Source organism: Zalophus californianus, chromosome 5 (assembly GCF_009762305.2).
Source record: "Zalophus californianus isolate mZalCal1 chromosome 5, mZalCal1.pri.v2, whole genome shotgun sequence".
NCBI lineage: Eukaryota > Metazoa > Chordata > Mammalia > Carnivora > Otariidae > Zalophus > Zalophus californianus.
In genome coordinates this window covers 36486123-37062838 of record NC_045599.1, presented here as the reverse complement: position 1 = coordinate 37062838, position 576716 = coordinate 36486123, and the positions used below count along the sequence as shown (strand labels likewise).

The 576716-nt window shown below is 39.3% G+C and overlaps 2 protein-coding genes across 8 annotated transcripts; one reads left to right on the top strand and one right to left on the bottom strand.

The window, feature by feature from the left end:
• Positions 1–176343: 176343 nt before the first annotated feature.
• KCTD16 (potassium channel tetramerization domain containing 16) lies at positions 176344–444516 on the bottom strand. Of its 5 annotated transcripts, none has more exons than XM_027606438.2 (3): positions 444392–444516; positions 442853–444010; positions 176344–188439 (listed from the first exon to the last, which is right to left on the bottom strand). In XM_027606438.2, exons 2-3 carry the CDS (start codon positions 443682–443684, stop codon positions 187985–187987), a joined length of 1287 nt encoding a protein of 428 aa, XP_027462239.1. In that variant the 5' UTR covers positions 443685–444010; positions 444392–444516; the 3' UTR covers positions 176344–187984. The 5 variants fall into 5 exon arrangements, 1 of the variants encoding a protein (XP_027462239.1); XR_003522218.1 differs by lacking the exons at positions 442853–444010; positions 444392–444516 and adding exons at positions 189392–189645; positions 191479–191552 and having other exon boundaries at positions 188306–188439; XR_003522217.1 differs by lacking the exons at positions 442853–444010; positions 444392–444516 and adding exons at positions 189392–189645; positions 191469–191489 and having other exon boundaries at positions 188306–188439.
• A 33930-nt stretch (positions 444517–478446) lies between these two features.
• On the top strand, positions 478447–491505 carry YIPF5 (Yip1 domain family member 5). 3 transcript variants are annotated; one of them, XM_027605833.2, is made up of 7 exons: positions 478483–478616; positions 478738–478863; positions 479150–479269; positions 485897–486069; positions 486769–486914; positions 488994–489175; positions 490530–491505. In XM_027605833.2, the coding sequence occupies exons 3-7, from the start codon at positions 479160–479162 to the stop codon at positions 490690–490692; spliced, it is 774 nt and encodes a 257-aa protein (XP_027461634.1). In that variant the 5' UTR covers positions 478483–478616; positions 478738–478863; positions 479150–479159; the 3' UTR covers positions 490693–491505. The 3 variants fall into 3 exon arrangements, with proteins under 3 accessions (XP_027461635.1, XP_027461634.1, XP_027461633.1); XM_027605834.2 differs by lacking the exon at positions 478738–478863 and having other exon boundaries at positions 478447–478533; XM_027605832.2 differs by lacking the exon at positions 478738–478863.
• Positions 491506–576716: the final 85211 nt, after the last annotated feature.

The window sequence follows — 576716 nt, the reverse complement described above, 5'->3', positions numbered from 1 at the left end:
TCAGACAACAAAAAAAATCAAAGGCATCCCAATCGGCAAAGAGGAAGTCAAACTCTCACTCTTTGCAGATGATATGATACTGTATGTGGAAAACCCAAAAGACTCCTCCCCAAAACTGCTAGAACTCATACAGGAATTCAGTCAAGTAGCAGGCTATAAAATCAATGCACAGAAATCAGTGGCATTCCTATACACCACCACCAAGACAGAAGAGAGACAAATCAAGGAGTCAATCCCATTTACAATTGCCCTCAAAACCAGAAGATACCTAGGAATAAATCTAACCAAAGAGGAAAAGATCTGTACTCAGAAAACTATAAAATACTCATGAAAGAAATTGAAGAAGACAGAAAGAAATGGAAAAACGTTCCATGCTCATGGATTGGAAGAACAAACATTGTGAAGATGTCAATGCTACCTAGAGCAATCTACACATTCACTGCAATCCCCATCAAAATACCTTCCACTTTTTTCAAAGAAATGGAACAAAGAATCCTAAAATTTGTATGGAACCAGAAGAGACCCCAAATAGCCAGAGGAATATTGAAAAAGAGAATCAAAGCTGGCAGCATCACAATTCCGGACTTCCAGCTCTATTACAAAGCTGTCATCATCAAGACAGTATGGTACTGGCCCAAAAACAGACACATAGATCAATGGAACAGAATCGAGAGCCCAGAAATGGACCCTCAACTCTATGGTCAACTCATCTTTGACAAAGCAGGAAAGAATGTCCAGTGGAAATAACACAGTCTCTTCAACAAATGGTGTTGGGAAAATTGGACAGCCACATGCAGAAGAATGAAACTGGACCATTTCCTTACACCACACACAAAAATAGACTCCAAATGGTTGAAAGACCTAAACGTGAGACAGGAGTCCATCAAAATCCTAAAGGGGAACACAGGTAGCAACCTCTTCGACCTCAGCCGCAGCAACTTCTTCCTAGAAACATCGCTGAAGGCAAGGAAAGCAAGGGCAAAAATGAACTATTGGGATTTCATCAAGATAAAAAGCTATTGCACAGCAAAAGAAACAGTCCACAAAACCAAAAGACAACCGACAGAATGGGAGAAGATATTTGCAAATGACATACTAGATAAAGGGCTAGTATCCCAAATCTATAAAGAACTTATCAAACTCAACACCCAAAGAACAAATAATCCAATCAAGAAATGGGCAGAAGACATGAACAGACATTTTTCCAAAGAAGACATCCGAGTGGCCAACAGACACATGAAAAAGTGCTCAACATCGCTCGGCATCAGGGAAATCCAAAGCAAAACCTCAATGGGATACCACCTCACACCAGTCAGAATGGCTAAAATTAACAAGTCAGGAAACGACAGATGTTGGCGGGGATGCGGAGAAAGGGGAACCCTCCTACACTGTTGGTGGGAATGCAAGCTGGTGCAACCACTCTGGAAAACAGTATGGACGTTCCTCAAACAGTTGAAAATAGAGCTAGCATAGGATCCAGCAATTGCACTACTGGGTATTTACCCCACAGATACAAATGTAGGCATCCAAAGCGGTACGTGCACCCCAGTGTTTAAAGCAGCAATGTCCACAGTAGCCAAACTGTGGAAAGAGCCAAGATGTCCATCAACAGATGAATGGATAAAGAAGAGGTGGTATATATACACAATGGAATATTATGCAGCCATCAAAAGGAATGAGATCTTGCCATTTGCAAGGACGTGGATAGAACTGGAGGGTGTTACGCTGATTGAAATAAGTCAATCAGAGAAAGACATGTATCATATGACCTCACTGATATGAGGAATTCTTAATCTCAGGAAACAAACTGAGGGTTGCTGGAGTGGTGCGGGGTGGGAGGGACGGGGTGGCTGGGTGATAGACATTGGGGAGGGTATGTGCTATGGTGAATGCTGTGAATTGTGCAAGACTGTTGAATCACAGATCTGTACTTCTGAACAAATAATGCAACATATGTTAGGAAAAAAGAAAAAGAGGAAGATAGCAGGAGGGGAAGAATGAAGGGGAGTAGTCGGAGGGGGAGACAAACCATGAGGGAGTATGGACTCTGAAAAACAAACTGAGGGTTCTAGAGGGGAGGAGGGTGGGGGGATGGGTTAGCCTGGTGATGGGAATTAAAGAGGGCACATTCTGCGTGGAGCACTGGGTGTTATGCACAAACAATGAATCATGGAACACTACATCAAAAGCTAATAATGTAATGTATGGTGATTAACATAACAAGAAAAAATTAAAAAAAAATTAAGGACCTTGAGAAAAAAAAGTGGAGCCTATATAGGTACCCTGACCCTGCTATCGGTAAACATGAGTTTAGACTAAAGTCTCTGAGTTATGGGCGCCTGGGTGGCTCAGATGGTTAAGCGTTTTCCTTTGGCTCAGGTCATGATCCCAGGGTCCTGTGATCAAGTCCCGCATTGGGCTCCCTGCTAGGCGGGGAGCCTGCTTCTCCCTCTGCCTCTGCCTCTCTCTGACTCTCATGAATAAATAAATAAAACATTTTTTAAAAAGTTTAAAAAAATAAAATAAAAAATAAAGTCTGAGTTATAATTTCCCTACTTGTATAAGGCATACGACAATTTTTATGAAGAGGAAGTATAATCATGTATATAAAGCATAAACACAGTTCCTGAGACATGGTAATCACTCAATAATTGAGAGGAATTATCACTACTATTTAGTACATGACTATTAACACCTTCTATAATCACTAATACGGCCTATTAGGATATAAGCATCACCAAAGATAACAATTTCTGCCTTGACGTCCTTCCCTTTTCTGTACCTCTTGTGTCAAGCAGACTCTAATGCCCTTTCCGATTTCAAAGTACAACAGGGGATATAGCCAAGGGACTGGAACAGCTGTGTGCCAAACCCCACATGGAAACCTAGTGAGTTAATGTCATTTTAAACATGGTTTTCTTATGAGTAAATTAGCTTACAGATTTGCGAGCTTCCTACCACTAATTACTAGATTAGCTAGAGTTGCCCTGCGGGGAAAGCAGCAATGAGGAAGACAAACACAGCATTCTTATGTGAATGCTCATTTGCATAGTTCATACAACTCTAGGCTTGCAGCAAGACAGCCCCCTGCCTCTCCCAGTTAAATCTAATATGACATTTACAGTTTTACACAAGAATACTAGGCAACAAATTAGCCCAAAGCTGCAATTAATCACAATCCAGAGTCAACCCAAGGGAACAGAGAACTAAACAAATGAATTTAACATTTAGTTCTCCTCTTGACCCGGGCATGTTGACCAAAATAATGCCCTAACTTAAGAAACGCTGGATGAAATTGCCACAGGAACTGTTGCTAACAAAGTTGTGACATGCACACTTTCACGTATATAATCACTTGAAATCAGCACCTGACTTCAAATGTCAATTCTCATTAACTAACTGCTTGGATGGAATAAATCTGTCCACCAAGACAATCTTGGATGCAAGAAAGGGAAGGAAGCCCAATTCAAACAGCTTAAGCAAATACATTGGCACGCTTAAAAGTTGGGAGATCAAAAAACTTCAGGCTTAACCGGATCAAAAGGCTCAACGCATGTTATCAGCAACTGGTCTCCTGCTTCCCTGTCCTAAGGTTCTGCTTTCCTCTCTGCACCTCATCTTCACTGTTAGCAGTCCCAGAAAAGAAAGAGATTCATTCTTTCTTAAGAGCTTGAAAGCATCTCTAGAAATGAGTCACATACCTACCCTAAACCAATCACAGTGACCCATAGTGTTGATTGGCCAGGTCTGGGTCACATGCCTAATACTGACCACAGGGTGGAAATATCTTCACTTAAACCACACCAACAGAAAACACAGGTGGTTTTGTTTCCCTAGAGAAAGTTGGAATGCTGTTACTACTCTAAGAGTGAGTTGAACCTAGGAGGGAAAATGTCACAGATGCTCACTGTTACAAATGATTCAACAGTTCATCGTTCAGTAAACATATTTACAAAAATATAAATAATAACTATAATTATAATAGTATCTGCCTCTTGAGATTATGAATGTTTGCATAAATTAAAGGCTAAAGAACTGTGTTTTATTATCATTGCTTTCTCAAAGTTATGCAGTCTCATTGCTATTGACCATAACCACTGATATCACTTTATCATTCCACTGCTATAAATACAAATACATTATGTGTTATAAGTTAATTGTATTATCCTGGTTAGCAAGTGGTTCTTGAAGCATAAGAATTGAAGTGATTCCCAAAGCCCACCCATCATTATAAGCATTTCTAAAGTTAGTCTTCCAGTCAGTCAAGTTCAGAGATAAGTATCCCCCCTTAGATTAGTAAAGAGAATTTTATTGGACTAAGGGAAGTTAAACACCAGGATCCATCACCTGTAAAACTTCTGATGATACATCCCATATAATGGTCAAGCATAGATACAGTTTATTTTTGAGATACCATCTGCAAACTGCACCTCAATCACCTTGAGAAAATTTGCCAATTCCTTACTATTTGAGTGTGCTTAAAACAATTTTATACTTTATTGTCTCCCGTAGAGGGAAAAAGCAGTAGTCCCACAAACTCTTCCTTCAAAATGATATACAAATTTCCAAAACGGTTAGTGTTGAAAAAATATCACAAGAGATTTTCATCCTCACTTTAAAAATATATACCCAGTAAGCTATAAAATTGTAGTTTATAAAAAGCCCATCAGACAGCTCAGGATGCAAAGTTATAAGTTCTTCATAGAGAAGAAACAGGTGGAAACTATTAAAAACAAAAAAATAAATGCTAGAAATTAAAATTTTGCTATGTGAAATGAATTCATTTGGTAGGCTTAGTACCAGACACAAAAGAAAAAAAGTGAAAACTTGGGAAAAAAAGAATGAAAGAAAAAAAGTGACAACTTGAAGACTGGTCAAAACAATATCCAAATGGAAACACCAAAAAAATGGGAAGGAGGAATTAAAAATCAGAATGTCTATGGGACAGAAGACTGGACATAACAGGAAAGGATCAAGAAGTTTGAAGATTATCCAAATGGAAGCATTGGGAGAAAAAAAAAAAGTGAACAAAATGAACCAGAACACTTAAGGCCAGGAGCAATATAGTATTTACATATATTATTTGGAATTCTTCTGTAAAGAAGACTTATCTCTTCTCCCTCATTTATTTATTCAACCATTTAGTTTTTACTAAATTGTGTTACAATCTAATATTACATTATTAATTTTGTTACTTAAATTTTTCCAGCCTTGGCCATTGTGAGCTCTTTCAAGTGTGCTCTTGTGTTATTTTGATAGCCCTCATCCTTTTGATTTTCGACCATTTTCTTATATTTAACCACTACAAGAAGCTCTTGGCTCATGTTACATTTTCCCTTCTCTAGCCCTGGAATCAACAATTTCTCCAAGAGACCCAGGTACCTTTTATTAGAGCACGGTATATAGAAACCAAGACCTGAGCCCCGGCTATTCTCATTTCTACTGGACTGTTACTGTTTCTAGGCTCTCTTGGTGGACAAAGCTAAGACATTTATGTATGGACATTAACCCATGTATACATCATATCTATAATTATTCCTGGGTCTCTTCATTTCTATCTATGGTAACTTAAACATATGTTAATATCTTCTACTCTAATCCAGTACCATATAATTAATTCTAGTCATCCCCCCTCCACTGCCTTGCTTTCTAACTTTCCTATCCAACAAGGAGAAGCCTATCTCTTATCACCATCCATATCCCTTTAATTGTTTGACCTCAGTATACATGGTATTTTTAAAATTGCTAACCTGTATCTCACTGATAAACAACCTTTCCAACTAGAGCACACAGTTAATGTTCAGTTCATTTTGTCTAGCTCTGTAATTTCCAGTTAAATATCTTTTCAAGAGTTACTTAAGTCAACTCCTGTTTCTCCATGTCCCTCAGTAAGAGTATGTCATACTTATGTAACATACATTCTTTTATCAGAGCCAACATTTCATTCCGGGATTTTCCCCAACCGCCTGGCAGATTTTTCATTTAATTTCCATACATTCAAGTTTACTTTACTCTCTGTACTGTAAATTTCAGTGGATCTTGAGAAATTCATATAGTCATACATTCATCACCACAATACCATACAGAATGCATCCATCACCCTAAAAATTATTTGTTTCCCTTCCGTAATCAACCACCCTCCCTCCAACCCTTGGCTACTACTGATCCACTTTTTATTCTTTCAGTTTCTCTTTTCCAGAGTATTATGTAAGTGATATCATATAATATGTAGCCTTTTGGATTTGGGCTTTTTCACTTAAAATGCATTTATGATTTATCCAGTTTGTTGTGTGATTTCATAGGTCGTTCCTTTTATTGCTAAATAGTATTTCATTGTATAGATATATACTCATTCACCAATTGAAAAACACTTTGGTTGCCTCAGTTTGGGGCAATTATGAATAAAATTTCTATGAACATACACACCTAGTTTTTGCATGAACCTGAGTTTACAGTTCAAGTGTATAAATAACTATGAATATGCTTTGGGGTCATATGGTAGAGTCTGGTTAGCTTTGTAAGAAACTTGCAAACTGTCTAAGTGGCTGTAGCCTTTTGCATTCCTACAAGCAGTAAATCAGAGTTCCTACCTCTTTATATCTTCACCAGCATTTGGAATAGTCAGTTTTTTTTAAACTTTCTTATTCAGTATAAGGATCTGCATACAGCAAATATGAATAAATGTAATCCCATGACTGCAGTCAAACTGTACTGACTAGGGTCAATTGTTAGAGGTATGCTTAGAGCAGTTACCTTAAGAAGGATTCTGAGGCTACACCTGGCTTCAATGAGAAAGCATGCTGGGAACAATTAGCAATGTCTATTACAAACAGAGGACAAGGCACTGGGGCACAAGAACATTTAGTTTCCAAGGTCTGGGCTAATTCAGTGGCATCTAATTAAGGTCCTCCAAAAGGACTTCCTGCGATAGGTAAAATTATGGCTTCTAAAAAATGTCCATGACCTTATCTATCCTCAGAACCTGTGACTATGTTATGTTACATGATAAGGGAGAGTTAAAGTTGAGGATGGAATTAAGTTTGCCAAAGAGTTGACCTTAAAATAGGGAGATTATTGTGGAGTATCCACTAGGCCCCACATAATCACAAGTGTCCTTAAATGTGGAAGAAGGAAGTAGAAGACTTAGTCTCAGACTGATGGGATATTGGAAGGACTTGACTGGACATTGCTGATTTTAGAGATGGAAGAGGCTGTGAGCTCAGAAATGCAGTAGCATCTAGGAGCTGGAGAAGTCAAGAAAACAGCTTCTCCCCTAGAGCCACCAGAAAGGAATGCACTGCCGTCAGTACCTTGATTTCTAGCTCAGTGAAACACACATCAGAATTCTCAAAGAACTTTAATAAATTTGTGTTATTTTAGGCACTAACTTTGCAGGATTTGTTACAGCAGCCATACAATACAAATACAACTCTTAATAATTAGAAAGCAAAAGTCAAAGATGAAAGTGTTAACATGAAAGCAATAAGTTTAGAGAGTTTACAGTCCTTAAAATTTTTAGGTGGGTTAGACAGTTTCTCAGCTATCAATTCATTTCCTAAAATGTAGCAAAAACATAGATTTCAGACTTATTCCTATCCATTTTGTTGATTTGGTATAAAATAATGAGCTTTTTCTGACACTACCAAAACAGCCATTCAGAGCAACTCAAAACTTCTAAAGGCATTCTATCAGAATGGTCTGCAAGCATATGGGCCAGATGTCATTGGAGGAACACTGGGAAGATGGGAGACATAATCACTGTTGCCATGGCTTAACTGCTCCTGGGTTGATGGAAGAAAGCCATGTGTCAGGACTCCGTCTCTGTCTATATACCCAGCTCCCAGGATAAGAGCAGAATGCAGTTCTGAGTCAGCCAACCCTGCCATTCTTTTGATAATCTCTCTGTCTTACTTACAACTCTGGGCTGTGCATCATAAATGCTGCTATTATCTTCCAGTGGGCCCCAGTGTGCTGGTGGGTTCTACTCACCTCATATTCATGACTAATTCTCCATCCTCCCTCACCTCTCATTCCACACCTCCCTGTGTTTCTCCTTCAGATGGTGATGGGAGGTATGGGATCATGCTGTGAGCACATACTTTTTTCATAGCTGTGAGCTGTATGCTTTTTATTAAATTCAAAATTGTACCTAGGGTAACAAATGCAGCATAACGGTGGGATGAAGCAAGTGCTGCTTTCTTCACACATAATAGAAAATAAAGTCCACAAACTATGTACACCAGTAAAAGAGCATCTTTATGGTAACATTTAAAAAAAAAAGAATAATAGCCTCAAAATTACAACTGGAGGCTATGCTCAAGTAAAGTAAGTTATTAAATAGATATCTAAAATGTAAAATAACAGGAGTGCATAGGGGAAAAAAGGGGGGGGATTTTTTTTTTTTTTTACCCCTCCAACATGGCTCAAAAAGTTTCTGGGTTTTTTTTGTTTGTTTGTTTTTTGATTTTTATGTTTTGTTTGTTTTTGCCTCCCACAGAGCCAATCAAGAATAGCAGGAGCATTAATGTAGCCCCAAACCAGGACTCCAGTGGCAGGGGGAAGCATCAGGGGAGCTGTACTCTCTTCTGGGGGGCAGGAAGAAGTAAGAGAGCCTCAGGCCAGAGGAGCATCCCACAGAGATGTTAAAAGCTTACTTCCAGGGGGGGGAAAAATTTCCTCTTTTGAATCTTATGGTTCATATCCAAAGGGATACAGTTCTAGCTACTGAAATTTTTGATTTTTTGTTTTTTGTTTGCCAAAAGTATTCATGGAAAATTTTTACCCTAATTACATGCTTGGGTTCCTCACTACTGTTTTATGTCCTTGACAAAGAAATGACTGGCGTTATCTCTTACCAAAGTCATGAAATCTAAAACGTTGCCTGAATATTGAGATACAGAGCTTGGTACACAGTAAAATGCTAAATATTGAGAAGCTCCAGGTGTATCTTTGTTACCTCTTCCAAAAAGCAGAACACCCTTAAGTATGCCCTAAATTATCATTGGGATATTCTAAAGGGCTTAAAAAGTATAGTCTTGCTAGTGTGTCATAAAAAGATGATGTAGGATAGGGCAGAAATGTTTAACTTACAAAAAAGAATTATCTGGTATTTAACAATATTTAAGTAAAAGAGTATCACTTCCTTATGTTTCTGATTCTGTCCATGTAATCAAGCCGCATGTGACAAGACAGAAGTACCGAAGGTAAAAATACAGACTCCGACTAGAATTACACCAATCATCACTAGCAGAATGAACTCTGACAAATGGCTTCAACTCCCTGTGCCTCTGTTTCTCATCTGTAATAGTCAGTGACCATTAATGAGAATGCCTGGCTCATAGCAGGTACTCAGTAACAAGTTACTGAATGACTGAATGAAAAATGAATGGATAAAATAAATAAACGAACTCATTTGGAGAATTCTGGATCTTCCTCCCCAAACTGCTCTACCCATAATATTCTCTGTTTCAGTAGAAAGCCATGCTGTTGTCACACTTTACATCAAATCTGTCAGGAAATGTTCATGTACATGGAACTTGACCTTTTTGCACCAACTCCACTGCTACCCCCATCCCCCCAGTCTGAGCCATGTCTGGGATTTCTAATAATCTAAGATTTCTCCACTTCTAACTTTGCCATCCTATAGTCCAACTTCAGGGTGTCTTTTTTAAAATAAGGAGAGGTTAAATCCCTCCTCTGTTTAAAATCCTACTTAATCAAAATAAAAACCCAAACTCTTACAATATCCTATGAACCCAGTGTGATCTGGCTCCCTGCTTTCCCTAACCTCATCTCCCTCTGGTCTCCCCCTTCATCATTTGGCTTTTGCCCCAACGGCTTCAGCTGATTTTAAAACTTGTTGGGCATGTTTCTGCCTCAGAGCCTTTACACTGGTTGTCCCTCTGCCTGGAACATTCTTCCCCCAGCTGTTATGTGTGCAACTCCCTCACTACAACCCTTCCATCTTTGTTTTTACCTCACTTTCTCAGGGATGCTTGCACTGACTTGTCCATTGAATAATGACACCAACCTCTGCCCCATATTTCCAGTTCTTACTGCTTTACTTTGCCCTTTTTTTTTTTTTAAGATTTTATTTATTTATATGAGACAGAAAGAGACAGAAAGCACAAGCAGGGGGCAGAGGTGGAGGGCGAAGCAGACTCCCCATCGAGTAGGGAGCCCAGCTGGGGGCTTGATCCCAGGACCCCAAGATCACGACCTGAGCCAAAGCAGACACTTAACCGACTGAGCCACTCAGGTGGCTGGCCCTGCCCCTGCTTTTTAATGTCTTAATCTCACTAAGAAACATAGTATTTTTGTCTATGTCTCCCCCTGCTAAAATGCAAGATCTCTGAGGGTTTATTGATATACTCTAAGAGCCTGGAAATACAGCATGTATTCAATAAATACTTGTTGAATACTTATTATTATTGATAATACTATCATATAGTAGTCACATATAACGGTCCTCTGTACTAACTTTCTATCTTCCTAAAGGACAATAGTGACAACAAGAAGTTGCTTGGGACACAAGACAATTTTTGACATCAGAAGTTCTGTTCCTAGGGGATAGAGACTCATTTTCTCTTCCCTGGCAGGTGAAAATCAAGCAGTTGTCTTTTGATGCATATCCCCAAGGTTTTAGACAGAGCACCAATCAACAAACCAGGTAGAATCCAGCTAATGAAATCAAATAACACATCAGTCATCTCCAGAAAGAGAAAAAAGGAGGAAAACATCAAACTTTTGGCATCAGGGGAAAATTTAATAAAGAAAAACTAGTGAAAACCTCAGGGCAAAATAAGAACCAGAACTAATTTTTTCCCCAAGTTAAAAATATTTTGTAGTATTTTTTCCCCACAGACCTGCTTATTTGCATGCTTAATGGGGTGAAACCAGTGTACAAAGATCTCCTTATGGGCAAAGATAAGTTAGTGCCCCAAAAATTCAATGGGATGGGAGTTATCCAAGAATTTTGTTTCTAATGATCCTATGACCCAAAGAGTGATGACCAGCACAGATTCTTCCATCAAACTTCTTGGATTCCCGGTGTGACTTTGGGAAATTAGATTTCATAGTTCCTTCATCGGTCATATGGGGATAGGATTCTTGTAAGGATAAAATTAGGTAATGTTCAGAAAGCTCTTAGCACAGCACTTATACGTAGGGGTTTTCAGTTCTAGCTTCTGCAATGCTCTCTCATGTTTTGTAAAGGCAAGACTCGGAGTCTTAAGCAACATGCTGTCAGTACAGTGCATTCTTTGGTCCCAAGGAGCCTTTCTGCAATGAAAGTGGCAAAGGGAATGTGCTTAGTAATCAGATACTACCGCCTTGGGCAAGCGATATAAACATAATGAGACACAGTCTCCTCACAAATTAAATGGGGATCATAATACCCACCTCATAGGAGTTTATAGTGGAGATAATACACACAAGGGCAGTGCCCGGCACATAGGAAAAGCTTAATAAGTGGTTATTTTTGGTATTATAATCACAGCCACTAAAAGAATATGTCTCTGACTGTCTTCCCACCTGTTTCTAAATATAGATTCCTTCTTCCCTCCTTTCACCCCTTGTGAGTTGTTGCTGGGCCTCTATGCTTTCCACTCACTGCCAGCGTTTCTCCCTATGTTGGCCAGATCTACAGTTTCAGCCAGAACTCTCTGCCTTTCTTCTTGGCTCTTCCACCAATACTAATGCTGCCGGCAAAACCCCAACTCTTGCCCTAACTCCAGTCTTTGCTTCCCTGTCCACTTAGAGGGCTTTCCTGCTCTTAACTCCAACTCTTCCTAATAAAGGAAATCCCAGGGGTCAAGAAGCATGAGAAGATCTCGGTCTACTTTACTTTTATGTCCCTATGAAGATCCATCATCAGTGTTCCCAGCAAACATTTGTTATGTTTGCCTGTCCAGCATCCACTTCCCTTTATTTTGTAAATAGGGTAGTAGTACATTAGTTTTCCTTCAAGGAGTCATCTTCCCTCCATTTCTATCCTTGTGATGTGGGTGGGAATTACCCTACCACCTATGCCAAAAGGGGATATGTAATTGCTTTGATATCCACGCAAGCAAAGCTTGATGAGAGCAAAGCAGAGACAGAGCAGAGAGATGGAGAGAGCAAGAGCCAGTCCTAATGACACTGTTGAGCCCCTAGATGAAGCCATGCCTGAAGCTGAACCACCCTTCAGCTTCTCATTCATATCAGCCAGTATGTTCCTGAAAACCTGAAAGTGGAACCTTGTCTTAGTAGGTATGAGAGAAAAATAGCATAATGCAGCTATCAAGAGTGAGATAATTATTTTGTAATTACTTGGTGTGGATGGGTTAGGGTAAGTTGGAGAGTGGGTGTGGTTAATCCCTTTTACAAAATCTATAAAAGCTATATACTTGAGTCCAAGACAGAAAATAGAGAGAGGGAAGCCTCTGAAGCTGCAATCTGCTCTGCAATGAGTCAGTTAAACTAGGTAAAAACTATCAGATGCATAGTTAAATCGCAGTTAATTTTTTTTAAATAGTGCTTTATTTTTTTCAATGATGTATAATTGAAATACAATATCATATGTTTCAGGTCTACATTAATTCTTCAATATTTTATACATTACAAAATGATCCTCACACAATAAGTCCAGCTACAATCCATCACCAAAGTTATTACAATATTATTGACTATACATCCCACGCTGTACATTAGACCCCCATGACTTATTTTGTAACTGGAATTTTGCACCTGTTAATTCGCTTCACCTATCTCTCTGCACTGCCCCCTCCCCAAGCCCCTCTCCTTTCTGCTAATCAACAGTTTGTTTTCTGTATCTATGAGTATGTTTTGTTTTTTATAGTCCACATGTAAGTGAAATCACACAGTATTTATTATTCTCTGATTTATTTCACTTAGCACAAAATACCCTCTAGGTCTACCCATGTTGTCACAGATGGGAAGATTTTATTCTTTTTTATGGCTAACTAATACTTTGCTGTGTGTGTGTGTGTGTGTGTACACACATATGTGCATTTTCTTTCATTTAACATTTATGGAAAATTTCTAACACACACACACAAAAAGTAAAAGTAGTATATGAATCCTAATTTGTCCATTATCAAATCATTGCCAATATTTTTTCACCTATATCATCACCTACCTCCTTTCTCCTGTTTTTTATTCTGTATTTTCTAATTGAGGCAAAATTCACAGAGTGTAAAATTAACCATTTTAAAGTGAACAGTTCAGTGGCATTTAGGACATTCACCATGTTGTGCAGCTACCACCTCTACCTAGTTTTAAAACATTTACAGCACCCTGAGAGCAATTCTGTTGTTCCCACTCCCCACCTTATCACATAAATTATTTTCAAATACTCCTTCCCATTTTGTAGGCTGCCTTTTTGTTTTTCCTGATAATGCTCTTTGTTGAAATAAGTTTTTAATTTTGATAAATCCCAATATAACTATCTTAATATATTTTATGTGATAGTTTATGCAATATTCTCCCATTTACAATGACCTGAATCCTAGTATCCTTGAAATTCTTTTGTTCCTTCTGCTTTTCATGATGTATGTAAGAATCTGTTGTCAAATTCAAGTGCATGAAGATTTATCCCTATGTTTTCTTCTTCTAGTGGACTTATTGTTAGTGCTTACATTTAGGTCATTGGTCCATTTTTCCCCTAATATTTTTGAACACTTATTAAATAGTAGGAACTTAACACAAATTATCTCTTCTCACAAGAATCCTGAAAAAAAATTAAAGAAAAAAAAAAAGAATCCTCCAAGTACCTTTGAGTTAAGTACTTTTATTATCTCCATCTCACAGATAAAGCAACAATACCTCAGAGAGTTTAAGAATTTGCCCAAGTGTATAAAACTGTTAAGTAGGAGCCAGCAGTTTAACAGAGAGCTGTGTAACTCCAGAGCCTGATTTCCTTACCACTTTCAAAAAAACAAACAAAAAACACAGAACAAAATGAAAATTGGGAAGCACTGAAGAGGAAAATAGGTTGTCAGTTGCTCCACACTCATCAATGTGTTTTGTGTCGCTCTCACATTTTACATCCGGAGTTAAGGGAAGGATATACAGACATCCTCAAGATCTTCCTTGTCTAAAGTAAAGATTAGGGAGGCAATCCAAACCAAGTAGTAGTCTAACATTCATGATGGAAAAATCCTGAAATTCTCCCCTAAACTTCTGGAGTCTCTCACTATAAGGTAACTCTCTCATTACACCCTTCAATCATTGTGCACCCTTTCCTCCTCTTCTCTGTGTACTGGGTGCTGACCTTTATGGATTGAATCACCTGGGATCCTTTGTTCTGGACCTCCCTGGAGTTTGACCAATTAGAGGAAATGAAAGAGTATCAAAGGATGCAACTGGGCTATTTCTTCTGTGTTTTTTGCTTTGAGCACTGTGTTATAACAGTGGGCACATCCCTTCGTGACCTCAACTCCTTTAAGTGGCTTGCCTTCTACACTCTAGTTCCCAGAGGGCACTAGTAATGTTATTTTCTCTTCCTGCTTCTTCAGACCTAGAGATGGTAATAGGAATGGGTAGTAAGGAATGCTAAACACAGTGTGATTTATTCTGTGATGCAGGTAAATCAAAGTTGGTGAGATGTAAAAGAACCTAACCATCGTGTTTGACAGTGTTTCTATGGGAATTGATGCTCTGGATCTCAAATATTACATGTGAGCTTCTGCTGGAAAGAAATCCATGTGTTGGATTGGGGTCCCTCTGTTATTTGTTTCTCTGCCTTTCTGTGTCTCTCTCTCAGCAGCCTGTAGGAAAGAGCACACTATACCTTCTCCAACAAGAAGTTGCCTTCAGAGAATGAGCTTGAAATATGTCAGCATTGTATGAAGTTAGAAGAAACTCTAATTAGCACAGCTGTTAATTTGGTGACATTAGATGGTTTAAAATTAATAGGACTAGAAGAAACATGATAAATACCTCCAAACTCTAGGAGTAAGGAAAAACTTTGTAACAACAACAAAAAATATCCAGGAGCCATAAAGGGAAAAAAAAATTAATTATAAAAATATCTTTAAACTTTTGCTTGGAAAATAAAACACTACAAGTAAAGGGGGAAAATATATGACAAACTTGGGAGGGGAAACAAATTTATAGTATAGATAAGCAACTAATCTCTTTAATATATAAAAAGCTTTTAGCTAAAAATCAAGAATGACAATCTGATAGAAAAAAATGGCCAAGAGACACAAAGAGACTTTTTACAGAAAAAAATATTCTATCCTCTCCCTTATAACAGAACTGCAAATTAAAATCCACTAAAATGCCATTTTTTTAAACCAAAGAGATGGGCAGAAATTTATAATCATAATATACTATGTTGGTAAGAATAGAGAGGAAACATGTATGCATATATACTATTAATGGGAAAAAGAATTTGAAAAGAATCAAAAACTAATAAAAATGGTTATTTATAGGAGGTGGTAGAATTGGTGTAATGGGAACAGAAAAGAAAATGAGAATTGTCTGAGAGTACCATTTCATATAGTTTTTAAACCTTGAACCATGTATTTTATTTATTTAAAGAAATAGTGAACAAAAATATCATAACAGAGGGAGAGAAGTAATCATTTTGAGTGCCTTTAGAATATAGTTCTTAAACTGAACATACAGAGTGAGACCTACACTAAGAACAAACAGAACTGCAAAAAATAAAATTCATTATTTTTAACTGTAACCTAAAAATGTTTTACAGACATGGTGGGAATATGTAAGTAAATGTTTATGTAATTAAAAATCATGGATTTTCAAAACAAGAGAAAAGGTGAGAGACACAAGTGTAAAATCCAAGTAGTTGACTAAAAACTTAAAACTGATGTAATTATTTTTAAACACATAAATACATATGCATATCTAAATGTATATATATTAAATATTTTAGTTTTGTCCACTAAAAGAGCATAAAAGCAATGCTATTCCAACACCAGAATTTGGTCTCTAAGCACCATCCTTATTCATAGAAATTTAGCTCCTTGGAGAAATAGTTGATTTCAGCTACGAAGAGAGTAAAAGGTCTTAGATGTAACAGAGACATCTTTTGCCTGAAAGCAGGCAAATTTTCAGAGACTAATTCAGTTGAACCAAAAGAATAGAGTTGATAAAAGGATAATCAAATGAAATAACTGAGTATTAAGGAAAAAATCGCTAGTTTATTAGAACATATTAATACATTAAAATCCTTTATATTCTATACTTATACTTAAAAAAAACCAAAATTGAAAGAAATGCACAAAAATCCTCATTTGTTACCATTACTCTAAAAAGTTATGTTTAAATGAAAATCACTGTTTATCTTGCCTTTATAACAGATACTAGAATTCAGGGTGACCAAACAGTCCTAGTGTTTGGAGGAAGAAATCATCACAGATGAATTATAGTTGATAAGTGTGGAAAGTGTTAAAAAATCAATGCCTAATAAGATAATCAATTCCAGAAAAGGATACTGATGAATGTAAACAATTAAATACGAAGTTATTGGAGAATTACACATTCACAAAATGCAAAGTATCAATCTATCATCTTTCCGATGTCAAAGTAGGAAATTTAAGTTTATAATAGGAGGACCTAGCCTTTACCACCTGAACCCAGGGCTCAATCTTATAACTACTATTAGTGGGAAAACCATGTGCTATATGCCTTCTCATGTGTTACATTATGAAATTAACAGAATTTCCTACAAACATTTCCAACAAAAATGTTTTACTTAAATTTAATACAACCTCTAGATCTAACTCACATTTACAGTAAAAGCAAAAATAAGATGAGGAAAGAAGGAGATAGTCAAGCAAGTACAGAAAGTGGGACATTTCTAAAAGATAATAGGACTAACCTTTTCAAGAAGTCTATTTTGTGGAGTGGGGGATGGAATAGGTGGGAGGGAATGTGCTAAATTGAAATTTTGAGAGGCATATTATTCAAATGCAGTGTGTCATCACTGACTACACACTAATTGGAATAATCAAGGTGAGGAAGTCATTTCAGAGATAATTATGAAAATATGATTTTGTTAAATATAAATGTACTAGGTTATACAGGAAAATGTCTTTGTCTTTAGAGATGCACAGTGATTAATTTAGAAGGCAGATGTTATCAATTTTTTATCTTAAAATACTTTAGTAAATATATATCTGTATACACACATACACATGTAATACATGTACACACAGATCCATATACATAAATGGAAAATTATTAAACCTAGGAGGTGAATATATGGGTGATAATTTTGTACTTCCATCTTCTCTATATTCAAAAATACTGATTATAGGTTAATGTAGAAGATGGGGACAGAGTAGGAGGATTCTATGCTCATTTTCTCCCATGAATACAGCTATAAGACTACCAAATAATCCTAAATACCCCAACAATTGACCTGAAAACTGGCAGAACAAACCCCACCATTAAAGGTAGAGAAGAGGCCACACCAAAGAAGGTAGAAGTATAGAGACCCACTTTGGCAGAGAAACGGATAGTGGCTGCCACAGTGGGGAGAGAGTAGCAGTTGTGGAGAAGGGTGAGAGACAGACTAGCACACAGGGAAGTTGAACCACCATAGCCATTGACTTGGAAACTGAGAGGAACCAATTTGAGTTCTTCAAACTGGCAGGGCTTAAAGACTGGAGTTTTAAAAGTAAATATGCACCCAACATGGGAGCATCCAAATACATAAAACAGTTAGCAAACATAGAGAAACTAATAGATAATAATACAATAATTTTAAGGGACTTTAATACCACACTTACATTAATGGACAGATCATTTAAGTGGAAAATCAACAAGGAAACAGTGGCTTGAGATGACACACTAAAGCAGTTGGATTTAACAGATATATTCAGAACATTCAATCCTAAAGCAGCAGAAAACATTCTTTTCAAGTGCACATGAAACATTTTCCAGAACAGATCACATATTAGGCCACAAAACAAGCCTCAACAAATTTTAAAAAGACTGAAATCATACCATGCATCTTTTCTGACCACCATGTTGTGAAACTAGAAGTCAACCACAGGTAAAACTCTGAAAAGACCACAAATACATGGAGGTTAAATAACATGCTACTAAATAATAAATGGGTCAACCAGAAAATAAAAGAAGAACTAAAAAAAAAAACAAAACATGGAAACAAATGAAAATGAAAACAACAGCTCAAAATCTCTGGATGCAGTACAAGCAGTTCGAAGAGGGAAATTTATAGCAGTACAGGCTTAAGTCAAGAAGCAATCTCAGATAAATAACCTAACCTAGCATGTAAAGAAACTAGAAAGAGAACACCAAACAAAACCCAGAACCAGAAGAAGGAAGGAAATAATAAAAATTAGAGCAGAAATAGATGATAGAAAAACTAAAAAACAAAACAAAAACAACAAAAAAAGAACAAATCAATGAAACCAAGAGCTGGTTCTTTGAAAAGATGAAAAAAATTGATAGACCTCTAGCAAGAATCATTTTTAAAAAAAGAGGATCTAAATAAACAAAATTACTAATGAAAGAAATAACTACCAACACCACAGAAATACAGTTGTAAGAGAATATTCTGAAAAACTATATGCCAACAAATTGAACAACCTAGAAGAAATGGATACATTCCTAGAAACATAAACTACCAAAACTGAAACAGGAAGAAAGAAAAAATCTGAACAGATTGATAATCAGCAAAGGAATTGAATTAGTAATCAAAAAAAGTCCAGGAGCAAATGGCTTCACAAGAAAACTCTACCGAACATATAAAGAAGAGTTAATACTTATTCTTCTCAAACTATTCCAAAAAATAGAAAACTTCCCAAATTCCTTCTATAAGGAGAGCATTACCTTGATACCATCATTACCAAAACCAGATAAAGACACCATTGTAAAACAGAACTACAAAGCCAATATCCCTGATGAACATAGATGCAAAAATCCTCAACAAAATACTAGCAAACCAAATCCAACAGTTCATTTAAAAAAAAAACATTCACCACAATCAAGTGAGATTTATTCCTGAATTGCAAGATTAGTTCAATATTTGCAAATCAATCAGGGAAATAAATCACATCAATAAGACAAAGGGTAAAAACCACATGATGTTTCCAATAGACAGAGAAAAAGTGTTTGACAAAGCACAAGACCTATTCATGATAAAAACCCTCAACCAAGTAGGTTTAGAGGGAACATACCTCAACAAAATAAAGGCTATCTATGAAAAACCCATGGCTAACATCATCCTTAATGGGGTAAAACTAAGAGATTTTCTTCTAAGGTCAGGAACAAGACAAGGATGTTCAATCTCACCGATTTTACTCAACATAGTACTGGAAGCCTTAACCACAGTCATCAGACAACAACAACTACAACAAAAATATAAAAGGCATCAAAACCAGAAAAGTGGAAATACAACTTTCACTATTTGGAGATGACATGATACTACATATAGAAAACCCAAAAGATTCCACCAAAAAACTGCTAGAACTGACACATGAATTCAATAAAGTTGTAGGATAAAAACCAATGTACAGATATCTGTTGCATTTCTATATCCCAATAATGAAGCAGAAGAGAAATTAAGAAAACAATCCCATTTACAACTGCACCAAAAATAGTGAGATACCTAGGAATTAACCTAACCAAAAAGATCAAAGACCTGTACTCTGAAAACTATAAAACACTCGTGAAAGAAATTAAGATGACATGAAGAAATGGAAAGACATTCCATGCTCAAGGATTGGAAGAAAAAATATTGTTAAAATGTCTATACAACCCAAAGCCATCTACAGAGTTAATGCAATCCCTGTCAAAATACCAACAGCATTCTTCACAGGGCTAGAACAAACAATCCTAAAATTTGTATGGAACCACAAAGACCCCAAATAATCAAAGCAATGTTGAAAAAGAAAAGCAAAACAGTAGGCATCACAATTTCAGACTTCAAGTTATATTACAAAGCTGTAGTAATGAAAACAAGATGGTACTGGCACAGAAACAGACACATAGATCAAGAGAACAGAATAGAAAACCCAGAAATGAACCCACAACTATAAGGTCAACTAATCTTTGACAAATCAGGAAAGAATATCCTATGGACAAAAGACAGTCTCTTCTACGAATGGGGATGGGCAAACTGGACAGCAACGTGTGAAAGAATGAAACTGGAGAGCTTTCCTACATCGTACACAAAAATAAACTCAAAATGGATTGAAGACCTAAGTGTGAGACCAAAAACCATAAAAATCCTAGAGGAGCACAGGCAGTAATTTGTCTGAATAAGCAATAGCAACTTCTTTCCAGGTAGGTCTTCTGAGGCAAGAGAAGCAAAAAGAAAAATAAACAAGCAGGACTACATCAAAATTAAAAGCCCCTGCATAGCAAAGGAAACAATGTACAAAATGGAAAGGCAATGTATGGAATGGGAGAGATATTTGCAAATGACACATCTGATAAAAGATTAGTATCCAAAATGCATGAAGAACTTACACAAATTAACACCCAGAAAATAATCCAATTAAAAATGAGAAGACATGAACACACATTTATCCAAAGATGACATACAGATGGCCAACAGACATATGAAAAAATGCTCATCATCATTTACCATCAGGGGGAATGCAAATCAAAGCCACAATGAGATATCACATCACACTTACCAGAATGGCTAAAATCAATAACACAAGAAATGACAAGTGTCTACGATGATGGGGAAAATCGTCACTGCTGTTGGGAATGCCAGGTGATGCAGACAGTGTGAAAAACTGTATGGAGTTTCCTCAGAAAGTTAAAAATACAACTACCCTGATATCCAGCAAGTGCACTACTAGGTATTTACCCAAAGAATGCAAAAACACTAATTCAAAGGGTTACATGCACCCTTATGTTTATAGAAGCATTATTTACAATAGCCAAATTGTAGATGGAACCCAAATGTCTATCAATTGATGGGATAAAGAATATGTGATAAATATATACAATGCAATAATATTCAGCCATAAAAAAGAATGAAGTCTTGCCATCTGCAGTGACATAGATGAAGATATAGAATATAAAACTAATAGAAATATGTCCATCAGAGAAAGACAAATACCATATGATTTCACTCATGTGGAATTTAAGAAACAAGCAAAAGGAGAAAAAGAGAGACAAATCAAGAAAGAGACTCATAACTACTGATAATAAACTGATGATTACACATCAGAAGGTGGGAGGGGGGATGAGTGAAATAGGTGATGGGATTAAGGAGTACAATTTTTGTGACTAGCATTGGGTGATGTATGGAATTGTTGAATTGCTATATTGTATACCTGAAACTAATATAACACTGTAAGTTAACTAACTGGAATTAACTTAAAATATATTGATTATAAATATGTATGACTGGGGGGGGGAGGAAGTAGGAGACTTGTCATCCAGCACAAATTCTACCATGCTAACTGTAAAGGTCCACTTCCGAGGAGGTCATATAATATAGTAACATGGGTATGACTTAGCTTAACCATACTTTATGGCCTTGGATGAGGAACTTAAATTTCCATTATACTTTCTCAATTTGCACCTCTTTTTATAGGATTCATTAAGAATAAATGAGATAGGGGGCGGAGCAAGATGGTGGAGGAGTAGGAGACCTGGATTTCGTCTGGTCTCAGGAATTCAGCTGAATAGGGATCAAACCATTCTGAACACCTACGAACTCAACAGGAGATCAAAAAAAAGAATAGCAACAACTCTCTGAACAGAAAAGCGACCACTTTCTGGAAGGTTGGACTCGCGTTCAGAGAAGTGAACCCGAGGAGAAATTCGGGAGGACAGACGGTGGGGGAGGGGGCCTCCATCAGCCACTTCTGGCAAGTGATAGAGCCATGGAGCACAAAATTGGAACTTTTAGAAGTTGGCTCCGCTGAAGGACGTTGCTCCAGTGGCTAAGCGGGGGGTGGAACACTTGTGGGACAGTGTGGTCTCAGGACACTTGGGGTCACAGAAAAACAGGGGGTGTCTGAGTGCAGCAGAGCTCCCAGGTATCGGAGCGGAGAAAGGTGGCTGCAGAGACGAAGCCGAGGAGAGGGCTATAAGCTCGGGGTTCCCATAAACCACTCCACGGCAGTCGGGCCACAACCCCTCCAGCAGGGACCCAGCAATTGGCAGAGCCGGAGACTCCCCTTCCTGCCCCAGGAGGAGTGGCACCGGAGTGCACCACAGGGTTCTACTGGGTTTGGAGACTCCACACCAAATCGGGTGCCAGAGATAGAAATGCTCGGACACAGGCCGGGTGAGCACGGAGTGCGGCTGGAGACTGGGGAGACGGGAGTGAATGACTACTTTTCTCGGGGAGTGCAATGGGGAGCGGGGCCCCAAGTTCTCGGCTCCTCCAGGGCAGAGACTGGGAGGCCGCCATTTTCACTCTCATCCTCCAAAGCCAAACGGAAAGCTTGCAGGGAACAACCCCCCCGAGAGCAAACCCGAGAAGATTATTTAGCCTGGAACGGCAAAGGCAGGGCAATTCCACCTCCCAAAGACATTTGGGAACCACAGCAACAGGCCCCTCCCCCAGAAGATCAACAAGAACAGCCAGCCAAGGCCAAGTTTACTGATCAGTGAGAGTGACAGAACTCCAGCAACAGGGGAATACTGCACATAGAATTCATGGCTTTCTTACCATGATTCTTCAGTCTTTCAGTGTTAATTATTTTCAACTTTTTTTTTTTACGTTTTCTTTTTCCCTTTTTCAACCAACATCTGATCATCCCTTTTTTAAAAAACATTTTTATTTTTCATTTTTAGAGTCATATTCTATCCCTTCAGGGTAGTTACCCTTATTTTTGGCATATATAAGTAAGTTGTTCTCATTAAAATTCTGAGATACAGTTTCTTCTAACAGATCAAAATATCCCTGAAATCTCTAGTGTATGGCTTTGTTCTAGTCTCCTGCCTGGTCATAGTCTCTCCTTTTTTTAAAAATCCTCTTCGTTCTTTTTTCAAACAACTTATCAATTACTTTATAAAAAATTTTTTATAATTTTCATCTTTACAGTCATATTCCATCCCTTCATATCAACCCTTATTTTTGTACATATATAAGTTTTTCTTTAAAATTTTGGGGGGCACTTTCTTCTAACAGACCAAAATACAACCAATATCTAGAGTGTGGCACTGATCTATGCACCAGCCTGATCATATCTGATCATATTCTGTCTTTATTGTTTTGTTCTGTTTTTGTTTGTTTTTATCTTTTTTTTATTTTTCTTTTTTTTTTCTTTCCCTTCATTTTCCCCTGGCTTCAGGGCTTTTCTGATTTGTTTAGAGTATATTATCTGGGGATATTGTTACCCTATTAGCATTTTGTTCTCTCATTCATCTATTCAACTCTGGACAAAATGACAAGACAGAAAAAATAACCTCAACAAAAAGAACAAGAGGTAGTACCAACTACCAGGGACCTACTCATTACGGACATTAGTACGATGTCGAACCTAGAGTTCAGAATCATGATTTTAAAGATGCTAGCTGGGCTTGAAAAAAGCATGGAAGTTATTAGAGAAAGCCTTTCTGGTGAAATAAAAGAACTAAAATCTAACCAAGTCAAAATCAAAAAGGCTATTAATGAGGTGCAATCAAAAATGGGGGCGCTAACTGCTAGGAGAGTGAGGAAGAGGAGGGAACAGTGATATAGAAGACAAATGATGGAAAATAAAGAAGCTGAGAAAAAGAGAAACAACGACTGGATCATGAGGGCAGAAATCGAGAGATAAGCGATAACATAAGATGAAACAACATTAGAATAATTGGGATCCCAGAAGAAGAAGAAAGAGAGAGGGGGGCAGAAGTTATATTGGAACAAATTATAGCAGAGAACTTCCCTAATTTGGGGAAGGAAACAGGCATCAAAATCCAGGAGGCACAGAGAACCCCTCTCAAAATCAATAAAAATAGGTCAACACCCCGACATCTAATAGTAAAACTTACGAGTCTCAGAGACAAAGAGAAAATCCTGAAAGCAGCTCAGGACAAGAAATCTGTAACCTACAATGGTAGAAACATTACAATGGCAACAGACCTATCCACAGAGACCTGGCAGGCCAGAAAGGACTGGCATGATATCTTTAGAGCACTAAACGAGAAAAATGTGCAGCCAAGAATACTATATCCAGCAAGGCTGTCATTGAAAATAGAAGGAGAGATAAAAAGCTTCCAGGACAAACAAAAACTAAAGGAATTTGCAAACACAAAACCAGCCCTAAAAGAAATATTGAAAGGGGTCCTCTAAACAAAGAGAGAGCCTAAAAGCAGCATAGATCAGAAAGGAACACAGACGGGGCACCTGGGTGGCTCAGTCGTTGAGCGGCTGCCTTCGGCTCAGGTCATGATCCCAGGGTCTTGGGATCGAGCCCCGCAACGGGCTCCCTGCTCCGTGGGAAGCCTGCTTCGCTTCTCCCTCTCCCACTCCCCCTGCTTGTGTTCCCTCTCTCACTGTGTCTCTCTCTGTCAAATAAATAAGTAAATAAATAAATAAATAAATAAATAAATAAAAGAAAAAGAAAGGAACACGGACAATATACAGTCACAGTCACCTTACAGGCAATACAATGGCACTAAATTCATATCTTTCAATAGTTACCCTGAATGTAAATGGGCTAAATGCCCCAATCAAAAGACACAGGCTATCAGATTGGATTAAAAAACAAGACCCATCCATATGCTGTCTGCAAGAGACTCATTTTAGACCCAAAGACACCCCCAGATTGTAAGAGAGGGGGTGGAAAACCATGTACCATGCTATTGGACACCAGAAGAAAGCTGGGGTGGCAATCCTTATATCAGACAAATGAGATTTTAAAACAAAGACTGTAATAAGAGATGAGGAAGGACACTATATCCTACTTAAAGGGTCTATCAACAAGAAGATCTAACAATTGTAAATATCTATGCCCCTAACATAGGAACAGCCAATTATATAAGGCAATTAATAACAAAAGCAAAGAAATACACTGACAACAATACAATAATAGTGGGGGACTTTAACACCCCCCTGACTGAAATGGACAGATCATCTAAGCAAAAGAACAACAAGGAAATAAAGACTTTAAATGACACACTGGACCAAATGGACTTCACAGATATATTCAGAACATTCCATCCCAAAGCAACGGAATGTACATTCTTCTCTAGTGCCCATGGAACATTCCCCAGAATAGATCACATCCTGGGTCACAAATCAGGTCTCACCAGAACCAAAAGATTGGGATCATTCCCGGCATATTTTCAGACCACAATGCTTTGAAACTAGAACTCAATCACAAGAGGAAAGTCGGAAAGAATTCAAATACATGGAAGCTAAAGAGCTTACTAAAGAATGAATGGGTCAACCAGGAAATTAAAGAAGAATTTAAAAAATTCATGGAAACCAATGCAAATGAAAACACAACTGTTCAAAATCTTTGGGATGCAGCAAAGGCAGTCCTGAGAGGAAAGTATATAGCAATACAAGCCTTTCTCAAGAAACAAGAAAGGTCTCAAATACACAACCTAAACCTACACATAAAGAAGCTGGAGAAAAAACAGCAAATAAAGCCTAAACCCAGCAGGAGAAGAGAAATAATAAAGAACAGAGCAGAAATCAAGGAACTAGAAACCAAAAGAACAGTAGAAGAGATCAATGAAACAGGGAGCTGGTTCTTTGAAAGAATTAACAAGATTGATAAACCCCTGGCCAGACTTATCAAAAAGAAAAATGACCCAAATCAACAAAATCATGAATCAAAGGGGAGAGATCACAACCAACACCAAAGAAATACAAACAATTTAAGAACATATTATGAGCAACTATATGGCAGCAAATTAGATAATCTGGAAGAAATGGATGCATTCCTAGAGATGTATAAACTACCAAAACTGAACCAAGAAGAAATAGAAAACTTGAGCAGACCTATAACCACTAAGGAAATTGAAGCAGTCATCCAAAAACTCCCAACAAACAAAAGGCCAGGGCCAGAGGGCTTCCCAGGGGAATTCTACCAAACATTTCAAGAAGAATTAATACCTATTCTTCTGAAACTGTTCCAAAAAATAAAAATGGAAGGAAATCTTCCAAACTCATGTTATGAGGCCACTATTACCTTGATCCCAAAACCAGACCAAAACCCCATCAAAAAGGAGAATTACAGACCAATATCCCTGATGAACATGGATGCAAAAAATCTCACCAAAATACTAGCCAATAGGATCCAACAGTACATTAAAAGGATTATTCACCACGACCAAGTGGGATTTAGCCCTGGGCTGCAAGGTTGGTTCAACATCTGCAAATCAATGTGATACAATACATTAACCAAAGAAAGAACAAGAATCATATGATCCTCTCAATAGATGCAGAAAAAGCATTTGACAAAGTACAGCATCCTTTCTTGATCAAAACTCTTCAGAGTATAGGGATAGAGGGTACATACCTCAATATCATAAAAGCCATCTATGAAAAACCTACAGCGAATATCATTCTCAATGGGGAAAAGCTGAGAGCTTTGCCCCTAAGGTCAGGAATGCGGCAGGGATGTCCACCATCACCACTGCTATTCAACATAGTATTAGAAGTCCTAGCCACACCAAAAAGACAACAAAAAGAAATAAAAGGCATCCGAATTGGCAAAAAAGAAGTCAAACTCTCACTGTTTACAGATGATATGATACTTTATGTGGAAAACCCAAAAGACTCTACCCCAAAACTGCTAGAACTCATACAGGAATTCAGTAAAGTGGCGGGATATAAAATCAATGCACAGAAATCAGTGACATTCCTATACACCACCACCAAGACAGAAGAGAGACAATTAAGGAGTCGATCCCATTTACAATTGCACTCAAAAGCAGAAGATACCTAGGTATAAATCTCACCAAAGAGGAAAAGGATCTGTACTCAGAAAACTATGAAATACTCATGAAAGAAATTGAGGAAGACACAAAGAAATGGAAAAACGTTCCATGCTCATGGATTGGAAGAACAAACATTGTGAAGATGTCAAAGCTACCTAGAGCAATCTACACATTCACTGCAATCCCCATCAAAATACCATCCACTTTCTTCAAAGAAATGGAACAAAAAAAATTCTAAAATTTGTATGGAACCAGAAAAGACCCTGAATAGCCAGTGGAATGTTGAAAAAGGAAAGCAAAGCTGGCGGCATCACAATTCCGGACTTCCAGCTCTATTACAAAGCTGTCATCATCAAGACAGTATGGTACTGGCACAAAAACAGACACATAGATCAATGCGACAGAATAGAGAGCCCAGAAATGGATCCTCAACTCTATGGTCAACTCACCTTTGACAAAGCAGGAAAGAATGTCCAATGGGAAAAAGACAGTCTCTTCAACAAATGGTGTTGGGAAAATTGGACAGCCACATGCAGAAGAATGAAACTGGACCACTTCCTTACACCACACACAAACAGATTCCAAATGGTTGAAAGACCTACATGTGGGACAGAAGTCCATCAACATCCTAAAGGACAACCCAGGCAGCAACCTCTTCGACCTCAGCCTCAGCAACTTCTTCCCAAGAACATCACCAAAAGCAAGGGGAGCAAGAGCAAAAATGAATTATTCGGACTTCATTAAGATAAAAAGCTTTTGCACAGCAAAAGAAACAGTCAACAAAACCAAAAGCCACCAACAGGATGGGAGAAGATATTTGCAAATGACATATCAGATAAAGGGCTAGTATCCCAAATCTATAAAGAACTTATCAAACTCAACACCCAAAGAACAAATAATCCAATCAAGAAATGGGCAGAAGACATGAACAGACATTTTTCCAAAGAAGACATCCAAATGGTCAATAGACACATGAAAAACTGCTCCACATTGCTCGGCCTCAGGGAAATCCAAATCAAAACCTCGATGAGATACCACCTCACACCAGTGAGAATGGCTAAAATTAATAAGTCAGGAAACGACAGGTGTTGGTGAGGACGCGGAGAAAGGGGAACTCCCCTACACTGTTGGTGGGAATGCAAGCTGGTGCAGCCACTCTGGAAAACAGTATGGAGGTTCCTCAAACAGTTGAAAATAGAGCTACCATACAATCCAGCAATTGCACTACGGGGTATTTATCCCAAAGATACAAATGTAGGGATCCGAAGGGATATGTGCAACCTGATGTTTATAGCAGCCATGTCCACAATAGCCAAGCTGTGGAAAGAGCCAAGATGTCCATCGGCAGATGAATGGATAAAGAAGAGGTGGTATATATATACAATGGAATATTATGCAGCCATCAAAAAGAATGAGATTTTTGCCATTTGCAATGACGTGGATGGAACTGGAGGGTGTTATGCTGAGCAAAATACATCAATCAGAGAAAGACATGTATCATGTGACCTCACTGATATGAAGAGTTCTTAATCTCAGGAAACAAACTGATAGTTGCTGGAGTGGGGGGGGTGGGAGGGGTGGGGTGGCTGGGTGATAGACATTGGGGAGAGTATGTGCTATGGTGAGCGCTGTGAATTGTGCAAGACTGTTGAATCATAGATCTGTACCTCTGAAACAAATAATGCAATATATGTTAAGAAAAAAAAAGAAGATAGCAGGAGGGGAAGATTGAAGGGGGGGGGATTCGGAGGGGGACACGAACCATGAGAGACGATGGACTCTGAGAAACAAACTGAGGGTTCTGGGGGGGGGTGGAGGGATGGGTTAGCCTAGTGATGGGTATTAAAGACGGCACATTCTGCATGGAGCACTGGGTGTTATGCACAAACAATGAATCATGGAACACTACATCAAAAACTAATGATGTAATGTATGGTGATTAACATAACAATAAAAAATTTAAAGAATAAATGAGAATACCATGTGCTTAGTTTATTGCAAACCTTCAATTAATTTTAATTGCCATCCTCCTCATCATCATGCTAAATGCATCTTCTTCCACTTGCTGTGCTACCCCACCTATCAAAGAGATAAATTAATCCTGCTGCCATTTGCAAAGGTGGATGAATTTTTCAAATGGCTAAATTTAGCTGTAATTCTCTAGGCCAGAGTTTCTCAGGGTTTATGTTCTACATGTATATAATTTTAGGAGATATCAGTTGATGAATCACAAATAAAAATTCTAAAACAAACATAACAAACTTCTATGTTTAAAGAGGTTTGGAGAAAGAGTATCTCATAAACGAGGGAATCTAAGAAATCTGCAAAAAAGACAATTGTACATTTGTGTTTATTTCGATTTAACTCAGTGTTTCCAAACTCAGAAAGCATGTAAGTCTGCATTGTTTCCTTATTAATATCATGGAGGAAAATGCTCCATGAATACCAGTTTGGAAAATGGATCAACATGAGGAACGTAGAATTAGCTGTGACAGGTTTTGATTTTCAGGGTGATCATTACCTGTAAAGCTCCAGTAGCTTAAGTTCCTACTGTCCGTGAAGCTGTTTTCCAAGACCAACTATGAGCATGGATTCATTCAAGTATCTATATTGTGCTCTCATTTGTTGTTGTTGTGGTTGTAGTGAGAATAACTGACACATAATCAACCTTAAATTTTTAAGTGCTCAATACTATTTGTTAACTGTAGGCACTGTGTTGCACAAGAGATCCCTAGAACTTATTCACCTTGTTTAACTGAAACTGACACCCATTAAAAAGTAACTTCCCATTTCCTCATTCTTCCAATCCCCAGCAACCTCCATCCTACTCTCTAATTCTATGAGTTTGGCCTGTTTAGATACCTCATGTAAGTGGAATCATACACTACTTGCCCTTCTGTAACTGGCTTATTTTACTTAGATAATGTCTTCCAGGTTCATCTATGTTGTTGTAAATGGCAGTATTTCCTTCTTTTTTGTGGCTCAATAATAGTCCATTGTATGCAGGTAACACTCTCCTGAGCTCTTATTTTAAGTCAATATTCAAAATAGCTCTGTTTCCTTTATTAATATGTTGCTTTTAGACATTCATGTATTTATTCATTCATTTACAACACACTATCTGAATATCCATCATGAGCAAGACACTTAGTACTAATGGTTCTGACAGAAGCTAAAAAGATGTATTACTTATTCTTTGCCCTGAAGAATTTTGTAATCTAGTTATTTTTACCTAATTGATACTCTATGTTTATTCCAAATGTCATTTTTTCTCTCCCAAAGTACATGAATGAATCAGCTTAACAATTAGTTCAAAATGCACACCAAGAGAAAAAAGAAAATCTAAACTCATTCCAAGACCAGAAATATTTTAATATTTAATTATAATCAAGAGTTGATTATCCTGGCAGAATATTCCATTTTAGTTTTTGTTTTCTTTCTTTTTTTTTTTTTTTTAATGAGCAAGGTAGTTTGTTTTATGTTTGTGTAAATTGGTCTGGGAATTTTTCCCAAAAATTTATGAGTATTTTCATAACATGTAACACATATTTTAAACGCACTATTGAGTACAACCAAAGGAAAATATAACTTCTAGCTGAGTTCCAAGATCAAAAATAGATCCTTGAACACATCTGCTTTCACCCAACAAGCCATACTACCTCACAGTGAAAAGAAAAAAAAAAAAAAGAGGGAAAGAGGGTTATTTTTAAGTCTTCCCTAACATTAAATACCATTCTTCCATTGACATAAGGCATAGGTTACGGGGAACACTGGGAACACAAAGTCTGGGATTCGACTAGGTGAACCTCGTATGTCACTTCAGAAAAGCCACTTGCTCTATTTCTCAGGTTAGAAAATTGGTAAAATCTAAAATTATACTGATAAAAATTGCAGTTCAATTGTATTTTCTGTGGAGACATTTGTTACAGTAGTCTAAATCTGCCATTGGTCTCACAATGATAACGATGGTAGGGTAATAGAGTTATTCTGCATTCAATCTTATTCTACCAGAGCAGTGTTCCACTTACAGTGGCTACTCAATGTATTCTCTCCAAGGGAAGCATTTCATTGGAGACATAAAATTCTTGATTATTAATTGAAATTTAAATGTTTCATCCTGGGCGCCTGGGTGGCTCAGTTGGTTAAGCGATTGCCTTCGGCTCAGGTCACGATCCTGGAGTCCTGGGATCGAGTCCTGCATCGGGCTCCCTGCTCAGCAGGGAGTCTGCTTCTCCCCCTGACCATCTTCCCTCTCGTGCTATCTCTCATTCTCTAATAAATAAATAAAATCTTAACAAAAAAATAAATAAATGCTTCATCCTTAGAGTTCAAAGATGATGGTAAAAGCTGGTTGTAAAGTAGAATAATTTGTTTTAACATAGATAGCCTCTCATCAGACAAATATTTCTTGCAATGTTGGAATATAGAAACATATCATCAAACAACTTAATTTTCATCATGTGCATATCAGGTAGTCATGCCCTAAATATTTGAAAAATATTCATCTAAACTGCATGAATTTTTATGACTATTACACCTTTAGAAAATAAGTTTTGAAATAAATTGGAATTTTTCCATTTTCCAATTAAGAGAGCAAGTGTTTGAGTTGTGAGATTTGGGATGAGGAAATATGAAAAAGCTCTTCATGAAGAAAAATAATACTTTTCAGTTTTCAGTGTCTAGGAATCCTTGTTTTCATGCCATAATTCTTGCACAGTGTAAAAACCAAAGTGAAACACATATTCCGTTGACTACAGCTTTGCATGCAACCTCAATTATAAGTGCTCTAAGCCTTCATCAGAAGAGTGCAGAAGAAAAAAAATATATAGACACCAACATTCTACTACATGCCACACAGGAGGCTGGGTTTTACCCCTGTCCCATTTAAAGAACACTTTTGTACACATTTTATATATGAAATTATAAAAGTAAGTAACATAGTATTTTCTTTTCTCTCTTGCAGGGTCTTAGCAATAAAATACACACATTGTTAAAATGTTGGTAATACTTATGAATCCTTTTGAAGTTGGTAGAATTTCCTGGATAGATTTCAATGGACTAATGAGATATTTTAGGATGTATGTTTGAGAAAAGGTAAAGTCCAATGTAATGCACTAAAAAAAATGAATTTAGAGTAAAAAATTTTAAAGATTCGCTATAGTTTAAGTATCTTTAGGATAAATAGTTATCCTATTCTATGAAAAATACATGTAAAGAAAGATTATTAACTGTTTTCTAGCTCTCATGAAGCAGACACAGATTGAGATAGCTGACTCTTTGACACCATTTCCCAGTCCTGTGCTGCCACCCCATTCCCTTTGGCTACTTCTGATAACACATTCAAACCCCAGGTTACAGGTATCTCCAAATGATGGGATCACAGTACATTCTTTCTTCCCTCATCACACTTACTGCTCCAATTATCTAAACCAAGTCCACCAAACTTTTTGCCCAGATTTTTTCAAAATCAAACCAGAATTGGGAAAATTGTCCTTAAACAGATAGAAAAATGAAGTCATGGCCCCTCCTGTGTAGAGAACATATACTCCGAGTAGAAGAGATTAAAAAGCTAATAGGCAGAGATCAGCAGAGCAAAGAGAGAGAGGGAATCATATCGACTGAGTCCTACTTAATACTTGATATCAGTTCCCTAAAGAAACCTACCTACATCAACCTCATTCGTGTTCAATTTCTGTCACTTGTAACGAATAGCATCCTCTCTCATACATTCAACATTTTAGAACTGGTTGTTAACACTGGCTAAATCAAGTATAAATTTTAAGCAATTACATAGATCTTTTATAAAAACCTGGGGTGTGATTCATTATCAGTAGTAATTAACAGGGAGATCACATTAAGTTAGCATTCCATTATAGCTATTTTAAAAAAAACTTAAACCTTAACTCCCATTCTTACACATACTTTTGGTTTTTTGTTATGTTTGCAATTATACTTATCTCAATCCTCCATATAGTCTAAGTCTTTTGGTTTTAGAGTCTTTTGTTCACTCTGATCTATATACTTAAGTCATTAGAAACTAATGTAAGAAACTATATATAGTACACTATTAATAGCAAGTAGTGTAATGAGTGCTAACCATGAGCCAAGTATTTGCCAAGTTCATTTTATACACTGTTGTGGTTGTCTCAAATTGTTGTAAACAACTGTAAACAAACTGAGGCACAAAAAGTAATGTCCTCAAAGTTATGTGGCTAGTGAATGTGAAAACTTAGACAATTTCACTCCAGACTTAAATAGGACATATTTAAGAAGTATTTGTAAGATGGGTTCTGAAGTGCAAAGTATAGAAAACCATATATATATATCTATACATGTATGTGTGTGTGTGTGTGTGTGTGTGTGTGTGTGTGTGTGTGTGTGTGTGGCAGGGAGAAGAATAAAGGTAGTTCACTACCATCATTCTCTAGCTCACTCCCATTCCCAAAGGGATTGTCAAAGTGATATTGTGGCAGTTGTTTAAAATCTCATCCCCTCTCATAGTTTCTTAGTTTTTACAGTATTCCTAGTGCACAGCACAGTATTTAGGACATAATATTTAATAAAAACAATGAATGAGAGAGTCATTAAATGAATTAAAGAATCTAGGGGGAAATGAGAGCAGAAAACAAGGAGAATATGCAGAAAGATGGGAGCTGTGAAGGGCACTGAAACAATTAAGTCCCTCCAAAAGAACTCAGATTCAGATTGCACTCCATCTTTCCACTAACCACAAGACCACACTACTGGGTCATTTTCTCTCCTCTTTGGAATGTTGAAGAGCTTCAGGGATATCATATTCCTAACTCCCCTTCTTTCTCCCAGCACTACTTTAGCGACGACTATGTAGATATAGGGTGCCTATTTTAAATACTGCTTTCTGGCTTCCCAGTTACAAGCTTCTATAGACCAGCTTGTTTCCTGCACTTTTAATGAAGCCCACAGGCAAGTAGAAAAGCAACACAGAAAGGAGGTCAGGCCAAGATCTGTTGTTTTTTGTTTGTTTGTTTGTTTCCCCTTTAGCAGTGTGGTTTAACTGTGAGAGCTAAGAGATAAGGAAAAACTTAAGGTACAGAGTCTTTCTCTATTTCCCCTTCTTAGTTTCTTTGCCAGTAGGACATGGGTGTTAAATTAAGGATCTGTTCATTGCTAGACTTATCTTCTTTACTTGTCATTACTGGGATCAGGGAAATAAAACTTGGAGATAGAAGGGAGGTGGGTCAAGAAAGAGAAACTCCATCTAGTTCATCACTAATTTCTCAAGTACTGTCTTATTCTGAATTTCATGAGAAGACAATTCAATTATGTGTAAGCTGAATTAACCATTGGCTCTCCTGCTTTCTGTTAACTAATTACAGCAAATGATTTTAATCTTCTAGGTCAGAACTCCCATTAGTACCCTATGCTCTCAAACTAGTGGGCAGAAGTATTTTGTTTTCCTGATATTGTCTTCTAAAATATTGAACCATCATTTTCAAATTGAGAGGTTTTCCCCACTAAGATAAGGTAACAAGGCCAAGATGTACCTTATCTCACACTACCCATTTTAAATAATTGCACTTTAAGTTCTAGCTAATGCAGTAAGATAAAAAAAAAGGTTATAAAAGCCATACAGATTGCAAAGAAAGGAATAAAACTCTTTGCTGGTAACAGAATCGTGTATTTAGAAAAATCTCAAAGAATTAACAAAAACCTCATGAAACGAGTTAGTGATTACAGCAGGGTTACAGGATACATGATTATATACAAGTTAATCACTCTCTAATATACCAGCAATGAACTATTGAATTTAAAATTAAAAACAATACCATTTACATTAGCTTGGAAACAAAATGAAATGCTTAGGTATAAACGTAACAAAATCTGTAGAAGATCTATATGAAGAACTGTAAAACTGATGAACAAAATTAATGAAGAACTAAATAAATGGAAAGAAATTCCATGTTCATGGAGAGGAAGACTCAGTATTGCCAAGATGTCAGTTCCTCCCAATTTGATCTATGGCTTCAACCAAATACTAATCAAAACTTCACAAAGTTGGGGCACCTGGGTGGCTCAGTCATTGAGCATCTGCCTTCAGCTCAGGTCATGATCCCAGGGTCCTGGGATCGAGCCCCACATCAGGCTCCCTGCTCAGCGGGAAGCCTGCTTCTCCCTCTCCCACTCCCCCTGCTTGTGTTCTCTCTCTCTCTCTCTTTCTCTCTCGCTGTGTCTCTGTCAAATAAATAAAATCTTTAACAACAACAAAATTCATGAAGTTATTTTGTGGATACTGACAAATTGATGCTAAAGTTTAAATGAAAGACAAAAGACCCTAAACAGCCAACAAATATTCAAAGAGAAAAACCAAATTGGACTAAAGAAAAGAACCCAGAAAGAGACCTACAAAAATATAGGCAACTGACATTTAGTGGAGAAACAAAGACAATAAAATGTAGTAAAGAAGTTCTTTTTATCAAATGATGCTAAAACTGGACATCTACATACAAAACAAAACAAAAAACACTCAATCTAGATACCGACCTTATGTCCTTCACAAAAATTAACTCAAAATGAATCCCAGACCTAAAACTATAAACCATAAAAAATCCTAGATGATAGAGTAAGAGAAAAACCTATCCATTGGCAATGAACTTTATATGACAATGACTTTTTAGATACAATAGCAAAGCTACAGTCCATGGAAGAAATAATTGAGAAACTGGACTTCATTAAAATTAAAAACTTTGCTCTGTGAAAGACAATGTCAAGAGAATGAGAAGACAAGTCAGACTGGGGGAAAAAATATTTGCAAAAGACATTTCTGATAAAGGACTGTTATCCAATATATACAAGGAACTCTTAAAACTCAACAACTTGATTTAAAAATGGGATAAATACCTGAACAAACACCTTACCAAAAAAGGTACACAGATGGCAAATGAGTATATGAAAGATGCTCCACATCATAGATCATCACGGAAATACAAACGAGATGTTGTCGAAGAGCTTCAAGGATATCATATTCTTTACTCCCCTTCTTTGTCCCCAGCACTACTTTAGCGAGGAGATACCACTACACACCTACTAGAATGGCCAAAAAACCCAGAACATTGACAAAACCAAATGCTAGTGAGGATGTGGAGCAACAGGAATGCTCATTCATTGCTGGTAGTAATGAGTGCAAAATGGTACAGCTAATTTAATAGACAGTTCTATGTCTTCTTACAAAACAATAGTCTTACCATATGACCCAGAATTGTACTCCTTGGTATTGACCCAAAGGATTTGAAAACTTAAGTCCCCACAAAAAATGGAATATGATGTTTATAGAAGCTTTATTTGTAATTGCCAAAATTTGGAAGCAATCAAGAGGTCCATCAGGAGGTGAATGGGTAAGAAACTGTAGTGCATCCAGACAATGGAATATTATTCAGTGCTAAAAAGCAATGAGCTATCAAGCCATGAAAAGACATGGAGGAACCTTGAATGTATAATACTAAGTGAAAGAAACCCATCTGAAAAGGCTACATACTGTATGGTTCCAATTATGTAACTTTCTGAGAAAGGCAAAACTATGCTGTTAGTAAAAAATATTAGTGACTGCCATTAGGGGTGAATGGAGGAATGAATAGAGAGCACAGAGTATACCTAGGGCAGTGAAAATACTCTGCAATATACCATGATGAGGGATAAATGTCATTATATATTTGTCTAAAACAATAGCCTGTGTGCAACATCAAGATTGAGCTATAAGGTCAACTACAGTCAACTACAGGTGATTAGGATTTGTAATCATGGGTTCATCAACTGTAACAAATAAACCACTCTGGGGGGTAACGTTGATAATGGGACAGCTATGTGGGGTAGCAGGAGGTATATGGGCAATGTCTCTCCCTCCCCTTCAATTCTGTGAAACTACAACTGCTCTTTAAAAAATTATCATAAGGAAAACTAAGAAGCTTCACAAACAACTCTAAAACTAGTGCTGCTAGTTTTAAAAAACTGCTAAAATCAAGCAGTTTTTCTCTTTAAAAAAGCTTAGCAGTATTTGGCCTATATTCCTATAAGGCAACAAGCAGCAGAAACTGTAAAGGGGCTGCCATACTCCCTAAGAAACTAACTCAGAGTCACCTGGACTTGTCACTAAGCTTACAAGGCTGTTTTTCTCAGAGTAGAGAAATATCTTTCTCTATCAAAAGTAGGACTGTAAAAAGGATTAAGAGGGCAAAATGGCTCCTTATGCCCACCCAAACTTACTCAAATCCCACAGAATTTTGAGTTTATGAGCCTTAGATATGGATGGTAAAATGATGCCTATTCATGGAGAAAATACCAGAGTAGTCACAATGAAACTCATAATAGATAGCATTTAATTGAGCACTTACTCTTTTAACTAAATTCTTTATATGCAATGCATAATGAATACTGTTATCACCTTTATTTTACTAATGAGGAAATAGGTTAGAAAAGTTATTTCTCAAGGGCATAGTGCTCATTAGAAGTTGATTGAGGAATCAAACCCAGGATATTGTGCTGAGGCCATACTTTAAACTAACATGTAGACTAGTTCCAAAAAATATAAAATGTTCAACAATTATCCAGAGACTAGTGTTCTTTATAATCTTACATGTATGATTCCCATGGCCCTAAGATTTCTACATGAACACAGAGAATAACATCATGTAAGCTCAGCATGCAGGAAAAATAAAGCCTAAGAAATGCATATTTAGTAAGTTTCCAATATTGACTCTTTTGCATGATTATTTACTATTTTTGTTAATCAGTTTTACTATGACGTGTTTCACTGGGTTACCAACAACTTCTACCTGGATTGAAATGGCTTCTCCCAGGCCTATCAGTTCAGAGATATTATCTGAAATGTGGTTAGATTTCTTGGGCCAGAATCCAAGGGTTGAATCTTTGAATGCTACAGCCTTAGACAACCAGCAAGAGTGTAAAAATATACGTCTCCACATCACTTGGAATCCTAGAAACAGATGGTGCACACAAATTGGGTAATCTAAGGAGAGTCATACATGTAGGCAGGGTATTGGGAAGCCACAAAGTATTAATTATCATTCCTAAAGTGTAAGTGAGCAGTTCCCAGAATCTGGAAATAAAGAGCTCTGTGGAAAGCACTATAGCTTTGGTTAAAGGAAGCAGTCAAGTCATGGTGATGTCTCAGGGATGAACCCAGAGAAATGAATACCTGCACCATATCCTTCAGGCCTCCAGTCTCTTACCAGCTCTTGGCATCAGCCAGAGGGGAAAGAGAACCCACTGATGTCATCTACATAGGTGAGTCTTTCCGAAGGACAGAGCACGGTAGATAAGGGCAGAGGGAATATCTAGAGTGGAAATGGAAGATATTCAGCACACCCACCCTGACTAAAATGACCAGACATATGCTGACATATTTTCAAATATGAATCATGGGCAACTGTTACGCATCCTGCATTTAGCTGAGTAATGAAAAAGGATCTCATAGAATTTTAATGGAGGAGGTAAGCTTAGAGGTCTAGTTTTATCGCCTATCTAAAGCATGAGTTACTGCTAACAATACTAACAAAGTGGTCTCAAACATCCTTAGGTGTGACCATCTAAAATGATCAAGAATTTGCTTATCACTAACTTAGACAGGATTCCTTAAGTTGCAAGTGACAGATATCCAGTTTCGACCACTGACCTAACTGGGACACTTCTTTGTGTGGCATTCATGCAAAGCTGAATCCAGGGGTTCAAACCACATCATCAGAAGCAGGGCTTTCTCTGTATTAGATTCACTCTCTGGCAGGATCTTTTGGCATGTTGGCAAGAGGGTTGGCAATAGTTCCAATCTTGCACTCTACCCACCTCAGATGCAAAGATTCAGCAAAATTCATCACTTGAATTTCACTGGACTGATCTGTGCCATGTTTCCATTCCTGTCCCACTGGCAGGGTTGAGCAGGATAAAGTAATTAGTTGGCCCTAGTCAAGTGCCCACCTTGAAGGTGGGTGAGGAGAGTTTATCCCATCCAAACCACCTGGATTTAGTTAGGAAGAACTAGTCTCAGAGATAACTCAGGGAGCTATTATTCTCAGAAGGAGGGGAAATGGGCACTGGGCAGGGGGGAAAAAAAAAGACGTCTACCATACTTTTATGACTAGAAAACTCTTGTGAAATCTTCTTGCTGGTTACATGTATTTGTCCTAGCTCTGTCTGGTGGAATCATGGAGAGATTATCTGCACCGGCTTCTGCATTAAGTTCCTCATGTATCTGACAATATCCCTCATACTTCTGTATTACTCTAAGTCCTCACCAGTCAAGACACCACCAGTAGCCTTTACTCCTCATGGAACATATTTTCTAAATTTCATGTCATCCTGGATACTCTCCTTTGTATTCTGTGCAGCTTATCAATGGTCCTCTTAAAGAGTAGCTCCGAGAAAGACACCAAATGGGTAACACACACAATAATTTACTGTTTATTGAATACTTTCCATTTTCTAAGCACTTTAGAAAATGCTCCAAGAATATTACATATTTTAACATATTTAATCTTCACATCAATCTTCTGGAATAGGTGCCATTATTACCACCATTTTATGAGGCATTAAGAATCTAAGTAACTTGCCCAAGGTTACTTGGCTAATAAATGAAATAATTTAAATTCAAACCCAAACAATTTTGCCTCCCATGTTCATATTATGATCCACTTCAAGAATCAAAAGGCAAAGCATTAGTATGTAAGGCTTTGAGGGAAAATTTTTCAATCACATTAGTGAGTCAAGAAATGGAAATTCTCTCAACTTAAGAGACCACTTTCAACTATCAAACTGGAATGTTGTAATAACAGCCAAAATTAGTCAGAAATGCAAATTATCTTATGTTGCTGGTATAAGCGGTAAAATATTTCTGTGAAACCATCCGGCATTATGTTACCTAGAGTCACAGAAACATATCCTTCAGAAATCTATAACCTATGGATGTATTCAAATCTGTAACTACCCATGATGTAAAATGTTATAAATAACAGCAAGCACCAGAAACAACTTAAACATTGAGCAATTAGAGATTGGTTAAACAAATTTTGAGACACCCTTCCAATGGAATATGAATCAATATTAAAAATGCTGGTATACGGGGCATCTGGGTGGCTCAGATGGTTAAGTGTCTGCCTTCGGCTCAGGTCGTGATCCCAGGGTCCTGGGATCGAGCCCCGCATAGGGCTCCCTGCTCCGCGGGGAGCCTGCCTCTCCCTCTCCCGCTCCCCCTGCTTGTGTTCTCTAGTTCTCTGTCAAATAAATAAACAAAATCTTTTTTAAAAAATGCCGGTATACAATGGTTAATAATACACAAATGTTTTTTTTTTTTCTATTTCACTGAATGAGTTCCCAAAAAAAAGTTTATTAAGAGAAATTGGAGTGGAAGAGGAGTTCATTATATTTTATAAGGATTCTGAACAGAATGAATTGACATAGTAGCTCCCTCAACGATTCAATTCATAGAAGTAGGACGTCTACCAATTTTTTTAAAAAAGATTTTATTTATTTATTTGATAGAGCAAGAGCACACAAGCAGGGGGATAGTAGAGGCAGAGGGATAAGCAGGCTTCCTGCCAAGCGGGGAGCCCAATGCGGGGCTTGTCCTGACCTGAGCCGAAGGCAGACGCTTAACCATCTGAGCCACCCAGGAGCCCCCCAATTTTTTTTTAACATTTATTTGAGAGCGCTCATGAGAGGGAGGGAGAGAGTGAGCGAGCAAGCGAGCGAGCACGAGCAGGGGGAGGGGCAGAGGGAGACAGAGAAGCAGACTCCCCACTGAGCAGGGAGCCCTACTTGGGGGACTCTATCCCAGGACCCTGGGACCATGACCTGAGCCAAAGGCAGATGCTTTACCAACTGAGCCACCCAGGCGCCCCCTGCCAATCATTCTAGATGCACATCTATTACAGAGGGTGAGTATATCTGAACTAAGTGAGAGTTAACTGTGTCTGTACCCCACATTGGCTACAACCACTTTTTATCAGATTGTGTTAACCTCTGGTGGATACCAGCATCTCAAGTAGAGGAACATTCATCTTCTACCTTCCTCCAGCAGTTGTACATGAGTGAAAATCTCTATTAGATCTTTTTATGCTACTTTTGGACAGGTTTCCCAGCTTATCTCTAATCCTTTTAGAAAAGGACATCTGGAGGCATAAAGAAAATTATTTCTGTCCTATATGAGATCTTCCTCATTTTCCCTCTGAATTTAGTTGAAAAATAAAGTCCCAACCATATGTAGAAGACTTTTCCCTCTGCTTGTACTAGCCAAGCCATGTTAACTTGAAGCACAATATTTTTGTCTATAAAATACCATGTTCGTTGTGGAAGATGTAAAAAATACGACCAACTTTTGAAAAATGAAAGAAGAGAAAATAATCCATAATCCTACCACTACAAGTACCACTTTTAACATTTTGTCTATTTCTGGAATTTTACCATAGGAACACATACGTATGCTTTAGACATAGGTGAAATCACACTCTGCATCCTGTGCTGTAACTCTTCCATAATTACTGAAATAACAAAAATATCTTTGCCTATCACTGCATATCCTAAAGCAGAAGGTTCACCATGTAGATTCCAATTTGTTGTTAAAAAAGAAAAGTTAAGGATTCCCAAATGAAGAAAGCAGGAGTCTTTTGATGCTTTCGGTACGTGCTAATACTACAGTTACCACTAAAAGCAACTACAGATGAGGAATGAAAAGGGAACAAAAGGGGACCTAATATTTATTATTAGTAAGATCTTTTACTAAGCACTTTACATTCATGAACTTATCACAATCTTAACCCCTTGAGGTAAGAATGTTTATTCTCCTTTTCCCATATGAAGAAATTGAGACTCTGAAGGTTATATACGTTGACCAGGGTTACGTTACTATACGATGGGAAGCCAGGACAGAACTTGCTTCTGTCTGATTCCAATCATGTTACTATATAATGGGAAAACCAAGATACAAACTTGGTTGTGTCTGACTACAAAATTTTCATGCTATTTATACTTCACCACTACTTCCTGGAAATTCTTTACACACGAATTCATTTAAATTTTTGGACAAGTATCTATTAAACGCTTACTAGTTTTCTAGGATCAGAAACTGTGCATGCTTACAGTTTCTGGATCAGAAACTGTGCATGCAAAACTAAATAAGCCTGACTAGGTACCTCTTTGATGAAATTTACATGCCAGAAGGGGAGACAGGAAATAGACAAACACCTGCACAACTAATATCAACCAATAGGCCCTCCCTCCCTCCCTAATAGTCCCATAGGAAATGAGGTCCAAACTTTGAGCTTTTCTAAAAGGGGTCTCTGAGTCAAATAGCTATGTCCTGGAACCATTAAGCATTAGGTCAGTTGAGACTCCAGGGCTCTCACCTGAGATTAACTATTTCAGCTTGTGTTCTCTTGGTACTGGCTGACAATATGCACCCTGCATAGAGTTCAGTCATGAGGGGTTTTCCTTCCAAATCAATAGTCATGAGACGTTGGGATCAAAAGACAGGAAAACACTATAGCCTATACTGTCACAGTATATAGCATAATGCTTTAAGAGCATGAATTCTGGATCCAGACACTCTGGGTTGAAAGCCCCCACCAGTAACACCAGATGAGAGGGCTTGGGCAAGCTATTCAACTACTCTTGGACGTGACCTTTTCAATTTACAAAATGAACATAATAACAAGGAGGAGGAGGAGGGGTGGCCTGGGTGGCTCAGTCATTAAGCGTCTGCCTTCAGCTCATGATCCCAGGGTCCTGGGATCGAGCCCTGCATCGGGCTCCCTGCTCAGTGGGAAGCCTGCTTCTCCTTTCTCCCATTCCCCCTGCTTGTGTTCCTTCTCTCGCTTTGTCTCTCTCTGTCAAATAAATAAAATCTTAAAAAAAAAAAAAAGAGGAGGAAAAGAAGAGGAAAAAGAAGAACTTACCTGATAGGTTATTGTGAGCAGTAAAGGAATTGAATATATGGAGAATCTGGAACAGATCCTGACATGTAATAAATGCTTTATTAAGTGCCATTAGTATAGCATTGTGATATGATGCCCTGGGATCTGCGGCACTGGAGGCATATCTCAACATTATAAGCCCTAGAGACAACAATGTAGGCATCATTTGGGCCCTACCACTCACTGCCTGAATGATACTGAACATTTCTCCAAATTTCATTTTACTCAACCTTAAAATGGGGACTGCAACAATACCTACTTTAAAATATTATTTTGAAAATAAAATGAGAATTTAAAAAGGTATGGAACCATATGCTTAACATATGGTCAGATTCTACAAAGTGTTAACTATGATTAAACTTACAGTCACAGAACATATTAGAAAGTCACGCTCTCACCCACCACTCCACCATGCACCAAGCTAACCCTCTTACGGGGACATCAGGGTCTTTGGTTGCTCATTCACTTAAGCCTCCCGTGGTGATAAGAAAAATATCTGATTCTATCAGGTGAGGTATTTTCTGTAAGTGAGCCACATCAGAAAGCTGAGCCATGAGAATTTTGAGAGAGAGAGAGAGAGAGACAGCCAGAGACAGAGAGCAGGAGTGAGCATATGTTAAGAAACAGATGACCCTTACGGTCTGAGAGTGCACCTCTAAGCTTGCAGTTTACTTACATGTTGCTCTCTCTCGTCATACCACTTTTTGTATTCCCCTGGCTATATTATAGTATCAGTATCCTGTTTTGATATTCTAGAACTATTATGTAAACTTAAAGAAATGAGTACTGACATGAAATTTCATGAAATTTCATATGGTGCTTTCCAGGTGTCCCCATTGAACTGTGTCATGCTAAACCTGGAGGCCAAGTTCCTACTGATTCCAAGTCAGGACTTTGCTTTCTTCACTATCCTATTAGGCCAGGAATGCATTTTGCCTTAGAGTGTCAGACAGCCTCTGATAACTGAGCAAAGTCTAGCTCTCATTTTTGCCTTTTTAATATTTCCCAGCTTCCGGCACAAATTCTCAAGTATAGATATAACTGATATGCCAGGAAACTAAATTTTATATGGAGGTGTCAGAAGCACCTGCTCCCATGGTATTTCTCCTCACTCCAGTATTCACTGGCACATTCAGTAAGTTTACCAAGTGCCTACTATGTGCACTGCCCTGGGGATTTGGCAGTGAACAAGATAGGTGAGTCTCGGCCTTACTGACTGTACATTCCAGTGGGGGAGAGAGATAAATTACAAAAATGCAAAAAAATGTGAAAAATACTATGCAGAAAATCCAAAATGAAAGTGAATGAACAGAGGTGAAAACTGCCAGAGAGGAGTATCAGGAAAGACCTCTCAGCAGAGATAATACCTGAACAATCCTAAGACTTGGATGTATGAAAGACATAGCAAGGTAAAATCCAAAAGAAAATGAGCCAGAAAAAAAGTACAAAGTGCAACATCCTTGAAGTGGGAATAAATTTGACGTATTAAGGCGCAAAAAGAAGGCCTGTGTGGCTGTTGCCTTGGGAGCAATGGGGAATGAAGGGAAAGACAGATCAGAGAGGCAGGCCAGTCACCCTCCTTGCTTATGACTTTAGAAAGAAGACTGGTTCGTGGTGTCTTGTTTTTCTCATTTATGAACAATCAAGTGGTTGGAGGTGAAGTGAGGACAAGTACAGTGCTGAAGGTACAGGTGCATTTAGACCATACAATACGATTTTCTACGGCTAATATGACATAATCATCCATCTAAATTGGAGTTCACACTATCTCACAGTATGATCTTCGAAGGCAGAACATAGAAAACTTACACTTGAATGGGCTTCTTCCAAGCCTGAAGTTTTTTTTTTTTTTTTTTGCAAAAGGGGACTAATAACAGCAGCCTATCATTGGAAGCACAGGATATCCACAGGACCAAGCTGCAATGGATAAAGACATTAGGACCAAAGAGTTATCTATACGCAGTGTTCCCTGCAGCACCATTCACAATAGCCAAGATATGGAGGCAAGTTGATTGTCCATCAATAGAATGAATAAAGAAAACATGGTATGTGTTTACAGCTGAATACTCCTTAGTCTTAAAAAGAAAATCCTGCCCTTATGTGACAACAGAGATGAACTTGAAGGACATTATGCTAAATGAAGTAAGCCAGTCACAGAAATCATGCTTGATTTGACTTAGAGTAAACTAAAGAGTCCCACTCATAGAAGCAGAGAATATAGGAGTGGCTTCAAGGGACTGGGAGGTGGAGAGTATACAGAGCTGTTATTCAATGGGTACAAAGTTTCACTTACGTTAAGAGAATTCTAGAGATATGCAATACAACAGAGCATCTAGAGGTAACAATATGGTATTTAGCACTTTGAAATTTGTTAAGAAGGTAGATCTCATGTTAAATGTTCTTACCGCATACATACACACAAAAAGGGACATAGGAAATTCTGAGAGATGATGGATAGGTCTATTACTGCCTTGATTGGGGTGATGACACCATGAGTGTTTACCCCTGTCGAAAGTCATCAAATTGTACACATTAAATATTTGCACCCTTTTGTATATCAATTATATCTCAATAAAGCTGTTTTTAGAAATGACAGCTAGACTGTTAAAGGAAAACAAACAAAAAACCTAAAGACACCTGACTGGCTTAGTCACTAGAGTGTCCAACTCTTGATCCAGGATTGTGAGTTCAAACCCCATGTTGAGTGTAGAGATTACTTTAAAATCTTAACAACCAAAAAAACCCCTGCATGTCTGAGATAACGACATGTTAATCTATATTTTGCTTTCTGCACTTACACAGCAGCTGAGAAAACGGCCTTCCTGGAAATACAGTCTTGTGCTTATGGGCATGAATGATTCCACAATACATTTTCAAGGCATAAATCAGTTTTTCTTTACCTTCTTTATGCTTCATAATGATGCTAATGGCTGAAAGGTCACCAATTTCCTGGCTGTTTATAGTCAGCAGGGTTAATTTTTTTCAACTGGTCAGAAAATGTCAAGCCCATCAGCTACATTATTCACTTCATTAGCTAATACAGTAGAATTTAATGTTTTGGGGATCAAAAAAAAAGACGTATTTGAAGAATACCTTGGAATAAGATCAAGAGTATTATTCAAAAGGGAAATTCTCTACTTAAATTATCATCATCCCTACAGCTGATTATCTTTTCTCAGAAAATGACCCCATACGTCTGCATGTCAAATGACTGTATATGTCATTTTCCAAATAGCCCTGAGCAATGCTTTAAAAAACCTTTAGAATCATTATATAATCATTCCAGTAGCAAATATTTATTAAGCCCTTAATACGTGCAAGTCTCTGAGATGAACATTTGAAATAAATTGCTTCACAGAATACTCATGACATTCTCATGAGTAAAGAACTACTGCTCTCATTCTGCAAATGAGGAAATGCATGCTTCGAGAAGTCTAACTGGGGGAAGGTTACCACGCCTCTGAGGCCTCACCTCTTGAGGTATTTGGGTGTGAATATAGTCACTGGCCTTGGCTGGCTCTGATTATAGCTTGAAGTCAAGGAAAGGGCTATTTCAAGATTGAGTGACAGTAGAAGAACACACTTCGTGCCCAGTTCTGCACTAGCTTCGCAACCAGCCTTGTTTCCCACACATCTGTTTTACTGGAACATTCACTATTGAGACAAGAAACTGGATTACCTAAAACCTTCCCTCTTTACACACCTTGCTCCAGCCACCCTAGCCTCTGTCTCCAGATCATGTTATAATGCTAGCGCATGGTAAATCCTCAATAAAAATGTGTTAAATGCTGGGCGCCTGGGTGGCTCAGTCATTAAGCATCTGCCTTCGGCTCAGGTCATGGTCCCAGGGTCCTGGGATCGAGTCCCACATCGGGCTCCCCGGTCAGCGGGAAGCCTGCTCCTCCCTCTCCCACTCCTTCTGCTTGTGTTCCCTCTCTCGCTGTGTCTCCCTCTATCAAATAAATAAATAAAATCTTAAAAAAATAAAACAAAAATAAGAAAAAAAATAAAAATGTGTTAAATGCATTATAAAATCGTACAGTTGAAAAAAAAAATGTAACCTGGCCAGTTACTTGATATCCCCTAATTAAACACAGTTTTCAGGACTTTATTGGTATCCTCATTTGAGCATCACATCCAGGGCATTGAAATTTAAAAAAGGCAAAGCAAGATGCACAACTTGCTCCGTTACTGAAGGAGAGGTTGTCCTCTGACACTCTAAATGAAAACTCATCCTTTACATAATGTGACAGGAAAGGAAGGGATAATAGTGACTTGAAATCAATAGGAAATAAACCTTCAAGTAAGACATCCTCAGTTCAACGTCATGGAAGCTGTCTCAAAAAAAGTCAACTAATTTTACATAGGATTGCCAGAATATCTTAACAGGGAAAAAATCATTGTGATATAATCCCCACGGGTAAAGTAACCAAAAATAAAATGTTAGAGAATAGTATCACTTTAATGATTCCTTAAATAGGTTAGGTAGATACTCCAGCAACATTTGTCCCATTTTTTCACTAATTATTTTTCCCCTGCTGATAAAAGGCTAAACCCTAAGCATTTGAAAAATTTTGTTGTTTTTTAATCAATGCTATTTATAACCCAGTAAATCTAATATTCCAGAGCTGATGCTAAAATGTTCGTCCCAACAAAGCAAAAGGCGAATGCTCTGCTTTCCTATTTCAATGATATAAGCAGGGGCAGATCAGACCTAAGTGCCTAGAGATGGCCAACCCCACAGGCTAGGAGGGCACCGAGGTAGCCATGAGTATCAAAGGAATGTGGGAAGAGAAACTACCTATTTTTATAATTTCCCCAGTAGTTAGCCCTTAGAAACCTGATGAAAAAAAAATGTGTTTATGGTTAGATCTACATTAAAAGTAAAAAGGGGCAAAGGGAGAAGTAGGAAGAGGAGGAAGAAAAAGACGATGACGAAGAGAATTAGGAGGAGGAGGAGGAGGAGGAAAAAGATGAGGGGGAAGAGGGGGACAACAATGACACCCTGGAATGTGGACGTGCTGCCTTGTACGCGGTACCGAGAGACCAGCAAGCCTACGGGCTCAGTACCCTCTCTGCTAATTACAAGGGTAAAGCTTAGGAACAGATTTGAAACTCTCCAGGACCCAGCTTTTATGTCTCTAAAATAAAATTATAACAATTCCCATATCAGAAGCATGTTTAGTGATAAACAAAACGAACTACTTAGGAAGAAAGTTCTCTGTAGAATAAAATGCCAAACAGTTGCTTTTTGCGGCAGTTTCCATAGCAGTTAGGAGTGACTAGAATTGGTTCATTTTTGCTGAAATCCCAGGCAGTGAGCTGAATGACTTGGGGCAGGTGACTCCCACCCTCAGAACCCTAGTTTTCTCATCTGTAAAATGGGAATAAGACAGTGTTTGTGCTAGCTGTTTTCCATTACCCCTCACAATTGCTCTCCGTGTTTGCCCGTCCTGCTCTCAGCTCAGGAGAGGACTCTGCGGAGCCGCTCAACAGGCTACCTTGAATCGAACTTCCAGTTGGATGTGTCCAGTGGCAAGCACAGATGAACAGCGGTGGGGTAAAGTGGGGAGCGGGTATTTATTCCTCTGGATCCCTCCCTAGTAGGGAGGGCTTCTCTGTTACTCACTGCCCAAGTCAAAGCTCCAGTTAAGTGCCCCTCTCCTATAACCACAAACACTCTCTGGGTTCTACTAACAACTCCCTCTCCTTACCCCTGCAGGTCCGGAGGAGGTTATGAATACTGCATTTGCCATAATTAGGGTGCTTCACCACCCCCTGTTTATCTTCTCTCAGTTGTGATCTCAGCCTAGTAAATAGTCACTTTATTAAAATGTCTTTAGTCCATAGGAATGTCTCGTTGGTTTCCTGCCAGGACCAAAACCATAGCTGGCACACTAGGAAGGGCCTGGGGAAATAAGCCCTCCTGATGGAATCCTGAGATTAGGTTGCTCATATTTAAGAAGAGCATAGAGACTTTCTTTGTAGGTGGTAAACAAAACACGGGTATTCCACGTGGCACAGTGGCATTGTCATTGTCTGAGGTCTATATAACTGAAGATGGCCTGGCATGAAGTGCAAATGAAGGCAAGAGACTGGGAGATTAAGTGGCTGTGGCACTCAGTTTCTATGGTGACAATATTGTTCAGAATGTTTTGGGGGTTGGTTAGCTGCTTCTGACAGTCCCGGAGAGCTAACAGATGCCCTGAGAAAGGAAAAATTGGGCTCTTTAACTGCCCAGCTCATAACTCAAGGGGAAAACCAGGAAGCCTTGGAGCGCCTGGGTCGCTCAGTTGGTTAAGCGACTGCCTTCGGCTCAGGCCATGATCCTGGAGTCCCGGGATCGAGTCCCACATCGGGCTCCCTGCTGAGCGGGGAGTCTGCTTCTCCCGCTGACCCTCCCCCCTCTCATGCTCTCTATCCCTCATTCTCTCTCTCTCAAATACATAAAATCTTTAAAAAAAAAGAAAGAAAACCAGGAAGCCATGATGATACCTGTGCTGTAGCATTCTCCAGTGGTCATAGGGCTGCTATGTCTGGGACTGATTGCAAGTAACACTGAGTTGGGATGCCAATTAAACACTTAACTGCACCAGATCTTGTACGTAATGGCTCTAATGGAGAAGCAGCAAGACCATGCTACATGAAAAGCGTACACTGAGGCAGAACAAAGATGAGGCTGAGAACCCAGTGTCCCTAAGTCTCCTGGACAGAAACAGGTATCCTGAATCAAATACATACATACATAGTAAAAAACAAAACAAAACAAACAAAAAGAAAAGATAACTCCTAGCTTAGCCAAGACAGGAATTCAAAGCCTGGTCTGGGAAGAAATAGCATATGTGCCAAAAAAAAAAAAAAAACCCCAAAACCAAACCAAACCAAACGCAGGACATTGCCAATTTATATAAAAGAGTAGTAAGTTGGGGTAGCATGTATGGGAGTGGACACTAATAGTGTTAGACCAAATATGTCAAAATATGAAACTTCATTTGGGGCAAATTTATTGATAAGAGTACACTCACCTCACCAGAAATAAAATTAGGACTGTGCTTGGTTGGCTAATTCAACTGGGATTCAAGAAGTGCCTAAAGCTAATGAAGTTGAGAGGTCAGATCTTCCCTGGCATATGTGTAGGTGAGGGAGTCAGAATACTCAGGGAGATGGCATTGGCAGAATAAACCTTGTATTTAAGCTCCTCGACCATGCCCTAACCACCATAACCCCAGGGGACATTCCCTTCACTAAAATATTTTAAAAATGCATTCATAAAGGGGCATTGGTCTCCTTTGAAAATGATATATTGGCTGTGCTCCTAGGCTAGAAATGACTAGAAGTGTTGAAAAGGAAGTTGCTTTCCTGACCTCAGGGGTAACAATGGGGTCCTGGAGGAGTAGAGGGAGGTTATAGGAAATAACTAGTATTATAATATATGGGGGAAACATAGCACTTGAGGGTTTTGATGTATAGGGAAAAAACGGCAATGGTTAATGGGCTATCACATCATTAGGCATTAAAAAAAATGGGCAGCTTTCTAAGTTCTACTTTACATATATGAGTAAGAAAATTCTAGATATTGGTGATGTGGTAAGAAATCTAACTCGCATCTTTAGGGCTAATCATGAACTTTAAAATAGGATTTAGACCTAAGCTAATTCAAAAATCTAGACTCTCTTGATCTTGGTGGAAGATACCTCCCTCTGAGGACAATCTCAAACAAGTGGCCATTGAGTTGTGCTATAAATATTCATACAAATCTTCCTTGAAAGGATTCTGTGGACATTTACCCAACTCAAGAGTTATTTGATATCAACTCTGTACTGAAACTGATTCCCAAGACCCTAAAACACAACTCTAATCTACCATTCTTAATGGAAGTCAGGTGATTAATTCTTGACCCAAAACTGTCTCACAGTAGGTTCAGTGGGAAACTGACTCACGTTTTTTCCTCTCATCCAAGAACTTACAGTGGAAAAAATGTAGAACTTCCAATTTTCTTCCTTGACCCACTGAGTAAGAGTTACCATGGAAAGAAGGACTTAGTGGAAGTCTCTGGAATTGTTCCCCACTCCAACCTTATTCTCCATGGGGTTACTGCAGAGATTAGGATAGAGGAAATAAGATTCACCAAAGACGTGCAGTGTGTTTAATAGGTATTACGAACTTACCGGTGTCTAACTCCAATGTTTGGCCTTAGCTAAACCTAGGATAATGATGTTTAATTTCACAAGCATGTGAAGTTATGACACCAAAAATATTACAGCAGCAATATTAATCATGTAAAACTGATGTGGCTTTTTTATTGATCACCTAAAAGCCCTAACTTGGGTCAGTGTAGAAAGATAACCAAATCATCCAGCTGAATAGAAGCTGATATTGTGGAGGGTGAGAAAGGAGACTTTAAAAATCTATTTTCCAGATGTGTTCAAAGAATATGGACTAATATTTGACTGGGGTCAATAAACCAATATTCCCCTTGCAATGCTAAGCTCAACAGCTACCAGAGGAGGACCTTCCATAAATGGATCATTCTTCCTACGATCTGATTTAGTTCCTAATAGTAAATATGAAACCTGAGGAGGAGAGCAATGACTTTAGATAGATTGACACGTAACTTAATTTTGCAAAAATTTTTTTTTAATTTCACCCAGTGAAAGACCTAGGAACTCAGATATTTGAAATCTACCAATATTATTACCCACCCAAATTTGTAGTTGAATTTCATCAGTAACCTAAAGCCTATCAATGTTTCTTCCTTTTTACCCTGGGATCTTTATTAGTACATTTTCTTTGCTACCAAGTAGAAATTAGATTCAGTTTTATCCTCGTCTTAGTTTACACATTTCCAAAGTGGATTAATGACTTTTTCAACCATTGCTTGGTATCACTGGAGAATTTTCCTTTCCGGACCTCCATCTTCCTGGAGAACTCTGCCTCAGGTACTGCTGCCTCATCTTCCCACATGAGTCAAAGGGGCTTAGAACAGTTGACCTACTTTCTGGTGATAGCTTGGTTTCTCTGGAAATGAAGTCCTTAATCATGTGGAAGTTCTCTGAAATCACATGTCCTGTTAGGTAATCCATGACATCTCAGGTGTACCGAGAGGACAAGAAAAAAAAAAAAGATGGCCTCTTCGCCAGAAAGAAAATACAAAATAAACAAAACACTCAGAGTCCGAAAGCTAAACCTTGCAAGGTTATAAATGAATGTAAGTTTCAGGTATCAGGGACTTCTTCACAGTTGCTAAAAAGCACGGGCTTTTAAAATCACAGGTGAGTGTTAAAAAGAGGTTTGGACCAAATCCTCAAGGTAAACATAATATTAAATGTTTCATTTCTATGTTTCTGTAGAATCCAAACAGTTTTTAAAAACCTATGACAAATTGGGAAGGGAAGGGAGAAGTCATTCATGCAAGGATAAAGGTGGGACCCCATTAAGTTGAGAAAATGCCGATCTCCTTAGACACTATTACCAGTGCCCATCCTGGCACTTGACGTACAGTAGGTTTTTAATGCATGTTGCTTGAATGAATGCACAGAGAGTCAAAAAGCCTGAAAGTTTTCCCAAGATAATCCTCACCTACATGATTCACCATGTCCCCATAAAATGGGGAAAAATATAGCTCTTCCACACACTTTTTTTTATTTTGCTTATAACTCAAAAGGAAACAAAGAACAGGCATGCAGGATCAATTACTATCTTTGATTATCTGTCTTAAAACAATTGTCCTCCATAGAATCCTCTCTAGGATTTCATCCAGGAAGTGGTTTATTTGTCTAATATATTAAACTGTCCAGAAAAAAAAACAAAAACAAAAACTTAGGGCAATACATTTTATTGAGTGTTCCAATTATATCCCTTTATGTTATATTAAAGTAAGTTTTTCCATCCTCTTTCCTAACTCCTTTCCCTTCCTCTTTTCTGTCTTTTTCCCCCAGTCCCAGGCTTTTCAGCTCATTTCCTTCCCATCTCTATTCCTTTATTTGTGGTAAAACATTTCCCATCTCTTCTGCTTCTTCGATTTAAATATCATCCATGTCTCCTTGATATAACAATTTAATTACCTTCTAGAAAAAAGCCATATCTAATCTTAATTTTCCCCCTTCTTCATAATTGGATAATTGCACATTTGGTAGCTTAATCAGTTAATTGTGCATGTGCAAAAAATGCTTTAATATGTAAAAAACACTGCTTTAGTTGTTAGCAAAAGGAATTAATGTTTGGGTTTAGAGAATTTGAATAGATTACTTTATAGCTTCCACATCCTGTTAATGGCACCTGGGGCCAATATGACTTATGTTCTTAATGAAGGAATGGCTTCTTACAGTTTGAATCCTAAAGAAAAACTGAATGAAGCATATTTCTCAGAACTAAAAAGTCTGTGCTTTCACTGGCATGGCATAACTGTGGTAGTTTCTGAGTGGACTGTCCAAAACGGCAAAATGGTAGAAAGTAAATGGAAGTGACATTTATGACAAAGGTCAAAGAACTTGCTCAAGACCTAATTTATAAGGGTTCCTTATTCAAGTTTTATGATTGAAGGCCCTGGGGTCTAGAAGTTAGTTTGTTAGTTTTTTTCTATCCACCATGGGTAAAACATTATCAGAAATTTTTAAATGGATCCTCCCAACACTAATCCTTCACTGAAGGAAAGATTTCTATAAGGAAATGGACTTGAGGGGAAACCAACAGCTACCAGAGGAGGACCTTCCATACTTCACCCCTCCTTGTGGTCAGCGTATGTAAAAGTGAATTCAGATCATGAGCATCAGGTGGCTTTGATGAAAAGCTGATGCCATACTGTGGCTATAAAAAATTTGTCCCCACTCTATTACACTCCCTGCTTCTGGAAGATGCTGAAGAGGGTAATGGGTTTGTTACCCAGACTCTGAAATTCCTCCACACAATAAGGGAAATTCTATTTTCTCTAAGGTTTAATAAACTGGACACCCTTGAGCATAATGCCTGTCTCTTATTTGTCTTGGTGTCTCTAACATTAAGGACACACAAACATGACCAATCATCAGTACATGACAAGACTGAAAAAAAGCAGGAAGAAAAAGGGTGACAAGTAAGCAGACAGGAAGAAAGGAAGATGGGAAGAAAAGATGGAAGGGTGAGATTAGAAAGAAAAAAGGGGAAAACAGAAGGACACATAAAAATTATGCAGTGTCAATGTAGTAATTAGAATTTAGCAATCAGATATACTTTATTGTAATTACTTCTTCATCTGGAAACTGGGGCTAATACTATCTAGTATGTGGAATTTTTGTGACCATGAGAAATAATTTATTTTAAGGGCCTTTTTATACATTGGCTCATTTCTACTCTGGACAGGGTGAAACTTCTCTTTTCCCATCTCTTATCTAGGTTACTCCTGAAAAAGTCTTAAATCCCAGCTGGGGTAGAGAAACATTTATGAATTTTCTGGGCTATTGGGAAGGAGGTTGTTCAAAGGGTATATGCCAGATAAGGGACTGCAAACCATTTAGGGGCAAAAAACAAGCACCTACTGGGTAATTAGTTTGTCAGTGGTTACAACTGGAACTAATTGGAAAGCCTCAAGAAGAACAATCTGGTGCAAACACACCTTCCTCCTAACTCCCCCCAAAGGGGCAGTCCTTGCTCCAGGGACACAGAGTCTCAGAATGTTACCTTCTCCTCACATGATTTTTCTTCCTCTTCCTCTCTTTGAATTTAAATCTTTGTCACTTGTTTAACTCATTCATTTTTGCTCATGCGTTTGATAACTGTACATTTGCAGTGTTAGTTCCTGCCTTGCTAGTGGGGTACTCAAGCTCATTTAACTGTTCACTGTGAGGGCAGAAAATATCTCAAGGTACAATGGATTCAGTGAGATGGGGAGAGGTGAGAAAAAAACAACACATTAACGCTTTAAAACTTTCGCATGTGTCATGTAAAACAAGCAAACACATGATAGATACTCAGTCAAAGGTAGCTATTATTTGCAAAGACAGAATGGACCAGGATAATATTGATACAATACTCAAACACCAAAATAAGTAACTGTTAGGGCTATCTGCAAAGACGTATATACCCTCACCCACAGACATGGTTCTGATATCAAGACATGGTCACACACACACACAAAGTAAGAAATGTTGCTGACATAATGAAAGTCGTTGGGAAAACAGGGAAGCCCTCTCAAGGCAGGTTTGAAATGGCTTAACAGAGCAAGGAAGAGAGACATCTCAGAGTGTGCCCCACTACCAAGTCAGAAGCTAATACTGCAAATACACAACCATAGAGCAAACTCAACATCCAAACAAAACTGTGGGTGGAATCTATCTGCCTCTGTAGATGACTATCATGACAACCACTGTGAAGTAATACAGGGGAGTGCCAAAGAAGAAATTAGAATTTGTGGTATGGTCAATAATTTTTGTAAGAATTGAAAGAAGCCAACATTACCCCATGAACTAGGATTGTTAGAAAATAATATGCATTGGATATATTCATTCCAAATCATCTGAGTCAAGCCCTATGCCAGGCAGCATGGACAGAAAATTAATATGTGACACAGATGTCCTTCTAAAGGAATCTCAAGTCCAGAAGTAGACTAAAAATTATACAACTATAGTAGAATGTTTATTATTCATAATTATATATAGCATATAGTCTATACATAGTGAGAGTAATTACCTATAAAATGAGCATCAGGATAGTATAAAGTTGGTGTATGAAAGACTCACTGAATTACTGATTCTAAAAGAGTATAACTGGGAAGATAATCTGGCTGAGCCTAAGTCCTTGACATGAGCAGGCTGTGGTAGGGGCAGAGCACCTCTACTGATCCTAGATCAGTATGTCAACTCAGGCCACCCCTCACCATAACCCCCTTCAGCTCCTGGGACAGAGTCAATGTCAAAGAATAGGCAAAAGGAAAATTTTAATATCCCACATCCCCCAACTGAGAAAGATGCAAGGGCACATTAGTACCCTGACAAGAGCCAAAGCCTCTGCTTATGAAATAAACATGACCTCCTTGAAAAAAAATCCTTGAATTTAACAGGTATTTTAAATGCTATGTCTTAAAACCTCTAAAATTAAAACCCTAGGGCGCCTGGGTGGCTCAGTTGGTTAAGCGACTGCCTTCGGCTCAGGTCATGATCCTGGAGTCCCGGGATTGAGTCCCGCATCGGGCTCCCTGCTCAGCGGGGAGTCTGCTTCTCCCTCTGACCCTCTTCCCTCTCGTGCTTTCTATCTCTCATTCTCTCTCTCTCTCAAATAAATAAATAAAATCTTTAAAAAATAATAAAATAAAATAAAACCCTAACATGTGTCTGTATGTTTGTCCCTATCCTCCTACTGACTCAACCAAGTGCTCTTTTTCTCTAGAGGTGGTCAAAAGAAACGCAGCTCTAAAATACTCTCCAAGTTCCCACGGATCCCAGTATTATCACCTCATCTCTTTGAGACACAGAAATGGTTTCAAATTACAATTTCAGGATTGTACTAGCTAGCCACTTTATAATCTTATAATATTGCCATGTATTACTAAAAATACCAAAAAGAAAGTCTAACAAAACCCCCAGCCATGCACACATCAAGAATCAGAGCCAAAGAGAACATGTGAATTAGGCAAACAAAATTTAGGCCACTTGTCCACTTCCATAAGCATATGGAATAAAACGATGAATAAAGATAGCTACAAAAAAATCAAATTCTGTGAATACTCTAGTCTAATATTATTAATCTGACAATAATGTCTGTCACATTGAGACAGAAAATACAGTGAGTGACCAGGGTTAAATCCCTTTGAACACCCCAGAAATTTATTAACAACAACAACAACAACAAAGATCAAGGGAAATAACTATTCACTGAGCTGAACACTAATTGTCTCAGTCAAGTTCTGCCTGAGGCAATGGAAGACTCTTTGCCAACTCTTTAAGATTTTATTTATTTATTTGACAGAGAGAGAACGCGAGATGATACATGCAAGCAGGGGGAGCAACAGAGGGAGAGGAAGAAGCAGGCTCCTCGCCAAGCAGGTGCCCCTCTTTGCCAACTCTTACTGAAGGTAAGGGGGCTGCGTTTTTCTCCAACTCTCTCCTTTCTGTTACCCCACAATACCCTCAGTTCAAACAAGAGAGGATCTATTTACAGACAAATGATCATCAGTTGGCCAGGATGTTTTGTTCCTTAGCTAATGCCTGAGAGGCCTGCAGTGGCAGGTGAAAAAATGGCACCAAAAGTAAATCAGCAAATTAGCAAAAGCAATTCCATGAAGGATGGGTAGCCTAATAAATGGTGCTAGATGAACTGGATATTCATAGGCAAAGAAAAAAGAGTTGACCTAAACAGCACACTTTATACAAAATCTAATGCAAAATAAATCATAAACTTCAATGTAAAACATGAAACTATAAAGCTGACACACACACACACACACACACACACACACAAGCATAGGAAATAATCTTCTGAATCTATGAATAGGACAAGAGTTTATACTTGATACCAAATGTGTAATCCATAAAAGAATAAAATTTAAACATTGGACCTCATCAAAACCTCTGGCTCTGTTAAAGATCTAATTTAGAAAATACAAAGACATATTACAGTCTGGGAGAAAATATGTGTAAATCAAATAACCAACAAAGTTCTTTTATCTAGGATATATAAAGAACTCTCAAACCTCAACACTGAAAAAAAAAAATTAGGAAAGAGGCAAAATCCAGGAAAAGACATTCCCCTGAGGAGGATATGCCTATGACAAACACATGAACATATGTTCAACATCATTAGTCATTAGAGAAATGCAAGTAAAAACAGTGATATATGAATGCATACCTATCCGAAAAACTAAAATTAAAAATAGTGATAATACCAAATACTATTAAGATGCAGAGAAACTGAATCACTCATACACTGCCAGTGTGAAACGATAAAGTCACTCTGGTAAGTAATCACAGAGTTCCCTTTAAAACTAAAAATGAGGGGAGGCGGAGCAAGATGGCAGAGAAGTAGGAGACCTGGATTTCATCTGGTCTCAGGAATTCAGACGATTATGTATCAAACCATTCTGAGCACCTACGAACTCAACAGGAGATAGAAGAAAAGAATAGCAACAACTCTCTGAACAGAAAAGCGACCACTTACTGGAAGGTAGGACGTGCGGAGAAGTGAATCCGAGGCGATATTCAGGAGGATAGACGGCGGGGGAGGGGGCCTCCGCCGGCCGCTTCTGGCAAGTGATAGAGCCGCGGAGCACAAAATCGGACCTTTTAGAAGTCGGCTCCGCGGAGGGACATCGCTGCAGTGGCTAAGCGGGGGGTGGAACCCTCGCGGGACAATGTGGTCTCAGGATCCTTGGGGTCACAGAAAGACTGGGGGTGCCTGAGGGCGGCAGAGCTCCCAGGTACCACAGTGGGGAAGCCGGCTGCAGAGACGGAGCTGAGGAGCAGGCTCTCAGCTCGGGGTTGCCATAAACCGGGATCGGTGACAGTCGGGCCACTTCTCCTCCAGCAGGGACCCAACAAGCGGCAGATCCAGGGAGACTCCCTTTCCAGGAGGAGTGGGGCGGGAGCGCACCGCAGGGATCTGCTGGGTTTGGAGACTCCACACCGGGTCATGAGCCAGAGACAGAAACGCTCGGGGCACAGGCTGGGTGAGCACGGAGTGCGGCCGGAGACGGGGAGATGGGAGTGATTGACTGCTTTTCTCTGGGGGCGCACTGAGGAGCGGGGCGCTGAGTTCTCGGCTCCTCCTGGGTGGAGATTGGGAGGTCACCATTTTCACTCTCATCCTCCAAAGCTGTACAGAAAGCTTGCAGGGAACAAAATCTCCCGAGAGCAAACCCAAGCAGATTGCTTAGCCCGGACCCGGCAAGGGTGGGGCAATTCCACCTCCGGGAAAGACATTTGGGAACCACGGCAACAGGCCCCTCCCCCAGAAGATCAGCAAGAACAGCCAGCCAGCCAAGACCAAGTCTACCGATCAAGGAGAACGGGAGAAATCCAGCACTAGGGGAATACTGCACTTAGAATTCATGGCTTTTTTACCATGATTCACTAGTCTTTCAAAGAGAATTTTTTTAACTGTTTTTTTTTCTTGAATTTGTCTTTTTCCCTTTTTCAACCAACATCAATCCCTTTTTAAAAAAAAATTATTTTTCATTTTTAGAGTCATATTCTATCCCTTCATGGTAGTTACCCTTATTTCTGGCATATATATATATATATATATGTTGTTCTCTTTAAAATTTTGAGATACAGTTTCTTCTAACATATCAAACTATACCCTAAATCTCTAGTGTAAGGCTTTGTTCCAATCTCCTGTCTGATCACATTCTCTCCCCTTTCATTATTCTTTTGTTCATTCCTTTTTTTTAATCCTCTTCTTTATTTTTTCAAACACCTTATCAATTCTTTTTAAAATTTTTTCTAATTTTCATCTTTACAGTCATATTTCATCCCTTCATCATATCAACCCTTATTTTGTACATATATAAGTCTTTCTTTCTTTAAAATTTGAGGAGGCACTTTCTTCTAACAGACCAAAACACACCCAAAATCGAGTGTGTGGCACTGATCTATACAGCAGCCTGATCACATGTGATCATATTGGTTTTTTTTGTTTGTTTTGTTCTGTTTTTACTTGTTTTTATCTTTATCTCTTTTTTTTTCCTCCTTTTTTCTTTCCCTTTCTTTTCCCCTGGTTTCAGGTCTTTTCTGATTGGTATAGAGTATATTTTCTGGGGACGTGGTTAACACGTTAGCATTTTGTTCTCTCATTCGTCTATTCTCCTCTGGACAAAACGACAAGACGAAAAATTCACCTCAACAAAAAGAACAGGAGGTAGTACCGTCTGCCAGGGACCTACTCAATACGGACATTAGTGCGATGTCGGACCTAGAGTTCAGAATCATGATTTTAAAGATACTAGCTGGGCTTGGAAAAAAGCATGGAAGTTATTAGAGAAACCCTTCCTGGAGAAATAAAAATCAAAATCTTTAACCAAGTCAAAATCAAAAAGGCTGTTAATGAGGTGAAATCAAAAATGGGGACACTAACTGCTAGGATAAATGAGGCAGAAGAGAGAATCAGTGATATAGAAGACCAAATGATGGAAAATAAAGAAGCTGAGAAAAAGAGATAAACAACTACTGGATCACGAGGGCGGAATTCAAGAGATAAGCAATACCATAAGACAAAACAACATTAGAATAACTGGGATCCCAGAAGAAGAAGACAGACAAAGAGGGGCAGAAGGTATATTGGAGCAAATTATAGCAGAGAACTTCCCTAATTTGGGGAAGGAAACAGGCATCAAAATCCAGGAGGCACAGAGAACCCCTCTCAAAATCAATAAAAATAGGTCAATACCCCAGCATCTAATAGTAAAACTTATGAGTCTCAGAGACAAAGAGAAAATCTTGAGAGCAGCTCGGGAGAAGAGATATGTAACCTATAATAGTAAAACATTAGATTGGCAAAGTACCGATCCACAGAGACATGGCAGGGCAGAAAGGACTGGCATGATATCTTCAGAGCACTAAGCAAGAAAAATACGCAGCCAAGAATAATAAATAAATCTAGGCTCTCATTGAAAATAGAAGGAGAGATTAAAGCTTCCAGGACAAACATAAGCTAAAGGAATTTGCAAACACGAAACCAGCCCTACAGAAATATTGAAAGGGGTCCTCTAAGCAAAGAGAGAGCCTAAAAGCAGCATAGACCAGAAAGGAACACAGACAATACACAGTAACAGTCACCTTACAGGCAATACAAGGGCACTAAATTCATATCTTTCAATAGTTAGCCTGAATGTAAATGGGCTAAATGCCCCGATCAAAAGACACAGGCTATCAGATTGGATTAAAAAACAAGACCCATCAATACGCTGTCTGCAAGAGACTCATTTTAGACCCAAAGATACCCCCACATTAAAGTGAGGGGGTGGAAAACCATTTACCATGCTAATGGGCACCAAAAGAAAGCTGAGGTGGCAATCCTTATATCACGCAAATTAGATTTTAAACCAAAGACTGTAATAAGAGATGAGGAAAGACACTATATCCTACTTAAAGGGTCTATACAACGAGAAGATCTAACAATTGTAAATATCTAATTGGGAGCAGCCAATTATATAAGGCAATTAATAACAAAAGCAAAGAAACACATTGACAAAAATACAATAATACTGGGGGACTTTCACCACCCCCCGACTGAAATGGACAGATTATCTAAGCAAAAGATCAACAAGGAAATAAAGACTTTAAATGAAACACTGGACCAAATGGACTTCACAGACATATTCAGAACATTCCATCCCAAAGCAACGGAATACACATTCTCTCTATAGTGCCCATGGAATATTCTCCAGAATAGATCACATCATAGGTCACAAATCAGGTCTCAACTGGTACCAAAAGATTGGGATTATTCCCTGCATATTTTCAGAGCACAATGCTTTGAAACTAGAACTCAATCACAAGAGGAGAATCAGAAAGAACTCAAATACATGGAGGCTAAAGAGCATCCTACTAAAGAATGAATGGGTCAAGCAGGAAATTAAAGAAGAATTTTAAAAATTAATGGAAACCAATGAAAATGAAAACACAGCTGGTCAAAATCTTTGGGATGCAGCAAAGGCAGTCCTGAGAGGAAAGTATATAGCAATACAAGCCTTTCTCAAGAAACAAGAAAGGTCTCAAATACACAACCTAAACCTACACCTAAAGGAGCTAGAAAAAAAAGAGCAAATAAAGCCTAAACCCAGCAGGAGAAGAGAAATAATAAAGATCAGAGCAGAAATCAATGAACTAGAAACTAAAAGAACAGTAGAACAGATCAACGAAAGTAGGAGCTGGTTCTTTGAAAGAATTAACAAGATTAATAAACCGCTGACCAGACTTATCAAAAAGAGAAAGGACCCAAATCAACAAAATCATGAAAGAAAGAGGAGAGATCACAACCAACACCAAAGAAATACAAACAATTATAAGAACATATTACGAGCAACTCTATGCCAGCAAATTAGATAACCTGGAAGAAATGGATGCCTTCCTAGAGATATATCAACTACCAAAATTGAACCAGGAAGAAACAGAAAACCTGAACAGACCTATAACCACTAAGGAAATTGAAGCAGTCATCCAAAATCTCCCAACAAACAAAAGCCCAGGGCCAGATGGCTTCCCAGGGGAATTCTACCAAACATTTCAAGAAGAATTAATACCTATTCTCCTGAAACTGTTCCAAAAATTAGAAATGGAAGGAAAACTTCCAAACTCATTTTATGAGGACACCATTACCTTGATCCCCAAACCAAAGACCCCATCAAAAAGGAGAACTACAGATCAATATCCTTGATGAACATGGATGCAAAAATTCTCACCATAATACTAGCCAAAAGGATCCAACAGTACATTAAAAGGATTATTCACCATGACCAAGTGGGATTTATCCCTGGGCTGCAAGGCTGGTTCAACATCCGCAAATCAATCAATGTGATACAATACATTAACAAAAGAAAGAACAAGAATCATATGATCCTCTCAATTGATGCAGAAAAAGCATTTGACAAAGTACAGCATCCTTTCTTGATGAAAACTCTTCAGAGTACAGGGATAGGGGTACATACCTCAATACCATAAAAGCCATCTATGAAAAACCTACAGTGAATATCATTCTCAAGGAGGAAAAACTGAGAGCTTTCCCCTTAAAGTCACGAACATGGCAGGGATGTCCACTATCACCACTGCTATTCCACATAGTATTAGAAGTCCTAGCCACACCAAAAAGACATCAAAAAGTAACCAAAGGCATCCAAATTGGCACAGAGGAAGTCAAACTCTCACTCTTTGCAGATGATAGGATACTGTATGTGGAAAACCCAAAAGACTCCACCCCAAAACTGCTAGAACTCATACAAGAATTCAGTAAAGTGGAAGGATATAAAATCAATGCACAGAAATCAGTGGCATTCCTATACACCACCACCAAGACAGAAGAGAGAGAAATTATGGAGCCGATCCCATTTACAATTGCACCCAAAACCAGAAGATACCTAGGAATAAATCTAACCAAAGAGGAAAAGATCTGTACTCAGAAAACTATAAAATACTCACGAAAGTAATTGAAGAAGACACAAAGAAATGGAAAAACGTTCCATGCTCATGGATTGGAAGAACAAACATTGTGAAGATGTCAATGCTACCTAGAGCAATCTACACATTCACCGCAATCCCCATCAAAATACCATCCACTTTTTTCAAAGAAATGGAACAAATAATCCTAAAATTTGTATGGAATCAGAAAAAAACCCTCAATAGCCAGAGGAATGTTGAAAAAGAAAAGCAAAGCTGGCAGCATCACCATTCTGGACTTCCAGCTCTATTACAAAGCTGTCATCATCAAGACAGTATGGTACTGGCACAAAAACAGACACATAGATCAATGGAATAGAATCGAGAGCCCAGAAATGGACCCTCAACTCTATGGTCAACTCATCTTTGACAAAGCAGCAAAGAACGTCCAATGGAAAAAAGACAGTCTCTTCAACAAATGGTGTTGGGAAAATTGGACAGCCACATGCAGAAGAATGAAACTGGACCATTTCCTTACACCACACACAAAAATAGACTCCAAATGGTTGAAAGACCTAAATGTGAGACAGGAGTCCATCAAAACCCTAAAGCAGAACATAGGCAGGAAACTCTTCGACCTCAGCCACAGCAACTTCTTCCTAGACACATCACCAAAGGCAAGGAAAGCAAGGGCAAAAATGAACTATTGGGATTTCATCAAGATAAAAAGCTTTTGCACAGCAAAAGAAAAGTCAACTAAACCAAAAGACAACCGACAGAATGGGAGAAAATATTTGCAAATGACATATCAGATAAGGGGCTACTATCTAAATTCTATAAAGAACTTATCAAATTCAACACCCAAAGAACAAATGATCCAATCAAGAAATGGGCAGAAGACATGAACTGACATTTTTCCAAAGACGACATCCAAATGGCCAACAGACCCATGAAAAAGTGCTCAACATCGCTCGGCATCAGGGAAATCCAAAGCAAAACCTCCATGAGATACCACCTCACACCAGTCAGAATGGCTAAAATTAACAAGTCAGGAAACGACAGATGTTGGCAGGGATGCAGAGAAAGGGGAACCCTCCTACACTGTTGGTGGGAATGCAGGCTGGTGCAACCACTCTGGATAACAGTATGGAGGTTCCTCAAACCATTGAAAATAGAGCTCCCATACGGTCCAGCCATTGCACTACTGGGTATTTACCCCAAAGATACAAATGTAGGGATCCGAAGGGGTACGTGCACCCCAATGTTTATAGCAGCAATGTCCCCAATAGCCAAACTGTGGAAAGAGCCAAGATGTCCATCGACAGATGAATGGATAAAGAAGAGGTGGTATATATACACAATGGAATATTATGCAGCCATCAAAAGGAATGAGATCTTGCCATTTGCAACGATGTGGGTGTAACTGGAGGGTGTTATGCTGAGTGAAATAAGTCAATCAGAGAAAGACATGTATCATATGACCTCACTGATATGAGGAATTCTTAATCTCAGGAAACAAACTGAGGGTTGCTGGAGTGGTGCGGGGTGGGAGGGAGGGGGTGGCTGGGTGATACACATTGGGGAGGGTATGTGCTATGGTGAACGCTGTGAATGTGCAAGACTGTTGAATCACAGATCTGTACCTCTGAAACAAATAATGCAATATATGTTAAGAAAAAAATAGAAGAAGATACCAGGAAGGGAAGAATGAAGAGGGGAAAATTGGAGGGGGAGACAAACCATGAGGGAGTATGGACTCTGAAAAACAAACTGAGGGTTCTAGAGGGGAGGGGTTGGGGGGATGGGTTAGCCTGGTGATGGGTATTAAAGAGAGCACATTCTGTGTGGAGCACTGGGTGGTAGGCACAAACAATGGATCATGGAACACTACATCAAAAACTAATGATGTAATGTATGGTGATTAACATAATAAAAAATTTAAAGAAAGGGCAAAAAAAAAACTAAAAATGAACTTACCATACTAGCAAGCAATTCCAATCTTGGATGTATATTCTAGGGAATTTAAAACTTATTTTCACACAGAAATTTGTACACAAATATGTCTATCAGCCCTTTTCATAACAGTCAAAACCTGGAAACTACGCAAGTGTCCTTCAATGGGTGAATGGTTAAACAATGCATATATTCATACCATGCAATACTACAGAGCAATAAAAAAGGACACACTCTTTCTGCACACTGTAAGTCAGATGAACCTCAAGGAACTTTTGCTGAGTTAAAGAAAAAAATTCCCACCTCAAAGGATAAACACTTCATGATTCTATTGATGAAACTTTTGTGAAACAACACAATTGTAGAGATGGAGAACACATCAGTGACTCCCACGAGTTAGGAATGAGCATGAAGGAGTAGATATGCCTATAAAAGGTACAGACTCTTCTGATGATGGCAACGTTAAGTGTTGACTATAGTGTGGATTACATGAAGCCACATGGGAGATATAACTACATAGAACTACATGTGCATGTGCACGTGCACGCGCACACACACACACAGACACACACACTACACTAACAAAGGAATGCATATATAAATGGTAAAATCTGAGTAAGGGCTAGGATGTACCAAGGTCAGATTTTCTGCTTTGATGTTGTAGTAGAGTTATACACAATATTACCATTGGAGGAGGCTGCGTCAAGGGTCACAGAATCTCCCTATACATTTCTTTGCAATTTCCTGTGAATCTTTAGTTACTTCAAAATGAAGAGTTCTTTTTTTAAGTAAATTGGAATCTTTGGTCCAGACACTATAGTATATAGACCATTTGTACCCCGCTACTCCTTACTAATGACAACTATACACCCTAAAAATGGTATAAGAGAAAAGAGAGGTAGTAGTCTGAGTAGAGCTGAGAAGGTGAGCTGGTTTGGGATAGCACAAGTAAAGGAGCAGCACTGTGGTAGGGGATGTTGATGCCCCATCCAACAGTAGACCACACAGACCTGGGGCTCCCCAACCCCTCACTCAGCAGAAGGCAGCCCATGTGGGCTCATTCCTCCCCCAGATGGAATGGAAGTCCCTTGATGACATCAGGCAAACCTGACACAAATAGCAAGGGGGATCCATTAGGAGTCTTACTAAAAATCAGCATCCTGGGAAAGTACCCTTCTTCTCATCCTGGTCTGAGATTCCCTCTTTTTGCCAAGTGGTACCCAGGTGGCAAATACTACTTAGCAAGAGAGATGAAGCAGCGCAGGCTGCAGAGCCACTTTGTCCCTTCAGGCCCCCAAACTCCCATCCTCCTCCCAGAGACAGTGGTTGGGGCAGGTGGGATGGGAAACAAGGACCAGTCTCAGCAAGCAGCCTGGAGGAGGAAGTTGCTTTGTTTTGTGGCCAAAGTTTTCATCCCCACCAAAGACAAGGAGGTGGTGGGCAGAACTGAAAGGAGGATCCAAATACATCAAGCCTCCTAATTCAGGAAACCTCAACACTAAACCAACCAACAAACCGAAAAACCCAAAAACCAAAAACACACACCCAAAGACAAAAATAACCGCAATAAAAACAGTATGATTAACAAGTGGAGAAAATAAATAAATGGGTATTTCACTGAAAAAGACATACAGATGGTAAATAAAAACCTGAAAAGATGCTCAACATTATTAGCCACCAGGGAAATGAAAATTAAAACCACAAAAAGAAATCACTGCACTCCTATCAGAATACCTGAAGTGGAAGAAAAAAAAAAAGGGACAACACTAAAAGCTTTCAAGGATGTAGTCAACCTGAATCACTCATATATTGCTGGTAGGAATGTAAGATGTTACAGTCACTCTGGAAAACAGTTTATTAGGTTCTTATTAAATGAAGCATGCAGCTACCGTAGGTTCCAGGAATTGTACCTTCGAACATTCATCCCAGGAAAGGAAAACTTATGTTTCCACAAAAACTAAACAAAAGTAGGTTTATTCCTAGCAGATCCAAGCTGGACCCAGCCCATATACCTTCAAAAGGTGAACAATTAGGGGTGCCTGGCTGGCTTAGTTGGCAGAGCATTCAACTCTTGATTTCAGGGCTGTGATTTTGAGCCCCACACTGCATGTAGAAATTACTTTAAAATAAAATCATTACCAAAAAAAAATAAAAGGTGAACAATTAATTCAACTATGGAAGACCCATAATATGGAATACTACTCAGCTCTGAAAAGGAATGGAATAATTATACATAGAACAACTGGCTGAATTTCCAGGTAATGATGCCAAATGGAAAAAGTAAAGGTCCTGGAAAAATGAAGGGAATATTAGTTACACAACAATTTATTAAACACCATTTTAGTAATCCCAAATCTGTGCCTGGCACTGTTGCAAGTCTTGGGAACCAGGAGGGAACAAAGTCCCTGACATCGGGGAGTATATATTCTAGTGCGGAGAGGCAGACAACCAACGTATGTACAAGGTGCCTGACATTGTCGATGTTGTGAAGGGAATTAAAAAAAAAAGCAGAATAATGTGACATAGTTTAGAATAAAATCATTAGGATGTATGTAGAATATGAGACTGGTGGGAGAGCTCTTGGGATTTTACTGTTAATCCTGTAACTTATAAAACTTTTGTGAAAACCTGTCTGAATAATCAGGGATGGCTTGGGTCCTCGTTTCATTTCTTTGCATGGTATGGAGGACATCAGGCTATGAATGAAGTTTATGAAAACTCTTGGCTTTTATATTAAAAGCTATAAATTTACAAACTGGTATTTTAATTTACATTACCCTCCACTCACGGTGCAACTGGAAGGCATGTCCTGACTGGTGGCTCCATCAGTAAAAAAGGAAGGTTTGAGCAACAATACTGTATACTGTTTGACAGTCGGTTTGGATTTTTCTCCTTTGGACTTAATCTCAAATAAGAAATGTTCTGTTTATAGACCTATAACCACTAAGGAAATTGAAGCAGTCATCAAAAATCTCCCAAGAAACAAAAGCCCAGGACCAGATGGCTTCCCAGGGGAACTCTATCAGACATTTAAAGAAGAATTAATACCTATTCTCCTGAAACTGTTCCAAAAAATAGAAATGGAAGGAAAACTTCCAAATTCATTTTATGAGGCCACCATTACCTTGATCCCAAAACCAGACAAAGATCCCATCAAAAAGGAGAATTACAGACCAATATCCTTGAGGAACATGGATGCAAAAATTCTCACCAAAATCCTAGCCAATAGGATCCAACAGTACATTAAAAGGATTATTCACCACGACCAAGTGGGATTTATCCCTGGGCTGCAAGGCTGGTTCAACATCCGCAAATCAATTAATGTGATACAATACATTAACAAAAGAAAGAACAAGAATCATATGATCCTCTCAATAGATGCAGAAAAAGCATTTGACAAAGTACAGCATCCTTTCTTGATCAAAACTCTTCAGAGTATAGGGATAGAGGGTACATACCTCAACATCATAAAAGCCATCTACGAAAAACCTACAGCGAATATCATTCTCAATGGGGAAAGGCTGAGAGCTTTTCCCCTAAGGTCAGGAACGCGGCAGGGATGTCCACTCTCACCACTGCTATTCAACATAGTATTAGAAGTCCTAGCCACAGCAATCAGACAACAAAAAGAAATCAAAGGCATCCAAATCGGCAAAGAGGAAGTCAAACTCTCACTCTTTGCAGATGATATGATACTGTATGTGGAAAACCCAAAAGACTCCACCCCAAAACTGCTAGAACTCATACAGGAATTCAGTCAAGTAGCAGGCTATAAAATCAATGCACAGAAATCAGTGGCATTCCTATACACAAACAACAAGACAGAAGAGAGACAAGTCAAGGAGTCGATCCCATTCACAATTGCACCCAAAACCATAAGATACCTAGGAATAAATTTAACCAAAGGGGCAAAGGATCTGTACTCAGAAAACTATAAAATACTCATGAAAGAAATTGAAGAAGACACAAAGAAATGGAAAAACGTTCCATGCTCATGGATTGGAAGAACCAACATTGTGAAGATGTCAATGCTACCTAGAGCAATCTACACATTCAATGCAATCCCCATCAAAATACCATCTACTTTTTTCAAAGAAATGGAATAAATAATCCTAAAATTTGTATGGAACCAGAAGAGACCCCGAATAGCCAGAGGAATATTGAAAAAGAAAAGCAAAGCTGGCGGCATCACAATTCCAGACTTCCAGCTCTATTACAAAGCTGTCATCAAGACAGTATGGTACTGGCACAAAAACAGACCCATAGATCAATGGAACAGAATCGAGAGCCCAGAAATGGACCCTCAACTCTATGGTCAACTTATCTTTGACAAAGCAGGAAAGAATGTCCAGTGGAAAAAAGACAGTCTCTTCAACAAATGGTGTTGGGAAAATTGGACAGCCACATGCAGAAGAATGAAACTGGACCATTTCCTTACACCACACACAAAAATAGACTCCAAATGGTTGAAAGACCTAAACGTGAGACAGGAGTCCATCCAAATCCTAAAGGAGAACACAGGTAGCAACCTCTTCGACCTCAGCCGCAGCAACTTCTTCCTAGAAACATCACCAAAGGCACAGGAAGCCAGGGCAAGAATGAACTATTGGGATTTCATCAAGATAAAAAGCTTTTGCACAGCAAGGGAAACAGTCCACAAAACCAAAAGACAACCGACAGAATGGGAGAAAATATTTGCAAATGACATATCAGATAAAGGGCTAGTATCCAAAATCTATAAAGAACTTATCAAACTCAACACCCAAAGAACAAATAATCCAATCAAGAAATGGGCAGAAGACATGAACAGACATTTTTCCAAAGAATACATCCAAATGGCCAACAGGCACATGAAAAAGTGCTCAACATCACTCGGCATCAGGGAAATCCAAATCAACACCTCAATGAGATACCACCTCACACCAGTCAGAATGGCTAAAATTAACAAGTCAGGGAACGACAGATGTTGGCGGGGATGTGGAGAAAAGGGAACCCTCCTACATTGTTGGTGGGAATGCAAGCTGGTGCAACCCCTCTGGAAAACAGTATGGAGCTTCCTCAAACAGTTGAAATTAGAGCTACCATTCGATCCAGCAATTGCACTACTGGGTATTTACCCCAAAGATACAAATGTAGGGACCCGAAGGGGTACGTGCACCCCAATGTTTATAGCAGCAATGTCCACAATAGCCAAACTGTGGAAAGAGCCAAGATGTCCATCGACAGATGAATGGATAAAGAAGAGGTGGTATATATACACAATGGAATATTATGCAGCCATCAAAAGGAATGAGATCTTGCCATTTGCAACGACGTGGGTGGAACTGGAGGGTGTTATGCTGAGTGAAATAAGTCAATCAGAGAAAGACATGTATCATATGACCTCACTGATATGAGGAATTCTTAATCTCAGGAACAAACTGAGGGTTGCTGGAGTGGTCGGGGGTGGGAGGGATGGGGTGGCTGGGTGATGGACATTGGGGAAGATATGTGCTACGGTGAGCGCTGTGAATTGTGTAAGACTGTTGAATCACAGATCTGTACTTCTGAAACAAATAACGCAACATATGTTAAGAAAAAAGAAAAAGAAGAAGATAGCAGGAGAGGAAGAATGAAGGGGAATAAGTCAGAGGGGGAGACGAACCAGGAGAGATGATGGACTCTGAAAAACAAACTGAGGTTTCTGGAGGGGAGGCGGGTGGGGGGATGGGTTAGCCTGGTGATGGGTATTGAGGAGGGCACATTCTGCATGGAGCACTGGGTGTTATGAACAAACAATGAATCATGGAACACTACACCAAAACAAATTATGTAATATATGGTGATTAACATAATAAAAAATAAAAAAAAAATAAATAAAACACCAAGTGTAAAAAAAAAAAATGTTCTGTTTATGATTCCTATGTCCTCGTTTCTCTTGTAATGATTCTACATCACCCTTTAGACTTTCAAATCATTTCCCACCCCTTTCTCTAGTTCTCTGTAAAACTAAAAAGAAAAAGGTAACTGCTTTCCCTGGCACCACTTGCCTTGAACTCACCACTTAACATTTCTTGTCCCCTTCTATTTCTGACCAACTGAGGAAAGATGCAGCTGCCACTGTCATGTTGGATTTCTTGTCTCTATTCCCCAACCTTTCGGAGACTCCAGCTTCCTCTTCCTGCTAAAGCTACTGCACTCTATTCTGTTTTTCTGCATGAAACGTCACTTGATCTTCTGCAGTCTCCTGCTCCAGGAGATTTTTATTAACGTTACTGAGATTATCAGATGCCAGTGATGTGAAAGGTGAAGACATTCTATTGATGTTCTCTTAACTAATATACATGCATCCCCTGGGGAAGATTTTTCTTATCCAATTGCTTCCCTGTGCCTTCACAGGCCAAATGGAATGAGCTGAAACAATTATTCAGGAGCTCCAGAATTTAAGAGCAAAAACTGCTACTAATAATAAAGTAGGATTTTGTTCTGAACTATGTCACCATTAATCACGTTTCCTAGATAAGTTCTTGACTCTCTTCTTGGCCTTAATGGAAAGAGACAGTGAACAGGACACCAGAGATGGGAACGAGTAAGAGACATAACTCGGTGATTTAACAAATCAATGGAAGTTACTTTTGGATTTCAGCCTCTGAATATAGCAATGATGATTGATACCATGAAACAATTCATTTTTCTGATAATTATGAAGCCAAACAAAAGCCATGTCTCTCGTCTGCCATATTTGGGGCATTTTCTTTTTTTTTCTTCTAAGATTTTATTTATTTGAGAGAGAGGATGAGAGAGAGCATGAGAGGGGAGAGGTCAGAGGGAGCAGCAGACTCTCCTCCAAGCATGGAGCCCAATATCGGACATGATCCTGAGAATCCAGGATCATGACCTGAGCCGAAGGCAGTTGCTTAACCAGCTGAACCATGCAGGCGCCCTTGGGGCATTTTCTTAAGCTCCATGTATACAAACTTTTTTTAAAAAGTAAAATGAGAAAAAAAATGTGAAGCAATTCTAACCCCGGTTAATTATTTAGCTGTTCCAGATAAAGTGTTTGGGCGACCTGGAATTGCTTGCTTTCTCCACTTCATGTGACTAGAAATAACCAGTGCTCAGAGCCAGAAATCAGTCAGCCAGCATTCCCTGGCACTGAAGAACAGACCTATTCAGATGATTATATATACTGCTTTTTTTTTTTTTTTTTAAAGATTTTATTTTTAAAAAGGTACTCTACTAGGTACTGGGCATGGAGCCAGACAGACAAGACAGACAAGATCTCTGCTTCATGGAGCTCATATTCTGGTGATGAGAAAAAAACTATGCCAATAAGTAACATGTAATTAAGAAGCTTTCAGATAAAGAGAAATATGGAGATAATAAAACAGGGTGTTACGACTGAGTGACTCTGCATGGAACGGAAACAATATATATAGTGTGTAAGGTCTCTAAGGGGAAGATACCTGAGATGTTATGTTACTGAACAGAAGGAGATACCCATGGACAACTGTTAGGAAAATTCCTGGTAAAGGGGACAGAATGTGTGAACACCTTGCAATGGGAAGAAGTTCTGTGTGTTCCAGGATCACAAAGGCCAGAATGGCATTGTCAAAGCAAAAATTGCCCTGGTAAGACAGACGTGATTCAAGGCCATCACACACGATGAGAAGAGAGAGAAGATAAGAGACTACAAGTTGGTCTAAACTCAAATCCACTCAAAGGGCAGAAGAATTTTTTAAAAGCTAGGATTGGGGAGTTGTACATCTGTGTTTGCTAATTGGGCTTACCCCTAGTAACAATAAACTTTCAGTTATTTTCACAAGAGAAGGTAGTTTTACAACTTGAACAAAGTGCTCTTACCCTCCCACAGAAACTGAGAGATAGCAATGGCATCTTCCTGGATTATATTTCAAAGGAATAGCTCCAAGGTCCCTGAGGAAGGTCATCCAGTTTTCAAACTAACAAGAGACATTTTAAAAGATTTACATCTCAAAGGATCAGAGAAGAATTCACAAGTTCTCTAAAGAAGATGTTCTAGGAAAAGGGAGGTCAGGCCCTAGAGTGAGGAAGGCGGCTATTTAAAGTTTAGTCAAGCTGAGAGGAATGTGAAGCCATCTTGGTCAGTGGAGAACCAAGGGAAGAGTGAAATGAAGGGAGGATATACAGACAATGGGACACCACTGAGTTCCATGGTAGTGACAGGAAGGTTGACTTCACTCCAAGTGCCGCAGGAAGTCACTGAAGGTCTTAAGCAGGAGAAAATAATTATTCTTGGCAACTCTCATTTATACAGTAAAAGAAATCAACATGTATCAAGTAATTACAATGTGTACAACATTATTTTATTTAATCCTTATAACCTTGATGTTACATTGAGAAAACAAGCCTAGGTAACTTTAGGAGTGGTGGGTTAATTATCTGGCCATCTAACTATTAGCCCCATTTTAGAGTTGAAAGGATGGAAGCTAGGAAATGTTAGGTAACTTGCCTGAAGTTACCAAGCTACTAACTGGCACCTCATTTCACCCAATTCTTAATAATGAAGAAGCCTGATGATTTCCATTTTCTATCAACATCAGTTCACCAGTTCGTTGGTGATCTCATCCAGTCTCAAGACTAAATGTCATTGCTGTGAGGATTCTGAATGTTTACCTCCAGCCCACATTCTCCCTCACAGCTAGGTGATGATAGCATGTGATGTAGGTTTAGCCCCTGAGAAAGAGAACAAAGTCTTTCAGGGGGAGTTCTTCAAAGTCATTTCTATCCTTACAGAGATATATGAGGACAACTTCATGGACAACCCCATTCTTACTTTCACATTAGGTAAGGATGGGATGACCACTCTTACGTGATCCTCGCCAGCACACTGAGGATAATAGACTAGAAAGATGGGGACACCCTGGGTCTCTGATGATTACTGAGCCAGTACAGCAATCCAGGATCACTGTTCAATTTTTTTATTATATAATGGAATATTAAATCATATTTAAGTCTCTTACTTGGTTAGTCTGTCAGTTATACTAAAAGCAACCTAGATTACAGGTTGTCATATGATTAATTAGACCCTGTGAACTAGCCAAACCAGCTTCCTTAATGTTTAATATTATGATTGCACAGTTTACTTACTGAAGCACATTCCAAGGAAGTCCAACTGCCAGTCATATAAAAAGCCCCCTCTAGAGGGAATAACTTCCGGGTGATTTTTTTTTTTTTTTTCTACATTAATTTAACACACTGACCATCTGTTCTATGCCAGAAAATATTCCAGGCTCTGGGGATGGAGCAGCTGTGTACTGAACAGGCAAACATGCCTGACCTCATGGAATTTACATTCTAGTAGAGGAAAACAGACCATGCATGGTTAGCATTTCTAGGGCTCACAAATACACAATTCTCTTTCTAGCCAAACATATATTGGGACCCGTAGCACAAAGAGCCACATGACCAGTTCTGACCAAATCTTGCTAACACTCTGTGAGCACAACTGATATGTGCTCCTTCTGAGCCAAAACATTTCATTTTCAGTAGAAAAGACACTCTCCTCTCCTGTTTCCTCCATGATTAAAGGAATATATTTTGAGATGGTCATATCTCAAGAGGTCTGAGTTTCAAAGTCATCTCTCAGAGAACACTTATTCTGGAGAATCATCCTGATCCCTCAGTTCGCTTTGCATGAGACACAAACAAACTTTACCATGCTGGACCACTGAGACTTTACGGCTGATTTTGATTGTCTACCCTAACTTAACGTGTTAGATGGTATACTTGACTTTAAGTCTCTCTTTCTAAATGTAACTTTCTCACATAAATGCAGCTTGTATAAGCATTTACAATTTTTTCTCAGCTACATTTAGAAGTTATCCTCTCTAAACAACATGTATCATTTCAGTTTCAGTGTGTGATACACAGATACACAGAGTAAAATTATTACAAGTGAAGTCAGATTCTGATTCCTACCACCCATTCATCACAGCTTCCCTCTAAAATTCTTCTCTCCCATTGTAAAAATCACCAGGTATCAAATATAAAAGTCCATACCTTTTTAAAAACAATCCAGGGCCCTGGGGAAATATATTTTTTAAAAAGCTAGACTTATTAGTTCATATTTAGGATAGAAATTGGAATCAGGTAGATGAACAGAGAATTGAGTCTATTTGCAGTAGAATGATGAGTGCATTCCCAACATATTTTTTCAGACAATCTCTGAATGTCCCAGGAAACTAAATGCCCATCTGTCATACCAGGAGATTACTGTGTTGTGAACAGTGTTCTTTTTCAGCTGTTTTCCAAAGTATTTGCTCTAGATTTTTTCTATTGCTATTTAGCACTGTAGTCTTTCTGCAAAACTTCAAGTACCAAATTCATCATGTCATAATGTGTTTTTAAAATGGTTATTAGATTAAGTCTCAATAAGACACATTTGATACTATCATTTTTCTTATGCTGATAACCAGGATTTCCTTTTTTTTTTTTTTGCAAAAAAATGGATAAAAGTTCTCTCGGTGCTCTTCTAGAGATTCCTCAATAGGATGTCCCCAATAGCCAAACTGTGGAAAGAGCCAAGATGTCCATCGACAGATGAATGGATAAAGAAGATGTGGTATATACACACAATGGAATATTATGCAGCCTTCGAAAGGAATGAGATCTTGCCATTTGCAACGATGTGGATGGGACTGGAGGGTGTTATGCTGAGGAAAATATGTCAATCAGAGAAAGACATGTATCATATGACCTCACTGATATGAGGAATTCTTAATCTCAGGAAACAAACTGAGGGTTGCTGGGGAGGGGTGGGGCTGGGAGGGATGGGGTGGCTGGGTGATAGACATTGGGGAGGGTATATGCTATGGTGAGCACTGAATTGTGTAGGACTGTCGAATCACAGATCTGTACCTCTGAAACAAATAATGCAACATATGTTAAGAAAAAAAAGAAGATAACAGGAGGAGAAGAATGAAGGGGGGAAATTGGAGGGGGAGACGAACCGTGAGAGACGATGGACTCTGAAAAACAAACTGAGGGTTCTAGAGGGGAGGGGGGTGGGGGGATGGGTTAGCCTGGTGATGGGTATTAAAGAGGGCATGCTCTGCGTGGAGCACTGGGTGTTATGCACAAACAATGAATCATGGAACACTACATCAAAAACTAATGATGTAATGTACGGTGATTAACATAACAATAAAAAATTAAAAAAAAGAATGAAATGAAGGCATTAAATAATAAATGTATAGACTTACTGGAAAAAAAAAAAAAAGACTATGGGCTGTGGCTTTATGGGCATGGGAACCATGCTTCCAACATCCACTGCTTTATCTTCAGGGCCCAGCTTAGTGTGTGCACGTAGTAGGTATTCAATAAATCTGGTTATGTACTAGCTCATTTCAATTTCCCTTAAATGATTAATTACATACATACCACAATCAAGTTCATGTAGTAGTGCTCAATTAATGTGTTAAATGAAATAAAAAGACGAATTAAGGTATAAATTTCTATCTGAATTGGAAGTTCTTTGTCAGTTTCATTTTATGGCATCCTAGCCCAATTTTCCAAAACTAATAGTGTTCTAAAAAATACTAAAAATTTAAACAGAAAGTTCACTCCACATCTCTGGAAAGTTTAGGACATATAGTGGACCCTTGAACAATGCAAGTCTGAATTGCACAAATCCATTTATAGGCAGATTTTTTTCCATCAGTACAGCACCGTACACCACAATTAATATATTTTGTCTTCCATATACTTTTGTTAATAATCTTTTCTCTAGCTTAATCATAAGAATACAGCATATATACATACAACATACAAAATGTGTCCATCAATTTTTATGTTATTGGTAAGAGAAAAATAGACTATTAGAAGTTAGATTTTGGAGGAGTCAAAAGTCATACACAGATTTTCTACTAGACAAAAGGTCAGTGCACTCCCACCCCCACTTTGTTCTAGAGTCAGCAGTACATTCTGAATATTTCTACATGATGTTTTCCTTCTTGTTCCTTCATTTTACTCAGTACTTTAAAGATGGCCTCCCAATGTCTTCTGGTCTCTCTTGCTTATGATGTCAGCTATAACTCTTACCATAATTCTTGCATAAAACGTAATTTTTCTTTGTTGTTAAAATATGTTCTTTATTAGGTTTTCAGCTGTTTATGATGTATTCAATTTCTGTTCTTTTTGGATTTATTCTTTTTCTTTTTTGAGTTTTTTGGATCTGTGCATTACATTTTCAATTAAATTTAAAAGATTTTTTAAATTTCTCTATTTTTTTTCCTGTTCCATTCTCCCTTTTTCCTTTTTTTTCGAGTCCAATTACATGTATGTTCAGTCACTTAACAATGTTCCAGGATCACTGACACTATTTTGTGAGTTTTTTCTGCCAACATTTTCTTTTGTACTTTAACAATTCCTACTGCCCTATAAACTCACTGATCCTTTTTTCTTAATTTCATAATCGGCACTTAAACCCAATCACAGCATTTTTTTACTTCCAGGATTTCTGCTTAGTTCTCTTTTAGAATTTCTCTCTTAACATTCACATACCTTACATTTGTTTTTCATTTTAAGTAGACTCCACACAGTGTGGAGCCCAACATGGGGTTTGAACTCACAACCCCGAGATCAAGACCTGAGAGGAGAGCAAGACTTGAGATTAGATCAAGAGTGGGTTGCTTAACCAACTGAGCCATCCAGGTGCCCCACATACCTTACTTTAATATGGATATTGTTACGTATTTTGTTATTTTGAAGTCTTACCCCAGATGTTGAAATTATTAGACAATCTGTGGATTTGCTTCTATTGATAGTTTACTTCTCCCATAGTCCATTGTTGACTTTTATTCTGTCTAGGAATTGTGTGTGTCTGTGTGTGCGTGCGCACGTGCTACACATTTTAAGTGATGCATTGTAGGTCTCCAGATTCATTTGAACCATGTGGAGTTTTGTTCCAGGAGATAATTAATGATAGATTACCTTTATCCTCTAACAAGCGTGGTATTAGGCTTTATTGGTGAAGGTCTGCTTTGGATTTTTCCTTAGTCCTAGAGCATAGACTTTAGTTTTATCATGTAGTTCTTAACCCTAAAACATGATCCTTTGGGGATTTTACTCAAAAGCCCAAGGTGTTTACTAGTCTAACTCAAGGAGGATTGCAACCCAAACTCTTTCCAACCCCAGCAAACTGTTCAATTTTCATTTCTTTCACCCTTGTAATTTCTTAATCTTGAAGCCTCACCCCATTCATGTCCAATTTAGAAATCTATCAAAATTTTGAGAACACATATGCAGGTTTTGGAGCTTCCACCCTCTGTGACTCCTTTCTTTCACTGGATTCCTCTTTCAATTTTCAGCCATTCTTGCAACTAGGGAAAAACCATTTAAATGTGGAGTCCAACTATTATGTCTCTTTTTTCAACTATTTACTCAAATTTCTGCCAGCACAGTGTCACTCTGCTGTTTTAAAATAACTCTTGTATACATCTTGTTTGACATTTATTATTGTTAATAGCAGAAATATTAGTCTAAGTACACACCACCATTATTCAAATTAAGAAACTTTTACTAAAAATACCTGAGCAAAGTAAAAATAAAAGAAACACACACCACAAATGAATGAGCATTAAATATAATCAAACCTCTCTATCCACCTACAAGCTTATAGGAAGAAAGAAAAATAAGCCAGCTATGAGGGAATAGGTAAATATATCATGTGCAACATTCTACATGACAAGTGATCTTTTCTCTCTAAAGTATCAGTGGCATAAAAAGGGAATGAGAACCTATCAGATAAAACAGGCTAAAGACTGTTAAGAAAATGTTGCAAATGGTCCCAGTTTACAGTTTATTTTAAAACCTTTGAGAATATATATGAGATAATTGGAGAGACTTTAACATGGCCTGGAAATTAGATAATGTGAGGGAATTACTGTTATCTTTATACACAACAATGGCATGATGATGATGTTAGCATAATTTTATCAGTTACAGACGTGTCCTGAAATATTTACTAATAAAATGTCACATCTGTAATCTTTTAAAATTTAACAGGAAAGGGCTGCCTGGGTGGCTCAGTTGTTAAGCATCTGCCTTCTGCTCAGGTCATGATCCCAGGGTCCTGGGATCAAGTTTCACATCGGGCTCCCTGCTCGGCCAGGAGCCTGCTTCTCCCTCCCACTCCCCCTGCTTGTGTTCCCTCTCTCGCTGTCTCTCTGTCAAATAAATAAATAATCTTTAAAAATAAATAAATAAAATTTAATAGGAAAAATAGCTGGGGAGTGAAAAACATGAAATAGCATTGGAATCACATTTACATTTTTTATTAAACATAGTTCAAAATAATAACTATAGGAGAATTGGACTAAAGATACTTACTTCAGCCAGGAATAGTCAAAATTGGTTTATGTGTCACTCACTACTCCTGCATTCTGTGCCTACAGAAGACATTGGTAAATGATGAAGGCACTTTTACTACTCATCAAGATTAACTTTCTGAGCTGAATCATCTGGAGAATTACAAAATAATGAATTGACAGTAACATGAAAGATAAAACATCTCCACAAATGTCTTCCTCTTCCATTTTATTTTCTCTTTATGAGCCAGCATTTTCTCTCTTTCGTGAGGTTTTTAATATGTATGCCTACAAGTCTATTAGAGAGGAGGAGGTTGTAAAAGACATTACGACAACTCCCTGATACCCATTTCACTTAGGACCCACGGAAAATTCTGAGGCCTCATTGGAACCACAGAGACTTCATCGCTTCTCGGCCTTTTGGCTAAGATCGAGTGGAACCACAGAGACTTTGGGTCAAAAAGATAGAGTATTTTGTTGTATTATACCACTGACATTTGAAGTTTGTTGTTGTGACTTGCCTATAAGCCTAAATTAACTCAGTAAGGGGGCAGAAATGTCAATAATTCTAAGTATGGGATGATCAAAATGGGATGTTTCTGAATTGTACACCATAGCATGTTTAGAATTAATAGCCATTTATCAGGTGCTTATTATGTGTAATTCTGCTTATTGCTTTATAACAATCACCTTATGTTTGTTACATGAACTAACAAAAACTAAGAAGGTATTACATTTTATACATAAGAAATGAAGCTCACAATTAATAATTTCCCCATGTTCAGGTAGGTAGGAGTCAAGGAAGCCAGAATTTTATACTAGGTTTGTCTAATGTGAAGCCTGTGCTCTTAACCATTGTACTGTAGGCTCTTTGAGGGTAACATGGGACCTTATATTCTTATCATACCTCCAGTGAACCTGATAAAAATATTAAGTCCATATTTTATTCAGCATGATTTGAATATAATGAATGAATACACTTTAATGCCAGAAGTAAAGGAGACAGTTTTAGGTAATAGATTGGGTGAGGGAATTCCACTAGTGTAAAGTTCTCTCTGTTCCCGGTTTAAAAATAATTCATAATAGGTTGGAAATTGCTGGTATACTGTTACATTGCTAAGTATGCCTTCTTTTCAAAGTATTTGCAGTTTCAACAAACTGTGTGTAAAGCTGAGGAAAGGATGTGGATAGTAGGGAGAGACTCTACTCCAACTCATTACCTATGCTGTTTAAAAATACTGGTTTGGTATTGTATTATATTAATAGAGTCATGGCTAGTATTTATGGAGCACTGATAATGAAGCAGGCAACGTGATCAACACTTTTTGTGTTAATTCATTTAAAACACGAGAACTAGAATATCAGTACTATTGTTATCAACGTTTTACAGATAAGGAATACAAGATTCGGGAATGTTAACAGGACTTGCCCAAGGTTATAGAGGAGTTAAGTGGTCCAAACACTGATCTAAGTCCAGAGTAGAGTATAAGTTCTTAACTACTACATACCTCTGTCTTCACTACGTCCCTTCTGCTTTTCTCTGCCTTCTAGATCAATGGCAAAAATGTTTTGTTAAAAAGAAAAAGGCTTCTAGTGGAAGTTGGATTCTGGTAAGAACCATGAAAGATCTGGATTTTTTCCTTCTTCAAAAGCTCTCCTTTTTGAAAAAGTCATTCCTTAGCATTTTCTCTTCAGCCAAAGTCAGGACTTCTTCTGAAAACTATGTCTGAGCATCTCAATGGAGATGAGCAAATTTTAGTAATTAAGGTTTCCATATGATTTAGAGAATTTGGAACTCCCCATATGAGCAGGTCAGCAAAGTCAAGACTTAAAATTAACACTGACATTACCTTCCCACTTAACTGGAGCTTCAGCCAAGCCCTTTTTTAGCATCTGTTGTCCAATCCTGACTTCTAGAAAGATTAGTTGGAAGCAGGAATAAAAGATTTAAAAATAATACCTATGAATCATAACATCTTAGACTTAGAAAGCACTTTACATTATCATCTACTCCGACTTGCTCATTTGTAAGTGATAAATGGAAGGATGTTTTGTGACCAAAATTTCAATAGCAAATTAACCTTTTTTTTTTTTCCCCCCGATACACAGTCCAGGGCTCTTCCTACTTCCTCACAAAAGAGGGATGGGAAGATGAGTTGTTTAAGAAGGAGCAAACTGAGAGGATGAAATAAATACATGAAGCTTCTTATCAGTAGAGGAGAAAAATAGGCAGCCAGCTTCAGTTTCAGCATTGGAGGATTTCAAATAGGAAAAAAAAATTAAAATCCAGTTGTATGAGATGATTTAGTGCTACAGAACAGCATGGTGAGTAGAGTTAGTAATACTGGATTACAGGCTTAAAAATCTACTTAATATGGTTGACCTCAAGTATTATCATGCACGCAGAATTGCAGCTATGTGAGGTGATGGAGGTGTTAACTGGCTTGATTGTCATAATCCTATCACAATGTTTATGTGTACTAAGACATCATGTTGTTCTTAAATACACACAACTTTTATTTGTCAATTATACCTTAATCAAGCGGGGGGAAAGAAAATACAAGTACACTCTTACACACACACACACCCTCCTACTAAGAGTACTTAAATAAGGGAATAAATAAGGAAAAGAGTTCAAGAGTCTCCTTCTCTGTAAGCCTGGAAAATCAAGTGATCTTCACCAACATAAAATGACATCTTTATAATCCCCACCACAGCCAGACAATATTCCTTCCTTCCTTCATAAATGTTTATGTAGCACTTTTGACCTATCTATTTTGTGAGTTTAAAGTTAACACCAAATAGATAGATGACTTCATGAAGCTTACATTTTAGTGAGGTTCTCCCTAAAAAAGATTGTAATTAAAAATACAAAATAAACTTAAAAGTATACTAATAAAATAAATGCACTTTATGATGCTATGAAGGACATAAGAGGACAATGAGAGAGTAAATGGGAGGTTCCAGTATATAAGATGTCATCAAGGAAAGTCTCTTCAGCTAGATCTCACATGTATAGGGTAAATACGGAAAGGGGCAGGAGTAAGGCATTCTAAGAAGGAACAGCAAATGCAAGTGAAGAAGTGGCTTATATCGCTAAGGAGTATGGCTTCTTGGTCAGCTAATCAACAAAATGATTTTCCTCTGGACTCACCCAATCTTCACCCAGGTATTTCTATTTCCCTACTTTTATCTGCTTAGTTTCTAAATTTTCTTTTTTCCCCTGAATTTCTCCAGTGCTTTTAAGCAGATGACCATCTTGCCCAATTTAAAATCTCTAAGGGGACTCTAATCTTTTAATAATCACCAGAGGTATTCTCTGTACACATTTAGTTCCAGCACTTCTATACTTAACCAGTCTCATTTCTGACACAGGGAAAGAACCAGCATCCCTAGGTGCGTAGACAGATGGAAGAGAAATGTCTAATATCCTACCCCACAGAAAATCTCTCCTGTCATTCCCTGACCACCATACCCGTGGGACAAGAAAAAGGATTTCATGATCTCAGGACTACTTTGATAGAACACACTGATTAGCATGGCTAGCATGTATTGTCAATATGTCAGCTTTGATTTTCTACTCTGACAAGCATTTCATTACTATGAATGTGCCTGTTCTAGGTACCATGAAGATTACAAGTAAAAACCAAAATTATGGTTTTCTTCCTTCAATATTATAGTATTTTTTGCCTCTGTGAGGGTAGAAAATGGGTTTTATGCTATTCATAGAAACCTGTATTTTTCCTCCTTAGCCCATATTTTAACTATAATTAATAACCTTGTGCATATTTAATATCCTCCACTAAATGTTAAGTTCCTTAGAAATAGGAGGCACGTTGGTCCTGCTTATCATTAAATGAATGCACATCTTTCACAGTGGTTAACAAATAGTAGGTGCCAATCAAATCTTCTGGATGTATAAATAAAGAAGTTAAAGTCTGTGTCTTTTTGTCATTCACAATTTAGAAGGGTACTAGTAGTCTATTTGGATTTGGAAGAGGCAAGACAAACTCATGAAATGTTTAGAAGGTGAAGCATTAACCATTCATTCAGCAAATGTTTGAGCAACTATGACGTGCTTGGCACCATACTGGGGATAGATTAGTGAGCAAACTTAGAAAGGGCCTTGGTTTTACTGAGCTGTCTGGTTGTGGAACCAGATGCTAAATAATCCCACAAATAGAAAAGCACAACTCAGACTAATGCTAAGAAGTTGCTGTATAGTGGCTCATTTAGATTTAGACACAGGACTGCCAATAAAGGTGACAACAGCTGCCCACAGCCAAGCAATGATGGCTTTGCTCTGTCTCCATATTATTAATAGCTTCCTCTCCATCCATGGCCACAGACAAGACAGAACCTGTTACCACATCTGATCCAGTTAGACACTCTTTCAGACTCTATAGCCCACCATCCTTTGGAATCTTTTTATCCAGCTGCCTGACTCCTGAAATCTGTCTTTTCACTTGCTCTCTTTGTTTGGATATCACCGTTGGACACTTGACTTGGTTTTTTTGGATTCTGAATCTTGTTGCCCTCCTCTGGGCCAGTATTCATCCATCCCAGCAACCAACCTATAGCTTAGAATCCCAATGACTGGCTTTTTGTTTGTGCTAGAGGGAAACTGTGCCTTGTGTCATACTCTCCCACCTCTGTACCCGTATATGCTCCTCCAAACAGCTTCCATCCCTTCTCCCCAGCGTCTCTAAATCCAATCCAAACACTCCAGGCCTAGTTCAAGTCTGATCTCCCCCCGGAGGTTTCTGATCACTACATTATTCCTACACTGTATAGTTTTCTGTCACTTTAGAAGTAAAAGTGATAGTCCTAAAATGTAAATCACACACACACACACCCCCAAAGAAACTGAATCACTTCATATCACGCCCTGCTTAAAACTCTCTAGGGGCTTTCTTTTCTCCTGAAGATAAAACCCAAGATCATTACCATGCCCTGCAAGGCCCTACTTGATCTGTCTCTACAGTTCTCTCAGATGACATCCAGTACTTTTCCACCACCCCACTCACAGAGCTTCTGCACACTGGCTTTCTTTGGGTTTCTAAAATATGTCAACCTCACTCCTACCCGGTGGCCCTGGCATTTACTGTTCCCTTTTCCTATAGAACAGTCTCAGTATTCAGAACACAGCCCACCTCCCTACTTCATGCCAATCTGTTATTACCTGCTCTGAGAGACCTCCCTTGAGAATCCACTCCCAAGTTACTTCTACTTTATCCTAGTCAGTCTCTATTAAATTGTCCTAACTTATCTTCTCATGGCTTTTAGCACACACTCAAATTGTTCTGTTTACATATGGGTATAAATAGAGACTCTTTTAAGTATCTCAACTTCCCAGGCAATCCTGATTATGAATGTTTGAATATATCTCAACTACAGCTGTCGACTTACTCCTTTCTTGGACACAGGTATCCACTGATACTTCAAGTTCTTTCTTCTGATGTCTGTTCAATCTTCCTGCAGCCCTCTCAGACACACCCCTCCCCTGTGTTTCCATGCATACTACATCCATGAGGAACATTTAAGTATTATATTCCTCAACAAAGTTGAGGGCTGTGGGCTACTCAATACTCCATCACTCCACTACTACAGCAACCAGCCAAACTATCTTTCACTTTCTGGATTTTCCAGAAGGAATCAGACTCAAGTGTACAGTGTTCTCCAAACTAAGAAGAGATCTTATTAAACTCTAAATGATCTCCTTAAAGCACCTCTCTTAATTTAAAAGAAAGAAGGAGGCAAACCCACCATTCCCATGCTTAGGGTAGCACGCAAAGAATCCCAAATGCTCTCCAAAGAAATTTTGTTAGAAGACACTACATCCCAAAATTGCAAAGAAAGCAATATGAGCAGAGTGAGAAAAGGACTAAAACGAAGCATGTATCTATTAAATGTACGCAGCTGATGAATCACTGAACACTACAATATGTACTGTATGTTGGCTGAGTGAATTTAAATAAAGAAAATATAGCGTATATACATCGTTCATGCATTCATTTTCAAAATTAACTCATTCTAGAACAAGTAATTATCAGTAATGTCAATTATGTAAATGACACTCAAGGCACATGTTGTGATGAGCACTGAGTGTTTTACCTAACTAATGAATCATTGAACACTACATCAAAAATGAATGATGTACTAACAGTGGCTAACTGAACATAATAAAAAAATTAAAATTAAAATAAAATCCATTTAAATACAAAAAAGTGATACAATTTCATGAGATATATCTTCCCCAGAAACTAATAGAATTTGAATAGCAAAAATTTTTTAAAAAATTAAGAAAAAAGAAATTATATTCTCTTATCTTCAAGGCTGACTTTGTTGTGTTTATTCCAAAAGAGGGTTTTAACAGATATGGAAGTAGATTTCAACTTTTTTTTTTTTAAGATTTTACTTATTTATTTATTTGGCAGAGAGAGCGAGAGAGCACAAGCAGGGGGAACAGTAGAGGGAGAGGGAGAAGTAGGCTCCCCGCTGAGCAGAGAGCCCGATGCGGGGCCTGATCCCAGGACCCTGAGATCATGACCTGAGCCGAAAGCAGACAGCTTAACCATCTGAGCCACCCAAGTGCCCCTCAACACCACTTTTAAGTTGTGTATATTGTGACCTCCCATTTCACTTTGGAGTATGGTCTTTATTATCCTGGTGCTTCAACCAAAAGTTCCATTTCAACAGAATTGATCAAGTGTCTGTATCCAGAATTGCATTCACTATCTTTAACGAACAATAGGGCATGGGAACCTCTATATCAGAAGGGAAACCTCACTGAAAACAGGAGCTGGTTACAGCCATGATACTGCATAACAGATTAACATTCAGCCCTCTAGCTCCACCCACTAGAATCTATACCCTGTGAAAGCAAGGCACTTGTCTGTCTCATTCACCACTGTATCTTTTGAACTAAAAACAGTAGCTAAGCACAGAGTATGTACTCAAAAAACATCAGGTGAGTGAACTGAATGAATAAACACTATGTGCCAGGCAACACTGATAAAAGCTTTACGCTAAAATACACACTTCAAAGATAGTTATTGCTCTTTGTTAGATGAAAGAACTGAAGTTCAAAGGAGTTAAGGGACTTGTCTAAGGTCATACATGACAAAGTGTCTAAGCTGGAATTCACATCTAGCACTCTGACTACAGAACCCATAAATTTATCAGACTATCCATTACAAGCAAAGCTAATAGGTGTAGTATACTGCCAGTCTTGAAGGGCTGCAACTGAGCCTGATGCTTCTCATATTTCAATAAAAAGGACAAAACAGGACCCAGATAACTGTCATGCTATGTGCACAGAACACATGTTTAACAAGAAATAGGCATGCTGTAGCAATTCAAGAGAAGGCACTATCAGGGGCACCTGGGTGGCTCAGTCGTTAAGCGTCTGCCTTCGGCTCAGGTCATGATCCTAAGGTCCTGGGATCCAGCCCCGCATCGGGCTCCCTGCTTGGTGGGGAACCTGCTTCTCCCTCTCCCACTCCCCCTGCTTGTGTTCTTGCTCTTGCTCTCTCTCTCTGTCAAATAAATAAAATCTTTTAAAAAAGAGAAGGCACTATCAAACTTTATTGAGCAAGACACACTTCCAGAAAGTTCTCTGAAGTGATGTCTTCTCAGATGAGTTTGAAGAGAAGTTTTTATTTTAATAGTTGTAAATAGGGAACAAATGTACTCTAGGAGAATGAAAGGGTGGGGTTGTAGTAGAAACAGAAAGATTTAGCTTCATAGATTCTATCAGTTTTTGTAGCTCATCAAATATGGTATATAAAGAGAAAGAAGGACTATTGATAATAAAGATTTAAGAACTTCAAACTAAAATAAAGACAAAGAAAAAAACAAACGGACAAACACAAAGAAGAGGTCATTACCATTAAGAGGACAAAAAAAAAAAAACTTGATTGTGATTTGGAACTAAAACTAAGGGAATGACAAGAGTCTACAGGATCGATACATACATCAAAAAATTAGCTAGATTCTGAGGACTGCTAATGGACTTCAAAAATTTGTGGTGGATCCAAACAGCATGTTTCAAGAGATGAAACTCTGCTCTGGAAAATGGGGCAATAGGTTTATTAGGCTTTTTTATTATCTATTAATATAATTAGTATGTATCTATTATTAGCTTTTCAGAGAAAACAAAAAATGATGACAGGTCCAAAATAGTCATTGTGGTTTCTGGTAGGTCATTACCATCTCTGGACTCTTCGTTACAATATTTGGCAAGTATACAAGTCCATGCTTAGCTTCTTGGTATCTGGTTGCCTGAAGGTTATGCACAGCCATGGCCCTTTACATGTAGCTACAGGAGAAAATCCCCAGAGGAGGGGTTGAGAATTGTCTGTCCTACCTGTGGACAATGTGGAACAGACAGAGGAAAAGCCAGGAGCAATAACATATATTTAACATTTTAATTTTCACACAATACTAATTTCCAGTATCATTCACAACTGAGAGTATAGTTAAAAATCATGAATCATTTGAGCTTCCATATATCCTTCTCCATCCATCACTTGAGGTGTGCTTCTATGTCTTTATTCTTCTTCCAGAATACTGAACAGAGATTTATTCCTTAAAGTGCTTGAGTCATTTGAGTTTGTCAAACCATGGAAAGATCTCTGCATCACCAAGGACACAACAAAATGGTAAGTATGGCTCGACTGTGTTTTAGGATTCACCTCAGGGTCTCTGGTTCCAGAAATAAAATGATGTCTGTGGTGCACAGCAGCCAGCTCCAAACTTAACTGTTCAAATGGGAGCAGCTACCCTTCCTCCAGTTAAGAGGAGATCTCAGCACGTTTACAGTTGTTTTAAGGGATAAAAGTAGAAACTCCGGGGGATTTTCATGGCATTCTTGGCCTGTTCTTTGGCAGTCAGTGACATCTGTCTAGTACCTCACATTAGGTCTGAGAGCAAGAAGAATGCATGGCGTAAGAGCTGAACCCAAGGTTGACAGGTCCCTACCCTACTTCTGCCACATCAGAGAGATGGAGTGGAGAGAGCAACACCCAGCAATCAGAGAACGCAAGTCCCAGTTCCGTATCTGCAAGGTGAGAATGATGGGTTTTATTCTGCCTATTTCCTGGGGTTGTTCTGGGAATTAAAAAGTTGACAGAGGATACAAAACTGCAATAAACAGAAGAATTGTATCTGCCCACCTATTCTTTTCACTTATCCGTTCAACAAATATTTACTGAGTATACGTTTGTGTTAGGCACTATCCTACTCTCTGGGTACATACTGATGGGTAAAACAAACTTTCCCTGTCCTTTCAGATCTGTCCACCTACTGGTCTATCTACATCAAGTATCAGAATTGGTATTCTGTCATGCATCGACTTCATCCTAACCTAAGAATCCAACATATGGGTAGCTGTGTGTGTGTGTGTGTATATATATATATATATATATACACACACACACACACACACACACACACGTGTGTACGTATATTTCAAGCTCTGACACAATGTATGTATGGACATGTATGTGTGTGTGTATAGGCACGTGTATTTTTTTTGAGTTCTGATCAGGGGTTATTCACTTGCGAAGTAAGATTAGAAATGGAGTCTAGAGGGTATTATGCTGAGCGCAATAAGTCAATGAGAGAAAGACAAGTATCATATGACCTCACTGATACGAGGAATTCTTAATCTCAGGAAACAAACTGAGGGTTGCTGGAGTGGAGGGGGGTGGGAGGGATGGGGTGGCTGGGTGATGGACATTGGGGAGGGTATGTGCTATGGTGAGCGCTGTGAATTGTGTAAAACTGTTGAATCACAGATCTGTACCTCTGAAACAATACATTATATGTTAAAAAAAAAAAGCAGGAAGGGAAAAATGAAGGGGGGTGAAATCGGAGGGGGAGACGAACCATGAGAGACTATACACTCTGAGAAACAAACAGGGTTCTAGAGGGGAGGGGTGTTGGGGGATGGGTTAACCTGGTGATGGGTATAGAGGAGGGCACGTATTGAATGGAGCACTGGGCGTTATACACAAACAATGAATCATGGAACACTACATCAGAAATTAATGATGTAATGTATGGTGATTAACATAAAATTAAATTAAATTAAAAAAAAAAAAGAAAAAGAAACGGAGTCAAGTAGACCAGTATTTGTAAGCAGGCTCTATCACTTACTACTTGTCAGCTGGGCAATTTACTCTGTTTCTGCTATCCTTAGGAGTCTTTCTATGTACAATCAGGGTAACAATAGTTGCTCCATCTTAGCGCTGCTAGAATTTAAAGAATTAAATCTTATTAAGCACTTCATGAAGCAGCTGGCACACCTAGAATCCTCTATAAATTATGGCTGAAAACTTTCACTTGGAGATGCTCTTTTTTCCATGCAGCTTCTGGAGACTAGATAGTCAGTCCTCCCACGGTCTCTGTTAAGCTTGTCACCAAGGGCGACTTTGAGCAATTTCTAAATAATTCACGTGGCCAGAAGCAGGCCCAGACATGGGCACAGGGACTTACTGCTGCCTGCCCGAGTTTATTGCATTCCTATGCAGGATTCTGAAGCCCTGATGCCCCTATAAATAACTCAGAGCATAGGGAAGCTACATCCCCTCGAAGCTACCCTGCCAGTTTCCTGGGAGCCCGTGACCCCAGCTGCAGCCAGAAGTGGAGGCAAACGAGTCAAACCCCACCGCAGGGAAAATCCTCGGGGAAACGTGGCTGTTCTATTTCCAATGGAACTAGAAAAGGAGCTTCCAAAGCAGCTAACCTTCCATAGGTCCATCTTCCAGGACCCTGAGTGGGAAAGAGAAATCTGGTCAGCAGCTCCCTGTCCCAGGAGCCTACCGAAGAGACGATGGATAGAACCCCCGTGCCTCACGAGAGCCTGCAAACGGTCCTCCAGTTGCCGAAGGCCTTCGCGCTGCTGTGCAACCTCCCACCTCAGAGGGCCAATTAGGAAAGGTACCCCGGGCCTGGTTGAGGAAGGATTGCTAAAGTGAGTCTGCCAGTGTCAAGAGCTGCTTCCTCAGGGTCTCACTGTGTGCGCCGCACTCTGTCAGCTCCTGCTAGTTGAAAGTAATTGAAGCAGGTGCCACATTAATATTTATCATTCCTCCTTTAAACAGCATTTGATCTGAGTGTGTGAAATGCCACGCACAGAAGCTTTCCCATGAGCTCATTCCCCAGGGTCCTACTTCTCAGGGACACCCGCTACCTAAAAATTGGAGGCTAGATTTTCCAGTTAATTAGCAGAGGACTTGCTAATTGTGAACTACCACGATGCATTTGATCAAATACCCTTTTCTCAGAGATCTGTTTGCAGTTCTTTTCTGCAGAATCTCAACTACCTTCCAGGTGAAAGGGTATTCGTCTCATAGGGTTACTGTATTGAAGTACCACAAACAGGGTGGCTTAAAATAGGAATTTATTATCTCAAAGTTCTGGAAGACTGAAGTCCCAAATCAAGGGGGTCTACAGCGTTGGTTCCTTCTGGGGCAGAAGGTGTTTCATGCCTCCACCTTAGCTTTTGGTGCTTACCACCAATTCTTGGTGCTCTTTGGCTTGTAGCATCCTCAAGTCCAATCTCTGCCTTCACTTGCACATGGCCTTCTTTCCTATAGGGCCCTTTTGTATCTCAACATCGCCCTATTCTTCTCTACATACAGATACCAGTTATTAGATTTAGGACCCACCTGGATCGAGTATAGCCTCATCTTAATTTTATTACATCTTGAAAGACTCTATTTCCAAATAAAGTCCCCTTCACAGGTACAGGGAGCTAGAACTTAAACGTATTATTTTGGGGAACGCAATTCAAACCACCACAGTGTAGAAGTAAAGAAGATTGGCCTGAGATCCGTTCGATACTTAGAGACGTTTCTTTGGAAGGTCTCCTGGTCTTACATACAGGAAGTATGTAGGAGAGCTAGCATCAGAATTCAGGGTAATGAATGCATACTCAGCGACCACAGAAGGTCCTAGGATAATGACACAGTAAATTCTCACTATTCATGGTAGGTAATGTTTTCTCAAATAGTTATAAATCTAGAACCAGCAAATATTAAACCATTACTCCTCGGAGAAAGACAAGATTAGGTTCTGGTGGGCCCCTGGTCACACCATTTTTATCCACTATATGTAACCTTGTGTTGTGTGTCTTTGTTTAAAGAAACCTTATTTCATGCATACTGCTAATTCACTAACACTGAACCCATAGCCAACAACAGTGTAACCCGTAACTGAATGAGGCTTTTCTAACACATGGCATTTTTCTCAATAAGGCACATCACAGCCTTCTTGAAATGAGGAACACTAGACAACACTGAGCTTGGGGTCCAATTTATTTAATTATTTAAGATCATTTATTTGAGAGAGCTAGAGAGAGAGAAAGCACAAGCAGGGGGGCAGGAAGAGAGTAAGAGGGAAAAGCCAACTCCCCACTGAGCAGGGAGCTGATGGGGGCTACATCCCAGGACCCTGAGATCATAACCTGAGCCAAAGGCAAACGCTTAACTGAGTCATCCACACCCCTGGGGTCCATTTTAAATAGCAACATAACCAGTAAAAAGAGCAAAAATGGGGGGGGGGGGAATTGCACTATGCTCAAAAAGGACTTGTGTATAGGATGAGAGCTAAAACATAACTTCTCACTTTTTTTGTTGTTTTGGAAATTATTTTTTAACAAATATATATTTGAATTACACTGTGATTGGTTTCTTAATGTTACTTTCTTAACGATTTGAGAGAGCGTGCATGCAGGGGAAGGGGCAGAAGTACAGAAAGAGAATCTCCAGCAGACTTCCCACTGAGTGCAGAGCACGACACGGGGCTTGATCTCATGACCCTGAGATCATGACCCGAGCCAAAATCAAGAGTCAGATGCTTAACCCACTGAGGCACACAGACACCCCTATTAATGTTACTTGAAATGAAATACTATCTTAAAATTTTCCCAGTCTTAAATTACAAAGTGGTTAATGTCTATAGATAAACCCCATGAACAAAACATCTTTAGGGTTCTCAGTAACTGGGGACCTGAGGCAAAAACATTTAAGAACCACTGACACGGGGGAAAGAAAAGTGATCCTAGATAAGCAACTGCACTCCCCAATACCAGGTTCTTCTTTCAAAAAATGAGAATAAGAATCCTAAATGCTCACAGAGCCACTAGAAGGAGAAAGTGTGCTGAGGTGTGTGGAGGTACTGTGCAAACTTCACAATACTCACAAAGGTTATTTCCTTACTATTCATGACAACAATTTAGACTAAAATTTCATTAACTATGCCAGTAATAACTACCTTCCTGTCATAAAAACAAAAACGTGGATTTAAATCATCAGGTAAAACATTTTTATCTCATCCCCATGGCAGGTTCATTTTTTGGGTTTTCATTACTTTTTTAAGTCTTTAAACTTCATGAATTCTGATCACAGGTAAGACTCATTTGTAAAATTTCCTAATCACGTTTTTGGAGTACATGTAGCTACTGCAGCAAAACTCTGAAAAGATTTGCAGTGGCATGAAAGCAAGGAGTAATGGTATGGTTGCATGAACCATCTAGGAGAGCCAAACTACAACACCAAGGTAAGACACACTGACCATGCACTTCCTGAGGATAGGAGCAAATAGTGTTAGTGTGGCAAACAACAATAGCAACTTCCTCATCTAATGCCTGACCTAAAGCAGGAATCTCTTCTAAAGACCTGACAATTTCTCCAGTCTGTTAAAATACTTCCAGAAGTTGGAGACTTACCACCTCATAAGGCAGTTCATTTTATGTATTACAATTTTTTTTTTCATTATGCCTATCTGATTATTTTAAAAAGCAAGGGACCTTCTTCTTGAGTTTTAACAAGTTCCCAAGTAAGGTTGCTGCCTGCTGGTTAGACACCAGCCTTCCAGAACCATGGATCCAGGAGTCTAACCACAGTTCCTCACACAACTTACATGGTGGGCATGTTCTGACTTGTATTCAGCTGACTTTCAACAGTGCCCATGGACAGTTCTGAGATGGTCTACATGGCAAACTCTCAATAACTGCTTCTTAATAGAAGAGCAGTGGTGTGAATAATCCACTACCATGGATAATCCAAAAGCCATTTCAGCTTGCTTTTGGAAGGTGTTCAAGTCGGATTTTAGTTTTTCAGGATCACTGGATTTGCCTTCTAATAGGTTTTGCTGAGGCCAATGTTAAAATTGAGTGACTGTTTCCTGGGTAAACACATGCTTTCCCCAGAGGGGAGGCAAGCCAGCTAAGCCTAGCATGCTGGCCATGGAGACAAAACTGGCATCCATAACCTACAAAGCAGACAACCTCTGTAGAGCATAACTGAGAGCTGAATCCACACAGAACACTTTTAAAATTGTAGTTACTAAAAGTATGTATGAGAATTGGGGAGTTTGGGGGAAAACTCATCATTTGTTCTATATGGTCCCCAAAATAATTAGACTCAAGCAATGTATGGCATCCAAACTATTTCCTTTGTACCCTGTGTCCAACCACTCAAGAAACAAACAAAAACCATGAAAACCTGTGTGTGTGTATGTATGTGTGATTTTACCTTAGGGAGGTGATAAAAGCAAACCACCACCCAAAAGCTCATAAATCCCACCGTTGTAACTGATTAAAAGTTCAAGCATGTGGTTAGAGGTAGCTGTCATCTCTAAAAGTAGTTTCCAGTAGTTGACTTGTGGATAACCTGTATCACAACCGAGAACTCATTAAATACAGATTCCTTCCCCTGCAACTCCGTATTGTCTGTCTGCTCCCCTCTGACAACCGAGGTTTCCTCTTCCATCTCAGGGTCTCAGATGATACACAGAATCAATCCGTTACTCCTAAACCAACGTGTGGATATTTGGGGAAAAATGGTTATTTAAAGGCTCTGTAAATAAAGTCTTATTCTCACAGAAATGTAAAATAGTGCCAGAAAGGGGGGAAATGTTAACACTACCCACCAGGTTTTTTTTAGTTCTTATCAGAGATCAGATACTGTGTTAAATGCCACACACAATTATTGTACTTAATCCTCACAAAATGTGACCAAGTGGGTCTTTTTCTTGGCCTCACTTCACAGGTGAGAATACTGTGTGTCCCCAAATCACACAGAGTGGCACATCTACCACTAAAATCCTCTTTGCCGGACTGAAAGCCCCTTCTTTCAACCACTGTGCAATATCATCCCCCAAATAAACATACGCCAATTACAGTATCTCTTTAAGAAAAATGCCTCCTTGCAAATCATTGTGTGTACAAAACATCTATTATGTGTTACTTACATAGTAAGATCTTCTGGCCACTGGTGTCAGCCACGCTGTGACCAACTGGACCTCACTTGCCACAGACACAGTTCTAGGGCTTTACATTATACCTGTGCTCTGCATACTGCTTCTCTTTCCTCGGGTCTTTCTCTTGGAAACGGAGGTAATGGATACTGCTGGAAAGTAGAAAGGCACAATGCCCCATGGGGAAACCTTGGGACAATGGAAATCTGGGGGGCGGGGAGGGAGCAAATAAATGGCTTCCTTCTTCCCTTGCAGGAACTGTCCTGAGAAGCAATCTATAAACTTCTGAGAAGACAGCGTTGTAAATTGGATCAATCCCACTTGAGACTAAGCAGTTGCTCACTTGGTAACATGGTTTATATGGGCTCATTGGGCCTTGTTCCTTCCCTGCCTCATACCCTTTTCTCCTTCAGTGAGGCTCTCTGGACTGTACCAACTTCATAGTTTGGCTTTCTAGAAAATCCGGCTAGGACAATTGCCAACTTGCCAGCTCCAAAGTACATGCAAGTAACAGTGATACTTTCAGCCCTTGTAAGGGGTGGAGCAAACGAGGAAGAGGAAAACTAGGGAACCACCTGACTATGAGATAGTTTTAAAGAAGACAATACAGTTTCTGGAAAAAGCTTTCCCCTGCTTTCAGCCATGCAATACTAACATTGCCACAGCTCTGTATGCAAGAAAAGACACAATGGCAAATAATGAATGGTTTGTGTTTCTTCCCTACAGGAAGATCTTGCTCTTGGTCTGCCTCCAGTGCTGCACGGAATTCACTGCCCCGCGATCCAGTCTACAGAGGCCAAGCCTTGTTACAGACCCTCCCCGGGAAAGAGGAAAAATGAGCCTCCTGGAACTGACATGAGAAACTAGAATGTCACTTTCAGGCCTCACTCCAGGGGATTGAAAAACCATGGCTATTTCCCCAGAAATGAAGCAGTCCAGGGAAGGTGTGGCTGCAAGCCAAAACGAGATTGAGCAGGTGTCCCTCAGGAGACAGGTTCCCAGCACCTTCTGCAGGCGAACAAAATTAACATGTGTTTCCTTTCTCCTCTATTCTAGGAAAATCTGTCCAACGGACCCAGAAAAACAAAATAAAAAGTTATTTTAGAAATCCTTAGAAAGCATGTATCTATACACACTGAAATACAGAGTTCAAACATGTGTCTAAATAATACAAACTCCAAATATGTTGGCCTTAAATGAATTTTCAGATGTGAAAATACTAGGCAGTTGTGGTCTTTCTTGCATGTTCCCATGCTTCACGCATTGACAGCATATGAAAATTCGCCAGAGTTCTCCAGGATCACAATGACCTAAATGCTGACTCAGGATCAGATACATGAGCCATTGCTAATAGATTATGCCACAGATAGAATAATTCGAACCCAGATGTGTCTGTGTGTGTGTCTATGTTCACGTGTGTGCTCATCCAAACTCAATACTTATTTTCTAAATGGATGACTACTATGTTTAAACGTGGATAGTGCACTATTATGATATAAAGGTTCAGGAAATATATACGAAGTTTTGATAACAAGGCAAGTCCTATGCTGGCATTGCCTTAGAGGAATATCAAAAGGTGCGTCAAACATAATCCCAACATTAAACGCAATCACAGTGGCAGGAGATTATGGTGATTGGCACTGTTACACTAATCAAGTATTTAACGGTCCCACATAAGAAAAAAGCAAGAGGTACAGAGAGTGGACAGCCAAGGGTTAAGACTTGGCAACATGAATTTGAATTCCTGGATCCACTTGTTCCCCTCACTTGGTTGCTTACCTGCCCTTTTTTTGTAATGTGTTTTACTCAACCCTTCCCAGAATTCTGTGAGTTAACAAATTCTCTTCTTGGACTGAACTTAAGTTTGTTTCTCTCATGCATAACACAAAATAACTAATCCTATTACAGTATCCAATGAGAACACAGACCAAAAACCCACATTAAAAGCATCAAGTCGGGCGCCTGGGTGGCTCAGTTGGTTAAGCGACTGCCTTCGGCTCAGGTCATGATCCTGGAGTCCCGGGATCGAGTCCCGCATCGGGCTCCCTGCTCGGCAGGGAGTCTGCTTCTCCCTCTGACCCTCTCCCCTCTCATGCTCTCTCTCTCTCTCTCTCTCTCACACATTCTCTCTCTCAAATAAATAAATAAAATCTTAAAAAAAAAAGCATCAAGTCATCTATGAAAGTACACACTTCTTTTATTAGAACTCCTCTTTGTCACCAACTTGGACCCTCACTCACTGTCTAGCTCACCGGGTCCCGGCCTCATCCACTGGGGAGAGCCCACGTGCCGCACCGGTGTAAATGTGTACCATCAGGCAACCACAGGACAGTACTCTCTGCTCCCACATAAACCAGGTCCAGCCGTATTTTTAGGGCCATCACTTTGGGCCTGAGCCAAGAGGTCTGCTTTCACTCTACGAAGACGTACCAACAGCCACCATCCTGCTGTCTCTTGCCTGACAACCTTCTGGGAGGCCAGGCATCAGTTTTGGAATGAGAAGGTTTCTCTTCTATCCTTCAAAAATGAGGAAGGCCTGGACAGGAGAGGTCCATGGCTAGATAAGGGGTCATCTTAGATCAAGGATTTGGGAACTTATGATTTATGGAGGGAGGGCTTTATTAGACATCTCATCGATTCCCATAGGTCATGGCCCTTGGATGCCATTCCAACTTTGCTGCTCATTTTACAGCACAATTAATGAATAAAATATTTAAGCCCAGTTTGCTTCTGATGACTAAGTGCTATTCTCTGACCTCTGATCATCTAAAATTGTATTATCCCCACCGCCACCCAGAATCTCAGTTCTGTAACCAACATGTCCTACTGTCAGTTCTGACCTACACTGACAGCCCCAACTGAGCTTATCAAGGACTCTAAGGCTGGTACTCTTCTTGCTGTGTTAGTTATCCCCTTAGTAAATGGAGCGTGCTCAGGGCCCTCAGGAAATACAGCTAGCTGGTGGGTTTTCTGTTTTCTTACAGTAGACCCATTCTAGCATGCCACTTCTGAGCCTTCTGACGCCTTCCTCCAATATCACTCATGGAAGTTCTGCCATCTCTGTCACTTAATGTGGGACCAATTTATTCAAGCTTCTAAGGCTTATCCCAGAAACATACTAGACCCAGCTTCCAAAGTCCTGCCACAGTGTCAATCAGGTGACACAGGAGAGAGCCCCCATCAGAAAGCTCTCCTTATTCGATTTATTATGCTCTCCACCTCGATTCTGCACCCTCAAACTCCAACTCTGCACCTCCTGTTAATGCATGATAGTCAAGTCATGTGGCCCCTTTGGCATATAATTCCTAGGACACCTTAGAGCAGCTCTTCCTGCCATCTGTCCCTCATTACTGGTCTGGTAACCAGGAGAGGAAGAAGAGGAAGCAGATTCTGAAGACCAACATTGTCTTATGAAGCACCTGCCTCATTTGCGATTTCTCCATAGCTTCAAGCAAAAGGTATGGGGCAGATGGATGGGATGGGCTTGGCTCCATCTTCCAACAAGGCAAAGAGACACTTCTGCAGGCTCAGAGGGGTCAGGTGCACCTGCAAGTTAAAGTTGCTCAAGTATGTCTATCCAGTTATCTTCATCCCCACTCCAGGACCACACTTTACTGGCTGTGATTTGACATGGGAGACTTACACAGGCTCAGAATCAGCTTTCTCCAAAGTTTTGACAATCTCCCACTTATAGTATCTGGTTATGTCCTCGAGCAGCAGTTGATAAAGTTCTCTTTAAAAGTTGCAGAGGCAGCCCTTTGACCCTCATGCTTTAGTTGAATTTGGTTATTGATTATCCCGAGCTTGCCCGCTCTTCTCTTTAAAATATCAAGGGCGGACAGCACAACATCATTATAATCAGGATCTTCCTAGATCTTTCTCAAATGTTTGGAATTAGTGCACGAGTTGGGGCATCCCTTCCACTTGTATCCTCTATGGGTTCACTGCAGGCCACAATCTCAGCTTAGCATATGCACTACAACTTCCTGCTAGCAGTTGCTGCTAAGTCCATCTGCCATCAGTCACAGTGTCTTCATGACCAACTGATGGCAAGAAATCCACCTCCAGAAATCCATCCTAGCAGGTTGCTTCCTAGGACCACTCCTGGTACCAAATCTCATGGGTGGGTTTCTTGCCAGCACAGACTGAGAAAGAAACTCAAGGGTTGTATGAAGGGAGTACCCTCTGGGTTTTCTTCTTTCTGGGATCACATGCTTATGTAGTACTGCTTCTCTATGGGTATCAACTGAACTGTCCTCTCCTCCACCATTCTCTCTCAGTGCAAACTCCCCATATTCCTATGTGTACACAGCCAAGAAGGACAGTCAAAATCAGTTTAAATCTCTCTTCAAATAAACCAGCAGTCATTATATAGCATGATTTCTAATTCCAAATTCTAGGCCAAAAAAAAAAAATCTTATTTATCTAGCCAAGGTAAAAGCTCATCAGTTTGGCCACAGTGGTTAAGGGGATAATGTGACATAGAAAAGACTCGACTGCTCGGGCCTATTCCTGTGGCAGGAACTCACTGAGGGAAGAGAATAAAAGGTTAAGCAGGTACTGCAAACTTTTGTATTAGACCTTCCTTCTCTTCAGAGCCCAACTAGCTTACTGACATGGATATTACCACAATTTACAGAATGAAATATACCAACATTTTTTGACAAAATATTTCTCTGGTTTCAGTAAGACATAAGAGAATTACCACAACCTTGTTTCAAGACCAGTAGAATGGAAGTTCCACGAGAGTAGGAATTTTATCTACTTTGTTCAGTAATGTATTGCCAGCACTTAGAAAACTCTCTATATCATAGTGAGTTTTCAGTCCATTTCTTAAGTGAAAGAGTTAAGAAATGTCTGATGTTAGAAAGATCTGTTTTCAAGTCCCAAGTCCATGCATTGGATTTTCTGGCTCTTTTCTTGTGTATAAAATGAGGGCTAATAACATCGACTTTACAGGGTTATTTTGAAGGTCAAATGAATATTGACACTATCACAAACCCCAGCTCTGAGAGTACAGGTAGTGTTCAGTAAATAAGAGCGATTATTCAGAGAGTCATGCCAGGACACCATAAGGCAACTGCAACAAAAACAAGCCAGAGGATGCAGAGTAAGTAATACTTTCCCAAGAGAAAGATGCATCTTCCTTTTTGGGTGAATTGAGATAAAAATACAGATAAGCAATTAGAGCAGAACCAAAGGCAGTCATCCCTGTTAAAGCAGATCTCTTCAATTGGTCACAAAAGAAAAAAATAACTAGAAACAACTGCAGCCGCAACCAGGAAACTGCTAGCATGCCCTGATGGAGCTGCCTCTTGCAAACCAGTGCCCTGCACCCCACCTCCACAAAAACTCTTACAACCTTCCTGTAGGAGTCATTTGAGCAAAACGAAATGTACCGTAGATGCGTTGCCTACACTGTGGAGACAGACCTTCCGTATACAGGAAGGAGTCTAATTCCGAGCTAATTGCTTCTGGAATGAAAGCTGTGTCTCTTTTAACCCCCCCTTTTTTTTTCTTTTCTCCCCGCCCCTTGCAAACAGCACAGATGGGGAAGAGAGAAGCAGACGATTCAAACTGGTACATTACGTGGGCACAAACAAGTTGGGGAAAAACATCTTTCATGGTGAGAAAAATTCCACTCCTTTCTTGGACAATTTCTAAAGTAATGGAAACCATGGCAACTAATATAAATGTAGCCAGTGCATTGTACATTCTCAGTCTGAAACAATAAAAAACAATCTGTTAAATTAAAAATAAACAATTTGGACAACAGACTCCAACAAACTTCTTATTCCTTTTGATGAAAACTTACAAAAATTGGACATTTTGAAAGAAAAAGTTATTTAGATTAAGTTCCTCTAAATATATATATATACATATTTCTACATATGTGTATATGTATTAATACACATACATTACATATGCATTATATAGTAGGCATACATATGTAGTATATACTAATCTGTATATATAATGTAGTATATAGCAATGCCTATGTATTATACATTTTTATTGCATTATGTTTTATATATTATATAATATACATTACATATTACATACACATGTGTATACATTATATATGCCCCCCCAGGCTAAGTACATTCATGGAACATAGTAATGAATAATTACAATTATAAATAAATAAATTAAGTGTGTTAATATATATAATATACAATTAGTAACATTTGACAATACCATTTTAGGAAAAAACTTGGCACTGAGAATATAGTGATGGACCAATTTGGTCCCTGCTCTCTTGGGGCATATAGGCTGGTAGGGAAACAAAGACATTAGTCACATAGCCAGCTAAATGAATATGTGATTAAAAACAGCTCTAGAGCTCATCTGAGGGGTAACACACAGTCACATGAGTAAGCATGACAAAGGAACTAGAGATGGGTGAACAGGAAAGCTGTATAGAAAAATAAGGAAAACTTTTGGCAGCATGAAAAACCTTCTGGGTACAGTTCTGCAAACAGGTATAAAACACCACCTGGTGCTGAAAAAGATTCCATTAGTAGAAGACTGAGGAGAGAGACTGATCCCTGGCTAGCACTCATTAGAGATAACAAGCAGAGGGATCAATTATCTCTATTAAAGGCAGAAAAAGTTAAACCAGGTCCCTGTTAACACCACGGAAAACTCTATTTAGAAACTTGGCAAACATCAGCAGAATCATGGCAATGGAACAAGTCATTGATGGAATCAGCTTCTCTGCAGAAGCCAGAGGTAGTGAAAGGAAGAAAAGTTATTTGGGGGATTTAAAAAAAAAAAAATTCCTCCTAACAAAAAAAAAAAATGAATTTTTTTTCAGTATCATGAAAGCCATTTCATGAAACACTGCTCCAAAATGTCATGCAGACCCATGAGCCAATTGAAATGCTCTGCCATCTTGTTTTCCTCATCTTGATTTTAGATCTCAAAGCCCAAAACAAACATTCATCAAAATTCCTCTCACAGGGGGGCACTATTAATTGCATTTTGGGAACACCTAAATGTAACAAATAATTTGTGTGCATCATTCAATTTAGTTGTCGGTTGGTCCAGAAATACAGCCCATATATTTGCATTCTGACTTTTATGTATTAACTACGATCATGCTCCCTTGCCCCACATTGGGAGCTAAAAACTTAATGCTGGCTTAAGAAATCAAAAACAGCAACTAAACCATACACTTGAGAAATTATCTTCAGATTATGTTGAGTTTTTCACATCCTGAAACAGCCTGTTTCCTACCTTTAATAAGTTTGAGTTTGCTGCGCTCAGCATAATTGGACACAGCTGCCTGCATTATCTGCCAGGGTGTGAGAATAAGTGGAGTTATTATTAGAGCTTGGTATAGCAACCTGCCTGGCCAATGTAAATTTTAAGATTCAATTGTTCGTTGGTTGTGAATTTTCCATTGTAAGGGCACCTAGGAAGTTTCTTCACTAATAGGAGTCCAGAGAAATAAGGGGGAAGCTCCCAGTATCCAATCAGAAAATTAATTGGTTGACCCATCCATAATGTCAGAGTCAACAATAGAGATACCAGACCACAAAAAAGTTGGGTTGTCCCCAAAATGAATAACTGCAGCCAGAAATTTCCAGGACTTGCAAGTGAAGCTCATGAGGCTTTAAATTAGAAGCTTTTGTAAAAGCATTATTTGAATGGAGGAGTATGTTTGAAATCAGTATTGGTTTAGGTTTCCCCGGAAGTACATTCTGAGATAAGGATTTGTATACAAGTGGTTTACTGGGGAGATGGAGAGAACATCAGCAGGAAAGAATACTATCATAGAAAAGGAAGAGAACTAGTAAATGTACATTATTTAGCCAGCTACCACAATGAGCAAAATGCAACTTAACCTCATGGGGAAACGTGCAGATTTTGTTGAAGATGCCTCAAAATTATCCTATCCAAAAAGCAAAACAACTGGGGTATTTATACACCTATCTGAAACAGCTCCTAGGGGAGTTAATTCCTTGGCATTTCTGGCCTGCTAGGAGTAGGAGCAGTGCCACCTTCAGTGACTTTGGAGAAAGCCCTAGGGCACAAGACATGCAGATGTTGGCAGAGGAAGTCACTGAAATGCACTTAAAGGTTAGAAAGATGACAGGGGGCACTCACAGAGACTGCCTCAAAATTCTTCCTTCTAAGGATGGATGTTCTGACCAATGAAACCGTGAGAGGCAAAATGCCAACTCTACTAGATTCGTATTAACATTCAGGAGTACTGAGTTGATGGGGATTCTAAAGCAGATGGAGAACGATTCTGTAACCCCATAAAGATGTCTGCCAAGGGCAAGGTAAAATAGACCATCCCCATGTAAGCCATGTGCATGCCATCCTTGCTCTACATTCGGTGTCAAACTTTTTCTGTAAGGAGATAGAGTCATATTTTAGGTAAATATATTAGGCGTTGCAGATCATAGTATCATCTCTGTCACACATTCTTCTTGATTTGTTGTTTGGTTTTTACTTGTCAAAAATGATTGTTAAAACATTTTTAGAGAGAGGGGGTGGAGCAATATGGCGGAGGAGCAGGAGACCTGGATTTCGCCTGGTCTCAGGAATTCAGCTGGATAGGGATCAAACCATTCTCAACACTGTCAGCCAGGGACCTACTCAATACGGACATTCGTACGATGTCGGGCCTAGAGTTCAGAATCATGACTTTAAAGATACTAGCTGGACTAGAAAAAAGCGTGTAAGTTATTAGAGAAACCCTTTCTGGAGAAATAAAAGAACTAAAATCTAACCAAGTCGAAATCAAAAAGGCTATTAATGAGGTGAAATAAAAAATGGGAACACTAACTGCTAGGATAAATGAGGCAGAAGAGAGAATCAGCGATATAGAAGACCAAATGATGGACAATAAAGAGGCTGAGAAAAAGAGAGATAAACAACTACAGGATCACGGGGCAGAATTCGAGAGATAAGTGATACGATAAGACGAAACAACATTAGAATAATTGGGATCCCAGAAGAGGAAGAAAGAGAGAGAGGGGGGCAGAAGGTATATTGGAGCAAATTATAGCAGAGAACTTCTCTAATTTGGGGAAGGAAACAGGCATCAAAATCCAGGAGGCACAGAGAACCCCTCTCAAAATCAATAATAATAGGTCAACACCCCGACATCTAATAGTAAAACTTACGAGTCTCAGAGACAAAGAGAAAATCCTGAAAGCAGCTCGTGAGAAGAGATACGCAACCTACAATGGTAGAAACATTAGATTGGCAACAGACCTATCCACAGAGACCTGGCAGGCCAGAGAGGACTGGCATGATATCTTCAGAGCACTAAACGAGAAAAATATGCAGCCAAGAATACTATATCCAGCTAGGATGTCACTGAAAATACAAGGAGAGATAAAACGTTTCCAGGACAAACAAAAACTAAAAGGAATTTGCAAACACAAAACCAGCCCTACAAGAAATATTGAAAGGGGTCCTCTAAGCAAAGAGAGAGCCTAAAAGCAGCATAGATCAGAAAGGAACACAGACAATATACAGGAACAGTCACCTTACAGGCAATACAATGGCACTGAATTCATATCTTTCAATAGTTACCCTGAATGTAAATGGGCTAAATGCCCCAATCAAAAGACACAGGCTATCAGATTGGATTAAAAAACAAGACCCATCCATATGCTGTCTGCAAGAGACTCATTTTAGACCCAAAGATAACCCCAGATTGAAAGTGAGGGAGTGGAAAACCATTTACCATGCTAATGGACACCAAAAGAGAGCTGGGGTGGCAATCCTTATATCAGACAAATTAGATTTTAAAACAAAGACTGTAATAAGAGATGAGAAAGGACACTATATCCTACTTAAAGGGTCTATCCAACAAGAAGATCTAACAATTGTAAATATCTATGCCCCGAACATGGGAGCAGCCAATTTTATAAGGCAATTAATAACAAAAGCAAAGAAACACATCCACAACAATGCAATAATAGTGGGGGACTTTAACACCCCCCTGACTGAAATGGACAGATCATCTAAGCAAAAGATCAACAAGGAAATAAAGACTTTAAATGAAACACTGAACCAAATGGACTTCACAGACATATTCAGAACATTCCATCCCAAAGCAACGGAATACACATTCTTCTCTAGTGCCCATGGAACATTCTCCAGAATTGATCACATCCTAGGTCACAAATCAAGTCTCAACTGGTACCAAAAGATTGGGAGTATTCCCTGCATATTTTCAGACCACAGTGCTTTGAAATTAGAACTCAATCACAAGAGAAAAGTCGGAAAGAACTAAAATACATGGAGGCTAAAGAGCATCCTACTAAAGAATGAATGGGTCAACCAGGAAATTAAAGAAGAATTTAAATAATTCATTGAAACCAATGAAAACGAAAACACAACTGTTCAAAATCTTTCGGATGCAGCAAAGGCAGTCCTGAGAGGAAAGTATATAGCAATACAAGCCTTTCTCAAGAAACAAGAAAGGTCTCAAATACACAACCTAACCCTACACCTAAAGGAGCTAGAGAAAAAACAGCAAATAAAGCCTAAACCCAGCAGGAGAAGAGAAATAATAAAGATCAGAGCAGAAATCAACGAACTAGAAACCAAAAGAACAGTAGAACAGATCAATGAAACTAGGAGCTGGTTCTTTGAAAGAATTAACAAGACTGATAAACCCCTGGCCAGACTTATCAAAAAGAAAAGAGAAAGGACCCAAATCACATAATCATGAATGAAAGAGGAAATATCACAACCAACACCAAAGAAATACAAACAATTATAAGAACATATTATGAGCAACTGTATGCCAGCAAATTAGATAACCTGGAAGAAATGGATGCATTCCTAGAGATGTATCAACTACCGAAATTGAACCAAGAAGAAATAGAAAACCTGAACAGACCTAAAACCACTAAGGAAATTGAAGCAGTCATCCAAAATCTCCCAACAAAATAAGCCCAGGGCCAGAGGGCTTCCCAGGGGAATTCTACCAGACATTTAAAGAAGAATTAATACCTATTCTCCTGAAACTGTTCCAAAAAATAGAAATGGAAGGAAAACTTCCAAACTCATTTTATGAGGCCACTATTACCTTGATCCCCAAACCAAACAAAGACCCCATCAAAAAGGAGAATTACAGACCAATATCTCTGATGAACATGGATGCAAAAACTCTCACCAAAATACTAGCCAATAGGATCCAACAGTACATTAAAAGGATAATTCATCATGACCAAGTGGGATTTATCCCTGGGCCGCAAGGTTGGTTCAATATCCGAAAAACAATCAACGTGATAAAATACATTAACCAAAGAAAGAACAAGAATCATATGATCCTCTCAATAGATGCAGAAAAACCATTTGACAAAGTACAGCAACCTTTCTTGATCAAAACTCTTCAGAGTATAGGGATAGAGGGTACAGACCTCAATATCATAAAAGCCATCCATGAAAAACCTACAGTGAATATCATTCTCAGTGGGGAAAAGCTGAGAGCTTTTCCCCTAAGGTCAGGAACGCGGCAGGGATGTCCACTCTCACCATTGCTATTCAACATAGTATTAGAAGTCCTAGCCACAGCAATCAGACAACAAAAAGAAATAAAAGGCATCCAAATCGGCAAAGAAGAAGTCAAACTCTCACTCTTTGCAGATGATATGATACTGTATGTGGAAAACTCAAAAGACTCCACCCCAAAACTGCTAGAATTCTTACAGGAATTCAGTAAAGTAGCAGGATATAAAATGAATGCACAGAAATCAGTGGCAGTCCTATACACCACCACCAAGACAGAAGAGACAAATGAAGGAGTCGATCCCATTTACAATTGCACCCAAAACCATAAGATACCTAGGAATAAATTTAACCAAAGAGGCAAAGGATCTGTACTCAAAAAACTATAAAATACTCATGAAAGAAATTGAAGAAGACACAAAGAAATGGAAAAACGTTCCATGCTCATGGATTGGAAGAACAAACATTGTGAAGATGTCAATGCTACCTAGAGCAATCTACACATTCAATGCAATCCCATCAAAATACCATCCACTTTCTTCAAAGAAATGGAACAAATAATCCTAAAATTTGTATGGAACCAGAAGAGACCCCGAATAGCCAGAGGAATGTTGAAAAAGAAAAGCAAAGCTGGTGGCATCACAATTCCGGACTTCCAGCTCTATTACAAAGCTGTCATCATCAAGACAGTATGGTACTGGCACAAAAACAGACACATCGATCAATGGAATAGAATCGAGAGCCCAGAAATGGACCCTCAACTCTATGGTCAACTCATCTTTGACAAAGCAGGAAAGAATGTCCAGTGGCAAAAAGACAGTCTCTTCAACATATGTGGGGGAAAATTGGACAGCCACATGCAGAAGAATGAAACCGGACCATTTCCTTACACCACACACAAAAATAGACTCCAAATGGTTGAAAGACCTAAATGCGAGACAGGAGTCCATCAAAATCCTAAAGGAGAACACAGGCAGCAACCTCTTCGACCTCAGCTGCAGCAACTTCTTCCTAGAAACATCGCCAAAGGCAAGGGAAGCCAGGGCAAAAATGAACTATTGGGATTTCATCAAGATAAAAAGCTTTTGCACAGGAAAAGAAACAGTCCACAAAACCAAAAGACAACGGACAGAATGGGAGAAGATATTTGCAAATGACATATCAGATAAAGGGCTAGTATCCAAAATCTATAAAGAACTTATCAAACTCAACACCCGAAGAACAAATAATCCAATCAAGAAATGGGCAGAAGACATGAACAGACATTTTTCCAAAGAAGACATCCGAGTGGCCAACAGACACATGAAAAAGTGCTCAACATCGCTCGGCATCAGGGAAATCCAAAGCAAAACCTCAATGGGATACCACCTCACACCAGTCAGAATGGCTAAAATTAACAAGTCAGGAAACGACAGATGTTGGCGGGGAATGCGGAGAAAGGGGAACCCTCCTACACTGTTGGTGGGAATGCAAGTTGGTGCAACCACTCTGGAAAACAGTAGGGAGGTTCCTCAAACAGTTGAAAATAGAGCTACCACACGATCCAGCCATTGCACTACTGGGTATTTACCCCAAAGATACAAATGTTGGGATCCGAAGGGGTACGTGCACCCCAATGTTTATAGCAGCAATGTTCACAGTAGCCAAACTGTGGAAAGAGCCAAGATGTCCATCGACAGATGAATGGATAAAGAAGAGGTGGTATATATACACAATGGAATATTATGCAGCCATCAAAAGGAATGAGATCTTGCCATTTGCAACGACGTGGATGGAACTGGAGAGTGTTATGCTGAGTGAAATGTCAATCAGAGAAAGACATGTATCATATGTCCTCACTGATATGAGGAATTCTTAATCTCAGGAAACAAACTGAGGGTTGCTGGAGTGGTGGGGTGTGGGAGGGATGGGGTGGCTGGGTGATAGACACTGGGGAGGGTATGTGCTATGGTGAGCGCTGTGAATTGTGCCAGACTGTTGAATCACAGATCTGTACCTCTGAAACAAATAATGCTATATATGTTACGAATAAAAAAGGAGATAGCAGAGGGGAAGAATGAAGGGGAGTAAGTCGGAGGGGGAGAAGAACCATGAGAGACGATGGACTCTGAAAAACAAACTGAGGGTTCTAGAGGGGAGGGGGGTGGGGGGATGGGTTAGCCTGGTGATGGGTATTAAAGAGGGCACGTTCTGTGTGGAGCACTGGGTATTATGTACAAACAATGAATCATGGAACACTACATCAAAAGCTAATGATGTAATGTATGGTGATTAACGTAATAAAAAATTTAAAATAAAACATTTTTAGCTTGTGGTCTATACAGTAACAGGCTGCTAGTTTGCAAACAGATAAGTAACCCTCAACTACCTGTGTGAAGATCCCCTCTATGTTTCTTAAAAATTACATTTTGAATATAACTGGGAAGGTCTTAGTAACTACAACTGCCTCCCAACCCCCATCCTGTCCGAGGTTCTTGACATGCTCGCTAAAATCCACTTACCTAACTTAAATCCCTTAATTTATAGAAAACTGAAGTCTAGAGAGAAAAAGTGCTTGTCCAACATCAAAAGCTTCATGTGTCATCGCCTAAAAAGAAAAATGTTTAGTGGGTACTAAGGCCCTTATTACATGAGAACATATAAAAATGTAATATAAAATCCAAATTCTATACTACAGGAAGTATAAATTTGAGACTTCCAGAGCTTAGAGGAAAGAATAGAAGATGAAAAAGTAAGACTTCATGAATAAACACTCTCCAAAGAAAAACATCACTTTTGTAGTAACTCCACAAATATGAATTGAGCCCCTGAATTTTGTCAGGTATACTGTGGATGATGTCACAGCATTCCCCAGTATAGAGTACTAAAAAGATAAAAGGAAAAAAAAAAAAAGGAATGAACGTATCATGTTTCTGGTTTAGGTGTAGATTCACTAAATCTTGCAGAATGCCTTGCATGTAGACCTCAATCATTTTTCAATGAATGAATAAATGCATGGTTCAAATAGCAATTTTGGCCCAGAACACATCACAACTGCAATTACTCACACACATTAGCAATAAGGTCCTCTGATTTCTTTTGTGTCCAGAGTTCACGTAATCTGTTTTTAGTGATGCCTAGAACCTGGAAGAGCAAACTGGTATCCTCCGTCTATAGTAGGATATACAAAGAAACCAAGAAAATGTATCCTGCTTCAGAAGAAAGCCCTAGCTAACATTAGCCATTCCTTAATTTCTGTAAATCTAGCCTGTCCTCGACAAATCTAGGGGTGGAGAGAGTCAAGAAAGCTAGCCAATGCACCGGTTATGTGGAGAATAAAACCTAAGTACAGCAGCAGTAATTCATACCCAGTTGCAAAATAATCAGGGAAGGAGTGACATGATTGCCAAGACTTCTTGGGAAGGAAGCCAAGCACAAACATGCAACCCACTGAGCTCAGCAGAATATCAACAAGAGATTCCATATTCCTGTGGCTTTCCTGGAAGCAAACAGCTCTGCAACAGGCCAATCCCTTTAAACACTTTCATCAGCTTAATGCAGGGCACCCTCTGGTGTGGTGTGTGCAACATATGACAAATTTGATTGGTTCAACTCAACAGCCCTGGAATAATATTATCAGAAAGCGAGTGGCTTCAGGATATGGGTATGTTTATTTAACTATGATTAAATCCCATTATGCTGGTTATTGTAGTAGCATAAAACAACAACTGTTTGTTATGCTCACAGATTCTGTGAATTGAGAATACAGAAGATACAATGTCTGGGGCCTTTGCCAGCAGCACTAGAATGACTGGTAGTGACACACACACACCTACGAAAGGAATTTTCTGGAGGCTTCTTCACTTACACATCTGCCAGCAGCACTGACTCATCCTATAGAGCTAACATCAGCTTGGACAATCAACCAGAGGTGCCTACACAGAGCTTTTTTGCGAGACTTGGGTTTCTTTAGTTTGACATCCTTGGGTTAGAAGACTTTCAGGACAGTTCAGGGTTCTCAACAGATTGTCCATGTAACAAGGTGGAAGCTGCGTGGCCATCTATAGCCCAGTCTTGGAAGCCACATAATGTCACTTTCCAAGTCCCCAGATTTAACCGGAGAGAATATGATGTCAGACTTTTCCATGGAACAACTGTCAAATCATTTGTAATCATGTTTTTAAACCACCACACCATTATTGCCTGATCTGTATAAAATGGACTCAAATATTGAAAGACAGAACATAGCAACTAAGTCAGTGCTGGGTTTTAATACCCACTCTACCACTTACTGGCTGTGGTTGTATTACATCACTTTTGGCTGACAATTTCCTCCACTATAGAAGAGAAGTAATAACTACCATACCTAACTCATAAGGTGAGTGCAAGGATCAAATGAATTAATAAACTGATTAACATCTGAAACAAAATATTATCAGTATTAGCATCTGAAACAAGCCAACACTCAGTAAATGTTACTATTGGTATGTATTGATTGATTTATCATATACTAATGTAGTGGGCAACTCTGCTCACTGTCACTGTGAGGGTCCCTAGGAATACAAAAATAATAGACCCCTAATAGTGATGGGCTCATACCCAAATTAGAGAGGGGACTCCAAAAAAAATGACAGATACGTCTTATATGTGCCCATCCAAGATAATATTGTATAAGGGAAAAAACACAGATTGTGGAGTCAGAGGCTAGAATGTGAAACCAGAATCTGACACTTTTTTTTTTTTAAGATTTTATTTATTTAAGAGAGAATGAGATAGAGAGAGCATGAGACAGGAGAGGGTCAGAGGGAGAAGCAGATTCCCTGCTGAGCAGGGAGCCTGATGAGGGACTCGATCCCAGGACTCCAGGATCATGACCTGAGCCGAAGGCAGTCGCTTAACCAACTGAGCCACCCAGGTGCCCCAGAATCTGACACTTTCTAGCTGTGTCACTTTCTCCATCTACTCAACCTCTCCAAACCTCATTTTTCCTTGGCTACTAAGTGACACTAGTAAAACAGTCTCCACCCATCTCAAAGTTACTGTAAAGACTGTGAAATAGAATTGTAGAAGCACATCATAAACTCCTATATGTTGTACGCAGGTAAGCCATCATCACTGACCAGACAATAATGCTAAACCCTGTGTGTTCCAGTTTAATCACCAAGCCATGAGTCTGACAGAGGATTTCCCAGACCCAGTCCCCAAATCAATTTCACAGAAGGGAATCTGTATCTGACATTTTAAATCCCGTAATTCACTTTGTCTATTGGTTTTAAAAGTACGTTTTAAGTAAGTATTTCAACTACTTCTGTCACATACCAAAGATTTAATCAACATTACCAATTTGGATAATTTGTTAACTATAAGGGGATGTTACAATGAACTATATAATTCATTTGAAAGATGTCAAGTGGCATTTTTCATTTTTGATCGGTCATAAGGGATAGGTAAATCTCAGAACATGGCTCCCTGGGAAGGAGTAAAAATAAAAATATTAAGGTCACTGCTTTGTACTGCTTACACACTTACGACATTACTATCCTGGAGTGGAAAGGAATAGAACTTGAAAGGAATATGCTATTATCAAACTATCAAATATTTCTATATTGCAACACTTTTACACGATCTGTGAATATTAACAGAGGCTTCAGAATGTTTGCTTAAAGCAGAAATTGGCCTTGGATAGGATTGTCCATATTGTTCCTTATAAGAGGTGAAGTCCATCACTGTGTATGATGAAAGAGTACTAGATGGGGTGGCTTTCAGTATGAAGAGAGGAGACCCAAGGTGGAGAAGATGGTGCAGTTAAAGGATGCCAAAAACACAAAAGACATCTCCAAAAACTGATAGAATTTTGTTACTGGTGGACATGGGAAGAAAGAGAAAAGAACTCTAAGATCCTAAGCATCCAAAATGAGAGTCTGAGAGAAATTGTCTATCAGGTGGTTGAGGGAAATGCTGGGATCTCAGGAGGAAGTGCTCAAAATGAAAGATCTAGAGTCAAGAGTCATTACTAAATTTTTCAGAATGGACAAATTCATCAAGGATGAAAATATGGAAAAGTTCATAGAAGCACCAGAGACCGCAGGGAGAAGTATCAGAAGAACTAGTAAAGCTGGAGAAGAATTAATCACAAGTGTGGAGTAGCAGCAGGGAAACCTAGACCTCCAGGCTGGGAAGGGTTTCTAGGATATGAAAAGCACACTCAATTTCATAGGCTACTAAGAGATGGAAGATCATGAAGAAAGAGTTAAAGATTCCTAGATAAGTTACTTTCAGAAGAATTCTTTTAGTAGGAAAAACCTGCAGGTGAGGGATGTGTGCATGGTAATGAAGAGGTTGCATTACATACATACTACCTTCTCAAAGGAAGGATTTAAGCAAATATTCCATCTTAAGAAAAGGAGTAAAAATAAGTTATGTTTCAAGGGAAGGAAAAGGTAACTGATGAAACAAAGACCAAGAGAAAGATAATTGTGGGAATTGATAGAGATCTTAGTTGGGAGGACAAATTAAAGATCAAAATACAAGTTGGGATGCAGAGCAAGGGAAGCTGGGGGAGGTCATACTAGATTATCTTATCAGGAAATGTTACGCAGTAGAATGTTCTGCGGTCTTAAAGGGATTAAGAAACATCTGGAATAAACACTATGGATACTATCATGGCTAGAGATTAACAAACGATTTCAGATTTTTGTAAAATACATTATGTGTGCAGTTTATGTTGTGTATATGGCAAATATAAAATATAATGTAATGCAATATATAACATTATAAAATACCGTATAGCATATATTACAGACAAGCACTAGTACCTTGTTCCCCCATTCAGATGAAGATTTCATATGGATTTTTTAATGGGGAAAAATTCTGACCAGAAATTGAAGAAAAGTGCAATGAAAACAAAAAAAACTCAAGGAATTTCTGCTTGGTGATCTTAAGTAACAGAAGGAAGTAGAAAGGCTAATGGCTTCACTCATGAGAAAGAAGGCTTCCTAAAGAACTGAAGGACTTCACTCAATCCCACTTACATGCCCTAACCTAGAGGAAAGGTGGTAATGCAGGACTCAGACTTTGAAGAGATGGCAGGACTACATCCCAGAGAATGAAACTTCAACAAGAAAATAAGAAAATGGCCTGAGCTTCTCCCAACTGATGTAACAGGAAATACTCTAAATTTGAAGCACAGGTGAGAAAAAGGAGTATCTCCCTGAGAAAAGAAATCACAGGAAACTGCTCTGACAGCAAAAAAACCAAAGAAGCATTTTAAAGAATTCTGATGTACTTGTCTAAATGATTTAAGGGAATGTTTTATCTGTGAGACATCCTCAAAAATCAGTAAAGATTTTATGAAGTTCTTTGTTTTAATATTGGAATAAACCTCAGGTTAGATACACCGATTAACAACGTATGTGACAAATTCAAAAAATTCACAATGATACCAAAAAATGTTAATGTGATGAAAGGCATGAAAGCTAGATGTATAATAAGAATCAAAAAAAGAGACGAAGACAAAAATAAGACAAAGATATCAATTAGGAAACAAAAGGGAAAAAGAAACAAGAAAATAGAAAACCGCTAAGTTGAGGAAGAATACAGATTTGCCAAATGACCAGGTCTTTAAGTACAACAAAGTAGTATAAGTATCAAGTACCTGAAGTATTATATAAAGTAGAGACAAAAAACTTTTGCAATCATTTCAAGAATAAAAAGATCTCACCTATAAATAGACAAAAAGAAAGATTCTACTTGTGTAACACCCAAAATATTCTTTTTGAAAAACAACTTACTTGAAGTTATATAGCAGCACTCTAGAGAGAAAGCAAAATAATTATCTCCAGAAGGGAATGATTATTATATGTGGCTTAAGTGTGTACAATAAAACTAAACTGAACAAGATAGCAATGAAATAATTTTTGTCAATATGGCTTTAAAGTGTTAAATGTATGGTTTTAAAATTCCTATCTTACACAGTGCATTATTTGTTTTGTAGGCTCCAAATCCAACATGACCCTGAGATTGAGTCTCACGTTCTACCAACTGAGCCAGCCAGGTACCCCATCATAGTCAATTATTTAAATTTTAGTATCGATTTTAGTAAATAAATGTAACTTCAGTTTATTTAGAAATAGCCATAATTAGAATGAAATATGATTTAACCTTTATACAAACTAGGGGTTTAGATGCAGTTTGTCTGTTTCTTTCCCAATTGCTCTAATCAACAAATGCCCCATTAGCAGGAGGTTCCATAGTTCCCTTTCGAGACTTTCATCTCTCCAGTAATCTACAAACCCCAGGGCTTTACTCACACCCAAGAAAGTCAAGTCTAATACATACCTAATATAGAATCCTTGAAGTGAGGTGTGCTGACCACAGCTACCTCTTCCCACTTCTACAAGGTGTTGCTGTTGAAGAGCGGTTATTCACAAGCTATAAAGGATTCTCACCCATCACTGAGAGGGGTCACTGCACCAAATGTCTTGATTCTTCCAAGAGCATGATCAAGGCATGACTAGGCAAGGGTACTCCTGGCTTCGGTTCCTAGGGTTATAGCTCTGAGTGCTTTGTTGCCTGGGTTTGTAGAACCACCTTCCAGAAAGCCATCTCCACCCTTCTTGAATGTGCCACTACAGAACAGGTTCCAGGCTACCTCTTCCCGGACTCAGAAACACATCCTTCTAGACAAATGAGTTTCTCATCTAACCTCTTAGGGAAGATCTCCTCAGCAACTCGAGGGTGGCTTACCAATCGAAGGGAGCCTACCATTAGGAACTCAACATTGGTGTACTGCTAAGGGTGACTATTATAATGGCAAATGATTCTTTACCCTCTAATTTAAAGAATCTAACCAATTACTGTAGTAAAAGAAAAAAAAAGTGTGTGTGTGTGTTTCTGTGTGATGAACACATAAGATATAGAAAGGGAAAAGAATGAAGAAAAAAATCATGAAAATGACTGTAAGGAGACTCAACTTCATCAGTAATCTGAATAAATGTAAATGAATTCAATTTCCTACTAAAAGAAAGAATTACAGATGTGAGGGTTGGGGGACCAGGATTCAAATACAAGAACTTATAAAGATGTATTAGGGGGAAAAATGGGTTAGCAAACTTTTTCAAGGAGGATTTAAATCAAAGGAAAAAGGAAAAAAGGTAGTAATTTATATTGACAACAGTTAAAAACAGTAAGGACATTAAAGATGTGAGTCATGAACTTTCAAGTAGAGAATAGTATCAAATTGAAATATAGTAATCAAAAACTGTCAGAATCACAGAAGGAAATTGTCAGCAACACAAAAGAGGAAAGATTTAATATACCATTCTCTGCTTTTGACAGAACAAGCAGAAAAAAAATATATAAACAATACAGAGGTTTCAAATATAATACATGATTATGTATAGAACAGATTTTTGTGTTTTTTTTTTTTACTTGCTAAGAATCAACCTTATTTTCCAAAGATTATGGAACATTTACCAAAATTGGTTATATTCTGTGGCAATAAGACCTGCATAAATTTTCAAAGGTAGAAATTATATACTACTTTCTCTAAAAGCAGTCCAATAAAGGTAGAATTAAGAAATAAAAGTATATTTTTAAGACCTACCAAAGAAAACTTTTTCAAAAAGGTAAAATCAAAACTAATTATCAGCTATTTAGGAAATAATTATAATAAGATTACTGTAATATAGAAAATGGCTAAAGCTGAAAGAAATTCATACCTTTGAATTAAGCAACTTCTAACTTCAAGACTTAGAAAAGAAACATTAAAACATTTGAGGAAGAGAAAATTAAGCAAAAATTAGTCAAATACATCAAACAAAAGCCAAGAAATGATATAAGGGTCTAAGAGGTGGTTTTGGGGTGGGTGCAGTAAGATTTTAGGTCTGATGAAATCAAGAAAAGAGCACGAAGTCAGTAGAGAAAACTGTGGCCACACATACTGAGTATTTATATTTTGATCTATGTATCTAGATATTATATAGGTAGATACTTATTCTGCATACCAGTATACACCTTCTAAAGTATGTAGTATAAGAAACAAGGAAAATTTAAATGAAATAGGACAAGTTATAGAAAAATAGAATTATCAAAATCTACCTACAAAGAAAAAAAAAAATAGATTACCTGGAAACAATGATAGCAATGGGGAAACTCCAGAAGAAGATGGTGAGTAACCGCTTCAAATATGAATCACTGTGCTTGCCTGGTTTTGTAAATGTTAACAAATGGATATTTAAGACAGGCAGAACTCCTACTTTCCATCACCTCACACCACAGGAAGGGGAAACAATTTTTGCATTTCATTTTTTTCTTTGCCCTCATAAAATAGCCATTACACCAAAATCTTACTGATGTGTTGAAGTATATTTAATATATTTAATAAATTGTTAGTAAATTTGATCCACTAGTACACTAAAATGATGTGACAGTGGGTTATGAAGTCAGTCAGCCTGGTTTAAAACTTGAGTTGACCATGAATTCTCTTTGTGAACTTACAGGACTTAATCTAAATGAGTCTCCATTTCTTCAACCATAAAATATTAATAGTATTGACTCCATATAATTGTGGTGAGGATTTCAACAGATAATACAAAGTATTTCATAATATTTATTGAGGTATATGAGTAGATACTCAGTGTCTTTTCCTATTGTTACCTTTTTTTTTAAGATTTTATTTGAGAGAGAGCATGAGATAGCACAAGCAGGTGGAGTGGCCGAGGGAGAGGCAGACTCCCCACTGAGCAGGGAGCCCAATGTGGAGCTTGATCCCAGGACCCTGGGATCATGACCTGAGCTGAAAGCAGATGCTTAACCGACTGAGCCGACCAGGCACCCCTATTGTTACCATTTTAAATAGATTTATCTAATGAATGAAACAGGATGGTTTAATTTTAAATGTGTACTAATACATTTTATTGCATTAACACATCAAAAGATTAAAAAATTGTAAGATCTTGGTATATTCTAAAGTAGCATTGATAAAATTTATTGTGTGTACTTCCTAATATACCCCCAAATGAGAGATGCACAAGAAGCAGTTTCTAAATTGAAATGAAGTGAGCATTCTAATACTTCTCTTCCAAGAGGTCATCTAAAAGCAAAAGAGAATGTGTCTGTTCTACTTTTAGTTTAAAAGACCACCGAAGTCTCAAGTCTCAAGATGTGTCAAAGGACTGCCAAAGCCTCAGAGAGAAAAAACAAGAAACCATGCAGAAAAGAACTGGAGCTAGGTCAGGGCCTCAGACAGTCAATGGCTAAAAGTACTCTCCTGAAGGTGAGGGGAGTCACACACAGGACCAACACCTGAATCCTTGGTCTATACTGGTCCAAAAGGGTACGTGGGCAGATAAGGAGAGGTTTCTCCAGACAGAATTCCCACCAACCAGGACACACACAGAAACTCATCAAGTGAGTAAACCATGTGTTGGAAATTAGTTTATCTCTGTGGAAGCAGAAAAGAAAGGTGTCACATTCAGAACCATGTGTCCACTTCTCTGCCTAAACAGAACTATTCCCAGTTGAGAGTTACTGCTAGAGAAAGAGAGAGAGAAAGTTGACCAAATGGTATTGGCCCAAAAAAGCACCAGACTCACAAGTTTCAGAGAAAGTTCTACAAAATATCTGAGGGGTTAAAAAAAAACAAAAAAAACAAAAACAGGTAATTGCAATGCTATTTAAAATTTTCTGGAACAAAGGGAAATATTAGCAAAGTGATTCTATATATGAACATTGTGTAAAAGTATTGTTTAAAAATCCTTAAATATTAACTGACAGAAGCTAGCAACACATTTAAATGTTTACCATGACCAACTGACTTTTTCCAGGAATTCAAGTATAGTTACTAAACTTCAAGACACTTACTAAAATAGAGAACTTATGTAAAATTATGTTTCATAGATGCTGGAAGATTAAAATTCCAAAATAATTTTAATAGTGTTTAATAATAAAGGAATAAAATGCCTACTTCCTAACATAAAACAGGACCATCTCAACTAAGTCAACATTTTACATAGTAAGTGCTTGAAATTTTCTCAGTTAAAATCAGGAATCTGACAAAGGTGTCCATAGCCACCATTATTATTTAACACTGTCCTGGAAGATTAAAACTGCAATTAGCCAACAAATACTGGAGATACAAAAAACAAAGGATTTAAAAATACCATTAAAGAGGCTCTTTTTGCAAACAATGAGATTATAAGCAAATTAACTGGAAACAATTACAGACATGGAGAATTTAATGAAGAGGTAGTATACAAAATTAATAGAGGGAATCAAGAGTCTTATACAAACAAGTTAGAATTTATAATGGAAGAATAAATCCCATTTAAAACTGCAACTCTTCTGTCCTTTCAAAGAAAATTAATACCCAGGGAGGCGCCTGAGGGCTCAATGGGTTAAGAATCTGACTCTTGATTTTGGCTCAGGACAACATCTCAGGGTCATGGGATCATGCCCCACATCTGGTTCCATGCTCAGCATGGAGTATGCTTCAGTGTCTCTCCCTCTGCCCCTCCCCGATTTGTGGGCTCTAAAATATATAGGTAAATCTTTAAAATATATAGGTAAATCTTTAAAAAGAAAGAAAATTTTAAAAACAATGAAAGAAAAAACGAAAATAACAAAAAGTTAATACACAGGAATAAACTAGGTAAGAAATGTGTAGAATCTAGATGAGGAAATTTAAAGAGTCTTGAAAGATGTATAAGAGGCCTTAAAGGGATGCCATGTTCTCAGATAGGACAACTTAACCTATAAAGAGTGGGTCCTTTCTAAAGTCATCTAAAAATTTAAGAAAAGTCCTAAAACAAAAACTAAGCAAAACTCAATAAATTTGGTGAGAAACTAGAAAAAGTAGTTCTAAAATTCAATCACAAAAATAAAGAGGGTATGAATAACCAGGAAAAATTAAAAAAAAAATAGTAAGAGATCATCTCCATAGTGTGTAAAAGCCGGTCTTAAATGTACAATTAGAACTCTGTAGTACTGTTAAGTAAACACATAAAGTTAGATGGCATTCTTATGTACAATGTATTAGTTACTGAGGAAATGCTAACTGAAAGTCACTATCTGAACTAGTAATTTTTCAGATAAAGATATATTCCAAGTGCCAAGACTTTAGAGAAATAAAAATATCATGCACTGTCGTAAGTTAATATAAACTAATTAGTAATTACCTAACACTTAAAGCAAATTCATCCATCCTCATTTCTGTATTTTTAAGATAAAATATTTAAGAATTAAAGGTAGATACAAATATCCTAGAATTCTCATCACACATTTAAAATGGTACCAAGTAGATACTATCAAAATATTGAACAATAGTAAATAGTTAAATTTTAATACTTCCATAAAATAGAGTATTTTTTATAATCTATCAAAAAAAGATAGAAATCCAGTTCAAAATGTGCAAAGGGCACACACAAGCAATTTCTAAACACTACAGATAATCAGACTATCAGGATTCTCTCAAATTCACTAGCACTTAGTGAAAATGAGAGTAACTCATGTAATATCCATTAGATTTCAACGTTTCAAAACGTGGATATCTGGATTTAATGTGGGAAAAATAGACCCTTAAGCGTTGCTCTTGGGAGGTTTAACTCATACAGCTGTCTCCCAAAATTACCTGGCATTATTGGCATTATTTGTAGGAATTCGATTTCCATATGCCTTTTGATGGCGAAATCACTCTGGGGAAACAGCCCAGAGAAATTCTCACTCAGTTCCAGAGGGACCACGTTCAAGGATATTCCTCACAATTTGACTTTTAACTATCAAGTGCCTCTCAGTGGAGGAATAAAAAACTAAAATGCAATGGATGGTTATTATTGAATACTACGAAGCACTTAAAGGCAGTGAGAAAAATATTCTTATGGATAAACTTTAAAAATAGTGAATAAAAAATATTCAAAATGAGACTGGTCCTTACCACATTATAATTTAAATAATGGAGAATACATACAGGTAATTTATTTTCTTTTATGAAAGAATACCCCATATATCTAGGGTCATTCATCAGACAGAGTGGGTCTGATGAATGCAAACAATGAGATTATAAGCAAATTAACTGGTCTGTTTGTGGGGTAAGGGAGGAATAGGGTAGAAGGGGATTGGTCAGGAATGAGATGTCCCTATCAATTTTGACAATGAGACTATGCCCTGATTTCTCTGATTCTCTGTGCTAAAGACTTAAAAAAAAAAAAAAAAGATGCAGGAAATCATTTAATGTCATTAGAACATGTGTATAAAATTTAAATTAAAAAAAATCAGAATACCAAAAACACTATATGGTGTATCTCAGTATTGTTTAAAATATAAAATATATTACAGATGAACAAAAGAGTAACAGGATATTAACAATGTTATCTCAGAGCTGCATTTTTTTTACTCACATTTTACTTTGTATTAAAATCTTTAATTTTATTATAAAAATAAGCTAACTGTTTAAGAAAAAAAATGTGAATGAGTACTAAGGGACTAGAAACGAACACCTAGTTTCAAATCCTATTTCTCTCTGGGATTAAACTATGTGACCAGGGATCTACATTTTTAAACCTCAGTCTTTACATCTTAAAAATGAGTGCAATCATGCTTTCATTACATCTCAGGATTACTCTAAGGATGGATGAAGGCAGCACAGTTAGGATTACTCATAATCCATAAAGTTAAGAGGGCATGACTATTCTTTAAAACATCTAGGTTTGCATGTGCTTCAGAATTCAGAATTTGTTTTAGAGACTTAATTGTGTAGGAATAACATCTACTACGTGTCAACCCAAATAGGGTCAAGGGAAGCGCCTCATAATCCTATTTCTTCAGTGAAGTATTGATCTTCTGATTAAGAAGCTGAAGGAAATAAACAGCCTCAGGTCCGTTCAGGTTGTTGACAAATTAGTTCAAGCCACACTTGGTTTTGCCATCAAGCAAATCGTAAAAAAAAAAAAAAAAAAAAAAATTCATTTTCAGAGCGTCTTTTGATGTTAGAGTTGCACATAAGGGATTGAGATTCGTAATGTTATTTATCTTGTTTGTGTGAAATTAGAACAAAACAACTCAGCAATTTCACATAATTTACCTAGCTAGAAACCAAGGTATTTCAAGAAAATGCAAAATGGAGTTTATTCAGAATTAGAGGTGGGCCAGATGGACTGAGCAATAGTTGGAGGTAAAAGAGAACAGATAAGGGAATGAAGACAGCTGAGTGGAGAGGCAGGAGAACCCCGGAAAGAAAGCCTTGCTAGCTTCAGGTGGAGACTAGGTTTATTTGGGGTGAGGGGAAAGGAGAAAGTTGTCCTGCGGGGGACTTTTCAGAGTTCCAAGCCTTGGATGGGCCTAGGAATCAAGGAAGTCGACTCTGGGCTTGCCACTATAACCACTTATTCACAAGCCTTCCCAGAAAGGCTTAATTGCGTGTTTATCCTCCCAAAAGCGAACACTGACTTCTCCGCTGAGCAGTGTTGTCAACTGTCACAGCTGCCAAGCCAACAGATGGTGTGGGCCTGTGTCACCAGCCGTTTCCAAATGTAAAAATATAGTCATTTAGATGTTTTCTATGTACACCCATTTCTTCATTAATCTTCTAAGTGCAACTGCAAATGGGTAATTTCCATGTGAACCACGGTGGCCTACTGGTCACCTTCATTCTCATACTTCCCGACAACCTGCCATGTGAGCTGCATCTGCAAGTGCACAAAGGACATAGGCCACAGTCCCTCTTGTAGTCTTCTTTTATTTAGTGAATTCATGTTTATTCTCATTAACTGTATTTAAAGCTCTTTGTGGACCCATACTTACTTTCTTATCCCAGGCATCACAGAATAGCACTTAGCCCACAAGAATTAACGACTATTTCTAGGGGAGTCCGGGGGAGATAGAAGAGGTTGTTTCAAGGGCACAAGTTTTCAGCATTCAAGTGAATAAGGTCTGAGGATCTCCTATGTAACGTGGTGACTAGAGCTGGTAATGCTCTATGGCCTACTCAAAATTTCCTAAGAGCGGAACTTTAATGTTCTCAAATACGTCTATTTGTAGGAGATGGGGAATGTTAATTAACCAGATGAGAGGAATCCTCTTACCATGTGGAGGTATCAAGTCATCATGACACACAAACACACTTTAAGTATCTTAAGATGTTCTTTGTCAATTATAACTCAAAGCTGAAAAAATCTTCATGAATATTTAAGTCGATTTTAAATCAAAACTTATTCCTAAGAAGTGCCCTAATCCCCTCAAGAGGCAAGCACAAAGAACAAAAGCTCAAAGAATGACTCTACAAATTTTAAAGCCAAATACAAATGGTTATTGTTCACTGCTTTTGTTTTGTAATCACTATTAACAATTCAGAGTAATAAATCTGTCCATTACCTTCCACCTTGAGGCTACCAAGAATCTCAAATTACAGTCTATGCCACTAGTTCTTCCTTTCCCCATTTTCAAGGTTCTGACCAAATTAACCTCTCAAGTACATATAAAATTCCTGCAGCTTAAAATGACAAAGGATTTCTATTACCTATGCAAAAATTTTAAAAATTCAGAAATTTGGTGCCTACCAGTTTTCTCCTCTGTTGCCCCATTCCCCTTCCAACGTGGGAGGGAATGGCACCTCTCATTACCCTTCTGGTTGATCCCTGGGCACCACTTTATAGGCAGCTGCTCACTCTGCTATTTGCAGTTGCCCTTCCTTTCCAGGCACATGCCCTGTGAGCATGCTATTCCCCCCGACTATATGCCAGTTCCCACCATCTCTGAGGCCTACCCTATTCCATCAGCTCTGTGAATAAGCTAGGACCCAGGCCTGGTCAATCATGGAACCCCTTCCTTGTAAGAAGTAGTGCTGGTTCAGTAAGCCAGGAAGGACCTTCCCCAGGGACTCCTGCTCCAACTGTTCCACAGAGATCCTATTTCTAAAGCGCATGCAATCGTAGAATTATCAGTGGCCGTATTTGTTTCACAAATACCCCCAAAGTAAGTATTTTTGTCTTATATATTCCTTAACTGCCTCAGAATCAAGTCAGTGTGATGAAGCAGAGATCAAAACTCCAAGAATGACAAAACAACTCTGAAACACAAATACACTAAATTATTGAATCCTGAAGTGGTTCTTTGTGTATATTCCAGAAGCGGTCCAAAAAGATCTCCCTACCAGAAAACACACACACACACACACACACACACACACACACACACACACACACACACACACACACACACACACACCCACACACCCCCACACCCCCCTGCTTATACCCAGACTTTAAAGTGATCTCATCCTTGGGTTTGATTTTAGGACCTTAGATCTACTTCTTGCTCCCTGATCAGTACTTCAGGTTCAAGTTACATATTCTGTCACATATACTATTCTATATAACCCTAACATCTATTTATCTGTCAAAGAGATTGCTTAATAAAGAGCTCTATACAAAACTGAGAACTATATGCCCTGGCAAAATGCTTATGCCCCTTTTCAACCTGCTTTCCCTTCACTCACTTCTGGCATTCCAAACTTACACTGTGGAGCCCAGCCAAGCCCGGGGTCTTCCTCTTGCTTCACCTATAGACCTAAGTCCCTGAGATTTCCATATCATCAAATTCAAACCTCAGCTCACTGTGGACTGAGCCTAGGTCCAATGTCCCCCTTCCTCTGAACCATTCTATATCTACAGGACATGGACACATGGCTAATTCACCAAGAAAATAAGCCATTTTTTAAATTTTGTTGGCTTAATGCAGATTATAAATAGCTGACTCCTTACTTTCCATTCAGCTGTTTTCTCCTCAGTAGGTAGACCCAGCCTTTGATCATTTATTTGCTATGCAATTATTTTGAAAAATGCCTTGCTATATAATTCTGGCCTGTTGTATTCCTCTCCGGTGTTCCAAAAGAATAGTTGATCTGGAGCTGGGACTGGGACAGAGGTGCTTTGGCAGGAGAAGAGGAATTAAGGCAGGTGGTTGGCAGAGAGGTATGCTACCCAACTGGCAGTGTTTGAATGGACAGGTGGGTAGGTCTGGCTGTCACCACCACAGCTTGTTGGCTTTTAGCCAAAAAACTGGAATTTTAATTCCAGAAGATGCCAATCCAAACTACGGGCTAATGACAGAGTCTTGGATAAGAGCCAGACATGGACTTTTTGGCAAAGTCAGTAGGCTGAGGACAAGGACCAGGTTGTCTGAAGAGAAATGAAGGTGGATGGAGCTCTGTCCATGAAGAGAGTTACAGAGGCATTCTCTTGATACATGGGGGAATGGGGAAATGAGGAGATTACACCATGGCACAAGGGAAAGCCTACAGGATTTTAAGTGAGCAAACCTTCATTCTTGAAGCTTCACCACCTTCAACTTGGTCAGGATATTTTATTTCAGTATCATTTTTTTTCTTCAACTATTCAAAGAAAAGGTAGGGGTACCTGGGTGGCTCAGTCAGTTAAACATCTACCCTTAGCTCAGGTCATGATCCCAGGGATCTGGGATCAAGCCCCGCATTGGGCTCCCTTCTCAGAGAGGAGTCTGCCTCTCCCTCTCCCTCTCCCTCTGCCCCTTCTCCCGCTCATGCGCTCTCACTCTCACTCTGAAATAAAATCTTTTTAAAAAGGGTAAAGAATATTACTTCGCTTTTTTTAATCTCTATGTCCAACAGGGGGCTCAAACTCATAACACTGAGATCAATAGTTGCACGCTCTACTGACGGAGCCAGCCAGGTAACCCAACTATATTATTTCTGAAGTTTCTTGGTCAAAGAACTCAAAGAGCACTATTTCTTAAACCTTAAGGCTACCCTGAAGGGAAAGTTCAGGGACAAATTGTGTGCAATGCTTTGTGAATATTTGCAAACACATACTAGTTGTTGTTTTTGTCATCGGCAAAATCAAGTGCCTTTTAAAATAGATTCTAGAAGAAATAGACCATTCAACAATAATAGCTAGAGACTCAAATACCACCATTTGCAATAATGGAGAGGACTACTAGACAGGAGATAGGCAAGGAAATCTAAGATGCGACTACTACTATTAACAAGAAATCTATAAAGCACTCCACCCAACAAGACAAAACACATTTTAAGTGCATGGAACTGCCTACGGGATAGACTGTATGTTAAGCCACACAGTAAGTAAAAAGCCTAAGTTTGAAATCACACAAAGGATGTTCTCTAACCACAATGGAATGAAATTAGGCATCATTAAAAGAACAAAATTTGAAAAATTCACAACTATGTGGTAAGTAAATTTCTACGTAATCTGTGGATCAAAGAAATCAAGAGAAGTTAAATACTTTGGTATCAATAACAATGAAAACATATCAAAACAAGTGATTCAGCAAAAGCTGTACTCAGTGAAGTTTATAGCTATAAAAATCCACATTAAAAATGAAGGTTGGATCTTGGCTATTATGAATAACGTTGCAATGAACATGTGAGTACAAGTATCTTTTTAAGATACCCAAAGACATGGAAGTAAACTGAAGGTACAGCAACAGATGAATGGATTAAAAAAACGTGATACAAACCCATCAGTGAAGGACAAAGACTGTGTGATTCTACTTACAGAAGTATCTAAAATAGTGTAACTCATAGCACCAGAGCAAAGAATGCTGGTTGTCAGGGACTGAGGGCAAAGGGAAATCAGAAGATGCTAATGAATAGACAAAGCCTCAATTAAAAAGTAATTTCTAGACATCTGCTATACAATCTTGCAGCTATAGTTAACAATACCGTATTACACACTTAAAAATTAGAAGGATTTCAAGTGTTCTTACCACATTAAATAAAATTCTGTCAAAAAGATCTCAAATTAATAAGCTAACTTTCCAGTGTAAGCAACTAGGAAAAGAAGAACAAAGGAAACCCAAAGGAGGCTTAAAGAAATATTAGAATGGAAATCTAATGGAGAGTAAAAAAGCCAATCAACAAAAACAAAAGTCACTTTTCTGAAATCGTTAAGTTGACAAACCATAGCTAGTCTGACCAAGGGGGAAGGGGTGCGGTGGGCTCACATTACAAAAATCAATTATGAAAAAGAGGGCATTACTGACACTACAGAAATAAAAGTTCTGGGCTTTAACATTAGGACTTTTATGATTGCTTTAACACAGTTTAATATAGCTAAATCATTTTACCTTAAGATAACGTACTGGGTTAGAAGATCCTGCCACTAGATTTTCAGTCTGCCCAATGGTTTATAAGTTCACATTTTCTTTCTCAATGAGGGGACAATTCTAAAAATATATATATTTTAAGAATTCTCCTTAATCAAAAATCTAGAACTCAAAAACCAAATGTGACCAATGAGGCAATTTTATAATTATCAAACCCCTATTTGGGCTAGGCAAAATATTTAGATGTGTTGATGCTACAATTTAAAACTTACAGGATGTGCCCTTCACAACCCTAAATTTTCTTGAAATGGTGCTCACTAGGCATTCTTAGATTTGAGCCTATCTATAAAGAACCTGCAAAACAAAAGTAGGAGCATGAAACAGGAAAGGATATTTGTTCCAATCGGGGTCTCTTGAATAGAATGTTCATTTCCCAGAACCGAATCACTTGGTCTGTTCAACCTATTAACATGGAGCAATGCTGGGTCCTAATCCTGTCCTGCTTCATCTGGTATTTCTGACATGGCTCTGACCAGACTGCAATATACCTATTTCTTTATAATAGCTTTCTGAATCCAACAAAGGATATTCCTTAATGGACACAGTATTTAAAAATTACAGGACCAAGAAACCAAATTCTTCAAATAAGACAGGATATTCTTCTACTTGTAACTCAAATGTGAGATACCTCTATGTAGTATGTGTGACAGGTCTTTAGACATTATCTCAAGTCAATAGGTTTCTTGTGATTAAAACTCCCACTTAAAATTTAAGTGAATTAATCTCAATATCATAAAGATGAGCTGTCCAAGGACTCGCAACTTCAGCCAAGTGCTGCCCAACTTTATTTAAATAAACCATTTCAAATATTAAAAAATTGTAGATTCATTTCTCATCTATGGATCAAAGAAGAAATCACAAGAAATATTAGAAAATATTTTAACTAAGTGAAAATATAACCACAACCTATTAAAATTTATGGTAAAATGAAGCTTAAAAGGAAATTTGCAGCATTAAGTGATTACAAAAGAAGGGTTGGAAAGATATATGCATCCCTAAGTTTATTGCAGTATCATTTACAATAGCCATGATATGGAAGAAACCAAAGTATCCCTCCATAGATAAATGGATAGAGTTGTGCAATGTCTATACAATCAAATATTACTCAGCCATAAAAAAAGAATGAGATCTTGCCATTTGCAAAAACATGCATGGGCCTAGAGGATATTTGCTAAAAAAAAAAAAAAATAAGTCAATCAGAAAAACCCAAATGCCACATGATTTCACTCAAATGTGGCATGTAAGAAACAAACAAAAGAAAAAAGATACACACCAATAAAAACAGACTCAAATACAGAGAACTAGTGGTTTCCAGAGCAGAAGTAGGAGGATGGAGGGGTTAAATAGATACAAGGGATTAAGCATACACTTATCTTGAGTATAGCATAATGTGTAGAATTGTTCAATTTTATTGTACACCTGAAACTAATATGACATTGCACGTTATTATGCTTCAGTTAAAAAAAAAAAAAAAAGACCAAGAAAGAAAGGTCTCAAATCAATGATCTAGGATTCTACTTTGAAGAACTAGAGGAAGAAACAGAAGCAAATTAAACATTAAGTGAACAGCAGGAAGGAAATATTTAAGAGCATAAAGCAATGAAGTTGAAGAAAAACCAGGGAGGAAATCTGTAATAACAAAGGTAGCAGTATAGTTGATAAAGCTCTAGTCATACTGATCAGGAAAAGAAAAAAAAAAAAAAAGATGATGTAGATTGCCACTATTATGAATGAAAGGAGAGAAAACCACAGCTGTTGGAAGGACAACATGGGACTATTTTGAACCGTACAGTTGACAATACCATGTATTGGGAAGCATATGGAGAGACCAGAAGGCTCAGACACTGCTGGTGGAAATACAAAATGATACAGTGTCTCTGGAAAAGTTCGACAACTCCTCATAAAAATAAAGTACAATTACCCTATGACCCAGCAAATTCAGTCTTTGGTATTATGCCACGATAAAGAAAAATCTACGTCTACACAAAGATGTATGCACACGTTCGTAGCAGTTTTACTAATGGTCCAAAATTAGTAAGCCACCAAGAGATCGGTCAACTGGTAGAAGAACAAATTGTGGTAGATAGTTATAGAATACTACTCAGCAAGAACAAGAAACCCACTACTGAAATACACAACTGAATGGGTGATTCTCAAAACATTATGCTGACCAAAATAAGCCAGACACAGAGGACTACATACTTTATGATTCTTTTGATATCAAAATCTAGAGAAGATCCTATAAAGATTAGCTGTTGCAGGTAGAACCTTGTAGGGACAAAGAATTGGCTTCCAAAGGGCCCAGAACTTTCTGAAATAATAGTTCTGTATTTTTATTGTAGTCATAATTATATAACTGTATTATCAAAACTCATTTAATTGTACATGTAAGGTTGGTAATGTTAATGTCTGTAAACTATACCTACATAGAGTTAATTTTTAAAAACACTATAGTAAATTGGGGGCCCTAGGTGGCTCAGTTGGTTAGCGTCTGCCTTTGGCTCAGGTCACGATCTCAGGGTTCAGGGATTGAGCCCTGTGTCAGGTTGCCTACTCAGTGGGGAGTCTGCTTCTCCTTCTCCCTCTGCCCCTACGCCCCCACCCATGCTCTCTTCCTCTCTCTCAAATACATCTTTAAAACACTATAGTAAATCTGTTTCTTCAGATGGATTATACATTTTAAAGTATTTTTATTTACTTATATTTTTAACTAATCTCTACACCTAACATGGGACTTAAACTCACAACCCCAAGATGAAGAGTTAATGAGAATCGCTCTACCCACTGAACCAACCAGGTATATTCTGGATTATACATTTTAAAGTAAGGGAGAAAAATATTCTGGAAAAAAAATGGAGTAAAAATTGCTAACGATACATAAATAGTGGAAAAAAATAAATAAGTGTTCCTTCAGCCTAACACAGTACCAAAAACAGTAGAGACTAAAAATAGTCTTTGTCATAAAAAAAAAAAAACTGGTTTCTGCCAAATTGGGGTTGATCAAAATCACCAATTAAGAGAAAGCTACTAATCTTTTGAAAAATAGTGACCTTACAGATTATAAAGAATTAGGTCTTTGCAACATCAACTGTCAATTCATTAAACAATTGGGTCAGGGAAGGCATTGGATGCTATGCTTAGGCAACGGCCAAGTGAGCTAAGGCAACTGTGAACAACATTGTGGCATCATAGAGATGTTGATTATACACGTATACATGGTTTTGATAAAACAGCGGAGTAGAGAACTAGATCTGGGGGCTTATGTCATCGTTGTTAGTAAAACCAGGTGCTACTCAATCTTCATGCTACAATGGGAGTGAGCAGGGTGGGGACGAGAAGCAGGGGAGAGCTGTAGACAGACACTGAACACAGGCAATGTCCAGTACAAAGTCGGCATTCACCAAGCACTTACTGAATGGAATTGAATCTAGTCAAGGAGTTAAGATATGCTTTTTTAAAATCACAGCAACATTGTCACTGTCAAACCTTATCAAGTCTAAACAGGATTCACACTGGCCTTTGAAGAACTCAGTCCCTTTTCAATAGGTAAATATAAATAAAGATCTAGGAGAAATGTGAGCCAAGACTTAACAAGGACTGACCTTGCATGATCAGAATACAACAGCATCTTAAACTCTCTTCACTGAAAGGAAGGAGTCTCACCTTGACTTCAACAGAAGCCAATGTGATCCTTCAAGATGCCTACATCTTGCTTAAGGTGTAACCAGAGACAGGCTGGGGAGCCACTTCTGGCCCCTTTCCCTTAGTCATCCCCTTCATTATGGAGCCCTGGGTCCTATAGTCGCCCTTAAAACACCCTCCGAGAGGAAGGGGCAACCGCAAAAAGAAATAAAAAAAATCCAGAACCCCAAAACCCTATCCGCTTCAACCCTAGCATCATACAAGTCCTAGTGGTTACCCAGAACAAACAGATAAAGCTGATATGCCGCCACCTGGTGCTGTAACACGTCTCTTTCATGATCAAGTCTGAAGAACACAGCAGAAAGGCTGTGTTCCATCTCAAGCTCCTTACAAGGGGATGTAGGTTACCCCAAATCATCCACTACTCCATCCTCCCATGCAAGAAAAGAAGGGTGGCTCTTAGAGTTCTGTATTTTTCATGATATTCATAGAAAACTCCTCTATTGTTTTCTCAGAGGCAGAATTCTGGTGAGTGAATGCAGAACTTCTGGCCTTGGAAGACTCCACACTGTGTCCTTTCCACAGAACATAACTGAGTCCACATTCCCTTCAGGACCACGAAAGGCTTTAAGCAGCATAGATAAGGGGGATTAGCCAGGACATCCTGAAACAATTAGCAGAGCTAATGAAATGCATTACAGGAAGGTTTATAAGCCTATGTCTAGGCATCCACAGTATTAGGCCTAAAGTGATTTTCAAACCCCTCAAGAGCTACAGGGAGGTGGGAGAGCAGTCTGGGGGGAGGGGTGGTTACTTAGTTTGGGGCTATTTTTAAGGCATCTATCATCTCAACATATGTTTCCTCATGTACCCTAGAAGGAGCACCTCCTAAGTCCTTCCTCAACAGTAGAGCCCTGCTGGGGATGCTAGATACAATGACTGATAGGATTCAGTGTGTGTCTTCAAGCAGCTCACCATATAGCACAAGAGACCGGTACATAGGTGCTGGGCTGTGGTGTAGAGTGGTAAGGGCCTTTACTTCACTAGATGACATGAGCACAGATAAGCCAGACCAGGAGGGAAGGAGAAAACCATGAAGGCTTGGCAAAGGAAGGGCTACCTGAGGTGAGCGTGACCTATCACACATAAAGAAGCCAAAGGAAGATCAGAGGTCACCAGCGGAAGAAGGAACTAATTCAGGCATAAAAACCAGCCCATAAATGGAATCATGTCGGTCCTCAACCTGTGGCATTTGGGTAGATGTGGGAGCTCCCAAGGACACACAAAAAGCCTGCGTGCATCCCAGAGCCATTCGCAGAAGTAGGGAATAGGTGGGAAGAAGGGGAGGGGTGCCACGGTAAAGATGAAGAATTCAAGGTCAAGTATCCTTGAAGAGTAAGATTTGAATATAAAATATCTTTCCTGAGGCACAACTTCATATTCTGTTTGTTCTCCATGCAACAACTTTTCCTTTTCTGTTGGAGCTACTGGTTTGGACACCTTAATATTAAATTCACTGGGAAGTGTTAAGTACAGCATGGACTTATTAGAAATTCCCTGTTCTGCTTCTATTGGCAAGCTGTTTTACAACCATGTTGACTTTTTTTTTTAATGATGCTATGAATATTCTTTTTTTTTAAGATTTTATTTATTTGACAGAGAGAGCACAAGCAGAAGGAGAGAGGGGGAGAAGCAGGCTCCCTGCTGAGCAAGGAGCCCGACGTGGGACTTGATCCCAGGACCCTGGGATCATGACCCAGGCCAAAGGCAGCCACTTAACCGACTGAGCCACCCAGGCGTCCCGACAACCATGTTGACTTTTAAGAAATAATTATTAACTCTTCCTCATGGGGTTTATTAATTGAATTATCAAATGGTGCTACGTACAAAGGTCAAATGCAGGATTGTGTATGCTTCACACATACTATTTTCCACTGCTTGAACAGGAAAGAATTGCATAGGTGCCCATTACTACAAGAAGCTACCAAGAAACTCCAACTTTTAAATGAAAAAGATGATTCAGATCAATAGATTCATAAGGCAAACCGATGCTCATCCTTACCCACATTTCCCCAACAGAGACAAAAACACAAAGAAGATAACTATTGAAAACATGGGACACATTGAAGACACATTCCAGAGTTGTCAAGGAGTTGTTTGGTACACTGTATTTGGTTAGAAATGAGGAATTAACACCATCCATAAGATAAAGCTCTTTTTGGAGTTCACTGAACATACCACTGCCCCTCACCTACAGAGACCACATTTGTCTGCCAAGAGCAACTCCGTCATTATGAAACTAAGGTAAAATGTGGGACAGATTTCAAGCTAATCATTATCCCCCAAGAGATCTTTTGCAGTTTTTTGGAATGACAGTGGTCTCAATTTGTGGGGTTTCTTTTTGTTTGTTTGTTTTAAACCAAAATCTTAAGCCACACGTGTTTTTTTCAGTTTATCTTAAATTTGCCTGAATAAAGCAATCCCTCCAACATATTTGCAACATTTTGCAATGTCAGATGTTGCTTCCAGCTGCAAGAAAATTTATCCTTTATGCTCCTTTATGCTCTAAGCAACTTAGAATGTTTACATCTGTAGAAACAGTAGCTCCATGTGGAATCCAGCACCCAAGAGATGGTTGTTTCTATACACTATTGGACTTGATCAAAGACAGCATTGTCAAGTACATAATGATTGGCTTTTCATGAGGGGTGCAACATTTCAACAGAGACTTTATTATTCATTCCAATCTGGCCTTAGTTCATCCTCCATAGACACTCCAGATTAAATTTTCTTTATTATCATCACAGAACTAGATGAATAAGTGGCACATCTGCTCATGAAGTGGTTTATTATCTGTTAGTAGGAGGTTTGGGATGAATAGAAAAATAACTATGGAGAAGACAAATGCACCCAGGTTTATACCCACTGTGAAATACAGGACTAGCTATGCTTTCTCTGAAAATCCACTGGTCTCCCCTTCCAATGAATGGAGAATTATTTAATAAGTTGATACAATTTATCATGGGGAAAACACAAGGCAGACAGCAACCAAAGCAAAACAAATTCACAGAAACCTGGCACGTGATGAAGGCCTAATGAAGACCTTCTATTGTTCAATTCAGTTTCCAGGCTATCATCTTTCCAAAAGAAAATTTTAAGATCTGTAAATATTTTACCAACAATCCCTTATCAGATATTTCTTGTAGAAAACAAGACCACAGAACTAAATCTGTTGATCACAAAGATATCAATGCATTATAGCTGTGCCATTCACATGGGGTTTATAATTAACCTTCTATAGGACTATTAGGATTGTAGCCATTTTAGGACTAGCAGGACAATGTGATGAGTGTATGCCGTCATGGAAGAGCCCCACCAAGGCCCACGTTGAGGAGTTTGTCTGCAACATAGTTTGACTGTACCTTCAATCTGCAACAGCCCAGCCATATAGCTTAGGACATAGGTATCAATGGTTCATTTCTGCAACACCAAAACAAGTGAAAACAGTTATTAACTACTTAAATTTTAATGTATAAAAAAAATCACCTAGGAACCTTGTTAAAATACAGATTCTCATTCAGTGGGTCTAAGAATGCACTTTGAGAAAGCTCCCAAATTCCCCCATGTGGCTGGCATTTGCAGCCTTTCAGCATGGAGATAAACCCGTTATGTTTAATAATGCTAGTCTCCTACGGCTATGGAGCACTCACAAGTAGCTACCCCAACGCAGATAGGCTGTGAGAACAAACTACACCTCACATACCACAAAGATATAGTATAAGGAGTAAGCATGTACAATAGGTCATTAACAATTTTGTACTGATTCAATGGTGAAAAGATGTTAGATATAGTGAGTTAAAAATTCATCATCAAAATTCATTTCCCACATTTTACTTTTTTAAATATGGCAACCATACTTTTAAAAGATTATATTTTACAGAGAGTGATTCATGCATGAGTGGGGGTAAGGAAGGAACAGAGGGAGAGGTACAAGCAGACTCCCCACTGAGCTCAGAGCTCAAGCCGGCTAAGTCCCACGACCCTGAGATCATGACCTGAACAGAAACCAAGAGTTAGACACTTAACTGACTGAGCCACCCAGGCACTTCACAACCATATCTTTTTTTTTTTAAACCATACTTTTTTAAATGACCTATGTGGCATGCATAATACTATAGCACTGAGATAGACAATTTGTGACACTGGTTTTGTTCAGCATTTTAAGATGACATTTGTGTGTGTCTCTTTATATCCTGTGTCACCTATCAGATGTAAAGACATGTATCACCACACCCAATGACGAACCTCTTTAACATGCATGCATGGACATGGAGTGACTATTCTTGCCACTAACCAAGTAGATGAATCCACTGAAATGCTTTCAGTGACAAGAAAATTCAGACTGTTCATTGAGCTATAGGAAAAGCATTTGCTTGGGAAACTGGATAAAGTAAGATTCTAGAGTGCTTAATTTAGCGTCTCTGACTCCATTCATTTTCAATTTTCTTGGTTCTGGTTCAATGATCAGCCAAAAAAGCCCATCAACAACTGGAGGGGGGGTGGTGGAAATCCAGAGAAAGCAGAAACAGTTCCCTCCCTAAGCCTAAGTCTCTATTTTAAGGCCAAGAAAACTTTTCCAGAAACCACAAGTAAACTTAACCCCCAACTCCATTTTCCACATAGAGTGAGGCTCCCAAACTAGAACCAATTCCTATGGCTTGAAAATGGACATTTTTTATTTCAATTGTTTAATTTTATTACCTTCAACACTTTCCTGAATTAGCCCCTGGGGAAAACAGTGGAATTAACAAAACAGGCCTAGAGTGATCATGGTCCACTCAAAGCGAAGTGCAAGACTGTCACCCAATGGGAAAAAGCAGGATGGAGGGGTAAACTCAACACCACCAACAGTAGATGGGCTCCACTCCTGTTTTAAAATGTACAGGATTATCCTCTTGGGAAAATTCTACCTACTAATGGCAACCATTTTTAAGACCAAAAAAATAAATGTATTTCAAGGATTTACAGTAACACCCAGAATCCTCTCACTTAACACTGGAGACTCTTCCTCCAGGTATTTCTTTAGAGGTGCACATATACTCAAGTTGTATCAACTATGGTAGGAGTATGAACATACTCCTTTCTCACTTCTTCAACACCATCAGCTGCAATTATCTTTTCATGGCAATACATTTACATCTCTATAATCATCTTTTCCTAGTTACAAACAATCTAGAGTGCCATCAATGGGCTTCATATATGCCTCTGGATGTTAATTCACTCAGTCTTACGGGCAGGTAGGTAGAGCCAGGGCTTGCTCAGAAGACAGCTCGCACTACAGATACTGATGCTATTTCCAAACCTTCATTATTAGCAACTAGTCATTGCTAACACTGTTAGTCACCCCTATTACCCCAGTTGAGGGATCTCATCACAGAATTTTAGACATTTGACTTCAGCAGGTTTGTAAAGCCTACAAGAAAACCCCTCAGCGGCACGGTTATCCTTCCTAGGTCTGCAAAATTCACAGTGCAGCAGGAATCACAGAGAACAGTCCAGTTCATTTGATACCACCCAGGGTAGCAATCAGAACTCATGTGTCCTGTTCCACTAGTCTTACCTGGTATTGATACATTGTGAAATAGTAAGATCAAGTGACTGTCAAACCACAACAGAGGAGTCTGGCTTCCCTCATGCTCAGCTCCAATATGGTTGCTTTGAGCCAGTATTTGATCCCTGGACAGCATAGGTGGTTTCATTCAAATATCCCGGGGTGTGGTTGTGCGCACGTGCACGTACATGCATGATAAAAAAGAAAACAGGCAGGTAGGCAGACAAATGACACAAACACAAGCAACATCTTCTAATTAATCTGGCTCAAGTTAAATGTTTTAAAAGTTACAAAGGAATATTCTTCCAAAAGTAGGCATCATTAGCCCCATTTTACAAAGAAGTTGATTGAGCCTTAGAGAGCTACAAAACCAAAAGGTCTTCAGAGCAAAATTTCACACTTTTTTGGGTGAGGAAATGTCTAAGAAGAGGTTGGAGAAGAAGCCAGCTGTAAGGAGATTACCAACTCTAAAGCAAATTACAGATTTTGGATTTTATTCTGAGGGCTATGGAGTATAGGGTATCCAGACATGAACTACAGCCCAGCTAAATCTGATTTTAAAATCAACAGTGGATGATTTTTAGTTTGTCTCAAATATAACCTGGAACTTACTTATACTAAAAAATTCATTATTTGAAATCCAAATTAAGCTAGGCACACTCTATTTTTATTTGCTTAATCTGTCGACGTTAAAAAGAAGCCACTAAAAAGGTTCACTCACCCAGAGCAGTAACAGGATAGAATTCAGGCTTTAAAAAGTTACCACTGATTAGGATACAGTAAACAAATTCATTTATCTACAACATTTTTGAGCAGCCACCTTACATAGTAGACAAAGCTCTGAGTAAGAAACAAAGTTTCATGATTTCAAGTAAAATTTAAGGCAGATCTCTTGGGTAGTGTCCTTCCTGTTTTTGCCATATAATTCTTTCTGTATTGATTCATAACAGCTAGTACAGTAGTGGCTAATGGAGGAGAGTAACATTATTATAACAGAAGAACATTGACTTTGGAGCCCAAGTATCTGGATTCCATCTTTGACTTCCTCTACTTAAGAATTGTAGGGCATTAAGATATTTATTTTACCTGTCTCAGGGTTGTCAACTGGGATTATTTTATGCAGATTCTAACGATTAAATGACAATCAAATATACGTAAAAACTGACACAGGAAAGAATGTCATGAAACCATCAACTCTTACGAATTATTGACTTTGTCCAAGTACAACCGTTTGGACTTAAATAAGCTCACCTAAAGGCAAATAGATAGCCAATTTCACTGAACAGAAGGCAATTTTAAAAATGTAATCACACGTACAACAAAAAACTCATCATACAGGATTTATTCTTTCACAAAATGGCGATGAAACCTATCTTTTAAAATCTAACCATTACCTTTTACATAAAAGAAAATTGAAGTTCAAAGCAAAGATATTGGTCTCAGATCATAGACTTAAACACATAGCTGGGGATTATATGTATAATCAGTGGTTTCTAATATAGTGATTTCCCTTATATATCCAAAGTTGCCCTACTGGATGGCTCTAGCACACACACTTCGAGTTGTGCAGGCTTGAACCTCTAATACCAAAAATCCTGCAGCCCCGTCTTACTACTTAGTTTCCTATCTCTGAACTTCTTTTTTTTAATATCACAGACCATCTGTCTTCAGTCACCTTTCCAAAATTTCCTCTCCCCCTGATTATAAGGGTGGACACCTGGGCTCAAGAGCCGGCTTCTCTAGCTGGGGTCTCAAGGGTTTCCCTCAATGAGGCAGGTTCAGAAGAAGCTTCTAAATACACACACAAATGCACTGCTCTGTCTATAAATCTTTGTGTTTCCCCTAGAACCTACCCCCCAAAGTCCAGTACCTTTCTACTAGCACTGGATCTTCTCTTTTCACTTCCTTTAGTTCCTCTTTCTTAATCCCACTTTTATTTCTTTCTACTTGCTCCTGAGCCTCTGCAGGCAAGGAGAGAAATAAGTAAGTTTCGTCAGCAGACTTAATACAATGATGGAAAACTAGACACCTGCCAAAAGTTAGAACAGTCCCTTCCATACCACCTGAAACCACCCTGCCCGACACCCTTCAGAAACCTCTGCCACAAGAAAATTTGGTCCTGAAATACAGGGAGAAAGAATCAAACTCCCACAAGAAGTGAACAGCCGAAGCCCCCAACATCTCACACAGAGAACGCAACACCTCTCCAAGCAGACAACGCTGATGACCAAGGATGAAGCTTTTTTTTTTTTAAGGCAACTCTTTTTCCCCCAGAGTGATGATTTATGAGCTTGCTGAATAAACAATGCCCTAATAATGCTTGTACACACACCTAGCACCATTTGGCTTCCCATATTTATTTGCTTGGTTTTACAAGTCAAGGCAGCCCTCAGAATGATTTTGCTAGAGGAATGTGATTCATACCTGGATGACTGCAGAGAACATTTAAAATACAAAATCCATTTGGTACTGATTAGCCTTAGAACGTTATTTATGTAATCTGTCACAATGGCAGATATTCGAGAGAACATTTTTCTCTTCTCTTTGAAACAGTTTATCAATCACCCCTGCTCCTGACAAGCCCTTAGGAGAAGATTTATCAGAATGTATTAGAAGACTGAAAACAAAAGCTGAAGCTCGTGTTTGTAAGGCGAGTCTGAGCTGATTGCAAAGACTTGAGAAAAGACTGCTCAGTGCCCCTATCACTGCAGCAACGGGAGAAGTCAAGCTTGCAGAGATGCACTGGGGCACTCTGGAGTAGGGGAAGAAATCCGCTGGGGATGGGGGACTTCAAGCTTGTAAGGGGCAGCGAGGAGGGAGTTACGCCACGCAGAGACTAATGTGAAATGTATCGATAATTCCAAATTTGCAAATGTCACAGGATTCACCTTACCCAGTAGAGTCAAAAGACTAATTCTTGTATGAGGAATGATAACATTTCGTACTTACGCAGTATTGTGCCATTCATCTTGGAAATGGAAGGGAAGCTCCTTTTGTAGTGAGAGCAGCAAATTCAAAGTCCTCCACTCTGTCTCTTCTCTCTGGGCAAATCACTTAATTCCTTCAAGGCCCCTATTCCACTTTTGGAAAGACATACCCAGGCGTGGGCTCTAGGAGCCTAAAAGCAAAATTTCTCGGTGTTGCTGGAGAAACTGACCGCCTACACAGAGAGGAGGGAAAAACTGAAGAGACCACTGGACATCTGTAGGTGGTAAGTTAACCTACAAAGGTTGACGGGAGGACGAGAAGACCAAAAGACCTCCACACCCACCTGGCCCCTCTGAGGAGTTTATGGAGAAGCCATAACTAGGTTCAGCCCCAGACCATGCAGATGTTCTCAATAACACCTTGCTCTCCCACGGCCGAGTCCTTGAAAAATGGCTCCAGCTGTGGAAACGGTGGGAGGGAGGGAGGAACCCCTTATTGCCTGGGTTCCAGCCAGGGGTCAACCAAAGGTCATGCCCTCTCAATGACCTGGTCCAACATTTTATATTTCATGATTGGTTCTTACAGTCTTACATTCCTCGATTTTCCACAATGTACCCTTAGTGATCAGTGAGGGGTTTTATCAGCTTGGAAGAGGCTCCTTTGGCAGCTATCTGGCTGAATTGGAGGCAGAGACTACTGCAACAATATTGGCACATGCAAGAGAAAACGCAAATAAGATAATGATTTCCAAAATAAGTAACATTTTTTTTTTCCACCAAGAGCCCCTTGATAAGAACCAAGGACTTAACTAAGTTCTCTAGGCTGGGGACAGGGGGTGGAGGGACATGGATCGCTTAGGGTGTTCACCTGTGTCCCCTTGTGAGTTAAGAAGGATGAAACATTAGCAGATTCACCAGGTGTGAACACAGCATTCAGTTTGTATAATAGAACAGGTCAGTGAGTCAGTAATAATATCCAAGGCCATCTGTAAGATTGTAATTTATAATAAGAAATACATATTTGATCCCCCACATTTCTAGTGCAGAGCTCTTAAAACTCTTGGAATTTCCTAAATGATAAGAAGGGTGTGGATGAGAGGGAAGGTGTCTTTTGTTATGTTAGTGAGGTAACTAAGGGACCCCACCTGCCAGGGGAGCTGGTTGCCAGGGCAACTAACAACTTGACTAGAAGAAAGGAACTTTCAGTACCACCCCCACGGACCTCCAGGAAGGGGAGACTGAGGCTCCGGAGACTGAATCAGTACCAGTGGCCAATGATTTAATCAATAGTGCCTGTGTGATGAAGCCTCCACAAAAACCCCACAGGACAGGGTTCAGAGAGCTTGCTGGTTGGTGAACATGTGAGATCCTGGCGGAGGGTTACAGTCCTAAAGAGCATAAAATTTGGTGTGAGGATTCCCCCTCCCTCCCCTTTCCCTACACTGGACAATCCTATTTTAGAGGACAGCTTTTCTCATTAAAGACATTTCCGTGTTCAGTACAGATAGGCTTTGCCAGCTATCATTGAAGGCTTGTCAGGCATATTTAGTAAGGACTTCTATGTCTGCTAAAATGTCCTGCAGTCCAATGGAGGGGGCAAAGTTTCGTGACTTGGCCTGGCATAAGTGACTCCATCTTGGGCCTGTGGTTTTCTTTTTAACACCAACATGGGGTGCCCACGTGCTCAAATGTCCATAATCTGGGGTGAGCCACATGAACCCAACCCAAATCTGAGTATAGTCACCTATGGCTCTGATGGTGGTATTTTTAGGACCTTTCTAGTCAGCAGTTTGATGGGCTGCCTGTGTAGTTAGACTGACAAAAAAGAATACCCAGGCCTGCATTACTGATAGTGTGTGCCACAGGCCAGGTTTTGGGACTAGTATTAGTAATATCAAGTGAATTAAGAATGCTAGTCTTAGCTTGTTCTTCATTTAGGGCTTCCCAATCCCCTCCCTAGAGTGGTGACACCCGCCATGGCAATCCTGACAAGCTAGAGTGGGTCAGCTGCCCATATACCTGGAAGTGGGACTGATTCCTTTGCTGAGCATACATGTGGGCCCACTGTAGGAAGGTATTTCCATCACATATAATTTTGGACTCCCCCAAAACTTAACTACTAATAGCATACTCTTGCCCAGAAACCTTACAGGTTTCTGTTAATAACAGAAAATCAATTAACACACCTTTTGCATGGTATATGCATTATATACTATATTATATGCTTACAAAAGAGCAAACTGAAGAGAAGAAAATGTTAGAAAAAATGTAAGGAAGAGAAAACACATGTACCTTATTACACTGTATTTATTGAAAAAATAGGTGTATAAATGGTCCCTCACGGTTCAAACCCATGTAGTTCAAGGGTCATCTCATCAGTTTGCCAATTCCTCACTGGTTGGAAACTCTGGTGGATGGCCTCACATTCTTTTAGTAGTTGCCTCGGGTGTTTTTTAGAACACACAGGGCATGCATTAACAAAGTCACTGTATTCCAGTAGTAATCCAAAATCCTTGACGATATGCCATCCCACCAAGGTGTTACAGTGGCTACTCTTTCCATGCACCCACTTTGCTCTATCTACTGAAGAGTCAGTTGCTAGATCTCATACCTGAGGTAGGACATTAGCTTCCTGATTGCCAGGATGTGTCAACATCTTTGGAGCCAGGACGTGGAAAAGATGAGGACCTCCTTGGGCTTTTGGAGGAGAGCCCAAATGTCTTTCCACATATCCTGACCCCATAAGGGCATCATCCATCCCTTGCCTTTCCATTGTCCACACTATAGGGTTAATCCTTTAAGAACATCCCAATTGTCAGTGCAAAGTGTTAGCAGCCAGGGTTTATGAGTGATCACCAGCCAAAACACGCTGACTTCAGCCCACTGGCTGCAACAGTTCTTTTTTTTTTTTTACAAGGAGAACAGATTCCTGTTGAACTTATGCAATAACTACATTGCCATGAAAGTAACAATACTCTCTAAGAGTTTCCAGATTCTGGAGGGATCAGGTAGAGAGGAAAAAAAAATGTTTGATCTTTGTTCACAAAGCTATATATTAGCAAATTGCTGATAGTTTAAGAGAAAAGAGAAAAAGGTTTTCTTAAATCTGAAAAAAAAAGAACCAATCATGTTTGAAACAAAAAGTTATAAAAATTATAATCATCCTCATTAGTTTTTCCATTAGAGTTCTGTAAATTCCTATGCAGTTCAGTGGTATGATCTTAGTTTTCCAAAACGTGCACTTGTTGGTCTTTTCCATGAATCTCCTTGAAGATAAAGCATTTTTACAGGAACACTTTTACAAAAACATCAGAGTAAAACAATAACAATATGTGAATGACAAAAGATTTAAAAAGTGGTCATGGTTAGAGAGCTGATGAGTTTATTATAATTCAATCAACAAGGGGATTTGGTTATTTCTGTGACATCCTTTTTAAAATAATAACTAGAATTATGACCAATAACATTATATCAGGACATATTAGATTTTTAGGAACTTCATATAATCTCTGGAACACTTATATTTATACAAATATAACCTAAGAAAATTTAGCATCACTTATTTGACAATGCTTCCCATGCAATTTAACACATCAAATAAATCTAGTTTAATATCTTTTTTTTTATTAGCAAAGATGATAAATCTTTTGAGATGTTCCAGGGACTCTTGAAAATCCCAAAGTTAGTTCAATGTTAAAAAGGCTTCATTTATAGTTTAATTTGGGAGAATTTTATAAGATATATCAGAGCAGTTTAAAAATACTTGATTAAATAGGATCCATCACAAGTCACTATGAAGCAATAGTTAGTTATCCATTTAACCAAAGTGACAATTAAATACTTCAAAGGCAAATACAGAAAGTTATATAACTGTAAAAAATAATAATAATAATAAATAGAAAACTTCCCTCTTTTAATAGAGAACTCACTTCTCTTAAGTAATGAAAGACCTGATAAAGACAACCTGAAGCATGGGAAATTATTTCGGTAAAACACATCACATAGAGGGTGCAGACCAATTGGAAATTTCCCCCAATGATAACTCTCTTCCAAGACTCATTTCTTTGGCCTATCTGCTGGCTTGCCAACTGTGGGTTTACAAACTAGCCCCCATACATGGGGGACAAGGAGAGACTGAAGAAAGTTCCTGAGAACACCCACCCAGATCTTCAACAGTTTTAATAAACATTTCTTTTGTCTGTCTCCCTTCTTTTGGTTTTCACAATAATCATCCTTTCCAGTCTTTTTGTTTTTCATAGCCCTAAAACTAGAACATTAATTTCCTAACCTGCCCGGCTATTCCATTCTCTACTCAACTTTATCCCCCAAATTGGTATGCAGGTGATATTACTGAAAGGCAGCTTTCATTATCATGCCACGTTTAAAAATCATCAGTGTGGCCAACAGATACATGAAAAGATGCTCACCGTCACTCATCATCAGGGAACTACAAATCAAAAACACAATGAGATACCACCTCACATTGGTCAGGATGGCTAAAATCAACAACACAAGAAATAATAAGTGTTGGTGAGAATGTAGAGAAAGAAGAACCATCATGCGCTGTTGATGGGAATGCAAACTGGTGCAGTCACTCTGGAAAATAGTATGCAAGTTCCTCAGAAAGTTAAAAATAGAACTACCCTATGATCCAGCAATTCTCTACTAAGTATTTACCCAAAAGATACAAAAATACTGATTCAAAGGGATACATGCACCACAATGTTTATACCAGCATTATCTACACAGCCAAATCATGGAAAGAGCCCAAATGTCCATCAACTGATGAATGGATAAAAAAAGGTGTAGTATATATGTACAATGGAATATTACTCAGCCATAAAAAAGAATGAAATCTTGCCATTTGCAAAGATATTGATGGAGCTAGACTGTATTATGCTAAGCAAAATAAGTCAGTAAGGGAAAGACAAATACCATATGAATTCACTCATATGTGGAATTTAAGAAACAAAACAGATGAAAATGGGGGGAAAGAGAGGCAAATCAGGAAATAGATTCTTAACTGTAGAGAACAAACTGAGGATTGCTGGAAGGAGGTGGGTGGGGGGGACGGGTTAAATGGGTGATAGGTATTAAGGAGGACACTTGTTGTGATGAGCCCTGGGTGTTGTATGTATGTAAATGATGAATCACTAAATCCTTTTATATATTACATATATTACACTATATGTTAATTAACAAGAATTTAAAGAAAAACTTGTAAGAAAATAAATAATTAATTAATTAAAAGTCATCAATAGTCCCCATTGCCAATAATGAAATCATTGTTGGTTGACTCCAGCGGAGAGACCGCTGAGGAACCCACAAACATGTTCCAAGAGAGAAGAGACAATTGTTAAGCTTCCAATACAGTGGGAATTCAATGCTGGATTAAAATTATACCAGGCACTGAGGGGCCTAAAATCTGTGACACCCCAGTACCAATAAAGTACACCGAGTGCCCAGATTCTGGTTTCGAATACTATTCTCCAATAAAAGGAACCAGGGCTCCTTGGACAAATGGCTCATTATCAGGCCAGCACAGGAAAATACAAGGTGATCTTAAAACATCTCTTAGTGTGTTAAAGTAAAGGAGCTCTCAAAAATCAAAAGGATGGGGGATTGTCAAAGGGACATAAGGGTCAATCTGAAAAAACTTCCAATGGCCAAAGGTGGAACAATTGTGCAACAAAATAAATAATAAAGGTAGTATCATATTATACCACAAAGTATAAAATAAATACACATGAATCCATACAGATATAAATAAATGAATGAATATGTGATAGATTATAGATAGATAGAGAGAGAGATAAAGGTGGAAAAGAAAAAATCTTTTTTACAGAAAAATTCCAAATAATTTATGCATGCACTATGAGGTAAAGCTTACCTCTCCCCTACCCACCTCCTTGAATGTAGGCTGGACCTAGTGATTTACTTTCAAAGAACAGAGTAAAGAAAAGTGAAGAAGAACAACTTTACAATACAGAACCTGGTGAACATTACCTTGGCCATACGATCAAGATTAACATTACCAGTAATAAGTCACGTTCATAGCACATACCCTGAGATGATCTAATGAGGACACTTCACTTCTCTGGTCTTTTCCAAAATGCATAACCTCAATCTAATCATGAGAAAAACATCAGACAAACCCAAGTTGAGGGGCATTGTAAGAAATGAGTGGCCAGTACTTCTTAAAATTTTTAAGATCATGAACAGCAAGGAATACTGAGAAGCTTCCACAGAGCAGAGAAGGTTTATCAACTAAATGTAAGTGGTATCTTGGATGGGAACCTAGAACAGAAAAATGACGTTAGCAAGAAAACACACAGAATTTGAATAAAGTGTGGAGTTTGGTGGATAGCAATGTAATGTACTCTAAGGTTATGTGAGGCATTAACATTAGGGAATCCTGGGTGAGGGGAATATGAGAACTCTCTGTACCATCTTCACAGCTTTTCTTTAAATCGAAAACCATTTTAAAAGCAAAAGTTTATAAACAACAACAACAACATACCAGCCAGGTAAGAAACTGCACTCTTCCCCTTAATCAGCTTCCTCCTCACCTTGAGTCTGACCTTGAATCAGCCAATCATGTGGAAGGAGATGAAACCAAAAAGAGAGCAAGTTTTCCAGCTACACAGAAATGGCACATAGAAATTACTCAAATGTTTATTAAAGGAGGAAAAAACAATTAAAAATCAGGTGGATTTGTGGGAGGAAGGTATAGAAATGGAATAGATACCTAACCTTCAAGTGATGTTGCTAGCTGTCTGGCAAAGCAGGTAAGACAGAGGGATTTAAAAAAAAAAAAAATCACTATAATACAGAGAAAAAGTGAATTGTGCCATCAGTTCTCCGAAAATTTAGCAATATTCGTTCTAACTGGAGCGGTCACATCCATTATTTTAATACAGTCTCACAAGAGAATCTGAACAGATGTGACTGTTTCCATTTCATAGTTGAGGAGACTTGGGCACAGGGAGGTTAAATGTTTTAGATCTCAAGATCTTGTGTTCTTGAACAGAGATGTTAGTGGACTGCAGCGAAGATGAATCTGTCCTAAGCCCATAACTCACTTATGGAAGGTAAATGACCAAAAAAAAGGCCCCATCTCTAACACCCAAGGATTTATTAATTAGCAAGTGAGGGAGCCTGCCAGATTGTGCTGCTCTAAATGACAAGGGGCAGGATCTATGAGCTATGCCAGCCGAGCGTGTCAAGCCCATCCAGTCTTTTCAAATTTGGGAATTCACAACAACCTGTGTAAACGTGAACATGACTACCTGGCAAGACAATCTGAATACGCAGATTTATATCCATCCATTGAGCCACAACGTCTAAACCTTCCCTAGATCACAACTCAAACCCAAGGGTTCTTTATACCGTCTTCTTTCCCATCTGGCATCTCGCGGCTGGGCTGCCAGGCTCTGTCATAAGTCGGCCTCACGTCCTCTGGCAGGGAGGACCGGCAGCACATGGGTGAAAGAAAAGCCCCCTCTGACGTGGTGAAAGCCATGTCTCCAGCCCTCTGGCTCCACAAAGCAGCGTGGGGTCTCCACACTGTCCCTGTGCCTCCGCAGAAGTCACATACCTGGCCAAGGACTCGCAGAGACGAGCCAAGAAAAGGGGCTCATGTGATTGTGGTCCCTAGCCTGAAAACTCTTCAGGTGAACCAGTGGTCGAGTTTAACTGATTTTTAAGAATCTCTTTGACACTAGGTACACCTCCCTGTGATAGAGCCCTGGGTTCTAAAGTGAAGCATTGTCTGTTTTGTTTCAGATATTCTTCTCCTCTCAGAATGAAAATGGTGCCCTTTTGTGGTTGTAATAATAGTCCAGAATCCCTCACCATCATCCCTATCCAATCAACACTAATAATCTTTTATAGGGTTTTTCCTCTGTGCAAGGTGATATACTAAGCGCTCTCAGTATTAAAAAAAAAAAAAAAAAAAAAAAGTCCTGTGGGGAAAGTACTATTATTAAGAATGCTGTTTTCCAGAGGGAGAAAACAGGTGGCCACGAGAAAACGAAGGACCCTGGTGTACACCCAGATTCAGAGCCAAGCTTTAACTGCTTGGTTAATGCACCTTCAAAGTTTAGCAGGAGATTTGTATGTTAATTCCACATCTGAGTTGGATTAGATTAGATTAGATTAGATTAGATTAGATTAGATTTCCCCACAGGGGCTTTGTCACTTTGAGAACAGAATGCAAACTATTTCGCCACTCTCTCCCCAGTGCTGGACAAATGCCTAGCCACAGAATGGACACGCAATAACTCTTCACTGGCTGTACAATTAATAACACTCTATATTTTGGAAAGTCGTAAAATTTGGAGTCACACAAATTTTTACACTTACCGAGTAATTTAATTTGGGGCAGATTATGCCATATTTCTGAGCCAGGAAAATGCATAGTAATTCCTTCCTCACAGGCAACTCTCGAGGACTCATGAGAAAACCTACACAAAACACCAAAGAACTGGCACACTGTGAGATTTTACTGCTGTTCCATGTCAATAGAAATTTCATTGCATTCCCTGTTTCTCTGTCTTCTGACTAGTTTTCTTATTAGAAATCATGTATGTAAATTCAAATTAGCCCCTTGATAAAGTCTGGCTTCCCCACTCCTTGGTCAAACTCCATCTGTGAATATTCCAGAGACACTTTTGGATTCTGGTTTCCTAAACAAAAATAGCTTCGCCAGAATCATCAACAGGATCTGTCTGAATGCAGATGATAAGCCAGGGTGATGACTCTGATCAGTGGAGAGCAAAGATGGGTCGGCTTTCATTTTAGGCAAGAGGGGACAAGTGCATTCATGGGAAACAGAAGTTATTGGTTTGGAGGAAAGAGATATTGCAACAAAAGAGGCTATTATGATTGATGACATGTTTCTACTGTAAAGTAACTCAGAGAGAAGGCTCCTTTTTTTTCCCTTGAAAATGAAGCAGCAGGTGCTAGTTAGACTTCTCAGCTGAAATGTGAGTGCGTGTGTGCGAGTTCCAATCTAAGCTTTTGGCAAATGAAGAAAAACAATCTCAGCCCAGAACACAAGACCAACGCTCTCTAAGGAGAGGAAAGAAAACGAAAGTTTGCACGGAGATCTTTTTTGGTTGCCAAGCACATCCAAAGCTATTTTCCTTCTCTTGCTCCAAGAATGTTCTGTGTTGCTCTCGGTACCAGCCCCGTAGACCTGGAAACCATTTCCCACTGGTCAGGTAGCTGGCACTGCAGGTGATCAGTGTAATTCAGGCTGTGCATCGCCGGGCACTTTGTCAACTCCCAGCAGATGTTGCACAAGGCAGTCCAGATTGGCCATCCCTTCTCTGGCGGCCTTCCTGTTTTTTTCTTCTGAGGTCTGAGGTTGCCTTGCAGTACCCAGTGTCTCTCTGAAGACAGATGTGTTGGAGAGGGCTATTTTTCTGAGCTAATTCTCCACTACTGTTTGCTGATTAAATCCCAGAATGTTCACTGTAAGAGCTTCTCACAGAGAGCAGGGAACAGGATTTATTCAAAGCTGACTATCATCTGACCATTTGAAATTATGTATTTGCTTTCCATGGGAAAAAAAATAAAGCATTTTATTTTACAGTGAAAGTGGTTCTGCTGTGATATGCAAGAGGGGCACAAAATACGATTCGTCTATGGCTGAAAATACTGAAATTGGTCCGAATTACTTTGAAAGGTAACTTCGGATGCCTATAAAGCACATTAGATATGCTATGTACAAAAAAGAAAGAATGAGAGAAAGAAAAAAACAAGCAAGCAAGCAAAATTGGGCAGGCGACACTATTTTGTCCAAACACTAATTGTCTGTTCTGAGTTGCCTTTTAACCTCTTTGCGAACAGAATAGCTCCAGAAATGCCAATACATAATTTTTCTGGAAAGCACACAGTGGTAAACATTTTCCACAGATGTTCTGCTCTTACTACCCAGAAGCATGTTCATGGATAGAAGCTTCAGGAGAAATCGAGAAGCAATGCCTTCGTCATTTAACTGACGAGTCTGGATAATTTAGTTGTAATGAACAGAGTCCCCATCAGGTCATCTCGAGGAAGGGGCATTTAAAGATAGGCATGGACTATAGCCAGTGACAGGACTGTTCTCAATCTAAGCCCATTTGAGGGACCGTGGCTCTCCTGTGTGTCCCTCAGGGGCTTCATTGTCTCTACCTCACGGTAAGCCTCCTCCCCTGCAGAACTCCTCCACTGCCTCCTTCTGCTGGATTTCTCCCCTGTTCTCTACCCCTCGGCCAAAATATGCATGGATTTAGCTCATGCATATTCATCTCTCAGTGCTGCTCACATACACACAGAAATGAGCAAAAGATAGGTGTCCTGAAACTGCTGTTCCTTCAGTCAGCTTCAGTTTCCAGGTGTCTCACACACCGCGAAGATCTCTCTGTACCAAGTGTAATTCTATCATTTAAAGGTACATATTTTCAGTAAAACATGGCCCCGAAGTGCAAGCCAACTCCTTCATCTGGCACTCTCCTGAAAATGTACTAATCTGTTCCAAAGCTATAGAAAACTCTATGTTGAGCTTACCAAGAAACGCTGTGCTGGTCCCAATGTGACACCATTTTAAGGGATTTTCAAGGGTAGGTTTGACAGCCTGTAACACCAACTGCCTTTAGGGACCAGCCTCTAATACATGACTCCGTTGTACACCTTTTATGCAGTCTAATATCGCTGGGCACTAATGCACTCCCACAGAATTTTTTGCTTTCCAAATAACATCACAGACTCACAGTTCTCAGTCCCAAATTCTGAAGGAGAATCTGCCTGGTTTATTTCATTTTTTCTTCCAGAAAATAGACCCTCGTATACTGACCGGCATCAAGGTCACCTGTCCATAGATCAAGTGTTGATCCCCAGTCCAGTCAATCTTTTGGAGCATGGAGAGAGAGGCATGGCTCTGGCTGCCTAAGATCAGGATTATTAACTGGGCCATCTTGTATAAAAACCTATGTGAAAGGCCCTTGTGATATCATCAGGCAAAGTGTTTCAGTTTTTAGAAGTTTTAGTGAACCAGCTATAAAAAGGCAAAAAGACCACCTTTAAAAGGTGAATGTTTATTTCATAGAAAGGTATGCAGTGCAAATTATCACGTTCAAATGGCTCCATGTCTTTAGTATGTGGAGTATGTCTTTCTTCTTTTAAAGAAAGAAGCTGGAGGAAACAGTAAAGTAGTCTGCACATTTAAATCAAATTAATTGATGAAATAACTACTTAATTAACAAGACAATACCAGATGCCGTGGGAAATACAGGATATCAGACATGGAACATGCCCAAAGGATGTTCTTCACTTTTTTTTTATTTTTCCTTTACTTTTTCAGAATTTTCAGAGAATGGTGAAGGATGTATTATAGATCAGCACTACTACAAAGTAGGAACTGATAGGGCTGCCTGGCTAGCTCAGTGAGCAGAGCATGAGACACTTGATTTCAGGGTCATGAGTTCAAGCTCCACATTGGGCATAAAGCTTACTTAAAAAAAAAAAATTTTTTTTTTTCAAGGTAGGACCTGATAGCAGTGCAGAGATATGGACCTAATGCTTTGGGAAACTATAACTATGGAGCTATAATTTCTATCTGGGGAGATTTGCAAAGGACAGAGTAATTGATGGTAAACAGGAAACGCACTCAAAAATGTGGAGGAGAAGGTAATTCCAGGCTAAGCAGTAATGGAAACACTTAATATTGGAGCACCAAGTGGGTGAAAGAGGATTGAGTACAATGAGTTTGGGTTAAAAGTATATGAAATTTTGGGGCACCTGGCTGGCTCAGTGGGTTAAGCATCTGCCTTCAGCTCAGGTCATGCTCCCAGGGTCCTGGGATTGAGCCCCGCGTCGGGTCCTTCCTCAGCGGGGAGTCTGCTTCTCCCTCTGCCCCTCCCCCCACTCATGCACACACTCTCTCTTCCTCTCTCTTGCACATGAGCATAGATAAAAAAAAAATCTAAAAAAAAAAAGTATTTGAGATTTTGATAGCCAGAAGAGGCAAGGTATTTATACGTTATCCAAAAGTCCAGGGAGCCCAGAGCAGCAAAGTAGTGGGATCAGAACCATTCTCCATATGATAAATCTGGAAGGAACGGGAAAGACAGATTTGAGAGAGCAGAAAATAGAGGTGGGCAAACAATTTAAGAACTTACTGTAATTTTACTTCTAAGGCACTTATCCAATAGAAACCCAACCCAAGTATACAAAAATATTTATTGCATTTTTTCATAATAGGAAAAAAGAGGAACACTTAAATGTCAATTAATAAGGGATATTTTAACTGAATAATTATTCATCCATGCAATAAAATACTACATATGGTTATTAAGAAGACTGAGGTATTTTGATACAAGGCCCAGTATCTCTAACACATTCTGAAGTAAAAAGAGGGAAATTGCAAACAAGTAAATATCATCATGATTTTGTTTTTTTAAAAAACGAATACTTTTTGGGCACAGTAAGAGTAAAGTTTGAGGCTCTGGAGTTAGTCAGGCAAGGTTAGAATTCTGTTTCAGTCACTTACCAGATAGTACAACAGGGACTATGTGAGAAAATTTACGGGAAATGCAGAACTCACTGCTGGCTCATAGCAATTCCTCAGTAAATACTAGTTAATTTGTGATCATGATGCATATATTTATATAAATATATGACATTGATAGAGGGAGGTAATATAAATACGTTATAAATAAAGCATAAGGAAATCAGGAAAAAAACCACGGTCACAGTTAACAACAGTTGGGCAGGGACATTAGAGAAAAGGAAACCTTCAATTTTTATCTTACTCACTTTTTTTGTTTGAATTTGTTACCCAAAAAAACATGAATGATTCTTATAATTGAAGAGAACTTGAACACTTACTCTAGAGAAAAAGGAAGGTATGATCTGAACTTCTATCTCAGGAGGAGAGGAAAAGGTAAGAAATAAGTTGACTCAAAAGAAAGCACTTACCCACTGACTGGAAACTAAAGGCAAAGAAGAGGAGGAAATTAAAGATGATATGGATTCTTGGAGCCTTGAAGCCTCACAGAGCCACACTACCTCCTGACAGCAGAGAAGGAGGAGAACTTTGGAAGCCAAGGCCCATCAGTTAAGTACGTCATTACTTGACGGTTATGTAACACTTACAGACTCATTCATTCTCTCTGTGAAGAGTTCCCTGGCAGAGTTTTCCCTCCTTAACTGATGACGGCCCTGGACTAGGAAGGAACAAAGTTTCTAAGGTTATTTTTTTTTCTTTTTTTGTCCTGGCCAACAGATAGTGGCGTCGGTGTTGCAGGTTTGAGCCATTCTAACAGGTGTGCAGCGGTAGCTCACTGTTTTCATTTGTAATTCTCTGATGATGCACGAACCTTTCAACAACTTCTCATATGTTTATTGCCATCTGTGCGTCTTCGTCGGTGTGGTAACTACTCAGGTCTTTGGCCCTGTTTTTATGCAGGTTGTTTATTTTCTTATTGTTGGGTTTTAAGAGTTGGTCATATATTTTAGATAATAGTCCTTTATCAGATATATTTTTGCAAGTATTTTCTCCCAGTCTGTGGTTTGTCCTCTCATTCTCTTGAGATTGTCTTTTGCAGAGCAGAACTTTTAATTTTAATGAAGTATACCTTATCAACTATTTCTTTCATGGATCCCACCTTTAGTGTTATCTCTAAAGTCATTGCCATACGCAAGGGCATCGAGTTTAACTCCTGTGTTATCCTAGGTCAGGTTTTCATAAGACGAATCTTCTATTTTCCTAGAAATATTTTAAAGAACCTAGAATCTGATTTTGACTAAAGGACAAATTCTGTCTTAATTCCAAAACTTTTTACATTTTCATATAGATCATATCCACTCATAGCGTTAGTTCTATTAAGTGAGGATTATTTCCAAGCCCCAAATCTTGAGAGTAGCCTCTGTGCTAATCAAGTCAATGTGATATCGAACATCTAGATGTTTTAAAAGAAGATTCTGTCAGTTAACCAGATGTTTCCAAGTGTTCAGCTACTTGGCATTGTGTGTACAGCTGGTTTCAGAAACATCTAATTGACTGATAGAGACTCTTCACTTTTCATCCACATATTGGGTATCAGGTAAACACACTACCTTCATTTTAACATCTTTACTAGTTCCATGCATTTAATCAAACAAATGAGAACTAAAGTTTCAGTTTAAACAATGCAGGGCTGATTGTAAGTAATCACAGATGCTACTTTAAGCCCATTAACTAAAAGATTTAGTGAAAGAACAGATTGTCTGCATACAGGCAAATAAGGAATCTAATTATCAACTAACTGCATTGGGGTTTTTTTGTATTACTGCATTACCTTCTGCAAGTCTGCATTCAGATTTTGAATCTTTTATTTATAAAGTTGTCCCTTGGCATGCCAAGTGATAATAACAATTTGATTAACAATTTTAGGCTCCAGGTCTTGGAGTCTAAATTTGTCCATATAACAGATACATTGTTCTTGCACAGGAATAAAGGATAATACAGGATATGGAAGGCTGATCTAGTCCCTCCACTGCGGCTGATTATAGTGCATTTGACCTATAGCGTAGTCTTTGCATTGGAGTAGATTACAACAAAGATGAAAGATGTTGTGTGGAACAATATAAGCAGGCCAATAAAGATATAGTGTGATCCACATATAAGAATTGAACGAAAAAAAAAAAAAAAGAATTGAACGAATACAAACCATATTAGGGTTCTCCAGAGAGACAGAACCAATAATATACATATAAATACATATAAAAGATTAATTAAAGAGATTGGCTTATGCAATTATGGAAGCCGAGAAACCCCACAATCTCCATCTGCAAGCTGGACAACCAGGAAAGCCAGGAGTGTAATTCAATCTGAGTCCAAAGGCCTGAGCACCAGTGTCCATGAGCAGGAGGAGATGGATGTCTCGGCTTAAGCAGAGAGAAATAATGCGCCCTTACTCCACTTTTTTGTTTTATCTGCACCCTCAAAGGATTGGATGGAGCCCACTCATGTTGGGGAGGGTCATCTGCTTTACTCGGTGCACAATATCAAAAGTGAATCTCTTCCAGAAACAGCCTCACAGATATACCCAGAAATAATGTTTTACCAGCTATCTGGGTGCCCTTTAGCTCACTCAGGATGACACATAAAATTAGCTGTCACATAAAGTAAGTTAGAATTCTATCAACTCAGATTGGGGAGGTGGGGAAAGGAATGGAGACTGGAAATGTGGCAAGGTATGATGGTCAAGAAGAATTCTAAGAGAAGATGAACTGTTACATAAATCTTAAGAGAGGCCTTCATGTGTCTCTTCCAACTGTGATGTGTAATTGAAAACTAGGAGTAGAATTAATGTGAAAAGGGCCAATTCTAGGCTTCCCTGGCACAGGGTCCACCTGCATATTGCATCTTTCCTGGCAAAAATCAAAGAACACTGGGTCTGATTAATAGCCCCCGACTCCTTCTTACTTCTACTCCACTGCTGCTCTTGGGTCCCTAGATTCCAGTTTTTCCATTTTTACAGCTTGAAACTAATTTTGATGAATGAAGTTTTGCTGCCCATTCAGATGTCTACTGCCATCAGTGTCTAAGACAATCCAGCCTGGATAGGACAACCACAGGACCATGGCGTTGGGAGATCCAGGCGATTGAGGGTCATCACCTGCCTCAGTGTTCTGAACTGCAGAAAAGTTAATGAAAGAAGTAGATATATCTTTATGGGGGTACTACTCACCAGTAGTAGTAAAGTTCACCTATTAAAACAGGAGCATCCGAGGGGCTCCCGGGTGGCTCAGTCGTTAAGCATTTGCCTTCAGCTCAGGTCATGGTACCAGGGTCCTGGGATCGAGCCCCGCATCGGGCTCCCTGCTCGGCGGGAAGCCTGCTTCTCCCTCTCCCACTCCCCCTGCTTGTGTTCCCTCTCTCGCTGTATCTGTCTCTGTCAAATAAATAAAATCTTTAAAATAAATAAATAAATAAAATAAAAAATAAAACAGAAGCATCTGAAATAAGCTTCAGTTTAGTCTATCCCTGGTGAGCTGGGCCTCTTGGTTTACCCAAATCAGTTAAAATTAGGATCAACTACAAAGAGCAGGGACCTCACACCCTTCCTAGACTGGGCACAGTAGGGAAGAAAGATCGAGAACAGCATGAGCATACTCCAGAAGAGCAAGAAAGTAGTCATCTTGTGTGGACTGGCCATGCCTGGGTGAGGCTCTGAGCAGACTGTATCATTTGAACAATCGTGCTGTTACACAAAGCACAGACATAGTTCAAATATCAGAATATGTTTCTGCCCACAGGTGACTTCAGCTGCCACCTAGCGAACGGGTCTCATCATCTAGGAGCCCCTATAGTGCAGAGTAGAGAATTATCTTTTGGATATGAATAATCTCTTTCTAAATCCAGAGCCAACCCTCTCTAGAACAGCGTCAGAGAGTAGAACATCCTCTTCTGAATGTTTACTTAATAAAAGCTGTTACAGGGGCGCCTGGGTGGCTCAGTCGGTTAAGCGTCTGCCTTTGGCTCAGGTCATGATCCCAGGCTCCTGGGATCGAGTCCCACGTCGGGCTCCCTGCTCGGCGGAGAGCCTGCTTCTCCTTCTGCCTGTCACTCCCCCTGCTCATGTTCTCTCTCTCAGATAGATAGATAGAAGCTGATACAATCTCAAAAAGAAAGAAAGAAAGAGAAAGAAAGAAAGAAAGAAAGAAAGAAAGAAAGAAAGAAAGAAAGAAAGAAAGAAAGAAAGAAAGAAAGAAAGAAAGAAAGAAAGAAAAGAAAGAAAAGAAAAGAAAGAAAAGAAAAGAAAGAAAAAAAAACTTCAAGGGCAAGGCAAACAGAGATTGATGGAGCAGTCATGGGAGGGCATATGCAGACCTGACAAGAGAATTTAGATGTGAAAAAAAAATAACTTATTTTTTGAGCTCTCAGCACATGCCAGGCACTGTATAAGATGCTTTCCGTAAAGCACATGATTTAATCCTAAAATAACGCTGCAGAGTAAGTACTATTATTATGTTTCCTGTACAGATGAGAAAAAAAATGCTCAGGAAGTTTAAAGAATTACCTAAAGTCACACAGAATATCGCCTGCGTACTATGTTGACTTAGCTATTTTGGAGCTATAATTTCCACAATTCCCTTCCATGTTTGGCTTCAGGTTCGGGCTGGCCACAAGAAATATCAGCTATAATCTTGGCAACAGTGAATCACCAGGCATTTTAGTTTGGTTTGAGAGAGATGCAGAGGGTTACTGTTTGTTCTTCTTTTTTCCAGTCTGAGTCCATGTCCTCCTCCTGAAGCAATGGCCACAGAGCCACCAATCTTTCATAGACTTTTCTTTTTTGTTGTTGTGTCATTATATTTATTTATTTTATTTTATTTTATTGTGTTATGTTGGTCACCGTACAGTACATCATTAGTTTTTGATGTAGTGTTCCACGATTCATTGTTTGCATATAACACCCAGTGCTCCATTCAGTACGTGCCCTCTTTAATACCCATCACTACACCAGCCCCCTCACAGTCCCCTCCTGCAGCTGGACAGGCCTAGCTTCCTGCAGGCTCCAACTCACCCACCTGCCCCACACGAATTCACCTGTGCCAGGGACGGTTCTCCGATCCCTCTTGGACCCTTTGTTCCCCAGATCCACCCACTGAGTAAGGTATACATTCTGTTCTCTGATACTTACCATGGTAAGTAAGCAGTAACATACACAGAATTAACAAGTGGTAGAGTCTGCATTCTAACACAGAGCCTTATGGCTGGGCTCCAGAACCATCCACCATTAGGTGCCATACCTCTATGTTAGGCAATGTTAGGACTTGTTAGAATTCTTCTTTATTTTACTAAGAAGGAAAAAAAAAGAGGAAAATATTTATAGTAGTTTTCCCCCATGGATATCTAGTTATACAAAGCTCCCTAACATTTTCTATAAACTAAAGGGTAAGAGCCATATATTGGTAAATAAAGATATAAAATGTACAAGTGAAATGTCATTGGTGAATTGCATCTTACGATTAAACCTTACTAAAATGATAGGAATTGAAATGCCATGTCTTGTAGGGGAGCTAGCATAAAAGATTCTGTTCATATAAATCAAGTTTCTTTTACTGAAAGCATTCATGAAGGTTTCATGCCTGCAGTTGTAGTGCCTAATACTCTTTTTTTTATTTTTTAAGATTTTATTTATTTATCTGAGAGAGGGCAGAGGGAGAACACAGAGGACGGGTGAGAGGGAGAAGAAGGCTCCCCCCGCTAAGCAAAAAGCCCACTGTGGGACTCGATCGCAGGGATCATGACCTGAGCTGAGAGCAGACGCTTAAGGGACTGAGCCTCTCAGGCGCCCCGTGCCTAATGCTCTTATGCACAGAGTATTCTGCTGTGCATCACAGAAGTTCCTCAGAGTACTGGAGCTTGATGGGCACTGGTAGGCAAAGGCCATGTGAGAAGATTTACTCATCAGCTGCAGAAAGCCTGCATTGTCTCCCATTCACAACCATTGCCATGCTTGCTGAAGCCAGTTTTTCTGATGCCACCACATTTCCTAGAGCCATCGCCCTCTCGTCTTTCCTGGGTCCAAATCAGAAAGAGCTCTCCTTGAGTCAGGTTCCCCTGTGTTCCAGGAACACGCCTTGCCCGGCAATTGTGTTCTCCAGCACACATTTTTCTCTCTCAAAACATCAAAGCCATAAACGTTATTTTTTAGAAAGACAAATATAGCAAATTATATACCTCTTCAGTGAGGCACTGGTGCTATCGGAGGAAATAAGACTAAGAGGAAGCAATGAGGATAGAGTTCAATAAATATCTACAAGATAGAGTTCAATAAAACACTTGTTTGTATCTGGAAATATTTGGATTTCAGAAATGCTTGTACGTACCCTCACTCATCTTTGTCAGGACTGACTCTTTTTATTAAGTATGTCTGGCCAGGTATATAGAGAATAATCCAAATAGAAAACAGATGGAGATAGAATTCTTGCACCTGTAACATAAAGCCAAACTGTACAAGAGCAATTTGCATCAAGCATGCTGTTCTGGGCTTTAAGGTCCTCCATTAGAACTTTTCCGTTTTTAATCATAATAACAACTACCATCTGCGGAGGTTCCAGTCATTTGCTAGGAAATTAGAGTTTGATACTGCTTGAGTAGTTGAAAATCTTGAAAAATGGAGATGTGCTCAACTTCACAAATTAGCTATAACAATATTTTCCATAGCCTCTTCCCAACAAAGGTGTAACCAACCCAGAAGACAGCTATTGCTTTGTTATTTTCTCTATTTTACAAGTGAGAAAACTGAAATGCAAGCTCAGAGACATTTACTAGCTAGCTCTCTGTAGGAGCACCAAAGCTCAGCAACAGAGATTTGCCTCAGAGCGTCTTTGACTACAAATTCTATACCCTTTCCATATTTCTGCCTATGTATTTAGAAATGCTCTTATTAAGTTGGGTCATCAAAAACTCAAGCTTATCAGCCAAGACGCATCATTTGAAAATTAAAATTTGCAAGCTGCTGTCAGCTTCGACTAATATCCTATGCCATCTTGGTGATTCTAACCTTCAAAGCTACAGAGAAAAAGATAGCTCTTTAGCTTAAGAAGTCCCTACAAAAGAATATTTAGACACAAAGTTGAATACATGAGCTCTACAATAATAAACATATTGAGGAATGATCTGTGCAAACAATATCTTGTTTTCTCTGCTTTTCAGAACGCTCTTCCTTAATTGTCTGGCTCAGTCCACTTCGGTTAACCATTCAGTTTAGATTAGCTGCTCCAGTGAAAATCATAACAACTATTATACTAGATTATATGCTAATAACTATGCAAATATTCCCTCAGACAAATAATAAAATTCTCATGAAGATTTAGGATAGATCTATTATAAAATGTGGAGAAAATGAAGATCATTTAACTTCACAGTGGTGAAGCAGTATTTTCTATCATTTAAATATCTGATCTAAGATTTGTAAAGGTAAAACATAAAAAGGCTATTACTCATATATAAAAATGAAATAAAAACAATAAACAGTGCAGCATTCTGTTAAAAATATAATGATAAAAACTTTGACATATAGAACTTGTAACAGGACATACATCAGCGATCTATGAGGTTCTTGATTCCAATTACTATGTCTTAACTCTGTATCTTCAGACATAGGGTAAATATCTTATCAATATTTGGTAAATAAAATGAATGGAATTTTAAATAAAAGCTTGTAACATCTGCGAGACAGGGAGACATTTAAGGTTCAAAAAAGAACATTTATTTTTCTTTGTTTATGTTTATGTATTTATTTAAGTCATCTCTATACCCAAATTGGGGCTGGAACTCATGACCCCAAGATCCAGAGTGGCATGCTCCTCCAACTGAGCCACCCATGCACCCCTCAAAAACTATATTCAATGCATGAATTAAATAGAATGTTACAAATATCTGCATTCTTTATTTGGGTCATAGGAAGCCAAAATACTATGATGGGTAAAAAAAAAAAAATTAAACTTTAGAGGCTGAAAGATCTTTATTCAAATCCTAGCACCACCATTTAATATACATAAGATTTTTCACAAGTTACTATGTCTTTTCTTCATTGTGTGTAAAATGAGAAAAATACAACCACCGAACACTGGCCTCTTCAGTGTCTAAGGATTGTGTGGACTGTTCACCCTGGGCAACCCACTGACTTAATTCCAATTTCAAAAAGCTACTACACTGGGCTACTTAGTAATTTCTGGAAATCAGGATTTAATTAAAAGTAGGCAAAACATATTGTATCGTTTTGTGACTGTCATACCAAAACCCAAGCAGAAGCCAGCTGGCTTTAAAGGTATAAATGCCATAACTGGAAACACTTTTCTTAGTTGCAATGAGTAATAACGTATAGGTCACTTCAGTGTATTCTCCAATACACCCATCCCCAATACAACAATGTCCCATTAAAGGAAATCTCAGGTTAACCTGGGATTTTGCGTGACCTGGGTCACAGATTTTATCCAATGCAATTTTATTGTCAAAATTCCAGAAGGAACTTATTATAAGGTAACATTTTTTTCACCTATAAAATAGTCCCACTTCAGAGGCAGCCCCCAAAGACTTTACAGGCTTATCACTGAAAAAGGAATTGATTCCTAAGACATACAGCCACACCACTAACCTCATACACAAAATAACCTTAAAAAACAATAGGCAACAGAGCTAAGTACATGGAGACAAGCTAGGGAAAAGGAGTCCTATAAATTCAACAAAACATCCTCCTGCTTCTATTAGATCTATTGGAGAGAAAGAATGTTCCCTGCGGATCCCAGAAAATAGTGGCTATAAACAAAAAGATAGGGCAGGTTGAAATTGGACTCCATGGAAATTCACTTAATGACACTTCAGGTTATTTTCAGTAAATTGGCAAACGCATGAACTCAATCAATCTTTAACAGGGAACCCGATCAAATAAGGAAATACCAGTTCTTGACTTTCATTAATAACTCATGAGAAAGCTTTTTAATGGAACATATTACTTCCAAGTCTTTGCCTCACTGACAGATCTTCTTTCTGCCTTTTTCTTATCCTAGCACTATCAGTTAGCACCTGTTGAGCCAGATCCTCCCTGGGCCTGAGCTTCAACCTGAGGGGAAAGAGCATCTCGGGACACTGCGAAGCAGGTGTGCACGTGGTCTAGCTGATTCCGGGCTAGTGATGATCACAGTGAGCAGCATGCTTGTGGCTCCTGTCATTGCCTTAACAACTCAGTTAAGGACTCTAGGAGGCCTTAGAAAAGCTCCTTTGGGTTTTGCATTGGCACACAGCTTCAGGGAGGAATTTGGGGGGCTAGGCTGCCTGAGTTGGGATCCCAATTCCACTCCTTACCAGCTGCTTGAAGTTTAATTAATTTATTAACCTAGAGAATGCCCCCATTTTCTCACCTACAAAAGGAGAGCTTATAACTTCATCCCTTGGGGCTGTTGTGAGAATCAGAGGAGACAATACATTCCAGGGCTTAGATCATGCTGGCACCTTGAGAGGGATCAACAAGGGGAAAATGCTCGAGGTGGCGACAGTAGATGGAGTAGGTAGTAGAAATACATTATAAAGTGCTATGTAGGGCATAGCACTCAAGGGCATGAAAAGAGTCAAGATCTAGTCAGTAAGATGAGGATCCGGAGCCTCATTCAAAACTTTGAAAACACTTAAGCATTTTAAGTATATAGTATAGCCTTTGAAAGGCTTGGACTTACTACAGTGGTACTCAGTCCCCATCTCAGAAGATTATGAAGACTCAGTGAATTGACTGCCTATTATGTGCCACATACATTAAATTCATTTTTTTAATTTAGTCCTTACAACAATCCAGCAAGGTATTATCTCCACTTCGTGAATGAAGAAACCGAGGCTCAGAAAGTTTGGTTTTCTCGGGGTCACCGTGGTGGGATAGGGTAGAGATCGAGTTCATAGTGAAGATAACCTGACTTCACACCTGGAACTCTTCCCACCAAGCTGCTAGTCACAATCTTTACTGCACACAAGAGTGCCTAGTACAGGGCTTGCTCGTGGTAGTTACGGAACAAGTGCAAGCTCTCCTCCCTAACCCTATGTCATCCTGGGTGTATGCCCACGGAGGACTCGGGAAATACCCAGATATGCCCAACACATTTCACTGTTACCATGCATGACTTTCTTGATGTGGCAGAAATCCATTTCAAACTACCTTTATCTCTGACATATTACTTAGTATAATGTAAAGTTATTTTTATATTTACTTTATGTTATATTTACTCTTCTTGTCTCCTTCCCAAACTAGAATACAAGCTCCATGAGGTCAGGGACTGATCTCTTGCCCTCACACCTTTAAAAATCTTAGTTGGATAAATGAATACATTTTTTGAAACAGCATTTAGAGACCCATGGTGATTTTTTTCCAGGTAATTTATATGAAACACTCTAGCTGGACAGAATGTGCACCACAGTTTAAAAATCTTGGTTGACTTCTAGCCCCGACAAGAACGGTGAGGAATTCGGTAATGTGCTCATTAACTATAGGTTTAATTAGAAACCCTTCGTCTTGGTAGTGGCTTTTTTAAAAATAACAGCACACTTTCATCTCCCTAATAAGTGAGAATCTTTCACCCATCCAGCATGACACACCAGGCAGCTTCTCACACTCATTTTTCTAGGTCAATAAGCAGGGCAGAATTACATACACACGCCCCACTTTGAATTCGTTCACAGTTCATTCCTATTATTAACACAATTGGTTTTCAGTCTTTGGCCTTACGGGGAGAAAACTATTCCTTTAACATTACTATACCCAGGCTGTGTATTTAGAAAGAATATCTAATATCATACGGATACCCTCTCCCTGTGGATCCATTTTGACTCCAAGCAGTTAGTTTAATGCATATTTCACTCAACTTGATAGAGTGCAAGTAGGTGAGTATTTTCAGATGATTCGTCAATATCAACTGATGTTTTCTTGTCACAGATAAACAGCCTCTGCCATGAATCAATAGCGTGTCAGCAAGACTGTCACAATCCCCCCTAATGTGTGTGCAGCGTATTGACAGCAGATATATTACCATGAATGTCTGCAAATGTTAAACAGCTAAGCTATTTCTGGGCCACCACTCCGAGCCTCTTTACAAAGTAGGGCATTAGTTTTGGGGGTGGCCAGGGAACGTGACTGAGGCTGGTCTGCGTGCATAATGGCAGAGGGCTCCATTCCATCCCATTCCAGCTGTAAGTTTTTGTTGAACCAATTAGCTGAAATCCATCTAGGCTGTGTGGCTTTGATTACACAGCTGTGCCCAAAACATCAAAGTTATACAATGTCCTGGACCGGGGCCCCCAGAATCAGTACTCTATATATCCCAACACAACTGGCCACCTGCATGCCAAGCTAGAATGCTCTCGGCTCAGATCTCTGGGTCACACAGACTCTCCCGAATGGGTTCCCATCGCCAGAACTATCAGGACTATCTCTAATCCAAACAGAGAAGTCTTCCAGAGCAGGTGGAATCCCAGAACCTGACTGACATCTTCCAGAACCTCTATAGGGGACAATACAGTACAGGGCAATAATTTACAACTTGGGCTTTGAAATTGGACTAATCTTATTTCCAGTCCTTTCCGTCACTACCGATGTGATCCTGAGCAAATCATTTAGTCTCTGTTTCCTGATTTTAGAATGGGGATCACAGTAATAGAGTCTGGTTATTAGGAGGATGAAATACTTAATGAAATACTATATGTAAAAGATTCAACCGAAAGATTGGCACTAAATGTCTTCTCAAAACCTGGTAAGTATTATTAGAAAAAATGAGCAAGATAAAAAAAAAAGTGAGAAGGCAAGATTTCAATGAATTGTCTGTCCCATTGAAAGACTGAACTGGTGGGGCGCCTGGGTGTCTCAGTCTGTTAAGCGTCTGCCTTCGGCTCAGGTCGTGATCCCGGAGTCCCAGGATCAAGTCCTGGGATGGATTCAGTCCAAGATCGATTCAGTCCAGGATCGATTGGGCTCCCTGCTCAGCGGGGAGTCTGCTTCTCCCTCGCCTTCTGCCCCTACCCCCCTACTCGTAGACACGGTCTCTCTCTCACTCTCTCTCTCCCTCAGATAAATAAGTAAAATCTTTAAGAAAAAAAAAAGCAAGATTGAACTGGTAATGTTCTCATGTGCAAATAAACATAATATGCCTTGACTTTATGGGATAAATACCATCTCCATTCTACATTGTACAGATACTAGAATTTTTAATGTGCTTTAGAATATTAGTAAGGCAAAGAATAAAACCCTTCCAGAATCCACAGCATGAAATCTTGTTTTAATAGAAACTGCCAGCTGACTGACATTTGATAACAGTGTCTTCTTTATTCACTTTGATTCCTTTGTTAACATATAGACCCAAGAAAGAAATCTAGACAAACAATAAACTACTTCTGCAAAGGTCTATCCTCCTTCCACACCCAGCTTTTTACCAAAATTATAGATATATTCTAAAAAAGGCAGGCGAACATACCTCTCTCAAGAACACTATGAGGTAAGTGGATCAGGAGGTAATGTTCCTCTTTCCTCAAGTGCAAGGAGCAATGCTCGCAAAAATGACCTGCCCAAGTGCATGTACATAATACCACCCTTACAGCCAGGTCAGAAGGGGACCTGCTCCAGGTTCCATGCCTCCGAGGCACCTGAGAGATAAAAACACACACCAACTAAATTTAAGGATGCAGAGGCACCGAGGCACTCCGAATAGAGCACGCACACCTGGCACCACGTGACCCTAAAGATCCACTCTCCTGATTGATACTGTGCAGGCCAAAGAAACAGCTCTGTCCACCTTTCTTGCCCTAGTCCTTCTAAAAAGGCAATTATGTCCAAAAGCTGTGAACGTTTGTGGTTTCCTGCTGCTGGCGTTGGAGACAGACTCTGCTTCAGAGGGAGGGCAGGATTTGAGCAGCAGAAGTGCTTAGGTAAAAGGAAAGGCAAATGAATTAACTCGTCAAATCCTTTCTCTCAGTATGAAAGCAGTAGATTCCTGCACTACAGAGTATCCTTTCCCCAGAACGAGTCCATTTTCTCACTTCGATTCATAGTTCCAGAGGCACTTGGGAATTAGGGCAGTATTCGCAATGTGGTGGCCAGGGAAGATTCTGCCATATTAAACAACTCCTATCTCTCCTGAATTCCCATAGCGGGCTGCCAGCACGTCCCTTGTCAATTAGATGATTGAACGCTAGACTTGTAAACAGCGTAATTAACATAAAACTATTTAATAAGAGGTAATTACATTTTCAAAATGTAATTAAAATTAAATTACAACTTTTTAATTTAAGTAACTATTTTTAAGCATTGATGTGCATTATTAATAATTTGATTTTTCCCTTTTAATTTTCACAATTTTGCCTAATTTAGAAAAAATTAACTTTGGAGGCATGTGGAAAATATTTTCATAGTTCATGACTTTTTTCATTTATTACACTTGATCTTAGCCAAAAGGCCGAGAAGCAATGACTTTTTTCACTTATTAAAATTACTATTTTGAGGAGAATATAATCAAATTGTGGACATTTTGGATATAATCATATTTTTTAACCTTTAAAGAGTGTGTATTAGAGAACCAAATTATTTGGAAAAATCTTGATCAGAACAGCATTGCTAAAAAATAGAAATGGAAGGACAACCTCCAAACTCGTTCAATGAGGCCAGCATTACCTTGATCCCCAAGCCAGACAAAGACCCCATCAAAAAAGAAAATTACAGACCAATATCCCTGATGAACGTGGATGCCAAAATTCTCACCAAGATACTAGCCAATAGGATCCAACAGTACACTAAAAGGATTATTCACCGTGACAAAGTGGAATTTATCCCTGGGCTGCAAGAGTACTTCAACATCCACAAATCAATCAATGTGACACAATGCATTAATAAAAGAAAGAACAAGAACCGTATGATCCTCTCAATAGATGCAGAAAAAGCATTTGACAAAGTACAGCATCCTTTCTTGATCAAAACTCTATGGACATGGAATATTATTCAGCCATCAGAAAGGATGAACACTTACCATTTACATTGATGTGAATGGAACTGGAGGCTATTATGCTGAGCGAATTAAGTCAATCAGAAACACAATTATCATATGGTTTCACTCATATGTGGAATATTCTGAGAAACAGCACAAAGGATCTTAGGGGAAGGGAGGGAAAACTGAATGGGAAGTCATCAGAAAGGGAGAAAAACCATGAGAGACTCTTAAGTATAGGAAACAAACTGAGGGTTGCTGGAGGGGAGGTGGGTGGGGGGATGGGGGTAACTGGGTGATGGACATTAAGGCGGGCACATCATGTGATGAGCACTGGGTGTTATATTGCAACTGATGAATTATTGAACACTACACTCAAACTAATGATGTACTCTATGTTGGCTAATTTAATTTAAATTTAAAAAAAGGAAAATTAATAAAATAAATAAATCTAAAATTAAAAAAACGGCATTGCTAGCTCTTTGGCTGAAATAAATCAGGAAAAAAATTAAGGGAATGAGTATATAATAACTTATTAGTTATGCATGTCTTTATTACTCTTTCAAATGTTGCTGGCCTATTAACAAAACACCCAGATGTACACAATAATAATTAAATACCGTTCTCTTCAGTATTTTGTGGACTTCCAGTTGTACAAAAGCTAAAGCTTTACACATTTTGATTTTTTCATTATGGAGGTAAAGTTAGGATGATAGAATATACTTCATTTAACGGCTTTTAAGCTTGATTTATTATCTTTAAACAGTAGACATATGGTGCGCTGACTTCCTATGTACTCTTGCCCCAGGCTTTATAAACATGAGGGGTGGGTCTGAATGTACAGTGACTAATTGCCAGAATGAGGCTCAAACCCTTCAGATCTGAATTCAACACGACCACACATACCTACTACGTGCCCAGCCTCATCATGCTAGGTCCTTCTCAGATTGTTGTACATACAAAAGCCACAGTCATAGAGAGTCCAGGCAGGGGTCCTAGGGCTGGCAGATATCCCTTAAAGCCAGTCTCTACCCCCACCTCCCTGCCTAGCCCATGAAACAGAGGTTGGGGGCACAGGCTAGGGGTCCCCCTTTGTAAAGGACCAAGAGCCCATGGGGCGCCTGGGTGGCTCAGTCAGTTAAGTGTCTGCCTTTGGCTCAGGTCATGATCCCAGGGTCCTGGAATTGAGTCTTGCATTGCACTCCGGGCTCAATAGGGGAGTCTGCTTCTCCCTCTCCCTCTGTGTGCTCCCTTACTCTCTCTCTTAAATAAATAAGTAAATCTTAAAAAAAAAAAAAAAAAAAAAAGGACCGAGAGCTCAGACTAAAGGTATATTGCTTTTGGTTCAGGGGGACAGTAAATAAAGTCCCATCAGGTTCTGGCAAAAGGAGCCCTCCCACATACTTCCGCCTCTGAACTATCCATCTGCACCTTACCACTGTGTTTAAACTAAGGCAAAGTAACTTGGTCTCTTAAATCCCAAATTTACCAAACCCAAACATTCAAACTCAAGGGCCAAACTCCAGATATTGTTCCTGACGGTTGTGGGGCCCCGCCTTCCTATGAAGGATCCACTAAACTTCCAGTGTGGAACTTAGATTTGGAACTCCCAGCCTTGAGTGGAGGCCCAGCTCCTGCCTTGTTCTAGACCTGGGAACAGTTCAACTCTCTGACCCTGGCTTCTGGCCGAGCCTAGAGCAAGCTTTCTAAACACAAAGGACGTGATAACAGGTCCTCATAAATGCTATCTAAATGGAGACCAAACCTTCTGGGTGGTCTTTCTTTATAGCAATACAGATGCTAAGTAGCGACTAGTCCCCCTGGGTTTGCTCTCTGAGGGACAGCTAATCTGATAAACCAACACATTGTTAATATATGCTAACACATTCATGCATTTGTTGCTCCCAAGTAACAGTTGCATTTTAACAAGAGCCTTGGATGCCTGATGGGAGGTGTGATCCTAAGGATGGGGCTTGCAGGCCAACTGAGAGGTGTTGGTGAAAGGGGGGTGCTAGTGGTTTACAGGAGGCTAAAACCACAGGTTGCCTCCGCAGACAACTAATGCCTCAGTGTCTCCCACACTTAAGTTTCCCCCTGAATTTACTGCTGACACTGAATTATTCATCCTCCCAGACTGGGATCATTTACTCTAACAGTTGAGAATCTCTGGAGAGTATTTCGAGAGCCTGATAACCAGGGAGAGAGGCAAGCCCTCAGGTCTTGGTGGAGGCGCGTAGCTGAGTGGCATTGTTACTGGCGCCATTTACCCCCCACCCGCCTGCAGGCTTGCTGAATGGGGTGCTGAAGCCTGGGCAAGCCTGATCTCTGTCTCCAGGTCAGGACTTCAGGTCCTAAGCAAGTGGAATCAGCCAGAAAAAGAGAAATCGGGAGTTTTTTATTCCAAAAGAACATTCTACGCTTGCTTTGTAATTGGTATCTAATAACAATGAGTGAATTTCATTTCTAAGCCGTCATTTCTCACAAACAAGAGGACATTCTTTGAACATGAAAAATGTCTAAATAATCATAATGATAAAAATAATGATTAGCATTTATTAAGTGTCTACTGTTCTTCTGAAGCTGTGTGCATTAAATCAATAAATCTTCACACAAAAATCTATGCATCATCTGTTTTACAAGCGGAGGAAAGAGGATCTACAGAAAAGTGAAAAATAAAAGCCATCAGGACACTTTAAGCTGAAATCCTGGCCCTGCTACTTTCTAGCTGTGTGCTATTGGGCAGGTAAATTAACCTCTCTGACTCTAATACGTAATATGGAGATACCAATATCTACCCCTCCAAGCTATGATGAAGACTAAATGAAAGAAAATTATAATGGTATCTGATGTGGGAAACAAAGTCGGAAGAGAAATTTTTAAATTTCTTACTACCTACAGCCCATTGACAAATCCTTGAAATAGGCAGAGTGAAATTCCTCTAGGGACTCAAGCGCCTTGATGTCAAAACTTTGCTAAGGGCAAAGGCAATCCTGCCCCAGCTCCCTCCTCCGCCCCAATCCTGTAACTCTATTCTAACATATATAAATTCCTTCAGAAATTTCCTTTATCTCTAAAATCCCAAGATAAATGTTGGCAATCATCCCCCAAGCATATGACCTACCGATACACATCTGAAGGGTCTCATGACTAAGGTTTGATTAGAAGGTAATAAACGACCTTTTCCCAACGATAGCTAGCCCCCCTCCAGGTCCTGGAAATCTTGCTTCCAAAATTCTTTAGGGACTTAAACCATCCCTTACCCCCTTCCAACTTGAAAGTATGTAATGGGCCGCTCCTCATGACCCCAGTGCACTCCTGCCCACGGGTCCCGTCCCTGTGCTTTAATAAAACCACCTTTTTGCACCAAAACATCTCAAGAATTCTTTCTTGGCAGTCGGCTTCAAACCCTAATGTCTTTCCTACATCAGTATCTAGTAAATAATAAATTCATAGTAAATGTTAATTTTCTTTCCCTCTCCTTTGTTTCACAAACAAGGGGAAGAACATTCTAGACCTATTAAAGGACTTGCCCAAAGTCCCCCAGTGAGTCCTGTGTGTTCCCTGACCCTTGGCACCGTTCCGTTTCCATCCCTTCTCACTGTCTGCTTCCCCTCAGCACCATTTCAGCTGATGGTTCTTTCTCTGGGGTTCTTCCATCTGGCCTCATAAGGAGCTTGGGTGCTGTCTGCCAAACTGCCTCTTTGGGATAATCAACTTATTTCTTTCCCAAAAGACCACCGTGGCTGATATTTTTTGACTAATTTTGGCATATCCTAAATGTTATGTGTGTGCTCCCACTCTGCAACACAGTGCCAAGCAATTTGAATAACGTGAGTTTTGTGCCCCAAATCACTGTAGAATGAACTAAATCATTAGCTGCCCTTCATCAAGGAAATTTCCCTAGGGATTAATAACATTTGTCAATGGCTGTTGATCTGCATATCTGTTTGGAAGACTGAGCTGAAACTAACAGCTCCCCCAACACACACACACACACACACACACACACACACACACACACACACACACACTCACACACAGCTCACACCAGCAAATCAACCTCAGCAGTAGTGACATTTCGGACTTGAGAACTCTTGGTTGGGGGGCTGTTTCATGCACTGCAGGATGTTAATCAGTATCCCTGGCGTCTACCCACTAGGTACCAGCAGCAAGTACCCCCCACCCTACGGGCTCCACTGTCTCTAGACATTGGGAATGTTCCCGGGGGCGGGGGGCAACGTTGGCCCAGCTGATTACCACTGGTTTACATGATTTCACAGGACCTTCTGACCACTAGTTTCTGTCAGAGTCCACCTCCCTGTGACAGCCCAGTTCTCAGGGGAAGATGGAGGAGGCTTGTGTCACCAATTTCTTCCTTCCTTTGCAGTCTTCGGTTATAGGCTGGCCTGAGACCAGAGAAGAGGCTCAGCATCAAAAGATGACTCCTGGCTTTTGTAGGAAAAGCAAGTCTCTGAAGGCCAGGACTGTGAGACATCCAAAAGAGTATCCTTAGGGGATGACCTGCGGACGTCTGTCAAAGCTAATCTCTTCTTTCCTCCTTCCCTACCCTCAATCACGGAGCCCACGGACCGAAGACCAGGACGGACAGCAAGCCGGCAGGTGGTGTGGACAGTGAGCCTTTCTTTAACGGAAGAGAGTTTAAAGTATGGGGATGCAAAAGGAAATCGGTAAAACAAAATAAGCAAGGCACCCCAAAAAAGATGAAGCTATCAAACCTCATTTATTTTACTAAAGTAAAAGATCCACTTTAAACACAAACCCTTCCTGAACGAGCACGACATTCTCACAGAACTTACCTCTGTGGGAAGCAATTGCACTGGTCTTTCCCTTCCCAGTTCACACATTTTGATCTCCTAGGGTTTTATTTTAATAAGTACACATTATATGGATTTAGGAGAAAAGAGAGACATTTTTAAAAGAAATAGAAAACTTAGGGAGACATTTATCAAAACGATAGTAACAACTGACAATTTCTGTATTTCAAATGTTCTAAAAATAGAAGACGTTTTATGTTTGCTAAACTACTTTATTAAAGTCTATTTCTTGACCACCCCCATCATAAAACTGAACATAACTGGCCTTCCAGAAACCCCCCATGCTGCATCCCCTGCCACCCACCTGCTCCTCCTGAATGGAAACCACTTTCCTGGTTTCCAACAGCAAAGCTTATTTTTGTTTGTTTAGAATACTGCGTAAATGGAATCATCTAATATGTGTTCTTGTTTGTATCCAGTCTATTAAGGAATGGCATTTAGGTTATTTCTAGTGTGGAATTTATACTGATACTTAACAGATAATGCTAAAGGGATTTCCAAAGCAGCTCTACTTCTTAATTCTCCTACCAGCAGTATATGAGAGTTCCTATTGCTTTTCATTCTTACCAGCATTTAGGATAGTCTTTTCACTATTAATGTGTTTTTTTAAGATCAATAGTATTAATGAAAAATAACAATTCACGTGCATAAAAATATCAAAATATGTTGCAAACAGGAAACGAAAGTTGAAACATAGCATTTATATTCCCATTCCTATAAAATCAATATGTTACATAAAAATGATTCTATACGATTTATTAATATATTGTTTAGCATTTATTTATGTATTTTGTAGCTAATTTTTCTTAATAAATAATAAATATTTTACCTCAGAATTACATCTATATATCTTTATGTATGTATGTATGTATGTATGTATCCATATATATAGGTGTGTACACACACACAAAGAGAGTGGAAGAAAGGATAAAATGTTACCTCTGGTTATATCTGTTGGTTGAAGTTACAGGTACCTTTTATTGTCTTCTTTCTGTTTATATTTAGCTGCTAAACTTCTACGTTGAATATCTTTTATGCAAGGTAAGAAACTTTTAAACATTACTAATCAAGATTTCTGTACTCCAACATGAAGTGTAATTCCACCCACAGGGGTTATTTTTATTACTGCCACACAACCTCCACAGCACCTAATTGCATGGCTCCACTCAGAGCCATCCACCTCGCACACATCCCTTGACCATCACCCTCTCCTCCTGGCCCCCTTGGCTATCTCTACGCATCCTGCCAAACCCTATAGACCAATGCTTCTCAAACTTTAACGTGCATGTGACAAGCTGGGTTCTGTTGACGCTCAGATTCTGACTTAGGAGGGGTGTGTGGGCGTGGCCCTGAGGTCCTGTGGTTCTCACCTGGCCCTCAGTGTTGCCAATGCCACGCACGCACACGTCAGACTGAGAAGCAAGCGTCCAGGCCTCTTTTCCCCTTTCCCTCCCAGACTCCTTCTCATTCCAACTCCTTGCTGCCTCTTTTCCTGCCTTTTTTTCTAGGCTACTCTGAGAATTTCAGAGCAGAAAAGCAAGAGCGTCCGAGGTAGGGAAAGATGTGGGGGAAGGAAAAGTTCACGAGGTTAGGTCAATGAAGTTGGGTCCGTGAGAAACCTCCCAAGGTCTTATACCTGTAGGAAATATAATTGTTTGACCTCTTGTCATTTGTTCTATTTCTCGTGGTTTTTAAAGAAATACCCTCAGAGCTCAGCACTTGTGTTGACTTTGTCCAGCGCTGCCCTGAGGGTGGTGGGAATACCTCTGAGTCTCCTTGGGTCTGGGTCTTGTGTATTTCAGAGGCCTCTTCTGTTTGGGGGCTTCCACTATGTGGGGGGGCTAAGAAGATGGCGTCTACACGGCCTGCACGTCATAAGAATAATCAATTTTTCCCCAACTCAATAAGAAGATACCCCTTGTATGTTTTTGTCTTTGGCTGACATTTATTAGCAAAAGAGTACTACAGAGTATGGGAAACAGTTGCGCCGAACATGTTCCTAGGTTGTCTCATTAACTTTTATTTTGCTCTATTCCCAACATCTCCTCACAGCCTCATAAATATCAATGTAAGGTACTCCACAGCTAACAGACCCGTGTGAAGTTATGTTAACGGATGGATAGAAAGGGGAAATGGTGCAAACGTTTCCAAATCCTGACCTTTTGCTTCTGCTTTTGGAAGCTTTAGATGAACAAGCATACGCACTGCAAACCTCAAGGTTGAGTTGGACTTAATTCCATTGTGAACATAGAAACTGAGCTTTGAAAAAGGACCTATGGGTAGCAGCTCCCTGAAGAGTGGACCGAGATAATTACCATGCTATTCATTTCCTGCAGCAGGAAAAAACCTCTCATGCCTCCAGTACATAGGCATGAGTGTTATTTTCCTTCTTTCCCTTCTCATACCCTCTCACTTGTGTCAATGTGGGTGCCAGAGAGAGTCCGTTGTCCATCTCCTTATTGAAAACGAAGATCTGACGGGTAACTTCTGGGTCCCCAGGTGTACTCTTTCCCCAGGGCGAGGGGGAAGAAGAACATTTGGCTGCCAACTGTGGTGCTCCCATCTCCAACACCCATCCGTTGACTATTTGTCCATCATGGCCCATCCTTCCCCATCTTTCCGCAGGGAAGGCGAAATGGAAATCCGCACTGGACTTGCTGGTACAGAATCTGCAGCTCTGGGTCTCACAGGAGATGAGTCATTAAACCGGGGCACGTAGGAAATCAGCAGTAAAAGGGCTTGGGTACCCATGCCAACCCCTGGGAGGCCCACCGTCGGAGGGAAGAGTGAGGACAGCCCGCTCATTCACAGCAACTTTAGAACAACACCATCTGAAAGGATCCACCCGCATCCACCATACCTCTTTCTTGTCCTTTGTTCTCTCTTAGGGATACCAGCTGTTTTCTCTCAAAGACAATTGGAAATGGTTAACTTGGAGGACCCATCAAAGCCTCCCATCCAGCCCCTCAATTTCACACCTTCAAGTTCGGAGACCAGCCAGAGTCCCAGCAAAAATTAGTAGAGAGGAGGGATGGTAACCTCCTCCAAAGTCTTCTTTCTTCCCACACCGCCGCCCCCCCGCCAGGGTGTGCCCCTGTGTCTGTGCACACAAAGGTCGGGGAGGGGCAGAGATCTTAAGTAGGCTCCATGCCCAACGTGGAGCTGGATGTGGGGCTGGATCTCAGAACCCTGAAATCATACCTGAGCTGAAATCAAGAGGGGTCACTTACCCGGCTGTGTCACTCTCTCATAGATCAGCAGAGGAAACTAAGGCCTAGAGAAAAGTGTGGCGGTGGGGGTGGGCGTGTCAGATTTATTAAACATGTTTACTCTGTATATCAGACATTCGAGAAGCAAACAGAACAAAAAGAAACAAATGCAGAGATGCAGAAGCAGAGACACTAAAAGGGATGAAGGAAAAAAAACAGCTTTTTTTGTGTGTCGGGAGGCACATGTGGCTTGGTGATTTTCTGTCTTGGAGATGTCAGATTTAATTGTTTTACTTCCACCAGGGGTGGTATAGGCGTGGACAGCACGTTTCAGCCCAGGCCCAGTTCTTAGCAGAGAAATAGCAAACTCATTTCAGTGTATCTGCTATCTTCAAGTTACATAGGGTATTTTGTTTCTTATTACCCTGAACAGAGAAGATACGACGAACTAGAAGAAAGGGGAATAATAAGCCAAAGACCGGGTTTGGTGCTCAGACTTTCCTTTTGGTGCATTCATGATATGTTTGCTAAGACTAAGCAACAGCTCCATGGGGGTGAATTTGGAGCTCTCTGGGATTCTGAGCATTTGGAAAGCCTGCCCTCCTGGGCCGTTGTGGCCGACACACTGCTATTTTTAAGGCTTGCAAGGTGAGTCTCACTTATTTAAAAGCTGAAGGTGTTCTGCCTGGCTAGGAGCTGTTACCTACCCCCTACTGGGATAAACACCTATGGAGACTTGTCTCCATGGCGGCTGCCATTAGGGCTAAGATTGACAGGGCTCCCATATTGTGCTCCTCCCCTGGGAAGAAACGCTGCTTTTAAGTTGAAATTGGAGGGGAGGAGAAGTATTGTCTGAGAAGGTGGTATTTGGGAAAATTTCAGTGCCCTCATTCCAGAAGCTGTGATCCTTCCGATCAAGTCCTGTTCAACTCAATTTGTCAGAAGGATGAGTTTTTGGACAGTGGCTGTATGTAACCGCCGGCTCTTCGCAACTTCAGTGCTAAGATGTACGAGGAAATATTTCACCCAAGTCTCTCCAGAGAGCTCAAGGGGGAGTCCTGATTCACCATCAGTACCATCCTGGCTGGGTCCTCACAGACTCTCTTTTCTACACAGATTCCCAGGTAAGTAGAGAGAGCAGCCTCACGTCCTCATTGCCCACACTACAGGGCTTCTAGGGAGCAATCTCCGGACCCCTGATTTGTGGAGAGCCTAGCTGCTGGACTAGGCAGAACAATGGTGACAAATAAATCCCTTGCTGTTTCTCATTCTTTAAAGTTGTAACCTGTAAGCCTGCAGCCAACTTTTCCTCTTGACATTGATCCTTCACTTGTCTATGTTATTTTGGAACAGTGGAAGCAAAGTCTTCCCTGCAGTGTGCATTTAATGAAGTTTTTGGCTCTACTTAAGCAATTTCTGGGGCAGTGATGGTCTTTAACTTTACAACTTTTCAATACAGGGGCGTATTCCTAAGTTTTTTGGAGGAAAGCTCACAACATCTTACATAATAATTCATGTGGGGGGTGGCACCTGGCTGGCTCGGTCAGTAGAGCATGTGACTGTTGATCTTGGCGTTGTGAGTTCAAGGCCTATGTTGTGGGTAGAGTTTACTTTAAACAAAAAAGAATTCATAGGAAAATTCCCCTCCAAACCCCTCCACTACTTTGGTCTATCTAAGCTCTTACCTCTCTGCTAGGTTGAGGGACAGCATGGTCCAGCATCTGTGTCATAGCAGTGATGATCTATAATGACAGCATGGGGGGCCCAGGCAGACCCTGGACCTGCCACAAGCTATCTGGCAGGTGACTGAGACTACGGAAGGATTCCTGTACACTGGGATTTCATCTTTCTGCTGCTTGGCTTTTGGTACCTCATGTGACTCTTTACTTTGGTTGCATGCAGAATGGATGTTGTGAAGTTAGAAGAGTTTTTCAGAATAACTCCATTGCTTTTGTCAGTCACCTCATGAGAGTGGTTTAGGAGGAATGTCCCAGCTTGAGGCCATAGATGGGGTTCTATACTCAGGACCAACACATCTTGATCACATCCTTTCCTCTCTATGGGGCTCAGGTTTCCCTTCTATTCAAAGAGGACATGGGATAAATTAGCATTTCCCAAACTTTGTACCTCAAAAGTAGAAGTGTGGTAGGCAGTTAGATAGTTGTGTGAGGCCGGGGTCCCACAGAAAAGGGGAGGAGAGGGAGATGTTGGGCGAGAGACATCCCAGACCTGCAGTTAGGCATACCACACCCAGGTGACCAAGGGAATCCCAATATGGAAGCCACAGGACATATATTAGCATTGTGGTTTGGCCTACCCCCTCCTGGTGGGCTTTCTTAAGGGATGCTAGGTAATAGGACCAAAGAACTTCACATGGGCACACCACCACAAGGAAGGAGCCTTCTTCCATGGCTAGCTATGGGGAAGGTCAAAGCCCTGTCCTGGCAGTACTCCACAAGGAGCTGGTTCAAACCACACAGACCCAAGATGGCAGACGCCATGACAGGAAACCCCTCACCAAATTAGGAAGAGAGGTGTGAAAACCTGCTTCCCGCCCCAAGTAATAAATATTCCACCTCCTAGTTAACAACTAAAAACCCTGGGATGAAATCTGTTGGAGCACTTGAACCTCCACCGCTCACCCGTCTTGTGAGTGTACTCTATAAACGCTGCTTGTTCATGTTGTCTAGTCTCTTGACTGAAATCTTTCCTGTGAGGAGAAGGCTGAAGACCGAAGTTATACTACTCCAGGCAGTAATAGAAGCATCCTTGGTGAGAGAAGTCTGGAAGATTCTTGGTTAAAGTTTGAAAGTTCCTTTACTATATAACTCCCAGGGCTTTAAATATGATAAAGAACATTTTAAAATTCCAGAATTGGGTGTGTAGAAGATTATATTCCCCAAACTGTACATCATCCAATTCCCTTCTTTTTTTCAGTATATATCATGGGACAAGTGTTCTGCTGAATACCCTTCATAACAGCAAAAGGCAAAATTTTTTCTAAATCCCCTCCAAGTTGGAGAATTCTTTTTTCCTCTGTATAATTTTCCCTTTTGATTGAAAAAACATAGTGCTCTATAGGCAATGCCATAAAAGCCTAAAGAGGAAAAAGAAAAGAAATATATAGAGATATTTGGAGTGTTGAAGGCAAACTCCTCTTTAAAATATGCATTTTAGATAATAGTAATAAGAATGGATAGGAAGTAGGTATTTAATATACTAGAGACTGCATTAAAGGCTTTACTTGGATCATCTGATTTAATTCTCACACTAACCTTAGGAAGTATCTATTATTTTTGTTCCCTACATACAGGTAAGGAAACTGAGGTTTAAAGAGGCTTGATAAATAATGTGAAGCCACCAAATTAAGAAGAGGCAGAGGCAAGGCCTCCACTCATTGCAATCTCATTCTAAGAATTTTAAATAACAAGTCACTGTCTCCTTTCTTGTACCCCAATCCGGCAAGCTGCCACAACAAACCAGAAATAAACTAATTGCAATGGTAATTACCTTCCATCTAAAATTCTTGAGTTAACATGAAATGATGTTGAATCATCAGTCTCTTATGTCTACTGAAAATAGATATATATATAACAACTAAATGTTACCAAATGATTTATTATGATCGGTGCTAAGTTACAATGTATATGAAATGGAGTCATTTATGGAAACACATAAAAAATAGTTGCTATTTCTGTAATTATATTCACACAAGAATCTGAAATATAGTTTCTGGCTGCCTTTTAAAATATATCCACAGAATGACTTTTGTAGTCTTCACCACACAATTTTACAATACTGATACTGCACCTGTATCATTTACCATACTAGATGAACTAAACAGAATATGAAAGCAGATAATAGCAAATTAATTTTTTATATCATCAATGATTCCAAAGAAAATAGTAGTTTTCCACTGGCAGTGAAAATAGATGGTAGTAATTAGCATTGTAGATATTGCATACATAGATATGTATGTATATATTTATATGTTGCCTAGGGCTATTGTTCCATCAATAGGCAGTTGCCTTTAAGGTGGACCAATGGTTGCCAAAATGGTGTGCAATTCCATTGGGACGATCAGTAGTACGATCTTTTATGTCTCTCTCCCCAACAAATAGGTAAGAAAGTAGTACAGCAGGCTAAAATCTACAGTGTTACATACCAAGGTAAAAACAGTTACTGAGTTATTAGAGTCACAGTAGTTTATGTATATTTGCTATTCACAGACCGCAGACTTTTTGCTGGATAACCGAGCTGCTGGAAATTGACAACATGTAGACATGCATTCGTGTGAGTCCATAATTAATGATGTTTATACTGTAATAAGCACATTCATTTTAACACCATTCAGTAAACAGATTCCTTTAAAGTTTGAGCTAAATCTGCTATCACAATTATACACAAAAAGAACCTGTAAACAATTTGACATTACACTTATGTACAAGCGAACTGCATTGGAAAGGAGAAGAGGTAATTTCAGTGGGTGTCACTTGGTATACATCAGTGTGCGACAAACTGACCCAAGTCATCAAGCACTTGAATGAGGTCAGTAAAAAGTAACACGAGCAAGGCCCCAAGAGATCACCACTTGATGTTAGTACCAGCAAAATTCGGACTCCTCTATGTTGACAAACACATTCAAAACATCAGCCATGAATGTTAGAGGAGCTTGATAATCCCTGGCAAACTGTGTTTGGAGATCTCCAGGTAACCTCACGAACAGGGTCTTTATTTGTATAAGTGTCGAGGGTGGTGCTGATAATATTTAAACATGCCCATTTAATTTGGACAAATTATTTTATTTGTTAGGCTCAACCCAGTGCTCTGCTGGTTCCGAAAGATGAGGGGGGGCAGGAATTCAAATGAGATCATGAGTTCAATTCCTTCAGCCAACACAAAGATTCTTGATTCTAGAGTAAGTTCCTCAAAGGGAAGCAAGCTGGACTCCATCACTAATCTAAATGGTGACTCATTTACAGCAGATCCCATTAGAACTTTCAATAGGACTCTCATAATGCAAGTCTCCTAGGTTTGTGTTTCTATGTGTTTTAAGAAGGATACCACTCCAGGAGTTCATGAATCCACTTCCTTAGAACAGAAACAGGATAATCAGGGGTTTTGGCACCCCCATTTCTCCACTCCTCATGATTTACAAAAATACATTAGTCTGTCCTTTTAGACACTAATCAGAATATTTTAAGCAAAATTCTTCTGATTCAACATTCTCCTTTGGAATTAAAAAATAAATAAATGAGAGAAAGTGATAGGGAACTTGAAGCCAAGGATGAAGTAAAACTTCCCCCTCTGCTCCAGAATTTTTGGGAAAAACAAACCAATTCTTCTTCAAGTGTTCTTAAACCTAATTAAAGCATCTAGTTGCTACAAAATTGATTTTCTGTCATATGCTTTTAAGACCACATCTGCAGGGAGCCTATGGAAAAAAAATAAATAAATGACCATACTCAATTATTTTGCAAATGCTTCTGATTGTATGAGCAAACCTGACAGGTCCCTGGGAGAAGGAATCTGTGCTTGGACAAGTAGCCTGTCCCTGGGCTCAGAGTCAGACTGCTTCTGAGGGTGTGGATTTGTGTGCATACAAACTGATCCCAAGGAGCACCAGGGAAGCTCTGTTTGCATAGGTTGACTAAAAACAAGTTTCACATTCTCCAAAATATGCAAAGCACATGGTTATGAACGAAAATATACCTTACCATATTCTTTAGAGTACCCCAATTGTAGTCATTTGGCCATTATGCCTATAGGATGCCAAAATGTAAGCAGTATTGTTTTCATTTAACTGTATTTTGTTCCTTCTTTGAGCAGCTATTTTGGTGTCTGTATGAACAGGCTTACAGGGTTATTTGCAGGAGCCTAGAAAGTGTTTGGTTATTATTACAACGTGCCCTTAAGCTTTAGTATATATTTACAATGTGCATATTATAAATTATTTACTATAGCTTTAAAATAATTAAACAGATAATTAGCTCCACCTACAAATTGTGTAGGGCCACAGGAACCCCCATGAGTGATGAAGTGAAATCAGTAGGAAAGAATAAACCAACCAATAGTAGGTAAAGTACCATTAGCGTAATAACCACTGAATTTGTGCTCTCACAGACCTACATTTTCTTATTCTCCTCTTCTTAAACACCATCATATTCATTTGGTGCATTTTTTGTTTTTGTTTTGTTTTTTGTTCTTTTAGCTTTTTTTTCTTTTCTTTCCTTTTCTTTTGGAATGATCATGTTTGAAAACACATAGTTCGAAATTCCAACAAATGGTTGAAATAAGAAAGCCAGTTTTTACAAGTTTGGCTTTTCCTTAAATGCACTTTTGTTTGGTTTTGTATCCATAGATGTTAAACCAAGGTATTCTAATCATATTTTCTGTACCATAAATATATACACTCATAGTGGGAGAGAATTTTGGAAAACAGAACTATATTAAACTATCTACAAAACCCATTATAAATAATAATAACCCCTCCAGCTCAAAATCCCAGTTTCAAACTATGAGATTTGTTTATGTGTGTATACATATGTATAGATATATATATATACATTTAGATAGATGTACACACATATATACATATATACATGAAATTTATATATAAACACACAACACACATATGTGCATATATTCTTCATACACGCACACACATATCTCAGTGCAGTTTCTTTTCTGTAGCTGCCTCTCTTTTTTTCAACTTAGAACAGTAATGATGGGATGCTGGGGACAGCCAATCATGTTTGGATTTCTGACCTGTCTTGAACAAACACCGATATTGGTCAAAAGGCCAAAAGGTGAAAATAGTACATACATACACGTACACACACATGCACGCAAAGACACCTATTCTACCTCTCGTAAAATTTGCCTTGGTAACCTCTAAACAGCACAGCAAGCAGGCATTAGGTGCCACTGTCCTAACCTGGAATCTCTCTCGCCATGTTGGGTATGAATCCTGATACACATAGGGTATCAGCATTCACCAGATACTTGTTCTCTAACATTACTGCCCCTTGATAGGGCTTGTGTCATGAAGTACAGTGTGTAGTAGGCAAAACTACTCCTCCAGACGTGTCTTTCCTTTATCTACTAGGGAAATGCATGTCTAACGGAATTCGCAATTTATAAAATAGCTAGTAACTTTCTGGAAGGGTGTCAGGCTGGATTTCTCCTGGCTACCTTTTGGTTAGAGTAGAAGAAACCAGAAACAGGTGAAATCTAGAGAACAGAGATAAGACATTATTTAATGAGGTGGTTGAGCCATCAGACTTGGAGTCCAATAAACCCAGATGAAAAATCTGGCTCTGCTGCTGTCAAGTTAATGTGTTACTTTACCTTTCTGAGTCTCACTGACTTCTGTAGAAAGAGGACAGTAACAGGGCCTACTCCACTGGGTTGTTACAGGATTAAGTGAGATAAGGCATGTAAACCACTTATTAGAGTTCCTGGCACATATTTGTTATGTGCACACATTCCTTAATATACATTATTTATAACTTATATTTAAATTAGAAATCTAGAATGTGGATCAGAATTACATACAAAAATAATGTTAGTCTAGGATTTGGGTAATCTGAATTCAAGTTCTGTATCACAAATTTGATTCCCTAGATTATAATGCTCACGACAGTGACCTGTAAATGGTAGGCACTCAACAAATACCCGTCAAATGAATGCATGAACAAATGAATGAAGGACTAAAAGTCTCTGAGTTGCAGTTTCTCTTGTATGAAATGAGGACAGAATGTTCTGACCTTGATTCCATCACTGGGATGTTGGTATGGTAAGTTAAAAGAAAAATGTCAACTATTTAAGACAACCACATGTTTCGTGTCCTAATGAAGTCAGTACATACAAATGAAGTAAGGCGGCTCAGTAGTCAGGGTTTATGCTTAGACTTGTCACATCTTTGAAAATAAGGACATAGGGACCACCTGTGTGAGTGACAATATTTTCCAAGATCTAGGCGTCTTTAGTGAGGGGATTTTCAACCTAAAGAAACAAAGTACACAATGATCAGTTCAAAAGGATGAAATCATTGGCCTAGTCTCGGCACTTTCCTCCCTTTTTCCTGTTTCATTTCTAAGAGCACCTGTTATCTACTGTTGCTCAGCTTGAAAAACGTCCCTAATCAGGTCACATGAACTGGAAATGCTCCCAAAGCACTTTCCACACAACACATTGAGTTGTTATAAGGTTGATGACTTCATCGAAGTATCATTTTTCTGAGGCAGAAAGCGACTGACATAGAAGACAGAAACCCAGGCCACATACCTGCCCCATCACTACTGAAACCCTGGGAAACAGGACCTATTTCTCCCTCTAAATCTCAGCATTCACACCTGTAAAAGGGATAACTGTATCTAATTTCAAATAAACCCTGTACTGATTTAAGGTGCTACTAATTATTATTGTGCTATTTCATCCTATCCAGGAAAGGACCCAGATGTCCTTTCTCTACATGGTAAGAATGCTTTGGAAAATTAGAGCCAACCCTTAACTCAGGGTTTTTCAACCTCAGCGCTATTGACACTTTGGGCTGGATAACTGTCATAGGGGCTGTTTTGTGCATTCTGGGATGTTTAGCAACATCTCTGGTCTTTACCCACTGGATGCCAGTTAGCACCTCTGAAGTCATGACAATCAGAAATGTCTCCAGGCATTGCCAAAAGTCCCCCAGGGCACAAAAATCACTCCTGAATGAGAGCCACTGTCCTAAATACACAAAACCCATACAAATCAAAGAGTGTTTCCTGAAATTGGTTCTGTCTCTCACATACAAGAATAAACCACTGACCACTGGCTGCAATTGAGAAAAACCACTAGCGGGAATTCTATGTGTATTTTAGCTTTCATGTATTCTTTTTCTTTCCTTTCCTTTTCAATTTTTGTTTTGAGTGTCACTGTCACTGGTGACTATATGAATAAAAATGGGTTTGATTTGTACCCAGAAATCTGTAACGCTTGAATTTCACATCAGGAGACTGGCTTCACTCTACCTTTTCAAGCACTGACACCCATAGTAAAGACAAACTGTTGAGCTGAATTAAAAGCTGTGAAACTTTGTAACCAAAGACTTTTCCCACACATTCACATAGTGTTACCATGGGCATTAGCCACTGACTCGACATTGCCCTAAAAATGGCACAAGTGTGCGTACACACTTACATCCACTCACAGAGAGGTGCAAGTATAAAGCAAACTTTCTCCACTACTTTCTTGTGCACCAATCCTACTTCCATTTGTGATGGATGGAGCCAACCACCAGCAGCAGAGAGAGTCTGAAGGGATGCTGATTTTTATTGTGCAAATGCAGGTAAATTAGCTAAAGGTCAATTCTAAGAATAAACTGACAAGATGGAACAGGTTGCTGGAAACAGGAGACACTAAATCCTCCAGTTGGCATGTAAGTGCTTTTAGGAGGCTGATTAACAAGAAAATCACCACCCCTCAGGCCAGGACAAACCCCTTGAGAGTTGCAGGACCAGGGCACATTTTTCTTTAGCTTTTTCAAAGTAGATTCCCTAAATAAAGCAAGGATTACAGTCTAGGAACTAAAAATTCTTTACCCAACAAACAACACAGTTTGTTCACAAACAAGAGGACCATTTTTTTAAAGGTTAGGAAGCTGAGGCAGAAAAGGGATCCCACTTGGGAAGTAGAGGAGGAAAGCAAGCTAAATCAAATTTAATATTTTTTAAGAATCTTGGCCGAAAAATCTTAATTAGCAATTCAAGTTTATTAGTTTCATTAGCCATTCTTCACTTTCCTGTGACAGTCGTCTTTACTTAAATATTCACTGAGGATCACAAGTGTATGTTTAAGCCACTCATTCTCTATTTCTCTTATCATGTGGGAATTTGATATCCGCCCAGTTATTCTGTTATAAGGATAGAACCAACTGGATTGTTGAAACTCTCCAGAATTGTTTCTATCTGAATAATCAGAGTATGGCCTTCCTTTCTGGTCAGAGTGGAAAATTATAGAACTTCATCTCCTTCTTGTCACTGCATATGAAATATGACCACTATTTTGAATTCACTATTTCTTTCTTTATTTTGTATTTATTTTCCCTCATGGGTTTTGCTTGCAGTTTTTAGTTAATGTTGGAGTTCAGCATCCTCAACTATCTGAGAGTTTCGTAATCCTGCATGAATCAGATTGGACAAATTTAGCAATTCAATGACTCAGGATTTTATTGGTGAAATACAGCTAAATTCACTAATCATTCCATATTCATTTTGGTGGTGTTCGTATGTGCAGTTAATGGAACCACCTTTGGGACCACACACACCACCACCAAGTTATGGATCATTCTCAAATTCCTCTGACTCACACTGCACAAGGCCTGGAAATGAACAACTCTCCTTGGGAAAGTTCATTTGTTTTCCTTCCATGATGGGTATCATAAGGATGTATCTCACTGAGAGATGTGCTCCCATCTACCCAGAGTACCCAGAGATAAAACTATATTGATGCAGGCTTTCAGTTTGACAAAAAACAAAACAAAACCCGATCGTACAAATACACACAGAATGGAAAGGTGGCTGACAGGCAGATGAAAGGGCAGAGGAATCATGGAACCTACTTTGCCCTGGTCCTGGGATGCTCTTCTTTGGGCCTTTCCTCTTGGTGAATAATGCAAACTCTGACTTCTTTGTAGTGGAAAGAAAGTGAAAGGAAGGGAGAAAATGTGGACCTTTGCACAGTCAACTCCTCAACAGCAGGATTTCTTAAACGAAGGTCCACAGACCATCTCATCAAAATCGTGAGAGAAGCTGGACCAAAATGCAGATTCCTTGGCCCTGCTTGAAGTTTCTGAATGACTCTCTGGGGCTAGGGTAAAGGGAGCTGCATTTTTTACAAGTGCTACAAATGATTTTTGTGAAGGCTGAGTATTGAACAACACTGCTAAAACGTTTGCAATGGAGGTCACTACAAAAAGAATCTCCCTTCTAATGTTAGGTCGCAAGATGAGAAATACAGACATTTCAAACATATAAGCTCCGTGGTTGCATCACAGCGTGGTGATTATTAAAGTTTAAGATTCTTTTCTTTCAGCCAGGGTGGAGAGCAGTAACCATTTCATCTCAAACCAGAGAGATGAAGGCAATATAAATCAAACCCATTCCAGCAGGTTTCATTTGGTCTAATTTCTCTGCAGATATTAATCATTGTACACTCCTGCACAAATGACATCTAACTCCACTTTAACTCAGAATACAGAATACTCACTCTGATTCCTTCTCTAGTGTGTTATTTTGACAATATAAACGAAAATAAATAAATTGGAACAGTGGGTCATCAAGATTGCAAGATGCCAATGATACCAAGACATTAAAGAGAGAAATGGCCCACGCTAAACCTATAACCCAGCATGCAAATTGGCAAAAACATTTATCTGCCACAGAGTCACCAGGGGAAAAATATAACTTGCATTTTTCCTATGAAAATTGCTACGTCAAGTGGAGGTGGCAAAGAATTCTTCCTAAAAGTCCACAGAAAGACTCATTAATTCTAGCAAAGATCATCTAGGAAGACCAAGGTTAGTTAGATTCCACAACATGATATCTACTGGCAGAAAGTACCAGCACTCAAGCACTCTGGGTTAAATCATTATGGTAAATACAAAGTTGGAAGCTTAAAACTGTAACAAAGGAAAATGTCTGAGAACCAAAGTTTGGCTCCCATTATGGGAGTTGGTGTCAAGTAATTTTGCAAACCACCATATATGCCTTTTCCTTTTATCACTGGAGCATGTTTTGCCTGGCAGAGACAAAGGACAATCAGAGGGGAATCTATAGGCCAGAGAAGCGAAAGTAACCCAGAACCACAAGGAGTTGACAACGAAGAGGACCCACCATGAAGAGCAGGCAGATGCACCTAGGAATGAAGCTGCCTCTGAATCAAACAGGGGCACCTCAAAAGTGAAAAATTCCATTTGTTTTCTTTTACGAAATGTGTATCCCTAAAGTGAATCAGGTCGGGGTAGATGTAGCTATGGGGGAGTAAAGGGCGAAGGGAACATATGATTTGTGCATTGTTCCCCTTTTATTTTAATTTGCCATGCATGCATTTCCAGTAAGACAACTGCCTACAATCACAAAGGGTAACACCACTGCATATTGCGGAGGCCACTTCACTTGGCTGTTTTATGACCACAAACTCAGTGCAGTTTTTTTCTTACTGGGGGAGGGAGAGCACACCAACACAGTGATCTCACAGTTTTACTTTCCTGTCTTCCCCTTTTCCTGCTGAACATTCTGTTTTTGACAGTGCGTCGGAGGACTTGATAAATATATTCCTGACTCCAGGAGATCCACATACCTGTCAAGAGTGACCTCCCCAATGTCACTGGATTTTAGCATTGCAGGATTTCCCAGGAGGCAACCTAAGTTAGGGTTCTACACCTATGATTCCTCATTCATTTGATCCATCTGATGTTACTAGTTTCTTCGTACCAGCAAATTACGACCCTCATCATAACCTATATTCAAGAAGCGAACCACATATATTGTTCTTTCTGGAAATGAACTAAAAGTTCTTAAAACTTTTAAGCTCAGGGAAACAGGTATGAATCGGGATCAATAGAGCATTTAATCCTCTAATTCACTTACCCAGAAATCATTTCCAATGTGGCAAGCCACCTACACCTCACTTGATAACTTCAAACTAGGAACTGAAGGTTTCCATTGACTTTGTGCCTCCTGAGGGCTTTTTACTGACTAAGTCTATATTCATCTCTCTACCAATACCCACACAAATAAACACCTTGCTCCTGTCTTAGGTATTTGGAATATTTGGGTGGGTGTCCGTCTAGAGATGGTCCAGATTAAAAATGTTATTATTGTTTCAACCAGATTTCCTACCACTAGCTTTGTTCACTAGGGGTATAAGGAATACCTAAGCAGAAAAAAATTCATGACAGGTCAAGGGACAGAAAAAGTAGGCCATGAACACTGTCTTTGCAGTGTTCGGTTTCCTGTTTAAAGCAGGCAGTGGAAGTAGTGGGTTGACTGACATCTTCCTCCTTCTTTAGTTCTTACTAGTGTATTTCTATCTTCATACCACTAGAGTTAGGTCTGAAATTTAAGGAAATTGGAACTTGGCCATTTTATGTAGATGCCAGACTCCAGTAGGGCCACAAGCATCATCTGACCTAAGTGAGTTTGAAGATATTTTATCTGTCTTCAACTTCTTCTTGACCCATTAAATTCTGTAATTCTTTGCAGGATCCTCTATTAATAGGATGATGTTGAATTAAGAAACATTGAAAGGAAAGAAGGCATATTGGTAGGGCTTTACAAAACTATGCTGTAGTTAAGAACAAACACCTGCTAATATATTAATCCATGAAAGAACACCACTTGAATTCATAAATGATAATTCTCTTGACAACTCAACTCCCCAACTTTCTTTTTCACTCCAGTCGAACTCTAAATTCCATTTGAGCCTCAGGATAAGAAAACATTGGCTGAGTCTTTTGCCCAGATGTGAGGGCAAGATTACAAAAATTCAGGAAGATACCCATGTACTAATGGTCACTAATAAGAGCAATCAAGAGAGAACCTCCTACATAATAGATGTGCATCAACAAAATATTTCAAGAGGAAGCAATTGGTCATTATTTTCCCTCCTACAGACATCATCCAGTTGCCTTTATTATCTGTTGATACATAGATACATACACACATACACACACAATAAAAAAAAATTAGGAGTGCTTGGCACACAAATAATGATTGACAAATTATTTTTTAAGTTCCCACTGAAATGCATGGGGAATGCTGAAATTAAAAACTGGTCTTTTAATCTTCATTTACCACGAGCCTATGAAGGAGCTATTGGTACACTAATAGAATACAGAGTCATACGGGTAGATGGCTATTAACACTTTCTTTTTGGCTGTGTCTGTATAGGTCAAAGATGTATTCAAGAAAGATTGTTTAGAAAGCCAAAACCTTAATTCTGAAGCTTTAGTTATCTAGTTGGGCTGGTCATAGACATCAGGGAAATGACAGCCAAATCATAGAACAGGCACAGCCAAATCCCAGAATCCCACAGACAAAACTGGCTACAAGAAAGTAACAATGTAGCCCTGTAGTTTTAAAAAGTTATGAGAAATTATTAGGCGGTGTGTGGAATACAATTCTCTCTTAAAGAAACAAACAAAAGGCCGGACCCTTATTCAAGTACACAGGAACGCCGAGAACCGAATGTGGGTCACATGAAAAGGCCACACCATTAAAACATGGGCAGTAAGTACTCTGAAAATATTGAGAGAAGGAAGGTAACTCAGCTCAGGGTAGAGAAGGCTGAGTGTGGGGTCACTGAGTCATAATTTTTGTGGCAACGAATGTTTGTTTCTTTAATACAAAGAATGTTTTAGGAAGCTCTTCTCACCCTCTCCTAGTGCAGAGAAAGAGCAAAACTGTAAAATGGAGCCTGAGGGTGTTAATTTCAAAATAAGGAAGACAATTTGTTGATGACCAGGGTTACTCGATATTGGAAAGTGTTGCCAAGAGAGGCTGGGAAATCTTCCCAGAAGGGTTTTAAGAAAGGAGCAGAGGCTCATCTGTGCCTCAATTAGTCGAAGAGAGTGCTGTTGGGAGCAGGTGTGTTCCCTTTAGGATGCCCAGGCCCAGGGGACACGTGCACTGTGTGTATGTACAGACATCGTTGTGCTTGCGTCGCACAAATACTCATGCATACGGCCTCAATATAAACTGGCACATAATAGATTTGAGTGAAAAGTCATATAAATCTGCCATTTCCCCCCTTGCCCCATGAACAAAAGGGAAAAGGAAAATTTAAAAAACCCAGACATATGCCATTGGGCCAGATCTCTTTCTACCACATTCTCATTCAGAGGAGGGAGGTAGAAGATGAGAGAAAAACCCCGTTTGGGATAAAGGACTCCCAAAGCCTCTCAGCTACTCTTCCGTAGCCGGTTCTCATTATACATAAGATACTCAGCCTGTGGTATCCAGTTAACAAACAAACAAACAAGGAACCAAAAAGAGATTTTCTTATCATTCCACATCTGGAAAGAAATCTACCCTGTGGATTTAAATGTTAAGGTGAACTAGGTAAATAGGCAGTAGTATATCAATGGGCTACTGTGTTCTAACAAACCTATTGTTAGTTGCTTTCCTTTTCACATATGAATTTCGTTAGGAGCTTTATTTCCAAATGGCGACATGACTCGTTCCTTCTCCCACCCCCGGCCCTCCCCTATAGATGATACTTCCGTAAAAGTTCAGATTGCCAAGGATGTTTTCTCTCTGGGAACCGGTCTGGGATTTTGATCTTTAGGAAATCCTGGATGCATTTCTCCAGCTCTTCCTCAATTGAGAGCTTTTCCTTAACAGCTTTTTTTTTGCTGCTCATGTTCGACTCCCTGGAGCCTGAAGTCAGAGTCCGGAGCAGATCGCTTTTCCGCCGCATCTCGGACTGTTGGACCAGCTGCACGGGGCCCTTCTTGATGGGACGGTCCAGAGTCTGGATGTTGGTCTGGCGTGTCACGGGCCCACAGATGACCGTCTCCTGGGGAGAGCTGGCCTCAGACTGGCTGTCGCAGCTGGACGTGGAGAGGTCGTTGCAAGACGTGCCGCTCTCCCCGTCTTTGTCACCTGCGGCGTTCTTGCAGCAGCAGTCGCAGTGGGAGGGTGACCACCTCGAAGGCTCACCTGCAAGCAAGCACAGCACCCGAGAGGTTAATGCCAGCCAGCTCAGCCCGGAAGAGCAGCACAGCACCTGAACACGCACGCACACACGCACAGTGTCCACAGCCATGTCTTTACAAGAACTGGGGTGGCACACAGGATGGGCTGCAATATGAGTGCCTAAAAGCCAAGTGCACTGAAAGGAGGAAGCTCTAACCGCATGCTGTGCTTCAGTCCACGGGCATTGCAGTCAGCTACTTAGCTACACCATTCACCAACCTTGTCACCTTGGCAGTCCCCTTACATCCTCAAAGTTTCTGTTTCCTCCCCTGGGAGATAAGGATAATCACTTGCCTACTCCCTAGAGTTGTAGGGAGGGTTTAGAGAAACCAAGTGAAATTCTCAATGCAGTACGTAGCGCACAGTAAACTCTCAATAAATGCTACTTGATTTTACCATGGCTGGTGTTAAACCCGGATCCAAAGCTCCACGTTATTGCAGTCTGCTACAACAACGGCAGTCTACAAGAGTCAGGGAGGGCTTACTCTGTGCCAGCCCCCAGTACAGTAAGCTCTGTGTACTCATCATCTCATGGGAGCCTCATGGTAATTCTATGAGTAGCTCCACTCCTAGATTCCATACAAGGAAACTAAGACCCTGGGAATTTAAGAAACTTGCCTTAGTTTGCACATTTTGTAAGTGGCAGAGCTGGGATTTGAATGCAGATTTCCCAAATACCACAACCAAAACAATTAACCATTTGTTTTTTTCAACATGTCTGACTGTAAAGTTCCTGCTTTTCTTTAAAAACAATGTTCAAGGTTTAACTTCTCTCTGAAGTGTCTGTTTACCTCTCCTCAGAAATATTTACCATTTTCCTCTCTGAATTACGGTTTTGTTTTGTAAGTGTCTCTAATAATGCACAAATCACATTTTGTTCTTATTCTTTATTACATTATTCATCTCAGCTACTCACCACAAACTCCCTGAAGTGGGCACAGTGAAAGTGCCCATTGTTGTCATTCCAGCAAGTAGCTCGGAGTTTGGTGTAGAAACTCAATAAAAGGCTCTACCCTCCTAGTAGTTTTTAAGTTCCTGGATTCAGCCACATCTGAAGCTGGTTACTGTCAGTGGACTTTGAAGTTACATGATCCACTATATTATATTTAAGCCAGTGTGAGTTCCTCTCTCCTTATTCCCCTCAGTTTTGATTCACAGCACTGCATTCAGCTATTTGGAGACAGACCCATTTTTCAGATACACAGTTGGTGGCTCCCTGAACTAGAAAATCCACAATTATGGCACAAAGCAAGTTCCTAAACATAAGTCACTTCTCCCAGCCTTCTATCCTCTGAACATTCAGTCTTCTTAGGTCATGAACTTGATACTATTTACTCATCATACATTATATGCTAGGCTCCTTCATATAGTTCATTGCACTTAAGCCATAAAAAATAAAGGAAATGAATCCCCTTTATGATGCTAATATTGAGGACAAGGATAATGTAGTATCTTTATATGTTTAAAAGGAGACCCAGTTTTGATTTGTGCTATATCTTACTCTCATAAATAATGAATCACATTATAATAAGATCCCACTTGACTGCCACCTCTAATATGGTCAAAGTAGAGGAAGCCTAGAATGGAAACTAATAGGAAAGTCATGTCCTGTCTTCTTGTAAAAGGCCTGTCATCTACAGACCTAAGTGATTTAAATATTTATGGAAACTTATATTTTCCAGAGGGAGTAAAAAAAAAGTCCCTTGTAAACTGCAACTCCAAAATTATCTCTAAAGTATACCCACTCTTTCAAACCACTTTTTAAAATGTGACTGAGTAATCATTTTATTTATATACCCATAAAATGAAATGCAACAATCCAATTAGCCAAAAGGAATCACCACAGCAATAATGTACTACTTATCCCAGGCTGTTACCAATAAATATCTTCCATGCAACAGGGACACTGCTCAATATGTACCAGCTGCTGACTGAAAATATCAGCAATAGGAAATGTTTTGTCTGCCAGCCCAGATTACGAGGGTATCATTTTTCTCCTTCCGAAGGCAGAATCTGCCTCTACCTCTCCAAAGCCAGCCATCCCTAGACTAATAGGACTCGATGGAGAAATGGCTCCAATGCGTTGGGTCAAAACAAGGCAATCATAGCAACCCAGACCTGATCTAGTTTGATCCTTTATGAGAAAAGATCAGAAATTGACCTAAGCCTTAAAAAAAAGGAGCGGGAAGAGGAGACAGACACAAAGGAGAAGAAGAACTATGTGCTGAGATATGCCTGCCCATTATCTTAAAACAAGATGATGAACTATTTTGCCCCATAAACCCTGCTGAACCAGTAGAAATGCAAGTCTGTGTTTTTCTCCCCAAGAGTTACCTTCCCCGCAGTAAAGTCATTTCATGCAGTGGACCTGGAGGGAAACGTAAGGCTTTTCTAAAAGGCAATTTAACAACACAAACACCATCATGGGAGGGAGCCCTGCATGTTTATGTGGAAAACTGCACACAACCCTCCACCGCATGTCCAAGCCAAGAACCCAGAGCGGGTATAGCTATTTTCCCTGAACTGCTAGGATGATCATGGATTTAAATGTCAGCTGGGATCCTCCAGCTTCCAGGCAAATAGAAATATTACTTTCTACTTAGTGTAGGAGCGATCACTATTAAAGGGAAATTGAACAACTTAATTTTAGTGGAGCCTGTTATACTACCACATGTTTCAATATTTTATGAGAACATTTTAATGTTTTAACATTTTCGGCAAGACAATTCAAAAGAAGGCTTCTGAAGTCCATATATTAGGTTGAAATCAAGGAAAAGATGGTATGAATGCAGCTGGAGGTCCTGTGTGAAGAGTCATCATGAAATTTAAAAACAGTCAAATGTGAGAAGGTAACCACTCTGTTTCTTTTTGGGAAACTCTATCTGTCTCATTACCCCCTTCCCAAGAACTTAACCAGAGCAGAGGTTTTAAACCACAGCTGAGAAGTAATGTGTGTGGACAGTGGACCCGTTTGCCCTTGCAGCCCCACTGACATGTGCTCACCAGTCCCGGCAGATGTGGAAGGAGCTGTGAAGGGTCAATTCTGTAACTCAAGGTATTCTAGAATCCCCCCAATTATAGCAAATTATGATCTCATAAATACCTTGGTACTTCAAACTATAATATGCTTTTGCTTCCAATCAGCTGAGGTTTCAATACAGGCTGGAATAATTCTCTCCATTTGAAGTGAAGATAGGTTACAACTGATTAGCCAGATATGGGAAGAAAACCATTTCATCCCAAGAAAAGTCTGATTGATTGATATTAAAAAGGAAAAAAATCTACTGTCTTTTGAGGGGTTTATTAACAGGCTTGTGGTCAAAAAGCACAATAGCTCTACTTTATTTTTAAATGAACCATTGCTTAATTTGTTGGATATTATATTATTTTTGGTGCCTGGCACATAACACAGGTTTGATTAACTGCTGAATGAACGAATGAGCCAAACACATGTGTTGAATTGTATCAAGATCATAATGTAGCAGCACAGATTGTGGACTCCAGAGTCAGGCCCCATGATTTGTCAGTTTGGATAAATTACTTCACCTCTCTGAGCCTTAATTTTCTCATCTAAAAAGTAATGCTAATAATAGTATCTCCCTCACAGAGGTTTTAGAAAAATGAAACGAGACAATTAATGTAAAGGTGTTTCATGGTTTGAAGTGCCCACTAAGTGTTCCATTCATTCATACCTATTTGCTCTACTAAAAGCCAGGCACTAAGCTACATAAACAACACAAAGGAGGAGCCTGTTAGATAGGATTTGGTATGTTTCCCCCAATATGCTCTACAACCAATTCTCAGGTCCGGCTGGAACATCAGGTGAGGAAGGACACTGATGCTGACACTGGACTCATCAAGAAAATGTATAATGACATTTAGTAACATCTGGATTTTCTGTGGGAGTGGAGAGTAACTACAAGCACGTGCAGTGTCTGGCATATAGTATGTGATCAGGGGATAGTTTTGGAAAGAAGTTTCCTTTAATGTACAGTGCCCACAATTTCACAAATGGATGAATCTTCTGAAATAATAATTTGCTTGAAGACACGTAAAATAATTTAAACCCAGAGCCAGGAGTAATCTGTATTTTGGATTAAAGAGGGGAGGAGCAGGACCCTCAATCGCCCTAAGTCCTTAAAGTTCAAGTCTTCCAACATTTTACAACTTTGAAAAACTGAGGACCAATCAGGCAAGCTGTATGATTGTACGTGGCCCCTTTCGGCTATAGCCCCAACTGCAGAAGTCCTTACTGATAAAGAAGGAATAAAAGAGGAAAGACTACAGAATACTTCTCCCCTATGAAAAATTCAAACCGAGCTGAGTGAAACATGACTTAGCAAACTCACAAAGTGCTTATGCATTTTTAAAAGAGGCAGCTCTGCAATCTACCCACACTCAAATTCTCCACCTGCTAATGGTTGTGAACACAATGCACATCATTTACAGCAACAGCTGGGAAAACTACTTTCCCCTATCTTCTCTGTCAATGATGTAGGAGCCTGCCAGTCTGGGAGCTAGGTGGCCAGATCTAATTTATTGAGGCTGCTGAAAGACTTTCTTGGTATCCCAGTTGAAAAGTCAATAATGGCCAAATTGATGTTTTTATAATTCTGCTAACCTTGGAGAAGATATTTCATAGTAGAGATTGGGAATAGGCAGGCTGTGCAAGCTTCTGAGAAAGTACATTTTCCAGCTTGATAATCATCCTTTCTTGTTTCCTTTTCCACTCATGGACATTTGGCCTTGGATGGGCCCAGCTGGGGCTCCTCATTAAGAGGAGGCAAATTTGGGTAAGAGCAGACAGTTAAATCATTCATGCATCAGTCAGGGCTAGTCAAGAAAACAGGCACTGCACCTGTAATCTTCATAGGGAGAATTTAATATAAGGAATTGGTAAAACAGGTACTGGAGGGGTGAAAAAAATGCAAAAAGAGAACACTGAAGAGACAACTACAGTGACCGTAGGAGGCAGCTACCACATCTAGGGCTGGGGAGACAAATCGAAGATGGGGTTATCAGGAACCTGGAAACTTGCAAGAGCCACCCTGTGGAGGGGGCGCCCAGGCATCCGAGGAGGGCACGTTGCCTGCTGGTCCTGGTATCTCTGAAGGGCCTGACTCTTCATGGTACAGAACAAAACAAAATCGGAAACTGGGACCAACTGCTTCTGCTAATAAAATAAACAAATAAAAGCTGGGTTGATGCTGACGAGCGGCGAGCTGACAAGGAGTCCCTCTTCTGCTCCTGTCCTACAGCCTTCCTCTCACAACCCCTAAGACAACACAGAACCCAAGGGGAAGCTCGCTGGGCAAATGCAAAGTGTGGCTAGCTGAATCCCAGCCCCAGCATCACAAGGCAGAATCAAGAGGTGGGTGTGGGGCTGAGAGACAACAGCTTAATAAGAGCACGCTGACACTGCCAGGGATGGGAAAGAAAAGAAAGACAGTTCTTGACCTGCTAGAACATGTGCTCAAACACAGGAGTTGGGAAGTGGAAACAACAGAAAACTATCACTGAGTTCAGTTCCTGCCCCGCTGCCTTTTCTTATACCTTGGTTTCGTATTTGTTCTCCCTCTGCCGCAAACACTTATGTTTCTGATTTTCACCTGTTTAGTTCTTTTTTATCCCCCAACGCTCAGCTTAGACATCACTTTCTCAGAGCAGCCTCACCTCTATCCCCCACCCCGATCGAAGCCAGTCCCAACCTCCGGCCCACCTCTTTTGCACCACCACCATATGTAATTATGGAGGTGTTTCTACGGTTTATCTGTTCAATGTCTGTTTCCCCACACCTGACTGTAAGGCCCGTGTTTGTTCCCTTCTGGCACACTCCAGGCCACACACAGACCAGGGTTTCAGGGCACGTCGTAGTAGATGCATGACAAATGAATGGAAGAGGAAATGGATGATGGTACAGAAAATAAATTTTGGTTTAGGGTGTGTGAAAGAGACAGTAAACCTTCCACACACACACAAAGGAATGAAAAATCTGACATGCAAAGGTAGTTAAAATGGAAAATATTTAGGCATACCACTATGCATGTGACAACAATGTTCTGACCAGCATAGGTAACAGCAGGATCCACAGGCATGTCCAGAATTGAATCAATGTAAGTATGCGCTTGTGTGTATACACACATATATAATTTCTTAATTGGTCATCATTCAATTATTTATTGATACATAAAAATCCTTAAAGGCATTACACAACTTCAGTAAAAATTAACTTTCCGAACCATTCAGTCATGGTCTCTGTATTCATATTGTTTTCCAATTTGGTGATGCTCAGTCATATCCTCCTAGCTCAGGATTTTCACTTGTGGGGTTTCCCTATGATTAAAACAACGTGATGGTGTGCATAAGGCAGGAAATCCTGAATATTCTGACTTCCTGGCCTTCTGCCTTGCTCTTCCAATGTTCCTGGATGACACACTTATCTCATTTTCCAGGTGACTTTTGCCCTTTCCTTCCTTTCTTCCTCCCTACTGTATTTCCCCCACCTAGTCTCAGCATTTCTCCATTAAGATCCTACTTAGTTACTCCTGCCCCCAAAGTCCTCATTTCCCTGTTTCATAGGCAAGTCCCATGGCCCATCCTGATCCCTTTTCCTACCCAGGGCCTCCAGCCTGGCCACTCCCTTTTACATTTTTCTTTACCGATTTTTCATAAGTGTGAACTAGGTGCCCGAACAACAACTCCCCCTATAACTCCTCTCAATCAACATCTAAGGGTCTTTTGTCTCTTAGAATAAAATGTATATGTCATTATTATAGGGGTTGTTTGTCCCCTTTTCCAGTAGAAACACCTTTTTCTCCCTTTTGGGACTACCTCTTCCTAACTCCATGTGGTCCTGAAGGGACCGTCATCCAAGCTGCCATGCCTAGCCACAACTGGGGGACTTCTGACCCATATCTGAACTTCCCATGTCCCAACCATGGGACCCAACTTGTGTGAATCAGAGTCTTCACTGAAACTGTCCCACTGGAGCTTATGGGTAATATATATTCTATGATATGGGATGTTGCCAAGCTAGGGGGAGGTGAGTTCACTGGCCATCTTCCCTACAGGCTGGCAAAAGGACATTTGTGCACAAAGAAGCCAAGCAAGACAGGCAAAACTGAGCATGGTCAAGAGATAGAACCCTACTTCCCATATCTGTGTTGTCTCAAGTTGACCCCATTCCTAGGCTTATAATTTCCTAAGCCAGAAATTCTCTTTGCTTAATCTAGTGTGAGTTAGTTTTGTCTTAAATATGGTAAGAGTCTTGAACACACATCACATTCATATAAACACTGAATGTCTGTCTAATTTACCTTTGTCATCCTCTGAGCACTTGTGTAACTCTAGCACTAATGGTGGCCAGTTCTTTAGGGGCAAGTACTCTTACATGGCTAAACTATTTTATAAGTAACTAGTTTCTTTTAGGGAATGGTGCCCCTTCTCTGTACTAGTTCCAACAAAATTGATGAACACTCTCAGGAGACATACTCAGGCTCTCCCGCCACCTGTTGTACACAGTCATTCTGGGAGTGGATAACAGCTGTACCTCCAAAACCAGAAACTTAGCATAATAATAATAATTTATTGAGGGTCCCCTTTGTGCTGATAATTGTGCTCAGCACTATATATAATCTTCACAATATTATATGAGGTGGATGTTCTTCTTTCCTTTTATGGAAGAGAAGATTGTAGGTCAAAGTGGTTAATTACCCAATCCAGTTACAGAGTGGACAAGTGACAAACTGAGAATTCCAATTCAGATCTTTTAATACAAAGCCTCTGCTCTTTTGAGGGGACAATATGCAATACCATGAGGGTTTTCTACCAGAGATATTAAAAATTCTAATAGGCCCAAAGGGTGAAAGTGTTGACTTTAAGACATGAAAGTGATTCCAGCACTTCAGTCACTTTTAGAAGTAATCAGCTAACTGAACAACTTGAAAATCCTTAGGACTGTTACCATTATACTTATATAAGAAATCTTAATTCTGTTGCCCAAGACGACTGGAAAGAACTGAAAGCGGTGAAACAAAGGAGGAAGTGTCATGGGTACTCTTCCTGCTGTGTGGACACGCCACCTCCCTCCACCACATGTCAGTGCCACCACAGCTGCCCTGGTACCAGTCGGCAGTGTTTGAAGTGTGCACTCAATTCGTACAGGAAAAAAGCCCTTTGCCAGTTCATTAAGATACAACAGTTACTAATACTGCTTAATGAATTTTAAACAACCAACTGATATGTGGTATCTCCTCAAAAGAGGAAAAGTCAAAACACAACAATCTATGGTTTATTGGCAAAAGCAAACCTAAACTTCTATTGATCCTCCTGGTAGAATAAAAAAAAAAAAAATCCAAATTAACCCAGAGAAGTTGTTTACAGGCTAGAAAACCCTGCGAATTTATGAGAATCACAGATAACATAAAAGTGTCTTAAAAACATTTATAAGTCATAAACTACTTTAAAGGGAGTTAGGTTGACCAGAAAACTTTGGACGATGAGAAGCACAGCCAGCCACGAGAAGGACCACCTGGATGATGGTGCAGAGCTCACTGAGGGCAGGCCCATGCGGAACCTCAGGGCATGAGACCCGGGAAGGACCTCAGAGGCCTCTAAGCACCCTTGTTTTATAATGAGGAGAACCAAAGGAGTCTAATAGTAAGTGTCAGAGCTGAACTCCAAGCCTGAAGCCCTATCTGGTACCTTGCCAGAGACACAGCTGGGAAAGTGTGGAGCTCTATGGGCAAAAGTCACCCCCAACTGGAGAGGGTTTCATAGCTGGACAATCTTTCATCTGAGCCAGGGAAACTCACAGGAAGAGTCCATTGTTGAGTACAGTCAAGATAAGCACAAGACAGAAGAGTCTGGAGAAAGCAGATTCCTGCCATAGGATCACATGCCTAATGGTGAGAGACAGAGAGAGAAATGGTGAGAGAGGCAGAGAGACAGAGACAAAGAAGGAGGGAGCAGGAGTGGTACCTCTACCTGATGGTAACACTGACCTATGTTTGCAGCTAACTCTAAGCCACACTCAGGGCCTGACGCTTGGCCTGCACCATCTCACTGAATCATCACAACCAGTGAAGAGAGGTAAGGAATTACCCCACCTAATTCCTACCTCCTGAATGGGAGGCTTAGGAGCACCACACTTCCCTAGCTTTCAGGAAGACTCACATTCCATCTGAGAGATTTACTCAGAGTCAACATCTCAGAGGCCTTCTTTTAAAGTGCAGGTACCCACAGCATAAGAACAAGTCTGACACCTCAGTGTGAATTAGTTTATCACAGTGCTTGGACTTGACAGAGGAAGCCCAGGAATTCACAAATGGCATTAATGAAAAATGAGAATGTACCACATGTCATGTGCAACACTAAGTGCTTTACAAACATGTTATTCTAACAAGTATTGTTATTCTCACAAGGTTACTCTAAGGCAGGGCTTCCCATTATTGACATTTGGGCTGAATAATTCTTTTGCTTTGGGGGCTGTCCTGTGCATTGTAGGATGTGTATCCGCAGGCCATCCCTGGCCTCTATCACTAACCTCTACTCCCTTCTTCAGTCAAGACAACTAAAAACCTCTCTGGGTATTGCCAAATGTCCTCTGGGCAGGGCAGCAAAATCACCTCCAGTTGAGAACCTCCATTCTAAGGTAAACAGTATTCTTGTTCTTTGATAAGGAAACTGAATTTCACAAAATTTGACTAATTTGCCCATGAATCACAAAGCTAGTAAAAGGTGAAAGTAGGATTTGATTTTTGGTAGATCTGGACTCCAAGACTTGTTCCATTGCTATACTCTGAAGCTCCCGTGAAACGCTGCCTCTCTGCAAGAAGCTTATTGGGCAAAAACAGCCCTTCCAGTCACAGTAAGTTCCAAAAGAAGCCAAGTGAAAGGAAAACGAAGAAAATGGAGTTGCCTTTTCACCTTTCATAAAATGGAAAAAACAGGCTATCTTCAGATAACAGAATAAGAAGATTTAAACAATTTAGCAGCTCTGTCTGAACATGTTATCTCTGTTAATTGGTCACTGGCTCATGACTATACTGTTCTTTTCATTAGGATTTCCCAAAATGGGACAAGGGCGGCTCTACCCAAAGACTTTAACCACACGGCCGCAGCCTATATTAGTAATCATGTAATGATAAGAAACGAAGTTAAACTGAGTGTTTACTGCATTCCAAGTGTCGTTCTGTGTCTTCCTTGCAGAATCTCATTTGAGATTGAAAACACCCCTATGGAGTAGGCTCTACTGTTACATTTTACAGAAGAGCTAACTGAGGGACATAGCTGGTAAACGACTAACCTCAAGTCTTTAAGAGACAAGCAGAGATGCAGGCTTGGAATTTCCATAACAAGTCAGGCAATAATTAAAACCCTGTGGTTCAGAACTTGGGCTTTAAAATCAAAGACACCGGAATGGGACACAACTCTGCTGGTGACTTGCAGTTTCCTCATCTAAAAATGTCAGAAATAACAATACTTCTCTGGTAGGAGGATGAGAATTAAATGCTATTTGTCCACAGCATGCCTACAGTGCCTAGAATATATTCAATGCCCATCGAATAATGTGGTTTTTTTAAAAGATAACTGATTACTTTGATACCCAAATTGGCAATGTTGATAGCAGTTACAGCTGTGAAATATTTAAAAGGTAATTTCAATAATGGTAACTTGACAGGTAATTTCTTATTTCTTCTGCTTTTCTTCGTCTTCCTATTACTGAACCCAGATCTCTACTTTCTAGTCTTATTATGGATTGTTTACCAAAGCATTGATCCCATTTGCACAGATTGATAATATTTAGGAAGACATCACTGAAGAACAAATACATTAGTAGATAACTTCTCCTCCCCATAGCTCTGGGGCAAGAATTGCCATATGTGACCTGCAGTGACTCTAAGGGAAGTAAGAATTCCTGAAAGAGGGTAAAACAGTGAAGATAGTTCACTGTCAGACCTTTATATTTGATTTTCCTGTTTTTTTTAAAGATTTTATTTATTTATTAGAGACAGTGTGAAAGAGAGAAAGAGCGCGCATGAGCAGGGGGAGGGGCAGAGGGAGATGGAGAAAGAATATCAGACTCCCTGCGGAATGTGGAACCCAACCTGGGACTCAGGACCCTGAGATCATGACCTGAGCCAAAATTAAGAGCCCAGCTGAACTGACTGAGCCACCCAGGTGCCCCTTCCTGTTTTTCTTACACCATAGTAATTACATACAAATGCACAATCTCATAAAATTACCCAACTCACTCTTCTCTGATGGGGAGAAACATCCTTCAATCACAGAGCCCACCAAAAAAAAAAAAAAAGAAATCATGGAGCCCACCATTACCTCCATGGTTAATTCACTTAAAACAGTCTTTGAAGTGGTTTGACAGGTATATCCAATATAAACGAAAGCAAAGGAGTGCTACCAACATAAATTGGCACTAACGACTTTGAGACAGCAAGGGATGGACAACAATTCTCTCTCTGATAATCATAGGGAAGTTAAACTGAAAGAGATCTGAATTCTACATTTCTTGTTCTCTGGTTATTAAATATATTCCCTTCTCTTAATTGATGATTAGATCACTAATGACACATTCTTAATTGTTTACATTTGGAAAATGGCTGGGAAAGAACTTTTTAAAAAGAAATCCCAAAGAGGGGTGCCTGGGTGGCACAGTCAGTTAAGCCTCTGACTCTTGGCTTTGGCCCAGGTCGTGAGCTCAGGGTCCTGAGATTGAGCCCCACATGGGGCTCTGCACTCAGCACCAAGTCTGCTTAAGTTTCCCTATCTCTCTGCCTTCTCAAATAAATGAGAGAGAGAGAGAAAGAGCATGAGAGCAAGCATGAGCGAGGGGGAGGGGCAACAGGAGAGGGAAAAGGACTCCTGGATGAGCAGGAATCCCAAAGGGGGACTCAATCCCAGGACCTCAAGATCATGCCCTGAGCCAAAGGCAGATGCTTAACTGACTGAGTCACCCAGGTGCCCAAATAAATAAATCTTAAAAAAAAAAAAGAGAGAACCAAAAGAGTGGTATGAGTCAGATTTCATTTTTCTGCATGTGGTTATCCAGTTTTCTTAGTACCATTTATTGAAGAAACTACCTTCCTCATGGAGTATTCTTGGCTCCCTTGTCAAATGTTAGTTGACCATATATATGTGAGTGTTTATTTCTGGGCTCTTGATTCCGTTCTATTGAACTAGGAATCTATTTTTATGCCAATACCATACTGTTTTGATTTCTATTGCTTTGTAAACATAGTTTGAGGTCAGAAAGCTTGTTCTTCTTTCTCAGGATTGCTTTGTCTATTCAGGATCTTTTGTGGGTTTATATAAATTTTAGGATTTTTCTTTTTTTAATTTTAATTAATTTTTTTTTAAGGAAACTCTACGCCCAACATGGGGGTTGAACTTAAAATCCCAAGATCAAGAGTTGTATGTTCCACTGACTAAGCCAGCCTGGCACCCTGGATTTTTCTTTCTATTTTTGTGCAAAATGCCATTGGAATTTTGACAGGGATTGCCTTTACTCAAAATGGATTAAAGATTTAAACATAAACCCCCAAACCATAAAACTCTGAGAAGAAAACAGAGGAAAATCTCTTTGACAACTGATCTTGGTAATGATTTTTTGAATATGACACCAAAAGCACAAACAGCAAATGCAAAAATCAATAAGTGGGACTATATCAAACTAAGAAGCTTCTGTACAGCAAAAGAAACATTCAGCAAGATGAAAAGGCAACCTATGGAATGGGAGAAAGTATCTGCAAACTAAGTATTTGATAAACGGTTAATATCCAAAATATATAAAGAACTCCTATAACTCAATAACAAAAAAAATCTGATTCAAAAATGAGCAGAGGAAGTAAACAGACATTTTTCCAAAGAAGATACACAAAAGGCCAACAGGTACATGAAAAGATGTGAGGATGAGGCAAAGGCTGGGAGTTGGGGAGAGGATAAAGGTAATGAGTTAAATCTGGGAATTCTTATGGGTCTCTAGAAGATCCAAATTGATAAAGACTGATCTCTCTCCTCACAAACACTATTTCAAATTCCATTTTTCCCAAGCTTCTCCTCTAATTCCATAAAGATGTCTTTGTTTCAACACTTCTATGTGACATGCTTTCATCCATACAGTTGTACAAAGTAGCATGGTGTAAAACAGAAAAGTGACCTCAGCAATATGAATATAAGATATTTTACATTTTTTATAAGACATTCAATTTTAGTCTTGTGTTATTCTTGTCTTTCATTAAACTATAAGTTCCTGGAAAGTAAGTTCCCATTTGAAAGAGAATTTCTGGCTGAAAATTATGCTCATTCCACTTTGACAAAGACTTGAGAAGGGTCATGACTTAGCAGGAGGTAAGAAATTATGAAACCTACTATTTGTACAATACTTAATAAATTATAGAACCATTTTCATTCACTATACCTCATTTGATCCTTACACTTATTCAATCAGCACTCAACTAATATTTGATGGCTCTCTACTAGACACTGTCTAGGCAATGGGCTCAGACCTGGCCACAGGGATTTACATTCTGATAAGAAAGATAAACAGTAATCAAGTAAAAGAAATAAAATTTCAGATAGCATTGAGGGCTGCAACAATACTAAGACAGGATAATATGATGTAGAGAGTTGGGGTGAGAGGGTTGTAACCAATAGATGGAGTGGTCAGTTGGCATCTCCAGAAAAGGTAACATTTAAGCAGAAACCCAATGTCCAAAAGAAGTCAGTCTGTGAAGATCATGTAGAAGTCCTCAGGCAAGAGGAACTTCAAGTGCAAAGGTCCTGAGGTAGGAATAAGATGCAAAGAACAGGAAGAAAGTCTGCATGGCTTGAATGTGGCGAGAGGGGAGGAAGTGTAGAAAATGAGGTTAGAGAGACAGGGGCCAAATCTAGTAGGACTGCAAAGGCTACAATCAAGAGTTAGGGTTTTGTATCAGGGCATTCAGAAGCATGGGCTTTTGTTTGTTTTTTAAAGATTTTATATATTTATTTGAGAGAGAGAGTGAGCAAGAGAGAGAACCCAGGAGCAGGGGCAGAGGGAGAGAGAGAGAGAAGCAGGCTTCCCACTGAGCAGAGAGCCCGACTCGGGGTTCGATCCCAGGACCCGGGATCATGACCTGAGCCAAAGGCAGAAGCTTAACCAAATGAGGCACCCAGGTGCCCCAAGAAGGATGGTTTTAACAGAGGAATTACATGACTTTAATTTGTCTTACGCTTGCTGCTCTCTAGAGGATGGATTATTGGTGAGCAAGAATGGAGGTAGGGAAACCAGTTAGGAGGCTATCTCACCAGGCAAAAGATAATGGTGACTTCTAGGAGTAGAGGTGGAGAGCAGGTACTCTATGAAATACATTTCCTTATTCCCACTTTACAGATGAGGAAAGCAAGGCTCAGCAAAGCAAAGGATTTGTCTGAGCTGGGTATAAGAGCAGAGAATTTTTCTGTTTATAAATTCAGTTCTTCCCCATTATGCCATGATTGTGTCAATGGTGAAGATATCCCAATACATAGATCATTGAAATCTTCCACAAGCAATCTGTTTTTGACAGATGTTCTCACTGTCTCTAGCTTTATCCTGTATATCAGAAGACTTCCTTGGTTAGTCCTTTAGCTGATCTGCACCTGCTGCGGTTATTTGATTGACTTCACAACCTGGGAGCCTGGAGTTTAATTCTACAATCAGGAATGATTATATTGTTTGTAAACAATGACAGACTATGATAAATATGCATTCTGGTTAATTACTTCCTTCCCATGTGCCGTCTTCACTTTCTCATTTCCATCATCCTGTCACATCTGAGTACCTGATTTTGCGTTCCCTACCACAGGCAGAGAGAGAATAGCTGCAAACACATTGAAATGCAAGAGGACAGCCCCGTATCCTTTGGGTTGTCAGAAACAGGGGCCAAACCTGAAGTTCAAACAACGAAAATTAAAAAAAAAAAAAAAAATTAAAAAAACAAAAACAAAAAACAATGAAAATTAACAGAATCCAACATGTTCAGCTTTATATTATTCCTTTGGTTTCTGCATTTTTACTCAAGAAACAGGGTTCCTAATAGATTTCCATTACATGCCAGCCCATGAAGCTGGATTAGTAAGGAAACAGTAAACCAAATCACATTAGGGTCTAAGACATTTGGCGTCTTCCTTTTTTCTTTTTTTTTTTTTTTTAACAGCAGGACCAAGTAGTAGTTAGTAAACATTCTAGGGCAGGGTTCCTTTATCTACAGAATAACAGCTTCTGCAGCAGAATTCTTGGAACAGAGGAAGAAGTCTCCATATGGCTTATTAAATACCAACAATTCACATATGGTACAGTATAGGTGCTGTATAAATCAAGCAGCAGTTTCACATGGTGGTGAAGAGCTTGGGCTGTGATGTCAGACAAATCCCAGTATGAATCACACTTCTACTTACCACTTGTGTGACCTGTGCAAACCTCAGTTTGCCCACCTGTAAAACGGGATCCATGGCAGTACCTGCCTCATGGGGTTGAGAAGTAAACGCAAAGTGCTTTGCTTGGTGTTCGGCCCCTGAACTAAACGTGTTTGTCATTGTTGTTACCAGTTATTATTATTATTACAGATAATATATTAGTAATATATATTATTACTAACTATAAGTAATTAATAACTACCAGTCTATTATTACTAATTATTACATATCATTCCTTAACTTGTTTCTCTCATGTAAAGAGAATGAATTATACGTACAATATGGGTTTTCTTTACCCGTCAATGGGGCTGACCCTTGACCCAGTCCTACTCTACTGAACAGCCCCACGGTCAGAAGATGGCTGGCCTCATTTCAGGATATAGTGAAGGCCTTCCGTAAAGATGCCTCTGTTACACAGCCAGGTGGCATGCTACACTATTATGGTATGAGACTCGTGCCCCAGGCCCTGATCTGGTACCAATGAGTTATATAACCTTGGCCAAATTCCTAAAATCCCTATATTTTTCTCACTCCTAATTTTGACATTATTATTGCCCCACTTACACCTTGCTAGGTTCTCTCTATCAAATGAGAATATTCATGAATATATTTTACAAAATTATAATATCACAGCTTATAAATGTGAGGTAGAATATGTAACTTCGGTATTACCATCATTCTCATTGTCAGTCTTCATGTTGGTCTCATTGGCACTGGATTATTCTCCTTAGCAGGACAGAGGAAATTCTTGACCTGGTATTTGAGTCTCTCCTTAATCTAGTCTCCTTCCACTGCCCATATTTACTCCTTAGTGTTTGTACATTAGCTTTCTTGCCCCATTGACTACTCAGATTGTCCCCCTGCCTGGATAATTCATCTGTGAACAGTCAGCTTAGTTGTACCTCTCGGAAAGCCTTCTGATTTCTACCTTACCAACCCCAGTGGCCCTAGAAGTGAAGTTACTGACCTCTATTCTGTCCCCCAACCTTTCACCAGGGTACATCTCTCTTGCACTTACAACACTGTGTTGTACTCTGAGAGTGGATCCTACATCAAACTCAAGGGCCCACACCAGCAGGGGCCATGCTCATTCATCTTCTATGTCCATAGAAGAGCGAAATATTTGGCATATAAGGGCCACCCCACCCTGGTCACTTTAGTGAGCAAATAAATGAAACACCTTTTCATTAATGAGGCTATGGGACCACAGATTAATTACGTATTTATTATATTTAAATACATATAGTCCAGCAGTCATCATCTTTTCATTACAAGTTTGTGCTTCATGTGAGCATAGCCTCACTTGTTTTCTCAACTACGTCACTGGAAGCTTAAACTTCTTTTCATCTACAGTTATGTGCATTTTATTCAGGAAATTTCTGTATTCTCCTTCTCTCAGATCTTTAGAGCCCACTTATGAATAAAAACAGTTTGTATAGCATAAGGTGTAAGAGAATGTTGAGGGAAAGACAATTTTAAAGAGTCAACTCTTCTCAAATATTCATCTTTACAGTCACTGCAAGAGGTTGATTTTCTTGTTTGTTTTTACATCCACCAGGAAAAAAGAGATGTGGTGTAGTCTCAAAGACAGTGTTGCCAACATGAATTCAAAAGCCTAGATCTACCCAACTAAAAATGTATCACTCAAAAATACATTCCCCAGTTAAACGAAATCATTGAATCATGCATTACAGAAAGTGAATAGTAAGCCTGAGACCATGGCGATTTACCTTCCTCGACTGAATGAAAAATAGGCAGAAGAAGTTTGATACTCAAATTGCACTGTAATATGCCCCTAATGAGTCTAGTCTGTGTGTGTACTACCTTCACGTCATTGCTCAGCTCGGTCTGTGCGCGTGTGTGTGCGTATGTGCACACGCGTAGGGGGAGGGAATGACTGGAGAGGAACAAAGTGACAGAGCAAGTCGGAGAGAAAAAAAGTACATACTGAGTTGAGAGGCAGGTTGTGTTTTCAGTTATAGTTAATTTTAGTTAAAAGCATGTAGATCTTTTCTTTTAAGCTAAAATGTTAGTATTAAAGGTAAAAAAGCAGTACATTATTCTCATGCTACCCCTCTTGTTCAAAATCCCAGCAAAATTATACATTTTTTTTGTTTGTGTGTGGGAAGGGAAATATATAAATAATTTAAAATAATGAAAATATATATATAAGGAATTTAAAATCGTGAATGTATATGAAGAATTATAGGTGCTTTTTTAAATTTTTTTATCACTATAAGCCCTATTTATTTAGTTGAGTTTCAATATTGCAACATTTGCTCTGTCCTGAAGGCACAAGAACCGCCATCATCAGCATTAATTAAAATATTAATAAGCATAGATAATATTAGAAGCTATCCATAGTTACGACAGAAGAATGTGTAGAAAGCAGCCTAAAAATGGTTTCTTCAATCTGCTTATATCAGATTGAAAGCACAGGTCTTTTTTCATGTCTTGCAAAGGTATATGTGCCTTTTTAATTATACCTAGAGAAAACAGTTCACGTTCTAAAATCACAATCATGTTCCTATTCCTTGAGGATGACATGTGTACTATATATGTATTGCAAGTTTGGTACAATTTGAAAATGGCATACTATGAGACATGGCCATGGCTTGCAGTTTATCTTTGAATCAAGTTGACATTTTTAACACATGTAAGCACTTTAATACGGGGCATAGGCTTTCCTTCTGTAACGCTGTTGAAGGAGAATCAAGCATGGACCCAGGGCACCGACACAACTGTACATGATAACTGCACCTATATTCAGGCATTCTCAGACTGATGTACTCCCAATTTATGGAAGTCCCTTTCTAAAAATTATAGGCCGTGAAAGCCTCCATTTCAGTGTTTAACTGCTCTGTTTGAACATTGCTGGTCCTGCCTAGAAATATTCTTTCTCCTTCCTTCCCCTTGCTACTAACCTTTCAGACTGCTACAATCCCTTGCTCCCCCACTAAACCATCAGGGTTAACCATCTTCCCAATTCAAGGCTCTCCATCACACTACTGGTTCAATTAATCCTGCCTTCATGTCCTTACTCAGCCAGAGCGATCACAGCAGCTGGGGCTTGCCCCGGGGCCCCACACCAAAGTCATTTATTCTCTGACTCTTCCCTTCTCTTGGTCTCCAAATTATCTGCCATTGTGATCTCTACCACAGCAAGAGAACACTCTAATACCTAGTAAAATGAGGTACTACTGCAGAAATTGAATGTGCCTCCCTCTTGTCAAATGGTGCTGGGGAACCACTCTGAGTAACACATTAAGTAGGGAAATGTATTCTAGCAAAACAAGGAGGAGAGGTTTCACTTTTGAGAGGAGTAAGTCATATTGAAGCAAAAGAAAGTTAGATGAGACTCCCCACTTGCCTCTCTCCTATCTGCTCCATACTCAGAGCTGTGCACACTCCTCAATGGTTCCATGCTGAAGGAAAGGAGGAAGGATCGGCCACAACTCACAGGGAAACCTGGGAGAAGGCCTACCCCAGATAGGAGGTAGCCTGTGACCTCTTGGGTCCTTCCAGAACACTAAAACTTACACCAATCATCCCAAAGCTTAAGACCCCTGATATGCTTTAGAATGTAAACTCCAGGAGACCAAGGGATTTTAATCTCAACTATTACTATACCCTCAGTGCCTAAAAGAATATTTGCACAAGGTAGACACTAACCCAAAAATACCGACTGAGTAAATTAATGTACTGCACTAGTTTTGGCCATTATGTATCTTCATCACCATATTCCTACTTTAGGAAACATCAGGTTGAGTAGCCTTTTACAGCTCTAAATATTCTCAAAGGAGTCACCAGATATTTCGTGATACTTTCCTTTCTTTGGGGAAAATGGCAATAAAATAGTAACTTTTACCTAGTGTCCTTAGTAACGATAAACACAGATCTGTGTGCCCTTTTCTCAAAATGATGTATCCCACATTACTGCAACAAAAGAAATATCCAACACTTTTAGAGTTTGCTTGAGAAATATGCTCAGAAGTTCACCTGCTTGCCAGGTAATGGTGCTCCTGAAGATCATGGAGAGTGGTACTAGGCACTAAATGTGCCTCAAATGAGGTAGTGGAGCTCCTATTATTACTGGTCACATTTATTCAGAGCAAGCAGGAAGGAGGATGAGAATAGGTCACCACCAGCCTGGATGCAGATGCCTGGTTGTGAACAAAATCCCTAAGGGGATACGGTCCACGGTCCACATTATCTCAGATATGTGAAAAGAAAAAAAAGAGGAAATCAGAAGCAGATGGTTAAAACTGCTGTGATAACTTCAGAATGAGGTAACTTCCAAATGTGGTATTCTAGTGTTGGGATCTATAATAAAAGGGCAGCACAATCATCCCCTGGATGGACTCTACATTTTTGAATGTAGGTCTGTTGTTCTTTGTCTGTTTACTCAACACTATGAGCATCTCTCCATCAAGACTATGAAGCCCAGGTGTGATGCTTTCTTAAAAGGAATCAAAATGTGGTCTAACCCAGAAAAAAGACATATCCCCAACTCGTGCAAACAAACCCCTGGTGAAGGGGAAAAGGCAACCCATGCACCTAGGGTGGCATAGAGAGAAAGACAGGAGCTTCCTTCTCAAAACTGAGTTATCAATGAGGGAGCTTTACATATGGAAGCCCACGACTTCCCATAGAAACTGTAATGATTTTTAAAAAGCTTCTGATACCAGTTAAGACCCTAGCCACAAACTTTAACATTGCTTCTATGAGAAAATATTTTCCAAATTTGATATTTATATAATTGTTGATACTTGGCCCATTCACAATAGGCCTTAAAAACTCCTTAATCTTCTTAAAAAGTTGGCTGAAAGAAGAACCAACATTTCCTGGATATTATCGGGGCAGATGATAGAGTAGTATTAATAATAACGAGTTTCCTATAAACCACAAAGTTGATTTACTCTATGTCCATGTTACAAAAACAAAAAAAAAATAAAAACTTGATATGGGTATTTCTGGTTCTATGAATGCTTTAATTTTATGAAAGAGATGGGTAATTTTCTTTAATTTCAGTTTTATTTTTTAAAGATTTATTTATTTTAGAGAGAGAGAGAGTGCATGGCAGGGAGGAGGAGCAAAGGGAGAGGGAGGAAGAGTTTCAAGCAGACTTTGCCCGAAGCACAGAGCCCAATGCAGGGCTTGATATCACAATCCAGAGATCATGACTGATCTGAAATCAAGAGTTGGATGCTTAACCAACTATGCTACCAGGTGCCCCTTTAGCTTCAGTTGTTTTTGGTGTTTTTTAAGATATTTTTTAACTGAAATACAAAAGTTGAAAATTGTTTGCATGGGGAACTTCCTGAATTCTAAGTTATGTAGCAAAATAATGTGTAGCATAAAGATTTAAGATAAGTACAGAGTTGACATATATCTGTATGTGGCTTGGGGTCTATTGATTCGCTTTTGATTTCTCCAGCATGGCCAGAACACTAGTTGGAACAATGGTGTGTCAATTTTGTTACTGAAAGAAATCTGAGCGGTCAATCCTCCTTGATCCCAATACATGTCTCATTCCCATCTGCTAAATTTACTGAGTTTGGTTGGGCTCAATAGTACACTGATAGCTTTTCCAGGAGGTTCCTCTGGAGTCAAAGGTGGCCACCTTTGAGACCTTAGAGAAATTAATTCTTGTAAAGGGTTGGTATAGTTTAATATCTCAGTCCCAGATTGAGGGCAGGCTAAAACCAGCAGAGTAGATAGTATTACGGGATATGATATTAGAATTTTGATGGCAGCATCCCTCCTCTTCTGCCAAAAATACTTCTTTCACTGGCTAGTCAAGAATTCTACCATGATAAAAGCAGTAACCCAAACAACAATTACTCAATGCTCAAGAATTTTATTAGTGGATTTTATATAGCTATCATCACATTTTACTCTTCATCCTGTGAAATAAATGATACTTCCTTCCACTTGCCAAATTAATAAATAGTGATTCATATTAACTAAGGACCTTTACCAGGGTTCCACAATTAGTGTGGACTCAGACTGGGGGCTTCCAACACTAAACCCTACCATCAGTTCTCTTAAGGCATTTTGGTTTCAAAAACTTCCTGTGAAAATCTACACAGACCATAAAGACATCATGAGGTGGTCAGGAGAGACTGACAACTCAGGGTGAAACAGTTTCTTTTCAACATCAAGGTGAGAGGAAAACTAGAATGGGATGTATTTCACATCCTTTTTGATGGTGAGGGGAAAGGTGAGCAGACTAGGAAGTCAAAACATGCTGGTTGTTCATGCTGGTACTGAACTCAACCTCTATGCTGTTTCTATCATCACAATGAGAAAAGGCTGTGGTGTTTCATTGTGGTCCAATTTTGGCAGCTGATCTGGCAAATGACCAAGGTTAACTAGTGATTTTCAAATGCTCAAAGTGGATATCCTAAAGTAAACCCCGTATTTTAAAAACCGGATACCGTACATTCCTATAGCAATGCTCCCTCTCCCCACCTTCCCTCTCTGCCCCTTTCCTCCCCTCCCCTTCCTTCCTCTCTCTCTCTCTCTCTTTCCCTCTCTCCACCCTCGTACCTCTCTCTCTCTCTGTCTCTCTCTTATATTGTGTTAACAAATAATTAGGCACATCTTCCATGTGACTCATTCCCTTCCTCCCTTTCTCTGCCTAGAACAAAGTTTCTTTTGTGTCACTGTATAAACTGCCATCTTTAAGTCTGTACTGTATTTAGACTTCATTCTCTTCCTTGATTCACCTATCCTGTTTCTTGAGATGGGTTAAATTTTACATAGTATGTTCAAGCTCAGATTATCTGAGAATTTGCTACATGTTAAATCTCAGGATTATGCTAGGTCCAATGCTCCTCAATACCAAAGTACTTCTTGCAGGGTAAAAGAAACAATGTTTCTAAATATGGAAGGGGTGCAATCTTTCTAATGGCTCTGGCCAACCGGGAAATACTCAAAACCAGCTAAAGGATTAGTTAAGAAAATAGGAGAGAAGTGTCCATTTGTAGCACCAAAGAGAACAGAGCAAGAGAAATTAACATGCTGCGACTAATACAGTTTCACTCCTAAATCTAACATCTTTCCCTCTCTCCCTCTCTCCTGAATATTCACACTGCTAAGGGAGATGTTTGAGGCCCTTCTCACAGTTAATGAGTAAGGATGCTCAAGAGAAGTTTCTCAGAATACCTGCTTCAGAGCCAGGGCGTTGAAGTGATGAAACCCCAGTTCAAAATTGCCTCGGGGAATGCAATGCATTCATGTTCCAAGTACAAAGCCCCTCAAACTCACTTTGAAAATTTGCTTAGAGTCTAAATAAATCAAACTGAAAGACTTAATTATGAAATCCCAGAGCTAGTCATGAGGATAATAAAGTGCCTGGGTTTCTGTTTCAATAGATGTGTTAATATTTTAGCAGTCCCTAACTGCCTGTGTTCTATTTCACAATTCATGATTAAAGTTTGATTTTAATAGAGCTCCAAAAAAAAGTGAGATCTGTGTTTCAGTCCCTTGTTAGTGCACTGGTTTGTCCTTTCTAACATGTAATTAATGTCTCCCTCCTAGCCATTATCTCTTAGTGGGGCAGAACCAGCACAGTCAAAGTTGAGCCTAATGGGGTAACCTGATCTATACCACACAAAAACAGACACAGAATCACCAGTTGGCCTTTTCTGCATCCTCCTGTGACATCTACCCCAGGTACACAGACGATTTTGATAAATTGACTACCCTGCTGAAAAAATAAAAAATCCTCCCTCTCCTTTAATTGGAAATCATAACTTGAGACCTCTACAGAATTGAGGAGTAAAGGGAGGCAGGTTAAGTTGCTCTGAGAGACTCTCTAGTTTCTGCTATTCAGATAAAAAATATATGAAGAGTAATAGATTCTACAAATCCTCCAATAGAGCCTTTTAAAAGGCAACCTCTACTATCTTAGTGGAAAACTCTCAAACTACACTTATCTTTTTTAAATGTATATGTACATGTACATATTCACTGTAAGAAAATTGGAAAAAAAGTAAGTAAGAACACTGTAAAAAGTTAAAACGACCTGTGATTCTACCACAAAGAGGTAACCATTTTTACTATTTTGGTATGACTCCTTCCAGACTTTATATCATCATCTGTCTACAACTGTAAGAATGTATGACATTATTTTTAACAACTTCACTGGCTGTACCAAAAGTTTATCTTATTTCAAACCGAGATAAGTTGTTTGGTGTCTACTAGGACTTAATGTGATACAATAAAATCCACAAGGAAAAAGTGGTTTCTCATTTTTCCTAAGGGTGGAAGCATTAAGAAAAGGAGATTTGATTAAGAGAATATGGAGACAAATCAAAATCATTAATCCAGGGCTTAGCCTTTCAGAATCATGATTTAATCTAAAAGAGGAAGTCCTCTTAGAACTGTAATTTAAAAAATATGCTTGCTCTTGTCTCTGATGCTGTTTTAATACAACTGCTGATAAGAATCCACTCCTCACAATATCAGAGCCAGACCAACCATATTTTAAAGTGGCAGGTCTAATTTCTAACTGCAGCCTCGGTATTATGAATATAAATCATCACACGGAGAAGCAAACATCCAATAGGGGTCCTGGTCAGCAACTCACCCTTCTCAATAAACTTTCCAATGACCAAAACTTAGTCTCTAGGAATTCATGGAGATAACCAGAGACAGCTGAAGGCTCACTTCTGAGCAAGAACTGGTTCGTATTTCCACGCAACTAGGGTTCAGCAATGGGCTCAGTATGAGGCACGAAAAGCTAAATTAACAGTGAATCAGCCATTTTTCTTGCCTTATGTTAAGACCTGTAATAATCCTTAGATCTTTTACCTACAGGCTATGTGGTGGTGATCAGGTGAACAGCCATTTTAGGTAGAAGAAGTAATTCTAGGCAAAGAGAATAGGATAAATAAAGAGGCAAGAGAAGCAATGAATTTTAACACTATAAGTAGTTTGATATGACTGATACATGGATTATTTGTGGGTTTACCAGTGAATATCAACATGGAGACTTAGAGAAATCCAAAAGAGCTAGATCAGATTGTAAAAGGCCTCCTACTCAATGGCTCTCAAACACTGGAATCACCTGGGGAGTTTTAAAAAATGCAGACACTTGATCCCACCCTCATGGATTCTAACTTAATTGGTCTTGGGTACAACCTGGGCATCAGGATTTTTTTTTTTAAGATTTTATTTATTTGAGAGAGAGAGAGCATTAGTGGGGGGAGTGGCAGAGGGACAAGCAGACTCCCCACTGAGCAGGGAGCCTAACACCATGTGGGGCTCGATCCCAGGACCCTGAAACCATGACCTGTGCCAAAGTTACCCGCTTAACCAACTGAGCCACCCAGGCACTCCTGGGTGTCAGGACTGTTAAAAGCACTCTAGGTAATTCCAATACAGAGCAGAGATGGAGAACCACTCTTCTACGCTATGAAAAGAAACACGGATTTCATCTAAGGATAATAAGAGTATATAAAATCATTATTTTTGAAGTATGTAAGTGTCATATTTAGATTTATGTTTTCAAAAAATTGCTCTGCAGGATTTGGAAGAAATGGCAGAGGTGACAGCATTATTTTTAAATGCTGTGAATACCCACACACACAAAAAGAAAAAAAAAAGGAGAAAAAGCAGTATATATGGTCAATTAATTTATGACAAAGGAGTCAAGAATACACAATAAGGAAGGGATAGTCTCTTCAATAGTGGTGGGAAAACTGGACAGCTACACCCAAAACAATAAACTGGACCCCTTATCTTCATGAACAAAAATCAACTCAAAATGGATTAAAGACTTATATTTAAAACCTCAAACCACAAAACTCCCAGAAAAAAAATACATAGTGAGTAAATTTCTTGACATCCATCATGGCAGTGATTTTTTAGATTTGACACCAAAAGGAAAGGCAACAAAAGTAAAAATAAATAGATGGAACTACACCAAATGAAATCGCTTCTGCAAAGCAACGTATACCATCAACAAAATAAAAACGCAACCTACATAATGGAAAAAAATTTGCAAATCATCTATCTGATAAGGAGTTAATATTGAAAATGAATAAAGAATTCACATATTCATGGCCAAAAAAATGGATTTAAAGATGGACAGAAGACTTAAATAGACATTTTTCCAAAGACATACAAATGACCAACAGGTCCATGAAAATGTGCTCAACATCACTAGTTATGAGGGAAATGTAAATCAAAACCACAATGAGATGTTACCTCGCACATGTTAAAGTGGCTATCATCAAAAAGACAAGAGAGAACAAGCTCTGGCAAAGCTTTGAAGAAAAGCTAACCTTTGTGCACTATTGGTGAGAATGTAAATTGATGCAACCACTATAGAAAATAGCATGGTGCTTCCTAAAAAATTAAAAATTGAACTACCAGGGTGCCTGGGTAGCTCAGTCATTAAGTAAGCGTCTGCCTTTGGCTCAGGTCATGATCCCAGGGTCCTGCTAGATGGGGAGCCTGCTTCTCCCTCTCCCACTCCCTCTGCTTGTGTTCCTCTCTTGCTGTCTCTCACTCTGTCAAATAAAATAAATAAAATCTTTTAAAAAAATTGAACTACCATATGATCCAGCAATCCCTTTTGGGAATATATCCAAAGGAGTGAAATTAGGATCTGAAAGAGAAATCTGCACTCCAATGTTCACAGCTATTCGCAGTAGCTAAGATATGAAAATAACCTAAGGGTCCACCAATGAATGAATAAAGAAAATGGATACATATAATAGATGGTATAATGGAGTATTATTCAGCCTCATAAGGCTGAAGAAGGAAATTCTTCTGTTTGTGATGACACAGATGGACCTTCAAGATACCATACTAAGTGAAATAAGTCAGGCAGAGAAAGACAAATACTGCATGGTTTCACAGATATGTGGAATCTAAAAAAGAGTCAAACTCACAGAAACAGAGTATGAAAGTGGTTACCAAGGGCTGGGGGTGGGGTAAATAGGAAGAAATTGGTAAAAGGTTATTAACTTTTAGCTATAACATTAATAAAGCCTGAGGATCTAATTTATAATAGTATAACTATAGTTGATAACACTTTATTATATAAGTGAAATTTGCTAGGAGAGCATAACATAAATATTCTCACACAAAAAAAGTGAGATGATGGATGTATTACATAACTAGATGGGAGCAATCCTTTCATGATATATACATAGATCAAATCGTGATGTATACTTTAAATAACTTATAATTTTATTTGTCAATTATGTCTCAATAAAGCTAAAAAATAAAATAAAATCCAAGAAAAAGAGAAATAGCAAAAGAAAAACTCATGGACAACATTTATGACAAAACTAGCCGACAAGGTATTCCTGAAAGTAACAAATACAAGCAGGAAGGTACAAACCGTCTATAGTTACAAGACCTGTATGACAATGAGATCTGTGTGGAAAGAGGCAAGAAAGTGGGACCTAAAGGATTTGAGAACAGGAGAGCCCCCAAAGAGCCAACACACATGCACTGGGAAGCACAATGAGCCATTTGAGACTAGCAGCAGAAACTGGGAGTTTCCCCCTCTCAGTACTTGAGGAGGGCCCACAGTATAGACTGAACAGACTGGAGCAGTCTGGCTCCTATAAACCCTAGTTACTGACCTACCACGACTTCCTTCTAAGACAAGCTCCTACTGACAAGAAACTGCTGGTAGTGGAATAAAAATTGAAGAAAACAGAACAAACAGAAATGAGGCAAGAGGAAAGTGTTGACCAAAATGAGAAGAAAAACAGCCAGGAAATCTCAGAAAGTAGCAACCACATTTTTCAACGTTATACCAAAAACAAAAGAAAAGGAGTTCTGTAAAATTAGAACATCCCTGAATCTCACTTTATTCTAAAAGGTCAGGAAAGATAATTTTCCATAAACATAAATAATACAAAACTGTTGAGCTCAAATTCTACACAAAGATAAAAGAAAGGTGAAACTAAGTGACAGATTGATTTTTATACAAATAAGTCATAAGATATATAGAGAAAAGAGCATATGAACCTCCCTGCAGACAGTGAATGCATGCCAGAATGACACGCACATAAAGAAGATTAAAGCCATAATTCACTGTTTCAAAATAAATTCAAGTACATTAAGAAACTGATACAAAATATTGAAGAATAACACAAATTGGAATTAGAAGGACTAGGGATTTTGACAACAGTATTAATGAAAGAATTATAAACAAAAGAATGGGGCACTTAGGTGGCTCAGTCAGTTAAGCCTCTGACTCGATTCAGCTCAGGTCCTAATCTCAGGGTCGTGGGATCCAGCCCCACACGGGGCTCCCTGCTCAGCACAGAGTCCACTTATTCCCTCTCCCTCTGCTCCTCTCCCCAGTGACGTGCTCTCTCTCTCTCTCCCCCTCATGTAAATAAATAAGTAAAATTTTTAAAGGAATAAATGAAAAAATAAATACTTTTTAAAATGAAGACTAAGCTAGAAAGAACACAGGAGTGCAAAAATACAACAGAAAACATCCTAGAAATAAAAAGGAAAAAAGGATACTTACAAAAAAAAAAGAAAGAAATCAAAAGGATTCTAGAGAAAGTGATGAACACATACTGAAGGCAGGCTAAAAAAAAAAAAAAAAAATTAACAAATTCCTGAGGAAGAAAACTGAAGCAAGGGAACAGTACAAATGTCAAAAATTGTCAATCTAAAAGAATCAATTATTTCATTATTCATTTATATCTTTAAGGAAAAGAAAAAGCATGTGACTTTTCAGGGAAATAATATTAAATTATCATCAGACTTTTTGACAGCAATGCTTTATGCAAAAAGAAAATGGAATATCATATCTAGGATATTCAGGGAAAGAAAATGTAGGAAAAGGATTTTGTATCTAGTAAAACTAACTTATAGGTATAAGTGGCAGAAACTGTTATCAACTGTAAGAACTAAGAGGATATTATTTGTCTCTTGAAAGCTTTCTGGGAAATATATAATGGAACAAGATTTAGCTAACCAAAATGACTAGAGAGGTGTCAAGATAAGGTCTTGTGGTTAGCATTAAATAGATATTTATTTGAAGTGGTAGTTTATTATTGTGTCAATTTAGCTAAGCTAGAATTGTGTTTTCCAGAATTCCTTTCCTTGTACATTTCTAGATTAAAGCTATTTATAGAACAAATTTGTATAAGATTTAGAAAGCAGAAATAAAGCAGAAGCCATTATTCTATGAATGTCAGTATAGGATTCCAAGTACTACTGCAACTTGACCATATGGTTATTATCTGCTAGCTCACCTTATTGGTCTCTGGCATCAGTCAGACTCTAAACCCTGTCAGTTCCTTTCAAATATTCTTCAGCTTCTGTAAGTCCTCAGCTAAGCATGTGTGCAACTCTTTGGCAAAGGGCACCAGTCTCTTCTACAGATCACCTACGTTGTTGGGGTTATAGGTGGTGAGAAATAGACATGAGACCCAGATTCTCTTTATGGGGCTCTACTTTTTCCTCATTTTCCCCTGCTTCATGTATTATATTTCTTCCCTACTGATTTACAGCAGCTTCAGACCTAATACTGGAATCAGAGGAATAGCCTACAAAAGACTTTTTCACCAACTTTCACAATTATGTAAAATCTAATCCATAAGGACCCATCCCTTACACCATACCACTTGGAGTGGACTGCTTCAGTGATCAAGCCCTAACTGATACACTTGTAGAACTAAGATTAAGTGAAGTCTAGGAGGAACAGAGTATACTGTGCACTGGTTATATGCCATGATTTCTGATATGGAACAAAGGAGATCGGATATCCTAGAGAAGAATTAAGTAAAAACCCTATAGGTTTTAATCTGAATTAGAAGTATCAATATGAAATAATGAGGTATTTTATCTTTATATATGTATCTGTATTTTAGCTCTGTCTATTGAAAAGACATAGACATAGGGTACCCCAGTAGCAATGACTATTCTTAGTACCCAGGCTGTGATCTTGAAATGACATTTCTCACTAAAATACACCAAACCTTCTTGGAGAAGATTGATTCCAGGTCTAATGTAGGAAATATACAAGATGAACCTAAAATACTGCATCATACCTGACAGCAAGTAAATGATCAATGACTATGAAAGTCATGTTAAAAAGACTTAGCAGCCAAACTGAAGAGGCTCCCACTGGACAAATATAGAATAATTTGAGCTTCACAATGATAATAATTGCAATATATTTAAACCCATCGGGGCACCTGGGTGGCTCAGTTGGTTAAGCATCTGCCTTCAGCTCAGTTCATGATCTCAGGGTCCTGGGATCAAGTCCCGTGTCAGGTTCCCTATTCAGCGGAGAGTCTGCTTCTCCCTTTCCCTCTGCTGCTCCCCCTGCTTGTGTACTCTTTCTCTCTCTCTCTGTCAAATAGATAAACAAAATCTTAAAAAAATAAAAAATAAACCCATCAAATAAGTTTAAATCCATGAGTTGGTGATAATTTAAAAAAATAGTAATTCATCACAAAGGAGAAGGACAGGGAACCAATGCAGTATTTTGATATCAAATATATATAATAGGAGTACCAGAAAGAAAGATGAGAGAAAGGGACAGAAAAAACATTTGAGGAAATAATGGCTGAAATTTTTCCATTTTTAATTAAAAACAATAGTCACACATGCAAGAACTCCAATAGACTTCAAGCAGGATAAATACAGAGATTTAAATCAAGACATATTACTGTAAAAGTGTTGAAAAACAAAGATAAAATGTTGATTGAGGTGAGAAAAATGACTCATCATGTGTAAAGAAACTCAATAAGGTTAACAGCTGACTTCTCATCAGAAACAATGGAGGTCAGAATGCAGTGGTATGACAGAGTAAAAGGGCTGAAATTAAAAACTCAACAAAGAATCCTATACCCAGCAAAACTATTTTTTAAATGAATGCAAAATAAAGACATTAACAATAAAGAAAACCTGAGAGAATTTGTTGCTAACAGATCTTCCATACCAGAAAAATTAAAGAAAGTTCTTCGTGTTAAAAAGCAAGTGATACCAGATGGTAATTGGAATCCATATGATAAAACAAAGGGTGCTGTTAAACGTAATCATCTAGGTAATTACAAAAGATAGTATGATTACATATTTCATTTCCTTTGTTCTACTGACTGATTTAAAAAGCAACTGCATAAAAAATATGAATGCAATTGTAACACAGGGCCTTTAACACAAAAAAACGTAATATATTTGACAATAATAGCACAGAGGAGACTGGTTAGAACAAAGCTGTATTGGAAAAGGAAAATGAAACAAGATGTAACTCAAATCCAAAGAAAGTAATGAAGTGAATCAGAAAAGGTAAATAAGAAGGCTAATATAACAAACTCTATAAATATACAGTTGCTTTCTTTTCTTCTTTTAGCTTTGTTAAAAGATATGATTATGAAATTGAAATTGAAAATTCTAACCATGCATTGTTGGATTTGTAGCACGTATAGACATAATAGTATATATTAGTAGAATGTACAATAGCAACTGCACAGAAGAGGTGACAAGAAATGGAGCTACATAAAAGTAAAGTTAGTATATTTCTCTGGAACTGAGAATAAATCTGAACTAGATTCTGATAAGTTAAAATGTATATTATAAGGCCTATAGCAACCACTATGAAGATAAATAAAAAAAATTATAAAAGGAATTAGTGTTATACTAAAAATTTTACTTAATACAAAATAAGGCAGTAACAGAGAAGAATATTTTTAAAAAATAACTGGTACATATAGACAACAAAAAGGAAGATGGTAGATGTAAATCTAACCCATACCAATAACATTAAAGGTGTATGGTTTAAACAGCCCAGTCAAAAGGCAAGGACTGTGAAACTGGAGATAAAAAAAATCTGAGTATATGCTCTGTAGAGGAGACATATTTTAATGCAAAGATACAAATAGTAAAAGTATAGATAAAGGTATATGAAGTAAACAACAACCAAAAAAGAGCTGAGGTAGGTAACCTGTCATAAGAAAATATATTTTACAATAATAATATAAAAATAGTATTATTCTCATATGTAATATGAGCATTCTAAAAACAAATCCTTCTCAAATAATGAGAATAGACTTTAAAATAAACAAAAATTATTAGAGATGAAGAAGGACATTTCATAATGATAAAAGGACCAGTGCCTCAGGAAATATAGGAATTATAAACATACATGCAATGAATAGCACAGTCCCCAAATACATGAAGAGAACGGAAGCGAAAAATAGAAAATGCAACAATAATAGTTGGAGACTTCAAAACTCACTTTCAATAATGGTTAAAACAACTAGAAAATAGAATACTTAAACAACATTATACATAAGTTAAATATTTAAAAATCTATAGAACACTCTACCCAACAGCAGCAGAATATACATTCTTCTTAATCACATGTGGAACATTCTCCAGGATGTACATATGCTAGGTCATAAAATTAAGTCTTGAAAAATGTAAAAGGATTGAAATCACACAAAGCATATTTTCAACCACAGTGAATCTAATTATAAGTGAAAATTAAATAAAACATTCTTAAGCAACCAATTGGTGAAAGAAAAAAAAATCACCAGGAAAAGTAGAAAATACTATTTTAGATGAGTGAAAATGAAAATACAGCATCACAAAACTTATGGGATTTAGTTGAATCAGTGCTCAGAGAAAAATTTGTATCTATACACAAATCAGTAACCTAAACTTCTCCTTTAGAAACGAGAAAGGAAGAGCAGACAAAACCCAAGAAAGCTAATAGAAAGAAATAATAAAGATTAGAGCAGAGAAAATCAACACAACCAAGAATTGTTTCTTTGAAAAAGATCAACAAAACTGGAAGATACTTAGCTCTGCTAAGCAAACAGTAAAGAAGATTCACATTATTTTAAAATCAGGAATGTCACTACCAATATCACAGAAATAACAAATGATTATAATGTATTACTATGAACAATTATATACCACAGAATAAAAAATTCCTAGAAAGACATTAACTATGGAAACTGACTCAAGAAGCAACATAAAATCTGAATAGGTTCACATCAGGTAAAGAGATGGAATTACTAATTTAAAACTTTCCCACAAAGAAGAGCCCAGGCTAAGATGGCTTTAGTGATCATTTGTGCCAAATATTCAAAGAAGAATTAATACCAATTCTTCAAAAACTCTTCCAAAAATAGGAGAGGATACTTCCTAATGCAACCTATTAGGCCAATATTACTGTGATACCAGGCAAAGATATAACAGGAAAGAAAAACTACAGAAAATACTTCATAACTACAGATGCAAAAAGCCTTAAGAAATTACTAGCAAACTGAATCCAGCAACATATAGAGAAGCATTATATACTATAACCAATTCAGATGTATCCCCAAAATGCTAGTTTGGTTTAACATCCAAACATCAATTAATATAATAAATCATTTCACAAAATCAAGGATAAAAACCCAGGATCATCTCAATAGATGCAGAAAACTATTTGACCAAATCCAGTATCTTTTCATGGTAGAAATGTTCTACAAATTAGAAAAGAAAGGAGCTTCCTCAAGATAACGGGCATCTGCAAAAAACAAAAACCAATAGCTAGCATCATACTTAATGGCGAAAGAATGAATGCTTTTTCCCTAAGATCAGGAAAAAGACAAGGATTTAAACTTTCACACTTTATTCAACATGTATTGGAGGTTCTAGGCAGGGCAATAAGGCAAGAAGAGGATATAAAAGGCATACAGATTAGAGGGGAGAAAGTAAAAGTATCTATATTTGAAGACAGAGTGATCTTGTATATAAAAATTCTAACGTATCCAAGAAAAAACAAAACAAAACAATGACGAGACTAATGAACAAGTTCAGCAATGTGTCAGGATACAAGATGAATACACAAAAATATATCGTATTTTCATATAGTATCAATGACTATCCAAAGATGAAAGTAAGAAAACAATTTCATTTGCCATAGCACCAATACGAATAAAACACTTAGGTATAAATTTAACAAAAGAAGTGTAAGGCTTGCATACTAAAAACTACAAAAATTTGTTGAAACAAACTGAAGAATATCTAAATATGATGTTAAAATGTTCATAGATGGAAGCCTTAATATTATTAAGATAGCAGTACTCCACAAATCAATCTACAGATTCAATGCAATCCCTATCAAAATCCCAGATGGGATTTTTTTTCCAGAAACTGGCAAGCTGATCTAAAAATTCATGTGAAAATGAATGGGACTCAGAATAAGCAAAACAATACTGAAAAAGAACAAAGTTGGAAGACATACATCTTTATTTCAAACTTCCTACAAAGCTACTATAATCCAGATAGTGAGGCAGTACATACCTATAGACATTTAAATTAATGGATTAAAATTGGGAGTACATAAATAAAATCTTACCTTTATATTTTTTATTTATTTGATTTGATTTGATATATTTGATTTATAAGAGTACCAAGACAATCAATGTGAAAAAATAGTCTTTTCAAACAAATGGTGCTAAGACAACTAGATATCGACATGCAAAAGAATGTAGTTGGACTCCTATCTCACACCACATACAAAAAATAACTCAAAACAAATCATAGTCCTAAATGTAAGAGCTAAAAATATAAAACTCTTAGAAGAAAATATGCAGGAAATCTTTTTATCCTCAGGTTGGGCAATAGTTTCTTAGATATGACACTAAAAGTACAATCAACAAAAGGGAATAGTGGGCTACATCAAAATAATCAACTTTGTGCTACAAATGATGGCACTGAGAAAGTGAAAAGACAATCCATAGAATTGGATAAAATATTTGCAAATCATGTATTTGACAATGTTTTTTATCTAGAATATACAAACACCTCCACAACTCAATAAAAGATAAGTAAACCATTAAAAAATGGACAAAGAATCTGAATAGACATTGTTCCAAAAAGACCCACACAGTCAATAAATGCATAAAAATGCTCAACATTATTAGTCATTAGAGAAATATAAATGAAAACTATTACTTCACACCTAGTAAATGGCTGTAATCAAAAAGTCATATGCTATTTTTTTTTAAAGATTTTATTTATTTATTCATGGGAGACAGAGAGAGAGAGAGAGAGAGGCAGAGGGAGAAGCAGGCTCCCAAGGAGCAGGGAGCCCGATGCGGGACTTGATCCCAGGACCCTGGGATCGTGACCTGAGCCGAAGGCAGACGCTTAACCATCTGAGCCACCCAGGCGCCCCAAAAAGTCATATGCTAATAAGTGTTGGCAAGAATGTGTAGAAATTGGAACGCTCATACATTAGAGATGGAAATGTAAAATTGTGCTGCCATTTGGAAAACAGTTTGACAGTTCTTCAAAAAGTTAAACATAAAGTTACTACATGACATAGCAAATCCATTCCTAGGTATATAACCAAGAGAAAATGAAAGATATGTCCACATAAAAACACGAATGCACCTTAAAAACAATATGCCCAAGTGAAAGAGATCAAGCACAAGAGAACACATATTGCATGATTACATTTTCTGAAATGCTGAGAATAGAGACAGAAAGTAGATTAATGGTTACCTACAGCTTGAGGGTGAGCTGGATTGGGATTTGAAGTAATTCCTAATGGATAAGGGTTTCTTTTGAGGGAAGACAAAATGTTCTAAGATTAGAATGTGGTGATGATTTCACAACCATGTGAATATATTTTTAAACTTTGTATTATATGATGACTTGTATGACATGTGAGTTGTATCTCAGTAAAGGGTTAAAAAGAGATAATATAATAACTACAAATGAAATAATAGAATTAGCATGTCATCATTTTACAAATCAGAAATAATGAAGAGAACATGGGCATTAAATATCAATAGCTACTAATCACAAAATGGGAGACAACCGCATATGTGTCTCCATAATCTAGCCAAGGAATTTACTCTGAGTTGGATCTGGTCTCTGGATCCAGCTGCTATTTTGCAGAGGATAGAGAAGTGCACTGAATTATATGATGTGTTTGCATGCAGCCACATCCAAAACTCTGAGAAATTCCATAGTTTATTTTTTTAAAGATTTTATTTATTTATTTCTCAGAGAGACAGGGAAAGAGAGAGTGCACAGGCAAGGGGAGCGGTAGGCAGAGGGAGAAGCAGGCTCCCCGCTGAACACGGAGTTGGATATGGGACTCGATCCCAGGGACCATGACCTGAGCTGAATGAAGGCAGACGCTTAGCCAACTGAGCCACCTGGGCGTCCCAGAAATTCCATAATTTAAACAGCCTGAATTTTCAACAGATTATTTGTAAGTCAAACGAAGTGATGGAAGGATAACTATACAAACATCCAGGAAATATTTAGTATAAAAGTTAGGGTGTCAGTTAGGAGGGCACCAAGGAGTTGTGTTTGATTGAAGCACATGGAATGTGCTTCTAGATTGCCTAACAGTGTTCTATTTCTTGACCTGGCTGTGTTTACAAAAAATGTTTGTCTTGGAATACTTCATTGTCATGCATTCTGTTTTGCATAATATTCTATATTGATGGATTTTTAAAAATAATTTTTTATTAAATAAATACATAATTACTCTGGATGTATTGTGGAGAATAGATTTTGGATTTCAGCAAAATGAAATTAGAACTAAAAAGAACAGATAGGAAGCCAGTGAAGAGGCAGGGGAAGTTGGGGTATTTATGTAGCTGTTTAGAGGCAAACTAATATATGGTGACCAAATGAAGTGTGTGAGAAAGAGGTGGAAGAAAACAACTTACGGATTTATGGCTCCAGTGAGCATGAGATAAAAAGAGCAGAAAATTCTCCTCCACTCCTATAGCCTTTGATTATTTATTTTCCCTGCCCAATGGCCATTCCGATTTGGTCTGGTAACAGAAACTGTTTTTTTCTTGGTGACCTTCATTCTTAGTCCACAGGTTTCAAATGACTGTCTCTACTTGTGTTCCAGGGAGCCCCCAGAGACAGAAGACTGGCTAATCAAAGCATAATATGCCACACCACAGTGACTGGTGCAGTACGGGCACATGACCCAAGCTAGATTTGTTGGAACTGAGAGAATGAGACCATCTCGTATTCTCCTAGACTAGGAGGTATAAAGCTATAGATATTGCGGTTAACACAAAGTGAGAACGTGCTGAGGAATGAAGCCAACACAGTAGAAAACAGAAGAGAGACAGACACACAGAATACCCATCTATGCTCACACTGCTAATGACATTGATTTGGATCCAGTCAAGTGTGAAGATGGGCTATTTCCACACTTTTTAGTTATGTGTGAGCCATAATATTCCAATTACTACTTTTTTTTTATAAAGAGCACATTGAGTTAGATTTCTGTCAATTGAAAATGAAAATATATTAACTAATGTAGGGATCAAAGAACATTAAACTATTTCCAGAGTACACAACCACGTACCTGCTCTAGCCCAGCACTAGCCAATAGAAATATACTGTGAGCCACATGAGTAACTTAATATTTTCTAGCCTCCACATAAAAAAAGTAAAAAGAAATACATAGGATTAACTTTTAAAATATGTTTTATTTAACCTAACATATGTGTGTATATAATTTCAACATGTAATTAATATTTAAAAATTATTATTAGAATACATTCTTTCTGAGGACTCTGAAATCTACTGTGTATTTTACTCTTAGAGCACATCTCAATTCAGAATTCAGACTAGCCTCATTTCAAGTGCTCAACAGTCCTATGTGGCTGCTATCTTACTGGGCAATAAACTCTAGGCCATTCTTTACCTTTTCCTGCCAGAGTCTCTCTGCTTTATCCTGAATCTCATTCATAGTATTTTGGAATTGTCAGATACCTTCAATGTCAAGTGGTCCAAATTCTTGTATTACAGATGAAGAAAGTAGTAATAGCCCAGACTGATGAGAGTAAGTTAGTTCCAGAGTTGAAATTCATAAAAAACAGTAAGAAAAAGCAACTATCAACATCAAAGACATACTGCCCATGTTGATAGGTTTGTTAGTTTTTGTGTTTGTGTTTGTGTTTGGCTATCCAGTATTAACTCCTTCCTAACTGGAAAAACTAATGATATTAAAAAAAAAATATGTGGTGAGTTTATTATATGTCAGATACTGTTCTAAGAACATTATACGTATCAACTCATTCAATTCTCAGAATAACCCTAATGAGGTAAATATCTTAACCAACTTCATTTCACCTATGAAGCACAAATGGATTAAGCATTGGGGCTAGAATGTAAATCCAGGGCATCTGGATCCCAAATTCACACTATTAATCACTCTAGTGTTCTTCCCCTTATGGTCTTGTTAGAGGTAGCAGCATGTTTCCAACTATAGAGACCAAATGAAACAGTTACTCCTTCTCTTTGTCCCTGGTAGCCTGAATATGGGTACTGAACCCAGGCTTAGCCAACTGATTACTCCCACTCAGGAAATGCAAACCTTGGCAAAATGGCACAAATACAAAGGATATGTGAGAATTTATTCACAGTGGAAGCCAATGGCAGCAGCTGGGTACCCTAGCCAGATTGTGCCTATGGCCTACCTCCCAAGAACCTGAAATTTTGCTTGTTTCCCAGAACTGAATCTATACCCTTCTGTTTATCTGAGAAGTCACAGTGATATCCTTACAATAAAGCCCTTTTGCTTAAAACATCCAGAGTCAATTTGTATTATCTACAATCAAGAATGTTGATTGATACCAATAGGAAATACTATTATAAACATTTTATGCAGGAGGAAACTAAATGTTACAAAGTTAAATACTCTGCCCAATATTGCCTAGGAAGTAGTTGGCCCAGTGGAATTTGGACACAGACCTCTAGTGTCTTTATCTGTTATCCTGGAACTAGAATCTAGGTTTCCTGATTCCAAGATCAGCTTTCTTCCATGATGCCGATTCCCTAAACTACAAACAATAGACTTTTTTAAAATGAGGACAAAGGGAAAAAAAAAAGTGCAAATTTTCATATGGCTCCTAAAAATCAAATCCTAAGGGGAGAATGTTCAACACTCTGTGAGATAATCAGGGAACCAGGTAATCATAATAGGCGGTTGGCGGTCAGCTCTATTTGCCACTACACCAGGGCTGCCTGTCCCAAAGTGTAAACACTCATTAAAGTCCCATAGGACATCAGCTTTAGCCCAACAGAGAGGAAGATTAGAGTCAAGGCTTAGTAAGCTTCCACTTTGGAGTCACAACTACACAACGTCACTCAGTTAAAACCAAAATGGTTTGCATGGGGAGCCAGACGGAACAGCTCTATGAATACTCTACAAACACAGTAGCTCTTTGCCTTTGGGTGTGTGGATGGCAATGTGTCAGGTAGTAGACTCAAAACTACACACACACAACACAGAGCACTCATGAGCATACAGTTACACAAAAACAATAACCATTACACAAATCACCTCTATCGATGCCGGCAAAAGTGTGGGGGGGAAGGGGACTCTCTGATACTATTAACAGATGTGTAAAACAACACAACTGTTTTGAAAGACAATCAGCAATATTCATCAAATTACATCCATAGATCCTTAGCAATCACCTTTCTGGTATTATGGAAGGGTATATGTACAAGGATATTTATTGCAAAATTTTGTTTTTAATGGTAATAATGTAAATGTCCATCAAAAGGGGACTGATAATTACAGTACATTCAGATTTTGGAACATAATGGACTTTTTTTTTAAGATTTTATTTATTTATTTCACAGAGAGACACAGCAAGAGCAGGAACACAAGCAGGGGGAGTGGGAGAGGGAGAAGCAGGCTTCCCGCTGAGCAGGGAGCCTGATGCGGGGCCCAATCCTGGGACCCTGGGATCATGACCTGAGCCAAAGGCAGACGCTTAATGACTGAGCCACCCAGGCACCCCTAAAGTGGACTTTAAAAGAACGGAACAATTCTGTCTGTGAGAATATGAAATGAGATTCCTGATGAAGTGGTGTGGGGAAAGCAAGTAGAGAAATGTCATAGTAGATAAATTAGATCAATAGACATACAGATCCATTGATCTGGAATTGTAACGCCAGCAGCTCTTTCTGTACATTAATTCATTGAGAACTCACAACAAACCTATGACGATGATACTTTTGTTATCTTTGCTTCATGGATAATGAAATGAGGCAAGTCACAGAGAGGTAAAATACATTAACCAAGGTCATAGCTGCTCAATAGAATGGAGAGGGTGAGGGGCCAACTCTCAGGCTTTCCTTTGACACAATTCCATAGGGTTTTATTTTTCTTCAGTGAATGAGCATTTTTTAAATGAAGCTGGAAAAAAAAAGTAAGAAAGAAAAACAATACCATGAAAATGTTTTGAAGAAACCAAAAAAACTAGGGACCCACAGATCTTACACTCACTTCTGGCTACCTCCTCACCTGACCCTATAGCATACTTCTCTTCTTAGCTTCCTTCCTCAAATCCTTCCCTGTTCTACTTTGAAGTGACAAAAAGAACTCTGTTCCCCTTATTTCCTCAGAAATGATCCCACCAGCTAAAAGCCTTCATCATAGGAAATATGCATTGATACTCAGACTAAAGGTTCCTTTGCTCAGTTGAATCCCAAAATGTGCACTACATTAAAAATGCCGAATGGAGGGTTTTATGTAACCTACTGAACAGTAACTACCACTGTAATCCAACTGTGTTTTGACACGTATTGTAGGTACTGATCAGGCCAATATTCTAATCATTTCAACTAGAAAGAACGAGTCAGCTTTGGGTGAGTCTTTCAAACCATTATCAGGGTTGTCCAGTTGCAATTAACTCCTTGTACCATATCCAAAAAGGGTATAACGTATGCATTAAATCAAAACTGATTGAAAAACAGAGGTGTAAGTAAATGAGATGAAGCATGGGGCCAATGGGACTTAATCTTCCCTCTCTGGCCTTTTAAGAAGATTACCGTCATTCACAACAGCAATAGTATTCCATGAGCTACACATCCCTCTGTCATTTAACATCCACATACTGAACACAATGTTTAGGAATATTTTTATGTTGTCTGCAAAATACAATCAATTTAGCTATTTGTTCTTGCATCAACCATAACTATATGACTACTTTAAAATCAAGTAAAGGGAAATCACTTCTCAGCTGGGGAGTGGAATTCAAGTTTTGAAATAAAACACAAAGATCAGCCAGAAAGGTAAAGATGCCCAGATGGTCAGCTCACTCTGTAAGGTTAATTACGTCTGAATAGTAAACATTCCTTTAACATTTCTTATTTCCCAGAGATAAGCAGACTGCCACAGGTGAGTAATCTCTGAGCTCAACAAACTGGTTCAGTGGATAGTTTTGTTTCATTGAAGAAAGCAATTAGCTTTTAGTGTGCTGGAAAGTGGGAAGCAATTACACAGATTAGTAGAGCTGCAGGCTCTGTCTGCTGGTGATGCCTGTATATGGCGAGACCCACTTCCCACATTCTTTCTGGGCCAGCATAAATCAGCAGATGATAACATGACACACAGGGGCAGCTACTTCCACTGACAGGCTCTTAGCTGACAGAATGCATTATCTGAAAAACCTGATGACAGCGGCTACATTGACAAGGCAATAATGTATATTATTGTTTTTCATAAGCAGTAGGGTGTGACGCAGTATTTAGAGCAGGAAAAACAAAGTTTTAAGGACTTCAACTGTCATCATTACTATAGACATGTTAACTCTACCAAGCACGTGAGAAGGAATGAGGGTATATAACAGAGACTGGAGGAGCTTATCCTTCCAAATTGGGAAGTCAAGAAACGCTGGGTGCCACTTCATATGCTGTTTGCTATTCATTTTTAAATGACAAGAAATAATCACAGTGGCAGAAAACAAGAAACTTCATTTGGCCTGCATACATGTTTTAATTAGGTGACAGTTTAAAATAAATAAAATAAAATTTAAACAGCCTACAAGCCAATTTTTAAAAATTAGGAGACATTACCTAAAAATTCAGAGTCCCAACTTTTCTTGAAACTCAGAATCTGGTCCCTCTGGATCATTATGTGCTCATGCAGCAGCTGGCTGGAGAGGGGTAATGCCTACTCCCCAGTTCACCCCAGGTGTGCGCTACTCCCTACTGCTCTTCCATACCAGGGATGAATACTGGTTGTACTTTATCACTACACTTGACCATCACTGCACTATTATTTCCCAATAGCAGAGAAATACTTCTCTGTACCCAATATTTCTCTATACAAAGTGGAAAAACAGAGAGCCAAGTAATTTCTTTTTTTCACTCCTGACCTGCTATGCTCATATTTATGACTAGTCTGGACTCTATAGGTGCTTGAGTTTGTGACACCTGCTATAGCTGGTAAGAAAACATGAGAACGGGCTTTCAAAGTCATGTGGACTTGGAAACAACCCCTGGTTCTGACACTTAACATTGTTTGGCCTTGAATAAATAATTTGCTCTCTCTATAAATCTGTTTTTCCATGAGTAAAATGGAAACAATTATGGTAAGAATATTTACCCTTTATGTAAACTATAAAGATTAACCATATGTATGTATGTGTGTGTATGTGTGTGTGTGTGTGTGTGTGTGTGTGTGTGTGTGTGTGTACAGGTGAATACAATAACATAAGAAATGACAGAGAAAGAAAACTAAGGTAATTCAGGAAAAACTGGGCTTGACTTACAAGATACAATAAAATTAGATTAGCAGAGGAGAGCAATTTATTTGGATGAACTAAAGAGGTTTAGTAATCTCGTTTTTCTCCCAAATATCCAGGGGCTTTATATGTATTTATATAATCAAGATTTGTTTTAGTCCTTACCACTATGGTATGAATGTGATCTGATATAAAGCATTCTCGCTGCCCACGTAGACCACTGACAAATTACAGTCACTGATGCAATGAATTTTTTTCCAAAAGAATCATTTCAGTAAGTCCTGATAACATGTGTGCTGGAAAAGGGCCAATTAAAATGTTAGGTAACAATCCCTTACAGTCCCAGTGGCTACTAGCTAGGTGACTGAGCAGTTCACTTCTCTGAATCTGTGTTTACCTCTATAAAACACGTATGACAATTGCTTCCTAAGGGGTTGTGGTGAGGCTTAGCACAATGTCTGTGAAGCACTTCAAGTTCTTAACACATAAAAGGAGTGGGACACACGGTTATTCCATTTACCTTTATTCTAGTGATTCACTTGAAAAGAATTCTACTCAGATTTAAAAAGAAAAAGAAAAAGTGAGATTGGTTTTATTTTTAAATGAAAACCAGAGTAATTTCAAACATTGATGAAATTGCATTACAATGATCTAAATGTACATATTTTCAAAAAGCATCTATTTGCAAGGTGAATTAGAATAATAGAAAAAGAAGGAAGTTGCCACATCATCTATTTCATTTTTGTTGAATTATGGAACATACACAGCAACTTTCACAGGATTAGAAAATGAGCAGCTTAGAATGATCAACATATTGAAAAAACATCGTATAGGAGATTTAGCTGTGATTCCTAAGACATATGGTTTGGTGTTAACATTTCCTATTCCCTCGTATATTATGGTGTACAATGCTCTGCAAAATATTTCCGAGCCCAGGCAATTTTCCTATGATTCACTCAAGCAGGAATAATTCAAGTTAATGAGCATGTATTAAGTATCTGTTGTATACAAGGTACTGTGTCAGAATAAAAACAAGAAATGATCTTTTCCTCACGCTACCAAACCCTCTAGTACAATGTTTCTCCAAGTGTAATCCTGGGACCCTCTGCAGCAGAATCACCAGAATGTTTCACAAATGCACATGTTTTGCCTCTTTCCACAGACTCAGGGATTCAAAATTCTGCGATCTAGACCTGGCAACCTGCATTTTAACACACCTGGTGATATGCATGATCCCTGAGGCTGAAGAATCAATTATCTACTGATACCAACTGAGTGAAAGAGCTAAACTCCCTCCATTCCATTAGCAAATGGTGCACTGGTGAATTATTTAACTACATACTAGAACATTAAAAGCATTAGAACTGACACCAATCTTAAGTCATTCATCCAACCACCTCCTTGTGCTTGTTTAGAAACCAAGCAAGTCTCTTCACCCCTCTAAAGTGACTGACTACTTACCTGTTATCATACTTCAGTGAAAGGACCAGTCACTTAAAAAAGAAAAAAAATTGCCTGATTTTCTTTCTACCGAATAAACATGATATATGTATGTGCGGGTGGGCTGCTCCCTAGTGTTGACACAGGCAACTTTGTTTAATTACACAATGAGATTTCTTTTCTATTTTCACAATTCATAATTAGAAATGGTTTGGCATTTGTGGACATTGCTGCTATAAACATCGGGGTGCATGTACCCCTTCGGATTCCTACATTTGTATCTTTGGGGTAAATACCCAGTAGTGCAACTGCTGGGTTGTAGGGCAGCTCTATTTTCAACTTTTTGAGGAACCTCCATACTGTTTTCCAGAATATTATGCAGCCATCAAAAGGAATAAAATCTTGCCATTTGCAACGATGTGGATAGAACTGGAGGGTATTATGCTGAGCAAAATAAGTCAATCAGAGAAAGACATATATCATATGATCTCACTGATATGAGGAATTCTTAATCTCAGGAAACAAACTGAGGGTTGCTGGAGTGGTGGGGAGTGGGAGGGATGGGGTGGCTGGGTGATAGACATTGGGGAGGGTATGTGCTATGGTGAGCGCTGTGAATTGTGTAAGACTGATGAATCACAGACCTGTACCTCTGAAACAAATAATACATTATATGTTAAAAAAAAAAAAGAAGATAGTAGGAAGGGAAAAATGAAGGGGGGGAGGGGGAAATCGGAGGGGGAGATGAACCATGAGAAACTATGGACTCTTAGAAACAAACTGAGGGTTCTAGAGGGGAGGGGGTTGGAGGGATGGGTTAGCCTGGTGATGGGTATTAAAGAGGGCACGTATTGAGTGGAGCATCGGGTGTTATATGCAAACAATGAACCATGGAACACTACATCAAAAACTAATGATGTAATGTATGGTCATTAACATAACATAAAAAAAAAGAAATGGCTTGACATGATGATAAAGTAACATTGCATTTAATATCAAGAGTCCTGGAAAGCTTCCTTGGGGCTACGTGTTTGGTCTTCAGGAGGACTAAGAAACCCCTGAAATTTTATGCAGAACATGGGATGTTTATGTTTTTTGGTACGACATCCATGGCTATTAGATTCTCAAGGAGGTCTATGCATCAAAAAGCAGGTACAAACCATGATAAAATGAAAACTGGGAAAGCTATATGCAGAATACTCATTCCAGAGATGTTGCCAGGATAGATGGAGAGACCCTCTGGAGGTATGAGGGTCTGGACCAGTTTCCTTACACTCTTCCAGGAAGGAAAAATGCCTCATCTGTCACATGGAAAAATCCAAGCAAACCAATTTCCACTAAAGCATTCTTGATAGATGATGGCTTAACATGTTACCCGTCTCATTGCTTGAAGTCCCTTTCACTGAATCCAGACACAACCCTTCTTACTGCTAATTGATCAGAATTAGCCCATATGATGAAACAATTTGCCATCCCTGATTTAATTCAATCTCACTCACTTTAGAGATGAGAAATTTTAGGTTCAGAGAAGTAATACAACTTGCCTGAGGCCAAATAGTAAGTTGGTGTCAGAGCCGAGCCTAGAAGTAAATTACATCTGCCGCAGACAAACTGACAAACACTGAGACTGCATTCCCTCACCTCTTCACCCCTTCCCTTATCATTCCATATTGAGTGTTCTCTGCCATTTTTATTTCTCAGCAATTCCCATTTCAAATTTCTCATCTTTTTGTTTTAAGGAAACAGTGGGTTATATCTATGGAACATAAAATAAAATTAAGAGAAGAATGTTTGCAAAATTTGAAGAAAAAAATGAGGCCTCTGGTTTCACTGCTTTGCTTTATTAAAACACGCACCACCACACACACACACACACACACACACACACAAAGAAGCTTACACAAGGACCATGTTCCCTGAGATACTGTGTACACGAGCTGAACTTGTATATTTCATATTGTATTTCCTGTTTTTCCCCACTGCTATCATTTTAGTCATCTTACAACCTCATGCATTCGTTGTTCCCTAAAAGCCAGGCCTGTGGAATCTCTCTTAAGCCCATTTCCTTCTTTTCTCTTCTCCAATTCTCCTTCTTTCTCTCCCTTTTTTATCTCTTTTTCTTTGATCTCTGGATGTTAAAGTTATTTGTGAACACGTCTTAGATCCCCGTAAAGGATGTATGTTCCCCGAGGGCAGTATGTATCCCTGTTTGCCTCATGCATCTTTCTATTATTCATTTTAGTTCGCTTCAATTATTGCCTAGAGAAAGTCTGTCCGAATGCCATCCCTGCCACCCCTACTCTAACCTTTTCCTTATTTCCTTGGGGAACACCTTCTCTTCAACTCAAAAAATATGGCTATCTTGCCAACCGCCAATCACGGTACCCTGCCACCAGCCAAAGATAGGTATGTGTCTCAGATCCGGCCAAGCATAGCCTGTCATCACCACTATGATACGATTGGTTAAAGGGAGGTATGTGACCCAAGCTGGACCAGAGTCCTTCACAAGAATATTGAAGTTCAGCTGTCAGATCTTGGGTCTACATCTTGGGTCACTCAAATAAAATGGTGTTAGTTCACTGCCTGAGGCCTCCTTTGTTCAGGAGAAACATCCTATAGCTAAAGAGAATGATACAACTTGCAGAGGGACAAAGAAGCCAGCTTTCTTCTCTGCATTCTGTAAGCTACCCCAGTATCCTTCCAATAAATTTTATCTTTGGCTTAAGTCTGCTCAAGTTGGATTTTCGACTTTCAACCAAAAGTTCCTCACAAATACACTCATTACACTCATAATGCCTTGCTCCAAGTAAATGCTTAATAAAGATTTACTGAGGGGTTTTTAGTCCAGGTGAGTCTATTCCATTTATCTTATCTCTGCTTTCTCAGACTATACCTTTCTTCCTGCCCAACACCTGTCTTCTCTTCTGTTTTCTCCTTTGGAGAACCTCTTTTACTGTCACCTGCTATAGATGTTCTCATGCAAGATGTCAGAACAGGGAGTATGCAGCAGAATACCCAATCCTGAAAAGACATTTCAGGAAAAAAGAAGTATTATTCTTGTCCACTGATGTCAGAAAACAAAAGTTGAGAGAGGGGCAGGAGAAGACATTGTGTTCTGCTTAAGAATATCTAAAACAAGTATTTAGGAAACAGCACCTCCTCTGCTCACTGGCCCCATCTCTTTTTCCAGAACTTAACTGTTGCTCACTCAGCATTCCACTGTGCACATCTCACTGGTGCATTCCTCCCAACTCCAAAAAGTGCCTGGGAGATTATCTCACTTTGGAAAATAATCACCTTTTGGCTTCCATCTTCTAGACTTGTTATTTCCCCTGCCATATCCCAACAATGGAGTGTAAGGATTGAAAACAATATTGCTCATTATTCATAGTATACATAAAAAAGAATGGCTTGCTTTGAAATTTTGAGATAAGATAATCCTTGCAAAATGCCAATTTGATTTAGGTCATTCACTCAGGTGAACACGGTTCCTGGAACACCCCAACAAACGACACAAGAATTAAAGGTTTTGTGATGGATGAGGGAGCAAGATCTAATTGGTGCTTTAATAAATGTATTCTGACTTGGTAATCCACCTAGATTTATTAAAAGAAAATGCCCCTGTCTAAATAAAATTACCAAGTTATGGTGTAAAAACAATGACAAATGCCTTGTAATTGGCTGTTATACAAGTGCTGGCATCAGGAAGACAAGCACGATATTGGTATGTAGAATTATTTTCAAGCTGCTGAGTAACAGACAAGCAACAGCAATGGGTGGTTGACCATCATTTTATCTATTTCACATGGTTTTGAGTCAGAACAGGTAGCAATGCATGAGGAAGTTGTATTTGTAGTACAGAGAGCATTGCAAGCAATTGTCACCTAACTTGGTATCCTTCCGCAAGGTCTAAGAAAGAAAAATGGTCTACTAAATGTATAAATGGAGCAAGCACAGCCTTAATGCTGCCATATATCAAAGGGTTGGGAACATCCCATTCGGGGGTATATATTCATTTTTGTAACCTACTTTCCTGACTGAGCATTACACTATGAGTATCTTCCCAGGTGATTAGATATTCTTTTTAAACATGTCTTCATTTTAAATGATAAGATATTCTTCTATAGAATACCACAATCTCATTAATAAATTCCCTATTGCTGGGTATTAGCTTGTTTTCTCTTCTCCCCTCATTATATAACCTTCTTTATCATTCATTCAGTAGACAGAGATGATGGGTGAATTTTACTTGTGATGTTGTTAAATAGTGCCACTCACTTCCCCAAGCAGACATCCAAATCAAACACATAGGGCTATACTATTTGGAGACAGAACTGAAATGGACCTAGGCCAAGCAATAAGAATAAATAGCACTTGCTGAAATTTTTCAGTACAGCCTGTTGTATTTTTCACGGAAATAGGGAGAACATAAATACTTCCATTTGTGGATCTGTTTGAAATTTTAAAAATGTGGATGTTCTAACTTTCAAGCTGCCTGAGTAAGTGGGAAGAATAGTACATGGCATACCACTCAGATTCCCAAATCAACACACAATCAAACAGAAACAGTTAGATGGAAATCAACAGCTCAGAGAGCCTGGTCCTGGCTTCTCTTACACAAACACTAGAGCACAGCTCTGATGATTATCTGCTCAGCAAAGTTAATGGCACTTTCAGGTTTTACATAGCCAATTTATTTCTAGTCTCACATGTCCTGCTTTGTCACTCAGAAAGCAGAGATTTTAAATGACATTTAAGTCAGAAAAGGTGATAAGTAGATGAGGGACACTGATTTTAAAATTCTACCAGGGGACCCATTCCAGCTTTTGGATTGAAGTTTCAAGGCATATGTAGACAAACGTCTTTCTGCCCAGGGTTTTATGGCCAATCCAACATCTTGGGCCCTACATGCCTTTAAGGACAAAAGGGGTAAGATTATCCAAACCCTATTCAAGTTTTGTCCATTTATTTTAGGAGGCTCCAGGCATCCTCCATCAGAGTCTCTCTCAGTTACTTCCTTGGGCTCCTCACAGTTGACTTGGGGGTGCTCCAGAACGAGTCTATTCATATTTCTCATTTTTATCACTCTTACAACCAATGTCCATGCTAGGTATGCTAGCTCTGGATGTCCCCAAATTGGTCAATCCTAGAGTTGTGAGAGTAACTAATGTCTGTGCAAAGACAGAGACAGGAAGCTGTCTCTCCAAGTCTCAGCCACACTCTCTCACTTAAGTCTTTGAAAACAAATGCCTTCAGCTCTGGCTCACCCTCTTACTCCACTGACATTCAAACCTAGTCCAAGTAGTTAGAGGGACTACTTATGACATGTCATTCTACCTTGTTCTAGATCTTAGTCACATACAAAAACTTCTTCCTACTCTTTTACATACAGCAACCTCCCTTATAAGTCAACCCATGCAAGCCTGACTGATTCCCAGGCCAAGAGATTCATACACAGCCAAACTATAAATAAGTTTGGGCTCAGAAGGACACCCTTTTAATATGTATCATCTCTTTGCAGGGAGAAGTGGAGCTTAAGAGAATCATTTGATTTCACTTTAAGATGAAATGATTTATCTGATTTTGAATATCTAAGTCAGGAAACACCCACATTAAATCATTTGGAGTTAAGGATAAGAAGAAAGAATTTAGGGGGCAGAGCAAGATGGCGGAGGAGTAGGAGACCTGGATTTCATCTGGTCTCAGGAATTCAGCTGGATAGGGATGAAACCATTCTGAACACCTACAAACTCAACAGGAGATAGAAGAAAAGAATAGCAACAACTCTCTGAACAGAAAAGCGACTACTTTCTGGAAGGTAGGACATACGGAGAAATGAATCCGAGGCAATATTTGGGAGGACAGATGGGGGGAGGGGCCTCCGTCGGCTGCTTCTGGCAAGTGATAGAGCCGCGGAACACAAAATCGGAACTTTTAGAAGTTGGCTCCGCTGAGGGACTCGTTCCAGTGGCTAAGCTGGGGGGTGGAACCCTCGCGGGACAGTGTGGTCTCAGGACCCTTGGGGTCACAGAAAGATTGGGGTGCCTGGGTGCAGCAGAGCTCCCAGGTATTGGAGCAGGGAAGCCGGCTGCAGAGACAGAGCCGAGGCGTGGGCTCTCAGCTTGGGGTTGCCATAAACTGTGATCGGCGAAACAGTCGGGCCACTGCTCCTCCAGCAGGGAACCCAACAAGCGGCAGATTCCGGGAGACTCCCCCTCCTCCCCGGGGAGGAGCGGCGTGGAAGCGCACCGCAGGGAGCTGCTGGGTTTGGAGACTCCACACGGGGTCGGGTGCCAGAGACACAAATGCTCGGTCACAGGCTGGGTGAGCACGAAGTGCGGCCAGAGACCAGGGAGACAGGAGTGACTGCTTTTCTCTGGGGGCGCACTGAGAAGCGGGGCCCCGAGTTCTCGGCTCCAGTGGACGGAGATTCGGAGGCCGCCATTTTCACTCTCGTCCTCTAACGCTGTACGCAAAGCTTGCAGGGAACAAAAGCTCCTGAGAGCAAACCCGAGCAGCTTGCTTAGCCCGGACCGACAAGGGCGGGGCAATTCCGCCCCCGGCAAAGAAATTTGGGAACCACGGCAACAGGCCACTCCCCCAGAATATCAGCACGGACAGCCAGCCAAGACCAAGTTTACCGATCAATGAGAACGGCAGAACTCCAGCACTAGAGGAATACTGCACATAGAATTCATGGCTTTTTTATCATGATTCATTAGTCTTTCAAAGTTAATTTTTTTAACTGTTTTTTTTTAATTTTTCTTTTTCCCTTTCTCAACGAACATCTTATCAATCCCTTTTCTTAAAAAAAAAACATTTTTATTATTCTTTTTTAGAGTCATATTATATCCCTTCATAGTAATTACCCTTTTTTTTGGTAGATATATATACAAGTTATTCTCTCTTTAAAATTTTGAGATACAGTTTCTTCTAACAGATCAAAATATACCCTATATCTCTAGTGTATGGCTTTGTTCTAGTCTCCTGCCTGATCACATTCTCTCCCCCCCCTTTTTTTTTCTTTCCTTTTTTTAGTCCTCTTTTTTCTTTTTTCAAACATCTTATCAATTCCTTTTTTAAAATTTTTTATAATTTTCATCTTTACAGTCATATTCCATCCCTTCATCGTACCAACCCTTATTTTGTACATATATAAGTCTTTCTTTCTTTAAATTTTAGGAGGCCTTTCTTCTAACAGACTACAATGCACCCAAATTCTAGTGTGTGGCACTGATCTATGCACCAGAATGATCATATTTGATCATATTCTGTTTTTTTTTTTTTTGCTGTGTTCTGTTTTTGTTTCTTTTTATCTTTTTCTTCTTTTCTTTTTTTTCTTTTTCTTTCCCTTTCTTTTCCCCTGGTTTCAGGTCTTTTCTGATTTGATTAGAGTATATTTTCTGGGGACGAGGTTAACTGGTTGAAATTTTGTTCTCTCATTCATCTATTCTCCTCTGGACAAAATGACAAGACAAAAAAAATCCCCTCAACAGAAAGAACAAGAGGTAGTACCATCTCCCAGGGACCTACTCAATACGGACATGAGTGCGATGTCGGACCTAGAATTAGAATCATGACTTTAAAGATACTAGCTGGGCTTGAAAAAAGCATGGAAGTTATTAGAGAAACCCCTTCTGGAGAAATAAAAGAACTAAAATCTAACCAAGTCGAAATCAAAAAGGCTATTAATGAGGTGCAATCAAAAATGGGGGCACTAACTGCTAGGATAAATGAGGCAGAAGAGAGAATCAGCGATATACAAGACCAAATGATGGAAAATAAAGAAGCTGGGAAAAAGAGAGATAAACAACTACTGGATCATGAGGGCAGAATTTGAGAGATAAGTGATACCATAAGACAAAAGAATATTAGAATAATTGGGATCCCAGAAGCAGCAGAAAGAGAGGGGCAGAAGGTATACTGGAGCAAATTATAGCAGAGAACTTCCCTAATGTGGGGAAGGAAACAGACATCAAAATCCAGGAGGCACAGAGAACCCCTCTGAAAATCAGTAAAAATAGGTCAACACCCTGACATCTAATAGTAAAACTTACGAGTCTCAGAGACAAAGAGAAAATCTTGAAAGCAGCTCAGGAAAGAGATATGTAACCTATAATGGTAGAAACATTGGATTGGCAACAGACCTATCCACAGAGACCTGGCAGGCCAGAAAGGACTGGCATGATATCTTCAGAGCAATAAATGAGTAAAATATGCAGCCAAGAATACTATATCCAGGTAGGCTATCATTGAAAATTGAAGGAGAGGTAAAAAGCTTCCAGGACAAACAAAAGCTAAAGGAATGTGCAAACACAAAACCAGCCCTCCAAGAAATATTGAAAGGGGTCCTCTAAGCAAAGAGAGAGCCTAAGCACCATGGACCAGAAAGGAATACAGACAATATACAGTAACAGTCACTTTACAGGCAATACAATGGCACTAAATTCATATCTTTCAATAGTTAGCCTGAATGTAAATGGGCTAAATGCCCCAGTCAAAAGACACAGGCTATCAGATTGGATTAAAAACAAGACCTATCAATATGCTGTCTGCAAGAGACTCATTTTAGACCCAAAGACACGCCCACATTGAAACTGAAGGGGTGGAAAACCATTTACCATGCTAATGGACACCAAAAGAAAGCTGGGGTGGCAATCCTTATATCAGACAAATTAGATTTTAAAACAAAGATTGTAATAAGAGATGAGGAAGGACACTATATCCTACTTAAAGGGTCTATCCAACAAGAAGATCTAACGATTATAAATATCTATGCCCCTAACATGGGAACAGCCAATTATATAAGGCAATTAATAACAAAAGCAAAGAAACACATTGACAACAATACAATACTAGTGGGGGACTTTAACACCCCCCTGACTGAAATGGACAGATCATCTAAGCAAAAGATCAACAAGGAAATAAAGACTTTAAATGACACACTGGACCAAATGGACGTCACAGATATATTTAGAACATTCCGACCCAAAGCAACGGAATACACATTCTTCTCTAGTGCCCATGGAACATTCTCCAGAATAGATCACATCCTAGGTCACAAATTAGGTCTCAACCGGTACCAAAAGATTGGGATTATTCCCTGCATATTTTCGGACCACAATGCTTTGAAACTAAAACTCAATCACAAGAGGAAAGTCGGAAAGAACTCAAATACATGGAGGCTAAAGAGCATCCTGCTAAAGAATGAATGGGTCAACCAGGAAATTAAAGAAGAATTAAAAAAATTCATGGAAACCAATGAAAATGAAAACACAACTGTTCAAAATCTTTGGGATACAGCAAAGGCAGTCCTGAGAGGAAAGTATAGAGCAATACAAGCCTTTCTCAAGAAACAAGAAAGGTCTCAAACACACAACCTAACCCTACACCTAAAGGAGCTAGAGAAACAACAGCAAATAAAGCCTAAACCCAGCGGGAGAAGAGAAGATCAGAGCAGAAATCAATGAAATAGAAACCAAAAGAACAGTAGAACAGATCAACGAAACCAGGAGCTGGTTCTTTGAAAGAATTAACAAGATTGATAAACCCCTGGCCAGACTTATCCAAAAGAAAAGAGAAATGACCCAAATCAACAAAATCACGAATCAAAGAGGAGAGATCACAACCAACAACAAAGACATACAAACAATTATGAGAACATATTATGAGCAACTCTATGCCAGCAAATTAGATAACCTGGAAGAAATGGATGCCTTCCTAGAGATGTATCAACTACCAAAATTCAACCAGGAAGAAATAGAAAACCTGAACAGACCTCTAACCACTAAGATAATTGAAGCAGTCATCAAAAATCTCCCAACAAAACAAAAGCCCAGGGCCAGATGGCTTCCCAGGGGAATTCTACCAAACATCTCAAGAAGAATTAATACCTATTCTCCTGAAACTGTTCCAAAAAATAGAAATGGAAGGAAAACTTCCAAACTCATTTTATGAGGCCACCATTACCTTGATCCCTAAACCAGACAAAGACCCCATCAAAAAGGAGAATTACAGACCAATATCCTTGATGAACATGGATGCAAAAATTTTCACCAAAATACTAGCCAATAGGATCCAAGAGTACATTAAAAGGATTATTCACCACGACCAAGTGGGATTTATCCCTGGGCTGCAAGGTTGGTTCAACATCCGCAAATCAATCAACGTGATACAATATATTAACCAAAGAAAGAACAAGAATCATATGATCCTCTCAATAGCTGCAGAAAAAGCATTTGACAAAGTACAGCATCCTTTCTTGATCAAAACTCTTCAGAGTATAGGGGTAGAGGGTCCCTACCTCAATATCATAAAAGCCATCTATGAAAAACCTAGAGCGAATATCATTCTCAATGGGGAAAAACGGAAAGCTTTCCCCTAAGGTCAGGAATACAGCAGGGATGTCCACTATCCCCACTGCTATTCAACATAGTATTAGAAGTCCTAGCCACAGCAAAAAGACAACAAAAAGAAATCAAAGGCATCCAAATCGGCAAGGAGGAAGTCAAACTCTCACTCTTTGCAGACGTTATGATACTTTATGTGGAAAATCCAAAAGACTCCACCCCAAAACTGCTAGAACTCATACAGGAATTCAGTAAAGTGGCAGGATATAAAATCAATGCACAGAAATCAGTGGCATTCCTATAGACCAACAACAAGACAGAAGAGAGAGAAATTAATGAGTTGATCCCATTTACAACTGCACCCCAAACCATCAGATACCTAGGAATAAATCTAACCAAAGAGGCAAAGGATCTGTACTCAGAAAACTATAAAATACTCATGAAGGAAATTGAGGAAGACACAAAGAAATGAAAAAACATTCCATGCTCATGGATTGGAAGAACAAATATTGTGAAGATGTCAATGCAACCTAGAGCAATCTACACATTCAATGCAATCCCCATTAAATACCATCCACTTTTTTCAAAGAAATGGAACAAATAATCCTAAAATTTGTATGGAACCAGAAGAGACCCTGAATGGCCAGAGGAATATTGAAAAAGAAAAGCAAAGCTGGCGGCATCACAATTCTGGACTTCCAGCTCTATTACAAAGCTGTCATCATCAAGACAGTATGGTACTGGCACAAAAACAGACACATAGATCAATGGAACAGAATCGAGAGCCCAGAAATGGACCCTCAACTCTATGGTCAACTAATCTTTGACAAAGCAGGAAAGAATGTCCAATGGCAAAAAGACAGTCTCTTCAACAAATGGTGTTGGGAAAATTGGACAGCCACATGCAGAAGAATGAAACTGGACCATTTCCTTACACCACACACAAAAATAGACTCCAAATGGTTGAAAGACCTAAACGTGAGACAGGAGTCCATCAAAATCCTAAAGGAGAACACAGGTAGCAACCTCTTCGACCTCAGCCGCAGCAACTTCTTCCTAGAAACATCACCAAAGGCAAGGGAAGCAGGGGCCAAAATGAACTATTGGGATTTCATCAAGATAGAAAGCTTTTGCACAGCAAAAGAAACAGTCCACAAAACCAAAAGACAACCAACAGAATGGGAGAAAATGTTTGCAAATGACATATCAGATAAAGGGCTAGTATCCAAAATGTATAAAGAACTTATCAAACTCAACACCCAAAGAACAAATAGTCCAATCAAGAAATGGGCAGAAGACTTGAACAGACATTTTTCCAAAGAAGACATCCAAATGGCCAACAGACACATGAAAAAGTGCTCAACATCGCTCGGCATCAGGGAAATCCAAATCCAAACCTCCATGAGATACCACCTCACACCAGTCAGAATGGCTAAAATTAACAAGTCAGGAAATCACAGATGTTGGCGGGGAATGCGGAGAAAGGGGAACCCTCCTACACTGTTGGTGGGTATGCAAGCTGGTGCAGCCACTCTGGAAAACAGTATGGAGGTTCCTCAAACAGTTGAAAATAGAGCTACCATAGGATCCAGCAATTGCACTACTGGGTATTTACCCCAAAGATACAAATGTTGGGATCCGAAGGGGTACATGCACCCCAATGTTTATAGCAACAATGTCTACAATAGCCAAACTGTGGAAAGAGCCAAGATGTCCATCAACAGATGAATGGATAAAGAAGAGGTGGTATATATACACAATGGACTATTATGCAGCCATCAAAAGGAATGAGATCTTGTCATTTGCAACGACATGGATGGAACTGTGTTATGCTGAGTGAAATAAGTCAATCAGAGAAAGACATGTATCATATGACCTCACTGATATGATGAATTCTTAATCTCAGGAAACAAACTGAGGGTTGCTGGAGTGGTGGGGGATGGGAGGGAGGGGGTGGCTGGGTGATAGACATTGGGGAGGGTATGTGCTATGGTGAGCGCTGTGAATTGTGCAAGACTGTTGAATCACAGATCTGTACCTCTGAAACAACGCAATATATATTAAGGAAAAAAACAAAAACAGAAGATAGCAGAAGGGGAAGAATGAAGGGGGGGAATCGGAGGCAGAGAGGAACCATGAGAGATGATGGACTCTGAAAAACAAACTGAGGGTTCTAGAGGGGAGGGGGGGTGGGAGGATGGGTTAACCTGGTGATGGGTATTAAAGAGGGCACATTCTGCGTGGAGCACTGGGTGTAATGCACAAACAATGAATCATGGAACACTACACAAAAACTAATGATGTAATATATGGTGATTAACATAACAATAAAAAATTAAAAAAACAAAAACAAAAAACTAATGATGTAATGTATGGTGATTAACCTAACAATAAAAAATTAAAAAAAATAAAGAAGAAAGACTTCTTCCCACGTATTCTGAACAAGATTTTCCAATTAACCACAAGTAACCAAGACATGCCTATCCTTGCCCTTTGTGGCCCTGCCACATGACAGCTGGGGAAAGGTCTGAGAAACTGGAATAACAAAGCAGAGCTTAAAACCACTAATGTAGAGAAGGGGCAGAGAGAAGCTTGAGATGCTGAATGAAACAGAGGCCAAAGCAGATTACACAAATCTTATTTCCTCTGTCCAAATCCCTTCCACTGGTTTTGGGATGACTTACATCAAGCATGAATTTCACATTCACAGGACAATCCAAACCATTGTCATGAGTGAAGTTTCCTTGATGGTTATCAGTGAGCACAGGACAGCTGTTTTCACCCCAGACTGTCTCCTTTGATAGGGTCCCTAAGAATATTGCCTTCCAGGATGTATTAATATTTCACATTATCATATTAATATGATATTAATGATTAATAATATTATTAATATTTTTTTCCAGGCTGCTATAAGGAAGGCATTTTCTCTTTGTATGTTAACCAGCCTTCAAGTGGAGGCACTGCCCATATATACAGAATTATATATGATGCATTGGGCTCTTGAAGTGCAACCCCTTCCCCAAATGGGAATTAAGGGCATTTCCCTCCCTAAGAACACACAAGTATGGATTCAGCTCTCAGTCCTTATAAGGAAACTAAAGCTGCCCTGTTTCAACCATGGTATCTGGAAGAAGAATACATGCACCCATTTTAGGTAGTCACTTTGGAGCCATCTTCCATTCCACCTTTCCCTTTATCTCCCAGATTTGATCAGTCATCAAGGCTTGTCAATGCCACCTCCTAAATATCACCATACTCTACCTCTTTTCTCTCTGTCTGCATTACCATAGTCTTAGATCAAGCTATGGTATCTTTAACTAAAGACTGCAGCAGCCTCTTCACCAATCATATCCTCTCCAGCCCATCCTCCACATTGTAGACAGATAATAAAGAACAAATCTGGTCAAGATATAGTCCAGCTTAAAACCCTTCAGAGGATCCTCAATGCCTTCAGGGTGGAGTCTGTGCTCCTCAGAATAGCACAGCTGATCACGACCTGGCCTCTGCCCTCTACCAGCTATGATCAAACCATAGCTCTGGTCACTTCCACCTCTCCCTGCTCACTCCAGCCAGATCAGCTACTATAATTCCCAGAAATACCATGTTTTTTTCCATCACCAAGCCCGTGCATACACAGTACCCTGTGACTAGAATGCCTTTATCACCTGTTTCACCTCTTTTAGTCCTATTTATAACTCCACATGGACCCAGTCCAGTCCCCAACTGTTTTCCTACTTGCCCACTCCAGGATAGGCATATATGAAGATAACATTAAATAGACTATGTTTTAGTTGTATGTTTACATGCATATGTATGTCTTTCCCACTAGACTGTGAATTCCTGAGGCAAGGACTGGGTTTTATTTATTACTGCATCTCCAGAGCATAGGTCAGGGCCTGGGAGGTTGTACCAGATAGTTGGCCTGCCATAACAGAATACTGTAGACCAGGTGGTTTAAGCATTAGAAATTTACTTCTCACAGTTCTGGAGGCCGGGAAGTCCAAGATCAAGGTCCCCACAAGGTAGGCTTCATTCTGAGGACTTTTCTCTTGACTTACAGGCAGCTGCCATCCCCCTGTGTGCTCACATGACTTCTTCTACATATATGCACAGGGAGAGAAAGAGAGCAAGCTCTTTGGTGTCCCCACCTCATGTCCTCATCTAACCCTAATTAACTCCCTAAGACCTCACCTCCAAACACCATCAAACTGGGGATCAGGGCTTCAATGTAGGAATTTGGGGGGGGTGTGCACAAACATTTAGTCCATAAGAGAGATGTAACGGATGCTCCGTAAAATGTGATTAATTTAACAAATGACATCTTTGACTAAATGTGTCCATTTCTTCTAAACAACTAAGTATAATTATCTACCCATCCACTAGACCAGTGGTTCTCAGGGTGTGTGGGTGTGTAGAGCATATTTTGCCCCCCACCCCACCCCAGGAGACACTTAGCAATGTCTACAGATATTTTTGACTATCACAACTGGGATGGGGGTGTTTATGGGCATCTAGTAAGTAGAGGCAAGGATGTTGCCAATCATTCCATAATGCACAGGACAGCCCCTCACAACAAAAAATATCTGGTCCCAAATAGTGCCAAGGCTGAGAAACCCTGCACTGGAATTATAAGAACCGAGGCAGGAAATTACTCTTCTTCTCTACCATATCACCAGCATCTAGAATAGTGCCTTGTTCATGACAGGTGCTCAAATAGCATGAAATACCTCAATGAATGAATAAAAGCACCTGGGAGAATTGCACAAAAAGTCATTTGCCTTCTGCTTTGGTAATTCCTCCTCAGTTACTTTTTTTTTCTTTATTAACATACAATGTATTATTTGTTTCAGGAGTACAGGTCTGTGATTCATCAGTCTTACACAATTCACAGTGCTCACCATAGCACATACCCTCCCCAATGTCCATCACCCAGCCACCCCATCCCTCCAAGCCCCCTCCACTCCAGCAACCCTCAGTTTGTCTCCTGAGATTAAAAGTCTCTTATGGTTCGTCTCCCTCTCTGGTTTCATCCCATTTCATTTTTTCCTCTCTTCCCCCATTATCCTCTGCCTTGTTTCTCAAATTCCACATATCAGTGAGATCATATGATACTTGTTTTTCTCTGATTGATTTATATCGCTTAGCATAATACCCTCTAGTTTCATCTACATCGTTGCAAATGGCAAGATTTCATTTATTTTGATGGCTGCATAATATTCCACTGTATATATACACCACACCGTCTTTATCCATTCATCTGTCGATGGACATCTCGACTCTTTCCATAGTTTGACTACTGTGGACATTGCTGCTATAAACATTGGGGTGCAGGTACCCCTTAGGATCACTACATTTGTATCTTTGAGGTAAATACCCAGTAGTGCAATTGCTGGGTCGTAGGGTAGCTCTATTTCAACTTTTTGAGGACCTCCACAATGTTTTCCAGAATGGCTGCACCAGCTTGCATTCCCACCAACAGTGTAGGAGGGTTCCCCTTTCTCCACATCCTCGCCAACATCTGTCATTTCCTGACTTGTTAATTTTAGCCATTCTGACTGGTGTGAGGTGGTACCTCACTGTGGCTTTGTTTGTATTTCCCTGATGCTGAGTGATATTGAGCACTTTTTCATGTGTCTGATGACCATTTGGATGTCTTCCTTGCAGAAATGTCTGTTCATGTCTTCTGCCCTTTTCTTGATTGGATTATCTATTCTTTTGGTGTTGAGTTTGACAAGTTCTTTATAGATTTTGGATACTAGCCCTTTATCTGATATGTCATTTGCAAATATCTTCTCCCATTCTGTCCATTGTCTTTTGGTTTTGTGGACTGTTTCTTTTGCTGTGCAAAAGCTTTTTATCTTGATGAAGTCCCAATAGTTCATTTTTGCCCTTGCTTCCCTTGTCTTTGGGATGTATCTAGGAAGAAGTTGCTGCAGCTGAGGTTGAAGAGGTTGCTGTCTGTGTTCTTCTCAAGGATTTTGATGGATTCCTGTCTCACATTTAGGTATTTCACCCATTTTCAGTCTATTTTTGTGTGTGATGTAAGGAAATGGTCCAGTTTCATTCTCTGTATGTGGCTATCCAATTTTCCCAACACCATCTGTTGAAGAGATTGTCTTTTTTCCATTGGATATTCTTTCCTGCTTTGTTGAAGATTAGTTGACTACAGAATTGAGGGTCTATTTCCCTCCTCAGTTACTTCATACCTAATGCTTCTTGCTCACCCGTTATCCTGGTTGCTTCTACTTATGTTTGTTCTACACATCCATTCCTACCTTTACCTGGTTCAGGAGTCATAATTTCTAAAGGCTTCCCTGATGAAAATGGTAGTAACTAGCCACATACAGCTATCTACTTTAAATTATTTAAAACTAAATAAAATAGAAAATTCAGTCACAGTAGCTACATTTCAAGTGCTTGGTTGCCACATGTAATTAGTGGTTACCATATTAGACATATATTTCCATTTCTGCAAAAAGTTCTCTTGGACAGTGCTGGTCTATAGACATGAAGTGGGTTATTCCTCCTTCATCTTCACTAATAACAACTAGAAATAAAACGCATTTTACTTCTGCCTTTAGGACATTATCCTGACTGCAGCAGAGAAAGAGGAAGAAACACAATGTTTGATAACTGTGGGGGAAAACTTCCCATTCAAATTAGACATAAACAAGAGAGAAATATGATGAATTGGCAAGGGTATATCTTGTTTGCCAGAGGAATATTTTATTGGCTGAAGGTGGAAAAATCAGCAAATCACTTTGTGGCAGAATTTCTTACTTATTTTTGTTGTTTTGGTCATAAGAAAAAGAGCAGGTAAAGTGGGGTAAAACGGCATTTTAAATCCAGCAACTGAATTCAGAAAAAGCTGCATGCAACAGAATGCCCTACTACTAACTTTTCAGAGTTTAGTTTGAAAGGCAGTCTGAGATTTAGGCATATTAGGGAGGCAAAATGCAACAGTGCAAGTTTTTTTGTTCTCTGAAGTATACAGGAAACTGAGCAAGGAACATATCAAATGGACACACGGGAAAAAAATCTAATCTAGACTACAAAGAGCAACACTTTAAGCGTCAAAGTGTCTTGATTTGGTTGTTTTTTTGGGAAGATCCCTCCAATTCTACTAAAGAGTAGGAAATAAGAAGCCGAAACATGACTAGTTGTATAACTAAAGACACTGTGGTATAATGGAATGATCAAGAGCTTTATAGTTGAAGGATCTGTGTTCTAAAGATGACCATGATATTAATGGACTATATGAGCTAGAGTCTATGATTTCACCTCATGGTACCTCTTTTCTAAATCAGAGTCATGATTCTGTGGGAATGCTGTGCAATTCAGAAATACTAGATGTACATCTTTGCCAGCATAGTTTAGCACACAGAAAGTAGCAAATGCAAGATATTTTTGTCATTAATATATTTAACTTCTCAGCTTCTATTTCCCCAATGGTTAAAGAGAAACAATAACCACGTTCCTGTTTTTTCCCAACATTGTGAAAAGTAATAACAAAAATAAAAGTACTTTAATTCCTATGTCTGAGGCCAACTGACTTTTGATAAGAATGCCAAGACCATTCAATGAGGAAAGGATATTCTCTTCAACAAATGGTACTGAAGCAACTGGATATCCACATGCAAAAAAGTAAAGCTTGACTTCTACCTCACCCAATACACAAAAATTAATGCAAATGTATCAATGACCTAATATATAAGAGCTAAAACCAAAACTGTTACAAGAAAACAGGGATAAATCCAAATGATTTGGCAACAGATTCTTAGCTACAACACCAAAATCACAAACAACAAAAGAAAAAATAAACTGCAGTTCATTAAAATTAAAAACTTGTCCATCAAACACTATCGGAAAAAATGAAGATAATCCACAGAATGGGAGAAAATATTGTGAATCATTTATCTGATATAATTTAGTATCCAGAATATAAAAAGAACTCTTACAACTCAATAACAAAACCCCCCAAAACACCTAATTTAAAAATGAGGAGATGACATGAATAGACATTTCTCCAAAGAAAATACACACATCCAAAAAACACATGGAAAGATGTTTAACTTTATTAGCCAGTAAATGCAAATTAAATGCAAATCAAAATCACAATGAGGTTCCACTTTATACCCATTAGTATGACAATAATATCTTTTATAAAGAAAATAACAAGTGTCTACAAGGATGTAGAGAAATTGGAACCCCTGTGCATTGCTGGTGGGGATGTAAAATGGTTTGGCCACTCTGAAAAATATTCTGATGGTTCCTCAGAAAGTTAAAAATAGAATTACCATACAACTCTGCAATTCTACTCCTAGGTGTATACCCCCTAGAACTGAACATGTTCATGCATATTCATTAGCATCAATAGTCACAATAGCCAAAAGGTAGAAACAACCCAAATATCAATCAAGGGATGATTATGGATAAACAAATTGTGGTACATACATACGATAGAATATTACTCAACCATAAAAAGGAATGAAGTACTGATACATGCTACAATGTGGATAAACCTCTGTTAAGTGACAAAAACTACAAACCAAAGATCACATATAGTATCTTCTTATTTATATGAAATATCCAAAATAAATACATCCATAGACACAGAGTGTAGATTTGAGATTGACAGGGGCTGGTGAGAAGGAAAAATCGGGGAGAGACTGTTTAATTGGTAAGGAGTTTTACTTTGGAGCAATGGAAATGTTTTGGAACTCGATAGAGATGTGGTTGCACAAAATTATAAATGTACTGTCACTGAACTGTTCACTTTAAAATGTTTAATTTTATGTTATATAAATTTTACCTCAATTTAAAAAGAAGTAAAAGAACTCTGTCATTTATAAAACAAAGCCAATTCAGTTTGTCAGTGGAGAGGCACCGACTTGAACCAGTAATACCTTTTTATTTTTTTAAAGATTTATTTATTTATTTATTTGAGAGAGAGAGCACACACACTCACCAGTGTAGGAGGGGCAGAGGGAGAGTATCCTCAAGCAGACTCCCCACTAAACACGGAGCCCAATGTGGGGCTCAATCCCACAACCCATGAGATCACGATGTGAGCCAAAACGAAGAGTTGGACACCTCACCAACTGAGCCATCCAGGTGCCCCTTGAACCAGTAACACCTTTAATAAAAATACCTCCTGTTTATACCACCATAGGTGTGCCTCAACCAATCTTCACAGCATTCTCCTTGGGAGACTGAGTCTCAGAATGATGCTGTAACTTATCCAAGTTTCGGCAGAGTCCAGAATAAACATGGCTGACTTTTGGGCTACTGTTTTCTGCCTTTTTCTTCCAACTCGAGCATAACTGAATTTACCAGAACAGTGAACCTCAATAAAGAAGAATGCTTGCCTACACCTGTATTTCTCTTCTCAACATTTGGATTAAGGAAAAAAGCTAACTATTTTGGAGATGTACAGCCTGAGTTTATGTTCTGCTATTGGTCAGTAGACCATACAACATTGAGGAAGTTACTTGGTGTCCCTAAATCTTAGTTTACTCATCTATGTAACAGGAGAAATAATAGCACCTCCCTCATGGAGTTGTTGAGAGGATTAAAAGATCAAGTGTGTACAAGATGGCATAGAGTATGTGGCTAGTAAAAAGTGATATTTATTATTACTATTATTAAAATCCTACCACCTATTCTTTATTACAAGAACATCTATATAATCAGAAACTGTTTAAAAGCAGCTTTAATTTCTTTTCACTCAGCACTCAATTGTTTTGTACCACAAGGTTTCCTTTAGGTCTTAGGCATGAAACAACTGGGATATTTATTTGAATATCATGGACCTAGCAGATTCCAGTCAAAACACTGCTTTTCAGCATCATTTGTAGTACCTACTGTCAAAATTTTTATAGCTAACAGCAGTTTCACAAAACATTTCAAAATATATTTTCAAGTTTAATCCTCTTAATAACCATGAGAAATGGAGCAATCTAGGATAATTGGCCCCATTTTCAGAGAAGTACTAGCCCAAAATCAAATAGTAAAGAGTTTGTCCATGGACTAGGATTCTTTCCACTATTCCTCGAAGCTTGCTTGGGACATGTTTCTATGGACATGTTTTCTGTTACAAGTGGCAGAAAATGCAACCCCAACTGTCTTAAATAACAAAGGAATTTATTGGCTCAGAGAGAGTTGCTAAGTCGGAAGGAACTTCGGGTGTGGCTCAAACAAAGCCACCATGTCCAAGTTCCTCCCCAGCCATTGGTCCTGCTGTGTTCCACAATAATTTCATCCTCAGAATGCATTTATGGTATTACGGTTGCCAACAGCTCAGACCAACCAACACTCAGATTTAAGACTAGCTCAAATGGAACGGGTGCTTTTGTCTCTCAGCAGTATATTTCAATATAACTAGTTCACATGTCTAACTAGTTATTGTGGCCACAGGGATATAATGTGCTGATTGGCTAGATGTAAGTCACAAACCCACTTTTGTTGCTGGTGGAAAAGTGACTTCAACCTAAAACCCACTGACAAAGCATTGGAGAGAGAGTGATATCCCAGAAGAAAATTGGCATGTTAGTAGATGTTGGTAAATAAAACCCACAAATGTCCACTGCCCTGTGATAAAGAAAACTTTCCAGGTTTAAAATGACTGTCTTTTATACTGAAGTTCATGTACCAGCAAGATTCTGACATTTATGCACTAAATTATGCAAAACTCATGTATTAAGTGTATACTTTAACATAAAGCCTAGGGATTTAGGGATGAAGAAGACATTTTCTCTGCCCAACTTAAGCCTATAAAGTGAAGATCTGAGTTAGATAATTTCCTGTCTTCACACTACTACTGGCTCCAGATATCCCGCTGCAAAAATAACATGAAATACTTTACAGGGACACACAGGCCATGTACTCCTAGTGCACTCTGCAGGATAGAAATGTCATCAGTTGCTATGACAACCTATTTGGGTTCTGAAGGTATGTAGCTTTTTAAATACTATCAATCAGTAGATGATTTATTTTACAATACTCTATAACATTGACCCCACAGAGAGGAAAATATGGATGAAATAACTAGAGGGGCACTGAAGAAATGACAGTTTAAAATACCTATACTAACACCTTGAAAGTTTGGAAGCAGAGAAAAGTTTTTCTAACTACTGACTTCTGTAACTTTTAACCATATGGATGGCTTTTAAAGATACCAAAAATTCATATAGGTAGGAAATGTTTCTCAGCCACATTAGCCCACTGGGGACACTTATTTACATTGAATGTCATGAATAGAATGGATCCACAAGGTCATTGAGGCCAATCCCTTCAGCTCACAGATGAAGACTGTAAAATCCACACAGAAAAAGTAGCGCCCAAGGTTCCACAGACCTAGTGACAGACCTCAAACCAGAACCTGGCTTTCTCGATTTCTTTACCAACATTCTTTCTACAACATCAACCAGTTAAACCCCGATGACCTGTCCACTAAAGGGAGAGTACTTACAAATTTTGTAAGTTATAAACTGTATACTCATTCCAAAGCTTACGGTGTAATTTCAGATCACACGAGTGCTCCATCTTGACCACTCCCTGAAGATGTGAAGAATGACTAGTATATTACAGTAAGTACCATTTTCCTGATAACTAGGTGATTCTCTTTGTTTTAATCCTTCTTATATTCTCTGATTCTCTGACCCTTCAGGGGGTCTTGCAGATTTGTCAGGGGAAGCTGGTCACATTCCTGATAACAAACATTGATAATACATTCCTAAAAGATCCAGGTAAACATTTTGCCCCAAATTAATAAAAGATATACCAGACTAGTTCATAAATGAATGAATTACCAGTACTCTTCAATTTATTAATTTAAGAAATGGGACAGAGTATATATTAGTTTGTGGGGACTTTCATAACAAAATACCACAGACCAGGTACCTTAAAAAACAGAAATATATTTCCACAGGGTTCTAGAAGCTAAAATCTGACATCAAGATGTCAGCAGGATAATTTCTTCTGAGGCCACTTATCTTGCAGATGGTTGTCTTCTACCTCTGTTTTCTCATGGTCTTTCCTCTGTGCATGTCTGTGTCCTAATCTCTTTCTCTAAGGACTCCAGTTAAATTGGATAAGGGTCTACCCATATGACCTCATGTAACCTTAACTACCTGTTTAAAGGCTATCTCCAAATATAGTCACATTCTAAGGTACTTCAACATAGGAATTTGGGGGGGAGCATAGCCCCCAAATACTCAGTCCATAGCAGAACTATATTTCTTTATCTTAAGAAAAATGTCTCAAGTTACCAGGATTTTACAAATTAGCACAAGAAAACTTTTTTTTCCCCCCTGTTCAAGGCACGATTAAGGCTTTGAGGGGAAAAAAAAAGAAATCTCTGAAATGTCATTTTCCCCACCATGTATGTACTGCCTAGTACCCAATCCCCAGTACCCTGACAAAATGGGCTGAGAACCTGGGGAATGTGACACAACAGATCAAGCAGGATGAAAACCAAATGTCACAAAACTAACGAATAAACACATGTTATTGGGAAGTGGCACAGACTGAAAATCCACTGTGTTATCTAGAGTTGTTTTCCATATTCCATAAGGAGAAAAGGAGGAATTTTCCTACAAATAGTGCCCTAATGCAATATGAGACACCAGGGAGACTTCTGTGATACTGACAGTTCAAACAAGACCAGGAAGGTAGTGTTGCCCGTGTAAGGATAGGGGAAGGGTGTACCAGGAAGAGGCACTAGCATGTGTGAAGACCTCTAGGGGAGAGAGAATGTGACGTGTTTCAGTAAGTTTTGTGGTTAGAGTGGTAGGAGCAGAGGCTGCAAGAACGAGATGACTAAGAAATGTAGCTGGGCATCCTATTGTGCATAGCTCAATAGGATGAGGAATTATCTCAGTTAAATACAAGGTTATGTGGAGGGTATTATGCAAGTCAAATGACAGAGCAAGGCAGTACTAATCTCTCTTCTATAGAGGTAGACTTCGTGGGGTGCCCGGGTGGCTCAGTCGTTAAGCGTCTGCCTTCAGCTCAGGTCATGATCCCAGGGTCCTGGAATCAAGCCCCACATTGGGCTCCCTACTCCGTGGGAAGCCTGCTTCTCCCTCTTCCACTCCCCCTGCTTGTGTTCCCTCTCTCGCTGTGTCTCTCTCTGTCCAATACATAAAATCTTAAAAAAAAGAAAGAAATAGACTTCGTACGTTAGCATCATAGAGAATAAATAATTTAACAGCCACATAGACCAAACAATTTATCCTATTCTGGACCTTGTGTCTGAGAAGGCATTAAGGAAGGCCCCCTTTAGCTATGCACAATAGGATGCCCAGCTACATTTCTTAGTCATCTCCTTCTTGCAGCCTCTGCTCCTGCCACTCTAACCACAAAACTTACTGAAACACGTCACATTCTCTCTCCCCTAGAGGTCTTCACACATGCTAGTGCCTCTTCCTGGTACACCCTTCCCCTATCCTTACACGGGCAACACTACCTTCCTGGTCTTGTTTGAACTGTCAGTATCACAGAAGTCTCCCTGGTGTCTCATATTGCATTAGGTGTTCTGCCTGTGGGCCAATGTAGATACTCCTCCATCATGGTACTTATCACTGTACTGAAATTGGTATTGTTATTTGTTGACTTCTTGAGAATGTAAGAAACTTGAGGCAGAGAAGGTCTTGGTCATTACTACTGCACCGAAGCCTAATACTGTGCCTGATTCTCAAAGAATGGTTGTTGAATGAGTGATAGATTACACAGTTGTCCTAAGAACTATGTCAAAGATTCAGTCATGGAAGCTGTTTACAAATATAAGTATGGTATACTTTTGTGGAAAGAGTCCTGTGATGCTCATAAAGTGAAACAGAATTTAATGAGGCACAACCAATGTAAAAACTTAAAAGTCAGATGTGGAACTAAACTTAGAAATCTGGTTAAATTTTTTCATCTTACAAAATGTGACACCGAAGACTAGAGAGTTCTAGAAATCAACACAACTTAAAAATGGGAGAGATGGAACAGACCACAGATCTTCTGACTTCCAGTTCGTTCAACTATTTGGTAGTATTGATTAAGCACCTCTATGTGTCAGTCACTGGGAATATAAGGATGGATAAGAGAAGTGAGGATCCTGTCCTCATAAAGCATGTGTTCTGGGGAGAGAAGACAGACGACAGACATGTAAAAAAAGAATTACAAAAAAGAGAGAGAGAGAAAGAAAGAGAGAGAGACTGAGAGAGAGAAAGACAATAGGGAGCTTGACGCTATACAAAGCAGTCAGGGAAGGTCTCTCCGAAGAGGGTGCGTTTGACCTGAAATTCAAGTGTCAGCCATGTGAAGATCTAGAGCGCAATAAAATAAGAAGTTTGGGGCACTGGAATCAAAGAAAGAAAGTGGGAGTATAAGGAGAACAAAGATGATTGTGTACGATGAGTCTGGAGCCATAGGCAGGGGCCACGGCACTTAGGGCCAGGAAGGCCAGGGTAAGCAGTGTGGGTTTATTCTATGCAATGGGAAGCTCTGAGAGGAAGTGATATGACTGGTATATTTCTACCTCATAGGTTTTTTTCACTAAAGTATATAGTGTCTTGCTTTATCCCATCATCACTGTTGAACTAGTAAGTGAACCAGGGTGAAAAACTTGTAAGAATTAATATAGCAAATGAGCCAAGGATTCATTTCTAGTGTATTTCCCAGAAATAGGAAGGTTTTGTAGCTATACACAAATATGCTTGTGTGAAAATTGATTCTGAGAACCATCTGACTGGAGCTTAGGTGCTTAAACCACACAGCGCGGCTAGGCCTTGCAAATTCCAAGTTATAGTATCCAAAAAAGTGTTCCGATGAGGATGTTCTCTGCCAGGGATGTGCAGAGCCAGTGACTGTTTACAAAGATTATTCAAATACCAGCCCTTCTGCTCTTGGCTTTATGCTTTATCCTAGCTAGTCAATATGCAGAAGAAAAATGGTGAGAAAAAGCAGCTGAGATCTTAACAATGGCCCTAAACATATCTGGTCACTCAAGGCTCTAAATTTCCACTTTATATTAAACATGAATTCAGTGAGTTCAAGTGATGAATTTCTAAATATGCCCAAAGTGAAACTATTTTCTATCTATTCTAATATTTTCAACCCAAAATTTGGTTGGTGGAATGGGGGGCGGGGGGGAGAACACTAGGAGAAATAGGATGAAAAGTTTGGAGACTCTCATAACCCTACAACATGCCATTTTCCCAACTGCCTCCCTTTGCCCCACCTTTTCCTATAAAGGCATGAACTTTACAGTGAAATGCCTACACATTCTCTTCCTAGGCTTTGCCAAAAGCCTTCCTCCTATTTACTCGCCTAACCCCAAGCCCAAGGGATCCAAGTTCTACCATTAAAGATCAACCAGGGCGCCTGGGTGGCTCAGTCGTTAAGCGTCTGCCTTCGGCTCAGGTCATGATCCCAGGGTCCTGGGATCGAGCCCCGCATCAGGCTCCCTGCTCCGCGGGAAGCCTGCTTCTCCGTCTCTCACTCCACTTGCTTATGTTCCCTCTCTCACTGTGTCTCTTGCTGTCAAAAAATAAATAAAATCTTAAAAAAAAAAAAAAAGATCAACCAAAAATGCTATTGTTGCGACCTGTTTGAGACGGTCAAATATTGTTTACTGATAAGGAGTAACTGATCAGTTGGAAGTGGATCACAAATATGATTTCAGCCTCCAAATCCCAGAGAGTCTCAAGTTTGAGAATGACCAATGAGTTACTCTACCATATAGTTACACAGGGAGGCAGGAGGCAGGTAAAGGAAAGCTCCTAGGAGAAGCCTGTGTCAACTGGCACATCACGGGCTTAGCTGGAATCTCCCCTGCCGCATCCCTCTGCCTTGCTCTGTTTCTCATAGCTTCCACCCTCCATCACCATCAAACCCTTCTTGCCCCTCTCATGGTTGCTACTGAATGGGTGGTGTTGGCCAGGTTTTGTGAAACAGGTGCCTGCTTGATTATTTGCACCAATGTGATGCATGTGTTATCATGAAATGAGATGAACCATAACTAGTGCATCTGGACCCCAGGATAATAAGGAGGGAAAAAAAAAAATCTTGCCTTTTGACAACTAGAGGAGACAACTGTCACTTATAAGTGTAGATTTTTAGAACAGATCATTGAGGTAAGGCATTCAAAAGATGCCCTACCATGGAGGTGATTCTTAAATCCTTTCCTTAGTTCAACTCACTAATAACTATCTGACCTTTAAGGACTCTTTTTTTCTTCTTGGCATATTGTAACAAACTAATGTCCTTCAGTGACAATAAATTTGAGACAAAGTAAGGAACTAACCAACTGTGCCCCGTGAGGGGAAAACATCAATCACTCCCTGTGAGCCACTGCTGAGGGCTAGAACTTTTGTCCAAACTAAAACGCTCTGTGTTTTTGCAAGTTTGTTTTTATTAAACTGAAATAGCTTTGAGAATTCTCAGGGTGCTTTCTAGTTGTCAAGTAATTCTCATTGTGGTCAGGCACAAGGACTAGAATAGTCACACCGTTTGCTAATGCAAATAGCCTTTTTTGCAGGGTACTTACAATATACTTCACCAGAATGAAACAGAGGTCAACAATTATCCCACTTTTTAGCAAATCTGCCCTGTAAATAGAATCAAGATCAGCTTTGTTTTTTATCCACTCCTTTGAACACTCAAAATTAACTATGACTGCCAATGGGGCTTAGTACCACCAAAGCTTCCAAGAAGCTACAGGGGAGAGATAAGACTCACAGCCTGAGCAGACAGCCCTATTGTCCTGGGTCTTTCCAGGCATTCTGTTGGAGAACCCCACTGCTGCCTTCTGCCATCCCAATCAATTGTGTGAAAAACAGAGCTGTTTGCCAACAAAAGCCCAAAGAAGCCCGCATCATCAGGGAAGCAGCTTCCTGTGGATGAGACACTTGCTAGAAATATGTGGCCCTGGAGCTGCAAGTTCGCAGCTACCTGGTGAGCTGTGAAAAGCAGAACCTAAGTTCCCATCTTACCAGGATGAAGCTTCTCATGTGTTACATAGAAAGGAAACTAAGACAGGGGTCCAAAGAAGTTTTCAGATACAACGAAGGCTTATTTTGTGCAAATAGTTACCGGCAGGTCACCGTCTCTACTGAGGACAGAACGAGAGGAATTAGGTTCATGCTGTGACAGCAGGGATTAAGGCATCCTGGAAAGTAATTTTCTAAACATCACAGCATCCTAGGAAAGTCTTTTCAGCTCACAATATTCTCACCGCCCTGAATTCACCCCACTCTCCAGCAAATCGTGGTCTACAGGAAACCATGCTTAAACTTTCTGTTCATTTTACCATAATTTCCAGACCATATTTTACAGAGAAAAATATTAAAATCAAATGGGTTTTATTTAACATAGAATATTAATGTTCAGAGGCAATTATAGTAAGATGGTTTAAAGCTTGGCCTTTGGAGTTAGAAAGTTGTAGGTTCAAAGTTGTAGACTCTGTTATTTTACATCTGTGATCTTGGGCAAATTACTTAACCTCAGTTTCCCCATGAGGAAAATAATAATGTGTAAAGGGCTTAAGAGAGCACCTGTTACACTAATGTGCTTAATAAATATTAACTGTTATTATTACTGTTACTATTCATTTCTGAACTCTACTCATGATACAAAGAAAAATCTGGCTTAATTTGTTCCTGACAAAGAATGGGAGCCAAATGCCTGAATTCCCTGATAGGTCTCTGTGTTCTCATCAGCTCTGCATGTGCTGAAGTGCAGAGCAGTTCAGCCATTAAGGAGTTTTCATCCAGCCTTGTAGATGGGATCCAGGGACCAGGAAGACACCCCTACCTTTTTCTCTAGTATAAGTTTCCCCCACGGACATAATGAGAATCAAGCAAATCTGCGACCTCTTTACTATAGTTGAGATTCATAATATAATACTCCCAACATGCAGTGATGGCCAAATTCACTGTTCTGGTTTCTCAGCACAGAATAAGGCCTATTGGTTTTGTCTACTCGATTTTCATCTATAATTGTACATTTCTGCTTTTCTCTTTTCACAGCATGCCCACATCTGCCACCTCAGATGTATCATCATCTTAGTATTCTTGTGACACAGATAGGAAAAGGAGCTACTATATGTACAAATTACATTTGAGGGATATTCCCCATTATCAGAATATTTACCAACCAGATCATATACAACTCCAAACTGACAAGGGTAGAGTATTCACTGAATATGAAGGATAGCCAGACAGTCAGCCATCTAGAGTGTGGAAAAAGGCAGAATATAGCTATTAACATGATGATAATAATATTGATATTAATTGATAATTTATTGAATGTTTATTACTATTGGTGTGGTGAGGGCCTTCTTCCGATGTTGCTCTATGTTTCCATATCAGTCCATAGGGAATAGCATTTTTTTTCCTGTTTCCAATGGGTGAAGGGTTATTTTAAAGACAATTTCTGAACATTTTTTCTATCCTCCTACTCTCTTTTCCCAGAGAGAAGTGTTATTAAATGGATCCACTAGATCCTGAGACATTTTGCTGACCCTGTTTTTAAATGCTTGGTCAGAGTGCCATATATTGAAGAAGGGCTCTACTCTGCCCTTCCAGGGTATATCCCATGCAGTAAAGCACCAGGGGGATGCACAGGCCTGCCTCCCAGGCTTAGCCCCCTGCCTCTCATACTTTTTTAGCTCAGTGCACATGCACATGGTGGAGTAAGTGGACCCCAAGTTTGCCCTACCACCTTAGGATCGGGTGGGATATTAGGAAGTCTTGTTTATCCTCATTTCCAGAACTACCACTTACACTTTGGTACTACTTACCAGAGAGTCCTTCATTGAGAGAGTGGGGCAGGAAAGACTAAGCAATATGTGTGGTAGTGGGATGAATAATGCTCTCCAAAAATGTCTATACCCTAATGCCCAGAATCTGTGAATATGTTGTCTTACATAGTATATTATTTTCCTACAGCTACCATAACAAATTACCACATGCCAGTAGCTTAAAAGAAGAGAAATTTATTCTCTCACAGTTCTGGATGTCAGAAGTATAAAATCATGATGTCAGAGGGCAAGTTCTTCTCAGAGGAAGAATCTGCTCTATGACTCTCTCTTAGCTTCTGGTGGCTGCTGACAATTCAATCCTTGGCCCTCCTTGATTTGTGGACATGTCACTCCAATCTCTGCCTCTGTAGTCATGTGATGTTCTCCCTGTATGTCACTTCTGTCTCTGCATCTTTGCACGGAATTCTCTTCTGTGTGTCTGTGTCCAAATTTCTCTTGCTGTATAAGGATACCAGTCATTGGATTAGGGTCCACTCTCACCCAGTGTAACTTCACATTAACTTGATCACAAAGACCCTATTTCCAAATAAGGTCATATTCACTGGTACTAGGGATTAGGACTTCAACATATCTTTTTAAGGGACACAACTTAATCCACATTATATGTAAAAAAGACTGTAGATGTGATTAAGGATCTTGAGATGGGGAAATTATTCAGGACGATCCACATATGCCCAATGTAATCACAAGGGACCTTATAAAAGGGAGGAGGGTCAGAGGTCAAAGAGGAGAGGCTATTGACTGCAAACGGAGATTGCAGTGATGCAGCCATAAACCAAGGTATACCAGCAGCCCCCAAAGCTAGAGGAGCCAAGGAACAAGCTCTCTTGGGGGATTATCTCATGAACGCTTCTAAACAGCCCTTTGCAGCAGGCACCCTTATTACTCCTAATAAAAAGCTGAGAAAAATGAGGTCAAGAAATAATAAATAACTTGTAGCTAGCAAGTAGTGGAGTCAGAATTTGAACTCATATCATTTTTTTAAATTTTTAATTGTTATGTTAATCACCATACATTACCTCATTAGTTTTTGATGTAGTGTTCCATGATTCATTGTTTGTGTATAACACCCAGTGCTCCATGCAATACGTGCCCTCTTTAATACCCATCACCAGGCTAACCCATCCCCCCACCCCCCTCCCCTCTAGAACCCTCAGTTTGTTTTCCAGAGTCCATCGTCTCTTATGAACTCGTATCATTTTGACTCCAAGACTTATATTCTTCTCTGTCAGTAGGCCATACTCTTACTCTACTCATCTGTAGTCAGATAGGTGACTTCACTGGACACAGGAGATAAAAATTGGTCTATAAATGCTGCAAAAGTGCCATACTTGTTATTTGTCTTTATACAAAAGAAGTAGCTGCATTTACCTGACCACCTAAGGGGAGGCAGGGAAGGAAAGGCCAAGTCAACACCTTCCTGCCACAATGCTATTGTGAGATAATCAATCAGTTCAATAAAGCTTCTTTGAGGCCAATGAGCAGTTCGTGGCGCCAGGATCCAACTGGCAGAAGAATAACAGCCTTGGGCACTGCATGGGCCAACAGATTCTGGCTTATGAACCAAGCTGACCTTTTCTTCCAAAAACTGAATCTGAGAAAGTCATCTTCTCTTCTCCATTTCTTTGGACGATTTCTACACCGGAAGGTTGTCCAGTAAGCTCCATGAGGGCACCATGTCTGATGCTCACTTCTGCTATCAGGGCCTAACAAAGTCCCAAGGAAATAGGTGCTCCCCAAATACTAGATAAATGAAGAGAACAGGAGTCAGCTATGCTTGGATCCAGACCCCATTTCTACCATATATCAGCTGTGTTAACTTGAGTAATTCACTTCACCACACCTAGCTTAATACCATATCTGTGAGGCACAGATTTAAAATCTGGGCAGCAGAGTGCTATGGAACTCAGCAAGACCTTCTGTACATAAATTATCTCTTAATAAGTATCCATGACTTAGTTAATTGATGAAGGGATGGATAAATGGATGTTAAAGGTAAGCTGGATACATTTTTGTTGCCCCAAAGTGATGCTAATATTGCAAACATACATCTGTCTGCAAAGTGCCCAGGGAGTTCTGCATGCTCCCCTTATCAATGCTGTTGGACTCAGAGGGCCACAGCTTCCCCAGGGGCTAACAGCTAGGCCATATTTACATGGAAACAAATTAAAAGTATGACTAGAATGATTTTATCTCCTTTTCACATTGGTTTGTGTGTCTGTGCATTTTGTGTGTGTTTCAGCTGAATATAGGAAGAAGTATAATCCTACTTCATGGAAAATTAAAAAGACAATGCAAGCTTGGAGTATTTCTCCTCTGGGAGGGTGCTCATTTCCTTTATTTCTCATCAAGATCTCTGTTAAGAATTTCATATGATTGACACTGTAAAGCCCCATTATGAAAATTAATGTATAATACAAGAGTTTAAGTGAGCCCCGGGCACCTGGGTGGCTCAGTTGGTTAGGCGACTGCCTTCGGCTCAGGTCACGATCCTGGAGTCCCGGGATCGAGTCCCGCATCGGGCTCCCTGCTCAGCGGGGAGTCTGCTTCTCCCTCTGACCTTCTCTCCTCTCATGCTCTCTCTCTACCATTCTCTCTCTCTCAATAAAAAAAAAAAAAAAAAAAAAAAACTTTAAAAAAAAAAAAAAGAGTTTAGGTGAGCCCCACCTTTAGTAGGAGTGTGAGTATGACACAGAGGTCAGAGCAGTAATCAGAGCCTGGGCTATCACTAACCACCTTGGTAAAAGAATAAGGCATTTTGTATCCTTGAGTTTCAGCCCCTTTAGCTTTAAAAGGAGGGATTCACACTTGACCTTCACCTTGGCCTACAAGGTTTCATGATACAGCCTCTACCTACCTTTCTAAACTTTGGCCAAACCACTCTTCCTTCACTCACTCTGCCCCAATCACACGAGCCTTTTATCTGTTCCTATACACACAAAGCTTTCTCACTGCTCATGGCATTTGTACTTGTTGTTCCATCTGCCTAGAAATGCTCTTCCCTCAAATTTTCATATCACTGGCTCCTTCTCCCCCCACCAGGTCTCAGCTCAAATGACTCCATACAGGGAGGTCTTTTCCAGTTGTCCAATTTAAAGGTGGTATCTAATTACTATCACATGATCTTGGTTTGTTTCTTCCATAGTATTCATGGATATATAATATTCTCTTAATATTTATTTGTTTTTTATTGTTTGCTTCCTCTCTTTAGATTATAAGGTCCAAGTAGGTAGGAACCACAACTGTCTTGCCCATCACTGAATCCTAATACCTAAAACAGTGCCTGGCATATAGATGGTATTGAATGAATAATTTCTACGTTTACCCCCATGAGTTAAAATCCACTGCTACTCATTCCACATCTCTCTTCCCCCAAAGCTCTGTAACCAATAGTAAAAGTAGATAAACACTCCAATGGGTTCATGTGGTGGGAAGTTCCCAGCAGTTGTGCTCTGGACAAGAGGTTCTGATACAAGTACTATGTTTGGAACTCTACCTGATCAGATGTTAGAGAGTCCCAGGTGGCCACCTCCTTCCTCCCTCTCAGGCTGTGGATCTCTTCCTTGTTTCAAACCCAGTAGGGATATCACACCTATGAGTCACACGTGGTGAGCATCTCTCAAGAAGGCCTCTCTACTGCTCTTCCTTCTTTACTGCAAGCCTCTTGTCCCATCCAGCAGGCTCCTATACCCACAAGAATTCTATCTTGATTTATCCAAACTAGCTCTGCCTGTTTGAAACAGAACTGAGAAAGACTCTTATTATAAGTGAAGGGTGAAAGGGCAAAATGTAGAGAAAACAATCAATATATTTAGAAAGTAAAAATATTGAAAATGAGGAGACACTGAGATCATAGCTGTGTTTATTTTATGGCTATGGCATTATGAATGGGGGATGTAGGAACATAAGTTAAAGACAAAGTGAAATTAAATCAAAATTACAGATTATCAAAGGAGAAATTCTAGCACCCAAAATTCCTTACATCTTTTCTCTGCTATCAGAGGTACAATCTGAGATCTTTTCTCATATGGAGATTTAGAAAATATAGGACTGCAGTATGCATTTGGTGCTAGAAGAGGGACAGAGGATGAGAAAATGAGAATAAGAATATCATAATAATTGTTGCTATATTCATGAGAAACTCATTTCTATGTATGAAATGCTATTTGTTCATCTGATTTATCAGTCAAACTCATGAAGATTACAATAAATGCATTTCATGGACTGGACTGGCTATTAATGAAATATACTTCAATATTTCAATAAGATTTCTAGAATGAGGAAAATGTTCGTAAATTTTCATTATATATTCAATTGACTGCACCTCAACAAATGTACTTGTAATTGATATGGCAGCCCCCAAAATAGTAAAACATAACTACTTTGCTCACTGAAAGCTGCTTCTATTTAGAAATGATCAGAGAGAACAAATTATAAAATCCAGAGAAGCCTAATTACTATCTCTGGTTCTCTCTGCCTCTCTCTCAGTCTCTGTCTCTCTCTACATATATAATGTTCTGAATTTGCAGTAATATTGGATTCTTAAAATTCCGGGAGAAAAAATTTCCAGTTAATTGTGAGCTAGTAATAACTCAAGGAATGGAGGAAATAGCAATGACTTAGATATAACTTGGGGCACAACATAATTTCATGTGAATCATCTTATATGTTAGATAACTATGATAAAATTGTACATGTAGGTCATGAATGTTCCTAAGGCTCAATATGCACAGCGATGGTATCACTTTAATCTTCAGATTCCCCTGAGTGCCAGGCATCTTGTTTCACACATAGTAGGAGTTTAGTCAACATTTGCTTCAAGAGAATACGAATCAGCACCCTGTTCCTCTGTATTAGCAAACTTGCTGTCCTTTCTCTCTGGTACCTACATATAGTAGAGGTGCACACTAGAGATTTTAATTCACTGGCACCAATTGAGAATCTCATATTTTATTCTTACAGCAAAGGTCTTAAAAAGTTATGGTATGTAGATATAAATGCAAGGAATTGTGGAAATATAACAAAAACATGGTTATTTGGATTGCCAAGACCTTTCCTAAATCTTGAAGAAATAAAAATATTCTGATAAAATAGTACAAATAAACAGTTAGGGTAGGTAAATCTATATAGGAGTCTCTCTCCAGGGTGAATTTACAAAAATGTGCACATATCTGTGCATGTAATAGATTCAAGAGTGTTTATACCGGGAGCTTATTTGTATTAACTACTCCCAAACTTTTTATGGAAGGAGGCATTTTCACATCTAGTCAAGCTTAAAAATTTGTGAATAGATTTTAAAAACAACTTGGGTATGTTAGATGACTAATATTTTTAGAGCTCATGCTGAAAAGACTTAATGAGGAATTAGCTATGAAGTAAAGCAAATTCCCACTTTCTCTTAACAACCTGTCTTGTACTCTGGCTATGTAAACAAGCATGAGCTCATAATCATGCCAGACTGAAATAAATCAGACTGGACATAAACATAAGAAGATTGAGGAAAAGCAGGATTTAATAAAAATGTTAAAGTATGTATACTAATAACAGATGTAGGCAGCTCTCCTCTTTACTACCTAATATGTTACCACCATTCCATTATAAGTATGAAAAATAGTAGTAAACACATTATTAAATATTTTGTATTTTGTAAAACTATAAATTGGCAAAATACCTACTCACTATTAGAAAATACAAAGTGAGCAAAATATACTTCATTGGTCTTGCTCTAGGATATCCGTTGCTGGCAAGGCACAAAGTCAGTGAGTTCACCAGATAGGTCACTGGATTTGGGTATGAAGAATGCAAAATAATCATATCCATGATTCCATGGTTCAGCTATTTTGATTATTTGTTCATCAAACCAGCCCACCTGCATGGTGATGTACTATTGCTAGGGGGAAGGCTGGGATTTAAGTCCTCATGGGACATGTACTATAAAACATGTACATTTTATTTCTTTGGATTATCTCAAAGGGAATCTGAGACATGTTCTTCTTACTAGCATGGGGAATGGGTTCTTCTTCATGGACCATTTGCCTATGTCTCCATCATTTCTAAAATAATACAAGACAAATATTTCTATAAAGTGAATCCAACAATGCTACAAAAAACCCCACCAAATAAATAATAAAGTACTGTACTTGACTGGAAGATGTTACAAGTCAGTTTACATCTCAGATACCGGAAAGCAGGCTAATTTTTCATTCATGCAGGAACATTGATCAGCATGAAACCTATCTTGAGCCTGTTTGAAAGAGACAAAGTGATGCTTTGATTTTTTTTTTTATTTGCAATATTAGGTTTGAGCAGAAGGCCTGATGTGGATTTCAGAAATGACCAAATGTATTATTTAGGCAAGTCATCTGTAAACAATCTCAGAAAACTTCTGTGCTTATCTCTTTAAATTGAGTCTCTGACCCTCCATTATCAACTACGCAAGAAAATATCAGCTCAGTTTTAATTTACCCACAAATAATTTCCCACGTCTTTCCCAAATCAAGATCCAAATATGTCATCTGAGTTTCACTGTCTAAACACAAACGTCATTGGGATGTAAATCATCAATTTTGGCCAAGGACCTCAGGTGAAAGGTAACAGACATCAAAATGAAGTACCAAACAAAAATTATGTGTTTTCAAAATGGGTGGCCCAGGTGGGCTTTATGACTCTAGGGCTCTTCATTTACATCAAAGGAATAAAGATGTTGAGAGCTAAAAAATAAGGAGAGGAATTTTACAGTAATTCACTGGATAGAGCTACTGCCATGTGGCTGCTTTCTTTCCTTAAGGGTAAGGGAGGGGTGAATCCTTCAAGGAGACTACTTGGAGAACTTGATAAATCCCTGGAGTTTGAGAGGCAAAGTAGATTGGGGTATGACTTCCCATTTCCTCCTGCTCCCTTTCCCTGTCATCCCCCTCTCCCACCTCCAAATTCTAGAACAGGGTGGGAAAACTTCCTCTGCAGAGATTGAAAAAATTTTAAGCTTACAATCCATGCAGTTTCTTCCATGTCGTAGTGCAAAAGCAACCACTGACTATACAAAAATGAATGGGTGTGGCTGTGTTCTAATAAAACTTTATTTAAAAAACAGTCAGCGACCAGAGTTGGCCCATGGGCCACAGTTTACTAGCACCTTATCTAGAGGATGACAGATATCTTGGGCAGCAGAGCCAGGAGAGTGGCTGCAGAAGTGTGGTCAGCCTCCTTGAGTGCAGATCTTAGGCAAAGGTGTTTGAGGGTTTCCCATGGTCCAGATTAGGACAATGTTGGGAAGACAAAGCCAGCCTGGAACTGCTCAAATTGTGCCCAAAAGGATTACCTGGGAAGGCATTAGTACTCTACCAGGGAGACTTTTGTGGAGGGAACTGCCAGAATGGAAGGATGAAAGTAGGAGAGTGTGAGTGAGGAATAAAGAACCCTACTAGAGGTTACCTTACAGCCAGCCCAGATGGAGTGGAGAAAGAACCTAGCAATTGCATTGAGACCTATTTGCCTTAAAATGTCCATAAGATTTTTATTGCCTCAGAATACCCTGAGAGGGCCTCCCCATGAGCTTTCTGCTCAAGGCAGGGAAGACATTCCTTCAGTGGATAAATTTTAAAGGAAGCTTGGAAATCAAAAGTAAACTGGCATTTTGATTACATTTCTTCAGTTATTTGCTTCAATACAACAGATACAGAAATATCCCCTCCCCAATGGCTATACATGAGAAAAGAAATTGATAACTGGAACAACTATCTGGGTTATCAACTCAGTTACATAATACTCCCATGGTTGCACCAATTCTCCACTGTCCGCTAAAGTTTAAGTCAGCTTCTCACATGTTAGCGAGCATCAGCATCACCTGGAGGGCTTTTTAAGACACAGATTGCTGGGTCCCACTCCCAAAGATTCTGATTCACTAGGACTGGGGTGGGACCTCAAAATGCACATTTCTAACAGGTTCCCAGGTGATATTGATGCTTCTGGGTCCAGGACCGCACTCTGAGAAACAGTGGTTTTAACCCAAGCCTGGTTTCCAACTGTGACTTGTCATCTCAGGTACAGGACCTTCCAACATTAGCTGGGCACACTGTAATGCTTTAGTTGTTCACAGGGATCATTAGTTACTCTAGTTCAGTTTTCAGAGAACAGCTATGGCTTCAAAATTATTCATTTGTTTTGCCAATACCATCTAACTCTTCTGGTATCATGGGCAATTTTTCTCAAGGAACCTGGTTTTTCTGGCCTTGCCTTTCCTTTATTCACATAAAACATGAAGGTAGTTGCCTGCCAATATCAAGCATTTTACACAATGTCACCAATCCATCCAGTGCAAGAAAGGATATTGAAGGGAGTTTACTGACATATTGTCTGACATTGTCATGATCCATGAGTGGCAGAAAATAGACACCAGTGAGTAGGCAGATTTCCATCTGGCAAGAAGATGGCTGTAATGAGCACCAATGTGAAATGACAGATAGTAATAGAAACTAGAAAGTCGATGGGAAAATTAGTTTTCCTCATTTCACATCTGCACGACAGGGGGAGCTGCCAATCAAGGTCTCCAGAGAGAGAGGCTTATCTGGGTTCCCAACCACGTGCAAAGCCATGTTCTCCTAAGTTAAAAAAAAAAAAAAAAAAAAAAAAACATGGGAAAAAAATAGAATCAGTCTGTTAGAGAGCTTTAAACAAATGTGGGGCTGCGAAACAAGCTGTCACAAATTGGCACAGAGAATGCAGAAAATCAATGTGAAATGAAAGCTGCCTCTCCCAACAAAATAAAGCCAGCAATTAACTCTTCCTGTCCTTGCTGCAGCCTACAAGCCATTTAAACACCAGAACACAGGTTGCTAGGGAATGGGCCAATGCTTTAAATACACAGCCTACTCTCTCCTATAGCAGGGGTGAGTGAGTGGGTAAGAAATAGGCATGCAGGTGGCAAGGAAGAACCAACTTGGTTTTCATATATACATATCTAAATATATCCAAATATATATATTTTATATACATTTCTATACACACATATGCATACATAAATATATGTGTATGTATATATGTATGTGTATATATATATATATACATACATATATATGTACACACACACACAAACACACTGAATGGGCACAGGAGCCTAAGAACAGATATTTATTTTTTTTTAAGATTTTATTTATTTATTTGAGAGAGAGAGACACAGAGAGCATGAGCAGGGGCAGGTAGAGGGAGAAGCATACTCCCCACTGAGCAGGGAGCCCAACAGCATGCTCGATCCTAGGACCCCGAGATCATAACCTGAGCCTAAGGCTGACGTTTAACTAACTGACTGAGCCACCCAGGTGTCCAAGAACAGATATTTCTTGTGCTTGCTGCCTAGACTGAGCAGGAATGACACAAGAATACAAAAGTATTTCACAGAGTCTTAATATTTGCCTACAGAAACATACTAATCCACCACCACTTCAAAACACAAATTAAAGAATATAAGAATTCAGACTTGCCATATGTTTGGCTGGTCATTTCTAATTCTGTTTTGAAGGACATATAAATGAAAATAAATAAAAGGAGACAACTAAAAAATTATAAAAGTGCTTAATGGCACTCCTTAAAAGACCAGGATATTGATATATTTCACTAATGTTTCAAGAACAGTGTTCTGAATCAATGTAAAAAACAAGTACAACAAAGATGAGCTATAGTTCTACCAACAGAATTCAAAAGGGTCATTCACTGGAGTATCAACATATTTGTAAAAGTGAAAACTAATTAGTATGTTTATGTGTAAGCACCGTATCAGTCAGGACACTTTCTGCTTCAGTAACAAACATCCAAATCTCAGTGGTTCAGTATACAACCAAGATATACTTTGCTTACACTACATCTAGTGTTAGTCAGCAGTGAAACTGTTAATCATTGTCATTCAGGGGCTCACAGGGATGAAAACTCCACATGGATATGTATTTCCATGCACATCAAAGGAGAAAGAGAGGAAACATAGAAACTCACACATTAGTTCTTAAACTTTCTGTCCAGAAATGACACAAGTCCTCATTTTCATTGATCAAAGTAAGATTTAAGAGCTCATACCTGAAAAAAGAATTAAGGAATGAAATCCTACTGCATTCCCAGAAAAAGAAGAGGTAGAAATATGCAGTGAACAGCACCAGTGACAACCACAATCACTCCCATTTCTAGCTGGAACCACTGCAATAAAACTCTTAACCGGTCTACCTGTTTCCACTGCGGGTCCATCTCTAACCTATTCACATAGCATCCAGAGACCATGAAGTTTTTTGTTTGTTTGTCTGTTTGTTTTTTAAGATAAATATTCTGGTCTTATCATTCTCACGCTTCAATATCCTTCAGTCGTTTTGCATTGAACTTACAATGAGACCGAATATCTTAACCATGAGTTTACAAGGCTGTGTATGATCCCATCCCTGGCTATATCTATGACTTTCTCCTTCTACTCATTATTGATCCAGTGAAAGCACTTCCCATCACCCACCTCATTCATATCCACATTGGTCTTCTTTAAGTTTCCTGAATTTATGAAGCTTTGTCCATGTGTTATTCTCTCTGCTATTTCCTTGTAACGTAGCTTATTTCTACTCATTCCTTCAACATCAGGCTTTCACTCTCTATCATATCTCTCTCACAGACCTTACTTTCTTCTTTATAACAATTAACATGCTTTTAATTATAAGTTTATAACTATATAGTTATTTACATGTTTATTTAATATCTCTTTCCCCCCTGTAAATTCCCCAAGGGAAAGTATGTTTTTTTTCACCTCTGATATAGCACTTAGCATACTACCCGCCATACAGTAAGCACTCAACTATCACATGAAGAAATGAATTAGACACACTTTTGTTAATGTCTAATAAAATCAACAAATCAGTTAAAACATGTGTAGCACAAAGCCACTAATCTGGGATTTAAAGTGAAAATACAAATGTTAGAATTAAACATGCCTTTGTATCTTTGTCTACACTCCAGAATTTGTACAGAAGATTCACATCCAGTATGACAAATGATCCTTTGAATCCACAGTAGGTAGGTCAGTTAATGAAGTTACCATTTTACAACGAGATAATAGAAGCTAAGAGAAATGAAGAAACCCGCCCAGTATCATACTGCTTGTATAAGAGGCAGAACCAGAAGGTGCTTCACTTTGCACATGCCATCCTGTCTCTTGATTCAAGAAGGTCAGCCTTAGAAGTATTCATGTGGGACAGTGCTAATGAAAGGAAAATTATTAATATAACACCTGGGCCACATTCTGTATAGATAGGCAGAGAATGACCTTCAGTCTCACTAAGCATTTCAGAATCTGTGCCCAAAGGAATTGGTTGGGCAAAAGAAGAACTTCATTAAGGGTTCAACTTTATAAATATGTCTCTCCTTGATATCTCTAAGGACTTTGAAAGTTTTACCTTTAGATCATGCCAAGGAATATTTCTAAGAAGTCTTTATGAAATACCTCTGGTATTTGGTAGGGGTTACATATTAAGCTATGACCACATTTATTCAAGAAATATATTTTGAGCACTTACCATATGCCAGAGGCTGTGCATGATGCAATATACCAGGTTAGCTGGAATCATCAAGAGGTTAGGCCTATGTTTTAATGGGAGCAAGGAGCACAGTAGAAGTGCAAAGTAGGCCTGAGTGGAATCCCACTGGAGAAGAAAGAGGCAAGAAGTGAGTGAGCAGTAATTGTTGGGAGTGGGGGTGGGAGGAGGCTCACAAAGGCATTGACCACCTTGGAACAAGAGGAAGAAACACGAAAGGAATGGAAAAAGGGAAAGGAGGATGAGAAATGTCACAATTGTGTCCCAGGTGTGATGAATCAACTTGATCCTGGTTTGAGAAAAATAGTGTTATAGCCTGTTTGAGTTCTTCTCATGAATTTGTTTAATGATGTAATGACTGAATTTTCAGCTCCTGTACAATTGAGCTCCACTCCCAATTCCCAAGCACAGGCCCTTCCAACACCAACTAGATCTAGACCCTATCTCCCTCTCTCCCTCTCCCCATGGATTCCAAATCCAACCTTCCCCTTTTTCCTTTGAACACATTCCCATTTCCAGTGCCTACCACAGGGTGCCCCCAGTGCATTCTTCTCCATGTTCTCAAAAAGAGATCTAAAATCACTGTTAGGTAGGCCTGAACCAGAAACAAAGAAATCCACCTGACTGGGCACATAACCATGATAACTTATCACACACACAGAAAAGGTGCTAAATAGATTGTCTATAATTCCATTCACATCCATATAAAAGAGCTGCATAAAATATTAAATATGTATAGCCACTTGCTTGGAGATAAATGATAAGACTCATTAGTCTGGACAAAAGAATTTTTTAAATATGAGATTAGGTAATGAATATCCTCAAGAGGCTCTGTAGAAGATAGTGCACATTCAGAGAGAGTCTACAAGCTAGAATCTAATTTTAATTAGGTCATTGCTCCAGCAATAACCAAGACCTTTGGAAGAAAGAGAAACTATTCTTTCTCACAAGCAAGGAAAGGATCAAATAACTTCTGAACCTAAAACCTTCATAACCAACAGAAAGGGCAGCTTGATACAACCAAGAGAATTTTTATCAGCATGCCTATACTTCACACCCAATATATATTTTTTATAATTCTCCTTGGCTGTCCCTAACTTGATGATGTCTGCCTCTAGCAATCATTTATTTGCAATTACTTGCTCACAGAGCAGAAAAGTCCATCTACCCTGTAACCCACTTAGTCTGTTGCAATAGGCAACCCCAGAGGGAATCTGCCTGTTGGGAAGGTGGGAAGGAAGCTACCCTCAGAGAGGTCCTCCATGACTACCATGTATGGAATACCTGCATATATCCATTATTGCTTATCACTCTTTGAACTAGCTTTATTTTTCTCTGTGGCATTTCTACCCCTCATATACTCACAAACATGCACACACACACACACACACACACACACACACACTCACACACACACACATATTTTTTTATCTATTATATCTACCAGAATGAAAATTTTATGAGAATAAGGTCTTTGTTTAGTTCATCAATGGGGTTCTATCTTGACCAATGAACCCCAAACATAGTAGGTGTTCAGCAATTATTTGTTGAATGAATAAATATTTTTCCCTAGGTTGTTGCCTCACAGCATGGCTAGGAAGAAGAGATAGTGTAACAGGCCAAATAAAAGTCTAGAAATAACTTCATTCTACTCTAAATTACGGGAAGGCTGAAAATGTAAATAGAGACCTTGGTATGGTGTGCACAGACAGCTGAAACTGCATGAATTAGAGCTCTGGGGTTAAAATGGAAGTTGCCTCCTCGGGCTCTTCTACGGTATCCAACTCTCAAATAGGCCTAAAGTTGAGGATAAAATTCTCAAGAGCATGTATTAAATCCAAGACAACATTCAGAGTGAATTAATAAAGTAAAAGGTGAAAATTAGTAATGAGAGGAAAACAATAATAGAAAAGAAGTTCATTTAAGATTTTTTTTAATTAATTTATTTGACAGAGAGATAAAGAGAGATCACAAGTAGGCAGAGCAGTAGGCAGAGGGAGAGGGTGAAACAGGGTCTCCACTGAGCAGGAAGCCCGATGTGGGGCTCGATCCCAGGACCCTGGGATCATGACCTGAGCTGAAGGCAGCCACTTAACCAACTGAGCCACCCAGGCGCCCCAGAAGTTCATTTATTTTAAAAGCTCTTTCTTAAAATTTGGCTTTTATTCTAATTATAATAGATGATGTGTTCTATATAATATTTGAGCTTAAAAGGGTGGGAAAAAGTAATGGAGTGAGTAGAAATGTTAGCTTTGCTAGCGCTGTGTCCTTAGGCCAATTGTTAAACCTCTCTCATATCAGAATTGCCGACTGGTTAATTAAATGGGAGGGGTCACTAATAAATTCCTAATATATAGGGTTGTTGCTAAAGTACCTATCCCTTATAGGCTGGACTGAAATGTCCACTTGGTGGCAAAGCTCTTTGCGGATCATATCTCAAGGAGCAAAGATCCACTTTGAGAGCGACACCTACAAAGTCATTTATGTGAGTGGCAGATGTTCTCACACTCCCTTTGCTCTGCCTGGAGACTCTGTGCCTACCTTGTGGCTCATGCACAACTCCAAAACCTGTAAGTTCCTTGATTTCCTTTTCAACAAAGCAAAGAGTAACCAATTCTTTATACTTTGAAGGGGTAAGAAGCATCTTTACTCACTAAAACAGAAGGGTATCACCCTGAGGTATCTGTTCTAGTGTGGAGGAAGGAGTTCAGACTTAGATTCAGAAAACAGAGCTTGAACCCTGACTTCACTACTAAGTATGTGATCTCAAACCAATTAATTATCTTCTCTCAATGAACCTGTTTCTTCATCTGCAGGATGGAGATAGCAAAATAGCTCCCTCATGAGGTTGTTGAAAAAACTGATAAGGATACTATAAATGAAAGCTTTGCAGTTGGTTAAGGGCTTTACAGATGTAAACTATCTTAATCTGGTGAGCCTGGGGTTGTCTTTTGTGATAACAAGAATACCCCTTTACAGTTTACCAAGCACTCTCCTGTGCATTAAGTCATCTGGATGCAATCTGAGCTTCCATGATTAGTTCTAATTCTATGAGGAATGGTGGGGGTTTTTTCTTCCCCAAATAAAGTTTCAAAAACATTTTAAAATGTGTCTATTGTCATTCCTTTCTTCTCCCATCCACTATGTAATAACTGAATATCTCTTATAAGTACCACATTAAACTAATAAATCTAGGAGATATTAAAAAATGAGGATATCTGGGGCGTCTGGGTGGCTCAGTCGTCAAGCATCTGCCTTCAGCTCATGTCTTGATCCCAGGGTCCTGGGATCGAGCCCCGCATTGGTCTCCCTGCTCTGCAGGAAGCCTGCTTCTCCCTCTCCCACTCCCTCTGCTTGTGTTCCCTCTCTCGCTGTCTCTCTTTCAAATAAATAAATAAATAAAAAATCTGGGTGGCTCAGTCGTTGAGTGTCTGCCTTTGGCTCAGGTCGTGGTCCCCGGGTCCTGGGATCGAGCCCCTCAGGCTCCCTGCTCAGCGGGAAGTCTGCTTCGCCCTCTCTCACTCCCCCTGCTTGTGTTCCCTCTCTCGCTGTGTCTCTCTCTGTCAAATAAATAGATGAGATCTTTAAAAAATAAATAAAAATAAAACCTAAGCTGCTTTGCCGGCAACATTTAAAAAAAAATCTTTAAAAAAAAATGAGGATATTTTCCTATGTCCTTTGCAAACACACATATTCATTCATTTAGTAAATGTATATTGAGCACTTACAATGAACTACACAATAATATGAACAAAGTTCAAAGTAAGTTGTGTAAATGAAAGAGAACAAATGTGACCTTAGTACCACTGTACTACCACAGAGTGGTCAATAATGAGCTAAGAACACTAAGAAATGTACCAATCTCAAGTCCCCAGTTACCAGTATTTTACAATGCCTAGAAATCTCTGGAAATATATGCTCAAGAAACACCTCTTGCCACTAATTTCACAAAGGTATTTGGGGTTTTCTGGGATTGGTTACCGGTGCAACTGGGATGCTTCAGTGGTAGAATGGCCATTCAGAATATAGGAGGTACCCACCCTAGACACACACTCAATTTACTACATAGGGTCTTTTACAATCAACTGAGAAAGAAAGTCAACAGCTATTCAGGTCTTCAGAAGAGAAGAGATTAAGAGAAGAGATTAATAAATGCTGCTCTTAACTGAGTCTTTCTGCCAATCCAGTAGATGTGTACATTTTCTCCCCTTCTGTCTATACACATTTCTAAAGGTACTGTCTCTCAGTAACAGCTACATGCTGTGAAAACATTATAAGAACAATCTTTAAAATCCCAATGATTACTAGAAAGTGCAGTCTCATTGTTGACCACCAATATTTTTAATGATGAACAGATGGCATGTGAAACTTTTGAAAAGCAACTTTAGCCTTTTTTAAAATAAAATACCCTTATATGATTTGAGTGTTAGCAACATTTCTGTGCAGCACTGAGCACTACTCATAATACAGGTGAGTGTTTCAGAGGCAGACATATATACTCTTACAAATTTGGGACTGGGGTCAAGAGTTGATTCTGTCACTTCTGAGCGACTGGATAAGTAATACATGAACTTGGCAACATATGGTGGCCATATTTTCCATTGTGAGAATGGGAAGCAGAGAAAAATCATTCTATATTGATGGAGTGGCATAAAGCAGATGTCTAGAGGAAACAGTGATTTCAGATGGAAAGAGCATGATGCTATTTGGTCCATTCCACTGATCATCAGTGAAAGTGGAGTAATATTCCAAACAAGAAAAGGGAGCTATACCCAGAGAAGTAGAAGTGGATGTGAAGGAAACAAAAAACAAATCCCTATGGCTTGATTCCAAGAATATTACTGACAACTACTTAAAAGTAAATATGGAAAAACAACAAATACATAGGTCATGTTCCTGATTACATTTTTGTTATCAAGGTTAGTGGATATTGCACAATATATCCTCTTCACTGAAGTCCTCAGTACCTATGAGTAAATGAAAATACTTTTCTGAATTTCTGCGCCTTATATTTTACCTTACATTTTATTGAAAGGTTATACCCTCAATCAACATTTCCCTTTAGTGACAGCTATAATCAAGGCAAATAATTTTAAGCTCAAATAGTATTATTTCACCATCAAGTGTGAAGGGAATCATGATTCATAAGTTTGCTGATTGTTTGTTCCCAGCTGCAGACATCATCCCCATCAGCCATAACAAAAATTCTAATGCCTCACTTATCCGAGTGTCAGGCTTCCAGCAATGACTCCAAAAGGGAATGAGCCTCTAAACAGGCAAAACAGACACCACAAAATGTATACATGTGTTCATGAAAGGTTCATCTTACAATTATATTGACTCTTACTTCATATTATTTTATATACCTGATTATTTATTTACACATCCTGAAACTTTAAAAGAGTAGTCAAGTGACCATCATTTAAAAGCAAAAGCTGGAAGACAGAAATATAATCCTAGAAATTGGCCACAATTAGCATAAAAGTCCATTAGCTTAGTAGCGTTTAGTCTCTACACTTTAAATAAACAGTATGACAAATATTAGTAAGGCCAAAAGAATTTCAGTAAGTCAAACTTATCCTGAGTCATCAGAAAAAGTTATATTATGTTCAGTAGATTTTGTCTTAAGATGAGAGCAAAGTGGGTACTATACACTGGAAGATTTATATTCCAAGTAGAGTTTTATCTTAAAGTTATTTGGAACTACATTTGCGTTGAACACTTTACCATGAGGCAGTCGTATATTCAGAAGTAATGCAGCTAGTGCTCCTGTCTCCTACACATGTTCAGTCAGGACAGCAGGGAAGGGATTTCAAGCATGGGCTAGCCAATCTTCGTTCCCGCCCTCCTCCTCTCTCCAGTGCTGATGCCTTCCCTTGGTCTCCTCACCAGCTTTTCACACCTGCAATGGTGCTGAAAAGTGCATAAAACTTGTATGTCCATTACAAGGAAATGATGGGGACCCATTCTGAAAGGTCTGAATACATTCAGAAATGAACCACCATGTGCTACTTGATCAGCATGGAGAAGCAGGTGAGAAGAGTGTGAAACACAGAAACTCTCCATTTTAAGTCCACTCCCATTTCATCGGCTTCTCCTTTCTCCTTCCAGTTTTTCCCTGGTCGGGGGCGCGGGGGGGGGAGGCTATCTTTCCACTGCAGAAGGACTAAATCCAGGGGAAATCATTGTTTCATAAATGTCAATTAATAGCTGCCACGTTTACTATTTTGGTTTTTCTGATCAAAGAGATGTCTACAATTCACCATTTTTAATGAATAGATTTTTACATATTTATAATATTGGTTTTTAACCCAGTGTTTCAAGCCCAACATGATTGCTGCTAAGCGTCAGTCTCAGATGGTCTTAAAGGCAGATGACATAACTGGTACCAAATACAGGATGAGCAAGATAACCCTAGCATGATAATGCCTTTGAAAATTTCTAATGTATGACTCTAATTCAACTCTGCAATGAAAAGCTATCAGTCACCATTTACTTTGCAAACACCAAATCAGGAACCTCATGGGCTATTGTAAAGTAAAAAAAAAACAACAACAACAACAAAACACACACACACAAACCTCCCCTGAGAAAATACTGCAGTTTTAGGAAAGCAATGTTTTCAGCTGCTGTAATCATTCTAATTACTTTAGAATGTTTCTTTTTTTTCCCCCTTCACCCTCTAGGGCCTTTTTGCCTTCAAATCAGCTACAGAAACAAAGCAATTTAGCACAGTAAAAAGCTTATTAACACATGATGCAGTTCAGTGGCATGAGAAAATACTATGGAGAAAACAAGGAATCTATCCCATGAAAAAAAGTTAGATCTGAATATTCCAAATAAAAGAAGCTGACCTGAGGAGTGAATAACTCAACAAGATGTGAGAAGAAAGGTCAAGACAGTAGCTCTGACTGCAGAGAAATATCAGTAACACAGGATGGATGATGACCATTTAATTCCTCAACTCGCCCAGCAAATGCGGTTTACAGCCAAGGTGGACAATTTTCTAAATTCTCTTCTATCACCTAAGAGAGTCCCCAGGCTCTAGTCAACTGTGGTCTCTTCTGCTTTTTTCAAACTCATCTGTATGACACCAGGGAAGGTGAAACAGCCCCATTCATCCGTGGAAAGTGAATTTGAAGGCTTCTGCTTCTCTGCAGAGGTAACAATAAGGAAGGATGAGGGTACCTGCCAAAGCTATTTTATCAGAGTACAGTCAGAACAACCTGGTGCTCCCTTACCAGAGAATTCTCAGGGCTTGGAACAGAAAGAAAATGATGTATGGAATAATATGCAAGATGTGCACAAGTGGGACAAAGCAATGTCGAATTTAATGTTGACCATTGTCAATCTTATTTTCTTGACCCACAACCTGAATGACTCAGTGCACCTCCAAAATACAACATGAGTAAATTCTCAAGTCAAAGACATAAACATCCATGGTCTTGCAGTGGATACAGAGATAATTTGAATAAAGACTTTGTCTCCTTAAGAATAAATATTCATTCTTGGGGCACCTGGGCAGCTCAGTCATGAAGCGTCTGCATTCAGCTCAGGTCATGATCCCAGGGTCCTGGAATTGAGCCCCGCATCGGGCTCCCTGCTCAGCGGGAAGCCTGCTTCTCCCTCTCCCACTCCCCCTGCTTGTGTTCCCTCTCATGCTGTGTCTCTCTGTCAAGTAAATAAATAAAAATCTAAAAAATAAAAGAATAAATATTCATTCTTTCATTTAGCATTTGGCTATTGTGCATCTACTGTATGTTGGGCATGGTGCTAGCTCTGGATATGTGAACATGAACAAAATAAATTTTATTTTCTTGGAGCATGTAGTCTAATATGGGAGAAAGGCTATAAATCTATTCAATATTCATCCATTCAATGCATGTTTATCGAGCAACTAAATACAGTAAGCTCAGTAAGAGGAGCCTAAGTATGATGACAGAGGAAAGGGGTGTGGACCCAGGAAGGCTTCCCAGAGTTGCTGACATCTGAGCAGGCTTCTAAAGGTGAATTCTCTATAACCGTGAATGGCATTCTAGGAAGAGGGAATTGCACTTACAAATGAATGCATGCATGAAACTGGCACATTACTGGCCACACTTGCAAATGAATGCATGCATGAAACTGGCACATTGCTGGAGCATAAAATGTATACGTGAGGAAAATGGGAAAAAATTAAATATACAGACAAGTTCTATGATATAGTGCTTATCAGTGTTGGAAACACTTTGATGACTGGTTTATTCTTTTATCTACATTTTGTTTGATTTGAATACAATTTCCTTGGCATATTTCTGAAAGGAGTGATGAGGATCTGAAGCTACAACTTCTGATTCACACAAGCTAAAATTCTCAGTATTAGACACTAACCACAGGGGGAACAGCAGGGATACTCTTATTTGGTGCATTTTGTAGGGGTTATCTTTGGGGAACTTTAAAAGGAAGAATGAACAGTCCCACATTGATATTTTCTGTCATACCTGTACAAAGAATCTACCTGAAAAACTGTCAACAGTTTTATCTTTGAAAATAAAATAACTATATTCAGGACTGTGGGATGTCCTCAAATTCCCCTAATGAACTCCTTATCCCTAATCTATCAGGATGATCTCTTTATAGATATCCTCCAAAGGAATCTTCCAAAGCCTCCCTCAAGAACACACTCTGTCTTTTCATGGCCCTCATGGTCACAAAGTTTACTACAGAACACTTAGATTTATCTTAGCATAATTCTACTTCCATCTCAGGTAAGTCCCTCCTCTTCCAGGACATGAAGGATCTCTTTATCTACCAATCCCCTAATTTTCATCCAAAATCAAACCCAGTGCATAAACACAGCCTAAATAATGACAGAGCTTCCTCCCCATGACTTCCTTGTCATCAGTGGAAACAACTGAGGAGTGTGGCCACAGAGCTGTCATAAAAGTGGGACGCCTAAGGGGATGTATACCTGTCTGGAGGACTTTAGGATAAACTGAATCTACTTTTGAGCACAAAATATATTGAGGGCAGAAAGCTCTTCTGGCAATACCCAAAGTACATATCACTCTCTCCCTGGGTAGTAAATAAATATTCACTCTGAAGCCAAGCACCTAAGAGAAAGCCTGCAATTAATATAGCAAAATCCCATTTCATGGACGCTTGCATTTTCTCCTGTGATGAATGTTAGTGGAAGATCAATGCATGTAAAAAGTCATCTAAGACAAAGCAGTCATGTGTCTATGTGCACTGAAGTGGAGAGAATAGGCCAAATAATACACTGGTCCAGCTCAATCTGTGTCTGGTCATTAGCTATTTACTTGAATAATTTAAAAACACAGGTCTGTTCTGCTGCCCTGACCAGAGCTAAACCTTAATGAAGTAAATCCGCCAGCAATGACACGTGTGAAATGATTTTAATGCACTTAAAACATTTATTTAAATTACACATTAAAGTAAGAAAGACATAAGAGAGGATACAGTCAATAAAGCTGGATTCCAAAGCTGTTAAAAAAACAAATAAAGGAGGGGGGTGGGGGGATGGGTTAGCCTGGTGATGGGTATTAAAGAGGGCACGTACTCTGTGGAGCACTGGGTGTTATACACAAACAATGAATCATGGAACATGACATCAAAAACTAATGATGTAATGTATGGTGATTAACATAACAATAAAAAATTTAAAGAAAATTTAAAAAACAAAGGAAAAATAGTACAGATTGACTTTAGCATATCTGTGCACATCTGAAACTAAGTAATTATTTCTCTAACTTGATTACAAAAATGAAAACCACTCCGTTACAAGCTAGCTACAAGCTTACAGTAGAACAGGAGTTTATAATGGCTAACACATGGTACCTGAAAAATTAAAAAAAAAGATTTAAATCATATAAACCACTTATTAATAACCTGACAAAGAAAGGAAGTAGATTTGGTATATCTTTTATTTGACTATATATTGATTTATCCATATACACATCAGTCTTATTTCACTCCCATGTCTAGAATTCCTTAGCTATAAGTTCTTCTATTGCTTTTCACTATGGATTTTTCTTACAGCTCTAAACACACCTCCTCTCTAAAGCCCCGTGGCTAGTAGTGTTCCTTGCCCTGGGGAAGAAGAGAGAAAACAAAGAAGGAGGGAAGGCCATATCCTTTGAAATTCATGAAAACATCCTTAAAAATCTCCAACAATGCATGGAAATCTGGATAGATACTGAGTGGTTTTTTTTTTATTTTTTTTCAAGATTAATGCCCCCCCAACAGATTTTATATGATGATATGTGTGTAGGCAAGAGGAGACACATACACACACTTCCCCTAGTTACAGTGCAATGAGGTAATGAAAACAAAGTCTGTAAAAAAAGACATGGGAGAGAAAATAACTCAGTTAACTGTACAGAATCCTGGCATTGTAGAAAGAGATTTACCAGCTGTGGAGGGATGGAAGGTTCTGTTAATATTGTTCTCTTTCTCATGTCCCTACTCATTTCTGAATCTGGGGACTTAGTGAACCCTACATGACACTTTTAGCACAGTAGCCTGCAGAAGACTTATCAGCGGGATGTTTTCTTAGCACTATGAAAGGGTTGACTGATTTTTAGATAATCTTGCTAGAGGCCTAAACTTAGGGAGGGCTTCTCCCCTCCCTTCTTCAACCTACAAAACCTGCAGGTTAGGTTAAGTTTAGAGATAAAAGGGTTAAACCAAGGGTCATAAAGCGATGAGCTATGGACTGACTCTGGCCCCAGAGATTTTTGTTTTTTACTTTTGCAATAGAATTAGTAAATTCCACATAAAGTTCCTGATTTGCACATTCTGTTGAAAATCAGAGTGTCTGGTTATAGTAGCCGAATTTCCTGCCTGGTAGCCATCAGCTCCAGTTTAGTATCAGCTTTAGCCAGGACATAAATTCAAAAGGCTGCCACAGTCTTCACCACTCCTTACAGTCTGACACCCAGCCACTTCACTCATATCTGTTATATCCAGGATCTCCATAAACACTTAACTGGAGGATGTTTGGATGACTAAGGAACTCCAGGAGAAAATAAAAGGAAAATAAGTTCAATAGTGGATGTTTCTCATGAACAGAGAAAGGCTCTTTGAAGGATGGCCAAAACAGGAGAGCTAAGATTACAGGCATATAGGAGCAGCAGGGGAGGAAGTGAGTTGGGTAAAAAGAGAAACCATTCCCCAAACTACACCACCCCATCTGATATTGTCCCAGATCTGAATGGGCAGGTATATGGATGCACCGAGGCATCCAACAAAGGATATTCTGCTGGATTTACTCTGTGAGCTCAATGGGTTAACAGAAGGACTGCTTAATTAGGGATGCACAAGGAGCCCAGCAGTATGGTTACACTGCACTGCTCATCTTTATTTTGTTAGTGACAACTAACAAAACAGATACTTGCCCGGTGAGATGGTCCTTCCTAGTTTACAGACTTCACCATATCACCATCCTTATAGGCTTCTAGCAGAAAACCAAACAGACCAAGAATATTAATATTGCAGGACATTTTTAACTGAAAAAGTAGCCCTCACAGGAAGGATTCATATCCTACTGTAGAATACATTTCATTTGGAAAGGTATCGACTGATACATGATCCTTCTCTCAAGAATCCCTGGCTACTCCGTACATCAGGGTCCTTAACTCATCCTACCCTGTTCTTTCCTTGTGCAAACCAGAACCCCCTCCTTCTTGCTCTCACTCATTTATTGCATAGCATAGCATCCTTCTTCTGAATGACACCTGGGTGCTAACCTCACGCCTGGATCCCAGGGGCTCATTTCTCCCTAAAGGAGGTCTTATCAAAACATTTTCTCAGCAAGGCCCAGCTCTTACTATACAGGAATCACTACACTAACTACCAAAATTATAACATTTTATCCATATCATTACACATGGATCCAATATATTTCTTTCTGATAAAGACTGTGCCTTCTATCCACACAGTATAAAATGAATGCTATTGGAAACATGAATCAGCAAGAAGCTAAATCATAAGGAAAAGAAGAGTACTGGGATCCAGACGTCCCAAAGAATTTATAACGAGAGGAGTAAAGAAAGTAGAAATAAGTCAGAATGAAGAAGGTTTAGCTAAGAAAAAAGGCTTCTTGTGGCAATCATCTAACATTGGGCTTAGAAAGCACATCTTGGGGCTCCACTTCTCCATTTTCAGATGGGAACACTAAGACAAAGTTCTTGGTAACAAAAAGACAAGCACATACAACTGGTGAAATAAGAACTTTCTCTCACACAAGAGCTGGGGTAGTTCTACTTCATAAGCCTTTCTGGTACCCAGGCTCCACCTATGTGGTGGTTCCACCATCACCTAGGAAGTTGGCCTCTTCTGCAGACTAGCATGGCATTGTCACATCCATGTCCCTGAGCAGGGGAAGAGAGAAAGACGGGAAGTCCAGGTCAAGCATTTTGCTTTTAAGCAAATCACTTTCTGTCACATGTGCTTACATTTCACAGGTGAGAATTAGGTCACGTTTCCATACTTCTCCACAGAGAAATATGCAACTGTAGGCTCCGGTGATTCAGCTGAAATGCTATTGTAATGAAAAGAAAAAGGAACAATACTTTGGAAGAGACTGTGAACCGACTGCCGTAGATCTCAAGAAGGTAAGATACTTGCCAGAGATCGTGTGCTATTCTAACCATTTTAGGATCCTAACCAAGAGCTTTGGCACTCTTTTCTCTGATATCTCTTTCCCTGAAGTGCTAGGCAAAGAATACCATGAACAGAAGAAACGAGATTTCAGGCAGTGGAAAAAGAGATTCTGAATGAAATCCTTCCCTAAGAAGGTCATAGCTGGCCCATCTGGATGTTGTCAATGCTCTCACCAGGAACAAAGCTGCAATGCATTGAAGTTTGCTGCACAACTGATCTAAGAGGCATTGCAATGGATGCATTATTGCTGGGGAATGACATAGAAATCAGTGTGGAGCAGGAGACAGAGCAGTCCCGAAGTGAAAACCCTTCAGAAGGAGGTTTCACAAGTTTTTTTTGTTTTGTTTAATTGGGTAGAAGCTAAGAAAGCAGAGTAAAAATAAACCTGTCCCCAGTGGAAAGTGCAGCATGGAAAAGAGATTGTGGTAATGAGGGCTACAGACGTATCATTCACATTAGCTGAGTAGAACTTTATCAGAAAAAAAAAAAAAAGCTATTTTTTTCTTGGGAGAGCATGGAGACCACAAGACTGGCTGCAGGCCACTGAAAGAAATAAGAGTCAAAGAAGTTATCACCCAATACCTCCTTGCTTTCCTTTCTACCACACATGGGCAAACTCCAGTTCCATTAGCAAGGAAATGAAAAACTAAAGGTTCTTGTGTGGAATCTCATTCTAGCAAAAGAATTTGAATCTATAAAGATATTTGAATTATTTTCCCTTGTGCCTTCCATCTAGTCTGCACCACAACATTTAACAGGTACTATTTTATCTTGTGAATTTTTCTATCATTTCAAATATGAACCTTGCTATCTATCTCATCCTCACCTTCCCCCCAGAATGCTGGATTTTAATGTCTTCAGAGGTCAAAGTTATTTCATAATCTCTCTCATGTCCCAGAGAAACTAGAAGAATGCATCGGGCATCATTCATTGCCATCCCTTTCAAAGCTTCAGGTCCTGATTTTACACAATGCTTCCGATCTCAATCATTTCTTACTGGAATCCCAGCATTTCATTTTTGAAAGGGACTTTGCAGATGGGATTAAGTTAAAGATCTTGAGTTGGGGAGATTCTCCTGGATTATCCACCTGGGCCCCAAATGTAATACTAAAGATCCACATAAGAAGGAATCAGGAGGGAGAATGTGATTTAATGACTGAAATGTCCTCTGGAATGAGACAGCCAGGAGCCAGAGGCCGCCAGAAGCCTCTAGAAGCTGTAAGAGGCAAGATACAGATTCTCCCCCACAGCCTCCAGAAGGAACCGGCCCTGCTGACACCTTGATTTTAGCTCCTTAAGACTCATTTCAGACTTACGACCTAGAGAACTGCAAGAGAATAAATTTGTGCCATTTTAAACCACTGAGCATTTGATAATTTGTTACAGCAGCAATATAAAACTCATACATGTATCCTCCTAATTACCAATGTAATCACATGGGTGTTATAACCAATCGTATTTTACCAATTATCACATATAAATCAAACAGGAAGATATGATTTGCCATCTGTAAATGCTTGAGCCAGCAGCTCCATATCTACAAATACTTCCTAAAGATGCTTACATAATGGGATTTCAAGCATCTGTTAAAAAGAATGAGAAATACCTACAAATGTTGACCTCCATGCTGTGATGGAGATGATACACCATGGCAACAGCATACATACAAGAATCAAGTATATGTCTCAAAAAGCTTAGAAGGATATGCACCAAATTGGCCAGCATGTTTATCTCTAGATGGTAGGAGTATAGGATGACCTTCCTTTTTTTTCAATTCTATACTGGCCTATGTTTCTTTTTAAAATAAACATTTATTATTTTAACGATCTGAAAATGCATGTAGATTTTCCTATCTTGGACAAAAGCCAGGTTTTATTTGCCCAAAAAAGATTTAACTTAACCCATGATTTTTCAGGACTAATGTACTTGCCAGCCCTGTGTTGGACTCTTCCAGCACCCCACATGTCAAGGTCCTTCTGTTTCTATCATGTCACTACCAAAAGCACCACCAGTCTGATTCATGGGAGAAATGACGGCAAACTGAAATCAGGAGTGCCAAAGAACTTAATATAGGAGCCTCCATTTTCTCCCTAGCCCACCCAGTTCTATCCTGTTTTTCCGTATGTTGGTCCGTGACACCACCACCTACACAGCTGCCTAAGCCAGAGTGTCCACACTGTTTTTAATCCTCTCTATCACACATCATTCACCAAATCCTCCCATTCTATCCCCTCAGTTTCTCTTGAATCTACTCCTTGCCCTCCATTTCCATTATTATTAGTCAATTTAGATCAGGTTACCTGATTATTTCTTCATTTCTTCCCCAAACTAAAGTAAGACCCTTCTAGCTGGTTGATCAACTATAAATGGTGCTCACCAGACTCGCCTCCTCAGAGGCAAAAATAAATGAATAAATAAAGTCACTGCCTCCTTCTTAGACATCTTCACAGACTCTGTATTCTGCGCCAAGAGCCCTCAAAGGCCCTGGAAGAGATTTTCATGACCTGGTCCTTCCAAACTTTGTCTTCTTGTTCTTACTATTCCCCACCCAGACTTCTTGATCTAGTTGTTACAATAACACAGAACTTCTCCCATTGCCACACCTTTAAACATGGTTCTTTGGCTGCTATTCCCACCTGGTCTATCCAGTTCCAGTAATACCCCTTCACCCTTCAGGTTTGGACACAGATGTTGCCTCCTCTGTCATCTGAGTTAGGCCCCTCGGTCCCTAAACTCATAGTACCTCATAACCTACCAAAGCTGTAGCTGCAGGCTAGAGCATCTGCTGTTATGCTGTAATTAACTGCTTATGGAATCTGCAGCTCCACCCCTCTCCAACTTATGAACTCCTAAAGAAAACACTGTGTTCTATTTATTTATGTATCCCTCAGCATGTGGCACAGTGTCTGGCCAAATGGGCAATTAATAAATTGCTGCCAAATGAATTCATAAATAAATGGGTGAACAGCTACCTTTTACTGGAGGCTTACTCTATAGATGGCAATGTGTAAATATTTTCCAATTGAATCCTTACAAAAATCCTATCAGATAGGTTAATACTATTATTTGCTTTTCATAGATAAGGAAACTAAAGCACAAATGGGGCTAAATATATTTCCCAAATTTACCCACTTAGAACTTGCACAGAAACTGAGACATTCTGACTCTAGGATAATGATTTCTACATTGAAGTGATTGAACAAATGAACAAATGAATGAGTGAATGAATGAATGAGCAACCTCCTGACCTCTCCAGTTAGTGTCCAACATGTATGACTCTGGCCTAATTCTTAACCTCTCAGTGAGATAGCTGTGTCCAAACCACTGTCCTTTATTCCTTCTTGCTTTGATAATGGGGTGAGAAAGTGAGGAGGGATGTTATTAAACAGAGCATAAGGTGAGAACCCACTGACAGCTCATGGGAGGAGAGGAAGGGGAGGTTTGGGGTTATTAAGGAGCATGTTAATTATTCATTAATAGTAAGTTGTGGCTCTTGCCTAGCAGCTATCCCATAAATGGCATGACAGTAAAAAAGAATAGCAATGTTTTTGATCAAGTACTTCTTAAATCTAAATTAGGACAGCCTCCAAGGTGAATTTCAATTCCTCACCACATTATTAACTTCCTGGCAGTTTTTACACAAACATCAATGCCATGGAACCTAAACTAAAGAGAATGTTTAATTCCAGCAGAGTTCGCTAACTGCTTGGTGACATATATAGAATCACCAGCTTCTGGTTGCTGTGCTTGGTGCCCAGGAACATGGAACATTTAGAAACCTTCCCTGATAGATATGCAGAAGAAGCAGATAATAGATCCTCATCTTATAAGAGAAACAGAAGGCCTGAGAGGCTGTCATTTGGGCAAAGCTGCTCAGAAACTTAGTGTTTGACTCTCATTTCCCAAGAGTCTTGAACTACATGCCTTTCAGTCATGGTAGAATCGAGCAAACAGGGACAGTTTTGATTATGCCATACCTCAGAAGTTGGTATTTCAGACTCATGTTTGAAAAAAAAATATTTCCAAAAACACATCAAAAGCCTAAAACCACTGTACAATACAGAGAATGTCGATCAAGCGAAAAGTAATAAATAGGAGGCTAGTATTACCCATCTTGTCAAAGCAGAGCAAAGCAGGAATTTGGGGTTGCAGTTCCCAAAAACCACTGCAAACTCTCTCATATCTCAAAGGGAGAACTACGAAGTTTCCATCACCAAACAAAAGAGAGAAGGTTATGGTTAGTTAGAACCAGAGAAGAAACTCTAGTAGAACTCTCTGTATTTCCCAAATGATGGCATCCATGAGGAAATGGACTGTCCCGTTTTTATCATTAGGACTGTGATGGATAGCTGATGGAATAATGGAATCTTCTCTAGTTTTTCAGGATCATTTGTATTTTCTTGAAAAGATATTTGTTTCTGCGTCTAATGGAGGTAATGCCAGTGATCAAGGGAGTTGTTACAGGTCATTAGCCAGCTCACCTTCAAACTTTATTGCCTTATAAATACAATTTATATTCCCACAAGTAAGAATCTGTGTGCTACCTACTCTCCAAATAGATGCCTAAGGATTAGCTGCAGATTCTTTTTTTAAGATTTTTATTTATTTATTTGACAGAGAGAGAGAAAGCATGAGTGGGGGGAGGGGTGGTGGCAGAGGGAGAAGCAGGCTCCCCGTTGAGCAGGGAGCCCAACATGGGGCTCCATCCCAGAACCCTGGGATCACGACCTGAGCCGAAGGCAGAGGCTTAGCCGACTGAGCCCCCCAGGTGCCCCAGATCAGCTGCAGATTCTTTCCTTTATAAACAACTGATCCTACAAGCTACAGAATCCCAAGCCTCTTAATATATGGGAAAGGCAACTGTGGGGGAAGTACAGCAGAAAGACTGTTATTTCCAACAGGACTCACACACTAATTCAGATTCCTTGGCTCACGGAGTTTTTAAAACCTCCTGCCAGATATGATATCAAACATCCTTCATTTTTTTTAAGATTTTATTTATTTACTTCAGAGAGAGAGAGACAGAGGTGCAAAAGAGAGCATGAGCAGGGGGCAGAGGGAGAAGCAGGCTCCCCACTGAGCAAGGAGCCCGATGCGGGACTCGATCCCAGGATCCTAGAATCAAGACGTGAGCCGAAGGCAGACATTTAACCAACTGAGCCACTCAGGCATCCTTCAAACACCCTTTAAACAAAGTTTTACTAGGGAAGAAATGCAGAAATCCAAGTAAGGGGGTTGCAGGGAGAGCAGCTGCCTACTCTGAGCACATTCTCTATGAGTGGCCATTCAACTATTTAAAAATTTAAAATCTGTAGCATGTTACAATGGTTCTTAAGACTAGCTAATGGAACATAAGAGGGGGCAGCGTTAAAGCTAAAGCATTACACTGGCAGAAAAGAAGCCGAGGTTTGGAACCCTTCTCTGAGTTTCTTCTCCACCAAATATTAATGCAGGGTCTGAGGCTTAATTCTTTTTCTGTCTGTGTCAACATCAAAATCAGGGTTAGAACATTTGAGGAGGTGTCACAAGACACGCACAGTGGTCTGAGCTTTGACATCAGGTCTCTGTGAGACCCTGAAGAATTCCTTTACTTCTCCTTGTTCCAGCTTTCTTGTCTGTAAAGTGATGAGGTTGGTCAGGTCCCTTCTGGCATCAAGATTTTGTGAAGACTATTGTTCTATCAAATGGAGCCAAAGTAAATTCTGCCACCGCTAAGTAAGTAAGTGAATCTCTCAGTGCACACCCTGTTTGCAGGGAAAGCAATTCTGGAAGCCATAGTTACTCTCTTAGGCCAGTAAGAATCACAATCATTTTTCCTTCAGTCTGGGTAGAACTAAGAGAACTAAGAGAAAATTTGAGGGCACCCACATCAGACACGAATGACCTCAAATTTCTCTGTCAGGGGCTTTTTATACCCTCTACTGTGGCTCCTGGCAGCCCTGACATTGCCACCCCATCATCATTTTATTCCTCAGGGGACCAGGGTCTTTTTCTCTCTTGTCTTCTAGCACCCTCTTTGGAACTAACCTAATGTACTGAGAAGTCACACTAAAGCAGAGATTCCCAAATATCCATCACCCACAAACTGCCTTCATATTATCTCCCTATCTTTGTACTCCCTATATATAATTTATATAATTATCTATTTAGTATTTTCTTTTCAATGGACACACTATTTTTTAAATTTTTATTGTTATGTTAATCACCATACATCATTAGTTTGTGATGTAGTGTTCCATGATTCATTGTTTGTGCATAACACTCAGTGCTCCACGCAGAACGTGCCCTCTTTAATACCCATCACCAGGCTAACCCATCCACCACCCTCCTCCCCTCTAGAACCCTCAGTTTGTTTCTCAGAGTCCATCGTCTCTCATGGTTCGTCTCCCCCTCCAATTTCCCCCGCTTCATTCTTCCCCTCCTGCTATCTTCTTCTTCTTTTTAACATATATTGTATTATTTGTTTCAGAGTGGACACACTATTTTTAACTACTACCAACTTAGTCTTGTTAGAAATCATGCACTTAACAGGCTATGTATGTTTTCTTATAATTCATATTAAAAATACATAACAATTAAAATCATATGTTCATTGGTGAATCGCCTAAATTATGTCACACACCCCCCAGGGGTATGAATTTTCTACATGCGAAATGTTTCATTAGAGTATGAAAAACAAATGCCTTTTACCAGGGGTATTGGATTTAGGTTGAATGAAAACTCCTAACATCTTTTAAGCTACTTGCTATTGTCTTATAACAATGTGCATTCTGGAGGTGTTAGGGGACGGATGGAAAAGGTAAGAAAACATTTTACAGGACATTAATCTTAAACCAAAGGAATGGAAAGATCCCTTAATTGTGGCTCTAGTCAGTTTGGAGGCAGGGAGCTCTTCTCCACGCCCCTGAAATAATCATATCATAATGGCATGGTAATAATAACAGGAATGACTGTGTTGACTACTGCTAGAATTCAGAGAACTGCCCTATCTTCCTTCCCCTGATTTGTATTCCTGTCTGTACCACTGGCTGCCATATCATACAGAGGACCTGAGAGACCTTTTTCATGCCTGCCCTTATTTCATCTTTAAAAACAAACAGTAGGGGGGAAAATAGCCAAACCAAACTCAATGCACCGTGTCCCTCAGGCCTCAGCACAAAACCCCATTTCATGCTTCAGAGCCTTGACTATGACACGGTGCTCAGGTTGCCAGGCAGGGCGGGCTCTGGGCCCCAGATGAGCTCCTGCCATGGACTGACTGAAGCTAAATGGGCCCTGTGGGGCAGCCAGGGCGTGTCCTGCTGGTGCACGGCTGCCGTTCGGCTCCTCTTCTCTCCCCAACAAGCAAGCAGAGAGGGGGTTATATGAGCTATATACCTGCATAATGGTCCCTGGGAACGTATCTTCCAGGATGGTGGGGCAGCTCTCAATTCCAGATTGCTAAAGTTTAACATCCCATTTGGTGAACAACCTCGCTTTCGGCCTCTTGCATGTACACCTGGGTTCAAATCCTGTCTCTGCCAATTACTGAACTCTATTATTTTAAACCAGTTACTTAACCTGTCTGAGCCATAATTTCCTCATTTGTAACTGAGAGACTCAAGAGTCTCTCCTTCCTAGGGCCCCTTGATGATTCTGGTGGAATGAGTGGAAAGCCCTTAGCACCATGCCAAGTGCACAGTGTAGTAGTTTCTATCACTGCCCTAAGTAATTACCGGAAACACAGTAACTTACAACGGCCGGCCACTTATCTCCCTGTTTGCATGGGACAGGAGTCCAGGCAGAGCATGGCTCAACTACGTTCTCTACTCAGGGTCTCACAAAACCAAAGTCAAAGTACTGACTGCACTGAGTTCTTATACCCACTCTCCTGGAGAGAATCCAATCCCCAGCTCATTCTGCTGGTTGGCAGAATATTCAGTTCCCAGTGGCTGTAGCTCTGAGGTCCCCATTTCCATACTGGCTGTGAGCTGGGGCCACACTCTGCTCCTCGACACCACCGGCATTCCTTCTCCCCTTTCCTGCTCCATGCAGCCACAATGCTGCTGGGAGTCCTTCTCAGAGCCCTGTGTCTGCCTTTCTCTTCTATGTTTAAGAGCTCGTGTAATTGGGCCCACCTGGATAATCCATAATAACCTACTTATTTTAAGGTCAACTGATTAATAACTTTAATGTCGCTGCAAATTCCCTTTGCCAGGTAACACAGTATTTAGGAGTGTAACATCAGACACAAAGGTGATGGGGACCAAAATTCTACCGTCATAATTACTCCATGTTAATTATCAGTCATAGGCTGGCTCTATATAGGTGCACAGTCTATTTACTATGACTGCCTACAAGACATAGAAATTAAAAAACATAATAATAATCTCTCACTTTGGTTTTTACAATAGCTCCTGAGTAGGGGAGGTAACATCATTATCCCTACACTACAGAGGTTAAAATGTATTAGAATTTAGGACCTGAAAAGATTCCAGGGTGTGCTGAAAAAGACATAGATTACTTTTCTCGGTGGGGGCTGATTTATGGCAAGAACAGTGGGGCTGTAAGTTGTGGCCCCCTTTGCGGGCACACAAGATGACTTCTGAGACATACATAGCAGTGTCTGTCACAGAAAGCCAGATTTCTCAGTCATGGCTCTCCTGGTTGCAAGCAGTGGAAATCCTCTTGATAAAACATAAACAAAAAAAGAGGAAAAGGTTTTAAGACTTAATATTAAGGGTACAAAGAAATATCATATGACCTATAACCCAAGAACAGAACCAGGAACAAGAAAGCCTCAGGAACATCTGTGGCCACTCCTGCACGGCCACTCACCTTTGAGTATCTGTTTATCCTTTACTCTTGTCAAATGTGCCTTCTTGACAGTCCTACACCGCCTGCCCCCCACTTTCCCTCAAATCCAGAGTTTACCTGGCTGTAGTTCAAGTGCCCAACTTGATAAGGGCTTCTAAGATCAGATTCTAAATGTGAGGGGGTTAGTTTAAGTAGCTGCCCATCTGTGTTCTGATCAACTATAGCCAGAGCGGCATAGTCCTGCAGGGTGGATGTTGTGGCCAGGCTCAGATGTGTGCGTAAACTTGTGAAGTGGAGGACAATTCTCTACTAGGCAGAGACCATGAGCTGGTGGACACTGCCAAAGAGCCTTCTCAGCATTCTTCACAATATAGCCAGAACCCCAAGGACCCACTCTCCCTATATATTTTCTGAGCAATCAAGTCTCCTTGCAAGTGTGGGTCTGACTAGGTCTGATTGCCACCATCCATCTGATGAGGCAAGAAACTTGTGCTGAGTAACCTCTAGGTGACTACTTGGTAGCCAGCCCACATGCGGCTGCTGTTGGTTTGCACTCTGCTCAGTCACTTGTGACTAGGGTGGCAGGACTGGTTTCCCTCTGGATTCACAGTGGAGACGCCTGAGGTTATACCAAAAAGACCTCCTTCATGCTCTTCCCTCAGCAAAGGGCCACAGGTACAGCAGCATCTTGAAGCCTCACCGATTGCCCACAAGTGAAGCTGGGTCTTTACTCCAGGTACAGGAACTCCAGATTTCTTACTCTTCTAGTTCATGCTCTCAGAGAAGTGACTGGAATTCACAGAAATATCTCACAACCACATGCTCTGTTTGTGGCAAATAATGAGAGCTAGGGCTGTTAGGGGACAGAAGACTAGCTTAAGTAATGTCTGGCACAAAAACTGGTAGTCTGGCCGCTTGATAGCCTTGCATTCCTCTTTGGGATCTGCAGCTCAACAAGACTCTGAAAGTGAGTCTTCTGAGCACTAGTGAAATCTGTGACAGGGGACTCAGAATTGGAGATGTTAGCATAGTTTCAATCAGAGGCCAGCTTTTACATGACTAATCATAAAATATTAATTGCTAATCTTCACTGAGCATTTATTACTATCAGGTACTCTTCTAATCCGTGTCCATGTGTATGTGTATGTACGTATATATTCCGAGTAGGTAAAACCTGTATATGTACAACATACATTAATTTAAAAAGTATACCTCCTTCTATCCCAATCTCGAGATCCCTTTCCAACGTCAAACTTTGTCACTACTTCGTGTATCATTCTAGCAATAATGTTTGTTATCAGCAATCATAGATCAATAGCCCATTATTTTTATACCAGTGGCAGGATAATACTCATACATTTCTTCACCAGTCTTTTTTACTTAAATCTGAGAATTGTTTCAACTTGGTATATACAGATGTGCTTTTGTCTTCACAACAAATAGCAAATACATAAATGAAATTTTAAAAAATAAGATGTCGAATATGCTTTAACTGCTCTACAGACTCTAATCCTTTGCTGGGTTCTCTTGATTCTAACTTGATGCAGATGAACACATTTATTTATATCCTGAGAAACTCCACAGTCTGATTGCTATTCACATCCCTCCGCCTTTTACATTACCTGCAACGCAAGGATTTTTCAAGGAAATAACAGAATAGACTAATCTCAAGCAACTAATAACGAATATTGATCCTTATTGGTGTTGTTCCTGAAGATGCATGCAGTTTGTATCACCTGCATTTCAAATGGGAATAGGAAACAAGTGAGAAAAGAAATGTTCACCTGGCATGGACTTAATTAGTTTACAACTGTCTTTCTCTTTCTTTCCTTTTTTATTTTTTTCCACCAACTAGAGAACTTTTTAAAAAGTTCCCTATTGATCTAATTAGAAATAGGGATTAAACAAATAAGTAAATATCAAATAAATAAAGTGCACATTGGGAAAATGTAAGACAATTTGGATGACCTGCTTGAGTAAATTATCTTTCTCTTTCCCACTCCCTCCAGTACCAAATAAATTAGGAGCTATAGCAAATCAAAATGTCTCCAAGGGAAGTCTTCTAAACTCTCTCACAACAAGGAAGTTTGGGTATAAACAGAGTTGTCCCAGGAACTGTTAAAAACAGCAAATGGAAAAGCTCCTAGGACTGGTAAATTCACTGCCGTGTTTGTGGTAATGACAACTTTTCATCACGGAAACAAGTAAGTGAGATGCAGGGGGAAAAATGAGGTTTTGTTCTGTTCTGAATTAGCTTGCACCCAGTTTTGAAAGCAGCTACTAATGACAGCCACTAAAAGAGCCAGAAGTAGGGTGTGTTCTATGGAGATCATTCTGCCCAGACTGCTTAAAGTAAAAATAAATAAATAATACATCAAAATAGCATGGAATTTGTCTTGATATGACTGCAAGGCTTCTGATAACTAGCTAGCATTGCCTACCAAATGAAAGATTCATCTGTTTATCTCCAGTTGTTTTCTTTGGAACAATTCCTATCCTAAAATAATTATAAAGCAATTACTTGCCAGTTTTCACTTTATTGGTTACTACTTTTACTCAAAGAATAGTAATTACTACATAATTACAGTACATGGTTATCTGAACAGTCTTAACTGTGCCTACGAGCGATAAATTATACAGTCAGTGTGGCTCTAATTACATATTCTACAGAGCATAAATAGGTCATGACCGTGTAGTTACATGTTAATAAGTCCTTCTTTATTTTTCAGAGACTAGTACAATAAAATGTCATTTGCTCCACTTCCCTCTGGTAATCTCTAGAGTCATGCACATGGCTGTGCCTGGCATTCTGAAAGCCAATGCACTACAGTGTGCATTCAGTGTTGCCCACCAGCTCTCAATCTCATTCAAGTACACTCACTAGGGCAGAGAGAAATTAAGAACTGTGAAGTAAAAATCTGTTTCTAACCCTTCTTTTTAGCGTGTCCTTTTTGATGAAAACTCAGCAGCAGTGGCTTAGATTCAAGAATCGCAGGTGCATAAGCTTAAAAGTGCCACTACAGCCTTACCTACATATAATCACTGCACCCAAAATGCTTGGATTCAAAAGCAGGAGAGAGGCTTAAACTTGATTTGGGGCCATTAATTTGTTGTTTGTGTTCTTATGAAATCATTTTGTTTCCAAAAGTGACCGTAGGGAATCAAGTATTTGAGAACAAAGGGTTTAGAAATGCAATCTTCTAACAGATCTTTTTAAATTTTCTCTTTTAAATATAGGACCGGATTTCATAAAAATCTGAGTTGCATGAAATCAGTATGTACTACCAAACTAAATCAAGCCCATCCAACTGCATCATACCTGTTTACTACACATAATTCAATTGAAGGGAGCGCATGGAGAGAAAGAGCTTCAAGGAGGTAGAAGACAGAGGGCAAGAAAATGGCTCTCCCAGCAGTTACTGATGAACTCTGAGAGGTGCCACACAGGGACAGATCCTGACATGCTCACAAGAGGTGGGGATGAAATGCAAGTAGACAGCTTAGCAACATGCCCTCCTACCCTCGGCCACATAGCCTCTCCAGAGGCAACTGTTCTCTGAAAACTCATTCCTTTCCAGTTGGTCCCGATGCTCCTGGAGCAGAGATCTGCTGACTTGTCAAGTATTCATGTCAGAGGGAAGAGCCTATCACAAAAGAGCAGGAGAAGGCAAGGGCAGAGAACAAGTATGCAGAGATACAGAGCTGAAGCCACTGCCACAGGGGCTGCCACAGGGGCTGCCACAGCAGAAGGAGAGTGATGAGATAGATCAGATAAAATACTGGGGCTATCCTCCCTGAAGACTGGTTTGAGGTCTCGATTCAGTTCAGTACACGATAAACATTTTTTAAAAATTAATAAGTAAATGAATGAAAGAGGGTCTCTAGAGAAGTTTTCAGTTAAGGAGCAAAGTAAATCAAAGAACGAAAGGAATTAGGAAAAGAACACTTCTAAAAAAAACTATTGTTAAGTGACAATCATTCTACATACACAGTCTTCTCAATCTTTGCAAGAACTCTGTGTGGTAGGTATTATTGTCATTTAACTGATAAAGTAGCTGAGGCTAGGACTGATACAGTGCCTTTGCCAGTATCACACACTTAGTAAGTGGCCAGATGCCAACAGCTCATTCAACCCTGACACTCACATCCAACACCAGGTAATGCTAAAAACTAACTTCTTATGAATACTTCCAAGTGCTTTACACACATCACTTTATTCAATGCTATTAAATAATCCTATTAAATAATCAGTGATAAATCTATTTTTATTTCCAATCTACAGATGAGGAAAATGTGCATTTAGGAGTGAACTCTTTAGCCCACGATGACATAGTAAGTCGGTGCTAGAGCTGGGGGATCCAATCCTGTTTGAATGAGCAAAGCCTGTGCCCTTCATTGCTACCCTCTCCCAGTCTTAAACCAGAGATTCAAAGGGAAGAGGTGATTTCCTGCCCAAAAGAGGCTGACAATCTACTGGAGGAGCTCTGGCCTTTCCATAGGAATTCATTACTGAATTATATTCAAATGGTAAAAGAACACATTTTCCTCTCCTTGTCTGCATCACCTTTTCCCCCACCTAGGTGTGCTAGGGGGCTCACCTCCACACTCCCATAGCACCCTGGATATGGACTTGTCCTCTTTCATATTGGGCCCTTGTATTTTTGAGGTCTAACATTTCAATTCTTATTTCTGTACCTGCAGGGCCATGCACAGGACCTGGCTGTAACCTGTTCAATTGCTTTGGAGAGATGAATGAGTGAATGAATGAATGAGTGAATGAATGAATGAGTGAATGAATGAATGAGTAAATGACAGACATGGAACCCTAGACTGGAAGAGACTATAAAGAGAAAATTTATTCCAACTACCTCATCTTACAGAATTATTTTCTTGGATTCAGAAAAATGTTAAGTGACTTGTCCAGAAGCAATTTCTAGATAAATATGTAACACACACACATAAACACACACACACACACACACTAATAACTAGCCTTATAACAAGAACAAATTACATAAAATGAGTCTCTCTTGGGACTAAGCTTTAGGCAGATTTTGAATTTCTTAGAGGTTTTTTAGCTATATAGGCCACAGATTGTGATGAGAACACACCCTAATTTGGCAAGTGTTTTGTATCCATAATGAGATTTCTAAATGTTATCTGTTTTTAGTATATAAAGATATTCTGAGTAAAATATTTAGTGTAATTGTGGCACTTGTCATACAGTCTTTCCTCCTTCTATACCCCAAAAGGATTACATAGCCTGAGGTGGTAGTTAGCAATGAAGGGGTTCTGTATATTTGTGTATTTTTTACTCGTGAATTTTTTTAAAACACAGAGTTTATGCTTCAGCAGTGAGAAATTCCTGAAATCATGGAGAGACTTGAAATGGATGCACTACATCTGACTAGCAACCTTCTAACTTACCATCCAAACTAGGACCTGATACATTTGAGAGTGAAAGGGGATGTTATTAATAATTAGGTCTGGCATGCCGCAAGTATCTCAGGGCAAATATTCACCCTGGACACATTTACAGAACAATGCTAAATAAGTTTTCAATGAAGGTAAGAGGCATGGTTGCAAAAAAGGCAGAGGGGAAAACATTCTTGGTATGAAAAATGACAGGGACAGAAGTTTTGTGATTTGTCATCTTTGAGGGATTTGAAAATCTGATGGGAATCATAGACCTTCTCCTATAGACAATGCACATACACACATTTTTGCATAAAATTTCGGGGGTCCACAAATTCTTTAAAGTCCACCCATAGACTCCTAGACTGTCAAATACTATATCCAGATTAAGAATCCTGGTTCTAGAATGAGATTTCTCAACCTTGGCACTATTGACATCTAATGTTGGATCATGCTTTGTCACTGGGGGCTGTCCTATGCAATGCAGGACACTGAGCAGCATCCCCGGCCTCTACTCACTAGATGCTAAAAACAGCATCCCACCTCCATTATGACAACCAAAAATGTCTCCAGGCACTGCCAAATGTCCCCCAGGGGGCACATAGCCCCCACCTGATCACTCTTCTAGAGACAGGAGTAAGAAAATCTCACGGTGGGGCACCTGGGTGGCTCAGTCGTTAAGCGTCTGCCTTTGGCTCAGGTCATGGTCCGAGGGTCCTGGGATCGAGCCCCGCATCAGGCTCCCTGCTCGGCAGGAAGCCTGCTTTTCCCTCTCCCACTCCCCGTTTGTGTTCCCTCTCTCACTGTGTTTCTCTCTGTCAAATAAATAAATCTTAAAAAAAAAAAGAAAAGAAAAGAATATCTCACAGAATAAGGGATAAGAAGTGGACATTACTTACTAGTAGGCAACACAGATGAAATCAGACAAGAATAATAATAATAATGTGAAGCAGTGCAGCATAAAAATTGCAAAATTCCCACCTTTGACTCCATTTATGCTGTTAACTCATGACGGATACGATCATTCTCTTCAAAAAAGAGGGTTAATGACACCTACTTAGAATTCGGCTCCATCGAAGAGTACCTGGGCTCTATCACCTCACACCACCATCTGACAGGTGTCAAGCAGAAATGATTCTGCTAAAAACATTCTGCAGTGTTGTAATGAGGAGAACTTGTAACCTAAACTGTGAGAAACATTCTGGGAGGCTGTTCCATCTATAATCAGTCCTACAGAGACAGGGCATATTAAGCACCTGCACAAGGGCAGTTTCCAATTCAGTAAGTATTTATTAGGCACACTGCATCCTCAGCATGCTCTTCTCAATTGGAAAATGAGCAAATGGACACATGATCTCGAAAATCCTTTTAGCCATAAAAATGTTGTGATCCTATTAATGACAGACAGAGACAGAAATACAGATACATATACAGCTATCTCTCTCTTTCTAACCTTCTGAGCCTCAGTTTCCTCTGTATACTGAGGTCAGACAACTACACAGCAAGTCCAAATGTGCATTTGCAGATGAGCACCTGGAGACCTATAAGATGTCCCTGAGGAATGTGTTATGGGGGTTGGGGGTAGGAAGATAATGAAGTAGGAGGCAAGGGACTGGGGCGTCCTTTGTCTCAGGGTTCCGCATCAGAGATTTGTGGCATTTCTTCAATTTCATATGCTAGGAGCTTTAAAAAATGGAATTAGCTTAAACTTCTCACCACCTCTGAGTCTCTGCTTATGATAAAAATAAATGCCTGTGCCCCAGTCCTACAGGTTCTATTTCAGTACTTCTGGGGTGGAGCCTGAAACTCAGCATTTTAAGTTTTTTGGGTTTTTTGTTTTGTTTTATTTTATTTCAAAGTAGGCTCCATGCTGGGCATGGAGCCCAACAGGCAGCTTGTACTCACAACCCTGAGATCAAGACCTGAGTTGAGATGAAGTGTCGGACGCTTAACAGACTGAGCTACCTGGTTGTCCCAAAACTCTGCATTTTACCAAGCACCTCAGGTGATTCCGAGTAGATGCCCCAGGTACACACTTTAACAGGCAGGGATTTAGCTAAAGAGAAGGAAAAAAGCTATCTTCCCCAGGATATTAGACAAAGGGAATACAGAGAATTGTGGGCAACTTGAGAAGTTAAAGCTACATGTCCCTTCTCTTCCTTCTCCACCTAACAAACTCCAGCTTATTCTTCCAGGCCCAGCTCAAGTATCGCCACCCTGCGAATCCCTTGGACCATCCCCTGTCCCAACGATTAATGCAACATCCATTGAGCTGCAAGCTTCTAGAGAAAGAGAGCATACCTCGGTTATATCCTATTTATATTGTGCCTGGTATGAGAAATATTCAATAAATTTGATGGCTACAGTGTTTTATTTTATCCTTTTCTTCCCTATTACAGTTTGTCCCCAAAGAGTCCAAATTTCAAGAAAAGGCCACAGATTCTCATCCTACAACACACAAGTTACACACTGGAGCAACAACTGAGAGGGAACTGCCAGCAGGGTCACATGAGGACCTTCTGGGTTGCAGATTTCTCATACCCTCACCTCACTGAATGGACTAGAAATCTCTACAGAGACTCTTTTATAAGATCACTAATCCCCTTCGTGAGAGTTCCACCCTCATAACCTAATCACCTCCCAAAGACCCCACCTACAAATACCATCACCTTTGGGGGTTAGAATTTCAAAAGATGAATACTGTGGGCACACAAACATTCAGGCCATAGCACATACCTATTTCACTGAGTAAGACTGTAGTAGATTTTAACCATGTTATGTGGGAATTATGGAAGTATAAGACAGTCCCTGCCTTAAAATTTTTGCTATCTTCCTAGTAAAAGGACATTCACATATGAAACAAGAGAGCAATAAATTCAGAAGAACTGAGAACTTAATTGTGTTCTACAAGCTCCCTAGAGGGAGGTCAACAAGGGCTAAGATTTTTCCTTTCAATGTCTCAGAAGCTACAGAAATATTTCTCTCAAATGAGCTGACCTTACTAGACTTAAGCTGATTTAGAAAAACAGATAGGATTTTAATAGAGAGAACAGAACAGGAAGGGCATTCTAGGCAAGGGGAATAGTTAGACGGGGGAAAAAAAAAAAGAAGAAGCCAGAAACCAGCATGGTATACTCCTAATACATGCCTGAGACTGGCCTGAACAAATCTAGAGTAAAAGAAAGGAAGAGGCAGAGTAGAGAATGATTATAAAGAACCAATTGTCAGAAACTACAGAAAAATGATAGACTAAAAAAGAAAGAAGAAAAGAAATCCTAAGTAGGAAGATATATTAACTTGAAAACAGTGAGGAGACACTGGGTTGCATTGCTGCCCACTAACTTATGGAAGGAAACCAAGGCCCACAGAAGATGAGACACACCCTGTGATGAAGATCTTCTGGCTAGTCCACCATGTGTCCACTACTTGTCTCTTCCCAATGGGTGGCACTCTTCCAGAAGCTTCACATTTCCTAGCATAAAAATTTAGTTTGAAAGTTAGTTTGGAGATTTGATATTCCTTAAATGTAAATGGCCATCTTCCGAATATTCTTTTTACGAGCCTCCGAAGTGAATAGAACATAAATTTGGGGCTTTTCCTTTTTTGATGTTTATATTTTTATTTTGATCTGTACAGTTAAGGCCACATGCACAGCAGAGAACCAGAGAACAACATCTCAAAAAATATGTTCAATATCATTATCATCTGTGAGTGCCAGTCTATAGAACAGGTAGAGGGCAGGCCATGGAAATGGCAGCAGTAGGTTTGTTTTCTGACTCCAGAACTTTCCAGATATGTGACATTGGGCAAGTCACTTAATCTCTATAATTAGGTTCCCTCATCTATAGTATTAGGTTGATAAAATCACCCAACTCCTGGGAATGTTGTGGGGACCAAATAGGAAAAAACATGTAAAGTACTTAATAACGAGCCTGCAACACGTTGAGTCTGCAGTAAATGTTAGCTATTATTAGCTATAATACCTTCAAATATACCACATTTTAAAAGGAAATTTGGAAGATATATCCTAGGGTACTGGAATATGTACTGCTTTTTAAGTCTCATATGAAATTCACTTAGCAACTCATTTGCTTTCTGGTTCAAAAGGGAAGTTTGTTTTTATATTAACCAATACATAGACTGAGTACATGCTTTAGACCCAGCAAAGGAGGAATCCCCATAAAGGGCATCATTCTTTTTCAACGAGTATATTCCAAATTTTGCAATCATAAAATCTAGAACTAAGATATTTAAATTTCAACATATATAAAGGTTTGTGTTTTATAGTTTATTACTGTTCGTATGTGTGACTACATATGGCAGGTAATTTTTGCTGAGTTTGGGAGCTCCAAGGGTCTTAACTGGCCATAGGTGGTGGGGTGGAGAGGGGCTAGGGATGACCTCCAGGGGTATCATAAAGTCCCTGTAAATTAGGGATGCTTAAAAGGGTCTATAGTTATAATTAGATTTTCAAAGGACTCCATCATATTAAAACTTTAAGATCTAATTAACAATACCAATAAGGGGTTAATAAAATCAATAATTATACATACATACAATAATCAGCAGTTCTTGTAATTAAGTAGATCAATATGACTAATAAAAAGCCTGTGACATACTGTGATAAAAATGAGTTAAATAATTTTTTAAGTTGCAGAATGGCATTTATGATACATATTTCTGATATATACTAAACACATGTAGTATTTCTAAGCAGATATCATATATAGCATATGTAACATGTTTTTATAAAATAAATTTAAATTGTGTATATATATGTGTGTGTGTGTGTGTGTGTGTGCCTGCATGTGTACTATGTACATATTTTAAAGTGCTTAGAAAATATATTACAATGGCTAATAATGGTTATCTTTAGGTAGTAAAACTAATATATGAGGTATACATTTTAGCTACCTTATTTTCTCAAGTAAAAGATGCTTTTTCTCCACATTTTAATATTTATGAAATCAGAATTTACTATGTAATCAAAAAATGAATCTAATCAAATTTTCTTTGCTCCCTTCCCCCAGAAAACTCTTAATTATAAATGATGTCTTGCAATTGGGGATGAGTTCAAGTCAAGAAGATATAGCAGGTATATATCCCCAAATTGCTTAAATTCTTTTCAAGGAGCAAATATGTCTTATGTTTTTGTTTTTGTTTCTTTTCTTTAAGACAATGTAGATAAGTTTCAAACTCCTTACTTTTAATCCATGCTATTCAAATAAAATAGGTCACAGGAATATGTATCTACCTACAGAAATTCAGTATTTGCATATATTTGCATATTATTCAGTATCATTAAATGCCAGTTCCTTAATCTAGGAAAACTCTCCAGTGGTAAAATAGCACTACCAGAAAGTTGGAGCTAGAGGACTTTTTCTCCCACCTCTCAAATAACTTCACAGGGATACAAGCATGTGATAATACTTGTATCATTACAGAGTTCTTAACAATATGTGAGGCCACTGGTCTGAGCACTTTACATGTATCATCTTATTTAATTTCCACAATAATGACATAAGTTCAATTTATTACATCCAATTTACAAGTGAAGAAACTGAGGCTTAGAGACTGAAAATGATGCTGAGTCCTATAACTAGCATGAAGCAGTGAAAGGAATCCTACAGATCTCTGCCTGTCCCTAAAGCTTCATTTTTAACCAGTGCACTGCTCCCTCTCCACCTCTTCTAGCTCCATCCCCTTGACCAAAGAAATCGTATACATGTATCTGGAAATAATACACCGTGTGTGTTTAGCTGTGATGACGCCAGAGTGTTCTCCAAACAGAAGAATGAGGAATAACACAGGGCAGATCAGTGTAAGGAATTTATTCAAAGATCTCTCACAAGCTAATGTGCTCGCTAAGCTCTACTTCCCCACATTGTACCAGAGTCTGCCTCTGGGCCTTTGGGGCAGACACTATATTCAAGGGTTGCCACAGGTTTGGCAGAGCAGGTAGCAAACATTAGCTCTGGTCTATATCTAATAAGATTTTTTGTCAGCCTTGCTCCTATTTGGATTACCAAGTTTTGTGCAACTTAAAAGGCATATTACCTTCTTAAAAGCTAAGTGAAATGAACAAAGTCTAATTAAATGTGATTTACTGGTTGATTCAGTATTTATAAGCAGACAGCTCACTGGCTTCAGAAGTTGAGTATTGGTATCAGTAGAGCAGAGGATATTCAGAGAGGTTAAAAATAAATGGCTGGAAGATTAGGCTCAAAAACCCGTTAGTGCCAAGTTAGATGATTTATGTCCATAAATCATTCCAACGTTCAGATTCCATGTGTTAAAATAATTCAAAAATAATTTTGCACTGCCTTTTGATCTGAAATCATAGCAAGCACTGCCATTGAAGCAGATGAAAAATTAAGTGTCTTCATTTCTTCAGAAATAGGGCACAACTAAATTGCTCTATTGTAAATTTTGACATCCCTGCTCTGTAGGGATTGTGCTCAGTTTGCTAGATTTTGCTACCACAGAAACCAAAGAGCAATCAGCTATAGGACAGAAAACCTGGAATGAAAACCTTGGGGATAGAAAGGACCATCAAAAGAATTTTCCAAGTCCTTGGAAAAGCTTCTTGGGGAAGAATTAAATGGTCCTTTTCTTGATCCAAAGGGGACCTTAACCATATCACAGCTATTGTGTTTGTTACATCATATTATACTGTTTGTCAGCCAGTCTGAGTAGTGCCTCTGGTCACCAGAGAGTGGATGCCCTCCTCAGAGACCCACTCAGATCTACTCCTATCCAGTACTGCACTCTGCATAGGATGATTAAGATATGTTTATACGTGAGTGAAAGAGAGATGAAGTCAGAGACAGAGAAGATAAGAATCCAAAGTCTTCTCCATCAAACACTTTGAATGGAAGTAATATGAGTTGCTGATCATTAGCACTCTCTCCTATTATCGATCGGTCAGACATACACACTCTATTCCACTTTTTAACCTACTTTTAAAGTATATTTTACTTCAGTGGCACCAAGATCTGAATTTTAAATTGAAATACAATTGCCTTGATTCCTACCAATTAGTTTTTCTTACATACCTGGATTTAGGGGCAATTGTATTTAGTATGGATATTTTGTGCATGCTTCATGACATCAGAATTCTCTAAAAACCAAACATAATATCTGAGGGTCTCAGCATAAAGTAGTCACATGTAATAGAGGGGACTAATATAATTGCTGTCTGTGGAAATACCAGGAGAGTGGGGCGGGGCGGGGTGGTGAAGAAAAGACTTCTATCATTCATTCAAGTTTACCTTAAAAGAGAAATACCATAATCCAATTAAGCTATTAACTGCCTAATGCTGCAAGTAGTGTTTTCTTTTCCAGACATGCACACCCAGGGCTCTGAGTACCAAGATTCAACAGTCCCAGTGCAGTGGCTATAATTAAGAAGTGTTCAGGGTGCCTGGGTGGCTCAGTAGGTTAAGTGTCTGCCTTCAGCTCAGGGTCCTGGGATCGAGGCCCACATCGAGCCCCACATTGGGCTCCCTGCTCAATGGTGAGTCTGCTTCTCCCTCTCCCTCTGCCGCTCCCCCTTCTCGTGCTCACTCGCTCTCTGTCAAATAAGTAAAATCTTAAAAACAAAAAAAAAAGAAGTATTCATTTACTGGAGGTATTTTTGCAGCAAAGAGGGGGACACAGGGTCAAAACACTCTATCTACCAAGGAATTTGAGGCAAGTCACTAACTCTGTATAACTCAGACTTCTCTTCTGTAAAAACTTAATATGTCAGTGTGTTATAAAACTGAGAAGCCTTCACCCTGTCTTCATTCTTCCCACAGGATTTCTATCTATCAGCTTCCTGCATCTAGGCTACTCTCCCTTGCAATCTCTGGACACTGCACTTCCAAGAAAAGATAGTGGGGCTGGCAGGTATCCTTCAGGGCTGATGCAAGAAGGGCTACCTTCTATGAATAGGATTGTGGGCCAGAATAAGCACACAAACACAAATCACTATTTCTCAAGCTCCAGAAATCTACAAAAAGAAAAAAAAACTTTGAGATCCAAGACGCTTTAAGGGATTTTTTTTTTGAAACTTAAGTCTTTTGATAGGAGTTATTTTTTTAAAAAATAATAAAGCATGTTCTAAATTATTTTGAATGTCACCTCTTTGTAACTGACCAGGGCCAGATGGCTGATCAAGGAAAAAAGCAGATGCTATAGGGCTTCTCACATTGGGAAAAGAGACCATTTATTTGGGTTCCTCAAACTATCAAATTTGAGATGCTCTTCACTGAACAGGTTGAAGTAACAAGATGAGGAAGACAGAGTATTTAAGAAAACACTGAATTCAAAGTCAGATACCTAGGCTGGTGATTTGGATCAAGGCACCAACCCAATGATTTGGGACAAAGCAGTGCAACTCCCTAGAATCATTTTTTTTTTCCCTCATCTGTAAAAATGGGGATGGGTATTATGATGATTGTGACAGTTATGATAATAGTGATAAAACCAGCTACACCTCAAGTATCACACGCGTTCCCATATGTGCAAATACTTTCTGGTGCTAAGAAGAGAAAACACTAGGAACAGAACAAACACGCCTGGGGGAGATGCTACAGGGAGAGGAGTCAGTGAAGGGATCTGCTGGGGGTGGGGTGGGAGGGGAACAGATGGAGAAGGTGGAAAGACAAAAACAATATAGGCATTGGAAGGTGGATAAATACATGAGTCAGAGAAAGGAATTAAGTTCTTCTCTTTCTGGAGATATCAGAAAAGGTTTAGATGCAGAAAGCAGGCTAGGCAGCAGATACCTCCCATGTCGCCTGTGCACACCTGGAGTGGGAGAAGCTAAAAAGAACACCGATGGAAGCACTGGGCAGAAAAGGCATGGCAGCTCAACAGGAGAAGGCTGCAACAGCATCTGACCGGCTGCTCTGCAGCCTGGTATGTGCTCTCAGGGAGAACCAGTCCTCCCAGAGGAGAGTTCTCATCCACAGTAGAAGCCTCGGGCCCAGGTATGGCTCTGGAAGGGACACACATTCAGGGGGGAAGAGTCAGCACTCAGGGCTCTCCTGAGAAAATTCAATATGGGCCTTTACCACTTGCCATTCCCTCTGCCTGGTGTCCTCTTCCTTCAGCTCTGGCCACGTCGGGCTGCCTCTCAACCATCCTTTAGGTCCAACTCAAAGGTCACCTCCTCAGAGGCCAGCCTAATCGCTCTGTCTGAGGCCAGCCTCCACGACCGCCTCTGGTACATTCCATATTTCCTTCCTGGCACTTTTCACAATCTGAATATACACTGCTTTTGTATTTTCTTATTTAAAGTCAGTCTTTCCCTATATGCGGTCTAATATAGTAGCCACTAGCCCTGTGTGGTTAAATTTCAACATATTAAAGTCAAGGAATTCTCAAAATTCAGCTGCTCAGTTGCACTATACCATATCCACGGTAGCCACATGTGGTTAGTGGCTGCTATACTGAACAATGAATCAACCCTTAATTGAATTGAATCAAATCGAATCACATTGCAATACTGCATCATCACAAAAAGGTCCTTTAGTTAGCACTGATCTAGAATGCAAATTTCTAGGAGCAGCACCCTTACCTACTGTGTTCACTGCCATATTCTTATTGTCCAAGACAGTGCCTGGCTTAGGCTTAGAGAGGTGATCAGGAAATATCTTCTAAACAAGAGAGTGAAAGAATGAGTGAGGATGGCCCCAAAGTCTTATATCCATACTGGGTAAGAATAAAATAATAAATAAAGTGGTTGAAGAAAATGGGTCTGCAGCCTGAAATCACCCAGGAATTCTCAATATCTGATCGGCATGCAATCTATGAAAATTAATGTGTGACATGTGTGTTATATTGCATTTTCTGCTAATTAAACTTCTTAACATAATATAACTTTATGGCCAGTCCCATAGTTCAGATATTCCCAGGAGATCTCTGGAAGGAAGGCGAAGGCAGTAATATATTACTGGAAAACTTCTATGAAAGGACTTACATAAGAAACTGCATGAAACCAATTCACAGATCCAACTGTTACACAAAAGTATGCTGTTAATGGGTGCCAAAGAATGAGAGAATAGCACTATATTTCCTATGGGGCTGGGCATTCTCAGCTTATTCATTTAATAAATACATGAGCATATGCTACAGGAAAGTGGGAATGCCCTGATCCCTAGAATTCAACTCTATGTCCTATGAAGAAATAAGAGCTCAGAGTTGTGAAGACTCCCTCTCAAAATGCACTGAATCAACCAGTTAGTAGTGGGTTCTGCTTGTTGAAATTCAAGATCAACATGTAAACACTCTTTTGAAGATGTTGTTTGTTTGTAATGAAACTAACCCACTCTAGCACAGAGTCCTGTTCATTGCATATGTTCAGATGTCTGTTGAGAAAATAGAAGGTTTTTAGCTGTGCCCCCAGTTCACATCATGGGATGGGCTGGCATGAAGAGGAATGCCTTTTTAGAGTCCATCACCTAATCTCTGTTGGGTGTGTCTGATCTGGAAAATAGTGTCTCTCCTCAAGTGAGCAAGGTGGAATCGTGTTATTCTATCCACTGTTGCTCCACCTAGACAAAAAATAAAGGGTGCTGCCCATTCCTGTTAGCCATTCACAAAAGCCATCTACCCATGCTGACAGAGAAATGTGGACAGATGCAGGTCCGGTGGCTCATGCCCCAGAGCAGCCTGATCTAGCTCCCGGGATTCTGGCCAAGCTCCTCTCTCTAATTCTGCCCTGCAGATCCTGATTTGTATCATGACCCTAGGACCCCATCTGCCCTGCTTCAAAATGTCTGCTCAGTAGAGAGGGAACAGAATAGATGAAATTTACCCAAGCCTCCTGCCACCCCTTCATTTAATCTTTGGTGCTACGCTTCTTAGCCAACAGTTTTGTTCTGTTTGGGATTTTTATAAAAGGCATCAAAGTATTATCTTGCGAAGTGTTGATTGGGGGATAAGTGTTGAAGCAGAGGCCCAGATGATATGCACTGCAGCCTGACAGTGGATCAGAAACATGTTTTAATTGCAGTCATCTTGCGGTGTATTTTATCTGTACCTCTAGCAACTAGCACAGTATTTGATATGGAACATTCATCTGACAAATATCTGTGGAAGGTAGGAAGGGAAGGAGGGAGCAGGGGAAAGAGAAGGAGGAGGGAGAGAAAGGAAAATAGACAAAAGGGCTTCCCATCTTTGGGAGTGTCAGCCAAAATATCCTGCATTTATTCAAGTCATTGAAGGCACTGGACCACACCTAACAACACTATGTACTTATTGAGTACTTTCTCCCAGCACTGCATCACACATGGAGGAATAAAAACAGAAAAACAGAATCACTGAGAAGAATGCTTAGCACACTCTATGAGTTCCATAAATATTGGGAGATTGAGGACATGAGCAAGTGCTTGGGCAAGGCAGAAAACAGGAGGGGAGAGGTGGAGAGAAAGGAAATACAACATACTGGGGGAACTGGGGAAGGAAGGGAGAAAAGGCAGCAACTGAAGTTAATTGTGCAAAGAGATGATGTAAAGCTAATGCTAAAGGCTGCAAAGAGCAGTGGTTTTGGAGAGAGGCAGTCCTGGATTCTAATCTGCCTCAGTACTTACGAGGTATGCAAGCTCTCAAAGCCTCAGTTTCCTCATTTGTAAAATGAGAATAAAAGGAGCACCTAATCTGGGGGTTGCTGAGAGGATGAGATAAGGTAATGCACCCTGTAGAAGACGTACAGTCAGTGTAGATGGCAACACTGATCAGATGTGATGCTAATCTAGGTGGCTCACACTTGTTTTGTGGATGTGTCAAAGCATTCTTCTGACACAATTCCTGCCTCAAAACCCCTGGGGGTTAGATAAACGGAGGTGACCTCTCTTCAATGCGTCGGCAGAACACAATGCAAGCAACTCTCTTGTTAACCATCAGCAAATCTGTCAGGACTTTGTAAGTGCCTCTTTGCCCTGGCTCCAAAGACCATAATGAAAGTGAGGGGGATCAGGATCATCCCAGTGCATCTCAGGGAGCAACCTTTTGGCCTTCCACCATCAGAATTTGAGCCTACATCTCCAGCTTATTTCCTATCACTCCTGTACCTCAGCCAAACATCACTTGAAGTAGTTGGTTTTCATCCTATGTTCCCCCATATGCTTGGATATTCCTATGAAGAAGTCTGGGTTCATGTCATCTTACCATATTGACAGCCTCTCTCCAATCCTTAACCCTACCACCAAAGGACCAGTTCAAACTATCTCATTCTCTGAAGCCCACAGGATTTTTTTCTTTCATTGAACTCAGGTTACCCAATCTCCAAAGTCCATCTACTTTGTCATGCTATTATTTAACATACATATTTATTTCTTATCTTTTCACTTAAAGCTTCTGGAAGGCTGATTTTTTAAAAGTACTTCTTCCCTGGACCTAGCAATTTAACACAGTGATCTGATGTAGGAGATTTCTTGATCAATGTTCATTAAAGTATGAAGTAGGACCATAAGCAGCAAAGGTAGGACTGGGAAAAACTGGTGAGAAGGTCACAGTTTACTTCCTCATCTCTTCTCCACCCATTAAAAACGCAGGTGTTATTTCCCTCTGACACTCATATTCCTTAAAATAATAATAACTGCATTTACATAGTTCTTGATTTTCGCCAGGCATGGTTCTAAGCACTTTGCTTTTATCAATCCTTTTAATCTTCAGAAGAGTCCTACTTTTATGGAGGGTAATTATTATTATCCCTATTTCACATTCTACTCAAAGCCACAAATGGCAGAGCCAAGATCCTTGGACACGGATAGTCTGACTCTAGTGCACTTATTCTCACCCACTCTTCTGCCTTGACTTTATACAGGGAGACCAATGGTTGTCTCTTGAAAAAGCTGGCTTCTGAGCAGATAGCTGGACAATGAAAAGGAGCAAGTCTAGCCAAGACTTGGGGGAAGAACATATCAAGGAAGCAAACTATTAATGTCTACAAATGTCTAACATGGCGTACAAATTGTTAATACCCACACCATTTAAAGGACTCATTAAACTTCAAGAGAAACATGAAGATCTAAAGGAACCAAATATGTAAAAGATATAAACAATGTATGTAAGAGAAAATATAAATATTAAATTAAGTAGAAAAATGTTCATGTTTCCTACTAATCATAAAATTTCAAATTAAGGCAACTTTGTGGTATCATTTTATACTTAATAGATTAGTAGAACAAATAATTTTAAAATCAGAGCATACTACTGGGAAAATTCTGATGAAATTTGTATGTTCACACTGCTAGCGACATAAAAGGTATGCTCTACCTATTTTAGAAAGCGACGTGAAAATAATTACTAGGATCTCAAAAGTTTTTCATAGGCTTTGCCCAAATAATCCCACTCTTTGACACTTATCCCAGAGAAACCATTCTGCAGCACACAATGCAAAGATGTCCATTATAGCCTTGTTGATAATCACATATATTTGAAACTGAAATGCCCAAAATTAGATGACAAGCAAGTGAATTATGATACATCAAGCAAGGCGGTATTATGTCATAGTCACTAAGATAATAACTAAGAAGGCAATGAAGAAACTTGGGAAAAATGTTTATGAACATTATCCCAAAAGGCAAAATACGAAGTTGTCTATATACACAATAATGATTACCGTTATGTATTAGTATGAATATTGACACTGATGCACACAGACTCCTCTCCTCTCTTGAATTCGATATAACTTTGAACTCCCCAGACCTCAGTAACCTTCCATATAGTTTTACAAATATGAGGGGCATATATAAGTGTGTATTGTTTTGTGTGTTGGTATGATGTATCAGGGTAAATGGGGCAAGTTTCACAGGGAAGGAAGGAGCATATGAGTGGAAATGAATTCATAACATGTGAACAAGCACTTTCTTTCTTGGATCTCTACGAGAACAGTTTGTCTTTTTCATCTAGAAGAAATCACAGAAACAGCCTTACCAAGTGCCTACACTTGAGACGTGGCAACTTCTTTAATTTACAAAGGTGGGAAGTTCCCAGAGCTTTAGAGTAACACCCTGGACATAACCAGAGCAAAGCAGTGATGACTAGGTCATCAGTCAGGCATGGGACTAGGGGCAAAAAGGCTTCAGAAGTATTTTCAGGCTGAGAGAAGCAAAAGATGACATTAGGGGAATCCACAGTGACAGCTTGCTTACTAATTCACAGCATGAAAATGCAGATGCTCTTACTGGCTTCCGAGTTGCCTGATTCTTTCACAACCTGTTCCAGTCTTGGAGGAGCAGATTTTGTGCACAATTGTGGACTGGGGTTCAGGCTTGCATATACCTTCATGCTTTGCTCATTGCCCATACTGCTGTTACAGTGCCAGAGAATGAGGTCAGCAGCTGTGCCAGGAGCTTGCTCATTCAGCATCATAGCTCCTCCAACACTGACAAGGAGGAAGAAAAATTAGAACTTCTCCAAAACAGATTTTGTAGCAGCTCTGCTTTTGCAAGGGCCAGTGCACAAGACAGCTTGGGTTTGCCTGGATTCTGCCAGTGTGGGGATGCCATGTGGTCTCACAGGGAGGTCCTTGCAGCTAGATGGATGGCATTGGACAAGTGGCATGCCCACTCTGTGCCTCAGCTAGTCCTACTGGAAAACAGGGGCAAACCCTGCGCAACATGGGTACTGAAGCATTTTACTTTTTTAACTTTTGCTTCATGATGGATTTTCAGGTTCTTGAAATCGATGGCTCACATGTTCTACGCAACATCTCCATTTTCTCCACATGACCCTTCATGATTTATGCCCTGCTTGCCTCTTAACATTCTTCTCCCATTGTGTCTTCATGCTCCAACTCTATCCTGCACCTGCTATGGCCTGCTCATGCCTCAGCGCTCTGCAAACACTTGAATGGACTTTCCCCATTTTGTGTTTACTTATTGGTTTTCTCTCTGAGGAGTTTCTTCTCATTCTTCATGACACAGCTCAATTGTCACCTCTTCCATGGAGCCTTCTTGGACAAAGCCCCTGTTCTCTACCCCCATATCACATCAAAGTCAGTCTTTATTATAGCCCTTTGCCATGCTGCATCATCAGTGTGTCTGTGTGTGTGTGTTGGGGGGGTGTCTGTCCGTCTGTCACTAGAATATGAGCTCCTTTAGGGCAGGTCTGCCTTATTCATGTCTCTATCCCCTGAACTTTCTTCATAGATTTCCAATAAATGACTGTCAGACAAACAAATAAGTCATTTTCACATGTATAGCTCTGTGGTCCCCTCTCAGTGGCATCATTCCCCTGCCCTCCACCCATGGCTATAAGTTATTTACTTCCTGTAGGTATGAACAACATTTTTTAAAAAGTCCTCTTTCTCATTCATATTCTTACCCGTCACTTTTAGCAGTATGCTGTACATTGTAAATGCTTAACAAAGATTACTAATAGCACCACGACCTCTGTTTAATACAACCTACTACATCATGGGAATTAGTTCAGGGGTGAACATCCCGGGGAGTGCAGAAAGTTCACAAGTGCATAAGATTGCCACAACGTACAGCATGAGGAGAGTAAGACAGAGTCCAAAACGCTAATTCAAAAAGGTATATGCACCATATGTTTACTGCAGCATTATTTATAATAGCCAAATTATGGAAGCAACCCAAGTGTCCATCGATAGATGAATGGATAAAGGTGTGGTATACATATACAATGGACTATTATCCAGCCATAAAAATGAATGAAATCTTGCCATTTGCAACAACATGGATGGACCTAACTGAAATAAGTCAGTCAGAGAAGGACAAATACCATGTGATTTCACTCATATGTGTAATTAAAGAAGCAAAACAAATGAGCAAACAAAGAAAAAAAAAGACAACAACAAGACCCTCAAATACAGAAAACAAACTGGTCTTTGCCAAAGGGGAGGTGAATGGGGGGATGAGTCAAATAGATAAAAGCGATTAAGAGTAGACTCACTGTGATGAGCACAGAGAAATGTTTAGAATTATTGAATCATATTGTACACCTGAAACTAATATAGCACTATATGTTAATTATACTTCAATATAGAAAGAAGAAAAAAGACAGCTGGAATTTGTCAGATTCCTTTCATTATACTCCCTTTAAAACCATGTGAAATTGGGTGAATTATCTGAACTTTCTAAAACTCAGTTTTCTATAAAACAGGGATAGTATTAACTTCCATAGCATTCCCATTAAGACTGAATAAAGCTATGGTGGTGAAGCGCTTATCATAGCCCATGGCACGTAATACACAGTCAGCAAATGACAGTCAGCATTATTGTAGTTAACGCTGTCAAGGATAAGTTCCTGACGCAAGTTTTTCCCACCATGATAATATAATTTTTTTTTTTAAAGTGGGCTCAATGTGGAGCCTGAACTCAGGACCCTGAGATCAAGACCCAGGCTGCTATCAAGAGTTGGACGCTTAACTGACTGAGCCACCCAGGTGCCCCTAAAATTTTTTAATTGATCTATAATTGTATACATTTAGATTAGGTATCATCATCCATTTCTGTCATTGAATCATTAAGTCTGTGAAATGGGTTTTCTTTAAAAAGATAATCACCATGTTTTCTTAAAAAAGTAAGCGGAGTCAAGTGGTTTGTCATGGTCACCCAGCTTGAGCCCTGCAACCAAGTGCTAAAAGATATCTACTCCACCAGGATACCACCCTATATGTGGCCCAAAACTATGGATTTTGAAGATAGATCAGAGAAAGCTCCAAAGTAATTCCACCACCTCTACTCTGAATGGGGATTTGTAAATTCAGTCCATGTTGATTAAATGCTTCATAACCACACTTCAAAGAACAGGAAGTCTTTTGTATAAACTGGTTCCCTTCAACCTCTAAGGGATTCCTTTTTATGTCAGTGGCTTTCTAAAGCAAATATTTTGGTTTCACACTGGGTTGTATATTTAAGTAAACTGATAAAAAGTATATAGCTTGGGGTCCTTTAAGTCAATAGTAAAGTGCTGGGTAAAGACAACCCAAAAAATCTACACTCCCTAAACTCCAGAGTGAAGTCCATACACAAAAGATAGTTGGGGGATTAAGGTGAAGCCAGATGTGGCAGACTGATCCACTAACGGACCCAATTCTTTACTTACCCTTGACTCCAAATTCAGCCATATAACATGCTTCAGCCATAAGGATATTAGCAAGCATGATATTAGCTGAGGTATAAAAATCACTTACACATTGAAGCTTGCTTGCTTTCATTCTTGCTCCTCTGCCTTTGCCAGGAGCACACCCACACAGCCTGCAGGAGGATGAGACATATGAAGCAGAACTGAGTTGCCCCAAGTCAGCCCCACCTGAACAATCCTAGACCAGCCAACATCCAGCAGACCTTCAGACACACAAAGAAATTCAGAGAGTGCAGGAAAGAAATGCAGAGCCACCAGACCTCCCTGCAGTTAACCATACACAGATGAGTTGAGTGAGCCCAGCCAATACCAGAATAACCACTTAGCCACCCTTCACATTCTGAAGCTTAAAAAAAGCCTTACTGTCTTCAGCCATTGAAAATTGGGTTGGCTTCTTCTGCAACATTACTGTGGCAATACACAACTGATAACACCTGGGACTAAGTGGGAAGAACAGAAAAGCCATCTTATAGTAGCAAATATGTATTATTTCTTCAAGAGCTTTTGACTGGGGAACTTATAAGTAGAAACTCCTTTTGCACAACCAACCAGTGATTCCAATGCTCTGGAACAGATTATTGAAACGTTCTAATATTAATAATCTCATCCTGGAAACCCTAAAGTATATAATGCAATTACTTTTAAACACATCTACTGATAGGTTTTACAGTAGCATAATCAAACAGAGATCTGGCTGTTTCTTGGGGAGAATATTGTGTTAGTATGGCCAACGTCCCTACCACTCCTTCTTGGGCATATCAATTTTCTCAGAGAAGAATCCTCCAGTTTCTTGCTGAATATTCAGAGTTCAGGGAAATATTCAGAGGACAGAAGTTGAGGGTCTCCTGAATCCATGTGCAAATTTTAACCCTAACTCCCTACTTTCAGTGTAGTATTTTAGCATTGTCCTTCCTGGGTTCGTTGTCTCTGAATCCAAAGCCTCCCTGGTTTAGTTATCTGAAGAAAATCCTTGCTGCTCCTACCAGGTAGGGTAGGGTGGGCTACTGGCTGTACAAGGTGGGTGATTGTTTGGGTAGTCTAACTGCTACTTACGCAGGCTTTCAGAGGACACCTCTGTTTGCACACCTTTCCCTTGAGGTATGCTCAGAAGCCTGGGATCTCCAGGCTCCAGGGGCCTTGCCATGGTCACGGCTCATCCTCTTCTTGTCCTTCCCTTCCGCGTCAGTTCAGCTTCCTCCTCCCTACTTAAGTCAGCTGTCATCACCTGTCCATCTACTCTCTAACTTACAAAATGATGCTGACATTGTTCATCTGGTATCACCTTCTAGACCATACTCTTTGTCCTTGCAGTTTTATGACATTTTATTCCGCTTTTGTCATTTCAGGGGTGGTTTTTTTTTTTAAAGATTTTATTTACTTATTTGAGAGAGGGAATGAGAGAGAGAGAAAGATCAGAGGGAGAAGCAGACCCCCCGCTGAGCAGGGAGCTCCATGCGGGACTCGATCCCAGGACTCCAGGATCATGACCTGAGCTGAAGGCAGTCGCTTAACCAACTGAGCCACCCAGGCGCCCTTCAGGGGTGTTTTCAGGATCAGGGGGAAAAATAAACCTGTGCATTCAATCTGCTGACTTCTACCAAAATGCCCTCTCCTTGATGTTTTAATATACATGGGCTTCCTTTAAGAATTTCTGGCATCAGGATGCCTGGGTGGCTCATTTGGTTAAGCATCTTTCTTCTGCTCAGGTCATAATCCCAGGGTCCTGGGATCAAGTCCCACATCGGGCTCCCTGCTCAGCGGGGAGCCTGCTTCTCCCTCTGCCCACTCTGCCTGCTGCTCCCCCTGCTTGTGCACGCTCTCTCTCTGACAAACAAATAAATAAAATCTTAAAATAAATAAATAAAAACTATTTAAGCCTCTTTAGAAAATAGTGAAGCAGGAATCAGCTACATTGACTTCTGTCAATTTGTCTTCCAGGAACTTGATATGCTTACTTGGCATAAAATAAAACAGGCTACTTAAAAATAAATAAAACAGAAAAGAAAACAATTTCTGGCATCTTCCTGAAGTCTTAGTGGCCAGGACAATTATATATGCTCTGAGTATAGGTATTATTCTTTAACCCTAAAAGACATAGCAGAGCTTTCTTGTTTCCCATATAGCAGTTAAGCAAAATGAAAATTTCAGTTTGAAAATAAGTTGAATTCAACTGCACCAAAGCATTTTTACAGATACTCATATTACATTGCTCTTCTCTTTCCAGTTAACTCTTGGACTTCCCTACTGCTCCTTAAAAACAGAAAGTCCTCCTAGGATGTTGTTAGGATTACCTCAGACTCTTAATGATATGATACCAATATTGATGAGTGACAGTCACAATGTACTTTTCATTAAGAGAACTCACAGTCTTCAACAAAAATGGACAGGTCATTCCCTACCTTTAAGGATACATCACATCCAGGGGAACAAATTGTTTGACAGCTGACAACTCTCACCCATCTCGCCCCTGGGTAATTATATCCTCCCTGCTATTCAACCTATGCTACTGTATCCTGTGTGATTGAATGGAGACTTGAAGTCTTTTTGCATATTCGAGTAATAATCATCACATTGCAGAAGGCAGCTGAAGACGAATTCATTGACATTTATCTGCACCAAAATCCATTTTGCTGTGTATTCCTGAAACGAGTCCAGTGATGGTGCTGTTCTCTGGGGTTTGACTACTGTACAAGTTTGAGGAGCTCGTTGTAGCTTAAAGCATGCCAGCATCAGTCAGCAACACCTCAAGCAACTGAAATAGTGCCATGAACTCAATGAGGATTCAAGAAACTCTCTAAGCAGCCCAAAGAAGAAAGCCTTAGCTGTAACTCCATGCTTTTGCACGTTTTCCTCTCTTAGAATGTCCTTTCTCTTTCTTTGCCTACAACACTTTTATGGCTATTTTCAGACCCAAGTTAAGGTTCATTTACAAAGCAAGTCCTCTATGATTTTCCTTCATTTCCTACAACACTTCACTCATTCCTTTGTTATTAAACTTCCCTCAGTTTACTGCTAAGTTTTCTGTTCCTATGTCTGTCTAACCCAGACCATGAGCCAGGGAGCAGAGCATGGGAAGGCTGAGTTACAGAAAAGCTAAAAAGTATGGGCTTCTGGATCATACCAGGCTTTGTTTTTTTGTTTTCCTTTTGTTTGTTTGTTTTTGTTTTTTATCATGTTATATTAGCCACCATACAGTACATTCCCCATTAGTTTTTGATGTAGTGTTTCATGATTCATTATTTGCATATAACACCCAGTGCTCATTGCAACACGTGCCCTCCTTAACACCCATCACTGGGCTACCCCATCTCCCCATTCACCACCCCGCTGCAACTCTCAGATTGTTTCCCAGAGTCCCTAGTCTCTCATGGTTCATCTCCACCTCTGATTTCCCCCCCTTCAGTTTTCCCTTCTTTCTCCTAATGTCCTCTGTGCTGTTCCTTATGTTCCACAAATAAGTGAAACCATATGATAATTGTCTTTTTCTGCTTGACTTATTTTACTTAGCATAATCCCCTCCAGTTCCATTCATGTTGATGTAAATGGTGGGTATTCATCCTACATACCAGCCTTTGAATTAAACTTGGGACTGCCACTTACTGCTTATCTTGGAATGTAGACCTCAATTACCTTCTCTGAAAAACAGAGACAATAAGAGAACCTGTATCATAAAAGGCTGTTAGGAATAAATGTTATAATGTATCTTTTTAAAAGATTTTACTTATTTATTGATTTGAGAGACAGAGAGAGAGAGAAAGCACACATGCCGCGGGGAGGGGTGGAGGCAGAGGGAGAGAATCTCAAGCAGACTCCCTGCTGAGCATGGAGCCCGATGCAGGGCTCAATCTTACAACCCTGAGATCATGACCTGGGTGAAACCAAGAATTGGATGCTTAACCGACTGAGCCACCCAGGTGCCCCAATGTTAAAATGTATCTTAAGTGATCCCCACTTTACCTGACATATCATAAGCTAACATCAGGAAATATTATCTAATATTGTTACGGTTCTTAAGAGTAGAAATTAATGTCATTCACTTGTGTATCTACTATAGTGCAACGCCTGATACACAGAGAATACTCAGCAAATTTTAAAAGAATAAATGAAGAAATACATGAATAATCCTGTAAGAATCAGATTGTTTTTACAATCCAGGTAAATAAAGCCCTAGATGTCTTTTTTTTAAGAGATTGAACTATCCATGTTGATTAGCCACACTATTCCAATAAACTGAATACCTAAAATGGTGACTTTATATTTCACTCCAGATGCTCAACCTACTTCTTTGGACTTGGTCGATTTAGATTTGAAGCAACTATAGCTTTGCTGGTAATTTTTGAAGCAATGGACTATAACACACAACAGAGACAGTAAAGCCACTCATGAAAATCTCAACCTCATACCACTCAGCTTCTCTGAACTACAAATGCCCTCATCCCAAAATGGAATAACTATGAATTACACCTGCCCCTTTCTAGGGTTGTTGGATTGAACATACGATATATGCAAAAATATTTTACAAATTTGTGAGACCTATGCAAATACTTATGTCTGTGTGTTTACTTATTTGACTGATCGTTTATTTGTAGAAGCTTATTTCTTGGCACCACCTGAAAATTCCTATCCAACTTCACTAATATCCATATTCCTTCAAATGTATCTAACAGATTGATTCAAGGCCACCAACAAAATCTGTTCCTGTTTTGGTGCATAGCAGAGCTTTGCGATTTTCTGTAGTAAAACCCAAGAGGGCCAATAAAATGTTTTCATTGATTGCAGTGTCAGTTTTAGATGCTGCAATGGCTCTGAACAAGAGTCCTCTTTTAGCACTCTGCTGTGGATTTACTTTTTATGCTCCTGGGATCTAGTGGGTAAATCCGACTTCTGCATTAACACTAACCTGAAGAGACAAACCTCTCAGGAGGACCATCTCATCTTTATGCTTTTCCAATCCTTGGGCCATAAATCCTATCAGCCTGCAGAAAGGAGGTATCCTAAAGATTACGGTGGCACAGAGGTGCTCTTTGAGTGAACCAAGCTAATAAAAATTAAAGTTCAAAGTCACTGGGTAATCTAAGACATCCATTAAACCTGTACTGAGCCAGTCAGGACTGATAAGCTAAATAAGCATCAGCCTTTGGTAAAGAGGCAGGAGAAGGTAAATACCTCCAAGATTCACCTTGTCTCCCCGCAGTGTGTCAGCACTGTGGGATATACACAATATTTCAAATAAATGTGCCTTGGAAGCACTGGAAGTTTAATAAAAACTGCTCTGAGTCTCCAGGCTAGAATATAGATGGGTAGCATATTTATAGTTCATTCACTAAAAATTGGGTACAGATTAAATATCACTGTGACAGCCAATATGAACTAAGAACGATTGGCATCAATGAATCAGACAACAAGAAATCAGATGCTGGTTAACAAAAGGGCAGAGGGCAGTAGCAAAGGCTCTTATGGTCATAAGACTCAGAAAGAGGTAAACTATTTTCACAATGAACAGGACAGAATGATCCCAGAGAAGAGCCTGGCAAAGTCCACAGTAGGTCTCCAGCTGTCAGGAGCAGCATGGAGTAGCTGGGAGCAGGAGCACACACTCGAGGCCAAATGATGGAGGGTCTTAATGGTCACGCTGGAGAGTTGAGAGTCTGTTAAGGCCCTTAGGAGCCATGAAAGTTTTCATGTGCATGATGTAATACACAGGAGAAATGACAGTAGGAAACTGGTGCTTCAGCCCTTCGTCGGGCAGGAGTACACACTCACTGCTTGGGGCAAGGACCTCCCTTCCAGTTCCCACCCACACACTCTCATCACCAGGAAGCACATCTGCTGGCCCCAGAGGATGATCCATTCTGTAAGAAAAGACATATAGATTGAATCTGAAACCACCCCTTCTTCCTTTTCCTGGATCTCTAAATAAGATTAATGAGGAGACTGCATGTAATTTTTTATTGTTATGTTAATCACCATACATTACATCATTAGTTCTTGACGTAGTGTCCCATGATTCATTGTTTGTGTATAACACCCAGTGCTCCACGCAGAACGTGCCCTCTTTAATACCCATCACCAGGCTAACCCATCCCCCCACCCCCTCCCCTCTAGAAACCTCAGTTTGTTTCTCAGATTGCGTGTAATTACCCAGTGAATTCACAACCACATTCACATTTTTCCACGAATATCAAACTTATCTGAGTGTTGCATTAACGTGTGACTTTAATATTACCTTCTACATAACTCGACTGTGTTAACACAACCTAAAGTATGAGCAGAAATTTTCATTCATCATTTCTTCTGCTAATATTTGTTGAGGGCTGTGCTAGGTGCTTCAGGGAACAAGAGATAAAATGCACCGCTCCACATGCAATTTTTGCAACTTCTAGGTGGCAATAGAGAAAAGTAAACTAATTTTTATATATAATGTGATGCTGATATAGTGTGACACTAACTGATGTCAAACTTTATAGTAGAGTCAATCTACCAGTGTTCAACAGGCACATGCCCTCTGACCCTGAAATCTCACTCTTTGGGATCTATCCTAAAGACATATTCACAGAAGTTCTCAAGGCATGATTCTTCATTGCAGTGTTTCTAAAAACAGAAAGATGCAAACAATCAAAATGTTTCTAATTGGGAGCCTGGGCAATTATAAATTATATAACATCCACAAAATGGAATTAGTAGGCAGCTGTAAAAAGAATTTACATAATATATATAATATATTGAATAATATATATGATAGAAATACATACAAACTATAGTAAATAAAAAGCAGAGTGAAAAAGATTGCCTGAAATATATTTTTGTATGATTTTTAAAATCCTTCTTTACATTTAGTTACATGTATGTCAGCAATATGCAAAATTTGTTTTATGGAGAGAAATACAAGAAACTGTTAACAGTGATTATCTGTAGAAAGAAGGATTGAGGTAAGGATATAAAAACACTTAAGTACAATTAATTATTTAAAACTACAGTGTGGCAGGTGTACATAGCTCTACAGTGGATGCCATGGAAATACAAGGAAGCATTACTGAATTCTAATGGAAAAGAGAAAGGGAAGCCCAACAAAGCTATCCAAAAAAGGTTAAGAGTTGAAAAGAGAAACAGCCTTATATTTGGAGGAGCCGGCAGAAAAGCACAAATGTATTCTAGAAGACCTATTTTGGGGTAACTACTGAACTTTCTAAGCAAATAGGTATATGTTACACATAGCAAGGAATCAACTGGAAACAAATAGCTTCCAAATTCCATAAATCACTAGAACATGTGCTCTTAGCTGCAGGTCACTAATGTCATACAGATTGAGAAACAACTGTATAATTCTGTCTGAGGAAACACTATCACACTGGACCTAGAGGCAAAATCTCCACCACTTAAGATTCCGGTTCTAAAACTTTTGCTTCCATAAATAAATTCAAAATGGATGGTTTAATTCCCTCACTTTATTATGCTTAGTTTTCCTCAAACCTCCTCAACTCCATCAGAACTTTTTCTTTTTATTTTTTTATTATGTTAATCACCATACATCATTAGTTTTTGATGTAGTGTTCCATGACTCATTGTTTGCATATAACACCCAGTGTTCCATTCAATATATGCCCTCTTTTTTTTTTAAGATTTTATTTATTTATTTGAGAGAGAATGAGAGATAGAGAGCATGAGAGGGAAGAGGGTCAGAGGGAGAAGCAGACTCCCCGCTGAGCAGGGAGCCCGATGTGAGACTCGATCCCGGGACTCCAGGATCATGACCTGAGCCGAAGGCAGTCGCTTAACCAACTGAGCCACCCAGGCGCCCCAATACATGCCCTCTTTAATACCTATCACCAGGCTAACCCATCCCCCCACCCCCTCCCCTCTAGGGAGTTTGTTTCTCAGAGTCCATAGTCTCTCATGGTTTGTCTCCCCCTCCGATTTCCCCCCCTTCATTTTTCCCTTCCTACTATCTTCTTCTTTTTTTAACATATAATGTATGATTTGTTTCAGAGGTACATGTCTGTGACTCAACAATCTTACACAATTCACAGCACTCACCATAGCACATACCCTCCCCAACCCACCCCCCCCCACTCCAGCAACCCTCAGTTTGTTTCCTGAGATTAAGAGTTCCTCTATCAGTGAGATCATATGATACATGTCTTTCTCCGACTGACTTATTTCTCTGTGTAATACCCTCCAGGTCCATCCACGTCGTTGCAAATGGCAAGATCTCATTCCTTTTGATGGCTGCATAATATTCCACTGTATATAAATACCACATCTTCTCTATCTATTCATCTGTCGATGGACATCTTGGCTCTTTCCATAGTTTGGCTATTGTGGACATTGCTGCTATAAACATCGGGGTGCATGCACCCCTTTGGATCACTACATTTTATCTTTGGGGTAAATACCCAGTAGTGCAATTGCTGGGCCATAGGGTAGGTCTATTTTCAACTTTTTGAGGCACCTCCATACTGTTTTCCAGAGTGGCTACACCAGCTTGCATTCCCACCAACAGTGTAGGAGGGTTCCCCTTTCTCTGCATGCCCGCCAACATCTGTCGTTTCCTGACTTGTTAATTTTAGCCATTCTGACTGGTGTGAGGTGGTATCTCATGGAGGTTTTGATTTGGATTTCCCTGATGCCGAGTGACGTTGAGCACTTTTTCATGTGTCTGTTGGCCATCTGGATGTCTTCCTTGGAAAAATGTCTGTTCATGTCTGCTGCCCATTTCTTGATTGGATCATTTGTTCTTTGGGTGTTGAGTTTGATAAGTTCTTTATACATTTTGGATACTAGCCCTTTATCTGATATGTCATTTGCAAACATCTTCTCCCATTCTGTCAGTTGTCTTGGTTTTGTGGACTGTTTCTTTTGCTGTGCAAAAGCTTTTTATCTTGATGAAGTCCCAATAGTTCATTTTTGCCCTTGCTTCCCTTGCTTGTGGCGATGTTTCTAGGAAGAAGTTGTTGTGGCTGAGGTCAAAGAGGTTGCTGCCTGTGTTCTCCTTTAGGATGTTGATGGATTCCTATCTCACATTTAGGTCTTTCAACCATTTTGAGTTGTGTGTCGTGTAAGGAAATGGTCCAGTTTCATTCTTCTGCATGTGGCTGTCCGATTTTCCCAACACCATTTGTTGAAGAGACTGTCTTTTTTCCATTAGATATTCTTTCCTGCTTTGTTGAAGATGAGTTGACCATAGAGTTGAGGGTCCATTTCTGGGCTCTCTATTCTGTTCCATTGATCTATGTGTCTGTTTTTGTACCAGTAACATACTGTCTTGATGATGACAGCTTTGTAAGAGCTGGAAGTCCGGAATTGTAATGCCGCCAGCTTTGCTTTTCTTTTTCATCATTCCTCTGGCTATTCGGGGTCTTTTCTGGTTCCATACAAATTTTAGGATTATTTGTTCCATTTCTTTGAAAAAAGTGGATGGTATTTTGATGGGGATTGCAGTGAATGTGTAGATTGCTCTAGGTAGCATTGACATCTTCACAATATTTGTTCTTCCAATCCATGAGCATGGAAAGTTTTTCCATTTTTTGTGTCTTCCTCAAATTCTTTCATGAGTATTTTATAGTTTTCTGAGTACAGATTCTTTGCCTCTTTGGTTAGATTTATTCCTAGGTATCTTATGGTTTTGGGTGCAATTGTAAAGGGGATCGACTCCTTAATTTCTCTTTCTTCCATCTTGTTGTTGGTGTATAGGAATGCCACTGATTTCTGTGCACTGATTTTATATCCTGCCACTTTACTGAATTCCTGTACGAGTTCTAGCAGTTTTGGGGTGGAGTCTGAAAACGTGAACAGACCTATAACCACTAAGGAAATTGAAGCAGTCATCAAAAATCTCCCAACAAACAAAAGCCCAGGGCCAGATGGCTTCTCAAGGGAATTCTACCAAACATTTAAAGAAGAATTAATACCTATTTTTTCCAAAGCTGTTCCAAAAAATAGAAATGGAAGGAAAACTTCCAAACTTGTTTTTTTCCCATTTTTATTTGATTTCCAAATATAAAAAGTCATGATTCTTATACCAATTATCTCAAATGAGACTATGTGAAGCAATTTAGAGTGTATACAACAATCATCCCCCCTTTCAGTTTTGCTGCTTTATACAACTGTTTGACAGAAAATTGAATGGCATGTGACAGAAAATATCACCTTGTTTATTAAAAAATACACACATACACACACAAACCCTCCACCAACAACAAGTATTCAGGATAGTTTGCTACTTTGTGTATACAAGTCAACTTAACCTATATTTAGGAGGCACATGGGACTGAAAACTTTAGCTGCCCAATTTTATCCATCTACCCCACAGAAAGCAGAAATAAGTCCCAACACTCTATGAACTTTGGAGGGTTGAGATAGTAGACACTATTATATATAGTAGATTCAACTGCTGAGCCTGAAAATGGAGGCTTTTTCTCCTTAACAGAAATCTCCTTATGGCCTTTCCTCTAATTTTGCTAGACTAGGTTCCAGAAGAATAGTGAAGAATCCCTTGTGTGAAATTCAAAGTGTGAGAACTGTATTCTGTTGCATCACACAAATTTTTGCTAGTTGCATAGACTAGAGACAGTTGGTTTGCTAAATGGCACTGAAAAAAATCCTGACCCAAGTGGCACTACTTAGTCCAAATGTTCTTGACCAAAAGAAATTATACAACAATATTTATAGGCTCACTTTTAAGAGATGGCTGACAATACTGTACATATTTTACATGTCAAATACATAGTCCAAGAGTTTATAAAATAAGTTCATGCATTATTACCTCTAAGAATATCATATACAAGATATCCCCCTCCCCCAGTACTTGTGACAGACAGCATTTCACATGGACATTTTTATATACAAAATCCAATTTCTCTGCTGTGTTAAGGTATATAAAGAAACTTAAGAGATTACTGAGAAACAACAAAATCTTAAATCCACTGAAGATTGAAAGTGTCAATCTGTGGATTTAAAATGTTTCCTTTTTAAAAAACACACAGGATGCATAACCTCTGTACAAAGAATATAAAAATTCTGGATGATCACGTTTGATCATATTACATAATTTAGAATGAAATGTCATTGGTTAAGTTTTTCTACTTTACTTTTTTTTTTTTAAGATTTTATTTATTTATTTGACAGAGAGAGAGAGAGTATAAGCAGGGGGAGCGGCAGGCAGAGGGAGAAGTGTCTCCCTCTGACTCCCCATTGAGCAGGGAGCCTGATGCAGGACTCAATCCCAGGACCCTGGGATCATGACCTCAGCCAAAGACACCTAACCACCTGAGCCACCCAGGTGCCCCTCCCTTAGAACTCTTAAACAATACTGGATTTAACCATAGCCTAAACACTTCAAAACTGTCAAAGGCTGACCATAACATTCTTCTTGGGAACAGGAAAGCTTTTGGTTATAAGCACAACTTACTTGTTTTGTAGAATCTATTATAACTGAATTCAAATTAAAAATATATATATATTTTATTAAAGCCCAGGACAATTTATTCTCCAAAAGAGCTGGGCCCTGGAGGCAGATAAAGAGAACTGGATTTTTTTTCTTTTTTTTTGAGTGAATTCAAACTGATTTTAAAACCAGATGAAAGTCAGGCTGAGAAGTACCCATAGGACTCTCCTTCCTGTCATCCACAATCAAGAAGAGGATAGTGGGAGGTACTGAAATTAGGAGGCACGATTAATTATTAGGTCAATATGATCTGTGACACAAGTGTTTCCATTTCAATTTTAATACTTGAGTTGCATATATTGAGTGAAGTTTGATAAACTGGAGGGCAAAATATTTAAACTCATCACAAAGTAGTATACTTGATAGCAAAGGCTATAAACATTTAAAAAATTATGGTATAGATAGATGTGTTTGTTCCTCTATCAGATAATTATTTTCTATTTTTCTCCTAGCTGGCTCTGACATCCATTATCTCTGATCACATTGATATTCTATATTTACTGTTACTTGCTCAAAGTCAATTTACTTCATGGACCTTACTGTCACAGACATGAGCATCCATCTTAGAGAGGATGTTTTTGAAGGGAGGTATCCCATGGTAACCGATGGGAAGAAAAACAGTCACATATCTGTACCATTTGGTGTCTTCCTTTTAACAACTGCAAAACATTTTTTAAAATACATTTGCCTTTATGAATGGCCTTAGTTCTATGAAAGAACAGGACATTTTACCACATAATTAAAATAACCATATTAAAAACAACTTTTATAGAGTATCTTATTATCATTATCAAACATTTTCTTGTAGTCTTCTTAAAGAAAATGAAATGTAATACACATAAAATAATTTACATGTGGCAAAGTCTCTACATGAATTATTTGTTGAACAAACATTTATTGAATGCCTACTGTGTGTCAAGCATTATTCTAGACAATAGAGATTTGGCAATGAACAAGTCATAGTTCCTAAATTCATGGTCTTCACAGTCAAGGGGAGAGGGGAAACACGCAAGTCAGGAGGCAGTTATGACACAGCATGGCAAGGGCATTAATGGGGAAGGTACTTGGTGCTCTGGAACCTCCCAGGCAAAGTGCTTCTTCAGGATGTATTGCCAGTGAATGCCTTCTGAAGGCAGTCATGTCCATGCTGAAATCTGAAGAACAATAAATACTGAGACTCAAAAGGGAAGAGAGAATGAGGAAAGAAAGAAGTGTTCTAGTTAAATAGATGAGTTTATTCAAAGGCCCAGAAGTGGGAGAACACATCACATGGAATTCAGTGTGGCTTTAGCTTGGAATCTGAGATGAGAAGAGGAGGGGAGTGGGAAGGGAGCATGAAGAGATGGAAATATAGAGCATGAAGGTCTTTGAATGCTGTTGAAGGTCTGATGGTATCCTGAGGGCTATCAGCAGTCACTGTAGGATCTAGATCTCACACTAGACAGAGGGAGGTTCACTTGGAGCCAAAGAGGCTAGGGAAGAGTCGGTCACAGAAGTCTTGCCAAGAGAGAGCAGTGGTGGTCTGAATTACTGGGGGGAGGGGGGTAGTGGTGAAAAGAACCACGTGTGCATGTGTGCATGTGTCTGTCTAGTGTAATCACAAATCATTTTTCATCCAAGTAATCAAAGGGAAGTGATCTGCTCTATAAAATACTGCATTTGCACCCAAGGATAGCACATAAAGACCATCTTTTTGGTGAATGCTTTAAATGTCCATTTGACTGGTACTGCTGGAAAATGCAATTATCAGATTGCTTCATAGTGGCAATTAAACATGCACATTGACTCTCAGGCTGATCAAAAAATACCAATTGGAGTCTGGGATCCTATTTAGTTCTGGTGCAGCAAATATAAGAGATGGGAGTGGGTCCAGTGAAATGGATGATAGTATTGTCTTCTGTGACCATTTCTCCATAAAGCATTTCCAAAGTTCAACTCATGGGAAGAAACTGACTTTGGAAGCAGGTGAGGTACAAAAGTCACCAGAACTTGTTTGTCACTAATGCAGAGAAGCAAATTAAAGCATTAAGCTAGTATTCTGAATCCCCAAACACAGCTACTTTCAACAGTAGTTGAGGTCCTAAATAATACACTACATGAAGACATAATTATAAGCCATTAGTGAAAAAAAAATTAAAAAATAAACCATTAGTGAAGCAGCCCTAACTTAAAGTCACAGGTAGAACTACTACCAGATCTATCACCATGTATAGGAGAGACTGAAGCACTATGCTGTAGAGAATAAATCTCTTGTTACTTAAAGCTTTGCATAGAGTTTGGCAACTAAATATGACAATTCTTATTGCTCTAAACTCTATTCGTGATGTATTGAGGAGAAAATTAAGTCTATTAGTAACAGAAAATAAAGAATTAGGCATAATGCAGACATGCTGAGGTTCTGTCAGCAGTGGTCATCTGGGAACATGAAATATCAAAAAAAGGGACTTTCAGTTACTTAAAAAAAAAAAAAGAATCAGACAAAAATGGTAGTTATGTAATGCCCAAAGAAGAAATTAAATGGACAGAGGCTTAGAAAACAAAGAAGTAATCATGATGTAAGATTCCAACAAACAGGGCGCCTGGGTAGCTCAGTTGGTTAAGCGACTGCCTTCGGCTCAGGTCATGATCCTGGAGTCCCAGGATGGAGTCCCACATCGGGCTCCCTGCTCAGCAGGGAGTCTGCTTCTCCCTCTGACCCTCTTCCCTCCTGTGCTCTCTATCTCTCATTCTCTCTCTCAAATAAATAAATAAAATCTTTGGAAAAAAAAAAAAAAGACTCCAACAAACATGGATGTTTTGCCCAGAACAGAACCTGAAAATAAAAAGGTTCTTGGTCAGCGCAGTGATAACCAATTTTATTGGTGAGACTTAGTTTACCACTGTCACATAGCCTAGAGCAATGGTTCTCAAAGTAGAAACCTGGAAACAAGCTCAAAGTACTCCAAAAGAGGCCAATCCTTTCTTCAGTTCATGAGCAAATGGCACACTCTTCCAATTAGTTTTAGTTTTACATATAACTAAAGATGACCTACTAATAATCTACTTTGGGAAATAATTAGGAATTAATAAAATGTGGTATTTATAAACAAAATGAACTCACTATTAGTATTTAGAGGCTGAGAGTTACAAATTACATTGCAAATTGCAAAGTTCCTGTTCTACACACATACCTACAGAGAGTTGGAAGTTCCACAGTGTTAAAGTGGAACACCGAGCTGTCAGTATGCCAAAATATTTACTGAGTGCTTAGTATGTGCCAATGACGGTGCTAAGTGTGGGTGATATAATTGTAAACAAGAATGGCACTGTCTCTGTGTTTTTAGAGTTTATGATCTTATTGGGAGAAAACATCAGTGTTGACTGAGTTGGTCATGATTTTAGTTGATGTTATTCCTGATTTTAATTATAATAAAGTACCGTCTGTTAATCGTTTTTAATATCAATATAGGTTATTGTTTACTGATGTAGTGCAGTGATGCAAATTTTAATGAAGAGATTGATTTTTAAATAGTAAACTAATTCATGGTCAAAGGTAAATCATTCATACTCCTAATTCTAAAACATATATTATGTTCATAATCCACCCATTCCACTCCACGTTCAATGTGCTTGGTGAAGAAAAATACATTGTTTTCACTAAGTTCTTTCCCCACCTGGCGAATGGCAATAATTGGAGCAGAAAGCCATGAAGATCTTTACTCTTCAGAGTAAACCAAAGTATTTGAGAAACACCATTGTGGAGAGGAAAGAAGTTATCAGATTCTGGCAATAGCTGTGTCATTCTCAGTGGTCCTGAATCATCAGTGGGATGAAGGACAGTGATTCCTAAATCTGAGTGATCACTGGAATCCATTTTATAAACATGCAAATTCAAGGGCCCTGCCATAAACCTACTAAGTCTAAATCTCTTTGCCGAGGAGTCTGGAGATACTCATATTTAACAAGCTACCCAGGTACTTCGCAAACATTAGATTTTGGGAAGCACAGGGAGAAAAGTTCACAACATGGATAGAGAAAATATGTGAGTAATTTGAACCCCTAACTGCCATCTAACAATAACGTTTCTCTCACCAACTTCTCATCTGCCCTCACAGATCCTCATGCCAGACTGCTCTGAGTCAGGCTAAAATAAAATAAGTCATGGAGTCCTACTGGTATATTTTTGTTAATGTTGCTTGTGCTTTTAGTGTCATATCCAAGAAATCATGGCCAAGATCAAAGTCATGAAACTTTTCCCCTATGTTTTCTTCTAGAAGTTTTACAGTTACAGATCTTAAGTATTTAATTCATTTGAGTTGGGTTTTGTGGATGGTAGAAGGATCCCATTTCATCCTTTTGCACGTATATTCAATTTTACCAACACTATTTGTTGAAGAGATTATACTTTCCCCACTGTGTATTCTAGGCATCCTTGTTCAAGATTAACTAATTATACATACATGGATCTACTTCTGGGTTCTCTATTCTGTTCCATTGGTCTGTAACTCTGTTCTTAGGCCAGCACCATACTAATTAATTAATTGCTTATTTTAGCTTTGTAACATTTTGAAATGAGAAAGTATGATGACTGCAGCTTTGTTCTTGCTCAAGATTGTTTTGGCTATTTGGGGTCTTTTGTGGTTTCATACGAATTCTAGGACTGTTTTGTCTATCTCTGTAAAAAATGCCATTAGGTTTTGAGAGGCATTGCAATGATTTGTAGATTGTTTTGGGTAGTATAGAAATATTGAACTATACCGTCTTCCAATCCATAAACATGGGATGTCTTCTCATTTATTTGGTTTCTTTGATTTCTTTCATCAATGTTTTATAATGTTCAGTGTACAAGTCTTTCACCTCTTTGTTAAATGTATTTCTAAATATTTTATTCTTTTTGATGCTATTCTAAGTAGGGTTTTTTTTTTTAATTTCCTTCTTGGATAGTTCAGTGTTAGCATGCAGAAACCCAACTGATTTCTATAAGCTGGCTTTTGCATCCTGCAACTTTGCTAGGTCTAACCTTTTTTTTCTTTTTTTTTTTTGTGGAGTCTTTAAGGTTTTCTACAAATAATAGTGTTGCGAAAACTGAATATTCACAGGTTAAAGAATGAAACCGTAACCTTATCTTGCACCATACATCAAAATCAGCTTAATTGTATTAAAGACTACAAAACCTGAAACTGTGAAAATTCTAGAAGAAAACACAGGGGAAAAGCTTCATGACTTTTATCTTGGCAATGATTTCTTGGATGACGCTGAAAGCACAGGCAATAAAAGCAAAAATGGACAAGTGGAACTACATCAAACTAAAAAACTTGTGCAGAGAAAAAAAAATCAACACAATGAAAAGCTAACCTACAGAATGCAGAATATTTGAAACCATATATTTGATAAAGGATTAATATTCAAAATATATAAGGAAATCCTACAACTCAATAGCAAAACAAAACAAAACAAAACAAAACCACACCACAAAACAGATAATTTGATTTTTTAAATGGGCAAAGGACTTGAATAGACATTTCTCCAAAGAAGACATACAAATAGCTGACAGGTATATGAAAAAATGCTCAACATCACTAATCATTAGGGAAATGCAAATCAAAATCACAATGAGATACCACCTCATACCTGTTTGGATGACTAATTACCAAAAAACCATAAGGTAGCAAGTGTTGGTGAGAAGGTAGAGTAGAAAACTGGTGCATTGTTCGTGATAACATAAAATGGTGCTGCTACTATGGAAAACAGTAGGGGGAGTCCTCAGAAAATTAAAAATAGACTGGCCACATGATCCAGAAATCCCATTTCCGAGATTATGTCCAAAAGAACTGATACCAGAATCTCAAAGAGATACCTGTACTCTCTTGTTCACTACAACATTATTCACAATAGCCAAGATATATAAACAACCAAAATTTCCATCAGTGGGTGAATGGATAAAGAAAATGTACATACGTACAAGGGAATATTATTTAGCCTTAAAAAATAAGGAAATCCTGCCATATGCAGCATCTTGGATGAATGAGCATCACTTATTTCACCTGTTAAGTAAAATAAACCAGTCACAGGAGGACAGATACTGCATGATTCCACTTATATTATGTACCTAAAATAGTCAAATTCATAGAAATAAAGACTAGAATGGTAGTTGCCAGGACCTGGGAGCCAGTGAAAATGGGGAGGAGCTGTTCAATAGGTATAAAGTTTCACTTATGCAGGATGAATAAGTTCTAGAGATCTGCTGTATAACATTGTGTCTATAGTTAACAGTACTGTACTGTGCACCTAAACATTTGTTAGGAGGGTAAATCTTATATTAAATGCTCTTACCAAAATAAGTAAACATCTTTGAATAACAAAATTAAATTAAATTAACTTAGGACATGGAATGCTTTGCCCAGAGAGCTAGTTAGCTACCTCTCCTCTTTACAGTAATGTATCGCCAAGCTAGTTTTATGGGTCAGCCTCCCATAAAGGCCACAAAGAAAGTGACAAGGACTCACTTATTTCTGAGGAGCAGATATACCTTATTCATTTAGTTAACAAATGTTTGAGGTGTTCTAAGCTAGCTTTGTGCTAGGCACTGGATTTAAATTGCAAGCAAAATCAGACATGATCCTTGCTCTCACATGGGAAGGACAACCACTGATTAAATAGTCATATGAATAAATGTATAATTACACACTAATAGGAGCCCTAGCTATAAAAGGAGTGCAATTTTATGAGCACAATTCTTGGAAGCTATATTAAAGAAGAAGCTTTACTAGACTGTGGGGTCAGTGAAGTCTTACCTGATTAAGTTATTCTTAAATTGAAAACAGAAAGATGAGTACAAAGCAATGAAATAAAGGAGAGAAGTAGGAAAAGTAATCCAGAGAGCAGGAAGGCCGAGTACAAAGGCTCAGGAATAGGACAGAGAAGGATGCCTCTGATGTAACAAAAGAAATTGAGACAGACCTGAAAGACTGGACCAAATACCCTGAGTGATATAAAATTAGTCATTTCAGATCACTTGTTCAACTGCAGAATCTAAAAATAGGACCTATGGCTAAAGGCCCCTAAATAGGCTTATTCATAAAGTTTTCATGTTTGTTACTGTCATCATCATTATCATCATAAGTGTTGACACATCCTCTGCTTAGCACTGTGTACAGTTTATCCATTTGATGTTCACATGAAGCCCATGATATGTTACTCCCATTTCATGTACAAGGTACAATGAACTTAAGTGATTTGCCCACATCCACACAGCTACTAAGTAATACGCTGAGATTTTAATAGATTGTTCTGATCCAAGTCCATGCTTTAATCACTATGCTACACTATAGTGATAGTATTTAGAAGACTTAGTATGTGTGGTGGCTGTAGAAATGTGCCAACTACAGGGGAAGAAACTGACCAAGGGTCTCAGTTGCCACATTCTGAAATCCATCACTGTGTGCTATAGACTGAATGTCTGTGTACTCCCCATTATGATGGTATATGGAAGTGGGGCCCCTCACAAATGGGATTAGGACCCTTATAAAGGAAACCTGAGAGAGCTCCCTCACCACTTCCACCACATGAGGACCCAGCAAGACAGCAAGCTATGGACCAGGAAGCAGGCTCTCGCCAGACACCAAACCTGCTGGTGCCTTGATTTTGGATTTACTAGTCCCCCAAATTGTGAGGAATAAATTTCTGTTGTTTATGAGCCACCAAGTCTGTGGTAATTTGCTATGGCAGCCAAAACAGACTGTATTTGGGGGCGCCTGGGTGGCTCAGTCGTTAAGCGTCTGCCTTCAGCTCAGGTCATGATCCCAGGGTCCTGGGATCGAGCCCCACATCGGGCTCCCTGCTCCACAGGAAGCCTGTTTCTCCCTCTCTCACTCCCCCTGCTTGTGTTCCCTCTCTGGCTATGTCTCTCTGTCAAATAAATAAATAAAATCTTTAAAAAAAAAAAAAAACAGACTGTATTTGTGTACCTCGAGCACACTTTCCAAGGGCTGTTCCCAGCCCAGGACTGAATATAGCAGGCATACTAGAACTGAACAATTCCTAGGAGACATGTGATTTCTCTCACACCTAACTTTGGCTTGACAACACTGGACAGCCTTGCAAAAACCTACAGCAGGGCACTTCTACCCAATCTTCTTCTTTCCTTCCCTGAGGGTCAGATTTGCATCACAGCCCAATTATACTCACAGCCTTTTCTGATTCCCTCCCCATTTTCTCTCATGGGGATGTTTCCCTAATGACAGTCCTACACATACAGTCTGGCATCTGTTTCTTGGAGGACACAGACTAAGATGGTGTTCAATAAAACATACATATATTAAAAAAAAAAAAGCTGATAGAAAAGAAAAAGGTCTCAAGGCTTTTTAGCACTCTCCTAGGCCCATTATCTCAGTTGATTAGAGGTACTAAGGTTACAGATTCTAATCCATTTATTTTTAATCTATTCCCTATCAATCTCAATCTTTCTGGGACAGTTTCAATTGGCACCTGCTACCATGTCATAAGAGTCCCTCCTTTTCCTTGTTGAAATTCCATCCAAAGAAATGACGATGTCTAGGACTCACTTTAAAATAATACTGAGGTGGAAGGAGTTTATGGGATATGAATGAAGCAAGACTGGCCAATGGATTGATGGTGTTGAGGCTTGGTAATGGGTTCACAGGAGTTTATTATTCTGTTTACTTGTCATGTAGATTCAACATTCTACATTCAACATTCAACATTTTCTCATAAGAGAAAAAAAAAGTGTTCTGACTAGGATAAAAATTATATGGTCACCCTACCTCTAACCCAGGCCAACTAATCTGTTCCACTGGTCACAATGGAGACTCAGGAGTATCCATGCAAGACCTGGTGCCTAGTGCAAACCTATTTCCATACTTGGAAACTAGTGAGTTCAAAAAAAATTTTTTAATGTTTAATGTCTTCTTATTGTTGCTACAAGTGTTAGAAACCCAATCTCAGAAAAATATAGATTACAGAAGAAAAAAAAAAAAGACTATTTTGATTGTATACCAGCAAAAAACAATAGTACATGATTTAAGACTTGGTTGGATTCTGGGACTTAAATTCTGTCATCAGGAATTGGTCTAATGTCTCCTCCACCCTTTTTTTCTATCATGGTAGACTTCCCTTTCATGGTGGCAAGATGAGTGTCAGTTACTCCAAGTTTATGTCCCATGTTCTCTGTATATCTTTCTTGATCATTCTAGAAAAGGTCAGGATTAGCTCTGATTGTACCAATTATGTTACAAGCCATTCTTAAGCCAATCACAATTCCCAGGAAGACAGAATATGCTGATTGGCCAGTCCTGGGTTGAGGGCCCAACAATGAATGTTGAAGGCTATACCCACACAGACTAAGGGGAAATGGTTATTCTGTATCAGAGTGCTACTATAAAAAGAAGGAAATGGATGCTGGGCAGGCAGATAGAATTGTTCAATAGCCTTCTCATCTGCCTAGGAATCAACAGCTTAATTATCATGGAAGTGAGAAGCAGGACCTTTTTTTTTTTTTTTTAGATGAGGATACATGACTTTAAGTCTACTCAAAAACTCAAGCTAATAAAAAATTCTACTTGTAGAATTATTCTTCTCCCTTGAGATTCATTATAAGTGATAAAACTGCACAAGATTTATATTGTTTCTACTCTTTCTCCTTTATCAACAAAGACTTTGTTTTGATTTACTTGTATTTTTAAAAATAAAATGAAACTGGATTTGTACTTCACTAATTAGGTACAATATACAGCACATTGTGTAGCAAGGACAGAGTTAATACCAGAATAAAGGAAAGGTTTCTCAATACATGTATTATTCTTTTTTCCTCTGAGAAGACATGCTTGAAACTGAATTTTAAACACTTCAGCACTGGTGAAACAAATTAATAATGGCTCAGACACTGAGGTGTTGCATATTATTCATGATCTTGAAATTATTAATGTAACACTGAGCCATTATTACCACATATTGCCATCAGAGTAATTAACACATCTTATCTAATAGAATAAAGCTGTCAAATCAAACTAAGAAGTAATTAAGTTACATAACTACACAGCTGAGGCAGAAAGATGCATGTCAAATGAATTAAAAATTGCAGCTCACCTAGGTGGTTTTGAATAGCCAAGCAGAGTGATTTGTTATTTACTGCCTACTTTACCATTGATAAGTCACTTCACTGCATTATGCCTCAATCTCTAGGTACTATGAGGAGATTGGAATAAAGTGATTACCAAACTAGTGTCCATAGGAATTAAAGAAGGAGCTTCTGAAAAATCTACATTCCCTGGTCTCCCCTGGAGATAGTAATTCAGATGGTATACACTGGAAACCAGGTATGTGTATTTTTTACCCCCAGGTGATTCTGAAGTCTGTGAAATCCATGACTGACATTTTGAGGAATTCTAGAAAGAAGATTTTCAAAGGTCCCTTCTAGTCTTAATGATCAATGATGAGATCATTGGCTTTCCCAGAAATACCAGAGAAGTTTTTGTCAGAAATTGGCATTTCCTTCATATATGAAATGCTCATGATCCCCATTATCTACTTATGGTCTGACCCTTCTCTTCCCTAAAACAAAGCGTGAAAAAAAGTGAAAAGTAAAAGAAAAGAAAAATAACCATTTTCAGCTTTTAAGATATGTCACTCAGCTCTGAAATTATTCCAAACCTTAACACTCATATCCTATCATAAGTAGTAAATGAGTCACACAGAAGAAATCATAAATGTGAGGAACAATTTATAATTTTAATGAGACTAAGAAAACCCTGTAATGTATTCTTCCAAATGCCTCTTCCCTTTTAGCTGTTTAATTTCACAGAGTGGAGACTACTTATACAGAATGCACATAGTCTCAAACTTAAAAAGATTGTGGTACATTAGAAGCTAGTGGTATCCTGACATTTTCCAAAGACCTGAGAATGGCTTTCAAGAATGCAACCAGGTTTTATTTATCAGACTGAGATTTAATCAATATCTAGCCCATTCTTACTGCCCTGGCTAATAGATCATTGTGCCTGGCACAGCACAGACACACTATAAATATAAAGCAAAGAGTGGGGAGGGAAGTTTTTGGTCAGTTTAAATGTACAACTGTTCATGAGTGAAATGGACAAAATGAGTTATTAATTTATTTATACATTCATATGTAAAATCACCAACAAAAAATAGTAATTTCGAAAGTCTCTTCTATTTCACACACTGCGCCTTCACATGCACCTCTGACATTCATGGCTTGGTGACCATCAGAGCTACTTTTTGAGTCAAGCAGCACAGCTGTCCAAAGCAGAGTGTCATCACTGCCGTAAAAGCTGTTTGAGATAGAGTACTGTTTGGGTCAGCATATGAGGAGATCCCTGGAAATCTCGGCTTGAGATATGACATAATGTTCTCACAACACTGGCAGTGACGCTGAGGAGGATTTCCGGAGGAAAGGGTAGAAGCAGAGACTAAAAGACTTGTCCAGGGACCTCTAAGACTTCACACCATGTATGCTGTGCAACCAGACAGGCTCCAACATAATTTCTCAAAGGCACCAGCTTGGCAGCACACTCATCACCACAGAGCTAATTGAGCTAACCTTTAACGTGCTGGAATATTTTTACCACCTCAGGGAACCCCGGTGGAGCTGGAAATAAAAATCCCATTCTAACTTTTAAAATCTATTATCTAGGGATTGATTCACAGAAGTACACTTGGGGTTTGGTAACAAGGGAGAGCAGACCTGTCACCACTAGCTGGGTGACCCTGCATAAGTTACTGTCTACCCCTCAGATCCTTCATCTATAAAATGAAGACAAAATGGCAACTTACAAATCAGAAGCAAATGGCATATTGTATATAACACTTCTGGCCCAGTGACTGGGCACAAAATCCGCATATAATAAATTGTAGCTAATATTGTTACTTTTATTACTCACTCATTCATTCTAATAAATATCTATTAAGCACCTACTACATATCAGGAATTCTACTATATCACAGTATTTCTACAATTTGGTTACTGAAATATCATCTTAAGTATTTCAGCTATTTCCTCAAATAATTTTTAATATTTTCTTTCATTATTTTTTTCTTTTTCTTGAGGTGTAATTGACATTCCATTAGTTTCAGGTATACAACGTAATAATTTGATATGTGTATATACTGCAAAATGATCACTGACAAGAAGTCCAGTTGACATCCATCACCACACAGAGTTACAAAATTTCTTTTCTTCTTGTGATGAGAACTTTCAAGATCCACTCTACTAGTTACTTTCAAATTTAAGCTTTTCTTCAAATTGACTATTTCAATACCTACTTTAGTCTCCTAAACATCAAATCTGTGAAATCACAGGTTTCATGTGCCAGTTTTACTTTTTCTAACACACATTAACATAACCAGAGTACAGTTAAATATTTGTAAATGTTTATCCATTTAAACCACCTATAATCATCGGTAGTGGGCACAATTCACTCTGGAAAATATAAAGACAGTCCCTCTGTCCTCAAAGAGTTTTCTCTCTTGGCCAAGCAATTCTGCAATCACATAGGTCAGGCCTAGGATCTTACTAAGAAGTATTTAGTGTCCAGCTGTCAGGCAGGGCCAATGAGATGCAGGTCCTGATGGAAAGGTGACTGCAGAGAAATAGTTTTGAACATGAACAGGACTCAAAAAGCTGAATAGGAGAACTCAGGCTTCCCCTTAATGAATCTGAAAGTGTCGAGGTAATGCAATTACCTTACTCTAACAGAGAGTATCTGCTGTGGCACCCCAAGAATCACATTATGCATGCAAACCAGTACCTGTTGAGAATACACTCCTCCTAAAGTGATAATCCCATGCATTTCTTCAGCATCACCTGGCTGTCACACAGACATCCCCTTATTGCATTATATGATAGTCTCACTGGCCACGTACTGTGAACAAGGTACCATCCACATCAACCAGGTTAGATCAAAATCTCTGACAATATATACAGAAAATCTTCCCCTCCATCCCTAGCTGCAAAGTACTAAGGCTTGAGCAGGCAACTCAGGGCTGTGCCTTTGATCCCTCTTTCAAGGCTAGAAAGAGATTTGCAAGGGTGGCCACTGCAAGAAGCTTCCTTCTTCAATTTCCCCTACCCAGGGCTGAAGGCAAGCATAGCAGTCAGGGGAATTATGCCTTCCAGTCTCAGTGTGGTGGGCGACGGAGTAGAAAGCATGCTTTCCCCAGATTATTTGTTCACTCATTCAGCAAATATTTGTTGAGCATTATTATTTGCCAAGCATGGGGAAAGACCCTGGGGAAAAAGAGATGAATAAAACCCCATCTCTGCCCTCCTGGATTTCACACTGTAGGAGAAGCAGCACACAAGCCGAAGTGTAATTGCAAATCTGGATGATGTGTGCTAAAATAGAAATACAAGGTACAGTGGGAGCCAGGCAGGGAGGTCCAGAGTGCAGGAACCCCTCAGCTCTGCTTCTGGAGGTAAGTTCAGGAAGCGATCAGACAGAAGAGAGCACAAGCAGGGATTTGAAGGGATATGCTTAGTGGGGTAGGGAAAGAAAAGGTGAGGGTTCTGCAGGGGTGCCTCTCAGCATGCTTGATAATTCCACTGTAAACAAGTTCTCTTAACCGAACTTGACTTTACCAAAGTGCCTACAGGCTCTATTTTGCTCTGCAAAAATAGGGACTGGTGCCCAGGGCAGTTGCTGAGTGCTTAGAGCCAGTAAGCCCCAGGCATCTCTGGCCTCACCCTATCCACTGTTTGCTCACCAAGAATCAGTGGCTTTTGTCCCCAGACTGGTTAAAGCCAGTTTTATATTTATTGTTATAATGACCTAGTTTCTCTTAAAATTACACAAACTGGTAAAGTATAAAAACAAAGAGTTGCCTCTATGAAAATGAAATTAATCACTAAAAAACAAACAAACAGAACCTCTGAAGATTTTATCACCTGCTATAAAGTTACAACAATTGAAAATTTTATTATGGGTGTGGTTTATTTAAAAAAGGCAAAAGCAAACTGGTGTAGCCATACTTAAGAAATGGCCTTGGTGTTACATCAATGCTTAGGGAATTAATGTATAAATGATGTATACTTTAAGTTAAAATAAAATATTATGGGGTGCACAGTTCATCTTTTAGGATTACTTTCTTTAACGTTTTGAATAGGACCCCAGTGATGAGTCCTAATCTGGTGTAATATAGTAATTACAGTCCGGCTTTGCCGTTGACTACCTATGTGGTGTTGCACAGGTCACTTTAATCTTTTATCCCCCAGTTCCCTCATATACCAAACTGGGAAATAACAGTATTTACTTCACAGAACCATGAATTTTGAGAGATATATTTGCTAATGAGTCCAAAAGCTTATCTTGGCCCATAGCACTTAACAAATGTTACTTTGATTTTCAATATCATCATAATCATCTTATTTGGAATGACGTCACAAGAACTTCCATTTCTAGTTTCTATAATTCTCCATTATTTAAATTTTTACAATAAACTGTATATAATTTATGCTTGGTAAAAATATTGTTATATTTTGAAAATGAGTAGGGAAAAAGAAAGTTCTCTTCAATCTAGATAAATGAAGATGTTCAGAGTACATGAGGAAATTGTTTCAAAAGGAGGAACAGTAGAGAATATAACATATTTGCTGTTTTTATGCAGCTGTATTTGTTCAGGGATGATGTTCCACAGTAGGATTTACTGGAATAAAGGCTCAGGAGAGAATGGTTAGATGATACTCTAATTAACGTCCTAAAGTCAAACAGAGGATGTCAGAGGCAGCACACTGGTCTTCAGGAAAGACGGGTCAGACCACTGTGCCATTTTATAGCATGGAAGCGCTTGTGTCTTTAAAATACCTTCATATACTAGAAACCCAGAAAGACAACACAACATGCACAACAACAAGCCTAATAAATGACAATGGCTGGAACTTTCCATGAGCCACAAAGACTACCACAGTCTTTAGAACATACCCATGCTGGAACACATTTGTTGTTTACCACAGATTTCTAGAGAAGCGTTAGTAGCTCAGAAGCTTTGGGCAGGAAGGGGAGACTTAGAAATGAACACAGGCAAAGAGGTGTGGTTCTATCCTTCTTTATTATCCCATCAGTTTCTCAGCATGAAGTTTCCACGATTTCAGTATTCCATCGATTTTTCTGTGTGAGCATGAGCGCATACCCGTGTATGCATGCATAATCATGCATGTGTTAAGAACAGTTCAGCAAACATAACAAAAAAGCTTTGTGTATTCAAATAAAATAGCTTCTCTATTTTTAAAAGAAGTGCAACTAAGCAAAGAACACAGATTTTTTTCATACATAATCCCCACATCCCCCTCCATCTGGCAGTCCTTCCTGCCTTTAACCCCTAGCTCCTGTGAACCAAGCCTTAAAGGCCTACCTTGACTCTAGCTGGATAATGAAAGAGACCTGGGCACAGGGTGCTGTCGGAGTTTAGGGTCCAGTCTCTAGCAACAGTTTTGTGATCAGGTTGCCTGACCAACTTTCCTAAGCCAGAACATAATGAACACTTTTATAGTTTTTTGCCAGGTATGTCGACCCTGAGAACAGCACATGACACTCCCTAAAAACTTGGCGAAAAATTTCCTCTGCCCAAGTCTGATTACTCCCAAATATGCTTTATTTCAATTTGCTGTGGTTGAGCACTCCCCAATGTTCCAAAGGATTCATGTCTCTCAGTCAAAAAGAAAGAAGGGAAGGAAGGGAGGAAGGAGGAAGGGAGGGAGGAGGGAAGGGAGGGAGGGAAGGAGAAAAGAAAAAAGAAAAGAAAAGAAGAACACAGTACTTCCAATACCATCCAAATACTCTGGGGTCTGACTATAATATTTATATTAATCACCTGCACTGGTTAATAAACCTGCTAATTGCCAAATCTCTTTTGTTCCCAGTGAATTAAAAGAAAGAGGGAAATAATTCAGACAATTCCAGTCTCTCGTGTGATTATTATAAATGGGTGTTTAACTACATAGTGCCGGATATTAGGCTAAGTCAAAATCAGCTATTTATCCTGGATATCTTAAAACAAAGTAAAAGATCCCTTTAAATCTCAGTTTTTGGTCTGTAAAATGCAGAAATAATAATAGCATCTACCTCAATGGGTTACAGTGACAACAAAATGAGATAGTACATGCCAAATACTAATTCCAGAGCCCTTTCAGTATGAAAATATCTGACAGTATCTGGCATACCGTGGGCTCAGTAAATGTTTACTACCACCACCACAACCACTACCACTACTACTGAGAGACAAAAATAGTTCTGGAGGCTCTGAATATTCCAGACTGACTACCCACATGGATCAATTTTATCACATAAATTTTCAGCTTGCCACGACAAGGATGTTGTAACCATAAAGAAGGCAGTCATCACTCCCTGATTTCCAAGCAGGGAAACGCAGTACTGTTTATAAGATCTACCTAAATCTTGGTTGGGTACCATCAAATTAAAGTAAAAGCATTCATAAATCTGAAGCAGTTGCTCCTGTCAACATAATTTGAAAACAAACAGTGGGTGCACTTTCTAAATTTTTATCTACCCTCTGATAACAAAACTCAGGGATGGGTTGGGTATTTTCATGTGTGATCACGTGACAGTCCAAGGCTCATTCATGTACCAGGGGCCCCAAAGCCATCAAGGTAAAGATGTTCACCTAGAGCTTAAGACGTTATAAACAGGCTGTGTTTGACAGAAAAGTTTTGTTGGCAGAAGTTGAGATTTTATGAATGGTTACGTCTAGCAGCAGATAGACACTATAGGAATCTGACCCATCAATACTAATGTGCTTTTTCGGTTTTAGTATATTTGGTATTTCTGCTTTTTGTTCTCTACTGATCTCTCATCTCATCACAGCCACATAAACCAACACCCCAACCATGCGCACTCTCTTCCACCACCAATTCAAAAACCACATTCCATCAGCTTTTCTCAGTATCCTAAAAATACCCTGAATGTGGCCTGGAACTACATCACCATACATTGTATACCTTTTCTTCTGCCATTCTTTCTTGTCAGTCCAACCTTCTGCTATCATCACGTTTACCTTTCCCACCTACACTTTTTGACCTAAGGCAATTGGTGGAAGTAGAGTTATTAAAAACGACCCTTACAGACTGCTTAGGAGACATAAATGTGACAGCTCTTCCTAAGAGTCAAAACAAGTTTCCCTCAGTTTGTCACTTCCTCTCACAGAAGGGGAATCTGTGCTGTCACTGTGTTTCTACAGCAGTTCTAGATCCTGAGAGAAGGGCTAGGGAAGGAGATAAATAGGAACCCTCTATACCCCTTCCAAGAGAGGTTCCTCTAGCACTATTTTACACTCTCCCTTTGTGAAAGACACCTCATTTCAAGGAGAACAAATCAAACCAAGATTTCCCTCTTCTTGTTTTCTATGTGCTCATCCTAAAAAACCAGACTGCAAATCGTATTCCATTTTGAGGACATACCAATGCAGTGAACAAAGTGAACTAAGTGCCTAAAATAGATTTGGCTCCCTTCCACAGGTAGAGGCAGCTCCAGAATTTCAATATGGAAGGACACAAGACAGCAACCTGATTGGAGGGGAGGTTACCAGGAAGCTGCACTGGAAGTCACTTTTATTTTTGCCTCAATTGTGTATGTTCAATCAGGGTGACTAGTGCTAAGGATGGAGGATGATGGACATTACTGATGGGGCTGGGCATCTGTCCAGGAGCCTTTCTTTAGCTCAGCCACTGTGCACATGGCAGAGAGACACGTGGAAGCAGAAACCCCAGTTCCCACCTTGATTGACAGAGATAACCAAGTCACATGCACTTCCTTTTTCTGTGCTTTGGGATGATTTGATACAATCTTAATTGTAAGAGAGCAGACAGCATATGTTTTTGTGAGCCATCTAACAAAGGGCCTGGTATCTAGTAGGCTTTTTATAAATATTTGCAGAATGGAGTTGAATCAGAGAGTGTCAGCAGAAATCTATGGCAAATGATTTTAACCATATATATGTTTAGAAGGTTTAAAAGGTAAAATGGCAATGCATTTTCATAAAGGAAAGATTTGAAAATGCTTATTAACAGAAACATGAATACAGAAATCATCTTTTAAGATTTGAAGGTCATTTCTCCCAGATTTTAACATTTTGTAAGATCAGAAGTGATTTTATTTTTTTAATATCTGTATTTTTCTGTCTTAAAATAATACTGTTAAATAGGGACTACTCATATAGTTTTTCAAGGCCTATAATTTTTAAAAACATCTTTCTGCTACTTTTGGTGGATATCCTGCTTGTCTTCATATACGTTTACTTACATTTCTATTGATAGTTGTATCTATTTTTATCTATCTTTGGAAAACAATCTGCTCTTTGTTAAATAACATATCATAAACTGCTTTCCCTTTCACTAACTGAAGTTCTTCTATGTAATTTTTAATGGCTTCAGAGCATTTCTTGGAGTGAAGACTTCATTGTTAATTATTCCTGGATGACTCTTGGATACTTCGGTTCCCAATCATAAATAATACTATGACAAACATCTATCTATAACTACATCTATATATTTTCACATGCATCTCTATGTTTTTAGCATACTTCCTAGAAGTAGAATGTCTAGATCAGGGCGCCTGGGTGGCTCAGTCGTTAAACGTCTGCCTTCAGCTCAGGTCATGATCCCACGGTCCTGGGATCGAGTCCCACATCGGGCTCCCTGCTCAGCGGGAAGCCTGCTTCTCCCTCTCCCACTCCCCCTACTTGTGTTCCTGCTCTCGCTGTCTCTCTCTGTCAGATAAATAAATAAAATCTTTAAAAAAAAAAAAAAGAATGTCTGGATCAAAGGTAGAGAAATTTTAAAGGACAATCATAGTCCTGTCACTGAATGGGTTTACTATGTGCTAGATTCTTACTAAACAATAACTCATGTAATCTTTATAACAATCCACGAGTTAGATACTAATATTGTCACCACTTTACAGATGGGGAAGTGGAGTCTCACAGAGATTGGCATCTCAAGAGCCTCCGGGCAATCTCAGAAGACCAACTGACCTGGCTTGCCCACATCTACACCAATCAATGGAAAGGGAGATAGAATTACCGTGATTGACTTGGAGCAGGAAAAGTTAACCTGCAATGGGCGTTACAATATACCTATAGCACTATTTAAAAAGACCACAAGGCCACCACTGTGGTCTTGTGAGGTAGAGTGCACCTTGGCACTGTGGGGAATGTTCTTTTCCACTCCCCAGAGCTGCCCAATGGGACTGAGCATTAGGTGGTTGCAGGAGCAAGGGTGAGAGAAAGAAACCCTAAGATCTTTCAAGGGCATTTGGGTTCTGGTAATTTTCAATTTCCAACCAACCAATTCAGCCACGTAAAGTGGGAAGCAAAAAAATACAGCCAACTCAAGAAGTTCAGCTCTAAGCTTATGGAACTCCTCTGTATTGGAGAGGTCAGTCATATGAATCAGACTTTAATACCCAATTTTAATCATTAGATTTTTAAGTATTTTTTCAAAAAACAAAACTTATGTTTCTGCTGGCTTAGGAAAAAGCACATTTGGAAAGGAAGAAACAATTTCATAAAAGACCAAAAAAGATTTCACAAATTATTTCTTAAATATACACAATGACACCATGCAGAACTAAAAATAAATTAAATTGCACTGTATACAAATCTTCCTGTCCTCCCTCTCCTCCCACCTTTCTTCTGCTTCCATGTTACTCAGTAAGTTTTCCCAAATCAGTGTGTCTCCATATCCCACTAACCACACCCCAAAATCATCCATTTCTCTTAGAATTTCCTTGGGAGTGTCTCAAATTTAGGGCCAGCATGTGAGTTATTTAAGAAGCCATGGCTTTATGGATTAGCTTAGCAGATGTGTAGCCTCCAGGATATGCCTCTGAGGTCTCTTCTGCCATCTGTATCCACACCTCCAGCGGATCGAGTACTAATATTTTGGCCCAAAACAGCAACAGAAGTTTGTCTGGTCTCATGACTCTGTCATCAGGATTACAAATTGACCTGGCTCATTTCCCAAACTAACAAGGTTTGGAAGACTCAAATGTTACCAATGATGACTTCATTCAAAATACTCCAAGAATGTGTCAACCCACATCACACCTCCTAGGTTTTACAAGAAATCAGCTTGACTTTGAACCACTATTATCTTTTCTTCCTGAAAAAAACCTCAGGGGAGATATGAATGCCCTAGGTGTTCAGTCAAGAGGATGTTACTCTGGGTGGGTATTCTCCCTCCTGGAGTTGTAGGATGTATTGATCAAGAGTTTCCAATTTAGGTATTCTAAGAGTGCATAAAGTGTTCTGGGCAGTTTGGCATAGAACTGTCCATTATACAGTGCAGTAAAAGAGAATGTATTGATTCCTTCTAACATCTTACCTCCTCTCACTACTAATTGGTTTGTTTCAGAGAACAGGCAGTGTGAAATGTGTTCAGAAATTTAACAGTCCATCATAGCAGACAGAGTTGAGCATCAGGATCAGATAAGCCCACATTAAATCCCCAGCACTTGCAATCTGTGTGACTTTGGCCATGTTACTCACTCTGGCTCTCGGTCTCTGAAAAAAGTACAATGAAATCCATCTCAAAGACCTAGTGTGAGGATTTAGTGAGACCCATGTGAAAACTGCCCAATGCAGTGTAGGGCTCAATACAAGTTAATTCTCTTCCTTATTAAAAAACAAAAGAGGCCAGTGGGGGAGGCTATTACACTTTGTCCTCTTTGGCTCTAACTACCTTTCTTTCTTTATCAGGTTTCTTTCTTCCACCCTTCCCCACCACACAATTAGAGAATGGAGGCAAATTTATCTTTCTTTGTGCCTAACCAAGTTTATCCATTAAGTTGAGTAGGCCTCAGCATGATAGATAGATAGATAGATAGATAGATAGACAGATAGATAGATAGATAGATAGGGAATGATATATAGAATGATAATTAGACAGATAGGCAAATGGACAGACCATATATACAGATATATATATCTTCACAAATGATAGGTGAGGGCATTATGAGCCATACCAGTGCAAGATGGGATTCACCAAGACCCCAAGCCCCCACCAAATGGAACTTGATGTTGAGGTGACGTCAGCCTGGAATATCTGGATGCCCTAGCAATTAATTCAAGCAGCCCAGTCACAAAAATACACCTGCCCACCAGCCTCAGGCAGGCTAAATTTTGCCTGGTTCAAATTAGAATCTGCCCACTGAGCCAACAGAAATAAAGCCAAGGGACAGAAAATTTCCTCAGAATATATGCTTACCTGACTGGTTGGCGGTAGCCATTTTCAGGGCTATGTGTGAAGCTGCAATTGGGAACGATTTTTGATGTGGGACTCGAATGTGACCATATATCTTAAATGTGCTGGTGTGTGTGTGTTGGTGGGGGGACTGCTATGATAGAAAGAAAAGGGTCAGTGTCTTAAGTGACCAGAATAAAGGCGGTTACATTTCTGGAGAGCCTAATCTATTCCTCTAGCTATTAATAAGGCTGCCTGGCTCCCCATCTAAACCTGTGTCTCGCATCACTCCCTTCAGACTAGTAGGTATACAGCAGTGAGACAGGAAGAGTCTGTTTAAGAGCCCAAGCCAGGCAGACCATCTGTCGACATGATTAATGTGCTGGTTAACATTCAGTTGTTCTTTCCTTAGCATGGCGAATGCATCTAACACATCACCTTTGTTCAGCTACCGCACAGCTGGGCCAAGACCAGCAATGCACCTTGATCCTTAATGACACGCTGGGGCTCTTAATCTCCCCAAACTTCTCTCAGGCAACCTTCTTCTTGGCTGGGAATTAGAAAAGGAAGTTGGTAGCAAAAGTGGCAGTGCAGCAACAGAAATAGTGACTGGGGCCATTCTATGAAATCACCTTAACATAAATACATTTTTAAACTGGAAAGCCTGAGGTACCTTGTTGGCTCAGTTGGTTGAGCATATGACTCTTGATCTCGAGGCTGTGAGTTCGAGCCCCAAGTTGAGGTGAAGATTACTTAAAAAAAAAAAAAATAAATAAAATGGAAAGCCTATTTCAACCACATCAATTCAGCATGCAAATATTGAGGACTGAAAGGCAGCATTATAGACTAGTTTGTAGAGAAGTCAGAGAAATGGGTTCGAATTCTGCCTCTACCAATTGCAAACAGTTTAATTTTGGAGAAGTTACTCAATCTCTCTAAGTTTAGTGGCTTCATTTAATAAAGATTGCCAATTAAATAATGTTTGTGGCGCTCTTAGCACACAGCATGGTATACAGTAAATGCTCAATAAATGATAATTATTATTGTAAAAGCATTGAATGGATACCGAGCAGTAGATCTACAGGAGACAAGATGCTGTCCCAGTCCCCAAGGAGTTGAGTGAAAGATGCCAAAGTAAACACTTTTAACCACAATAATGCAGCTGTGAGCAAGGCCAGGCTCTAAGAGTTATAAAGACCATGATGGAACTCAAGGAGAAGAGATTCATCCCAATTTGAGAGACTGAGCAGGTTTTTATAGAGGAGATCACACTTGATCGAGGATTTCAAAGACGGACAGAATTGAAAGAGATGGAGATGAGAGGAAAGGTGCTTTAGACAGAGAAAGTCACACCACCAAAGGCACGGAGGTAATGACTGAGCAAGAGCAAGTAGACTTATAAGGCTGGTGTGTGGCTGTGGACATGGCCAGAAAAGTGGGCTGGAGTCTGATTAGAAATCTTTGAATATCAAAGAAAGGAATAGGACTTTATTCTGTAAGCAGTGAAAAGCCATCAACTGTTTCAGGGTAAAGGAATTATCTGCCTAAATGAAATCAGAGAGGACAGAATTTTTCTTTGCCTCCAGCAGGCGTTAAGAATAACTATGTGGGGCGCCTGGGTGGCTCAGTCGGTTAAACGTCTGCCTTCAGCTCAGGTCATGATCCCAGGATCCTGGGATCAAGCCCCACGTCGGGCTCCCTGCTCAGCCTGCTTCTCCCTCTCCTCCCCGCTCGTGCTATCTCTTGCTGTCTTTGTCACTATCTGTCTCTCTCAAATAAATAAATAAAATCTAAAAAAAAAAAAGAATAACTATGTAATTGAATGAATCTGCCTACAACACAGCAAGGAAGTTCCCAGAGGGGAGAAACTCTGACCTCCATAAATAACAGCTAGAGTATCCAATCCTATTTTGGAAACTTTAGAAAGGTTTGTTAGCAAATGGGCAAGATCCCAAGGGAAAAATGGAGTTGTAGGTAAGACTCACTAATGCTAACAGTTGGCCCCACACTCCCTGACAATCCCAAGGCACGTCCTCACAGCCCCAGTCAAGCAGAGAATTGAGGAAACGATGTGAGCAATTCAGGCCAAGGTAAAGTCACTTAGTCCCTACAGGTTTATACCTTCTGAGGAGGTGGTAAAGCCCACAGCATAGTGAAGCCAGTCCCAGTAGCAATCACTGGCATGAAGTGGGTTGTGAACTTAATCCAACCTACACAAAGCTCCACCAGTGGCAGTCAAAGGTATGGAAGCATAGAGGATAGGACAAGACACACAGGGGCTATGCTGCTGGGCAGGGGCAGCGGGGATGGTTCTGGTAGGTGTCCTGTCACAGCAGCCAGGTTGCAAAAGTACCAAATGCTGTGACTTTCCCCTTCCCTAAAGTTTCCACTCTAATCAAGTATAGACCAGAGAATATTAAGAACGATTTAGAAGCAAAGCAAGACTGAGTTGCTGAATTCTCTGTTCCAGACCTAGAAAAGCATAATATTGGACCCAGTTACAAACTCCTAGCAAGAGGGTGGGGCACTATGGTCTCTGTAATCATCACCTACTGTTGATACAGGTAATGACAATGATTATAGTGATATAGCAGATTTCTTGGGGTGTCTATTCAGTTCACAATAAACTCTACTTCTCCAAGCACTATACTGATCATCTATATTAGTTTTCTAGGGCTGCCATAATAAAGTACCACAGCCTGGGTGGCTTAAACAACAGAAATTTATTGTCTCACAGTTCTGGGGGCTAGAAGTCCAAGATCAAGGTGTGAGCAGGCTTAGTTTCTCCTAAGGCCTCTGTCCTGGGCTTACAGATACCCTCCTTGTCTTCACATGGTCTTTCCTTGGTGCATATGTGCCCCTGGTGTCTTTCTGTCTGTCTACATCTGCTGTTCTTTTTTTTTTCTTTAAGATATTTTATTTATTTATTTGACAGAGAGACAGCAAGAGCAGGAACACAAGTAGGGGGAGTGGGAGAGGGAGAAGCAGGCTTCCTACGGAGCAGGGAGCCCGATGCCGGGCTCGATCCCAGGATCCTGGGATCATGACCTGAGTTGAAGGCAGATGCTAAACGACTGAGCCACCCAGGCACGCCTACATCTCCTGGTCTTATAAGGACACTAGCTGTATCAGATCAGGGCCCACCTTGTCAACTTCATTTTACCTGAATTACCTCTTTATAGGCCCTATCTCCAAAGACAGTCATCTGAGATACTGAGGGTTAGGGCTTCAACATATGAATTTTGAGAGACACCATTCATCCTATAACACTACCTATGCTGGTAGATTCACCTACCATAGCTCCTACCTTACCCCGAGATACAGTTTATTGGATCAAGATGAACACGTGCCCCAAAAGAGACATAACAAAATCTCTATTCTGGGCAATTAGGCTTGGAGTAAACAGATGGTTAGTCAGTTTGTTCTCTTGCTCTAAGGAGCTCTAAATGCAGAGTTTTCCACAGGCCAGGTGAAACACACAGAAATAAAAATAAGGATTACTAGTTCAGAAAAGGACTGCTCTGAGAAAAAAAAAAAGATTTTGACACCCTCACTGGTTTTGAGGTTTCTGTTTTCAGTACCTTAAGAAGACTTTCGGCCCTCATGTTGTGTGAGATCTATCTGTTATGATTAAGGGACACAACCACAAGGTGGTGGTGGTTGGAAAAAAAAATGGTAAAAGCAATCAAGACAGGTCCCAAACTGAACTGCTGACAGGTCCCTCCTTACCTTCAGAATAACCAAATTAATCACTTACCTTTTCTCAATACATGGCAGTATCTCTCAGTAGATCCTTACAGCATTTTACCACCCTACTACATAAGATATTATTCCTCCTAATACATAGTCACAGTTCCACTGCTTTTATTTAGGTTCACTTAGTCTAATATCTTCACTCACAAATAGAGAGAAAACTACACTCTCAACATGAAAATACACCCTGTCCCTGAAGAGTAATTAACCCAAATTCTTTTCTCCAGGTTAATTAATTCAAATGTCTTTAGCCTTTCATCCAAAGAAACCCTTTTTCATTCTTTTAAGCTTGAGTGCCTTTCAGCTTCTTCGCATCCCTATTAAGGGTCACTGACCACATCTGGATTCTCCATAATGAGGGTCAGACTAACGCTGAGCACGGTGGGACAATGATTTACTGATGCTGTGAGAAGTGCCTTTTGTGTTGCATTTCAGCATTCTGTTGTCTTGTCTTTTCTGCGCAACAAGAGTACTCATACTAGCGATTCCCATTCCACTTATATTTAACTATGACACTCTGGTCTTTTTTTGGTCTCTCTAAACTAAGTCAGGTTTTATTCTCACATAATTTGCTTTGTTTTTGTTTTTGTTTTTTTAAAGATTTTATTTATTTATTTGAGAGAGAGAGAGAATGAGAGATAGAAAGCACGAGAGGGAAGAGGGTCAGAGGGAGAAGCAGACTCCCCGCTGAGCAGGAAGCCCGATGTGGGACTCGATCCGGGGACTCCAGGATCATGACCTGAGCCGAAGGCAGTCACTTAACCAACTGAGCCACCCAGGCGCCTGCTTTGTTCCTTTTTTGATGAAAGGTATTTCATTAATGTCTTTCATTTCCTTGTTATTTATCTTTTGTAGAACCAGAAAATTTAGACCAAAAAATAAAAGGGATGGAGATCATATAATCTAGGAGTGGTAAACTGACAGCTATGGCCAAACACTGCCCATAGAAATATTATCTGTAACAGGATATTTTTAAGTGTTTAAGGCTTTAATACCTTTAGGCCAGGTTGACATACACTCCAATTGCCCCAGACCTGATTTCTACCTTTTGTTCTCTGTTCTTTTTCCAGGTCTCCAATAGTATTTGAGTTTAAATTCCTAAATTCAACCAACTCACATGAAACAGAGGACGGGAGCTGGAGAGAAGAAATGACTTTCCAGTATCACAGAGCTACTTGATGGAGAGCCTGAATGCCAACCTAGAGCTCAACATTTCCCTTTCTAGCCTACTACATGTGTATTGGCTCATTATAAAGGCCAGGAGGGAAAAAAAAGAGTTAAGTAATGAAGAGTTTTAGGTATTTCAACCAATATTTTTGATGACAACCAAACAGGTACAAATCATGCTGAGATAACATGCATAAAAATCTTAATCACTTTTGGAATTTTTATTTTTGACAAGAGGCTGAACCTTGGACCATCCCCATTGCCCTTAGCACAGAAACACCCAGAATTCACTTCCATCTCTGAACAACTCCTCCCCACCTGGAGGTCCTAGAGAATCTTAAAAGTGCTAATTGAGTTTCCGACAAATCATAATGGATTTAACATACATCTCACAGGCCTTTAAAAACAATGCTTCCCTTCCCAGGCTCAAGTAACTAACAGCTGGAGCATAGAGGGTTTGCATCTGAAACAGGATTCCAATGACATTTGCAGAAAACAAGGGGTTAACCAGAGAAAGCCAGCTACTCTGCTGTAGAGAGAAAGTTTGCTGATACTCTTAGGTCTGCTTTGACATGTCTATCAAGATTGCTAATGACCAGCAACCACATGCCTTGTGAAAGGAGGCACTAATGCTCTAATGATGCCAATTATATAACTGAATACTAAACTAAACAGAAGAGGAAAAACCCATGAATGATAGATACAGGTAATTAGATTTCCCCTCTATAATATAGAAATGATTTCCATATTTCCCAATATCCTGTTGCTCATTCTATAGACTGCTCGTCTGTTCCTCTGGTTATAGCCAACCCAAAGGGATCCAAATTAAAAGAGACAGAACAATGAAGAAGGAAGAAGTGAAGGGGCTTTTTAATCATTCTGCCTGTATGAAATTATCAAAAACATTCTATCCTTCACATACTACTGTGGCATAATCTCTCATGTTATTTAAGAACATATTTTATACACCAGAGCAACTGCTTTTACTGATAAGAATCTCAGACCCAGAATCAGAAAAATAGGCTGTTTTACAGTTAAGTTACTCTTTCTTTGACATTGTATTTGAAGTATGATAACTATTCAGGAAGTTAGAGTCCTTTGGTCTGATTATATCCAGAAAGAAAAATCAGTGGGTGAAGATTTATGAATTTCTTAATTGGTCCAGAAACAGCTTGAGAGTAAGTGAAGCTGCAATTCATAAAAACTATACTCTAAGTGTACGGTTCTTCCACACAAAGGATGGAACCCAAAGCCATGAAAGATGGCCCTCTTTCACTCTCTGCCATAAATTCTCCTTTGTTTCTGTCTTTCATAGTTCAATTCATTCAAAAATATTGATTGCACACTTACTATGAAAGCATATATTCTTGTTTTGAACTCATTTCTCTTTCTCTTTTTCACTTTTCTTCCTTTTCATTTTTTTTCTCCTCTGTGGAGCCTGCCAGGAGTCCCTCAAAATCCACAACGTACCCACTATGATACTATTAGGGTCCCAGCACTTGACCACTGTGCTATGCTAAATCTGCTTGTCTCTACATTTTTGTATAGGGAGGAGTGCGCTTTGGGTTCAGAAAAGCTGGGTTGGAAGCTCTTCTGTCTCTAGCTATTTGCATCAAACCAAGTGCCCCAATTTCCTCATTTTTAAAATGAGATAGTAATAAAACCTACCTCAAAATGACTGTGTAAAAAGTTAAGTGAGGAGATGTCCCCGGGTACTTAGAAAAGTGACTGCGCAGAGTATTCGATAAATGAAACACATCATTATCATTAGAGACGATATTAGCAAAATAAAATGAAATAAAAATGAAATAAATTATTTTGAAATTTCTTTTCATCTCCCTGAATCTTAGAAATACCTAAAGCTTTAAAAGCTACTATTTTGAAGATCCCAGAAGATGAGGTTCTGATGGGCAAACTTTGGGCCACTTTGCTGCCAAGAGAATCATCAAGACACTTTTTTATTCGTGGGGTGGTTCACAAAGTGGTAGTCTCCACACTAAAAACGACAGAGCTTTACCAAAGGCATCCTGTCCACTGGGTCCAAGCTATATTAGGCAAGTAAATTTTTTAAGTAGAGGCGGATTCCTAATCTATTTACAAGGCAAGTGTTTTCCAAGAGCCTACTATGTATGTAGAAATATATGAGGAACAAAAAGAACAGACATTTTTCCAAAGAAGACATCCAAACGGCCAACAGACACATGAAAAAGTGCTCCACATCGCTCGGCATCAGGGAAATCCAAATCAGAACCTCAATGAGATACCACCTCACACCAGTCAGAATGGCTAAAATTAACAAGTCAGGAAACGACAGATGTTGGCGGTGATGTGGAGAAAGGGGAACCCTCCTACACTGTTGGTGGGAATGCAAGCTGGTGCAACCACTCTGGAAAACAGTATGGTGGTTCCTCAAACAGTTGAAAATAGAGCTACCATACGATCCAGCAATTGCACTACTGGGTATTTACCCCAAAGATACAAATGTAGGGATCCGAAGGGGTACGTGCACCCCGATGTTTATAGCAGCAATGTCCACAATAGCCAAACTGTGGAAAGAGCCAAGATGTCCATCGACAGATGAATGGATAAAGAAGAGGTGGTATATATATACACAATGGAATATTACGCAGCCATCAAAAGGAATGAGATGTTGCCATGGACAACGACGTGGATGGAACTGGAGGGTGTTATGCTGAGTGAAATAAGTCAATCAGAGAAAGACATGTATCATATGACCTCACTGATATGAGGAATTCTTAATCTCAGGAAACAAACTGAGGGTTGCTGGATGGTGGGGGGGTGGGAGGGAGGGGGTGGCTGGGTGATAAGACATTGGGTAGGGTATGTGCTATGGTGAGCGCAGTGAATTGTGCAAGACTGTTGAATCAGAGATCTGTATCTCTGAAACAAATAATGCAATATATGTTAAGAAAAAAAAAACAGAAGAAGATAGCAGGAGGGTAAGAATGAAGGGGGGGGAATCGGAGGGGGAGATGAACCATGAGACACTTTGGACTCTGAAAAACAAACTGAGGGTTCTAGAGGGGAGGGGGTTGGGGGGATGGGTTAGCCTGGTGATGGGTATTAAAGAGGGCACATTCTACGTGGAGCACTGGGTGTTATACGCAAACAATGAATCATGGAACACTACATCAAAAACTAATGATGTAATGTATGGTGATTAACATAACAATAAATAAATTAAAAGAAAAAAAAGAAAGAAAGAAATATATGAGGAACAAAGAAAGAGACCAGCAAAACATAACATAACTTACACTTGATATTCCCACAAAGAACTTAGGGTTTCACCGGTCAAGATACACACTCTTGTCTAGTTCAAGAATTCACTGTCTTTCTTCTTATCTACTTAAATAGCCTACCGTTGATCTTACCTTTAGCCTTACTTCTTTTTAGCTCAACCTCCATGGGGCTGTGATCAAATCATTTCTCTGCCTCAAATTCTTCCTTTAGGACAAAATTCCACTTCTTCTAGCATTGCTGTCAAGGTCCTTGACAATCTTACTAACTCTATTTTCCTTGCCTCTTGCCCCATTTCCTCACCATGTACTGTAGTCAAATTCCCCACCACTTCTTGAGCATGGTTTAGCCTTACTCTGTATCTGCTAGATATTCCACTTGGCTTATCTTTCTCCACATAACCTAGCGACTTGTGCTTTGTGTTTAAGATGGAGTATCTACTAATGTGAAATCCTTTGGAAAATTCTGCTTCACCCAGCCACACTGATATTAATTATAAGCTCCAATGGCGATATCCTTCACCAGAGTATCAGGGATATATCTCTTTCATCTCATATCCCCTATAATTATCATGATGTTTACCATGGGATGAATGATCACAAGTACTTATTAAATGATTGAATATAAAAAGTCAATTATAACTTACACATTACATACATATAATAAGTTACATTGCAAAATACTTGTGGATTACAAGACACTTCCTGCTACATTACCTCAGTGAAGTAGTACAAAACAATTTGTGCCTTATTAAACAGTACAATTGGTTAAGTTGTAAAAAGTAGTATTCAAAATTAGCAGCAGCATTCAAGAAAGTTGCATAGATTTGGAAAAAGAGATATAAAGCAAGAACTTGAAGGATGACAGTGAAGCAGAGATGTTTTGTGATGCCAGACATAAAACACCTAGATCTATTTGGCAAACCAGTAACTCACTATATCAGGAACCCAACAGACTTACTTCCCTACACTTTTTGAATGAATCCATATCTTCTTTGATTCAATGAATGCTCTCCCATTTGAGAGGCTGAAAACTGTTTTGATAATAATACAAGCACACATTTAGATCATATCTGAATGTGGCCATTTGGCTCCATTAAAGTCAACCACAGCTACTAGGCTTGATGGGGTTAGAAGCACTGCAGTTCTATCGATCATGAAGGAATCTATATTGATTTCTAAGACAGCCAGCCATGAATGATTCCTGACCAGTTTTTCCAGGCTACAATTTCTCCACCTACGATAAAACTTCATTTTGTGCTGACAATACCAGCATTATAGATTTCTTGTTTTTCTTGTGAGACAGATAAATACATGTCATTGTATTTTTTGGTTGTTAAAAATGAAATTCTAATGTTTCTATTATGCTTAGTTACAAATGCTTTTCCTTCCCATCTAATTTCCTCTCCCCAAACCCTCGGTCTCCCTAATCCCAGCACATGCACATTATCCAAAATACTAGGCCAAGGGACCTGGCTGTAAAAAATGAAAGTTTATCACTTCTCAGTATTTGTAAGGTTGGAAAGAACACATGGAACACTTTTATTTTTCAGTAGATGATTCCAGTGAATCAGATAACCCTCTGACATGTGAATGCTTTGGTCCTAAAAAATGAATTTGCTGAAATGGAGATATTCATCTTTGATTACAGGTTTTCCAAGGTCACTCTCCATAAAGATATTGATATATCCTAACACCATATTAGAGGACATATAATGTAGTGGTTAGGACCAGCTATGTAACTCTAAACAAGTTACATAACCTCTGTAAACCTCTTACCTACTCAATGAGAATAATAGTATAACAGTAATGTCAACATCAGAAGCTTACATAAGGATTGCATGATATGATTTGTGTGAAATGCTTAACATACCAAGGTTTTGCTATCATTCTTTATCACCTCTCCCTGAACTCAAAACAAAACTATCCTTTTTTATTCCAGAGTACAGAGAGAGCTGCCTCCATTCCTCTTGTGAAAAAGCACTTTCAAGCAAGCACAGTCTTAGATGGATAAAAGTCTGAAAACTCCCCTGCTTGCCTGGTACTCCCTCATGCCCACACTTCTGAGACTTCTGTCTCTTGTACTCTGGTGTCCTCCGTCCCATGACTGATATCAAGAGAAATGGGCCAAGACTTCCCCTCCAGGAAGTCCTCCTGTTAAACCACAGCCAGAAATGGGATTCTATTCTACTTTGTTCTATGGAAAGCAAATATAAGTCACTTACCTTCCCCTCACATGCCCTGCTTTCCAATGAACCAACACCTAGCTCCAAAAGACAGTCTTGGCCTTCAAAGGAGGTTAAGTGGAAGTCCCAAAGTAGAATTACTTAGGTACACACCTCTCTGTTTGAGCTCTATTTGTCCTAAAATAGTAAAAGATCATAGAGATACAGGCTTCCAGTTATGGAATGGGTAAGTCATGGTAATAAAAGGTACAACATAAGGAATATAGTCAATGATACTGTAACAGCAGTGTAACAGGACAGATGATAGGTACACTTGTGGTGAACTTTGCAATATGTACAAACTTGTTGAATCACTAAGTTGTACACCTAAAACTAATATATACTAACTATTAAAAAAAAAGATCTGAGTGAAGAAGTCTTCATATTAAAAACATAAAAGGTAAAATAATGCACCTGATACAAAGGCACCTGGATTTTCCTACCCAGTCTCTAGTTTCATTGATTGATACAGCCCTGAAAAACATATTCAGTACTATTATTCCCAAAGTATGGGCACTAGCTGACTTTTTTCTGCAATTAAGCGTCTGAGCACTTTCTTTCAGACAGTACACAAAAAATAAAGCAATGAAACTAATGGTGGATGTAACTATTCTCCTTTCAAACCTAGAGGGCAGCTGGTACATTCAGGCAGGTAGCAAAAGGAAAACAAAACCCAAATGGAGTGCCAATTTATATGAGCAACATTAAAAAAGTTTATGAAATTTTAAAAAGTAAAGATGAATTCAGGTTTGTATGGTCACCAATTACCCATGGGCAGAATGAAATTAAGACCACTGTGACAAAGACAGAAAATAGAGAGTATGTTTGAGATCACTGGGATCTCTTCCTTCCCTCAAATTTTGCCAAACTATTTTTACATAGGTCATAAGGTGTGATTCTAACTCAGCAAGGCAGAGATGGTGGATCTTCATGATGAATGGCAAAGTGGTTTGCATTCTTGGTCCTCTCTGTGGAAGGGAATGAAAAAGCTTGAAGGTTTTGCCAAAGTGTCAGTGGTCGTCCATTGTCTAGGATCTCTAGGCAATATCAAATAGCTCAGTGACAGGGGAAAAGAAAAATGCATTGCTCCGTTTTTATTTGTAACATTCTATTTTGTTCCTTGCCTCTTGAAATAAGTCTGCATTAGCCTGCTCCATTAGTAAGACTTCACTGTGCTGATCAGGATATTGGGTGAAAAGAAGAAATGGAAGAAGACTAGAGAGATTAAACTGATCTGTGTAACAAAGAGCTGCATCTGAAAGGAGGACAGGAAAAAGGACTCAGAGACACAGGACTTGGGGAAAGACCCAAATACAATGGGGAGCAGCTGTGATAGCAAGGACTGTTAGAGAGATGAAGATAAAAGAGTGAAGTAGAATTTTTAGCTATTTTTCAGTGGCATGCAAAACAATTGCCCTGTACCTGCTCTGAGAGACTCCTTAAATAATTAAATTTTGCCATGCTTGTTTGGATATTGGACTGGTATTGCCACTGGACATTAAAATGGCTAACACAGTAGAAAACCATCTCTGAAGGAACTATGTTCCAGAAGGCATCCTGAGTCTGGCTGTAATTGTAAGCATCACACTAAGCACCTACCAACATGATGTCATTTCACTATCACAACTAGGTACTATACCCAGGGGTGTGTGTCCGGTAGCCAACACCACCATTTCACCTTCCTCCTTGCCGGCAGCACCAGCCTCCAACTATGAAGTCTGAAAAGACTGTTCCAAATGTTCAGATCCTAAGCCTTGCTTGCTTCTTGGTCATGGAATGTGATGTTATCCTGGCCAGTGTGATCGAAAGAGAAGAAAGCTGGGATAGTATGGAGGCAACTGGAAAAGGTTTTACTCCATGTTAAGGGGGACTCACTAAAGTAAAACTCTTCTTCTCCATATGTAGTATATCTGCATACAATGTCTGAACCTCTGCACTCAACTTGGGACCGTGACCAGAGGCAGGTCCTGTCTCCTGAATTCCGCTTAGAGGTCATAAATCCCTTATTGTTTAAGCCTGTTTGGGTTACATTTTTCTTTTATTTGCAGCCAAACGCATTATTATTATTGGATTTAAAGCATCTGTTGGGATTAGGTGATCTGAAACCATGTAAAATTTTAGAAATCATGTCCCAAAATTTAGGACATTAGCAAATTCATTTCCATTATATTTGGTATTCCAATCAGCTATCTTTCTCTGACTCTTAAATACATGGATATGGAATCAATCACTCACATATACAGATTTTATTCTAACTTAATCGTAAGAAAGACTATTCATTTGGGATTTCTGCCCAGGCACAGGTGGGAAAAGAGAAAATAGGGAGGGAGGAGAACCACAGAAAAATGGGAAATACTCCTTTAGTCGATTTTTCTTGACTTTGACTTCTCAAAACATGTGTTTCTAAAGGCTTTTCTTTTTCTATTCCTAGGTAGTTTTGTTTTGTTTTTCTGCCAAGCAAGCCAAATGCTCCAGAGGATGATGAATTCTCCAGCTGGTTAGTTACAGCAGTTTACAAGTCAGATACTTAGAAGGCAATGAAATTCTCCAAAGAAATGTTGAGTTTTCTGGAGGATTTCTATAGCATAAATATAGCTTTAAAGTTTGCTTTTTACTGTGTCTATCGAACACTTTTACTTTTCCAATCCACTGGCCCCTTGGAGAACCTGAAAACAAGAGGAAGGCATTAAATGTAGAAGGACATTTTGGTTACCAAACACTCTGAATGGGAACTGCCAACATGCCTACTGATGATAAGAAGTCATTTCTTATATAACCTCTCTTTTCCAGTAGTTTACATAAATCTGTTGGTTCATTCATTCATTCATCCATTCAGTTACCAAATACTTACTGAGCACTTTAGCAAACAATGTTGGTGACTTCCCGGATTTTCTTTTACCATTTCTGAGTTCATTCTATGTGGATGTACTCTTGCCTCCATACCCGCACCTGCCACTGTTCTTTGGAGAACTTTCCAAAGATGACTAGAGTTGCTTTGCACATAAGAGCAGAGAGTAGAGAGCCTGAAATCCCTAGGAGTTTATGTCCCCATATTAGTTTTGTATTGCTGCTCTAATAAATTACCACAAGCTACTTAGTTTGTTAGTTACACAAATTTATTACCTTACAGTTCTGTAGGTTAGAACCCAGACATGGTTCTCACTGGGTATTGCCAGATTATATTTCCTTCTAGAGGCTCTTGGGGAAAACCTATGTTCTTGTCTCTTCCCAGATACTCAAAGCCTCCTGCGTTCCCTTGCCTTACAGTCCCACTTTCTCCACTTTCAAAGTTGACAATATCACTACTCTCTGACCATTCTTTTGTCATCATATTACCCTATCACCTCAGCTGGGAAAGGTTCTCCACTTTTAAGGACTCATGTGACCAAATTGGGCCCCTCTGCCAGAATAATCTTCTTATCTGAAAGTTCATACCCTTAATTACATCTGCAAAGTTCTCTTTGCCATGGAAGGTAGTATATTCACAGGTTCAGGGATTAGGGCACAGAAATCTTTGATAGCCATTATTCTGCCCACCATAGTCCCCCCTGATGCCCTTAGACAATGATTGACAGGCACAATGATTAACAACTCTCTCACCTCAGGTTGGGACTGCTCTGAGGGGTAATTTATCCTCCAGAGATTCCTGAAGCATTGTTCACCTCCACTTAAGTTTGCCTGAAGTTTGCCCTTCCTTGGCTTCTTCTACTTTCTTGCTCTGATTTCCCAAATTTGTTACAAGTTTCTCATGGGAGAACTTCCTTAATTAATTATTTGCACATAAATCTTATCTTGAAGTTTGCTTCTGAAGAAACTTTCCTGAGGCAAGCGTCAGATATGTGCTAAGAAATATGCTAAGCACTGGAACAAGACAACAGTGGCGGGTCAGGAGACTTGTAAGCTAACAATAATAATATTAAAAAATATCTACCATTTATTGAAACCTTAATATCTGTCTGGCTTTACCACTTCCTTGGCTAATATTAGTTAATTTGCATGAATTTATATAGTAGGTACTATTATTATCTTACATTTATATGTTAGCTCCAAAAAATCAAACATTATGCCTATCCCTAGCAGTATGCATAGTGCCTTCCATATAGTATATGCTCAGTGATGATAGGTGAAGGAGGGATTGAACAGTACAGATAAAGAAACTGAAGTGTGGAGAGGTTAAATTAGCATATGTATGTCATAAATAGTGAATCAGTGATTAGAACCCAGTTCTGCCAACTCCGAAGTCCATGCTCTAACTGTGGTTTTCTGCCACTTAAATCTACTTGTTCAATTCAAAAAGAACATGAGGCTGAGGATTCCACATAGAAGAAATGAGGAAAAGTTTCCTTCTCTATTTCAAATCCCACCCTAAAGTGGAAGTTATTTATAAAATGATTCCTCCACAGCTAATAGCCATTAAGACTTTGATCAGGAAAAGGCATATATATGAGAAATTCTGTCAGTTGTGAATAGATTTGCAAAATTTGAATCAGATAATCTAATAACGTAGTTAATAAAAAAAATTTCCCCATAATTAAAAATAAAGTTCATGTGCAAACATGCTCACACATACCCAGAGAGTGAGGTATGTGGGAATGTGAGTGTCATTTAACATCTCTGTAAATCTTAGAAAAGATACATCTTATGGGGCACCTGGGTGGCTCAGTCAGTTGAGCTTCCAACTCTTGGTTTCAGCTCAGGTCATCGTCTCAGAGTCGTGAGATCAAGCCCCGTGTCAGGCTCCCCACTTGGAGGGGAGTCTGCTTCCCCTCTCTCTCTCTGTCTGCCCCTCTCCAGGCTCATGCTCGCTCTCTTTCACAAGTGTGTGTGCTCTGAAATAAATAAATAAATATTTTTTAAAAAGAAAAGAAAAGATACAGCTTAGACATCAAGTTAAAAAGTTGGGGGCATTCATGAAGAAATAATTGATAAGTTGGGTATCATTAAAATTAAAAACCAGAGCAAGGCTGGCTCAGTTGGTGGAGCATATGACTCTTGACCTCAGGATCAGGAGTTAGAGCCCCACCTTGGGTATAGAGATTTCTTAAAATTAAAAAAAAAAAAAATTAAAAACTAGTGCTCTGCAAAAGACAACATCAAGAGAATGAGAAGACAAACCAGAGACTAGGATAAAATACTTGGAAAAGCACATCTAACAGAGGATGGTTATATGAAATATACAAAGAACCCTTAAAACTCAACAATATGAAAATAAATAACCTGATTAAAAAATGGGCCAAAGGGGCGCCTGGGTGGCTCAGTCAGTTAAGGTCATGATCCCAGGATCCTGGGATCGAGCTCTACATCAGGTTCCCTACTCATCAGAGAGCCTGCTTCTCCCTCTCCTTCCGCCTGCCACTCTGCCTACTTGTGCTCTCTCTCTATTACTCTGTCAAATAAATAATTAAATTCTTTAAAAAAAAATGGGCCAAAGACCTAAACAGAAACTTCATAAAAGAAGATACACATATGGCAAATAAGAATATGAAAATGTACTCATTATATGGCATCAGACATATGCAAATGAAAATCACAACAAAATACCATACCACTACATACCTATTAGAATGGCCACAGTCCATAACACTCACAACACTGCATGCTGGCCAGGATGTGGAGCAACAGGAACTATCATTCATTGCCAGTGTGAATGCAAAGTGGTATGGCCACTTTGGAAGATTATTTGGTGGTTTCCTATGAAACTAAACATATTCTTACCATACAATCCAGCAATGGAGCTCCTTGATATTTACCCAAAGAAGTTGAAAACTTACATCCACACAAAAACCTGTACAGGGATGTTTATAGAAGCTTCATTCATAATTGCCAAAACTTGGAAGCAACCAAGATGTCCTTCAGCAGGTGAATGGGTAAATAAACTGTGGTACACCCAAACAATGGACTATTACTCAGCATGGAGAAGAAATTAGCTACCAAGTCATGAAAAGACATGGAGGAATTTTAAAGGCACATTATGAAGTGAAAGGAGCCAATATGGAAAGGCTACACACTGTATGATCCCAACAATTCAACATTCTGGAATAGAGACAGTAAAAAGATCACTGGTTGCCAGGGGTTGTGGGGAGGGAGGGATGAATACAGAAGGATGAACACAGAAGACTTCAGGGCAGTAAAAATACTCTGTGTGATACCATAATGATGGCTATATGGCATCACGCATTTGTCCAATCCACAGAATGTATAACACAGAGTGAACCCTGATATAAACTATGGACTCTGGGTGATTATGATGTAGACTTGTCACTTGTAACAGATACACCACTCTGGTGGGGGATGTTGGTAATAGGGAGGTTATACATGTGTGGAGGCAGGAAATATATGGGAAATCTCTGTACTTCCTGCTTAATTTTGCTGTGAACCTTAAACTACTCTAAAAAAAAATAAAGCCTTCATCTTAAAAAAAGAAAGTAGCACTGAATTACAAAGTTACCAGCATATCTTTGATGGGTATCAATTGAAAGTAAGTTAATAGCTGTTTAAAAATTCATGATAATCTGTTTCAGTTAATTCTTTTATTATTTCCCTCTTAGTGTCAGCAAAAGCAAAATATGATATGATTTATTGGTCTTCATTCAAAAAAATACCACAGTTTTAATTTAAGAGGATGCAGGATTTATATTCTAGTTAAATTACTAATCTTCTAAAAAACATTTAATATTATATGCGAAATATAATTGGCTTCTTGTTTAATCACATAAAAACTGATTAATGAAATGAAATGGATATTTCGTTTTATTAAACTATGCTTCTATGGTTAGTTCGTCACTGAAATTGGCTTGGACTTAAGGGGAATTGATATTCCAGATGCAGTCTACTAAGCAGGTTACCATCTTATCTGCTTAATATGAATGTTTTTGAAGGTCTCTAGAGATGGATCAAGTTTCAGTCAAATTATAAGATACTTCAAAATAAAATTTCAGCAATGGATAGAGTCAGACACAGTAATGACATATAAGAATAAAACTGCAGTGCATCTTTGTAAGAGCAAACCTTTATAAACAAAAATTAAAATTTCTAGAAAAGCCACAATAAAAAAATTATAGAAACAATAAACACAGACCATTAAATGACTGCAAAAATGTTAAATAGCAGACACCTATACAGTTCTTTAAATGTTCACAAAAGGAACAAATTAGGGGAGCAGCTAACTGTGGAGGTTTGAGGCATCACAGTAAACATTTTTAGAGCTTGAAATAGTAGTATAAGACTGTAAAACACACACACACACACACCAGAAAAGAGTCACAAACTATCTAAGAGAGAGAGGAAAACCATGGAGAAAAGGGATTGCAATGGAAGAGGAAAAGGAACTGGAGAGATCAGAGAAGAGCCTTAGTCACATAAGAGTAGGATTTGGATGCAGTGGAACTGTAGGAAGTGAGGCCAGTGAAGAGGAGTAGCAAGTTCCTAATGAGTTAAGTAGCAACATGCTTGGGACCTGGCCTTTGAAGTCACCAAGCTTCTGTACAAAAAGGCAAAGGAATCTTATGCCATGAACATCACAGTCTGAGGCCAACCTGGGCCCTTGGTCACTACGGAACACTGGCCCTTCTTGGGCAGCACAGCTTTCTCCTAAAATATGTACAGCCCAGGAGCCCAGCCCATCCTTTGGATCCTGACTCCACAGAGGGTAAATGCTGGCAAAGATCACTGGTTGTTCAGAGAGGTGGAAAACTAAGAACTTACTATTCTTTCTGATTTTTCCTGCCTGTCAGACTCTTGTCATTCACTTCTTTGTACTGATAGCTTTCAAATCCCTATCTTCACACTGAAACTCCGTAAGATTTTTATGGTAACTCAGAGTATCATCAAACTCATTCTTGCTCTTTCCCACCCAAAAGAGTACTTCCAGAGCTCATCTCTAACTATTTCTTCTATTCTGCCTCTTGTGTAGTCCAGGCCATTTTGTCATCTTAAATCCTAATGGCCACCATCTTTGTTTGGGCCTTCTCATCTCATACCTGGGCCACAATTAATTTCTAAATGACTTTGACCCTCTAATCCATCCAAGGTAGGACAACCAGATGCATTTTCCTAAAAGAATGATTCCATCAAACCAAACTCTGTTCTTCAGCATCCTGGATTGACCAGGCCTTCAATGCTAAACTCCTTACCACAGCAAGGACATCCTCACCATATCCCAAAATACCACTCCCCTGAACTGGGCCTGTATGGACACCACGAACATCCCTCACAAGCCCTGACCTCATTGAGCTTACAGTCCAAGTGTTCCTATTTTTGTGCCAAATGTCCCTTCAGCAATCTGATAAAGGGTCCCTGAACACTTTCTCATATTAAGGTTTTTAAATGCATAAAATAAAATACAGAGGGTTACAAAGGAAACCAGTAATACTGAAAAACTGTTCAAGTGTTCTTTTAAATCTGTACAGAAATATATAAGCACCTTCGCTGATGCATTAAATAGCAAGATATAGCAGCAGTCTAATAATTACCCTAATTTTGAAGAAGTGACCTTAAACAACATTTCAAGAATCTAAAATAACTGATATGATACAAAAATGTTTGTAAGTCCTACTAATGCCAAAATCAGAGATATTGCTAATATTACAATGATCGGTGGCCATGATTCATAGCTAAAATAAATATTCAGTTTAAGATAGTGGTTAATAAAAATACAGATGATCTTTTTTTCAACTCAGTTCCCAGACCTCGTGAGTTTTATCTCATTTTAATGTCCCTGGTCTAATGATTTTTAGATATACCTCACAGAAGTCCCTGCAAAAAAACAAAACTTTCCTCTCTAAAAAAGTATACTGAATTACAGAGGAAATGAACCATAAACTTTGTCTGGAAGAGCCAAGGAAGACAAATGAGCTGAGCAAAAGTTCAGAAAATGTGGAGATGTAGAGATGAGGGATATTGGCATGGAAAGAATTTAGGGTGCTTGAAAGAAATGACTTTATGCAATTGGAGATTAATAAATTCTGGAGATCTAATTTAAAACATAGTATAGTCAGCAATACTGTGTTATAAACTCCAAAGTTGCTCTGAGACTAGATCTCAATTGTTCTCAACACAAAAAAGAAATTATAATTATGTGATGTGATCCAGGTGTTAGCTAACACTTCTTTAGTAATTGTATTGTAAAATATAAATGCATCAAACCAACACATCATCTACCTCACTTACACAATCTTATATGTCAATTATATCCCAATAAGAAATAAAAAAAATTTAAAGATTCTTAATAGTCTAGATGATAAAATGTGCAGTAAATAAAAAATAAAATTTTATTCTTAATTTAACCTGAAAAAAAAATGACCAGTAGACAAAGATATTATAAACTTAAGAACGCCAAGTGAGGAGCCATCAAAGGGTATTAGGCAGTCCATTCTCCTCATTCTGTTCCCTTGGCTCTGAGCCCCATTCATCCCATCTTTGCTGTATATATACTACTTCATCTAGACTTAGACCTAACACCTCTCTTCCCTAAAAGTCTTCGTTAGACTACCCAAGCTCTCTATGTTCCAAATTATTTTAATATCCTCTATTGTTACATCTTTGTATCCACATTAAACTACATTGGAATCAACATCATTGTAAATAAATTGATAACATTTCTTTATCACCCTTGTGGCTCTATCTGAACAGAAAGATAATTGGTTGGCATGAGGTCAGAGTTCAAGGGAAACTGCATGCAAGGATCCAGACACTTCAGGGATGATTTCCAGGGGCATTGGCTGAAATCATTTAAGGTGAAAACTACCTTTCCTGACAGGCATTAAAAGAAAATAAAAATGGGACTTCTTTGGATGCAAATATCTTAGTTACATTGAGCAAAAGAGCAAATCTGATATTTGTTTATAAGGCACACCACTGAGGGATGCTCAGAAGGAAAGATCTTACTGATATAAAAGAACAAAAGATGTTTGAAAAAGAAGTCATTACGGAAACTGCTTCTCCTTGGACATTCACCATTCTAGTAATTAAGAGACATTCAAGCACACTGACCCAGTCATAAATCTGTTTAAGATGAATAAGCTGAGAGCGCCTGGGTGGCTCAGTTGGTTAAAAGCAACTGCCTTTGGCTCAGGTCATGATCCTGGAGTCCCTGGATCGAGTCCTGCATCGGCCTCCCTGCTCGGCAGGGAGTCTGCTTCTCTCTCTGACCCTCCCCCCCCCATGTGCTTTCTCTCTTTCTCATTCTCTCTCTAATAAATAAAATCTTTTTAAAAAAAAGATGAGTAAGCTGAACAATACATATGACTGTAAAAGGAAAATTCCAGTACAAAAAAAAATAATTTTTTAAAATTTTTTGTTATGTTAATCACCATACATTACATCATTAGTTTTTGATGTAGTGTTCCATGATTCATTGTGCATAACACCCAGTGCTCCACGCAGAATGTGCCCTCTTTAATACCCATCACCAGGCTAACCCATCCCCCCACGCCCCTCCCCTCTAGAATCCTCAGTTTGTTTTTCAGAGTCCATCATCTCTCATGGTTCCTCTCCCCCTCCAACTTACTCCCCTTCATTCTTCCCCTCCTGCTATCTTCTTTTTTTTTCTTAACATATATTGCATTATTTGTTTCAGAAGTACAGATCTGTGATTCAACAGTCTTGCACAATTCATAGCACTCACCATAGCACATTTAGTCCATGTGAAAAATTTCCCATAAGGAATATTTATGACAGATTTTTATTGTTTGGTTTTACATGTTTAATAAATGTTTATTAAAAGTTTGTTTGGATTTTCTTTTTTTGTTGTTTTTTTAGTTTTGGTAGCTCTCTTAATTTTATGGTATAAAATGTATTTCTAGAAACAAAAGCTTAAAATATCTCCCCTATTGGAAGTAGGGCTTGGTATCAAAGATAGATTATTGGGTAACCACAATTTGATAACCAATTAGGTCTTAAGAAAGGGGTTGCCTCTATCTTACCTGATCTACACTGAAACAGAAAGGGCAAGTATTATTACCCTCAAGTTACAGATAAAGAGACTGAGGCTCAGGGTAGCTAAGTGGCTTTTTACTTTCCTGAGATCTTTGGCTGAAGAACACAACAGAGAAGAGAAAGGCACCAGGAGAGAATCCGTAGAGGGAATGTGTGTGGCAGTGCCCAGTCTTGGACAATAGATATCCCTTTTCTACCAGACACTGTTCCCTAGGCAGATAAAGAAGGGTAATGTGAGACCAGTGATAAGCAATCTCTCCAACAGTTAAAAATATTAATGACAGGCATCTCAGAGCTTTAAACCTCAGTCCTCTTAAATCCTTAGCAGACAGGCATTGGAGCTGACCCCTGAAATCTGCTTTCACGGGATGTAGAAACATTAGATACCTAGAGTTAAATGCAGTAGGGTGCCGGTTCTGGCACATTCTGGTTCCCACAGGAAGCTGGAGGAAGAGACATGAATTAAATGAAAGTATTCTACATCTTCCTAAGCACTCTGATTTACTATCACCGTTAATTTTTCAAAGGAACCAGTAGTAATGTCATGAACAAAGGGGAAAGAAATGCACCAATGAAATGCCCTTCCAAGGATTTCATTTTCCAGCCTCCTACATAACCAGGACGCTCACTCTCTAAAGCCATAATGTGACTTACTGCAGAAGCACAGGAGAAATGATTCTTTGATTTATTGACTACTTTAAAGGCATCCCTTTTCCCCCACCTGGATTCAAAGGCAGATATCAAATATGCTCACATCGGAAGCACATGACACACCCACAAACAGCCAGGTCCCCAACCATCTGACAGCACAGTCAGTGAGGCTGCCGCTGCTGAGGGCACTGTGGCCGGCAGCATGATGGCAGGCACTTAACACAGCACTCCCCCGATTACCAAGCAACGCCTTCACATCTAGCCCAATAGACTCAGGACAACCTGCTGAGCCCTATTTAGTTAATTACTGCTGTTATACCATCCCCATTTGCAAATGTGTAAACCTAGTTAGTCAAATTTAAGCAACCTGTCTGAGACTTAACAACTAGAAACTGGCACAATCAGAACTGAAGCCACTCTTTTCAGTTTCCATGCCCCACATTCTTTCTCTAGAGCAGGGTTTGCAAAAGTCTGATTCGAGGATCACTTGGAAAGGGTCACTAGGGATGGCCCTTAAAAATGCATGTCCGGAAGCTCCACCCCAGACTTACTACACCAGAATCTGCAGGGGAGAAGCTATTCATCTGTATCCCTGGGGGGAATCGCTGCAGGCTGAAGTTAGAGAAGAACTGCTGTAGATCTTCATATGGTACTTCGGTTTGTAAATCAGTGTAGAGATTCTTGTTCCAATAGTATCAAAGACAGTGAAAGTATAACCTCAACAGCTGGTCTAGGGATTAAAAGCATAGAACCTGACACCAGATGGCATGGGTTGGAATCCCAGCTCCGCCACTCATAAGATGCTAACATTGGGCAAACTACTTAGTCTCTCTGCTGCCTTAGTTTTCTCAACTGTAAAATGGAGTTGTTGTAAAGTACAGTGGCCGTGAGAATGTATCCACAGACCCCAACCACAGTGGGTATAATCAATTAAGCTACCAATGACCAGGGCAGTTGCCCTGTGAAATCCACAGCACCACGTGCACCAACGCCTGCACTCCCACAAGCCTCTCACTGCCCTCAGCAGAACACAAGAAGGATGTTAAGGCAGGCCTGTTTCTAAAAGACATGAGACTCCTTCACTGGCTAATTTTGACTCAAGGACTCCCTGCCAGCCTTGCCTACCCTTCCCCAGACTGTTGCAACCCTGGATACTTCCACCAAACCTTCCTTGCCCTCACACTTGAGGTGAAACTTACATCATAACCGGGCAGACCTGTCAGCCTCTCCCTGCTCCCTCCCATTTTCTCTCACAGACATCTCTCCTAACAAAATCTGTGCTTGCTTCATCCTGTGTTGGCATTTGCTTCTGGGAGGACTTGAGACTACGACATAAGGATAAAGTGAGGAAAATCATCAAATAGATTTATAATCAAACCTGGGACACAGTGGGCGCCCGAAAGGGATGTGACATAAGATCACCATTACTCTTACTACTGCTACTACCACTGCCATTATATCATGACCATGGGAGGTAGACTGTTCCTCAGCAACCATGCTAACTGACTCAGTGTTATCATTAACCCAATTCTAGGTAACTCGACCTATATAAAAGGGCTTTGCAGACATTCTTAAAACTAAGAATAGGAAACGGTCATAATTCCTCCTTATAAAACTAAATTTTGGAGTTAAGTTTAAATGACTAACTCTAAGGTACAATGCAGATGTCCATTTGTTATAACATCGGTTTCCCCACCCCCACCCCCATCCTCAGGGACAATGTCTGATTCATCTTCACAGCCCCACATCTCTCACAGTGGCTGGATCATGGTAGGTGTTCATAACTATTTGTCAAAATGAATTGTTAAATTGTGCAGCTCAATCTAAGGCTTCCAGTATAAGAAGCACAATGTTAAGTGATTTATTTTCCATCACAAATCCTAGAGCCCTTTAAAACTGGACAAACATTTTTACATATTAAGTACAACCAAGTCAATTCACAAAAATGATAGTGGAAATCACAATGATGCCTCCGCTAGAGAATCTATGGGTCATTCCAGACCTACTCACTCAATTTGCAATCATATCTAAATATAAAGGTATTTTTTATTTTTTGGAAGGAAAGAAGATATCTTCACTCACACACCTTGATGTATATGATGCATGACTATGATCTCAAATAAAGCAGCCAGAAACATAAAGAAATAAAGAGAGCTATCTAAAAACAAAACAAAATACAACAAAAATCTCCAAACTTCCAAGTTTCATATCATACCAGGCCTGGCAGTTGGCAATGATTCAAAACAAAATCAAACATGTCATTGTCCAAAACATCAAATAATGATGCTAATGATTTAAATCCTTTATCAGAAAATTAGTATCACCATTAGCAGAAGGCTTTAGGGGAAAAAAATTAATATGATAACCATTATAATCATATGCTTTCCACTCAGGCCTGTGGTTGACACACAAAAAGTCTGTGCATCTAAAAACTGTTCTATCTATTGTGAATTTTTAAGAAGTGGGCAAAAACTTACAAAGGGATTGGTCCTTTAATAAAAGGTGTGCTGCCATGTCAGATCATCAGAATATCAACTACAAAATACTATCATTTGAAACCATAGCCCTGTGTTTGCAAAATAGACAGCAACATGTAGTACAATTTTTGAATTAAAATACAAATGTTTTTTTCATGATCCAATAGTTTTATACATATAGGGTGAAAGAGCACACTGGAATGTATATATTATGAAAGAGTTTTGAGTAGACCCTAGTGAAAAATCCATGCTGTATTTGTGCAGTGTTCAGAAAAGCAAAAAACTTGGTCAGTGAGTTCCAAAGCATATTATTTGGACCACACAAATCATACCGAGGTCCCTTGACTCTACAAAAGCCAGAGATAAGGCAAGGTCAGGAGGGTAGATGGATGGATGGATGGATGGATGGATGGATGGATGGATGGATGGATGGAGAGAACATTAAGAAAGCTGTGAGTTAACTTTTCATCCTGAGATGCTTTCTGACAGTTAAAGATAGCTATGCCAGCTACTCTACATGTCAGACTTCGAATAAAACATGAAAGCATTTTTTGGTTATCTTTTTCTTCTTATCCCAAAGATGGTTAAAGACTAATTTTAGGCTCTCAGATTTTCTCAAGTGTTAAAACAGTAACCCTGCCATTTGCAACAAGCTGAGAGACTTGCCTAAATCTCTCATCTCTTTCTTAGTTCCTAGGAAATATTCCTTTTGTGATTCAGCTGCCAAGGGCAATCACATACCACTCTTTGCTGAGACCTTCTTCCCATCCTCCTACAAACTCCCCTCTGATAGGGAGAGACTTAATCTTTTGTAAAGCAGTTTTGCCTCCAAGCTTCTCATCTCCACATCTCTGCTGGAAGCTGAATGGTAGTCGTGATCTCAGTGAGGTGCTCCTTTGATGGCATATTTCTGATGATCACTTAGGGATTCGGGCTGTGACACTCAACCCTGAACTCCCACTAAACCAGTTTATGGTGAGAGATAAGGAAGATGGGAAAGCAGCATTTATAACTTTGAAAATGCCTACTCTCTTCTTCCAAATTTTTCTTCAACCAATGTTCTGCTTTTAATTCTTACTAATTTTTTCCCTTAGCTATAAAGATGTTGACATTAAAAAGTGTATCTGACATACTTCTTAACTTGAAAAGCAATCTTTCTAACTTGAAATCTGTTCCTTATTTTTTATAAGTAACAAAATATAGCAGATAGCAATTAGTGACCAAAAAAAAAGAGGCACTGGCCTGTCTTTTGTATATGCCATTCAATATTACTGGCAAATGGCATTTACTATACATGTTAGTGCTAAAATCAGTGACTACAAAAACTCAGCATATTCACTTACTCCCCTGGATTCAAGAGAATGGTTACTGTTAGAGTTTTAGAAAATCAGCCTTCAAGCTTTCCTTCTCACACAAAGTAGACTCCAAAGCCACACTGTGAAGTAGGAAAGGTTTCTTTTTCATAGTTTTCTACCCTTCTTTAAACATCGCCTACATCGTGGATAGTGCTTGTTTTGCCTTTTCAGAATCAATGCCTTCTTATATTCACAGGACTTCAAATTTTCTGGAGGATTTGTTCTTTCCTCATTTGTAGCCTGTGCTCTAACAAGGGCTGAGCCCACTTTCTGGTTCTGGATATAGACCTGGAAAATCAGAATAATATTCACTGGTTCAAGGTTGGGAATAAAGCCCTCTCCCGGCCAACGTGAACCTTCAACTTGCCATTACAATTGTGAGAAAGATACTCTATTTCCTGGAGTTGCTCTGAGGAAACATAAATCTGAAATTACTAGTGACCTTACCATGTCATGGGAAGAATCTGTCCAAAATGAAGCCATGAATTTCAAATGAGGAAGACAGATTCCTGGCTGCATAATTTAAGTAACTAGATTTAGCCACTTCTGAAGCCATATTACCCCTAGATTCTTAAATATATTTATTTTTCAGTTTAAGCCAAATAGTGTTAGGTTTCTATGATCACAACCAAAGGAGCAGTTACTGATAAAACCTAATACCTATTGATTTATATCCCCCAAGTAATCAAAGTTCTTATTTGTCCTTCCTGGGTTCAGGGACATGTATTTTCATGCCTGACCAAGACATGGTCTTCAGAAAGCGAGTCTCTATGATTCCTTTTAATTTCTATCAGGAATTTTAGTTCTCCATTTTTGTTTCTGCTATCTCTTGGTTCTGATGTATGCAAGTGATTATCTATTAAACTGGTTGGAATTAAGGTATAAGTGGCTGAAAATAATTGGGTGTTGCACTTGCATTACTTACATATGTTTAAATTAGTATGTAACATGAGGACTTCAAGCAGATTAGAACAAGTTGAGAAGGTATTTTTGACCCAAGTGACAGATGGTGAGGGGAAAGTCTTCTGAGTTGTCCACAGTAAGGATTACAGTGCATTCATGAGGTGATGGTTCCAGCTAAGATGGAGTAAGCTCACTCCATACTTTCTCTCCCTCTGATTACAATTAAAAATTCTGAGCAGAAAATATTAAGCAACTATCTGATTACACTAAAAGTAAATAAAAGACCTGGAAGCATGACCAATATGGTACAAACATTCCTGTTTTTTTCCCTCCCCTATCTACCAGCTTGAACTCCATGAAATTCTAATCTCAAGACCATGCAGCAGGGGCAATCAGAAAACACTTCAGGGGGGTTCTCTTCTCTCTTCATGGCCAGAGAACCAGGAAACGACCCTCTGTAGGACAGATACTATGGGGGGAATGCTAGTTTAATTTAATGTTTTTTTATTCTCCTGTTTAGATGATCTGAAAGGCCATATTTCTCTATGATCAGAGGTACTGGGAAAGAGGGCCTCTGTGCACTCAAGAGTCTTTCTTCCTACTCTCTTGCTCTTTGTCACCAAGTCGATCAGAGGAGGAGCTACAAAAAGACAAGATAAAGACCTCTGGACAAAAAAAATTATCAGAGATAAAGAGGAATATTACAAAAATCATTTTAAAAGGGTCAATACACCAAGAAAATATAAAAATTCTAAGTGTATCTGTGCCTAATAACATATTCAAAGTACATGAAGCAAAAATGAGTGCAGCTGAAAAGAGAAACAGGCAAAGCCATAATTAAACTTGGAGACTTCAGCAATCATGTCTCAGTAATCCAAAGATCAAGCAGAAAGAAAACCAACAAGGATACAGAAGTCTTGAACAAGACTATCAATCAACTTGACCTAATTAACATTCATAAAGCACTCCATACAATAATGTACAATACATGCTCTTTTCAAGTGCCCATGGAACATTCAACAGGATAGATCATAAAAACAAACTTTAACAAAAATTTTAATCTAAATAATGCAAGGTATTTTTCTCTAATCCGAACAAAATTGAACCAGGAATCAATAACAGAAAGATGTCTAGAAAATCCCCCAAAATTTGAAAGTTAAACAACACACTGCTAAATAATCCAGGAGTCAAAGGATGTTAGAAAATACTCTGAATTGAATGAAAATGAATATACAACACATCAAAATTTATGGGATGCACCTAAAGCAGTTCTTAGAAGATAACATAACAGCATTTAATGCTTGTATTAGAAATGAAGAACAGGGGAGCCTGGTTGTCTCAGTCAGAAGAGTTTACAAGTTTTGATCTCAAGGTTGTGAGTTCAAGCCTCATGTTGGGTATAAAGTTTACTAAAAAAAATAAATAAACTTAAAAAAAAAAAAGAAAGAAAGAGGGGCGCCTGGGTGGCTCAGTCAGTTAAGCGTCTGCCTTCAGCTCAGGTCATGATCCCAGGATCCTGGGATCTAGTGCTGCATTGGGCTCCCTGCTCAGTGGGGAACCTGCTTCTCCCTCTCCCTCTGCCCCCCCAAGCTCCTGCTCACTCTCTCTTGCTCTATCTCAAATAAATAAATAAAATCTTTAAAAAAAAAAAAAGAATTAAACTAAATTAAAGAAAAAAGAAAGAGGGACACCTGGGTGGCTCAGTCAGTTAAGCCTCTGCCTTTGGCTCAGGTCATAATCCCAGGGTCCTGGGATTGAGTTCCATATCAGGTTCCTTGCTTGGTGGGGAGCCTGCTTCTCCCTCTGCCTGCAGCTCCCCCTGCTTGTGTGCTCTCTCTCTCCTTCTGATAAACAAATAAAATCTTTTTAAAAATAAAAATAAATAAAAAAGAAAGAGAATGAAGAACATTCTTATATCAATAATCAAAAGTTCTACCCCAAGAGACTAGGAAAAGAATAGCATAGGGAATTTAAAGCAAGCAAAAGGAAGTAAATAATAAACAAGAAAATGGAAAACAGAAGACAAATCAATGAAACTAAAAGGAGCGCTCTGAAAAGATAAACTTCATTGATAAAAACCTCTATCCAGACTGACAAAGAAAACAGAAGGAAGACACAAATTACCAATATCGGAATGTATCACTATGGACTTCACAGACATTAAAAGGATTATGGAAAATGTTAATAATAACTTTACGACCATAAATTTAACACCTTAGATGAACTGGACCAGTTGAAAGACGTGCTACCAAAACTCACTCAAGAAGAACAGCCTGAATAGGTCTGTATCTTTTTTTTTAAATAACTTTAATTCATAATTTAAAAACTTCCAGTAAGGAAAACTGCAGGGACAAAAGGTTTCTCAGATAAATTATACCAACCATAATAATAATAATACCAGTTCCTCACAATTTCTTCCAGAAAATAGAAAAGGAAAAAATGCCTACTCAACTCCGTTTGTAATGCCAGCATTACTCTGATAACAATCCAGAGAAAGGCAATATAAAGAAAGGAAAACTAAAAAACTAATATCCCTTATGAATACAGACATAAAAGTTCTCAACAAAATACTAATATAAGAAGAAGCATAGACCAAGACAAAGTAGTCTCTCCCAGAAATGCAAGGCTGGTTCGTTATTAGAAAATAAATCAGTGTAGCCCATCACATTAACAGACTAAACCATATTATATCAATAGATGCAGGAAAAAAAATTTGAAAAAATTCCACAACCATTTATGATAAAAACTCTTAGCAAATGAGAAATAGTAGACTGTACACCCAATCTGGGGCTTGAACTCACATCCCCTAGATCAAGAGTCACAAGCTCTACTGACTGAGCCAGCCAGGCATCCCTTAGCAAACTAGAAATGGAAGAGATCTTTCTTAACCTGAATAAAGATCTCTTTAAAAACATGCAGCAAACATTATAATTAATGAATATAGAATGAATGCTTTTCCCCTAGGATGGAGGTGAAGGCAAGGTTATTCACTGCCACCCTTCCTATTCAATATTGTACTAAAGCCCTAGTCACTGCAATAAGACACAAAAGAAATAAAATACATACAGATGTTGAAAAAGAAAACATAACACAGTCTCTACTTATAGGCACTATCATTGCCTACATGGAAAATTTCAAATCATCTATCAAAAAGCTCCTAGACCTAATAAAGGAGTTCAATATGGCTGCATGATACGAGGTCTACACACAAAAATCAATCACATTTCTCTACAGTAAGCAATGAACACTTGAAAGCTTAAAAACAATTTTTAAAGCTCAAAAAAATTAAATACTTAGGGATAAATCTAACAAAATATGTGCTAAATCTGTTCCTGAAAACTTTAAAACATGGACGAAATAAAGTAAAGAAGAATGTGAAAAAGTAGAGGGACATACTGTGTGTGCAGACTGGAAACCTCAATATTTTAGGACTTTAATTTTTCCCAGTATTTTAAGATTTTGATTTTTCTCAAATCTCTCCCAAATTGATCTAAAGATATAATCCCAGCCAAAATTCTGGCAGGATTTTTTTTTGAAATATTGAAAAACTGGTTCTAGATTTCAATGAAAAGGCAAAGGAACTGAAGTAGCCCAAATAATTTTAAAAATTAAGGACAAAGTTAGAGATCTCACATGATTTGGTAACACATATTATAAAACTACACCAAATAAGACAGTGTGGTTTCGATGCAAGAATAGTTGTATAGATCAATGGAACAGAAAACAGATTTCAGAAACAGACACACAAAAAATTGGGTTTTGACAATAGTGCAAAAGCAAGTTAGTGGAAAGTATAGTCTTTTCAATGAAGGGAGATGGACAACTGTACATTTGTAAACCAAAAAAAAAAAAAAAAGACCTCTACTTATACATCACATATTAAATAAAAATTAACTCAAAATGGATCCTACACTTATATGGAAAACACAGAACTATTAAACGTTTAGACACCAACACAGGAGATCTTTAAAACCTTGGGTTAAATGAGAGATGATGGACTCTGAAAAACAAACTGAGGGTTCTAGAGGGGAGGGGGGTAGGGGGATGGGTTAGCCTGGTGATGGGTATTGAGGAGGGCACGTTCTGCATGGAGCACTGGGTGTTATGAACAAACAATGAATCATGGAACACTGCACCAAAAACTAATGATGTAATATATGGTGATTAACATAACAATAAAAAAATTAAAAAAAAAAAAAAAAAAAACCTTGGGTTAAGCAAAAAGCTCTTAATACAACATCAAAACACAACCCATAAAATAAAATCGGTAAATCTGACTTTATCAAAAATGAAAACTTGGCTCTGCAAAAGACAGCAAAAGTAAAGACTACATACCAGGAAAAGACAGCCACAAATCACGTATCCAAGAAAGTACTCGTATCCTGAATATATATTTTTTTTAATTTTAAAATTCAACAGAAAGGCAACAAGTAAGCCAATTAAAAACCAGATCAAAGATTTTCGCAGGCATTTCCCCAAAGAAGACACAAATAAGCCCCTGAAAACATGCTTAACATCATTACTTCTCAGGTAAATGCAAAGCCAAACTACAATGCGATACACTACAAACATTACGATTGCTAAAGTCTGAACACTAACAGTAGAGTGCTGGCAAAGGTGTCAGTAACTGAATGTCTTATTCTGGTGGGACTGCAAAATGGTACAGTCACTCTGGTTAACAGTTTGGCAGCTTCCTATAACATTAAATATACACTTACTATATAACCTAGCAATTCCACTTCTAGTCATTCACTCTAGATAAATACAATCTTATGTTCTCACAAAAACTTGTACACAAATACTTACAGCAGCATTATTTGTAATCACCAGAAGTTAGAAACAGCCCAACCGCCCTTCAGTGGGGTGAAGGGATAGAGTAACATCCACACAAAGGAATGCCACTCAGAAGTAGAAATGAATGAACTTCTAATTTACTGAACAACATGAATGAATCTTAAACATATACTATGCAAGTGGAAGTAGTCAGACGTAAAAGGTTAGATACTCTATGCTTCATTTACATGAAATCCTGGAAATAGTACTACTATTTCAGATTACTAGTTGTCAGAGGTTAGGGATAGTGGTCATATTTGACTACACAGGAGAAGCACATAATTTTTTGGAGTGAAGGAATTGTTCTGTATCCTAATTGTGTTGGCAAATTTGTCAAAATTCATAGAACTGTATACCAAAAAGTAAATTTTTAAAAATCTGGTTTATAATGCTGACCTTGCCACTATCTTGCTAAGTGATCTTGGACAAGATACATCACCTCTTTCAGATCCAATTTTCTTAAATGGAATATGAAGGTGTTGGTCTAAGTGCTTTTCCAAGTTTGGCCTTCTGTGATTAAAATTACATCATACAAAAGCCTGTCTATTCCCTAACTAAGCTTTACAGGTACTCTACAAAAGGAAGTCATTCAGCAGTTTACGTTTTTTCCTTCAGCAAGGATTCCAATCAGCTCAGTGGACCATTACCATGGTCGATGTCATCGTCATCATCATCATCATCATCCACATTGAGCTATCTATGTGGCCTGAATTCACCAGATAATTCACTACTTCCAGACTATGGAGCCCACCAAAGAAACACAAAGAACTACACAATTACAAATTATTATTTCTGCTCTACAGCAAACTTTTCAAAGAGAAATGAAACGGGAAAAACAGATAGTGAGTTTTTGACACTTGGGGAAGAATACAGAATCTATAGATAAGCAGCAACACTAAATAAATGATATTAACTCCATCACTCAGAGCTCTGCTTTATGCCCTATCATTTGCACTGTGGATAAAACACAAGATATGGCTTGCATTGTGATGTAATTTCTTGTGATACTGTTATTTTTTTAATTACACAGATTATGGAATAGAGTTTCAATAGGGAACAAAATCTCTCTTTTCAGGAAACCAGAACCTATGAGTCAAAAAAGGAATGTTTCCAGATCTCTGATGATATAGAAGGCTAGGAGAAGGGCAAATTCCTTAAAAAATTAGGTTCAGCATAATTACACTTCTAAGTATCTACCCCAATATGAACCAAATGCAAAAATATTCCTTGCAGCATTATTTGTAATAGTGAAAAGTTGTAAGTAATTTAAATGTCTACCGTTAAGAGACTGGCTAAATAAGCTATAACATAATCATATGATAATACTAAGAGCAAATAAATGAATTAAAGCTATAAACATCAAAACTGGCAATCCCCTAAGACATAGTGAGAGACAAAAATCGTATTTTAGAATGACTTTTAACCAATAGTTTAACAATAGCTCTATATATCATCTATAGACATTACATATAAGCATTTTGAAGGGTACATATTAAGTTCACAATAGAGGTTAACTCCCAGGAGAAGAGGAGGGTACTGGGTTTAAGACAAAAGAGCCTTTTAGGAAAACGTATTCATGTATTATTTGTATGACTAAAAATTACTTTTTTAAAAGATTTACTTATTAGAGAGGGAGAGAGAGCACACACACACAAGCATGTGGAGAGGCAGAGGGAGAGAGAGAGAATCTCAAGCAGACTCCCCACGGAGCATGAAATCCAACGTGGGGCTCGAACCCAGGACCCTGAGATCACAACCTGACCCGCCATCAAGAAATAGCAGTTCAACCGACTGAGCCCCCGAGGCTCCCTGACTAAAAATTACTTTTAAACAGAGGATCCAATAAAGCATACCAAAGAGACCTATGGCATCAGGAAATTTTCCCAGGACTACTTAGAAAGGTCCAAAGGACACAACACCGGGAGAAACAATGTCAGAAGATAGAATGCCCACTCTTGCCAAGAAAGGCTTTCTTCCTGGCCCAGCCTATTTTAGAATATTAACCTGGGAGCTACATTTTAGGGACTAGGAGTCCATTCTGCATTGTTCTGAAGAAACCACACCATCCTGAAATGATCTCTAACATTAAATTTTCAAGTCTCTTGAACAGATCATTATTTAACCTCACCCCCACCACCCCCTTACTCACAACCCACATTCTTCACCACCCAGTGGCCTCAAACCACAGAATGACACACATTTATTTTTAAATTTAGAGTGAATTAAAACTAATTCTGTTTTGAGAATCCCGTGACACCCCCCGGAATAATTAGAAGGACCCTGCAGTGTCACAAAAGCAGAATTGGAAAAGCACTGGCCTGTATCGTTGCCATGGGGATCTGCCTCCTGGAACAATCCAGTTCTAGGAAGAGCAGGAGAAAGGGGAGAAATCTCAGAAGAGTTGTAAATAGAGCATGGCAGTTGCATAGTAAATAATACCAGTGGTTTAAGAGCTTTGCCTGCCCCGACCGTCCAGGCAATATGACAGGAGAGGAGGAAAGAATCTGCACTGTATCAGGTTGCCATGAGCCCACTCTGTTCCAGATCCATTTTGCAGAATTAAATGCAGGAGGAGGAGCAACTGGGAGTGGGACCGTTTTCCTCTGGAATTGTCCAGATTTGGCCACTATGTAATTATAATGCAGGGGGCCTAGAGTTCAGCTTTCCTCTTTACTGTTAAGAGCACCAGCCCCCCCATGGAGGTGTATTCTGTTTCCCAATTTTAATTTTAGCATCTACACTTCAGCAATTTGCATTTAAATGTGTTGTCAGAGAACTTCCAGAAATCTTTAATAGGAAGACCGATTTGCATTTTAATACGCTGTTAAAGAATTTCAAAATATCTTTTTTTCAGTGTGATACACATTACTGGAGGAATGGCCACCGTTAAATTATAATTCTGGGTACTATTTAAACAGAGCTAGCTTTCAGAAGTACCATGGCATTGCTGGACTTCGTTAAAAGTTTCTTGTAAAACAGAAAGTCCAAAAGAAAAAGGAAACCTTCAGATCCTGAAGGCCTTAAAGTTAAAACTGATACTTTCAGTACAGATATCCGAGCAGAAGTGAGTTGGTGTAGGTTAGTTATCAGAAAGGAATATCATCTGAAGAAGAAATAGGAAGGTAGAATTTTCTTTGCTGTCCCTTGCAGGTGCCCCAATCCACCGTTTCTTCTCTGTTGAAGTTTGAAGGCTCAATTCGGAGACAGGTGGAGTCCCAACAACATATAAAGAATGTTTCTGCCCTCTCTTCCCATTTAATATTTTCACAAGAGTAACCATGACCCTGAATGGACACTTCAGTTTTTGTGCATTCTGGAGAAACACTGATTAGGTTATGACCTCCTGTCCAGTAAATAAAAATTAGACATCTCAATCCCTCTGCTGTTTCATCCTCAGTGACTCTGGGTTTCTATGCATTAGCATGGCATTTCAAGCCTTCCTGAATCTATTCTCTACCTACCTTTGCAACTATTATTTGCCCCATTCGATGGTAACCTAACTACCTTACTCCTATCTATACACCTTGGCTCACTGAAGACTTCTGACCACAAATGCCACACAGTGAGCTGTACTGAAGGAAGAGCAGGAGACAGAGAGGAGGAGGGAAAGAGAGGGAAGAAAAGGAAGTGAAAAGAGGAAAAAATTCAGAAATTCTAGCTCTTGAAAATCTTAACATTTTTTCCTAAAAATGCCCGTGTGGTTTAAAAGAACTGCCTCCTTTTATTGAAGGAAATTGCTTTTGGAAGCCTCCAGATAAGTTTACTTTGCAAATGGTGCTTTTGTAGTATTATTAAAAAAAAAAAAAAAAGACAAGAGACCCAAAATAGGGTCATTTATGCTAAGCCCCACACCACCAAACCAAGACTTAAGTGCAGTTTCTGCTCTCCCAGAAATGGAATCTTAAATCAGTCAGGAATCCCCTGATCAGCACTAGTTAGGTCATCTGCCTGATAAACCTCTGCTCTGCCCTAAAGGAAAGCGACCCTGCAATAACCAACCTGCTTTCTTCCTTGTAAAGTAGCTTGTAAAGTACCAGACACAGGTACCTGTGGAGCCCCTCGAGCTCGCGACTTCGGCTTCTCGCGGCCTCTGGAGGTCGGGGTATATCCCTGTGGGATCCCAGCCCTGCAGCTTTTACGTTAAAGCTCTCAGCTTTACTGGAGCTCTTCTTTCTCCCAACTCGATTAACTGGCCGCAGTCGGACTGGATACGACTTCAAAGCCGGACGAAGTTCGGGGTCACACTGGTTCCGGTTTGGAAACCTGACTGGGTCCCACGTCAGACCCGGTCCGACTTGGAAACTGAACTGGGTCCAGGGAAGGACTGGGTCCAGCTTGGAAAGGGGACTCAGTTCGGCGTGGACTGGGTCCGACTTGGAAACCGGACTGAGTTCAGGGTTGGACTGTGTCCGCTTTCAAAACCGTCTGGCTCCAGGGCCGGAAGGGGTCCCGTGTGAGGCCTCCGGTGAGAATTTTTGTTTGAAGACTGAAGGAGCAGGTGAACCTCACAAAAGATAATCCTGAGTTACGGTGGCCACAGTAAACTTTCATCGTAGATAAGCTTATCCATTTATGAGGCGCCCTACAGAAAAAGGCGTCTCAGCCAAGCACTCACCGTTGAGAGGGGAGGGAAAATTATTTTTCCCTCGTCTAAAGTATCTGGTGACCAGGACGAGAACGCTGGGGCATCGCGCTCCCTCTGGAGCCTGCGAAGGGATCCTGGGAAAACTGGCCAAAGCGGACAAAGGGTAAGAATTCTTACCAAAGAAGCTCTTCTATCTCTGTGGCACCTGGTCCATAGAGGAAGGTAAAATTTCCCTTTGTCCCTTCCTTTCCAAATCCAGATTGGCAGGCAAAAAAAAAAAAAAAAAATTCGTAATAAGATCTTGAAATTGTGACTTGTGAATTCGCTTTTGAGTATGCACTGGTTGTTGATCCTGTGTCTCGAAGGGACAGCTACTGTCTAACTATGTATCTCATTTTGTGTCCTAAGAACTTAAATTGGCAGTCATCAGGTTGGGGGCTCCCAAGTATGGCTGGACAAAAATATGGGTTGCACTCCATTTGTTCTTAGGGTCCTACCAACAGTTGCCACTCCTTAGAGGAATTGTTTAAGTCTTTATTTTGGTTATCTTTGGGAGTGGCTCTGAATCTTGGGAGGATAGTATCTTTTGCACTCTGTTTGGGGATGCCTCGTTAACCATGGGTTTTCTCAATACTGCCGGGAATATTTACTGCTTGCACCAGCTGAACCCTCACAACATATTCAAAAGGATTTTCAAAAAATAGTTCTTTGGTCAGAAGTTGGATAAATTGGAAGATGATATTCAGAGCCTTATAGGAACGTTTTTTTAGGTCTTCTCCCCTAACCTAAACTCAAACTGTATCCAGAGGGAAAGCAAAGCATTCTGAAGCCATTGTGAAAGAACTAACTGAACATTGCAAAGAAACACAGCTCTAAATCTAGAACTTGGGAATCTTTTGATTTCCATCTTAGTTGAAGATCTTCTCCATGTTATAAAGAAGCAAACTGAAGAGAAGTTGTAGTTGGATGAATGGGTCAGTCTCTGTATCATGTGACCCAGGGTAGTCTTCAGTAAATAAAAAGTTGTTTAAGGGGTGCCTTGGTGGCTCAGTTGGTTAAGCGTCTGCTTTAGGCCCAGGTTATGATCTAGGAGTCCTGGGATGGAGCCTGGCATGGGGCGCCCCTGCTCAGTGGGGAGCCTGCTTCTCCTTCTTCCCCTGCCCCCCCACTGTGCTCTCGCTCTCTCTCAAATAAATAAAATCTTTTTTTAAAGAAAAAGGTAGTTTAAGCTTGTTGGTTTAATTTAAAAAGACATGTCTTTAGAGTTATCAGCATTAAATATAATGCTTTTATTCTACCTAGATTTACTAAAAGTCAAATAAGCTCATGTTCTGTTTCATAATTTGTCAGCAAGAAAAATAACTTATGATGGTTAGCTGTTTAATGCCTTGTGAACTTTTCATGACTAATCTAAATATAATTGTTAATAATAAATAAATTAAATAGATGTAAGTAAAATAAAGGTTTATAAATGAAATTTCCACACTAATTATACTTTATGGTATGTCTTCTTAAAAATAGTTTCTGAAATCCTTTTGGTAACTTGAAACCTTAGTTATACTGAGATAAATTAAATGATGGTTATCATTAAATATCTAGATCATTCCCAAATAAAACAAAATACTGAAACATTACCTATTGAACACAGGTTTATCTACCCCTGACTTCTACTTTCAGAGGAAATAAAGATACTCGGGTCTATTAGTAAACATGTTTTGTGTCACACTAGAAAGTTTACTATGAGGAAGAATATACTTCTAGAAATTAGGCAATGTACTTATAAATGTTCTAGTTCACAGAATGCTACTGTAACAGTCCAAAACTGCTAACTTTTTAGTTTTCACAAGGAATTAAGGATTCTAAGGGTTAAGACTTCTAATCAATATGTAATTAAATCTGCTTAGAAATAATTACATGGGACTGAATGAACTAATGAAGATAATTATAATTTTTATAACTTTTTGTATGAAACATTGCCCGTTCCTTAATGTTTTGTTTTTCCAGATTTAAGGAAACCTTTTCTCTTAAGCCACCTATGACTAGCAGCAATTTGGTAAAGTATACCTTTGTAAACAAAGATGAGACATTTACTTTTTCTTCCTGTCTGATCCCTCCAGAATTCAGAAACTCTTAAGTATTCTTTTCATCGGACTATAGTTATTTGCATAAATTCAATAAGAATCTGTTCTCCTTGTAACAGGACACAATTGGAAACAATGGTTATATTGCCAGGGCCTTGACTGGAATGCCATTTGAGAATGTACATAGACTCAGATATGACCACACAACTTTAAGGAACTAAGGTTGACATTATGGAGCCAATAAAGCCCCTTGGAAAAACTACCTGATACCTTGCTTACAAGGGTTCCCAGCAGCCTTACCAGGTAAGTAGAGAAGGTCACTTCCTGGCATGCGCCGGAAAGTTAAAATATTTGTGGAACCTCAATAAGGCAAGAATTTACCCAAATCTATAGGTATTGCAGGTGAAGTCTGATGGCTAGCCCTTGGCTTGGTTTCCTAGCCTTGAGAGGCTTTAAAGTGTTCAATCTGAGATACCTTATGAAAAGTTTCAGCAAAGCAGACTTAAAAGGAGCCTATATGATCAATTAACTATTCTTGCTGCACTTATGTAAATAATATCAGGCCAAGTTTAATGCAAACAAATTAGCTTTACTATGATCTTCTTTGGTAAAAATGGAGTTGACTGTAGAGAGAAAAATTATATTTGTACCTTTGTCTATATTTAAATTCTAATCCTGCTAATTGTCTTTGAGGTTTGTTATATATATGTAAACTGGATTGGATACTGAATTCCTCTAGTTTCCTCAAATATCTGGTTATGACTCTCCAAACTTATGTTGACAATTCTCTCCCACCCTTCTGATTTGGAATTACTAAGAAGAAAGACTGCTCTTGGATGTCCTTGGAAGGGATGATACTAGGTCCTTCTCACTACCAAGACAGCAGCCAAACTTCAGGGACTTGAACTTCAGGTTCATATCTCCCAATTAAAAAGGGCTCTTTCAGACTCTTGGAACTGTACACCAGCTGGAAATCTAAAATTAAAATTGACTAGGAAGGTTTCTCCCCAGAAGCAGACGGCATCTTGACGTAGGCAGCTTTCCCGAGATCATGGATCAAAATGTTCATCCCCAGTATGAAACCTTTATTCTTTTGCCTTTTTGCTACTTGCTTTTCATCTTTGTTAATGCATAGGAAGACAATGCTCCTTAATTCCTGGCATCCATCCCTGAATCTACTGGTAAAGCAGTTGCTGCCAAACAAAATCCCTACAGTCTCTGACCATACTTGTTCTTTATAACAGGATAGCCCTTGATTATCTTTTAGCTGAGCAAGGAGGGGTTTGTGCTATGGCCAACACCAACTGCTGCACTTAGATTAACTTTTCTGGGGAAGTTGAGACCCAGCAACATGAGATCACTGAACAAGCCAGCTGACTTATGAAAGTGATGCCTCCAATGGGGCCTTTCTTTGACTTATTTGATTCTCATTGGTTTGGGTCTTGGAGACCAAGGCTCCAAAGTGCACTCCAAACATTGGCAGTTATCCTGCTTATAATAATCATAACAGTCTTCCTGGTGCACTCAATGCTCTCAAAATGCATGTTCACAGCCATCTCCCACAAAGCAAATGATCTCCTGATGAAAAGAATGTTGGAAAAGGAACAAAGAGAATGACCAACTAAAAGAATGTGAACCTACAAATGAGCAAAGGAAGAAAAAGAGAGACAAACCAAGAAACAGACTCTTAACTGTAGAGAACAACCTGATGGTTACCAGAGGGCAGATGGGTGGGAGGACGGGTGAAAGAGATGAAAAGGATGGGGGATTAAAAATCCACTTTACCATGATGAACACTGAGTAATGTATGGAATTGTTGAATCACTATATTGTATGCCTAAAACTAATATAACCCTGTATGTAAACTATTTTGGAATTAAAATTAAAAACTTAATAATAAAAAAAAAGAACGTGAACCTGAAGTTGTGGCCTATGAATATCATACAGAGATTCCACAAAAACTGCAAGAACCCCAGAGCTTAGCTGAGAGTGGCACTAATGCCTTAAATTTTGAAGACATCTCTCAGGTAGGCTGAGAGTCTGATAAAAAAAGGGGAATTGTTGAAAACAAGGAAACAGAACTGCCCAAAATGGAATCACCTGTACTAAGTCCCATACCACAAAACTGAGATTTAATTACAATTTTGGCTTTCCAAGAAATGGAATCCTTAACCAGTCAATCAAGAATTGCCTGATCAGTAGTAGTTAGGTAATCTGCCTGATGGACCGCTACAATCCCCTAAAGGAAGGTAACCTTGCAATTACCAACCTGCTTTTTTTTTCAGTTATGTTAATCACCATGCATTACATCATTAGTTTTTGATGTAGTGTTCCATGATTCATTGTTTTTGCATAACACCCAGTGCTCCACGCAGAACGTGCCCTCTTTAATACCCATCACCAGGCTAACCCATCCCCCCACCCCCCTCCCCTCTAGAACCCTCAGTTTGTTTTTCAGAGTCCATCGTCTCTCATGGTTTGTCTCCCCCTCTGATTTCCCTCCCTTCATTTTTCCCTTCCTGCTATCTTCTTTTTTTTTTAACATATAATGTATTATTTGTTTCAGAAGTACAGGTCTGTGATTCAATAGTCTTAACACAATTCACAGAGCTCACCATAGCACATACCCTCCCCAATGTCTATCACCCAGCCACCCCATCCCTCCCACCCCCCCACCACTCCAGAAACCCTCAGTTTGTTTCCTGAGATTAAGAATTCCTCATATCAGTGAGGTCATATGATACTTGTCTTTCTCTTATTGACCTACTTTGCTCAGAATTAATACCTATTCTTCTAAAACTGTTCCAAAAAGTAGAAATGGGAGGAAAGCTTCCAAACTCATTTTATGAGTTTTTATCAACCATTACCTTGATTCCAAAACCAGACAAATACCCCATCAAAAAGGAGAATTACAGGGCACCTGGGTGGCTCAATTGGTTAAGTGACTGCCTTCGGCTCAGGTCATGATCCTGGAGTCCCTGGATCGAGTCCCGCATCGGGCTCCCTGCTCAGCGAGGAGCCTGCTTCTCCCTCTAACCCTCCCCCCTCTCATGTACTCTCTTTCTCTCTCTCATTCTCGCTCTCTCAAATAAATAAATCTTAAAAAAAAATTACAGAGCAATATTCTTGATGAACATGGATGCAAAAATTCTCACCAAAATACTAGCCAATAGGATCCAACAGTACATTAAAAGGATTATTCACCACGACCAAGTGGGATTTATTCCTGGGCTGCAAGGTTGGTTCAACATCCGCAAATCAATCAATGTGACACAATACATTAATGAAAGAACAAGAACCATATGATCCTCTCAATAGAGGAAGAAAAAGCATTTGACAAAATACAGCATCAAAATACAGCATCCTTTCTTGATCAAAACTCTTCAGAGTATTGGGATAGAGGGTACATACCTTAGTATCATAAAAGCCACCTATGAAAAACCCACAGCGAATATCATTCTCAATGGGGAAAAACTGAGAGCTTTCCCTCTAAGGTCAGGAACACGGCAGGGATGTCCACTATCACCACTGCTATTCAATGTAGTACTAGAAGTCCTAGCCACAGCAATCAGACAACAAAAAGAAATAAAAGGCATCCGAATTGGCAAAGAAGAAGTCAAACTCTCACTCTTTGCAGATATGATACCAACCTGCTTTTTTGCCTAGTATAACTTCCTTGTTCCTGCTCTCCCTTCTGCCTAGGAAGGTCTTTCATTTTGTGGAGCTCCTCTCTAACTGCTAGATTGCATGCTGCCTGATTTGAATGCATTTTTGCTCAAATAAACTCTTAAAAATTTTAATGAGCCTCAGTTTATCTTTTAACAATTCAAAGTGATTATCTGTTGAGCAGCAGAAAAGTAAAAACTCAAAGTCCTATCAGCTCAAATTGATCACTATAGATTTGTCACTGGAGGAAAAGAATGGCATCTAATTTGATAAATTGCCTCTTTGTTTTGCCTCGTCCACTGATCATGTGCATTCTCTGTTGGAATCTTGTACAGGAAATCTAGGATACAAAAGGACAGCACCAATCCATTAAATTCAACCTAGTGATGGAAAGCAGGATGAAAAACAGAGAAGCCAATATGTCCACAGCTTCAGGGTGGCAACTTCAGGAAGCACGTGTACACTTTCTCAGTTAATGTTTGCTGCATGCCAGGTAGAAGAGCTTCACACAGAAAGTGTGCTAAAATGGAATGGCTTTGAGCAGCTGGCTTTACAAAGTGCTTCCTGTGCTCCAGCCCTGCCCTGAGTGCCTTCCATTTATTCATTTGCTCAATCCTCACAGTAACCTTCTTAGGTGAGAACAATTACTATCTACAGTTAATAAGCAAGGAAGCTGAGACACAGTGTTATAGAAGGTGCTCAATGTCACACCGTTCACATGTGGTATAGCTTAGATTCAAACTAGGTCATCTGATCCAAAGCCCACACTTTTACCACTGAATCAGTCCTGTCCATCTTCTCTAAGGATTCACCATCTTTGGCACATAACTTAGAATCCCTCTCTGGGAGTGATGATGGAGTTTCATGAATCATCCACATTTTCCTGCCTATTTCACCTTGTGACCAGAGAAATAGATTTTACTATTAGTGCATGTAAGGTATGTATGTCAAAAAATGCAAATCAGTGGATTAAAACACTATAAGGGAAATTCATGCTTAATAAGGAGCAGATGGACTAAAATATCTTTGTTAAAGGACAAGGAATGTAAGTCAGCAAAGAGGTTAAATAAGGAATCGATTTAATGACTTCTTCCTGAAGATGAGCAGTGTCCAACTGCTGATGTTAAAGAAAAACAACAAATAGAAGGTTCATATACTTTGTACACACTGCCTGTTAGGCAGGACACTGAAGCTGAAATTTTACACACTAGGTTGTGTGTTACAGATATTTTTCCAAGAAGGAAAAAAAAAAAACTGGCCTAAGGTTGGAGAAAGGTATCCAGTCAAAGCCTTGATGTTCTTCTATTAAAAACTTTTTTTTAAGTCCATTAGATTCTCAGGCTTTTGAGGCAATTATGCAGTTCCTGATAAAACATTACCCGAGTGAATTATTTATAAAGCTGCAGGAAACTGCAAACTCTGGTGAGCAAAGCTTTTTGATATCCTCATCTCCTGGAGTGCTGTTTTGGTGCTGCCCTCTGCCCCCTTCTGCAGGGATTCTGGGCTCTCTTTGGCTATGGCTGCCCAGTTACCTCAAAAGGTGGCCCAGCTCCCAAAGAAAGGCAAAGAATGGGAAGGAGGTATCAAGTCAAGATGCCCCTTTAAGCCCGTTAGTGCCCCCAGCTGCCAGGTTGCTGAAAAGAGGTTAGGCAGCGACAAAAGATTGAAAACAATTGACTCACACACACATGCACACACACATATATGTTCCATTGCTCCATATACGTGTGTGTGTGTGCGTGCACACGCATGTGTGTGCATGTGCGTGTGTGTAAACACATACACACACTCTTGGTGGTTGATTTTTAAACAGCCTAAAAGTGTTAATATCTGTCATTCACCAAAGGTTCTTTCCAACTCTTCAGAGGAAAGCCATTGGGAAAATCTGTTTCACAATCCCAGAAACAAAATGGATTCCTTTTTTTTTTCTTTTTTTTTTTTGAATAATGTTACTAGGTAACACAAAAGATTCCAAATCTGCACCACTGGAGTTTTCCTTTTTCATATATGAAGCCCATTTTGAGGCCATAGAACTCTTTCCATTCTGTAGAAGGAAAAAAGAAAAAAAACTGAAGCATTGGCATCAGACATATTTAGCTTTGAATCCTAACCCCTTCACTGTGTGAATTTGGCACATTACTTAACATTTCTGAGCCTGTTTCCTCAATGAGACAATGCAGATAATATTAACTACAGGTTTAGCTGTTGTGAGAACTAGAGTTGGTATAGTAAACCATAGCACCTATTACATCTTGGGTATTTAGAAATAGAAGCTATTTTAACGATGGCTTGTTCATTCAACAATATTTAAGAGTCTTCCGGGAACCAAGCCCTGTTTCAAGCACAGAAGATATAGCCAACCTCATCGATTCCTAATCTTCCTGGGGACTACAGTCTTTAGAATTGTTAGTATTTGACAGGTAGAATGAACTGGAGTTTATTTCAAGAAGATGGGTTGTCCTCTTAGCTTCATCATGTTTCCTGACAAAGTACTATAACAAGATCCTATAATCCAACCTTTCTCACTTTAATAACATCAAAATTGAGTGGTGGAGTTGTCATTCTCCTTCTAAATAGAGAAATCCTTAGTGAGGGAGAGGAATGAAACTCTCAATGGAACAGCAGGGTATTATATTGGTGTGGAGTAGTTATTATCATTGCTTGTTGCTACTGTGGTTTAACCATGTTGCCTGCTTGTGATTAAGGAAATAATGTTACATCATGCTAATGTTCTGCTTTGGGGAACAAAATGTAAACAGACATTTCCAACACCTGTACCATTCTTGTAAGTGGATAATTTTTTCCTATACCTGTTGGCTTGGTATGGCAATAGGGCCAAAGCCATTGCCTCTCACTGAATATTAGAACACAGCTCAATCTGTCATAGTTTTATTCTTCCCTAGTAGGAAGGTAAGTTTGCAAAGAGCTGAAAAGTATATGTCCCTGGCAAGTAAGAAAAGCAGAGGTTTAAGTGCACGATTTCCAAAAGGAAGCTTCACTCATCTCATTATAATTGATTGAAATTGTATGAAATTTATGTATTAAAGATACGTGTTAAATTGCTTGATAATATTACATGTATATATTACATGTATATAAATTTTGAGTAAATTAAACTTTTAAGTACACAAGGGAAGTTTTGATACTTAAAGTCATTCTATTGTTAATTGTTTTTAATAAACAAAACCATAACCCTTTCATTTCTTTTATGCAAATTCAGATTTACATACATATTAACATTTTGAAATTCAAAATCATTAATTCAGTTTCCAAAAGTACCAAAAAAAAAAAAAAAGGCAACAGCTCACATATTAAATATGTTTTTCCCTGAAGTGTGGTATTCTGTATTTTATACCTTATACCATTACATCTTTCCCAGGATCATGTTTCCATAATAAACATGCATAATCTTTATAATGAGAAAAATACTGTAAAACTAAATAAAATAGATATATACATACATATTTATTTTCCTAAATTATTTTAACTTAAATTAATTTCATGTGAATATTTTTCAGTAAATGTGCACCTTCAAGATAGCCACAGAAACAAGGTTGGGAATCATTGCTCTGATCTAGTTTCCTAAACGTTAGTCATCAGCTCCATGGTTTTTGCCAAAATTTGTATATGACCTTTGCCATATATATTTAAATCTTATATTTTTTTACTTCAAAAGATTCATTGAGGGGCACCTGGGTGGCTCAGTCGTTAAGCATCTGCCTTTGGCTCAGGTCATGATTCCAGGGTCCTGGGATCGAGCCCCACGTCAGACTCCCTGCTCAGCAGGGAGCCTGCTTCTCCCTCCCCCACTCCCCCTGCTTGTGTCCCCTCTCTCGCTGTGTCTCTCTCTCTCTGTGTCAAATAAATAAATAAATTCTTTTTTTTTAAGATTGTATTTATTTATTTGACACAGAGAGAGAGATAATAAGAGAGTGAGCACAAGCAGGGGGAGCCGCAGGCAGAGGGAAAGGGAGAAGCAGGCTTCCCGCTGAGCAGGGAGCCCGATGCGGGGCTCGATCCCAGGACCCTGGGATCGTGACCTGAGCCGAAGGCAGCTGCTTAACCAACTGAGCCACCCAGGCACCCCAAATAAATAAATTCTTAAAAAAAAACGTTTCATTGAAAAATGAAATTCTAATCCTACCTGGAAAATGATCATTATTTCCCATGAAGGAAAGGAAAGAATTAATGTGATAATATTAAATTCCAAACAAATACTATTGCCTGCTTAAAAGCTCTGATCCTGAGGTTTGTTCACTTTTCATTAAAAAAGTAAGATTAACAGGCTTGAGGAGGTTAAAAATAATCTACCACAAAACAGAGAATATATTTGTAATAGTTAGAAATGCTAAAGTAGAATTGAACATGGAATTGTGTTATGAAAGTGTCAATCTCTATTCTTTAATCTTGATGCCCTTGCCACCTACAAACATTTCTTATACTATTATGTCTCACATGCTTTGAGAACCATTGGTTTAAACCAACCAGGGCAAGTGGAGTACTAGTGCCTTGGAAAACACCTCTAGAATTATGGAATTCACACTTTTGCCCATAATTCATTACAGTGATTATCAAAGTGACCATAGATCCCAGTTCAACAGGTCCAGTCCAACTTTATACTGTTGTCCCAGCAAAATCATTTATCACATTCCCTTTTACACTCAAATGTGTCCTAATTTGGGATAATCCATTATATTCTTACCAGGTTGATCATTCATCTGTCTATCTTTTTTTGAGCACCTACTCTGGACCTCGCTCTGTGATAATGACTGGAAAAACAAAGGTGGGTAAAATAGTTTCAAGCCCTCAAAGAGCTCACAAACAGATCAGAGCAAGGGAAGCATTTAGTGACAATGCAAGTGATAAAATCATGCATAGCTCTGTGCCTTGTGCTGTAGAAATCACAGAGAGGGAGGGCAGATGAGACAAAGGAACACTGCAGGTTCCTCAGTGAAAAGGGCAAGACCAAAACCCATAATGTAGGAACTGTTGAATCAGCTCTACAGAAGCTGTCGGTCTTTCCCTTTTAAGATAATGTTTTACTTTGCGTTCATGAGTGTTTGGGAAACTTGGTGCAGTAAAGATGAAGGAAGAACACACAGTTTCCTTTACATATTTCTTCATTGGTTAGAAGGCATGAGAAAGCCTACCCCATAATTCATTACAATGTTTATCGAAGTGACCACAGATCCCAGTTCAACAGGTCCAGTCTAACTTTGGTGGGTGATATGTAGAGATAGATAAAATTATTTCAGGGGAAAGATATTCTCCACAATTCACTAGTTTTAAAACATAGATCATGTTACTAATCTGCTTCAAACCCTTCACTGTTGTCAGAATAAAACCACACTCCTTCCCATGGTCCACAGGCTCTGTCCTTCCTCTGAAGCCACACCTCCTGCTATTCACTTTAGTGCACTAACCTTTGGTTATCATCTAATAGGCCAGGTTCTTTTCCTGGAGCTCTTGTCTTTATTTTTGCTTTCCTTCTGCCTGGAGCACTCTTCCTCCAGTACTCTAAGACTCTGATTTATCTCATGTTCCAGGTCTCAGTTCAAATGTCACCTGCTTAGAGGGACCTTCCCTAGTTCATCCACTCCTACCTACCTCACCTGGCTCATCATGTTTATCATCTTCATAGCACTGACCATGGTGTATCTGTTTCTTGCTTATTGTCTATTTTTCCCATGAAGGGAAGAGCATTACTGTAGTGTTCCCTGTGTCCAGGACAGCGAGAGGCAACAAAATAAGTGGTTAACAAACATTTGTTCGTTGGACTAACAGAAGAGTTTGGGAGGAAAAAAAGAAAATATCGCCAAGTACTTATTTAATCAAAATGATTCATAAAAATCTTTAAAAAAATGTTCTGTCCACATTCAGCTTTGGGGACAGATAAGATAGGAATGAGAAGGGCTGAAGTCTGGGTTTCCAGGTTCATGGGAGCTTGGTGAGGTTGTGAAAAGACCAACTGGTAGGAGCCTCATTGTAAAAATTAAAAATTATTCACCCCTCCAGTGGCACTTGCCAAGGGATACAATAGTCTGGATCTTCAATAAGGCTGTAAAGTATTTTTACAACTTGAATATCCATTTCCAGATTACACAAAGGAATTCTCAGGTGACCTTGAGTAAGCCATTTTGGTAAGGTTCTGTGTTACTTAAATGAACCATCTCTATGGAGAGAAGAGATGAGGCTTGTTAATTTACATTTGTAAAGACACTTTGAAATCTCTGGATGAAAGAACTTCTGTAGAGAGGTACAGAGAGTGAAGTAATATGCTGGGTCAAACTCTACCCTTTTCTAGAAGCAGATATGTGTAGGCAGGCTTCAGGACATTTAATGGGAGCCTCTAGCACATTATTTTTCAAATTAATCTAAGAAAACACCATACTTTCAGTACATTGAGTGTTTTAATCACATGTATAAGTTATTCTAGTAATTATTTCCTTTAACATTTCCCTCCTAAAGTCCCAACTTTCTGTAAAGGGAATTTTTAGTGGGATTTACCTGTGAGGTTTTCCCTCTATAACACTTTCCTTAGTTTTTTTCATTCCTACCCTACATTAGTGGCACTCAGTTCCTAAGCATGACAGTCTCTGCTGCTGAGCTGATTGGGACCCAAATGAGGTCATTTCATCAATTCTAGACAGATGTTTACAAGTTACACTCAGAGATTAAAATAAGCTCAGGAAAGAGAAAAGAGAGAATTTCAAAGAAAGCTGCCAGTCTATGAGTTAATTATATCCATTTACAAGAATGGTATTAATAATTACTTAAGAAATAATTCCAATAGAATAGAACATTTTCTTAGGATAATGATCTCTTTCAGCAAGGCAAATACAGAGTCAAAGATAAGACATTAATTATAAAACTGTCAAGGCAAAAGCCAAGCTTAAAAAAAAAAAAAAATGCAACAGGCAACCACCTTTTCTAGCATGTTACACTGATTATATACTTGTGATTGTGCCCAAATGACCATATAGCTTTCTTTACATTTTTCTTGACCTTATAATTGTGTTTTCTTTGGGAAGGAGGTAGGCATTAAATAATTTCATTACTTGCTTTCGGAGTAGGAAGGATTTGCCTTACTGTGCCTTGCTCTTCCTGAAAGAGAACCAAGCTCGACCCTTTCAATGGGTTCAGACAAGATACTTGCCCTTGAAACTACCCCTTGAGAAGGCTGCAGATCTTGATATTCTTTTTCTGTTCATAATATCTTTTTGAGATTTTGTTTGACTCCTTCACCTTTGAAAACTCTTCTTCCTCAGAAGATAGCTGGTCCCCTTCTAGCTGCTCAGAAGCCATGCGTAGCTGAGTTCTTCCCAGGTCAAGGACTGCATGTTGTCAGTGATCACCCATCTACTCATTACTGGGTGCATCCTAGACCATATCCATGGATTCTGGTTATGTGACTACTGTGCATGGAGCTTCAGGAGAGGTTACCCACACCCAGCCTTAGTGTTCGGGATTTCTTCTTGTCCCCTCAAACATAGACTGTGTGAATGGAGTGGGGCCAGTCTACTGGGTGCTCTATGTCATATTTCTCCTTTGTGTGCCAAAGTTTTCTCAGCTTTTCAACTAGTTATCTTAACAGATGCCTATCACTTTATGGTGGCTGGAAAGATGGAATGCAAAGTCCCTAGGGACTGATTTGTAAACATCTGTCCCACCCTCCAATTCATCACCTTGACAACATAGTATTGAACATTATGACATGATAGAAAACAATTGAACTACTGAATTCCTGTGGGTAAGGCAACCTAAAGAAACACTAAAATACTATAATGTTTGGTATTTTAAAATGAGTAACTTTTTCATGACTGCAGGATTTTTTCTAGCTTTTGACAAGACACCTAATTTGTTCTGTTTGATTGGCAAAGGGCTCAATTATCTTAAAAGAAAGCAACTCAGGGTGTCATCACCATCACCTACTGAGCCAACATCAAATATTTATTGAGCATCCACTGAACGCAAAGCATGTTATAGTATATATGCTAAGAAAACACATCCTATCTGCAGAGGAAGGCATTCTTTAAAGGATGAATCCAAACAAATGGGAATACCCAATTTTCAGCCACTTATCTGAGCACAATGCAAACAGACAAGATGGGGGGATATTGAGAAAGCTAGTTACAAGGTCTGCACATGGGCATATCTTTGTGTTCAGCTATTGGTTCTGTAGGTTGTCTCAGAATCCCCCACATTTAGAAATGGCATCAAAATCCTTCAGGGACTATAGAAAATGAAATAAAATATACCATTTGTTTAGAAGAGCATCTCACTTTGATACTCATCAGGCAGCATCTGTGCTCATGTCTAACCTGCTAACCCATTAACTATTCTCATAATGATAATCATAGTACCTGCTTCAAAAGTTCACTGAAAGTTTTCAGGTAGGAATGTGGCATGGTAAAAGAACAGGGCTTTGAGACAGAAAGACTTGGATTTGAGTCCAGCTTCACCACTTAGTGTCATCTCTCTGTAGGTAAATGACTAAATCTTATTTCTGTTTCCTCATCTCTAAAATGGGTATAATAGCACTGAATACATGTAGTCATGCAGGGGAAATGAAATCAGGTGTAAAAGGCATATAGCAATAGAAAGCCTGAAAGTAATAAGTGCTCAAGAAACAGGAGTAACTTTCTAATTTTGCTCATTTTGAATTGAAATCTCTGTCAGTGGATGAAGGACATAAGGACCTTTAGCAACTGCGATCACTTTCTCCTATGAAATTTATGCACATTGCATTTAAGGTCTATTTTAATTTCATGGCAACCGTATACAACCATGTATTATCTCTTGTGTTATTTATTGTTTTAATCACATGACTCATTAGTTATACACTTAACCATACTAGGTAATTGTCTCCTCAGCTGAATGAAAAGTCCTTGTGCACAAGGCTTATTAGCACCTTTTATACATGTACTTTTAGGGTATATTTAGAGTGTTCACTATATATTTTTCTAGTGATTAAAACTTAAATAACATGATAAATACCTATGATCAAACCATGATACCATGACTTTTTTTTTTTTGAGGGCAAGAACTACAGTGTACAGGTACTTACTGAAGGTTTGATATATGTAGGACATTGTCTTCATAGAGTAGTACTTCCCATATCGTTGGATGCTGTGTTTTGATCTTGCAAATTTATCATTCCTAGGATGTAGCATTGTGTCTTCTTGCACATAGAAAATATTCTATATATGTCTGATGCATAAGTGAATAGTCTTAGTATAAATGTTGGTGAAATTGAAACATGGGAGTATAACCCTATGAATTAAGAGGGATATACATATAGTCAAGGGGAAAATATGGTTATAGATTATCTAAACAGCTTCAGGCAATCTAGGTCTTACAGAGCTCTTCTAGCTTGGTGGGGCTATATGGATATATGATGCTATGTCATTCAGGTAAAGTGGGTGCCAAACAGCAGACCATTCATCGTGACAAGCTAACTCCCAAGAGTCTAATAAAAAACTATGCTTAAACCTCTGCTGAATACTCCATAGGGTAAAAAGAAAAGAAATGGTCATTTGAAATTATTTTAGGATTTGCGAACTTGAAACAAACATGTTGGTGCCAGTTGCTCACTAGCTATAGGCATCCTCAAGTGAATAGGTCCTACCTTGCACCTGAAAAACAATTAGTTTCACGATTCATGAACATTTACCTTACAGTTCTATTAAATTGTGGCTCTATTGTGGGTGGTGGCAGGAGCACTTTGGAAAGTAAACAATTCCTTGAGTTCAGTTGTTCAATATTGTGCTTTGGGGAATATCAGGGTAAATTCTACAAATACCCCTACCCTCTAAGAACTTAGAACTTGGAAGGGATGCAGATATATGTACAAATAACTCAAATATAAAGTAGACTGATAAATGAGACACAAAATATATCTTAGTAATTATGACTTACATATTACTTTAAAAAAGGCAAAATTTTTGCCCCACTATTCACCTTGCATATTCTGATTTCTCACTACTCCACACTCAAAAAGATTATTAATAGCTTGAAGATTTTAAGATATCAATAAACACCTTTTCAGTTTCTGTATGGAGGATCTTGATCACACTTACCATCTGAACCTCTACTTTATTAAACATACAATCTTACTGATGGTTCATATTAGTCACATGCAATAGTATTAAAGTCCTAAAATTTCTAGTAAACAAGAAATTTCCTCTAGCAACATGATAAATGGTCCCAAAACTGCCACTTAGGATCACTAGACCTTTTAGGACTTCTTATTGCTTTGGTAGTGGTCTTAAAAATGCACCCTCTCTACCCAGCCTCAGGGGAACTCAGGCAGACAGACTCCCACTATTAAAAGACTCCTGTGGGACTTTCTGGATGTCTTAGCTGCTCGTCTTCCCTGATCTTGTGCTTCTTAATGCAGCACAGGAAATAATGAACTTGTGGATGTAAATTTATTCTCTGTTCCTATAAGCTAACCTAGGGATGATTCTGTTTGTGGAACCCCAAACAGATTTACCCCAAACAGATAATCTGACAGTCTTTCTCTCAGGACCAGACTTTGCAATCTCCTTGGTTTATTTGTTTTGTTTTGTTTTCAAATAAAAAAAAAAGAGAGGCCCACAGAAGTCAATTGTTTTGGCTAAAGTCACAGTGTTTAGAATAATTGAAGAGTTTCTTTGGTTTTAGACTCCAAATAATAGGAATAAAATGTAGAATATGATGTTTGTATCCCTGCAAAGAACCATCTTGTACTTTTTTGTTGTTGTTGTTCAAATGATGCTGTTACCTATTCCCATAGGCAATTTCTGATCCGTGAAGAATAGAGTTGGAATTTAAGAGAGGAAAATCTAGATCTGAAATGCCTGGATCAAACTCAGGTAATAGCAACATAATGGCCATAATCATATTTTATCCAATGGAGGGTTGAAAGCATTCCAGTACAATTTCTGGGAACAAAAAAATGGATACAATATGGGCCTGGCATTTACAGTATTAATATCTCCCAGCATGATTGTGCATGATCCAGGAACCCACTTTTAGAGATCTAATTCTGCCACTAAATAGCTGGATGACCTCACCAAGTCACTTAATTTATCCAAATCTCCATTTTATCATCTGTATGAGAGTGAGACATTCTCTAAAGTTTTCATTTGCTCAAAATCCTACGACTGGTTTAGGGTTTCCTCTTTGCTGAATGTTGGTAGTTTTGTCTGAAGCAAAACGAAATGATTTTAGAATTGAAATCACTTTGAGCTCCAGGAACTACATTTTTTCCAAAGTCAAAGGCAATCCGGCCTCTTCACTCAATTATCAGAAAGTAACTGGGGTGAGAGTTAATACATTCAAATAGAAGGAAGAAGGTATTCTGGTCGGGTTGCCAGTTTACTCTCCATCTCAAGGAAAGTGAATATAATGCACATTAGAATATGCATTTGCCAACCAGATTGGTTTTCTTCAGAGACCTTCACAGGCCTCAGATACACCGGTGGGTAAACAACAGGTTGTTATCCTAGAGATACCCATAATCAGCTGCCTACTTCTTCCTCAAGTCTCACATGGAAATCAATGTGATGGTGATTTGGTAAAAACACACAGACAACAAACCTCCTTTTTTTTAAACCCTGAAAAAAAAAAACAAAACCCAGGAGCTTTTATATGAAAAAACTGTTTTGTAAATTTCCCATTATAAAACAAACTTCCAGATTTCATTAGCATTGAATTTGGTCTTGGTGCACGTATGTTTTTCCCCTCTCTTAGAGGCATTTAATCTCTCAGGGTCAAGTACTTTCAAATAGCCACTATCTCAGCTTGTAATAAAAGACACTTTTTTTAGTAGAAGAAAAAGTCTGCTATAAATCTCTCTCCTGTTGACAGGCAGAACATCTTTAGAAAATGAGAGAAAGATGCCCAAGCGCTCCTCTCTAAAAAACCCCCAAAAAACAAAAATCTGATTCTGTTATTTTCTATAGCTATAAGTCTGCAACAAGTTCATTTTTGAACAACAACAAAAAATGGGGGGAGGGGTCCAAGGGATGAAATTATACAAACCTGTTCCCTATTTTTGAAGACAGAAATAAATTTAACAAATAGGCAATCAGCTTGATGAGCGAACTTATATAATAGACCTGCTTTGTGCTAGTCACAATTCTGGACTTCACAAAGACACAAGAACCCATGAAGTATCATAGTCCCCAATATGGGGTTCATTACACAGCTCTCATTTTCATATTTTCATTTTAAAATTATCATAATTTTTAAAAAATGCTTACTGATACCCAGATTCCAATACTGTGTGACTAGAAGAGGAATGATACATAGGATATCTGTCTGTAATATATAATGATATACTATATAAATATATGATACTGCTAGATAGAGATCTACTTGTAAGTGATGGAGCGGGAGGAGAAAACATGCTGGCTTAGAGATAAAGATGACAATGAAAAGGAGCTCAGTGTGGCACACGGCAAGATGACCATACATAGAATATCCTGGATATAATTGGTGATCCCCTCCCAGAAGGATGCATCTATATTACAACACTTTACCCTGTTTGTGAAGAGAACTAGAAATGGCAGGTGTGGCTTGAAACAGTAGGTCATACAAATGACCTACTGAGTTCCTGTTGGTTATTGACCAAATTAATTCCTAATATTAGGGACATCCACTCACCGTGAGGAAGGAAAATGTAGGCGTGGGGAGAAGAAAAACAAGACAAAACAAGGTGAGAAAAAAGAAGCTGCTGAGACTGTGCCATTTGTGCTCTAATCCCTGAGTTAGGGACAGAGGTGGATGAAACTGACACATCCTCTACCCCGAGGCTTGCCTAATGTAGTATGATCTGGTTGCATGTCTTTTCCAGCAAGATCTTCTATTAAGGTTTTTTGACGTGAGCCTCCTTATCACCCTGAAATCCGAAGAATTCAGTGGTCTGATTCTTTGTCATCAGGTTGAACCCCACTGAGAGAAAAACTCACTTGTGAGGCTGCAGATGCCATTGTCAGCCTAGCCCATACTCATCAAAGGTGAATACCTTGGCTCATTGACTTTTTCTAAGGAAGTGACATTCCTATTTAGTATTCACCTACTTGGAGTTTTCATGAAAAGCATTAAAGCCACCTGTCCAAAGTTTGTACCTAGAGAAAGTGACACACTGAAAATTAATAATGACAGGTAGAAATTAACAATGAAAAGGCAGAAGAGGAAAAAAAATCAAGGTTTACTCAGATTTGGCTTTTGGTAGCCTCTCCATCGTGCTATTCAGTAGATATTGTTCGTAGAGCCTTTTGCTCACCCAAATAAATGAATACTTGGATTTAAAAAGAGGCTAAATGGGGGTGGCAGTCTCTTTTACATATCGAAAATAAATTAATGCCAGCATTTTTCTAAAGAAAGACCTCATTTTTTGCTTAAGTTATTCAATGTACAAAAACTCATGTACCTTCAATGTTTTAGGAATAGATTTACTCATGCACTATATTGATATATCACAGACCACAAGCGCCAGTGGCATGCCAGTATATGTAAGTTGTATCTGCATACGCCACTTTGCATAGAAATTCTTAAAGTTACCTCCAGCTAGAAGCTGACTGAATAAATAATGGTCAGGAAATTCTTGGTGAAAAACCAAATGTTTAGGGATTGGAGAAGAGGTCTTAAATACCACATTTTATGGCTGTCTTACTCAAAATGTATCACCATGCGCAGTTTAGCTATAAAATAACACTGAAAGTGTTGTCTTTTATTTCTGCTACTTGCAAATCAACCACTCTGTTCTCTTCAAATAATAGTAATGATAACCATTTAGTGTTTTCCCAGGCTTTCAGCTACATAATGAACATGTCCTATCTCATAATGCTCACCATAAGCCTATGATGTTGGTAATATTATACAAATGAAGAAACTAAAGAAGAGAGAAATTATATAATTTGCCCAATATCATGCAGTAGGAAACAGGTAGTTTGGTCCAGAACTCCCTTTTAAACAGAACACCATCCTTCACTACCTGACCTTCATTACCTGACCATATCTGTTGATTTAAATATAGAATCTTTAGTTTGTCACTCAAAACTTCAAGCCTTACTTTAATTGACCCTTCCAGATTTATCTCTTGTGTTTCAAAACTTCTCCACACAGATCCCAGGCTCTGGCCAAACTGGAACTGGCTGTTTCCCCAGACATCCTGAACATTTCCATTTCATAACTTTACTATTTCCTCAATTTAAAATGCAGTCACTTATTAAGGGCAGAGGGAAAAGTGAAAGAAGTGAAACCATTTAAAAATATATATAGATATATAATAATTAATAAAACTAACATAGTGATCAATTACTATTTGTCAAAAACTTTATTAATCATTATTAAACATTATAACACAGTTTTTTTTGTTAAGAGAGGCAGGCAATATTTAGTTTTAAAAAAGTTCTTCCACTGTGGAAATTAATAGACATCTCAATCTCAACATTTCCAAAATTGAGATTTCTCTCTAATAGTCTTCCCTCTTTCAGAAACGGTCATTAAATGCTTCTAATTTTGGAACGAAAACCATGAAGGCACCTTGGACTCATCCAATTCATCAGCAAAGCTGGAGGCCCTTTCTCACCTTCTTCATTGCTAGTACTAAGGCCCAAGTCATACTCCACCCTGCCCAAATAATTGCAGTGGCCTCCTCGCTGACCTCCCTGCTTTCAACCTTGTCTCTCTGCAGGCTATTTTCAACACAACTGTCAGAGGGAGTCTGTGAATACGAAAGTCAGATGATATTATTTCTCTGTCCAAAACCTTCCATTGCTCTCTTATCTCAGAATCAAAATCAAGGTCCTAACAATGTCATATAAGAGTTGACCCCATGTAGCCCACTTGCCTCTCTGCTTTTCCTGCCAAGTTCCTGCTTCAGCCACAGTGGCCTTCTTGCTGCTCCTTGAACACTCATGCCTACTCCACCTCAGGCCTTTGCGCTTCCTGGCCCTTCTGCATAAAATACATTCTTTAGTTATCCATAAGGATTTCTCATTTGCCTGTTTCAGGACTTTACTGAAATTCCATCTTCTCAATGAGGTCACCTTCAGCTACCCTCTCTAAAATGGCAGCACTGCCCCCAACACTCCCTTTCTCCATTCTCAGCTTTATGCTTTTCCTAGTACTTACCCACCTCCACCATACCATAGATTTCAGTTATTTCTTTGGCTCAAACCAGAGTATGACGCTCCAGACTAGAATGTAAGCTCCATAACAGCAAGATAGTTGGTCTGTTTTATCCATTGTTGTGTTCCCAATACTTTGTAATAGGAGCTCAATAAATATTTATGCCTCAGATGAAGAATCTGAAATTCACAAGCCTCCTCCTGAGGTCAGTCATTGAGCATGGAAATAGCCCAGGCACCATTCTCCAGACCAAAGCTGGAACCCTGGGTGGATTGGGAGAGAGGCAGTTGGCAAAAAAGATGGCAGGAAAATGAGAGAAGTGTTAGGAAGTCTTGTGAGAGAAGGCACTCTTGGATGCCCACTTACAAAAACACTGATTTAGTAAGGAAATAAAGTCATGTTCTACAACGCCTCCTAGACTTTATGTACGTTCACGATCAGTAAGATTGGTTTGTTTTTATTGGTTTGCTGGTAATGTACTATGTATAAATTATCCTGTGACAGAGGTAATAATACTAATCATAATCATGGCAATAATGGCTAAAGTTTATTGAAAATTGTTGCAGTTATTACTAATAACTAACTATCCCACAATCGGCTTAAAACAACCATTTATCATATTCATAGATTCTACAAGTCAAATGGCATAGTGGGAAAAGTTTTTCTGTGCTTCATAATGGCTGGATCTTCAGCTAGGAAAACTTGATTGCTGGGAACTGAAATCAAGTGAAGATGTCTTTATTCACACAACTGGCAGTCAATATGGCTGTTGGCTGGGACTTCAACTAGAGCTTTTGACAGGCACCTACTTGTGGTCTATCCATGTACCTGGGCTTCCCTAGGGTAACCAGGATTTTTCCATGGTAACTCGTGCTCCAAGAGGGAGTATCCCAGCATACAAGGCAGAAGCTGCAGTGCCTTTCATGACCTAGCCTTGGAAGTCACAAAGCATCATTCCACCGTATTCTGTGGCCAAAGTAATCACAAGTCACAGAGAGGACATGAACCCCACCTCTTGATGTCAGAGTAGCTGGTCACATTGTGAAAGGACATAGAGGATGGAAGATATTGCTGCAGTCACCTCTAGAAACTATGATAGGCATTTTACATAATTATCTAATTTAATTCTCATAGTATCCCAAGTTAGATAATCAGCATTATCTCAAATTTAAAGTAAAAGAAAACTGAACAGCAGAAAGTTCAATGATTTGCTCAACATCACATTGTGGACATCTGCTTTTGCTGAGAGCCAGGTGAATGTATAACTAACTCCAGAGTTCATGCTCTAACTGATATATATTCCCCATGGCCAAGGGAATCTCAATAAAGAAAATGATGTGAGATTGGGGCAATAATATAGAAATCAAAGGGACTGAAAAGGAGAGATGAGTAGGAAAAGAAAGAGAATTAGTAGGGGCTAGGGCACAATGATGGTACTGGTCAATGTTCAATTAATTATCATTTATTGATGATGTTACTTGTGTGAATAAAGACACCTTCACTTGATTTCAGTTCCCAGCATAGACAATCCAATTCCGACAATTCCTCCTAAGTTAACACAAACTAAAGATTTAAAATTTAATTAAAAAAATTTTTTAAAAAATAAAATAAATAAATAAATAAAATTTAATTAAAAAATCAAGCACCTTCAAAGTTCCATACTATCCATTTCGTTCCATTATATATTTTTTAATTTTTTTTGTTATGTTAATCACCATACATTACATCATTAGTTTTTGATGTAGTGTTCCATGATTCATTGTTTGTGCATAACACCCAGTGCTCCATGCAGAATGTGCCCTCTTTAATACCCATCACCAGGCTAACCCATCCCCCCACTCCCCTCCCCTCTAGAACCCTATTTGTTTTTCAGAGTCCATAGTTTCTCATGGTTCCTCATTCCATTATATTTTAAACATTTTGAAGAAAGAATCTGATTGTTTGAATGTTCTCAATATTTTGCCCTTTAAATTTAGTGGATGTAACTTAATCCATCCATTTAGTGGATGTAACTCAATGCCAAATTTGGCTTGATTTTATCCTAATGACTTCTGCAAAATCACTACCATTTATTCATTGAGCAAATGGAAGTAGTCTGATGATTTTTTAATGCTACCTGGAATTATACTCAGTGCCTTTTCGATAATGCTCTCCTGGGCATAAACTTACAGGTCCTGCTCTGTATTGAAAAGTTCACATTAAATTGCTCTTCTCTATGAACATAACGGTAGAAAATGAATAGTCAACCAGCTGATAGGAAGCCTGCTGGAGACCATCTCTCTGCCCTCATGTCACCTGATCTCTGGAATACAGCATCCCCATAATTCCATTCCCCAGCACATTTCAACAGCTCCCCCAATGTCCTTGAGATGAAGAGCAGAATACTCAACATGGCCAAAGCCCTGCAGGGTCTGGTCTCTGCATGTCTCTCAACCCCACCTGATGTCCCACTTCCTAGTTGCCTCTATCTTCCAGACATTCTGAATTTCTTTACTGTCTTTGAACATGTCAGTCTTCCTCTCACAAACAGACTTTTGCAGATGGTATTTCTTTGAACTGGAATGTTCTTACTTCCTCCATATATCTTGCCAACCCTATACTTTAAGTCTCATAGCAACCATCACTTGCTTGCGGACATTTTCCCAGATCTCTCTGACCAGGCCAAACCCTCTAACCCCTCAAATATGATCTTAAAGTTATAGTCCTTTCTTCAAGGTTTCCATCACAATGTGACTTCACATTTATTTTAGTGGCTTCATTGATTAATTTCTGTCCCCTTCAGTAGATAGTAAGCTCCTCAAGGGCAAAAACTGTGCACATATTTGCTCTGCAATCCCCAGCATCCAGCACAATGCCAGGCCTGTTACTCAGTAATTATTTATTAAATAAGTAAATGGAGGAATACATGTTAAAATGAATAAATAAAAAATTATAATTCAGGTTTTTGAGAGTCTCAATCAGTTTTCTTAAAAGAATCATCATTAGATAGTGAATATAGTTCAGAAGAAAATATCCAGAATAACACATGCAGAAAAAAGGGATTTTTTAAAAAATAGAGAAGAACCAAAACAATATGATCATACTGCATTTTTAAAAATTAACCTCACTGAAGAGGGTGGAGGGAAAAAGTTCTGACCTAAGTAACTCTGGAAATGAAGGGAGTTTGTAAGACCAAAAGCTAAGGAAACTGTACATAAACACTGTTCTCTAGTTGGTAAAGTTGTGTCCTGTGGGGTACATGTTAACAGTTCTGAATTTACTACACATCCGTACGAGAACTGAACAGTTAAGTAAGTGGACAGCAGATAGCAGGAACCGGTTTCTCACTGTTAGAGAGTTTACAGATAAGCAAGGGGAGGAAGCTAGAATGATTCACATAGTAATGGATTAGAGAACTGGAGTCATCAAAATGAACTTATATTTAGCTTAATATAGTTATAGATGGTTACATGACCCGTATAATATTTACATGTATACCATATAACATTTATAGGTATGTATACATATGTGGTTAGTATACATATGTCAGATGACAGAGACTAGAAACAATGTCACCCAAGTAGCAATAAGCACACCAAGCACCCAGATCTTGATTTCTAATACCATTATCCAATATAAGAAACCAGGACCTCTTCATAGAAATGGTTGATCCTGGGACTGGAATAGGAAATATTCAAAATAAGCCTGGGAGGAATTTATAGATTTATAGTACCCCAAAATAATGAAGTGTTCACACACACACACACACACACACACACACACAGAAATACACAAATAAAAAACCCACAAGGATGGTGGTATGGCAAAGGAACACAAAAGCCAAATAAAAGAGTTCCCAAGGGCCAAAGCTGGGATAAATTGAGTAACAAACTAAATAAAATATAATGCAAAGTTGCATTATAACTCTAAGTATAAAATAAATGTCCACAACATAAATAAATGATTGAATAAAGAAATAAATGGGAAAGAGACAAATCTGCTGTGCAGAAGAATTCCAAATAATTTATGTAGATATCCTTCCCTTGAGGAAAAGTATAACTCTTTACTCCATAAGTGTGAACTATGCATGGTGACTTCAAAGAATACAGTGTGGAAAGGGGGGGAAAAAAGCATAACTTTTTAGTAGAGAAACTTGATAACCTCAACATTAGCCAAATGATCAAGGTCAAGATCAGAGTGATAAGTTATGTTGTTAGTGTGTACTCTGGAGATGGCATGACAAAAATGGCAGGTTACCTCTGTGGACTTTCTCCCAAAAGCCCACAGTCCTAACCTAATCATGAGAAAAATATCAGCCAGGAGGACCTGAAGGAAATGAGATGACCAAATGTAATCTGGAATCCTAGAACAGAATAAGGACACTAGGTAAAAAGCAAGGAAATCTTAATAAATTATGAGCTTTAGTTAATAATAATGTATCAATATTGGTTCATTAATAAATGTGGACTGTATAAATAATTATGATGAGATTTAACATACAGTTAGAATTAAAATATGTGACAATAGCAGAATATTAGATGGGAAAGTGACAAATGCATTACCTAGGGGGAAAAGGAATTGTCTATGGCTTATATTATTTACCTAATAATAATGACGATGATGCTAATATGGTATTATGGTGAAATGCCTATCATTTTCTATGAAAAGTCACCTGCTAAGGACTGGACTGTTTTATAGACAAGACTAACATAAATCCTGTCTGTAAACTAGAATGTTGGTACGTGGTCCATAGGTAAGTAAGGAGTTCCTGGTCTTGGAAGTACAAGCAATGCATCTTGCTTTAATATCTTTTAATACTTAAAATAGCAAGTTTATAAAACATAAAACACATTTTAGGGGCACCTGGGTGGCTCAGTCGTTAAGCATCTGCCTTCAGCTCAGGTCATGATCTCAGGGTCCTGGGATTGAGCCCCAAATCGGGCTCCCTGCTCATTAGGGAGCCTGCTTCTCCCTCTCCTTCTACCTGCAGCTCCCGCAGCTTGTGCTTTCTTGCTCTCTCTGTCAAATAAAGAAAGAAAATCCTAAAAAAAAAACAACAACCATAAAACACATTTTTTAAAATGTGGCCCCTTAAAAAAAAAAAAACCTCTTCAGATTGCCAGCTCTTCTGAATTTATAAATTTCAATTTACAATCTTTAGAGAAAGTGGGTAAGGTGGGGTACAGTTGTGCACTGTTCCTCCCAAGAGCACAATGAAAATCTTAAATTCGCAATTGCAACATGGTTGCCATATCATATCATAGAAGTGGCGCCAGCTAAATGGAGCAAGACAGTGAAATGAGATTCTTTTCACGTTTCATAGAACACAGGGATTTGTGGGGGGTTTTCGTGGGGGGTAAATACTGAATGTAATATTTCAATCATACAGGAAAGAACACGAGTTAATATTTCATACATACTTAATCCACTCATTCAGAAATGGTAATGCAAATGTTCAAATACTTATGCTTCGTAGGCAAAACATGGTGTCCTGAATTATTGTATTGTGCTCTCTTATGCCACTGACTTACAATTCATTTCAGATCAAGTAACCAGAAAATCACTATATTCAACAGGGGAGCACTAGTGATAAAGTCTTTATATTCACAATCCTTTCATTTTTACTCACACACAAGCCTTACTTGCCTCCTTGAATAAAACTAAAACATCCACAAAAGTCATGATTAAGAAAGGGATTAGTGTAAAAAGCAGTGTGCCTTTAATTGATCTGATTGCAATTTCCTATCTACTTTGTGTGTAAAATTCAAAGGCTCTTGTGAAGAGTGCTTGTTCTGTAATATCCTGTTATTCCCAGACATGAGTGCCTTTAATATAATCTTTCCACCTCAACCATAATGAAAGTTGCATGTCGGGTTTTCAACCCCAACCCTTAATGCTCCTGAAAAGTGTTTTGAGAACATGAATAAGGTCAGAGAGGAACTGCATTACCTGGAATGCTTTTTACTCATTTAGTGCCCTTCTTTCCACTATCACTATCCCCAGGCTATCAAGGCAGAAAATCAAGTTCAGACAACAGCTTAGACCCTACAGAGTGAATTTCAGAGTCAAGCACCATGCATGACTGACAGAGGAATCTGTTGTCTTCTACACTGTTAGCAACTTCAAAGTGTGGAGGGTGAGGTAGGGGAGCAGAGCTCATCACTTCCCATGTCCAACGCCTTTACCCCAACCCAATTCTTTTCTTTTCAGAAATGCATTTCCTCCTTTATCTCCTCACTGGCCTAAACAATCTAGCAGCATTCAGGGACATTTTAAAACCATATATTGTCATCAAGTATCCCTGGACACGAGGCACACCTCTCATGTCACATCACCTCTCTGGTATCCTTTCCAAGAATGCATAATCCCAATCTAATCATAAGAAAACATCAGACAAACACAAGCAGAGACACAATAGACAAAATAACTGTCCAGCAACCTTCAAAAGTGTCAAGGTTCCAGGGGCGCCTTAGTGGCTCAGTTGGTTAAGCCTCTGACTCTTGATTTGGGCTCAGGTCACGATCTCAGGGTCATGAGATCAACACTGGGTCGGGCTCTGCGCTGAGTGTGGAGCCTGCTTAAGATTCTCTCTCTCCCTCTCCCTCTGCCCCTTCCCACCCCTGCTCTTGTGCGTGCGCACTCTCTCTCTAATTAAAAAAAAAAAAAAAAAAGTGTCAAGGTTCCCAAGGCAAGGACAGGCTGAAGCACAATGAGGGACTAGAGGAGACTACAGAGACATGGCGACTAAATGCACTGCTGCAAACTGGACTGGATCTTAGAACCACAGAAGGGCGTTAGAGGAAAACTGGTGAAGTCCTACTAGGCCCTGTACATCAGCTAATTGTATTGTACTAAGATTAATGTCTTAGTTTTGGTACATGTTCTATGATTATGTAAAATGTTAACATAAAGAAAGGCTGGGTGAAGGGTACTGAGAATTTGTATTTTTTTAACTATTTTATTAGATGTAAAAATTTTTTTTTTAATTTTTATTTATTTGACAGAGAGAGAGACAGTGAGCACAGGAACACAAGCAGGGGGAGTGGAAGAGGGAGAAGCAGGCTTCCCACTGAGCAGGGAGCCCGATGTGGGACTCGATCCCAGGACCCTGGGATCATGACCCGCGCTGAAGGCAGATGCTTAATGACTGAGCCACCCAGGCGCCCCTAGATATAAATTATCTCAAAATTTAAAAATTAACTATTAAAAAGACAAAGAGAAAAAAAAGCCACCGTATATTGTGATAAGGAAAGGAGGAAGGAAGAGAAGGAGGGAGGAAGTGAAGGAGGGAGAGAAGAAAGAAGGAAGGACGGACGGAGAGAGGGAGGGAAGGACAGAAGGCAGATTCTCATTTAAAGAGATATCCAGGAAGTTGGGAAAATGCTGACAAATTCCTCAGTGGATGTGAGTCATTCATTTGAAAACTTTCCAATGCACACAGAGTCAGAAGGTGACATAATACGGTGGTTAATAATACAGACTTTAGGGTAAGATATAGCTTAGTTTAAGACCTGGCTTGACCACGTATTAGCATTGTCTCTAATGGCACATTACCTTATCATCTGAAATTAGTTTTTCTCATATGTAAAATAGGAATGTGAATAGTACCAAATTCAGAGGTTTTTTTATGGGGATAAAATGGAGTCATACACATAAAGCTCTTAGCACATGTCTGGCATATAGAAAACATTTAATAAATGGAAGCCATTAATATTAGCACAGAAACTGGCACTAAAGATTAGTAATTCCCTCAGTCCATTCAGCCTTATCCAAATTTTGTCCATCCTCCAAGCACCAGTGGAAACTCAATATCTTTGTAAACCTATGATAAGTTCTTTAACCCATTTTGCTTATGATGTATGTACTGTGTAATTATCATTCATTATCATTTTATGTGTGGTGGTCATAGGCCATCAGTTAGACTATATGATCCTTGATGATAAAAGCCACCTTGTTTCTTCTTATATTTTCCTTGGCATCAATGTTGAGCACATAGTAGGTAGTCAGAAAGGCAAGCTAGTTTATGATTATGCTATTTTTAAATGTTTCTAGGGGAATCTGGTACCACCATGGATTCAATCCCTGGGAATTTAGAGGCCTGTCAAAATAGGACTTGAGGAGGTAAACATATCCTCAGAAGCCCTTTAAAAAAGAAATAAGTCTTTCAGAATCTTCTTCACTCCAAATGCAAACTAAATTAGATTCTTCACTACTGTCTCTGGGGTTTATGTCATGTGTTTTTCTCTTCTAAAGAAGGCACTTTCAAATAAAGTCTCTCAGGGACTTCCATAGACACATTTCTTTGGCTGAAATCCATTCTCCCAGGAAATTTATCCAAAATTCTTAATAACTTCCACATTCAGATACCATGACCACAGACAACACCAAGAAGAGAAACATCATTTCTTCTAATAATTCCCTTATATAGCATAATGGTGTCTTAAGTGCTAAATGGTTTCTTAAGTGCTTTTAAGTGTTTTGTTTTAATTGATTCTCATAAAAACTCTGAGAGTCTGTCTAGAAAGCATTATTATCCCCAGTTTGCAGATAAGACAACTGAGGGCCAGACTTGCCAAAAATCACACAATTAGGAAGTTGCAATTTTAGGTCTCTTGTCTCATTCACTGAGCATTTATTGAGTGTCTCCTATAGGCTTTCCTGCACTGTTTGCTCCCTCAGCTCACAAGCCTGCTTCTGTCATAGTGTTGTGCTCATCATGAAGGATTACAGTCATCTACTTAATCTACTTAATCGTCTGAGTCCTCCCCTGGACTGCAAGCTTCTTGCAGGCAAGCATCTGTCTTGACCCAGCTCTATTCCTAGTACCCAGCGCCTAGTACTCAATAAAGTACTTGTGGAATAGATGAATGGGGACAACTAAAAAAATGGTACTAAAGGATATGCCAAAGAGAGCTCAAATAAATTGTTTTGGATGAATGCAAATGCCATCATTACTTTTGGAGATCTTCTCATCTTACAATCCAGTTCTTCCCAACAGAGAGACTGGCTGTTGGCAGATAATGCAGTGTACTCCTGGGGAAGGAGAGAAGCCAGTAAGACTAAGTGATCATTGGAGAAGCATGAAATGAAGTCTGGTTACTATCACACTCTCCGTAAAAGCTTGTTTTATCTAAATAAGTTCTAATCCTGACTTTGTCACACTCCCTAGGCAACTCTCACTTCTTCCAAAATAAATAAATAAATAAATAAATAAATAAATAAATAAATAAATAAATAAATAAATAGATGATAGACAGATGATAGGTAGATAGATAGATAGATAGAAGTGACAACTTTTGACTTGAGGTTACCAAACTAAAGGGAATTAATGCTCCTAAATGAAAGCAAGACGAACTCACTGACTCCCAGGATGGCGAAATACTGAGATTCTTAAATGATTAAAAAGTCAGCCCCCGAAAATCTTCAAGAAGACAAGAGAAATCTATATGACACATTCGCCTTCCTGAGCCTTTTTCAGCTGTAGCAGCCTATGTCTTACTTCTCTTCCTATCCTGCATTCTACATCAACATTATTGCTCCTACCTCCTTCATTGCAACATCTCCTTCTTTCAATTCATGGCCATTTGGTTGCACAAGCCCTACCTTCAGATCAGAACCATGAAACATTTGTGGAACTTGTGGTTTTTCAGAAAGTTGGCAGAGAATTTGTTCTCCATAGTGATGGCATCAATTTCCCCATGTGGGAAAAATGCCAGTCGCTAGTAACAGTATCTGATGCTAAGCAACCGGAGTGGGTCCAGGAGGCTGTGTAGTGCCTGAAAAGAGCACCAAACAGGAATTCAAAGACACAGTTCTGCCCTTGACTCTTACAAACACTTCAATGTGACCTCGGATAAATCACCCAGTTTCTCTGGTGTTCTATTTTATTTTCTCATCTCTAAAGTCACCATGGGCCCTTCTAGATCCTGTGTGCTAAGTTCAGCCGTGCTACTGACAACTTTTACTGGGGATGGAGAAGGGTGGGGGTATGTGATTAGGAACTCCTGACAACCAAAGAGGTTTTCTTCCAGATTAATTAACAGTGTGGACTGTTCTTTCTCTTGTTCCAGAAAAACTGGAAAACAAATAGAACAGGTTTGGGGAGACAATCTGGGTCAACATGGAAGGAAATATGTATTAGTTAAAATCAAAGACTATGCCCAAAAAAGGATAAAGAATAAGAGGAGTCATTTGTAATCACTAGAAAAACAAAAGTCACCAAAGAGAAAATGTGCATAGTAATTTATATTTAACCTGCTCTAAATAAAAATAACCAACAGATAAGTTCACTGTTTGGACCATCTGTATCTGATAAGCATAAGTAATCCTGGCACCATCTGTTCAACTGGAATTTAATACCGTATCAATCTGCCAAATCACAATTATGATAGCAAGGACAGCAGCCTCATGGTGTGTGATCTAAATAGTGACCATTCTTTAATAGGATGAGAAACCAGAGCCAAACCAACTTGGATGGAAATTATTTTAGTGCTTTATGTTCACCCTGATTAAAACCAAATAGAGGCATGTAATTGGCAGAGCCACAAGCAGCCAAACTTTCAGAATAGGAGAAACATTCTGAATGGGTGCTCAGAATACCCAAGAACCTAGCACTAAAGAGAAGGAACAATGAAGATAGAGAATCAAAGTAGAGATTTAATAATATATCTGTCCATCTATGGAAAGTCACTTGTACATAATCACCTGACCTACTGTCATAGATTAGTCATGGGGCATTTTTCAGTGGGGAGCAGGCAAGCCATTAAAACATACTCCAGTACTGAGATAGTGATTGCCAACATGAGAAATCCTTAAATTTTGAGACTTTTAAAATCATCTCATCCAAAAACTTTACAAATGAGAAAACTGAGTCCAACAGGATTAAGCAACTTTCCCAGGTCACCACCCAGCTGGTAGCAGAACAAATCCTTCCCCCTGAACCAATGCTTATCCCATGATGCCTCCCCCCCAAAGACATTTACACAGATCTTCCTCCTCTTACCAAAGAACAACATGTGATTTTCAAGCCAATCACATTGTTGCCTTTCCTAAATTTCTCCACCTATCTTCCTACACTAGAAGCAAGTTTCTCTAAGATAGTATCTTTCATAATTTTAGCTCTATTTCACAAAATGTGAGTTATTCATATTTAATCTCTACATTACTATAGGAGAGTTATATCCATAATTTTTAAGTAAGTGTGATTATAATAGCACAATCTCTATCATACTTGATTCTAGACATACCAGACCAACCACCAATTCCATAGAACTCCCTGAAACCATCCCTTCAAAGATCTGTGCACATGCTGTTTGCACCTGCTGTTGCTTCCACCTGAATGGCCCTCCCCCATTCCACACCCCCACCAGCCCAACTCCTCTTCATCTTCAAAGACCCAACTCAAATGTTGCCTCTTCTTCAGAGCTTTCCCTGATGTCATTCAAAAGGCAGAATTCATTTCTCCCTCTGCATTTTATTTTTTCTAGATCCAGTACTTACTAATTATCTGATAACTACTTATATTTGTGTTTGTGTATCCACTAGAGTATTAGCACCTCATGGGCAGAGACAGGGTTTTATGTATCTCCAGCATCTAACAGAGCCTGGCAATATAAGGGGCCCTAGGTAAATGTTTTGTTGTCTAATGATGTCAATGCTGTAACAGAGTCATTGCCAAGATCTACACCATTTTTTCTTGTTCTACACTCCAGACATTGACAATGACCTTTTGGTATAAAAATTGCCACAGTCAGTAAGTATTGGGTAAAGCACACAACACTAAGAGTTGGGGGTATAGAGAAAGAAGGAAGATGTTCATTCTCTGAAGTTATTTCAATTCTTATGGTGGCTTTTGTGTCTTTTACAATAAAAATCAGACATTAAAATGTTTCCAAAGGGCATGAGGCTCATTCCCACAGACATGAATTTTCAATAGTGAATCTAAAAATAACTGTCTGAAGTTTAATAGGGAATATTATAGTATAATTTTCTATCTAAAAAGCTAAAAAAACTCACTTCAATAATAATAATAATAATATAAAAAGTAATATTCACTGACAGCTTACCATGACCCAGGCACTTCACTAAGCACTTTATATTCATAATTTCATTTAGCCTTTTCAGCAACTCCATAAAGTAGTTACTGTTACTCTTCCCATTTTATAGATGAGGAAACTGAATCACCAAGAGTATAGGTAACTTGTATGTACAAGGTCAGACAAGAAATAAGTGGTAGAGTGAGGGTTTGACCCAGTCTAATGGATTCCACGGCTCCTGTTCTAGTTAAATACGAACTATGGAAACCAAGAGCTCAGTAAATTCACTGAAGCTCCTGGTGCTAATCAGGAGAGAGAGGACTTTAGCTTAGCCTTTCTTAGCTATGGGCAGGGAAGCTACATGCTGGGAGAGGCTCTAGAACCTCCAAAGAATGGGGAAACATGAGACTTATATCAACCCAAAGGAACAAATTGTTAAAAGGCTGAAATCACTTAATCAGTAGGCTAAGCTTTGTGCATAAAACCAAGATTATTGCCTATGTAAAATGATTTCCCCCAAAGGTATAAGCTGAGAATGTTTTATTCCATCAGCTGGGTGTGCTTGTGTACTTTCACGGGTTGGCAATTGAGCTTGGCTTTAGTGAGGCTAGTGTGTATATTTCCTGGCAATTGTTTATTTATTGCTCATTGGACAGCTTTTAGCTTTCATCCAAACAGACAGTGATGTATTTCTGTTTTCATTAGGAGAGAGAGGAAAAGGCTGAGATCCTTTAGGGAGAGATTGGTTTCTGGCCCATCTTATTTTTGATCATAATAATTGTTGTCTGTGGAAAAGGAAAGGATTATAATGAGTATGGTTTATATACGTATTAACAACTTCTTAGTACAGTGCATTATAGTTTGCTGAGTGTTCTCCTATAGACATCATCTTATGTGAGCCATACAACAAGCCAGTGAGGCAGATGGATTTTTTCCCATTGTCTGCAGGAAAGCCAGACTCAGTTTGCCCAGTGGCTTGCCTTGGCTCACAGAGCTGGTAAGTAGCACAACTGGGGTATGAAACTCTAGCCTGATTCCAAGTCTCGGAACTAAACCAGCAACTATGTTCACTGGTCTTTGTGGTTTGAGTGAAGTTGCTTAGAAACTCTCCCACTGGCTCAACTCCTCTTATGTCACCCAAACAACTTGTGATCCCTTGGATGGAGAAGAAATACATGGTAAATATAAGTGATTCAACCAGGGCGCCTGGGTGGCTCAGCCAGTTAAGCATCTGCCTTCAGCTCAGGTCATGATGCCAGGGGTTCTGGGATCGAGCCCCACGTTTGGTTCCCCCCTCAGGGGGGAGCCTGCTTCTCCCTCTCTCCCTGCTTTTGCGCACACTCTCTCTGTCAAATAAATAAATAAAATCTCTTAAAGTGATTCAACCAAGACAGACTGTATAAAAAAATTAATAAAATAAAATGTGTGAAGCTTTTATGTATCACACTTCTCACAAGAGAGTTAAAATCAGAACTTTCTCTTATAGTACCACTTTTAAAGATAAATGGCCAGAGTCTCTACTAAATAGGGAGGTTTGAAGAATTCATCTTGACTTGAATTTGGAACTTCCAAAGGCAACATCAAAGGCAAAAATAACTCATTTCCTTCCCATTGCTGAGACTTGGCCGCTGGTATGACACCTGTTTGTCATCACATGAGTGGGGACTATAAACGCTTCTGTACAGAAGCAAAAAACAATAATTGAAGATTAGGTTTTTTATAATAGATCATCTACTCCTACTGGGTTTATTTTATTTTATTTTATTTTACCTAAGCAGAAAATATTATAATTGTGTTTTAAACCTTGGAGACTTTTGTCTAATAAATACTGTGGTGTCCTAGGTGTAAAACAGATGCTGTAGAGATTCAGTGGGGAGTACTCATTAGCGCGTTTTAATTCTTCTTCCCCTCCCCAGCACTGACTGCCAGAACAGGAGAGGATTTATCACAACCAGATAAAACTGGCTGACACAATTCAAACACCTGGGCAATTTTGCCTTATCTTCCTAGGTAAGCTAGGTTCTTTTATGTTCATTATCTGTCCTGTTTATGGAAGATCTAAAGTATAAAACAAGAAAAAGCTGGCTGTAACAATGGATTCCATTTAACGTACAAAGAATGTAATAGCACAGTCCTTTGGGGACGGGACTATGATGGACAGCACCTGAAGCCATTATCACTAAATTCTTTGTTTTTTGCAATAAAATAAAAAGAAGTGGGATGGGAAAAGAAAAAAACCCTCTGAGTAGGGCTGACATGCAAACTTCAGACATCTCTTCTTCCTTCTTTGTCTCTTCCCCAAACTTGGGAAGAAAGCTGTGATAGATTAGACTCCCTGCAGGTTGTAAAATTCAGATGGAAACAGAGTGGACCTTGATAGTATCAAGCCTTCACAATGTAGATTTCAACATAATAAAATAATGAATTTAAAATGACAGCATCAGAATTTCTTCTGGGATGGAAGGAAAATGACAAAGATCACAGCCTGTGCCTACAAGAACAAAAGAAAAAATTTTTTAAACTTTAACTTTCACAATTGACATCACATTCTTTTAACAGTTGATGTGGTTTCCTTTATGAGAATGGAGGCTCACTCACACTGGAAATATGGCAGGTACCTGCAAAGCACTTATCAAAATCTAGAAGACACAGTTCTACAATGAATGAAAAACAACTGTTCTGCCAGAAACAGCCTCCATGTTTCTAATCATGCATTAAAAAGTAACTAAAGGGGTGACTGGGTGGCTCAGCCGGTTAAGCTTCCAACTCTTGATTTTGGCTCAGGTCATGATCTCAGGGTCCTGAGATGGAGCCCCGGTGTAGGGCTCTATGCTCAGTGGGGAGCCTAGGATTCTCTCCCTCTCCCCCCCCCACCCCTCCCCACACTCTTCTCTCTCTCCTCTCTCCTCTCTCTCTCTCTCTCTCTCTCAAAAAAAAGTAACTACAAAATCTCAGGGTCTACTAATGAATCTGTACATGTCAGTGAGCAATGTGAGGCTTCTTAAAATGGGACCCTCTGAAGCTTCACTTTGCAAGACAGTGACCATTTAGCTTACAGGTGGCTATTGAGCATTGAATTATGGCACGTATAACTGAAGACCTTGATTTTTGAATTTTATTCGGTTTTAATTATTTTAAATTTTAATAATTGAGGCAATGAAAAATACAATGAAATGATAATATTTTTATGTATTGGGTTAGATAAAATATTTTACTCAAATTAATTTTACTCTTTTGACTCTTTTTTTTTCAGGTAGCTACTAAAAAATTTTCAGTTATATACATGGCTCGCTTTATGTTTCTACCGCCCTAAAGAGAGCAGAATCTCCCTTAGGGATAGAATCTACCTTCGATCTAAGGGAGGAACCTTTTTAGATTCCATCAAAAGATGTTTATTTTCCAGAAGGAAAAAGACGTGTGATAGCTTGGACTTCTGATAGCATGGTCACATGTCACAAATGCTGAGAGCCCAGGTTCTAGAAGCCCACGTCTCAGGTCTGAACCTTGGCTCTGCTTTTTACTAGTTGCACAACCTTAGGAACGTTGCTTAACCACTTTGAGCCTATTACTTTGAGAGTTCAGATAGTGAATAGAATATATTTAGCAAGTAAGTGCTCAGAATGTAACAGCTATTTATTGCTATTGTTGTCATTAGCAACAATTCTAAAATACTACTGTTATTTGAAAATCATCTGGAGATGACCTAAAATTCCAAACATGAATTTAAGAAAAATTCTGATCTTATAGACCACATATATGAATTTGCAAGGAAATAATAGTCTATCTTTTGGCAAACCATCAAGTAACAAGAACATTCAAAACTTGAGACTAGTTCCTTCTTCTTAAGAATGAATGATATGATTGGAAACCTTTGTCCTTTCTTTGTGTGGTGCTTCCATTTCTGGACCACTCTTGATACCAGGCAGCAATGAAGGTATAGCAGAGGATGGGGAGGGACTTTTTCAACTTCATAGCTTAGCCTAATGCCCATCCTATATAGGCACTATTCACGGAGAGTGATTTAAGCCTAAACAGCTTTGGCTCTTCCAACCTACATTATAGGAATGCATACCACTGACTCTTATCACTAGATTAAAGCGTAGAACGAAAGATGAGTCACAGAAAAGGAATTACAATATTATCATGAAATAGCAATTTAGGAGAACATATAATTTGTATGTGAATTTGCTTATCAATCTATATCCGCACTAGAATATAAGCATTGCGAGAGCCGAAACTACATTCATCCTGAATCCCTAGTACTTAGAACATATCTGGTAGTGAGTAGGTGCTCAATAAATATTTACCAAATACCTGAATGAAGGGACTCTGTAAGCCAAATAGCTTAAAGGAAGAAATGTATGACAATGGTCCAAAAAAGTATACCCCAAATCGTAGATAACCTCAAAGTGTTCCATAAGCATCAAACAACAGAATATTAATTTTGCTAATACTAAATTAATAATGCAAACAGAAAGAAGACACTAAGGAAAATTTTTTGTGTTTCCTTGGTAACTACAAGTCTCCCCAGCATCTAGGATCAAGTCCAGGAGCTTAGCATGTCATGTAAGGCCCTTCATGTAAAGCCCTCTGAGCTCTCTAGACAGGGCCTTTGCTGGTCCCTGTCCTTAGGCTCCAACCATGAGGCTCAGAAAGCAAGCCATGTAGCCATGTTCAATCTCATTTCCATGCCTTGGCACCTGCTAGTCCTTCTACCTATAATGCTATTTCTTGTATTGTCTGCCCGATAAGCTCCTCAATCTTTATGACTTTGCTTTAAAACAAGGCCACCTCAGGGAAGATCCTGGATTATTCCATACTGAATTGAATACCTCCTCTTCTATTGTTTCCCAATACTTGAATCAGTGCTACATCATAAAAACATCCCGTATATTCATACATAACATATCCCTTCAGTCAAGTATAAAGATCTTGTTGCATAAATCAAACCACAGATTTATATCTTACATGATAGACATTCCCAAATTAAAACAATATCTTTGAAATAGCAGTTCTCACATTGTATACCTTTTTTTCAGACTTGATTTTTTTTCCTTCCCTAATTGAAAACTCACTCAACTGACTTAAATCCAATGATATTCACTTGCAGCTCTTTGCCTCTTTCAGCATGCCTAAAGATTTCCACCCTTGTTTCAATTATACTAAATTTATGAGATATATGCTTCTTATCACCAATATCAGCACTTTCATCTTCTATTCTCTACTCATTTTTTTATAATCTAATAAGGGCAAGATGCACTAAAATATTCAAATAGCGATTCAAGTACTTTCTTACTGGCAAGGGTGATAACACAGCTGCAGTTGAATTATCAACTGCAATTTCGTACAATACCTTTCACCCTTGTAGCCCTGCATGTGGAACACTGCCTCACATTGGTGTTTAGTAGGTGCTTAATGAATCTAGGTCGGTGAATGGCAGGCTTGGTAGGCAAATGACCCAAAGCATTTGCAAGTTCTCAGCACCCTTAACTAGCCATGGCATAGAGGCAGAGAACATTCAATCCATAAGCCACCACGCACAGTGGGTAAGAGAGATGAGTCTTACACACTAGATTTAAATCCCGGTGCTGATGCCTCCTAGCATGGGGATCTTGGACTTAATTACCAATTCCCAGCCTCAATTTTTCTTCTACAATGAGGATAATAGAGTTATTATGAAATTGAAATAATATTAGTCTTGTGCTTTCAAGACCAGCACAGATGATCTTTGAATACTCCCAACCCCTCTCTTCCAATAATCACATCTTCCATCCTCCCTCAGCCACACACTTTTGTGGTCATGGCCCAAACTCTGTCATAATCAATTGCTTGACCCTCTGTAAGCCCAACCTCACACGTCCCACCATCTCCTCCTGGCTTTCCAGCTCATTTTCTCCAGTAAGATTCCAACAACCCTTTGACTCCCTAGGAACTTCAACCCATTAATCCCATTGTCCTTCATGTCTTCACTGAATACCTTAGTAACTTAAATTCAATAATCAGTTATTTTAATAACTCTCTTGCATACAACTCATCTACCCCCACGTTGCAAAAGCTCACACCCAGTGGTTAGGATCACATCTGGGTCTGCTCCCCACCTGCACCCACACAGCTGGAGAAAAACGCACAACTGTGTTAAATGGTTTCACTTTAAATTCATGACCACTTGCTTCAAGTAAGTCCTTAATGCTCCCAGTCAGTAGCACATTCCCCTAGTTAATTCACTCCCCACCCTTCTAGATAACCATTTTATACTGTCTTTTCTCTCTTCAAATACTTCCTTCCCCATCCTCAGTCTTAAAGCTTCTTATTTTACTGAACAAATAGAAGTGACCCAAAGGAGCATCAGTAAGTTCCCACCAAAGCATACCAACCATGTCTGTACACATATATTCTATTACTACTTGATATATATATATTTCATTTCATACATATATATGCATTGTGTATACATTTACTATTTATCTATTACATATTCATACACCCTATTACTCTGGATGAAATGACAAGGCTCATAACAAAGGATAAACTCTATGCACTCAATCCCATTCTTTCTTACTTATCCAAGGATATCACTCAAGCTATCTCTCCTTTCTCTCCTATATTGTCTATTTTTTTTCCCTAACAACTGGATCCTTCCCATCAGCATACAAGCATACTGTTTCTTCTACCATCTTTTTAAAAATCCTCTTTTGATCTCAGTTTATTACTGATTTCTATATTTCACTTTATAGGAAGGATCTGTACTCTATGGATAATCCAAGGTAATTTAGTAATTAAAAAAGCATTCAGTCTTTAGAGTCAGACGGACTTGACCAGTGTCTAAATCCTGATTTTATTATTCACCAGCTGCGAACTGGGTAAGGCTCTCCTGAGGTCTCAGTTTTCTCATATGTAAGATGGAAAAAAAAAATCCTCACCTCCTAGGGCTGTTCTGAAGAGAGAACATGGTAATATCTACAAAGCACTTTATCATGGTCTTTGCCATGTGATTTAGACTCAATCAGTGGCATTTATAATTAATGTTAGAAAAGAGCAAACAGTTAAATGGAGTAAATAAAAACCATAAGACATGGGGAAAAGCTGAGAGTTTCATACTTCCCCATCTCTAGGGTTCTCAGATTTTCATCAAGATTTAGAAAAGAAAGGGGCTAAGGAGGTCAGTTGGTTTTAAAACCAAGAATCAATGTTTCTTTTTAGTTTTTGGTTGTAACCTTACTGCTGTCTATGGCCAGGCTTTTAAGGTAATATAAAGCTATTAATAATATAAAATACTTAACCACAATTATATTCTCAAGTAACTCTCCCCAAAGTAAAAACTAAGTGAGCTAAAAATAAAGCTTGTTTTCAGTACTTTTTATGATTTAAACAGTGTTCTGAGTTCGTCATAGGTTCATATCTAAATGTGCCTTTTTTTGGGGGACCAACAATGCCTGTTAGGACATCGAGATTAATCTTGTTTATGACTGCCTCATTTATCTCAGTTTTGCTACTGATTCTAGAATCAGAAACTGCTCATATGCCTTTGCATTTTTTACTTTTAAGGATTTTATACGTGTGTATGTATACTTTTTTTTTTTTTTGCTTAGGTATTTAGGAAGATAAGGATAAATCCTTCCTATTCCATTTCAAATGTTTTTGACGTCTTTTTGTACTATGAAATCTTGGTGCCTCTTCATATTTGTGGTACCTAGGAAATCAAGTTCTTAAAAATAATGCTGTGTAGGAGTCTCTGGGAGAAGAGATTGTGTCCCAGAAGTTCTGTGTGGGTAACTGAGGACAGATTCGCAGATTTCAGCCCAATCTGGTTTATTTTTTTTAAAGCTGTATCATGGGGTAAATCGTGTTCCTAAAGGCTTGAAATTTGAAGGGGAAAGAGAATGGGAAATCATCCCCATCCAGCACCTTCTGCCATCCCACCCCCTCCTAGAGGCAGTACGTGGGTTCCTCACTTAATCATGGGAGGTGGTTCCCTTAAAGAGCTGCTTTTGGCACTTCAGAAAAGATAGCACTGCCATCTGGAACTTCTGTGGTATGGCATGACAGTCAAGAGTGTGAGAACCAGGGTCGGGGCAACTGGGGTTTTCATTCTGCTTGTCCCAGTTACTAGATCCCACAGCAGCAACTTGGGTCTGAGGGGTAGAGAGGTTAAAGTTCAGCCTCATCATCCACCCTTGATCTCCATCAGCCTACCCTCACCCTGTTCTTGATATGAACAAATGAACTTCTCTCAAACTTAACACTACTTGGTTTTCCGATGCAGAAATTCTGAAGCAGGGCGCCTGGGTGGCTCAGATGGTTAAGCGTCTGCCTTCGGCTCAGGTCATGATCCTGGAGTCCCAGGGTCGAGTCCCGCATCGGGCTCCCTGCTCGGTGGGGAGTCTGCTTCTCCCTCTGACCCCTCCCCCTCTCATGTGCTCTCTCTCACTGACTCCCTCTCAAATAAATAAATAAAATATTTTTTAAAAAAAAGAAAGAAATTCTGAAGCAGCCACTAAGTGACCTTGAGAAAGTTGAATCTCTCTGAGCCCCAATTTCTTACAGTAGAGTTTTCAAGAGGATTAAATGAGAATCACTTGGTGTGAACCTGACACAGAGTTCAAGAAAGGATAACTATGATTATTGTTAACACCACCGAGTTCAAATAACATGTCACTGCGTACCTGTGTTTTCTTTCTTTCTCCTCAGGAGGACTTCAGCAGCAAATTAAGATAGCAATTATTTGATTACATTGCATCTGTTTGTTTGGAAGAAAACTTGTTTTCCCATAAAAGGAAGCAAATTACCAAGGCAAATCACAGACTATAAACAATATGAAAATATAGCTATGATAAAAAGAAAGCATTCCTGCTGTTTTTTATACAGAAGAATATAGCTGGTATGAGGTATTATTTCCAAACACTCTCAAAATAGATTTTTTTGTTTACAATTAATTCTTCATGTCAGAATAGAAAGCACCATTTTAGCCAGAGATTTTACCATAGCCCCTTAAGCTCAATGGAGAAAATATAAATTATACTGATCTAATAGAATAATATACATACTTTAGGCTTTATTCATAGTAGAGAAAACAATTGCAAACTTACTAAGTAGAGCACATATAAAGTCGGTTGTAAAAACTATTTTCCAGGCCTTCTCTCAAAACCAATGACTCCCATCACGTGCACAAAAATTTAAGATTTTTTTTTTATTTATTCATAAGAGACAGAGAGAGAGAGAGAGAGGCAGAGGGAGAAGCAGGCTCCCAAGGAGCAGGGAGCCCGATGTGGGACTCGATCCCAGGACTCTGGGATCATGACCTGAGCCAAAGGCAGACGCTTAACCATCTGAGCCACCCAGGCGCCCACGTGCACAAAAATTTAAAGTAGCCAATTAAGGTAGTTACATTCCTTTCTCTGTAATATATCAAAGAGGCAAAATTAATTTATTTTCGCCCTTTACTTTTTCTAATAATTGCCTTTCTTTAGTTCATCCTTCATTTACACTTGTCCTCAGAACAAAACATAAGTCAAATGAAAATAAAAGAAGTAGAGAATACACAGCTAAGAACCTAACCAAAAATGTAAAAAAGAAAATTTTTGTTTAGACTGTCCGGGTTAGGGTTTTTCAAGCAGCTACACTGAGCCCTGGGTTTCCTGGAACTGCCCCAAGGGACACCAGGGAAAAAAAGGCAGAAAGGGGAAATGGAACGGGGTTGTAAGACATTATATTGATCTAATAGAATAATATACATATTTTAGGCTTTATTCACAGTAGAGAAAACAATTGCAAACTTACAACCAATTCCTAATTAAATCGAAATGACGCCACTTTAAAAGATTCTCTATGTTGGCTGCTATGTAGGACTTCAATTAAAGCCTGGGGATTCACAGAGAGGGATCTGAAGCATGGAATCATGAGATCCTGCATGTCCCAGGATGCTCTGATCTTATAAATCAAGTCAGTGTGAAAGATACACTTCAAGCTCCCATCCAGCATTACCGTTTATGGGGCTTCAAAAAGGGATTTGTGTTTATCCATTTGGCCAGTACCTTCACACCATAAGTCTGTGATCATGACGCAAGTGGAGATCAGAATAGACCCCACATATGTTGACTCTGTGCTACTCAACCTTATACAGTTAGAATGTGAGTGCTGCGGTGCCGTTAAAATCCATTTGCACATTTTGACCATTCATTTCTAAACACCTTAACAACTTTCCAAAGGACCAGATTTCATCTCTCGTTTCTTAAGACATCCTCCTGATGTTCACTCAAGCTAAGATAAAATCTGCCTTCATAGCACACATCTATTCAAGCAACATAGCTTCTGTACATGAGTCATACTACCTAGTTCTCAGTGTCCTATAAGACAGTGAAATAAGTCCACTTTCCCCTTTACACAGCCGAGGGACCTGAGTGCTAGAGAGGCTAAGCAACTCATCAAAGTGAGTTTCCACTCTTGTCTCCATTATCCAATCTCTCAGGGTTTACATTTGGTACTTTCTGCTTTTTCACCCTCATTCACTTCTACTCTACTAGCCAGAGATGATATATGTACCACATGCACATTTATATATCATCAGTTGCCTTCACCATGAGAGGGAATCCTACTCATAATTTTACATGGTGGGGTGAAGCGGGTAGAGAAAAAAATAACTTCTTGAGTGCCTACACTGTACTAGGCTCTAGGGAAACAAAAGCGCTCCTGCCCCCGGGAAGTGTACAGTCAACCGGAATCACACATGTGAATAGAGCTATGCTGGAAACACGGTGCTGAATAGAGAATAAGGAGGACATCTTCTGCTTCAGCTGGGATGGTGATGGGAAGTCTTTCCAAGGAAAACCCACCGAAGCCTAACTGAAGGACTCAGAAAAGCAAGGAGTGCAAGGAAGAGTGTTTTGGGGGAGCCGGTGTGATGGATCACTGTGGATGGACGAGTATCTTCAGAAGGGGCAGAGGAGGTGAGCTTATGGAGGGAACTAGAAGAGCGCGTGTGATGTGATGTGTTTTTCCTTCTTCCAAAGTCAGGATGTGTGTGTAGTAATAGTCCAGAGTGAAACCAGTGGGCAGCAGCTTAACTTTCGCTGTGCTCACGGGTGGGATCAGTTCTGACGGCTCCATATTCTTCTAGTTTCTTCTTCTAGGTCCAAACACGCCTATTTGTAAGATGAACTAAAAGAGCCTAGAGATGAAGTACGTGGCTTTTGATGAGCCAAGCTAATAAGATGGCCTGGCCCTGGCTTCATCCTCCCAACACTGCCAAGAGAGAAGCTTCCTTGCTCCCCTTTTACAGATGAGTGTCCTGAGGTGTAAAGAGGGTAAGATACTTGCCCAAAGATGCCCTGCTAGGAAGTGACAAAATGAAGGTTTTTACCCAGATAGTTCTGATACCATCAGTTTATCAACCACATTTTCACCGTCACTTAGAGAATGCACCCACGGTTAAAAATTAAGTGTCAGGTAAAACTGGAAGCAAATCTCATTCAGTTTACATTTCACATTTTCTTTATTTAAAAATGTGGCAGTTATGAATTTATTCATTCATTCATTCAATAAATGCTTATGATCACCTCCTATGTATTCCCACTGTGGTAGTTACTGAAACTGAGTTGTACGTGAGACTGACAAGGTAAGTCAGTAATCCTGAGATAAAGTTAAAATAATAATAATGACATATACCATTTTGAGAATCATTACAAATGGAGACTACAGACTTAATTATAAAGTATCCTTAAAATCAATTGCTAGGGGAGCCTGGGTGGCTCAGCCATTAAGCATCTGCCTTCTTTAGGCTCAGGTCACGATCCCAGGCTCCTGGGATCGAGCCCCACATTGGGCTCCCTGCTCAGCGGGAAAGCCTGCTTCTCCCTCTCCCACTCTCCCTGCTTGTGTTCCCTCTCTCGCTGTGTCTCTCTCTGTCAAATAAATAAATAAAATCTTTAAAAAAATTAAATTAAATTAAAATAAAATAAAATCAATTGCTAGTCATCCAAGGCTATCATTTGGCTTCTGATTTTGCACATACACTTTCCCAAGACAAAGGTTTGAATGGAAAAGAGAATTGAAGAGTTTTTTAAGATATTGGTTCCTGGACTAAAATCACTCACACAGCTATCATTGGAAAAAATCTAATGAGATTTCTCTAATGAGAAATGAAATGATTGCTAGTGATCTTAAGGTTCTGCTAAGCCATCCTAGGATATAATTTTTATGACGCTATCAGCCAGCTAGTATCTTAAAGTCAACAAATACATTAAAGATTTGAGCATTTTCTCCTCTCCATACAATAAAATAAACTCTGGTTTAATTTTCTGACACCCCAAGTTCCAATTAGGAGCTCCTTCTCAATTTTCATATCCATTTACTCTTCCGCATCACACTAGATTGAACTTGCCCATTTACTAGTCTAATCTCTCCCTAAACCATATGCTCCATGAAAGCATTGACCAATGCTTCTTGTTTACAGCTGAAACCCTTTAACTGCATGAAGTCTCTGGTGCATAGTAGGTCTTCAATAAATATTTCTGGAAGAATTATATGGGCCAACCATCGAAGAGATGTCCAGGAACCCAAATCACACAAAAGCAAAGGGCATAGCAAGGTCACACTGCCTAGCATTTACTCACAAACCAGAAGGCAGAGAACAGAATTTTGTATATCTAACTTAGGCTATCCCTAAATCTGCCGGTTAATGAAGGCCATTCTCATGAACGGATGTCAAGATCTGTTAGAAAACAAGATTACACATCACTACATGTTTTGTCTGTTTGGAAGGATGCAGATGAAAGAAGGTTTGAAGGGCCGGCAGTTTCCAATCAATGAAGACTGTGCACATTGTAAATCACTTCCTTAGCACGTTGTGGAAAAGTACTAGAAAATCATTAGCATGAGGACGTTGTGAATCAGGGTATCAATTCTTTGCATACAGTTATGATATTTCCCATCTCAGTTGGACAATCCTACCAAAACAAAGAGAAGTACTTTATATAAAATAGGTCCTCAGTAAGTGGGAAGCAATCAGATCTTTTCAAACAAATATGTTACATTACTGAGCATCCAAAGGACTAAAAGAGGCCTTTATGATGTTGAAAGTATCACACACTATATCATCAGTCACTACTGCTCCATGCCACAAGAGTTTCTTATCCAGAAAAGCCAAGCAAAACTGCTCATTTTTTAAAAATGAAATCCAGGCTGTACTTTAAATATTTTTTAAAGAGGTATTTATTTATTTGAGAGAGAAAGAGAGAGTGCGAGCAGGGGGTGGAGTAGAGGGGGAAGGACAAGCAGACTCCACACTGAGGGCAGAGCCAGACGCTGGGCTTGATTCCAGAACCCTACAATCAGGATCTGAGCCAAAATCAAGAGTTGGGTGCTCAACTGACTGAGCCACCCAGGTGCCCCTGCTCATTTTTTAATGCATGCTTTTCTTACACAAATAGAAATTAACACTTTTCTGTTACAATGCAGCTCAGCAAAATTGTACAGATCCACACAGGTATCTCTCTATTTATATATATATACATATATATATAATTTATTTATTTGACAGAGAGAGACACAGTGAGAGAGGGAACACAAGCAGGGGGTAGTGGGAGAGGGAGAAGCAGGCTTCCCGCTGAGCAGGGAGCCCGACGCGGGGCTCGATCCCAGGACCCTGGGATCATGACCTGAGCTGAAGGCAGACGCTTCATGACTGAGCCACCCAGGCGCCCCTAGGTATCTCTCTATTTAAAGAAAAAGAGATATTTCACCTCACTGGCTAAAAAGCAAATTAACGAGAACTGAATCCTATTTTCCTTTGCATTCCAGTGCACATCTGCAGGCGCCCATAGGAAAGTTTTTCTACCTGACATAACTGAATGTTATGCTGTAACACAGTGAGCCGTGACTCCCAACCAGGGCTTGATGTGCTTTGCATGGTGCACCAGCTCTACCTCTGTGATTAGGGGATTTGCAGAACTGCAACACTTCCCCAGGTCTCAAGCCGCCCCATGGTTTTCACTGTACACTTCTGCCCCACTAACATCCATACACCCCTTGCCCGTATCCCAGCCCCTAGAATGTCTCTGCAGCTCCAGGGTCCCCTTTACAGGAAAGTCACTGTTACCAGAGCCTACCTCCCCTTTTCTCTATTTAGTTGCCTAGTACTGTTGATCTGGACAGTCTATTATCTAAAACACAATATACAACAGCCCTAAGTCATCTTAAGTGTTCCATCAAGTTATGTATAATGGGTTGCCTTCTATTTTCACCAATGTAATTAATTGACAGTCACATTGTATCAGAATAAAAGGTTGGTATAAACTGGGGTGGAAAAATGGTAAGAATTTTCTACTTTGGGATGTGGCTGATGAAAGAAAGTGGAAAGTATCAATTTCTTCCCATGGGCAGCTTTTGAGCAGGTCACATGGCAACAGCCCCGAATTAGCATTCCGATTTCTTTTTAATGCCACACAGTGCAACTACTCACAGTGTGGAGCAAAATGTCTTGTTTTCATTTTTGGAGCAATTTGAATGATCCTATTGTCAGTGGCATGCTCAGTAACCATTTTCTGTCACCACGAAGGAGAATATTGTCTAGGTTGAGATTTATAAAAGGTTATTCTAATTCTGCAGTGACAGAATATATAATTTAAGTTGTAGTCTTAAATTTAAGTTCTATCTCATATTGTCTTAGGTTCTGAAAAGCCACAAGTTGAAAACAAGGTGGAGGGAAAGGCACTATTAATGACATCCACAATGGAATAGCCAGGGGGATGGAAAGAGTTAGTAGAATTTGAAGCCTTTTGGGGTGTTTATGCATATTCAGATTCAAGTAAAACCCATGGCTTGAATTTCCTTTTTAAAAATACATTTGGGGGTGCCTGGGTGGCTCAGTTGGTTAAGTGTCCAACTCTTGATTTTGGCTCAGGTCATGATCTCAGGGTCCTGGGATCGAGCCCCATGTTGGGCTCTGCACTCAGCAGGGAATGTGCTTCAGGATTCTCCCTCTCCCTCTGCTTCTCCCCCCTGCTTGTGCACTCTCTCTTTCTCTCTCTAATAAGTAAATTAAGAAAAATTTCTGGATGTGTATTTCTGGGCTCCAAAGGGAGTATCAGAAAGTATCAGGGGGGTTATTTAAAGAAAGCAACTCTGTCTCAGCCATCCTGGTAATCAGTAACACTTCACACCACCGACCAGGTGCCAGGCACTGTCGTAAGCACTTTATATATAGCAACCCATTTGATTCTCATAGCAGCCGCATGAGGTAAGTACTGTTGTCCTCAGCTCCATTTTACAGGTGAGGAAAATGAGGCACAAAAGTAAAATAATTTGTCAATGATTCCAATAGCTAGGGATTCAGACTCAAGCAGTCTGGACCTCAAAACCCAGCCCTTCACTACCATGTTCTGCTGCCTCTGGTATTAAGGAGCAATCACTAACATTTGTGGGAAGGGAGGGAGGAGGAAATGGAATACTTCAGCAGGAGGAAAATTAAGAAGACAACCTGGGTGGGCTCATAACATTCTTTGCATTCTGGTAGAGCTCTCTTCCTCCTGGAGCTACTTTCTCAATTTCGGAACACTTTTCTGAATCCTGAGTCCCTCCTGGGTCGTTCCTTAAACCCTGGTCGCACCCAGCTTTGATTTGCTCCCGCATAGATGAACCAACTAAAAGGAGACCACAGGGGATCCTGCTTCTGCAAAGTGTTTTTCTCAGTGCCCTTGAGCTCAAATCTCGATGCAGGTGCTAAGAGCACAGTCTTTCAGTAAGATTTCCAATTTGTATGTGAAGCGCTTATCCCAGTGCCAAAGCACTCAATGGAAATTTGGAAAAGCTGTTATTATTATTTAAAGTGCCATCACCCCATCACTGCTCTCTTGTTCTTTTGTTAAGAGAGAATGCGATAGTGTACGCAAGACAGCGGCATCTATGACCATAACCGAACTCTGCAGTGGGCATTTCTTTCTCATTCTTCTGGAAAATATTTACAGAGTACCTGTATTTATTCCATGTCCTGTGGCAGGTATTGTGATGAACATGACAGTCACAGTTCCTATCTTGACAGAGTTTACAGATAATGTAAAAGAGACAGCTAAATAACCAAGTATAATACAATATTTTTTGTGCCATGGTAAAGGAAAATAGAATCCTCTGGGTCGAAGATAAGGTGTGCCTAACCAGATACAGTGGGCTAGGAAAGGCTTCCCAGAAAAGGTAATCTCCAGATTGGAACCTGAAGATTTAGTTCATCAAAGCAGGTGGAAGCAGAGGTCCAGGCAGAGAGAACATCACACACAAAACCAAAGAAACAAGTACATAACAGCATTCAGAAACTGAAAGAAACTGAGTATAGCTGAGACTAAAAATGCAAAGGGCAGGATGGCAACAGAAGATTCTGGGGAAGGGAAGAGAGGTCATCTCATGAGGGGCTGTGATTCCTGGTTAAGGAGTTTGCCTTTAACTCTATGAGCAGTTGTAAGGCAATGAAGAACTTTAAGCAGGAGTGACATGGTCAAGCTCACATTTTAGAAATCTCACTTTTTTTTTTTTTTTTTTTTGCAACAGGGAGAACAGATCCAAAGGGGATGATAACACTGAATTTTGGATAGGGAGGACAATTTAAGTTTCTTTGCAGTAGTCTAGAAAAGTTTTGGGAGAGGTCATCAAGAGGATATGGCCACTGGTCGACCCATGAGTTGGACCGAGGCAAACCAGAGGCTCCTCATCCCTTCCCCTATATTTGGAATGTGATTTCCACTTGCCTTCCCTGGTCCCAGAAGCTACTCCAAGGACACAGTCTTGAGATAGCAACAAGGTGTTAAGAGCATCTGGATGGTTTATATCACTGAACCCCATTAAGGCCTCTATATAAACTTTTAAGATTTGGCAGATGGATGCAGAAATCTATTTGTTTTGTGGCTGCCTAAGACAAGCCTTATAAGTGAATTCTCTTGCTTATTAAGCCTGCTACCTACCAATCTAGAGAGCCCTGCCTCTTCCTTCAATCTCTTCCTGCCCTCTGCATACAGAGCTGGTTTCAGATTTCACTCGGGATGCTCCCAGGGTTCCGAAGCAACAAAAAGCAGTGCTGGTGGTCTGGGCCAGGTTGGCATCAGTGGTGATGGAAAGAAATGGATGGACTTGAGAGAGATGAAGAAGAACTGGTAGGATTTGTCATAGGTTGGGAAGGAAGAGTCAGGAATGCCACCTAGGTTCCATTCTTCCCTGGGGAAATGAGTGACTGATGATGCCAATTATTGTGAGAAGGAGCACAAGAGGTTTAGGGAATACAGATGATGAGTTCAGTCAGTGGAGTTAAGCACAGTTGAAAAAATCCAAGAATATAAAATTTGAATAGCCAGGAGGGAAACTTCCCCACCCCAAATGATTCTTCTTCCCAGTCTACAGGACCTGCTGCACATCTTGGCAGGCTCACTGCACCCATGATGTTGGTCCATTTTAATGATAAGAGTAGCAAGGGAGAGGCATCTGGGTGGCATACTCGGTTAAGCATCCGACTCTTGACTATGGCTCAGGTCCTGATCCTAGGGCCATGACATCAAGCCCCGTGCTGGGCCCCAAGCTCCACGCAGAGCCTGCTTAAGACTCTCTCTCCCCCTCTTCTTCACCACCCTGCCATTCTCTCAAATACATAAATAAATCTTAAAAAAAAAAAAAAGAACAGCAAGGGAATAATAGATAGTTTTTGAATGACTGGAAAGAAAAATAGTGGTTTCTTATTGCCTTCCAAAGCAAACTAAAAGTTAAAAATGGACTTGCCTTGGGTGAACTAGATAAAGGGGATTAAGAGTGCCCTTATCATGATGATCCCTGAGTAATGTAATTGTTGAATCATTATTTTGTAAACTTGAAACTAATATAATACTCTAGGTTTACTATGCTTCAATAATGTAAAAAATGGACTTGCCATCACTTATAAAGATATCTTGCCAGAAATACTGAACATGAGTCCGATTGAATCTCTAGATTCTAGAATCTCTAGAATCTAGAATCAAGATCTAACAAATTCACAAATATAGGGTTCAGGAAAAAAATGTTTTAATGACATCACAAAGATCATAGAGATGGATCAGTAAAACCCAGAAAGCTGACTATTGAACATGGCAAACAATTTGCTTTTTTCAAATAAATGAATTGATTTTAAAAAAAGGAAGGGAGGGAGGGAGGGAGAAAAAAAAGAAAAAGAGAAAGAAAGATAATGAGGAAAGGAGGGAGGGAAGGAGAGATTAAAAGAGATTTAAGATATACATTTTGCTACTTTGTTGCATATGGGGTAAATGCAATATTTTTTTTAATTTTGAATGAAAAAAGCAGGAATCAAAGATAATGGATAGACCTTATTTGAATCTTGATTTAATAAGCCAACTTTAAGAAAATACTGTAATAAAATCAAAGAAGTTTTAACATCAATTAGATATTAGATGATACTAAAGAATTACTAATTTTATATGTGATAATGGTATTGTGTTATATTTTATTTTAATTTTTTTTATTTTAGAAACATACAGTACTGTATTTGTGGTTGAATGAAATGACTGATATCTGAAATTTGCTTCAAAATAATGTAGTGCAGACAGAAGGGAGAGTAGGTAGGAATATATATAAAACAAGATTGCTCTTGTAATGTTAATTGTAATTATTGGAACTGGGTGTCTACATTTAGATGCATTTGAAAATTTCTGTATGAAGTTTTTTTCACTGACTTGCCAAGAAATGCACTATTTGAGGAAAGCTATAGCAAAAAAAAACAAAGAAAAAGAGCAATAGTCAGTTATGATGCAGAAACTGAGCATCCATGTATGCATTTCTGAAGAACTTCTATATGTTGGATGCACACTCTCCCCTGTGCACAGTCACTCCTCTCCATTGTTCATGCGTGGAGGGCTTCCAAATGGAGCTTTGTGGCATATTCTCAGCTATTTCCTTTTCTAATTTCTTTGATAAGACCTAAACCTCATTAGGCTTCCAGGGACATTTGGTCTTCTCTTTCTAGTTGTATGTATAGTTTTTAACATAGTGAGGCACTTAAGAGCAATCTCAGACCTCCTCCCCATTCTGCCCACATACCGACACTTCTCTTGCTGCTAAATTCATTCAGGGATGCCACAAGACCTAGGAAGAAAGTACCTGAATCATACAAGGGACTAGGCTCAGGTAACAACATATCTTGTTTGGCATGAAAGTGAAAATACTGTAATAAAATATTTCACTAGTATGCTTATATCACTCTTATATTGAGCCCAATACTCAAAGCACAGCACCTTAAAGAGATTTAAAAAAAAATTATATCCCTACACCTGCCCTTTGTCATTTCATATCTGCCCAAGCATGGGTCCAGTTCAACCTCATGATGAAGCCTTATATTTAAATTGTGCTATATTTTTAAATTATATATTAAGAAGCCTTATGTCTTAAGAACACTCTTTTTGGGATACTAAGTCACCTGATCTACAACTATTAAAAGGTTTCTTATGTACCAAAACCCCTGAGAAAAGTACACCATGCCTTGAAAGTATTCTAAATATACAGCAGAAGAGAATTTTTACTGACAATGGAGAGAGAGAACAGGAGGCAGAAATGACTAAAACAGGACTAAAAAGTCTCTAAGGTGAAGAAGACAGAAAAACAACACAAAGAGGAGACATAGGTGGTGGTAAAAACCAACCTTCACCAGTTCACTACATTGTTCTGCTACTTCATTTTGAATGTACCAAATCATACTCTATGAGCAATAAAAGTAGAAGTTATCATTGGTATCTTTCAAATAACCAGTAGAAAAAGAGCTAGAATCATTTCAGGATGACTGCATTTCTACCTGTTAAGAACATACCCTCTTACTGAAGTTTCCAAAGTCATTGTTGGGTGGGTTAATCACAGCACTCACAACTGTGTATCTCTTCCCAAAACAAAATCATGCAGTTGAATTCTGAGAATTCGTTTTCTGATTGACTTATCTCCAACCCCCCCATCTCATTGTACTGGACCAAATGTCCCTGGAAGTACTGTGTACCTTGAAAATTTTACAAAGGAAACCTCATTCAAAGTGGAATCCAGATCCCAGAAGGGGAAACTCTCACACCCTACCACCTGTCATCAATTGCAAACCCAACAGGAAGAGATAGACCTTGCAAGTCCATTCCACTCTACTGCCCCACAGGAGGAAGAAAGGTTGTCGACTTCCCCCACAATAGCCCAGCCAATAAGAGACCGTCACAACTGAGCCAATGAAAAGTCACTATACTGCAAACTCCCAGTTTAGTCCAATGGGCTTTTTGTTTATAACAGCCCTGCTCAGTGGCCCCCCCCCATAAAAGAGAATTTCTCTCCTTTGTTCTTTGTCTTGCCTATGGCTTTGCTTTAACTTGCTTCTGCTGCATTGCAATTTTCTACTATTCCCAAATAAACCCATTTTTGCTGGTAAAATAACTAGCAGCTTAATTTTTGAGGTTAACGGTACATAAAACAATTTAGAGTTTTGTGGAAACAACCTTTAAATTTAAGGAAATGAAGTAAAGAGAAGATTAAAATGCACTGACAAGCAGCAATTTGTTGAAAAGGCAATGAGTTGGTGTCTCTACTATAATTCACAGAACTCAGTGTACGTTTTTGGAGTATGCATCCTATGAATTAAACTCCCTACTTGTCATGTTGTCGCAGTAAAATTAGAGGCAAATTCCTTTGAATTTGAGTGTTTCAGGCATTTGTCTGAAGTAACTCACTAATGGATAGGATTTTAAAAATGTGTATAGTTCTCTCCAACCAAGAACAATCTTCTCACTCTCGGGCATTGGAAGATGGCTCTAAATAGCAGGTTCATTTCTTTCTATGCACCTGTGATTTTGCTCCTAAGTGGTGTGAATAGCCTGGTATCTGGTTCAAAATCAGGACTTCTCTTATCCAAATTACTCAGCTCCCATTACATTTACAGGTGAGTCAAGAAGGCATTCTCTGATGTTTGTGATACTGCCTTCTATGTAATGTTTGAAGAGAAAAGAGAGGTAATTAATTACCTAGTGAGGTGGTAGAGAAGAAAAGGTACCTTCTCTTTGTTTTAAATTTAAACAAAGGACATATCTAAAATGCTTTGTGAGGCACTCCTAGCCAGATTTTTTTTTTAAGATTTATTTATTTACTTGAGAGAGAGAGTGGGGGAAGGGGCAGAGGGAGAGAATATCCAAGCAGACTGCTGCTGAGTGTAGAGCCCAACATGGGGCTGGCTCAATCCCATGACCCACGAGATCAGGACCTGGGCTGAAACCAAGAGTCGGATGCTTGACCAACTGAACCACCCAGGCACCACTAGCTATTTCTCTCTCTCTCTTTTTTTTTTTAGATATTTCTTTTCCATGTTCCTACATCAATCATATTCCTGGTTGCTGATAAGTGAATCATAATCCATAGCATCTCACATATATTATGGTAAGCAATGTAGACAAACATTTCTTATCACCCTCTTAAACACATACAAACACCTGTTGAGTTTAACTCTTCACAGTTCTACATTAACTAAACAGTCTACATGATGTTGACCATCAATTCTAGGTCCACATTAAGATTAGATGAGGCAAGAATCTAACCTGTTAATGACTGACAGGGAGATTTGGGTCTTTCAATTTCCCTTTGGAAAACTTGGAAGAAAATGAGGCAAATGGAAAGAAAGGGGTCTCTCCCCATGACTGTCAACCACTCTATGCAATGTATTCATTTCTCATTATTCATTTTTTCCTGTGATATGGATCCAGGCAAAATGACTTTTTATTATCCCCAGGTTATTAGAAGAGTCTGATTGCTTGCAGTAAATTCCTTGGATCTAAGGAGTTTGTATCTACAATATAATTTTTTTCAACCAAGGAGGAAGTTGAGTTTCTCTGTGAAGAGCATCTTTTTTTGTTTGCTGGTTGGCTGGTTGGTTGGTTGTTTTTTTTGTTTGTTTTTTAATTTTTGTTTTTTGATTTTTTTAATTTAAGGATGTAGAGATGCTTCTGGGGACTCATGCTGCCCATTCCAATCTCGCAGGTGGTGGTTCCAAGTGTTCTGCTCACACAGTGCACACCGGGGCTCCATGCTGGGCAGCACAAGGCAGGGCTGGGCAGGGCTAGTGCTAGATGAAGAGCATCTTTGCAGAGTCAACTCCCTGCTTTAGAGCACCTCCCATAGTTTCAGCCCATTAACCCGAGCACAACAGCTTGATGAATTAATGCTTATATAGGCACAGTTGGCAGCTTCTAATTAAATAATTATGGTTAAACGTCTGCACAGGAGCTGTTATGCACCCTAGAAAGCCAGCTGTCAGTTTTATTGGTCCTAAGACAGAGGAAGAGTTAATACTTAGCTCTGAATGTTAGGTACAAAGGGAAGTATATCAAATAAAATATATATGCTGTGCAATATGAAGTTGCATTGTGTTTGTGCTATCCTGTCCATGAGTGATGGAGAGCAAACTGCTCCTCAGCAACCTCTCAGCAACCCAACAAAGAAGGAAGCAATTATATGATCAGCAGAGCAGAACCTGTTCAGAGCAATATAAAGAGGACATAGTGTTAGACGGATGAGTCTTTAATGAACACACAAATATCACTGAGCTAGCAGGGAAATACATGTCAGGTTCTGGGTCTCATTTAGATGAGCAAGTGATAGAAATCTAATGTGGTCCTTTTGGGGGTCAGGGGTCATGGTTGGTATGTTTTCATTTATTTGCCTAAAGTTTCTCAAGGTGCTATTTTATTAGAAATTGGAGAACAAGGTAAATATCACAAAACTAGATTTGAACTCTTTCTAAGATACATTTTTCCAAAAGAGTTAGGAACAGATATTTGTTCTATAAAATTACAAATAATGTCAGATTCCTTCACAGAAGGCTAAAAAGCTAAAGTCTTATCTCTACACCTGAAGAAAGAAAACAGTATCTGGTGACTAAGCTCCAGCATCCAGGAAGATATAGATTATAGATCAAGGCCATCGATAGGGTTGTTGGACCAAATAATGCTTGTTATTACACATCAGTATATTCCTGAACTGATAGCTGGCTTCATTTTTCTCTGCAGGCTGTCCTTTCCACACAATCCATGGGTCCTCACTTCTAAAAATCTAATGGGTGATAGCCCAGCGCAGAACAACTCAGCTTGCCACTGGCCCCTTTACCACTGTTTGCAGCACCATCTCCACATGAAGAAACACAACTGTAGGCAAAAATCAGTCCCAGAAATTCAGTTGTCCCTTTATGTTTAAAAAAAGAAAGAGAGACATTTTAATCCCCAGATTTATGGATTTGCCTTAAAATAAGAAGAGAGGAAACCAAATGCTAACATGGAAACATTTCTTATGGAATTCACTTTACCCAACTCCTGGGTCCTGTTGAAAATCCACTGTTAAACCAAGCACTAAACTTTACAGACTGATTTACTGTTCTCCCTTCAGAGATCAATGGCTTATGGTTTATTTAGAACGATGCCATTTCATAAAACAAAGCAATCTGTAGCATAAGTCATCATTTAAGCCAATGGACCGACCTCTAAGAAACGCTTACTTAAAAAGCTCCAGAACAACTGTTTCCATGCCTTTTTTTCCCCTCTGGTTTCCTTTTATGTTAGTAATTCTATCACCTCAGGTGTCTGAAGATACCTGCTTGTGACTGACAGTTCTCAAAGATCTAATTCCTTTTGGATGGCTCTTACATAAAGTTCAGTTTAATTAAGTCTGCAGTGCAACTCAAGTCTCAGTACAAAATGCTAAAGAATCAAACAGCAGACCTGTAAAGGCCATAAAAGCGAATCTCAGACGTGGTAGGGGAGCCTGGGGGTCTTTTGTCAGCCTATGCTGCTGTCTATCTAGTGCCGTCTACCTATCCGAGACCACATCCTTCTGCCCAACAGTGATTTGTGTTCTCAGAGCCCCTGATGAAAGCAAGTCTCCAGCAACTGGCTTAACAGGTCCCAAAGTTCACATCAAAGAATGGGGTGGCTGCGTGATAGACATTGGGGAGGGTATGTGCTATGGTGAGCTCTAATGAAGGGGGGGAAATCGGAGGGGGAGAAGAACCATGAGAGACTATGGACTCTGAAAAACAAACTGAGGGTTCTAGAGGAGAGGGGGGTGGGGGGATGGGTGAGTCTGGTGATGGGTATTAAGGAGGGCACTTACTGCATGGAGCACTGGGTGTTATATGCAAACAATGAATCATGGAACACTACATTAAAAAATTAATTAATTAAAAAAATAAAAAAATAAAGAATGGACAGCACCACCTCATCCACTCGGAGTCTGCCAACCTCCCATGGACCAACAGCCAAGTTCCAGCCATCGTCTTCTCCTCACAGTCCCACATCTGGCAAACAGACATACGTGTCTGCCTCCAATCCCCAAGTTACCTAAACCAATATCATTTGCATAGACCTTTGAATATTCTCTGATGTTACTGATAAAACAGATAAAAGTTGCCTTAGATAAGATGTGAGACCTGATTTAGAACCTCTAATACTCTAGCTATACCTCAGGAGTTTAAAAAAATCCCAAATGGTATTCCTTAGACACTGACTGAACATGCAGACCATAAACAACTATAAAGAGAATTGATACAGATGAAAAATCAAAAGAACCCTTTGTACTTACGGTAGAAGACATATTCAGTGTAGCTTGACCAGATCTTGTCATCTGTATACTGGTTGACAAAAGATGCTGTCACTGAGGAGTTACAGGCCACCATGTGGAATCCACACTCTGACAACATATCAAAAGCCCTTTCCAGGTGCTTGAATTTGAGATAAAATCTGGAGGTGTATCTTTCTGGGGCTCGGTCAGGGTCTCTGCTCTCATTCAAAGTTTCTCCAAAGACCTCTTTTGCCAAGGAAATCCTTCCGCAAACCAAAATCCGGGGAACTCTCCGAAACTTGGCATCTGCCTGCCCCTCTCTGCCCATGGTGCAGGACCCCCTGTAGCCCACGGTAATGAAGCCCCATTTGCGGTCCGCAGGGAGCACTGAGGAAGGAGGGCAGATTCTCGTGTCGCTTCCTTGAGAGGCATCTTCAAAGTCACTGTGGCAGAATTCGTCCGGGCTTTGCTTGATTTCATCAGGGGTCAGGAGTTTGACCAAGTCTGGGAGCTGGAAGTACTCAGCTTCCCTTTTCAGTCTTCCCCTTTCTGGAAAGTGATCAGGCAGGACCACCTGCCTGTCCCTGAGATAGTCCAGAATATAACGGAACAAGAATCCATCTCTGTCAATGAAAAACCTTCCTTTAGAGTCCTTGGCTAGATCGTTAGCCGTGTCTCTCTTTGGGGAAAACATTTTCCACAAGAGGGAATGAGGGATGCTTATTAACGTGGAATGGCGGGTGAAATAAACTTGACCTCCGACATTCAGCTCCACGACCTCAGGGAAGGAATTGGGAACTGCAGCCCCCTGTTCTCGAGGATAATAACGACTACAGTTTCCACTTAAAGCCATTGTCCCTTTTTTCTTGCTCTTCTATTTTGATTTGAAGGTGCAATCCAATGAAGTCACAGACTTATCCTTTGCATCAACTTATCAAAGAGGGAGAAGGATGCTAACTTGTTAAAAATGACCTTCTCTTACCCCAGTTTTTTTTTTTTTTTTCCCCAAGGAAGCAAAATTTAGAAGAGTCCACAGGTGAAGTGATGCTGCAAAAGTAGTTTAAACCCTGGCTGGTGGTGAGCTATTACTTCATAGAATATAACCAACTCATCTCCATCCGATCTGCCCCAAGCTCAGTAGGCAAGGCAGGCCAAGTCCCCAGTTACTCAGAGGTCTGTCTGAAGGAAAAGAGAGAAAATTATTTCCTCAAACCCAGCATGAGTCAGAAAAAGAGACACCACTGGAAAGAGGAGAGGGAGGGAGGAGGAGGGAGGGAGGGAGGGAGGGAAGGAGGGAGGGAGGGAGGGAGGGAGAGATTATTTTACATAAGCAGCCCTGGAACTACTGATTTCAGCCATTCTTCAACTAAATTGTAGCTTCTCTTAAGCTATTTTGTGTCTACATGTTTATCCATATGCCTCTGTCTCCAGCAATTAGTATTAAAAATATTTCTATTGGTATTCCTGCTTTAAAAAGGAATATATGATTTTCAACTTTTAAAAGGGGATTTTTTTTTTTCTCCAAGCTGGGCAGGAAAAGCAATAAGTCTCAGAACTTACCTTAGTGAGTGCTGGAAACCCAGTTCCTGTGAAGAAATACCCATTTGCAAAGGAATCAGAATCCACAGCCAGAGTCTGGAGCTTGTCAAATCCCAAAGAGGTAAAGGACAGAGGTATCAATGAAAAGTGCCAGAGAGATGTGCTCTTAGAAAATAATTTTATATAGATATATGTAAATATTTATATAAATGTATATTTGTATGTATGTATATAGGTATGTATTCACTCCCAATGTCAAGTTGAAACAAGTCACAGAAAAGTTAAAGCGTGATGAGAGGTGGTTGGGTTGAAGAAGAAAGGCAGAGAAAAATATCCAACCAAAGCCTCTCCAGTAAAAAGGGGAAGAAAAAAAAAATCAAACCTTTAGAAAGAATCCTTAAAACAGAAGAGAGTTGGAAGAGGTACTGAGACTTAGAAGCTTTTCAGAAAGCCCAGAAGCAGAAAGAAAGCCAGATGTGCCCTGCTGGGGTCCCAGGTAGCCACCCCACCTGCCGGCAAGGGCAAAGGGACTCCCATGTTCCCAGGCAGGTGGGAGCCGCTGGGAGCCCCGCCGCCGCAGCGCAGAGGGGCCGCGGGGGGCTCGGGCTCGGGCTTCTCCGGCGGGCGGCGGAGCTGGGTGGTTCCACAGTTTCCAGTGCAGTTCGGATGCTGTTGTTTCAGCAGTGCAGGCAAGATACCATCCAGGGAAATGACTATTACATCATCTTAAAGGAATATGGCTTGGAGAAAGCGGAGGCAGCTCCGAGTCACGTTGTCCTCGGTGACAGGTCGCCAGGACTGCACGGGGACGCGGCACACCGGCCGTGGCACGCGACTCCCCGGCTCCGGGTTTGGGGCGGGGACGCGGCGCAGCGCAGCCACTTCCCTCCGCGTCCTGCCCGCGAGTCTGGAGTTTGCCGCGGCCTTCGCGTTGCCTTTTCTTCCTGCTTCCTGCCTTTTACACCTCCACCAACGCCACCCTTCCCCAGAAATAACCCCCCACCCCAGCGCTGACAGAAACACAAGTGATTTTGCATTTGAAAAAAATCTACAAACAAACCCTTTGCACAGGCACTGAATTTCTGCTGAAGGGCAAATTTCCCCACCATATAGGCTTTTTTTATAAAAAGAAGAAAGCACACTGAATGACCCCAATGTTCAAGCTACAAAGGGGCTTTTCCTTAAAAGCAAAGGGGATTAAACCATGTGTTTTCCTTCAGATGCCCTCTCCCCCCCTCACTTCTTCTCCATCCCTGTGCCACCCCTACCCCAGCAAATGAATAAATAAATACAGTCTCTCTGGAATTAATGATGCTCTTTCCAAAGAATACGTGAGGCAATGGTAACCTCAGAAAGCCCACAGCTGACATCAGTAAGTCATTATCTCAGCTTACCTGTAAGAAATTGTTACCTGCAACCTTTTTCTGGGGCTGTGTCTTTCCTGAGCCTCTCTTTGCACATGCCCCAGCCCCCTCCCGACTCATCCCAAGAGGACTCTGGTGGAAGACACGCCCGGCTAAGAGACATTTTACTCCTGTCCCAGAGGCCTTCCTTAAGTGCATCATTAGAGTTTCAGGAAGGCATTTCCAGGGCAACCTAATCCACTAACAAAGTGCTTCCAGTTGATCCTGCCAGTCAATAATGGCCCAGCCAACAGCTTACAGTAAGTCGACCATTTCTCCTTTAAAATGCCAGTGTCTTAGGACTCACCCTCCTAATCAGAATATAGTATTTCATCTATGAATAATACATGTGAGGCACACTCCATCCCAAATAATTGATATTTTAAAAAAAAGTGAAAGCCAAAAATGGAGTTGAAAGTATGAATTAGATACATTTTAAGGGATCATGTGTTTATTGCCAACTCTTGCCCCAAGAATTAGCTTAAAGATAGACTCAGCAGCAGGATAAATTAATTTTTAGTTTAACAATCTTTTCTTTCAATGAGTATCAGGTTACTGAACACATACGGAATATTAGCTAACACTCCAACACACCTGATTATATTTGACTTTTTTTCTTTAATGTATTAACCTGTTCTGGCCTCAATCATTGGGATTTTAAATGTTGGACCAATCAAGGGAATGTTTATTATTTGGTGCACTTATATTGCCATCTAGTGTCCATAAGCTATCAGTGCAGATCTGTAACTGACGATTTACCCCAGCCAAAAGTTAGATACTTCCTGGTTTTAAAGTTTTTATATTGGTTTAAGTATGACCACATACACACTGTTCACCATGAGGACAAATAAAAATTTCATTGCCACAGGATAAAGGAAAAAATAAGTCTGAGTTCATGCGTAGTAAGTACCGGGCTTAGTTGTAGTTTAAAAATAAGCAAATGTTAATCTTATTTTTAGCAGAATGGGCCAGTACACCACGACAATAGCTTTGGAGATTGGGTATTAAAATATTCTGGGGACAGGGGAGCCTGGGTGGTTCATTCAATTTAGCAACCAACTCTTGATCTCAGCTCAGGTTGATCTCAGGGTCATGACATCTCCACACAGGGCATGGAGCCTACTTTAAAAAAAAAAAAAAAATATATATATATATATATATATATATATATATATTCATTCTGGGGACAGTTTGGCAGGAAGTGAGGATTGGGAATAAGAAAAACCATAGGCTTTTAAAGCTCAAAGGAACTTGAGAAATGAAAATTACCATCTCACCTTAGAGATATAGAAACTGAGGACCAGAGAGGGAAAGAACTTCCACAAGGTCACACAGCTATGGAGTAGCAGGATGGGGTTTAGACCACTGCCTACTCAGTATGATCAGTTTTTTGAACTGCATGTATTGTAGAATAGGGATGGAGAGGAGGCAAATAAAGAGAACAAGAATTTCAAGACTACACGTTTGGAAAAAAAACCCAGCAAGTCATTCCATTTTTTTATTTTTTTTTAAAGATTTTATTTATTTATTTGAGAGAGAGAGAGAGAGAGAGAGCACATGGGGGGGAGGGTCAGAGGGAGAAGCAGACTCCCTGCTGAGCAAGGAGCCTGATGTGGGACTCGATCCTGAGACTCCAGGATCATGATCTGAGCCGAATACAGTCGGTTAACCAACTGAGCCACCCGGGCGCCCCAGCAAGTCATTTTAAAGAGTTTTCAATATTAAGTTAAATTCAAGTCTAAAATATTTTATAATTTAAATAAGAGGATTCTGAATTTCGAAAATGAGAAGTTCTATCTGTTCATTGGTCTGGGTTTCAAAGGTTAGGCTACTTTTTTTTTTAAGATTACTTATTTATTTTAGAGAGAGAGAGCTTGCATGCATGAAGGAGAGTTGGGGGAGGGGCAGAGGGAGAGAATCTTCAAGCAGTCTCCCCACTGAGCCACTGGGCCTAGAGCCCAGAGTCCAAGGTGGGGCCCCAACTCAAGACTCTGAGATCATGACCTGAGCTAAAATCAAGAGTCGGTCACTTAACCTACTGAGCCACCCATGTGTCCCATAGGCATATTTACTCTTTAATCTACCTGGAGCCTCCAGAAATCAAGAGTGCATGGGCCTCTGTCACCTTTTGAGAGGTCAGAGGTTTGGCTCCAGATTGGCCTAAAGCCTATCCAAGCTGGGGTCTACGGGCCTGGGTTACCATCCTCTGATGCATACATTTTCTTGTTCCTTTAGTCTAGGGGATGCAAACAAATGAGAAGTGAGATTAAAGAAGTAACAGGCTCGAAGGAAACAAAGCAATACACCATAGAGAGAGATTTAAATAGTGCTAGAGTAAGCGCATGTGTCTCGGGGAGGTTGTCAGTAAGCCCAGCTGCTTGGTGCCTTAACAAGAGGCAAGAAGCCAACTCTAGGCTGTGAGCGTATTCCTGTCCTCCGTGTCAGCAGATAACACAGCTAGTGTTATTGTTCTTTTCTGGCAGCTCTCTGCTGAAACACTGTAGGATGCTACACTCGGCCCAAAGGCTGAACACACAGCAACAGATTTCTCTTAGGGGAAGAGAAAGGAAGAATGTTTCATCCTGTTCTTCATAATATTCAAGACTATAGCACATTTGGATACACCATGGATAGATTGTGGAGTTGATAAAATATGTCTGAGCCTCTGTTTCCTGTTCCCTACTTTCACACACCCCCATAGCTGAATGCTGAAGAGTATATTCTCAACAGGACAATTATAATTTTGGAATAATGTGTTCACTTCGCACATCCTTACCTTCTAATACATCCTTAAGTTTCCTCTCCCCTGGAGCAGAGAGAGCTTTTATGCTGACTGTCTTTGTTATCAGGGAGGGAATGATCTCATGAACGTAGACTAAGATGTCATATGCTCATCGTGTTACATGTCCCAAGGACTCCTGCATCATCACCGTCATCGCAATAGCTACTGTTTGTGGAGGGCCAACAAGAACTCACAATAGTCACCATCCCTCTTCCAGCTCTGCCTGATGGCTGTGTGACATCGGACGTGAGGCTCAGTGTCTCTGAGCCAGGGTAAAATGAAGGTTAAGAAGAAGACCTGCCTCCTGGGTGTGTTGTGCCGATTCAATACTATGATGTGTATAAGACCCCGAGCACATTGTTTGGCCCTAGGTGTGTGCTTACCAAATACCAGCCGTCTCCATGATGGCAGCAGAAGCAACTGCATTTGTCATTGGTAAACTAAAGTGGAGGCATAAAGAAGTTATAAAAGATGAGCAAAGACAGAAATTCAGTTCTACTTCCAAAATCTTTGCTCTTCTCACTCTGCAGGTGTGGGTGAAGATCACTGCTTGTTATAAGCATATGTATTAATACTCCAGGATTTCAGAATTTGCTGGGGGCAGTGGGGTGGCAGAATGGGAACTGAAAATAGTACCACAGTGCTGAGAAATGAAAATGTCTTCCACCCTACAAGTTTCCCTTCTCAGTACCCTTTCATTCAAGCCACATGGACTTATTAAGTTCCTCTGTGTGTCCAGCACAGTGCCAGGTTCTTAAGATACAAAACTGGTATCAGTGAGATCATATGATACACTGATATGAGGAATTCTTAATCTCAGGAAACAAACTGAGGGTTGCTGGAGTGGTGGGGGGTGGGAGGGATGGGGTGGCTGGGTGATGGACATTGGGGAGGTTATGTCCTATGGTGAGCGCTGTGAATTGTGTAGGACTGTTGAATCACAGATCTGTACCTCTGAAACAAATAATACATTATATGTTAAAAAAAAGAAGAAGATAGTAGGAAGGGAAAAATGAAGGGGGGAGAAATCAGAGGGGGAGATGAACCATGAGAGACTATGGACTCTGAGAAACAAACTGAGGGTTCTAGAGGGGAGGGCAGTGGGGGGATGGGTTAGCCTGGTGATGGGTATTAAGGAGGGCATGTATTGAATGGAGCACTGGGTGTTATACCAAACAATGAATCATGGGTCACTTCATCAAAAACTAATGATGTGATGTATGGTGATTAATATAACATAATAAAATAAAATTTAAAAAAAGATACAAAGCTGAATTTGATACAATCTCTGAACACGAACACCTACAATCATACACACTCAAACCCATATCAATGGAAGGCAAAGATGAAAAAGTTCTAGATTCCTGAGTGCTGCCTCTTATTTGCAGACAGATGCCTGCTGCTGTATTCAGCTTTGGGTCCTACATAGTCCACATATGTTCTGGACAAATCACTTAACCTCAGGGTGACCTCTGCTTCCATATCTATAAAATGAACCTGTCTCCCTTTATAGAGATACTGTGACTGATGGCAAAATAAAGATAAAATACAGCTGCCAAATCATCAGAGACCTACCAGGCAGTAATTTGCTATGTAAGAAACAGAGCAAGAAGGCAGCAAACAGCAATCTTGTTAACATAATGCCTTGTAAGAAAGAAATTTGGATTAGGTTTGCATAATCTTCAAGTTGGAAAGAGGGACCCTTTGTGGTTACCCACTGCAGCCTCCGATCCACCTCCAACTTTCACATAATAGCAAACGTTCAATCTAGTCGTTTCTCTTGGTCTCTCCTGAAAATACTCTTGAACTATACTCTCATAAAATACGTATAATACCTAAAGCTGTTCACATCACTGTGATGCCTCTGAATGGAAGTCTGTAGAATAAAGTTCTTCCAAGAGAACTGTCATTTTAAGATCTGAGCTTTAAAAAAATTTTACACTCATCTGAACAGAAAGTACTGCTATTTAAGTATGAGTTGGCATTATTGACTATATTAGCAGGGACTAAGGCTTTTTATGAGAGAATGTGACAGAGGAAAGAGGGTGCACATTTCTGTAGTAGGTGTGGATGCATGGTCACCTTTTTTTTTTAAGATTTTATTTATTAATTTGACAGAGTGAGAGACAGCGAGAGAGGGAACACAAGCAGGGGGAGCAGGAGAGGGAGAAGCAGGTTTCCCGCGGAGCAGGGAGCCCGATGCGGGGCTCGATCCCAGGACCCTGGGATCACGACCGGAGCTGAAGGCAGACACCTAACAGACTGAGCCACCCAGGCGCCCTGCATGGTCACCTTTTAGGTTTCCCTCCAAAACAGAATTATTTTTATGTATTTATTTACTTATTTTTATTTTTTATTTTTTTAGAGGGAGGAGGAGAGGGGCAGCAGGATAGAGAGAGAGAAAGAGAATTGTGACACAGGCTCCACGCCCAGCACGGAGCCCAAAGCAGGGCTCAGTCTCACAACCCTTAGATCCTGACCTGAGCCGAAATCAGGAGTGGGACGCTTCACCGACTGAGCCACCCAGGCGCCCCTGCATTTCCATTCAAAACCAGGAAGTTTTTCTGGGGCACCCGGTCAAGGTTAGGACTGCACAGTTTGGCCACGAAGTTGTGTAAGACCAACCCCGCCACACACATGTACTTAGAAATTGGGATCTCGGCAGCATGGAATACAGACTGAGTGGGAAGTGAGGGGAAAAATAGAATATAGCTGCCCAACTAGCCAGCGATTGATTCCGGCAAATACACAAGCAGTATTTTAGAAATAGCTATAAAAAAAAAACAAAAGAGGTCTACTCTTGCCTCTCCCCTACAGTCCTTTCCCTAGAAATCTGCTTGCCCATGTTGTGTTATTTGCTGTATGATGCTTGTTACATGTGTTGTCTTACACATGTTGGCTTAGTCTTTATTACGTTTGCTATATATTATGCAATATATCTCTTGGTAAAAGAGTTGTGTAATTTGTGGACCAGTATCGTCCACCTTTTATATCCTACCTAGGAAACCCATTTTTCAAATGATATCTTTGTCATTATTCCAAAATATGCAACAAATGCAAGCAGTATCAAAACAGAACCAACTTAGGTCTTAAGTTCAAAGACTTTAAAAAAAAAAATTGTTCAGAAATTGCAATAGTATGTCGCTGGTCTCTAGAATGCATTTTTATTTTTTTCTGACTAGTTTTATACGTGCATAAATGGAATTTATTAAACACCCTACAACAACTTGCAGGGAGTAGAGCTTGAAAATCCTGGTTACAATGGAAAAGAGCAGGTGTTAGAATCAGGCAGATTCAGGTGTGAAAGAGGTATGTACCAGTTCTAGGATCCTGAGCTACTCACTGTACCTCTCCCAGGATGTTCTTCTCCTGTATATATTAGAAATAAAAATATCTACTCTGCAGGATTGATGTAAGGATTAGAAATAATGTTCTGAAAGTGCTTGGAATACAGCAAATGTTCACTAAGTAATGGGCAATGTGATTATATTTATGCTTGGTTCGATCACTTCCTCTGCCCCTCTTCCCTCCCCTCCCAGCACCTACGCCCGGGGTTTGTGTGGATGAGCGGATGGAAGGGAACCACATTACTCATTCATGCTGGTGATGTGACTGGTCCCTTTTCTGAAAGCCTGCTTCTTCCTTCAAGCACGGGAAAAGAGGAATGGAAAGGGATACTGGAACTCTAAGCACAGTTGTCCTTGGAGATGGACAATTAGTTGATTTCCAAACATACTCTCTGGCCTTAATAAGTAGCTATACCTCTCAACAGATGATGAATGGAGGAAAGCAAATGAACAGGCTGGCTCGTTCAAAATATCTCACATCATTTTCCAGTGATTCAGCACAGTCACTTTGGTGTAGCAATTGTTTGTAGAAGGCATTTTTCACAACTAAATCCAAACGTGTCATCTTCATAGGTTGAAATGAATCTTACCAGTGGCATCTGCGGATGGGGCACAGCAGGAAGACAGAAGGACAAAGACCGAATAACAAATGGAACGACTTAGTTCAAGGAACAAAATTGAATTGTTTTATTAGAAGACTGGAGGAGTCAAAGCTGGGGATTTCATGTATGCTCTGAAATACCGCTTGGTATCCAGAGCACTTTTCCCCTGCTTTTTGAGTGATTTGCAAGAAACCCACAGGGCAGGGATCATCTGCCATTCATCTTGCTATCCAGCCGACAGCACAGGAGCTCCTATTTTGAAGGTGCTCACTGCATCTTTGGTGAATTTAATTGCAGGAGGGGAAGAATGAAGGGGGGGAAATCGGAGGGGGAGAGGAACCATGAGAGACTATGGACTCTGAAAAACAAACTGAGCGTTCTAGAGGGGAGGGGGGTGGGGGGATGGGTTAGCCTGGTGATGGGTATTAAGGAGGGCACATTCTGCACGGAGCACTGGGTGTTATGCACAAACAATGAGTCATCCAACACCACATCAAAAACTAACGATGTAATGTATGGTGATTAACATAACAATAAAAAACTTTTTTAAAAAAAGCATATCCTCAAATTGGCCCAATAAAATGATTTGTTAAGAAGCTGACGGGGTCATACTGGGATGAGCTGTTGGTTGGGAATATAAGGCAGTTGGTTTCAGTTTCAGTTTCAGTTTCTTTTCTTTTCTTTTTTTTTTTTTTTTAAGATTTTATTTATTTATTTGAGAGGGAGAGAGAGAGCAAGCCAGAGCACAAGAGCAGGGGGAGGGAGAAACAGGCAGGGAGCCCGATGTGGGGATGCGGGCCTCCATCCCAGGACCCCAGGATCATGACCTGAGCAGAAGGCAGCTACTTAACAGACTGAGCCACCCAGGCGCCCCTGATTTCAGTTTCTTCACCACCAAAACATTGAGGTCTCCATGCTAGGAGGGACCCGTTCCTTTGGTCAGGTCCCAGAGAAATCAACTGCCTGCAAAATCCAGCCTTTCTGAACTCACCACTGCAAATAGGTCATGTGCGTACCCAATCTGGAGCCAAACTGGAATGAAAAAAAAGAAGAGCCATTAAAAGGAACACCCCAGCAAGAGCAAGCGATGACCAAGTTTCCAATTTCAAAATTTCATTGATGCCACTTTCTTAAAATATCTTAGTCGGTGCCTGGGGCCAAACAAATTAATAAAATTAACAAATGAAACTGACCCTGACTGCCAGATATTTTCACATACATTATCTCTTTCAGTTCCTACAGCAATTTCCAACTGTTGGCATTGTAGGGAGAATAAAAGAGCCTCCAAGAGGTTGGGTTATTGGCAACAGGTCACACCAAGGCTGTCTGATCCCAAAGACCCCTTTTAAGTACACCAAACTTACTCAGCCATTTAGTTCCTTTTATTAAATATCCTCAATCTATGCCTAATATTTGCATTTGGCATCATAAGGCGCAACAATGCATTCCTAATGCAGATCACCACTATGTTCTAATTCTGGTTCTGTGCCTGGCGCAGAGTAAGCACTCCATAAGTATTCATCCAAGGACTATTAGAATTAAGAAGTGAATGAATGAATGAATACATACATAAATAATGACTGAATGAACAAGCTATCGTCTGGGAGAGTGGTATTCAGAAATTAAGGCTGGATACAGCAAGAGTCTGATCTGATGTGGCAGCTCCAATTTTCTTTACTCCTGACATGTTGGTTCCAAATGGAGGCATGAGCTCAGAGATGAAAAATAAAAAGTTTGCATCTCAGCATCAGAGAATTAGGCCTTCATGAATCCAAAAGGATGAGTAATACAAATTTATATGTTTATGTTCCAGAATATAGAAGCTTTTAGAAATAAGAAATTGCTTTTGGGATAAGACTCTCCCTCAGAACGATAAAAAAAAAAAAAAAAATTAAGTGCCTTGATGCTGCAAAAAAAAATATGATTTACTTCAAAAAATAACTTGAAAAGATACCAGGCAATTCTCAATCAGCCACTTTATGTGTCAGTCACTCTGCATCCTCCCAAAAATGTGTGCGGCATGGGGTGTCGGGGTTAGAAGGCCTGGTAATGGTTGACCTATACAGACACACGTACTGGGCACAAGAATTTTAGGGGCCACAGCACACAATTCAAATGTGAGTTGGGAAACATCACGCTTTGCTGTACAATACAGATTTGCACTGCTTCTGCCAAAGAAATTATATGTTACCTTTATAGACGATGATCTGAGCCTCAAGCACATCTCCCAATTACCCTAGGGTCTCTTGAAATGACAGGCTGGTTTGCAGTGTGTGGTTCCAATGGCTACCAGAGGCTATCAAGCAATTGTTTGAAATGCAGCCAGTGTCAAATATCTTCCTGAGATATCTGGTTGCCATTCATCAGGAAAAAGGATGCCGATGAACAAATGGAGTGTCACAGAAAAAGATTTATGTCTCTGATAGAAACTGGATTGAACCTGGTGTCTCTCGACCAGTCCCTTGAATTGTTCACATATTTAAATGAGATTTTAAAAGGAGTTATGTTGTTGAAGTGCCGTCATACTGGACACAGAGGCTAAGATAACCCAGAAATGAGATATTGGATAAAGTCATAAATTAAGGTGAAAAAAATAGATAAATGGGCTAGGGATGAAGATGTGATGGGTTTCTTATCTGCACCAAAGAGAGTAAGCAAATGCACTCCTTACATTGCCATTGCCATTTTGCCCGTGGGTATTTATGCCTATAAATGTAAGTGTAAAGAAAGAAATTGCCCAATGAAAGTAACCAGTAGAGGCCAGGTTGAGAACATCAGCACCTCACAATAGTAATTCCCTCCTTCCAAAAAAGTTCACCTGCAGAACCACTGCCTCATCAGAGCCAACGCAGAGTCCTTCCCCAGACACCCAATTAGTCACAACAGCTGAGGATGAGGGAGCCCAAAAAAAGCAGCTTTCCACTCCTTCAAAATCCCTCTCCGGCTTCATGCCTTTGATCTTCGTTCATTGACTCATATATTTACATATCTATTGGTACAAAGAACTACTTGAGACCCAGTAGGAGACGCAAAGATGAATCAGACATGAGTCTCGCCCTCAAAGATGAATCAGACATGAGTCTCGCCCTCAGCAAGCTGATAATCCAGTGGGACCATAGAAAAGAAAGCACCAAGTAGTGGTGGCCGTGGAAAGAACCGGAAGGAGTTCCGTGAGAGAGGCACAGTGCAAACTAGAACAGAGCCATTTTGTGAAACTCTAAAGAACATCATGCCTAGCACAAAGTGCCCATTCATACATTATAGATGGACTAAAGGAAGTGCCGCCTTGCATCACGACACACTTACCGGGCACTCATTTAGAAGGCATTTAGAACTGCCCCCAAACTGGGCTGATTCATTAGAGTCCTGATGGTCCCAGAAATATTTTATATGTGGATATAAATGTAAGCCCATTACAGCACTAGTCCCTACAGCTAATTTATATTTGGTTCTCAGCCAGCAAGGATGAAGAGCCATTTGAGGGGCCCATCCCAATTATTTGTCCACTCCACCAGCTCCCTCTTTCCGGCCATTACTTTTGCGCCGCTGGACCGTGGCTTAGGACGGCTGACAAAAGGCGTATAAGTGATGGTGCTGAGGATTCTACAAGAGATCGAGGAGGAACCTGGATGGCGGCAAGCAGGCTTCACTGCAACTGCTCCAGACGCCTCCGAGGGCATAGTCTAAGAAACCCAGAGCAGCGCACAGAGGTTGCCTGGCAGAAACCCCTTGACAATCTGCAGGGCCACATGAGCCTCACCGCCGCGTGGAAAGATTGGCCAGCAACAGTACTGAGCCTGAAAAGAAGAAACATTAGGCCAGAGGCGTATCACAACTTCAGGAGACTAGACGAGAAAGAAGGGCAATCGGCAAAGGTTTGACAGCTGCTGCACTTCACCAGGCTATCAGGCTGCAGTAATCCCCGAGGGCACCAGCGGAACTAACATGACCATTCCCAGGAGTAGGCTCCCACAATCAACGGGATGTGCCTGTAGTTAAAACTGGGGGTGGAGGTGGAGGAGGATCCAAAGCACTATTTCTATTTCAGATGCCCCACGAGCCCTGTAATTAAGGATATCCTGAGGGCTTGGGAAAGTAGACTGTCAGTAAGCAATAGCAGTTCTTTAAGGCAATTGTGTAACACACAGGCGATCTAATAAAAGAATAAGAGTTATTTTGTTCAGCACAAAAAGACAACCTCAGAGTAATTGTGGTTACCTTTCTTACCACACATACACACACACAAAAGAAGCTGTCCTGATTTATTAACCTAATATTCACAACTTTGGGATGGAAAGGGAAAGAAACTTACAAAGAAATGCTGGAATAAAATTTAAGGGCTAAAAACAGTTATTTCCTACGCAGGGAAGCATTAGTGGTTCCGAGTGTGGGCTTTGGGATCCGGCCGTTCTGGGGCTGAATTCCAGCTCCATCATTTACCATTTGGGAAAATTACCTTACGCCTCCAGTCACAGTTTTCTCATCTGTAAAATGGGTACGAGTTATCATTCCTTATCAGAGATTTTATGATGACTACATAGGAGAATGCATATGGAGGGCTGAGTTCATCACCAAGCCCATAGTGAGCGCTCAAGAAATGAAGCTTTTCTTCATGCTTTTCCCCCCCATACTGTTTTAGATTATCCGTTGCCTAGATCAGAGGATAGAGGTACATCATTAAGCTTACCCGGTTTGCTCTCTGGAGACCTCTTGGATTTGAAGGGAGCAGTCACACAGATGGCTTCAGCGTGCACAGCCTCTTACCGAGAGCTATTTGGGGCAGGTCAGAGGGCACCATATGGCAGTGCTGTCATGCTCCTTGTCCGAAGAGCACAGTCTCTCTCTACCTGCCAGATTGTTAGTGTCTCCAGCCCTGGTCCCATGAAACTCCAGGCCTCGCTCCTCATTTGTTAGACGTCAGCTGCGCCAGCATGGTTTCTTGTACACAAGGATGTTTGGACAAACATTTGCACATTTTTAAAGTTCTCTTCCTCCCAGCTGCTTTGCCCCATTGGCAAAATTCAGTCTCAGTGGGCTATCATCGCAATGCCGATGGCTCCAAAATCTAAATGTTTAGCTTTGGCTTCTTTTCAATTCCTACATACCCACCGGGCTTTTTCCACCCAGACCTACCACATCTCACACCCAAGGCCAAAGCCAGGTATCTGTGTGCCACTTCCATCCATTGTATTCCACCAAGTTCTCTCTGAGTTAATGGCATGACTGGCCTTTCTCTACTACCCAAGTGAAAACCTATTACCTCTCCTCCCCCTTCCATAGACTCCTGATAGCCAATAGTCAAACCGATCCACTTTAGCTCTTCTATAATTCTTTCAGGCATCTATTCTCTTCCAGTTCCACTTGTCCTGCCCTTCTTCTTTACCTTTTACCCAGATTCATATATTCAACAAATAATGACCAAGCATTCGCCATGAACCAGGGGCAGCAAACTCTTTGTGTTGGGGACCCAGAGATGAACAAGGTACACTGGGTCCTTGCCCTCACAGAACTTCCATTCTAGGCAAGGAGTATAGGTCTGGAACAAGTAAGTAAATAAATGAGCAAGATAATCTCAAATAGCGATATGGGTTATAAATAAAATAGAACCAGGTGATTTGAAAAGAATCTCTTGGGCTGGGAGTGGGGAGACAAAGAGAAGATGATAAGGTACTACAGGTTGGGACTCTTTGAGGAAGTGATATTTGAGCTGAGGCAAGAAGACAGGGGCATGAATGAAGGCTAACATGTCTGAGGTCAGACTAAGCTTGTGGCTTGTTCAGGGAACCAACAAAGCCAGCAAGTTGGAGCCAGTGAACAGAAATGAAGAGTGTAGGTCTGAGAATCAGACAGGAGTCAAACTGTGCTGAGCCTCATACACCATGGTAGGAGCATAAATTTCATTCTAAGTATGATGGCAAGTCACCTGTTTTTTTAATAAATAGGATTCACATTTCATTTCATATTATTTTTAGAAGTGTGCAGTCTCTTTTTTAAAAAATCAATTAATTAGGATATAGTGTGTTATTAGTTTCAGAGGTAGAGTTCAGTGATTCATGAGCCTTACAACACCCAGTGCTCATCACATCACGTGCCCTCCTTAATGTCCATCACCCAGTCACCCCATCCCCCGCCCCCCTCCCCTCCAGCAACCCTCAGTTTGTTTCCTATGGTTAAGAGTCTCTCATGGTTTGTCCCCCTCTCTGATTATGTCTTGTAACAAGTCACTTGTTTTTTAAAGTTGTCTTTGGCTCGCTGTGGGGATAACAGATTATAGGGGAGCAAGATTGGTTGTCTGGCAACGAGTTAGGGAAACAGTACAGGGATCCAGGTGACAGAGGCTCATGGCCAGACTAGGTTTAAGAGAGGATAAATGAGGAAAATCTGGTAAGAATTTTGCTTGGGTGGTGCGGATACCGGTGGCAGTATTACTGTATGGATCTGCTAATGTTGTCCTTCTTTCCAAGCTTTGTCATCTTGGTTCATTCAACACAAAGCTGACAGCGTCATCCTTCCAAAGATGCCATCGTTTGCCCACAAAGCTTAATTGGCTCCCCGTTGTTTTTTAGAATAAAGTCCGAAGTTCTGGGTGTAGACTCAAAGCCCTGTGCTATCCGGTCTCAACTACTTTAGAGACACATAAAAGGGTTTGCAAGGAAAGGAGACAAGAGTTACATAACAGTTCAAAAGTTCTGAGTTAAGCCATTTCACCAATAGTGCTTTGCAGAGGAAGCAGTGTTGGCCCTCAGTATGTAATGAACCAGCATTCGTGGCTCTTAAACTGCTCTTAGTCTGGGAGGTTCTGTCTTAAATGAAAGAGTTGTCATGCATCGACCAGTGGTGACGCTTTAACTTCCAAGGGAAGAAATAGGGAAGTTTTAGGAACTAGAAAAAGTTAAGGAAGCCCTTAGAGTACAAATAAATAAAGGAATGTATTAATTTTATGATTCTTGACTTCGTTTATTCCCCTGAAATATAATATCCTATTATAATACAGCTGAACTAATACCTCCCGACAAAATTTAGTGGTCAAGTGAACGATCAAAAGAGAAACCTTAACAGAATAAAATGATGGCTCACATTGAACCTATGAGTTCCTTTCCTTTCTGCCTTAAGCAAGCATTTCTTGGAAATTGATAATTCACATCAGGATCCTGAAACCAGCCTGCAGAAGTCCGCGGGGTACTACAATCCAGAGGAACAGAAGGGGGCAGGGTTATCACAGACTCTTGTGTGGACTTGAGGCTCTGAGAGACTGCACATTACCCTGAGGAACCCCCTGATTTACCTACCATCTCAGAGGGAATCTGTGTCAATTGCTTGTTTCTTTCACTTGCTAAGTTTCTGGCCTGGAAACAAAGTTAACAATGAGGTTCCCTCCTCCTCTACCACCCTGCTGAGTTCTGCCAAGCCTGGTGAGAAAGTGAACACTCTGAACCTGGGGTCTCAAGAAATACAGGCCTGGCTCTATGTGCACATTAGTTATTGTTTTGCCTTTTACAGAACAGATGGTGAAAAAAATCCACCTGTACTGACCATATGAGAAAAACACTTTATATTTAAAATGTTATTGGGGCGGCTCAGTTGGTTAAGTGTCTGCCTTCGGCTCAGGTCATGATCTTGGAATCCTAAGATCAAGCCCTGCATCAGGCTCCCTGCTCAGGGGGGAGCTTGCTTCTCCTTCTTCCTCTGCCCCTCCCCCACTTGTACTTTTCTCTCTCTCTCTCTCTCTCTTTCTCTGTCTTAAATAAATAAATAAAACCTTTAAAAATACATAAATAAAATGTTACCATCAGACAGGCCCTAAGGATTTTTTTTTTTTTGTACTGGTTGGAAAATGGATATATTCAGCTATACACCCAGAGCCTTACTCAGAAACATTCACTGAATATGTAGTTCATGCAGAAAATGGAAAGAAAAGAGTCCCCCCGCCCTCAAGGCAATTTAGCAGACAAGCCTGGAGATAGCTCTGTATGGGGAAAGGTTGGCAAGCACCCCCAAAAGACAGGTAAAAATTCTTGAAGGAATCTGAGGAAGAACTCAGCAGGCTATCTCCAGAGTTTAAGGTGGAGGAATAGGAGACAAATTAGAGTAAATATCCTGGCTAGACAGCGTTGTAATTGCACCCTGAAGGACTGTAGAATCTAGAAAAAAAGGTACTGTGCAGAAGGAAAAACACCAGTTGAAGCAGTACGTGTGTGTGTGTGCAAGTGTGGGCAGAAGCCGGAGTATGAGGGCTGGGAAAGAACAGGCCATGATCTGGTTTGGCTAGAAAAGAAGGTACCTGTAGAGGAAGAGTGGGAGAGCTGCTGAGGAGTCTGGACTTAAATCTCTCAACAATTGAGTTGTCGCTGAGAGTTTCTGAGCAGGCATGACTGGAACAAGTTTCTCAGCCACTCCCACAAGGTGATGGAGGGCTCATCCACCCTTGTCACCTCTCAGAGAGGGCTCCTACCGCTCAGCAATGTCTCTCAACAGCCCCACCAAGGGTGTGGCTTTGACATCAAAGTTCTAAACATTTCAGTTTTTGCAACACTTTTGGAAAATATTTTTCCCTCCCCACCCCAATCATGGAGGAAAGAGAAATAGAGGTAAAAGCTGCTCTATGACCATTTGGCAAAGTGAAGGAATACACACATTTAGTGCATAACATTGAGTGACGATCAGCAAGGCTCGCCTAAAGCAGAGTGAGGATGCTTTAAGTGTGTGGTTGTGTCTGTGTGTCCATCTTTTCATTCATTCATTCAACAAACATTTGTTGAGCATGTTCAATGTGCCAGGCAGGCATTGCTCTAGGCGTTAGGGATACAGCAGTGAACCCCAAGTAGCCAAAGCTCCTCCTCCATGGAGTTTACGTTCAATAGACAATAATCAAATAAACATATCAGGGTCCGATTATGATAAGTACAAGGTGAAAAAGTAAGGGAAGGAGGATATCAATTACTATGCTTCAGAGGAGGGGTGTCAGTAGCAAAGAGGGCAGGGGTGACAAGGAGAGCGGTGAGAGAAACGTGTGCTCTTTGGTAGTTTAAGCCTAAAAGGTTTCTTCCTGGCAGGTGAACTATAGTAAGTAATGATATTCAGCCATTAATACTAAGCGGTAGTAGATATAATATTAATGTCTGTTATATCTATAGAGACTGTCACTGTGCTAAGCACTATTTCATTGACTCTTCACAATTAACCAATAAATATCATTAGTGTGATACCTTTAGGTACAAAGGAAATTGAGGGAAAGAAAGGAGGGAAGGAAGGGAAGAAGCAAGGAAGGGAGGGAGGAAGGAAGGCAGGAAAGAAAAGGAAAGAAAAAGAGAAAAAGAGAAACCAAGGCTCAAATAAACTACGTAGCCTGCCCCAGTCATCCTATTAATACGTACGAAGCATGGATTTGAATGCAGACAGTCTGACTCCAGAGCCTGCACTCTTAACCCAGACACTGGATTGGGATCCAGAGATAAGTAAGTCGTGGACTCTGTCTTGGAATTGCTCATAGTCTGGTAAGAGAGACAGACTCATAAACAAATAATCCTAGTGCTGTGATAGGAACTGTAATCGAGGTATAATAGACTTAAGGAGACACAGAGGAAAGAATGACTAAGTGCCTGACTGTGGGTGGGTGGGGGTCGTAAAAAGGCAGACGTCCGTGTTTATGTAATTCATGCTGTCTCTGGGCCAGCTTAACGAATCTGCATTTCCTTCCAAAGCCTTTTTCCGGTGGATTTCCCCTGTCTGCCTTCGCAGGTTGTGGTTTGTCGGCCGCATCCTGCACAAAGTAAGTAGTTCTGACACAGGGCCACACGAAGTCTTTAGAACCCTTCTGGAGAAGGAAGAAAAATAGCCAGGTAGCACTCTACCGTAACTGCCCTGAGACAAGGGTGAGGAATGTGACAACCAGGTGAAGTATGAGCTCACCATGCCGTGTTATAAGGCAGGAGGAAAGGGGAGACAATGCTGTCAATCCACCTGAAAACCCCCAAGGCCATGTGCATCGTGTGGGCAGCTGACAGCACAGAGGCGCAGACAGGGAATCTGTATCTCCTTACTTAGCATGATTTCCCTTAAACATCCCATTCTTAACCTTGTCCACGGATGAACTTCACAAAATGCATGAATCCCCTGAAATTGTATGTAAAATTCTATGTAGCTGTTGGGCATTTTCTAGAGATTACTGAGCTCGTACACATTTCAAAACAGTATGTGCCCCCCCCAAAGAGGTTCAGACTTATGCATTAAATACTTTCAGAGCTGTTACTCCAAAAGATTTAAGTATAATATAGTCTTAATTATAGGCATCCTTAAGAAGGCCTGAAAAGTCTACATGAATGCGTTGATACCATTGTCATACATCATACTCACCAAAACTCTTGCAAATTAGTGTTGCCACTAGGTCCCCACCCATGAGTATAAGGCCTTAACGTGACTTCAGGGCTTGTCCTTGGTTATGCTGTGTACAGTTGGCACCTTTATCTTCCTTTTGGCACTTCTGTGTAGGAGGATACTACACAGTAGCCTTGGTTCTCGACCTTTGTGTGTACTGGGGCGTGGGAGGAGTGCCATACTGGATTGGGAAAGACTGTATCACACCACCCATTTGTGTTTTCAAGTCTCACCCATCCCTTCTCTACCCTTTACCCCTACTCCAGTCCTTTACCGATGCTGACCAGTGACAAATGCGCCACAGGCTGAAATGTCCTCTTTATGAACCATCATCCTGGTCACTTCCGGTGACCAGTCCTTAGAGGTTAAGAAAATAAAATATGGGATGAGAAAGCTCCCCTCCAGGTGCATAACTCTAAAGGGCACCAGAAAATGGACTACTAAAATTAGCTTTATATTCCCATGGACCTGCTATTGGAAGACATCAGGAAAAATAAAATCTAAGATGAGAATTTGGCCTCGGTGATTCCCTACTGCTAGATAACAGTGAGTCTGGGAGTGACACAAGGCAAATGTGACTAGCTTTTCAGAAGTACTGAAGGAGAATTTGCAGACAGGGATCTCATCGACAGAAAAAGCCAGATGAAATCTTAAGATCTGGACAAGTTCATTATCAACCGAAACATTTGCCTAACCTCCTCTACATCAAAGCAGCTTTGCTATTGTGATAAGGAGCAAGAAACCTATGGCTACAGATGATCAGAGCCTCTCGTCCACCCTAACGAGAAACAAGTGCAGATACGTTACGCATGTATGAGTCTCACATGTATGCATATGCTAGACTCAAAAGAATGCTATGTCTAAACCAATCACATCCACTTCCGGTGGGGCAGAAGGGGTGGTTAGAGAAGCAATGACATGTGCAAATATCTGTTCATGAAATCACAGCCTGAGGTAGAATCGCTGCTGACAAAAATATTATAAACGGGCTACTGGTTGGCTCTCTTCCCCTCACACATTCAGCCCAATTAGGGGCATGTGGAACCTGCAGGACAATTTTTCAAGATAAACTCAAAACTTCTACAGAAGATTTAATTAACAACCTGACGTGCGGTATATGAAGCAATCCAGAGATCAGCTGCCAAAGAAGGACTTTAATAAACAAGTAAGCAGTTACAAAGCCTATCTCCTGTTAGCCGTGGGTCATTAATGATTCAGTAAAGACATCACATTCCACATCTTGCTCCATGTTTTATTAATAAAATTTAAATCTGAAGAAAAAGGGGGAACCCAAGCGATATTTTATGATAGCTATAAAAATAAGCAACACCTCTCTCTCCCTCTAAATTTTATATGAAGAAAATATTGACATCACAAATGCTGTCAGAGACTTTAGAATAAGACCCTACTATTTTTCAATCTCTTCTTGTTTTAAAAAAAAAGTTTAAGAGTGAGATGAAAACGAAGACTGAAATATCATTTGAAGTTATGCATTCAATATGCATAGTAACTATTATTACAATAATGAGCCAGGACAATGCATTATGTCATTGACAGGTAGAAAATCGTCATGAGGAGTTTGCAATATTCATAGTCACCAGGCTGGGAAAAAAGCAAGTCTTCCCCTCTGACTTACTCCCCTTCATAAGTCAGAGGGGGAGACGAACCAGGAGAGATGATGGACTCTGAAAAACAAACTGAGGTTTCTGGAGGGGAGGAGGGTGGGGGGATGGGTTAGCCTGGTGATGGGTATTGAGGAGGGCACGTTCTGCATGGAGCACTGGGTGTTATGAACAAACAATGAATCATGGAACAGTACACCAAAAAAATTATGTAATATATGGTGATTAACATAACAATAAAAAAGCAAGTCTAAAAAATAAAAAGGCATTCATCAGATCTCTCAAATAAACATACGACGATTTGTGTTTTATGAACTCTTCGTGTATGTTTCTCTGCATCTGGAATTTAGGAACTGAAAAGTCCTAACAAGTCTTCTCACTATTGGATGAGTGATTACTTGACTCAGCTTTGTCTCCCCCAATGGCACTGAATGCTCTGCAAGACAAGAATCATATCCATTTTTGTTCATCACCGTAACCCATCCCTGGAATCAGGCACAGTGCCTGGCACTTGAGGCGTTCGGTTGGATGAGTGGATATATTGACACATCCCCATTCCAGGTTTGGTACTTTCACTTTTCAGCTGAGGAAGTTGAGGCCAAGAAAAGCTAAAAGGCCCATATTACACACCTAGTGGTAAAAGTGGCTCTAGGATGATCCTCTGCCTCCTTCCAATTCATTAATGAGAACTGTCGATTTGTGCAAACTTGCCTCAGCAAACTGGTTAAAAACTCCTTTTGCTTTCTTTTAATAGGTGAAAAGTTTTGAGAGAGTCTTTGCAGCTATGTTTTTTTGTTTTGTTAAAGATTTATTTATTGTTGGGCGCCTGGGTGGCTCAGATGGTTAAGCGTCTGCCTTTGGCTCGGGTCGTGATCCCAGGGTCCTGGGATCGAGTCCCGCGTCGGGCTCCCTGCTTTGCGGGGAGCCTGCTTCTCCCTCTGCCTCTCTCTCTCTCTCTCTCTCTCTCTGACTCTCATGGATAAATAAATAAAACATTTAAAAAAAAGATTTATTTATTGTTTGAGAGAGAGAGCAAGCACCAGGTGGGGGGGGCAGAGGGAGAGAGAATCTCCAGCTGACTCCCCACTGAGCACAGAGCCCAATGTTGGGCTTGATCTCATGACCTTGAGATCATGATAAAACCAAAAGTCGGATGCTCAACCGATGGAGCCATGCAGGCGCCCCAGCAGCTATGGTTATTTAAAAAACTGCGAAACTAAATGCTACTCAAGTTCTTCTAAATAAAATAGTCACTGCTTATGATGATAACGAGTTGAGTCTAATAGTTTGGATAATTTTTTTTTTTTAATTTTCAATCACATTCCCTTAGACTCTAAACAGGTACAATTAGTCAAAAAAAATTTTTTTTTAAATAGGCTCCATGCTCATTGTGGAGCTGAACATGGGGCTTGAACTCACAGCCCTGAGATCAAGACCCTGAGTTCAAGACCTGAACTGAGAGCAAGAGTCGGACATTTAACTGACTGAGCCACCCAGTCACCCCCAATTTTTTTTATAATCAGTGTCTAGCACAAACTTGGTACAATAGACGACATATTTATATATGTATATATATTATATATTTATAAACTTTAGATGCTAGTGTAAGCCCTAATTGTTAGGTGTAAGCTCTGTTGGCCAAATGAGAGTCCCTGATGTCTTTCCTGAAGTGAATATCAGACACTGAGATTTACGAGCTTCGGTTTCTGTACGTGGCAAGCAAGCTCCCTTATCATGGAATTGGAAAAGAGGCCCTGGAGCCAGTCTGCCTGGTAAGAATCATGGCTGCACCCCTTATAAAGTGGATCACTGAGAGCAGGTTACCACGTTCTCTTCCAGGTATACCCAGACACTTATGCACCTCAGTTTTCCCAGCAGTAAAATGGGTTAATAATAGCATTTGCCTCATAGAGTTCTTGTGAGGATTAATCGAACAAGGTATGTAAAGTACTTAGGACACTGTTTGGTATATAGTGCCCACTAAATGAATTTTTTTTATTACTCATATAATTATAAGCAAAACGTTTTTGAGAACAATAATTTTGCTTGCATATTTGTTCCAAAAGGAAGAAAAACAGCCTCCCTGCCCCCTCAATGTAAATGAATGTCTAGTAATACTTTGTGGGAACCACATCTCCCCCACTCCGAGTTTCTGGTATTTATACCACTTTTGTTCTGGTTGTGGGCATATGACTCACTTGGGCATTTCATAATCCCTGCCACCATGATTCACCAGCAATGGGCATGGGGCTCAAACAGAGCCAAAGAGATGTGACTTGAGGGCATTTGCTGAGATCACTGGGGCTATAATATTGTCTGAGCCACTGGATTCATACATATCTGAAGCTAACTATACCCTGAACTTGCCATCCATGGGGGCAATGAATTCCTTTTTACACTGTAATCATTTGTTCTTTACTATCAGCAATCCAAAGTCACATAAACTTATATAGAGGAGTTGTCTAGGAAGAGCTCACAAAAAATGCAGATGATATAAAAAGAATGATATAAAAGAGATTTAGTGGGTGCCAGAGAGGAAAAACAATGTTGTGGTTAAGTGCACAGACTCTGAAACCAACTGCCCAGGTACAATCCTGGTACTAGAACCCAGCAGCCGTGTGATGTTGGACAAGTCACTCACTTATCTGTGCCTCCATAACATCCTCTGTAAACTGCAGGTAGTGATAAGATCCACCTTCCAGGGATGTTTTGAGGACTAAGTAAGTAAATTAATATATGTAACATACTTAGAACAATGCCTGGGATGTAACATGTGCAAATGGGACGTAAGCTTTAATGATTTTATCACTATTATTCAGATCTTAAATAAATGGTGGCATAGTGCATCAAAGAAAAAGTAGGGGAAATGGCTCTTATATTGCCAGCTGAGATTTTTCTGTATACAAAGGAGGAAACCAATGAATTAAAAATGCGTCTTTGTAGCACTTTCTTGAAGAGACATTTCTCCAAAGAAGACAACAGATGGCCAACAAACATGTGAAAAGATGCTCAACATCACTAGTCATTAGGGAAATGCAAATCAAACCCCCAAGATATCACCTCACACCTATAGGAATGGTTACCATCAAAAAAACCCCAGAAAATCACAACTGTTGGCCAGATATGGAGAACCTGGAATGCTTGTGCACTTTTGGAGGGAATGTAACATGCATCCACTGTGGAAAGCAGCATGGCAGTTTCTTAAAAAATTTAAAAAGTAAAAAAATAAAAAATTACCATATGATCTGGCAATTCCACTTTTCAGTATATTTACAAAATTACTGAAATCAGGGTCTTGAACAGATACATGTACACCCATGTTCACAGCTGCATTATTGACAGTCGCCGAAAGGTGGAAACAAGCCAAATGTCCATCAGTGGATGAAACGATAAATAAGATGTGGTGTACACGTACAGTGGGGTATTGTCCAGCCTTAACAGTAAAGGAAATTCTTATTATTTATTTATTTGAGAGAGAGAGAGAGAACACCTGTGCATGCAGGAGGGCAGGGGAGAAGGGAGAGGGAAGGAATCTCAAACAGACTCTACACTGAGTGTGGAGCCTGACCCGGGGCTTGATCTCAAGACCCTAAGGTCATGACCCAAAGCTGAAACCAAGAGTTGGACGAGTTGGACGCTTAGTTGACTGCACCACTCAGGCACCCCAACAGTAAAGGAAATTCTGACACATGCTCCAACATGGAGGGACATTGAGGACCTTATGTTACATGAAATGGGACAATCACAGAAAAACAAATATTGCATGATTCCAAGTATGTGAAGTATGTAGAGTTGCCAAGAATGTAGAAATACAAAGTACAATTGTGGCGGCTGGGGCTGGAAGAACGGGCAATGGGGAGTTGAATGGATAAAGAGTTTCAGTTTTGCAAAGTGATAAAGTGCTGGAGATCGGTTGTACAACAGTGTGAATACTGAACTGTAAACCTAAGAAATGGTTATGATGATACATTTGGTGTTGTGTGTATTTTGCCATAATTAAAAAGAAAAAGAATTCAAATAAAAAGAATTCTTTAAGTATCTTTTTGTAGCCCTACAGGTAACATGGTATCTGATGCAGCTGGAACTCACTGACATTGATGAATAAATGAATATTAATGTCATAAACTTAATGACAAAACAAGTGAAGGACGAGCTAGTTTAAAGAGTTGAAATATTTATGTAAATGGAATCAAGTATCAAGTGCTATGTGAAAGATTTATTATGAGGATGAGAAGACAGACTACATAGTAAAAGAAGTTTAAGGCATGGGATCTATAGATACTGGTTCCAGTCTTGATTCATTAATTCATTTATTTTTCTCATTCATAAAATAATTACTGAGCACCTACTGCTTGCCAGTCACTGGCGTTGTTCATGTGCATCAACGAACAAGACTATCCCGCCATGTCTTATTTCTTATTTCTAGTGGAAAAGGACAGCAACATCGGGTGGGTGACAATAGACAAGTCCCACAAGTTTCCTGGGTCCTAATTTCCTCATCTGCACAATGAAATGCATGTGATGGGGGGACAAAGTGACACTTTTCCTTCTTTCGTTCCAAAGGATTTGAAAATTACATATAAATATGGAACAAGGACATAAGAAACCACTAGGGGGCAAAATGAGCATGGCATAAACATTCTACTGATGTAAAATTCAAGAAACAAAAACATATGATTTTACTCATACGTGGAATTTAAGAAACAAAACAAATGAGCGAAGGGAAACAAAGAGAGAGAAAGGCAAGCCAAGAAACAGATTCGTAAGTATAGAGAACAAATTGTGGGTTCCCAGAGGGGAGGTGGGTGGGGGGGTTCGGGGAAATAGGTGATGGGGATTAAGGAGGGCACTTGTCCTCATGGTGCTCATGAGGAAGTGTTGAATCACTATATTGTACACCTGAAACTAATATTATACTGTATGTTAACTGAAATTAAAATTAAAAAATTGTTTAAAGAAATTAAAAAAGGAGTCTTGCTTTTTGCATGAAAAAATAAGCAAACAGTAAATGTTGTATATTATTGTAGGTAGGGAAAGAGCACTACAGAATAGTTATCCCAATAGCTATTCGAATAGCTATGCTTTATTCTATGAATAAAGTACTTGATTTAGAGATCATGTTTGTCTGAGGAATAACAGCAGGCAAGAAGCAGAATGCTTGATTAGTAATTGAACAGCATCACTAAATGCGTATAATAAGACCACATCTACAGAACCACAAAATACCGACCAACATATTCAGTCTTGACGTAGCACTCTACCCTTTATTAGATGTGAGGATCTGATATATAATCAAATTCTTTCACTTCATTTCTTCATTTGCTACTAATGTGTATTGGCCTCTTTGATTACAAAAGAAAATGTATGTTCTTTTTTCCCCCCTTGTATTCCACAGGGAAGTGGTAGTTTTAAAACGTAAAAAATCTTTTTGACAGTCTTCTGTCAAAAGCTGGAGTTTAATTCCCTATTCCTTGGATATAGGTCATCTTTAGTGATTTGTTTCTCACCAGTAGCATGTGTTAAAAGTGACACTGTGGGATTTTTGAGGAAGGTGCCGAAGGCATAATACAGCTTCTGGCTGACTCCATCTTTCAGGACACAGCCACCATAATTTGAAAAGGCCCATGTTATAGGGAGAGGCCACAGGTAGGTATCGTGGCTGAGAGCTCCATCAAAGGTCCCAATCTGCAACTAGCATCAGAAGTCAGGGCTGTAAATGAACGAGCTCTCAAATGATCACTGTCCCCAGCCTTCAAGTCCCCCAGCTGAAGCCATGTGGAACAGAGATGAACTCTCCTTGCCAAGCACTGCCCAAATTACAGATTTGTGAGGAAAATTAATGTTAGTATTGTTTTAAGCCATAAAATTTCGAGGTGTTACTTTCACAAAGCAATAGAGGAGCGGACCAGGGGCTAGTTGTCTTCGGGAATATGGCACAATAGTTTCAGAAAATAAACTATCAGAGGATTAGATCAGTGCTTCTGTAGATTCCAGTTGGCATAGACCCACTCACACCTGCCCTGAAAACAACAAAAACATGCTCAAGATATCCTATCACTCAGTGTCAAATCTCACGTGCACTGACGCTCAGGATTACGGAGTCTTGGAGACAGATCAAGCCTTGTTGTTTATGGGCATCATTATCACTGACAATCCGTTGTCAGGTTGCTATACACGTTCTCCCAAGCAGCAGATCTGCAAAGGAGAGCCTTTTCTTGGTCTGGACCTTCTAGTTCACAAACAAGGAATGGCAAGGCTGGCTGGATAGAAACTTGGTGATGACCTCATCAAGCAGGAAGCCCTGAGGAACAGGAGCATTTCTCCAGGCAGGTGACTGAAGATGGCTGGCTTGCAGCCAGTCTGCAAGGGAGCTGGGAATATTGGGCTTCTTCAACCTTAAAACAGCAAGAGGCAGAAGCAGAGTCTGTCTTTTATCGTGACTGGCACATGGTAGATTCTCAATAAATATTTGTTAAATAAATATCACAAACACAGCATTATTTAATCCCTTAGCTTTGGAACACTAAATATCTGATATAATAAAATGGTTACAATGACTCACTTATTCACCATCTCATCTTCATTCATCACCTACCATCTGAAAGTTACGGAAAGGATACAATGATGGATCTGACACTAACCATATTAGTAAAATTGATCATATCCTTTGTTCTGATCACCTACTCACCCTATCATTGAAGGAGGGCTTGGCAGAAGCTTTTTAATCACATTTACTCACAGCCCTTATGAGGAGGACACCGAAAGCCACGCAGAGCCATGAGGGGTTTGCACACAAGAATAAAGTGAACCAGCAGGGGCTGTGGGAGACAAACTGTAGTGTCAGGAGGGTGGGGTGATCCCAGCTTTCCATGGGGGTATATGATTGGTTTGTAGGAAGCTCATAGGAAGGTAAAATCAATTAGGTTGGGGACCATGTTGGGTGGAGCTGGTGTGGCTGATCGGGGAGGTAGCAAGTGTGGAGCGTTTCCCAATGCATAGGGGACACATCTGGCAAGAGACAAGGAAGTCACTGCTAGGCTTTTGGGCCCCGTGAGGGTCAGAAATGTCAAGACAGCACTTGAAATTTAGGTCTTATAATACATCTCTTGGCCTCTGATCCTCCCTTGTAAGATCAGGTGGTGGGAAACCTATGATCTCAAGTTCTCGTCAGTTTTAATTCTCTTTAATTCTCATTATGTGAGGCCACTCCAATGAGAGATCGCTCTCGGAGGCACTTGCTGTCCTGATTTGTCTGTGAGACCAGTCTATTTTTGTTCATGTTGGAGATATCTCACTGAATTCAGGCTAATCTCCTAGGGCCCTCTGAAAATTTTAATGTGACGCTAAAGAATTTTCTTTCCAATGAGTAGGAAGGAGAGTACGTTACAACATTTAGCACAGAAGTCCATTTTGGCATTAACATTAACAAGAAGAGCTTTTAGAGTCCAAGAAAGAAATATTTACAAGCCTAAAATCAACTATTCTTTTAAATAATATTAAATTTTTAAAGTAAAATCTTAGCGAGAGTTAAGAAATGTTTATATTTTCTTCCAGAGGTAAAAATTCATTATCTCAGACAGTAGGGGATTTGTGATCCTTATTAGATTCTGCAAATTTAGGACTGCAGGGGAAGAGTCAAAAACAGCTTGCCTGCTTAATTTCCATCAAAAGGCAAAAAAATGTGTTTGCCTTTGACTTCCAAACCTAAATTTACAGAACTTAATAAAAATTGTAAGTTTGATTTCACACGCCTCTGTTTTAACATAAAATTATCCTCATCTCAGGAAAAGAATTTAAGTTAATGTTATCAATAGTCTTAGTAACAAAAACTTCTAAGTATGTAAAGAGCATTATGGTTAAGATTGAGTTACCTGCACTCTCTAATAGTCATAATAGTAACTATTCTCTGCTCAGAGAACATGTGTTCTCCAACATTTAAGAAATAATTGAAGAAAGTAAGAATAATAATGAAAAGAGTATGCTGCTGTCCATGGGCTTCAAGCCAGAATGCTCTCCTACATAGGCACCTGTCTCAAGCCCAGTTACCTATTTCTTATTCTGGCAAGACACTGTTATTATCAATACATTAATATGAAATCAAATAAAAATAAAAAATTAGAATTCTGCAGCTTGGGCATGTGTCCTCCAAAGAATGTTTCAAATTTATATTTAAATTTATCTGTCTTAAAGCTCCTGGACCAGCAATATCTTGTGGTGGAAATACTGTCTTCTAACAAAATACAGTTTAATATGGTAGTTTTTACAACAACAAAGAGTTAAACTGCAATGAAAAGCAGTGGTAGCTTGCAATGTCTAACTGAGGGCATCATGAAGAATTCTAACACGGACGCCTGGGTGGCTCAGTCGGTTAAGCGGCTGCCTTCAGCTCAGGTCATGATCTCAGGGTCCTGGGATCAAGTCCCGCATCGGGCTCCTCGCTCAGCAGGGAGCCTGCTTCTCCCTCTCTCTCCCTCTGCTTGTGCTCTCTCTGTCAAATAAATAAAATCTTTAAAAAAAAAAGAATTCTAACAGAAAAATATAAAAAATGAATTGCCTAAAGGAAGTGTCATGTATTAAACTTACAGTCATTTCTAGGCTGTTCTCTTATTGAGGATAATAAAACCTGTCCCCTCCAACATTTTAAGAAGCATTACATTAAATTTTTTATGGCAATTGGTTTACTTGGCTAGGACACCGCCATTTTCTTTGTTCGCAAATAAACATATTTTCCACAACCTAAGTCACCTTATGCAATGGGTCCTGATAAAATCTGTGGGCTGTGAGAACAGGAGAGAAAGGGAGATAAAGCAGACAGATGAGCACATTTTCTTTAATGTTTGAAATAACGTGAAACACACCAAGAAAAACAAATATGGGTAGCACTGTTCAAAATTTTCAAGTATAACTGCTCTAATGTATTAAACCAATAGTGCCTGACATCAAAAGGTGTGTGTGAGACTAAAATGCACAACACAGACAAGCCCAATTGGAAAAATATAGGACAGAAGACAACAAAAGCATACTTCTAATACACTCCATAGGATCAAAAGACAAATTATAAAATAGTACAGAATCTGCATCAGAGTGAATGTATGTAATTGATTTCAGAAAGAGATAGTTTGTTCAAGCCCAGCGATGGGTATTAAGGAGGGCATGTACAGCATGGAGCACTGGGTGTTCTATGCAAACAATGAATCGTGGAACACTACATCAAAAACTAATGATGTAATGTATGGTGATTAACATAACATAATAAAATAAAATTTAAAAAAGTGTACAAGCTTTTGATAATTTTTTTATTAAAGTAAAACAATTTTAGGAATTCTATGAAGTCTGCAGCTTAATTAATTTTTGCGATATAATCACAAGTATGTAACCATGATCCAATTTTCCAATATTTTGTAAATAAAACTATACCACCACCAAGTGTGTGTGTGTATATATATATATATATATATATGTATATATATATATATATATATATATGGCTTCTACATCTACAGATGCAGCAATGACCGTAAGTTCAAACATTCACTGAGTACCTAGTATTTAGGCATTAATATTTGCATGCATTATCTCACACAATCCTGTAGAAAGCACATAAGAGGAATACTGTTGTCATCTTGCTCTTTATCCAGGAGAAAAGTCAGGCACAGAGACTTTGCTAACTTCATGGCTAGTAAGTAGGAGAGGATGTAGATCCAGGCAGTCTGGCTCCAGACATGCTCCCTTAACCACTATACATTATTCATTCAATTACATGATGAATATAAGGTAAACTTGAACATGAGGTGATTTGTCATGTGCCCAATGAGAAGTTTACAAAAAATATTTTTTATTAATTTGAACATATACACATTTGGGAATGTAGATACAATTGTCAACTAACTGCAATTTTAATATGTATATATACACATATACATATATATATATAGAATCACGTTAGGTAAATTAGCATATGTATTAGAAATATTGCCCTTTTTATACTCATGTAACACGAGAGTACAGTCTAGTGGTTCAGCACAAGGACTCTGAAGCCAGACTGGGTTCAAATCTCACGTCTAGCATTTCCTACCCTATGATGTTTGACAAGTTATTTAACCTCTCTGTTCTCAGTTTCATCATATGTCAAGTATATACTACCTACCTTGTCAGGCTGTTAGGAAAAGTAATTGAGTAGAAAGGTGTGAAGGGCTTAGAGCAGTGCCAGGTATATAGTAACTATATACCGATATTAGCTCATACCTTCCCCCCCCCCCACATGCTTCACTGCACCGTTGGCAGGAGGGGTTCTGCCATCACCAGAGCCCAGCCCTCTGATGCTATGTTTTACAGTATTTCCCCTTCTAAGTTGTTTGAGACACAGAACTTCCACTACTGCCACTGAAATTCTTATCCCAAACCACAATATCCATTCACCTAATATTAGAAATGTTTGATTTGCTATTTAAGAGGTTGTCTGAGCTCTACAATAAAAATACAGCATTGCTTTAAAAATTATCTTTAAAATCCTTTTTTTTTTTTTTTACAGCACGAGGCACTTGGAATATTCAAGTCAAAATCCCGAATAAATGTTAAGTTAGGGATAAATTTCTTTGCCTTTTAAAAACCCAATTTGTCTAAAAGCATCCAGTGTTGTTCCAGGCAAATCTGACTTCCCAAGACAGTAATTTATTGTTCCAAGTAAAATAACTGAAATAACAGAAGCAGAATTTGAGGAGGAAACTCTTTTCTAAGGGATAAAGGATAATTTGGAGGAGATATAATTTGGGAAATGGAGTTATATCTTTAATATTCAGGGATAGTGAAAACAGATCTTGGGCATTTACATTGGTTTTTACCGTAATCATCAGGTTTCATTGTGGAACTTGACATGATAAGTACTCAGCTGCCAAATCCTCACCTAATTTGGGGCTTGTGGATATAACTGAAAGTAGGGGAAACTACCCATGTTCAAGCCAGAATTTTCTGGCGAAATTCTCCATGACATATTTACTATAAAACAGAGGGGAAAGAAGGCAACTCTAAAATCTAAGCACAATTTCGGGGTGCCTGGGTGGCTCAGTCTTTAAGCATCTGCCCTCAGCTCAGGTCATGATCCCAGCGTCCTGGGATCGAGCCCCGCATCGGGCTCCCTGCTCCTTGCCAAAAAGCCTGCTTCTCCCTCTCCCACTCCCCCTGCTTGTGTTCCCTCTCCCGCTCTCTGTCAAAAAAATAAATAGCGCACCTGGGTGGCTCAGTTGGTTAAGCGACTGTCTTCGGCTCAGGTCATGATCCTGGAGTCCCGGGATCGAGTCCCACATCGGGCTCCCTGCTCAGCAGGGAGTCTGCTTCTCCCTCTGACCCTCTTCCCTCTCGTGCTCTCTATCTCTCATTCTCTCTCTCAAATAAATAAATAAAATCTTTAAAAATAAATAAAAATCTTTAAAATCTAAGCACAATTTCACTGCTGCCCCCAAAAAACGAAATTTTCTGTGTGTGTTTGTGAAGTATGTAGAAGTGTTAGTGTGTATTCTAGCATGATAGTCAAACTAATTAGAAGATACCACTCATTATTAGAATGTTCTTTTTTTTTTTTCTTTTTTGGTCACAAGTTTGGTAACTGAGATACTAAGTCCCAGAGATGCCTGGGCCACTGTTACAAGCCCACTTCATGTTCTATCAACTCTTGACCTGGTTAAGACTTCCTACTCCTAATGAACCCAATTCAGTGACGTTAACAGAGGTCAGCACATTTACTAAGTACTGCAGTTTGCTTTAAAATAACTCTCTGGAGACTATCCTGAGGTGGGGGGATGCAACACCAAAAGAAAAAAAAAACTTTTTATCCCCCAAAACGAGAGGTCTACCTGACTAGCCCCAAATTGACTGTTATTCTCTAAGGGTTTTCTGCAGGATACCTTGGTTTATACTTCAAACAATGTGGAAGATTTAATCATGTAACTTAATTTTTTTGCTTGTCTTATTGAGTAAGGGACAGGTAGGGCTAGGAGGAAGAGACAGGTAGGGGGGAGACTCGAATTTTCTTTCAACCATAAGATCACTAAGTAGATGAAGTAATAGATTATTGCATATTGTCGATAACTGTAAGTTCAGCTTCATAGGTTATATAGCTTAAAGAACATAATCATATAATTTATCAACCAAACTGGGATATTTTTGATAGCAAAAAAGGGAAAATATTAATAATTATGCCAGAAAAAAACAGGCATAAAATGGGACAATGTGGCTGGCTCTAGCAAATCTGGCCACATGGTCATCTCCCAATGATGTACCTACATCAATAAATTCTAAAATGATTTACAAAAGTTGGTAAATTGAATAATTTGATGAGCTTTTTCAGAAATTTTCTGATGAAATTAGCTGCCCATTCATCTCAAGAGTATACTCCTTGGTTTTTTAGTTTGTTATGTCCTTTTCCTATTATTATTTTTGTTTGGAGGGGAGTGTGGAGTTTTTTTTGTTTGGTTGGTTTTATTTGTTTGTTTCATACAGAGTGTATGTTGAAAAAAACCATTTAACCAGTGAAATTGTATTACTCCTTTGGAAACCGTTCCCAGAGCAATGGCCTGGTTTCTTTTGTAAAGACCATGGGATTTGGGGGCCAGCATATAATGCAAAGGCTAAATTTTAATACCATAAGCTCTGAAGACAGTTCTGCTCAATGGTTAATACCATGGCATTTGGAGTTAGGATTCCTGCACTTTCAAAAAGTGATTTAACTCTCTATGATTTAACACGGAAGCCAGAGCAATCAAAAGGAAAGAATCTACTTATGACACTCTTCAGTTCATAACCTTCAATGGTTCTCCTTTGTCTTTTAGAACCAAAACCAGAATCCCACAAGACACTCTATTCCTGGTCCTTGCCTGTTAGCTCCAGCCTCAACTCCTACATGGCTCTCCTCTATCGCCTCTCTAACCATCCCCACTTCATTTAAACCAGTGATTTCCAAACTCTGATTTTATCCAAGAGACATTTTTAAGTTGTCACAAGGTGGCAGTGGGGATGGGGGGTATGCTACTGGCATCTAGCTGGTAGAGGTCAGGGATGTTGCTAAACATCCTACAGCACACAAGGCAACATCATTCGTCCCCCTCCCATACCCTCCCTGCCCGCAAGAATTATTTAGATCAAAATGTTAACAGTGCAAAGATTGAAGAACCCTTATTTACACCTTTTCTGACACCATGGTTTCCCTAAACCTAGGCCTTGCACACACTATTCTCACTGCCTGAAATATTCATGCTCTTCCCCTTCCCTCACTTCCCTTTTCTTTAATAACTCCTTTTCACCCTTTTGATCATCACCTTTTCAGTGGCTTTCCCAATTTTCCATCCCAGAGGAGTATTACACCCTTTCAAAGAATAATGTAGCACTTAAGAATATTAGTAACAGTTTTACATATACTTATATGTGTTTGATACACCCACCCCAACGAATCCCAGGTGAGAGGTACCATTTAGCTTGTATTCATCATAGCAGCCCCAACAGCTAGTACAGCCAGGTGAGTTGTCCTGCAACACTGCATTCAGTGTTACTAAATGAACACTTAACAGCCTCACTTACAAAAGGTGAGTAATAGAGTAATCATCTCATTAGGTCGTAAGGACTAAATAATACACATAAACTCTGTAACACTGTTTCTGGATCACAGTAATACCAGAAAGACCGAGCTCTGTGTAGTTTGTGGGCAGGAGAGTGGCTCTATCCGCTCAGTATCAGCCAACACATCCTCTCCCGGGACTCCGGTGGGCTAAGGACTTCTCCCCTCCTCCAAATAGTAACTAACAATTGCTGTGCCTGCGCTTTTCGGCCTCGATTGCTAACCAGGCTACCGGAAGTATTTTCCTTCTTCTCATTGGTCCACCACTGGTCTGATTTCTTCGGTACTGCGCATGTTCCACAGCAGGTTTCTTCCTCCCCGGCCCCGCCCCGTATCCGCCCTAGAGGGGCACATATCTGCCAACACGCCTGCGCGAGCGGGCGTGCCCCGGAAGCAGTTCTTTGGCCCTGTGACACGTAGCAACGGAGTGAGTTCAGGGTCTTAAGCGTTGTTGGGGGGTTTTGGGGGTTGCTGGAGCTGCTGACGCCGCTACCGCCGCTTCCGCGTTTGGTGAGTGTCTCAGGCTTGTGGCACATTGTTCGGCTTCTCTTCACTGTTGTGTGACTTGGCTTGTTGCCGCCGCTCGGCGCCGGGTTCCGGTCATTTCGCTCAGACCCTCACTGCTTTTCAGGCGCTTGCTTTGACGCTGCCCCTGTGCCTCATTCGCGGCCTTCCAGGAGTCCTCCCTTTCCCGGAAGGCCCAGGCTTTATTTTGCAAAGAGACAGTCGCCTTGTCAGCAGCAGAGTGTGCCCTGAGGTGAGGAATCGTCTTTGTTGTTGATATCTTAGACCTCCGTGGAACCAGTTCTCCCACGCCCCTTCCCCTAACCAGGGCATATCGGCTCCGTGAAGTGCAGGTGTCTTCCCGGCTCTTAGAGACTAGACGTTTCCTGTGCAGCTCCCACCTGGACCTATCCTTCAAACGCCGTTCCCCCTTCCAGAAGAAATAATTTACTGCCTCCTGAGGCTTTTTGCTTTGTATCGAAATGAAATCAGTAGGACCTTGGGTATAAACACTATTTGTCATTTTTCTTCTCTTTCAGATAATTTGCAATGGCAGGGTTTGATAACTTAAACACGGATTTCTACCAGACAAGTTACAGCATCGATGACCAGTCACAGCAGTCCTATGATTATGGAGGAAGTGGAGGACCCTATAGCAAGTAACTTGTCAGCTTTGACAATATTTAGTCCAGACTGAAGTGAAAGCTGGTGTCCTCGTTGTTTGGTTCTGCCTAAAACTGAACGTGTCACCATGTACCTTGTCAGGAATGTGATTTTTTATAATCTTCCTTCTTCGGGAAGGATCTGTGACACTGGTTTGGGTTTGAAGGGATTGCCCTATTTAGAGTTTGGTATCTTCTGCAAAATCTTCAGGTGTGCGGTGGCTGCAAAAGTAGATTGTTAAGAACTGTTTCCTAGTAATAGTATTTCTACATCATTTAGGATATGGCTATTAGTTTCAAGTATCTAGAAGATACCTAGACTACTTCGTCTACAGAACCAGTTAAAAATTTAAAATCTTGTGACGGCTAGTTTAAGAAGTTAAATCAGTCCAAATTTCAGACCTTATCAACATTAATTCAGAGGGCTTAGTGACACTATTTAGCAGTGTAAGCTCTCTGTTACGAATCATCAGGTGATTTCTTTAATAGCAAGTGATAATCATCTTTATTACTGCTCATATCGAAACCTTACGGTCAGTACACGCAGGTTGCCAGTTGTGGATTGAAGAGGGGGACTCAAACCCTTTCGGCCCTGAACTGTTAAGAACAAAACCAAACCCTGACTTTTTAATAGTCCCTGGTGTTAGTGTCAGAAATACATTAGCTGAGGCTTTCCACCATTCTCCTCTAGGACATCATATTCTTAGTTTCTTAGGACCTTAAAGATAATCTCATCAGTCATTTCTGATACCAGGGTGGCTTAACCTTTTTTAGATGGTTCCAGGCCCCTTCAAGAATCTTACAGAAATGATGCGCCTCTTTCTGAGATATAAATCATACACTCAAATGCCCACATAAATATGCATATTACTGCACAGTTGATGTGCCATCTGATGTTCATCTATGAACCCTGAATTAAAAACCTCCTGAAGGGTCTCCCACAATAAGGGCAAGGGAGGGTTGTGTATTGAATCAATCTGAGAGAAACATGTAGTAGTAGAACATGTTTGAATTAATATATCTGAATGAAAGTGCCCAAGAATTTAAAAAGCAAAGCAAAACTCAAATTCAGCCCTCAGTATGGTCTGTCTTACATAAGCTGTACTTTTTACACCCTTTGCCCCCTTAAGTCTGCTTAATTTGATATATTCCAAAGCTTTTTTCCCCCTAAAACCTAACACATTGAACAGTGGGAGTGAGCATGTGAAAAATACTGTGAATCAGTTGTTTGTTTGTTTTTTTTTTTCAGTTACATTCTCTTATATTCTATCAGGGATTTATCTTTTTTGAACAATTAACTGGGCAGAATTGGAAAAATTGTGTTGAGAAATCTCCATTTGTTTATTTACTTAAAAATGTTTTTTGTTTGTTTGTTTTAATCTGTGTATGAGAGGAAAATGAATGAAGGATTGGGTAGAGTGCAGCCAAAGGGCTTTGGAAAACCTGTGTCTGTATGCAGGCGTGTTTTTTAACTAAATGATATTTGGACTCCACAGAACTATTACATTTAGATCGTAGCCTCCTAGGTTTATTTATCACTGCCTTTCTTTTCTGTCCTGTCTGTGTTTGCATCACCTAAACATGTGACTTATCTTTTCATTCCAGATATCATCCTCTCATTTCAGTTTTCCATAGGGAGGTTGTTTAGATATTCTTTTGCTAAATATTCTTACAATCCCATTGCAACCAGATCATGTGCCAGTAACCATTGCTTCAGTATAATGAAGTTTTATTGCAGCTGCTTATATACCCATTATTGCCAATTAACAAATTGGAGTTGATACATGAAGCCTAGGAAAACAGGAAGCTTAATGTATTAGCAGTAATAATTGGGTTTCTTTTATATTTATATATAAATATATATTTATATATATAAATTTATATATATATTCATATAACAACATTTATATATTCATATAACATTTATATATTCATATATAAATTATATATTTATATATATAATTTATATATATTTATATATTCATTTATATGAATTTATATATTTATATATAATAAATTTATATTTATATATTCATATAACAACAACAAAAAGTAAAAGGCCCTTTGATCTTAATCTGTTGAGTTTTATGATTGCCCCATTGGACAGGTCCCACACTGTATGCTAGATATGCCTGTAAAATGCCAACTACATATTTTTAAAGTATTTAAAGCTAGTATTTTTTCATCTTTGACTTAACTGATAAATACCTATATGGAATACAAGGTTGATTTAGTCTCTAAAGATCATGTCTACACATGCTGTGTTCTAATTTAAACCCAACAGGAGCAAGCCATGAATTTTCCTGACCAGGTCCTTCCAGAAAAGGAAAACAGGAAAATTCCATGGTGTTGTCTTTCTCACCTTGCATCTTAAAGAAGGAATGATGGTAACACTTTTAAAGCTGTCATCTGCTTGTAGTAATTCTCTTCCTTACATGACATTTATAAGTCTATATGAGCAGTTCTAAAATGTGGACTGCAGACCCCAGAGGATCCTTGAGACCGTTCAGGGAGTCTTTAAGGTTAAAACTATTATTATAACAATGCTAAGACACTACCTTTTTAGATGTGTTGACATTTGTACTGATGTTGTAAAAACTGATTGGTAAAACTGCTAGTACCTGAATATGAATCAAGACAAGGGCATGAGATTGTTCTAGTAATCATTGTATTCTTTTTTAGTATATGTGCTGCCTAAGCGAGAAGAATACTTAATCATTGTATTCTTCATTGCCACACACTTGCTGGGGTGTGGAGGGAACCAGTTTCATTTAAGATAATAACCAGAATTCATTTAATTCATTTCATTTCTTTCATTTCCTTGATGAAGCAGTAAAAATTATGATGCTATTAAATCCTGACCCTTCAGTACACACATACTAAAAATATTCTGTGTGACAAAATGGGAAACAGTCATGAAGCACCTCTGCTTCATACTAAAGTACAATGATTATCTCGAGGAAAAGCCCCTGTGCAATATCAGTCGCAGACTGTATCAGCTGCTTTTCATGAAAACCATTTTTATTGGAAGAAACATCCCGACAGACAAACTATAGTTATTTAGACTTGAGTACTGGGCAGATACTTTCTCAAAGATGAAATAATTGAGCTTCTTACTTCAAGAAAGAATTGACAGTATGTGTAGCCCATGGTTAAATTCAAGTTTTCAGGTAAAAATGAGGATTTGGGAAAACTGTGTCCATTACTGTAAACTTGTCAGCTTTCCAGTAATTAACCATTTTTCTGATGAAATTATTGGTGATACTAACAAATGTGATTTTCCTATATTTATACTTCATATATGTTTTTCTATTAAATATGTCAATGTTTGGAAGAGCTATATTACACTAACATTTTCTAAATCAGCAGTGAATGTTACGAAATAATACATGAGTAAAAAAAGGATCCATTCAAAGTGCAAGACAGATTGGTGTATTCTAATGTAACAGTATAAAAAGTTTATTAGTATTGTTCCATTTTCTATGTTGCAAGTTAAGTTTAAAAAACTACCACTTTGAGTTTTGATGTAGTATGAAAAGAATATTTATGATAATCCGGAAAGATTGTTAAATAATATTCCAACTATTTGTCTGCAACACTAGATTTTCTTCAGCTATTTCAACTAAAACAATACATCACTACAAATTGAATGCAAAACCAGGTATAAGAATTTGTAGCTTTCTGTTATTAAACCAGATGTTAATGAGATTGTCAAAAATATAATACGGTGCCACTTTTCTCAGTAATTTTTCATAAAAATTTATGCTGATATGTAACAGGTTTGTTACTTTGAATTAATATTTTAAACATTCCTGTTTTAATTTGTAACGTGATAAATATTGCCAGATATAGTCCACATAAATAAAAAAACCTTTGGGGTTCCCAGTAATAAATTTTAAGGGTATAAGGGGATCCTAAGAGCAGAGAGTCTGTACCATTCTTTTTGGTTTTTCTGTTGCATACATATTCATATTCTGTCTCTTTCTGTGTGAGAGCGAGAGAATAAAATGCAATCTGTTTATGCAGATTGTAGAAGCCTCCATATGGAGCTTTTCTAGCTGTTTCATAAACTTGGAGGTAGATCTGTGATACATTCTAACAGATCAACACAATAGCATACTAAATCAGAAAATATTAGTTCTTGTTCTAGTTCATTTCAACCATCTAATCCTGTGGCGTGTGTGTGTGTGTATTTACATATAAAATGCATATAAAATCAACATATTTGCATATAAAAACAACAGGGGAAAGGTATATATGGAAAAAAGATACTATAACTCTCTCCATAATGTAGGATTTGGGAGTTGATTTTTATTATGATTGTTACGAGTTGGCCACTGGAGTCAAAAAGTCTAGTTTTGAATCCTGGCCCCACCATAGGCAAAATCATTTCCCCCCAAATATCAGTTTCTACATCTCTGTAATGGGAAGGATGATAAAATCAACCTCCTAAAGTTGTAGTGAGGTAATAGGATATAATTCCCATTAAACACTTGACACAGTAACATTCAAGTAGGTTATATGTATTTTTGGAAATTTTTAGTAGTTAATATATACCTATATGTTACATATAACATTTTAGAATGAATTCATTTTTTATTTTATTTTCTTAAAGATTTTATTTATTTATTTGACAGAGAACACAAATAGGAGGAGCAGCAGAGGCAGAGGGAGAAGCAGGCTTCCCGCTGAGCAGGGAGCCCGATGCAGGGCTTGATCCCAGGACCCTGGGATCATGACCTGAGCTGAAGGCAGACGCTTAACCGACTGAGCCACCGAGGTGCCCCTAGAATGAATTAATTTTAACAAATAGTAAATGTACAACACTTTCAGATGCAGAGGTTTTTAATATGAAAATAAGTCTTACACTTCCCTGTTTCCAGGTCCTTTTATCTATTTAATTATATGTGTTATACTATGTTATGTTATACCTAAACCTGTGTAATTGTACGTATTATACGTAATGTATGTACATATATATAAAATACATGTATACAAGTATATACATACAGATACATTCTAAAAAGTACCATCACAGTGGGCACATATGGTATATACTGTTCTGAACATTGGGTATTTTTAATTCTGCCTACTGAGTGTTTTTTGATTATCATTCCTTATTAGTACACATAAAAGTACCTCATCCCTTTTAACAGGCGCATAGTAGTCTATGCCCCTATTACAGTATATTTACTTGTAACTGTTCGTATTGTTTTTTATTTTTTGCTATTAAAGTAGTGTTTCATCGAATTCTATGTTACTATATAGCCAGAAAAATAAATAGCATTTTTTTAATCTTGGATTGGACTAGCGTGTCTCAGTGTCTGAGCTCTCCAAAGGGCTATGTGTAGTTGAAATTTTGCCATTACTTGGATTTGCTTTTAATCAAGATGTTCAGTTAATTTAAAAATTAGATTTAATTTTAAAATCTCAATATTCATGGCAGTCATTAGATTTTATATTTGTCAGGAGGGAACTATAAAATTTTTAAGGGTGATTAAACTAAAAGGTCTTTAAGGCTTCTCAGTTCTTTTTAAAAATATCTTTTAGGGACTTCTGGGTGGCTCAGTCGGTTAAGTGTCTGCCTTTGGCTCAGCTCGTGATCCCAGGGTCCTGGGATCGGGCTCCCTGCTCAGTGGGGAGTCTGCTTCTCCCTCTACCCCTCCCCCTGCTTGTGCTCTTGTACCCTCTCTCTCAAAAATGAATAAAATCTTTAAAAAAATAAAAATATCTTCTAAAATAACCTAACATACTAAAATAAAATTAAATTTAAAAAAATTAATTATTTTACTCTGTATTTCTTACTGTGTAATGAGATTAGTCCCGTTGATAGGTGAGCCATATTTTTTCCCAGAACATGGTAAAACAGGTTTTTAAAGATACTGCTTCAGCATCCTTCTGTGCCCGTTATTTTCATCATTAAAATAGCCTTGGTAAAGTCTCTTTTTCTACAATGCAGGATTTACTATAGCACATATCAAATGAGACAATAGTTGTATACCTACTTTGAAAACTTAAAAGTGCTCTTGAAATGCAAGATGTACTAATAATGTTTTGTTATATTTGGAAAGCTTTCACAGAAAGAGGCTTGAATTTTTCCACTCTATTTGAAATTGGTGCTCGTTCTTGAAAAGATTTACCCACTTGCAAAAAATAACATACTACAAAGAGTAAAGAAGAATGAAGAATGATTACGTTCAATGGAGATCCAGACCACAGTGGAAAATTACATAGCATGTAGTACAAAGTCTGTCATGTTACGTTTTCGTTCATAGTCTTAGGCATCAATTGTATTTCACGGCTATCTTCATATTACATATACTTACTGGAGGGGGAGAAATAGATAAAATTCTTAAGTGTTCATTTGTTGACCACCTAATTTTTTAAAAGTTTCATAGTTTGTAAAATGCTTAAGCTCAGTGTGAGTGTTGGCATCATCAGGAAGGTTCTCTAAAAAGCACAACTTACCATTGTAGATAATCCGATAGGTCTTAGTTATCATTTCAACACCATTTACGAAAACTGGCAAAGTAGCTGTTCTAGGAATTGCATGACTGTGACTCTCTAGCTCTCAGAGATATCCACTGTTGACATAATTCTGAGAAATGTAACTTTGATTTACAGACAGTATCCTGGCTATGACTACTCGCAGCAAGGCCGATTTGTCCCTCCAGACATGATACAGCCACAACAGCCATACACCGGGCAGATTTTTCAGCCAACTCAGGCGTACACTCCAACGACATCTCAGCCATTCTATGGAAACAACTTTGAGGATGAGCCACCTTTATTAGAAGGTAGGATTGGTTGCAACAGTTCATAGTATTCTGTAGTGTCCACCTGGTCGTGAAAATATATCTTGGTTTGGAGAACTTGTCCTTTCCTTTAAAAGAATAATATAGAAAAAAAGAGATATGAAACCACATTGAGCCATAGGGGACCAGATTTTTTAATAGATCTTTATAAAGTGAAATTATGTCAGCGTGTGAGCCTTGACTTTGACTTCACATTACTGATTAAATTCTGTCAGTGGAAGAAGTGAAAGGAAATAGCATGGTAATGTGATTATTTTACATGGAAGAAGCTGGCAAAACTAGTAACATGACTGAAAAGTATGATGTTTTTCAAATTGTATTCCCATAAAAAAAAATGTAAACCCATTAAGCCACAGTTCTGTATACTTTTTTGAGGGGGTTGGATACAGTTTCAAAGTCTAATGAAAACTATGAATACTCTTCTCAGAAGAATGCACACCTGTGCATAGAAACATAGTTTCATATACAATTTCATAGCATCTCCAGGTATTCCTGAAGCCCCAGGTAAAGAACCCCTTACTGTGAATGAAGACTGGTATTGAGGACTAACCAAAATGTCTCATATTGCTAGATTCTCTTTTGATGCTGTGTTTCTTTTTGTCTCCTATTGCAGCATAGATTCTGGTAAACTAAAGGTGTGTCACAAATCGTAATTGACTCTCTTCTTTTCCTTTCTTTTAGAATTAGGTATCAATTTTGACCACATCTGGCAAAAAACATTAACAGTGTTACATCCATTAAAAGTAGCAGACGGCAGCATCATGAATGAAACAGATTTGGCAGGACCAATGGTTTTTTGCCTTGCTTTTGGAGCCACATTGTTACTGGTAAGATTTTAGTTTGAATTCTCAGTGTGAGTTTAGAGAACGATCTTTCAGTATTCCACCAGGAGCCAAGTTTGAGACTCTGTTTATCAGATCTTGCATGTGTTTTGAATGATATTAAGTTGCTGGAATATATACGCATTCATGACTTCTCCATTGATAAAAAATGTCATATATTTAGAAATAATTTTTTGTTCCAAGAAAATGTCTAATTATTAAGGGAAAAAAACAGTTACGTGTAGCTTCAGTCCCTCATCAAAATTCCTTCTTTTTAGAAATTGACAACATTTTTTAGCCTATTTCTCTTTTATTTATTTATATATTTTAATGATAGCTTTTTTTTTTAAATCTGTGGACTTTGTGTGGTGTTTTGTTATTATAATGGTGCTGGTTGTTACTTTCCTTTATATTATTTTAACTTTTAATGAATTGGAACATTAAAGGACAAGACATTTTACTGCCTATCTCCTACCTCCCTACAAATGTTAAAGTATATTGAAAATGAATAGTTGTAAAGATAATTTGTTAATATTTGTTGTATTTTATCTTATGTCTCTGAATTAGAAGAGATAAATGATGTAATGGATAGAAGATGGGATTTTTTTAAATTTTTTATTGTTATGTTAATCATATATTGCATCATTAGTTTTTGATGTAGTGTTCCATCATTCATTGTTTGTGCATAACACCCAGTGCTCCACACAGAATGTGCCCTCTTTAATACCCATCACCAGGCTAACCCATCCCCCCAACCCCCTCCCCTCTAGAACCCTCAGTTTGTTTTTCAGAGTCTGTCGTCTCTCATGGTTCATCTCCCCATCCGACTTACTCCCCTTCATTCTTCCCCTCCTGCTAGAAAAAGATGGGATTTTTAGTAAGAAAAGCTGGGCATCAGTTCAGTGCTCCTGCTCTGTCCTGGAGCAAGCCGTTTCATCCTTCAGCTCCCTCTGATAGATAATCCTATGATTCCCATCTCACAAGATTGTTTACAGATTATAACCAAGGTGGTTATATGAGGACCCTGAAAAATTTTAAAGCGCTGTACGTGTGTGAGGTTTTATTATTTCTACGTTAGTGAGTCCATTGGTGAACTCAGCTGAACCTTTTGAAACTTCTACACTCTCATTTATAAATAGTGAGTCTAACAAAAATGATGAGAATTTTTCCATGTAACGTAATCTTTAGAGGCATTCTCATGATTGAGTTTTATATGTCCAGAATCTGACAAACCAGGAAGTTTTTAAAATCTTCTCTGGACTGATTTTCGTCACAGTATGACCTGAATACAATGTTTGTTCATATATCATGACTGAGAGTACTGTGACAGCAAGTTACCTAACTTATACTGTCTTAAGTCTGTTCATTAATATCTTTTACAACAGCATAATTAAGTTTTCTTGTTTTTTTGTTTGTCAAAAGACTGTATAAATCCACCAACAATTTGGAAAAATAATGAAAGAAAAATATATCTTCCATTATATTTCTCTTGCTTGTTAATCAGTTTTCTTTTCTCCTCCGCTTCCCACAGAACCACAGTGTCCTGCTTATCTTGCCTTCCTTTCTCTTAGCTTCTTTAACAGCCTTATAAAGTGAATGATGAAATTGTTTCTGCTGTTACAAAGATTGCAACTACGACTACCAATGAGAGTAAATTGCTTCGGGGCAATTTTGGTGCTATTAGCTGCTTTCAAGTAATATTAGATATTTTCCAAACATTCTGCAGGGCTTTCTGTCTTGTCTCTGTAGTTTATTTGCTTAAAATCAGCTAGATTTCTTTTTAGAAGTCTACTACTTAAAGGTGATTATACCATGATTTTGTATCTTTATTTGCTGAATTGCTCAAATACTAACTGGAAAATGAAAAACCAAATATCTGTGTATTGGGAAGTAGATACTTCAGATTTCTTGAGAGAGATATAAAAGACAATCTGTGTTTTACTCTTCTGCATAAAGAATAGATGCCTCTATAGATTTTGATGCTTACAAATTGAATATCTTCTTACATGCACCATTTGAGGTGAAATAAGACCAAAAAGAACTTACTTTCTTCCCCTTAACCTATAATCTTTTTTTTACCCATAGGCTGGCAAAATCCAGTTTGGCTATGTGTATGGGATCAGTGCAATTGGATGTCTAGGAATGTTTTGTTTACTAAACTTAATGAGTATGACAGGTGTTTCATTTGGGTGCGTGGCAAGTGTCCTTGGATATTGTCTTCTTCCCATGATCCTACTTTCCAGCTTTGCAGTGATATTTTCCTTGCAGTAAGTACTGATCTTTATTTTGGGTATTGATTGACCAGTTCTCTGTAATAGGATTTATCTCACCATCAGTTTAAGATTAATCACTGATTCAGCAAACATGAGCTATAGTGCCTGTTGTGAATGAGGTCTATACTACATGCTTTTCAGTGGTGAACAGTGGATCTGAGAATACATTTTAAAATCTTTTATACCATCTCTGCTTTTATCTGTAATAAAGAATTTCAGTACTTTTGTGTTTACTTACCAGTGTCAGTAAACCGAACAGTGGTGATTGTTAACTAAAATATTGCATGAAAAATTCAGGTGGTTAAAATTATACTTACCGTCTTTGATATTTTTTAGACTGTGTCTGGTTTCTTAAAGATGTTGGGCATATGCTAAGTGAATGAATAATAAACACATACTCTGTGTTTGGCAGCTTTTTAGCTGAAAGCAAAACATTCTTTTTATGGGAAGAGGCTGTTACTAGCCTGCCATGTTCTCAGCTGTACTTGTAAGCAGTTTTAAATATGTAATTGTTAAATAACATTTTAGGTAAGGTTAAAAAGAAAGGTGTAAATTCCTGTTGATGAATTCTCTCCTCTTGGCCAGTGAGCAGGTTCTCGCTCAACAGTTCAGGCTCCTCCTCGTGGCTAGTGCGAGGCACAACCAGTGATGGGCATTGGTTGCACTGAAGAAAGGAGAGGTGGAGGGGAAGAGCATGCATCAGCTGTTTGATGCTAGGCATTTGGCAAGATGATGGATTCACAGTGTTCTTGATTTGTGTAAAAACGCTTCAGATTTTGTGTAGAAATTGTTCCACTCTTTTCATTTGTGGAGATTGGTACATATATATTTGAATTGTACAAAAGAGACTTTCTCCCCAAGCGGTATTTTCTCACCAGGGCAGTTTTGCTCTCAGGGGCCCTCAGGCAGCGTCTGGAGGTAATTTTGGTTTTCGTAGCTGTGGGGCGTGCAGAGCTGCTACCGGTACCTTACAGCTAAAGGCCAGGGGTTCTGCTCAACCACCTAACAATGCACTGAACACCCCTTCACAGCAAAAGTGCATTCATCCCAGGTTGTCAGTAATGCCAGAGTTGAAAAACCTAGCTCCTCTGGTAACAGGAGCAAAATGTAATTATAAATGAGCTTTTTCTCACTTCATTGAATGTGGATGTGAGTAATTGAGCATCATTGAATTCACTGTGAGGTACATTATTTTAAGATTTGAAAAAAAAATCTTGATCTTTTCTGCAGATGTGTACAATGTGGATTTAAAATGCCTTTTTTTAGAATTGGTTGTTGTTGTATTCTTACATAACTAATCTCATCTACTGCCTTTTTCCCCCTCCCCGTTTTTCCTTGTCGGTTACAGAGGAATGGTAGGAATCATTCTCACTGCTGGAATTATTGGATGGTGTAGTTTTTCTGCGTCCAAAATTTTTATTTCTGCATTAGCCATGGAAGGACAGCAACTTCTAGTAGCATATCCTTGTGCTTTGTTATATGGAGTCTTTGCCCTAATTTCCGTTTTTTGAACTGAATTTATCTGGCATGTGGACATCATTGGGCCAAAAAGGACTTTGAACTCTTAAATTGGACCAGCGAACTGCTACAGTGCAACTCTCATGCAGACCTAACATTTGACTGTTGGAGCAATGGAAGTAAACATGTATCTTTTGTTCATTTTTATAGAACTTTTGAATACTATGTTTGATTTGTCTGCAGTATGACTAGCTTTAAGTGTTTGTGCTTATACAAATAAGAAGTGCTATTTCTCTCCTGTTCCTGCAGCCTTTGAAAAACAAATTTTTTCCTTGCAAATTACATTAAGATGTTTTTAATAGATTTTTATCAACTGTGGGAAACTAACCACAGAGGTAATAATCTTTCTTAGAAACAGCCCAGTCTTAGTTAAGAAGACAGGAGACTTATTGCAGAAATATTTTTCCAAGGGATTAGGAAAGAAAAATTGCCTATATTCTCGAGTTAGATGCACATGAAGCAAAAAGTGATCCCAAAGTAGAATTTACGAGTTTGCACTCCCAAAATTTGACATTCCTTTAAATTATCTCATGGAGTTTTTGCTAAAATTTAACGAGACAAGAAGTTCATAGTCTGCTTTATTGTAGACAGGAAATGTGAACACCTGTTAAGATTAGCATTAACTAAACCATAGTGACCCAGACTGGCCACATTAATGTTCATAGTTGGATCTGCATATTTCCTAGGAAAAAGAAAATCATTAACCTTTTTTTGAGAAAAATATTTAAAATGTCACAATTTTAGTACTGCAGTTATCAATGTAAAATGCATTTGATGCTTAGTAATTAAAATTTTCCCAATTTTAACTGCTGTTGAGTTGACTTTTGCTGTTTTCAGTATCACATTTTCTTTAACTAGGTTCTGGTTTTAACTTGTATTCCTGATTTATCCTAAGTTTTAAGAACAGAAATCATTTAGTATAAAAATCAGAAAAAAAAAGGATTAAGTGAAAGGCAGTTTGAGTTACAACATTATTTCCTTGTATTAAATTTATTTGGTTAATGTCGTGCTCTCTTGCCAGAGAATCTGTAGGAAAATGCTGTATCCTGTATTTTGATCATTTGCTTTTTCTGAAAAAACTGCCTCTGATTTTGGACAAGCTCAGTTACACTTATGAGAAAGGTGCCCTGTGGGGAGGAAAGTGTTGCCTTTTTTAAAAAAGGAGAATTTTAGACTAAGAAAACACCAAACTGATGTTAATTGTTGGTTTTAAAGGTAGTGTTCAGTCAAAAAGGAGGTTAATTTAATAAACATATTTCTTATAAGATCATGATTTCTAATCTCTGGAATCATGTAAATTTGTTTTTCTTCATTAATACTTAATCTTCTAGAGGAATCCTCTCAGTAATAATTCATTTCTGGCTGGGTTTTCAAACTTACCAAAGTGTTTTAGAATATTTTTTATTGTAATCCGTGGGTAGCATCTTTTTTGCCTCTTTCAGTTTAGTTTTATAAATACACTAATCTTGTTAAGGCAGATATAATGTGTGCCTTCTGTTAATATCCAGTTTTTCCTAATGAACAGGATAGATGATGCTTTGGGAATTAAATTTTCTCACTGTTGATTAATCTCAGACCATTAATCTTCAGCCAGATTCCCCAAATTGTTTTCTTATTTTTTGCCTCTCCCACCCCCAAGATAATAATTTTTAATTTAAATCAATGTTGAGAGATTTTTGTTGTTAGTTGTCTTATTTAACTCCGAAGTGATTAGGTACAGAACCATCTTATATAAGCAGTTACTCTGTCAAAACAGCTATACAGTGGAGTTGTGTTTAATGCAAGAACTTAGTTTTAGAGTTTGGTACCTGAAGAGTCATGTATAGCCAAAGTTTCCCTTCTAAAAAAATTTTTGTTTAAAATACAATATATGTAGTTGTATTTATGCATACTTTAAAAGCTGAAAAACTATTTCAAAAAGCTATGTGTGGTGAATTTTTTCTGTGGCATTGTAGTAGATTTTTGTTTCCACAGTGAAGTTCCAGGACGAGCATCTAGCTTGCTTTTAGGGCCCGTTTTGTACCAAAAACATACACATACCATTAAATACTAGAGAGAGCCAAGCATAGCTACAGGCTCCCTTAGTGATTGCTCCTGAGTAACAAACTCACTGTGAAGGGGTTTTCAGGCTCTCTCCCTCAGGCTACGGTGTCGTTTGCTTATGCATGCCTTTATGCCAAGGACAGACAGTTGCTTTTCTGTATGGTATACGTGTATATTTTATGACTTTTAATACCATGTTAGAGTGCCATTTTTACCAGTGGGTGCTTTAAAGAGCTATATAACTAGGCCTGTAGGAATAGGCATTCTTTCTCCAGGTACTGTTATAAAGATAGTGCAAAATTCTATAAATCGTAAAATGCTACCTGTTGTCACATACTATGCGTCCAATCAAAGAGAATTTTAAGAAATGTATCTAATGACATATTTTGGGTAGAATTTAAGTACTGCGCATTTGACGTTTTGCAAGTTTATTTGTAACCTTAATGGGCATTGCTCAACTCAAATATACTCCAAATCTAGGAAGGACAGTTATCTCCGAAGCTCAAATTATACAATTATTTTTATATTATTTGTTACCTACAAAAGAGCCTTTCCTTTCTGAAATTAGGCACTTTTTTCCTTGTAAATGGAAGAATTTAGAACTTTGGGCAAAAGGAGAACTATAGAAATTGAAATCTTATCCAATAGGGTACTCTGACCTAGTTGTGGAAAATTGTGGGAAGTCAGGACCACATTTGGAGTCCTGCCTTTTGTCATATAGAGCAGAGCAAATGTAATGACTCAGACAATTTGCTTAACTTGCCCTGTAGCAGAAATTTTATTTTTATTTATATATATCTATATGTATATTTATGTATATATATATACATGTATGTATGTATATACCTCACAGGTGTTTAGCCTTTCATAAAATATTTCCAAAAGTTTTCCAAGAAATATAGAATGGTACAGATCACAGCATGAAGAATAGCACTGGGTTTTCAAAACTCCATGAGAGCAGGCTTCTACCCAAATAATGCTCCAAGTTAAATCTATCCTCACAAACTATCCCCTGATTCATTTTGTGATGTCATGTCAAATTCTAACTGCTGGTTACCAAGTGATCTCCATTTTTATAAATTCTAATTTATTTGGAAATGAAAGCTTAAAGGATTTATTAAGCAATTTCATCTAATGATATGCTTGTTTCAAAATAGGAACTTTAAGAATGAAACATTTAGAATTTGGCAAAAACAAAGTACTTTTTCAAAGAGTTACAATAATTAATGGGAGATTCTTTTTTCTTCTCACGATGTATTTAGGATTTGGGGGAAGGAATGGCAATAACAAGATACCAAGGTTTATTGTGAATCCTGTAAGGAAACATTGGATCGTGTGCTTTATGAATAGATAAGAATGATCTATCATTAGCTTGTCAAGAATACGGAGTTTACTTTCAAACAGCCTGAGTAAACGTGTCCTCATCACCACTCTACAATCTGCTATTATTATTTTATACCACCAATGAAGAAATAATTGATTTTTAACTCTACTCTGCCACCATCCAAATTATTGAAGTTTGAATTTTAATATAGCTATTACTTGAATTTCATTAAGCTGCTTTGTTCATTAATAACTAAATATTCATAATTGGGCAGTAGGTAATATAAAACATTAAATATTAAACTATTGATTTCTAGGGATTGGCAGAGTACTTAGTTAAAAGTGTTTTATATTACCAAATGTATATCTCTGAACTGTGACTATGCAAACTGAAGAAAGAAATCTCGTAGTGTACAGTTAGGATTTTTGCATCAAGATAGGAATACTTTTACCCTTGTGCACCAAGTTCCTACTTTAGTTAATGAAGAACATTATCTGCTGATGGAGCACAGTGTCCTTTGTTTGTGCAAATAAATTAAAATGATTACATACTCAAATGAGGACTAATTAAATACAGAGCTGTTCTCCTAATTTAAAAGCACAAATACTTTCTTGAGCACATTAGGTTCTGAAAATCGGATATTACGTTTTGTGTGAGCCTAACTGATTAGGCTTACCTTGCATATATAAATTTGTTTTATTTCTGAAACTACCACTAAATCTGATAGCATGTGGGATGATTAATTATGCATTAAGGTGTTTAAAATAGCTTTTCAACACTAACAGCACAAAAAGAATTTTAAAAATGAGAAGATAATGAAATGCTCAGTATATACATTTAAGATACTTAAAAATTTATATACCTACTTGGCTTACTCTGATTATCTTAAAAGTAGACAAAGCAATATGGTTATTTCATTTTTTTTCTTCAGGTAAATATAGTTCAAAAGTCCTTGTAAAATTTCATGTTAAATTTGCTTATAGTTTTCAGTTTTGTGATCTTTGATAATGCTATAGGTCTTGATAGTCCTTTCTTTAGGCAGCCAATGGTCCTAAAAGTCCTACTTTGTTATATGTGTTTTTTTCCAAAATAGGAATATCTTTATTTCCTTTTCCTGTTACATGCCATCATTATGATAAAGAATAATACCTCTATACGGCAATAGAAAGGAGCAGCGGTTTATTGATAAGATGTTTTAATAGGAATGACCCTCAGAAACATGATGCTAAGAAAAAAAGCCCTATTATAGGAAAAACCACATATCCATTTATATGAATTTCTAGAAAAGAAACCTGTAGGGACAACAAATTAGTAGTCCAGGGGTAGAAATGGGAATTGATTGTTCAGGAGCAGGAGGGAGCTTTTTGAGTGATCCTGGTTGCACAACTGTATGTTTATTAAAACCATTAAAGGGTACCCTTAAAATGTGTTCGATTTTATGATACGCTATTAGTATGGAGGGTGAGAGTGGGAGGTAGAGGAAACTGCTAGAACATCTGTATATTTAGAGTTGAAGAGAAAAGAAGGAAGAGGAATCCTAAGATAGATATTCATAGAGGAAAAAACAATAAAGAACTTTTGACCAGAGGAAAAAACATTGAGATACCAAGGAAGAGAGACTGCCACCCGTTCCGAATTTCCCTCCCCACCTAACTCCCTTCAGATTGATTGGTTTGCATTTTAGCAGACCACACACAGGTGTCCTCTTCTCCCCGCCTTGTACCCCCCCAGTGGCTTGTTCCACGTGAATACACACGTGCACACTCCTCTTTTTTAAAATTTTTGTTAAAATCCTATAATGAAATGCATTTTATTAATTTGGTGGTTTTACTGTATTCACAGTGTACAACCATCATCACTCTCTAATTTCAGAGTATTTCCATTACCTCACAAAGAATCCCCACAACCCCCACACTTCTCACTTCCCCACCTTCCATACCCTGGCAAACAGTAGTTATTTTCTGTCTCTGGGTTTGCTTATTCTGGACATTCCATAAGAAGAGAAGCATAAAATGTGGCCTTTTGTTTCTGGCTTCTTTCACTTGGGGTTCTATTGTGGACATCATATATGTTGAACATTGACATTTTCTTCATTCTTTTTCCTGGCTAGATACCATTTTATTAAATGGCCAGAATTTAATTTACTTCAGCAGTGCCCTATTGTCAGACAGTTGGGATCTTTGTACGTTTTTTAACCATTTTGAATAGTGCTGCATTGGTACTGGCATCTTCCATTATTACAGTGCCATATTTGCTTTTTATAGTGCTCAGGTTAATAATTACTTAAATGCAGAATTTATTTTATTCCCTAATAGTTCTGTTTAGTATGAGTCTAGTTTTTGATTTGTTGAAGCATGCAAGTCACATCTATGTTTGTACAAGCATTGCTCTGTGATTCTCTATTACCTCAGCTTTTTTATACTACTCTTAAGGAGTGGGATGTGAACACTGGTAAAAGTATCATGTCGCGCCCACACTTCAAATTATTCCTACATTAGAAGGGAAGACTTCATTCAAACTGAGCTGCTTTTTTTTTTTTCTTGCCCATTTAGAAGAGTCAGTCTGACAGTGCCATTTTAAGGTCACTGTTTTTACATAGCTTTTTTTTTTTTAAAGTTCTGAAATGTGCCCATTTTAATTTCTCCTTCAGTGGATCTTTGTGCTCATCTAATTTACTCATTTCAGAACATCCCTACCATTTAACTCAATTGTGCTTTAATTATATCAGTACTCATGTTTAGAGAGAATATCAAATATATGGTATGATCTGAAAGTGACTCTGCTCAAACTAGGCCTTGTTACCCAATTTGTTCCTGTTTCAATTCCCAGGAGTTGAATTTTATCATGATAGCAGTCATAAAGACTAAAATCAACATCTCTGCTTCAGACATGTGCAGAAATCAGTTTGTTATATCAATTTTTATTGAGCTTTAAGAGTTGAATTACTTAATTATTTAAAATACTTTTGCTTGTTTTTTGTTTGCATGGAGTTGTTTGTTTAGAGGGTATTTTTTGCTTTGGTGTTGTATTTATAGTGTTTTATAGCTTCCTTTTTTTTTTAAGATTTTATTTATTTGACAGAAAGAGTGTGAGCACAAGCAGGGGGAGTGACAGGGAGAGGGAGAAGCAGGCTTCCCACTGAGCAGGGAGCCCGATGCAGGTTCCATCCCAGGACCCTGGGATCATGACCTGAGCCAAAGGCAGATGCTTAACTGAGCCACCCAGGTGCCCTATGCCTTGCTTTTTTAAAGCACTTTTTAAAAAAACACTGTTTCTGAACTGTTTAAATGTGGTACATATTTATTACTGCATGAGCAGTCCTATTGAACAGCATCTTCCAGCTTAAATGCCGATTCAGATACTCCTTGCATGTCTAGGTCTGTCACAAGGTCATGCTTAACCCAGGCTCAGTTTTTAACCATCTCTTCAGACTGTATTTTATTCTGACTGGTCTAGGTCACAATCTTCCTCGGATAACATGGCTTTGGCTTTTTTTTTTTTTTGGCTTTGGCTTTTTCTATAAAAAATTGAATCATATTTATGGTTTAATAAAAGATTAAACTGCATCTACAATGAGAGGAATGTTGTTTAAATATGGCTCTCCTTGATCATCTACTTTGAACCAAAATTAGAATTTAATATTTGACATAAGAGTGGTACTGACTTTCTGTTTTTATTCATATCAGAAAAATAAGAGAGAATCATTTATGAACAAACCATGGAACCTCTGTCTTAACCAGGATCCCGCCTAGAGGCAGAACCAGAGCTGAGCTGAGAGCATGAAAGTCAAGACTGAATTGAAGGTGATAGCAGGGAATCTGAGGCCCTAAGAGAATCAGCAGGGGGAAGGTTGGAGAGATTGTGCTAACATGTACTAGGAATTTTTTCTACTTATGTTATACGAACAATGATACAAAATTTTTAGTGTATCAGAATACAGCCTATTTACATTATTGGTGTAAAAGCCATGAGTCCTAAAAGTAAATCAAACAGCAGCAAGGTATGTTAATTTTGTAAATCAATTTTGTCAAGAAAGTCATATGTAAAGCAGTTTTTCAACATCCAGGCTACATAAGGCAATTCTTGCTGATACAATCATGTTTGCAGAACCTCTCACAAATTCATTTTAGCCCTAGGGTTGGGAAATTTCTCTTCCTCACTAATTTAAATTGCTCATGCTGCAATTAGAGTTTCAGTCTTCTTGCTCTTTCTTTATTGGAGACGGGCTCAGGTCACCATCCTCTTAAGACTGGGGCAGGGAACCTGTGGTCCCTGGCCAAGATCTGGAAGACAGTATCCATTCAATACCATCCTAATGCTCTTCATTTCATCTGCTCCCTTCCTCTGCCATGCTGGGTGTGCTCTGGCTGCTGGTACTGCTCCAAACATAGTTTTTTCCACATTGGCAATTATAAAATTCAGATTCAGAGCAGAGCTGATGAAATAGTTTCAGAGCTATAAAAAATAGGTCATCAACATTTTGAGAGAAATGTATCTACTGCCCAGGGTACGGCTTCTATCCTTGCCTTTCTGTCTCTATGCTTTTGGTGTCGAGTTTATTCCAATTCTAGTTGACCCTGATCCAGAAATGAGATGTATTTGTAGCATTTGTTGTGCATGTCAAAGTTTTATGCTGCCTATTCTCAGTTCTTTAACAAAAAAGTAATATTGCTTCTCTAAGTGATGGGGAAAATACTCTTGATCTCTTTTTGCAAGTGATACAGGGAAGAAATAAGGCCCTTGCTTGAAGTTTTCCTGGTTTCCTGGTTCATTGACTGGGGAAATGCTTCCCTGCCTTGCTCAATGAGCTTGTCCCATTGAATGCAGCTCCAGACTATTAAGTTCCTACTGTGAACAAAGTCCTGTTTTTGGCTTCCTTCTTACAAGCTTAAATATTCTCTGCTTTAATGCTTTTACTCACAACTTAACTTTCTTTTTCTGATTGCCCTTGGACTCTTCTCTAGATCCTTCCCAAATTCTTTAATTGGGTAACCCAGCCCAGGACTTGCATGTTTCAGGCACCTAAGTGAAAAGTATCTAAACGGTCACCTGGCACTTCTTTTTGTGTGGCTGAGAATGACATGTTTCATGTGTGCTTTTTTTATGGCGATTTTTTTTTATTGTATTATGACATATGTAGAAAATTTCCCAGAATATAAGTGTCCAGCTAGTGAAATTTTTTTTTAAAGATTTTATTTATTTATCTGACAGAGACACAGCGAGAGAGGGAACACAAGCAGGGGGAGTGGGAGAGGGAGAAGCAGGCTTCCCACTGAGCAGGGAGCCTCTGATGTAGGGCTCGATCCCAGGACCCTGGGATCATGACCTGGGCTGAAGGCAGACGCTTAACGACAGCCACCCAGGTGCCCCATCCAGCTAGTGAATTTTCACAAAATGAGCACAGTCACATGACTGGATCAAGAAACAGACCTCAGAGCGTCTCAGCAGCAGCCCCTCACAGGTCCCCATCCACGTTCTTCCTGTCCTCCCCTGCTGAGTCCGATTTATGACCACTGTGATGGAGCATCACAATCCTGGCAGTTTTTTGTGTATGCTTTTGAACTGTGAGCCGAGAATGGAAAATACATACCTTAGCACTAGCCCTGCTAATCATTGGTGAGACCTTGATTATGTCATTTTGTACTTTAATTTTCTCTCTATAAAATGAAGAACTTGTATGAGATTTAAGGCATTTCACTTCTAAAATACAGTGTATAATATTGTTATATATGTTATGCATATAACTTTTGAGTTGGAAATAAAATCTCAGTCATATTCAAAAAGAATATAGTGGCATGGGAAAGTGTTCCATATATATGTGTGTATATATATATTTTTTAATACCTATATATATTTTATAATTTTGTTAGCTGTATGAAATTATATATAGAAGTATATATAGAATATCTTTTTTTAAAAAAAACATTTTTCACCTGGCACAGGTATTTTATTAAGTGAGGGAATTAATGACTAGATGCTCTTTTTTTCAGAGCTCTTGAATTGATTGGAAGAAGTTTTAACTATACCCTAGAAGGAGAACATGATTTTGCCCTGATAAGTCCTAATGTAATTTTTAGCTTTTAAATATTTTGTCCTTCTAATTTAATTGCATGAAAAAATATCAAACAGGCACATCACCCATAGGCCATTAGAGTAATCCCTTTTTTGGGGGGTTTATCAGTGCCCCTCTCAATCTTAAAAAAATAATCTAATTCCCTCTAAGGTACCAAGGACTTCCCATCTATTTTAGCACTGGCCTCCTGTGGTATAGCATTACTCTTCTCGAAAAATCCAGTAGCCATTTCCTTAGTTCAATCACTAAAATATCTTGGACAAAATAAAAGCTGTGCTACTCTTGAGAGCAGCAATTACGTCCATTTCAGCAACATGGGAAGTACAGGAAAAACCAGCGTGGCTCTCAAAAGTCAAAGCCAGTAAAAGAACAGGAGGGATTTTTTTTTTTTGGTTCTTTATTAATAAAATTGATTTTTATACTTTAAATATGTAACATAGAATAAGATAAAAAGTATAATATAATAAATACCCTTGTACTCTACCTGCAGATTGAGATGTAAAAACATTAAGTACAGTTGAAATACCCTGTGTATATTCTAACTGCAGCCCATCTCTTCCCAGGAGAGTTACTAATATTCTGAATTTTAGGCTTATCATTTTCAGCTTTCCTTTACATTTTTACTATGCATGGGTTGTGTCTGTCCTTAAACAATGTAGGATTATCTAGCAAATTTGTTTACTTTCATATAAATGACATCACCCTGTTTTTCCTGTGTAACTTGCTTTTTTCACTCCTGAGTTTCTGAGATACAGCTATGTGCATACTTCGTGAAACTCCATTTACTAGTATGTAGTATTTCATTAACATATTTCAGTACACTGATCCATTTTCCTGCTATGAACGTTAGGCTTGTCTCCAGCTGCTTGCTTTTACAAACTGGTGTATGAACAGTCCTATGCCTGTCTTGTGTTCATTGTGTGCGAAGTTTTGCCTAGGGACCTCTGTAGGGTTCAGGGGCTCCATGTTTGCCTTCATGCCTTGCGTCTGTCTTATCCCAAAGCCTTAAGACCAGCCTCAGTATTTTCTTCTAAGCGTGTTAAAGTTTTGCTTTTCACATTTAATTTTTTTTTAGTCCACCGGTATATGAAGTAAGGATCCAATTTTGTTTTTTCCCATGTATGATACCAGTTGTTTCATAACCATTTCCCCAACAGTCTGTGCAGAAAAGGGACACTGAAGCTAACCATAAGGCACTTTCTAGGTTAGCACTAAAAAGAATGGAAGGAAAAAAGGAACACCCCCTTTCCCGCCTTTGAAGACAGGAGTCTTTCTTTAAAATGTGTCTACCTTTTCCTCCCTCCTCTGGCCAGTCTCTCTGCTCTCACCTACATGGAATTGGCTTCATTAGTATGAGATACATGAGTTAGAGGAAGCCATGCCTTGGGATACTGTTACTTCTGATCTCCTAAACCAAAGCTCTCCAGACTTCTCCTGTAAAAGGCCACATAATAAATACTTTAGACTCTCTAGGCCAAGAGGCAAAATCAAGGATAGTATGTATATTGTGTGTGTGTAACATATATATATAATATATGGCGTATGTATTGCTGTGTAAGTATCAAAAAAAATTTCCACAAAATTTTTGACAAAATAAAAACTGTAATAGTAATTGAGTACAATTTTTGATAACACAGGTCTACAAATGTGTGGAATGGAATTCTTACTGATGATCTAATTTAGTTTATTCCTCCTAACAACCCTGATCAGGTAGATATTCCTACCAATGTTTCATCCATAAGGAAAATGAAGTTCACACAAGGTTACCCTGAGACATCATTCGAGCCTAGCTCCAGAGCTTGTGCTCTTAACCCTCATAGAGTTTTCATAGGGAGATCGATGTTAAGTTTTGTTTTAAACAGGAAGAAATGGAAGTGCAGGGGTTCAGTAGCTTGGACAGGTAATACAGATTACCATAGGGCTATTTCAAAGCCATGTTCTTTCCCTTCTGACTATTCTACTGCTTTAAAATTTCCAGTAATCTCAGGGATAATGGCTACAATTAACAAATCAGGTCCCAAGTTATGGTACCGTTTTAATTGAAATGTTTTCATACAGAAATCAACTCTCTACATTTTTTTCTTTTTAATTATATAAATTGTAAATGGACATATAAAAATAACCCCATAAAATACTGAAGGGTATTCTATGAAAGGTAAAAAGTGAAATTTATTAATTCATTTTTTTGTCTTCTTCCATTTGTTCTCTCCTTATTTCTCTCTTATTTTTCTCTCATTTTATCTCCCTCCCCTTGGTGTGTGTGTGTGTGTGTGTGTGTGTGTGTGTGTGTATGTGTGTGTGTGTGTTGTAAGAGCTGTTCAGAATAGAATAAAGCAGTACATGCTCAAGAGTAGAATTTAAATCCTAGAGACGTAAAGGTGCTGTTATTGACCCAGTGCAGTAGGAATCTCAAAACTGTTACGCATTCTTTTAATGGGTAAATGAGTTTTAGTTTCCTGGCATCAAATCAGTGTTCAACAGGTGTTTACTGAATGACTAGTATGTGGTAGATTCTGAGAGTTACAAATGAAAAAACACCTACCTCTGCCTTCAAGGAGCTCACAAGCTAAGGAGATTCTAACAAAGTGAACTTGAAAGTAAAGGGAAAGCCTAAGTAAATTCATCCAGGGCAGAGATTGTGTCATGGGTCTGGCACCTTAGATCCTTTTTTAAGGAAGATACAGGTTAATTGATGATATCAGTTCCCATTGAGTGATGCCTTTGATAGGCAATAAATCCGATTAACTTCAACTTTATAAAACAAATCGACAAAAGCATAATCACTATATGCATACTTGGCTTCAAGTGTGTATTTAAAAATGTGTTTTGGTGTGAAATCAACAGCTAAAAGGTACTTGTCGCATACCATGTGCAGACCCCCTGCCACCCGTGTCACTCTCGTGTCTCCTTTAAAGATCACATCCAATTAGGTCGGTATTATTATTATCATCACTGCTTTAGATTATTTTAAAGATTCAAAGTATTTGCCCATTTGTCGCACAGCTAAAAATGAGTGTAGCCACAATTTGACCTAGAGAGTATTTATGTACTCTTGAAAAGGATGTGACATTTGAAAAGAATCCATGCTGCCTTATAATTTATTTGCAATCCTAAAGGAAAACTAGAAAAAATAAATCATGTGCATGACACTGAACTGATAGATGAATTAAAATATTGCCTCGTCTCCCAAAGGGCTTTTTTTTTAAGGGCAACAAATCAGAAGCTGAGCTATCTCTGAGATGTGGATTAGGTAATTTGGGTTCAGTTCTGAAATGAACTAGAGATGCGTGCTTCAGTTATAAATTCTAGATTATGTGAGAACATGAAGCTCTGACCCTCCCAGGTGTTATTACTTTGTCGAGCAGCCTCCTGGAGAATTCCTTTGGGCGCTGCGGTGATGTTGTACATGCAGTCATGTGTATGCTTTTTATGTGTTCCCGCACATGGAAGGGCCAGGCGAAAGTGGATGGTGTTTGGGAGAAGGGAAGGAAGGAAGAAAGAAAGAGAGAAAGAAAGAAAAAGAAAGAAGGGAGGGAGGGAGGAAAGAAAGAAAAAGGAGGGAGGGTGGAAAGAAGAAAGAAAAAGGAGGGAGGAAGGAAGAAGGAAGAAAGGAAACAGATTCTACCTCTGGCTCTGCCCCTAACCCATCATACAGCTTTCAGTAAAGTTAAATTTTATGTTCCCTATGAAATGAAGATAAAAATGATGTCTCTGCCCACTTCACTGAACTGGAGGATCCAAAAAGACCATTTATGTGAGATGGCTTTACAAAACCCAAAGAGCTACACACAGGGCACTATTTTTAAAATAACAAGCCTGGCTATATGCTCATGCACTGGCTATGTTAACCTGTGGTTGGGGGAAAGCCAGGGCTCAAGCCGGATGCCCTGAAGCAGAGAGCTGGCCTGTTCACACCAAGACCAAGAGCAGGCTAGTTCACCTGTTTTCGAAAGTCTCTCCACGTTTAAAGTTCGTATTTGTCAGGAGAAAATACAGTGGTTAAGAGCCCAGGCTTTCTAATTCGACCAGTTAGAGCTCAGAGCTAGCTACCCACCGCCCCCAACCCTGGAATCTTGTGGGAGTGTCCTCTCTCAAGTTCATGTGTCTCATTTGCGGGACAGGGGTAACTATAGCAGCTGCATCCGATGCTCTGTGGATTAATTGGGCAAAAGAATGCTTAGGACTTAATATGGTGCCTTGTAAAATGAAAGCTGATGGTGGTAGTATGTAGAATATATTATTACGGACAGTAGTAGTCTCAGCAATAGTAATAGTGTCCCAATGTCACGAGGAAACTTGGACGATTTTTTTCTTACAATTACGAGTATAATTTCTTGGAACCTAATTTGCACATATTGTGCCTAAACGGTGGACCAGTGTCCTTGCACACAATTTTCACTTGCTTTTGCTGACTGAGGGATCTTGACTATGGCTTTCATTCTGTGGAATTGATTCATAGAGTCACATCATGTTTGCACCTCACTGCAGAGACTTTTCTTAAAATGCACTCAGCATTTGCATATTAGCTAACATTTCCTTAATGAGATTTACCCATTTTGTTTCAAAACAAGTGCCTGGTCACTCAACTTGGTCTGCACCTCTGAAAATAAGTTTGATGAAATCCACTATTAGCATTTTTTTTTGTTTCCTGGAGGTTAATACAGTTGAAGAATGACATGAATAGTTAAAAGTCCTAAAGCATAATTTGAAGGAATGTCAACAAACCTTGTAGTTATTATAGTAGTACTTGGGCAATATCTCATTGCCACTTAGCTTCAGAGCTATAAATAGTTCTAATTTGTTTTCTTTGTACACTTAGTGGATTAATTACAGGAAAACAAGCCAAGTGATATTATTGTAGCAGTTGGCTAAACTTGACATAAACACGATAATTAAAATGATTGCTTTTTAATTTATCCCCTTTTCAGGAGTTTAATGAGCTGAATCTACAGTGTTATAAGAGTTAAAGAATTTGATTTGAGAATCACTGGGCTCTTCTATCAATGTGTCCTCATTGTTAACAGTGGATTTCAGTGCTGCTCAATATTGTTGGGAGTTTCCTTCAGAAAGGAAACACCTGGGTCCTGCTTCCATGAGATATCTACTTAGTAGAGTGTGTATTGTTTCCATCACACCTACATCACCATGTAATAATTACGTGTTTCCATTTACCTATCCAAACTGATGCTAGTAACACACATACATGAGGATGCAGACACACACACACATCCTTGAAAAGGGATGAAAATGAGAAACAGTTTTCTCTGCCATCAGTAAAAGACACATGTTTATTTCAACATGGCTTCCAACAAGCTATATGGTGCCTCAGCATTACCCAAAGTAACGATCGGGCTCACCTGCTCCCCTAGTCTCTCCCTTGTTCCTAGATGTCTGATTGCATCTGGAAAGACTGCTTTTGTTAATGTACAAAAGGAGGGCCACTGGGAAGCAAGGAAGTGACAAATGGTAACTGCCAAAGGTCTAGTCCTTTCATCCTAAAAAGGTTGCCTGAGCCACTCTTGGCCCTCCCATTATGTTCCTTCATGGTTTGCCAATTAACTTTTCCCAGTGCTCAAGGGTCACTGATCTGGGCAGCATCCTTTGGTTTCCCCTCCCACTGATTCCCAGCAAAGCTGTTATAAATGCACTATACTTCCTTTTTGATTTTCCCTTAGTGGCTGCATTGCTTTGTGAGAATTTGATGCACAGGTTTAAACAACCTCTTTACAAAGCAGAGACAAAGCAAAAATAGAAGGGGAGAAGTACACTCAAATGGGCTAGAATGAAAGCAAACTTCAGCTGCAAACTTTTTAACTGAAGTACCTGGATTTTTGTTGCTTTTAAGAATTTTAAAACAGAGCACACCTGAAAGATGGGGATATTTTATTCCCTCTATGTATCTCAGAAGGATTTTCCACTTCATATCTGACTTTGAGCAACTCTCCATATAGTCTGCATTTAAAATGTCAAGTAATTTCACCTGACCTTTAGTAAAGACGGGTTCAACCGGCAATTGGAGAAGCTTATCCCTTGCAAGTTTGTCCAGTTATCCCAACACTTTTTGAAATAGGGACTGCTCCTCAGAACTCAATTCTGGGCCCTCAGTTGTCTGTCATTACATCCTGCTCTCCAAGGCAGTTTATTTGCTCTTATAGATCGAACTCTTGCTTCCCTGTTAGAGATATCCAAAATTATATCCAAAACACTAACCCCTCACCCATGCTCAAATCCCTATCATTAACTGCCTGCTAGACATTTCTTTAAGATGTCCCTTTGTCAATAAACTCGAACCCACCGTAGGCACAGTGATTGGAACTCATCTTCTCCCTTCCTCTCTCCTTGGCTCTAGCAGGCTGCCTCTGCACAATCCACAGTTCCCCTCTCCCTGTTCTTCTCCATCTCCATCTTTCTCTCACAGCCGTTCCAGTGATGAACAAGCTGTAGAGTCGTCTTCATTTGATGCCCTCTCTCCCCAGCTTCTTACATCCATGCACGAGGGAAGTCTTCTGTATTCTTTCATGTCTCTGCTGTGCCTCTTTCCTCTACTGTACTGCGAATAATCATCCAGGTTTACATAAACGTTTATTCGACCAAAGCATATTAGTCTACAGGCTTTGTGAGAGGCACGTGGAAGAGCTGATGTTGGCAAAGAAATTGCCATGGCAATGATCATAGCAATTGCCCTGAATTTTTTACAATAATTCCCTAATTGGTATCTTGGGAGCCAATATCTTTCCATCTCCTATCCATCGGGCCACAGAACAACCCCTCTAAATACAACTTTGATAATATTTTTTCTAAATATCATGTATTTAACTCTGTTGTAGATATACTATGATCTAAAACCTTTAGGACTCTTCATGTAGAACATCATAGGTCACCCAGCTGCGTTTTGAATCGTGGTTGTGTGTCCACAGCAATGTGGACACAAAGTGGAATACCATGTCACCTTCATCTGCCAGACGCATTTCCTCCCAAAACCTCAGCAGACCAGCTCCCTTGGGATGCGGGGACAGAGGCTTAGTCTTATACGGCCAGAAGCAAGAATCTCTGTGGAATATTGGAGTATCCAAACCAGTGAGGTCCATGGATCAACTAACTTCCCAGTTGAACAAGTTCAGCACCCTTTAGTGCCAGAGCCACTGCCCATGCCCATCATGCCATCTGTTTACCAAAAAAATATGTGTGGGCTATTCATCAATCGGTTAGTGCAGGTTGGCCACACTCTGGTCTCAGAATATCAGGGAAAACCTCCCTGATCAAATGACATCTATTTCTATATGTTTAAAATATGACCTCTTTTTTATGATCACAGAAGCAACACACACGTATTATAAATCAAACAATACAAAAGTAGAAGTAGAAATTGAAGTTCCCTCATATGACCTCCATGCCCACAGATTACCAGATGGAAGGAGAGCATGTTGCATTGGCATTCTCACTAAAATTCTCAGTTTCCTCGGCCATTTCAATATCCCTCCCTTCTCAACAATTTCTGTAACAAAAGTAGAAATGAAAAACCAATCTTGCAGACTCATTTTATCCCAAATTTCTGCTCGCAGTGGCAGCTCCAAAGGTTAAAAAGCAGGAGTCGCTGAGGGCACACGGACCCTTCAGCGACCACCATATGCCAGAGTCCTGGGATGACAATGGTTATGCCCGTGACACATGCCAAGCGAGGCCTGTGCTCTGCTAGCGTGGCCCCTCTTTGACCACTAGGTGGTTCTGTAACCTATCTGATGCGCTCCCCACTTGCTGGCCGAGGTGAAGAGCAGAAATACTTAGGGTAGGATTCGTGTCCCCACACCGTCCCCATTTGTTTCTATCTTAATTTTCACCCACTCCTCTGTGTCTAGGTAGAATTTGGTCACGGAGCCAATATGCCCCATCTCACCAAGGCTGTTATATGTTCCCTGCTGGGGAAGAGAAGAAGGCTATCTCTTGCAGTAGACCAGGCTCAGGCTGTGAGGCTGCAAGCTGTTTTCTAACTATGGGCATGAGGGGAACTCACAAATACTCCATCCTGTTGCAGCAGGAGAGGAAATCTCATGCTTCAGGGATGATTCCACATCTACTGCATTCATTCATTCAACACACAGTCACTGGTGCCTATTCTTATATTCAGGGAAACTTGCTGGGTCCAGAAAGGATAGAATGAGACTGGGGTAGCTCGTCTTTGAGAGCTTAACAGTCATATGAGAGCAACAAACAAGTTGCTTGCCCAAGACCCATCCTCCCTTTTGGATCTCGATTCTCATCTCCCTCCCCCCGTCCATGGGTACAGGTGTTGGACTCTACCTCTGACTTCCTGGTGCAGCATGTGACTCCACCATGGCCTGAGCATTGCATCTCTGCTTACACTGATTGGTGTGGAGATGAGTATGTGGTCTGATCCGAGGAGTTGCCACCTGAGGGGTTTTGCTGGAACTACTGAGAAACAAGCTTTTTCTTCTGTTACGCTGGTCTTGAAGCTGGGATTATATAAACCTGAATCTGTTGGCAGCCATGTTGCCATCACATGAAGTCTGAGAATGAAGCTAGTGTGGAGGAAAGTGGTGTTAAGAGATAAAAATAGGATGGGTTCTGATGATGTCATTTGAGCCCTTAAATCAAAACATGCCTAAAGCTACATCTACTCCTGAAGCGTCGGTAGATTTCCACTTTACTTGATCTTTTTTTTTTTTTTAATTTTATTTATTTATTTGACAGAGAGAGACACAGCGAGAGAGGGAACACAAGCAGGGGGAGTGGGAGAGGGAGAAGCAGGCCTCCCGCGGAGCAGGGAGCCCGACGCGGGGCTCGATCCCAGGACCCTGGAATCGACCTGAGCTGAAGGCAGACGCGTAACGACTGAGCCACCCAGGCGCCCCTCCACTTTGCTTGATCTTATGTGGATCAGATTTTCTGTCACTTGCATCAGATGTAATTAGTGCTATATAATATGCATAGTAATAATTAAAAGATGATAATGCAGTGTGATAGATAAGTGATATGATAGAGGTTAGTACAAGCTGTTATGCAATAAATAGAAGAGGGGCAGGGATAGCTTTACTAAAAAGTTCCTTTATTTAAGAACTAAATATGGAGCACTGTATTAGTTTACCAGAGCTGCCATAACAAAGTACCACAGATTTTGGCTTAAGTAACAAATTTGTTTTTTGCTTGTCTGTTTATTTTCTGGCAGTCCAGAGGCTAAAAGTCTGAGATCAAGGTATTGGCAGGGTTGGTTTCTTCGGAGGCCTCTCCCCTTAGCTTGTGAATGGTCATCTTCTCCCTCCGTCTTCACATGGTCTCCCCTCTGTGCCTATCTGTGTCTGGTTTTCTTTTTCTAAGGGTATCAGTCATATTGGAGTAGGACCCACGCTAATGATCACATAATTACCTCTCCCCCCACCCCACATAACTACCTCTTTATAAAACACTCTACCTCCAAATACAGTCACATTCTGAGGTACTGGGAGTTAGGACTTCAACGTAGGAATTTGGAGGGGATACAATTCAGCACATTCCAATCATCTAATTTGGATATGAAGACAAGTAAAAATGGGTTATTGCTCGTTTTTAAGTTATTTATTTATTTAATCTCCATGCCCAACGTGGGGCTTGAACTCAGGACCCCAAGATCAAGAGTTGCATGCTCTACCTACTGAGCCAGCCAGGTGCTCCTATTGTTCTTAAATCTACATACGACTAACAAAAACAATCATAATACAAAGCTAAACAAATGAAACATGCATTTATTGAGCCCATTGCTAGAAGCTGTGGATTTACCATTGAAAATAAGACAGTCGGCCTGTGAGCTCACTACTATCGAAATGCTCTGTTAACGTGGGTGGTATACATTTCTGAGCTTTGAGGAAGAGGTCACTTCCAGGTAGTGGGATATTTGAAAAGCCCTCTCTGAACGGTGGGTAGAATTTTAGTAGAGGCAGCCGGGATAGATGTGGAGGGCTCTGGCAGTGTGACGCATTTACCCACACCACCCAGATAAACTGAGTAAGTCACTGTTGACCATCTCTTTCCATTTTCTTTCCTGTGTCAGTGCACCAAACCTTTTTCAGACTTTGGTAAATGCTTTTATTTTAAAGGCAGCTGTTAACATAATGTTTGCTGGTTCCCTTGATTTAGATTGCTCTTCCTCATCTTCATTCCATTTCTGTCACTGTTAAAAGTTGTAAAATGTTTGGGATTTTCCCCTATGTACAAGTTAAGAAGTAAATCTGCCAGAGGTTCATGGATGATGACAGATGACATAAGACTCCAGGGTAAGAAATGAAGGGCTGTTTATTACTCACGGCCTTTTCTGGCATCATGAAGAAGGTCAGTTGATACTTGCACATGAAATGATGTGTGTCATAGGAGAAGAGCCTAGAGTTTAGGGAACCCAGATCTTTTTTAATAGGCAGTAATGTGCCTGCATTTTGCTCCTGAGGGCGACAAGGCTGTTCACCATACAAATATCCCTCGAAAAATAGTCTGGAACAAATGGGCAGTGAGTGCCTTCCTTGCAAGATGTGAAGAAACCCAAGAAGCTCATGGAGATTTACCTTCTAATAGTCATAAGCAGCTTTGGCCAAACAAACTTCCTGCTGCTTTTACAACAGATAAGTCCCAAGACATCTATGTGTGAAAAGAATGTTTCATTAAGTCTTGGATTTAGACTCTGGTTTTTCTTGCTTCCATTTTTCTCTGGTTTTGACCAGGAGTCTAACAGCCCATTCTGAAATGACCTCTCTCCCTTACCTGCAATTATGTAATGCTCTAAACTTTAAGTTTAGCTACTCATTAAATCCTTCTTCAAATTTCTCTGAAATACGGTAATTGATTTTACCAGGCGTTAGCAAATCTTGGCCAGTGGACCAGAAGATGGCTTTTCACATTTTTTAAGAATTGTAAGAAACAAAAGAAAAACGAAAACATGAACAGAGCCTGTATGTGGTCTGTAAAGCCTAAAACTCACAGAATAGGTTTGCCCACCCATGTTCTAAACCTGTGGAAATGCTACAGTAATTGAGCAATGTCCTCTTCCCTCCCCACCATTCCTTAACTTTTTAGGTAAAATCATGGAAGGATTAGCTCTAGAGTAGTTATTGAATCAGTGAAAATTTCTCTGACAATAATACATTGCATTTCATTTCCTTCATAATAAATGAGATTTTGTTTTTCTTCTCTCTTTTACGTCTGTCTTACCATCATCGCCTGTCCTGTACATCAAATGCAACAACCCCTTATAACAACAACTAGTTTTTATTGCAAGTTACATGTTTCAAACAGAGTCCCCAGCACTTTATGTCCATGTTCTTACCCACCCCTCAAATTGCCCTTTGTGGTAGTCATTGGTATCTCCAGCAAATAGATAAAAAAACGAAGGCACAGTTCAGTTAATAACCTCTCCAAGGTCATGCAGCTACTAAATAGCAGATTAAGAAGCGTGTTTTACTGCTTCTGTCTGTTCAGTAGTGTCTTCCTTCTTGGGAGCAGTGATCTTTTTTGGTGGAAGCCGTTGGCCATCACCAGGAGGGTGGGTGAGGAGATGAGAACGTACAGGAGGAAAGATAAGAAGGACTCTTTATTGACCATCCTTTATGTGTCAGGACTCCTGTTATGCCATTAAAAAAAAAATATTCACGTTGCTTTATCCTTGACGACAAAGATAAAAAGGCTTTTTCCGTTTTTATACATGAAGAAAATGGAACTCAGCTCAAGAAATTTGCCTTACTAGAGCTAGAATTTGAACGGCTATTTGAGTCAAAATTGGTCTGCGAAATTATTGCCACGTCCCTCGGAGGAATAGCCCCAAGGGCCAGTATGTATCTCCTTAACCAGTATGATTAATGGCGTAGGCTGGGTTTAAGCTAATGTTTATAAAGCACCCACTGAGAGGCAAGTAGCATGGTAGATGTTAGTGATACAGAGCACAAAGAGGACCGAACTGCTTTCTTTTTACAAATTCTTGGTAAAAGGTAAGACATCGTAGCTTTGGGAGGGAAACTAGTGAGTGTTTTTCGGATGCTGTACATTGCACTTAAAGTTGGTTTTCTTACATTTTTGAGTCTTCTGTTTGTTTTCTGACAGTCAACGACCTAGAGTTAATTAAAAACCGGATTCCCCACCTTGCCTTGGAAGATAAGTGGATTATTCAGGGCAGCTAATTTTCTTTGGAAGTCATTTGTAAGTATTTTCTCTAGAAAAACTTTATATTGCTGTAAATATGTGTATACACATCATCAGGTAGATGCATGTACATTTTGTCTCAAATCATTGACAAAATATTTTATTTATTTTCTCTGCTTTATTTTATTTCACTGTCTCTGTATTCCAAGTACTGTTCTAGATGCTGATGAAACATCAGTGATCAAAATAAAATTTAGAAAATACATTCATCACCTCAATTCATAACCTCTCAGTTCAATCATGAGAAAATGCCAGACAAACTCAAAGTGAGGGACATTCTACAAAATATCCGACCACGATCCTTCAAACTTACTAGAGGCATGAAAAACAAGGAAAGACAGACAAACTCTCACAGATGGGAGATTAAGAACCAGAATGACTAAATGCATCATGGATCCTGAAACAGAAAAGGCACATTAATGGAAAAGTTGGAGAAATCTAAACAAAGTGTGCAGTTTAGTTAATGTTCTTGTGCTGATGTTAATTTCTTTTTTTTATTATTATGAAGCATGTAATACATCATAAGTTTTTGATGTAGTGTTCAATGATTCATTAGTTGCGTATAACCCCCGGTACGCATCACCACACGTAATTTCTTGGTTTTGATCAGTGTTCCGTGGTTATAAGCCGTTCAAGTTAGGGGAATCTGGGTACATCGATTCTCCATACTGGCTCTGCAGCTTTTCTGTAAATGTAAAATTATCCCAACATAAAAAGTATTTAGAAAAACCATGCCTTTGCAGAGATCAAATTCTTGTGAGAGAAGTAAAACAGACCAACTACAATAAGTAAACCGTATGTCAGTATCAAAACTGGATGATTTTGAAAATACTCAGGCTCTCTCAATGGCAAAAGATTCACTAGAAAGTCAAAAATGGCTACCAGAGCAGTGACATGGAGAAAAGGCTGAGTGTGTGACTGTGCAACCTTTCATTACAGCTTCAGAAAGAGAAAAAGTTCAGAATATTGAGTCATAGAGCTCTTGTGCTGTTTTACTCATTGTGCATTTTTAGCCTTAAATTTGAATTTTTAAGGAAATATCACATGAAAATATTTCTCTCTTACTTCCAATTCCCCTTCCATTTTGCCCAAGACGAGTGCCTCCTTCATCTGGCCCCCAGACCTGGCCCGGCTCAGCGTGGCCATCAGGGTTATAATCCCTATTTTCCAGAAGGCAGCTCGAGCCCGCATGGGGCCCCACCGCAATGAAGCGGTCAAGCGGGAATCCAAAATCTATGGTCAACACTGTACTGTACCATTCTTTCCGTATACAGATATGCCTTAGAGACTGTTGCAGTGTGGCCCCAGACAGCAGAATTTGGGGATTCTGTCACTGCCGCTGTCACTACATGATCTGAATATGCAGCTTTTCCCTCCGCAGTCTCCAGCAGACCCTCCCGACTGATGGCTCAGTGGCGGACCTCCATGGGGAAGCCCATCACATCTCACATCTCACATCCCATCATCTGGGCTTTTTGCTCCCGGCTGTGAGGATCCCACTTCCCTAACCCCACAGCTCTTCTCTGAATTAAGGGCCTAGACTTCATACCACCTGTTTTAATCGCAGTCTCTTTCATGTGAACAGCTTGGTTGGCTATAAATCAAATGGTTAAAGGAACAGTGTAATGACAGTTAATGTCTCATTACTATGTTGATGATGTGCCTTAAATCTATCCTAGAGAAAAGTAAAAGTTCAGGTCTAAAAATTGGGTCAGTTTGTTCCGCCCTCAAGAACATCAACAATACATAGTATTATTTATTGTATTTTGAAAAGATTGCATTTTTTTATATATGGAAAAAAATGACATAATCTTTTTTTTAAGGTAGAATTAAAAAAAAAAATCTCCTAAAATACTTGTTAGGGAATTACTGCGACAGCCAATTTCCAAAGGGCTTCTACATTCTTCATGGTTAGAGTGACATGTGGCTGCAGTATACACAGGCACACTTCAAAAGATTCTCAATCCAACCTTCCATCCCCCAAACAACCATAATTTCTTCCCCACCTACTGACTGATTTCGAGAGTCTTTTTGAGTACAAAGTCTTTCAGCCTACAATGGGAGTTAAATCTAGAATGCTAGTGCCCCTGAGAGAGAGGGAGAGAGAGAGAGAGAGCACATGATTTAAATTCACCTCAAATTCTAAGTGGAAGTTATTAGATCCTTTACAAAGAAAAGAAGAGAAATAGAGAAAGTGAGATTTATGGAGTTCAAATAGCAAGCTGGGTGCTGCCTTCACTTGAAAATGTTGTCTGTGTCTACTCTTACAAAAGGTGATACTGCCTAAGAGCATCTGGGTGGTAACCCCACTGGTGAGAGTTGGCAAAAGTTTCTGGCAGTATGTTCTTTGCTAAAATATTGCTATAATGTGCGAAGAAAGCTTTTCCAAGTGTGAGAGGTCCATGAGCCCATGTGGAATTAGTCAAGAACTCTAGAGAAGCCTCAGATGACAATATTGCTTTTGTAATTATTAATCCAGAAGAATCTGTGAACCTTAAAAATAAAACTGCCTGTTATTTCGCTAGCAAAAGTGGGTCTATTCGGGAATAGCGGAGAAGTGCAATCTGGGACAAGCAAGACAAAAATAGGCAACTCCAACAAAGGAGAAGAACATTATTTTATGGGGAAGAAGGTGGAAGATGGGAGAAGTTGTTCTGAACAAAAGTCCATTGGGGTTCAGGGTGTTGATAGTTCAGGGTGATGATAGTTTCTCATTGGCTGGGTCGTAGCAGTAGTCGACTACTTGTGGAAGATGTAGTGCACATTTTCCCTGGGGGGGCCTGTCATTGGTGACTTTTCCTATCGAGATTCTCCTGTGAGGGGTCTGTAATTGACAATTCTTGTGTAATGGACATTGAGTGGTTCAGCTTATGCTTGTAGGCTCCCTTTCTAGTATCCCGAGTCCACTTTAGTGAGGTTTCCCCTTTAGTAATTTTCACAGATTTAACTTAAGATCTTGCCAGTGAGCGCCCATCACAACTTGGAGATAAGGATAGAGAAGAGAAATGTCTCTTAATCAGAGTTACTGTGAGTCTTTTATCTCCAATTATACCCCCTCCCCCTTGCTGGCTTCCCTTGGCCACTGAAGAAAGCTAAACTTCCCGTGGCCTACAGTGTTCTGCATAGACTGACTGCATCTCATACGACGGTCCAGCCCCTCACCAGTTACTCCTAGTTCCTCAGTCACTTGGCTTCTTTCCTCTGCTTGGGCCAGTCTTGCCCTTGTTCTTCCCCTAGACTACTCCCACTCATCCTGCGGGTATCAGCTATCAAATATCACTTCCTCAGGGAAGCCTTTCCTGACCTCTGGGACTATCCTTAGGCCTTCCAGTCATGTATGCTCACACTACTCTGCCCTTCTTCATCACTCTTAGTGTAACCACCCTTAAGTCATTACTTACATAATCATACGTAATCATTTGTTTAATACTTACCTCTATCACCAGACTAAAAATTCCAGTGTGACAGGGACATTGTCTACCTTGCTAAATTATTGCCTACAAAGATCCAGAACAGTGTCTAGTGCATAGCAGGTACTCAATAAATAATCATTATAGGTACTTAATAAATACTTATGCTGGGAAGCCTCTAGGAGTGCCTAGTCCAAACTCTGAATTTATAGAGGAAGAAACTAACATCTAAGTAGGTTCATTGCCTTGCCCGAGGCCCTACCCAAGAGCAGAATTGGAGATAGACTCCACATCTGTTCACACCCCCCCCGCCCCCCGCGCCAGTATACTTTTCTGTCCTGATGCAAAGTTCATAGTCTAGTGATTCATCACACTGGAGGGAATAGCAATTCCTGGCAAGTTCTTCAGGACCTTAATGAATTTGCAGGTTTGGGTTTTATTTAATACCCACTTTAGTTAAAATGAGTTCATAGTCTTATTTGTTTCTCCATTCCTCCAGTTGCTGGATCAAATGTTAATTGTCAAGAAGACATAATATGGCAGTTTGGCAAGGTTCTGCTGAACCAACGAATGTTTAACAGGATCACAGATGGAATCATTTGCATATGGGAGGGATTTTTTTTTTTTTCCCAGGGTTTTGTCCCAATTAAAAGTTGCAAGTTCAAACCAGGTTACCAGTTCCAAAGAATAGAAGTTTGCATATTCTAGAGCTTGAACACATGTTACTCTTTCTTCAGTATATTCACCTCTTGCCTTTCCCACATTTGACAAGCTGAAAACTATTTAGTAGTCACTAGGGTCTTGAGTAAAACAGAATAGCTACAAAGCTCTTTCCTGACTGCCCCTGTGCATTGGGCAAGCAGTCAGTTTCGAGGGGCCAAGAAGAAGAAACACTGTTTTTATTTCTTTTGCAGCCTGTAGTCATAGCTCATTTCAGACAAACATTAAGCGCTTCCCTTATGCCAAGCACCCTGTTTGGGTCTGGGGATGCAAAGATGGAGAAGGTATGGTCCCTGTCCTTGAGAAGCTCCAGAAACGTAGGGGAGAGAGGTGCATGATCCTTTATTTCCTGGACAAAGGCCTAAGTGCAGGGATGGAGTTAGAAGGAGGATGCTTGGCAAGGCTGGAGGAAAGGTAACAGAGAGTCCTCCTTTTCTGACGAGACCCGTAGATTATCCAAAATTTAAAGGACAAGTGTGAGTTATCCAAGTAAAGAGAGTGGAAAAGGGTTTCTAAGCCAGAGTTAGAGCAATAACAGAGGCGGGGATGGTATGTGTAAAATACAGGCTGACTGAGCTATCTAAGAAGAGAGCACACTGGTAAAATAAAAAGACTACCGCTACTAATAAATAAAACTATTCTGAACCACCAACAAGCCCAGTCATCTTTGGGGCATGTTAAATCAGTGCTTCCCAAAGTGCATTTGCATCCCATCTTCATACTTCTTGTAAGGCATGCTGCCATTTCTAGTCTCCACTTAATATTCTTCATCCTAAGCAAGATTATCCATTACATCAGTGGTTTTATCTTTTAGTTGTATTTTTCTAACCCTTATTAAAATGAGTGCATAACTATTAAAATATAAAAATGGGTGCCATCTGGAATCATCTTAAATACAACTGGGAGCGTGCACACACTCCTCACTTTGGTTAAAAGATTGGAGTTACAATAAAAAGAGACTGACTGCTCCATCATATGTTTTGCCAGATCACTGTATTGATTTGATTAGGGATGGTGATGGGGAGTTCAGCACAGTGCTGAGTTCAAGGCATGACCCCTACCATCAAGGTGCTCAGTGACAGTTCGGTTTAGTTTTTCTGTTAATAAATGAATAACATTGCTATGGTCTGAATGTTTGTGTCTTCTCAAAATTCATATGTTGAAATTGTAATGCCCAGTGTGATGTATTAGAAGGTGGGGCCTTCGGGAGGTGCTTAGGTCCTGCATGGGATGAGTACTCTTATAGAAGAGACCCCAGATAGCTCACCAGCCCCTTCCACCACATGAGAATAGAGCAAAAAGTCTGCAACCCGGAAGAGAGCCTTTACATGATCATGCTGGCACCCTCATCTTGGATTTCTAGCTTCCGGAACTGTGAGAAATCAATTTCCATTGTTTATAAACCACCGAGTCTGTGCCATTTTCTTGTAGCATTCCAAACAGACGGAGACAAATGACCACAGCAGTGATGATAGTGGAAACAGCCATCGGTCAGTCCTTGGCATGTGTTAAGCACTGCACTTGGTGCTCTACATTCACTAGCTTAGGTAACCCTTACCACCCTCTATGAGATAAATTCTATGGTTATGCCCATTTTAACAGGCTCACAGGGGCTAAATGCCTTGTCAGAGTTCTGATCACAAAAACACTGCCCTCTGAAATTGAAAGAAAGTTCCTTCCAGACTCCAGAGGCCATTGCTTCGGTCTGAACTCAGTCACTGGTTGACTGTGGACTTCCAAAGAGTTTCTTACACTCCAGGCCCTAAGTCCCTTCGGTGAAATGCTGATACTGGGTGATCTTTAATTTGTAATCTGGAGACTCTTTCTAGGTCTGTTTCCTTATTGGTAAAGCAGGGCTTATAATTCCAACTTCATAGGATTATTGTGAAGATTAAATGTAGGCAAAGTCCTGAGGCCAAGGACTGACACATGGTAAAAATATCATGAATGGGATTATAAATAAAAAGACTATCAATTGCAAGAATCCCGATCTTCTTGATAATCACTTTGACAATCTTCAAAGTGGATAGTTCATCCACAATCAAATAAGAGTGAATTAACTCTACCACCACGTTGAAATGAGTATGCTAGATGATTATTGTTTTAGGCAGGTCAGTTTGCTTCCTCTAAGCTTCTGTATCTTTAAATCAGACACCAAAAACATGCCCTTCACTGGTGTGATAGTTGACCTCCAAGATGACTTCCACGAGTCTACATGCCCTTGGTGGTCCCCTTCCCCACTGAAAAGGGCTAACTTGTGTAACTAAGATATTGTGGAAATGATGCTATATGACTTCTGAGGCTAGATCTTAACAGATACTGGGGCTTCTGACATGCTCTCTTGGATGGCTCATGAGGACACTCAAATAGCCCTATGGAGAGGTCCACATGATGAAGAACTGACATCTCCTGTCAGCCAGCAAGGAACTGATGCTTTTTCCAACAGCCATGTGAGTCTGCCATCTTGGATCTACCAGCCACAGTCAAGCCTTCCGATGACTGCAGTCCCAGCCAACAGCTTGACTGCAACCTCATGAAAGATCCTGAGGCACAACCACCCAGATGAGCGGCTACTAAATTCCTGACACAAATTCCACAGTAACTCTGACATAGTAAATATTTGTTGTTCTAAGCCACTCTGTTTCAGGGTAATTTGCAATGCAGCAACAGATAGTTAATACAAAAGAATCACTGCAAAGATTAAAGAAAATACTTTAATTGAAAGTATATAGCCACATTGGTATGATCTAATTCTGGCCATCAAGGAGCTGTGAGTGTTCAAAGGGAAGGAAAAAGGAAGGACAGAGAGGAGAGGCCTAAAGAGAGAGGAGACTCCACAGTACAGAGATCTCTCGAAGAACATCAGCAAAAGATTTCACAAGGTATTACCAAGTTTAGGGGCTCACTCAGAAGCAGGGAGGATGGAAGCAAGGGACATGCATCTGGAAATACATCAAATCCACCAAAAGCCTTTTTCACGGTCAGAAAACCCAAGGCAATAGTTTGGAATGGGTCTCATTTGGGAAGCCAAAGCTTCATCTCGCCCGCGATTTAGTCCTGATGACTTTCAAACAATATAAGTTGTTAGAATAATTTTCCACTTAGCAGTGATCATTCATGAATGGGCAATGTTACTGTTCATGCTTCCCTGTCAAAAATTGGCTTATTTTCTTGCTTTTAAAAAGCACATTGTATATTGGTGGGCCTGAATTTGGAACTGCAAAGCCTGGTTAATTCTGTATCACTTTATATTGTGCCAGTTTGTAATAATGCTTCTTTGGAAAGGGCTTAAGGATCTCATGCAAAAGATACTTTGCACGGTGTGGGGAGGAAGGCATTGCAACTTCCCTTACCGGTCTGCTCTGGTCCCTGCGGGGAAACCCAGTGCACTGCCTGGTTGGCCCTTGTCTGTTTTGTCCATGTAAATGCCAGTCTTGGTTTCCTGGTCTGGGAATTACCATAACCTGTCGCTGCATTTGTTTATGAACCCTAGAAGCACACTCCATGGGTTCTAATCCCAACCTCATGATTTACTGGTTAAGGGGCCTTGGGCAAGTTATTTCACTTGGTTATTTGCAAAAAAACTTTGCATCTGTACTACAAGGACCTCATAGGATTGCTATGAGGAACTACCACGTGTGGGGCATTGACGACAGTGCTTGGCACATAGTAAGTGCTATATAAATCCAAGTTGTTATTCCAAACCCCTCCCCAGAACATAAAGTTCGCAGAAACAGAGCTCTTGTCTCTCTTTTTCATATTTTCATATCATTGCCCTAACCGCAAGCACACGGCCTGGCCCATGTGAGGTATTTTGTTACCAGCAGTTAGCATGGAAACCTAGATATGGCTATTCTCAAGAATTTGCAAAATCCCCATCACGGGAGATTTCTCAGTGGTCATTTTTCTTTTTGGGTTCCCCCCTGCTGCCACTCTCCTCAGGCCCCTCCCTCCCCGGATGCAAGTGCAGACTCATGTACGTTGTTCTTCCCTCAGGCAGGGCAATTTTAGCTTTCCACTAGGCCTGAAACTATGCTCCAGTTCAGTCTTTGCATATTCAAAAGCAGGACTTTGGGGACTAGAGATACAGAGAGAAATATACATAACCATTAGTCCTCGAAAGCGTAGGAATGTGGTTCATGCCCTCAAAGGAAGTGGCAGGACTATTTGAAACAGCATTCTTGTCTTCCCTTTATAAATAACTTCTCTCAATCAAAAAAAGTTTATTATGTTAACGAAAGTTACCTGAAAATCAGAACGTATTAAATATTAGAAAAATATAGATTAAGTTCACCCACAGACCCATCACCTAATATATATAATCACTGCCAACATTTTGGTGTTTCCCCTGTTTTGCTTTGCCTTTTTTCTCTATGGCTTTGGCGTGTGTATGTGTGTGTGTGTGTGTGTGTGTGTGTGTGTGTGTGTGTGTGTGTGTGTGTGTGTGTGTGTGTGTGTTCCTTCCCATGCATAGGGGGTGGACGGCGAAGGGCGGGGGAGAGAGAGGGAGGGAGAGAAGGGGAGAGAAACAGCAGAGGGCTGTAACTAGCCATACTGCATCCTGCCCTTCTCCCTCAAAATTCTGCTTTCCAGAGCTTGCAATATTCACTCTTCCATCCCACAGATAACAACAAGCACCTCCTGAGTGAGCATCAGACTGAGGTCACGGCTGTAAAAAGAGGAGACCTAGCAGATCCCAAAGTCTGACTCTTACCCACTTACCCACACAGCCTCCATCTATTCAGACTAGTGATTTGTGCAGGGTTTAAAGTGGGGCCTCAGGGGCAGGTTAGTGTATAAATCCCACACAGGGGCCTCACATTAAAACTGCAGAGCTTGCCCGTCCGAAGGCGCTCTGGTTGTTGCAAAGCTGAAAGGAGGTTTACACGGATGAAGTGTTGCCCTTCCTCTCACAATGACTGTGCAAACTAAGAATGGATTTTACAGCTCAGGCTAATTACGTGGCATTAACACAGTGCTGCCAGGGGAATAGTCGGCTGCCTGCCAGCGCTAATAACCCTTGGACGCCTCCCAACCTGAGCCTGGCAGTTCTGAGTTTGCATCCCCACCTTCATGCACACTGCGCTGGGCCTCGGGAGCTCTCAAGGAAACACGCTTAGCCTTCTTGGGTCACCATCCTACTGGCTTCTTTCGGCTCCTTGAACATCCAGTTCTTTCCTACCTCAGAGCTTTGCTTGAGGCTTTTCTTCCATTCAGCTGCTCTGCCAGATCAATGGCCCCAAAGACTATCTACCCCTAGGTCACGTTGCAATGAAAATATCACTCTGTCCATCCGAGGGGCCTTCCCTGACCTGTGGACTCCATGCAAAGTCGATCTCTCATTAGTCTTTCTCTTGGCACTTGTGTTTGCTTGCTTGTTTGTTTTTACCTTCATTGAGCTGATCAACATTATCCAATATTTGTTTGCTTTTTCGCTCCAAGTCCCTAGGAGCAGGGATCCTCTTTGGGCAGTCATTTTAATTATATGAATATGTTGTTTCAAAATATATATTGTTTTGTGTGCATGTATTTTTAATTTATGCAAATAGTACTTGGTTATAGATCTTATTCTGTTTTCTCCTTTTATTTCCTTTTCTCATATGTGTATATATATGTGTGTATATCTATATATACACACACATATATATATATATTTGTTTTTTTTTTTCCCCTGACTGCTTCATAACAATCTACGGTGTGGTTGTATCATATTTCCTCACTCCTCCTCCCAGTGATGGGCACCTCCACCTGCCTGCCACTGTAGACGGGATTTCTATGAAAACCCAAAATGTGTCTTTTTGTGGACCTGGGAGTGAAACCCACTGGTATGTAGACCCTGTAACAGCATTGCTGGGTCACTGGGTTTAGGGTTTGGGTAGAACTAAATTAACTAAGTTGGGTCAAATTGCACCCAAAGAGTTGCAGGGGTCAAACCACCGCCCTCCCAACTCCCAACAATATATGGATGTTCCTGTATCCTATATATCTCCAAGATACTCTCTTGGGCTATATCCAGTTTCCTGATTTCTGCCAACTTATTGGATATAAACTTACGTGTAGTTATTTTAATTTGAATTTCTCTTGTCACCATGATTTTGAGCAGTCATCATTGGCTTAGTTTTTGGAGCTTCCTTTTCTGTAAATTTCTTATCCACGTGCCCATTTGCAATCTTTTTCTCTTGATTTCAGGAGTTTCTTGTCTATTCTAGATATTTCCACCTCCCCCCCCCCCCCACACACACACACTATAAATGCCTTCTCACATTCTGGTAGTCTTCTATTAAATGCATCCATGGTGTCATTCACTGACAGATATGCAATCTAAAATAAAATTCATCATTGTTTAAAACTTGGTAGTTTGTGCTTTTACAGGTTTATTTATGATGTCTGTCTCCTATGTGTTGGTCTCCTTTTTTCTACCATGCATCTTCCCTGCTGTCAGAGAAGAGGGCTGCCAACAGGTCAAAATGACAGTGCCCAGCTTTGGAACCAAGCTATCAAAAATGCTGAGATTCAGTCTCATTTTCCTCTCCTGAATCCTAGGCCTACTCTGTTTGCTCAAGCAAGGATAAGCCCTGCTTACTCCTGAAGTCAGGAGGAGGGTGGGCTCAACACCACCCAAAGCACTGATGAAGAATTGGAAAGGAAGTGGTTTCTAAGAGGAACATCAAATATCATTTTCAAAAGAAGGGAAATGAAATTGGGCGGGCAAAAGCAATAGATGTCCACTATACAGGGTCACTGCCTTTCTTAATGCTCATCAGATCAATTAGTATTCTCATGTTCTCTAAATATCTTCCCTAGTCTCCATCCCTAAACACCTCTTAAGCATTCCATAGCACCCTAAACCCATCTGCTAATACTCAGGGATTTAATCCCTGAAATGGGTAATCCAGTCAGCAAAGGACCAATGAAATGACCTAGACTAGTGTTTCCTCAACTAGGCTGAGCATTAGAATCATATGAGCTTTTAAAATATGGACTCCTGGGGGTGCCTGGGTGGCTCAGTTGGTTAAGCATCTGCCTTAGGCTCAGGTCAGGATCCCAGGGTCCTAGGCTTGAGCCAGCATTGGGCTCCTTGCTCAGTGGGGAGCCTGCGTCTCCCTTTCCCTCTGCCTGCCCTCCCCCCACCTCTCTGTCAAATAAATAAATAAAATCCTTGAAAAGAAAAAATACAGACTCCTGGACTTGGCCTCAGAACTGCTGAAATAAAAATTCTGTTGAGCAGAAACCTGAAAATTGTGTTTGAAAACCTCAGTTGCCAGTCCAGAGATGGAGAATCACAATGAGAACCACAAGCCCCTTGTACGGATGAGGAAACCAGAGCCTGAGGACCGTCCCCAGGAAAATGCAGTGAACTTGGGGTACCTGGTCTATTCAGATGGTGTACTATGTGTGGGTTTTCTTGCTGCTGCACATTGAGCTCTATGTGGACTCTTTGGAAAAGAAGCTGGTGAATACAAATATAACTCTCTCAGGATTTATTATTTGACAGAAAAGCTCAGGCTCCCACCTCTGTGCTTTGTGGTACTCAGAAATCCTGCCAGGCCCTGCAACCATGGAAACACAAATCCTAGAGTCCCTACCAGCTCTGGCTACAGCTGCTCTGGACATGGAGAGAACAACCTCCTGATGCCTGGTGGGGTTGTAGAAGGTTTTCTCCTCAGTCTCAGGTGTCAGCCACTCCTGACTCAAATCTGGGCCCTGTCACTTACCAGGTGTGTGACTTGAGGTGACGTGTTTGTTCTTTCTCACGTGCTGTGTGTACCTCAGAGAGTCTTCGGGAGGATGAAATAGAATAGTGCCTTTCCGGCATAAGCCCAGAACCATGCACAGAAGAAGTGCTCAGTAAACATTGAGGAGTAGAAATTACCGAGCATGTCCTATGTGCTATTCCCTGTGAGGAGTGATGGTGCATGGACTTGAGTAAAGCATGGTTTCTGCCCTCTAGGAGCTTCATCACATGAGGTTGAAAGATTAACAGATAATAAAGTATTAAATTACAGTGTCCTTGGCTGCTTAGCCCGTGGAAAATGCAGACTTGACTTGGAAGCCGTAATCCCAACATGGCCCCTCATGTCTCCAGCAGGGACATCTGGACGCTGGTCCTGGGGCAGACACTGTACCTCCATGTTGACTCAGTCTCAGGGTTGACCCAGTGTACAAGTCCAGATGGAAGCAGCCAATCAATACCACAAGGGCTTGGCTTACCTCCCACCCCACAGACACACTGTTATCTTTTGCATTAGAAGAAGCCCCCCATTTCCCCTCTCTCAGAGCCTAGGTTCTGCTTGGCTTGATGTTCCTCCTTGCTCATTCCTTAGTGCCTTCTTCTGTAGAGTTTTCCCAGAGTTAAGACGGATGTTTACCCAGGGTATCGTAGAAACACAGGCGAGGCAAACTCATACAAGGGCTCAGACAGAACTTCTTACAAGATGACAGGGAACAACTTTTATTTTATAGAGCCACTATTTTTTTCCCCCATAACATGAGAACACTCCTCACAGAAGCAAATGATTTGGCTACTGACTGAGCCTCTCCAAACACCCAGCATCCATGTCTTCACACACCTTTTTTAGTTTCTACCTATTTATGGAATTTCTCATTGACAGTGGGAATGGATTCATTTCTTTCAACTATAGTTCATGTATTTGATAGGTGAATATGTGTGTTTCTGTGGTGGAAGAATACTGGAAATTACCTGATGTGTTGTCCCTCGTGCTTCCTGGGAACCCCTTCATTCTCCCCGAAGTTGGCCACCAAGCTAAGAGATTGCTTCTGGGAGAAGCAGACACAGAACAAAGGCTTTTGAATTTTTAACACTGTGCTTCTGCATTTCAGATTGTAGGATTTGAGGGTGAAATCAAGCATAGGGAAGGTAGGAGCAAAGCTTCCTAGCCTCCCAGTTAGAAAGTTGTTCAAATTAAGAATAAGTGAGGAGGAGCAAGGGGAGTGAGGAAGTTAGATTCAAGTAGATATCTGAGAAAATAGCTCTGCCCTCTCCCCCTCCCTCTCCCCCACGACTGCCCAGGTAGATGGAACTCTAGAAGTGGGGGTGACAAAAGGCTAGAAGGTTTGGGGGATCTGAGAGTAGATAGTCACCCAGCTTCTGGCTCTGCCCTGGGAAAAGGTGAGACCGCAGGGTAGAAATGCTATGTGGTACTTTCAGGAAAATGGACCTGATACAGAAAAGGACAGAGCTCTAGGCATGGCTTGGGATGAGCAGGCTGTTTCTTCCCCACACACCTGGCAGGGCTCAGCAATCAGGGACCACACCAAAGGAGCCCTGGGCCAGGAATAAGTGCCACCCAGAAGCCTCCTGCAACACAAAGGGCTGAGATCCGTCAGGACTGAAGGCATCAAAGAAGAGGGGAACGTGGGCACATGGAGCCCGCTCCACGTGACCGGGTGCCACACCGCCTGGAAACCAGATACCACCCTCGAAAAGATACGCCCTGAACTAAATGATGCTAGAACTCTGCCCTCCTGATGGAAAGAGACTCATACCAGAAATTAAGTAATGGGAAAATAGTTTAACTTCTTGCACACCCGAGTTTGTGTATGGAGATTCCTACCTGCTGCACTTGGTGGCATTTATGAATTTAGGTAATCATGATAGTATTGAAGTATCTCTTTGGTAGACACCAACTGTCTGATATCTCTCTGTATTGCATTGCATCTTTCATGGGGCTGAGAGTAAAGAAAGTGACATATGTGCAGATGTTTAATGTTTGCGTGTTTGTGTGTGTGTGTGTGTGTGTGTGTGTGTGTGTGTGTGTGTGTTGGAGTCTAAGGAATCCCGTCTTAAAATAATATCTTTAAATGAATAAAAAGAATTCAGGATTACAAAGGAAACCAATTATATGGAAATACAGTTATCAAAATATTTATTTATTTATTTATGAGAGAGCAGTGGGGGAGGGGGAGAGGGAGAGGGAGAAAGAGAATTTTAAGCAGACTCCACATCCAGCAGAGAGCCTGTCGCGGGGCTCGATCTCACAACCCTGAGATCATGACCTGAGCCGAAATCAAGAGTTGGATGTTTAACCGACTGAGGGACCCAGGAACCCCCAGTTATCAAAATATTTGAAACACAGATTTGTGATGTAGCAATGTATTATTCATGTATTAAATAACAAGATCTAGCTGCAAGTATGATAAACATAATATTGAAGTGGTAATAAGGACAAAAGATATTAAGAGATACCTACAGGGGTGCCTGGGTGGCTTAGTTGGTCTGCCTTCAACTCAGGTCATGATCTCAGGGTCCTGGCATCCAGGCCTGTGGCAGGCTCCCTGCTCAGTGGGGAGTCTGCTTCTCCCTCTCCCTCTGCTCCTGCCCCATTCGTGCTCTCTCTCTCAAAAAAAAAAAAAAAAAAGATACCTGCAAGAAGTAATATGGTATGAAAATATCTGTACTGACGACCAAGTCACTGATTTCAAAAATACTATTGTGGCTTATTACTTATATGTGTAATTAAAGGGAAGAGTAATTTCTTTTAGAGGTGAATGAAAATACAGATTCAGTTTTTCCCATCCAAACTGAAAGACTCCTGGATTGTACCCATGAACCCTTGGGATCTGCAGACCCCTATTCCATGTAACTACTTCTTTACTGACAAAAGACTTAACCTGAACCTCCATTTGACAGAGAAATGTTGGGGTTTGCAGAGATTGGTAGGACCTCAGTTTCCTCTAACAAAGAGTCCAGGAGATCTATGAGGCAGTCAGCTTGACGGGTCCCTCTGTGATGATTATCATCCAAGGTCATGAATTTGGGAGATCATAATCCTAGGCAAATGCTGGAGTATAGTCAAAAGTACCCATATTGGCCAGGGCCTGATTACTGGATAAAAAGTAATTCCTAGCCTTGTAAGCATGATAAGCTTCTTAATGATGAAATACTATGTTCTCTTGTATCCCTAAGGCAATAACTAGAACATGATAGAAGTTTGACAAATGCCGTTTGAATGAGTTAATTAACTGATAGGTCATGTAAGAACACTAAATTTCAGTGTGAGGCAAGGGGATGGGCACCAAGTGTAAATTCCTTAGGAGTGACCTTGGCAAAGAGAAAGAGCTTGATTAAGATCAGCTGTTGTTATTTTTACTTTAGAAGGCGTTCTTTTTGTATTCTACTATCTAGCCCGGTAACCTTAAAAAAACTAATGTGGCTTTGCAAGGGATCTCTTTAACTCTAGGGTTTGGAGAGGGATTAGGTAAGATTAATGGCACAATGTATATGAAGTGCATTTAGCATAGGGGCTGATTAATCAGTAAGAACTCAATAGCTTTATTACTATGATCTAATGTAATAAATGTAATGGTTTCAGTATTAATATTATTATTAATATTAGCCAAGGCACAGTGAGTCAAATTTAACAATGTATTAGAATCACACGAAGAATGTTAAAAAAAATACTTATTCCTCAAGATGCCACTGAATCAGAATCTCTGGGGAGAGGCCCCAAATCTACCTTTGCAAAAAGCTGGCGAGGGATTTGAAAAGGAAGCCAGGTGTGGAAAATTGGAGCCCCGAGGGAAACTGAGTCATTATTGTTAACATGTTAAAACATTATTTTGTACGAATCACTTGTCAAGGTTTCATGTATTCATGAGAGAATACATGAATACATGTAATGTATTCATAAAAGCACTACAGGAATAACAAAGCAAGTCTCAAAGATGGTAGGAGTAGCTGGGATCTTGTAGGGAATGTAAAACTAAGTAGTGCTGAAATAAGACTGTTCAGTTGGATACAAAACCGGTGAATGTCCTTTAGGATAATAAAACCATCAATTTCTGGATTATTTTTTTCTATGAGACAGAAGAGAAAATCATCGTACTTGATCATTTTTCTGTAACTTAACAGAGTTATAAAATGTCTGGTTCCTAATCGACAGTAAAAAGAAACTCAAGAAAAAAAATCTGATTCCCTGAGTAAAAAGTTCATTGTGCGCTCCTTAACTGCATCTGCAAAATGAACCCATCAACCAGACTGATTTCCTTCATCTTAAAAGTCTGAAGTGCTGGGCGCCTGGGTGACTAAAGCAGTTAATCGTCTGCCCTTGGGCCACGTCCTGGGATCGAGCCCCGCATCGGGCTCCCTGCTCAGCGGGGAGCCTGCTTCCCCCTCTCCCACTCCCCCTGCTTGTGTTCCCTCTCTCACTGCGTCTCTCTCTGTCAAATAAATAAATAAAATCTTAAAAAAAAAAGTCTGAAGTGCTTACATGTGCTCAGCTACAAAATACAGGCCACAATTTGTATTTGATGTGACGTTTTAGTACTGAGAGGTAGAGTAACAGTTAATCCTACTGTGCCAACATCCACCCCCAAAAAAGGTTACTGTGAAATATTCCATTAGTCTTCTTGTTCCAGGGCCATCTCCCTTCAGTTTTCCTGTCCCACTGTGATTTGAGGCGTGACTGGAGAGTTCTGTCCTTGACTCGTCACCCCCACCTGCCTGTTGATGATGCCTGAAATCCTCCCATTTAACATTTATTTCCTTAAGCCTGTACTCTCTCTGTGAAGTCCTCCTTTTTTCCTTTTATGGAAAATACCCCAAAAGGGAATGTTTGGAGGAATACAACAGCAGTTGTTGAAAATATAGCTCATGTCTGTTGGTGATTCCAGCAGAGAGCTGGCTTCTTTTATTTCCTTATAGTTAACAATATCTCTCCTCCAGAGATGTAGAGAAAGCAGGGGAGAAGAAAGAATCAGCTGGAATTCTCAGGGTGTTATGAATCCAATACCATGAGCCAGCTTTAACCAGATGGGGAAAGCAGCTCAGAATCCGGGTGCTTCACACAGATGCCTTTGATGGATATCATCATGTATATCATGATGTCTGTCATATCATGCAGGGTCTCACTCCCCTCATTTCACTTTGTCAATATGTTATCTCTAGTGTAGGAACAGTAGAGGTGATAAGGACCATGGCAGACACCTAAAAGAAGAGGAGTATGTGAATACATTGGCTAGACACGCTGTTTTGTCTACCCATCACTGCCACACTGCATCCTTACCTACTGTTCACCATATTTTACCTGTCACATTTGATTGGTCTGGGAGCTCCACATGACCTAAGTTGGCCAATTGGGACACTGCTCTGGGAATTTTGGATTAGAGCTTTAGATAATACAGCCATCCTACTGGAGGTGGGTAAAGCTGCAAGTGATGAAGCTTGGGGAATGTCAACAGCCATGCTTCTGCTATGTGGAAAAGCCTGTAGGTAGTAAGAAAAACAAAAGGTATAAAGAAAGAGCAGAAATGGGAATTGGAGAGAAAACATTCAACTGTGTATATAACCCCAGTTTTAACTGAGTCCCACATTCATCCACTCCTTAGGTTCCACAGTGGCCTAGCAAGGTCACACAAGTGCCATGAGTTACTCCAACCCCAGGCTAAGTGAGTGGCAAAGGCTTGTCACATGGTTGTTAGTCAAAAATCTATTGAAAAGAAGTTTGGAGATTTTATCAAGTAACAAGAAGACAGCATTTCTAATTCTTCCCATGGCCCAAAAGGGGCCAAAAGAAGAAAACACACCAATTTCATGGGTGAGAGCCCAACAATAAACCCACTGTATTTCTCCATGACTCTGCCTTGTGTCCTGAAGAAACACACTGGAGGAGAGTGTGTGGTATGAAGATGAACCTTGAGTAACAAATTATTTTAATATTGCCCTTCAATTGGGAAAAAGGTGACTACAGTTTGCAAGCTCACCTTCATCTAGTTCCTGTTTAGAGGCACCCGAATCAAGGTGCCTCTTGCTACACCAAACATTACAGTCTTATCCTAGAATTTATCATTTGTATAAACATGGATGGGCTCGTTTCCCCTATCACAGTAAGCTTTCCTGTGAGTGTACCGTTGATGCACTCTGAGAGGGCTTTTCTAGGAGACTAAGCACTCTAACTTAATATTAGAAGTTTGATAAACATCCAGAACTTGCTGGATTCAAATTTGAGGACATAATTTAGACTCAAGATGGAGGAAGTGGTCTCTCCTTTCCTTGAATCCAAAATGGGGCATCATCACTCTTTCTCTGAAAAAGTTTCTCTAGGATTTTTTTACCCTTCCTTTGTTGTTCATATTTATCAGGGGAAGACTGTTTGCCAGGTGCTGTTCTAAGCAATTTGCATGTATGAACAAATTTATTTCTCACAACATACTATGAGAGTAGGCAATTTTATTATACCCACGTTACAGATGAGGATAGTGAGACTCATCTATTACATGGTACAGGTGGGATTTGAACTCAGGCAGTACCTCTCCAAAGCTAGAATTCTTAACCCTTGTGCAATATTAATTGTGCTATATGATATATTAACATATATCATATATTATATAGCATATATATAATATATATATTTGCTGTTGTGGCAAGCAAAACAGCAAAGAGCCTGTCCTCATGGAGAGGTCTCACAGTTTTGGAAAGGTACTACCTGTGCTGTGTTATTTGAATTCAAAATAGAGGAGAAAACTAGAAGTCAGATTGGGAATGGGTTCTCACACCTGTCTTTGGCTCTACAGAGCCAAGAGTGAGGATACAGGTCTGATTTTCAATAACAATACCGTAACAAGAACAACAATAATACTAATGATCATTTGTTTTCTGGTTTACAAAATGTTGTCCCGTCCGTTTTCTTGTGTTTCCCCCCCCCGCCCCCATTTTCTTGTTTTACTACTTTCCTCAGACAGAGGTAATGTGAGGTGGTCATTATCAGCTCCATCACACAGAGGAGATTAACAGTTAAAGAGATGAAGTGACTCACCCAGGTCTACTTGGCTGGAAAGTGGTACTCCTGGGGCTGAATTCAAACCTTTGACCTAGAATCTTGTGTTTTCTCCAAAACCTTGTGTTGCTAGGAAAAAAGGTATCCACCTAGAAGAAAATGATATTACAGAGGTGCATCAAACAAATTAACTCACCTTTCTGTAGAGCAAGGAGAGTCTCCCATGGCATATTAATTGCACTGTGCCAGAGCACAGAGTGCAGACACACACCCTCTCTGAGCCTGTGGGTCCCCACAAAGTATCCTGGGTGCAGCTGAAGTTTACAGAACAACAAAGGACTTAGGAGAGTTTGTGGAATATCATGAGAAAGAAAGAAAAGAAAGAAAGAAAGAAAGAAAGAAAGAAAGAAAGAAAGAAAGAAAGAAAGAAAGAAAGAAAGAAGAAAGAAAGAAAGAAAGAAAGAAAGAAAGAAAGAAAGAATCAATAAATAAATAAAGAAATAAATAAATAAATAAAGAAAGAAAGAAAGAAAGAAAGAAAAAGAAATAAAGAAGAAAGAAAGAAAGAAAGAAAGAAGAAAGAAAGAAAGAAAGAAAGAAAGAAAGAAAGAAAGAAAGAAAGAAAGAAAAAGAAAGAAAGAAAGAGAAAGAAAGAAAGAAAGTCTATTAGTCTGTAATCCAGGGATCTTAACCTTAGAGGAATTTGGATGGGCTTCAGAGGATTCATGAAATCCCTGAAATTTGAATAAAATTTTATGTATTATGTGCATTTTCCTGGAAATAGGGTCTGGATTTCATCAGAATCTCAAAAAGATGTCTAAGCCAAAAGGTTAAATATCACTGGTATTAATTATAAAGGAAGAAGCAAATGTCATGGAAGAAAATTCTCCCCTTTGTGACCAAAGTGGTGCATTGCTGATATGTTCTTGGATTGAAGAATCAAGGCCCATCATGTTTGATAAGGCTGGGATCAGAAGGCCTTTTTTGGCATCTTCGGGGAGAATCAATGAGATTGATTTAAGACTGTACTGAACAGAGAATGCCTAGAAGTTAGGCCATATTTTGAAATGAGATAGTAAGATTTTGATTCCTCAGGATTTGTTTATTTTATTTTTCTAAAATAGCTTAGGGCCCATCTATTTGGAAGGTTTTGGGCAGTCTATCCCGGAGACACAAGACTGGACGTAATGACTAATGGACTTGCCCTTCACATTTGTAACATAAAGATTCCTACTAGAGAATGCCCCTTAGGTTGGGTTTCTATACAATGAATTACATCTTGTCGTTATGGTAACTAATTCTCTAAATATAGCGTGAAGGAAAAAAGAGTTCCTCTTACAAGGCAACATGAAATTGTTATGACAACAGTAGTTTTAAAAATAAGTAGATTAATGCCTGTGATTTTCATCTTTTTTTTCCATAATGAGTTTTATAAAGTCTTAGGCATGAGTCAGACTTTTATCCTAACTCATAAATACAAAACCAAGCAGAAACAGAGGGAAAGCGCTTTGAAAATTTTCTCCTTTAAGGGAAGAATAGTTAAATCAATTACATCGTATATATGTGATAGAATACAGACTAACATTAAAATGCATGTTTTGCATGCATGCCTAGAGAAGATTTTGCATGGTACACATAAAAATATTAACATGATTGGGAGCAAGATGGCGGAGGAGTAGGAGACCTGGATTTCGTCTGGTCTCAGGAATTCAGCTGAATAGGGATCAAACCATTCTGAACACCTACGAACTCAACAGAAGATCAAAGAAAAGAATAGCAGCAACTCTCTGAACGGAAAAGCGACCACTTTCTGGAAGGTAGGACGTGCGGAGAAGTGAATCTGAGGCGATATTCGGGAGGATAGACGGCGGGGGAGGGGGCCTCCATCAGCTGCTTCTGGCAAATGAGAGAGCCGCGGAGCACAAAATCGGAACTTTTAGAAGTCGGCTCCGCTGAGGGACGTCGCTCCAGTGGCTAAGCGGGGGGTGGGACCCTCGTGGGACAGTGTGGTCTCAGGACCCTCGGGGTCACAGAAAGACCGGGGGTGCCTGAGTGTGGCAGAGCTCCCAGGTATTGGAGGGGGAAAGCCGACTCCAGAGGTGGAGCCAAGGCGCGGGCTCTCAGCTCGGGGTTGCCATAAACTGTGATCGGTGACAGTCGGGCCACTGCTCCTCCAGCAGGGACCCAACAAGCGGCAGAGCCGGGGAGACTCCCCTTCCTCCCCCAGGAGGAGCAGCGCGGGAGCGCACTGCAGGGATCTGCTGGGTTTGGAGACTCCACGCGGGGTCAGGTGCCAGAGATAGAAACGCTCAGTCACAGGCCCGGTGAGCACGGAGTGCGGCTGGAGACTGGGGAGATGGGAGTGATTGACTGCTTTTCTCTGGGGGCGCACTGAGGAGCAGGGCCCTGGGTTCTCGGCTTCTCCGGGCGGAGAGTGGGAGGTCGCCACTTTCACCCTGGTCCTCCAAAGATGTACCGAGAGCTTGCAGGGAACAAAAGCTCCTGAGAGCAAACCCGAGCAGCTTGCTTAGCCCGGACCGACAAGGGCGGGGCAATTCTGCCTCCGGTAAAGACATTTGGGAACCACAGCAACAGGCCCCTCCCCCAGAAGATCAGCACGAACAGCCAGCAAGCCAAGACCAAGTTTACTGATCAAGGAGAACGGGAGAACTCCAGCGCTAGGGGAATACTGCACATAGAATTCATGGCTTTTTTACCATGATTCATTAGTTTTTCAAAGTTAATGTTTTTTAACTGTTTTGGGTTTTTTTTTTTTTTTGAATTTTTCTTTTTCCCTTTTTCAACCAACATCTTATCAATGCCTTTTTGAAAAAAAACTTATTTTTCATTTTTAGAGTCATATTTTATCCCTTCATAGTAGTTACCCTTATTTTTGGCATATATATATAAGTTGTTCTCTCTTTAAAATTTTGAGATACAGTTTCTTCTAACAGATCAAAATATACCCTAAATCACTAGTGTATGGCTTTGTTCTAGTTTCCTGCCTGATCACATCTCTCCCTTTTTTTTTCTTTTCTTTTTTTTTTTAAACTTCTTTCTACTTTCAAACAACTTCTTATCTTATCAATTCCGTTTATAAAACCTTTTATAATTTTCATCTTTACAATCATCTTCCATCCCTTCATTGTATCAACACTTATATTGTACATATATAAGTCTTTCTTCCTTTAAATTTTAGGAGGCACTTTCTTCTAACAGACCAAAATACGCCCAAAATCTAGTGTGTGGAACTGATTTATGCACCAGCTTGATCATATTTGATCATATTCTGTTTTTTTTTTTGTTTTGTTCTGTTTTTGTTTGTTTTTATCTTTTTCTTTTTTTTCTCTTTCTTTTTTCTTTCTTTCCCTTTCTTTTCACCTGGTTTGAGGTCTTTTCTGATTTGTTTAGAGTATATTTTCTGGGGACGTGGTTAAACTGTTAGCATTTTGTTCTCTCATTCATCTATTCCCCTCTGGACAAAATGACAAGACGAAAAATATCACCTCAGTAAAAAGAACAAGAGGTAGTACCCTCTGCAAGGGACCTACTCAATACGGACATTAGTACGATGTCAGACATAGAGTTCAGAATCATGACTTTAAAGATACTAGCTGGGCTTGAAAAAAACGTGGAAGTTATTAGAGAAACCCTTCCTGGAGAAATAAAAGAACTAAAATCTAACCAAGTCGAAATCAAAAAGGCTATTAATGAGGTGCAATCAAAAATGGGGGCACTAACTGCTAGGATAAATGAGGCAGAAGAGAGAATCAGTGATATAGAAGACCAAATGATGGAAAATAAAGAGGCTGAGAAAAAGAGAGATAAACAACTACAGGATCACAAGGGCAGAATTCGGGAGATGAGCAATACGATAAGACGAAACAACATTAGAATAATTGGGATCCCAGAAGAAGAACAAAGAGAGAGAGGGGCAGAAGGTATACTGGAGCAAATTATAGCAGAGAACTTCCCTAATGTGGGGAAGGAAACAGACATCAAAATCCAAGAGGCACAGAGAACCCCTCTCAAAATCAATCAAAATAGGTCAACACCCTGACATCTGATAGTAAAACGTACGAGTCTCAGAGACAAAGAGAAAATCCTGAAAGCAGTTCGGGAGAAGAGATATGTAACCTACAATGGTAGAAACATTAGATTGGCAACAGACCTATCCACAGAGACCTGGCAGGCCAGAAAGGACTGGCATGATATCTTCAGAGCACTAAATGAGAAAAATATGCAGCCAAGAATACTATATCCAGCTAGGCTGTCATTGAAAATAGAAGGAGAGATAAAAAGTTTCCAGGACAAACAAAAGCGAAAGGAATTTGCAAACACAAAACCAGCCCTAAAAGAAATATTGAAAGGAGTCCTCTAAGCAAAGAGAAAGCCTAAAAGCGGCATAGATCAGAAAGGAGCACAGACAATGTACAGTCACAGTCACCTTACAGGCACTAAATTCATATCTTTCAATAGTTACCCTGAATGTAAATGGGCTAAATGCCCCAATCAAAAGACACAGGCTATCAGATTGGATTAAAACACAAGACCCATCAATAAGCTGTCTGCAGGAGACTGATTTGAGACCCAAAGACACCCCCAGATTGAAAGAGAGGGGGTGGAAAACCATTTACCACGCTAATGGACACCAAAAGAAAGCTGGGGTGGCAATCCTTATATCAGACAAATTAGATTTTAAAACAAAGACTGTAATAAGGGATGAGGAAGGACACTCTATCCTACTTAAAGGGTCTATCCAAGAAGCACATCTAACAATTGTAAATATCTATGCCCCTAACATGGGAGCAGCCAATTATATAAGGCAATTAATAAGAAAAGCAAAGAAACACATTGACAACAATACAATAATAGTGGGGGACTTTAACACCCCCCTGACAGAAATGGACAGATCTTCTAAGCAAATGATCAACAAGGAAATAAAGACTTTGAATGACACACTGGACCAAATGGACTTCACAGACATTTTCAGAACGTTCCATCCCCAAACAAAGGAATACACATTTTTCTCTAGTGCCCATGGAACATTCTCCACAAGAGATCACATCCTAGGCCACAAATCAGATCTCAACCAGTACCAAAAGATTGGGATTATTCCCTGAATATTTTCAGACCACAGTGCTTTGAAAGTGATTGAACTCAATCACTCAGCATAACATCCTCCAGTTCCATCCACGTCGTTGCAATTGGCAAGATCTCATTCCTTTTGATGGTTGCATAATATTCCATTGTGTATATATACCAAATCTTTATCCATTCATCTGTCGATGGACATCTTGGCTCTTTCCACGGTTTGGCTATTGTGGACATTGCTGCTATAAACATTGGGGCACACGTACCCCTTCGGATCCCTACATTTGTATCTTTGTGGTAAATACCCAGTACTGCAATTGCTGAATCGTATGGTAGCTCTATTTTCAACTGTTTGAGGAACCTCCATACTGTTTTCCAGAGGGGTTGCACCAGCTTGCATTCCCACCAACAGTGTAGGAGGGTTCCCCTTTCTCCGCATCCCCGCCAACATCTGTCGTTTCGTGACTTGTTAATTTTAGCCATTCTGACTGGTGTGAGGTGGTATCTCATTGAGGTTTTGATTTGGATTTCCCTGATGCTGAGCGATGTTGAGCACTTTTTCATGTGTCTGTTGGCCATTTGGATGTCGTCTTTGGAAAAATGTCTATGTCTTCTGCCCATTTCTTGATTGGATCATTTGTTCTTTGGGTGTTGAGTTTGATAAGTTCTTTATAGATTTTGGATACTAGCCCTTTATCTGATATGTCATTTGCAAATATTTTCTCCCATTCTGTCCGTTGTCTTTTGGTTTTGTGGACTGTTTCTTTTGCTGTGCAAAAGCTTTTTATCTTGATGAAATCCCAATAGTTCATTTTTGCCCTTGCTTCCCTTGTCTTTGGCGATGTTTCTAGGAAGAAGTTGCTGCGGCTGAGGTCGAAGAGGTTGCTACCTTTGTTCTCCTTTAGGATTTTGATGGACTCCTGTCTCACATTGAGGTCTTTCAACCATTTGGAGTCTATTTTTGTGTGTGGTGTAAGGAAATGGTCCAGTTTCATTTTTCTGCATGTGGCTGTCCAATTTTCCCAACACCATTTGTTGAAGAGACTGTCTTTATTCCATTGGACATTCTTTCCTGCTTTGTCAAAGATGAGTTGACCATAGAGTTGAGGGTCCATTTCTGGGCTCTCTATTCTGTTCCATTGATCGATGTGTCTGTTTTTGTACCAGTACCATACTGTCTTGATGATGACAGCTTTGTAATAGAACTGGCAGTCTGGAATTGTGATGCCGCTAGCTATGCTTTTCTTTCTCAACATTCCTCTGGCTTTTTGGGGTCTCTTCTGGTTCCATACAAATTTTAGGATTATTTGTTCCATTTCTTTGAAAAAAGTGGATGGTATTTGGATGGGGATTGCCTTGAATGTGTAGATTGCTCTAGGTAGCATTGATATCTTCACAATGTTTGTTCTTCCAATCCATGAGCATGGAACGTTTTTCCATTTCGTTGTGTCTTCCTCAATTTCTTTCATGAGTATTTTATAGTTTTCTGAGTACAGATCCTTTGCCTCTTTGGTTAGATTTATTCCTAGGTATCTGATGGTTTTGGGTGCAATTATAAATGGGATTGACTCCTTAATTTGTCTCTCTTCTGTCTTGTTGTTGGTGTATTGGAATGCCACTGATTTCTGTGCATTGATTATATATCCTGCCACTTGACTGAATTCCTGTATAAGTTCTAGCAGTTTTGGGGTGGAGTCTTTGGGTTTTCCACAGAAAGTATATCATCTGTGAAGAGTGAGAGTTTGACTTCTTTGCCAATTTGGATGCCTTTGATTTCTTTTTGCTGTCTGATTTCTGTGGCTAGGACTTCTAATACTATGTTGAATAGCAGTGGTGATAGTGAACATCCCTGCCGCGTTCCTGACCTTAGGGGGAAAGCTCTCAGCTTTTCCCCATTGAGAATGATATTCACTGTAGGTTTTTCATAGATGGCTTTTATGATATTGAGGTATGTACCCTCTATCCCTATACTCTGAAGAGTTTTCATCAAGAAAGGATGCTGTACTTTGTCAAATGCTTTCTCTGCATCTAATGAGAGGATCATATGATTCTTGTTCTCTCTTTTGTTAATGTATTGTATCACGTTGATTGATTTGCGGATGTTGAACCAACCTTGTGGCCCAGGGATAAATCCCACTTGGTCATGGTGAATAATCCTTTTAATGTACTCTTGGATCCTATTGGCTAGTATTTTGGTGAGAATTTTTGCATCCATGTTCATCTAGGATATTGTCTGTAATTCTTTTCGATGGGGTCTTTGTCTGGTTTAGGGATCAAGGTAATGGTGGCCTCATAAAATGAGTTTGGAAATTTTCCTTCCATCTCTATTTTTTGGAACAGTTTCAGGAGAATAGGTATCAATTCTTCTTGAAATGTTTGGTAGAATTCCCCTGGGAAGCCATCTTCCCTGGGCTTTTGTTTGTTGGAAGATTTTTGATGACTGCTTCAATTTCCTTAGTGGTTATAGGTCTGTTTAGGTTTTCTGTTTCTTCCTGGTTCAATTTTGGTAGTTGATACATCTCTAGGAATGCATCCATTTCTTCCAGGTTATCTAACTTGCTGGCATAGAGTTGCTCATAATATGTTCTTATAATTGTTTGTATTTCTTTGGTGTTGGTTGTGATCTCTCCTCTTTCATTCATGGTTTTGTTGATTTGGATCCTTTCTCTTTTCTTTTTGATAAGTCTGGCCAGGGGTTTGTCAATATTGTTAATTCTTTCAAAGAACCAGCTCCTAGTTTCATTGATTTGTTCTACTGTTCTTTTGTTTCTATTTCATTGATTTCTGCTCTGATCTTGATTATTTCCCCTCTCCTGCTGGTTTTAGACTTTATTTGCTGTTTTTTCTCTAGCTCCTTTAGGTGTAGAGTTAGGTTGTGTATTTGAGACCTTTCTTGTTTCTTGAGAAAGGCTTGTATTGCTATATACTTTCCTCTCAGGACTGCTTTGCTGTATCCCAAACACTTTGAACAGTTGTGTTTTCATTTTCATTGGTTTCCATGAATTTTTTTAATTCTTCTTTAATTTCCTGGTTGACCCATTTATTCTTTAGTACGATGCTCTTTAGCCTCCATGTATTTGAGTTCTTTTCGACTTTCCTCTTGTGATTGATTTCTAGTTTCAAAGCACTGTGGTCTGAAAATATTCAGGGAATAATCCCAATCTTTTGGTACTGGTTGAGATCTGATTTGTGGCCTAGGATGTGATCTCTTGTGGAGAATGTTCCATGGGCACTAGAGAAAAATGTGTATTCCTTTGTTTGGGGATGGAACGTTCTGAAAATGTCTGTGAAGTCCATTTGGTCCAGTGTGTCATTCAAAGTCTTTATTTCCTTGTTGATCATTTGCTTAGAAGATCTGTCCATTTCTGTCAGGGGGGTGTTAAAGTCCCCCACTATTATTGTATTGTCAATGTGTTTCTTTGCTTTTCTTATTAATTGCCTTATATAATTGGCTGCTCCCATGTTAGGGGCATAGATATTTACAATTGTTAGATGTGCTTCTTGGATAGACCCTTTAAGTAGGATAGAGTGTCCTTCCTCATCCCTTATTACAGTCTTTGTTTTAAAATCTAATTTGTCTGATATAAGGATTGCCACCCCAGCTTTCTTTTGGTGTCCATTAGCGTGGTAAATGGTTTTCCACCCCCTCTCTTTCAATCTGGGGGTGTCTTTGGGTCTCAAATCAGTCTCCTGCAGACAGCATATGGATGGGCCTTGTTTTTTAATCCAATCTGATAGCCTGTGTCTTTTGATTGGGGCATTTAGCCCATTTATATTCAGGGTAACTATTGAAAGATATGAATTTAGTGCCATTGTATTGCCTGTAAGGTGACTGTTACTGTATATTTTCTGTGTTCTTTTCTGGTCTATGCTGCTTTTAGGCTCTCTCTTTGCTTAGAGGACCCCTTTCAATATTTCTTTTATGGCTGGTTTCGTGTTTGCAAATTCCTTCAGTTTTTGTTTTTCTGGAAGCTTTTTATCTCTCCTTCTATTTTCAATGAATGCCTCGCTGGATATAGTATTCTTGGCCTCATATTTTTCTCATTTAGTGCTCTGAAGATATCATGCCAGTCCTTTCTGGCCTGCCAGGTCTCTGGATAGGTCTTTTGCCAATCTAATGTTTCTACCATTATAGGTTACATATCTCTTCTCTCAAGCTGCTTTCAGGATTTTCTCTTTGTCTCTGAGACTCGTAAGTTTTACTATTAGATGTCGGGGTGTTGACTTATTTTTATTGATTTTGAGAGGGGTTCTCTGTGCTTCCTGGATTTTGATGTCTGTTTCCTTCCCCACATTAGGGAAGTTCTCTGCTATAATTTGCTCCAATATACCTTCTGCCCCTTTCTCTCTTTCTTCTTCTTCTGGGATCCCAATTATTCTAATGTTGTTTCATCTTATCGTATTGCTTATCTCTCGAATTCTGCCCTCATGATTCCGTAGTTGTTTCTCTCTTTTTCTAAGCTTCTTTATTTTCCATTATTTGGTCTTCTATATCACTAATTCTCTCTTCTGCCTCATTTTTCCTAGCAATTAGTGCCCCCATTTTTTATTGCACCTCATTAATAGCCTTTTTGATTTCGACTTGGTTAGATTTTAGTTTTTATTTCTCCAGGAAGGGTTTCTCTAATAACTTCCATGCTTTTTTCAAGCCCAGCTAGTATCTTTAAAGTCATCATTTTGAATTCTAGGTCCAACATCGCACTAATGTCCGTATTGAGTAGGTCCCTGGCAGACGGTACTACCTCCTGTTCTTTTTGTTGAGGTGATATTTTTCGTCTTGTCATTTTGTCCAGAGGAGAATAGATGAATGAGAGAACAAAATGCTAACAGTTTAACCACGTCCCCAGAAAATATACTCTAAACAAATCAGAAAAGACCTGAAAGCAGGGGAGAAGAAAGGGAAAGAAAGAAAAAAGAAAGAGGAAAAAAGAAAAAGAAAAAGATAAAAACAAACAAAAACAGAACAAAACAAAAATAAAACAGAATATGATCAAATATGATCAGTCTGGTGCATAGATCAGTGCCACACACTAGATTTTGGGTGTATTTTTGTCTCTTAGAAGAAAATGCCTCCTAAAATTTTAAAGAAAAGAAAGACTTATATATGTACAAAATAAGGGTTGATACAATGAAGGAATGGAAGATGATTGTAAAGATGAAAATTATAAAAGATTTTATAAAAGAAATTGATAAGATAAGAAGTTGTTTGAAAAAAGAAAGAAGAGGATTTAAAAAAAGGAAAAAAAAAGGGAGAGAATGTGATCTGGCAGGAGAGTAGAACAAAGCCATACACTAGTGATTTAGGGCATATTTTGATCTGTTAGAAGAAACTGTATCTCAAAATTTTAAAGAGAGAACAACTTATATATATATAAATATACCAAAAATAAGGGTAACTACTATGAAGGGATAGAATATGACTCTAAAAATGAAAAATAAATTTTTTTTTTTCAAAAAGGGATTGATAAGATGTTGGTTGAAAAAGGGAAAAAAAATTTAAAAAAAACAGTAAAAAAAATTAACTTTGAAAGACTAATGAATCATGGTAAAAAAGGCATGAATTCTATGTGCAGTATTCCCCTAGCGCTGGAGTTCTCCCATTCTCATTGATCGGTAAACTTGGTCTTGGCTGGGTGTTCTTGCTGATCTTCTGGGGGAGGGGCCTGTTGCTGTGGTTCCCAAATGTCTTTGCCAGAGGCGGAATTGCCCCGCCCTTGTCGGTCCCAGCTAAGCAAGCTGCTCGCGTTTGCTCTCAGGAGCTTTTGTTCCCTGCAAGCTTTCCCTACCGCTTTGGAGGATGAGAGTGAAAATGGCAGCCTCCCAATCTCCGCCTGGAGGAGCTGAGAACTCGGGGCCCCGCTCCTCAGTGCGCCCCCAGAGAAAAGCAGTCAATCACTCCCATCTCCCCAGTCTCCAGCCGCACTCCGTGCTCACCCGGCCTGTGACCAAGCGTTTCTATCTCTGGCACCTGACCCCGTGTGGAGTCTCCAAACCCAGCAGATCCCTGTGTTGCGCTCCGCGCCGCTCCTCCCAGGGGAGGAAGGGGAGTCTCCCTGGATCTGCCGCTTGTTGGGTCCCTGCTGGAGGAGCAGTGGCCCGACTGTCACTGATCAGTTTATGGCAACCCCAAGCTGAGAGCCCACGCCTCGGCTCCGTCTCTGCAGCCGGCTTCCCCACTCCGATACCTGGGAGCTCTGCCGCACTCAGGCACCCCCAGTCTTTCTGTGACCCCGAGGGTCCCAAGACCACACTGTCCCGCGAGGATTCCACCCCCCGCTTAGCCACTGCAGCGACGTCCCTCAGCGGAGCCGACTTCTTAAAGTTCCGATTTTGTGCTCCGCGGCTCTATCACTTGCCAGAAGTGGCCACGGAGGCCCCCTCCCCCGCCGTCTATCCTCCCGAATATCGCCTCGGATTCACTTCTCTGCACGTCCTACCTTCCAGTAAGTGGTCGCTTCTCTGTTCAGAAAGTTGTTGCTATTCTTTTCTTCGATCTCCTGTTGAGTTCGTAGGTGTTCAGAATGGTTTGATCCCTATTCAGCTGAATTCCTGAGACCAGATGAAATCCAGGTCTCCTACTCTTCCATCATCTTGCTCCGCCCCCCTCTCTATATGTGTGTGTTTTAATAAAAAAAAAATAGGCGTTTTGATAAAAAGATGAAAAGAAAATTCTTTTAGATTTCTCCTACAGTGTCTCTCTGTGGTACCTGTGTAAGTGTACAGAACATTTGTCTCATAAGAAGGTATCATAACCTTCAAATTAATAATTTTTCTTTTTTGTTGTTGTTTTGTTTTGGAGTTTATTACCATTCCTTACTCACCTGAGAAATAATTCTCATGTGTCAAGTGCCAATTCCAAAATCAGGGCTTGGAAGTTGGAAGAATTGTCTTTTTCCGCCCCCTGCTCATATAGCAATTTGGTTATATTTCTTAGTGACACTGTGGTCGGCATTATTTATTATCAACACACAAGCCATCCTATCCTTCTTTCTTCTAACCAGAACTTGCTTCTGTGAATTTTGCGTGACTCTGTGGGTCAGGGGAATCTGATAGCCTCCCTGTCTCCAGGGGGAGAATCTTGATTGGTCCCAACTAATTGGTCATTCATTCTTTGTTATTAAAGATTGAGTTAGAAGTAAGCAGATGATCTAGCTAATAAGAAATAAGGGGACGTTTTCTCAAGGTTTTTTGGGAAAACTTTTTACAGCTTGATCCAGGAAGATTCCCCTTCCGACTTTGGATAGAGCTGTGCAAAGAAGTTATGCTTAGAGCTGCAACAGCTCATTTGTAACCAAGAGGGAATGAACCAGAAGAGACAACATACTAATGATGCCAGAGCAAGAAGTTGGAAACCAGGTAGTCCTTGACGAAGATCTTGTGTTGCAGAATTTCTTACCAGCAGACTTTTCATTCTATAAAATATTATTTATAACACATGAGTTCATGCATAATTGTGCAGATTTTGCCCCATACCAGGGTACCCTGCTACTCTCTGCTTACCACACTGTGTGCTCTGATATAGTGTCTTTGCCTAGAAAATGCGGCATCTTTGTCTAATTTTCACAAAAGCATGGAATTAGCTAGTAGAAGTTGCTTTTAGTTGAATGCAGTACTTCCTTGCCATGAAAGTGTCCTAATCTGATAAATCATTCACACATTTTCTTGTCATTTGCTGTGTAACTTGTATGCCACTAGATAGTGAACTCCATGAGAGACAGGAAAAATGGTATGAATCAATCTATATTATTTGGTTGGCACATATGTAGATGATAGTAAATGCTTAATGACCAAGGGGGGGATGGGAATTGTTATATTATCCGATTAGTGACGTCATAGGCTATGCTTACAAGATGTCAAACATCTGGATACTTGAGAATATCTGATTGGCTGACTGCATGTTTTTTATCTTAATCTGGATTTTTTGGCATCAAGTAATATAACCCCAAGTTTAGCTTGCAAAAATCGGGCACTCTTATTCTTTTATTCTCAGATGTGGTGAGATGCTGAACTGTCATGCAGATAGATGAGTGATGGCTGTTTAACATGCTGTCATCCTAACTCCCAGGGAATTCCCTCCAGGAGAGCATAAGGCAGCCAAAAGTTCTTTGGGAAATCTTTCCTTATTCCAGATGTTAAGTCTATGACAAGATGTGTTCCAGTGTGTTATTGAAGGCACAGACTCTAAAGAAAATTTGAAAAAGGAAATTGGTAACTAAAATCCAAGTTCCTTCCTGGGATCATAGGCATCTGACAGATGTTTAGGTGTCAGAATAATTGCTGACTTTTTTCTCTTCCATTATCCTTCTAGCATTTTCTCTCCCTATACCTAGTCTTCAGATTGGGTGGTGCATAACTGGAAAGTAAAACGAGGGTTAATCCAAGAAACTTAAAAGAGAACGGAAAGCATTCTCATCATTCTTCATTGGCTTATCACACAGTCCCAGTCCCCAGGGCATTTTGATTTAAAATTCTAGTTTAGGCACATTTGTAGATATAAACTCATTTTTAGCATATTCAAAATGAAATGTGTGTGTATATATATATATAGTTTTAAATATAGCAGATTATCATACTACCTTTCCTCTTTGAGGTTCTATTTTGAGGACTTAAATTCAACCTTTCAACATTTTAGAGTTGAAAACAAGGAGTAGTATAGAAATGTTGTTATTATGAGGGCATTTTTTTGTTACAAGTTATACTACACAACTCAAAGTGACTTAAGTAAAATGACAATTATTAGCTCATAGATATTAAGTAATGCAGGGGCGAGACTGGCTTCAGTTATGGCTTTATCCTGGTCTCCAGCAATGTCACCAGGCTTTCTCCATTGTAGTGACTCAATTCCCAGGTTTTGCATAATGGCAAAAATGGCTACAACTGCTCCAGTTCCTGCTTACTCTGAAGTTCACATCTAGTGAAAAAGAGAAATTGCCTCTACCCAAAGAGTCCTAGCCAAGATTTCACTGCATCTTACTGGTCTGTTAGGTTCATATGCTCAATGCCTGAATCAATCACCATGATGATGGGCATAAAAGGCATTAAGGGGCTTAACTCATTTATTCCACATTTGCACTGGAGGAAGGGTGAAGCACATGTCCTGAGGTTAGGGCAGGGGAAATTCCCAAGTTCACATTTGGGCCTTTATTCAAAATAAACACACATGGACTTGAGAAAAGAATAAATGTCCATTCAGAATTCACTTCAGTTCCTTTATTTAAATAATGAGATTAAAGGTTTAACAAAACAGTGAAGCCCAGAATCTACTACCCAGCACAATGCAGAGCATATGTTAGTTGGCTTGGTAAATATTGGCTGAATGAATGAATAAATGAATAAATGAATTACTAAGACATGTGTCACACCCCAACCCATGTGTCCTCCAAACTCCAGGGAAGGAGCACGTTTTCTGTAGGTTCCCCTCGAAGTCCCCCTCTTTCATTTGTTGTAAGATGAACACCAAGCACACGCCCCTCCCCTTCTACCAATGGTAAAGGGAAGAGGCCAGGAGCACCCTGTTTCCAGGATGTTTCTCAGGCACTTCATTTATACCCTGGAAGGGCTAATTTTCAGGGACCTCCTTTGCCAACCCAGTGGAGCAACTAACTCTTAGGCTTTTATTCTTGGCCTTTGGGGCGCTGCCTATGTTGATAGAACATTCTATCAACGTGGTGTTAAATATACTTCAATCCACCCATCCATACTTCATCCACACATATAAAGGGAAAAGCACAAATATAATGGGAAAAAAAAGATTAAAAAAAGAAAAGATGGCACCTGTCAGCTGGAACGAGGCAGAGGAATGCCTGCGGGAAAAGAGAAGAAACAAAAAGAAAAGGAAAAGGAAAGAAGAAAAAAAGCCTAGTGTTAAAGAAAGAGAGAGAGAGAGAGAGAGAGAGAGAGAGAGAGAGAGATGGTGCCCGCCTGGCTGAGGGAGGCGGCGGGAGAGCCGGAAGAGAGGGCCCAGGGCCGGCAGGTGTCTAGCTGTGCGGCTGATGAGACGCCCGCCCCTCAGGCCGGCGCTGGAAGGTGGCGAATGAGCTCGGGTGACATGGAGCGTGGGCGTCCCTGCGCCAGCCCGCCGGCAGCCGCTTCTCAGGTTTGTGCGTCTGATGGCCCGAGCACCCTCGCTTTGCAAAGCTTGACCTTTGGGGGAGGAGCTGTCAGGTGCGGGTCTTCCAAGTAGGGGTCCCTGCGGAGGGCTTCAAACGCTATGCTCCTCAGGGGAAAGCTCCAGGTTTTGACTTCCTTCCCGACTGTGGGTCGCCTCGCCAGGGGTGGGGTTTAGGTCGAGATTGTGTCCCAGCCTCTCCTGCCGACTTATGACTAGCTGCAGTTTAGCTGTGTCCCCCTCCCTACCCCCCGCCCGGAGGTGATCCCGGGACCCTCCTCCCCGGCGCTCTTGAACCCGAACCCCTCTGTCTCCCTGTCCTTCTCCCTCTTCCCATTCTTGAGCTAGGAGGTCCATCTTCTCCTGCCCTGGGACATCGGAGTCCCTGGGTCTCAGGCCCTTGACGCTGGAACCCATACCACAGGTCCCTGGGGTCGCAGGGCTTGGGACTCAGTTTGAATGATACCGGCGCTTTCCGGAGCCTCCAGCTTGCACTTGGCAGATTGGGGGTCTTCTCGGCCCCCTTAACTAGGTGAACCCATTCCTGGAATCAGTCTCCTCTTAAACGTACAGTTGGCCCTTGAACGGCCCAGGTTCGCTTATACAGGGATTTTTTTTTTTTCCCACATAGTAGGTGAATGTATTTTATCTTCCTTTGATGTTTTAATGCGCTCTTTTCTCTACCTTACTGTGAGACACAGTATATAATACCTGTACAAAATATGTATTAATCAACTGTGTTATCAGTAAGGCTTCTGGTCAATAGTAGGCTATTAGTAGTTAAGTTTTAAGAGAGCCAAAGTTTTATGTGGATTTTTGTTTGCCCTCACGCCTGCCCCTGTTGTTCAAGGGTCAACTATATATATATATATATATATATATATATATATATATATATATATATATATCTCATATTGTTTCTGTTTCTCTGGAGAACTGTGGCTAATACACTGCCATAACAAATTAAGATAAATGTAGTGAATTAAAAACAACATTCATCTATTATTATTATTTATTATCAAGCAGATCTGGCTGGTTTCTCTGCTTTGAGTCTCAAAAGGCCAGAATCAAGGTGTCAGCTGGGTGCCTTCTCTCCCATAGCCTCCAGAGGAGAATCCATTTCCAGGCTCCCTCCTGTTGTTGCCAGAATTTAGTTCCTTAACAGCTGTAGCCCTGGGTTCCTGTCTCCTTGTTGGCTGTCAGTGGGGGCCTGCCTCCCTGAGCTCCGAGGGCCCACTCCTCATGCTGAGGTGGAGCCTGTTACATCTCAGAACCAGCAGTGGCGTCAGATCCTTCCCAGGCTGTAGCATCTCTCGGCCTCCTCTTCGATCTTGAGGGCTTGTGGAATTACATTAGGCCTGTCTGATAATATAGGATAATCCTCCTATCGTAAAGCCAGCTGATTAGCAGCCTTTATTCCATTGCAAAGCCCCTTTGTCAGGTTGGAGGAAAGCCACGGACACCAAAGTCCTGCCTCCCAGGACTTGGTACATGTTCCCTTACAGAACGCGTGTAGCGGTTTATGCCGCCTCCAGCGTTGTATGAGATTTCCCCTTTCCCCCCCAGGCATCGGTCTTATTACTAAACTAATGAACCTCACAGTAACAAACTTCACCTTCGATAGGTGAAAAGGCATCTCAGGGTTTCTTGAATTGTGTTTCTTCGATTATTAATGAGGTGGGATTTCAAAGGGCATTTGGTGAGATGGTCCATCAATGCAGTGACGCAGAGATCCGTATGGACAGCGGGGCTGTTGTGGTGGCAGCGTAATGCAGCTATTTCTCTGCCCTGCAGCTTGGCATGGAGGAGGAGCAGCTGGGGACTGTAGCAGGAAGCCAGAGCAGAAGTGTAGCCACTGACTCAGTCAGGAAGTGATCGCGATCCATGGTAAGTTCACCGGGACCATTGCTGGTGTGTGTTTGGACACAAACTGCAGAAACCCCTGTCTTTTTGTTTTAGTATCTTGTGCCAAATGTGCCGTAACATACTTCACAGATTATTTATTTCTCACTTAAAAAAAATACGATGCCAGATTCAGGTTGCTTTCAAAACAAAAAATGTGAGAACCAAAAAATTTAAACTGCTCGGTGATGGTTGAAGAAAAACATATTGAGAAGCCAGAGCGCAGCGGGGCTTCCTGATGGTCTGTCATAAACTTGGTTAAGATAAATAAATTCACTGAAGCAAAGTCCTGTCTTTCATACATACAGTTAATTTCGTGAAAAAAATTATGCTAGCATCTTGATAATTCACAGAGACTAGGAAACTACATATGGATTTGGATTTTATCTACATATGTAGTTAGGGAAGCTTTTGGCTCAAATGACCTGGATTAAGTAACATAAAGTGGATGAATAGAAAGCCCTTCCTTTGGCTTTGTTTGTATGGACAAAGGGAGTGGAAAACTTGGCCAAGGCTGTTATATTAAACTGTGCTGATAAATTATCTGAAATATCAGACCAAGGTTCTCCACATGGCAACAATATATATACTTTGCCTTTTAGCAACCCCACAGTTTGCATTATTGTAACTAATTCATGCACAGACTGTATTCATTTGACTCATTAATTTGACTTTACTTAGAAAAAAGGTAACAGAAAAGTGTATACAATTATGGTTAATCTTGTGGGGGTGGGTAGGGACCTTAAGGGGCTTCTAGAATGCATGTAATGTTCTTTTTCCAGAACTGAGTACCAGTTTTATATATATATATATATATTCAGTTTGTGAACCTGTGTACTTAAGCACTTATGATTTATGCACTTTCCTGAACATATAATTAAATAAAATACATTTTTAAAAAGAAGGGTGCATGGCAGTGGTGAGAGGTTAAGTTTGAGAACATTTATAAGGTGTGGCAAAATCTTTAAAATTACAAGTTGTTGTAGAAAGCAGTTGCATCAATTCCAGAGGTTCCAAACTGTTGTCTGTGCGCCATATTCAGACCCAAAGATGTTTGGCCTATGGGTTTAGTGAAAAGTGAATTAATTGTGAACCATTAAAAATGGCGGTGATTTACATCAACATTTAGGTTATGGGTTTCCTTTGAAATGTTAGCAGCCCTTGTAACCCTGAGTTGTGTTGTCACATGGCAGTATTCTTCTAGAACAAAGGAAAAGCTGCCTCCTGGACACAAGACCAGAGCTTTCCACTTTGCCACAGTCTCCAGGATTCCCTGTGGTCTCTCTGACAAAATTTGTGACCCTTTTTGCCTGTAGGTCAATCTGGTTGAATGTGCAGTTACTGATATTTTGCCGGAAAATTGTAATGGGCCATATAGACTCGGATGTTGTATAGATTTTTGATGCGGAGGGAGATTTTGTTGACAACACGGTGATGTATGGATTTGGTCATTAAATGGTTACCCGCATCAGGAAGGATAGTGTGAGTGGAGAATCTGAGTCTCTAGATCTAATTTATGCTTTGTAGACACCGACAAGGCCTTCATCACAGCTCACCATCCCTATGTTCTGAAGACTGCTAGGTGCTGCTTTTGAACTAAAATCATAGGGATGAATTCCAAATGAACCCAATGCATATGTTTGGAACAGCCGTAAAAATAGATTTTCAGGTTGCAGCTGTGGTCCTCTTATTAATCACATCTCCAGTTGTGGGGATGTAAGGCTCACTTAAAAATGAAGTGAGGCAAGGCTTGGAATTGCTATTTTGTGCAGGAGCAGTCCGGAGCTGCCTGCCCACACAGATGACTTAGAAGGGGTAAAGTGAACCTGGATGACTGTGGAAAGCAGGTCTCGGGGAAACCAGCTGCAGACCCCAGCCTTGCCCGTGGGAAGCAGGGAACCCAGGCACGCAAACCTGAAAATACTTAGGGATCCTGCATGTCAGCAACACCAGAAAAGCAGTTACAACCCCGGGGTGTGAGGATGACCACACACATGTTGGCCATTGCTGTTCTTGCCACAACTAATGTTTCCCGAACAGTGTTTCTAGCTGATGTGTGAACAGGTCCCAGTCGCTGTCTCATTTACAGAGAGGATGGGTATTAGAATTTAGCAGATCCCAGCAGATGGGGCCGGAAAGGTTCTTGAGTCCTGCACGTCTCAGGATTTGTCTTCATCTGCTAGCTATTTTAGAGCTGGTGACATTTTGAAAAGGCCATCCACATGGCATTGGTGTTCCTGTCCCATCTTGCTTTTGAAATTCTGTGCATTTTATAGGTGTTTTTAGTTTTGGAGTGTAGCTGGAGTTTTAGTTCTAGATTGGGTCTTCTCTCAATGGTTCCAGGCATTACAAAATGGAAGAGCCTATAATACATGGGTACAGAATTCCATCTAGTCATTTGGGCCCGTTGTCTGAGAGTCCTCACTGAGAAGAACAGAGAAGAGGCTTCATCTAAATAAAACTCTTACAACTGGGAGTTTTTACAGTGAAGCACTCACACTTGACACTCCTTAGGTCATTTAGACACTAATACCCAGGGAACCAAGTCACTTGCCTGTGGTCACAGGAGCAGTTATCAGCCGGAAGGAGAGTAGAGCTCCAAATCTTGAGTTAAATTGGACTCCCTTTTACCAAGTAAAGTAGAGAACCAGAACAACCATCTAAATACTTGGGTCAAACGACTGACCATTTGGAGTGTGTCAACGAGAGGACAAATATTTCTACAAAAAGTAAAGATTTCTATGTATAAAACTACAAGTGTTTCCAAAGAGCAGCATCTTTGGTGTCAAGTATTCCACAGCAATTGCTTTTCTTTTTCTTTTTCTTTTTCTTTCTTTCTTTCTTTCTGTTTTCATGTCCAGGTTAAATGCCCATTCTTTGCATTCACCCAGTGCCAAAAACATCCTACCTCCACCCCCGGTTAACAGTACTTCCGACCTTGTATGAAAATGGTTCATTTACTTGTCTGTGTCTCCACTAGTTTGTAAGCACCAAGGGTGTGTCGCACAGTGGTGTGCAGAGCTGAGTTGCAGCTACTCACAAAGACCAATTATCAAGTTCTTGAAACTTTGCAAAAGCCAGTTCACAAGTTGGCAGCTTGAAAGCAACCATGGGAAAGTATTTACACCACAGAAATGGGCAGATGATACAAATCAGGGCTCCCTCCACCTCTGCAGAACCACTTTTCAACTTTTACCAGCCTCCTTCTGGTCAGAGACCTATGCATAAGTGAAAGGGTGAATGAATGAAGTTGTTTCTCAGTTATTTTCCAGGGCTGATTGCCTATAATCCATTGAATGTTATAAGGGGCATTGCACGGGACTCTCAGCAAAGTTCAAGGGAGAAACCAGAAGTCCTTGGGCTCTTGGGGACAAGGGCACCTGGAGTTAAGTCCCCACTCTTTTATCAGCAGTTATGAACTGCAAGCACATTATCTTTATTCTCCGAGCCTCTGGAGTTTTTATCCTGTTCTATAAAAAAGTATAATAATACAACTTACAGTGGTGTAATGAGGGTTAAAGATAATGTTGTATAGGGCACCAGCAGCTAAATCACCTCCCTCGACTCATAGCTCATTTATCATGCACATTTTCCTGCAGTCCCAAGACATTTCCCATCACCTGTTCAGCCTTAAAATATTCTAAGCACCTATGATTATCCAAAATTCTTTGTTTAGTTATTTATTATTATTATTTTTTGTTATTGTTATTGATTGTGAGTCTTTTGTCAAGACGGTAACTCCAGTGCCTTGAGTGGTTCCTGACACACATAGTAACCCTCAGTAAATATTCCTTAAATGAATAAATGAGTAAACAGATGAATAAACAGTATTCTTATTTGTTAGGTGATTGTCTACAGCAGGGGTCAGAAACTGCAGTCCACAGACCAAATTCAGACTGCCACCTATTTTTGAAAAGTAAGTTTTATCGGGAGATAGCCACGGTCATTCACTGCTGAATTGCTCTGGTAGCTTTTGCACTAAACGGCAAAGTTGATTAATTGCAGCAGAGACTCTATGGCCTGTAAAGCCAAAAAGATGTACTGTCTGGCCATTTACAGAAAAGGGCACAACTTTGCTGACCTCTGATCTGTAAGATCATCTCTGAAAGGTACTGATTTAAAGCTCAGAAAATTGAGGAATGTTTCTCAGCATCGCCAAATAAATGGGTGGTGACAGGGCGGGGAAATGGGTCTGAGGGCACTGAAGCATAATGTCCCCTAAGTAAGACCTAAGAGGAGGAAGGCATCAACCATCTCCCTACTCCAAGCAAAAGATCTCAGTTCCCCCAAACAGATGCATATCTGTACTGTTTCAGCATATCTCAGTGCAGAACTCTCTGAGTCTGGACGATGATCATATTTTTCCATAGGGTTTTTTTTTTTTTTTTTTTTTTTTATGGTGGTACCAAAGGAAAATATGGAGAGCTTCCAAAAGAGAGGGTGAAGTTTGAGATGGCAGCAGCATTGCAAAAACATGCCGGCAGAGCTCCAAACTCTCATCATGACAGCAGTATCTAATTATTACACTACACTTTGAGAAACCTGATATTATGCAAACAAATTCCAGCTGCATTTTATGACAGCGCATACAATTTTTATAAAAAAAATTTTAAACCCTTTTTATATGGAAAAAATAATCCTTCTCTTACAGTATTTAGAATTAACCAAAGATATAGTATAATAGAGTCTAATAACTTAATTCAGTACGAATGTTGAAGCACACTGAAATGCTCTTTGAGATAAAGAAAGAATTCTGTCCTTTGTGTGTGTGACACAGAGGGCAGTATTTTCTGCTGCTTGCTGTTTGGTGGCAGTAGGAAGGCTGCGGAATCTGTTGTACTAGGGTGGCAGTGGTGGGGAGGGTCCTGCGTTTCAGGGCAGGAATATATGATTTGGGAAAGTTGAGGCATAAGGAGTTAGCCAGGTAATGAAAGGTTGACATGTGTTCCAGGCAGTGGGGACCCGCTTTGCTAAGGCTGGAGCACAGAAGCAATGTGGAGGGAAGCCTGTGAAAATGCTACAAATAGAGACCAAGGCAGAGAGAGCTCATATTATTGAGCACTGACTTTGTACCAGGCACTATAGTAAGTACTATGCATGTATTAACTCATTTAATCCACACAACCAACCTATGAGGTGGGTACTATTATTATCCTTATTTTAGAGGTCAGGAAAATAGAGACAAAAAATAAGGAAGAAAAAAACCCACCAAAACCTCATGCAATGTCAGATAGCTAACAAGTGGCCGAGCTTGAGTTTCAACCCAGGAATCTGGCTTGAGAAATTACACTCTCAACCAACGGGGCTTGCTGAGGTTTGATTGTTGTGGTTCTTGAGAGCTTCCTTGTATATGAGTCTCAGACAAATCTATGGACAAACGAGTAGAATTAATAAATAAATTTAGCAATATCACTGGATAAAAGCTCAGTATACATAATTAATTATATTTTTCTACAGCCGAAAAAAGCAAATCAAAGACAAAAGTTAAAAAAGTAACCGCTGTCTGGGGCACCTGGGTGGCTCAGTCATTAGGCATCTGCCTTTCGCTCAGGTCATGATCCCTGGGTCCTGGGATCGAGCCCTGGGTTGGGCTCCCTGCTCCGCGGGAAGCCTGCTTCTCCCTCTCCCACTCCCCCTGCTTGTGTTCCCTCTCTCGCTGTGTCTCTCTCTGTCAAATAAATAAATACAATCTTTAAAAATAAACAAAAACAAAAAACAAGGAAAGCATCCTTAAAAAAAAAAAGTAACCGTTGTCAAGCGCACTAAAGTTGCTTTCTGAGTTGTCGAGAAAGACAGAAAGAGCTAAGAAACCTCTTGAAGTACGCTGGGTCCTCTCTGAGTCCATCCAAGCTTTTCCCCACAGGGATAAGAGGGGGGACGGACAGAGAATGATTCTGAGATGTGCAGAAAGCTGAAGTTGTGCCTGGAGAGTAAAGAGAACTCGCCAGTGACCCCCAAAGCTAGCACCCTGGCTGTAGGGCACAGTGAGATCATCCATAGCTTAGAAAATTGGTGGCTCAGCTCTAAAGCATAATGAAATATCTGGCATCTGCTAAGGCCCAGATTCTAGGCCTTGCTGAATGGAAAGCCTCAATCACTTTCCTAGCACATTTGAACCAGTAGTGAGCTGAATCTAATGAAGGTGGGAACAAAGCTAGACCCAAGTTAACTACAGACTGGATTCCTCATTCCCCCTTACTGGGAACCTCTCAGGAGGGATATGGACTTTTTTAGGAATTAATATTACTTTTGTTTCTCCTATCTTTTATTTATTTATTTTTAAAGATTTTATTTATTTATTTGACATAGAGGGATGTAGTGAGAACAGGAACACAAGCAGGTGGAGTGGGAGAGGGAGAAGCAGGCTTCCCGCGGAGCAGGGAGCCTGATGCGGGCCTCGATCCCAGGACCCTGGAATCATGACCTGAGCCGAAGGCAGACGCTTAACCACTGAGCCACCCAGGCGCCCCTCTCCTATCTTTTAAAACATAAAAAATTGGAGACATGTAATAGAACAATAAAATTCAGTCCATGGTCAAAAAGGGATAAAGGGCAATAGAATTAGACCCAGAAATAGATATAGTGTTGGCATTATCAAACTGGAACTTTAAAATAACTATGATGTATATGTTAAAGGATAAATTGATTAAAAAATAGAGGACCAGACATATTCAATAAGGGGCTATATGTCCAAAATATACATAGAACTGATATAACTCAAGACCAGAAAAACCCAAACAATCCAATTTAAAAATTGGCAAAAGACACGAAGATATTTCTCCAAAGAAGGCAACCAGATGGCCAACAGACACATGAAAAGATGCTCAGCATCACTCATCATCAGGGAAATGCAAATCAAAACCATATCACCTCACACCTGTCAGAATGGTTAAAATCAAGAACACAAGAAACAACAGGTTTTGGTGAGGATACAGAGACAAAAGAACCCTTGTGCACTGTTGGTGGGAATGCAAAACAGTGCAGCAACTGTGGAGAACAGTATGAAGATTCCTCAGAAAATTAAAAATAGAAATTCTTAAAAATTAAAAATTCCTCAGAAAAATAAAAATTACCATATGAGCTGGTAATTGCACTACTGGGTATTCACCCAAAGAATATGAAAATGCTAATTTGAAAATATATATACACCCCTGTGTTTATTGAACCATTATTTGCAATACCCAAATTATGGAAGCAGCTCAAGTGTCCATCTGTAGATGAATGGATAAGGAAGATGTGGTGTACATATATGTGTGTGTGTGTGTGTGTGTGTGTGTGTGTGGAGATATATATATAATGGAATATTACTTTAACATAAAAAAGAATGAAATCTTGCCATTTGCAATGACATGGATGGAGATAGAGGGTATTATGCTAAGTGAAATATGTCGGTCAGAGAAAGACAAATACTATATGATTTCACTCATATGTGGAATTTAAGAAACAAAGGAACAAGATAAAAAAGAGACAAACAAAACTCTTAACTAGAGAGAACAAACTGATGGTTACCAGAGGGGAGATGGGTGGGGGACGGGTGAAATAGGTGAGGGTATTAAGAGCGCACCTATGGTGATGAGCACTGAGTGGTGTACAGAATAGTTGAATCACTATTTCATATACCTGAAACTATATAACTGTATGTTAATTATGCTGGAATTAAAATTTTTAAAAATACCCTTAGAAATTTAGAGAATAAAACTCCATTTTATAAAAAAAAATAGAGGAGCAGAATTATATGCAGTGTTCATGAAGTAGATGGCTAAATATTATAAAGATGTAAATTCTCCCCAAATTGTTCTATAAATTCAATACAATGACAAATCAAAATAGCAGCAGGCACCACAACCTACCAATAGTCCGATAGAATAGAATCCAAAAAAAGACCCACACATCTGTAGACATGTAGCTTATGACAAAAACTCTCAGACACTTATAGAGAATGTATAGTTTAGTTCAGCCTTTTAGTAAAACAGTTTAGCATTATCTAGGGAAGCTGAAGTTACATTTTTCTATGAAGTAGCAATTTTTACTTACAGGTTTATTCTTAGGGCTGCCAGATTTAGCAATATAAAAATACAGGATACAAGTTAAATTTGTATTTCAGATAAAGAATAAATCTGTAGTATAGTTATGCTCCATACAATATTTGGGACATACTTATAGTAAAAAAAAAAAAAATACTGTTTATCTGAAACTTAAATTTAACTAGATGTCCTGCACCTTATCTGACAATTCTAAATGTAGTCCTCAGAAATATGTGCACAGATACACCAGGAGGTATGGACAGGGATGTTCATAGCAGTTTTTGGAATCCGCAAAGCCTAGAAACAGTCCAGTGTCTATCAGCAGTAGAATGGAAAAGTAAGTTGCTGTAGATTCACATGGTGGAATATAATGCCACAATGAAAAGACATGAACACCAGCTAGACACAGCAGTGTAAATGAATCTTATTAACATAATGCACAGCAAAAGAAACCAGAGACCATAAGCATCTGCTCTGTAATGTCATTTACAGGCACTTCAAAAAAGAAAGGGGGGGAAAAAAGAGAAAGTGGTGTTTAGGGAGGTATGCTTAGGTGGTAAATTACAAAGAGATTTTCATGGAAGTCAAGATCGTGGTTCCCTTTAAGTGGAAGGAGGTTATCTTTGAGAGGGCCTAATAGGGGTTTCTAGTGCCGGCATTATTCTTGTGTTTGTCCTGGATGGTAGGTAGTTCATTTTAGGCAGATTAAAACTAAGGAGCAAGAATGTAAAACCTACCTAGCTACCGCTTTCTGGAATAAGGGCTTTGTAGTTCTGCCCCTCCTCTATCCTGAAATAAAACTCATAGGTAGTATAACTTATTTATACAAATAATATTAACAATAACAAGAAGTTACAATGTCATATAAAGAAGAAATAAATGTAATTTATTATGAAACACTGTGTGATGGCATAAGGAAATAGTTGGATGCTTACCTTTGTATATTGAATCACCATGCATGTGACAGAGAAATTGCAGTGGCTACTCAAATACCATCAGTGTTTGCTGAAAGCTGTTATTTTTCTGAAATGTGAACAGCTCTAGGTAAGTTCTGGAGAAAGTAAAAAAGTTTAAAAAAAAATTGTCCCGATTTCCGTGGTAGTTGCATTGCTAGAAAATTGCTTTATATCAAAACAGTGCAAAAATAAAAACCTTTAAATTTATGTGGAGGGCACCTGGGTGGCTCAGTCGTTAAGCATCTGCCTTCGGCTCAGGTCATGATCCCAGGGTCCTGGGATCGAGTCCCACATCGGGCTCCCTGCTCCGCGGGAAGCCTGTCTCTCCCTCTCCCACTCCTGCTGCTTGTGTTCCTGCTCTCGCTGTCTCTCTCTCTCTGTCAAATAAATAAATAAAAATCTTTTTAAAAATTTATGTGGAAAAAAGCTTCTGCGTTAAGATAATTATAGTTCATGAAGTTCATTTACCACCTAAGCATACCTCCCTAAACACCACTTTCTCTTTTTTCCCCCCTTTTTTTGAAGTGCCTGTAAATCAGCTATAGGATTATCCTTTGGGAAGATGAGAAACCATGCAGATCTTGGGAGAATTCTTTCTAATGCTGAAAGGTTGAAATTGGCTGGATGTCTACCATTCCCAGCCTCCCCAGATGCAAGGGGTGACCCCCTATCAGTGTGTAACTGAAACACACAAATTTCCAGACAAGCTTTAAAGAACTATATCACCTCTGTTCAGAACTACTGGCCCAAGTCTTTGATATTGTGATGGTGTCAGAGCCACCAGGTTGCCAAAGAATTAGACTCCGAAGTTTCTCTGAACAGCTTTGGTTGATTTCATTTCTGAAAAAAAATCATGAAACAACAGCAAAACACACACAAATATACTATGAAGTAAATAACCATCTGGAGCTTAATCTGGTGGCCTTAGCATTCACTTAGAGAACTCAACCCTCATTATGCATTTCAACTTCTTTAATGCCAAAAAAAAAAAAAAAAAAGAGGAGAGATGGACACATAGATTGTACTGAACTAGGTAAGGTCAAGACCATTTGTGTCGGGCACTCAAAGAAATGACACAGGCCACCCAGGGCCACCTCGAACCAGCCAGTGCCTGGTCAGACTTCTCCTCTTCGACATTCTTGTCAGAGTCTCAGTTGGTTCTCACATTTCTTCTGGAGGCAGCAGTCTTCAGGGTCAACCACCATCCTACTACCAATGCGTAAGAGGTTCCATCTCCTTATGGGCGTCCTGAAGGCTTCTAATGTGAAAGAGAGAGGGGACGCTTGATGGGTTCTAGATCGGGCCTGTAGCCTCCAAGGAGGACTTTTAACATTTCTCGTAAGAAATGTTATCAGTGTTTAATCTTTGGAAAGTTTGTTACTTATTTCGCAGACACTCTGTATTGGAATTTGCCGCCTCTGACTGTAATAACCAGTACATGTGGCCCTTAAACAATGTGGGCGTTAGGGCTCTGATCCCCAGAGCAGTTGAAAATCTACATATAACTTTTTACTCCCCCAAAACTTAATCACTGATAGCTTTTACAGTTGACAAGCCTTGCTGACAACATAAACAGCCGATTAATACATATTTTGTGAGTCATATGTATCATATACTGTATTCTTATAATCAAGGCGGCTGGAGAGAAGAAAATGTTATTTAAGAAAATCACGAGGAAGAGAAAATACATTTACAGTACTGTACTGTATTTATAAAAAAAAAAATCTGCAAATAAGTGGACCAGCATAGTTCAAACCCATGGTGGAAGAGTCACCTATAGTTAGAAGTATGCTTGATTTGAAGAGAGTGGGTCCTGAGAGGGTGTGGTATTTGGTGGAGGAGGAGGGTGGGAGGCATGGAGATGGGAAAAGAAACGGAGTTATCTCCTAGCATGTGAGCTTCTGGTTTATTTTTGAGATCCAAGGTTTCTCTGTTGGATTATACGTGCTTGGAAGAAATTTTGCTTTTTCTTCCTTTGGAGAGAATGAGTTCAGGTCTCAGAGGTTCTGTCTCCTATTTCTAAGTAAAACAAAAGTTTCCCTTTACCAAATGCTTTCTGAAATTTCTTAGATCCTATAGAGGTTGCAATTATATACCGGGTTGTCAGCTTCCGGTTTGTGGTGTCTGCTCCATCTTAGCAGCCCTCTTGCTAGCTGTATATAATTTGTTGAATACATAAACTAATAAACAGTATGACCTTCAGGCATTGCAAAGACTGGGAGTACATCCATTTGGCAATTGAAGGCCAAAGTGTAATTTCTAAGATTGCCACGTAAGGGACAATTAAAAACAGAAATTTACATTTTATTATTCCTTTTATAGTCAGTAATGTGAAGAATAACATCATTCTTCCATCCCATAGATTTTTAATGGGCATCTATTATGTGTCAGATATTGTACTGGGCCCCGAGAATATGAGATGTAAAAGACTGACTGAGTCCCTTTTCTCCCCATGGAGCCTGTAGTCCAGTGAATATGTGGTGTAGGTTGCAAAAACCTGTCTTTATATTTCCTTTGTAACAATGATTTTAAAAATGGTTGGCCAGTCCCCAGGTCATGTGGACTTCCACCTATTTTGTTGATCTACAAGCTGAGTCTTTTGAGGTAGCCCTTATTAAGAACTTGGAGGAAGGAGATCTATAAGCTGTTTACTGCATGCATCTTTTAACCTGGCTCAACCCCAAATCCAGGCCTCCCTCAGTCTCCCACCTCAGTTTTATATGTGCTGACCCGACAGGTAACATATTTTTCTGTTATCAGATGTTCATATCTCAATCTCTCTTTGCCTCTTGTTGCCCACCTTTCACTGGCAAGCATAAACCCACCTAGAAGAAAGGATTTGAAGGGGGATGGCTTTAAAATACAAATAATCCCCAAGGGAGATAACTACCTTCATGATCAATGAGCACCGATATCCTTGTGACCACATTGGTCCTCAAACCTTGAAATAGTGTTTCACTGCTTTGCTGACACCTGGGCATTGAATCATGGACCTCTGGAGTTGGGGGGGACTTCAGGGTCAGAGGGACAACAGAGTGGTCTGAGGATCACCTACATCCCAATCACTGGGGGAGTTGGTCACAGATAAAGCTATCGGCATCCGATTCTGACAGTCTGCACTTTGTAGATGCCCCCAGGAGCTCTTTAGAGAGCCTTCCCTTTATGAACGGTAGTGCTGAAGTGACTTCTCACACAGCAAGTTAGTTGAAGAGGCTGAACAAGAGTCAGCGTGTCTGAACCCCAGCCTGGGCCTCTTTTTTTAGTGCCAGGGCGTGTGGCAGTGAAGTCCCAAAGAAAAACATACCAAGTTCTTCCGCCTTCCCTAAACCCCTTCCTCTCTTTTTGTCTTAAGGTAGAATAAGCAGTGATTATAAAGGATAAGAGGAACTCTATCCTTTTTCCTAGCGTGTGCCAAATATTTTTTCTCTGATGAAGTCCATATGAAAATTGAATTCTACATATTTCCTTCCCAGACAAGAGGCCACCCTGTGCTCCACATCTCTACCAGTCTCTACACTGGAATCTGGAAGGAGATCTTTGGGTACTACCCCGCCATAATCTGAATAGGGCAGCTACTGGCTGTGGGTTGTTTATGAATGTGACTCGCAGTGGAAATAGATGGCAGCCAAGGCTGATACATTTTCTTCCACAGTCCCATTTCCATGCCTCAGAGAGACAGATACTGGCTGGGAACCAAACTATTAAAAAAATAGAACCTTACGCCTAAAAGATCAAAAGCTACCAGAACTTGCAGTAATTATAAGAATCCATAGATCTAAGGCACTTTGACAAAGAGACAAGGTCTACTATAAAAGGAAAAAAAATGGCCTTGCAGTGAGAATGAGGAGTGCTAAGGTCAACAGCAGCTCTAGTGCTCACTAATTCCATGTGTCACTACTTAGACAGTCGAACCCTTCACAGCCCTGCCCCCATGGGATTCACAGAGGTGCTCTCTCAAAGAGCCTGTCTGAAGAGAAATGAACTATCTACTTGCAGGGCTGGGGCTGCTCAAGGCATGAGGAGCTCTCCCTACTGGCAATCTGTACGTGTCCCCAGGGACAGGGATCTGATGGAGGCAGGGGATGAAATATATTGTCGACTTGCTCATGGTTGGGGGATTGGTATACCTTTTGTATAAGGGCATTTGTTTTATTCCAGGATGGAACTAGATTCCTATTTTAATACATTTAATAATAAGCCATGCTAGGCTAATTGTATATCTTGTAGAAATGCTGGAAATGGATTCATGTTGCTAAGATATACTAATTATTGTGTTTTTTTTTTCTTTTGGTAAAGGACAGTAGCCTTTCATGTCTTAATTAGATTAACTACAGTAATCATCATCATTGTTAATATTTATTTAGCACTTACCAGGTGTAAGAAGTACTTTACTTTCATTATTTAATTTGATCCTCATAACCATTGTATGAGAAGAATGGAATAATTATCCTCATTTTATAGAGGAGAAAAGTGAGGCACAAAATTGTTAATTCACCAAATTTACATATCCAGTAAGTGGAAAAGTTGGGAATCCAACTCAGATAATCAGAGTCTGAGACCCATGTTCTTAATCAACTACTCATTATTGCTTCCCTAAATCTACTGTTAATGTGTGCAAAATCGTGGTGGGTTGAATTTTGTTCACTCGATGTTCTTCATTTGTGCATTCATTCATTCATTCATTCAGTAAGGATCATATAAGTACCAATTCAACATGAGACCTTGGGCTTTGTTACAAAGCTGAATAGGACAGTTTCTGCCCCCAAGGATCTCACTTTGGTTTTTTGAGGTTTTTTTTTTTAAGATTTTATTTATTTATTTGACAGAGAGAGACAGCAAGAGAGAGAACACAAGCAGGGTAAGCAGGAGAGGGAGAAGCAGGCTCCCAGCCGAGCAGGGAGCCCGACGTGGGGTTCGATCCCAGTACTCTGGGATCATGACCTGAGCCAAAGGCTGACACTTAACAACTGAGCCACCCAGGTGTCCCAGGGATCTCACTTTGTGAGAAGAAGACATGCATCAAAATAGATGATTATAAGTGGAATGTGATACTATAATAAACGTACTTATATGGTGTTTGGTGAGGATGGAGAGACAGTGAGGGAAGGCATCCTGAAGGAAGCCATTTTCAATCTAGATTCTGAAGATGAGGAGGAGTTTGCTGAGGACAGTTGGGGTGGGGGGCCAGGGAGAAGCAGCCTGGGCAAGGAGAAGGTTCATCAAGCATCATTGCACACAAGTAATGTGTTTCCTACTCTCCAAGAGATAAAAATCAAGGGTGGAAGTTGCATCAGCAAGTGAAGAATAAAAAGTATGTTCACAGGATGACACAAACAAAACTCTCTGGAAGTGTAGGGGGGAGGAGAGCTTATTTCCAACTCTGAGAGAAGGAGAGAGAAGCTGGAGAATTTTCCATGAGGACTGATTTGAATTCGGCTTAGAAAGATGAGAAGTTTTTCTCAAAATACAGGAGTAGAGGAGTGAAAGCAGCTGGGCTATTTAGGGAACAAACAATCTGGTCTAAATGGAGTGGAGGCGCGTGGAGTTTGGTAAGGAGAATGGAGGGGCATGGTGCCGATGCTTGGGAAACCTGCAATGCCACGTGAAGAGTTTTGGAAGAGCATTGATGAAGTGTGGGCCCTTTTTTCAAGCAGAGGTATTGCTAGGGAAGCTAGAGTTTATCCTAGATCACTCATTACTAACCCTGCTTTTAGCTACAGAACCTTCCTTCCAAGCAGTCTTAGAGAAAGCCTTAAGTATAAAAGAGTTAAGAATGGGGCCTCTCTATTTGGCTTGGGCTGAAGGGGCTCAGGCTCCAGATTGCTTCAGCATCCACCTCAGGTTCTATGCAACACAACTGGAAATCATCCTCTAAATGAGAGGTCTGAGCCTGGAGAACAGCCCCATTCCTAGGCCGAATTCTTAGACCCCCTTCAGGCACAGTAGTGTTGTTTCTGGTAATAAGGCAACACCACTCGTGGGTTTGGCCATCGGTACTGATCTGATTAGTACAGAAAACAACCACTCACAACTGATCAGTGATCACAGAAGCTGGAAATCCATCCACATAGATATCCACATGGCTGAAACGAGGCACTTGCACACAGCAGTTCGCTGCTTAGAGCATTCCTGTCTTGAGTCTGTCTGTTACTAAATGGAATCCTGGGGGCTTGAAGGAGTTAACACAACTTCAGAATTACCTCTCCCTTTCCCACAGAGTAACTTGCCCACTGGGAGAATCTGGCTGCATGCTGAGGATTCACTGCCAGAAAGTGAAATGACAGACTTCGCTGGATCTCTGCACCTGGATACCCTCGGGAGAAAGGAGTGAGGGAAGGGATATTTCATTTTCAGAGTTTCCAAAAGCATATCGCAACAGGTCAGGCTGCAAGGAGAAACAATGATCCCTGAAAGAAATAAGCCAGAAGAGGCCCATGACTGTCAAAGAGAAGGACCCCCAAGAGAGTGGGTCAGATAAAATACAGGATACCCAGTTAAACTTGCATTTCTGATAAACAACAAAAAACTTTTTAGTATCAGTGTGTCTCAAATGTTGCATGGGACATACTTATATTAAGATAATCTTTTGTTGGACATTCCAGTTCAGCTGGGTGTTCTATATTTCTGTTTGCTACATCTGTCAACCCTACACTCGAGCTGCCTCCCCCATGGAGCTGTTCCTCCCTCTCTATCCACACTTGAGGAGAACTACAGCCCAGTTTTTGGTCCAGGGGCTCACTCCAAACCCCATAAACATGAGCTCAAGCTTCTCCACACCACAGTGGCAGATGGCTCGTCCAGCCAAGGGAAAGGGGCTGCACCCTCCAGAGCCTCCATGCTTCCTCCAGCTTGTCCCTTTTGAAGTCCTGGTGGATTGGTCAGAGGCCAGCAAGGGAGGTTCACAGGGTATGGGATTATAGAGCCTGCTGCCTAATGAATAAATGTTTACAATAACCACATTCCCTCCTTGACTAGCTGAGGAGTTTCCATCAGAGCTGCACTGCCATTAGGCAAGCTGTTTGCTTTTTTGTTAGAAATAAGTTATTGGTGCATTGCTGCTGCAAACAGAAAACATCTGTGGAGAGTCCACAAACAGGAAACATTGGAGGGGAAAGGGGAAAAGCTCACATTGCCTGCTGACCCCCTTTATGCATGTTTGAAAAGGAAGAATGTAAGTTAAATCAACAACCTTAAGTGCAAGTATAAGCTAGGCTCAGAGCATGACAAAGACTGAGTGGCATTGAGCAGGGTTTTGTGCCATGGTTCCTTTTTTCTCTAGGCGGGCGCATTGGAGAGAAGGTTAGTTCCTTCTGCTAGCTCTAATTCCCCAGGGAAGGTGTTAGCTGCCAAAATAATCTTCCTGTTGTACCTGATATTCAGGTGCAGCTACAGGAGAGGGATGCCATTGTAAATTATAGATGGTCTGTTTCAATGGAGCTTCCAAACACATATCATTCTGAGTCACTGCCAACTAGAGTAAAGCAGGAAAAAGAATATGCATGACAAGTTTCCCATGGAGGAAGCCTTTGACCTTCACATGTATAGGTGATGGGGATGACTTTCAGTGTTCTGCTTTCCTCTGTGCTAGAAGGTTGAGAAATTTTTTAAGAATTCCTGTATAGTGGCCTAGAAACAATGAGGTCCAGGAACAGAAGAGATATGGCTAGAGAAGGGGAAGCAGGTAAAAAATTTACTCTCTATCTTTTCCCTGAGAGAAGAAAGAGGAGGAGGTGGAGGAGGGAGGAGATGGAGCAGGAGGGAAGGGAGAATGGGAAAAGCAGAGAGAGAGACACACACACAGCCCCATTCCTTGGTTCAGAGCCAGCTTGCATACTTCTCAGGATTTATGTGCCTAGGGGGCTATATAACTCATCCAGAGGACCTGGCTCTCCGTGATTTCTTTAATGACCTAGATTAAGGAAAACGTTAATTCAACTTGATTAAATTACCAGTGGATTATAAACAAGAGTAACCCCCAAGTAATCTTAGGAATGTGTCCCAGATAGGTGGTGAGGATAATCTGAAGTTATGGCTTCTGCTTGGTAGTGGAATAGAAAAAGGAAAAAAGAAAAAAGAAAGGAAATGAACAGTAAGCACTGAAACAATAGTAAAACAAGGAACAAATGGCAACGAGTGCTTGCTTGTCAATAATTACTTTAAGTGTAAATGGACTAAATGCTCCGATAAAGACATAGGGTGACTGAATGGATAAAAAAGCAAGACTCATCTATATGCTGCCTACAAGAGATTGACTTTGGACCTAAAGACACGTGCAGACTGAAAATGAAAGGATGGGGCGACGCCTGGGCAGCTCAGTCGGTTAAGCATCCAACTCTTGATTTCAGCTCAGGTCATAATTTCAGGGTCGTGGGTTTGAGCCCCATGCTCAGTGGGGAGTCTGCTGGAAATTCTCTCTCTCCCTCTTCCTCTGCCCCTACCCCCACTCTCTCTTTCTCTCTCTCTAATAAATAAATAATTAAAAAAAAAAAAAGAAAATGAAGGGATGGAAAAACATTTACCATGCAAATGGAAGTAAAAAGAAAGCTGGGAAAACAATACTTATATCAGACACAATAGACTTTAAAACAAAGACCATAGCAAGAGACAAAGAAGGACACTACATGTTGATAAAGGGAACAACCTAATAGGAGGATATACCAATTGTAAATATCTGTGCACCCAACATGAGGGCACCTGAATGAATAAAGCAATTATTAACAGACAGAAAGGAAGAAATTAACAGTAATACAAAGTAGTAGAGGACTTTAACACTCCACTTATATCAATGATAAATCATTGAGACAGAAAATCAGCAAGGAAAGAGTTGCTCTGAATGACACATCAGACCAGTGGACCTAACAAATATATATAGAATATTCCATCCCAAAACAGCAGAATACACATTATTTTCAAGGGCACATGGAATATTCTCCAGGATAGATCACACGTTAGTCCACAAAACAAGTCTCGATAAATTAAAAAATATTGAAATTCTGAAATTATATCATGCTTTTTTTTTTTTAACCACAATGATATGAAACTAGAAATCAATTGCAGAAAGAATCTGGAAAGCACACAAATACATGGAAGCTAAATAACATGCTACTAAACAATGAACGGGTCAACCAAGAAGTCAAAGAGGAAATTAAAAAATACATGGAGACAAATGAAAATGAAAACACAACAGTCCCACACTGGGCTACCAGCAGAAGCTGTTCTCAGAGGGAAGTTTACAGCAATCCAGGCCTACCTCAAGAAGCAAGAAAATCTCAAATGACCCAACCTTACACCTAGAGGAGCTTAGAAAAAGAAGAACAAACAAAGCCCAAAGCCAGTGGAAGGAAGGAAACCATGAAGATTAGAGCAGAAATAAATGAAGAAGAAGAAGAAGAAAAAAAAAAGACGGTGGACTGTTAGCAATTCTGATACAAAGAACAAAGGGTGAGATTTAGCCAAGGCATATTCCACGTTCCTGCCATATCATTTGATTGATTAACCTGTGATTTGCAAAAGTCAGTACATTAGAGTCTTCTGAGAAATATGTTAAGAAAAAGAAAGAAAAGAGCAATAATTCAGGGCTCCACTCTCAGGTTGCAGTTGTGAAGGTAAATCTGGTGCAAGCAATCCAGCAGGCCTACTTCAAGAAACAATATTTGCTGTGTGTCTGGCTAATTTTTGTCTCCAGGTTATCATGGAAGGCACTCTTCCTGGCTCCTGGCTCCCGGCTCAAAGGAAAAAGAGCCAATATGGTGTTTAGAAGTAGGAGTTTGGAGGGTGCCTGGTGGCTCAGTCGGTTAAGCCTCTGACTTCCGCTCAGGTCATGATCTCAGAGTCCTGGGATCCGAGTCCCACACTGGGCTCCCGGCTCATTGGGAAGTCTGCTTGTCCATCTGCCCCTCCCCTCAGCTTGCACTCTCTCTCAAATCAATAAATAAAATCTTTAAACAAACAAACCGAAAAGAGTAGGAGCTTGGGAGTCAGCCAAATTTCAGCTCCACTTTCAGAGTCTGACTTGTTCGATGGTATCTCCGGTAGTTACTTACCCTCATCACCCCTCAGTCTGCTCATCTGTAAATTCGGGATATTATTAACATATGCTACAGTACAAGTCTCCTCAGAGGATTACAAGGATAAAATGAGATGCCGCACAAAAAGATTCAGCAGAGTCCTCAGCCAAACAAATGTGAGCTACTGCCCTCACTGTTACCACTACTGTTACCATCACCAGGACTGCCACTATCAGTAATAATTTGTCCTTTAACTATGGGCATGGGGTGTGCCAGGCAGTGAGCTTGCAATTTTTAATTTAATTTGATTTAATTTAATTTTATGTTATTCTCATAATCAATGTATGGGGGCAGATTATTCTTCCCATCCTACATATGAATAAACAGAGGTTATATACCCTGATTCACATCATTCAGTAGGACTGAGAAGAGCTATAACCCCCCTGTTGGTGGGAATGTGCAAGGGTGCAGCTGCTGTGGAAAAACAGAAGTTCCTCAAAAAATTAAAAATAGCACTGCCAGGAGTGGGATTACTGTCATATGATAGTTCTATTTCTAATTTTTTGGGGGACCTCCATACTGTTTTCCACAGTGGATGTACTGATAGTGCACAAGAGTTCCCCTTCTCCACAGCCTCGCCAACATTTGTTATTTCTTGTCTTTTTGATGATAGCCATTCTAACAGGCATGAGGTGCTATCTCACTGGGGTTTGGATTTGGATCTCCCCGATAGCCAGTGGTGTTGAGCACCCTTTCATGTACCTGTTGGCCATTTGTATGTCTTTGGAAAAATGTCTATTCACTTCCTTTACCCATTTTTAAATCAAATTATTATTATTATTATTATTATTATTATTTTGCCATTGAGTTGCACGAGCCCATTTTTTTTAGTCTCTTGCCAGAATGATGATGGGTATAACATCACTGTTTTTAATGAAAGAAACTTCCATAATTTCTCATGAGATTTAGCATCAATTCATGTTTTTATTGGTCAGTTGTATTTCTTCTGACTTGGCTGTTCATTTTTTCTTCTATGTTGTTGCCTTTTACTGATTTATATGTATTTTTTTTTATTTTGGTATTTTATGTATTTCTTCAGGTCTCTCACAGCTTTTAATTTTTATTTTATTTTATTTAATTAATTTTTTAAAAAGATTTTATTTATTTGACAGAGAGAGAGACAACAGCGAGAGAGGGAACACAAACAGGGGGAGTGGGAGAGGGAGAAGCAGGCTTCCTGTGGAACAGGGAGCCCGAGGTGGGACTCAATCCCAGGATCCTGGGATCATGACCCAAGCCGAAGGCAGATGCTTAACAACTGAGCCACCCAGGCACCCCTATTTTATTTTAATTAAATTCAATTAGCCAACATATAGTACATCATTATTTTCAGATGTAGAGTTCAATTATACATCAGTTGCATATAACACTCAGTGCTCATTACTTCAAGTGCCCTCCTTAATGCCCATCACCCAAGCCCCATCCTCCCTCCCCCTCCCCTCCAGCAACCCTCAGTTTGTTTCCTATAGTTAAAAGTCTCTCATGGTGGGGCACCTGGGTGGCCCAGTAGTTAAGTGTCTGCCTTCGGCTCAGGTCAGGATCCCAGGGTCCTGGGATCGAGCCCCGCATCAGGCTCCCTGCTCTGCGGGAAGCCTGCTTCTCCCTCTCTCACTCTCCCGGCTTGTGTTCCCTCTCTTGCTGTGTTTCTCTCTGTCAAATAAATAAATAAATAAATAAATAAATAAATAAGAGTCTCTCATGGTTTGTCTCCCTGTCTGATTTCTTCCCATTCTGTTTTCTCTCCCTTCTCCTATGATCCTTTGTACTTTCTTATATTCCACATATGAGTTTCACTGCTCTTTAAAATTCATTTATGATTTACTTTTCATTAAGGAATTTAAATTATCAGCCCATTTAATAGCTACTGAGATTTTATATCTTTCCAATCCCTAAATTTAAAGAAATTATATTTTTTCTAATATTTCCCTAGCTTTATGTTTTAGCTCTTGAATCCATAAGGAATTTGTATTTTTATATAATTCTTGATACAAATTTATTTTTATTTTATTTAAAAAATTGATAATTTTCTCAACACCATTTTAAAATAGAATTTCCTTACTCTTGACATGAAATATTACATTTATTTTAATCCAAATTCTTTTATACACATGGATTTCTATTCTGTGCCATTGAGCTTGCCTATTCTTATGACATTTCTACACTATTTTAATACTTCTAAGTTTAATTTTTAAGTTAATTCTAATTTTTAAAAATGTCAGAAAAGGTAGTCTTCCCCTCTATTATCCTTTTTTTAAAAGAAAGTTTTCTTAGATATTCTAATTTATTTTCTTCTCCAGGTAAATTTTAGAATTGGTTCATTTAGATTCTTTTTAACCTTTAAGATTATTACTGGGACTGAGTTGAATCTGTAATTTTATTTTGGGAAAATTGGTTTCTTAAATCCCACCCAGGAAAATGATATGTTAGTCTACTTAAATTTTCTTTTTTATATTTCGGTTAGGTTTTATTGTTTTCCTACAATAGGTTCTTGTATATTTCTTGTTAGGTTTACTGATAGTAGTTTAATAAGGTTTTTCTGCCATTATGCTTGAGATTTTTAAGATCTATTATATTTTCTATTATTTTCTGTTGTTAAAAGGAACACTACTAAAATTTAAGTATTGCTATAGTACCTGGTCACATTTTGAACTCATTTATTAGTTTTAATACTTAGCTAGTTAACATTTTGTGTTTTATTAGAAAAATAATTATTGAGCACCTGTTCCATGTCACATGTTGGAGATATGGCCAGGGCTGTGCCCACAGAGACTTTGCATTCCCGTGGAGGAAGATGAGGCATAAACAAGGAGCCAAATACATAAGCACAGTAATTTTAGTGCTATGCTGGAAATAAAAGAGAACAATGTAACAGTGTCCTACCCTAAGGAGTATCACCAAGGAAGGCTTCCCTGAGATGATGCTCAAGATCAGAGACTCAGTTTATGAAGACCTTTCCAGGTGGAGTAAACAACAAACACAAAGTCTTAAAGCTGGAAGAAGCTTGCTAGTCCAAGGAACAGAAAGTGAATCTAAGTGGCTATTGCAAGGTGGATGAGGTGGGAGTTCAGAGGTAGATAGGAGCCAAAATAATAAGAGGATTTTAGGGGTGCCTGGGTGGCTCAGTCAGTTAAGCATTTGCCTTTGGCTCAGGTCATGGTCCCAGGGTCCTGGCTCTAATCCCACATCAGGCTGCCTGCTCAGGGAGCCTGCTTCTCCCTCTCCCTCTGCCGCTCTCCTTGCTTGTGCCCTCTCTCTCTCTCCACCCACCCCCCACCCCATATCAAGTAAATAAATAAAATATTTTTTTAAAAAAGAGGATTTTAGGCCAGGGCAAGGAGTTCAAATGTTATTCTAAGCGCAAGTTAGGCGTTATTAAAACTGAGAGCCATTAAAAGGTCAGAATAGTGAAACAGTCTGATTTATGTTTTAAAACAACTGCTCAGACTATCTGGAAAAGCTTCCAGTGAACAAGAATAGAAGTAGGAGGAAGTTGTATGTATGAGTTGAGAGATGATGGTGGCTTGACTAGTTTGGCAGCAGTGGATGGAGAGAAATGGACACAGTCAAGATATACTACCAAGTAGAATAAATCAGACTCACTTTGCATTTAATGGATATGATTACTAGGCTTTTGGCTTGAGTACCTGGGTGGATTGTGCCATTTACTGAGATAACAAACACTAGAGAATAGTGGTCTGTACAGAGGAGAGAGAAGATTAAGGGTTCTGTTTGGGAAACATTTATTTTGAAATACATAGTTGACAGCCAAATGAATATGTCAAGTAGATAGTCACATGGATGAGTCTGGAGCTCAGGGGAAAATCAGTCCTAGGGATATCAACTTGGAATTCAGGAGCATGTAGATAGAATTTAAAGCCACAGGACCAGATGAAATAATATAGGGAGAGAATATAATCAGAGAAGAAAAGAATCCACTATCAGACTTTTGGTCATTGTGGCATTTAGATGTGAGTTACTGGAAAAGGAGATGACATAGGAGCCTGAGAAGGTGAGAGAGGAGGAATAGCAGCAGAGAGATGTGACAGAGGCCAAGAGAGGATGGAATTTTAAGGAGGGATCTCCATCAAGAGCAGTTAAGGGATTAGACAAGGGGAAGCATAGCTGAAAACCTTAACAAAAAGAGTTTTCAGTGGAATGTCCGGGTGAAAGCCTGATTGGAGTGCCTTGAATGATAATGGAAGATGAGGAGTGGAGGCAGCTAAAGTAGACACTTAACTCCTCAGGGAAGTTTTGCTGCAGAGGAATAAAGAAATGCAATGGTATTTGAAAGGGCATAGGAAATCAAGGGATGGTCTGCTGTTACTCAAGATTTTAGATATCAGCTTCTTTGTCTGTTGAAGTAAATAATCCAGTAGAAAGGAAGTAATCAAAGATTCAGGAAAGAGAGAAGAAAAAATGCAAATGAGCAAAATTGATGATACATCATTTTCTTCTGATGTACTTCTCCATTTGAGTTGCTAATATCTTATTTATTTTTTAAAAAATCTATATTCATAAGTGAAATTGGCATGGAGTGTTTTTGTATATATGCTAGCATAGATAGATTTTGGTTTCCTGGCTATGCTAATTCTATAAAATGATAGAAATTTTTCTGTATTTTTCAAAGCTCCAGAACATTTTTTCAAGAAAGTGAAGTTCTTTGTTATGGAAAAAAAATGTCAGAATTCTAACTATTGTGTCTGGTGATTTTTTTTTAGAAGAAGTTATCAGAATACATTTTTAGTTTCTTCTATTATTATTAGTCTGTTCAGGATTTTTACTTCTTTTGTAGCCAGTGATGTGGGAAACAAAGGCAGAAGAAAAATTATTAAATTTCTTTACTACCTACAGCCCATTGACAAGTCCTTGAAACAGGTAGAGTGACATTCCTCTAGGGATTCAACTGCCTCAATGTTAATACTTGGCTAAGGGCAAAAGGCAATCCTAGCCTGACAGCACCCCCCACCCCATCCCGTAAGCCTACTTTACCGTAGAAGAATTCCTTTGGAAACTTCCTTTATCTCTAAACCCTCCAAGCTACGTGTTGGCAATCATCCCCCAAGCATATGGCCCATCGATATACATCTGAAAGGTCTCATGACTAAGGTTTTATTAGCTGGTAATAAATCACCTTTTCCCAACAATAGCTAGCCCCCTCAAGGTCCTGGAAACCTTGCTTCCCAAAATTCCTTAGAGACTTGTGCTATCCCTAAACCTCTCCCAACTTGTAAAGTATATAATGGGCCATTCCTCAGGACCCGGGTGCTGCTCCTTCTGCTCATATGTCCTGTCCCGGTGCTTTAATAAAACCACCTTTTTGCGCTAAAGACATCTCAAGAATTCTTTCTTGGCTGTTGGCTTCGAACCCTAATAATGGCTTTCCTACATCAGCCAGTTTGGATCATTTTCTTTTCCTAAAAAAATATTCATTTCATCCTAATTTTTAAATGTGTTTGTAAAGAGTTATACATACTATAATTTTTTTTATGATATAATTTTTTAAATCTCTGTATCTAAGGTTATGTTCTCTGTTTCATCTCCACTGTGGTTTATTGGTGTCATCTTTCATTTTCCCTTGGTGAGATTTGCCAAAATATTACTGTCAAGTAAGTTTTTATTTTGTTGAACAATTCTAACTTTGCAAACTTGAGGTTTAAAAAAAATCATTTATTTTTGCCTTTGTAACTAGTCTTTTCTTTCTTTGAGTTGGTTATGTTCTTTTGCTACTTTCTTGCACTATATTCTAGTTGTTGTATTTTCATTCTTTCTAGTTTTCTAGTACATGCATGAAAAGCTATACATTTTCCACTGAATACCAGTGGGACCATAGCCCACAGATCTTGACATCTTGTTTTAAATCAATCATTAAAGCAAAGAGCTTATAATTTTAACTTATATTACCTCTTTGGGACTTATTTTGAAGGTTGATTTTGATTTTCAAGTTGGTATCTTTTATTTTTGTCATTCTTTTGTTATTAATTTCTAATTTTATTGTGTTATATCCAGGGAAGACAGATTTTGATATTTAAAATTTTTTGAGATTGTCATTCAGGTTTAATAGACAATCAGTTTTTTGAAATTTATTTCATCTATATTATAAAACATTATAAATTCATTTTGAATATTCAAACTTAAAATATGTATTTTTAAATTAGTTTAATTCAAATATGTGTTCTCACTTGCATTTCTAAGGATTTTAGAATAACTTTTACAATTGCAGAATTGGACTCATTGTAGAAAAGTCATTGTGGAAAATTATAAATAAGAAGAAAAAATCTCATCTAGAGCCCTAAGAGCCTAGAGATAAATATTAATATTTTGGCATTTATTTTCAAAACTTTTAGATTTCTTACATAGTAAAGATAATGCTATACATATACAATTGCATCCTGAATTTTTTAGTCTCAGTATTTCTTCATGTCAGATAATTCTTCATAACTACCATTTTAATAACTAAATATTCTGTGATAAGAATCTACTATGATTATGAAGATGTTTCACATATTTCTTATTATAAATAGTTATGTAGAAAATATCTTTATATATAAATCTTTTCTACTTTCAAGATTATAGGATGAATTTATAAAGGAGAATTAAGTCAAAAAGTATGAACATTTTTAAGGCTCTTGTACAAAAGAAATCTGTGCTTTCCATATAAAGTGAGACCACTAAATATCATCATCTTTGGCTTTCTGCTATCTCTGTCTTCCTCAATCTACCTCCACTGCTTTGACGTCTAGAGAAGAATTCATAGTTTGTATATTCTTCCAGACCTTTCTGCATGTGTTTACATACATGTCCTCATGCCAGCCGAACATTTGTGTGTACGTGTGTGTGAGAATATATGCATACATAAGTGCATAATGCACATTAATCACACACATTTTTTACATAATTTGGAGATTGTATATATGTGTGTGTATACATATACACACACATATGCTTTTTTTTGTTTTTTTAAAGATTTTATTTATTTATTTGACAGAGAGAGAGAGACAGCGAGAGAGGAAACACAAGCAGGGGGAGTGGGAGAGGGAGAAGCAGGCTTCCCGCGCAGCAGGGAGCCTGATGTGGGGCTCGATCCCAGGACCCTGGGATCATGACTTGAGCCAAAGGCAGATGCTTAACGACTGAGCCACCCGGGAGCCTCACATATGCTTCTTTTTAAAGTTTAAGAAAAGTTAAAGAAAAGTTTAAAGTTTAAGAAAAATATGTAGTAGTTAAGTAAAAAACTTTAACATTTTCAGGTGCCTAATAATTGAAAATGTACCCTCACAGTATGAACTCTGTCATTTTATCACTCATGTTTTGTAAGAGATTTAACGAAATAGTAAATCTCTCTGACCTCTCCTTCATTATCTGGTAAATAAGTGTCAAGATCCTAGTTTTTTTTCTTTATCAAGTTTGAGCACTTGTGAAAAGGCTTGCTAATCTTCTTCAGTTGTCCTTTAATTAAGAGGCAGGAGTACTTGTAACAGAAGAGGAATATCTTGTCCTTGTACAATCAGATCACTTAAGAGCGGGGCAGCTTTAAGAGCCTATACCTAGAACACAATCATTCCTTAGATGTAAAGAAAATGGAAATTAAAATACCACTAGATGACTGATGATGGAATACTAAAAGGCATGTCCACTTTCTCCCTTTGGATTGATGTTTTTGTTTTGTTTGGGGGTAACCCCCAAAATAACTAAGTAGTAGCCTGAGTTAGCAAGGGTGACTCAGTCTGCATTAGGCTGCAAGTTACAGAAAACCTCAACTTAAATTGGCTTGAATACTAAAGAGGATAGATCATGTCCTCTAACAAGAATTTTTGAAGTAGCTAAACTGCAGAGTCGATTAATTCGGTGGCTCATGACATCATGAAGAGCCCTTCCTTCTGCATCCATCTTCAGTCTGTCCACTGTGTTCTCAGCTAGTTTCTTGCCTCTGTATCAATATGACCCAATATGACTGCCACAGTTTCAGGTGTCTCATGTATACATTGAAAAGGTCCAGTAAGGCACTCATTCTTACAGAGTTTTCAAGTAGCAAAAACCATTTGCCAGAAAGTCCCACGGCTGAGTTTTGCTCTTGGCTTGTTGGCCTGCCTCACATGCAGATCTAAATCACATGATTAACATAGATGAATCAGCAGCCATTGTCCCTTGAAGCAAAGTGGTTTAAAGAAGGTGGATATTCAAACAAAATCAAGGTTCTGTAGGCAGGAAGAAGTTGAGAGAAGGGAGTGAATATCGGATAGGCATCCATCTGTGCCTACAAAAATGTGCATATTGCCCTATTAATATTTAAAAAATTAAGTAAGCTACAGTGATATCCTAATAACCAACTAAATAAATATTAAAATATAGGATATATTATTATTAATTACATAACATATGTAGTCTATACTAAAATCTATTAAATAAACCTGATCTTAATTTTAAGCCTAGATGATAAGCAAAGGTATATTATCTTTAGGAAAGTTCATTCTTACCAAATATTTAAATATCTCCATTTAAACAAAAAGCCATGTTCTTCTTTGGTTTTAAAAACTCAAGTCACACTTTAAGATGTCAGAATTATCCTTCTTACCAGAATTAATCACAATAACATGAGAACGTGGCCAGGTTGGAAAACAGGTACAATAAATCATGTCTATTTATCTGTAACATTCTCTGCATCTTTAAAGATTGCAGGATGTTCACCTTAATAGTTAGAGATGTATTTTTAAACTTCTTTTGATAAAGTTTTTCTTCCTCTAGTTTTATGTGGCAGCACCATAAATTTTTGATGATGACACTCTTGTAAGCTACAATAAGGCCATTAAATAACCTAAAACGTTAATGAGTAAGACTTAAAGGCTTACTTGTGGAGAGGAAGCAATCTATCTCTAACACAAGTCAGTGGGAATGGTACACGGCTTGGAAAAGATTGAACTGTATAATCCATCAAAATATTACCTTCTCCCTGAAGGCCTTTTAAAGGGAGAAATGATAAATTAAAACCTGAGGTATCCCAAACATGATAGGACCTGAATATTTGATTTAGTTTCAAATGATAGGAGGGGATGATGAGTGAGTCATAAATTTGAGAAATTTGACTACCGGGTAAAGGAATTTTGTATGAATTTTTCATATGGCCATGAATCGTGATCATAGTAATGGTTTTTAGAGAATCAACATTGTTTGTGCCATATCTTTATCTACTTATTGGTGGATGGTACGATAGCTATTCTACTTTGTTTCATACTTAGGGAAACTTTCGCTCATTTCCAGCTTTTGACTCATTTTATGTTTTCCTCCTACTCTAAGTGTGGAAAGAAAATAGAGATACTGATCTTTGGGTTCAATAAAATTATGTGCATGCACTCTGTGTATGCTGAATAGTGTCGTATAAATATCCTGAAT

Coding starts and splice junctions, on each gene's coding strand:
- KCTD16 (XM_027606438.2), bottom strand. CDS start 443,684: ATGGCTTTAAGTGGAAACTGTAGTCGTTATTATCCTCGAGAACAGGGG. Junction 188,440..442,852: donor CACTGAATATGTCTTCTACC/GTAAGTACAAAG, acceptor GCTTGCTTGCAG/GTGAGCCTTCGAGGTGGTCA.
- YIPF5 (XM_027605834.2), top strand. CDS start 479,160: ATGGCAGGGTTTGATAACTTAAACACGGATTTCTACCAGACAAGTTAC. Junction 479,270..485,896: donor AGTGGAGGACCCTATAGCAA/GTAACTTGTCAG, acceptor TTTGATTTACAG/ACAGTATCCTGGCTATGACT. Junction 486,070..486,768: donor TGAGCCACCTTTATTAGAAG/GTAGGATTGGTT, acceptor CCTTTCTTTTAG/AATTAGGTATCAATTTTGAC.